General features: G+C 41.3%; 3 protein-coding genes and 2 pseudogenes across 3 annotated transcripts in view; 4 read left to right on the top strand and 1 right to left on the bottom strand.

The window, feature by feature from the left end:
• Positions 1–26429, top strand: part of LOC122543046 (uncharacterized) — a 158129-nt gene extending 131700 nt beyond the window's left edge. Inside the window, exons 24-26 of the mRNA XM_087975917.1 lie at positions 4674–4764; positions 25860–25937; positions 26022–26429. Of these exons, the coding sequence (XP_087832043.1) occupies positions 4674–4764; positions 25860–25937; positions 26022–26299 (447 nt within the window). The 3' untranslated portion in view covers positions 26300–26429. The remainder of the gene's footprint in view (positions 1–4673; positions 4765–25859; positions 25938–26021) is intronic.
• A 43755-nt stretch (positions 26430–70184) lies between these two features.
• msh5 (mutS homolog 5) lies at positions 70185–72623 on the top strand. Its single transcript, XM_043687443.2, has one exon. It carries the CDS (start codon positions 70185–70187, stop codon positions 72621–72623), a length of 2439 nt encoding a protein of 812 aa, XP_043543378.2.
• A 23395-nt stretch (positions 72624–96018) lies between these two features.
• col21a1 (collagen, type XXI, alpha 1) lies at positions 96019–570443 on the top strand. Its single transcript, XM_087979161.1, has 29 exons — positions 96019–96083; positions 124498–124639; positions 128456–129016; positions 138319–138484; positions 138610–138835; positions 162498–162671; positions 163001–163078; positions 199056–199139; positions 204003–204065; positions 295430–295483; positions 295577–295630; positions 333710–333763; positions 335733–335786; positions 335895–335948; positions 336043–336096; positions 370863–370916; positions 408503–408547; positions 411338–411391; positions 428509–428562; positions 453333–453386; positions 455630–455701; positions 479398–479433; positions 521499–521543; positions 531735–531767; positions 531875–532021; positions 532106–532160; positions 534010–534219; positions 546030–546107; positions 568700–570443. Exons 2-29 carry the CDS (start codon positions 124540–124542, stop codon positions 568885–568887), a joined length of 2901 nt encoding a protein of 966 aa, XP_087835287.1. The 5' UTR covers positions 96019–96083; positions 124498–124539; the 3' UTR covers positions 568888–570443.
• Positions 234658–237053, top strand: LOC148150578 (putative CENPB DNA-binding domain-containing protein 1; annotated as a pseudogene).
• On the bottom strand, positions 375869–376254 carry LOC148150577 (small ribosomal subunit protein eS21-like; annotated as a pseudogene).
• Positions 570444–576716: the final 6273 nt, after the last annotated feature.

Raw genomic sequence — 576716 nt, 5'->3', positions numbered from 1 at the left:
TACCATGAATGTCAAACATTATTTGACAGAGCATTTAAAATAACTCCTACTAACTCAGAATAAAGGACATGAGGTGTAAACCACTATCAGATACTGTGCTAACATACCTACTGAAGATTAAACCTGTAACATTAGGACTGTAAGCACCAATGAAGGATGTACATTTGATTGAAACTTTTAACCTTACTATGTAAACCCATGATCATCTTCATCAGATTGTACTAATGTTTCTGTCATGCCTGCAAAGGCAGGAATCTCAGACCCTTGCAGTGAAGTATCATTATTTATATAAAAACATTGGAACAGTAGAGGCTACTCAGTCCTTCGAGCCTGTTTCACTATCACAGATCGTCTACCTTAAAGCTATATTGCTACTTTATTGTTGCATCCCTTGATGTCATTAGTAACTAGAAATCTATCCATCTGTCTTGAAATTACTTAATGACTGAACTTTCACAGCCTTTTTGGGTAGAGAATTCCAAAGATTTACAACCCTCTAAGTGAAAAAATTTCTTCTCATCTCAGTCTTAAATGTCTTGCCTTTTATTCCGAGACTCTGTCCATTGGCTCAAGAAATTGCAGCCAGGGAAAATATACTTTCTACATCAACTATGTTGAAATCACACCTCAGGTACAGGAAAAAGGTAGATGGGTTACAATCAGGGGACAGAAAGGGAACAGGCAGACAGTGCAGGGATCCCATGTGGCCGTTCTCTTCAATAACAAGTATACCATTTTCGATACTGTTAGGGTGGACGCTTTACCAGGGTAATCCAAGGGGTATAGGTCTCTGGCACAGAGTCTGTCCTGTTGATCAGAAGGGAAGTGTGGGAGAGAAGTAGAGCATTAGTCACTGGGGACTCCCTAGTTATGTGGACAGATGTGAGATTCTGTGGGAATGAGAGAGAGAGAGACTGGTGGTTGATGTGTTGCCTCCCAGGTGCCAGGGTCCGTAATGTCTCGGATTGTGTTTTCGGGATAATTAAGGGGGAGGGGAGCAGCCCCAAGTTGTGGTCCACATAGACACCAATGACATAGGTAGGAAAAGAGATGGGGATGTAAGGCAGAAATTCAAGGAGCTAGGATGGAAGCTTAGAGCTAGAACAATCAGAGTTGTTTTCTCTGGTTTGTTACCCGTGCCACATGCTAGCGAGGTGAGGAATAGGGAAAGAGAGGAGTTGAACACGTGGCAACAGTGTAGGAGGGAGGGATTCAGGTACCTGGATGATAGGGACTCATTCTGGTATAGGTGGGACCTCTACAAATGGTATGATCTACACTTGAACCAGAGGGGTACCAAAATCCGGGGTGGGGCGGGGGTGAGAATTTGCTAATGCTCTTTGGGAGGGTTTAAACTAATTCAGCAGGGGGGATTGTAACCTGAATGGCAGCTCCAGTGTACAGGAAGCTGAAGTTGAGAGGTCTGAAATAAGATTTCAAGGTTGCAAAAGTGCACTGGCAAGCAGGAAGGTGGTTTGTAGTGCGTCAACTTCAATGCCAGGAGCATCTGGAATAAGGTGGGTGAACTTGCAGCATGGGTGGTACCTAGGATTTCGATGTTGTGGCCATTTCGGAGACATGGATAAAACAGGGATGGGAATATTTGTTGCAGGTTCTGGGGTTTAGATGTTTCAGTAGGAACAGGGAAGGTGGTAAAAGAGGGGAAGATGTGGTATTGTTAGTCAAGGACAATTTTATGGTGGCAGAAGGGACATTTGATGAGGACTCATCTACTGAGCTAGTATGGGCTGAGGTTAGAAACAGGAAAGGAGTGGTTGGGAGTTTTCTATAGGTCTCCGAAAAGTTCCAGAGATGTAGAAGAAAGGATTGCAAAAATGATTCTGGATAGGAGTGAAAGCAACAGGGTAGTTGTTTTGGGGTCTTTAACTTTCCAAATATTGACTGGAAATGTTATAGTTCCAGAACTTTAGATGGGTCAGTTTTTGTCTAATGTGTACAGGAGGGTTTCCTGACACAGTATGTAGATAGGCCAACAAGAGCCGAGAACACAGTGGATTTGGTACTGGATAATGAAATAGGCCAAGTGTTAGATTTGGAGGTAGGTGAGCACTTTGATGATAGTGACCACAATTTAGTTATGTTTACTTTAGCGCAAGGAATAGGTACATGCAGCAAGGCAAGAGTTATAGCTGGGGGAAAGGCAAGATATAAGATGTATAGGATGGGGAAGGAAACTGCAGGGGATCGGCACAATTGAAATGTGGAGCTTATTCAAAGAACAGCTACTGCATGCCCTTGATACATATGTACCTGTCAGGCAGGAAGGAAGTGGTTTACTAAAGAAATTGAAGCTCCTGACAAGAGGAAACAGAAGGCTTATGTTAGGATGAGACATGAAGGCTCAGTTAATGTGCTTGAGAGTTACAGGCTATAGAGAGAGCTAAGAAGAGCCAGGAGTGAACATGAGAAGTCTTTGGCAGGTAGAATCAAGGAAACCCCTAAAGCTTTCTGTAAGTATATCAGGAATAAAAGAATGACAAGAGTAAGATTAGGGCCAGTCAGTGGGAAGTTGTGCATGGAGTCCAAGGAGATAGGAGAGGTGGTAAGTGAATATTTTTCAACAGTATTCACACAGGACAAGGACAATGTTGTTGAGGAGAATACTGAGATACAGGCTACTAGATTGGATTGGATTGAGGTTCACAAGGAGGAGGAATTAGCATTTCTAGAAAGTGTGAAAATCGATAAGTCCCCTGGGTTTGATAGGATTTATCCTAGGATTCTTTGGGAAGCTAGGGAGGAGATTGCAAAGTCTTTGGCTTTGATCTTTATATCATCATTGTCTACAGGAATAGTGCTGGAACATTGAAGGACAGTAAATCTTGTTCCCTTGATCAAGAAAGGGAGTAGAGGAAACCTTGGCAATTATAGATCAGTGAGCCTTACGTTGGTTGTGGGTAAAGTGTTGAAAAGGACTATAATCATCTAGAAAGGAATAATTTGATTAGGGCTAGACAGCACAGTTTTGTGAAGGGTAATTTGTGCCTCACAAACCTTATTTTGTTCTTTGAGGTAGTGACCAAACTGGTGGATGAGGGTAAAGCAGTTGATGTGGTGGATATGGATTGTAGTGAAGTGTTTGATAAGGTTTCCCATTGTGGGCTAACGCAGAAAATACGCAGGCATGGGTTTGAGGGTGATTTAGCCATTTGAAGGACTATGCAGATTACAGGGAAACATAGATAAGCTGCAGAGCTGGGCTGAGAGGTGGCAAATGGAGTTTAATGCAGAAAAGTGTGAGGTGATTCACTTTGGAAGGAGTAACAGGAATAGAGTATTGGGCTAAGGGTAAGATTCTTGGTAGTGTGAATGAGCAGAGAGATCTCAGTATCCATGTGAATAGATCTCAAAAAAGTTACCATCCAGGTTGATTTGGTTGTTAAGGCGGCATACGGTGTGTTAGCTTTTATTGGTAGGGGGATTAGGTTTCGGATTCATGAGGTCATGTTGCAGCTGTACAAAACTCTGGTGCGGCCGCACTTGGAGTATTGTGTACAGTTCTGGTCGCCACAATACAGGAAGGACGTGGAAGCATTGGAAAGGGTTCAGAGGAGATTTGCCAGGATCTTGCCTGGTATGGAGGGAAGGTCTTATGAGGAAAGGCAGAGAGACTTGAGGCTGATTTCGTTAGAGAGAAGAAGATTATGAGGTGACTTAATAGTGACATACAAGATGATCAGAGGATTAGATAGTGTGGACAGTGAGAGCCTTTTTCCTCGGCCTGTGATGGCTAGCACGAGGGGACATAGCTTTAAATTCAGAGGTGATAGATATAGGACAGATGTCAGAGGTAGTTTCTTTACTCAGACTAGTAAGGGTGTGGAAAGCCTTGCCTGCAACAGTAGTAGAGTTGCCAACTTTAAGGGCATTTAAATCATCATTGGATAAACAAATGGATGAAAATGGAATAGTGTAGGTTAGATGGGCTTCAGATTGGTTTCACAGGTTGGCACAACATTGAGGGCCAAAGAGCCTGTACTGTGCTGTAATGTTCTATGTCGAGAGTGTGGTGCTGGAAAAGCACAGCAGGTCAGGCTATTCCATGTTCTGTTTCTGCTGCAGACAGTGGAAAATTAATCTATTCTCAGGCTTTTATGTTGCAATTGAACCAGCCGCCTGGTTATGATGTAGAGCAATACAAACTGTCGCAACCTGAAATTGAGCTCTATACTAGCCTTGAAATGTAATTATATCCAGAATCAGGCATGATCCCAGTACAGACCACTGTACACAGGTCTAATGAAAGATGAGGAGGAATTTCTTCTCTCAGGAGGAAATGAATCTGTGGAAGTCTTTACTGTAGAGGGCTGTAGAGTTTGGTCCTTAGATATATTCAAGGTTGAGATGGAAAGAATTTTAATCAGTAAAGGAATCCAGGGTTATGGTTTTACATGGTAAAGGTCACAAGTTTGGAGGGTGCTGTTGAGGGAGCCTTTGTGAATTCCTGCAATGCATTCTGTAGATAGTATACACTGTTGCTCTTGTGTCAGTGGTGAATTTAGTAAACATTTTTGGAAAATATTTGGCCATTTGGTTATTCTCTGCATAAACCAGGCATAACATCTTAACTAATTTTTGTTGTTTGTCATTTTTTACTAAATTTAATCTGGTAAGAGACTTTTAACTGATTGAATTCTTAATCTGTTTTTAAGGGCAAACCAGGAATTAATGGACAGGATGGACAGCAAGGCCTTGAAGGGTACTATGGAGAACCGGGTGATCCAGGATTGCAAGGACAGAAAGGTCTGCTTAATGAATATGATTTTAACGCTTGCATTTTTATCTGTGCTTAATGTCATAAAATAGGATTGACAGTCGAGCCTATGAGTCAATTTTCTTCTTTTTCATTAATTGATCTTTTTACTTCCATTTTTTGTCATTGACTTTTGTACTTTTTATTCACCAGTCATATTGTGCAAACCTTTTTCAATCACCTTGCAGTTTTTTTCTCTAGTCATGTTGACTGCTGATAGCCACAGCTCCAATGGTTTTAATGTGAAGTTAGGTGGAGCAGTCCTGTTCCTCTCAAATCCACATTCAGATAAGCCTTTTAGGCAACATATAAACCTAGTTTTTTAAATACACTGGCTGACCCAGGACCCTGGCATATTGCGGAAGGAGCTGCAATTAGATGATAAACCCTAAATTTGCTTATGCAAAGGCTTTTATCGGCTTAAATTGCACTGATTCCTATTAATTGATCTGATCTGCCATGTTTCTGCCTGCCATGTTGAAGGCTAAAGGACCTGTTTAATGTTCAGAAATGGATACTGAGCCATCACATGTTGAAACCATTGTGCAATCTCATACACTCACTAAACAAACTCCGTGCAGCAAGAAGTTTGGGAATTCTAATGCCGGAAATCATATCCATAAATTTAGAAATATTCAGTGGGTCTGGCAGTGTCTATGGAGAAAGAAACGGAGTCAATATTTCAAATCATGATGAAAGTTCATGGACTTGAAATGTTCTGTTTATCTCTTGATAATGCAAACCTGCTGACTATTTTCAGAACTTACTGTTGCTTTTTAGGTCTTCAATGCAGGGGAGAAGAATTCACGTTTTTGGATCATTGGAATCTTTTCTGTGGTAGAAGGGACCTGGAAAAGAAGGACAGATTGCATTTGAATTGGGAGGGGACTAATATACTGGCAGTGAGATTTGCTAGGACTGCTCAGGTGGATTTATATTAGTGCTGTTGGGAAAAGGAGCAAGTCAAATAGTCAGGGCAAGCAGGAACAAAGCAGAGAATGAAGTAGGACTGATAAATGCATTTATTTCAATGCAAGATGAACTCAGGGCGTGGTTGGGAACGTGGAACTGGGATATCATAGCAATTATAGAAACATGGCTCAGGGATGGGCAGGACTGGCAGCTTAATATTCCAGGGTATAGATGCTATAGGAAGGATAGAAAGGGGGCAAGAGAGGAGAGGAGTGGCATTTTTGATTAGGGATAACATTACAGCTTACTTAGGATATTCCTGGGAATATGTCCAAGGAAGTTATTTGGGTGGAACTGAGAAATATGAAAGGGATGATCATCTTGTTAGGTTTGTTCTATAGACCTCCCAGTAGTCAGCAGAAAATTGAAAAACAAATTTGTAAAGAGATCTCCGTTATCTCTAAGAATAATAGTAGAGGACTCTAACTTTCCAAACATAAACTGGGACTGCATTGTATTAAGGCTTGGATGGAGAGGAATTTGTTATGTGTGAACAGGAAAATTTTCTAATTCAGTATGTGGATGTACCTACTAGAAAAGGTGACATCCTCTTGGGAAATAAGGCAGGGCAGGTGACTGAGGTGTCAGTGGGGGAGCACTTTGGGGTCAATGACCATAATTCTATTAGATTTAAAATAGTGAGGGTAAAGGATACACCGGATCTAAAAATTAAAGTTCTAAATTGGAGGAAGACCAATTTTGATAGTATTAGGCAAGAACTTTCAAAGGTTGGTTGAGGGCAGATGTTTGCAGGTAAAAGGACGGCTGGAACATGAGAAGCCTTAAAAAATTAGATAATGAGAGTCCAGAAACAGTATGTTCCTGTTAGGATGAAGGGCAAGGCTGGTTGGTGTAGGAAATGCTGGATGACTAGAGAAATTGAGGTTTTGGTCAAGAAAAAGAAGGAAGAATGTGAGAGATATGGATAGCAGAGATTGAGTGAATCCCTAGAAGAGTATAAAGGCAGTTGGGGTATAGTTAAGAGAGAATTCAGGAGGTCAAAAAGGCACATGAGATAGCTTTGGCAAATAGGTTTAAGGAGAATCCAAAGGAATTCTACAAATATATTAAGGATAAAAGGGTACCTAAAGAGACAATAGGGCCCCTTAAAAATCATGTGGAACCACAGGAGATGGGAGGAGATACTTAAATGAATATTTTGCATCAGTGTTTATTGTGGAGAAGAATATGGAAGATATAGAACCTGCGGAAATAGATGGTGACATCTTGGAAAATGTCCATGTCACACAGGAGGAAGTGTTGGACAGCTTAAAACACATAAAGGTGGATAAAACCCCTGGACCTAATCACGTGTATCGTAAATTGTGTGGGAAGCTCGGGAAATTATTGCTGGACCCCTTGCTGAGATGTTTGTATTATCGATAGCCACAGGTGAGGTGTCAGAAGACTGGAGGTTGCTTAACATAAGAACATAAGAACTAGGAGCAGGAGTAGGCCTTTCGAGCCTGCTCTGCCATTCAATAAGATCATGGCTGATCTTTTTGTGGGCTCAGCTATACTTACCTGCCCTCTCAGCATAACCCTTAATTCCTTTACTGTTCAAAACATTATCAACTACTTCATTGGGCAGGGAATTCCATAGATTCACAATACTCTGGGTGAAGAATTTCCTTCTCAATTCAGTCCTAAATCTGCTCCTCTAATTTTGAGGCTGTGCCCTCTTGTCCTAGTTTCACCTGCTAGTGGAAAAATTCTCTATACTTCTATCTTATTCTATCCCTTCATAATTTTATGTTTCCATAAGATCCCCATCACTCTTCTAAATTCCAATGAATATAATCCCAGTCTACTCAGTCTCTCCTCATAAACCATCCCCTTCCACTCTGGATACAACCTAGGGAATCTCCTCTGCATCTGTTCTAGTGGCAGTATTTTTTTCTGAAGTAAGGAGACCAAAATTGCACACAGTACTCCAGGCATGGCCTCACCAACACCCTATACAGCTGCAATATAACCTCTCTTCTTTTAAGCTCAATCCCTTTAGCAATGAAGGACAAAATTCCATTTGCCGCCTTAATTACTTGTTGCACTTGCAGACCAACCTTCTGTGATTCATGCATAAGGACCCTCAGGTCCCTCTGCACACCAAGTGATAATCCTTTTTACTGTTATTCCTACCAAAATGGATGATTTCACATTAATTAACATTGTACTCCATCTGCCAGACTTTTGCCCGCTCACTTAAACTATCTATGTCCCTTTGCAAAGTTTAACAGTCCTCCACACACTTGGCTCTCCCACCCATCTTAGTGTCATCTGCAAACCTTGACACACTACATGTGGTTCCCAGCTCCAAATCGTTGATATAAATTGTGAATAAATGCAATATCAACACAGATCCCTGAGGCACATGACTAATCACTGATTGCCAATGAGAATAGCACTCATTTACCCCTATTCTTTGTTTCCTGTTGGATAACCAATCATCTATCCATGCTAATACATTGTCTGTAATGCCTTGCATTGTTATCTTATGCAGCAGCCTTTTGTGCGACACTTTGTCGAATGCCTTATGGAAATCCAGATACACCACATCTACTGGGTCCCCGTTGTCCATCGTGTTCATAATGTCTTCATAAAATTTCAAAAGATTAGTTAAGCATAACTGGCCCTTCATGAGTCCGTGCTGCATCTGCCCAATGGGACAATTTCAATCAAGATGCCTTGCTATTTCTTCTTTGATAATAGATGCAAGCATTTTCCCACTACAGAAGTTAATTCCCCATCTTTTGTCTACCTTCCTTTTTAAACAGTGGCGTCACATTTGCTGTTTTCCAATCTGCTGGAACTGCTCCAGAGTCCAGTGAATTTTGGAAAATTACCACAAGTGTATTTGCTCTTTATCCTGCCAACTCTTGTAGCACCCTAGATGTATTCCATGAAGACCAGGAGACTTGTCTCCCCTTAGCTCCATTAGCTTGCCCAACACTACCTCTTTTGTGATAATGATTGTTTCCAGGTCCTCACCTACCTTCGTCTCTTTGTCAATTACTGGCAAGTTATTAGTGTGGTCCACTGTGAAGACCGACACTAAATACCTATTCAATGCTTTGGCCATTTCCTCATATCCTATTACTAAATCCCCCTTCTCATCCTGTAAAGGACCAATGTTTAGTATAGCCACTCTTTTTATTTGTTTTATATATTTACAGAAACTTTTGCTGTCTTTATATTCTGAGTTAGTTTTTTTTCTTATAATCTACCTTACTTTTCTTTATAGCTCTTTTTTGTGGCTTTCTGTTGACCTTTAAGGCTTTCGCAATTTTCCAGTTTCCCACTGTTTTTGGCCACTTTTTATTCCTTCTCTTTCAATTTGATAGTCTTCCTTATTTCCTTAGACACCCATGGCAGATCACCCCTTTTCTGACAGCCTTTCCAACATGGTGCCACTATTTAGGAAAGGTGGTAAGGAAAAGCCAGGGAACTATAGACAATAGGTGAGCCTGACATTGGTGGTAGGTGAGTTGTGGAGAGAATCTGGAGGGACAGGATTTACATGTATTTGGAAAGGCAAGGACTGTTAAGGATAGTCAGCATGGCTTTGTGCATTGGAAATCATGTCTCGTGAACTTGATTTGAGTTTTTTTGAAGAAGGAACAAAGAGGATTGATGAGGGCAGAGCAGTAGACATGATCTGTATGGACTTGAGTAAGGTGTTCAACAAGGTTCCTCATGGGAGACTGGTTAACAAGGTTAGATCGTGTGGAATACAGGGAGAACTAGCCATTTGGATACAGAACTGGCTCGAAGGTAGAAGACAGAGGGTGGTGATGAAGGGTTGCCTTTCAGACTGGAGGCCTGTGACCAGTGGTGTGCCATAAGGACCAGTGCTGGGTCCACTGCCTTTTGACATTTATATAAATGATTTGGATGTGAACATAGGAGGTATAGTTAGTAAGTTTGCAGATGGCACCAAAATTGGAGGTGTAGTGGAGAGCGAAGGAGGTAACGGGATCTTGATCAGATAGACTAAAGGTAAGGACTGATTAGGGATAGTGAACATGGTTTTGTGCATGGGGAATTGTGTCTCACTAATTTGATTGATTTTTTTTGAAGATGCAAGAAAGAGGATTAATGAGGACAGAGCAGTGGACATAATCTGTACAAATTTCAATAAGGTATTCAACAAGGTTCCTCATGGTAGACTGGCTCGCAAGGTTAGGTCGCATGGAATACAGGGAGAACTAGCCACCTGGATGCAGAATTGGCTGGAAGGTTGAAGACAGAGGGTGTTGGTGGAGGGTTGCCTTTTAGACTGAAGGCCTGTGACCAGCAGTGTGCCACAAGGATTGGTGCTGAATCCACTGATTTTTGTCATTTATATAAATGATTTTGATGTGCACATTAGAGATACAGTTAGTAATTTTGCAGATCACACCAAAATTGGCGGTGTGGTGGAGTGAAGAAGGTTACCACAGATTACAACACAATCTTGATCAGTTGGGCCAATTGGCTGAGGCGTGGCAGATAGTGTTTAATTTAGGTAAATGTGAGGTACTGCATTATGGAAAGGCAAATCAGGGCAGGAATTATACACTTAATGGTAAGGTGCTGGGGAGTGTTGCTGAACAAAGAGATCTCAGAATGTGGTTTCATATTTCCTTGAAAGTGGAGTCCCAGGTAGATATGATAGCAAAGAAGGTGTTTGGTCTGCTTTCCCTTATTGGTCACTGCATTGAGTTGAGAGGTCACGTTGTGGCTGTACAGGACATTGGTTAGGCCATTGTTGGAATGTTGAATACAATTCTGGTCTCCCTGCTATAGGAAGGATGTTGTGAAACTTGAATGAGTTCAGAAAAGATTTACAAGGATGTTGTCAGGATTGGAGGGTTTGGGAGTTATAGGGAGAGGCTGAATGTGCTGGGGCTATTTATCTTGGAGCTTCAGAGAAGTAACCTTTATACAGATTTATAAAATCATGAGGGCCGTGGATAGGGTGAATAGAATATGCAGTTTTCCGAGGTGGGGGAGTCCAAAACTTGAGGTGGAAATGTGTTGCTGGAAAAGCGCAGCAGGTCAGGCAGCATCTAGGGAACAGGAGAATCGACATTTCGGGCATTAGCCCTTCTTCAGGGCCTAGTTTTAAGGTGAGAGTGGAAAGATTTAAAAAGGACCTAAGGGGGTCCGTGTATGGAATGAGCTGTCAAAGGAAAAGGTGGAAGCTGGTACAAATACAACATTTAAAAGGCTTCTGGATGGGTATATGAATAAGAAGGACTTAGGTATGAGCCAAATGCTGGCAAATGGGACTAGATTTATTTAGGATATCTGGTTGGCATGGATGAGTTTGAACGAAGGGTCTATTTCAGTGCTGTACATCTCTATGACTCAATAAACCTAGCCGAGCCAGCTTTGCAACACCACTGTTAGGTAAGGAGCTGAAGAAAGAATTGGTGCATATATTTTGAGAATGTTATGAACCTATCCCACACTACTGCCAGAATTATCTCAGTGTTTCCACTAATCTATAGGAGAGTGTTCATGTATTGTGAGCCTCAGTAATTAAATATTTTCAACCTTAATAAGCTCTAAAAAATAGTAGAACCTAGCCTGCAAAGCTTCTGTCTTTGTATTTCTGAGAGCTGCTACCGTAACTATTAAAACTCCTGGTTTTAGATCTAATGCAGTCTGTATAATAGACTGCAGGAACATAAGTGCTACAAACATAAGTGCTACAAACACAGCGGTCCCTGATATATGAACATCTGACTTGCAACTGCTTTTACTTATGAACACAATCCCCTGCTGGAGTGTATTAGTATTAATTTTAAAGATTGACTTATGACCATTTCCTCATATTTACAAATGGCTATTTTATATTGTTTTGCACGATATTCTGACTTACATACAAATTGACATGTGAATGGACTTAAGAACAGAACCCATTCACAACCCAGAGATTTCTGTAACTAGTAACTAGACTTTGTCCTGCTTCTTAATAGGTTGCACAGCCCATCTGATCAGGATGCCAACAGCATTTAACTATTTCTATAATGTACTATTTCTGATCAGCTTGTCAATTGAAAGCTGATCAGAAGTCTAGGATGTGAGTGTTTTGAGGTGTCCTCTCCTCCAGCCTTGCTTTTCCACACTCATACAGTATGTCACTACTTGTAAGTTATAAAATACAGGTGCTTGCAAGCATTAGAGTGAAGAACAATATCTCTTCAGGTCAAGCAGTATCTGAGGAGAATTGATGTTTCGGGCATAAGCCCTTCATCAGGAATGAGGCTTGTGGACCAAGGGAGCAGAGAGATAACGGGGGGAAGGCTGCCTGATTGAAGATGCAACAGTTTGAGATGAAAGTGCCTATGGTGCATCCTGTGAGTATGCACACAGCAGACAAATATAAAACTTAGCATTTTATCCAGAGTCCTGAAAACTGCATATTTGCTTCCAAGTTCTATGAATATGAGGGACTGAACTCATTCATTCACCTATCTTTACTCAGGCATTACAAGTTCTGTCAAGACTGTTGCTTTTAGATTTAAAAGGTCAAAGCTCCATCTCATGGGAATACACTTTAAAGGCTTCTGTCACTTCAGTGCTTTATTTTAGATCTTCAGCAAAGTTCCCTTTAAATGAAAGTAGCAGACTTCAAGAGTAGTATGCTTTTTAAACCTAAAATGTGCACAGAAAATAACTTAATTGATACCTAGCTTAAGGTATTTGTAATATGATGAGAAACTGCAGAGCCTAGGGTGAATTATTGTGGAGAAGAATTAAGAGTAGGGAAGATAGTATCCAAGAAATACAGATCCTCAAGGTCTAATTCATGGTAACATTATTGTATTAAAGTATAGAAACAAGTAACAGCTGGAATATAACTACTTTATATGAAAAGAATGATGAAGGGTATAAATGGGTTGACAAGGGAGATAGATAGAAAATTATTAATTCTGTAATTTTTGAGAGTAACCATATAGACTACAATTTTTGCTAACTCTGTGGCTTACCTGCATTCCTATAATGATATTCCAGACTGATCCCAGGTTACAAATGAGTTCCGTTCCTGAGTATGTTTGTAAGTCGATTTGTACACAAGTCAGAACACAAGACATTAAAGTATAAAATATTCATTTGTAGGTATGAGTGAATGTTCGTATGTTGGATCCTAAAAATTAATAGTAATGAGTTTCTTTTGTAAGTACAAGTGTTCACAAGTCCACCATTCATACGTAGGTAACCCCTTGTACTTTGTTGATTGTTAGAAGTATGATATTGGAGAACATGTTGTTACATCTGCCGTGGGTTGATAGATTTTGTCTTTGAATCCACTGGGAGATATCAAAAGTTGGATAAAATTTTAGATGTGTTCATTCCACTGATTTTGTAACATGAGGTGATGTTGTATCTGTACTGTTGGAAACCAAGTGATAAGATATAAAATGGCTCTGACCAACTCATTTACATGATTGTGGCATTTCAAAGTATGGCCCTTCTACAGCTCCAATATCCATATCAGTGCAAATGTCTTCTGTAAACACTAGAAGATTGTGTGTCATCCATGGGAAAACATTTGTTTCTCGTACAGTCCTTATAATAAAAGTAGCTTCAGCAATGCACTTCAGATTCCTGCATATTTGGTTTTAGATTTTCAAAGAGAAACTATATTGCTGTAAAAAAAATTAGTGACGTCTTAGATTTACTGATGCTGCACCATTTGCAATCTGCCTAGAAATTGAAGGCAGCAAGAAGGCCTTGTTTATGGCCAGAGCAAAAAACTTTCCAGACTGACCCTGCGAAGGTTGCAGATTCTAGTAGATTGTAGCATCAGAAATACTACCAAAGGTTTTTAATAACTTCACATTGATGGTGAAGATGAATCAGCGCATTGGACCTTATACCCATCAGAATTTCCATTGCTCACAATATACTTACTAAACCCCTATTATTAAACCACTGCTGATACCCTGATACTAAGGACTGTCTATTGTTATGACACTACACTTTATCAATGTTTTAAACATAACAGTCAGGTAAATACCTCTTACTGTCTCCATGTACATCCAGATATTCAGCTATGACTAGCATCATCCAAAACACACTGGTTCAGTCAATAGCATTCTGTCTTCTTACAGAGGAGCTTACACAAAATTAGAGATAAAACCACAGAAGCAGAAGCAACTAGGTGTATACACCCCTTAGTGCCTAGGAAGGAATTAATCCTGAGCATAATTAGCAGCAATGCCAATGGTATCCAGTGGGAGCCATCATGGATGGCTTTATTCACCTTCTTCATTCATTCCGCACCTTCATTCCAAAAGCTATGATAAAACAGGAATTGCTGATTTGACATACTCTTCACCTCCCCTGTATCTTTAATTATTTGGTGTTTTGAGTTATCTAGAAATTCTGGCCGCTTGTTGCCTCCAGAAGGAACCAAGTCAAGGGGCAAAAGGAGGAAGATAACCAGGAAGAGAAAGCACAATTTATCAGCCTAACACTTAAGGCACAAACTTACTTTCTGGCATAGTATGTATATTAGCAGCTAATGTAAAGTTGGTATTGTCACACAGACAGCAGTGGGCTGCCTTCCCGAAGGGATGATGTTACACATAGAGTCATAGAGCTGTACAGTATAGAAAAAGACCCTTTGGTCCAACTCATCCATGCTGATCAGATATCCTAAATTAATCTAGTCCCATTTGCCAGCACTTAGCCAATATCTTTCTAAACCCTTCCTCTTCATATGCCCATTGGGATACCTTTTAAATGTTGTAATCGTCCCAGCCTCCACCATTTCCTCTGGCAGCTCATTCCATACACATACCAATCTTTGCATGAAAAAGTTGCCCCTTAGGTCTCTTTTAAATTTTTGCCCCCTCACCCTAAATCTATGCCCACTAGTTCTGGACTCACCCACCCCAGGGAAAAGACCTTATCTTTTTACCCTGTCCATGCCCTTCGTGATTTTATAAACCTCTATAAGGTCACCCCTCATCCTCCGAATGTCCAGGCAAAATAGCCACATGTCTATTCAGCCTCTCCCTATAGCTCAAACACTCCAACCCTGGCAATATGCTTGTAAATCTTTTCTGAACTTTTCAAGTTTCACAACATCCATCTATAGCAGGGAGGCCAGAATTGAACTCAGTATTCCAATAGTAGCCTAATCAATATTCTGTACAGCTGCAACATGACTATGCGCTGGTTATGCACCAATCAATAAAGGCAAGCATACTTTACTATCCTGCCTACCAGGGACTTCACTTTCAAGGAACTATGAACCTGCACTCCAAGGTCTCTTTGTTCAGCACCCCAGGACCTTATCAATAAATGTCTAAATCCTGCCCTGATTTGCCTTTCCCAAAATGCAGCACCTCATATTTGTCTAAATTAAACTCCATCTGCCACTGTGCTTATGTGCAGTTCTGGAATCCATATTATAGGAGGAATGTGATTGCACTGGAGAGGATGCAGAGGAGATATACCAGGATGTAGCCTGGGCTGGAAATTTCTGACTGCTGGTGTGCGGAATCAAGCTACTGCCATCTGGTCTCATTCTGTTCCTGTTTAAGCACAGGTAGCTGCCATCAGGATTGCCAATCTCGATGCTTGATGGGGCCTGCAGGTTATGACACTTGTCCAGCAACCTAGTGTTAAGATTCCACCCTATGGGACTGGTAGCAGCACTGGCTTCATGGCGTACTTGTCCTCTCTCAAAATTACAATTTTTTGCTCCCATCTCTGGCTCTTCAGCAGTGCGGTTGCTATTCCCTGTCAGCCAGTCAGTCCAGAGTGGTGTAACCCTTGTCAGTTGATATAATTCAAATCCATTTTGCCAGGACTGGAGCTATTTCAAGATATTCTCCATCAGAAAACAGTCAACAGTCTTCCTAGCCATCACGCACCCACAGGGAGCTCCAGGCCAGATAAGACTACTCACAAAGGTGATACTGCTAGACTAATCAGATGCTGGAGATTAGAGTCAAGATTAGAGTAGTGCTCAAAAAGCACAGCAGGTCAGGCAGCATCCAAGCAGCAGGAAAATCAATGTTTCGGGCCAAAGCCCTTCATCCGGAATGAGGCAGGGAGCCTTGGGGGTGGACAGATAAATGGGAGGGGAGTAGAACTGGGGACAAGGTAGCTGAGAGTGCAATAGGTAGATGGAGGTGGGGGTAAAGGTGATAGGTTGAAGAGGAGGGTGGAGTGAATAGGTGGGAAGGAAGATTGACTGGTGGGACAGGTCATGAGGATGGTGCTCAGCTGGAAGGTTGGAACTGGGGTAAGGTGGGGGGGAGGGGAAATGAGGAAACTGGTGAAGTCCACATTGATGCCATGGGGTTGAAGGGTTTTGAGGTGGAAGATGAATCATTCTTCCTCCAGGCGTCGGGTGGTAAGGGACTGGCGATTGAGGAGCCTCAGGACTTGCGTGTCCTCGGCAGTGTGGGAGGGACAGTTGAAATGTTCAGCCACGGGGCGGTGGGGTTGATTGTTGCAGGTGTCCTGGAGATGTTGTCTGAAGCACTCTGCGAGTAAGCGTCCAGCCTCCCCAATGTAGAGGAGACCACATCGGGAGCAACAGATACAGTAAATGATGTGTGAAAGTGCAGGTGAAGCTTTGATGGATGTGGAAGGCTACTTTGGGGCCTTGGACAGTGGTGAGGTGGGAGGTGTGGGCGCAGGTTTTGCAATTCCTGCGGTGGCAGTGGAAGGTGCCAGGAGGGGAGGGTGGGTTGTTAGGGGGCGTGGACTTGACCAGGTAGTCACAAAGGGAACAGTCTTTACGGAAAGCAGATAAGGGTGGGGAGGGAAATATATCTCTGGTGGTGGGGTCCTCATCTAGAGGAAATGGGAGGATTGGAAGGAGAAATTGTTGAGTGTGAGGACCAGTTCAGCCAAAAGAATAAAGTGTCAGTGGAAGGGTACTGGTGGGGACGTCGGGAGAGGAAGAAGCGGAGGGCTTGGAGGCCCTGGTCATGGCGGATGGTGGTGTAGAGGGCCTAAAAGTCCATGGTGAAGATTAGGCAATGGGGGCCAGGGAAATGGAAGTCTTGGAGGAAGTGGAGGGCATAGGTCAGTGCCCTGAATGTATGTTGGGAGTTCCTGGACCAGGCGACAGAACAGTATTGAAGTAGGTGGAGATGAATTCGGTGGAGCAGGAGCAGGCTGAGACAATGGGTCAGCTGGGGTAGTCAGACTTGTGGAAGTTGAGTAGGATCTTGGGTAGAATCTTCCTTCCCATCTATCCGCTCCACCCTCCTCTCCAACCTATCACCTTTACCGCACCACCCCATCCACCTCTTGCACTCTCCGCTACTTTCTCCACAGCCCCACCCACCATCCATTTATCTGTCCACCCCTGAGGCTCCCAGACTCATTCCTGCTGAAGAGCTTTGGCTCGAAACATCGATTTTCCTGCTCCTCGGATGCTGCCTGACCCGTTATGTTTTTCCAGCACTATTCTGATAATATTTTTTGTTTAGTTAACATGTTGGTTAACCACTGACACATATTCACATGAGACTGCAGATTTTCTTTAAAAACAGAACATTTATGTTGTGAAAGAAATAACAAAGACCAAACCAAGCTACTGAAATATATACAACAGTTAGAATTTTTACAATTTTTCAGCCTGTTTCCCAACACTATCCATTGTTGAGACTCAAGTTCAGAGAAATTGCACTCCTCCATATCTAAACTGCTTAGGGTTCTACTTTTCCTGACAATTTCTTGGCTCTGAATTGTGCATATAATTCAATGAATCTTTTTCCAATCTGCCAACATGAATTTTTACACATTTGTTTGAGAACATAAACTTTCTCACTTCAAATAATATTCAGATTTCTAAACAGATGGACCTGTATGGAAATTACACAAACACAGCCCTTCTGCTGAGGTAACTTATTTCCGGAAACAAATACAAAAATTGCTGGAAACATTTAGCCAATTTGGTAGCATTTAAGGAGAGAAAGCAGAGTTAATGTTACATGTCCAGTCACCCTTCTTCAGAACACGTTGTAGCTAGGAAAAGGTTGATATATATATCGAAGATGGGATAGGGGAATGAGTAATCAATAGGTGGAGATGGAGTCAGGAGAGAGAGGGTCCTGAAGAAGGGTTACGCCCAAAACATTAACCTGTCAACCACCTAATGCTGTATGGCTTGCTGTGTTCTTCCAGCCTAATACTGGTCTACCTAGGAAAGGGAAAACAGCAGTTAGGCAGACAAAAGAATGGGTAATGCTTAGCCTGGGAGAATCAATAACTGCTAATGAGGACCATTAGTGATTGACAATGGGTTGGTTGGGGTAGAAGCTCACATGATGATAAGGTCTTTGGATTAGAGTGGTGCTGGAAAAGCACAGAAGGTCAGTCAGCATCCGAGGGGCAGGAAAATCGATGTTTTGGGCAAAAGCCCTTCATCAGGAATGGAGGCAGGGAGCCTCCAGGGTGGAGAGATAAGGTCTGGTGTGTGTGGGTTGGGAAGGACATGGGAGAAGGTGCCCACACCTAAAATTATTAAATTCTACATTCTGAGAAGCTGCAGAGTCCCAGGTGGAAAATGAGATCTCCCCCATCCCATCTTCAACATATGTACTAATCTTTTCCTAGTTCCATCTGCCTCCTCTTCACCATGGATGTGCAATTTCTTTATATCCCCCATCTCTGCTTCTTCATGGAAAAAAGCCTTGAACCGCCTTCAACCAACACCATCCTTCTCTTCCTGGCTGAGCTCATCCACACTCTGAATAACTTCTCTTTTAACTTCTCTCACTCTCTTCAGGTCAAAGGGGTGTCAAGGGTATCCATATGGACACCAGTTATGCCTGCCTCTTGTGGGGTACATGGCACATTCCTTGTTCCAGTCCTATTCCAGCCCCCAACCACAACTCTTTCTCTAATATATCGATTATATCATAGATGCTGCTTCTCCCTCTCGTCCAGAGTTTCGCTTCCAATTTTCACTTCCCTCTTACCTTCACCTGGTCCAACTCTGATTCCTCCCTTCAGTTCCATGATATCTCTGTTTCCATTTCTGGGGATAGCCCTGACCATCAATACCCACTGTCCACCAACTGACTCCCACAGTTACCTTGATTGTACCTCACACCCTACCTCCTGTAAAGACTCTATGCCATTCTCCTAGTTCCAATGGCTATATCGCATCTGTTCTGATGATGTCAACTTCAGCAAGGGGGCCTGTGAAATGTTCACTTTCTTCCTCAACTGAGGATTCCCCAGCACCACAGTTGAAAGACTCTCAGCCAGGTCTGACACATTTCTCGCACTTCTGCCCCCATCCCCTCTCTTCCCGCCCATAATAATGAAAGGGTCGTCCTTGTCATCACCTACCTTCCCACCAGCATCCACATCCAGAGGATCATTAGCTGCCATTTCCGCCACCTCCAGCAGGATGCTACCACTAGATAAATGTTCCTCTCTCCTCCCTTGTCAGCCTTCAGCAAGGACCATTTCTCTGGGACATCCTGGTCCACTCCTCCTTCACTGCCAACAGCCCCATGGCACCTCCTTCACTGCCAACAGCCCCATGCAATCACAGGTGTAATACCTGTCTATTTAATTGCTCTCTCCTCAGTATCCAAGGACCCAAACAGGCATTCTTAATGAAGCATAGAGTGGGGTACTGCTTTGCAGAATACCTACATTCTGTCCACATAAAAACCCCTGAGCTTCCAGTTGTCTGCCATTCCATCACACCACCACGTTCCCTGGTCTTAGGCTTGCTACAGTGTTCCAGCGAAGTTCAGTGCAAGTTGGAAGAACAGAACTTCATTTTCCACTTAGGAACTCTATAGCCTTCTGGACTCAATATCTAGTTTAACAATTTTAGGGCTGAAGTATCTTCTCCCATGTCCTTACCCCAACCCCTACACACCAGACCTTGTTATCACATGGTCTGCAAATACACACTACCCATTGTTGGCCACTAATAGTCCCCATTCGCAACTATTCATTTTTATCAGCTGACCATTATCCACTCCTTTTTCTGTCCAACTGTTCTCTCTCTTTGGGCTCTAACTACACCTATAGTTTAATCCTAGTCCCTTGTACCCCCTATCTTCTGCATAAAAACCAACCTCTTCCAAGGTTCTGAAGAAGTGTCAATGGATCCTAAACTTTAACTCAGATTTCTGTCCATAAATGCTGCCAGACCTGCTAAGATTTTTTAGCAATTGCCGTTATTGTTTTTGATTTACAGCATCCATAGATTTTTTATTTTTAACCTTAATATTATTATACTTTCCCAAATACTGCTTTTCAAAAGAAATGAAATTGGCTTCTAAAATCATCAATCGCTAATGGCTTTATTTTTGTGATAGGTCTACCTGTTATAAAATTAACAGTAGGTCACCTGCTCTCTGACAAATACTGGATTAGTTCATATTTCAGAAGGACTGTCTGATTTTGTCTTTTTCAAAGAAAACACTTCACAAAAGTAAACAATACCCATTTGTCACTATTTTAAAATACAAAAATGATATTAATACATCAAAATTATATACTATCGTTCACAAAGGGAAAACTCAATAGTGATTAATTCTACCTTTTATTTGTGTTATCAATATGTTACTGGATAACGTATTGTGAAGGTTGTTGCTATTAGCTAATATTGAATGATGTAAGCTAAGGAGATATTGCCATGGAAGTTAATGCATTGTAAAGGGACGGTGGGCACTGTCATGGAGGAATGGTCCATTATGCAGTACTTCCCGCTGCCTCTAATTTTTTTTGATACATGTGTCTCTTTCCTCCTCGTGAAATGACTGAGAGATCTCAGGAGGTGGTGGCTGAACCTTCATTGAAGAAGTAGCAACTACCACAAACATAGAGGGCTGAATTTTAGCACAAACATTAGGTGAAAGTCCATTTTGGCAAGTTTCATGGAAAGTTTCTCTCTGTGGGCCCTCGGCAAATTTCTCAAGTTATTCTCCGAAACTCACTTCCAGTCATGCACCAGGTCGTTGCTGTCAGTCAGGACTTGCCCTTCACAGTGCACATTATAGGAGTGGAACAAAATGCAAACATTTCTCACCACATATACAGGTTGTTCTGCTATAATGCGCATTTTATTAACACAAATTCGCTACAACACAATTGACGAACTGGGGACACTGTTTCTAAAATGTAAACTTTTAAAGCGTGTATTGGTTATAATGCAATTCTGGCCCCATTAGTTTAAATCGTGTTCCCATTATGCATTTTTCTTATAACGGGATTGCACGAGAACGGAACTACTGTGTTACAGCAGAACTGACTGTACTTGACACTTCATTACAAATACAAGTGCACATTCATAAATCTATTGCTACTTAAGAAGGAAGCTACACACCTTACCTATCCTTAGTGTCATCAATCTTAGACCCCTGTCTAAGGGAGTGCTACTCTTTCCCAATGCCAAGTTAACCTAACATCTTCTCATTGTTCAATGGGACCATCACATACTGGAAAGCCTTCAGATGATTGAAAGCCTTCACTTTCTTTTAGCAATAACCAAAGTGAAGAATAAATAAACTAACAGAGGCTGAGGCTTTGTCGGTCTCTGGGAACAGATACAGAATGCTCGTCTTTCGATCAACAAGAAGTTTAAAGTCAATGAGTGATCATTGCACCCAGCTTTCACCTATTGGAACTGGATGTCAATTATGTCCTGTCTGGCCTATTGTGTTTGACACTGCAGTGCTCTTTAATGCAGGAGATGAGGTTCCTCCTACTTAATGTCCTCATCTTTCTCCTTTGAAGACTGCTGCTGCTCTCCCAGGTTTTCAAAATCCATTACATTCTCTCATTGTCTGCATTAGTTGTGCAGAACATGGCAGGCTAGGATTATGTGGCATACTCTTTCTGGAGGGTAGTACAAAGTCCAGCAGACCCATCCAAGCATTGGATCAGCTCTTCTTCAGCTGAACTGTCATCTGCTCCACAAAGGAAGAGTAAGCAGCATTGTATCTTCTTCCACCTCAGTCAAGTGGTTGTGTATTGGAGTCATCAGCCATGATTGCAGTGGTAGCCCTTGTCTTCCAGTAACTATCTACATAAGGCCCTTGAAATGAACCAGGAATTTGAGAGTTCTCAAGAAAATATACATCATGGTGTTCTTGGGGTACCTGGCAGAGACTTCTAAGAGGTGGTACCAAGGATCACAGATGACCCAAACATTGATGAAATGTGCAATATGGTGTTCTCAATGTGTCAATAGCACCTTGCACCTGGATTGATTAATTGATTTGATTTATTATCATGTGTACCTAAATACAGTAAAAGGCTTTGTTTGCAAGTAATACAGGCAGATCACAGTAAGCAAGGACATACAGATCATAGGGTGACAAAAATACTTGGACAGAGTAAGGCACAATGCAGGATGTGTGCCAGATAAGGTTAACATTAACAAGATCAGCATTGTTTGAAGTTAGAGAGTCCATTCATCAATCTAATAACAGCAGGGAAGAAGCTGTTCATGAACATGCTGGTGTGAGTGTGCAAGCTTCTGTATCTTCTAACTGATGGAAGAGGTTGATAGGAGAGCATTACAGGGTGGGATAGGTTTTTGATGATGTTGGCAGCCTCTCCACAGCAACTAGACGTGTAAATGGAGTCCATGGATGGGAGGTTGGCTTTCATGATGGTCTGGGCTATGCACACAACCTTCTGTAGTTTCTTACTGTCCTGGGCAGAGCAGTTGTCATTATGCAGCTGGACAGTATGCTTTCAAAGGTGCATCTATAGAAGTTGATGAGTATCTTATGGACATGCCAAATTTCCTGAGCCGCCTGAGGAAGAGGAAGTGTTGTGCTTTCTTGACTGTCGCATCTACATGGAAAGTTCAAGACAGGTTGTCAGTTGTTATCTCTCTTAGGAACTTGACAATCTCCACCCTCTCAACCTCTACTGCATTGATATAGGTAATGGCTTGTTCTCCTACTTTCCTTCTGAAATCAATGATCAGTCCTTTAGTTTTGCTGACATTGAGAGAGAGATTGTTATTGTTGCATAATGTCACCAAGCCCTCTATCTCGTTTCTGTATTCTGACTCATTGTTGTTTGATATCTGTCCTACCACGGTGGTATCATCTGCAAACTTGTAGATGGTGTTCATTTGGAATTTGGCAATGCAGTCGTGGGTGTACATGGAGTACAGTAGGGGGCTGAGAATGCATCTTTGTCGGGTTCCATTATTGTCTGTTATTGTGGTGGAGGTGCAGTTACCTATCTTCATTGATGGCAGTCTATGGGTGAGGACCCATATGCAGAGTGCAAAACCAAGGTCTCAGAGTTTTGAGATCAGTCTGCAGGGGATAATGGTATTGAAGTTCGAGCTGTAGTCAATGAGAAGGAATCTGATGTATGTGTCCTTGTTGTCCAGATATTCCAGGGATGAGTGTAGGGCTAGGGAAATGGCATCTGCTGTGGACCTGTTATGTTAATAGACAAATTGCAGGGGATCAAGGTTGGGAGATTAGAGTTGACGTGGGCCATGACCAGCTTCTTGAAGCTCTTCTTGGTTATTGAGGTCAGAGCCACTGCTGGTAGTAATTAGGGCTCATTCATGTACTTTCTTAGGTACTGGGATAATGATGGTTTTCTTGAAGCAGGTGGGGACTTCGGCTTGTAGGAGGGAGAGGGTGAAGATGTCAGTGAATACCTCCGCCAGCTGGTCCACACAGGATCTAAGTGCACGGCCATGCCCATCGCTTCCTGGGTGACTCCCAAAAAAGACCGATCTGATATCTGTAGCAGTGACGGAGGGAACGGATGCATCTATGATTATTGGGATAGGTGATACCTTGCTGCTGGCATTCTGCTTGAACCGAGCATAGAAAGCACTCAGTGCATCAGGGAGGGATGTATCTTTGTCTGCTAACCAGTTCTGTTTCATTTTGTATATATGTTGTTTAGGCCTTGCCACAGGTGGTGAGAGTTTGTATGGTTGGTTTGAGCCTCTGAGTTTGTACTGCCTCTTGGCATCTCTAATGGCTTTGCAGAGGTGTTATCTGGAATTTCTGCATAGGTCTGCATCATCTGACCTGAATGCAGCACGCCTGGTCTTCAGTAGGGAGTGGATTTCCTGATTCATCCAAGGTTTCTGGTTGGGGAACACTCAGAAGTGTGGACTGGGAATAGACTGGTAGGTGTCTTTGGTTGTGTAGCAGTCAGCCTTTTAGAGGAGCAGGAGATGTGTTGGTTGTATTTTGGCAGCACCTCTTGAGGTTGGCTTGGTTGAAGTTGCTGGCCACAGTGAATAAGGCCTTGGGAAATTTCATCTCTGGCAGTGTTAATTTCATCGAGGTATTCTTCACATCCGCATTAGTTGGTATGTAGGCTGCTGTCAGGATGGCGGAGGAGAACCTGCGCAGCAGATAATAGGGATTATATTTTGCTATAAGGTATTCTAGGTCCAGGGAGCAATGGCTTACCATGAATGCCACATCTGAGCACCAGTAGTTGTTGATCAGGAAGCATACCCCACTGACCTTTGCCTTAAGCAAGGATACCATGCAGAGAAACAACTATGTTGGTTCCAAACGGACATATGACATAGGGACCTACATAGGAGACCGCAAGAGCTGTATCATTACTGTATGAGCATACATAGGAGACTCTTTTGTATTCAGTACTTTAGTTGCCTAATACCATTTGACTCAAGTAGGAACAAACCAGTAGGCAAAGCCTACACATAGACTGCAACTTATTTATACTTCACTCTTAAACTGCTGCAGTCTATGTCCTGTAGTGTGACCGATAAAACCATTAGGAAGGGAATTCCAGAATTTTGACCTGAAGGAATAACAATATATTTCAAAGTCATGATGGAGTGGGGCTTGATGGTTTTCCATGTCTCTGCTGTCCTTCCTTTTCTAGATGTAAGTCATCCTGGGTTTGGAAGGTGCTAAGGAGCAATGCTGAATTTCTTTGGTGCATCTTGGAGATACTGAGCAATGGTGGTGGAGGGAGTGGATGTTTATGAATGTCGTGTTAATCAAGCAGGTTGCTATGTTCTGGAAGGTTCCTGATGAAGGGCTTTTGCCCGAAACATCGATTTTCCTGCTCCTCGGATGCTGCCTGACCTGCTGTGCTTTTCCAGCACCACCCTGATCTAAACTTTGGTTTGAAGCATCTGCAGTCCTCACTTTTGCCTATGTTCTGGAAGTGTCAAGCTAGTTGAGTGTTATACTGATCTTATCATGGGGAAAAGAGATGAAACAGCATAATCTGTAACAAATTGCAACGTTATCTTAATACATTTGTGGGTTGAGGGTTTTGACAACAGTTCCTTGAAAGCTGCCAGTTGCATAAGTGGTTGGTGCAAAAAAATAAGGCCAGCTACTCCTTCATATCATAGGTCTCCTCCAACAGTTGGCATAGTTCTATACAGTGTTTCAGGACATCCTCAGTCTGCTGTTGGCACTGGGCCTTGCTCATCTCACGGAAATAATCACATTGAATATGATAGATTCTGGTCTTCTGCTACCTCCTGTACATCCTGAGGGAACCTTCAGTTGAGACCTGTTTATAAGAAGGGGGGGTTGGCATTGGATTTTGTTGCTGGTATTGTGCTTGCTAGTACATCTGTTAGATACCCAGTTTCTCTGCACATTTGTTCCACTGCAAAAACAGATGATAATCCCTGCTGTGGGTAGATCCATTGGTCACACTTATGATGAACCTGTGGGGAGAAAATAAGAAACAGAACAAGTCCTATGAACAGTTGTCAATTACATCACTCGCAAATGTTGTTTTAGCACAATCCTCTGTACAACAGGATATGGAGGACATAGACAAGGAGGGCCATGGCATGCTTCTGCATGAACATTTGACATAAGGACCTACAAAGCCAATTGTAAGTGCTGTATGATTATTGTATGAGCACACATAGGAGATACTTTTGTATTCAGTATTTTAGTTGCCTAATACCATTTGACTCAAGTGGGAACAGACCATTATCACCCCAATGCAGGTGATTCGCTTTCATATTCATGTTGTCTATACAATCTTTTGGTTAACATAGAATTTTAAATATTATTAGAATAGGGAAGATGTCTACTGTTTATTAACCAAATTAACTAATGTCTGCACCAAAATAATACCTGCAAAGCATTTCACTAACTTGCTGCATTTCTTATCTCAGGCAATCATGGAGACAAAGGTGATCAAGGTTCTCAAGGTGTTGGCCTCCCTGGATTTATAGGAGCACAAGGCTCAAGAGGTATGGTATATTGTAGGTTAGTTCATATACATTTTACTAATGGTTGTATGTTTCCTAAATTTGTTATTGTTGTTCTCCATGTAGGTGAGCATGGAAAGTCTGGATTAGGCATACCTGGACAACCAGGGCAACAAGGTCCACGAGGTCATAGAGGGCAACGAGGCTTAAGAGGACATCAGGGATATAGGGGACCTCCAGGTGTGTGTATCACAACAGGATGCGAGTGGAATAGGATTTCCAGTGCCCCAGTTCCTAACACTGAAAATCAACATCCTCAGCCACAACGCATTCAACTTCCACAGAATTTCATTGATCAGGAAGAGTATGTACAGATTACAAAAACAAAATTTAGAAGCAATTAAACAAATACATTTATTGAAATATTTTAGTCTCAATCCTATTTTCAAATACATGTTAAAATGTAGATTTTAAGCCTAAATGATAGGAATTCTTGTAATACAACAGTAAATTTGATATTGTAATCAGCCTGAAATAAATTTTTAACAACTATTCCTATACTAGTACTTTTTAATTCTTTTGGTGTTTCTTTGTGCTGGACAGAGGTTTCTATTTTTAAAAAAGCACACTGCACATGACTTCCAAAGATTTTGTGATCTTATAGCTTAATGTAAAGCCAATGGCAAAAAAGAGTATATCAAAACTCTCAAATTTTAACAGTCAGCTTTGCAATTGACAGAATCAGTCCTTAGTACTGCTGTCAGCAAAAAAGAAAAAAGAAATCACGAATATCTTAACTTCAGTGTGCAAGTTGAAAAAATAATACAGGAGAAGAGATCCAAACTAACTTGAAAGTCGTACTGTATTCGCAGGAGCTAAGTTTAATATAAATTTAATTTGTAAGTAAGAGGCTATTGGTGTTACTTTGAATAGTCCCATCTTTGGCCAGGAGTATTCTTCCAGTTCAGAATCAGCATTCAAAGAGATTTAAACAACAGAGGACCTGCAAAATTTGGATATTATCGTCTATTTCTTTCAGCACCATACATGCTATTTCACCTCCAAAATGGTGTTTTTGTGTGCATGCATACTTTGGGTGCTGTCACGTTAGCAACAGTTAACATCCCCTCCCCACAGCATGCCAGCTGCTGGTGTTATTTTAAAGGGATCATCAACTACCCCCAGATGATATAAAAATGTGGAAATTAGGAGCAGGACTGGGCCATTAATCCCATCAGATCTCATTCACTATTTAATAAGGTTAGAAGTCATACAACGCCTGGTTATAGTTCAATGGGTTTATTTGAAGTGACAAGCTTTCATAGCACTCACCTGATTAAAGAGAAGTGCTCTGAAAGCTTCTGATTTCAAATAAACCCGTTGGACGATAACTTGGTCACTTCTGACCTTGTCCATCCCAGTCCAACAGTATCACCTCCACATCATGGCTGCTTGATCTGATTGTGGACTCATCCCTGCCTGCACTACTTTCTGGGAAGAGAAAGCTGCAAACTAATGACACTCTGTTTTTCCCATTGCAGTCCTCTAGTTACTCCCCATGAGGGTAAACATAATAGGAAGATCCATCCTGACATGTTGGTGAGGCCTCTTCTGGAGTACTATGTCTAGTTCTGGTTGCTCTGTTATAGGTTGGATATTAATAAGCTAGAGAGGGTTCAGAAGAGATTCACCAGGATGTTGTTGGGTATGGAAGGTTTGAGTTTTAAAGAAAGGCTGGAGTACTGGGACTTTTTTAATTGGAGCATAGGAGGTTAAAAGTTGACCATATAGAGGTTTATAAAATCAGGAAGGGTACAGATAGGATTAATAGAAAGTGTCTTTTCCCTAGGATGGGGGATTTCAAGACTAGGAGACATACTTTTAAGGTGAGAGGAGAGAGATTTAAAAAAGGCATGAAGGGCAAATGCTTTACACAGGGTGGTTTGTGTGCGGAATGAATTTCCTGAGAAAGTGGTAGATGTGGGCACAGTTACAACATTTACAAGTTAGATAAGTACATGAATTGGAAAGTTTGGGTGGATATGACCAGGAGTAGGCAGGTGGGGCTAGTTTAGTTTGAGATTATGTTTAGCATGGACTAGTTGGACCGAAGGGTCTGTTTTCATGCATCCTTGGGATGTTATATATTTAAATAATGTTGAGTCTAATTTGTCTAAACTCCAACAGGTCTGTCCTACTCAATCATTTTCTAAAAGATCCAGGAGTGTGTTAAATGAACATTTTCTTAACCACTTCTAATGCGATCATTTCCTTTCATAAGCAGGGACAACAAATTGTACACAATAATCCAGACGTGCTCTTGTACATTGTAGTAAAACTTTTATATTCCAGTCTGATTGCAATAAGCAACAATATTCCATTTTTTTCATACAAACTTGCTGTATCTCCATATCATTCAGGTACCAAGGCACCCAGATCCCTCTGTACAACAATGATTCTCCATTTACATGATACTTTTTTATTCTTCCTGCCAAAGTTGACAACTTCCTATTTTCCTGCATTATACTCTCCACAGGAACCACCACTCTGACCAGTGCTCAGAATGAAATACTAATAAATAATAACAAATAATGAGAATAGGGTGCACTCCAAGGATTCCTGAACGATCTGCCATTTCTAATTAACCATCTGTTCACTGATTTCCTTTCTCCTTTCAAACTCTTAAGCTGTGTCGTGACGACATCTATCCATCTCTGCCTTTCTAGAGGTGAGTAAAGGCTCAGAGACTGGCTATTTACCTCGTCTCTAGATACTCCTGTGCAGATTTGATAGCTGTCTACTTCCTGAAGTATTTCACAATTTCACACTAGCCTGGTTATAGTTCAATGGATTTGTTCGAAATCACAAGCTTTCAGACAAGCAGGAGGCTGGAAGAACACAGCAAGCCAGGCAACATGAGGAGATGGAGAAGTCCTGAAGAAGGGCTCTACCCGCAACATTGGTTTCTACTTTGTCTACTTTGGATTCCAGCAACTGCAATTTTTTTGTCCCTAATGAAGCTGCATGAAGCCACAATGGTCTTTTAGAAGTCACCCTTACCTCTATGCCACTGGATGCTTTCTATATGGCACAGGCAATGTCAGGAATGTATATCAGTTTGATATGCATAGATGCATCAGATACTGTGAGGGAGTAAAGATTCCTTCCCCTTCTCCCTGAATAGGGATGATTAGGATGGAAGGCCACTTAGAATTCACTATGATAACAGGATTCCCAATCTTGTAGGCTACATAGATAGCTCTACAGGCCATTCTTGTCAATAAGGAGCCATAACGCAAGGGGTGAAACTCTTTCAATATGCAAATTGATATACGAAAGCACCAGGAAATAATCTCAGTGGATGCCTACTGTTCTGACAGCAACCATATGCCATTTAATTTCACTCTCAAAAGGTCCATTGTATGGTGTGTCAATCTGCAATGTGAACTGTGTTTGAGCTTCCACAGTACTACACAGATTGTTTCTCCATGATTAGGACTATTCCCTCCATATATGATTCATGATCCCCTTCATCTACCCAGCCATGTGACGTCAAGCCCTTCAGTGAAAACCATGGAGATACACGTAACACTGTGAAGCAAGTCAAAAACAGATTCTACATCAGTTTAGTTGTTTACAGTGTCTGGGTGAAATCTGCAGTGCATGCCCAAGAAGGTGTAGATGAATGTGATTGTGTTGCATCTTCCACAAAAAGCATTTCTGATGACTCAGCCACTACCTCCGAGCATCTGAAAGCTACCTTAGGTAAAGGAGGAGGAGATCACACCCACAGCATACAATTGTACAGATTGAGAGAGACGCATAGTGATACTTCAATTTAATGTGATTTCAGAGTGAGAGACTATATGGATTTGCTGAGATCAATTTTGCTCAGATCAACAAAGGAGCTATTTAAGGCCATGTTAAATCCTGAACATTTTGTCAGTGCGCAAGTGTTATGAGTTAAGCACATTATTTCAAACTGGCAAATGCAGATTGTCAAAAAGTGAACAGCCCAATATCTGACCCTGATGATGCCTGAATAAATTCACCAAACACTATGTCCCACTTTAATATACATTCTTCTGAATTCAGTTGTAAGTAGTTTCTGTTCTACCATTATTGTTTCTAGCTGAATGTGGCATTATGACACCACTTGTGTTTAGACATATAAACAACTGTAAGGGGAGTTAATAGGCGGTTTTGTGGTTGAAAACGAGACTCCTGAATGGTATGTTGCCTCCCTGGTGCACAAGTCAGAGATGTCTCGGATGAGCTGCAGGGCAGTCTGAAGGGTGAGGGTGAACTGCCAGCTGTCGTGGTGCATATGGTAGAGGTAATAAAGGGGATGCGGTCCTACAAGCAGAATTTAGGGAGTGAGGAGCAAGTTATAAAGTAGGACTTCAGAGGTAATCATCTCAGAATTGCTACCAGTGCCACGTGCTGGTCAGAGTAGAAATGAAATGATAGGCAGGATGAATGAATGGCTTGGGAGATGGTGCAGGAGTAAGGGGTTCAGATTTTTGGGACTAGTTTTGGGAGAGACGGGACTAATACAAATCGGACAGTTTACACCTGTGCAGGACTGGAACCAATGTCCTGGGGTAATTTTGTTAATGCTGTTGGAGTGGCAGGGGGAATGGGAACCAAACGAGGTTAGTGGACAGTAAAGAGGTAGTAACTAAAACCTGTAAGGAATTAGATAATGAAGGGGAAGATTTGGAAGGGAGCAGATGATGAATGCAAAGGGATAGATGGTCTGAGGTGCATTTGTTTTAATGTGAGAAGTGTAGTAGTTAAGGCAGATGAACTTAGGGCTTGGATTAGTACCTGGGAGTATGATGTTATTGCTACTACTGATACTTGGTTGAGGGAAGGGCAAGATCGGCAATTAAATATCCCAGGAGATGGATGGATGCTTCAGTCGGGATAGAGAGGGAAGTAAAAGGGGTAGAGGAGTTACATTACTGGTCAGAGAGGATATCACAGCTGTGCTGAAGGAGGGCACTATGGAGGAATCAAGTAGTGAAGCAATATTGACAGAGCTCAGCAATAGTAACAGTATTGGGGCTGTACTACAGGCCTCCCAACAGTGAACGCGTACCTAGATTTCCAAAAGGTCTTGTACAATATGTAGCCAGATTATGGAAAGATGTAGGAGCAAAAGGGTGGTGATGATGGGAGATTTTAATTTTCCCAACATTGACTGGGATTCACTTAGTGTTAGAGTTTTTGGTGGAGCAGAATTTGTACGGAGCGTCCAGGAGGGTTTTATATGGCAGTATGTAAATAGTCCAACTCGGGAAGGGGCCATACTGAACCTGGTGTTGGGGAATGAGTCCTGCCAGGTAGTTGAAGTTTCAGTAGGGGACAACTTTGAAAATAAAGTGATCACAATTCTGTAAGTTTTAGAATACCTAGAACATAAGAACTAGGAGCAGGAGAAGGCCATCTGGCCCATCAAGCCTGCTCCACCATTCAATAGGATCATGGCTGATCTTTTCATGTACTCAGCTCCACTTACCTGCCCTCTCACCATATCCCTTAATTCCTTTATTGTTAAAAAAAACTATCTTAGCCTTAAGAATGTTTAATGAAGTAGCATCAACTACTTCACTGGGCAGGGAATTCCATAGACTTACAAACTTCTGGGTGAAGAAGTTCCTTCTCAATTCAGTTCTAAATCTGCTCCCTCTAATTTTGAGGCTGTGCCCTCTTGTCCCAGTTTCACCTTCCAGTGGAAATATCCTCTCTACTTCTATCTTATCTATTCCCTTCATAATTTTATATGTTTCGAAAAGATCCTCACTCATTCTTCTAAATTCCAATGAATATAATCGCAGTTTACTCAGTCTTTCCTCATAAGCTAACTCCCTCAACTCTGGAACCAATTTAGTGATCCTCCTCTGCCAGTGCCAGTACATCCTTTCTGAAGTATGGAGACTAAAACTACACCAAGCTTAGGTGTGGCCTCACCAGCACCTTGTATTGCTGCAACATTGCCTCCCTGCTTTTAAACTCAATCCCTTTAGCAATGAAGGACAAAATTCCATTTGCCTTCCTAATTACTTGTATCTGCAGACCAACCCTTTGTGATTCATGCACAAGGACACCAGGTCCCTCTGCATAGCACCATGCTGCAACTTTTTATCATTCAAATAATAATCCTTTTTACTGTTACTCCTACCAAAATGGATAACTTCACATTTATTAACATTATTCCATCTGCCAGACCTTTGCACACTCACTTAAAAGTATTGATGTTCCCCTGCAAAGTTACACAGCCCTCTGCATACTTTGCTCTGCCACTCATCTTAGTGTCATCTGCAAACTTTGACACACTACATGTGGTCCCCAGCTCCAAATCATCCACATAAATTGTGATTAATTGTGGTCCCAACATTGATCCTGAGGCCCACCACTAGTCACTGATTGCCAACCAGAATAGCACTCATTTATCCCCACTCTTTGCTTCCTGTTGGTTAACCAATCATCTATCCATGCTAAAACTTTATCCGTAACGTCATGCATCTTTATCTTATGTAGCAGCTTCTTGTGTGGCACATTGTCGAAGACCTTTTGGAAATCTAGGTACTCCACATCTCCTGTTGTCCATTGTGCATGTAATGTCTTCATAGAATTTCAAAAGATTAGTTAAGCATGACCTGTCCTTCATGAACCCATGCTGCGTCTGCCCTAAGGGACAATTTCAATCTAGATGTCTTGCTATTTCTTCCTTGAAAATAGACTCAAGCATCTTCCCCACTACAGAAGTTAAGCCAACTGGTCCATAATTCCCCATCTTTTGTCTATCTCACTTTTTAAACAGTAGTGTCACATTTATTGTTTTGCAATCGCCTGGAACTGCTCCAGAGTTCAGCAAATTTTAGAAAATTACTACAAGTGAACTTGTTATTCTTCCACTATCTCTTTTAGTACCTTGAGATGCATTCCATCAGGGACAGGAGACTTGTCTATCCTTAGCTCCATTAGTTTGTCCAACACTACCTCTTCCGTAGTAATGATTGTTTCCAGGTCCTCGCCTTGTCAATCACTGGCATGTTATTAATGTCCTCCACTGTGAAGACCAACGCTAAATACCTATTCAATGCCTCAGATAATTCATCATATCCCATAATGAAATGCCTCTTCATATCCTCTAAAGGACCAACATTTACTTTAACCACTCTTTTTCATTTTATATATTTATAGAAACTTTTGTTATCTGTCTTTATGTTTACTAGTTTTTTCTCATGTTCTTACTTTTCTTTACAGCTGTTTTCGTGGCTTTCTGTTGACCTTTAAAGTTTTCCCAATCTTCTAGTTTCCCGCTGATCTTGGCCACTTTTTATGCCTTCCTTATTTCCTTAGACACCCATGGTAGATTACCCCTTTTCTTGTGGTCCTTCCTTTTCATTGAAATATACCTTTGCTGAGCATTTTTTAAAAATTGCTTTGAAAGTCATCCACTGCTTGCCAACTGTACCACCATAAAATCTTTGTTTCCAGTCTACTTTAGCCAAATCCTCCCTTGTTTAAGCACAGGAGCATTGTGTTGGATTTTATCTTCACACTCTCCACCTGTATTCTAAATTCAACCATATTGTGATCATTCCTTCCAAGAGGATCCTTAACTATGAGGTAATTAATTATTCCTGTCTCATTACACAGGACCAGATCTAGGATAGCCTGCTCCTTCGTAGATTCCACTATATACTGTTAAAGAAAACTATCGCGGATACACTCAACAAACTCCTCCTCGAAGCTACCCTGACCGAGCTGGTTTGACCAATCGATATGTAGATTAAAATCCCCCGTGATAATTGCCATATATTTTTACAGGCATTAGTTATTTCTTTGTTTATTGCCCGTTCCAATGTGATGTTATTATAGACTAGACCTGTCAGTGACTTTTTCTTCTTAGAATTTCTAATTTCCACCCAAATGGATTCAACTTTATTCTCCATAGAATTTACATAATCTCTCAGCACCACCTTGATGTCGTCCTTGAATTTCAGAGCTACACTACCTCCCTTACCTTCCTGTCTGTCTTTCTGAATAATTTGATACCCCTCGATATTTAATCCCTAGTTCTGACCATCCTATAACCATGTATCCAGAATGGCTACTAAATCATATTCATTCGCATTGGTTTGTGCTGTTAACCCATCAACCTTGTTAGGAATGCTATGAGCATTCAGGTAAAGTGTCCTTATGCTAGTTGTCATACCTTCATGATTTCCAACGTCTCTAATAATATCTCATGAGTTATCCTTCCTTTTTACTTCTTTCATAGTCTGCCTTGTACTTATATCCTCCTCCACACATGCTAATCTGCTGCTCACTTTTTTATTTACCATCATACTTCTTATCATTTTCTCTTTCCCTTACCCCCGACTCACTAGTTTAAAGTCCTAGTGACCACCCTATTAACCCTTCCACTTGAATACTGGTTTCAGATCGGTTCAGGTGGAGACCATCCCAACAGCAGATCCCTCCTGTTCCAAAACTGATATCAATTCCCCATGAAATGGAACCCCTCTTTCCCACAGCACTCCCTTAGCCATGTGTTCATTTTACTAATTTCTTATCCCTAAGACAATTTGCATGTGGCTCAGACAGTAATCCAGAGATTACAACCCTTGTGGATCCATTCCTTAATTTCATTCCCAGTGCTTGATAATCCCCAAACAGGTCCCCCTTCCTAGCCTTGCCTATGTTGTTTGTCCCAATGCAGACCACAACAACTAGATCCACACCCTCCCACTCCAAGCCAGTCAAAGATGTCCTGCACACTGGCACCGGGCGGGCAACACATCATGTGGGACTCCTGATCCAGCTTGCAAAGGATACTATCTATCCTTTTCATTATACTCATGGACAAAGACGAGAGTGGTCCAAAAGGAAGAGTGCTAAATTGGGGGAATGCCAACTATAGCAAAATTCGGCAGGAGCTGGGGTATGTGGATTGGGAGCAGCTGTTTGAGGGCAAGTTCACATTTGATATGTGGGAGGCTTTTAAAGAGAGGTTGACTAGAGTGCAAGACAGACATGTCCCCGTGAAAATGAGAGATAGAAATGGCAAGATTAGGGAACAATAGATGACAAGTGAAATTGTGAGACTAACTAAGAGGAAAAAGGAAGCATACATAAGGTCTAGATGACTGAAAACAGCTGAAGTTTTGAAAGAATATTGGTAAAGTAGGACCAATCTGAAATGAGTAATTAAGAGGGCTAAAAGGGGTCATGAATTATTTTTAGCAAACAGGGTTAAGTAAAATCCCAAAGCCTTTTATTCGTATATAAGGAGCAAGAGGATAACTAGAGAAGGGGTTGGCCCACTCAAGGACAAAGCAGGAAAATTATGTGTGGAGTCAGAGAAAATGAATGAGATTCTTAATGAGTACTTTACGTCGGTATTCACAGAGGAGAGGAACAGGATGGATGTTGAGGTTAAGGATAGATGTTTGATTACTCAAGGTCAAGTCGGTATAAGGAGGACGTCTTGGGTATTCTAAAAGGCATTCAGGTGGACAAGTCCCCAGTTGCAGATTGGGTACTGAGGGAAGTGAGAGGAAATAGCTGGGGCCTTAACAGATATCTGCTGCATCCTTGAACATGGGTGAGGCCCTGGAGAACTGTAGGATTGATAATTTGCCCCCTTGTTTAAGAAAGGTATTAAGGATAATCCAGGTAATTATAGACCGGTGAGCCTGATGTCAGTGGGAGGGAAGCTGCTGGAGAGGATACTAAGGGATAGGATCTATTTACATTTGGAAGAAAATGGGCTTGTCAGTGATAGGCAGCATGGTTTTGTGCAGGGAATGTCATGTCTTACCAACTTAATAGTATTCTTTGAGGAAGCGACAAAGTTGATTAATGAGGGATGGGCTGTAGATGTCATATACATGAACTCCAGTAAGGCATTTGATAAAGTTCCCCATGGTAGGCTGATGGAGGAAATGAAGTCGCGTGGAGTCCAGGGTGTACTAGCTTGATGGATAGAGAACTGGCTGGGCAACAAGAGACAGAGAGTCGTAGTGGAAGGGAGTTTCTCAAAATGGAGAGCTGTGACTAGTGGTTTGTGATATACATAAATGATCTGAAGGAAGGTATAGCTGGTTTGATTAGCAAGTTTGCAGATGACACTAAGATTGATGGAGTAGCAGATAGTGAAGGGGACTGTCAGAGAATGCAGCAGAATATAGATAGATTAGAGAGTTGGGCGAAGCAATAGAGGGTTCAGTCTGGGCAAATGCGAAGTGATGCATTTTGGAAGATCCAATTCAAGAGCGAACTGTATGGTAAATAGAAAAGCCCTGGGGAGAATTGGTGCACAGATAGATCTGGGTGTCCATTGTACTCTGAAAGTGGCAATGCAGGTTGATAGAATGGCCAAAAAGGCATACGGCATGCTGTATTTCATCAGATGGGGTATTGAGTATAAGAATTGGCAGATGATGTTACAATTGTATAGGACTTTGGTTCGACCACATTTGGAATACTGCGTATAGTTCTGGTCAACACATTATCAGAACAATGTGGATGTTTTGGAGAGGAGGTTCACCAGGATGATATGGAAGGTGCTAGCTATGAAGAGATGTTGAGTAGATTAGGATTATTTTAATGAGAAAGTTGGAGGTTGAGGGGGGGCCTGATTGAGGTCTACAAAATCATGAGAAGTATACACAGGGTGGATAGCAAGAAGCTTTATCCCAGAGTGGGGGACTCAATTACTAGGGGTCACGAGTTCAATGTGAGAGGGGAAAAATTTAAGGGAAATATATGTGGAAAGTTCTTTATGCAGAGGGTGGTGGGAATGTGTTGCCAGTGGAGGTGGTAGAAGTAGGCACAATAGCATCATTTGAGATGTATCTAGATAGATACATGAATGCATCTAGACAGATATATGAGCAGAGCAATACATATCCTTGAAAAATAGGCAACAGGTTTAGGTAGAGGTTCTGGATGAATACAAGTATGGAGGGCCAAAGGGCCTATTCCTTTACTGTAATTTTTTGTGTTCATTGTAAACATAAATAGAAGTGTGCAGATTTGGGATTCTAGTTTCTTCCGCCAATTTGGGCTTTTTCCATTCTCTCATCAAATAAAATTCATAATTTACAAATGCTATTTAGGTGAAAACACAGCAAATTTAATTCTGTGTGGTGTCTATGTCGTATATTTTGTAGCACTTGTCAATATGTCTTTGATGTCAGTTCTAGGCTATTTTTCCAGTAAAACATACTTTTTCATATCAATCAACCAAGACATTTTGCAAGTTTTGTAAGTAGTACATAGTTCAAGATGCTTTGAACATATTCTCAAAAAGTTAATAATTTCATTGCTAATATTGCATTCACTTCCACTAGACACATGAGAACTTAAATAAGTTATAAACGTAAGTTCGTAAATATGGACTGTCAAACCTCATGGAAGTAATCTTCAATTGCAGATCACACCATGTGGCTTTTAACCACCCTCAATCTGATTGAAAGGTCATTGAATGAATTAATGCATTGGTCTAGATCTTCCAGTTTCCAAATTGTCAGAGATTGGGCAAGTTCCAATGTGCTGATTTTGTCGGGATGGTACAGGAAGTGTAAAATTCTGATGGACAATTCCCCTGCTCCCCAGGCCCAAAAGTGTTCAATCTGATGTCTCAAACTCTAGTTCAGACAATTCTGCTGTTTTTACCTGGATGCTTACTCATAAAATATTAGTAAAGTCCTGCTTTAACTCCTGGGTAACTATAAAACTGAAGCCCTCAATCCTCACATTGACATTTCTTAATCCTTGATCCATCAAGCATGTCCCTTGATCCACACCTTACCCAAGATTATCCTCAACCCAACCAGATTACCAAACAATCTGATCTGACTACTCTCAATATCTGTCTTTTCTTACCTGACTCTTGTCCCACATCAAACCTAATTACTCTGCACCACACAGCTACCCTGCCCAACCTACCACTTCCAATCTGATCCAACTACCCCTGAAAAAACTTTACGAACCTCATCACTTGAGTACCCCTGCCAACTCAACCTAACCACCCGTCATCCCAACTAACCACCTTACTCATCTATCACCCTCTCCACTTAGTCACATACCTCATCTCCCACCCACTCTCAGCCATTTACTCATGCATCCACTCATCTATTCACTGATTTATTAACATTCACACTAAACATTTAAATAAACCATGTGACAGCTGGTATGTAAAAAGGGGACCGAATTTCTTTGCTGCTGTCTGTGTGAATTCAGCACTGACTGAATTCTTCTGCAGCTGCATTAGAAGTTGAACACTTTTAATTGTATTCGGGTTAAGTGTGCAGTTTTCAGATTGATCAGCATCAGGCGCAACAGTTCCAATGCTGATTGGAGGATTTGGGCAAATAAAACTTCAAGTCTATAAGGAATCGCTCTTGGAATATAATTGTTGCTGCTAAATGCTGCTAAACATACTGTGTTCAAGCGGTTATGCAGGTCCATAGAAATCAAGATGAAACATGAACATCGTTGTCTTTCTTTTGGCCTTTGTTTGTGGCTTCCTTATTAGTGTTTGGAGTTCTGAATTTCCAACAGAGATTTCAGTTTAGCTAACTCATCAAATAGTGCTGGCACAATGGACTGACATAAAATGAAAACATTATGGCTATAACCTGGATATGGCATATTGACCAGTATTGTTCTATTTGGAGGCCTCAGACTAAGGTCACTGATAAAGAGAGTATGGAATCAGAATCCAAAGCAAAAGCTGTGATCCAGTCAGAATATGCACAGTTGGGTCAAATGACATGTGTGTATACTGGAGTGATTGTGCTTCAGCATTATCTGCAATTCTGTGTGTTGATAAAAAAATTAAAGTCAGCTCATGAGTGTTTAATTTGGCTGCCCCTTTTTAGGTCTGGAACTGTGTAGACATTTTCTAATCAGAGATGTTCAGAGATGCCATCACATACCTCTGGACAAGGTTGGCATTGAACTTAAACCTTCTGGCTCAGAGGTAGGGACACTATCACAGCACTAAAATAATCTTTCATCAATCAATTGGCACATCTTAAGGTTGACATTGTAATTTGGGACTTATTCAATATATTTTAAGCCACAATTTCCAAAAAAAAGAGAAAAATATCACACGTTCATTCCATACTTCTCATGACTACCGAATATTCTAAATCTGCTATTAGTCAGCTACATAAAATGTGTACGGTGAGGCAATGGTTTAGTGGTATTATCGCTGGACTGTTAATCCAGAGACCCAAATAATGTTCTGGGGACCAGGTTTGAATCCTGCAATGGCAGGTGGTAGTCCAGACTGTGAGCTAAGAGGCTGTCCCTGTGTGCAGTATCATGCGGCAGTCTTTCAATGCTAGTTGCTCGTGTGCCCTGTGATGCACGTCTATGCTTCCAGAGTACACAACCAACACATTGTACAAGTGCCAGGATGATTGTGATAGGTTGGCTGATTTCAAATGCCAAGTCAGATCCCAGAACAAGATATAAGTGACCAATAAGACTGTACAACACCCCACTGGGAGCAGTAATGGATACCAGAGGAAAGAAGATAATTTGGACAAATAATGGATAAAATCAAAGGGTTAAAGGTAGTCATAGTTGAGTTAAACAATTACAACAATAAGGAGTGCCACCAACCTAGAGTGAGATTGATCAGTTGGCGAAAAGTTTGGGTCCATCTATCATTCAACTGAGAAAGTATGGGCTAGAGATAAGTAGGACTGTAGGCAGATAAGAAAACATACCCATCAGTATTATGCTCCATACCACAGGCCAAACAGACAGTATCCTCTGAAACATGAAGTCAAAGCAGCATTCAGAGAAATTATAGAGGCGCTCATGCCAGGATAAGTGCAATTACTGAAGAAAAAACAATATACATGGCTGAGATTGCCCCAAGTTTTCCATAACAGCCCATAGAGTAATGAATGAGACATTAAAATTGTGCGACATAACCCCATGCAACAGCATTATTCTCCAATGTGTGGTTATTTTAATAGCATATGAATCAGAGAGAGTACACATACATCTTATGGACTTTGGAAAGGGCAAGTTTTATAATGAACTCCATAAAGGTACAAATAGGGCAAGGTATGGTCCAATATTTAGGACACGGTATTAGTCTAAGTAGTAAAACCCCCCTGAGGACAGGAAAATAACCATAGTCAACATGCCCCACCTGATCATCATGCAAAGAATTAGGAAGATGATATAGGGATGGTTTGGTGATCCAGATAACAAATCCAGAAACAGGCTCCTACCCCACTATCAGATGAAAGTTTTAGTGTTATGAGAGAAAAAAACCCTCTTTTTGACACTAACTTAGAGCCACAAGTGTAATATGTAAGAAAAAAATGCCTTTCTCCCTTGCGAAATGGAGCATCACCGTGATGCCTGCGCCCAGTGATGCATCCTAGAAATCATCCATATCTCCCAACACTTCACTCAAGTAGGATATGGGGGGAAGGGACAGTAGTGTGCATCAATCACTACTGAGCAAGGAGCAAGGCAAAGAATACTGAGTGAAATAAATTAAGCAGTGGGTTCAGTTAAAGGACCTTATCCAGCTGGCCATTTACTGAAAAGGGGGGTGGGGGGAATTGTTAGGGATGCATATAGCTGATGCAGTGTAAAATGGCAGAATGCAGTTCTCAATTGACATAAAATGGCTGTGGAAGATTTTTAGCTGAAACGAATATTTCAAATGTTTCTGGATTTCCTATAGGGATCACCAAGTCATCCCTATATCACCTTCCTAATTCCAACTATGTTTTCACTGCCTTCATTGAAGAGGTTTACCGAAGATAACTGGATTAAGATAACACACAATATGCCCCATGGAACAAAAGCAGGTGTAGCTGCTTGAAATAGATAGGTGCAGCCCTGAGGAATATTGATATATGCCTTGATACTAGTCTGGTCCAAAGTCTGGTGTTCATCATGGGATAAAAGGGTAGGGTTTGACCATGCACTGATCATGGGCTAACATGATGTTAAGACCTCCATGTAATTGGATGAGTAGTTAGATGTCAGTCAACCAAAATGGACTGCTTAACTATATTTAAACTTTGTTCGGTGAAGAAGTCCCTGAAGTCTCAGCATTCCTGAAGCACTATGTCAGTCTGAATAATGTCAGTCTTCTCCTGTGAGGGCTAAGATTCTCTTGGAAATGAATGAGTTGGATGACAGTGGGTGTCATGGCTGTTATTTCTGACTTTTATGATGGAAAGATCTTCTGAAAGACTCAGGATGCAATGCCAAGCTCATGCAGGGTCAGTGGTGTGTGAGGCTGAGGGGAAAGAGCAGGCAAGAAATGTATTGCAGGTAACAGTGAGGCATGAACTTACATGGGAAGTGTATCCTGTACCAGACACAGAGAAATTCATCAAATTTCTTTCTGCATGGTTGGCAGCTGACCCAGAGAACTCAGAGAAACATGCAGGGTCTAGTTGTACAGCCTCCTCTACCAGTCCTCCAGAAGATTCATCCTCTTTGTACCACCCAGTCTGCTAGCACCTCCGAATCCCTGTGGTGCTATGTTGCCCTTCTTTGATATATTCAAATTCCGTTCATTAACAAGCAGGACAACTTTGGAATTCCAGTGCTCATCCAGGTGCACAGTGGCATTTTAAATATGGTGCACAAGGTATGCCAATCTTTTGGTATACATCAGCTGAAGGGTGGGTTGTTCCAGGAATGGTATGTGATAAGGTGGTATGGAAATCTGATGTGAGAGAAACCATTGAGGAATGATAATGAGGTGAATTTGGTAAGATAGGGAAAGAAAACTTGCGTGTGAAAAACCCTCCAAAACAACTTGACGCAACTCAGATTTATCCAAAATACAGAAGATTCAGCCCATAGGAACTAGACTTATGAAATGTACATTGAAAGATTCAACAGACATTTATTATAGCTCCTGCTATCTATATATATTAAAATCACAGGAGTTGCTGTGTATTAGTTTGTATTGAATAATTCAGTGATAAATTGTAGTGTGCTTCCTCCAGTGTGTCATGCTGCAAGTGGCTCTAGTAAAATGGAGGCTAAGACCTTCACATTACCAGGTTACATGCCATGGTCATGATATCATAATCATATCTATTAAAGATGTATTGCACACTAACAGAGACATAAAATAGGAGGAAAGTTCGTACCTGGAGAATGAATCATCTTCACACCAGGTTCATTGACCACATTTACAGTAAAAATCTCTTTATTCCCTCTCAGTAATGTATGTTAATTCCAATCTCACATAATCTCATTTTACATTTGTTTGACATTATATGATCTGCAAAAATAGCAATTTGTCACAAATCGTACATAGAATTACATGTAAAAATATAAAACAGAAACAGTCTATTTGCCCAACTAATCTATGCTTGGTTTTTACCTAAGTCTTTTTCCATTCTATCTGCCTTATCTCAGCATATCTTTCTATTCTCTTTACTATAGTGCACTTGCCTAATTTCTTTGTGAATCATTTAAGGCTTAACAACATTTGGTGGGACTGAATTTCACGTTCTAAACACCTCTGAGCAAAACAAAGATGTTATTTCCCTACTGGATTTATTGGTAAGTATCTTACTATAACCATTAATTTTGAGTGCTCTCACAAGTGGTAGCATTCCCTTTACATTTATCTTACCAATCCATTCATAATTTTAAAGATCTCTGTTAACTTTCCTCTCTGTCTTTTAAAAAAAAGATGCAGTTTGTTCAATCTTTCCTAATAAGTGTAATCCCTGAATTCTGGCATCAACTTTATGAATTTGTTTTACATCTACAAAAATTATGATTAACTCCCTGCATAACAATTTCACTTGCAGAAAAGGAATAATTATTTTTGTTTGTCTTCAGCTTACTCTAACCCATATTTCTTTTATTATTTGATATGATATGGCAATGCCAACACTTTATTGCCCATTCTTAATTTTCCTTGAGTGACTTACGAAGCAATTTACAAAGCAGTCCAAGAGTAAACTACATTGTTGTGGAGATGGAATCACATGTAATCCACTCCAAGTCAGGTCGACAGAATTTCTTCTGTAAAATACATGAGCATACTAGACGGGTTTATGTAATTGGTAATTTCATGACTAATTTTCAGTTTCAGACTTTTTAAAACTGAGGTTAAATTCCACCAGCTACTATGATGGGATTTGAACCCACATTCCCAAAGCCTTGGTCTCTATCTGCTAAAATACAAAACCAGTAATAGTTAATATCAGGTAAAGATAGTTTTTCCTCATTTCAGTATTGGTACAGAATGGGACACCAAGGTTAAAACTAACTGAAAAATTCATTACCCAAACAGACAACCTATAACTAATACAACTGGAATCTCCAAATCATATAACTAATAGTTAACGGATTGGTAAAATGAAGCAATTGAGAAACCAGAGTTGGTGATAGACGCTAGAACTTGAATGATGAGAAATTGAGTCACCTTGTTGATAGCTATTAAAACATGAAATATAAAATTGGTTAGTGTCTGCCTGAATAAGCAACTTGTTAATAACGTGTTAAAAATCTATATGAAAGCTTTTCATTTTTTTAATTGTGTATTTACTGTGAAATGCATATGACAAAATCAAAATCAAATCTATGTTGCAATGGAATTGTGTTGTTAATGCTGTGCAATGGATCTTTTTAGAAAATTGGGATGCTACTGTGCAATTAGACATCAATGCAGTATTAACAAATATTATAAGTCTTTCTATCACTATCTGTATATAAAATCCAAAAACAGGTTCCAGAGTCACAAAATTTAAAGGCATCATCATTTTTTAGTCATGAACCATTGGCATTGTGTGCTAGTGAGTGTGTGTGTATTATACTAAGCTGACACTTCTCATATTGCATATTTTTGTTTCTTATTCTTGTTTCCATACCTTCAATAAATAGTTACAACATATAGGTAGTACACTTACTTGCTTCAGAATCTATTACACAAATATTAGCATATATAGGCTAAGGGTTATGTTTTCAGATATCTGATGAGTTGTGCATGAGGAGGTTCTGAGCCGGAAATGTGTTGCTGGAAAAGCGCAGCAGGTCAGGCAGCATCCAGGGAACAGGAGAATCGACGTTTCGGGCATAAGCCCTTCCGAAACGTCGATTCTCCTGTTCCCTGGATGCTGCCTGATCTGCTGTGCTTTTCCAGCAACACATTTCCGGCTCTGATCTCCAGCATCTGCAGACCTCACTTTCTTCCCATGAGGAGGTTCTCTTTATCGAAGGCTATTGAAGAACTTTGCCTGGAAGAAGACTGCAATCTGTTCGGCCAAGGGCCATGTCATATCAGTGGCTGCAAAGGTGCTAATTTATTTGCCTCAGAATCATTTTGAGATACTAATACATCTTGTCATTGTGGTGTCCGTCAGGTGACATGTATATGACTTTAAGCTTTGGTTTTAGAGTGTTTCGAACAGAACAGAAAGGAATAATGCCTCTTTTTCTGCCTCAAGCACTGTAAGACGAGAGAAACCATAAGCTCTTCTAAAGAACAAAGAACATTACAGAACAGGAACAGGCCTTTTGGCCCTCCAATTCTACAGTGCTCCAGAACCTCTATCTAAACCTGCCACCTATTTTCAAATGATCTGTATCCCTTTGCTCCCTGCCCATTCATGTATCTGTTTAGATACATCTTAAATGATACTAGCATTCTCAACCCTACCACCCCTGCTGGCAATGTATTCCAGGCACGCACCACCCTCTATGTGAAGAACTTTCCATGTATATCTCCCCTAAACTTTTCCCCTTTCACTTTGAACTTATGACCCCTAGTAATTGAGTCCTTCACTCTGGGAAAAAGCTTCTTAGTATCTACCCTGTTTATACTTCTCATGATTTTGTCAGCCTCAATCAGGTCCCCCTCTCCAACCTCCTTCTTTCCAAAGAAAATAATGCTTATCTACTTAACCTTTCACTCATAGCTATGATTTGGAGGTGCCAGTGTTAGACTGGGATGTACAAAGTTAAAAATCACACAACACCTCCAAGATGGAGGATGGGAAAAGTTTCTGACTATAACAGTTGCTCCTTTTTTTGAGGTATTTTAGATGTTGGAGGTGATTTCCTCGAATTCCAGGAGCAGCAATTACTGTTTTATATGCTGTTGCATTGTTTTGGAACTTTGGAAAAAAAAGTCAAAACAACAGCAGTTTTAAAAGGGAGAAGAACAGACAAAGGAAGCACATGGTGAGGACAGTGCAGGAGAGAGAACCTGCACAATTACTGCATTTGCTGTTTTGAATTCATGTATCGTTGGACATTGGAGTGCGTCTGGGAAAATTAACAAACAGTGAATTTCACAATTAATCTTGGAGGAACCTGTTTGAGCAAAGTTCACAACACAGAATCAGATAAGTTAATTGTTGTTTTAAGTGTGTCCAATAGAAAGGCTGCAGTAGTGTGTAGAGTGGGTTCTTTCTTGATAGTATGTTTTTGGAGATATGTCTCTTGATTAAACTTAAAATATAAGCCATAACTATTAATTTAACTTGGGGCAGTGTTTTGTAGAGGAATAAGACGGTGTTATTTTATGGGTCTTGTGAAGATGGTAGATTTTATGGTAGATTGTGAAAGAGCAAAAATGGCCTTTAGTACAGTGATATGTACTTCTTGTCAGATGTGGGAGTTTAAAGAGAGTTTAAGGGTTACTGCAGATTATATCTGCCACAAATGCTGTTGGATGCAAATCTTATAAGATCGAATGGATTGATTGGCAAGACAGTTAGAAGCGATGAGGAATTTGCAACAGTAACAGTTTGTGATGGATGGCAGTTATAGGAAGGGGGGAAAGTCTCAGATACAGTAAGATAGATGGGTTAACTCCAGGAAAGGTAAGAGAGGTAGGCACTTAGGGCAGGAGTCTTTTGTGGATATACCCATTTCAAACAGGTATGCTATTTTGAAAAAATGTCATGGATTCTCAGAGGAACGTAGCACGAACAGCCAAGTTTCTGCTACTGAGACTGGCTCAAATGCAACGAGGGGTACGTCGGCTTCCAAGAGATCAATTGTGTTAGGGGATTCTGTAGTCCGAGGTACAGACAGACGTTTCTGTGGCCAGCAGCAAAAAAGCAGAATGGTGTGTTGCTTCCCTGGTGCCAGGATCAAGGATGTCTCAGAGAGGGTGCAGAATGTTCTCAAGGGGGAGAGGGGCCAGCAAGGGGACCAGGCTAGTCATATCACAGCTTTGGATGCTCGTGCATGTTTCGTGAGCAACTCTTCTCTCTGACATTCATGACTATTCCTCACTATTCCTGAGTGTGGGCCTGGAAGGTTTTCTCCACAGCCTTTGATTTCAGCCATTCCACCGTAGCTTCTGGTACGTTATCTGAAAGCTTTGCTGCATGCTCTCTCTGCATGTTCAGGTATTGCTGAAAACATTACAAAATTAATTCAGTTTTGAAAGAATTCCCACCACTTTTTATCTCTGTAATGACTTCATCAAATGAATACATTCCACAGGCTGCAAATGTGGAATATTTAAAAGAGCAGGCAGCAAGACATTAACACTCCTCCTGCAACAACAGGAGTATGCACACGTTAACTGCATACTTTGACTGCCCTTCTTATTTTCAGGTCTTCTTCGAATTCTGTCCAATTAGGTTGGAAAACACAAATCTCTCCTCTGTTCAGTCTTGCATCAAAACTCTGCAACTGCGGGAAAATGCCAAGCTGACAGTCAAATCAAGGGAAAATCTGAATATAGTAATTTCCAGGCTGCACTTACGCACATCCTCAAGGGCATTTTAGAATAGTATGGGTTTCCTTTCAAGAACCCAGGTTACATCTGAGTGCCAATACAAAGACAGGGAAGGGAAAAAATGATCAGAAACAAACTCAGTTTAGTGTTTTTTTTCCTAAATGTCATTTGTTGCCAGCACAACAGAAAAGACAGAGATGTTACTGAAGCAAGGCAGCCAATCTCTAAAAATAACTTGAGCTATTTTAATGGTAATAATGTAAACTTGTCGGCAATTCCAAACTGCTTTGAGAAATTGCTGTTTCTTTAACTTTTGCAAATGCATTTTCTTGCGAATAGTTAACAATAGAAAATTGGATATGATATATGTAATGAAGTTTACAAACATGCACTATGAGAAATTAAACACAGCAATAACATCTGAAACTTCGTTCGAACATGCACATACAATAAAAATCATAGTATTGACCTTGCATTCTCTAGTCCTGGAGAATAATGGAAACAGATGCAAAACTATTCTGCAACAAGGATTTTTTGAAGCTAATTGACCATAAAATTAAGTGAAATGTAAAACATGTCTACCTTAAACCTATTTTGTTCCCACTGAGAATGTAATGTCAATTTAAGGTTCATGATTCTATCACAATTATTCCTGATAGCATATTATGGAGTCAGATCACACTTGCAATGTAGTGTATTGTTTAATCATGTACATTAAGTGCAAAGATACTCTTAGTTTTCAAAACTACTGAAGTTAAATGGATGTTAATTTTTTTTATTAAAGCCTGTACTGTTGTATTTTTTCAAGAAAGAAGCCTGTTTACTATTATTAATGATCAAAGACTGTGTGGTTAAAAAAACAGATAGTTTCAGCCCTTGTCACAAACTGGGAATAAACCATTCTTGCACCAGAACAAGTCGGACCCACACCTAATTAAAACTGAACCTTGGATCTTAGTTAAATTATATTGCTGTACCCCCTCAGGCAGTTTGCCTGCAAAACGGCTGCAATTTCCAATTTCATTTCTGGTGACACTAACAGGAACCTTTGGGTAGATTAGGGGCAAAGTAAGAAAGGAGGTTTTTGATAGTTTTGGTTTGCTGTGGGGTAACCTTGCTATTCTTTGCTCGACATTGATGGCTAGAATTTTTAAAAGAAAATTTAGATGGGGTCTCTAGAAATGACTTTAATGATGTTACAAGTAATGTGGACATTCAGAGATGAATATGAGTCTTTAGACTGAACTACATTCCATGTCTTCAGTAGGTAGATTTTGCCACTCAAGGATTACCTTGTACAGGTCTATGTTAAACTTCCTCAATAGTTTTGTGATCCCTTTGGTGATTTTCACTGCCACCTCAGCTTTTCTAGTTGGACTTGAGATAGCGTGGACATGACAGCTGGTATTGATTTTTTCCAATCCCTTATAAGGCAACTGAATTCTTCACTTGCAGATTTAGAGCTATTGTCACTCATCACAACGTCTGCAATGCCACACTCACTGAAGTATGCTTTCAGGCATTCTACAATTTCATTGATATCAGTTGGTCTAACTCCTAGTATTCAAAATTGTTGTTGACAGTGACAAGGTGATAAATTTCTGCAAGCATCATCCATGCTCTGACATGTCATGGCTCTTAGCTCGCTTGGCTTGGCTTTTCTTACAAGCATAGTAATGGCTGACATGGTCCTTAATCTCATTGGTCTTGATTGCCCAGCGCAATACTTCTCTTATTTCCCTCAGACTCGTCTTAGTTCCCTGACAGTTTGCATGGTGGTACTTCAGCATATCTTTTCTCATCTCCTTAGGAAGAATGACTCTATTTCCTTTCACAAGAAGCCATATTAGGGTATCACTTTATTTCTAAATGCCCAATATTCTCTTATTGCAACAGGTGTGTCCTTGATGCTTGTAGGCCATCTATCATCATTATGTCCTGCACCATATGAAATGTAGCATGTGAAAGATGTGCAGGTTAGGTAAAATGGCTATGATAAATTACCCTTAGTATTCAGAGATGGCTAGGTGCATTAGTCGGGGGTAAATATGGGGTAGGAGAATAGGTCTAGGTGGCTCTTCTTCAGAGGCTCGGTGTGAACTTGTTGGGCCAAGGGTGTTGTTTCCACACAAAAAAAATCCTGAATCTCTGCATTATCAATGACCTTGCACAGAGATTCACACTCTGTGGAACTCATGACACTGCACAAAAATCAGTGTCCATCTATCTATATATGGTTACTGTGTGCTCTCCTTCTGCAGTCATCATTTTAAGTGACAAACCACTTGTCAACTTTAGACCTGATGATATCCTAACCTGTTATATGCTGCAGAGTGATTAATCAGAATCATGGGCTGATAGCTTTTACCATCAGCCATCTATATCAGCTTATTTTGCTTCTTTCTGGATAAACACTTGTATGTAAGGTGATTCAACTTTTTTGCGTTTAGACCACTATTCTCCCCACAGTGCATTTGCTTCCTTTTCTTTTTATGTGGCATCTTCTGCAATATTTTCATCCTTCCCACTAGCCTTGATCTTTTTGCTGGGTCTTTTGCAAGTGTATTTTCCTTTCTCCTAATTTGTTGTTTTCATTCAGTGTCAAATGTCTCTCAGCACAATTCATAAATTTATCTGATCCTGGGTAATATTCTCCAGCGAGACAACCTCAAAACTTCTACAGATGACAATAACTTACTTGAGAGTATGTTTCTCCACTCTCAGCAGATGTGCTCTCACAGCAAAATCTCTCATGCCAAGAGATCATCTTTCTGTTGTCAAAGCTCACATGACTTAAATGAATCTATCAATGCAGTCACATACTCATCAAAGTCTTGCTCTCCCTTTCAGCTCTGATGTTGAATAAACACCATTCTCGGTTAACATTAACATAGGGTACAAACCGTGTCTTCAAAGTCTGCAAAACGTCTCTTCACCAACCTTTGACTGACTGTAATGTGATAGAATTCTTTATTAAAATGGAAAGTGATGCAGCTAATTCTAACGTTAGGGTTATGAATCTAAATAAAGGAAACCACAAGGGCATGAGGTTTGAGTTAGTTATGATAAATTGTAAAACATTATTTTAGGATATTATAATGGATAAACCGTGGTAACATTTAGAGTTTATGGAGGAACTGCAACAAATCTTCATTCCTGTCTGGAACAAAAGTAAAATGGGAAAGATGGCCCATGCATGGATAACAATGGAAATTAGGATAGTATAAGCTCCAGGGGAGGGATATACAAATTGGCCAAAAAAAAATCAGCAGACCTGAGGATTGGGAGCAGCTCAGGTTTCAGGAAAGGAGAATGAAGGGACTGCTTAAGAGCGGGAAAATAGAGTATGAAAGTAAGCTTGCAAGGAACATGCTAACTGATTGTGAAACGTTCCATTGGTATGTGAACACAAAAAGATTAGTGAAGACAAATGTAGGTCCCTTACAATCAGAAACAGGGAAAGTTATAATGGGGAACAAAGAAATGGCAGACCAATTAAATACATATTTTGTTTCTGTCTTCACAAAGCAGAATACAAATAATGTCCCAAAAATGCTGGGGAACACAGAGTTTAGTCAGAGGGAGGACTGAAGGAAATCATTAGACAGGAAATTGCATGGGGAATTTGATGAAATTAAAGGCCGAAGAATCCCAGGGCCCATTGGCTTTTGCAGTAGTCTGACATTTCTTGTGGCAGCTTCAGTGTTGGATTTTCTCAACCTCAGGAACAGTGGACTCATGAACTGAACCAGGATGGACTTTGTATTTTATTCTTTTTTTAAGTATGTGTTCAATTTCTGTTCTTAAAGTGGTACTGGAGAATGGCGAATTAAGCACTTTTCACTGTATTTGTTTTTGTAAAAATACAAGTGGCAATAAATTACCATTCTATTCTATTTTATTCTATTAATCTAAATCCCAGAGCACTTCTGGAGGTTGTCCTAGAAACAGTGGATGCATTGTTGGTCATCTTTCATGATTCGATAGATTCTGGAGTACCTCTATGGATTGAAGGGTAGCTAATGTAAACCAACATTTAAAAAAGGAGGTAGAGAGAAAACAGGAAATTATAGACCTATTGGCCTGACATCAATAGTAAGGAAAATGCTGAAGTCTATTATACAAGTTTAATAGCAGAGCACTGGGAAACAGTAACAGGTTTGAACTGAGTCAACGGGGAATTACAAAAATGAAATCATACTTGTCAAATCTACTAGAATTTTTCAAGGATATAATTAGTAGAGTAGATAAGTGGGAGCCAATGGATATATTTTGCTTGGATTTTTAGAAGGCTTTTGATAAGGTCACACATAAGAGACTAGCATGTAAAATTAAAACACAAGGGATTGGGGGGTAGCGTACTGACATGGGTAGAGAAATTAATTCGCAGACAGGAAACAAAGAGTACAATTAAATTGGTAACTTTCCCAGTGGCAGTCAGCAACCAACAACTCAATGCTTGGACTCCAGCTATTCACCGTATATATTAATGATTCAGATGAAGGAACCAAATGTAATGTCTCCAAGTTTGCAGACGGCACAAATTTGGATAAGAAGGTGAACTGTGAAAAGGATGCAGAGATGTTTCAATTTAATTTGGATAAGACTGATTGGGCAAATGCATCAAATGCTGCAATTAAGTATAATGTCAATAAATATGAGTTATTCTCTTTGGCAGCACAAGCAAGAACACATTATTATCTGAATGGTGTTAGATTGGGAAAAGGGAGGGTGCAACAAGACCAGAGTGTCTTTGTCCAATTGTTGAAAGTAAGCATGCAGGTGCAGCAGGCAATAAAGAAGGAAAAATGGTATGTTAGTTTAATAGTCAGCAAATTCAAATACTGGAGCAGGAATGTCTTGCTGCAATTGTAAAGGTTCATGGTGAAACCAAACCTAGAATATTGTGGGCAATTTTGGTCTCTTTATCTGAGGAAAGATGTTCTGGCTACTGAAAGAGTGCAACAATGGTTTACCAGACTGATTCCTGGGATGGCAGGAGTGATGTATCAAGAGAAACTGGCTTGGTTAGGACTTTATTCACTGGAGTTTAGAAGAATGAGGAGGCATCTCTTAGAAACTTATAAAATTCTAACAGGACAAGACATAGTAAACCCAGAAAGCATGTTTCTGTTGACTGGGAAGTCCAGAACCAGGATTTAGAGTCTAAAGAAAGGGCTAGTCCATTTATAACTGAGATGAGGAGACATTTCTTTAAGAGAATAGTAATCTTGTGGAATTGTCTTCCACAGAAAGCAGTTGAAGTAATTTATTTTTTCAAAAATAGATAGATATAGTTGTTTTGGCTAAAGGGTATGAAGAGAAAGTGGAAACAGGATACTGAGTTGAATGATAAGCCATGATCATATTGAAAGTAGTAGAGGCTCGAAGGGCTGAATAGCCTATTCCGACTCCCATTTTCTATATTTCTATTTTTTTCCCACTCCTCAGTGAGATCTTGGCTCCAATACAGTTTGCCAATAAATTTCTCCAGTACTGAAAGCAAGGCTGCAACTCCTATTAAATTGATTCTATTACTATTTCATAGTTTTTCCACAGAGTGGACAAAAAATCAGTTTTGTCTCATTATCGCTCTTCAGTTCAACAGTAGCAGGGAGAGGATAAATATGCAGCCTTTTGACGCACCTAGCACTTCAAAGTTGCAGACTGTTGATTTCTTTTTACTTTTTTTTCACTAGCTGAACCTTTTTATAGCTCTGAAAATAAGCAGATTTTCAACTAGACATTCTTTACTTTTTTTTAAAACAGTATTTGGCTGGCTGTAGATTCACTAAATTTCAACTGCACCATTCCTACCACCACATTATAAGTTATGTGTATTTAAAGGCTGTCACAGACCACATACAAATGCCCTTACAGCAAAGGAAGAGGTCACATGACTACGAGTAGGTTAAGTACAATTATATTTCTCCAAACAATGACCTTTGGTTAGATGCCATATAAAGTGGTTCTCCTAAAAGCAGCAGGCCCATCTGTGCAGCAAAATATCAGGGAGGGGTCCAAAAACAGTTGTTGGGTCCATTACTGGCAAATACAAGGAGCTATATGCCTATTTTAAATGTCAATCTGAAATACCTTTATGAATATGGTGATTGAAGTGTTGCTTATTCAGATTGGAGTTGTGCCACTTCTAAACTGACATGCTTTCATCCACTTAGTGCCATAAAAGAGCCAGTTCCGAATTACAAAGAAAACCAATTAAATCACACTACTTCAATTCAATAAACCAGTGACATTGCAGAGAAAAAGTTTTGCAGTTAAGTTTTCCCTAAAATGTTTACAACTCTATTGTTGTGAAAGTGGGCAACAAGACAATTGGTGCATCTCCTTCATTTAAATTGAACAATATAAGCCAGATATTCAGTAGATGAAACCAAAGATGGCAATAGATGCACCACAAATGGACTCAACAACTACAAAGGACCAGTTCCAAAAACGCACAACCCAGATGGCCTCCTTCTTCAAGGACCGCAATTTCCCCCCCGACATGGTCGACGATGCCCTCCACCGTATCTCTTCCACTTCCCACTCCTCTGTCCTTGAGCCCCGCCCCTCCAACCGCCACCAGGACAGAACCCCACTGGTCCTCACCTACCACCCCACCAATCTCCATGTACAGCGCATCATTCGCCGTCATTTCCGCTACCTCCAAACGGACCCCACCACCAAGGATATATTTCCCTCCCCTCCCCTATCAGCATTCCGTAAAGACCACTCCCTCCGTGACTCCCTCGTCAGATCCACACCCCCCACCAACCCAACCTCCACTCCCGGCACCTTCCCCTGCAACCGCAGGAGGTGCAAGACTTGCGCCCACACCTCCCCCCTCACCTCCCTCCAAGGCCCCAAAGGAAACTTCCATATCCGCCACAGATTCACCTGCACCTCCACACACATCATCTATTGCATCCTCTGCACCCGATGTGGCCTCCTCTATATTGGGGAGACAGGCCGGCTACTTGCGGAGCGTTTCAGAGAACACCTCTGGGACACCCGGACCAACCAACCCAACCACCCTGTGGCTCAACATTTCAATTCCCCCTCCCACTCCACCAAGGATATGCAGGTCTTTGGACTCCTCCATCGTCAGACCACAACAAAACAACGGTTGGAGGAAGAACGCCTCATCTTCCGCCTAGGAACCCTCCAACCACAAGGGATGAACTCGGATTTCACCAGTTTCCTCATTTCCCCTCCCCCCACCCTGTCTCAGTCAAATCCATTGAATTCAGCACCGCCTTCCTAACCTGCAATCTTCTTCCCGACCTCTCCGCCCCCACCCCAGTCTGACCTATCACCTTCACCTTGACCTCTTTCCACCTATCACATTTCCGACGCCCCTCCCCCAAGTCCCTCCTCCGCACCTTTTATCTTAGCCTGCTGGACAAACTTTCCTCATTCCTGAAGAAGGGCTTATGCCCGAAATGTCGATTCTCCTGTTCCCTGGATGCTGCCTGACCTGCTGCGCTTTTCCAGCAACACATTTCCAGCTCAACAACTACAAAGCATGGGGGAAAATAAATTATCTGAAATTTTCATTGTTAATTTTTACATTGTGACCTTTGCTGCAAAGTATGTCAACTTTCTATACTTCTTTTACACTTACAACTGTGTGGCCAAATTCTGCTCTAACTCCATTTACAAATTTGCTGATGATATTACCATAATGGATTGGATCTAAAACAACGAGACAGAGTATGGGAAAGAGATCAAGAACTTAGAGGCTTGGTATAAAGACAGTAACTTCTACATTGATGTCAGCAAAATGAAGGAGCCAGTCATCAACTTCAGGAAGCGGAGTGGAGGACGTGCCCGATGTATAAATGGTGCTGAGAAGGAGGTGGTTGAGTGCTTCAAGTTCCAAGGAGTAAATATCACTGAAAACATGTTGATGTTACAGTCAAGAAAGCACACTAATGCCTCTACTTCCTTAGAAGGCTAAGGAAATTCAGCATGTCCAGAATGACTTTTAGCAATTTTTATAGGTACACCACAGAAAGCATCCTATCCAAAAGCATCACAGCTTAGTACACCAGCTACTCTGCCCAAGACCGTAAGAAATTACAGAGTTGTTAACACAACCCAGTCCATCACAAAAACCAGCCTTCCTTCTGTTGACACCATCTACACTTCCTGCTGCCTCAGGAAAGCAGCCAACATAATCAAAGACTCCTCCTATTACAGTTATACTCTCTTCCATCCTCTTCCATTGGACAGCCAACACAAAAGTTTGAAAAAACGTTCCAACAGATTCAAGAACAGTTTCTTCACTGCTATTATCAGACAGACAAATGGACTTCTCATATATTAGAGTTGACCTTTCTCTGCAGCTTTAGCACTACATTCTGCATTCTGTTCTCTTACCCTGATGTACTTACTTATGGTATGCTTTGTTTGGATAGCATATGAAACAATACTTTCCACTGTATCTTGGTACATGTGACAATAATAAATAAAATCAAAAAATCAAGACATTATTTTGGTTGTAACTGGAGTATTGTGTCCAGCTCTGGGTATCATATTTTAAGAAAAAATTTGAAGGCATTAGAGAAACCACAGAAAAGACTTACAAGAAGGGTCTGAGAGATGAGGACCTTCAGTTGTGAACACATATTGGAGAAGATATTTTTCTTGGAGAAGGTTTAGAGGAAATTTGCAAGAGATTTCAAATTTGTTAACCATCTAGTTAAAAAAAAGGGAAGAATTGTTCCTGCTTGTGGATGAATCGAAACCGAGAGGGAACAGTTTTAAGGTAATTGGTAAAAGAAATAATGGAGACATAAGAATTTTTTCACACAGTGAATGGCTAAGATCTGAAATGCATTGCCTGAGAAACTGGTGGAGGCAAGTTCAATCGAGGCATTGAAAAGGGAATCAGATACTTAGCTGAAGAGGAAAATATGCATGGTTGCAGGGAAAATTTGGAGGAAAGAATTAAGTACACCGGTCATTTGGAGAACTGGCACAGGCATGACAAGCTGAATTATCTCTATCTGTGCTGTCATTATTTTGAGATTCTGTGACTTGTCAATGTTGGATGGAGAAATGGTTAGAATATGAGTTGTGGTGAATAGTTGTGACTTTTGAACAGTTTGCCAGAAACTACTGGGTAGACTCATGCAAGAAAAATGACAAACTGGCTGAAAAATTGAAAAACAGGCAATGTCTGTAGAGTTGTAACCCCAGCAAGATATCAACATATTCAAAAACAGAAAGGAGGAACTTGAACAGAAAAAAGAATACTGTTAAGTATTCATTTTCTGTGTGTAAATGAATGGTAGCTTTCAGGTATTAAAAACTGAAAATTGGGAATTGTAGAAAAGAATATAAATTTCCTCGCCATCATGCAGAAACAATATTAACAACTTTTCTAGCATGGTAGTTAGGGTACAATCCATTTGGATTCGAATCCACCTTCAAATGGCCTATGTCTCGTTCCTTGGTGCTTTATCACTATCTTTGCTATATGTCCACTGACCTGCCACTGACTTCATTTGAATGCGTCAAATGAAAAAACAGTGACAAAGCACCTCTGTGTTTCCTCCATTTCAACCATTACAGTACTTGTAAAACACATATAGTTCAGGATCAGGTATTCAAAGTGGAAGTGAGGAGCCCCTTAAACATGAGGTTGGAGATCACTGAATTCAGATTTTTGCTGCTGAGCAATTAGAGTTGGTGTCTTCTCCCCTTCTGCCTACAGAAATCTGTGCTTCGCTTTCTAAGTGCAACTCTTAGTGTCAGAATACTGAAAGAATTTTAGAGTACTGAGGCACAGTCTGATTATGTCAGGTGCATTCTTCATGGCATTTGTTTACATGCTTCTTGTAGGATCTACCTGAGAATTAGGGTCCAGGAGTGAAACCATGCGTACTGTGTGATTCTAATTTCTGAGCTCCTTTTATCATCATTGCCCAACATCGTCACCTCACCCACCTTCAATATCGCCCCTCTCTAGCCCTTTAATCCTCTTCTTCAATCACATTTTTTTGACTTTAATTTACCTTAATCTTAAGTGAATATATCTGAAAAGTAATTGCTTTTATGTTAAACCAATTTTGACAAGCTCAAGAGATATGCTTTTTTAAGGCTGTTTATAGTAGTCTGGTGTAGCATATGTTGTCTATATTTCCTTACATAACTTTATATAAGGTGAGACATATTGACACTTCTATCTTAACACCCTATCCCTGCAGACTGAATTCCAATATCTAAGCTTATCTTGCAGGTTCTTAACTGTACTTTTTGCTTGCTGTGTGAACTTTGTAGTGACTGGAACAAGGTCAGTCAAGGGAACCTAATTTTCCTGATTAAGGTTGTTAACCTGGTCCAGTCAGGGAGCCCTTGCTGACAGATGTAAACAGGAATGTGCACCTACACACACACACACCATGGGTACAGGGGAAAAAATAAGCACTACCGCAGTTAAAGGAAAGAAAAAAAAATAAAAAAATAAACAAGGTCTCGCACCTGCGCAAAAGAAAAACAGGAATGTGCACTGCTTGTCACTGGCCACTCAGATATTTCTTTGCTTCTTTGGAAACTGAATAAAGATTCGTGCACCTTGTGTCATTCAGTGTCTCAAACTTGCACACACACATGGGTGCTGGGGAAAAAATAAGCACTACTGCAGTTAGGCGGTAGTGCGAGGGTAAATTAAAAAAAAGAGAAAAAAAACTAATGCAAAGCGAATAGCAATGAAAAAAAACCAGTAATGTCAAGGGTTCTGCTCACTCTAGGAGCTGGCTCTGAGCTAGTTGGGTCAGTGTCATGTACTATGCATGTACAAGTAAAGGGTGACTTGGTGAGGGGATACCGGCCTTCTTGGAGTTATTTAAAATTCCACCGAAGTCTCTATTGTCAACAGATTGTAATACAGATATGTTGTTTAATTTATAAACATTTAAAATAGTTTGCAGAATTCTGCAACAGCTCTTCATTACAATTTATGTTAATTTTGATATAATAGATTAGACTCATTACTTTGGTAACAAAAATAAATAATTTTTTTCACAAAAGTGCAATGGGAATCATCACTAAAGCCATCATTAAGTACATCCTTACAATGTCTTTTTTATAAATTATATGTCTAAATTGTTAATGCTATTACATATGTATGTGTGAAAATGATTATTAAATCTTACAACAAACCAGCATGTAAAGGTTACAATAATCCTACAATCTATATTAAGATCGTGTTAAGCTTCTTGATAGAAGGTAGTCCACATAGATGTTGGGGAATATTCAAAACTTTATTATACATAACTATATATAAAACATGCTTGGGAAGAATATTTCTGGGAATCTACAGACTCAAGTTCCAGTTCCATATGATCTGATGCCATCATGATACTGCTCCTTACATACAGGATACTCAGAGTAAAGGTATAGTTAACCCTTTACTGTACTACATGTATATTTAAATACTTTACTATCATAACAGAGCTTTTAATGTAAATGCTAATTTAATTAATGTTGTGATCAGACAGTCAACTGTTATAGTTGAGAGTGAGGTGCTGGAAAAGCACAGCAGGTTAGGCAGCATCTGAGGAGCAGGAGAATTGACGTTTCAGGCATAAGCCCTTCATAACAGTCAACTGTTATATTAAAGTCATGCACCTCATTGTTGTCAACAAGAAGCCAAATTTGTTTACTTCAATCGAAAATTTATTTTGGACATATCTGTTTGCATAACCTTTCAAATCAATACGCTCACATCAAGGGAGAAACTGTACTCAGTTTAAAAGCCTCTCTATTCCTCTCCCAGGTACTGCCCAACAGTTAGTTATAGAGTCACAGAGTCCCACAGCACAGCCCTTTGGCCCAAACTAGTCCATGCCGACCAAAATGTCTGTCCACGCTAACCCCATTTCCCTGCACTTGGCCCATATTCTTTTAATCTTTTCCTTTCCATGTATTTATCCAAATGGCCTTTAAATGTTGTTAACATACCTGCCTCAGCCACTTCCGCTGACCGCTCATCTCATATGCGTACCACCCTCTGTGTAAAAAAGTTGTCCCTCAGGTTTTCTTTTATTCTTTCCCCTATAATCTTAAACTGAGGCTCTTTAGTTCTTGATTCCCCAACCCTGGGAAAAAGACTGAGTACATTCACCTTATCCATGCTGCTCGTGATCGTATACACCTCTATAAGGTATCCCTTCAGTCTCCTACACTCTAAAGAAAAAGGTCCTAGCTTGTCCAACCTGTCCCTGTAACTCAGACCATTGAGTCCAGGCAACAGCCTTGTAAATTTCCTCTGCACTCTTTCCAGTTTAATAACATCCTTCCTTTAACAAGTTGATCAAAACTTAACACAATACGCCAAGTGCAGCCTCACCAACATCCTGTACAACTGCAACATAACTTCCCAAGTTCTATTCCCAATACCCCGACTCATTAAGGCCATTGCGCCAAAAGCCTTCTTCACTGTCCTGTCTACCTGTGAGTCCACTTTCAGAGAACTGTGAACCTGAACTCCTAGATCCCTCTGTTCCACTACACTCCTTAAGGCCATACCATTCAACATGAAGCTCCTACCTTGATTTGACTTTTCAAAATGCAAGACCTCACACTTATCTATATTAAATTCCTTTTGACATTTCTTGACCCACTTCCCCAGCTGATCAAGGTCCTGCTGCAATTTCTGATAACCTTCCTGACTGTCCACGATACTGTCATTTTAGTATCATCTGCGAACTTACTAATCATTCAAATCATTGATGTAGAAAACAAACAGCAATGGGCCTAGCACTGACCCAAGAGGCACTCCACTAGTCACAGGCCTCCAGTGCAACAAGCATCCTTCCACTATTACTCTCTGCTTCCTACCATCAAGCAAATTTTGTATCCAATTTGCCAGTTCACCCTGTATTCCATGCGATCTAACTTTCCAGAGCAGCCTACCATGTGGAATCTTACCAAAGGCCTTACTGAAATCCATACAGACTACCACCCTTGCCTCATCAACCTTCCTGGTCACTTCATCAAAGAACTCTAACAAATTTGTGAGGTATGATCTCCCATTCACAAAGCATAATACTGTCACCAGATAGGATAATAGCACATGCCAGACCTCCAGACATCCCTCCATTAGCACTCTCTATTCAATTCACAGAAGTGTGAAGTGATGACCATCTCAAACAAAACAAAATCTCATCATATCCTCTTGATATTCAATGGCATTACCTTCGCTGGATTATAGAATTAAAGGGATTAAGTTAGTTAAGGGTTAAAGCTTGAGTAATATTGTCATTAATAAGCGAGCAAGCAAAATATGTGAGAACTAGGAAACAAGGCACAGACTCCAACTGTCAAGGTTAATATCTAGAAGCCATTCTATCACATCCAAGGCCTATAAAGACTGTGGGAAACAAAGATTGTATGCGTCACATGAACATAAAAATTTGGGAACTGTAATTGTAATATGCATTCTATAATCTGTACAAAGATGAATTGTGTTCTGTAATTTAGAAGACTGAATTTTGACCTGTGATAAAGCTTCCCAACATATCAGCACATGAAAGAAATGATCGTTATCTGTTCTCCTGGAGTGCTCTATCAATTTATCAAATTGACCCCAGAATGGAATCATAATCACAGAATTGTTACAGCCCAGAAGGAGGCCATTTGCCCCATTGCACCTAAACTATTAGCTTCTTGGAGTTACTATTTACCAGAAACTGAATTGGATCAGATATATAATTATTGTGGCTGTACGATCAGGGTAGGACTGAAAATTCTTTAGCATGGAATTCATCCTTTGGTTTCCCAAAGCCTAACCAACATCTACAAGGTGAAAATTTGATGAAATGCTCTCCACTTGTTTAAATGAGCACATCATAATAATAACTCAAGGAACTCCATGGACACTGTTTGGGAAAAAATATCATGCATGTTTGGGATTGCACTAAATAATCACTCTCTACATTATACCAGACACATTGCAGATCCTTCCACAGAACCTTTAAAACCTGGGACTTCTACCATCTATAAGAAAAAGGACAGCAATGCATGGGAACCAACTGAAAGTTTCCCTCTAAGTCAAATACCATTCTAACTTGCAACTATACTACTGTTTCTTCACTGGCTAAAATTTTTGAACCTCCTTTGTAACAGCACTGTGGGATTATGTTATGGACTGTAGTAGTTTAAAAGAGCAGCTCATCACCATTTTTCAAGGGCAACTGGAGATAGGCAACAAGTGTTGAAATCCCAAAAGCTAACAAACAAAAAAGAGGTATGACTAAATTGATGGTAGATTTGCTCAACCAATTCTTTTGAATTTGTCTTCACAGAAGGTATATGGGAAAGTATCACCAATACATGGAATCCAAAATAATAAATCAACACAAGAAGTGGACTTAAATAAGTAAAAAAGAAAACAATGATACTTAGGACCTTGATCAGATGGGCTGATGGAACAAGGAGGGGCAGATGGAGTTTAATTTTGACAAATGTGCCCTGATTTACCTTACCTGCACTTTGGTAAGGTAAATCAGGGCAGGACTTATACACTTAATGGTAAGGTTCTGGGGAGAGTTGCTGAACAAAGAGAGCTTGGAATGCAGGTTCATAGGTCCTTGAAAGTGGAGTTGTTGGTAGACAATATAGAGATGAAGGTGTTTTGTACCTTTCTCTTTATTGGTCAGTGCATTGAGTATAAGGGTTGGGAGGTCATGTTGTGGCTGTACAGGACATTAGTTAGATCACTTTTGGAATACTGCGTTCAATTCTGGTCTCTGCAATATGAAAGATGTTGTTAAACTTGAAAGGTTCAGAAAAGATTTACAAGGATGTTTCCGGGCTTGGAGTGTTTGAGCTATAGAGAGAGGCTGAATAGACTGGGGCTATCTTCTCTGGAGCATCGGAGGCTGAGGGGTGACCTTATAGAAGTTTATAAAATCACGAAGGCATGGATATGGTGAACAGCCAAGATCTTTTCCCTAGGGAAACTAGAGGGTATAGGTTTACGGTGAGAAGGGCAAGATTTAAAAGGGACCTAAGGGGCAGTTTTTTTCTCGAGGAGGGTGCTGCATGTATGGAATGAGCTGCCAGAGGAAGTTGTGGAGCCTGGTACAATTATAACATTTAAAAGGCATCTGGATGGGTGTACGAATACAAAGGGTTTAGAGGGATATAGGCCAAATGATGGCAAATGGAACCAGATTAATTTTGGATACCTGGTTGGCAAGTATGAGTTGGACCAAAGAGTCTAATCCATGCTGTTCATCTTTATGACCCCAAGGTAGATAAACCTCCAGGATCTAATGATTTCTACTGCAAGTGTTTAAAATGAATAGTTAAGGAAATTGTAAATGTGTTAATCTGAATTTTTAAAATTTATCTAATTTTGGGAATTGTGTCTCTGCGCTGAACAAATTTAAATTCTAATATTTGAGAAGGAAAGTGAAAGAAATGAGAAAATGACAGATTTATTGTCAGTTATTGCAAAATGATTGTAATCTATCATCAGAGACAAAATGGCTTAGCACCTGCATAAGGATAAATTGATAAAGGAAAAGCAGCTTAAATTCTGAATAATAGGTCATGTCTAGTGAATCTAGGTGTTTTTTTTTGAGGACTTGACTAACATGGTGGATAAAGGAGGAGTTATGGATGTTGTTCACAAGGCCATCAATAAGGAATCTGACATGGTTCCATGTAAATAATCAATACAAAAATAAGACTGCATGGATGATTTGCAAGTGTTTTTGTGACATGAATTACTAATTGCTTGGGAAGAGATGTCAGAGTGCAGGGTTAAAATAACATACTCTTACTAATGCTGTGTGACAAATTATGTTCCCTTAATTGGAGCTTCAACTTTGTGCCATGCATACAATCATACCAAGCTATTTTGTGAGTTTTGCATAGCCAAGTCAGATGCCACAAAGCACCAGTCACAGAAAATGTAGCAGATGGAGTTCATTTTGGGAAGTTATGATTTGGAGGTGCCAGTGTTGGACTGGGATGTACCAAGTTAACAATCACACAACACCTGGCTATACTCCATAACCACCTAATGAAGGAGTAGCACTCTGAAAGCTAGTTCTTCCAAATAAACCTGTTGGATTATAACCAGGTGTTGTGTGATTTTTAACATTGTGGGAAGTGTGACCGTTATCCATTTTGGATTTCAAATTATGAAAGTGGAACATCTTTAAATTGTGAGAGACCAAGAACTGTGAAGGAGCAAAGAACTTGGATGTCCTTGTTTGCAAATCACTAAAAAGTATTGCTTAAAGAGAATTTAAGAAGTTAAGTGGAACACATGCCGTTATCATAAGGAACGGGGATGTGCAGAAAAAAGGGGTGGAAATAATGCTTCAAATACACAGGGTTCTAACTGGAACCCATTTAAAGTACTGCATTCAATTCTAGGAATCACATGAAGAACATACTACCCTTGGCCACATTGTGGGGATGAAACTCAGCAAGAAGTGCTAAGAGGACTCAGCAGACATCTTGGTAATCAGTAAAAGCAGTCATATTTTGGAGCTAAGGCTCTGGAAAACTCTTGTGAGTGTGCAAGACTCAGAACAAGCCTTTAAGCCATTAATAGATTAATACAGCACGAGCGGGGCGAAAGAGTCCCACATATAGTATTTGCTTAGTGCAATTGAGCAAGATTAGAACTCAGAAGAAAGAAAGAAAGAGTTGGATTGAGCTCTTAAGGATAGTGGAATCAAGGGTTATGGGGATAAGGCAGGAACAGGATACTGATTGAGGATGATCAGCCATGACCATAATGAATGGTGGTGCTGGCTCGAAGGGCAGAATGGTCTACTCCTGCACCTATTGTCTATAAATGCAGAGGCAATACCAGGTGGCGCAACTGCCTGTCTGCAGACAAGCTGAAATTCTGCCCATGAGTAGGTCCTGAAGTGCAGTTCCAAAAGCCAAAGATGTGCAGTGCCATTGGGATAGAGAACTACTGTACTAGGACACTAGTGCTCATTAAGGTAGTCTGTGACAGTGCTGCTTTTAAGAGAATTCTGAAGCTAGAATGGAATTTTCCCAATCTTTAAGTGATATGGGTAATGTGAGAAATGTGAAAAAATAAACTGAGACTGATTGGTTCTCAGCTTCAAAAAAAGTGCCCAATTTTCCCCTCAAGATTTAAATACTAATTTAGAACCTCGGTAGTTAGTCATAGAGATGTACTGCATGGAAACAAATCCTTCGGTTCAACCGTCCAAGCCAGATATCCCAACCCAATCTTAGGCCCACCTGCCAGCACCTGGCCCATATCCCTCCAAACCCTTCCTATTTATATACCCATCCAAATGCCTTTTAAATGTTGCAATTGTCCCAGCCTCCACCACTTCCTCTGGCAGCTCATTCCATACACGTACCACCCTCTTATGTGAAAAAGTTGCCCCTTAGGTCTCTTTTATATCTTTCCCCTCTCACCCTAAATCTATGGCCTCTAGTTCTGGACTCCCCCACTTCAGAGAAAAGACTTTGTCTCTTTATCCGATCCATGTCCCTCATAATGTTGTAAACCTCTATAAGGTCTCCTTAGTCTCCGATTCTACAGGGAAAACAGTCCCAGCCTGTTCAGCCTCTCCCTATAACTCAAACCCTCCAACCCTGGTAACATTTTGTAAATTTTTTCTGAACCCTTTCAAGTTTCACAACATCTTTCCGATAGGAAGGAGACCAGAATTGCATGCAATATTCCAACAGTGGCCTAACCAATATCCTGTACAGCCGCAACATGACCTCTCAACTCCTGTACTTAAGACTCTAACCAACAAAAGAAAGCATACCAAACGCCTTCTTCACTATCCTATCTACCTGCAATTCCACTTTCAAGGAGCTATGAAGCTGCAGTCCAAGGTCTCTTTGTTCAGCAACACTCCCTAAGACCTTACCATTAAGTGTATAAGTTCTGCTAAGATTTGCTTTCCCAAAGTGCAGCACCTCACATTTATCTGAATTAAACTCCATCTGCCACATCTCAGCCCATTGGCCCATCTGCTCAAGATTCTGTTGTATTCTGAATTAACCTTCTTCGCTGTCCACTACACCTCCAATTTTGGTGTCATCTGCAAACATACCTTTTATGCTCGCATCCAATCATTTATGTAAATGACAAAATGTAGAGGACCCAGCACTGATTCTTGTGGCACTCCACTGGTCACAGGCTTCCAGTCTGAAAAGCAACCCTCCACCACCATTCTCTGTCTTCCACCTTTGAGCCAGTTCTGTATACAAATGGCTAGTTCTCCCTTTATTCCATGAGATCTAACCTTGCTAACCAGTCTCCCATGGGGAACCTTGTCGAACGCCTTACTGAAGTCCATTTAGATCATATCTATTGCTCTGTCCTCATCAAACCTCTTTGTTACTTCTTCAAAAAACTCAATCAAGTTTGTGAGACATGATTTCCCATGCACAAAGCCATGTTGACTATCTCTAATCAGTCCTTTCCAAATACATGTACATCCTGTCCTTCAGAATTCCCTCCAACGACTTGCCCACCACCGAGGTCAGGCTCACTGGTCTGTAGTTCCCTGGCTTGTCCATACTACCCTTCTTAAACAGTGGCACCACGTTAGCCAACCTCCAGTCTTCTGGCACCTCACCTGTGACTATCGATGATACAAATATCTCAGTAAGAGGCCCAGCAATCACTTCTCGAGCTTCCCACAGAGTTCTAGAGTACATCTGATCAGGTCCTGGGGATTTATCCATCTTTAACATTCAGCACTTCCTCCTCTGTAGTATGGACATTTTGCAAGGTATCACCATCTATTTCCCTACATTCTATATCTTCCATACCTTTTCCGAGTAAATACAGATGCAAAACACTCGGTTAATATCTCCCCCGTTTTCTGCGGCTCCACACAAAGGCTGCCTTGCTGACCTTTGAGGGGCCCTATTCTCTCCCCAGCTACTTTTTTGTCCTTAATGTATTTGTAAAAACCCTTTGGATTCTCATAAATTCTATTTGTCAAAGCTATCTCATGTCCCCTTTTTGCCCTCCTGATTTCACTCTTAAGTAGACTCCTACTGTGTTTATACTCTTCTAAGGATTCCCTCGATTGATCCTGTCTGTACCTGACATATGCTTCCTTCTCTTTCTTAACCAAACCCTCAATTTCTTTAGTCATCCAGCATTCCCTACACCTACCAGCCTTTCCTTTCATCCTAACTGGAATATACTTTCTCTAGATTCTCGTTTTTTCATTTCTGAAGGCTTTCCATTTTTATCTTTACCTACAAACATCTGCCCCAGTCAGCTTTTGAAAGTTCTTGCCTAATACCATCAAAATTGGCCTTCTCCAATTTAGAACTTCAACTTTTAGATCTGGTCTATCCTTTTCCATCATTAGTTTAAATCTAATAGAATTATGGTCGCTGGCCCCAAAGTGCTCCCCCACTGACACCTCAGTCGCCTGCCCTGCCTTATTTCCCAAGAGTAGGTCAAGTTTTGCACCTTCTCTAGTAGGTACATCCACAAACTGAATCAGAAAATTTCCTTGTACACATTTAACAAATTCCTCTCCATCTAAACACTTAGCACTATGGCAGTCCCAATCGATGTTTGGAAAGTTGAAGTCCTCTACCATAACCACCCTATTATTCTTACAGATAGCTGAGATCTCCTTACAAACTTGTTTCTCAATTTCCCTCTGAATATTAGGGGGTCTATAATACAATCCCAATAAGGTGATCATCCCTTTCGTATTTCTCAGTTCCACCCAAATAACTTCCCTGGATGTATTTCCAGGAATATCTTCCCTCAGCACAGCTGTAATACTATCCCTTATCAAAAACGCCACTCCCCCCTCTCTCTTGCCTCCCTTTCTATCCTTCCTGTAGCATTTGTATCCTGGAACATTAAGCTGCCAGTCCTGCCCATCCCTGAGCCATGTTTCTGTAATTGCTATGATATTCCAGTCCCATGTTCCTAACCATGCCCTGAGTTCATCTGCCTTCCCCATTAGGCCCTTGCATTGAAATAAATACAGTTTAATTTATTAGTCCTATCTTGTCCCTGCCTGCCCTGACTGTTTGACTCGCTTCTGTTCTCAACTGTGCCACTCTCAGATTGATCTCTTTCCTCACTATCTCCCTGGGTCCCACCCTCCCACTTTACTAATTTAAATCCTCCCGAGCAGTTCTAACAAATCTCCCTGCCAGTATATTAGTCCCCTTCCAATTTAGGTGCAAACCGTCCTTCTTGTACAGGTCACCTCTACCCCAGAAGAGATTCCAAATGATCCAAAAATGTGAATCCTTCTCCCATACACCAGCTCCTCAGCCATGCATTCATCTGCTCTATCCTCCTATTCCGGCCCTCACTAGCTCGTAATCCAGATATTACTACTCTCGAGGACCTCCTTTTTAAATTTCTGCCTAACTCTCTGTAATCTCCCTTCAGAATCTCAACCTTTTCCCTTCCTATGTCTTTGGTTCCAATGTGGACAATCACCTCTTGCTGGCCCCTTTTCCTCTTGAGAACATTCTGCACCCTCTCTGAGACATCCTTGATCCTGGCACCAGGGAAGCAACACACCATTCCGATTTTTCGCTGCTGGCCACAGAAACGCCTGTCTGTACCTCGGACTAGAGAATCCCCTAACACAATTGATCTCTTGGAACCAGACGTACCCCTCGTTGCATTTGAGCCAGTCTCAATACCAGAAACTTGGCTGTTCGTGCTATGTTCCCCTGAGAATCCATTACCCCCTACATTTTCCAAAACAGCATACTTGTTTGAAATGGGTATATACCACAGAAGACTCCTGCACTAGCTGCCTACCTCTTTTACCTTTCCTGGAGTTGGCCCATCTATGTAACTATATCTGAGACTTTCTCCCCTTTCTATAACTGCCATTCATCACATACTGTTGCAAAGTCCTCATTGCTTTTAACTGTCTCTCCAACCGATCCATTTATAGAGTCATAGAGATGTACATCATGGAAAGAGGTCCTTTGGTCCAACTTGCCCACGCCGACCCGATATCCCAACCCAATCTAGTCCCACCTGCCAGCACCTGGCCTATATCCCTCCAAACCCTTCCTATTCATATATCCATCCAAATACGTCGCAAGCAACAGCATTTATTGTAGATATAATCTGCAGTAACTCTAAACTCTCTTTAAACTCCCAATCTGACAAGAAGCATTTATCACTCTACTAAAGTCCATTTTTGCTCCTTCACAATCTACAGTCGCAGAAAATAACACCATCTTATTCCTCTCCAAAACACTGCCCCAGGTAAAATTAATATTTAAGTTTAATCAAGAGACATATCTCAAAAAACATATAATCAAGAAAGAACACATTCTACTCACTACTGCAGACTTTCTGTAGGCCACATTTAAAACAATTCACTTATTTGATTCTGTGTTGTGAACTTCGCCCAAACAATTCCTCCAAGATCAGTTGTGAATTTCACTGTTTGTTAATTTTCCCAGACACACGCCGATGTCCAGCGATATATGAATTCAAACAGTAAAGGCAGTAACTGTGCAGGTACACTGTGGTGTCAGTTTCTTTCTCTCTCGCCCTCGCCTTCACTGACCTCACCATGTGCTTCCTTTGTCTGTTCTTCTCCCTTTTAAAACTGTTGTTAAGCGAGGATCAGTTTATTTCTCTACATTTGCATGTCATTAATAGCTAATCTTGCCTTACTTATATGTTGTTTGCAATTCTCCCATGCTGTTGAGAAACTACATGGATTCAATTCTTTTAAAATCCAAGGCTGGAAAGTCAAGAGTGGTTACCTGGCAATGCAGATTGTCAGTTTCTTTCAAAGGTCTACATTTTAACATCCATTCACCAGCATTTCATTGCACACTCCATTGATTGTCTCCACAGAAGTCGGCATTGGGAAAACACCAACTTCACCACATTATCGTGGCTGGTATTAGACTAACTAATTTAGCATTCAACACTGCACTTTGGAGCTTACAGACACCATTCCTCCAATTCTTCTGCTAGTTGCTCAGTGAGCAGGGACACTCAACAATCTTATATCTGCAAAGGATGCATATAATGGCTCTTCACTTGCTCAGCAGTCATGCACTTGGCCTCTTATTTGGTCCCATACAACATATGTAGTTTGTCTTGTCTTTTAGCATATTACAGTGTTATATCCAGCAGATATTATGACTGGACAGTTAAGATCCCAGTTGAGTGTGTGTGTGCTTTTCCAGCAAGCAGGTCAGACAGCATCCGAGAAGCAGGAAAATCGGCGTTTCGGGCCAGAGCCCTTCATCTGGAATTCAGGCATCTGATTTGATAGATCATACTTCTATTTGTTTTTGTTTTAATCATGTTATCTCTCACTGAAACGTAAAGCAGCTTTAAAGTTTGCTTTAACAGCAAAATTGAAGATTATGAAAGAAATGTAAATAAAATAGAATAATCCAAATCATCTAATTATAATATAAATTCAAAGACTTTAAAACACACAGTCAAAGAATGAACCCATTTATTCTAAAACACTCCTTTATAAATAGCAAAGAAACAACAGCATTTGTATAGTATCCAAAATACTATTTTTATATTACTCACACCAGAGTCTCTGTACCTAAGTCACTTATGACTTTAACTGGAACTGCATATAACTTCTTCCTTAAGGTGTCATATGCTTGAATGTCAATGTACTCAACTGGTGAGGCCTCTTCTGGAGTATTATGTACAGTTCTGACACCCTGCTATCGGAAGGATATTATAAAATTGGCCAGGGGTCAGAAAACCTTTACCAGGATGTCACTAGGATTGGGAGATTTGAGTTATAATGATAGGCTGGAACTTTTCGCACTGGGCATAGGAGGTAGAAGTTTATAAAATCAGGAGGGGTGTATAAGATGAATTGCAAAGGTTCTTTCCTAGGTGTTCAAAACTGGGGGGCATGTTTTTAAGATGAGAGGAGAAAGATTTTAAAAAGTCATGAGGGCCAATATCTTTGTAGAGTGTGTTTGGTGTGTGGAATGAAGTGCCGAAGCAAGTGTTAGATGCAGATACAGTTAGAACATTTAAAAGACATTTGGATAAGTGCATGAATAGGTGATGTTTGGAGGAACATGGATCAAAAGCTGGCAGTTGGGGGACTAGTTTAGTTTGGGAATATGGTAGGTGTGGACTAGTACCAAAGGGTCTGTTTCCATGTTGTATGACTCTATGGCATATTATCATCAAATTGAAGTTTATATGTGTGTATATTCTAATATTTAAAAAAGTCTTTACCTTGCAAACTCTTATGACTGGGAGTCTTCAATCCCGGAAGGGTTTAATGTGTTTTGAACTGATGTACCAATTAACAATTCTTTTATCAGTTTCACACTTGTTTCACGCCTGAAGTTTGCCTTTCTAAGGTTTTCCTCTCGAGCGGCTGCAAACTGCCACTTCCGCACGAGGCAGCTGCAAACCGCCCTCTCGCGGGGCGAGTCGGCGTGAAGCTAAAATGGCGCGATTGACAAAAAAAAAAGTCGAGGGACAAATGAATGTGTAAAACGCCCTTTATTGGAGTTATGATCATACCATTGAGGGGAGTTCACTGCGCCTAATGAGTAACCTTGGTACACCGGCTCAGCAGTCGGCTGCCGTAAGGTGGCCAGTAGATGATATCGATGTTTCCTCTCAGCTCGAGGTGTACATGAGCGTTTTGTGGTATGGCGGGCAACTGGGGCTTGCTTACTATAACGCCAGTGACTGCATCATTTACTTCATGCCGGATGCTCCAGATGCAGATGATCTCCGGTTGCTGAGGAAAGTTATCGAAGAGCTGCAGCCTCGATGCATCTTAACGAGCGCAAAGCAAGACCGTAGCATGGCAGATTTCCTCCAGGCGGCGGGAACCACCAACAACGGAAAGGATGGGAAGCCAGAAATAGCAATCTTCCCTAATGTGGATTTCGGGCTGAATATCAGCAAACAGCGTGTGCTATCGGTGAACTTGCCCTTCATCCCCAAGCACCTGACTGAAGCAGAAAGAATTGTATATCTGGCATCAATTATACCATTTGAGTGCGCTACCATGTTGCGCGCACTTGGAGGGCTATTGAAGTTTCTGGAAAGGAGGAGGATTGGAGTGGAATTGGAAGACCCAAATGTGAGCGTTCCCATCCTGGCTCTGAGGAAGTTTGCGCTGAATGACACAGTGCACATTGACCAGGATGCTTACTGTGTGTTGCAGATTTTCAAGTCAGAAGTGCATCCATCCGTGTACAAATTGGCATCAGGACTGAAAGAGGGACTCAGCTTGTTCGGAGTTATGAATCGCTGCAGATCTCAGTGGGGGACAAAGCTGATGAGACTGTGGTTTATGCGCCCAACGAAGAACCTGGACGAGTTGAACAAACGTCTGGATGTCATCCAGTTTTTCATGCTGGCCAGAAACACAGAGATGGTGCACACATTACAAGATTGCTTAAAGCACATCAAAAATATTCCACTAATTTTGAAGAGAATGACATTATCCTATACCAAAGTGAATGACTGGCAGGGCCTTTACAAAACAGTGTACAATGCTATATGCATTGGTGATACTTGCAGGTCCCTCCCCATGTCTGTGGAACTATTTTCAAAGATTTCCCAAACTTTCACAGATGATCTTCATTATATAGCCAGTCTTATTAATAAAGTTGTTGATTTTGAAGGTAGTAGTACAGAGAACAGATTCACTGTTAAGCCAACTGTGGACCCAGCCATAGATGAAAAAAAGAGTAAACTGATGGGTCTGTCAGATTTTTTAACTGAAGTAGCAAGAAATGAACTAACACTATTGGACAACAGAATTCCTTCATGCTGTGTTATCTACATCCCACTGATAGGATTTCTTCTAACTATTCCACGTCTTCCAGGCATGGTAGATAAGAACGATTTTGAGATAGAAGGACTGGATTTCATGTTCCTTTCTGAAGACAGACTTCATTATAGAAGTGCTCGGACAAAGGAACTTGATACAATGTTAGGAGACTTGCACTGTGAAATCAGGGACCTTGAAACAGCTGTTATGTATCAGTTGCAGACAAAGATTTTAGATAAGTCTGCAGTTCTTTATGATGTGATGGAGTATGCAGCCCAGTTGGACTGCTTAATTGCCATGGCTGTTATAGCTAGAGAGAACACCTACACAAGACCTAAATTAACCAGCAGGAATATAGTCAGTATCAAAGATGGAAGACATCCTCTAATGGAACTGTGTACAAGAACATTTGTTTCAAATCCCATCAGTAGTGGTGAAGAACATGGTAAAATTCATATTCTCACTGGTCCAAATTCCAGTGGCAAAAGTGTATATCTCAAGGAAGTTGGGCTAATAGTATTCATGGCACTGATAGGTAGTTATGTCCCTGCCACAGAGGCAAATATTGGTCTAATAGATGGAATTTACACAAGGATCCAAAGCCGTGAATCTGTGTCTGTGGGACTCTCAACCTTCATCATAGACTTAAACCAAGTGGCAGCTGCAGTTAACAATGCTGCAGAGAGATCTCTGGTGCTAATCGATGAATTTGGGAAAGGAACCAATAGTGTAGATGGCTTATCTCTTCTTGCAGCTGTTTTGAGACACTGGGTGAAGCAGGATGTGAAATGTCCCCACATCTTTTTATCTACCAACTTTCATAGTTTGGTCCAGCTTAATCTTCTTCCTTCTAGTCCTCTGATACGGTACCTAACACTGGAGACCATTCAGGATGGAGAGGATCTGGTATTTTTCTATCAGCTGAAAGAGGGTGTGTCCACAAAAAGCCATACTGCCAATATAGCTATACTGGCTGGGATGCCCCCGCAGGTTGTGCAACGTGGGATACAGGTTTCTGAGCTATATCGCAAAGGGGAACCTATTCGTCGTGTTGATTGTCCTTCAAAAGCAAACCAGCTTGCGTGGTATAAGGCATTGGTGGATAAGTTTCTTCAAATTGACCTCAGTGATCTCACTGTGGATTTGCAGGAATTTTTGAGCAAGGAGGTGCTGTCATTTGCAACACCTGAGCTTTAATATGACTTTTCATGAACTACATTTCTCAGGTTAAAACCTCAAGTAAAAAAGTGAATTGGACATTTTACTGATGACTCCATGAATTTTATCCTTTTTCGTAAACGTTTGCAATGTGTAAATGATAGCCTTTTGATGAATTGGTAGTTGCCCAAGGTTTGAGGTAAGCCTTTCAAAAATGCCCTGATAATATGGGTAAATCTTTATTGCTGCAATCTGTTGGTTAGTTGATCTCAGCATTGTGATTGTAGTGATATTATAGCTGTCGTCAGCATTCCTGGGTAGGGAATTGGAAATTCAGATCAATTTCATTTAAAAATGATAGATCTGTCTTAATTATTGTTTTGGTTCGTTTTTAAGTTATAAGTTCAGGATTATGTTTGTTCAGTCCACTGTAGAATCAGAAATGTGGCTGTAAGTGGATCAGAGCTGGGAACTAAATATCCAATGATACGTGTCCGATCGATAGGATGGGCAGAGGGGCTGGGGTTGCCTTGTTAATAAGAAATGAAATTAAATCAGTAGTCAGAAGTGCTTTAGAGGCAGAAGGTGAAGAATCTATGTGAGTAGAGATGAGGAACTACAAAGGGACAAAGAACCCTGTTGGGAGTTTGTACAGCCCTCCGAGCAGTAGTCAGGATGTGGGGCAGAAAAAGTCAGGAGATAGAAAAGGATTAGGTGATGTGTAATGATAAGGGAGTTTAAGGTGAAGTAATCCCATGGGGACAGTGAACATAACATAAGTAAAATTCACCCTCTAGTTTGAGAGGGAGCAGCTGGAATCTGACGTAATGTTATGTAATGTGCAGTTGAATTTCATGTCTTTAATACCGAATCTAATGCTTTTGTAAGCCAACTGGAAAGGTAAACATAGAAACTCATAAATTGCTTTATTTTTATTGATAGTAAATAACCCAATGAAAATGACTTTAAAAACACACTTGAATTGGAAGAATGGCAAATGTACTGTCCTGCATTAGTGAACGTTCCTATTCTGTACACTTCAGCTTTTGAAGATTTTTACTCCTTTACGACACTGCGCTCCCATTCAAAATCAAACTGGACCGTCAAGTTTTACTTTTCCCTTTACCTTTATTTTTCTTTTTGTTCCCAGGAAATGGGAACGCTGACCCTGACTTCTTTCCTGCTCAGGAATTTGCCAATGTGTCTGCTACCTGAACTTACCATCTCCTCCCCAAGAGCATGCCCTCAGCAGATAAACTCCTAGTTAGGTAACCAACATTAGATAGTACCTTGAACATATGGTATATTTTAGTTTCAATGTAAATAATTAATTATTTAATGTTCCTGGACACTGAAATATATTAAGGAAGCTATTTATTCATTTGCACATAAATTCTGCTTTGTTGTAGGTACTGCAAGTGTATTTTTAAATTGATTAAAATTGATAGTTATGATGCTGTGGATATCTCAGAGATGTGTCTGCAAGGGGATCAGAGCTGGGAACTACATATTTGTTAGCGCGATATCAGTCCGAGCCCAGAGTGCGGTTCAACAATCGGTAACGTTTATTACTGCAGTAACGCCGGCGGAGATCAGCCGAGGTCCGAATCTCGGCTGCTCTGCTGTTCCCGTGCGCAGCTTCATATTATATACTTTTAGTTGTCAGGATGTGTGGGATTTGAGGATGAATGGGATGATAGTTCCCCATCATCACTGGAGTAGGTGCGAATAGTCTGTTTCCTGCCGTCCCAGGAGAGTTGCGGGGCACGCACAATAGGGTGCTAATTGGTTTATGTAAAACGGGTCCGGGTATTATCTGCTTGTCTCTCTCTCTGTGAGGGCAGGGGCTAGCACCCCACTTTGTTCCCTTGGGGTGTGTATTGGTCTGTCCGTACCTGTCTGGTGGATGCCTGTCCTTTGTGTCAGAATGGCTCCGTATCGATGGGTATGTGTGTGTTTCAGGCAGTCTCTTGATGTGATTAGGAGATGGGTTTCCATATTTAATTAATCCCGGAGTTTTGGCCCATGAGTCATGGGTAATGTTGGTATAGTGTGGATTCTATCTGTCCTCTGTCTCCTATCTCCCAGTCACGTGGGCAGACCGGCAGCTGCTGAGTTTTTGTGGGTTTAAAGCTGCGACTGCTGTTTAAAACACAAAAATGAATTCTTATCGTTTCCTGATGTAGGCATAGTCCCGTGGCAAATGCGGGGCGGCTCTGATGCCCGCTTGCATATTCAATGATACGTGTCCTATCAAAAGGATGGTCAGAGGGGATGGGATTGCCTTGTTAGTAAGAAATGAAATTAAATCAATAGTAAGAAGTGATTTAGATGTAGAAGGTGTAGAATCTATGTGGGTAGAGTTGAGATGCTGCAAAGGAACAAATGACCCTGTTGAGGGTTATGTACAGCCCTACTAGCAGTGGTCAGGATATGGGGCAGAAAATAAATCAGGAGATAGAAAAGGTATGTAAGAAAGGCACTATTGCAATAATCATGGGGGACTTTAATATGCAGGTTGACTGGGAAAATCAGGTTGGTAGTGAATCCTAAGAAAAGGAATTCGTGGTATGTCTACGAGATAGCTTTTCAGAGCAGTTTGTGGTAGATCCCATTAGGAACAGGCAATTTTGGATTAGATGATGTGTAATGATTAGGGAGTTTAAGGTAAAGTAACCCCTAGGTGGCAGTGAACATAATATATATAAAATTCATCCTCTAGTTTGAGAGGGAGCTATTGGAATCCGATGTAATGGTATTATAAATGAGTAAAGATTAAAGACTTGAAGGAGGGGTGGGCCAGAGTTAATTAGAAGGGGAGTCTAGCAGGGAAGACATTGGAGCAATAATGACAGGAGTTTCTAGGGTAATTTGGGAGTCACAGCAGAACTTCATCCCAAGGAAGAAAAACAAGCAGGGGGAAGAATAGGCAACCATGGCTGAGAAGGTCAGTCAGAGAAAGCATAAAAGCGTACAATGTGATGAAGATTAGTGGAAGCCACAGGATTGGCAAGCCTTTAAAAACAGCCGAAGTCAATTAAAAAAACAATTGGGGAGGAAAAGATGAGAGTAGGGCTAGCTAGTAATATAAAAGAAGATTGCAAGAGGTTTTTTTTGGTGTATAAAAGATAAGAGGGGTGCAAGAATGGATATTGGACAGCTGGAAAATGAGACTGGAGAAGTAGTAATGGAGAACAAAGAAATGGCAGAGGAACTGAATAGGTATTTGCAACATACTTCCTGGTACAAGAACTTCTAGAGTGACGAGGCAGAGCTAACTATAGTAGCCATCACTAAGGAGAAGTTGGGGAAGTTGAAAAGTCTGAAGCTGGATACATCACCCAGACTGCATGGACTGCACCCCAGGGTTCTGAAGGAGGTAACTGCAGACATTGTGGAGGCATTCATGGTCAAGGATCAAATAAATGGAGTCATGGACGATCCCAGACATGAAAAAGGCTAATGTAACACCCCTGTTTAAGAGGTGAGGGAGCCAGAAGACAGGAAGTTGTAGGTCATTTAGCCTGACCTCAGTCATTGGTAAGATTTTAGAGTCCATTAGTAAGGATGAGATTGCTGAGTACTTAGAAATATAAAGTAAAATACAGCTGAGTTAGCACAGCTTTGTCAAGGGGAAGTCGTGCCTGAAAAATCTGTTTAGTATCTTTGAGGAGGTAACAAGCAAATTAAACAAAGGCGAGCCGTAGACATTGAGTTATAGAGATGTACAGCACGGAAACAGACCATTTGGTCCAACTCATCCATGCCAACCAGATATCCTAACCTAATCTAGTCCTATTTGCCCATACTTGGCCCATATTCCTCTAAAGCCTTCCTATTCATATACCCATCCAGATGCTTTTAAATGCTGTAATTGTACAAGCCTTCACCACTTCCAGCTCATTCCATACACGCACCATGCTCTGTGAGAAAGAGTTGCCCCTTAGGTCCCTTTTATACCTTTCCACTTTCACCCTCTAGTTCTGGACTCCCACACCCCAGGGAAAAGACTTTGTCTATTTATCCTATCCATGCCCCTCATGATTTTATAAACCTCTGTAAGGTCACCCCTCAGCCTCCGATGCTTCAGAGAAAACAGCCTCATCCCACTCAGTCTTTCCCTATAGCTCAGATCCTCCAACTCTGGCAACATCCTTGTAAACCTTTTTGAACCCTTTTAAATTTTGCAACATCCTTCCGATAAGTGGGAGACCAGAATTGCATGCAATATTCCAAAAGTGGCTCAACCAATGTCCTGTACAACCACTACATGACCTCCCAACTCGTATACTCAATGCTCTGACCAATAAAGGAAACCATACCAAATGCCTATCCTATCTACCTGTGACTCTACTTTCAAGGAGCTATGAACCTGCACTCAAAGGTCTCTTTATTCAGCAACACTCCCTAGGAACTTACTATTAAGTGCAGAGGTCCTGCTCTGATTTGCTTTTCCAAAATGCAGCACAGCGCATTTGTCTAAGTTAAACTTCATCTACCATTCATCAGCCCATTGGCCAATCTGATCAAGATCCCATTGTACTCTAGGGTAACCTTCGCTGACTACTACACCTCCAATTTTGTTGTCATCTGCAAACTTAGTAACTATACCTCTTATGTTCACATTCACATTAGTTATATAAATGATAAAAAGTCGTGGATCCAGCACCGACCCTTGTGGCACTCCACTGGTCACAGGCCTCCAATCTGAAAAGCAACCCTCCAGTACCACCCGCTGTCCTCTATCTTCAAGCCAATTCTGTATCCAAATGGCTGGTTTTGTCTGTATCCCATGAGATCTGTTTAGATTTGCAGAAGGCCTTTGACAAGGTGCAGCACTGGAGGCTGCTAATTAAGATAAGATCCTAATTGTTAGGAGCAAATTGTGGCATAGATAGTGAATGGCAGAAAGCAGAGAGTGGTGATACAGGGGCCTTTTTTCAGGATTGCAACTGATGACTACTGAGGTTCTGCAGGTATCACTGTTGGGACCACAACTGTTCACATATAAATAAAGTCAGATAAGTGAATTAAACTTACTAGTGAGTTTTCATAGTCAGTTTATATTTATTCTAAGGGTAACAAATAGTTTACAGAGTTACAGGTCAGCAGGGATAAACGGAGCGGATAACATGAAAGAGAAACATGGTCTTGTACATGGGAAATCACGTCTTACAAACTTGATTGAGTTTTTTGAAGAAGTAACAGAGGATTGATAAGGGCAGAGCGGCAGGTATGATCTATATGGACTTCAGTAAGGCCTTCGACAAGGTTCCCCATGGGAGACTGGATAGCAAGGTTAGATCTCACGGAATAAAGGGAGAACTAGCCATTTGGATACAGAATTGACTCAAAGGTAGAAGACAGAGGGTGGTGGTGGAGGGTTGCTTTTCAGACTGGAAGCCTGTGACCAGTGGAGTGCCACAAGGCTGGGTCCTCTACTTTTTGTCATTTATATAAATGATTTGGATGCGAGCATAAGAGGTACAGTTTGTAAGTTTGCACATGACACCAAATTGGAGGTGTAGTGAAGAAGGTTACCTCAGATTACAACGGGATCTTGATCAAATGGGCCAATGGGCTGAGAAGTGGCAGATGGAGTTTAATTCAGATAAATGTGAGGTGCTGCATTTTGGGAGAGCAAATCTTAGCAGAACTTATACCCTTAATGGTAAGGTCCTAGGGAGTGTTGCTGAACAAAGAGACCTTGGAGTGCAGGTTCATAGCTCCTTGAAAGTGGAGTCGCAGATAGATAGGATAGTGAAGAAGGCGTTTGGTATGCTTTCTTTTATTGGTCAGAGTATTGAGTACAGGAGTTGGGATGTCATGTTGCGGCTATACAGGACATTGGTTAGGCCACTGTTGGAATATTGCGTGCAATTCTGGTCTCCTTCCTATTGGAAAGATGTTGTGAAACTTGAAAGAGTTAAGAAAAGATTTACAAGGATGTTGCCAAGGTTGGAGGATATGGGGAGAAGCTGAACAAGCTGGGGCTGTTTTCCCGGTAGCATAGAAGGCTGAGGGGTGACCTTATAGAGGTTTACAACATTATGAGGGGCATGGATAGGATAAATAGACAAAGTCTTTTCCCTGGAGTTGGGGTGTCCAGAACTAGAGGGCATAGGTTTAGGTTGAGAGGGAAAGATATAAAAGAGACCTAAGGGGCAGCTTTTTCACGCAGAGGGTGGTACGTGTATGGAATGAGCTGCCAGAGGAAGTGGTGGAGGCTGGTACAATTGCAACATTTAAAAGGCACTTTGATGGGTATATGAATAGGAAGGGTTTGGAGGGATATGGGCCAGAGGCTGGCAGGTGGGACTAGGTTGGGTTGGGATATCTAGTCGGCATAGACGGGTTGGACCGAAGGATCTGTTTCCATGCAGTACATCTCTATGATTCTAATGACCGAGGTTCTGAATTAGTATTTAAATCTTAAGGGGAAAATTGGACACTGTTTTTGATGCTGAGAACCAATCAGTCTCTCTCTATGACTCTATGTGTCCCAAAAAACATAAGCTCTATAAGTTTGAGCTCTGGGATTTGCAACCTAAGCAGCACTGGAGTCACTGTGATTGTGAGGCAGAGGACCATGTGGATAGTATGTATAGGGAGGTGATCACAGTGCAGATTAGAAGTACATAGGCAGAGAACAAATGGATGACTGCCAAGCCACCTCTAATAAAACCAGGCTGCTAGTGCAGGAGTCCTCTGAGTCTATAATGCTTGCCAATTGATACACTACTTTGGAAACTAGTGAATGCGCCGTTCCTCGGGGAATACAGCCAGAGTAAAGTCAATTGCATCAAAATTGTTTCAGCTGTGCAGTGTGGAGAGAAAGAAGAATAGAAGTATAAAGTAGTAATAGGGTACTCCATAGATGGGGGATCAGATAGATGTTTTTGTGGCATGAGATGTGTTTTCAGGATGGTGTATTGCCTTGATGGTGCCACATTCAAAGATTTCATGGAATGCCTGTAGGATATTCTTCTAGGGGATGGTGTAACAGCTAGAAGTTGTGGTCTACATTAACACCAGTGACATATGTAAGAAGAGAAATGGGGTCCTGAAAGTAGAATTAAGGTAATTAGGAAATAGATGAAAAAGCAGGACCTCAAGATCAGTATTAAAAAGACTGGAACTGATGTATAAATGCTGTTGGTATTAGTTTAAATTAGGTGCGAGGGAGACTAGATGATAGGAGAAACAAAGCTGCATATGCCTTGAGTACAGGATGATACAGGTTACTCAACCTTAATCCAGACAGCATTTTGCAAAATGGTAGGTAATCTAAAGTCACAAAGAGAGGTAAATGGTTATTATATAATTACCATTACAGAAATGTGGCTGTATGGTGACCAGGATTTTGAACTGTAAATGCAAGGATATTCAATGTTTAGGAAGAACAGGCAAAAAAGTTAAGGAGGTGCAGTTACACTGATAATATGGGATGGGATCATTACAATGTTAAGGAATTTTCTCAAATAAGAGGAAGGATGTTTTTGTTTGAATGGAACTAACAAATAATAATGGACAGCAAAATTGTTTGAAGTTATTCATAGGCCACCAGATAATACAAGTATTGTGGAGCTTAGTATAAATCAGGAGATGAGAGAAGCTTGTAACATGTGGAACATTATAACCATGATTGACTTCAATCTGCATATAGACTCAAAGAGTCATAGAGATGTACAGCACAGAAATAGACACTTCAGTCGAATTCATCCAGGCCGACCAGATATCCTAACCTAATCTAGTCCATTTGCCAGCACTTGGCCCATATTCCTTTAAACCCTTCCTATTCATATACCCAACCAGATGCCTTTTAAATGCTGTAATTTTATCAGCCTCCACCACTTCCTGTGGCAGTTCATTCCATACACGCACCACCCTCTGAGTGAAAACGTTACCCCTTAGCTCCCTTTTTTATCTTTCTCCTCTCACCCTAAACCTATGCCCTTTCGATCTGGATTCTCCCAACTCAGGGAAAAGACCTTGTCTATTTCTCCTATCCATACCCCTCATGATTTTGTAAATCTCCATAAGGTCACCCCTCAGCCTCCAATGCTCCAGGCTAAACAGCCCCAGCCTATTCAGCCTCAGCCTTTAGTTCAAACCCTCCAACCCTGGCAACATCCTTGTAAATCCTTACTGAACCTTTTCATGTTTCACAACATCCTTCTGATAGGAAGGAGACCAGAACTGCACACAATATTCCAAAAATGGCCCAACCAATGTCCTGTACAGCCGCAACATGACCACCCAACTCTTATATTCAATGCTCTGACCAATAAAGGAAAGCATACTAAATGTCTTCTTCACTAGCCTATCTACCCGCGACTTCACTTTCAAGGAACTCTGAACCTGCACTCTAAGGTCTCTTTGTTCAGCAAAGCTCCCCAGGACTTTACCATTAAGTGTATAAGTTCTACTCTGATTTGCTTTTCCAAAATGCAGCACCTCGCATTTATCTAAATTAAACTCCATCTGCAACTTCTTCAATCCTCAGCCCATTAGTCTATCTGATCAAGATCCTGTTATCTTCTTTGCTGTCCACTACAATTTTGGTGTCATCTGCAAACTTACTAGCTATACCTCCTATCTTCATATCTAAATCATTTATACAAATGACAAAAAGCAGTGGATCCAGCACCAATCCTTGTGGCACACCACTGGTCACAGGCCTCCATTCTGAAAAGCAACCCTCCACCACCACCCTCTATCTTCTACCTTCGAGCCAGTTTTGTACCCAAATGGCTAGTTCTCCCTGTATTCCACATGATGTAACATTGCTAACCAATCTTTCCTGAGAAACCTTGTCGAACGCCTTACTGAAGTCCATATAGATTACATCTACTGCTCTGCCCTCATAAATCCTCTTTGTTCCTTCTTCCAAAAACTCAAATCAAGTTCATGTGACATGATTTCCCAGCACAGAGCCATGCTGACTATCCCTAATCAGTCCTTTCCTTTCCAAATACATGTCAATCCTGTTCCTCAGGATTCCCTCCAACAACTTGTCCACCACCGATGTCAGACTCACTGGTCTGTAGTTCCCTGGCTTTTCCTTCCCACCTTTCTTAAATAGTGGCACCACATTAGCCAACTTCCAGGTCTTCTGGCACTTCACCTGTGACTATCAATGATACAAATATTTCAGCAAGGAGCTGAGCACTCACTTCTCTAGCTTCCCACTGCATTCTCGGGTACACCTGATTAGGTCCTGGGGACCTTTTATGCGTTTCAAGACACCAGCACCTCCTTCGCTGTAATATGGACATTTTTCAAGATGTCACCATCTATTTCCGCACATCATATATCTTTCATGTCCTTCGCCACAGTAAACATTGATGCAAAATACTCATTCAGTATCTCCTTCACCTCCATCAGCTCCACACAACAGCTGCCGTGCTGATCTTTGAGGGGCCCTATTCTCTCCCTAGTTACCCTTTTGTCCTTAATGCATTTATAAAATGCCTTTGGATTCTCCTTAACCCTATTTGCCAAAGCTATCTCATGTCCCCTCCTGATTTCCCTCTTAAGTATATTCCTACTGCCTTTATATTCTAAGGATTCATTCAATCTCTTCTGTCCATACCTGACATATGCTTCCTTCTTGAGAAACATTGTCGAACGCCTTACTGAAGTCCATATAGATTATGTCTACTGCTCTGCCCTCATCAATCCTCTTTGTTCCTTCCTCAAAAAACTCAAATCAAGTTCATAAGACATGATTTCCCATGCACAGAGCCATGCTGACTATCCCTAATCAGTCCTTTATTTTTAGGATGTAGGTTTGCTCGCTGAACTGTAGGTTTGATACCCAGACGTTTCATTACCTGGCTAGGTAACATCATCAGTGGCGAACTCCAAGTGAAGCGAAGCTGTTGTCTCCTGCTTTCTATTTATATGTTTGTCCTGGATGGGGTTCCTGGGGTTTGTGGTGATAGCATTTCCTGTTCGTTTTCTGAGGGGTTGACAGATGGTATCTAGATCTATGTGTTTGTTTATGGCGTTGTGGTTGGAGTGCCCGGCCTCTAGGAATTCTCTGGCATGTCTTTGCTTAGCCTGTCCCAGGATAGATGTGTTGTCCCAGTCGAATTGGTGGTTTTTTTCATCTGTGTATAGGGCTACGAGGGAGAGAGAGTCGTGTCTTTTTGTGGCTAGCTGGTGTTCGTATATCCTGGTGGCTAACTTTCTTCCTGTTTGTCTCACGTAGTGTTTGTGGCAGTCCTTGCATGGAATTTTGTAGATGACGTTGGTTTTGTCCATGGGTTGTACTGGGTCTTTTAAGTTTGTTAGTTTTTGTTTGAGAGTGTTGGTGGGTTTGTGTGCTACTAGGATTCCGAGGGGTCTTAGTAGTCTGGCTGTCATTTCTGAAACTTCTTTGATGTATGGTAAGGTGGTTAGGGTTTCTGGCTGTGTTTGGTCTGCTTGTCATGGTTTGTTCTTGAGGAATCTGCGGACTGTATTTTTTGAGTATCCATTTTTCTCGAATACGTCGTATAGGTGGTTCTCCTCTGTTTTCCGAAGTTCGTAAGTGCTGCAGTGTGTGGTGGCTCGTTGGAATAGTGTTCTGACACAGCTTCGTTTGTGTGTGTTGGGATGGTTGCTGGTGTAGTTAAGTATTTGGTCAGTGTTTGTCGGTTTTCTGTATACGCAGGTTTGTAGTTCTCCGTTGTCCTTTCTTTCGACTGTGATGTCCAGGGATGCGAGTACGCCTGCGTATGCAGAATCTTACTTTGAAAGATCTGAGGTACATACTCTCAAACATTTCAAGTGACAGTGCAAATTGTTAAGGTCGCTAAGAAAACACATGGGATGTTTTATTTCATTGGATACAACATGGACACTATATGAATCAAGCAAGGAAATCATGATAAATCTTTACAAATCGATTAGGTATCAGTTGTATAATTATGTACAGTTCTAGACACTACACTTTTAGAAGCATATAAAAGCTTCAGAACATACAGGAACAATTACCATTTCACAAATTTTGTTCGAGTCACATTTTTAAATTCATTTCTCTTGTTGCAATGACTGAAAAAGCACAGTAACTATTTATAATATATATATAATATTACATATATGAGAATAAATATATGTATATATATTCTTTTCCTTTTACATTTCATCTCCTTACATCTCTTTCTCATCAATCATATTAAAACTTTGGATCTAAAGTCCTAATCCAATCTGAAATCAAGAGGATTAATTCTCACCAACTGCTGGGACACTGATAGAATGCTAATGTTATCTGGCTTTCAAAAAATGTGATTCACAGAAGACAACAAATACAACTGCCTGACGGAGGTGTTCTAACAAGTTGTGAGCATCTTATGAGGCAAATTATTGACAGCACGGATGCAAACTTACAACAGAACCTCAGTGTATAGCCATCACCTGCACTTGCAGTTAAATTGAAAGAAAACAGCTTGAAGTAAACCTAGCACAGTAGGTAAAGTATCTTTGTTTTGGATAAAGTGCAATTCCCTATTATATTTTTGCTCTTCAGCCTTAAAGCATATGTCAGATTATTAGAAATATTAAGGATTAGCCCAGTTACAGGCTATGAAAAGTTTAATGGTCTTAGGATATTCAGGTGGATGGAAGGTAAAATGCTGTATAAAATGCATTACACCCAGCCCTCTCCCTGCACGTCAAAATACCCCCTATAGGGATCAAGTACATACCCTGAGGGTGAAGTCGACAGTGCCGGGAGAGACTGGTGGCAGGCTGGAGCTCTGTTGTAGAGTCTCCCTCCTGTGGATGGGAAAAGTGTGGGGCAGGGGCACCTGAAATGCAGGTAACATGCATCGCACTCTCACTAGAACTACAAAAACTACAATATCCAAAAATGTTCAGAAAAATCCCAACTAATAATTACACTTAATATAATACAAGTATTATCCTTTTTCTCGTTTGCACAGGAGGATTGTGATGGTACAGAGCAATGTAGGTTTCCGATTAATTTTTTATGACTCAAATTTTGGCCAATTTTATTTATAGCAAGTTTCAAAATGTGCTTAGGGAGCAGGAAGATTTAAACTGCACTTAGGCTGTGTTTATTCAAAGAAACACAAAGTTAAAATAAGTCAGTATTCCTAAAGTAAAATACAAGTAATTGCTACGAATGTGAATAAACATTTGTGTCATTTCGATTTAAATTTTATACACAGCCATCATATACTTAACCTGGTAAAGAGATTACTCAAACGACAGGTGCAGGTCTCAGCGTAAATCCATTGCTCAGCTAACGCACCTCAGATAATAAACATTGGAGAAGTGGAACTGCAATTCAAGATGCACAAGAAAATAAAAATGTCTTCTGTATTGGCTCACTTACATTGCTGACCAGTGAATCCTCTATTTTGCCACTGTCAGTTGATGCAGAATCTGACAGTAAGGAAGAATGTGCTGTGTAATCAGTCACGGATTCCTTTGAATTTTCTTCTAGACTGGGTAAACCAACTTGAGTGTTCAAGCAGTGGATGACACGTTTTTGGAGTATCTTAAGAATAGTTTTCTAGAACATCATGTTGAAGGGTTGACTAGAGGACAGGCAATTTTGGACCTAGTATTATGTAATGAACATGGGTTAATAATGCTGTAAAAGAATCCTTAGGAATGAATTGCCACAATATTATTGCATTTTACATTACGCTTGAAAGTGAGGTAGTTCTGTCTGAAGCAGGGATGTTCAATTAGCGTGAGGAAAATTATGAAACATGAGGCACACGTTTGCTAAGCTGGATTGGGAAAATACATTAAAAGGCATGATTTTACATAAGCAATGAACTGTCTTTAAAGAACTTTAAAGAACCATTGCATAGTTTACAGCAAGTACAGTCAGTTCTTCAAGAACATGATGGCTGCATTCTTGTGCAACCCTGCGTTATAGAAAAATCGCTCTTTAGAAATAGCTTAAAGTGTTAGCGATGTAATTGCGTTACAGCCAAAACACATTTTGAAGGTTTGTGCTTTAGAAACAGCGTCCCCAATTTGTCAATCATGGGACAGTGAATCTGCATTGACGAAATGTGCATTAAAGCAGAATTACCTGTATACGTTCCTTTAAGATGCAATAATGCAAAAAGCAGGTAAGTTGGGGGATCCAAAATGACGGCAATCTAGAAAGATCGCCTTGCAGAGCTCCGGACTACATCGCAAGCAGGATGAAGTTCTAACCCGCCCCCACCCAGACCACTGCGACATCCTGGGACTCTGGAAAGGTCATGGAGTCCCAGGAAACTGTAAGAGAACAACGTGCATCGGCTTTCACTGTCCACGGATGCCGAAAAACGGAGCAGGTACGTCTGAGGCCGAGCCTGCGGCCTAGCTTGCAGGAGCCTCGGACTCGATTTCTACCAGGTCCTGGTAAAGGAGCTCGCAAAACCTTGGGAGATGTTGGGTCAGCAGTTAGAGGAGAAGCTGACCCTGATGTCGATCATGCTGCAGATGCATCAACAGCAGCTGGGAGACCTTGAGAGAAGGACGGATGAGGTAGAATGCAGAGTCACGTTGGTGGAAGCTGATACTGATTCCTCCAAGGATAAGGTCCAGCCCCTGGAGACACAGTTCTGTAATTTGCTTGACCACGTTGATGACCTTGACCTTGAGAACAGGGACAGGAGAAAAAATATTCAGATCGTCGGTCTGCTAGACGTTAAGGAAGTTGAGCAACCAGTAGAATTTGTTGAGGACTGGTTGCCAAAATTCCTTAATTTGGAGACTGGAATGGAAAGCTTGAAGATTGAAAGGGCTCACCGGGTCACGGCGTGGAGGTCAGGTCTGGACCAACGTTCCCATCCTATTTTGGTGCAGTTTCATCACTGTAGAGAATCGTGGAAGCTTCCAGAATCCATGGGAAGGATCCAAAGGCCCGAGATTACGAGGGCTGTAAGATCATGTTCTTTCAGGACTTCTCAGAGGCACTGATCCGGAAAAGAAAATCCTATGATGGCATCAAGAAAAGACTGAGGGAGCTCGGGATCCAGTACTCTGAGGTATCTGACGGTACTTCGGATCACCTTAGATGGATCTATACATCTCTTTGACATGTCGGAGAAGGCAAGAGATTTTGTGACAAATTAACTTAATCAGAACAATTTTGTATGTACAAATAATAGTGTTGTTCGTGTATGTCTCTACTTTTCTTTAAAAAGAGAAAGTCCGGTCAGGGTTTTCTTTTCCTATTTTTTGTTGTAATAATCTGGTCTTAACTATGCTCGGGGCGACTAGGATGTTTACTTTCAGTTTCCAAGTTAAGTTATACGAAAGGATCGGTGGGGTACTTTTTATTTCAAAATTTCTTTGTTCACATTGTTATTCCATGCTGAATTTTCTTTCCTGCTTGTGTTCGTGGTGCGGCTCGAGCTAGGAGAAGAGAAAATGGTTGGGATGGCTAGATGTCTATTTATGGGCAGTTTATGCCTGGTTCAGGTATTTAAAGGCCCTGGCTGCAGTATTGGCAGTGGGATGAGAAGCTGGGTTTTGGGATGTGTAGATGCCCCCTTTGGACAGGGGATGAGTTCCCCTATTCAGCGCCAATGGCACTTTATATGTTGGTTTGTTTTTTGGTCTTTGTTGTATATAGTCTTTAATAGCTTTGTAGGTTTGTTAAATATAGTGGCTTCAGTTATGTAATTTTTATGTTCTATGGATCTTGCAACACTAAGGCTCAGCGATTTGTAATTTGAGTTCCTCCTGTCTGGAATCTAAATGTTACTGCAGAAGGTTATGCCTAATGACTTGATTAAATGGTGTATCTGGAACATCAAAGGGAGTCACTCACCAATTAAGTGGAAGAAGGTCTTAGAAAGGAAAAGGTAGATATTGCTTTATTAGAGGAGACACATTTGGATGATAGGGAGCATTTGAAATTACAGCAGGATGGCTTTGATTGGGTTTACTTTCATCTCTTAATACCAGAAGGACGGGTGTGGCTATATTGGTTAGGAGGAATCTCCCATTTGAGTTAATAGAGTGTGTTAAAGACACATGCAGGAGGTTTGTAATCCTCAAACCCCTGATAAAAGGGGAAGAATTTGGTGTTTTAAATGTTTACTGCCCTCCGATTCATCCCTCAAATTTCTGATAGATGCATTCTCTAAATTGATCAGCCTCGAGTCTTGGCATATCATTATAGGGGTGGATTTTAATTGTCTTCTGGATCCCATGGTAGACAGGTTGCCCAAAGGCGCCCCAATATCCTCTTTACAAACTAAAATTTAGTGGGTCTGTGTGTGGAGTTAGGGTTGGTGGACGTCTGAAGGCTTCTCCACCCTACAGGCAGGGATTTTTATATTTTTCTTCCAATTTATGCAGATGTCACACCAAGACTGATTTTTTCTGACCCCTGTGGCAACCCTGGACTTGGTGGCATCTTGTAAGATTGGTAATATTACCACCTCCGATCACGCTCCACTGTACCTGTTGGTTAAGATTAAGGACGCTATAGTGGGCCCGAGGCACTGGCAAATGGATCGCTTTATCCTTAAGGAGAGCAAGATTGTGGAGTACTTCTCTATGGAATTTAGGGCATTCCTAGATATTAATTCAGGCTTAGTTAGTAGCCCGTCCATCCTTTAGAAAACTGCCAAAGCCTATGCCGGAGGTTAGTCATCTCCTACTCTGCCAGTGCAAAGCGGCAGAAGGGCGAACAACAATATCTCCTTGAAATATGGTTGAAGGCAGCCGAGAAGGCTTACTTTGACAGCCCTCGTTGGCCAAGCTACAGAGGATTAGGGCACTGCAGTCTGCATCAATTCCGTGCTCACGCAGACAGCAAAGAAAGAGCTTACCGTCACAGAACAGAAGTTATATGAGCATAGTGACAAATCGGGCAAATACCTAGAGTATCTCGCCAGGAAAAAGAGTGCCCCTCAAGCCATTACATGTTGATTAGGGAAGGGCATGGGAACCTAACATGTGATTCCAAAAAGACTAATGCGGCATTTCAAAGATTTTGCTCTGAATTATACCAATCTGAGGGTTGTGAGGAGAGGCGGGCCAAAATGGAGCCCTTTTTCAAGGATCTGGAACTTCCGGGTGTGACCCTGAAAAAGGGGCTTTTCCCATGCCCCCTTATCAGAGCAAGAGGTGCAGGAGGCTGTGAAGCAGCTTCAGAATGGAAAGGCACCCTGTCCTGATGGACTTCCCAGTGAATTTTATAAGGAATTTATAAGCATATTGTCAGGCCTGATGCTCAACGTGTTCATTGACTCGTACAGCCATGATCGTCTCCCACCATCTCTAAGAGAGGCCAATATTTCGCTTATTCTTAAAAAAGGGAAGGTCCCAGAGTACTGTGCTTCTTACAGGCCCATTTTACTCTTAAATTTTGATTTAAAGTCCTCTCGAAAACTTTTGTGTTAAGGCTGGAAACTGTATTAGCTTCTATTGTTAAAGAGGTTCAGACGGGTTACATAAAGGGCTGCAAATCCTCCAATAATGTTAGGAGGCTGCTTAATGTAGTTCAAGCATGTCAACAACAGTCAATACAGGGATTGGTGATTTCTCTGGATGCAGCAAAGGCATTTGACCGAGTTGAGTGGCCATACAATTTTTTTTTACTCTAGAGTGGTTTGGCTTGGGTGAAGCACGGGGCAGCATGGTGGCACAGTGGTTAGCACTGCTGCCTCACAGTGCCAGAGACCAGGGTTCAATTCCCGACTCAGGCGACTGACTGTGTGGAGTTTGCACATTCTCCCCGTGTCTGCGTGGGTTTCCTCCGGGAGCTCTGGTTTCCTCCCACAGTCCAAAGATGTGCAGGTTAGGTGAATTGGTCATGCTAAATTGCCCGTAGTGTTAGGTAAAGGGGTAAATGTAGGGGAATGGGTGGGTTGCGCTTCGGCGGGTCAGTGTGGACTTGTTGGGCTGAAGGGCCTGTTTCCACACTGTAAGTAACCTAATCTAATCTAAAGCCTTTATAAGATGGGAAAAAGTTCATCACACCAGTTCTTGATCAGTTGTTTAAAGGTAACTTTGTTCAATTATTTGACAAAATCAAACAAGACTTTCAAAGATGGGTGGCACTTCTGGTCTCATGGTTAGGTCGGATAGCTCTAAAAAGGATTAATGTTCTTCCCGTTTGTTGTACCGTTTATGGATGCTCCCTCTGATTTTTGATAAGCAAACTCAGGAGACTGAACGGCTGGTTCAGCTCTTTTATTTGGCATCGTAAGCAGCCCCTTATTAAATTAGCTAAACTGCGAAAGCCTCACAGACAGCTGGTTGGGGTGGGGGGGGAGGAGTGGTGGGTCGTGGGGAATGGATCTCCCAGACATTAAAAACCATCAACTATTCTTGCTTTTACCTTATGTGAGTGATTGGGCTTGTGGGGACCATCTTTCAATATGTTTAGATATCAAAACCTCTCAGGCAAAGTGCCCCTTTACTAGCTTGTTGTTTTTGGACAAAATGAGGACAGTTAAGGAATAATGCCAGAACCCAATAGTTATCGATACTGTTAAAGCATGGAGGGCAACTTGACAGAGGGAAGGCAATATTGGCAAAACATCTTTTTTTACACCTATAGTGGGTATGCCAGGTTTTCAGCCGGGTATTCAGGATTCAAACATTGAGCAGCAGGATGTGTCTTGCATGGGTGATTAATTTGAGGGAGACACAATAATGTCTTTTGATCAGTTAGCACAGAAATACAAGCTATCTAGCAGGGAGCTCTTTCGTTTTTTTTCAAGTTAGGGATTTTATTCAAAAAAAGACTACACTTTTGACTGATCCCTATAAATCCGACAAAGAGAGGAGGGTGCTCAGTGCTAAGAGTACACTTTCTGTCAACACTTTATATCATTATCTGGGGGGGGGGCGTTTGATTAGCTTTGCAGGGCGTGGGAGAGAGAGCTAGGCATTGAGGTCTCCTCAGAGGCATGGAAACAAATTTGGGAAAACACAGAAAAGTATCAATTTGTAATAGGACCAATGTTTTACAGTTGAAGATTCTCCACATGGTCCACTTGGCTCTAGATCGTTTGAGAGAAAGTGAGGGCTGCAGATGCTGGAGGTCAGAGCTGAAAATGTGTTGCTGGAAAAGCAGGTCAGGCAGCATCCAAGGAACAGGAGAATCGACGTTTCGGGCATAAGCCCTTCTTCAGGAATGAGGAAAGTGTGTCCAGCAGGCTAAGATAAAAGGTAGGGAGGAGGGACTTGGGGGAGGGGCTTTGGAAATGCGATAGGTGGAGGGAGGTCAAGGTGAGGGTGATAGGCCGGAGTGGGGTGGGGGCGGAGAGGTCAGGAAGATGATTGCAGGTTAGGAAGGTGGTGCTGAGTTCGAGGGATTTGACTGAGACAAGGTGGGGAGAGGGGAAATGAGGAAACTGGAGAAGTCTGAGTTCATCCCTTGTGGTTGGAGGGTTCCCAGGCAGAAGATGAGGCGCTCTTCCTCCAACCGTCGTGTTGCCATGGTCTGGCGATGGAGGAGTCCAAGGACCTGCATGTCCTTGGTGGAGTGGGAGGGGGAGTTAAAGTGTTGGGCTACGGGGTGGTTGGGTTGGTTGGTCCGGGTGTCCCAGAGATGTTCTCTGAAACGTTCCGCAAGTAGGCGGCCTGTCTCCCCAATATAGAGGAGGCCACATCGGATGCAGCGGATGCAATAGATGATGTGTGTGGAGGTGCAGGCGAATTTGTGGCAGATATGGAAGTGTCCGCCACTTTAACTCCCCCTCCCACTCCACCAAGGACATGCAGGTGCTTGGACTCCTCCATCGCCAGACCATGGCAACACGACGGTTGGAGGTAGAGCGCCTCATCTTCTGCCTGGGAACCCTCCAACCACAAGGGATGAACTCAGACTTCTCCAGTTTCCTCATTTCCCCTCCCCCCCACCTTGTCTCAGTCAAATCCCTCGAACTCAGCACCGCCTTCCTAACCTGCAATTATTTTCCTGACCTCTCCGCCCCCACCCCACTCCAGCCTATCACCCTCACCTTGACCTCCCTCCACCTATCGCATTTCCAAAGCCCCTTCCTCAAGTCCCTCCTCCCTACCTTTTATCTTAGCCTGCTGGACACACTTTCCTCATTCCTGAAGAAGGGCTTATTCCCGAAACGTCGATTCTCCTGTTCCTTGGATGCTGCCTGACCTGCTGCGCTTTTCCAGCAACACATTTTCAGTTCTAGATCGTTTGGCAAAATTTAAGTTTACCATGGCTGACAAAGAAAGCTAAAGATCTGATAGTCTGCATCCCAGAGTTTGAAAAAAAAGTACCTCTCGATAGTTGATGGATTGATAATCATCTTTCAAAAATTCAAAGATTTTGTAATGCTTCCTGCAGATTAGAAGATTACAAAATCACCTAATTATTTTAGAAAGGAGCAAGTTACAAAACAGATTTTAAAAAAGGGTCTATAAAATAATCAGAAATAATAATACATCTGAGGATTAGGAAGTTTTTAAAATATTGCAAAGGAGGACCAAGAAACTGATCAGGAAAGGAAGACTACAATGTCAATGAAATCGAGGAAAATATATAAAAATGACTGTCAAAGCTTGTACAGGTGCATAAGAAGAAACATCTCGTTAAGACAAATGTGGTTCCATTTAAAGCAGAGTGAGGATAATTTATAATGGGGAAATAGGGAAGTTAAATGATTATTTTGAGTCTGTTTTCATTGAAGAAGATTCAAGAAACCTTCCATGAGAAGAGATCCAAGTGACTCGGGAGAGTAAATAGTTGAAGGAAATTGGGATTAGTAATAAGGTTGTAATGAAGACATTATGGGCTGCAAAGTTGATAAGTCACTGGGATCTGATAATTTATGTTCTGGAGTTTTAAAAAAGGTGCGTATTGGGATGGTCAGTGCATTGGTAGTCATCTCCAAAGTTTCATAGCGTTTGTAATGATTTCTGCAGATTGGAAACTTGCAAAGTCACCCCACTATTTTAGAAAGGAAAAGAGAAAAAAAAAACTACAGACTCATGAGCCTTATGGGCATTTGGATAATAATGATCAAATTGGGCATAGTCAGCATGGATTTGTGAAAGGAAAATCATGTTTGACAAACTTGTTGGAGTTCTGTGAGAATGTTTCTAACAAAATTGATAAAGGGGAGTTGATGGATGGAGTAAATTTAAGATTGCCTACAGGAGATTGGTTCGCAAAATTAAAGCACACGTGTAAGAGGTAATGTATTGGCATGGATAAAGGATTGGTTAACAGACAGAAAATGGAGAGTAGGAATAAATTGTCATTTTCACATTGGCAAATTGACTATTGAGGTACAACAAAAATTGCTGTTCACAATTTATGTCAATAATTTGAATGTGGCAACCAAATATAATATTTCCAAATTTATACATGATACAATGCTAAGCAGGAATAAGTGTTTTAAAGAAGATGTAAACTCTTTTTTGCAAAATTTAGACAGACTTAGTGAGTAGGCAAGAGCATGGTATGTGGAATGTAATGTGCAAAATTGTGAAGTTATTCCATTTCTGTAGAAAGAACAAATATGCAGAGTATTTCTTAAATGTGAGAGATTGTAAAATGTAGGTGCCCTAAGGGGACTTGCTATCCTTGCAATGGGCAGCATGGTGGCACAGTGGTTAGCACTGCTGCCTCACAGCGCCAGAGACCTGGGTTCAATTCCTGCCTCAGGCAACTGCTGTGCGGAGTTTGCACATTCTCCCCGTGTCTGTGTGGGTTTCCGTTGGGTGCTCCGCTTTCCTCCCACAGTCCAAAAATGTGCAGGTTAGGTGAATTGGCCATGCTAAATTGCCTGTAGTGTTAGGTGAAGGGGTAAATGTAGGGGAATGTGTCTGGGTGGGGCGGTGTGGACGTGTTGGGCCGAAGAGCCTGTTTCTACACTGTAAGTAATCTAATCTAAAAAAAAATCACTGAAAACTAATAAAGGTGTAGCAAACTATTAGGAAGGCTAGTGGAATGATAACCTTTACTGCAAGAGGATTTGAGTAGAGGAGTTGTGAAATCTTGCTTCAATTGTATATGAGCTTAGTTAGTGTGGTTTTTTTAGTCTCTTTATCTCAGGAAAGATATTTTGCTATTGAGGAAGTGCATGATGGAGAGGTTGGTTCATAATGTCTTGTGTCAAGTTTTTGCACAACTTTGCCTGTACTGTATTACTTTGTAGTGTCAGCCCATCGGCTGCAATATGGCTGGTTGAAGGCTGCTGACTATCAGTGAAATTATATTGCCTTAGAGGATGACCTTGAGTACCTCTGGCTTTAGAAGGCCTGTCTGTGATTCTACCATCTTGATTGAAAGTGGTCTTTGACTGGCTGTTTGACAGACAATAGCAAGGACTTTGTCAAAGTGGCATAGATGGGAAGGTAAATGCTGTTTATCCTGAGAGAGGACATCAGATGTATTGCTCCATTCTGTCACTGCAGTTCCCATAGTATGAAATCATAGCAATCCTGGAAGTCTATAGGGGATAGATTGCTATGATGCTGTAACAATTGGCTGTGACATACTCATTACTAAATGTAATCCATTGTCATCATATTAGCAGATTGAGCTTGCATGATAGCAAGCTAACTGTACACAAGTGGTCTAAGCTTTAGTTACAGCTGTCAAGTGAATATTGTTTGTGCTGCAATGAAATCATGACTTGATCATTAGATGTTGAATGGTGTTTGGGTCTGCAAATCTGCAAATGGATCTGGCCACCACTTTCAAATTGGAAAGTTTGGGTGCTAAGTTGGGGTTGGGCTCCTCCATGTTCTGACATTGGCTGCAGAGTTTTTGACAGGTTTCACAAAGCACTGTGCACTTCATTGTTCATAAATAGTATTCTGCAGGTTAACCCATGGAAGTACTCAGTTGAGTTGTTGGCAGCTCAGCTCATAGAAAAGTGGCGTAATCGAATGACCATCTGGCCCATTATGTGTGTGCAAGCTCTGTGAAAGAGCAACTGACCCAGTCCCACTGCCTGGACATATTGATTCTACTGTGCAAATGTATTTTTGTTCGTATAATTATCCAATTATTTTCAAAAGCATTGATTGAATCTGCCTCTACCACATTTTCAGGCAGTGCATTCCATATCTTAATCACTGTCATAGATTTTTCCTCAAGTACCTTCTTTTGTTAGTCATCTTCAATTGGTGACTTCTTGTTCTTGATCCTTCCTCCAATGAAAATAGTGTTTCCTATATATATTCTGTCCAGACCCCTCATGCTTTTGAAAACCTCTATTAAATCTTTTAATCTTCTCCAAGAAGAATCGCGCTGGCTTTTCCATAATATTTATGGAACTGATGTTCCTTATCCCTGGAATCGTTCTCATGAATCTTGCCTAAATCATTTTTAATTCCTTTGCATTCTTGCAACAATATTTTGCCTAAAACAAGAGACAATATCTAGTTGAGATTAGAACAATGTTTAGTAAAGATTTGTCATTTTCATTCTTGATACCCTTATTGTAAAACCCCCTCTTATGTCTTATTAGCTACTTTCTCAACCTGCTTTGACATTTTGAAATGAATCATGAAATATGCTGTACCTGAGAATTTAAATTGATGTTGTGAAGGATGATGCCTCAATAATGATCCAATCCTTCATTGTTACAACAGTGAGTGCATGTACACCTTTGTTTAAAGTAACACAATGACTAGAACAAGAAAACTGTCCACTACTAGCTACTGGCACTATTGACCCTTAACTTATGCATCCAACTAACCAGCAACGCAGTGGGTGCTGAAATCATTGAAATGAGTAGGTAGCACAAGGTTAACTTGTTGCTGTTAATAGATTTTAGTTAATGGCACATCATGATCCCTACATTAGTTTTCAGAAGTGATCAAATTTTACCTGTTCATGTTTTATGTGATATTTTACAAACCTACAGTCTAGTTCCTCTAGAGGTCACTGTTACATTATAGGCTGAGAAAGAAATAAAACAAACAGTTAAACTACTTTTCTTTGAAAATTACTCAACAGATTCATTGTTTGCACATTTTAATTTTGCATTAACTTTTCTAAAGCTGCTTTGGTAAGTAGCAGGTATTACTGTTAATGATCTTATGGCAGAGTTGTTATAACGGGAGAGGTTTTGTTTGGATGTCTAATACAGTAACATATCAACATGTTATTTTTTACAATTATTTAAGTAACATAAGAACATAGAGGGTAGGGAACAATGAAAGTTAATTCCAAAATTATCTTGGAAAAAACAGCATAACTTTTGAAATGTTTAGTTTTTACCTTTTTAGCTGTTGTTACCATATGGATTGTCAACCTGATATTCTGAAAAGTAATCAGCTTGTTGGATTCACAGAAGTCATGGATAAGCTTTTAAATAAAACAAATTTAGGGTCTTTCTCATTGAGACACGCCTCCCTTATGGCTGTATGCAATTCTGCTGGTACATGGCAATTGGCCAGTTCAAAAGAAATGTTGTGAAAGTGAATCGAACTTTTTTGCAGTTCAGGGGACAGAAAAGCTCAGGCAACATCTCACCACACCCCCAGCTTAGAGGTTGCAGCTGGTACAAAAGCTCCTGTCAGCCCCTTCAGATGGTAAGCTATTGACATCAAGGAGTGCATGAAATTCTGAGCAATTTTTTTTATTAACTGTTATGTAAGTAGTTTTGAATAACTACAAAAAATTATGAAGTTATAAAAAATAGAGAAAAATGGCAAAGCATGTTCCTGGACTTGAGTATTTAGCAATGGATTGACATGGCTTCCAATTAGTTTATTTGTACAAAATTAAGGGAGACAAAATACACACACAAAAGTCTACCTAATATCGTTGTAAAAACAATTCGATGGAATTACTAATACTTTCTCGATAGCTGAGATTAGAATATTGTTTAGTTTTGCAGTACATGTAAACTGTGCCTTGTTCTCAACAATGCTGAAGTTAATACAGATTATTTATAATGGTAGTAATGATTAAGCAACAAATGTTATAAATTATGGTTGGGATTCTTCTTCCAAATAAACTCTTAACGTCTGTGAAAATTTTGTTTTGTGGTCATACTGCAATCTGTAGATGAGGTTGATCCTCCCTGAAACATTGCGGTGCATGTTAGTCAAGCAGTTTCTCATAACTGTTTTAAAAATCGCACATCATTAATGGACAACCTTATTATGTACAAGGCAGCTACTTTAAGGTTAACATTCATTACATGATTCTGTAATATCTTAAAATTAGCTTCTTGATGTGAATTTCTAGATACTGTAAATGATTGGCAGCATTTGGGAGTTTCGAACAATCATAAGTAATTCTTTGTTGCATCAATAATATTTGCATTCTGAATAAATATTTAATTACTAACTAACTAGACAGAGATCACTATGCCCTGTTGATCTTTAAAGGACTTGTTACATATGCTATTGTCAAATTTAGTTCTTTCTTACTAGCCAAGATCGAAATTAACATTTTCTCAATCTGAAATTCATATCAAGGCACAGATCCCAAAAGAACACAATGTTTATATATAGAGATACAGCTGAATGCTTGAATACAGCTAATATTTGCTGTAGTAGATTTCTAATGCAATGAATATTTCTCACAAATTCAATGATTTTTTACTTTGAAACCTGTTTTTGTCTGGTTGGATTTACACACAGCTGTTTTCTGTTCATATGACTGTAAACTGACCCTGTGCAGTTGCGGGTGCTACTGCATAATAAATTAACTCTGTACATAATAACTCATTCTCAATGAGATCTGCAATTCTTGCTTGACTTTCTGACATCTATAGCTAATCCCCAATGGGGGCATATTATTGGCATGGCAATGAATATCTGTCAGTCTAAGGGGAAGAGAGAAGAATGGTGTTCAGAGGAGTGGTGTTGTCAGAAATGTTTAACCATATTTTCCTGTTATTATAGATATCTTGGGAGTGATTTTTTTTCCTGTAACTGGTATAAGTCATTCCTAAAAGAGAAAGCACTTTTACATATCAAAATGATAATGGACTAAGAATCCTCAAATTTCTGGGGTTACTATATTCCATATTTTTTTCAGATCTTGGTTACCTATGCAGGCACAGATGTGCAGATGCTGGCATTTCTCATTCACTTTGATCTCCCCGATGTTTAGTGGCCCTCCACCTTTCTTCCCAACACTTCAAATAAGGGATTTTCATTGGATATCACTGTCATGTTTCTAGATTTATTACAGTTTTCCTATAAAATATTTTTTTAAAAGTTACAATTACATGTTGTCTCTATAAAAGAAAATATATTTATGTAAATTTAAAAACAACAAAACCTTGTTGACACAAAATGTAGTTAAACTAATGGCCTATTAGGCATTCAAGTTGTTTCCTCAAAGGCAAAAAGCGAAAAATATTTGATAGACATTACAGACACTGACAAAATTTAGTAGAGACTGCTGGACCAAAGAATGAGCCAGGAAGGTGGGATTCCATAGAATTGCACAGGAGGTGCTGTGTCGGAGGAAGCCCATGATGGAAACTCTGCTGCATTATTCCAGTAGTGAGGAGGCAGCAATGTGACAATGCTGATAGAAGTGGCAGGAAGACAATTGAGTTTATTAAAAAAGCGCTTATTTGTATCTCATTTATTGCAACTGAATGGATTTTAGTGCAAATAAAATGTGTAATATATGGGGATCATGGGCCATCAGATCCTGAACATTCAAAAAGTTTGTGACTCCCCCTAGTGATTGGGGTAAGGGCAAATCTCCTTTCAATCTGAGGTGGTGGCAAATTGCCTCCTGTTGATTTGAGGTGGTAGCAGCAGCAGTAGCAAGAAAGTGGCTTGTCTTGGTGATTGATTTGAGACTTTAAGGTTCTCCAAGACTCTAGAACTAGGACTTCAAGATTTAGACATTTTTCTTTCTTTAAAATCTGGACAATTTTCCTCCCTTTTGGCTCTTTTTCTCTTATTTCTGTTTTTATAAAAATTATAGGTTTTTAAAAGTTATGGTTTAATAATCAACATGGTGCCAGTGAATGGCAAATTTGTACACTTTTCACAGTACTCATGTATTCCTATATTTGAGTACATGTGGCAATAAAATCTAAATCTAAATTCTAATTCTAAACTTGTGCAATCTATGTCGGGTCTTAGACTCTGAGACAAAGTCCACTCATTATGGAGCTGCTTTCCATTGGAACAGAAACTGCTGTGTAAAGGGATGAGGAGATCATCACAAGTACCAAGTTGAGGGGTAGCTCAGAGGAGATGAAAGACAGTTTCTGAAGCACTGAGGGGAAGCCAATAGGGCTTGCAGCCTCTTTAAATAAGGCAAGCAGAGGCATAGTGCCTGAGGCAGCAAGTGTACTGGTGAGGTTTGGGATCCACTCAAAGACATTCTGTAGAAGTGCATAAACAGATATGGTTCTGAACCTTTCTGGGCCCTGAGTGATAGCTAAGTGTAAATACAAAAGCAGTGTAAACAGTGTCATGGACCAGGCCAGTAGTATGGGAGAACTGCTCGAGAGGATTTAAACTGGAGGGAGGGTGGGAGGGAGGTGGGAACCCAGGGAGATAGTGAAGAAAGAGATCAATCTGACACGGGTACAGTTGAAAAAAGTGAGTCAAACACTCAGGACAGGCAGAGACAAAACAGCAAACAAGTTAGGACTGATAAATTAAACTGCACTTATTTCAATGCAAGAAGCCTAACAGAGAAGGCAGATGAATTTAGGGCATGAATAGGAACATGGGACTGGGATATCATAGCAATTACAGAAACATGGCTCAGGGATGGACAGGACTGGCAGCTTAATATTCCAGGATACAAATACTACAGGAAGGATAGAAAGGGAGGCAAGAGAGGAGGGGGAATGCATTTTTGATAAAGGATAGCGTTACAGCTGTACTAAGGGAGGATGTTCCCGGAAATACATCCAGGGATGTTATTTGGGTGGAACTGAGAAATAAGAAAGGGATGATAACCTTATTGGGATTGTATTATAGACCCCCTAATAGTCAGCTGGAAATTAAGAAACAAATTTGTAAAGAGATTTCAATTATCTGGAAGAATGCTATAGTGTTAAGGTTTTAAATGAAGAGGAATTTGTTAAGTGTGTACAAGAAAATTTCATGATTCAGTATGTGGATGTACCTATGAGAGAGGAAAAACTTGACTTACTTTTGGGAAATAAGGTAGGGATGGTGACTGAGGTGTCAGTGGGGGAGCACTTTGGGGCCAGCAACCATCATTTTATTAGTTTTAAAATAGTGATGGAAAAGGATACATCTGACCTAAAAGTTGAAGTTCTAAATTGGAGGAAGGCTACTTTTGACGGTATTAGGCAAGAACTTTCAAAAGCTGATTGGGGACAGATGTACACAGATAAAGGGATAGCTGGAAAATGGGAAACGTTCAGAAATGAGACAGTATATTCTTGTTAGGGTCAAAGAAAAGGCTGGTAGATGTAGGGAGTACTGGATGACTAGAGAAATTGAGGGTTTAGTTAAGAAAAAGAGGAAGCATATGTCAGGTAGAGACAGGATAGATCGGATGAACCCTTAGAAGAGTATAAAGCCAGTAGGAGTATACGAAAGAAGGAAATCCGGAGGGCAAAAAGGGTACATGAGATAGCTTTGGTAAATAGAGTTAAGGAAAATCCAAAGGCTTTTTACAAATATATTAAGGACAAAAGGATAACTAGGGAGGGACAAGGGCCCCTCAAAGATCAGCAAGGTGGCCTTTGTTTGGAGCCACAGGAGATGGGGGAGATACTAAATGAGTGTTTTGCATCATTGTTTACTGTGGAGAAGGACATGGAAGATATACAATGTAGGGAATTAAATAGTGACAGCTTGAAAAATGTCCACATTACAGAGGAGTAAGTGCTTGATGTCTTGAAATGCATAAAGGTGGATAAATCCCCAGGACCTGATCAGATGTACCCCAGAACTCTGTGGGAAGCTAGGGAAGTGGTTACTGTGCTCCTTGCTGAGATATTTGTATTGATTGTCACAGGGGAGGTGCTGGAAGACTGGAGGTTGGCTAACGTGGTGCCACTATTTAAGAAAAGTGGTAAGGATAGCGAGAGAACTAGAGACCGGTGACGTTGACGTCGATGGTGGGCAAGTTGTCGGAAGGAATCCTGAGGGACAGAATGTACATGTATTTGGAAAGGCAAGGACTGATTAGGGATAGTCAACATGGCTCTGTGCATGGGAAATCATGTCTCACGAACTTGACTGAGTTTGTTGAAGAAGTAACAAAAGAGGATTGATGAGTGCAGAGCAGTGGACGTGATCTATACGGGCTTCAGTAAGGTGTTTGACAAGGTTCCCCATAGGAGATTGATTAGCAAGGTTAGATCTAACTGAATACAGGGCGAACTAGCCATTTGGATACAGAACTGGCTTGAAGGTAGAAGACAGACAGTGATGGTTGTTTCTCAGACTGGAGGCCTATGATCAATGGAGTGCCACAAGGATCGGTGCTGGGTCCACTACGTTTTGTTATTTATATACATGATTTGGATGTGAACGTAGAAGCTATAGTTAGTAAGTTTGCAGTTGACACCAAAATTGGAGGTGTAGTGGACAGCGAAGAAGGTTACCTCAGTTTATAACGGAATCTTGATCAGATCGGCCAGTGGGCTGAGCTGTGGCAGATGGAGTTTAATTTACATACATAGGAGGTGTTGCATTTTGGGAAAGCAAGTCTTAGCAGGACATATACACTTATTGATAAGGTCCTCAAGGGTGTGTTGCTGAACAAAGAGACTTTGGAGTGCAGATTCATAGTTCCTTGAAAGTAGAGTCGCAGGTAGATAGGATAGTGAAGAAGGTATTTGGTATGCTTTCCTTTATTGGTCAGAGTATTGAGTGTAGGAGTTGAGAGGTCATGATGTGGCTGTACAGGACGTTCGTTTGGTCACTGTTGGAATATTACATGCAATTCTGGTCTTCCTATCAGAAGGATGTTGTGAAACTTGAAAGAGTTCAGAAAAGATTTACAAGGATGTTGCCAGAGTTGGAGGATTTGAGCTGTAGAGGTTGAATAGGATAGAGCTGTTTTCCCTGGAGTGTCGCAGGCTGAGGGGTGACCTTATAGAGGTTTATAAAATCATGAGGGTCATGGATAGCATAAATAGCCAAGGTAAATTCCCTGGGGTGGGGTAGTCCAGAACTAGAGGGCATAGGTTTAGGGTAAGAGGGGAAAGATATAAAAGAGACCTAGGGGGCAACTTTTTCACACAGAGGGTGGTTCTTGTATGGAATGAGCTGCCAGAGGAAGTCATGGAGGCTGGTACAATTGCAACATTTAAAAGGCATCTGGATGGGTATATGAATAGGAAGGGGCTGGAGGGATATGGGCTGGGTGCTGGCAAGTGGGACTAGATTAGGTAGGGATATCTGGTCAGCACGGATGAGTTGGACCAAAGGGTCTGTTTCCGTGCTGTACATCTCTATGACTCTATAACTGGCCACTCCCATTACATTGTACAAGTGTTTTTGTTTAAACTTTGAAAGTCGTTTGCCTGAGGCAGTATTTGTTAACTGTTATCAACTTGGCCCTAAAACCCATCCAAGCCAGACCGTTTGGCAACTCTGCGTTTACAATCCTTCTGGGAAAAAAACCCAAGGACAACATAACCTTCTTAAAGCAATAGCATCGTCACAACTGATTTCATGAGGTACCAGTGTTAGTTCAGCAGTGTCAACATGTTAAACCTGTTACTGAAAGGTCATAAAAGGATTAAAAGTGAAATGCAGCAGGAGCAAAACTGAAAACAGAACATGCCCATACCCCAGGGTTTTTTGGAATCTTAAATTACTTCCATATATTACACTCATGAACAATATTTAATAGAGACTGTTTGAACAGAGAGTGTACCAGGAGAATGGGGTTCCATAGAATTGCACAGGAAGCTGTCAAGACAGGCCATCATCAATCTCTGGGTAATACTACAGGGCTATGTGCAAACCATAGGATAGGGTGGGTACCCAAAATCAGTGGGGTGAAAATGATTATTGCATTGAACTTCTACATTTTCGGAAATCTTCTAGGGATCCACTGGGGAATGAGCGTGATATCCCAAGAAACCATTCAGCTTCAGCCATTTATAAAGTCACCAATACCTGTTTGATAGGACAGACTAATGGGACTAAAGATAGATAAGTTGCCAGGCACTGATGGCTTGAATTCAAGTATTTTAAAGAAAGTGACAGAGATAATGGAGGCATTGTTGAAATATCCCTGAATTCACTTGATTTTGGGACAGTTATGATAGCTTGAAAACCTCTAATGTGACTTCCTCCATTTCCCCCCAATCATTACAGACCTCACATATGCTGTTTAGAAAATGCTAGAATATATTATTAAAGAAGAAAAATTACAGGGCAGTTAGAAAAGTATAATGCAATCAAGCCAAACTAACATAGAGTCATAGAGATGTACAGCATGGAAATAGACCCTTCAGTCCAACCTGTCCATGCCGACCAGATATCCCAACCCAATCTAGTCGCACCTGCCAGCACCCGGCCCATATCCCTCCAAGCCCTTCCTATTCATAGACCCATCCAAATGCCTCTTAAATGTTGCAATTGTACCAGCCTCCACCACATGCTCTGGCAGCTCATTCCATACACGTACCACCCTCTGCATGAAAAAGTTGCCCCTTAGGTCTCTTTTATATCTTTCCACTCTCTCCCTAAAGCTATGCTCTCTAGTTCTGGACTCCCCGACCCCAGGGAAAAGACTTTGTCTATTTATCCTATCCATGCCCCTCATAATTTTGTAAACCTCTATAAGGTCACCCTTCAGCCTCTGACGCTACAGGGAAAACAGCCCCAGCCTGCTCAGCCTCTCCCTATAGCTCAAATCCTCCAACCCTGGCAACATCCTTGTAAATCTTTTCTGAACTCTTTCAAGTTTCACAACATCTTTCTGATAGGAAGGAGACCAGAATTGCAGTTTTGTGAAAGGGAAATCATGTTTGACAGATTTGCTATAGTTCTTTGAGGATATAGCAAGCAGAATTGAGAAAGGAGAACAATGTGTACTTTTATTTGCAGAAGATATTCGAATTTTGACCCAAAGTCACTGAAGGAACACCAAAACATTTCCAAGTTAGGATGGTGAGTGACTTGGAGGGAAACTTGCAAGTGGTATTGTTCCCATATAACTGCTGCCTTTGACCTATATTGTGGTTGTGGGTTTGGAAGGTACTATCAAAACATCTTTACTGAATTTCTGTATTGCATTCTGTGCAGTGACTAAACGTTTGTGTTTTGGTTAACACCAGAAGATATAAGATCAGGATTAATAGGTCTTTATTTGGCTGAAAAGATGTAACTAAAGGAGTGCTATAAAGATCATTCCTGGGGTCTCAATTATTTATTATTGACATTCATGACTTGGAGGTGTGGGCAGAGTGTAATGCATCCAGATTTGCTGGCAATTAAAAAAAACAATTAACAACAGAAAACATACACACAGATTAAAAGTTAGGCAAGAAAGATAAATATTGAAAAATACATATACAGATCAGTGTTTCAATCATTCACAAGTTGCAGATAGTTGAATGTTATGACTTTTACAATGGAGGTAACTAGTAGGTTACCAGAGTTGACATTACCTGTTAAACTGACAATTTTTGCAATAGTTGATTTTATACACGCACTGGAGTTCCCTTGTCCTTCTTTTAGCTGGTTTGCAGCACTTGGAGTGAGGAAGAGTTCTCCTTTATCTGCAGCATAGGGATATTTGGGGATAGTTTTTCGACAGTGACGATCCTATGTGAGTACAAACTTCCTTGTTAACATTCCTGAAGAAGGGCTTATGCCCGAAACGTCGATTCTCCTGTTCCTTGGATGCTGCCTGACCTGCTGCGCTTTTCCAGCAACACATTTTCAGCTCTGATCTCCAGCATCTGCAGACCTCACTTTCTCCTCCCTTGTTAACAGTCAATCAAATTCTAATCAAGATGCCAAAAACATGAAATGAAACCAGAATATCAAGTGTTCACAATGTCTCAATTTAAAATAGAATCTAAGTAACCTCAGTATTTATATTGCAAGTCCAGTTCAGTTTCAGTAGTAACTCCCAAGCTGTTGACGATGGTCGATTTTGAAATAATAATGCTATTGAATATCCTGGGGAAATGGTTAAATATTCTCATGTTGGAGATGATAATTTCATGACAGTTACTTGGCATTTGTCAGTCAAGCTTAGATGTTGTCCATGTCTTGTTGTATTTGAACTTGGATTGCTACAGGATGAGGTGTCCTGAATGGTGCTGAAAATTGTACAGCATCAACAGATATCTCCAGTTCTACTCTTATGATGGAAGGAAAGTCATTGATGAAGCAGTTGAAGGTGGCTGGGCCGCAACACTACCCTGAGAAACTCTTGCAAAGATATCCTGGTGCTGACTTGACTGAACAACTAGAACTAATCTCCTTTGTGCTTGGCATGATTCCAACTAGTAGAGAGTTAACGCTTGATTCCCATTGACTTTGATTTTACTTGGACTCTTTGATGCCACATTTGGTCAAATGTGGTTTTGAGGTCTAGAGCAGATACTCTCACCTCACCACTGGAATTCAGCTCTTTTGTCTGTGTTTCAACCAAGGCTGTAGTGACTTCATGACCTTGATGGGACCCAGACAGAACAATAATGAGTTTGTTATCGCTAAACAAATGATCCCTGATAGTGCTGTTGACGATGACCACTTCATCATTTTACTCTTGATGCAGTTAGACTGATTGAGTGGTAGTTGGCTGGGTTGGTACTTTGGGCACAAGACATATCTGGGTAGTTTTCTGGCTAGGTGCCAGTGTTAAAGCTGTACTAGAACAGCTTGGCTCGGAGCACTGTCAAGGCTCATAGCCTTTCTTCTGTCCAGTGCCTTCACCTATCGCTTGATATCATGTGGAGTGAACCAAATTGGTGGAAGACTAGCATTGGTGATGTTTGGATCCTCTAGAAGAGGCCAAGATGGATCATCCACTTGGCAATTATGGCTATAGATTATTGCAAATTCTTTAGCACCGTGATATGCACTGGTGTACTGAGCTCCCCTCTAATTGAAGAGGGTATATTTAGGACGCTTCCTTCTCTGTTAAGTTGTTTAATTGTCGAGGATCATTCCTCGAGATGTGGCAGGATTGCATAGCTTAGATCTGCCAAGGATCACTGGATTTAAAATACTAACACTTTTTTTCCCCATAGAGATGCTGCCTGACCTGCTCAGTTTCTCAAGCACTTTCAATTTTTGTTTCGAAGTTCCAATATCCAAATTCTTTATGTTTGTTTCAGATTTGAATTGTTCGTGTGAAATCACTTAGCTCTGTCTATCACTTGCTACTTATGCTGTTTAATTTGCAAGCAGACCTATGTTGTAGCTTCACCAGATTGAAACCTCATTTTTGAAGTGTGCCTGTTGCTTTTTCTGGCATTCCCTCCTTTACTCTTCATTGAACAAAGCTGACAGCCTAGCCATTTGGTAATGGTAGAATAGGGTTATGACAGGCTCTGGGGTTTGCAGATTTTGCTGGAGTATAGTTGTGCTGTTATTTAATAACTGCAGCATCTCAGATATGCTCAATCTTGAGATGCCAGCTCCATTCAAAAATTATTCCATTTAGCATAGAGGATATTACCAATGTGAACAGGACTTTGTCTCCACAGGACTGTGTGATTGTCACTCATGGCAATACTGTAATGGACAGATGCATCAGTAACAGATAAATTGTTTTACCCTCTTGTTGGTTTCTTTACCATCTGCCACCAACCTATTCTAGCAGCTATGTCCTTTAGTACTGGCCTGCTCGGTTGGATGGACATTGAAGATCCCTATCCAGAGTACATTCTGTTCCCTTGTATGCCTAAGTGCTTCCTCTAGGTGGTGTTAAACATGGAGGAGTAGTGATTGATCAGCTGGGCTATGGTTGAGATGTGGGTTTGTGGTTTATTAGTATGTGGTAATCAGATAAATATTTCCTTGCCCAATTTTGACCTGACATCACACAACTTCATTAAGTCCAGAGTTAATATTTTGACTGTTTTTGACATGACTATTGTTGGATTCTCTTGTCTACTGGTATTCATATGATAAGGATTTTTGAATTCCATTTCTAATCAGTTGTATATTTCAGTTCTTCTGGTTCCAGCATCTCTCCTGTAGTTAACTTCTTACTTTCATGCCTAGGTATAATGTTGTCATGTCTCGACTTAGTTTATTCCTAAAGATAAAGGCCTATCAGTTGTAACATTCTTATTTCATGTATGCTGAGTGCAGGAGGTCCTCAATTTATGAATGCCTGACTTACAAATGCTTGTACTTATGAATGCAATCCCATGCAGGGGTGTACTTTTAAAGACCCAATATGTGAATGTTTCCTGAACTTACAATGGGCTGCTTTACATTGTCCTGCATTGTGTTCTGACTTGCGAATGGAGGCTCCAGAATGGAACCCATTTGCAACCCAAGGACTCCCTGTAGTAGTCTATTCACATAATTAATAGCATATGCGTACCCTGTCTAGTTAATTATACTTATTTCTCAGTCAAACTTATAACCAGATATCGCTACATCTCTGGCTGATGGTTCATGACGAGCTTTGCAAACTAACAGTCTTGGACAGACTCATTCCCAATCCACCCCTCAACCTCCCAGTGCAGTGTAGCATGGCTTGACTGCTATGATGGCTCTTGCAAGGGGGACTGATAGTTCTCCTCCGAGGACTAATGGCTCTTGTTGGATTTATGGAAAGAAAATAGTGTTTAACAGACCTAATTAAGTTGTTTGAGGACATAACTGGTAGAATTGATGAGGAAGAACCTGTAGATGTGGTATATTAGAATTTTCAGACTTTTTTGATGAAATCCCATGAGAGGTTATTGTGCAAAATCAAAACATAAAGGATTGAGGTTAATATCCAGCCTGAATTGAAAATTGGTTAAGCAGACAGAAAACACAATAGATAAGAATAAACAGGATTTTTCCAGTGTGGAAAGCAGTGACTAGTGGGGTATTGCGAGCATCAAAGCTTGGGTCCCAGCTATTCACAGTATGTCTCAACAATTTGGATAAGGGAATCATATTTTCAAGTTTGCTGAAGACATAAAATGGGGGGGGGTACTGTAAGTATTGAGGATGATGTAAAGAATCTTCAAGATGATTTAGACAGGTTGTTTGCTGGGCAAGCCATTTTGGAGTAGAATTAAGAGAAATGTCTTCACTCAGAGGATGGTGATCCTGTGGAATTCTCTACTGCCAAGTAGAGGTCAAGTCATTGAATTTGTTTGGGAAAAAAATAGATTTGTAGAGATTAAAGATATCTATGGGAGTGAGCAAGGATATGAGGTTGAGGTAGAGGATTAGCCATGATCATGTTAAATGGTGGAACGAGCTCAATGGTCCAAATGGGATACTCCTGTTCCTATTTTCTACATTTGTGTTCCAGGGATTCAAGCTGTTGCTCTGAGAATTGTTGGTTCTTGCTGAGATATTGATGACTCCAACACTGAATATCAATGCCATTTGCTTTGGGAGTTGACAGCCTTGCTTTGGGAAATGATGTATCTTGGTGTGGGGGTTGATGGTTCTTGCTCTGGGGGCAGGTGGTTCTTGCTCAAGGAGTTTTGCTGTTTGGTCTGACTGCAGTTTAAAATGGAAGCAGTATCTGTACTGCTATCAACTGATGCTGACATTCATGCCTTGCTGTATGTTCCTGTCATGTGATTCACTGTCCCCCCCCAACTTACATCTTGTTAATTGGCTGGCAGCCCCATAGTTTTGGCCAGCTGCTTCCTCTCCAAATAGCAATACTGTCCATTTCCAGGTCCACTACAGCGATCTGCAGCACTGATATTAAAAATTGCCCATTCTCCCTGCGCTGGCAGAGGTTTGGCCTCGGCTGTTCCTCTGGATGTAAATAGAATGATATAAATAGAAACAAAAATACTGAGCTTTTGAAGCAGAAAGCTGTTTGAGTTGACAAGTTAGGATGGGCGAGAATTATTTTGTTTAAACAAGATAACCTGTTGATGCATGGAATTGTGGCATCTTCATTATTATGTAACAAAATTGCAGCAATTTAATTGTTGTGATAACTTGTCCTCTGTTCACCTTTTATCTTGAAAGTCAAGCAATTTAATAATTTATATCTAGCCTGACAACCCAAGTGATCTTGATCTTTGAGTGGCACACGTGGGAACACTGTTGCTACACTCCTGAGATAGATTATTATATGGTTTGAATTGACAGACATGTCCATTAAATATAAGATACTCAACCCTTGTCATGCCCAACACCACTATACCTGAGTGAATATCTAAAGCAGGACCTGAATTTCTTGTAGTTACTGATGCTAGAAATAGTGCTGTGCATGAAAAAATGACCCACAACTTAAATAGGAAAACAAAAATAGCAAAATGAACCAAAAGTGATTTTAAAATCTTACAACTTCCTCTTTCTTCTTGTTTTTTGTGCATACCTTCTATATGCTCTGTGGTTAGCAACTCAGGACTATTTGTTATGGAGTGATTTTGCAGAAATACCATAGTGCATAAGTTGCAAAAACATCTGAGAAATATCATAACAGAATATCTGCAGAATATTTTAATGATGCTTCTTTCTTTCAGGACAAAAGAGAAAAGACAGTAAGTAGTTTTCCATTCCTATATTTGTCAGCAGTCCCTGCAGTGGATGCCCTTTGCACATTGGTATCACTAGAGGATTCACTTGAGTTTGTAGAACAATGATCGTGATGTTATTTGTATGTTTATTTATCTGAGTCACGCACTTCATTTGAGCTGAAAGAAAAACAAAGTACAGCAAATGTTGGAAACTTGAATTAAAAGCAGAATGTGCTGGAGAGACTCATTAGGTCTGGCAGCATTTCTGGAGAGATAAATAGAGTTAATATTTTGTGTTCAAAAGGGACAGTACCACTGATAAACTAGAAATGATTATAGATCAACATAGGAGTTAAAGTGGTGTGAACAATAGATTATTTGTCAGTTTTTCTGAGAGTAACCAATGCAAACAAGAAAAGAAAGGTATGTAATAAAAATGGAGGATTGTATTAATGTTCTGTAACCTAAGTCTTGTTACAACTTTATAGAATATTAGTGAAGCAACAGATGGAATACTGAGTGTAGTTCTGGTCACCATATTATCAGAAGGACGTGATTGCACTGTAGAGAGTATAGAGGAGATTCATCAGAATATTGCTTAGGATCTCTGTTATGAGGAGAGACTGGATAGACTGGGTTTGTTTTCCTTGGAGTAGAGGTGGGTAGAGGGTTGGGGGAGGGAAGTGGGGGGAGTGGGATCTAATTGATGTATATAAAATTATGAGAGGCATAGACAGGGTGGCTTGTGAGAATCTTTTCTCCATGCAGATCAGAGGACATAAGGTTATGGGGAGGAGTAAGTGCTTTAGAGAACATCTGAGGAAATTAATTTTCACCCAGAGATAATGGAAATATGGAGCATGTTGCCCGGGAAGGTGATGGAGCCAGGTACTCTTACAATATTAAAGAAATGTCTGGTTAAGGACTTAAAATTCCAGACTATAGTAGGCTATGGACCAAATGTAGGTAAATGGGATTAGTGTAGATTGGTGTTTGTTGGTTACAATAGACATGATGGACCAAATGGCCTGTTTCTGTGCCGTATGACTATGACTAATCCTTAAGTTCTGGAAAAGTCCCAATTAGAAAATGCCCATGAAACACCTTTGTTTAAGATGAGGAGACGAAAAAAAGGTAACTATTGGCCTTACAGGTTAACTTAATAGCTGTTATTGACAAAATATTTAAGTATTATAAGTAATAGCAGAACATTTAGAAATATATAATATGGTCAAACAGAGACAGCTTGGATTCATGGCGGTAAGGTCATGCCTGACAAACTTACTAGGATTCTTTGAAGAGGTAACAAGTAGGATTAATAAAGGGGAAGCAATATATTTGAATTTTCAGAACGTGTTTGTTAAGATACCACACATTAGACTACTTAATAGGATAAGAGCCTATAGTGTTGGAGGTCTTGTATTAGCATGGATAGACGATTGGTTATGTAATAATAATAGAAGACAGAGATTTGGTATAAGCAGAGCTTATTCGGATGACAACCTGTAATTACTTGGGTGCCACAGGTTTCAGTGCTGCAGTCACAATTATTTACACTATATTATTAATAAAGTGGATGAGCAAAGGTAATGTACTGTAGCCAAGTTTGCACAAAAGTAGGTGAGAAGACAAGTAGTGAGATGACTTAGAATCTGCAGAGGGATATCAACAGGTTAAGTGACTGGACAAAACTTGGTGTATGGTAAATAATGTGGGAAAATATAAATTTGTGTACTTTGGCAGGAAGAATAGAGAAACTAGATATTATTTAAATGGAGAAAGACTGCTGAAATCTATAGAAAAGAAGAATTAGGGAATTCTTCTTCATGAATCACAAAAAAGCTAGCAACTAAGTTCAACAGGTAATATGGAAGGCAAAAGGAATGTTGGCCTTTGTTTCAAAAGAAATGGTGTCTGAAAATATGGTAAAACCACACAAGACACTAGTCAGACCACAGCTGGAATATTGTAATCAGTTTTAGGAACCTTATCGAAGGAAAGATATACTGGAACTGGAGGCGGTCTAGAGAAGGTTCACTAGGCCAATACCATATATGAAGGCATTGTCTCATGATGATAGGTTGAGCAGAGTGTGCCTGTACTTATTGGAATTTAGAAGAATGAGGTAATCATGGTGAAACATTCAGCATTATTATGAGACTGACAGATGCAGAAAGATTGTTTACCCTTGTGAGTGAGCAAAGGAGTATCTGAGAATAACCTCAGAATAAGGGTTGCACATTTATGACAGACATGAGAAGGAATTTCCTCTCTCAGAGGTGGCGATTTTTTGGAAATCTTTACTATAGATGGGTGTCGGTGTTGGGTTCTTAATCAATTTCAAGGCTAAAATAGATTTTAAATCAATAAGGGAAATAAGGGTTCTGAGGAAAACGCAGGAAATCAGCAATGATTTCATCGAAGGGTAAAGCTGACTTGATGGGCTGAATGTCTTACTTCTGCTCCCACATCTTATGGTTTTAATTTTTTTTTAAAATAATAAAAATGCATCATAAGTTGTAAGACAGACATTACAGCAGAGCAAGTCATTTCAGTATGTCATGCTTGCACATTCCAGCTACACTGACTGGTATACGGAATTGCAGCCTTCTATATACACAACACTTAGAGTTCTTAATTGTGAAATTCCCTTATGGTAAAAGTACTCATACAATAGGTTCGTGAGCTTTTGCAGGTAATTATGAGGGTTGGCACAGGTTTATGAGGAACATGGGTGTGTACAGGTGTGTAGCATGGCATGGAACTTAAAGGATATGGGGAATTTGGAAGGGTATACAGGGGCATAGAATGACATACTGGGTATGAGGTGGCATGGATTAGGATGGATGAGGTATGGGGGTGTCTGTGAGTTCGATGGAGGGAGAGGATGTGAGGGGTAAGGACAGAAGGACTGTTATTGTCTTTTTAATTCTGCATTAAATTTTCACAAGATATTAGTACATGGAAACAATAATTCTGCCCAGTCTTCATTTACAGCTGGCAACCCTCAAGCTTGTTCCAGCACTTCCCAGTCCACTTCCCACAGAACCCCATCAGCTCGCAACAAAATCCAGTGTCTCAGGCCAGATTCACCCAGTTCAGATTTGCAGAGCTACGAAACTTCCCATATTTCTGCTCCTGAGCCGGGAGTGAAACCCAGGATCAATCTTTTGTTTCTTAAAACAGTCAGCAGAATGCCACTTAACCTTTACTCTTCCCCTGATTTTGTGCAAGTGTTACTTCAAAGCTGTAGTCTTATAGGCATTTTCCAAACTTCTGTAAATGTACTAAACATGAATTCATTTATTCGTGCATTTATTAAATTCAAAATGTACACTGTTTTAAATTTAATGAATGCATGAATAAATGAATTCATGTTTAGTGATGAAAGTGATGAAGAAGCAGCACTTCGAAAGCTAGTGCTTCCAAATAAACCTGTTGGACTACAATCTGATGTTGTCTGATTTTTAACTTTGTCAACGCAGTCCAACACTGGCACCTTCAAATTGAGAAAATGATGAAAATTTCAGAAGTTATGTCTAGTAGTCTGAAGTCACTAAAAATGAAATAAGTTGTTGATTTGCTCATTAAGCTGGTAAGTGTCTTTGCAGATCTTTTGTCACCATACTAAATAACATCATCAGTGTCCCTCCGGTAAAGCGTTAGTGTTCTGACACACTTGCTGTGTCACTATGTGTCCCAATTTGCTGAGGTGGGTGGTATGACTTCTGTTTTGTTTCTTAGTGGTTAGTATATAGGGTCTAACTCTACATGTTTGTTAATGGAATTGCAGGTTGAGTGCCAGGCCTCCAAGAATTCCCGTGCATGTCTTTATTTGGCTTGCCCTCAGATGAATAAGTTGTCCTAGTCAAATTAGTGTCCTTCTTTGTCTGTGTAAATAGACACAAGTGATAGTTGGTCATATCTCTTGATGGTTAGTTGGTGCCTGTGTACCCTGATGGCTAGTTTTCTTCTGGTTTGCCCTATGTAATGTTTGTGGCAGTCTTTATATAGTATTTTGTACATAATGTGGGTTTTGTTAGCTTTGGATATGGGATCATTTATACTCGTCAGGAGCTTTTGTAGTGTGATTGTTGGTTTGTGGGCTACCATTGTACCAGAGGTCGGAAGAGTCTGGTGGTCATTCTCGCTATGTCCTTGATGTATGGCAGGACGACCAGTGTATCCAGACATGTTGTGTCTTCCCATTGTGGTCTGTTATGTGCAGACTAGATTGTTTGGGTAGCTGTTGTTTTGAAGATGCCGTATTCATGTTCTTCTTCGGCTTTGCACAGCTGTGGGGTGCTGCGCTATGTTATGGCTCGCTTGAACACTGTTCTGATGCAGCTCCGTTTGTGGTGTTGGGATGGTCATTGTTGTAGTTGAGTTCTTAATCTGTATGGGTGACCTTCCTGTATACACTGGTCTGGAGCTCACCATTGGCCTTGAGTTCAACTATTATGTCCAGGAAGGGAAGTCGGTTGTTGTTCTCTACATCCTTGGTGAAGTTTATGTCGGTGTGGATGTTGTTTATGAGTTGATGGGTTTCTTCCAGTTGAGCGCGTTTGGTAATAACGAAGATGTCATCCATATAGCGGATCCAGAGTTTAGGCTGGATAGTGGGCAGGGCTGTCTGTTCTAATCTTTGCATTTCCACTATTAATCCTGATATTGGTGATCCCATGGATGTTCTGTTGATTTGTCTATATACCTGGGTGTTGAAGGTGAAGTGGGTTATGAGGGTAGGACCAGTAGTTTGAGGGTGATGTCTTTGCTGATGGTGTTGGTGTTGTGTGTCTGCATCACTGGTCCATCTAGTAACAAGGCGAGTGTTTCCTTGACTAGGGAAATGTCTGTGGATGTAAATAGTGTAGTCACGTCAACGAAGATAATCATCTTGTTCTTTTTTTTTGGTGTCCTGGATGATGTTGAGGAATTCTTGGGTGGAGTGGATGGAGTGGGTTAAGCTGTTTACCAGGTGTTTCAGTCTCCATTGTAGTTATAGAGTCATAAAGATGTACAGCACGGAAACAGACCCTTCGATCCAACTTTTCCATGCCGACAAGATATTCTAAATTAATCTAGTCCCCTTGCCAGCACTTGGTCTATTGTGCTCTAAATCCTTCCTATTCATATACCCATCCAGATGCCTTTTAAATACTGTAATTGTACCAGCCTTCACCATTTCTTCTGGCAGTTCATTCCCTACATGAACCACCCTTTGCATGAAAAAGTTGCCCCGAAGGTCACTTTTAAATCTTTCTCTTCTCATCCTAAACCTATGTCCTCTAGTTCTGGACTCCCCTAACCAGGGAAAAGACCTTGTCTATTTATGTTATCCATGCTCCTCATGATTTTATGAACCTCCATGAGGTCACCCCTCAGCCTCCAATGCTCCGGGAAAAATAGCCCCTGTCTAGTCAGCCTGTCTCTACAGCTCAAACTCTGCAACTCTGGCAACATCCTTGTAAATCTTTTCTGAACCCTTTCAAGTTTCACAACATCCTTCTTATAGGAGGGAGACCAGAATTGCAAACAATACCATGTGGTCTCTGCCTTTGACTCTGTTCCTCATTTTTAAAGTGCTGTTGTTTTGGGCTTTTTCCACCAAAGTTCCAAAACAATGCAACAGTTTATTACTGCGCCTAGAATTTGAGGAAATCTGCTCCAATATCTAAAATACCTCAAAAAAGGAGCAGCTCTTACAGCCATAATTTTTCCCCACCTGGATTACCCAGTTCCTTTGCTGTTCTGTATGTCGGTGTACTCAGAAGTGAAACTATGGGTCTGAAGGGGATTTTTGTGTATCTTTGGTAGTCCATGGAAGCAGGGTGTGTATTTGGATCCCCCGGTTTCATTTCTTGGTAATCATTCTTTTTAATTTCACCCGTCTTGTGTAAACTTTTCAGGGTAGCTATAATGCAGTTTTCCAGTTGGGCCTGTCTCCATCTGTTAGTAAGTATCAGTATCTACTTGTAGTGAGTTTGCTTTTTTTTAGATTAGATTAGATTACTTACAGTGTGGAAACAGGCTCTTCGGCGCAACAAGTCCACACCGACCCACAACCCACCCAGACCCCTTCATCTAACACTACGGGCAATTTAGCCTGGCCAATTTACCTAACCTGCACATTTTTGGATTGTGGGAGGAAACCGTAGCACCCAGCGGAAACCCACGCAGATACGGGGAGAATGTGCAAACTCCACACAGAGTCACCTGAGGCGGGAATTGAACCCGGGTCTCTGGCGTTGTGAGGCAGCAGTGCTAACCACTGTGCCACCGTGCCACCCACACTTTCTCTGCCCTGTTCAGTATGATAGTCATGTGCCTTATGTTCACCAGTAGGATTACAATGTTCTTGTCTTTCCTGAGTTCTAGGGCTTTCCTCTTTCATGTGTTGAAGATGTTCCATTCACTCTTTCTGTTTAGTGTTGGGGCTACTGTTTGCCTGATGGTCTGTTGGGTTTCTTCCATGAGTCCATTATTTTTTAGAATGCTGCCAGGAAGTCAATTTTGTTGGCATCTCTGTGGTTATAGTTCAGTCCATGTACCAGGATGGCTTTTTCAGTGTCTGTGAGTGGTTGGTCTGACAGGTTCCTTATCTAAGTGCCTGATTTGTCTGTGTTGTTGCTGTGGGTGGGTATAATTAGTTTCTCCTGTAGGACCAGTCTTTCCTTGTCTTGCTCTTTTTTTGTTTCATGGTGATGGTTCATTCTGGAGTAGTGATCCATGTCCATGCACGGTCAGTCGTGTTTGAGTTTAGAGTTTTTGGTTAATTGTAAAATGAATGAATTTAGTTGTGACTTGCCAACACAGTCGATACAACACTACTGAACTGGTTTTAAATTTAGATTTTGAGAATAAAAACCAGCATCTAGAACCAATTTGCTTACTTTTCCCTTTCTGAGATAGTAGGGAATATTGCTCAAAGACATCCTACAAACTGTAACTAGGATGTTATATGCTCATAGAGTCTTGTTGGAGTTATTATCTAGTTACAGAATTTCCTTGAAGTTGTTCTCCAAAAGGATTTCTGGATTTAATAATCTCACTTGCAAGTTCCACATTCAAACCTTAGCCAGTAAACATAGATTTGCAGAAGTGCAGTTGCTGACTTGCTGTGCATTCCTTTGTCACAGATCACTATAATTTCAGTATGTTTGTTGGAACAAATTCTAGGTGGCCCCTGGAGTAATATTTGTTATTTTTAATTTCTGGATCCAATCATAAAATTTCGTAGTATGCTGATTAATTCCATGATAAGAGATTAATAAAAACAAACAATAAATACTAATAATAACAAAAAATATAACTGAGACTGGAGTAAATATGGAGCATCTCATTTTCTTCTTGGGGCCCTGCTGCCTCTGGGATTCAACACTGAGTTCAATAATTTTACAACCTAATTCCATCCTTCTGTTTGTTTTGCCACCGCAGTCCTGTTATGACATGGGTTGTTTTTAGCACAGTTAACCCATTTTCATCCACTCTCAAGTCTGCTATCACATTAAATGGTTTCCTTTTAGTACAGACTACCCATTCTCTGCTACTTGCAGCTCTCATCATCACTTACTTATCCTCTTTTCTGTCCTGGCCTGCCATCCTTAATGTCCTTGTTTACCTACTCCTTACATATCTTTCTCTCTGGGCTCCAGATTCACGACTCTGCTCACCTCTCCTTTATTCCACAGCCCACCACTGCCACCATCACTAACCTTGTCTTCAGCACAAGCACCAGTATTTCCTAGCTGCTGTCAGTTCTGAAAAAGAGTCACTGGACCCAAAAGAACAAAGAACAGTACTGAGCAGGAACAGGCTCTTTGGCTCACCAAGACAATGGCAACACTTGATGCCTTTCTAAATTGAAAACCTTTTGCCTGTATCTGGATCGTACCTTTCTGTTCCTAGCCAATTCATATATCCGTGAATATATCAAACAGACATTTGTTTGAAGTTGCATCTTGGACCACCTCATCTAACAGGACATTCTAGACAATATGGGCAAAGTTCAGAAATAGGAAGGGTGCGGTAACAATGTTGGGCTGTACTACAGGCCTCCCAACATCAAGTGTGTGATAAAGGTACAAATATATAAACAGATAATGGAAAGATGTAGGAGCAACAGGGTGGTGGTGATGGGAGATTTTAATTTTCCCAAAATTGACTGGGATTCACTTAGTGTTAGAGGTCTAGATGGAGCAGAATTTGTAAGGAGGACCCAGGATAGTTTTATAGAGCAGTATGTAAATAGTTCAACTCGGGAAAGGGCCATTCTGGAACTGGTGTTGGGGAATGAGCCTGGTACAGGTAGTTGAAGTTTCAGTAGGGGGATTACTTTGGGAATACTGATCACGATTCCCTAACTTTTAAAATACTCATAGACAAAGACATAGAGAGTGATCCTAAAGGAAGAGTGCTAAATTGGGAGAAGGCCAACTATAGCAAAATTCGGCAGGAGAATGTGGATTGGGAGTAGCTGTTTGAAGGTAAATCTATGTGGGAGGCTTTTAAAGAGAGGTTGATTAGAGTGCAGGACAGACATGTCTCTATGAAAATGAGGGATCAAAATGGCAAGATTAGGGAACCATGGATGATAGCTGAAATTGTGAAAAAAGCTAAGAGGATAAAGGAAGCATACATAAGGTCCAGGGGATTGAAAACAGACAAAGCTTTGGAAGAATATCGGGAAAGTAGGACCAATCTTAAACAAGGAATTTAGAGGGCTAAAAGGGGTCATGAAATGTCTTTAGCAAACAGGGTTAAGGAAAATCCCAAAGCCTTTTATTCGTATATAAGGAGCAAGAGCATAACTAGGGAAAGGTCCCTCAAGGACAAAGGAGGAAAGTTATGTGTGGAGTCTGAGAAAATGGGTGAGATTCTGAATTAATACTTTGTATTGGTATTCACCGAGAAGAGGGACATGACGGATGTTGCGGTTAAGGATAGATGTTTGATTACTCGAAGTCAAGTGTTGGGTATTCTAAAAGGCATTAAGGTGGGCAATTCTCCAGGTCCGGTTGGGATCTATCCCAGGTTGTAAGGGAAGTGAGAGAGGAAATAACTGGGCCCTTAACAGATATCTTTGCAGCATCCTTGAACACGGGTGAGGTTTTAGATTAGATTTCCTACAGTGTGGAAACAGGCCCTTTGGCCCAACAAGACTACCCAGACCCATTTCCCTACATTTACCCCTCAGTAATGCACCTAACACTATGAGCAATTAACCTACGTGCACACCTTTTGGAATGTGGGAGGAAACCCCCGTAGACACAGGGATAATGTGCAAACTCCACACAATTGCCCGAGGCCTGAATCAAATCCGGGTCCCTGGTGCTGTGAGGCAGCAGTGCTATCCACTGAGCCACCATGCTGCTCTCGGAGGACTGGAGAATTGCTAATGTTGTCCCCTTGTTTAAGAAGGGTAGCAGGGATAATCCAGGTAATCCAGGGAAGGAAGGTGCTGGAGAAGTTGCTGAGGGATAGGATCAATTTATATTTGGAAGAAAATGAGCTTATCAGTGATAGGCAATATGGTTTTGTGCAGGGAAGATCATCTAGGAGAAAGTGAGTACTGCAGATGCTGGAGATCAGAGCTGAAAAATGTGTTGCTGGAAAAGCGCAGCAGGTCAGGCAGCATCCAAGGAGCAGGAGAATCGATGTTTCGGGCATAAGCCCTGAAGAAGGGCATATGCCCGAAACGTCGATTCTCCTGCTATTCCTGAAGAAGGGCTTATGCCCAAAACATCGATTCTCCTGCTGCTTGGATGCTGCCTGACGTGCTACGCTTTTCCAGCAACACATTTTTCAGCAGGGAAGATCATGTCTTACCAACTTCATAGAATTCTTTGAGGGAATGACAAAGTTGATTAGTAGGGAAGGACTGTAGATGTCATATACATGGACTTCAGTAAGGTATTTGATAAGGTTCCCCATGGTAGGCTGATGGAGAAAGTGAAGTTGCATGGGGTTCAGGGTGTACTAGCTAGACGGATAGAGAACTGGCTGGGGCAGCAGGAGACCGAGAGTAGTAGTAGAAGTGAGTTTCTCAAAATTGAGAACTGTGACCAGTGGTGTTCCACAGGGATTAGTGTTGGGACCATTGTTGTTTGTGATATACATAAATGATCTGGAGGAAGGTATAGGTGGCCTGATTAGCAAGTTTGCAGATGACACTAAGATTGGTGGAGTAGCAGACAGTGAAGGGGACTGTCAGAGAATGCAGCAGAAAACAGATAGATTGGAGAGTTGGGCAGAGAAATGGCAGATGGAGTTCAACCAGACAAATTGTAAATCTTTGGAATTTTCAACCTCAGAAAGTTGTAGAAGATCAGTCTTTATTATATTTAAGGTAAAAACTGATAGATTTTGGATTGCCAGTGATGTAAATGCATATGGAGTAGTATAGATAAAAGTATTGAAGTGTTTGATCATCCAAGATCATATTAAATAGCAGAACAAGCTGGAAAGGCCGAATGGCCTACTCTTGTTTCAATATTCTGTGGAATTTCCCAAAATTGACCCTTAGCGAATTTTTGGTAAAATTTAGCCACTAATTTTTCTATTTCCATATTTTCCCAATAGTCCTGCCATTGCCCACATCATTCAGGGGCTCGAAACATTCTGGCCCTTCTCTTAAAAAGAGGCCCACAATTTGACAATTATGACTGAGTGATTGATAAGATGGCCATTATTTAGAATTTTTCTCCATCAACAAGGCATTTTTTTCTAGCAGAAATAATACAGCCTACAAGTTCTTGAATCAGGGTTTTTTTTTTGTATTTTGAATTATTTTCAGTTTCGCTAGTCTTATTCAAAGCCCAGAAGAATTTAAAGGTTGTGAAAAGTGTTTTGGATGAATGAGACCAGTTTTGTGCTACGTTTTAATAATATCACGACCATCTATGAAGTGTTTCCTCAAAATGGGAAGTGGATGCACTAGCAAACTTAAAGTGATCTGGAGGCAGCAGAAAGAAGATGGTGGCACTTACCATCAAGGAAAACAAATGGTCATCAACTGAGTCCCACTGCTGAGTATTTCTCCATACCCATAGATAATGCATTGACCTGGGTGGCAAGCTGGCAGAGTCTGTTGCTGTCGTGTTCTCTGGTAGGAAAGTGGATGGCTATCCTTTGAACCAACCTGTCTACGAGGACATTCAGGTCCTAGGTGGCAAATGGATAGTAAATTTCCCTTTTTTAGCCATCTTTGGGGTAATTCTTCATACACAGGAACCCTGAAGGGCACCTTCTGACTCAAATTTGACCTGGTGCACAACTTTTAAAAATATTGCTATTTTTAAATAGCAGTGGTGAGTGCTTCCACTGCTGACCAAAGGAAAATAGCATGTGTGGGTTGTCATAGAGGAGTGGTGCTAATGAGGAGAGCTATGGAGAATAGCATGAGATAACTACTTGGAGCTTTCACAGAGAAGCTATTTATGAAACTCCCAAAATTGATCCTTAGTGGATGTTTACTATAAGTTACTGGTAATAATAATGACTAGATGCATGCAACGATGAAATGCAGATAAGGATTAAAGATATTTATAAAGATGAAATCCTGTTAGCATATTGTTACAGGCTTGCGGTTTGTAGTTAAAATTTTGGTTGCTTGCAGTGAAGGCTTGAACCTAAACTGTGTTCAGCAGTGATGGTATCTTAGCCAAGTCATCAGCATTTGTCTTTGGAGAGAGAATCAGACTCACACTAAATGGCTTGAGCAGCAAGTGAAAGTCCCTTTTCCCTTTTGATTCTGCTGGTTGATAACTCCCGGATTCCTTTAACTTTTGTTGTTTGGCTTTTTAAGTCGTACCTGAAAGTTTTAGTTCAAGAAAGACTGGACAAGAGATGGCAAAGGCAACTCTGTCTCCCAACTTAGGCTTCTGTAAAACTCTATTGCATGTTTAATTTAAATACAACTCTTCATGGTCATCTGAGAGGTACCAGGTTTGGCCCTTACTGGTACGTCAAGGGTTTATTATCTACATTTAGTGATCTTTTACCTTTGGTCTATCTCCTTTCTATCTGAATAGCTATGTCTATACTGTGCAATTAATACATTGTGGGAAACAGTTCTGTGATATCATCATAAGGTTGTTCTACGGTCCTTGCACAACACCTTTCCTCAGAGCAACTTCATTGTAACTCATGGTTATAGAGGAAACCTGACTCTAACATGCATTATCACCTGAGAGTGGCAGGTGGAGCTGTCTTCCTTAACTCTAAACCTATCCTGAGTTCTCCATTAATTGAGAAGGTTTATGCCATATTGGCCTTTATTGCAAGAGGATATGAATTCTGAAGTAGGGATGTCTCACTGCAGTTATACAGGCCTTTGTTGAGAATACGTCTGGATTATTGCATGCATTTTTGGTCTCCCTACCTAAGAAAGGAAATACTTGACATAGTGAGAGTGCAGCAAAGGTTCACTCGGCTGTTAATAGCGATGGCAGGACTGACAGACGGGAAGAGATTAGCTCGACTGGGCCTACATTCACTAGAGTTTAAAAGGATGAGAGGGGATATGATTGAATCGTATACAATTCTAACATGGTTAAATAGACTAGATGCAGGGATCTAGGATTAGTGGTGCTGGAAGAGCACAGCAGTTCAGGCAGCATCCAAGGAGCTTCGAAATCGACGTTTCGGGCAAAAGCCCTTCATCAGGAATCTAGTCTAGTTTTCCCTGCAAGTATAGAACCCGGGGATCCTGTTTCAAGATAGGAGAGAAAACTATTTAGGACTGCGATGTGGAAATGTTTCTTCATGCAAAGGGTCGTGAACCTGTGGAATTCCATACCACAGAAGCCTGAAAACTAAGTCACTGAATGTATTCAAGAATTTTAAACTTAAAGTTTTTTTTAGAGTTTAAAAGTGCCACGGGTTATGGGTAGAAAGCAAAACATGGCATTAAGATTGAGAATCAGCCAGATCATATTGAATAGGGATATGATGTCATGTGATATAGTTGAGAGAGGGACAGGATTGACAGCTCAATATTTTTGGATATAGGTTTGTCAGGGAAGGAGGTAAAAGATGAGGGGAAATTGCAGCATTGATCATGAAATCAATTATAAGAAGTAAGGACGGATGGCATCTTAGAAGGCTCCTCAAATTAAGCCATTTGGGTAGAACTTAAAAAAGAGTTATGTGAAAGCATCCAATAGAGAGAGTACGGGACCAACATGTTCCAATAAATGGTGGGACCTACAAACACAGCAAACTTTGGATATTGAGGGGTATCTAGGTTTGGATATAGTAAAAAATGGAAGGCTGATGACAGATACCGAGGGCTCAAAAGAGCAGAAGCCCTAGAGTAGTACAGAATGTGAAACAAGGAAATTAGAAGAGGATGATGACAGGTAAAATAGAGAAAAATTGTAAGTTAATTCACAAAATAGATAACTAGGGAAAGAGTGGGGCCTACTTAGGACCACAGTGGTAATTTGTGCATAGATCTAATGGGCGGCACGGTGGCTCAGTGGTTAGCACTGCTGCCTCACAGCGCCAGGGACCCTGGGTTGATCCCTACCTTAGGTGACTGTCTGTATGGATTTTGCATGTTCTCCCTGTGTCAGTGTGGGTTTCATCTGAGTGCTCTGGTTTTCTCAGGGTGCAGGCCAGTTGAATTGGCCATGCTAAATTGCCCAAAGTGTTAGGTGCATTAGTCAGGGGTAAGTGTAGGGCAGGGGAATGGGTCTGGGTGGGTTACTCTTTGGAGAGTCATTGTGGACTTGTTGGGCCAAATGGCCTGTTTCCATACTGTCGGGGATCTAATCTAAAACTAGAGAATATAGGTAGATTCTAAATAATTAATTAAGTGAGAGGGATAATGTGTTTATAGAAATCAGGGAGAGGAATTGTATTAAAGAAATTAGAGTAGGTAGGAGGTTTTGAGTGGTCTGGCAAGCTTAAAAGTACTTTCAGCGTTCAATAAAATGCATCTGAGGCAGTTGAATGAGGCAAGAGAGGCTATAATTGGAGCACTGGCAATAATATTCAACTCTTCTCTGGCCGCAGGAAAGATGCCAGAGGATGACAGCACAGTCAATGTGGTGCCGTTATTCAACAAGGTAGACAGGAATCAACCCAGGAAAGTGCAGGCCAATCAGTCTAATCTCAATGGTGGGGAAACTATTGTAAACAATTTTAAGGAACAAAATTAATCTGCTCTTGTAACGTCTCCAATGGTGAACGTAAAAGAACAAGAAATTTGGTTAATTTAATCAAAAATTGGCTGAGCGGCAGGAAGCAGAGCTTATTGGTGAGGGATATTTTTTGATTGGAAATCTGTGTCCAGTGAGGTTCTGCAGGGATCAGTGGTCAGACCATTCCTGTTTGTGGTGTATATAAATGATTTAAGACTTAAATGTAGGAAGGTTGAACAGTGAGTTCATGGATGATATGAAAATTGGTAGGGTGCTAAAGAGGGAGGAGAATAGCCTTAGATTATAGGAGTATATATATATCTGGTTATATGCATTGAGATTGGATACACTGGGGTTGTTTTCCTTGGAGCAGTGGAGACTGAGGAATGATGTGATGGAGACATATAAATTCATGAAGGTCATTGGTAGGGTAGACAGGAAAGGATCTTTCCCTTTGGTGGACAAATCAGTGACCAGGTGGCATAGATTTACAGTAAGGAACAGGAGGTTTAGAGGGGATATGAGGATTCTTTTTCACTCAGTGGGTGTTGGGTATCTGGAACTCACTGTTGGCATGCGTGGTAGAGACAGACACCCTCAGCATATTTAAGAAATATTTAAGTGTGCACTAACGATGTCAAGGCATACATGGCTCTGGGCCTAGTGCTGGAAAATGGGATTAGAATAGTTTCACCTTCCTTCCACCTATCGCATTTCCAACACCCCTTCCCCAAGTCCCTCCTCCCTACCTTTTATCTTAGCCCGCTGGACACACTTTCCTCATTCCTGAACTTCCTGCCTCCCCTTAGAATAGTTTTTGACTGGTGTAGACTCAATGGGCCAAAAGACCTTTTTCTGTGCTGTAGACTTCTCTGACTCTATGGATGGTGAACAGACTCAAAGGCTTCAGTTCATCCAGATGTGGTGAGATAGTAAAGAACTATTCACATTTCCAAGGAAGCCATTGTCATGACCTTCTGCTTTTGCTTGTGGAAATGTTTGTTTAATTTCAGATATCTTTACATGTGTGAGCATACCTTTTTGTAATCCTTCTTGAGCCAAGTACAGTCTTGATTTTTTCAGTTGGCTAATTACAATTATATCCATAAGAGAAGTTGAGTGACTTTTGAAGAAACATGTTTAAAGCGTCTTTGTATCCAATTTTTAAAAAGGTTAGTTTGTTGCAAAATTAATATTATTACACTTTGTAACAGTAAAATGATCAGTACTTGACATTGTTCTTCTTTTCAGTTTTTGATCTGACTTAGGCCAAAGCTTCCAAAAGCTTATGAAATGGGACTGAATGTAAAAGCCATGAAACTTGTCCTGAACAGTTTTTTGTTGCTGCTGCTCCAAGAATTCAGTACAGCTGTGAAGGATGATGTAAGATCTAGTAAGGAACTAAGACTTTCTTTTAATTTTTATTTGTGTGCGGTATTTAGCTTGTCAGTGTGATGAATGGCATTGTTAGGCAGTGGAACATTTTTCTACTTTGTGCCCAGATAAAATGTGTAATATTATTTGGTTATTGAAAGTCTCGAGGAGATTTAGTGTAGACCTCACTCTACAGAGCATGGTACTTGAAAAAAGGGATGGAATAATTTTGTTCATGACTAATTTATGTGACCATTATCCTTTCTGTTAGCTTTGTAGATTCTTCTGGATTAACAAGTTACCTGAAATGTGCATGTTTGGATAGATATTTAATAATAAACTGAACACATTATTTAGAAGAAAGTTGAATTATCATTTCAGATCTAACCATATATAGAGTCAATTAGCATGGAAACAGACCATTTGGTCCAACTAGTCCATGCCTATCATGTTCCCAAACTAAACTAGTCCTGCCTGTGTTTTGTCCCTATCCATCCAAACCTTTCCTATTCATGTACTTACCTAAATATCTTTTAAATGTTGTAATTATACTTACATCCACCACTTTCTCTGGAAGTTAATTCCACATACTAACAACTGTCTGTGTAAAAAAAATGTTGCCCCTCATTTCCTTTTTAAACCTTTCTTCTCTCAGCTTAAAAATATGCCCTCCAATTTTGAACTCCCCCACCTTAGGGAAAAGACCTTTGATATTCTAATCAGTGCCTCTTATGATTATATAAACTTCTGTAAAAATCTCCCCTCAACCTCCTACACTTCAGTGAAAAAAGTCCCAGCCTATCCAGCCTATCAAACCCTCCATTCCCAGCAACATCCTGATTAATCTATTTTGAACCCTCTCTAGCTTAATAGTATCCTACCTCTAACAAAGAAACCAGAACTGGACAAAGTACTTCATAAGAGGACTCACCTCTGTCCTGTACATCCTCAACATGACATTCCAACTCCTGTACTCAAAAGTCTGAGCAATGGAGACAAGTTTGTTAAATACCTTCTTAGCCAACCCTGTCTATCTGTGACACAAATTTCATAGAATTATGTACCTACACATTGGTCTTTCTGTTCAACAACACTACCTAGAGCCCTACAATTAATTCTATAAGTCTGCCCTTGTTTATTTTACCAAAATGCAATACCTAGCATTTATCCAAATTAAACTCGATCTGTCACTCCTCAGCCCATTGACCCAATTGATCAAGATCTCTTTGTAATCTTAGATAACCTTCTTCACAGTCACAATATCACCAATGTTTGTGAGATCCGCAAACTTACTAGCCATGCTTCTTATATTCTCATCCAAGTCATTTATATAGCTTGGATCCAGTATCGATCCCTGTGGAATACAACTGGTCACAGGCCTCCACTCCAAAAGACAACCCTCATCTGCCACCCACTGTCTCCTACTATACAGCCAATTTTCTAGCCAATTAGCAAGCGCACCCTCAATCCCATGTGATTTAACTTTACTAATTAGTCTACCATACGGAACCTTATCAAAGACTTTTTATTAAAGTCCAAGTGAACAACATCTACCAATCTGCACTCACCAATCTTTTTTGTTATTCATCAAAAAAAAATTAAACTTGTGAGACATGGTTTCCCTTGCACAAAATCATGCTGACTACCTCAAATCATCCCTTGCCTCACCAAATGTATGTAACTCCTATCTTTCAGAGTCATCTTCAACAACTTAGGCACCATTCATGTCAGACTCACAGGTCTATAGTTCCCAGGCTTCTCACAATCACAACAAAAAAATAAAACTTTTAGAAGTAGTCTGTCCTTCTCTTTTTCCAAATGGTGATGGACCTGCTGCTCATTTCCAGCAGTTGTTTTCTAATGTTTGCACATTGCGCCCATTATAGATAGTTATTGCTCATTAGGTACAATGATCACCTTTGTGATCAAGTTCATCTTCAGATAGATTAAATGCATCAGAGTATTTGCTCTGATTTTTTTTATTATCAAAAAAACAGAAGAGTCTGAGATGGGAACACACAATTTTGCAACATGGGCTTGCAGTTCATACCAAGGAACAGCAGATTTGATTTATTTTTGTTGGTTAAATCAGTCAAATTCTCAATAGTCAAAGCTTCACAGGAAAAGATTAGAATTTGGTGTATGCATTATTGATTCAACATCTCATTCAATGAATCTGATAAACGGTGACAAAATTAACCTTACTCTAATCGGACTCACAAGCCCTCTTTCAGTTGGAGCATCAATTTATATGGTTCATGTTATGTTATATTTGTAGGAATACATGAAGCAGATTTTCCTGTTCCTGCGCTTTAGGGTTTTATATTGCCTAGGTACAGTCAATAAAGGAAAATTGGTTGGATAGGAACATATACCTATAGTGGAGCCCACCTGACTTTTCACTTGGTCACATAAATGGAAGGAAAACATGCAGGCTATTATACTTATGGTTTCTCCTATCTTCTTGGGTTTTTCCTCGTGATACAATACCACCAGGTGAACAATTCTATACAATTCTATTTTCTAGTAGAAATATTCATCATACTAATAAACACTAATGCACTAAATATGCAAAGCAAAACAAATATAATGTTCCTGCATTTCCACAGCCTTTTTTTTGCCACTGTATCAATGTAACTTTATGAGAGGTGAGGCAAAAACCGTGTTTCAGCGTGATGCAGCAGTAAAAGATCTTATGGTTTAATGTATTTTTACAAATATGTAGTCTGCATTATATCGAATTTATGACATGGAAACAAACCATTAAACCCAATTACTTTATGCTTCCTACACTATACACTTCTATTCTACTTTATTTGCATTTCTTCGCATATCCTTTTATTCCTATGCCTCTCATGTATTAACTACCTTTTTCTGCTAAAGGCATCAAACTATTTGCTTCAGTGACTTAATGTAGTAGCAAGACTTAAATTTTCACCACTGTCTTTGAATAAATAAGTTTCTCCTTAATTCCCTATTAGACTTACCTGTGACCTTCTTGCCTTTATGGTCCCTCGTTTTGGACTTCCCATAAATGGAAACAGTCTTGCTGTCTGCATTATCAGATCACTTCCTGATTTTGAATATATAAAGTCACATTTTCTCAGAAATAGTGTTATGAAAACCTTTATAGCATTAAATGAAAGATATTTAGAATAATTAATTTGAAGGCATGCCAGGCACTACAATTGTTGCTGTTATTTGGAAGAAAGCTTCAAGTGTAAACCAACTGTAAACAGTCCATGCTAAAATGATTGATGTCAAAGCTATGCAATAAATCATGCTCATATGTGTAACTGTGTTCAAAAACAATGGTGACAAATTTTTAAAAATGTTGTTTCTGTCCTGAGTGGTCTTACTAGTCTTCTCCAGTGGATTTTGTGAAAACTTTATTTGGTCATATTATGCATAGGTTTCTCATAAGATGGAATTTGGAGTCTGTGTGAAGAACTTCACAAAAGTCCATTATCATAAGGAAAACCAAACCGACTGGTCCTTGCATCAAACACAGTTTAATAATTTCAAAATTGTTTTGTATGCAATCTAGATTTATATCAGCGGACCTCAAAATTTAGTTTTACTAAAATCGTGGTCCCTTTGTGAGATGCACAGCAAGGGATTTTCTTCAGAAGAAACAAGGAATTTGTGGCCCACAGATCAAATATTATGAACATGACTTACAGGAGGAAGTGGAGGCACCAGTTGAGTTAAAAGTAGACCTGCGTAACATTCAGATTCTTTAAAATTTCCGTAAAATAATATTGTTAATGATATTGTGTATAAAATGTACATTTTCCTTTCATAGTAATACCATGTTTTTTTTCATTTCTTTTAGGCTGCAGAACTGCTCCAAATGACTTGGTTTTTATTTTGGATGGCTCATTTAGTGTAGGGCCAGAAAATTTTGAAATTGTCAAAAACTGGATTGTCAATATATCCAGCAGTTTTGAAATTGGGACTACATTTACACAAGTGGGTGTCATACAATATAGCGATGATCCATTGCTAGAAATACCATTGGACAAATATAGGTCAAATGAAGACTTGATGAAAGCAATGGAAGCCATATTGTACCGGGGTGGAAACACAAGAACAGGAAAAGCTATAACATTTGGAGTTAACTACGTGTTTGCTACCTCAACCAGGGCTGCTAATGCTGTGACAAAGGTAGCAGTTGTACTTACAGATGGAAAATCCCAAGATGATGTGAAGGACTCAGCAGAGGAAGCAAGGAAAAAGAAAATTATCCTGTTTGCAATTGGAGTTGGTCAAGAAATAGAAGATGCAGAACTTCAAGCAATTGCAAATAAACCTTCATCCACATATGTGTTTCATGTTGAAGACTACAGCGGTATAACCAAAATTAGAGAAACAATCAAACAAAAGCTTTGTGAAGGTAAATAGTTTCTTCTTCATGTATGTCAGAAAAACATTTTTGTGTCAGGTTGAAGATGGCACCCAAAAAGAAATTCATCTTAGAATAACAGCCACAATTCTTTTAACAAAGCATTTTTTTGATTAAAAAGATGCTCAAATTAGTGTAATAATTCCCTGGATAAAATGGTATAAGATTATAATTCGTACAGATTATAATTTAGTATCTTTTACATGCAAAATGCATTATCTTTTCTTAAAATAGTCTAATTATTTTTATAATTATGTGTTCATTTTTGTGTAGGAAGCATTGGGAAGCTAAACCATTGTATTTATGTAGCTCAATACTACATGACTTGAGAATGACTATAGAGTTGCTACCATTCTCATGGAACTCCTGGTCAGTTGGCACAGTGAAAATAGGTCCTGCTATGTAGTAAACTTCTATATGTGTTCAAGATTCCAGCTTCTGGTTAATCCAAAGCAGAAGAGAAGCAGGTTTTAGATGGGCGTGGCAATCTTTATCACTAGTTCTGCTTTTTGGTGATAAACATAAGTAAGTGAAAGCTTCAAAACAGTGATATTGATTTTTGATCTTAAGAAATGAATAACTGGTGTTATTTTACATGTTAGGGTTTATTAGATAAGTTTAAAATTGTGTCAAACTTATATGTAATTTTTGTTTTGCAAACATTCCTCAAAGTATTTAATCTTGAGAGAGAGGGAAGGATCAAATGCATTTTTCAAAGAACATAATAATCTGTGTTTTTTTTGTAATTTTGGTTCCATATTGTGAATGAGATAAAAATTTCAAATCTTACTTTTAGTGGATTAGTTAACATACTTATGCCAAATCCATTTAAAATATACTGGTTAACAACTTAATATAGTGCACACAAGAATTTGATGCAGAAATGTTGAACAGTGTACTAAATAGAATGTAGAGAGGAATTCTAACCTTCAAGAATTTATGCTACTGTATTCACTTTTTAATAGTTTCGTTCTGGAAATGGACATTTTTAGATTTCATTAATGTGTACAGATCTTTCAAATTCATGCAAGATCTAAATATCTGATTCCATCTGATTTCTCCTAATCAACATCTGTTGCTTGTTGCCATTGACAATCAGTCATTAATGAGCATGATTGTCTATCTTGGAAATTCAGTGTCACTGGGTTCTGTGGGTCCTTGCATGGTAGATGAGTCAAATTTGAGAGCCTCATCTCTGACCACCCGTTTGGTAAATGTTTCCTGGAGGTGGAATTGATCGTTAGCCTCGAGATCATTGGCATTCCTTTCTCCGGTTCCTTTTCCATACTTCCTCTTCTGCTGAGTGTTGTCAGAATTGTATCCATTCGTACAGGGGTTTCCTCAAACATATGGCTGGGTGTTCTCAGAATAGTCTCCCTTCACACAGGAGTTTCCTCAAAGTCATTTCAGGTTTCTTCTCAATGAAGGTTTCCCATTTGTTGACGTTAATGTTGCATTTCTAGAGGGATGGCTTCAGGGAGCTTTTAAAAGACTTTTTTTTGTCCTCCCCTCATTCAAGTACCTTCCTTGAGCTGGGCAAGGAAGACTTAGTAGTCAAAACTCAGATATCCTAAACAAGTGGCCGGCTCACTGGCATTGGTTTTATCTGATTGTGGCCTCTATGCTGATGCTGTTAGCTGCTTCAAGGATGCTGATTTTACTGTGCTTGTCCTTCCAGCTGATGAGGAGAATCCATATGTTGATGGTATTTCTCAGGGATTCTCATGTGATGTCTATATTTGGTCCAAGTTATGGAGCCAGATAGAAGAATTGGAAGGATGACTGCCTTATACATAAGGATCTTGATATCAGCACGGATGTCACAGTTGTTGAAATTCCTCATCCTGAGGAGACTGGTGGTGGCCCTTTCAGATTTGATGCGATATTGAATCTCTGCATCGATATCCACTTTAGATAAAAGGTAGAGGAAATGTTCCACATTTCGGAGGATTTCTCCATTGGTCTTAATGAAGGAATGGACCAGAACTTGTCTTGGGAGAGGTTGTAAAAGATTTGTCTTCTTGAGGTTGAGCCTGAGACCAATTCTTTGCTGTGTTTTCATAAAGGTATTAAGCAAAGCTTGACGATGCTCTTTCAAGAGATCAGAAGTGACATTGTCACCTGCGTACTGAAGTTCCACAAATGGTTTCCATCTTGGATTTCATCTAGTTGAGATTGAGAAACTTTCTGTCCATCCCATAGACAATGTCCACACTATTGAGAAGCTCGTTCTTGACAAGTTGAAGAGTGATAGAGAAAAGGGTGGGGACAATGATACATTCATGCTTGATCCCTTTCTTGACTTCTGTCATATTACCATTGGTGAGGGCATTGATGAATTTCATGGGACAGCCAGCCTGTGAGAGGGTCTTCCATAGCACTGCCTGATTGACTAGTCAAAAGCCTTGGTCAGATCGATGAAGGCCATGTAGAGCGATTGGTGTTGCTCCTAGTGTTTCTCTTGTAGTTGACGAGCAGTGAAAAATCATATCCATAGTTCCATGGTTAAACACCCTTTAATGGTGTTGTGAAAATACAACATTCATCATCCAAACCATCAACTGACAATATGTCTTGAAATGTGCTAAATGAGAAACTCAAACTTGAGACCTTCACCATTCAAGTTCGCTTGAATAATGACTACTGACCAATACAGCAAGCTTTTTGGTTTGTATCCCTGCTAAGAGGCAAGGCTATTCAGTAGTTCTGTGGGTCTTCAAACTCTGCCTGAAGAGGGGCAAACGTCTAAAAGACAAGGCATGGCAGGGATTTTGTGAGCATCCAGATAGGTGCAAAGTGAGTGAGCACTAAAAAAGCCAGCAGCCCTGAGATGCAGCCTGACCAAATCCATCAGTTGGATATAAATCCCAGCATGTCCTTGGAGCAATGTTGCTGGTGCACCCTAAAATGTTGCATTACAGAACAAAGTCTTCTTTAAGTGGATTGAAGATGTGCCATGACGGTGAGGAAAGGCTGGCATGTGTCTGATGCCAGCATCCATGAACATGGGTGCATACAACAAATGTTGGTGCCTAGATGGTGGTCTAGAAGAACAAGTATCATGCTAGACCTCCAAGTACCCATTCTGACTTTCATTTCAGGAGTTGTTGGGGATTCTGCAGCCTTTGGGATTCAATATTGAGTTCAATAATTCAACATGTATACTAAACTTTTTCTAGCTACGATCAGTTCTGAAGAAATGTCACTGCACCTGAAACATTAACTGTGCTTTCTGTCCACAGGTGCAGTCAGTTGTGCTGAATTTTCCTAGCAATTTCTGATTTTTGCTTCTAAAAAGCAATCAATGTGAATACAGACCGAGGACATTCTATTGTGACTGCTGAGTAGGAGCTAGGGTGTGAGCTTAGAGCTAGAACAAACAGAATTGTTATCTCTGGTTTGTTAGCTGTGCCATGTGCTAGTGAGGTAAGGAATAGGGAGAGAGAGCAGTTGAACATGTTGCTACAGGAATGGTGCAGGAGGGAGGGATTTAGATACCTGGACAATTGGGGCTTATTCTGGGGTAGGTGGGACCTCTACAAACATGAATCAGATGGGGACCAATACCCTGTGGGGGAAATTTGCTAATGCTCTTCAGGAAGATTTAAATTAATTCAGCAGGGAGGTGGGAAGCTGAATTGAGCTCCAGTGTACAGGAGATGGTTTGAAGTGTGTCTACTTTAACACCAGGAGCATCGGGAATAAAGTAGATGAACTTGCAGCATGGGTTGGCACCTGGGACTTTGATGCTGTGGCCATTTTGAAGACTTGGATAGAGCAGGGACAGGAATGGTTGTTGCAGGTTCTGGGGTTTAGATGTTTCAGTAAGAACTGGGAAGGTGGCAAAAGAGGGAGAGGTGTGGCATTATTAGTCACGGACAGTATTATGGTGGCAGAAAGGACGTTTGATGAGGACTCATCTAATGAGGTGTTACGGGCTGAGGTTAGAAACAGGAAAGGAGAGGTCACTCTGTTGGGAGTTTTCTATACGCTGACGAAAAGTTCAAGAGATGAAGAGGACAGGAATGCAAAGATGATTCTGGCTAGGAGCAAAAGTAATAGAGTAGTTGTTGTGGGGGCTTTAACTTTCTAAATATTGACTGGAAACGTTTTATTTCGAGTATTTAGATGAGTCAGTTATTGTCCAATGTGTGCAGGACGGTTTCCTGACAGAGTATATAGATAGGAGAAAGTGAGGACTGCAGATGCTGGAGATCAGAGCTTAAAAATGTGTTGCTGGAAAAGCGCAGCAGGTCAGGCAGCATCAAAGGAGAAGGAGAATCAACGTTTCGGCATAAGCCCTTCTTCAGGATTATTCTTCTCCTTTGATGCTGCATGATCTGCTGTGCTTTTCCAACAACACATTTTTAAGCATAGTATATAGATAGGTCAACAAGAGGTGAGGCCACATTGAATTTGGTACTGGGTAATGAACCAGGCCAAGCGTTAGATTTGGAGGTAGGTGAGCACTTTGGTGATCATGACCACAATTCAATGACATTTACTTTAGTGTTGGAAAGGAGAGGTGTATACTGCAGGGCTAGAGTTACAGCTGAGGGAAAGGCAATTATGACGCGATTAGGCACGATTTAGGATGCATAGGATAGGACAGGAAACTGCAGGGGTTGGCCACAATTGAAATGTGGAGCTTGTTCAAGGAATAGTTCCTATGTGTCCTTAATAAGTATGTACCTGTCAGGCAGGGAGGAAGTGGTCAAGTGAGGGAACTGTGATTTACTAAAGAAATTGAATGTCTTATCAAGAGGAAGAAGGAGGCTTATGTAAAGATGAGACATGAAAGTTCAGTTAGGGTGCTTGAGTGTTACAAGTTAACCAGGTAGAATCTAAAGAGAGAGCTAAGAAGAGCCAAGAGGGGACATGAGAAATCTTTGGCAGGTCGGATCAAGGAAAATCCTAAAGCATGGGATTGAGGGTGATTTAGTGGTTTGGATCAGAAATTGGCAAGCGGGAAGAAGATAAAAGATGGTGGTTGATGGGAAAGTTCTTCCTGGAGTTTTGGGGCCATTGCTGTTTGTCATTTTTATAATGGACCTGGAAAAGGCCATAGAAGAATGGGTTAGTAAATTTGCGGATGACACTAAAGTTGGTGGAGTTGTGGACAGTGCTGAAGGATGTTGCAGGTTACAGAGAGACATAGATAAGTTGCAGAACTGGGCTGAGAGGTGGCAAATGGAGTTTCATTGCGGAAAAGTGTGAGGTGATTCACTTTGGAAGGAGTAACAGGAATACAGAGTACTGGTCTAATGGTAAGATTCTTGGTAATATGGATGAGCAGAGAGAACTCTGTGTCCATGTGCATAGATCGCTGAAAATTGCCGCCCAGGTTAATATGAATGTTAAGTAGGCGTACGGTGTGTTAGCTTTTATTGGTAGAGGGACTGAGTTTCGGAGCCATGAGGTCGTGATGCAGCTGTACAAAACTCTGGTGCATCTGTACTTGGAGTTTTGCATACAGTTCTGGTCACTACATTATAGGAAGAACATGGAAGCATTGGAAAGAGTGCAGAGGAGATTTACTAGGATGTTGCCTGGTATGGAGGGAAGGTCTTATGAGGAAAGATTGAGGGTCTTGAGGTCGGTAGTTCATAAGGTCTATTTGGTTACATGCGGTGTGAAATTTTGCTGGGCTCATGGCCAGATTCTATCCAACAAACTCACACTTAGACAAAAATACATTAAGTTTCAACCTGTAGTTGCAGAAAAGTACTTGAAAATAAATTACTGCATTGGGTGAATTTGCATGGATTAAAAGTAGATAGATGCAAATTCAGAACTATTGTCAAGAACTTAGTTAAGAAACAGTTGGGAGATTCTGTGATCTAGCATGATGGGAGATTCTGTGATCCAGCAGGAAGTGAAACTACTGAATTATATTCTCATCGATTACCTTATATGTAACTACTAAGGAATCTTGATTATCCGAATGAGATGGGTGGGCAGTATTTTGTTCGGATAATGATGATTTGGAAAACTGATTCAAAACCTCTTTTCTGGGAGTTGGATTTTTCCTAAGTTTCTTTTTTCTTCGCTCTGCTTGCCTTGCTCCCTCTCTCTGTCTCAGGGTTTGTTTCTGAGCAGACACACAATGTGTAAGGGACCTGCAGCATTGCTTTTGCCTCTCCCTGTCACTGCTTCACTTCAATGGGATTGACAGAGTGAGCACTTGCCATGTCTGCTCCCTGTTCAGGAGACTAGGCAGCAGCACACCACACAAACCCCCCCCCCCCGCCGCCCTGTGCTCCTGCACCTCCCACAGCACATGCCCCTGCCCATCTGGGGAAGAGGGGGGAGCGTGGTTAGGGTATACCCCTGTGTAGAGCTAGGGGAGGCACGGTGGCTCAGTAGTTAGCACTGCTGTCTCACAGCACCAACGACCCCAGTTCGATTGCCACCTTGGGTAACTGTCTGTGTGGAGTTTGCACATTCTCCCCATGTCTGTATGGGTTTCCTCCAGATGCTCCGGTTTCCTCCCACAGTCCAAAGATGTGCAGGTTAGGTGAATTGTCCATGCTAAATTGCCCATAGTGTTAGGTGCATTAGTCAGGGGTAAATATAGGGGAATGGGTCTGAGTGGGTTACTCTTTGGAGGGTCGGTGTTGACTTGTTGGGCCGAAGGGCCTGTTTCCACATTGTAGGAAATCTAATCTAAACCACAGGGAAAGTGTGGGGAGAGAGAGAGGGAGGGAGGTCAGTCATTTTAAGGCAGTGCCTGGGCTCCCATCAATCTCCAGGACTGTACTCGGCAGCATTTCAGTAAGCCGAGTTCATTTTTAATCATTGTAAACAAAAGATACAATCAATGTTGTTAACACCTCTTTGATGTGATGTTTCTATAGGGACCTTGAGATCCTCTTCGGACAATCCAAAATTTGTATAATTGATATTTGGATAATCGGGGTTCCTCTATAATTGATTGCAGTCTATAAAAGTAAAAATGTGGAAAGAATGGCTTGTGAAAAGAATAGGATTGATAGCAGGATAGAATTATGTTGTGCTACGTTTTCATGTATTGCCTGCTATAGAAATGTGTATTATTTTGATACTTGACAACCCTTGAAATTTTGCATAGTTTTCATTTACCTTGTGAGAAGACAGAATTGCAGAATTTTGCAGTGTAGGAGGCAATTGGCCCATTATGCATACACAAGTCCTGTTATATAGTGTGGCTTCTCAGCCTTTTCCCCATATTCCTGCACACCATTTCTCTTAATCTTCAATGTCCTGTTGAATGTCTTAACTGAACCTGCGTCTACCACATTTCAAACCCTAACTACTTACTGTATGAACATTTTTTCTCACATCATCTTTGCTTCACAGAAGAATCCCTACAATGTGAAAACAGGCCATTCAGCCTAACAGGCCCATACTGACCCTCTGGAGAGTAACTCACCCAGACACATTCCCCTTCATTTACCCCTGACTAATGCATCTAACTTATATATCCCTGAACACTATAGGCAATTTGGCACAGCCAATTCACCTAACCTGCACATCTTTGGATTGTGGGAGGAAACCAGAGGACTTGGAGGAAACCCATGCAGACATGGGGAGGATGTGTAAACTCCACACAGACAGTCACCTGAGGCTGGAATTGAACATGAGTGCTTGGTGCTGTGAGGCAGCGGTGCTAGCCACTGAACCATTGTGCCACCCCAAATTGTGCATCACTAGGAACTCCACTTCCTCCAGCCTGAAAAATATCCATTGACCATTACTCTCTGTTTCCTATCACTCAACTAATTTTGTATCCAAGTAGCTACTGTGACCTTTAACTTGCCTCATTAGTCTGTTGTGTGTCACTGTATCAAACATCTTCTGGAAATTCATGTATACCATGTCAAAAGCATTTCTTTCCTTGACCCTTTTTATCACGATTTGGAGATGCTGGTGTTGGACTGGGGTGTACAAAGTTAAAAATCACACAACACCAGGTTATAGTCCAATTTATTTGGAAGCACTAGCTTTCGGAGCGCTGCTCCTTCATCGGACAACCACTTGATGAAGGAGCAGTGCTCTGAAAGCTACTGCTTCCAAATAAACCTGTTGGACTATAACCTGGTGTTGTGTAATTTTTAACCTTTTTAATCACCTCTTCACAAAAACTCCAAGTTAGTTGAACATTATTTCCTCTTTCAAAATCAGTGCTAAGCTTAATGTGAAAACACTAATGTCAAACGTTCAGCCTTACCTGATTAATGCGTTTCATCTAACATTGTATTAAACTGTATTAAAATCTGTATTTTAATGAATAATTGATCTGTCAAATCTTGCAGAGATTTTCACATGGGGTGAATTTTACAGACCCCAAATGCCAGCATGTTTCAAAATGGATTAGTTGATAAAATGAGTGACTTACTTGCTGCCTCATGGCTCACCCATAACTATTCTATCACATTACCGTTGGTGGGCAAGGCACAGTTGCCCTGTTGGAACATGTAAGTGGCCAATGAATGACCACTTAAGTTCCCCCATTTCAAATATGTCAGTATAGTACGTGTGGCAGGGGAAGGTGGAACCAGGCAGTCAACCAAGCTGCTTTCACTGTGCGGGGTACTGTGAGGTAGGAAGTGAGCCTTCCTCCTATGTGGTTCATCTCTGTCCATTGAAGGTACCCCTGTGTCTACCCAAGCTCATAGCAAACCTTAGGTCTCTATCCAGCCTCCCATTTCACTGGTGTCTGTCGAGCAAAATCCATGGACTCATTTGAAATCCAGGGTCTATCAACCTTCTTTCTAATTCCCGATTAGATTCCTTACAGTGTGGAAACAGGCCCTTCGGCCCAACAAGTCCACACCAACCCGCTGAAGCGCAATCCACCCAGACCCATTCAACTACATTTACCTCTTCACCTAACACTACGGGCAATTTAGCCTGGCCAATTCACCTAACCTGCACATTTTTGGATTGTGGGAGGAAACTGGAGCACCCAGAGGAAATCCACACAGACACGGGGAGAATGTTCAAACTCCACACAGAGAGTCACCTGAGGCAGGAATTGAACCTGGGTCTCTGGCGCTGTGAGACAGCAGTACTAACCAATGTGCCACTGTGCCGCCCATAAATGTGCGAGAACTACAGATTGCTAACTAATCTGATTGGGTGGCAGCTGCTTAGGATAGGGCATCCTTATAGATGGAGGTAAACGTTATGCTCTAACTGCATTAGCACTGTCTCAAGTGGAATATCACTGCAGGGCAAGTGGGTTCCAGATGTCATGCACCTCACAGATTGTGTAAATTTTAATGTTAAAACATTTCTTTTTGTTTTTTCAGAGACTGTCTGCCCTACAAGAATACCTGTGGCAGCTCGAGATGAAAAAGGCTTTGATATCCTTGTTGGATTAGATATTAGAAAAAAAGCCAGTAAAATTGAAGGGTCTTACCATGGCAAAAAAGCTTATAGAGTTGCATCACAGAGTGATTTAACGGAAAAAACAAGGTATTTATTTTCAGTATCTGTTTATTCATAAAATCAGTTCATTTCATTTTTGCAGAAGTACATTTCTCTGATTCTAGAGTTTGTGCAGAACATTGTAATTCATAAACCAAATATTTTGATTTCAGTGACATTTTTCCTGATGGCCTTCCTCCCTCCTATGTCTTTGTGTCCACATTACGATTCAAGAGACCAGTAACTAAGGAAAAGTGGGACTTGTGGAGAATTCTTGCTCTAGATGGCACAATTCAAACAGCAGTTACATTGAATGGAGAAGACAATACAGTAATCTTCCATACAACACACAAGACAAATGATACACAGTCTGTGACGTTCATGTCTCCTCTTATAAAGGTAGGAAACATAAGAGATATTTTTTATCTTCCAGCATCTTTGGTAGAGACGTACTTAAGCAGTATTTCCTGTGGATATATAGAACTGTAATTTATTTTCATTAGAAATTTTATAAGTAGACTTTTTGAAAAAATGTTGTAATTGCCTTACAGGTGAGGAGTTTGGAAACAAGTATAAACTATCTTGTTTGTGGATTTCCATTTTGAAATTACAAATTTCCGATAGTAAAATTAACTTAACATCACATCATGACTAAATTTCTACCTTGCTCTTGTTTTTAATGTTTGCTTTATTCTTGTATAGTTTCTACATCCTCAAGTCTTCATTTGTTTTTAACTTCTAGCAATGAACTATTGACACTTATAGCACAAAAGGACAGCATTTAACATATTTTGTGTTGGTGTTTCAGTGGTTGGAATTTTGCCAGTTATTTGTAAGAGGCTGGGAAGTGGAAAGGCTGGCAAAATTGTGTGGGAGAAGATTGCCCGAAGTCATTGTCATTGCCCGAAATCATTGTCATTGCCATTTTGCCAGTCATAGCACACATGAGGAAAGTGATAGCTCTGGTGAAATACAAAAAAAAAGTAAAGGTGTATTGTGTTTTACTTCATGTATATAAAATATAGGTTTTCATGCAAACATTAGAAGTTATAATGTTCAATTCATAGCTATGACCATATGTTCACCCGCCAGTAGTCCTGAAATTAAGGCTGACATTAATGTACCCAATTCCTGACTGTTTGAAATCATTAGAATGAAAATAGGAGGAGATGTTTGATGCTGATTGTAAGCTTCATCAAAAGGCAAAAGCTTCATTAAGGAAGGAGGTGCTTCACACGCCACGGTGTCAGAGGAAGAGACCGAGTCACAAGAAGGATTGAAAGTTGATTGATAAGAATGAGGTATTGGATAGGCTCTAGGTACTTCAAGTTGGTAGGTATTGGGACAGGATGAGATGAATTCAAGGATATTGAAGGAAGTTAATTGAAATTTCAGAGGCACTGACAATAATCTTTCAATCTTGCCCAGAGGCAGTGTGCAACAAGACTGTAAATTTGCAAATATAGATCATTTTTCAGAAAAGGTTGTAAGCGTAAGGTAATCATACAGACTAGTTTGTTTAACATCAGTAGTGGAGAAATATCTTGAAACAATTATTCATGATGGAATTAATAGACAAACGTAGGTTAATTACAAAACTCAACACAAATTTGTTGGAAAATTGTGTTTAATTTACCAGTATTTTTGTCGAGATACCAGTAACAGAAAAAGTTCATGAAGTTAATGCTGTTAATGTTATGTACATGGATTCTCAAAAGATATTTGATACAGTGCCACACAGAGACTAGTGAGCAAAGTTATTGGTCATGGAATAAATGGGTCAAGCATTGTGAATCCGGTTGGCTGAGGGATAGTGAATAGAGAATAATGGTTAATGAACATTTTTTGATCTGGAAAAAGGTTTATAGAGGGATCACTTTTGGATCTTTGCTTTCTAGATGTGTATTGTAATCGAGATTTTGGTGGTAAGGGGGCAGTTTCCAAATTTGTGAATGATTCAAACCTTAGAAGCATTATAAATTGTGAGGAGGATAGTTTAAAATGACAAATGAATATTGATAAATTGGTGCAGTGGGCAAATGCGTTTAATGCACAAGAGTGAGGTGCTACATTTTGGTAGAAAGAACATGGGGATGCAGCATAAAATAAAAGGTGCCACAGTAAAGGATATGCAGGAGTGTAGACTCCTGTATATGTGGCATAAGTTACTTAAGTGGGAGGACAGGTAGAATAAGCATACAATATCCTTGGCTTTATTAATGGGGGCATAGAATATAGGAGCAAGGAGGTTGTGCTGAACTCATATAAGATACCAGTTAGACCTCACCCAGAGTATTGAGTACAATTCTGGGCACCACACTATAGGAAAAATGTGAATATATTTGAGAGAGTGCATAAGAGGTTTACAAGATTTGTTCCAGGGATAAGAAACTTCAGTGATGAAGGTAAATTGGAGACGTTCAGAGTATTTCCTTTGGAGAGAACACACTAACAGGAAATTTGATAGAAGTTCTCAAAATCTTGAGATGACTGCATAGAATAGATAGAGAAGATCTATTCCCTCTCATAAAAGGATTGAGAATAAGAGAGCATAGATACAAGGTAATTCACAAAAGAAGCAAATGTGATGACAGAAAAATCTTTTCCACACAGCAAGTAGTTTGGAATGCACTGCTGGGAAGTGCAGTGGAGCTGTTAGAGGAAGTAGTGGAGGCTGGTACAATTGCAACATTTAAGAGGCATTTGGATGGGTATATGAATAGGAAGGGTTTGGAGGGATATGGGCCGGGTGCTGGCAGGTGGGACGAGATTGGGTTGGGATATCTGATCGGCATGGACAGGTTGGACCAAAAGGTCTGTTTTCATGCTGTACATCTGTATGTCTCTAGAATTATCCCTTCACTGAGTTATATCAAAGAAGAAGGAATTTAATTCTGCTGCTGGATTTTGTGAAGTCAGTGTTGCATACACTTCAGAGATTTACTGTCATCAAAAGGCTTTAATTTTCTTAGTGCTTTTCACAATTCAACATCTTAATTTTACAGTCAATTACGTAGTTTCCTGTTTTTGTTGAAAATAGATATATTCTACTGTGTCGGAGTGATTTTACAGGTGAATGGTTTCAATGAATAGGGTGCCCATGGTACTTTGGTTCTTTGCTGGAAATGTGTTGCTGGAAAAGCGCAGCAGGTCAGGCAGCATCCAGGGAACATGAGAATCGACGTTTCGGGCATAAGCCCTTCTTCAGGAATGAGGAAAGTTTGTCCAGCAGGCTAAGATAAAAGGTAGGGAGGAGGGACTTGGGGGAGGGGCGTCGGAAATGTGATAGGTGGAAAGAGGTCAAGGTGAGGGTGAAAGGTCAGACTGGGGTGGGGGCGGAGAGGTCGGGAAGAAGATTGCAGGTTAGGAAGGCGGTGCTGAATTCGATGGATTTGACTGAGACAGGATGGGGGGAGGGGAAATGAGGAAACTGGTGAAATCCGAGTTCATCCCTTGTGGTTGGAGGGTTCCTAGGCGGAAGATGAGGCGTTCTTCCTCAAAACGACGGTTGGAGGAAGAACGCCTCATCTTCCGCCTAGGAACCCTCCAACCACAAGGGATGAACTCGGATTTCACCAGTTTCCTCATTTCCCCTCCCCCCATCCTGTCTCAGTCAAATCCATCGAATTCAGCACCGCCTTCCTAACCTGCAATCTTCTTCCCGACCTCTCCGCCCCCACCCCAGTCTGACCTTTCACCCTCACCTTGACCTCTTTCCACCTATCACATTTCCGACGCCCCTCCCCCAAGTCCCTCCTCCCTACCTTTTATCTTAGCCTGCTGGACAAACGTTCCTCATTCCTGAAGAAGGGCTTATGCCCGAAACGTCGATTCTCATGTTCCCTGGATGCTGCCTGACCTGCTGCGCTTTTCCAGCAACACATTTCCAGCTCTGATCTCCAGCATCTGCAGACCTCACTTTCTCCTACTTTGGTTCTTTGTCAGGACTGGAAAGGCTTTATCTCATCAGACTCTGAAAATTAAACTAAGCTACTACTCTCAAAATGTGGCATTGTACAGCTTTTATTAAGGCATTACAGGACAGAAGGAAGCTCTTAACAGCAGTGCAGTCAGTCACATTCATATGCTCGATCCATATGGCGTTGCAAGTTAATTTTTCTCAAGTGCCCATTCTTCTTTTTAACATCATTGATCATTTCTGCTTCCAACATCCTCATGGCCAGCAAGTTCTATGTCATTGCCACCTCTGCACAGAAAAATGTTTCCTCACATACTGTTGTAATTCTTGCCCGAAATCTTAAATATTTCACTCTTAGTTGTAGTGCCATATGATAATAGTGTTATGGACCAGGCCAGATGCCCTCAAAACATTTCAGGGAAGTGGCCCGGACCCAAAATTTGCTAGTTGTTTTTGTTTGTAAATATTTTTATTGAGAAAAAGATTTTGAATTTTTAGGAAATATAAAATTACTACAAAATTGTATAACATTCTTGTATTATAACAATAACAGTAAACAAACTGCTACTCTACTCCACAAACAATTTGAAAAGAAAAAGGAAAACCCTACGCAAACTACAATTCAATAAATAAATTAAACAAAGAAAACTAAATTAAATTGAATTGAAGTAAGGCAAATGAAATTAAATGAAGTTACAACACTCAGCACAACCCCACCAAAGCTCCCCATCACCGGGAGCATCAGTTGGGCATACCTGTATTTATTAGTAATTCCTCCTCCCAGGGCCTCCGGCTCGCCAGACACACTCCTCATGGCTACACAAAGGCCCTGACCAATATAGCCGACAAGTCTACTTCTACATAGTTCAAAAAGGGCCACCAAACCCTATAAAAGAGTTCCGTTTTCTGGTCCACCATACCGGTAAGAAAGTCCAGGGGATGTGCTCCATAACTAACCTACACCACACTGAGAGTCCTGGAGGATTCTCCGACACCCAGCTCATTAGAATGCTCTTTCTTGCGCACTATGAAACAATATTAAACAGTTTATTCCCGTGCGTGTCCAAAGAGGGGAGATTTGGCAAACCCAAGAGAAGGGACACCGATCTTTGCTAGTTGTTTTAAGCAGGTGTAAAGCCAACCTACTTAGCTTTTAACAAAACAGAACTTATTTGCAATATTTCCGAATGAAACACAAACAGAAGAAAACAGAATAGTGAATAACTTAACCTATCCGGAAACCCAACAGATCATCCAAATACTTGCAACAATCCCCATAAATACACCTCGGCATAAACGTTAAATCAAACACAGGGTCCGACAGGAGAGAAGTCAGAGAGGGCTCAGCATGCTTCTTTGGGTCCAGCAGCCTTTTTCAACACTACTATGCTAAAGCCAAAACAAACTAGGGAAAAGCTGTGCTGGGAGAACTGGCCACTCCCCTTTCACTGTACAAGTGTTTTTTGTAAAACTTAAAAGCCTTTTGCCTGAGGCAGTATCTGTCAGCTACAATCAATCTGGCCCTAAAACCCTTCAACATAGACTTTTTGGAGTCTATGTATTTTATGACCTCTCTGAAAAAAAAGATCAAGGACAACTTAACCTTGTTAAAGGGACAGCATCATCACATGGGAACCATGTTTCTGTGTCGTCCTTTCCTAAATCTGTCATAATCTTGTACAAATTTATTACATCTCCCCATAAACTCATTTTTTCAAGGAAAACAATCCCAAGTTCTGCAACTTAACCTTGGAGCTAACATTCTAGTAAATATCTTCTGCATATACCCAAGGTCCCTCACAAACCTAATGTGGTGATCACGAAATGGATTACTGTTGTGGCCGAAATATAAATATGAGTATTCAGCAATGTTTCTGCTTTTGTACACCATACCTCTGCTTTGGAAATCCAAGATCCCATATGCTTTGGTAACTGCTTTCTCAGTAGGTCCTGCTATCTTCAAAGCTCCATGCACATGAACCCTCAGAGTCCTATGTCTCTCCCCATACTTTAGAAACGTGCCTTTGAATCTAAATGGTTTCTCCATACATTCTGCCAGCCTATTTGTATCCTGTTAAGATTGTTGGTGACTTCCTGACTGTTTATCACACATCCAAAAATCTATGTTGATTATGTATTTTTTTAATATATTCATTTTGTGGGATGTGAGCATTATTGGCTGGCCAGCATTTATTGCCTGTATCCATTTGCCCTTGAGAAAATGGTGGTGAACTGCCTTCTTGAATAGCTGCAGTCTACCTGCTGTGGATAGGCCTACAATGCCATTAGGGAGGGAATTCCAGGATTTTGACCTGACAACAATGAAGGAAGGCAATATATTTCCGAGTCAGGATGATGAGCGGCCTGGAGGGGAACTTGAAGTTGGTGGTGTTCCTGTATATCTGCTGACCTTGTCCTTATAGTTGGAAGTGGTCTTGGTTTTGAAAGGTGTCGTCTGAGGCTCTTTGGTGCATTCCATCAGTAAAGTGATGAAAGGTGTATCAACAGGGCTATAAAGCAGGAGTTGCTCAGCACTACCCTGCTCAGTGATGCCCAGTTTGGGTTCCACCAGGGCCTTTCAGGTGCAGACCCTTAGTTACACCCTTAGTCCAAATATGGGCAAAACAGCTGAATTCTAGAGGTGAGGTGAGAATGATAGCCCTTGACATCAAGGCTGCATTTGATTAAGTGTGGCATCAAGGAGCCCCAGCAAAACCAGAATCAATGGGTATCAGGGGGCATACACTCAGGTGGTTGGAATCATACCTGACAAATAGGAAGACGGTTGTGGTTGTTAGAGGTCAGTCATCTCAGCTCCAGGACAGCTCTGCAGGAGTTTCTCAAGGTAGTGCCTTTGGCCCAGCCATCTTCAGTTGCTTCATCAATGACCTTCCCTCCATCATAAGGTCAGAAGTGGAGATGTTTGCTTATGACTGCACAGTGTTCAGCATCATTCATGACTCCTCAGACAGTGAAGCAGTCCATGTTCAACAAGATCAGAACAATATCCAGGCAGGAGCTGACAAACGGCAAGTAACATTCATGTCACACAAATGCTAGGCTATGACCATCACCAAAGTGAGAAACTTCAAGACTAGGAACATATTTTTAAGGTGAGAGGAGAAAGATTTAGAATTGCAGATATATAGCACAGAAACTGAGCCTTCAGTCCAACTTGTCCATGCTGAGCAGATATCCTACAAAAATCTAGATCCATGTGCCAGCATTTGGCTCATGTCCCTCTAAACCCTTCCTATTCATATACCCATCCTGTTGCCTTTTAAATGTTGTACTATCCTCCACCACTTCCTCCAACAGCTCATTCCATACATGCACAACCCTCTAAGTGGCAAAAGTTGCCCTTTCGGTCCCTTTTAAGTCTTTCCAGTGTCACCTCAAACCTATGCCCTGTAGTTTTGGACTCACCCATCCCAGGGAAAAGACCTTGGATAGTTACCCTATCCATGACCCTCATGATTTTATAAACCTCTATAAGGTCACCTGTCAACCTCTGACACTCCAGGGAAAATAGTCCCAGCCTATTCAGCCTCTCCCGATTGCTCAAACCCTTCAGACCTGGCAACATTCTTGTAAATCTTTTCTGAGTCCTTTCAAGTTACACAACATCATTCCTACAGCAGGGAGACCAGAATTGAAAGTAATATTCCAAAAGCGGCCTAACCAATGTCTTGATTCCTTTTCAACCAGACAATAACAGTTGGAAAACATCAGCTCGTTAGTATCTCCAAGCTACTCTCTCAATTTTCTAGATTCTAGATCTTTTTCTAGATTCCAGAGGGGTGGCACGGTGGCTTAGTGGTTAGCACTGCTACCTCTTAGCGCCAGGGACCCGAGTTTGATTCCTGCCTCAGGCAACCATCTGTATGGAGTTTGCACATTCTCCCCGTGTCTGCGTGCATTTCCTCTGGGTGCTCTGGTTTCCTCCAACAATCCAAAGATATGCAGGTCAGGTGAATTGGCCATGCTAAATTGCCCATAGTGTTAGATGCATTAGTCAGGGGTAAATATGGGGTAAGGGACTGGGTCTGGGTAGGTTACTCTTCGGATGGTCGGTGTGGACTTGCTGGGTCAAACGACCTGTTTCCATACTGTAGGGATTCTAATCTTATTACCCAACTCCTATGGTACTTCCAAGAGTCTGTTTTTCTAGGACTGATGTGGGGGGTGCCGGTGTTGGACTGGAGTGGACAACATCAGAAGTCACACTATGCTAGGTTATAGTCCAATAGATTCATTTGAAATCACACAAGCTTTTAGAGTGCAGCCCCTTCATCAGGTGCAGTGATCGAGCAGGGCACACATACAGAGTTTATAGGCAGAGAAACAAAGGGCAGATTCCAGATTAAAACTCAGACAATTCACTGTCAGACCTGAGATATCACCTTTTGTATATTCTTATCACTCTGCCTGATTGTCATGACAGCATAGCACTGACACCACCATCTAGCACTTTTGGTCACCTGCAGACATGTGACACTCCATTCATATCAGTTGTATGATCTTTTAATCTTATCCGATCCATGCCCCTCATGATTTTACAAAACTCTGTAAGGTCACCTCACCATTTCCAATGCTCCAGGGCAAAAAATACCCAGCTCATTCAGCCTCTCTCAATAGCTCAAACCCTCCAATCCTGGCATCATCCTTGTAAATCTTTTCTGAATCCTTTCAAATTTCACAACATCTTTCCTACAACAGGGAGGCCAGAATTGAGCACAGTATTCCCAAAGTAGCCTAACCAATGTCCTCTACAGTTGTAACATGACATCCTACCTCCTATGCTTAGTGCACTGTCCAATGACGGCAAGCGTGCCAAATGCCTTCACCACCTTGTCTACCTGTGGCTCCACTTTCAAGGAACCATACACTTGAACTCTTGGGTCTCTTTATTCAGCAACACTCCCTTGGGGCCCTACCATTAACTGTATAAATCCTACCCTCATTTGCTCTACCAAAATGCAACACTTCACATCTATCTAGATTAAACCCTACCTGCCACTCCTTAGTCCATTGGCAATCTGTACTCTGCGATAACCTTCACTGTCCACTACATCACTAAATCTTGGTGTCACCTGCAAATTTACCAACCATATCATCTAGATGAATGATGATAAGCAGTTGACCCAGCACTGATTCTTGTGGCACACCACTGGTCTCTTGCCTCAGTTTGTATCCAATTGGCTAGCTTCCCTAAATTCCATGTGAGCTAGTGTTGCTAACCAGTCTATCGTGTGAAACCTTGTTGAACACCTTGCTGAAATCTTTTTAGATAATATCCACTGCTCTACCTTCATCAATCTTCTTTGTCACTTCAAAAAATTCAATCAAATTAGCAAGACACGATTTCCCACGCACAAAGCCATGTTAACTATCCCTTATCAGTCCTTGCCTTTCCAAACAGAACTGGACATTGAATGAATGACTGGCAGCTCTTGTGCTGTGCCAACTTAATAAACGACACTGTGCACCTAGACAACCACTAGCTTTCTGATGGGTCATCAGGTGCCATTTTCGTCATCTCCAGACACATCTTTCCCTCCCCTCCTTGTTGCTATTCTGCAGGGACCATTCTCTCTGGGATATCCTGGTCCACTCCTCTTCTACTCCCAACACTTCTCCACATTTCCATAGCCCCTTGCCATGCAATTGCAGAAGGTGCAATACTAGTCCATTTACGTCCTCCCTCCTTATGCTCCAAGGCCCCAGGCACACTTTCCAGGTGAAGCAGCTATTCCACTTCACTCACTTCACTCAATCTAGCTGACTTATTTGCTGCTCACAAGATGATCTCCTCTACACTGGGGAGACAAAATGCAGATTGGGTGACGGCTTTGTGAACACCAACTTTCCGTCTGTAAAAATGACTCCAACCTTCCAGCGACCTGCCAGTTGGACAATCCACCATGTCCCCACTGCCAACATTTCTGTCTCAGGTCAATGCAAGCTAGAGGAACAACACTTCATTCTCCACTTGGAAACCTTAAGTCTTCAAGACTCAACATTGAGTTTAACAGTTTTCATACATGAACACCTCCTTCCATGTCTATTTACCTGCACCCCACACTCCAGGACCTGTCATGAAATGGATTGCTTTCAGCACAACCAATCCATTTTCAACTAGTCAAAGCTCCCATTGTGACCTATCTCGCTTCTCTTCTTTCCTGGCTTACTATCAACAATTGCTTTTTCTGCATACCTTTTTTTTCTCTCCCTCTCACCGGACTCCATCTCCACCTATCTGGTCACTCCTAACCCCTGTTAACAGCCTAAATGCCACCTTTTCCTAACTGCTATCAGTTCTGAAGCAGGATCACTGGACTCAAAAGGTTAACTCTGGTTTAACTCCACATATGTTTTCAGACTTGCTGAGTTCCGCCAGCAATTTCTGTTTTTGTTTTTTTCAAATCTCCAACATCCGCAATCTTTGTGTTTTTTAAAATTTGTTTGTAACATGTGGGTGTAACAAAGCCTGCATTTGTTGCCCATTCCTAATTGCCCTTTAGAAGTGGTGACGAGTTGATAAAAGTTTAATTTTAAACACTTTCTTGAAAAACACAAGAAAACTAAAACCTTTTATGGAAGTGAAATGAAGTTGGGCAAATATATATTTAACCAGTAAAAAGTGGAAAATGAATGAAATGAAGAACAGGAATGAATTGTGTATTCATTTTTGGAATTTGGAACTGATCGTGGGAAACTAATCAGAAAATTGGGAAAGGGCAACAGATGGCAAGAATTAAATTAGGGTTATGATGTCGAAGTTGTAACAGGAAGATACTTATTTAAATATTCATTAGTTACAGCACTTTTAAAAAAAACACAGCACTACAGGGATAGGGATATGTTGCCAGTGAAATATTTGATACAGACACTTTGGCCAGGTTATTAACATGTTTATCCAGGTGCTCTTACTGAATGAGACAAACAAAAGGCTGCAGTTTAACTTTAGTTTTATTAAAACACACACAAGTTAAAGAACCAACGCTAACACAACAATTTAAGTTAACTTCCCCCAAACTGGCTGACTGCCTAGAAAAAGATATACTACCAACTGTGGTGAACTTGATTGGGCTGCTGAATTCACTTTGCTGCAAGTGAATCTTGGAAGAACACAGCAAGCCAGGCAGTTGGAAGAACACAGCAAGCCAGGCAGCAACAGGTCAACGTTTTGGGTCTAATCCTTCTTCAGGACTGGGATGGGTTTAAGGGGAGCTGCAGATAAAGGGAGTGGGAGTGGGGGTAGAGGTTTGGGTGGGGAGGGGAGGAGGGGTGGTGAGGTAGTGATAGGTAAACATGGGTAAGGTTACGACCTGGTTGGTCAATGGGTGGAAAGAATCCAATTGGTAGCTAGATGGAAGGGTTGATCTGAGGGATGGAAGGGTGGGGGAGGGATGGAAAGGGAGGTTATTTGAAATTGGAGAACTCAATGTTGATTCCTCCGGGCTGTAGGCTGCCCAGACAGAAGATGAGGTGTGTTCCTCCAATTTGTGGTCTGATTCACTGTAGCAATCGAGGAGGCCAATGATGGTCATGTCGGAAAGGGAGTGAGAAGGGGAATTAAAATGGATGGTGACTGGGAGATCAGGTCGGCTCATGTGGTCCCGGCTGATTTGCTTGGTGAAATGTGCCCTGAGTTTACGTTTGTTCTCACCTATGTAGAAAAAACGACATCAGGAGCACCAAATTCAGTATACAAGGTTGGAGGACTGACAGGTGAACCTTTGTCGCACCTGGAAGGACTGTTTAGGGCCTAGGTGGAGATGAGGTGGGATGGTGTGCTGGCAGGTTTTGCATCTTATACGGATACAGGGGAAGGTACCTGGGAGTTGGGTGGGGGGGGAGGTTGTTGGGTGGGGAGAGAGGCCCGAGCCAAGGATTGGCGAAGGGAACGGTCTTTGCAGAAGGCAGAGAGGGATGGGGGAGGGGAAGATGTTCTTGATGGTGGGGTTTAATTGGAGTTGGGGGAAGTGTTTAAAGATGATACGTTGGATGTAGAGACTGCTGGGGTGGTAGGTGAGGACAAAAGCTAACCCCAGGCTTTATTATGTTTAGAGAAGAGTGGGTTTAGAGCAGTGGAGTGGGGAATGGAGGAGGTGCTGACTAACAAGAAGCAGAGAATAAGCATTAATTAGTTTTAGTGGAAAGAAATCAGAGTTAACGTTTTGGGTCCAGTGACTCTTCTTCAGAACTGCTGAAGAAAAGTCACTCTAAAACATTAACTCTGATTTCTCTCCACAGATGCTGCCAGACCTGAGTTTTTCCAGCAATCTCTGATTTGTTTCTGATTTCTTGCATCAGCAGTTCTTTTGTTTTTTCATAAATGGGTCTTTTTCAGGTTGTCCAAATGTAATAAGTCGTGTGCCATATGGATAGGTGTTGAGACCTCAACTATTTAAGTTCATATAAATGTTAAGAGTCCCGACTTGAAACATCGCTTCTCCTGCTCCTCTGATGCTGCTTGGCCTGCTGTGATTTTTCCAGCTCCATACTTTATTGACTGTGACTTTCCAGCATCTGCAGTCCTCACTATCTCCACAGTTCATATAAGTGCATTGGATGTAGGGACAGAAGGCATAGATGCCAAATTTGCTGACCACACACAAAAAAGATAGGAAAATAAATTGTGAAGAGGACAAAGGAGGTTACAAAAAGATATAAATATTTTAAATGAGTGAGCAAAAACATGGTGAATGGATTACTATATAAGGTGAGAAAATGTGCAAATGTCCATTTGGCAGGAAGAATCAACAAAAAACATAGTATCTAAATCATGAGAGATTGCAGAGCTCTGAGATGCAGAGATATCTGAGTGGCCCAGAGTATAAATTCCTCTTAACTACAGCACATGTTAAAATAACTCCAATAGAGCATCTTCAAAGAACTCCAATAGATTGGTTAAACATCCTTTCACAAAACCACACTGATTACCTCAAACCTATTTAAGTGCCCTTTAGATAAAGAGTAATTAAGAAAAGCTAGTGGAATATCATTGTTTATTGCCAGAAGAATTAAATAAAAAATAAGAAAGTAATGCTTCAGTTGTCTTGTGAGGATAGATAGGACAAGCTAGGCTTGAATCTGATGGAGTTGAGAAGAGTAAGAGGCAACTTGATTGAAACTGATAAGATCCTGAAGGGCCTTGATAGGGTAGATGTGTTGAGGATGTTTCCTCTTATGAGAGCAGCTAGAACAAGGCATCACTCCTTAACATTAAGGGGTTGCCGTTTTCAACAGAGATGAGGCACATTTTTTTTCTCAGAATTTTGAATCTTTGGAACTTCCTTTTTAAGACATGAATAAATAGATTCTCGGTAAACAATGAAGTGAAAATTAACAGAGGTTGGTGGAAGTCTTTACAATCAGGCCAATTATGATCCTATTAAATGGCACAGCAAACCAGTAATTTGGTTGATATAAGTCTATTTCCTACCATTTTGTTCCAGCAGCTTCTTAATGAATTCTTTTTAATTAACTTTTTATGGCTTATCTTTAGGGTGGGTGGGATTGACACCCAGAACCTATAGCCAGTGGTAAAAACACTACCACTGTGCCAAAAGACCAAAATAGTCTCTCTACTTAATTAAATAGTAAAAGCATTTATAAAATATTTAGGCCTGTAATAATGGTTACATTTCCATAGATGAGCCTACATTAATGACATAGCTGGAAATGTGTTGCTGGAAAAGCGCAGCAGGTCAGGCAGCATCCAGGGAACAGGAGAATCGACGTTTCGGGCATAAGCCCTTCTTCAGGAATGAGGAAAGTTTGTCCAGCAGGCTAAGATAAAAGGTAGGGAGGAGGGACTTGGGGGAGGGGCATCGGAAATGTGATAAGTGGAAAGAGGTCAAGGTGAGGGTGAAAGGTCAGACTGGGGTGGGGGTGGAGAGGTCGGGAAGAAGATTGCAGGTTAGGAAGGTGGTGCTGAATTCGATGGATTTGACTGAGACAGGGTGGGGGGAGGGGAAATGAGGAAACTGGTGAAATCCGAGTTCATCCCTTGTGGTTGGAGGGTTCCTAGGCGAAAGATGAGGCGTTCTTCCTCCAACCGTCGTTTTGTTGTGGTCTGACGATGGAGGAGTCCATAAACCTACAAATTTAAATGAATCCTGATCAGCTGAAGAGAAAGAACAAAAATCAGTCCCAAGGTATTGAGCATTTACAGCATTTTACGGGGGACAAATTAAACTCTCAGTCATGTTGACCTAGTTCTACTCATAATCCCTAATGAGACCTTTAAGGTCACTCAAAACACACCCAAACAACACTAAGGTTTCTTTTGGAAACAGCAAATGATTTTGGGCTCATTGGCAATCTGTTTAGGATGAACCTGAGACCACCTTCCTTCCTAACCACCCAGCAGCTCATTACCTTTTGCAGTCTCCAACTGGTGAACTACACTTCACATCAAATGTTAGTGGCAGAATCTAAATGAAACCCATAATCAAATTTGGCCAGACCACATAACACGTGGATCAGTTCACAGAACTGTCACATGTCAGCTTAGCAAAGTGTCTCAGCCTAGATTTCTAAGATGAAAGTAGCTCAATATTTGCAACTCCCAGCCTGACCCAAATTGTCTTATTTTTGGGTTTTTCTAGATTATAAGATTGTAAGTAATAGGTACAGGAGTAGACCATTTGGTCCCTTGAACCTACTCCAACATTCAATGACTGATCCGACAATATTCATGTCCACTTGCCTGCATTTTCCTCGTTACTCTTGATTCACCTACTAATCTATCTACCTTAAACTTAAATATACTCAAGGAGTCTGTCCCCACAGCTCTCCATCGCATGAAATACCAAAGACTCTGAACCCTCTAAGAGAAGAAATTCCTCCTCATTTCAGTCTTAAATTGCTGCCTTTACTCTGAAACTGTGTCCTCTGGACCTAGACTCTTCCATGAGGGGAAACGTATTTTCATCATTTACCCAGTCAAACCTGTATTTTTCAATGCAGTCATCTCTCGATTTTCTAAACTCCAATGAGTCGAGTCCAAACTGTTTAACCTTTGCTCATCAATCCCTCCAAACCAGGGATCATCCTAGTAACAAAAACAGAAATTGCTGGAAAAGCTCAGCAGTCTGACAGCATCTTTGGATAGAAATCAGAGTTGATGTTTTCGGGTCCAGTGACCCTTCCTCAGAATGGTTCTTCCTCAAAAAAATCAGACATGATTTCCCTTTCATGAAACTTAAGCTGTCTCAACTTGATTAGTTTATGATTTTTCAAATGTACAGTTATTATTTCCTTAATAATTGGCTCCAACATTTTCTAAAAGTAGATGTTAAACTAAACAGCCTATAGCTATCCGCTTTAAGCCTCACCTTTTTTGAATATGAATGTCAAATTGGCATTTTTCTAATTCTCTAGTATTTCTCCAGAAACCTTTGGAAAATTACAACCAATGCATTCACAATCTTTGTAGTTACTTATTTTTAAATCCTGAGATGCCCTATTAATTTGTGTATTACTACTTTCTAGTAATGATAATGGTAATTAATTTCTCCCCAGCACTCTATGGTATTAGTGGAATGTTCAAGTATCTTCCATCACAAAGGCTGATGTAAAATATTTGTTCAACTCCTCTGCTAATTCCTTTTTCTCCATAACTATCTCTCCAGATTCATTTGTGGCATATGTTCACTTTGGTCGCTGTCTTTCTTGTAAATATGTCAAGAAGCTCTTCTTGTCAGTTTTTATATTTCTCACTCATTTGCCCTCATAGTTAGTCTTCTCTCTATTTGTTATCTTTATAGTTATCTTTTGCTGAATTCAGAATTAATCTCAGTCTTCTGACTTTTGCGTCCTTACATGTATTTTCTTTCAACTTAACATCTGCTTGATTTGGAGATGTCAGTGTTGGACTGGGGTGTACGAAGTTAAAAATTACACAATACTAGGTGCAGAGGCTGATAGACAATTTAGGTACCCATGAGGATGGCTTCAACCGGGACCTTGGGTTCATGTGACCCCATTGCACTATACACACTCACAGACACACACAGAGACACACACACACATACTCATACACACACGCACGCACGCACACACACAGACACAGTCCTACAGACACAGACACTCATGCAGACCCTCTATCATACGCTCACACAAACACTCCCACACACATCCTCTCACAGACTTATACTTCTTTACATTCACATACACACACTCTCTCACAGACACTCATAACTGTGTACCTCCCCCCCCTAAACAAACACATGCGTGCACACACACACCCCTACATGCACATATACACATTTAAGTTTGTGGGTGAATTTGTAGTTGCAGAATTACATCTTACTTTGCTCAAAAACTGCATGAATCCATGTAAGATTCTGTAAATCTCTTCTTTGAATGAGCGTCAGTCTGACCATTGTGGCGCAGACAGTCTCACAGGGAAGCTTACACCTTCAATACATTATCTGGGCCAACATGATACCAAGTATTAAAGTTCACTTGAGAATGTAACTTTTAAAAAAAAAGTTTTGTGATTTACATATGAAAGAACTGAAACCAACATGGTCATTCTAAAAGATGAGAGACTTAACAAACAATCTAGATCTTTTTCATTATATAATTTCAGTTACATCACACTGTAAACTTTTGCTATAAATTCTGTGTCTTACAATCTTATTCTCAACAACCACCTGATGAAGGAGCAGTTCTCTGAAAGCTAGTGCTTCTAAATAAACCTGTTGGACTATAACCTGGTGTTGTGTGATTTTTAACTTAATATCTGCTTAACCATGGTTAGCCATGGTTTGTTTATTTCACTCTTAGAATCTTTCTTCATTACTGGGATATATTTTTACCTCGTTAAAAGTATATCAGTGCATGTTTACTGCCTTTTCTGCTAATCTATCTGCCCAGTTCACTTTAGCTAACTGACAAAAACATAAATTGCTGGAAATACTCAGCAGCTCTAGCCGTATCTATGGAGAGAAAACAGAGTTAATGTTTTGGATCCAGTGACCCTTCTTCAAAATTGCCATAGATCATAAAATTTCAGAATGGTTAACGTACAGAAAGGGCCCGTGTGGCATAATGATTCCATGCTAGCTGTCAGTAAGAGTAACTCAGCTCGTCCCAAGCCCCTGACTTTTCCCCAAAGCACTGCAAATTATTTCCCTTCAGAGAATTATCCAATTCTATATTGAAAACCAGGTTAAATTTGCATCCATCTTTTGTCAGGAAGTGCATTCTAAATTCGAATCACTTGCTCTGCTCATCATGGCATATCATGGGGACAGTCCATATCACAGCAGACGAGGTGTCAGACATGTTCAAATGTATGAAGGTGGATAAATCTCCTAGTTCTGACCAGATATATCCAAGAACATTGCAAGAGGCTAGAAAAGAAATTGTAAGCTGATAGTTTTGCATCATCGTTAGCTATGGGTGAGGTCTTGGAAGACTGGAGGGTAACGAATGTTCTGCCCTTATTCAAGAAGAGTCATAGAGTCATAGAGATGTGCAGCATGGAAACAGACCCTTTGATCCAACCTATCCATGCCGACCAGATATCCCAACCCAATCTAGTCGCATCTGCCAGTACCCGGCCCATATCCCTCCAAACCCTTCCTATTCATATACCTATCCAAATGCCTTTTAAATGTTGCAATTGTACCAGCCTCCACCACATTCTCTGGCAGCTCATTCCATACACGTACCACCCTCTGCGTGAAAAAATTGCGCCTTAGGTCTCTTTTATATATTTCACCTCTCACCCTAAACCTATGTCTTCTAGTTCTGGACTCCCCGACCCCAGGGAAAAGACTTTGTCTATTTACCCTATCCATGCCCCTCATAATTTTGTAAACCTCTATAAGGTCACCCCTCAGCCTCCGACACTCCAGGGAAAACAGCCCCAGCCTGTTCAGCCTCTTCCTGTAGCTCAAATCCTCCAACACTGGCAACATCGTTGTAAATCTTTTCTCAACCCTTTCAAGTTTCACAACATCTTTCCCATAGAATGGAGACCAGAATTGCCCGCAATATTCCAACAATGGCCTAACCAATGTCCTGTACAGCCGCAACATGACCTCCCAACTCCTATACTCAATACTCTGACCAATAAAGGAAAGCATACCAAACGCTTCTTAACTATACTATCTACCTGAGACTCCACTTTCAAGGAGCTATGAACCTGCACTCCAAGGTCTCTTTGTTCAGAAACACTCCCTAGGACCTTACCATTAAGTGTAAAAGTCCTGCTAAGATTTGCTTTCCCAAAATGCAGCACCTCGCATTTATCTGAATTAAACTCCATCTGCCACTTCTCAGCCCATTGGCCCATCTGGTCCAGATCTTGTTGCAATCTGAGGTATTCCTCTTCGCTGTCCACTACACTTCCAATTTTGATGTCAGCTGCAAACTTACTAACTGTTCCTCTTATGCTCGCATGCAAATCATTTATGTAAATGACAAAAAGTAGAGGGCCCAGCACCAATTCTTGTGGCATTCTACTGGTCACAGGCCTCCAGTCTGAAAAACAACCCTCCACCACCACGCTCTGTCTTCTACCTTGGAGCCAGTTCTGTATCCAAATGGCTAGTTCTCCCTGTATTTCGTGAGATCTAACCTTGCTAATCAGTCTCTCATGGGGAACCTTGTCGAACGCCTTACTGAAGTCCATATACTTCGCATCTACTGCTCTACCCTCATCAAACTTCTTTGTTACTTCTTCAAAAAACTCAATCAAGTTTGTGGGACATGATTTCCCATGCACAAAGCCATGTTGACTGTCCCGAATCAGTCCTTGCCTTTCCAATTACATGTATATCCTGTCCCTCAGGATTCCCTCCAACAACTTGCCCACCACCGAGGTCAGGCTCACTGGTCTGTAGTTCCCTGGCTTGTCTTTACCGCCCTTCTTAAACAGTGGCACCACGTTTGCCAACCTCCAGTCTTCCGGCACCTCACCTGTGACTATTGATGCTACAAATATCTCAGCAAGAGGCCCAGCAATCACTTCTCTAGCTTCCCACAGAATTCTCCGGTAAATCTGATCAGGTCCTGGGGATTTATCCACCCTTAGCCTTTTCAAGACATCCAGCACTTCCTCCTCTGTAATCTGGACATTTTATAAGATGTCACCATCTATTTTCCTACAGTCTATATCTTCCATATCCTTTTCCACAGTAAATACTAATGTAAAATATTCATTTAGTATCTCCCCCATTTTCTGTGGCTTCACACAAAGGCTGCCTTGCCTGTCTTTGAGGGGCTCTATTCTCTCCCTAGTTACCCTTTTGTCCTTAATATATTTGTAAAAACCCTTTGGATTCTCCTTAATTCTATTTGCCAAAGCTATCTCATGTCCCCATTTTGCCCTCCTGATTTCCCTCTTAAGTATACTCCTACTTTCTTTATACTCTCCTAAGGATTCACTCAATCTATCCTGTCTATACCTGACATATGCTTCCTTCTTTTTCGTAACCAAACCCTCAATTTCTTTAGTCATCCAGCATTCCCTATACCTACCAGCCTTCCTTTTCACCCTGACAGGAATATACTTTCTCTGGATTCTTGTTATCTCATTTCTGAAGGCTTCCCATTTTCCAGCCGTCCCTTTACCTGCGAACATCTGCCTCCAATCAGCTTTCGAAAGTTCTTGCCTAATATCATCAAAATTGGCCTTTCTCCAATTTAGAACTTCAACTTTTAGATCTGGTCTTTCCTTTTCCCTCACTATTTTAAGAGCTACAAAGAAAAACCTGGGAGCTATAGACCAGTAAGCCTAACATCCGTGGTGGGTAAGTTACTGGAGAAGACTCTGAGAGATAAGATATAGATGTATTTGGAAAGACAAGGTTTGATTAGCAGCAGTCAGCACAGCTTTGTGCATGAGAGATCATGTCCAACAAATTCGTTAGAGTTCTTTGATTGAAGTAACCAGGAAGTTTGACAAGGGTAGTGTGGTTGGTGGAAAACTTGTGGATTTCAGTAAGGCATTTATTAAGGTTCAACATGGAAGGCTGCTCTGGAAGGTTAGATTGCATGGAATCCAGGAGGGGCTAGCAATTTGGATACACAATTGGCTTAATGGTAGGAAGCAGAGGGTAACAAAGGAAGTGCCTCAGGGTCAGTGCTGGGCCCATTGCTGTTTGTAATCTTTATTAATGGTTTGGATGAGAACGTACAAGGCATGATTAGTAAGTTTGGAGATGACACTGAAATAGGTGGTATTGTGGACAGTGAGGAAGGTTACCAGGAATTGCGGCAGGACCTGGATCAGCTGAGGAAGTGGGCCGAGAAATGGCAAATGGAGTTTAGTATAGAACAGTATGAGGTGTTGCATTTTGGAAAGTCAAATCGAGGTAGGAGTTGCATGGTGAATGGTAAGGCCTTAAGGAGTGTAGTGGAACAGGGGGACCTTGGAATTCAAGTGCATGGTTCTCTGAAAGTGAAGTCACAGGTCGACAGGGCAGTGAAGAAGGCTTTTGGCACACTGGCCTTCAAGATTAGATTAGATTAGATTACTTTACAGTGTGGAAACAGGCCCTTTGGCCCAACAAGTCCACACCGACCCGCCGAAGCGCAAACCACCCATACCCCTACATTTACCCCTTACCTAACACTACGGACAATTCAGCATGGCCAATTCACCAGATCTGCACATCTTTGGACTGTGGGAGGAAACCGGAGCACCCGGAGGAAACCCACGCAGACATGGGGAGAATGTGCAAACTCCACACAGTCAGTCGCCTGAGGTGGGAATTGAATCCGGATCTCTGGCGCTGTGAGGCAGCAGTGCTAACTACTGTGCCACTGTGCCGCCCACACCACTGTGCCACTGTGCCGCCCACCTACAGTCAGAGCATTGAGTATAGAAGTTGGGAAGTTATGTTGCAGTTGTATAGAACGTTGGTGAGGACGCACTTGGAGCATTGTGTTCAGTTTTGATCACCTTGGTATAGGAAGGATGTTATTAAACTGGAAAGAGTGCAGAAGAAATTTACAAGGATGTTGCCTGGACTCAATGGTCAGAGTTATAGGGAGAGCTTGTACAAGATAGACTTTTTTATTTAAAGTGTAGGAGACTGAGGGGGGGGGAATCTTATAGAAATTTATAAGATCGTGAGAAGCATGAATAGGGTGAATCGTCCTGGGTTGGGGAATTGAGGACTAGAGGACATCAGTTTAAGGTTAAGGGAAAAGAATAAGGGGGAACCCGAGGGACAACCTTTTTATACAGAGGGTGGTAAGCATATGGATTGAGCTGCCAATGAAAGTAGTTGAGGTGGGTGTACAAACAATATTTAAAAGGTATTTGGATAAATACATGGATAGGAAAGGTTTAGGAGGATATGGACCAAGTGCAGGGAAATGCGGTTAATGTAGGTGGAAATTTTGATCGGCATGGAGCGGTTTGGGCCAAAGCACCTGTCTCCGTGCTGTAGGTCTCTATGATTCCATGTCACTTCTGGTTCTTGCCTCCCACTCAAAATTTATGACCTCTAGTTTTCAACCCTACTGCCAAGATGGCCTTGAAAATTAATTTAACATTCAGTGCCACCCAGGCAAGGATTTCATACAGGAATATAAGATCTTTCAAATTCGAAGATTGTTTAGGTTATGGTGCTACAGTGTTGATCACAGCATTATATTAGATACTGGAGCTTTGTCACCAAACTCAGTAGTAACTGCTATAACTATTATAACTGATGAAGGAGCGGCACTCCAAAAGCTAGTGTGCTTCCAATTAAACCTGTTGGACTATAACCTGGTGTTGTGTGATTTTTAACTTTGTACATCCCAGTCCAATACCGGCATCTCCAAATCATATTATATGGAAGTGCACATATCCCTCTAGGACCTCTTGAGGGGTATGTGGACTTCCATGTAACAGCCTGCCTTGCCCAGTTATGATGCTTCAGCAACATCTTTGAAGTGCTTTGAATGCAAATACTCCTGTCTCTCTTATACCCAATAAGAGTGAGTGAGACTGGAATCCGTTGCAGTGCATGGATGTGGGACCAGATGTGCCTACTATCATTCCACAAAATGATCAACACAGAAACAATAATTTACATGAAAATTCAATAGAGGATGTGCAAAGTGCACCACATTTATTTCAATAATAATGTTTTTGTCCTTATCGCCTTTCTAGCCATCACATTTGTGAGAACCATTTGAGAAGGACCATCACTGTTAGAGCAGATACTATAACATGCCCTATAAATCTCAATAATTCAGGAGCAACTATAGCAAACTGTTAAAATTGTATACATTTTTTAAGAATGGAAACACATGAAAATACACGCCTCATTAATGCTCAAACTATTTACAATTTTTTTTTGTTCCTACTATGTCTGGTTCTGCCCTGACATTATAATTTTGAAATTGAGGCAGTTTGTTCATTGTGACCCCCCTATTGCTTTGATGGCTGTAACAAATGTCATATTCAGTTATAGGGCTTTGAGGACTGTTATGTACTGGGGTTCTTATGCATTGTTGAAGGGCCATTCCCTTTGCTCTTGCTTGAAGAAGCTGTTGGGGTCTTTGGTGGAGAAGTCATAAGAGTGTCTTGAGATGAGGACCTTTGGGCAGCTGGCATATGCTGCTCCACCATCTGTGTGTGCAAATGCACTATCCTCTCTCCCTAAGGGAAAGGGACTCTCAGAAGGAGGCCCATATGTCTTGTACCCCTCTTGCCAATCCACTGTTGCATTGAACCCATGGCTAGAGCCATTGTATGCAGATCAGAGTGCATATGAATTGAATCCTTGACCTTGCTCACCATGGTTGTGATGTTCCTCCTCTTGGATGAATTCATATCGCCAAATGTTTGAACAATTCCATATCCCACCTAAAGTTATGCACGGTGGCTCAGTGGTTAGCACTGCTGCCTCACAGCACCAGGGTCCCAGGTTTAAATCCAGCTGTGGGCAACGGTCTGTGTGGAGTTTGCACATTCTCCCTGTGTCTGCGTGGGTTTCCTCTGAGTGCTCCGGTTTCCTCCCACAGTCCAAAGATGTGCAGGTCAGGTGAATTGGCCATGGTAAATTGCCCGTAGTGTTAGGTGCATTAGTCAGGAGGAATGGCTCTGGGTGGTTCCTCTTTGGAGGGTCAGTGTGGACTGGTTGGGCTGGAGGGCCTGTTTCTACACTGTAGGGAATCTAATAATAAAAAAAATCATAATCCGCGCCATCTCTACCATATTGTACCTCTGCTGCATGTCCAGCAGGTTCTTGTGGTCATGTCCAGAGGCTTGTCATCAACATGGGCTGATCAGGGTGTCTGATATTCAGCTGTCCTGTGATCATCTGATTATCCAAATGTCACATCCAGCTTCAGTTTCTGGGACATGTCTCTGGTTTGGTTTTCAGTTTGTTTTCCTCAATCTATATAAGCCCCACAGACTGTGTAGATGTAACTGTGCTGACACTGGCTGATAATGAGGCAGATGACAATGCATCCTTTGGGGTCCTGACTTTTTTTCATTCCTGGAGGGCTCTTTCCACAGTATGGCTATGGCCTGAAGCATATACAGCCTTTATGGAGAACAAACAAAAATGCCATACAGTGTAGTGTTATGTCATTAAAACCACTTTTATATGTGCACCTCCATTGCACGTACAGCATGTCATTCACCTGTTGCTTCCGAGACACACAAATGCAAGTCTCCACAGTGCTTTGGACTCAACTGCCATCACTCTTCTGGCATGGCTGCCCATTTGCCTTGGTAAATTGTTGATGACCATACCAGAGACATCAGTTAAGATGCAACATTGGCATTTAACCTGATGGATTGGAGCAAGTGGTAGACCCATTTCCTGCACGGGAGCCAGGTGAAACCTTTTGATTGCTCTCCTCCTTTTCCACCTTCATCTAGCCCATTGTATTGTACAAAAAAGGATTCTGTCCTAACATGTATCTTAATAATAAGTTTAAATGTTTAAAACCATCTCCAAGTTCTCTACAAATTTGACTGACTGGTATTACATTAACAGTTATTACAACAATAGCAGTAAGGTTTTCTTTGTAGTCAGAGAACTTCTTTATTTCTTTCCTAATTTCAAGGAATCAGCTCTTATTGCCAAGTTTGTCAGGATTTAACAGATTAACTCATCTTAAAATAAAATCTTATTTTATCTCATTTCATTCTGGTTCAAGGCATTGTTTGATGAAAACTGGCACTTATTGCGAGTCCTCGTAACAGAGAGGGATGCCACGTTATACCTAGATGATAAATTGATTGAGACAAGGCAACTAGAACCGGTTCTTGGTATCTTCATCAGTGGAAGAACACAAATAGGGAAGTACTTTGGGAAAGAAGCAACTGTACCAGTAAGTTTGACTTCTCAAAAATTCCATTCATGCAGTAATGACTTCCTGCAAACACTAAAGGCTGAGAGAGGGGATCTGTCTTTACTATTTATCTCTTGATGTTTTGCTGGTTTCAAGTTGGTGTAATAAAAATGAATGGAAATGCTCTCATTGAGTAGCAATTCCTGAGCAAACTAATGAGAGGCTAAGATTTATAAGTTATAAAAATCAAAACACTTCCATCATATTTCCAAAATTTAATATTATGAAGTGTTGGATATAGAACAATATATACCATTGTTTTAAAAAGGCAAAATACAAATACTTCTATCATTATATTTTGTTTACAGTTTGAAGTTCAAAAGTTAAGGATTTACTGTGACCCAGAACAAAATCAACGAGAAACTGCCTGTGAAATTCCAGCTGTTGTAAGTACCACTCTGCACAGAAGCTTCGTTGTAACCTTATTTCTTGTAAGCATAACCCATACTTATTATGTTACTTTCCAATCAAAGTACATTGATGACATCCCTATGTCATTAAAAGTAAATCCTTAGACACACCTTAAGAAATTCCACAAGACAGCTGATATTAAATATATTCATTTTGATAAATGTGTAATATTGAAATAAATATAGTTGGAAAAAAATCAATAAAATTTCTCTTTAGATGAAAAATGGAATGAAATGCATTACCTGGTCTACCCCCAAGTTTGGTTCTGCAGTAACATCTGCATTCATCTATAGCCTAAAGTTCTTTTCAACTATTTATATATCTGCTGTATACTATAATATGGCAGAAACTCTTGAACAGACAAATTAGGATTATCTTGTCTCTATATCTTGTTGCCATAAAGGTGTGCTCAAACCTTTTACTCAGGCGTTCTTCCCTTGTGTGTCAGAAAAATTAAGGGAACTGACTCAGACTTTAATTTTAAAAAGACCTTCTTTGTTTAGCCCTTTAAGTACCAATGCTCGGTATAATACATACATTTGTTGCAACTTTTACTTCTTACTTCGTCTACCTTCAACTTTAACTCACTTCATTTAACTTCACTCTCGTTTACTTTACTTAATTTGCATGTAATTCTAACTCTAACTTTAACTCTGTAAGATTAGCTTAAAACAAATACTACCCCGATTTGAGTGAAGTGGTCAACATTTGCTCTCAGCGTAGATCTTGCCTTAGGGTCCTTTGTCTTCATTGAAGATAACTTCAGGGCACATATTTCTCAAGTGCTGGTCTCGAAGGCTTCTCCTGCAAAATTCTTTGTTCTGCGAACTTTGAGCACAAAATGTCCTTGTTTCCAGAATCTTCTCTGGCACTCAGTCAATGAATTGATCAAACTTGATCACAATGTTTGATCCCAGCTAATGGAATTTACTGGTAAAAAACAACCCTCAAGTGTTTACACCAAGTCACAAACAGCTAGATACCATGCTCCATATAAGGTAATAGTGGTGCCAACCTATCTAGCAGATCATCATGACCACCTTATTTGGTCAACACAGGAAACTGCAGGTCACAGCTTACAGGACAGGTCACAACATGTCCTGGCTACAGCTTTAACCGATGCCAGAGTTAAATTAGCTTGACTGTAGCTCTAAACCAGTCTTGTGGCCATTTCTGCTGCTGGCCACTTGACCATACTCTGTGTCACATATGGTTTAACAGATATCACTCATGAGTTTTCTGTGTTTTGGCACTTCATCATTTGGCTGTGAGCACTTTACTTACCTCCATATTTATAATGCCATTCACTGGATTGCACCAGGTGGTTTATTTATCCAGATGGTTATTGCATAGGTTGAAATATGTAAAGTCAACCAATATATTTATTTTCAAATATGCCTGCTATTCCCTTCAAGTTTCTACATCTCTTTAAGTTCACTTCAAATCCTTGTACTTTGAATGTTAACTTGCTCTTCATTTCTCTTGCTCCACTCCCAAAAATCTACGAATGCAAGGGTCAAAATATCCTTGAAACATACACAAATTGCACAAATGAATTACATCTTGTAAAATCAGGTGTTACTGATTTGGGTTTCTTAAACTGTTTGGCTATAAAGTGCCTTCACTTGCCACACACAGAAGCACACAAGTATGATCATACAAAACGATATAAAAGTGCCGTGCATTTAAATAAATCGCTTGTACTCCAAAAAAAGTTACAGGGTGCTTTGCTCACACCAGCACACTAACAGACAAGATGCTAACGCCACACCATCCAACTATCATTCAATAGGATAGAAGAAATAAGAACAGGAGTAGGTCTTTTTTCCATTTTAATAACATTCTTCCAAAAGCAGGGCAACAGGAACTGTGCAAGATACTCGAAAAGTGGCCTCACCAACATCCTGCACAGCCTCAGTATAACAACTCGTATATCCAATGGTCTTAGCAATGAACGCAAGCATGCTAAACACCTTCTTAACCACTCTGTCTACCCGTGATGCCACTTTCAAAGAACTATGTACAGGTCTGAGGATTTATCTTTATGGTACTCCACAAGTTACATCTTTGCAATCTGGAAGAGGACCACCAATCTCAACTATCTGTCTTCTGTTGTTAATCAATCCCCAATCTCTGCAAATACATTACCTCAATTGCTCTTATTTTGAGCAATATCCTTTCCTGTGGTACCTTATCAAATGCTTTCTGGAAATCCAAATACGTTAGATCTGCTGGTTTCCCCCTAGAGTTGATTAGCTTTGTGTTATATCCTTAAAGCACTCTAGCAAATTAGTCAAACGTATCCCTATCACAAAATCATGTTACTTGCTTGATTGTGTGAAGGTTTTGTAAATGTCCTACTATTTCATCACTCTAGCATTTTCCCAATGACAGATGTCAAACTAATTGGCTTATATTTTCCTCCTTTCTGTCTCCCTCCCTTCTTGAAGAGAAGTGTCACATTAGCTGGAACCCTCTTAGAATCCAGTGAGTTATGGAATATTTTGACCAATGCCTTCACTATCTCTACAGCCACTTCCTTTAAATTCTTGGAAGCAGACCCTTATGTCCTGGAGACTTGTTTGCCTTTTGTCCCATTATGCTGTCAAAGTTTTGTCCCTGGTGATAGATATTAGCACCTTGTTTACCTATTTGTTTGGGATGTTTATAGTGAAGACAGATGCAAAATATTGGTTTAAATTATCTACATTTGTTAACCACATATGATTCATCCTTCTTATCAGGATCTTCTTTCTGACCAGAATAAATCTTTGCTGAGCATTATGAAATATTTACTTGAATTTCTGCTACTGTTCGTCCACCAACTTTCACTTTGCCTATTTTCCTAGCTCCCTTTATATTGTTCTTTCTTCATACATCTGTTATTGCTCTTATTAAAGTTTGAGATACTGGTTTGTAATCTGAATTGCTCTCCCTCAAACTGAATTTGAAATTCTATAATTATAATATGGTCTCGGTAGTAATCCAGAGATCCTGAACTACAAAATCAGAAATTGCTGGAAAAACTCAGCAGGTCTGGAGATAAAGCAGAGTTAATGTTTCAGATCCAATGACCCTTCCTCAGAACTTGTTCTTTTGGTAATCAGCAGAATATAGGTAGACTGGAGAGTTTGGCAGAGAAATGGCAGAGAGTTCAGTCTGAGCAAATGCGAGGTGATGCATTTCCGAAGATCCAATTCAAGAGCAAACTATACAGTAAATGCAAAAGTACTGGGGAAAATTGACGTACAGAGAGATCTGGGTGTTCAGGTCCATACAGCATGCTTTCTTCATCGGATGGGGTATTGAGTACAAGAGTTGGCAGGTCACGTTACAGTTGTATAAGACCTTGGTTCGGCCACATTTGGAATACCGTGTACAGTTCTAGTCGCCACATTACCAAAAGGATGTGGATGCTTTGGAGAGGATGCAGAGGAGGTTCACCAGGATGTTGCCTGGTCTGGAGGGGGCTAGCTGTGAAGAGAGGTTGAGTAGATTAGTATTATTTTCATTGGAAAGAAGGAGGTTGGGGTGGGGGGTACTTGATTGAGGCCTACAAAATCATGAAAGGTGTAGATAGAGTGGATAGCAAGAAGCTTTTTCCCAGAGCGGGGAACTCAATTACTAGGAATCACAAGTTCAAAGTAAGGGGGAAAAGTTTAAGGGAGATATGTGTGGAAAGGTCTTTGCGCAGAGGATGGTGGGTGCTTGGAACACATTGCCAGCAGAGGTGGTAGAGGTGGGTATGATACTGTTATTTAAGATGTATCTAGACAAATACATGAATGGGCAGGGAGCAGAGGGATTACAGACCCTTAAAAATAGGCGATAGGTTTAGATAGAGGCTCTGGATCAGTACAGGTTTGGAGGACAGAAGAGCCGGTTCAGAGCTGTAATTTTCTTTGTTTTTTGTTCTTAATCCATAACTATATACCTCTTATTAGGTATACCTCATTCAATATTATTGGATCTAAAATAGCCTGTTCTGGCGCAGAGTTTTGCAACGTACTGCGTAAGAAAAATTTCCTGATGCATACTACAAATGTCTTCCAATTTTACCCTTGCCCATTTGATTTGTCCAGTAAATATTCAAATTAATTTATATTATCATGCCCTTCTAAAATGTCTTTGCTATTTCTTGTTTTATTCTTTACCCTACAGTGAGGCAACTCTTTGTAGGGTAAAGAGCTATAAATTAGCTCCATCCATGACTTCTTTCTCTTTATGTCCCTTACTTCCACCCAAACTGATTTTGCAACATGATATATTACACTTGTATCATGACTCACTGTGCAACTAATAACAAAGCTACCCCACCTCTTTTCCTTTTAGTCTACTTTTAAAGTTTTTCAAATACCTTTGAATATTGAGTTCGCAGTCATGACCGCCCTTCAATCAAGTCTCGACATTGTTTCAAGTCATTTTAATTTAATTCTATGAAACTGCGATTGCTGGAAATCTAAAATATAAAATGAAAATCCTGCAGATATGATCGTACTTGTGGATAGAAGAACAGAATCATAATCCATTCAAATTAACATAGTTGAACTGTCTGCATATGCTGCTATACCTGATGTGTTTCTCCAGTACTTTCTGTTTTTATTTAGTTTATCCCTATTTATGGCTTCAAATTATCTAGCTTGGTAAAACTGCTATATCGGTTCAGATAAAGACCTTAAGATTTTGTTTTATGGACCAGGGCAGACCCCATCAAAACATTTCAGAAAAATAGTCGGACCCTAATTTTTCTAGTTGTTTTAAGCAAGTGTAACATGGATATTCCAGGAGTTATGCAGCTGTTCAAAACCCTTCGGTTTTAAACAAAACAATTTATTTACAGAGTAATGCATGAAACACAAACAAAAGAGAACAGAATAACTTAATGTATCTAAAAACCCAACAGGTTATCCCAATTTAATGATGCTGTTCCAAATATCTGCAACAATCCCCATAATCATCCCTTGGCAAAAAAAGTAAAATCAAACACAGGATCTTACAGGAGAGAGAGAGATGGCAGAGAGTCGGCATGGAACACCTTCTTCCATGTAGCTATTTCTTTGACTAGCAGCCTCAAACCAACTGACTAGCAGTTCTGAACAGCTAGACTACTAAAAACTAAACCAAACCAAACCAAACTGGAAAAAAACTGAGCTGAGAGAACTGGCCACTCCCCTTTCATTGTACAATTGTTTGTTTAAAAGCTTAAAAGCTTCTTTAAGTAAATAAACCCAGACATTTCAGAATCTATGTGTTTACAATCCCTCTGGGGAAAAAAAAAACCATGGATAACCTAACCTTGTTAATGAAATAGCATCGTCACACCTCCCCTCTTAAAAAAATGAACCATCAATATCCAAAGATGACTTGATTTTAAAACCCCCTAATGTTAACTTGTTACTACACCCACACACATTACATTGACTATAAACATGCAAAAATGCACTATTACATTCCGTTTCAGTCCATTTACTCCTGCCACCAAGCGCTTCTGTTTCTCATCGAAGTCTCGACAGTGCATCGGCAACCACGTTTCTTGTCCTGCCACATGCACAATTTTCAAATTGAATGGCTGTAACAAGAAACTCCACCAAAACAGTCTGGAATTTTTGTCCTTAAATTTCTTCACAAACTTCAATGGGTTATGATCAGTGTGTATGATTGTCTCAGATACATTACTGGTAACATAAACATTGAAATATTGTAACGCCAACACAAAGCTCAAAGCCTCCTTCTCAACTGTAGAATATTTCTGCTGATGAATTCTCAGTTTCTTGGAGAAATACCCGATAAGTTTTTCTATCTTCTTGTCGTCTTCTTGTAAGAGCACAACATCAACACCCACATCGCTAGCTTCGATAGCCACCTTGAATGGCTTTGCATTATTAGGTGTGGCTAAGGCCACATCTTAGCTAGGGCAATAGTTTATACTAGGGCAATGGTTAACACAGCTTTCAGGCTGTCAAATGCCTTCTGACAGTTCACTAGTCACTAATTCAGTGAGTGAAGCAGACAGAATGCTAAAATTTGGCACAAATTTTCGATAAAATGCACTCAATCCCGGGAATCATCGAACTGCTCTTTTTGTCGATGGTAAGGGAAACTCCCCAATTACCTTTGTGTTTGTATTCCTTGGTGCCATTTGTCCATGTCCAATAACATGGCGCAGGAAGGTGACTTGGACTTTGGCAAATTCACTTTTAGCCAGATTTATCACCAAGCCTGTCTCCTGAAGTTGATCAAACAATTCTGATAAATATTGCAAATATTCATTCCATGTGAGATTAAAAATCACAATGTCATCTATATATATGACACAATTGGGTAATCCAGAGATGACCTCATTGGTTAGTCTTTGAAATGTGGCTGGCACATTTTTTATACCAAATAGCATGACTTTAAATTGATATAGTCCATTTGGTGTTGTGAAAGCCGAAATTGTCTTTGCTCTTTCAGACAAAGGTACTTGCGGTATACTTTGAGCAAGTCCAACTTAGAAATATATGTTGGTTGTTCCACCTTTTCAATACAGTCTTCCAAATGCAGAATCGGATATGCAGCACTCTTTGTAACTGCATTGACTGTGCGATAGTCCACACATAACTGTTGGGTGCCATCTGGTTTTGGCACTGTTAATATGGGTGAGCTCCAATCATTGTAACTCACTTCGATTATGTTATCTCTGAGCATGTGTACAATCTGCTTTTGAACCTGTGCCAACATTAGAGGGTTATGCCTACAAGGATGTTGCTTAATCGGAACAGCACCTCCTATATCTACATCATGCATAATCGGAACAGCACCTCCTATATCTACATCATGCATAATCAGGTTAGTACTTTCCACCTTATTTCCACATACCTCCCCCATGTGATAGTAATAACTCTTCCAGTCATTTTGATTTTCCTCTGGAAGTTAACTTAATAATTTATCCCGATTTTTGATAATTTCCTTATTGTCCAATTTAATTTGAGAAATGTCCAATTCAGAATTGTCTGAACCTAGTTGTAACCAATAAACGCATTCTCCTTTTGCTTTCCTTCCCTATCAAAATATCTTTTGAGCATATTCACATGACACACTCTGTGAGATTTCTTTTTGTCTGGAGTTCTTATCAAATAGTTCACCTCACTCAATCTTCTTTCAACTTGATAAGGTCCACTTAGCCTTAAAGGTTCACGTATCCTTGAAAGTAATACTAACACCTTATCTCTGAGAGCAAAATTGCTAGTTTTTGATTTCTCGTCTGCTTCCCGTTTCAGTATATGCTGTGATACTTGTAAATCCTCTCTAGACAACTCTCCTGCTCTGTTAAAGCATTTGCTAAAATCTGACACATAGTCCACATATGTGGTCTCTGAATTCTGACTTACTAATTTCTCCTTAATCAATTTTAGTGGTCCTCTTACTTCATGCTCAAAAACAAATTCAAATGGACTGAATTTGGTTGATTCATTTGGTAAATCACTGATGACAGAAAGTATAAATGGAATTCCCTAATCCCAATCATCTGGAAAATCTTGACTATAAGCCATCAACAAGATCTTAATGTCTGGTACCACCTTTCTAGCTCTCTCTGCAATTCTGAATGGTAGATTTGAATTGTTTTATTTCTAAGCTGTCCATAACTTCCTAGAATAATTGTGACGTGAAGCTTGATGCTTGATCTGATTGTATCTCTGTGGGTAGTCTGTATCTAATGAAAAATTTGAGTAACTTCTCTACAATCCTTTTTGCTGTGAAATTGCACAGCAAAATGGCCTCTGGATACATCTATTATTGTTAACAAATACTGATTTTCACTTTTTGATTTAGGTAGAGGTCCTAGACAATCAATTAAGACTCTTGTAAAAAGTTTCCCAAATGCAAGAATTGGTACTAAAGGTGCGGGTTTTATTACTGCCTGTGGTTTTCCAATTACCTGATATGTATGACATTTGGCAAAATTCAACTGCATTCGTGTGCAGTCTAGACCATTAAAAAATGTTCTTGTATTTTAGCGTGAGTCTTTCTCAACCCTAAATGACTTCCTACTGGTGGTTCATGCACCACCCACAACACCTCAAGATAGGAGTTTCCAGGTGAGTGGTAAGGCTTTGAGGAGTGTAGTGGAATAAAGGGATCTTGGAGTTCACAGTTTCCTGAACGTGGAGTCACAGTAGACAGAGCAGTGAAAAATGCTTTTGGCACACTGATATTCATCAGTCAGGGCATTGAGTCCAGAAGTTGGGAAGTTAAATTGCAGTTATACAGGATGTTGGTGAGGCAGCACTTTGAGCATTGTCTTCTGTTTTGGTCACCTCATTGTAGGAAGGATGTTATTAACTGGAAAGAGTGCAGAAAAAATTTACAAGGATGTTGCCTGTTAGAGGGAAAGGTTGGACAAGCTAGGACATTTTTCTTCAGAGCATAGGAGACTGAAAGGGGACATTATAGAGGTGTATAAGAACATGAGAGGCATGAATAGCATGAACACCCTCAGTCTTTTTCCCAGGGTTGGGGAATCGAGGACTAGAGGGCCTCAGTTTAAGGTTATAGGGGAAAGAATAAAAGGAAACCTGAGGGACAACTTTTGTACAGAGGGTGGTATGCACATGGAATGAGCTGCCAGTGGAAGTGGTTGAGGCAGGTACATTAAAATATTTAAAAGGCATTTTGACAAATACATGGATAGGAAAGGATTAGAAGAATATGGGCCAAATGCAGGGAAATTAGGTTAGCGTGGACCAGCATTTTGGTCAGCATGGACCAGTTTGGGCCAAGTGGCCTGTCTCCATGCTGTAGGACTCCATGACCTCCTTTCTATAACTCACTGGCAACACAACTGGACCTTCTGCTCATTTCCCATCCGCCTGAATATGTCCATTTCCTCATTAAGACATCATTTTTAAGATTGTAGCACACGGGGAATCTTCTTCCATTTATGCTTTTCAATATAGTTGGTTTAGCTTCTCATCTTTCTGCTGTAATTCATCTAATTTCTCTGAACTAAAGACATTTGGTTTGTCTTCTATCTAGTCCTGTTTTATGTCAACCATTTGATCAATCAGGGTCTCTGCTAATTCCACTTCAACCTTCTTATCTATACTCTATAATCTACATATCATTCTAACAAATGAGAGACTTAACAAACAATCAAGGTATTTTTCAATGTATAATTTCCGTTACATCACATTGTAAACTTTTGCTATAAATTCTGTGTCTTACAGTTGTGCACTCCACAACCACCTGATGAAGGAACGGCACTCCGAAAGGTGGTGCTTCCAATTAAACCTGTTGGACTATAACCTGGTGTTGTGTGATTTGTTACTCTGTACACCCCAGTCCAACGCTGGCATCTCCAAATCATGACTATATAATCGAGCATTTGTCTCACAGTGAATTCCCCTTACTAGTACCTTTTCTGGCAATACTCCTTCAGCAGTACATATTCTTCATCTTTCAGTATCAAAGAGGATCCCGTATATCTTAATATTGTAGCCTCTTTACCTGCTGCTGAAAATGTGTTGCTGGAAAAGCGCAGCAGGTCAGGCAGCATCCAGGGAACAGGAGAATCGACGTTTCGGGCATAAGCCCTTCTTCAGGAATGAGGAATTTCTCCTTAACTGACCTCCAACCAGCTTGTACATTCTGGTATTGCTTTCTAGCTTCCACTGCGCTTCCCATTACCATTCCAACAAAATTCGCTGGCTTATCCTGTTTTTCTACATCCGGCTTCCTAGTGCTTTTCCTAACCCACCAACACTGTGATTTCATGTGGCCTGCTTTTTTGCAGTTAAAACACTGGAGTTTTTTAACTTCTGTTTCCCCTTCAAGGGTTTCCATTTTACCCTGTCGTAAGCTATCCTTATGATCTCACTGTGACCTACTTTTTTTTACCATGTGAGAATTTCTCTTTTCCCCAATTTGTAACCCTTACAGATTGAAACTGATGTTAGAACCCAAAGTTTGATTTATGAACTAACTCATAATCATCAGTCATTTCAGCTGCTAATCTTACCGTTTTAACGTTCTGCTCTGCCACATGAGTTCTCACTATCTCAGGAAGTGAATTTTTGAACTCCTCTCTGAGTCACAACTTCTTAAGTTGAAATTCTCTCTCTTTCTTCCTTTCCTCTCTCTCACTCTCTCTTTTTTCTTTTATTCTGCTCAAGCGATTTGTTCTTTTTCTCTTTCCTCTGGTTTTAATTGTAATTCAGATTCATTTCTCTTGCCCTTTCCTTATCTTTTGCCTCCAACTCAAGATACTTCATTTCTAATTGAATTTTAGCCATCTCCAAAGATTCTGATGATGTTTCCAGCAAATTTAAATGCTGAGGGCTATTGCTGTAATTGTATCTCCTTTCCACACGGAAGGAGGTAGCTCCAATTCCAGCTTGACTGCCAATTCCAGCAACCTTTCCTTGTTCACGTTTTGTAAAACCCCCAAAGTTACTTCTTCCACCTCTAGAAAACTCTTAGTGACTGAAAGAGCCATTGCTATCCCAAGCACTGTTTAAACCACCGATTTCAACAGCCAGAACAAAAGGCACTACACCTAACACTCGCTGCCTTCGAGTCCAGCAGCTCTAATCCCAAATTGGAGCTACAGAACAAATCCTGCAAAGAGACCCCAGTCTGTCATGGACCAGACCTGACCCCTTCAAAACATTTCAAGAAAATAGCCCAGTCTGTAACTTTGCTAGTTTTTTAAGCAGTTATAACATAGATATTCCAGGAATGATGCAGCTGGTCAAAACCCCTCAGTTTTAAACAAGACAGAATTTATCAGGTCCACGCCCCAGAACAACCCACCCTCCCCTCCTGGTACTTTTCCCTGCCACCGTAAGAATTGCAAAACCTGTGCCCACACCTCCCCTCACTTCCATCCAAGGCCCCAAAGGAGCCTTCCATGTCCATCAAAGTTTCATCTGCAAATCCACCAATGTCACTTATTGTATCCGTTGCTCCCGATGCGATCTCCTCTACATTGGGGAGACTGGACGTCTTCTCGCTTTAGGGAACATCTCCAGGACACCAATCAACCTCACCGCCCCGTGGCCCATCATTTCAACTCCCCCTTCTACTCTGCCGAGGTCATGCAGGTCCTGGGCCTCCTCCACCGCCACTCCCTCACCACCCGACGCCTGGAGGAAGAACGCCTTATCTTCCGCCTCAGAACACTTCAACCCCAGGACATCAATGTGGACTTCACCAGTTTCCTCATTTTCCCTCCCCCCATCTTACCCCAGTTCCAACCTTCCAGCTCAGCACCATCCTCATGACCTATCCTACCTGCCAATCTTTCTTCCCACCTATCCACTCCACCCTCCTCTCTGACCTATCACCTTCATCCCCACTCCCATCCACCCATTGTACTCTTTGCTACCTTCTCCCACCCTCCTCTCTGACCTATCACCTTCATCCTCATCCCCATCCACTTTATGTACTCTTTGCTATCTTCTCCCCTGCCCCACCCCTCTCCCATTTATCTCTCCACCCTGGAGGCTCCCTGTCTTCATTCCTGATGAAGGGCTTTTGCCCGAAACGTTGATTTTCCTGCTCCTCGGATGCTGCCTGACCTGCTGTGCTTTTCCAGCAACACTCTAATGTAGACTCTGATTTCCAGCATCTGCAGTCCTAAGTTCTGCCTAGAATTTATTTATAGAGTATTGAATGGTGAACAAACAAAAGAGAACAGAATACAGAATAACTTAATCTGTCCAAAAACCCAACAGACTATCCCAACTTAATGATGCTGTTCCAAATCCCTGCCACAATCCCCATAAACACATCATGGCAAAAAAGATGAAATCAAACACAAGGTCTTACAGAAGAGAGAGATGTCAGTGCGATTCAGTATGGAACACCTTCTTTCATGTAACTATTTTTTTGACCAGCAGCCTCAAAAAAAAACTGACTAGCCGCTCTCAACAGCCAACTGCAAAAACCCAAACCAAACCAGAAAAAACTGAGCTGAGAGAACTGGCCACTCTCCTTTCATTGTGTTTGTTTAAAAACTTAAAGGCTTCTTCAAAAAGATAAGCCCAGACGTTTTAGACTCTGTTTACAACCCCACTGAAAAGGAAAACAAGGACAACCTAACCTTATTAAACGAGCAGCATCGTCTTGTTTGCTTTTCACTATTATTACTTATTCTGGTTTGAACTTTTACTGTACTCTTCTGATTTATATTTTCCACCCCTTCCTGTCACACTTTGATTATTATTTACCTCTTCACTCCTCTGGTCCGATGCTTATTCATTTCTTTTTAAAATTTTTTAAACTATGCTTCAATTGAAACCTCCCTCCGGGCCTCCAAATTATTTTAAAGCCCTCTCTACAACACTTGTTATATGATTTGCCAGGAGACTGATGCCAGCAAGGTCCAAATGAAACCTGTCCCAATGGAACAGCCATCTATTTCTCCAATACTAAGGCCAGTGCCCCATGCATCGGAACCTATTTTTCCCACATTGATCTTCGAGCTTTGCATTTGTCTGTCTAATGTTATTTACTCTACATTAATCTGGATTTACTTCGAGTAGTACTCTGGAGACTATTACGCTTGGTGCTGTTTCTGTTTTTAATTTATCCCCAAACTGCTTACAATCCCACAACAGAACCTCTTTCCTACTCCTACCTAAGTCATTGTTACCTATGTTGGCCACAACAACCAGATGCTTCCCTGCCCATTCCACGTTTCTCACCTGCCTTGAAGAGATCATAGAATGTCTACAGTATGGAAGCAGGCCATTTTGCTTATCAGGTCCACACCAACCTACCGAAGAGCAACCCACCAAGACCCACCCCTTCCCCTGTCCCTGTAACCCTGCATTTCCCATGGCTAATTCACCTAGCCTGCACATGTCTGGACAATGTGGGCAGATGTCCTGAACTTTAACACCAGATAGGCAACTTAGTCTTTGGGACTTTCTATCTTTGCTGCAGAGAACAGTTTTTATTTCACTTAGCTAAGCTATCCCCATTACTACTAAGATTCTCTTTCCCCCCAACTTTGTTGGCACTCTGGACCATCAGTCTGCTCACCCTACCTGCAATCTGTGCCACATCCACACTGGGAGCAAGAATCTTCTATCTATTAGAGTCATAGAGATGTACAGCACAGAAACAGACCTTTCGGTCCAACTCATCCACTCTGACCAGACGTCCTAACCGAATCTAGTGCCATTTGCCAGCACTTGGCCCATATCCTTCTAACCCTTTTTATTCATGTACCCATCCAGATATTTTTTAAATGCTGCAATGTACCGGCCTCCACCACTTCCTCTGGCAGCTTACTCCATACACGGACCACGCTCTGTGTGAAATAGTTGCCCCTTAGGTCCCTTTTATATCTTTGCCCTCTCACTCTAAATCTATGTCCTCTAGTTCTGGACTCCCCCACTGCAGGGATTTTCTATTTATCCTATCCATGTCCCTCATGATTTTATAAACTGCTATAAGGTCACCCCTCAGCCTCTAGCACTCCAGGGAAAACAGCCCCACCCTGGCAACATCCTTGTAAATCTTTTCTGAATCCTTTCAAGTTTTACAGCATCCTTCCGATAGGAAGGAGGCCAGAATTGCACGTAAAACTATTGGACAAGGGCACTGACTTTGTCCAAAATTCTGGATCTCCATACTTGCTTCACTCTTGAAGTCATACATTCCTGTCCCTGACCACACATAAAATTTGATATAATTAATCTAAGGGCTGTGTCTGCCTCCTGAAACAGTGTTGAGGTTTTACTTCCTCTCCCTGATGCGTCGCAATATCTTCATGTCAGACTTCAGCTCATTAGTTCTGAGTTACAGTTCCTCAAGCAGTACATCTGGTCACTGTAGATCAATCACACCAGTGTCTGCCAGCTCCCACATACCACAGCTGCAAAACATTGCCTGGCCACCCATCTCTGTTCAATTCAGTTATTTATTGATTTACATTTAAATTTTTTAAAAGTGAATTTCTTAACTCTGATCTTCAGCTGATTTAAACCATTTGGCTAATCATTGAGGTGTTTATACGGATAAAGTCGCAATAGTCTTGTCAGGCTAGAAGGCAGGAATTGAACTAATGCTGTTGGCATCACTCTGTATCACAAAGCAACTATCCAGCCAACTAAGCCCCAACAAGGGAATCTACACTTCCACAAATCTTAGACTTCTCCATATAGCATTAATCTTATCTTTCTATGCTGCTGAAATAGAGATCCCCATAAATTTGAACTTTTCCTTATTTTTCATCCGTCTAATCACATTTACATGCCTTATCTTGCTAAGCCTGTACTGACTATCATGTAGTAATAATACTGAAGGCTAGGTCTTTAACTGTCTTTTAATTCTTGAAGCTCCCTTTATTTAATAAATGCAGATAATCTAGACTAATGTTTGACTCTAACCGTGAAATTGTTTCTATTCTATTTGATCAACACATATGCTGCTGCTTTTTCTGAATGAATGCGGCATATTCTTTAATTCATCTACTTCTGGAACTGTTACATTGATTTAGTTTTTGGGGTTATTATCAAGTCATTATTTTCATTAATTTGTACTGCGATGGGAAAAGGTAGACAGTGCCATATTTTGTGTTGCTCGGATAACCAATACTTTATATTCATAATTAAACTGAGCATGAATATCTTTCAGATATCAATCTAATTACAATTTTTGATTTTTTATTCCAGAATATACTGGTATGTATAGACTGTCTCATTTTGGAAATAATCAAGTAGGTGGCATTTATATATTTATGCTGTCTTTTTAAGTATATTTACATGACCAGTAAAGAAGTAAAATTAAAATCTGGAAAAGAAAAGACGTAATATTACAGAAAATATGTACATCATTGATGATAATATCATTGAGGAGGTTTGCTTGGCAACTAAATTCTAATTTTAAATGTGGGCACACTAAATGTTTGTTTATCTACATGGTTTATGTTTTTCCAAGTTTGCAATATTGTGGATTATGAAGCAAAGTTAATTCACAATGTTTTCAACAACAATGTCATGGCCAGTACCTATCATTCATACCCTTAGATCTGAGTCTTTATAAAATATGATCTATTGCTTGTACAAAGAACAGAACAGACATTTAAAGTTATTTTATTAATTCCCCTATGTGTACAAATTGGCACACTGAATTTTCCTTTGATTTGTTTTCTATTAGTTTCAAGAATGAAAATATATCTTGATCATAATGCCACGAAGTGATGTGCATTAGCTGCATTTTTTTTTAAAAATCAACATTAACTTTGAACACTGTAGAATTTTAATGAGATTTGAATCTGATATATATAAATTCTAGAGTGCTGGCTCCGTACCAAATATTTTTGCATAATTTTCTTTAAAGGGTTGAATTTCCTTGCTCTGAACAGTTTGGGTAATGGTGAGATTAGAAAAATGAGAATCTCAATGTTGAGAAAAATATCCAGTCTTGCACCCAAGATTTTAGCGGCAAGATAAGAATCTCAGTAATTCAGTGGCAAGATGCCTACTTGCCTAATTAAGTGGAAAGATGCTTACTTGCATGTAATGTTAATTAATGTCTATTCTCATCTAATTTATTGGCAATTTGGCAAATGCCCACATGCCTAGAGAAACTAGACAATTTCATTCCTGATGAAGGGCTTTTGCTCGAATCATCGACTTTCCTGCTCCTCGAATGCTGTCTAGCCTGCTGTGATTTTCTAGCACCACTCAAATCTGTTTCAAACCATGAAAGTCTAAGCAGTTACCTGTCAGCTTCAGCTTAAGCCTCCATCTTGGAATACAACTTCCAACACCTCAGCACAACTTCAGGCATAATGACCAACTGCATCTTTATACATGAAGGTTTGCATCGGACTTGCAGTAATCTCATCATATCTTTGTGGCGCATCTCTAATTCTCTTAGAATACAGTTCTGCAGTTCAGTATCACACATTGGACTGCATTGACACCTTGCATTGTAATGTGCTGTTGTGGGCTGCTGTGTGTGCAGGCACAGGTGCACGTCTGATGTATTGGAGCAGTGTGCATTTCAGGACTCTTAGCTTGCTGTCTTAGCATTCATTCACTTTGCCATACTTAGGTGTTTACAGCATCTCTACCTTGCTGTGCCTTACCTTTTTATACCTTTCTGCCTTGTTCAGATCTTACAGTCTCATTGTATGTGTAAATTGACTTGCCTTTTAATGCAGACAGAAATTCAGGCAGTCTGTCATGTTTGCCAACAATGATCAGTTAAGGAGGAACATGTTGCTGTATAGCACTATCAATGTCACACTGCTTCACCCAAATGGCCACATCTCAATGTGTAGTTAGGAGTAGTGATCAGTCACGACAAGTTTGACTGTCATCAGTCTGGTACAATGAGTTAAGGGAATTATCCAATATCAGTCCAGAAGCTTAGACATGGTCACTTGGACTGATCAGAGTGAATGAATCCGTATCACTACAGTCAGTGGAGTGGACCACAGACAATCCTGCTGGCCCAGTGTAATCAGGCCAGGGATTAGCAGGAAGTCAGTCTGTCAGCTACAGATAGAAATCTGTTTAGGGTCCTGCCACTCATCATTCAGGGCAGTCCTTACAACTCTGTAAGGCAGTTGGGCCACAGACAATCTAGGGTGTCTGTTCATAGGACATCAAGATTAGTTATTGGGAACAGAGCTGTAATCAGGATGATGGGATATCAATTGCTCACTTTTTACTTTAGACTTAAAAACATCTTTACAATTACCCTGTATGCAAAGCTGCCTTTCTTGCATACTATGGGAGTTGGAGGTAGGAAGAAAAGTTCTTAATATTGCTACCACTTGTACACTCTCCTATTATATGTGTTCCAAATGGTTTGAGCAACATTATATCCAACATTTAAGTTAGAGTCTATTGTAAAGCATGTAATAGTAGTCATGATTTGGAGGTGCCAGTGGACTGGGGTTGGACTGGGATTGAGAAAATAAAAATCACACAACACCACGTTATAGTCCAACAGGTTTATGTGGAAGTACTAGTTTTCGAAGCACTGATCCTTCATCAGGTGGTTATGGAGTATAAGATCGTAAGACACAGAATTTATAGCAAAAGTTTACGGTGTGATGCAGTGGGATGATATGTTGAAAAAGATCTGGATTGTTTGTTTCAGTTTCTCATCTTTTAGAATGGGCATGTTGGTTTTGGTTCTTTAATATATAAATCCCAGAACTTGTTTAAAGTTACATTCTCAAGTGAACTTGAACAATTTAGATTGATAAATTCTTGATGTCACAAGGAATTAAGGGCTACGGGGAGAATGCGGGTAAGTGGAGTTGAAATGCCCATCAGCCGTGATTGAATGACGGAGTGGACTCAATGGGCCGAATGGCCTTACTTCCGCTCCTATGTCTCACGGGTCTTAATAGGTGCCACGTTTTTGGCCCAGATAATGCACTAAAGGTGTAAAGTTAAAGTCTATCTGTGTCCTAATGTTCAGACTGATTCTATTTCTAAAAAAGAGATTTACAGAATCTTACATGGATTCATGCAGTTTTCGAGCAAAATAAAATGTGGTTCTGCAAGTACAAAGTCACTCCACAACCTTAGATATATATATATATATATGTGTGTGTGTGTGTATGTGGGTGGGGGGAAGTGTGAGTTTCTTTGAGAGAGTGTGTGTATGTGTGTGAGTGTAAAGGGGTATAAGTCTGTGAGAGGGTACGTGTGTGGGTATGAGTGTGGAGGGTGTGTATGTGTGAGTGTAAGAGAGAGAGCTTGTGTGTGAGGGAGGGTTTGCGTGAGTGTATGGGTCTGTAGGAGTGTGTATGTGTGTATGTGCTCGTGCTTGAGTGTGTAGTGCAGTGAGGTCACCTGTAGTGTGACACGAACACAAAGTCCCAAATGAGGCCATCCCCATGGGTACCGAACTTGGCTATCAGCCTCATACACACACATAAAAGTTTTGTGGGGTGAACTTGTACTTGCAGAATTACATTTTATTTTGCTCAAAAACTGCATGAATCCATGTAAGACTCTGTGAATCCCTTTTTTAGAAATAGAATCAGTCTGAACATCAGGACACAGGCAGACTTTAACCGTACACATTATCTGAGCTGACATGGCACCTCTTGTTAAAGTTCGCTTGAGAATGTAACTTTAAAAAAGCTCTGGGTTTTACATATGAAAGAACTGAAACCTACATGGTTAAAAATCACACAACACCAGGTTATAGTCCAACAGGTTTAATTGGAAGCACACTAGCTTTCGGAGCGTCGCTCCTTCATCAGGTGGTAGTGGAGGGCTCAATCCTAATACACAGAATTTATAGCAAAAATTTACAATGTGATGTAATTGAAATTATACATTGAAAAAATGATTGTCTGTTAAGCCTTTCATCTGTTAGAGCAACCACCTGATAAAGGAGCAATGCTCCGAAAACAAGTGCTTCCAAGTAAACCTGTTGGACTATAACCTGCTGTTGTGTGATTTTTAACTATGTAATAGTAGAGCATTTAGAAATTTCACTATCATGGTATTCTAACAGATGAAAGGCTTAACAGACAATCAACTTTTCAATGTATAATTTCAGTTACATCATCTAACAGATGAAAGGCTTAACAGACAATCAATTTTTCAATGTATAATTTCAGTTACATCACATTGTAAATTTTTGCTATAAATTCTGTGTGTTAGGATTGAGCCCTCCACTACCACCTGATGAAGGAGCAACGCTCTGAAAGCTAGTGTACTTCCAATTAAACCTGTTGGACTATAACCTGGTGTTGTGTGATTTTTAACTTTGTACACCCCAGTCCAAAACCGGCATTTCCAAATCATGAAACCTCCATGGTCATTCTAAAAGAAGAGAGACTTAACAAACAATCTAGGTCTTTTTCAATATATCATCTCAGTTGCATCACACTGTAAACCTTTGCTATAAATTCTGTGTCTTACAATCTTATACTCCACAACCACCTGATAAAGGAGCAATGCTCCGAAAACAAGTGCTTCCAAGTAAACCTGTTGGACTATAACCTGCTGTTGTGTGATTTTTAACTATGTAATAGTAGAGCATTTAGAAATTAATAATACAGTTCAGCTGGATCGATCAGCATGGTTTCACAGGAACAAAATCATGTCCGACAAGTTTATTAGAATTGTATACATAAATGACTCAGACTTTAATGTAGCAGAGTTGATAAGTATGTTTGTGGATGACACAAAACTGTGGCATGATAAATAGTGAGGAGGATAGCCTTCCAGCACAACAGGGATCACTGCTGGGCCCACAATTATTAATGACTTGGATGAGGAAAGTGAATGTACTATAACTAGGTTTGCAGCTGACACAAAAGTACTTGGGAAAGTAAGTAGTGAAGATGACACTAGGTGTTTGCAGAGTAAAATAACATGTTAAGTGAGTGGCAAAATCTTGGCAGATGAAATATGATGTGGATTATGTGAAATTGTGCACTTTAGCAGGAATAATAGCGGACCTGAATACTATTTAAATAGAGAAAGAGTGCAGAAGGCTACAGAACAGTAGGATATGTAAATGCGTGTCTGTTAATCACTAAAAGCTAGCATCTAACTTCAGGTAATAGGGCAGGCGAATGGAATGGTGGCCTTTCTTTCAAAGGGAATGATTTATCAAAATAGGAAGGTTTTGCTAAAACTGTACAAGGCACCAGTTAGATCACAGTTGGTACAATATAAACAATTTTAGACCTTTTATCTAAGGAAAGACATGTTGGCATTGGAGAAAGTGAGGACTGCAGATGCTGCAGATCAGAGTCGAAGAGTGGGGCGCTGGAATAGCACAGCCAGTCAGGCAGCATCCAAGAAGCAGGATGTTTCAAACATAAACTCTTCATCAGGAAGATAAAGATTCATAGAGATACATAGCGCGGAAACAACTTTGGACCAACTTGTCCATGCCGACCAGATATCCCAACCCAATCTAGTTCAAACTGCCAGCACCCGGCCCATAGCCCTCCAAATCCTTCCTATTCATATACCCATCCAGATGTTTTTTAAATGTTACAATTGTACCAGCCTCCACCATTTCCTCTAGCAGCTCATTCCATTCACAAACCACCCACTATGTGAAAACGTTGGCCCTTAAGTCTCTTTTATATCTTTCCCCTCTCACCCTAAACCTATGCCCTCTAATTATGGACTCCCCCACTACAGGGAAGAGACTTTGTCTATTTATCCTATCCATGCCCTTCATGATTTTATAAACCTCTATAAGGTCACCCCTCAGCCTCTAACGCTCCTGGGAAAACAGCCCCAGCCTATTCAACCTCTTCCTATCACTCAAATCCTCCAACCCTGGCAACATCCTTGTAAATCTTTTCTGAACACTTACAAGATTCACAACATCTTTCCGACAAGGAGACCAGAATTGCTCGCAATATTCCAAAAGTGGCCTACTCAATGTCCTGTACAGCCACAACATGACCTCCCAACTCCTGTACTCAATAAACGTCGATTCTCCTGCTCCTCAGATGCTGCCTAACCGGCTGTGCTTTTCCAGCGCTACATTCTTTGATACTGGCATTGGAGACAATCCAGAGAAAGTTAACAGTATGGAGGATGTTTCCTACGAGGAGAGGTTGAGTCAATTGGGCTGTACTCTTTTGAATGTAGAAGCATTGTGAATGTATGTGCATCAAATGGATTGCAACTGTTCAAGGAAGTAAGCTCATCACTACTTTCTCAAGGACATCTCAGGATGGGAAGCAAATACTGACCAAGCCAATGATACCGACATCACAACAAAGAAAAACAAACTTCACGAATTATTCAAGGACCATCAGGTAACTGGCACACTTGTATCTTCTAATTGTGAAAATATAAACCTTTTCACTTTGGAGAAGAACAGAAATGCAGTATATTCTTTAAATAGAGACAGATTTCTGAACTGCATGCTACAAAGAGATCTAGTATCCTAATGCATGATTAGCAAAATATTAGCATGCAAGTTCAGCAAATGACTATAGAGACAATAGAACGTTGGCATTTATTGCAAAGGGAATAGAATATAAAAATAGAGAAATGTTACCACAGCATCACCAAGCCTTGGTGAGACCACATCTGGAGAACTGTATACAGTTAAGACACCTTTCTTTCAGGAAAGAATACAATTATATTTGAAGAAATTCAGAAAATATTTACTGGATGCATTCCATGGTGTGTAGGGCTTGTCTTATTAAGAAAGGTTGAACAGGTTACCTAGTGAAATTTGGAAGAATGAGAAGGGACTTATTGAAACATATGAGAGATTTGATATCATGGAAACTGGGAGGATGATCCCTCTTCTGGAGGAGTCTGGAATTAGTATGAGTTTAAAAGTCTGGAATTAGTTTAAGTTTAAAAGGTATTCCTTCTGAGACAGAGATTATAATTTTTTTTTCGCTCATAGAGTTGTTAGTTCTTGAAATTCACCTTTCTAAAAAGCAGTGAAAGCTATGCCATTGAATTTATTCCAAGGTTGAGTTGAATAGATTTTAATGGAGTTTATTTTGCATTTATTTAGCAATGTAAAGAAATAATTTGATGCAGCTGCAGAATCAAAAACAGCTTAATAAACCCTAACCTGTGCTCAAAATTACTATTGAAATAGAGGATTTAATTGAGTTTCGTTCTGTCAAAGTCTTAGTTGAAAAATCTGTCAATTAATTCTTTATTGCTATCTACTGAAAGCTGACATGCACTAGTTAACATACATGTGGGATTCCTAAGTTCCACATGCTAAAAGGTCAATTTTATTGTCAGTGTCAAGATTAGGACCAGCACCCTGTTAAGTACTGTACCTTCTATTTTGTATTGCTCTTCTTAACACAATGCATCACCTAACATCACGCCATATAGAATGTTATCTGCTATCTATCTGCCCACTCCACCGATTTGTCTATGTCCTTTTAGAGCTCTAACTGTCCTCCTCACAGTTCACAATGCTTCCAAGTTTCACATCATGTACAAAGTTTTAAATTGTCCCTGGAACCAAGATCTAGATCATTAGTACTATACTTCTGTAATTCAATCAGCTCTGCAGCAGTAAACGAAATCCAAAAGCACCTTACCTGAGAACATATAAGACCTGCATGATGCAAAACAGCAGATCGTGTACCAAATCAGCATTAGAAACTTTTCACATCTTCCCATTCTGCATGCTTTGATAGTTACATAGCATGCTCACTATTGGGCCCTTACAACAAAAGTGATCAGAAATATTCCAACCCATAATTTGTCAGTGTTGGGTTTCAGCACTGACGTGGAACCAAATTTCATAGTCTGCAGATTTAAATATTTGTGACTAGACCAATTACATCCTAAATCGCAACAATAGCAACAAAAATGTGCATTTGCTTAACACTTTTAACATTGAAACATATCTCATACATGTCACGGAAGTATGGAAAATATAGAGCAATGCAAAGACGGAGAGAAATGTACTAAAACATGTTCACATGGATGGTTTAAATTAGGATTTTAAAGTTAGAGAGGAAGGTGAAGAGCAGAGAAGTTTAGGAAGGCAATTCCAGTAACAGTTGAAAATGCAGGTATCAATGCTTGGATGTATAAGAGGACTGAAGCAATGCGGCTGAGACTTTAGAGTGGTGGGGTGACTGATAGATTGAAAGACCTGCTGAGACAGTCATAGGGAGACACAAGGTCATGGAAAGGCTTAAATACAAGGATGTCAATTTTAAACTTGGAATGTTTTTGATTCAAAAGGCAATATAGAAAGCAGAGGCAACTAGCAGGTGTAAGGGACAAACTTAAATTTATGGAGGACAGAATACAACTTGCGATACCTTTGATCAATTACACATCAGTTATCCTGTCATAATAAAACCAAGAGTATCAGATTCTTGAGAGGTTCGACAAGGGTAAATGCTGATAGGATGTTTCCCCTCAAGGGAGAGTCTCGGACCAGAGGGCATTGTCTCAGAATAGAGGGGCACCAATTTAAGACAGAAAAAGAGGAATAGGGCATATTCAGGATCGAAACCTTTAACTATTAGAATTCTGCAAGGATCAGTTCTACCAAATCTATTTCCATCTCTGCCCTATCAAATTGCTAGGAATCATGTATGTTCTAATAATGTCCCATCTCATTCTTCTAAATTCCAATGAGTTCAAGCCCAACCTATCCGATCTCACCTCAGACAGCCATTGAGTTGTGCAGCACGGTCCAATTCATCCAGGCTAACCAGATATCCTACATTAATCTAGTCTCATTTGCCAGCATTTGGCTCAAAAATGTCTTTTAAATGTCGTCAATGTACCAATCTCCACCACTTCCTCTGGCAGCTCATTCTGTACATACACCACCCTTTGCATCAAAAAGTTGCCCCTTAGGTCCCTTTTAAATCATTCCCCTCTCACTTTAAACCTGTACTCTCTAGTTTTAGACTTCCCTATCCTTGGAAAAAGACCTTGGCTATTTCACCCTGTCCATGCTCCTCATGATTTTGTAAACCTCTATAAGATCATCCTCAGCTCCAACATTCCAGGGAAAGTAGCCTCTCACTATAGCTCAAATCCTCCAGTCTCAGCAATATCCTTGTAAATCCTTCTGCACTATTTCACATTTAACAACATATTTCCTATAGCAGGAAGACAAGAATTGAATGCAGTATTCCAAATCCTGTATAGCCACAACATGACCTCCCAATTCCTATACTTAATGCACTGACCAGTAACTGTAATCAGCCTTCTGAACCTTCTCTTGACTGCTTCCATTGCAGATATATTACTCCTTAAATTAGGGGCCCAGAACGGTTTACTATTTTCAAGGTGAAGGATTCTGGGTAATCCAAGATAGAGAATGGGAAAAAATTGTGGTTGTAAGGGTTACTCCTTTTTTTGAGGTATCTTCAGTGTTGGAACTGATTTCCTTGAAATTTTGGGGCAGTAATTACTGTTTTGTAAGCTTTTGCACTGTTTTAGAACTTCGGGAAAAAAGAGATCAAAACAACAGCACTTTAAAAAAAGGAGGAAATGAGAGAGTAGAGACCACATGGGAGGTAAAACAAATGGAGCAGTTAACCTGCTTAACTATCAGAACCAGTGGTGAACCAGCACAGCTGACTGCCTCTGGATATCGAGTTCTTCTAAGAAAAATAAACAGTGAAATTCACAGCTGATCTTGGAGAAACCTGTGTGGGGAATTCACATCAGGAGAGCAGCTGACTGGCTTATTTTTTGAAGTGTAGCCTTACTGGTTTTCTTGTTTGATTTACAATTGTGAATAGAGTGGTTTTTCTTTGTTTATAAGTTTTATTGAGATCTGTCTCTTGACTAAACTTTAAAAATATAAAACATAGATACTAAGTTATCCTGGAGCAGTGTTTTTAGAGTAGTAAGACTGTGCTATTTTTTGGATCTGTAGTTTGTTAAGGTGCAAGGATGGCATTTAGTAGAAAAATTGCGCTATTCTAGTCGGATGTTGGAGATTAGGGAGAACTTCAATGTTAGTGATGATTATGTCTGCAGGAAGTGTCTTTGGTTGAAAATTCTAGCATATTGCATGGATCGGTTGGAGTGGCCGTTAGAGGCAATGAGGAATTTACAGGAGCCAGGAGTATAATTGATGGCAATTTCAGGATGGGAGAAAAAACGCAGATACAGTCAGGTAGATGAGTTACCGCCAGGAAAGGTAGGAGGAGTAGGCAGGCTCATGTGGCTATCCCCATTTCAAACAAGTTTGCTATTTTGGAAAACATAGGGAGGGGGTGATGGATTCTTGGAATATAGGAGAAAGTGAGGACTACAGATGCTGGAAAGTCAGAGTCGAAAATGTGGTGCTGGGAAAAGCACAGCAAGTCAAGTTGTATCAGAGGAGCAGGAGAGTCGAAGCTTCATCAGGAATGTGGAGGGGGAAGAGGGTTGAGAGATAAATGGGGGGTTGGGGTGGGGCTGAGGGGAAGGTAGGTGGGATGGTGATACGTGGATGCAGGTCAGAGGTGATTATGATAGGTCAGTGGGGAGGGTGGAGCCGATACATGGGAAGGAAGATGGGCAGGTAGGACAGTTCAAGAGGGTGGTGCCATGTTGGAGTGTTGGATCTGTGATGAGGTGAGGGGTGGGGAGATTTGGAAACTGATGAAGTCAATGTTGATGCCATGTGGTAGTATAGTCCCAAGGTTGAGGATGAGGTGTTCTTCCTCTAGTTGGCGGGTGGCTTTGATTTGGTGGTGGAGGAGGCCCAGGATTTGCATGTCCTTGGGGGAGAGGGATGGGTGTTGAAGTGGTTAGCCATAGAATGGTGGGGTTATTTGGTGCATGCGGACCAAAGGTGTTCCCTGAATACCTCTAAGCGTTGGCACTCGGACTCCCTAATGTAGAGGAGACCACACCAAGAGCAATGGTTGCAGTAAATCTAATCTAAAAATGAGTTGGGAGAATGTGCAAGAAATTCTCTTCCAAATTCGAAATGATTTTTCAGGGCCTTGAGGTGAGGGGGGAAATGAGGGGGACGCTGTTGAGCCTTACATCAGTGGTGGGCACATTGTTGAAGGGGATCCATCACAAATAAGAGAAAATCTAACTACTGTCCCATGAATGTCAGTGGTGCTACCTGAATCCTATGGGATACCATTGATCAGAAACTGAACTGGACTAGCCAAAAGGCTTTGTGGCTTTTTAACTTTTGTGGCTACAAGCAGGTCAGAACCTGGAAATACTGCAACGAATATCTCACCTTCTGGTTCTCATAGCCTGTCCACCATCTACAAGGTACAAATCAGGAATGTGATAGAATACTCCCCACTTGCCCAGATAGGTACAACTCCAAAGTACTCAAGAAACTTGACACCATCCAGGACAAAGGAGCTTGCTTGACTTTGCTTTGTTCTTTCATGTGATAAAAGCATCACAGGCTAGGCCAGCATTTATTGCCCATTCTTAATTGCCCAGAAGGCAGTCAAGAGTCAACCACATTGCACAATCAACTCCCTCAAACACTGTTGCTGAGTAGCAGCAGTCTGTTTCATCTACAAGATACACTGTAAAATTCACCAAAGATCCTTAGAACTCTCCAAACCCACAGCCACATTTATCTGAGGCAAGGGCAGCAGATACATGGGAACACCACCATCTACAAGATCTCTTCCAAGCCACACACCGTCCGAACTTGGAATATCATTGTTCCTTCTGTATTGTTAGACAAAATCCTGGAATTCCAAGCCTAATGACATTGTGGATCTGCCTATTCCAGACGGACTGCTGCAGTTCAAGAAAACAACTCAAACCACCTTCTCAAGGGCAACTAGGGTTGGGCAATAAAAATTGGCCCAGCCAGTGACTCCCACAACCCACTAGTAAAGAAAAAAAAGATCCATTTAGATGTATTCCATTTTCTCCAGTGTTCCCCAGTGTTTTGAGGACGGTATTCAAATGTAATTTGTTTGTACTATGCTGAATAATCACATTTCTGAGGAGCTGTCTCGATTCTGAAATTGTTCACATAGGCTCATTGGAATAGTAACCAATGGATCCAGGCACAGAAGCTGTAGTTAACGTTGTGGTAACTGCACTGAGAGCATCCACATGAGTGTATAAAAAAACACATACTTCTGGAAACCCACATCCACCATCAACCTCCAGCAGAAGTGGAGCACCCTCCTCATGCAGAGCTGCCAGCCATAAGTGCCCTCATGATTCAGTGAAGGTTTAGGAGAGCCAAGTTGCTTATTTTCAATGCAATTCTATGCAAATGCAAGAGGGTGCTATATTCTTAAAGGTCATTGAGGAGAAAGTGAGGTCTGCAGATGCTGGAGATCAGAGCTGAAAATGTGTTGCTGGAAAAGCGCCGCAGGTCAGGCAGCATCCAGGGAACAGGAGAATCGACGTTTCGGGCATAAGCCCTTCTTCAGGAAGAAGGGCTTATGCCCGAAACGTCGATTCTCCTGTTCCCTGGATGCTGCCTGACCTGCTGCGCTTTTCCAGCAACACATTTTCAGCTCTTAAAGGTCATTGTCAGATAGGAATATCATGATGTCCAGCATATCTGCGATGTAGCACCTTCTTCCACTGAAGCTAATAAGGATCATAAGATGTCTCCTCCATATCAAGTTCCCATGCAGGTCATGTCCAGGGTTTGATGTAGTACAGTGCAGATAGAGGATGACACTTAATCCTTGGATTCTTTGCTTCAAACAAGTCGAGCTCACAACAAGACTGTGTGATGGGTGATGAGGATATGTGACATCGGAAAATGAGTAGGAAAATGAAGAGGTTCTTCTGAAGGCACAGTATGTTCAACATCCTATCTTGCAGCAATGTCTGCCAAAGCAATGCAATTAGGCCTCCTTAGTGAACCTTGTTCAATGAATAAAATTGTATGAAATAATCCTTCACTGATTGTTAATGTTTTGATATTGCAGAGGCCAGTATCCCTTTGTGTATGTGGTCTCATCTGCAAATGCACTTTACTGATTTAATTTTTTTTAATGCTTTTGCTGTTGGTTAATAATGTGTTAGGCAGGTCTGTTCTTTACATAAAAATATTTCAGAATAGCATTTGTAAAAACAAACACTCATTTTCTCATCTAGTCTTAAGAATTATGAAGTGGATTTTTTGAATCCTTCTCGGGGACTTCAATCTGGTAATTTTTGTGTGACCTACTTCTGCCCCAAGTGAAAGAGGATGCAGCAGCTGAGAATATTTTCAAGGTGGGAATGTCCTTTTTTTTTATCTGCACCTGCTTTGGTATCAAAGAGCACTTTCAAAGTGGAAGGAAGCTTCCTAGGCCCCAAATTGGTAGCCTCTGATGGTCTGGATGGAGGCTTTAAATTTCCTAAACTTTCACTGTGCTTAATTTCTAATGGTAGCCTTCTTGTCAGCAAGTTTCCAAAAGTTCCATAGAGTCCTGAGTGTGTTGTTGTTTATTTTGGATACATCTATTATACCCTTGATTTGGAGGAATAATATTGAAACTTGTGGATGATACAAAATTAGGCGTATAATAAATTATGACAATCAATTAGTTTGAAGGATGAACAAGAAGATGGGAGATGGGGTTCGATATTAAGAATTGGGAAATATTACATTTTGGAAGTAAAACAAGTAATGGAAGGTCACCTTGAATATGATTTCTCTTGGAGTCATAAAGTGAAGGATTGTATTCTGAAGAGTATAGCACAATTAAATAATTCCACAATAAAAAGCCTACAATACAAAAGAGGTTGTGTTGAATTTGATTCAGTGTATAATCAGGCTGGAGTTGGAATATTAGGCGAAAGCTTGTCTGAATGTCAATTCCAAGATATTTCATGAGAGTTTTTCTTTGTGAGCTCTAATGAGTATTGTCACACAATTTTATGGTGCCCACCTCATTAAATATGCACAGTGCTTCTGGTGCCAGTTTCATGCGAAGTAGTAATGCTTGGGGTGAACACACTCTTAACATGCCCATGCTTCTCCTCCTGTTGTGCAACTTGTTCCCTTTTGCCTTATGCAGGCAATGGCAGTACCCACACAGCACTGTCCTAGAGAGACCAACCCCTCCAGCTAAGACTACCTCCTCCATCTCTGAGGAAGAAGGCACAGAACCCTCTGAGGAAGCACTGGCAAGGCAGTCTCCTGCACGCTTCATCAGCTCAGATATTAACACCTTGTGAGCACGATTAAAGTTGGGATAAGATTCTGCTGAACACATCTCTAAAATGTCTTTTTAGCTGGTTGAGGGAAAAGAAAAATTACCAGCTGGTACTCAGGAGACTGCCAGTTCTATTGTTTTGGCCAGTACTAATTTCGTAAAAATATACAAACAGACAAGGAAGAAGCAGGCGGGTTTGTTGGAGACACTTGAGAAACTGGATTGAAGGTTGGAAAAGTCTCCAAGCGTCATCCACATTATGCTGGCTCCAGTGAGTGTGCAGCTGGTTGTCTTTGTGGGCATGTTGACAGCTACTATGGAGAATCAGGTTCAGGAGAATGTTCGTAGGCTGCCAGAGATGTATGCAGACCTATGTTTCATTATTTTAGCCATTTGTGGACAGCACCAGTGGCAAAGTGACAGAGTCAAGGGACCTTAGCGTCACTCCAGGGGTTTTTCCTCACTAAGAAACAGGGCAGTGCCAGCAAGTACACAGCCAGAGAACCAAATGCAGGGCCCAGGGCCAATCCACCCAAAAGTCCAAGGTCAACCAGCTCCACTAGAGGGCAGGCTTCATCTATCCAGCTACAGACCCCAAGCCTGCACCTAGACATAGCAGGAAAGCAAGTAAAATTAAAATCTTTTGTTAATGTATGTTCACTTTACATCATCACCTATCTTTCATTTTAGCTGCAGATACAAGAATAAAGTTGGAGAAGCTATCATTCCTAATTGCCACAATGTTAGAATCCTTCGTAAGGGATTACTATGCTTTCCCTGGAGGCCATAGTAATATCCAATGTTGCCATGTTTGAATGTGGGAACATCATATGTTGTGAAGCCTTCCAACAGTTTGTAATATTAACTTTTATTACAAAACTGGAAAAGTGATGAAAGAACAAACTAAGAAGCTGTAAACATTTGTAAATAATCAAGGGATGTTTGCTTTATTATCATGAACACATTTTCAGTCAGTGAATAAAGACTTCACTCAACTCCGTTCCATTGGAAGTGTGTGTCAAATAAGTTCTGTTCAGCTTGTTGGAACCAGCACTTTAATACTCTACCACAATGAAGGCGATGTTCCTCCTGATCAATTTCCTCATCTTAGGATAATGCTCTCATATTTACATCATCTCTGTCCATCAGATCTCCTGTTTGCCTGCTCCAGTTGTCCAGAGCATTGTATCAAAGGACTATGCAGCACACGATGTCTGTGGAATACTGCATAGAAACGCCCAGACCTTTACATGGGAATCTCATCTTGAGGAGATTTATCATATGGTCCTTGATGGTCCCAGTGGAAGAATGTGTTGCCTTGTATGTACATTCTGCCTATGTCAGGGCATTGTGTAAAGAAGGCATCAGTTGTGATTGTAGAAATAGCACTTGTTTCCAGAAGCCATCCATGTAAGGGATATGGCTATGGGGAACAATTGAGAGCAGACTGGAATGCTTCAACAAAAGATCCAGCTCTGTCACAATGTGCTAGGGCATCTTCATTTGACACTTCCTGTTCACCCCATCAGATCTGAATCTCCCTAATTTCCCATTGAGCTCTTTTATTTAACTTTCATTGCCCCACTTTTCCCCCTGAGTCTGCGGTGTACAGCTTAGCTACTGAGATCCAGTCTCTGCCTTTGACTGACTGTGGTGGCATCTAAGAGGGTAGGCACTAAGAGAACAAGCTAAGAACCCTGTGCTGCAAACTGCTTTTATGCATGAGACCAGTGTCTATCCCTGAGGAACTCCTGCAAAAAGGTCCTGAACCTGAGATAATTGACCTTCAACAACCAGAACCATTTTCCTTTATGCAAGGTTTGACTCCAACCAGTGGAATGTTTTCCGTCTGATGCCCATTGACTCCGGTTTTGCACGAGCTCTCCAACGTAACACTTGGTCAAAAGTGCCCTTGATGTCAAGAGTGATCACTCTCACCTCATCTGCCCTGACAGAACCCAAACTGTGAGTTAGTGAGCAGATTATTGTTTAGTGATGACACTTCCATCACTGGAAGATGGACAGGTAGGACAGTTCAAGAGGGTGGTGCTGAGTTGGAAGGTTGGATCTGGGATAAGGTGGGGGCAAGGGAAATGAGGTTACTGGTGAAATTGACATTGATACTGTATTGTTGGAGGGTCCCAAGGCAGAAGAGGAGGCGTTCCCCACCCTACGCCTTGAGGAAAACTCTAACCACCTGACACCTGGAGGAAGAATGCCTCTTCTTCCGTCTTGGGACCCTCCAACCACACGGGATCAATGTGGATTTCACCAGTTTCCTTATTTCCCCTCCCCCCACCTACTCTCAGATCCAACCTCCTAACTCGGCACCACCCTCTTGAACTGTCCTACCTATCCATCTTCCTTCCCACCTATCCGCTCCACCCTCTTCTCCAACCTATCACCTTCACCCCCATCATCATCTGCATATCGCATTCCCAGCTACCTTTCCCCCAGCCCCATCCCCCCTCCTTTTTATCTCTGAGTCCCCTTGGGCCACAAACCTCATTACTGATGAAGGGCTTATGCTCGAAACATGGATTCTCCTGCCCTTGGGATGCTGCCTGACTGGCTATGCTTTTCCAGCACCACACTCTTTGACTCTGATCTCCAGCATCTCCACCTGGATTTTGTGGTTGTAATAATTATAAAATTGCTGAAAATGTGTTGCTGGAAAAGCGCAGCAAGTCAGGCAGCATCCAAGGAACAGGAGAATCGACGTTTCGGGCATAAAGAAGGGCTTATGCCCGAAACGTCGATCCTCCTGTTCCTTGAATGCTGCCTGACCTGCTGCGCTTTTCCAGCAACACATTTTCAGCTCTGATCTCCAGCATCTGCAGTCCTCACTTTCTCCTCGATAATTATAAAATTGTCAACATTTATTACCATTTCTCTATTGATACCAATATTCGCACATGCACAAGATTACAGACATCTGGAAATTGCTTTCAGCGATTTTACACTTTTCCAGAGGATGTCCTGTCAAGTCCCTCCCAAAATTGGCCTCATCAGTTTACAATCTATGAACCGACAAGAACCTCCACTCTTTATGCTGTTCGCCCTTTATGATAACTCTTGGAAAAGCTATGCCTTTTGAATGAGGTTTAACTGGGTTTTTAAATAGCATACTAAGTTCAAAATTGGAATATTGGAGAAAATACAGACATGTTGCCAAAGCTTTGCATCTACTCTTCAGGGCAATCACTACAATGCCAAATTTCAAACAGTGATATAAATTGCTGTACTACTAAATTTCATAATTCCAGCTAAACACTGTCATTGCCCTAAAAAATTAATTTTATGTTTCCAACGTTAAATTTCTCCCCTTATTATTTCTCTCTTAAAGACACTCAATGACTTGGCCCCCACAGCCTTTCTCCATGTAGAAAATAGTCTGTGCCTCTATTCTTACTACCAAAGTGCCATATTCCATCTGCCACTTCTTTGCTCATTCTCCTCACCTTTGCAAGTCCTTCTGCAGCCTCCCCAGCTCCTCAACACTACCTGTCCCTCCACAGCCTTCTGTGGCAATGACTTCCATTGATTCACCATCCTCTCAATAAAGAAATTTCTCCTCGTCTCAATTTTGAAGTGTTGTCTCTTCATCCTGAAGCTGTGCCTTTGGGTCTTAGTCTCTCCTACTGTTTTTAAGCACACAGGTCCTTTTGTGCTGAGTTAAGCTGTCAACCTCTGCAGTTTGCATTCCTTGTCAATGCAGGGGGAGAGCTGGAAATGTGTTGCTGGAAAAGCGCAGCAGGTCAGGCAGCATCCAGGGAACAGGAGAATCGACGTTTCGGGCATAAGCCCTTCTTCAGGAATTCCTGAAGAAGGGCTTATGCCCGAAACGTCGATTCTCCTGTTCCCTGGATGCTGCCTGACCTGCTGCGCTTTTCCAGCAACACATTTCCAGCTCTGATCTCCAGCATCTGCAGACCTCACTTTCTCCCCAATGCAGGGGGAGAGCCAAGTTGAAAACACTAGACAGTCAAGAGGATGGATGTGTCACTGTATGCAACTGTGCTATGTCAATGTTGTACCCATGGCACATACCAGAAGCTTACATGGCAATTACATTCCATGTGCTTCAATAAAACTGCAAGATCTGAATATTAAAGAGACCAGACCTGAATGGGGTCAAGAGAGTCAGGCAGAACCACCACATTCAGTCATGGATCTCAACCAATTCCTGTCCAGGGAATTGATCACAGTCGTTCTGTTGCTGTCAGTTGGAAGTTCCAGTTTGGATATGGGGTTCATTGGACTGGATTATTGTATGAATGATTATGATGAAAGAAGATAATTCAATATGAAAAAGATTTGGCAACTTATACAACATAGAAGGGGATGAGGAGCTGTGAGAAAGAGTTTTTCCCAAATCACAATCATTCTAGCCTGTACATGAAGTGACTGCATGGCCAACTGGGCTATGGTAATATGTAAGGTATGGGCTCGGGAGTAAATTGGGGTCATTAACAGTTTATAAAGGGGTTGAACAGAAACAAGTAGATTGCATGGTCATCAGAATACAAGAACAGCAACACAGAAGGGTTCATAAATGATAGGAGGATCATGCTGCATCTCGGGGAGCCTGCAATGCACTCATGAGGACAAGATGTTGAAATCTTGTCATTTATGTTCCAAACTGTGCAAAAATGATCAATATGGCTCTCACTATGTGCAGAATGGACGGCACGGTGGCACAGTGGTTAGCACTGCTGCCTCACAGCGCCAGAGACCCGGGTTCAATTCCCACTTCAGGCGACTCTCTGTGTGGAGTTTGCACATTCTCCCCGTGTCTGCGTGGGTTTCCTCCCACAGTCCAAAGATGTGCAGGTCAGGTGAATTGGCCATGCTAAATTGCCTGTAGTGTTAGATGAAGGGGTAAATGTAGGGGAATGGTTCTGGGTGGGTTACGCTTCGGCGGGTCGGTGTGAACTTGTTGGGCCGAAGGGCCTGTTTCCACACTGTAAGTAATCTAATCTAAAAAAAAGTAAGTTACAGCTTTTCTCCTTGGGGTAGAGTATAATTATTTGAAACTGAGGTCTTGCTAGGGGCAATTGCATTGATCATGCATCCACTGATTCAGGAATGTGACCATCTGGCATCAAAATTGCAATTCATTGGCAGGTCATTCTTTTCCAAGAATAAACATTAAAAATTATGGTCTCAAGGAACCATGACTATTACCTTGTTTGCACTAATTGCCTCCTTGTTAGGTCAGATCAACAAATCACATCAAGCACTAGTTTGGAATTCTCACCTGTGTTCGCCATTTTTGAATCACATTTCATTCTTGACAGTGGAAGGCAATGTTTTGGAGCTGCCACATTCACCACTGCACTGTTGGTATATCAGGACATGGTCAGTGACATTCAGGTTTTTTTGGAGGAGGGCTAGCATAGTGGGTTAATGGCAGGATTTCACTCCGCCAATGAAACATTAATACTTTAGTTCTGAAATATGCATCTGGATAAGGTTTCATGCTTCAAACCTTGTTAAGGCATGACATTGGCTTCTTTACAAAGTATTCATGGCAGTGTGTTAGGGCATAATGTGCTACTTCATTGCGTTTGATGTGAGGACTCAGGGATACTGTTACTGAAATGCTGTTCTGTTTCCAATATCTGCCACAGGTTGTGGGCTCAAATATTTGAAATGGGCATGACAGCCATTGGGTTCCTTGTGGCTTTGCTTGTCATGCAAAGACAGCATTGAAGGAGAGAGTAGTTAGATGTTGTCAGCAAGTGCAGCATGAACAACAACCTCCAGTGATTGCTTTCCAGCCTTCAGAGGGAGAAGCAGCAGTTGAAGTTACCTCAGGAAGGCAAAGGAAACTGACCAGACCCTATATCCACTGACCTCACCATTATTATCCACAACTCTCAGAGTGAATGTAAGCACAGATGAAGGATGTCCTGGGCTATGGTAACTGAACTAAATAACCCACTGGAATAGGACTGGTGCTTGGAAGGAACAGATGGCAATCCGACCCTGCTGACAGTTACAGTTGCTGTGAATTTTTAAGACAGTGGCTGATTCAACGAGCCACTAGAAATCTGTGTGGCATAGGAAGTAAGAAGAATTATAAAAGCATATCTGCTTACGGCCAGAAGAAGAGAAAGGTGAAAGAATTTAATCACCTTTCCCCTCTGTCTATAACAGAGATGTAAGATCCAGGCTGTAGTTGGCAGAACGTAGACAGACCAGGACTTACTGGAACAATGCAAAGGGGGTGGTGATTTCCAAACCTGGTTCCTACCATTTGTGGTATCCCAAAATAAGAATTTCCACAGGACTTGGAAGGGAGGAGAAATCAATTTATTCCAGTATGGATCAATGGAAAAAAAGTGTTAGGAACAGTGTAAAACAGACTGCCCACTGGCTAGAATCCCATTCTGCATTAGTTGTATGGACTAATTGTACCACTGAAGTTCATAAAAATTGTGTCATAGCCTTGTAATCATTAACTGAAGATTTTGAACCAACAGTTGTGAGGAATTAACTAAAATTTAAGAAGTCAGAAGTCACACGACACAAGATTAAAGTCCAACAGGTTTATTTGAAATCACATGCTTTCAGAGCGCTACCCCTTTGTCAGGTGAAGGAGCAGACGATGGAGCAGCACTCTGAAACCTTGTGGTTTCAAATAAAACTGTTGGACTATAAACTTGTATCATGTGACTTCTGACTTTGTTCACTCCTGTCCAGCACTGGCATCTCCACATCTTAATTATGACCACCACTAAAAATACACCTGCTTCTCAGCAAATGTTTCATGGTTCAGAGAAATTGCATCCATTATTTGCATAGAGATATTTACAGTCATTTCCACTTCTCTGTGTAATTGGGCAGAAACTCTTTTGTAATATTAGATTGATACCTCTATTGTTTATATTGTAACTTGGCACTTAACCTTTAGTTTTGCATGTTGAATATGTCATATCTATTTAATAGTGCAGTAGATGTGATTTCAGTGACTTTTATTTTGATACAAAATGCAGTTTAATATATCACAATTCTGAAATTGATGCCTCTTTAATATTGATAAAGTTTATAATACAAAATTAGTTTAATATTGGAAAATGTTACCAAGATATCAAAATTTTTAGGAACGTTATTTACATGTGCCATTTCCAATTATTATAACACTCAATGGCTAAAATCCAGACATAAGTATACAATGAAAGTGGCCTGACTAATGTTGTTTAAGACTTTGTGCTCATACCATCTTTTCTTTTTGGCATTATGTAAGTTTCATTTTTGAAATATCAAATATTAGAGATTGAGGGAGAAAACAATCACTTGATGGATCAGCCAAATATTGTCCAATTACCCTTACCTTACATCATCCAAGCATAGGAATATGGTCCTTATTTGAACTGTTTGTTTTCTCCATTTAGTGTGACCGTAGTCTTGATGACGTTATGTCCACACCACCCCCTTGTACATGTGCTCCAGGACCAGCTGGCCCTCGAGGTCTAAAGGTATGATTTTATTTCTAAGAGGCTGTAGTATAAAAGAGTTTATCAGAAAAGGTACTTATGACTTGATTAAGTGAACTTAAGTTAATTGACAGTTATTTGGCAAATGCAGTGATTAATGGACTCTTGGACTACAGAAAACAGAAATTAATTGCCTTTTTAAAAACAAGGTCAATCTTGAATAGTTGATCAATATTAATCGTGAAGGACAAACCTAATTTATTATTTTCCTATCTAAAACTGTCAGCCAGTAAGAGTTTATTAATTAGTAAAAATTAATGTTACATTGAACATCCTGCATTTTAATTTATCTCCCAACTTCCTATATACAGCATTCAGGTTCTCAGTGCTTTGTTTATCTATGTAATTTGTACCTATGTGTACCATGACAACTGGTTATCCACCCTCCCGTTCCAGAATGTCCTGTAGCCACTCCATAATATCCCTAACCCTGTCATCAGGAGGCAACATACCATCCTGGTTTCGAGCCTGCAGCCATAGGAGCACCTACCAGTACCCTTTACTATTGAATCCCCTACTATTATAGGCTTATCACTTGCTTTCCTCACCTCTGTGCAGCACATCCACTCATGCTGCCATGAACTTGGCTAATGCTGTTTTCCCCTGAGAGATCATCTCCCCTAACAGTATCTAAAGTGGTAAATCTGTTTGAGAGGGGAATGACCACAGGGAACTCCTGCACTTCCTTTCTGGAGTCTTTTACTTGTCTGATGGTTACGCATTCCCTTTCTGCCTGTGTAACCTCACCTGTGGTGTGACCACTTCACTAAACATGCTATCCATGACATTGAGACTCCCAGGACAACTCATTTGCAATTTACCACCTCTTGTTGGGTCTGTCCTGCCAATGGGATGTCCATTGGTAATAGGCTAGTGGTAATATTGCTGGACTATTAATCCAGAGACCCAGGTGATGTCCTGGGGACCTGGGTTCGAATCCTGCCACAGCAGATGGTAAAATTGGAAAATCAATAAAAATCTGGAATTAAGAGTCTGATGATGACCATGAATGGATTGTCAGAAAAAAGAGAAAACCCATCTGGTTCACTAATGTCCTTTAGGAAAGGAAGCTGCCATCCTTACCTGGTCTGGACTACATGTGACTTCAGATCCACAACTATGTGGTTGACTCTAAACTGTCCTCTGGGCAATTAAAATGGGCCATGAGTGCTGGTCTAGCCAATGATGTTTTCATCCCATGAATGAGTAAGAAAAACTACACATATGATGTCAAAAACAAACATGGGCCTCAACTTTAACCAAATCTCCTACCACTGAACAGCAAGATTGGGGTGAAGCAAAACTAAATATACTCCCCATCAACTCATTCTACTGCCAATTATGTAGGTGGCTATTAAAGAGGTTCATATGAAGTAGCTTAAAAATGTGTTGCTGGAAAAGTGCAGCAGGTCAGGCAGCATCAAAGGAGCAGGAGAATCGATGTTTCGGGCATAAGCCTGAAGAAGGGCTTATGCCCGAAACATCGATTCTCCTGCTCCTTTGATGCTGCCTGACCTGCTGCACTTTTCCAGCAACACATTTTTAAGCTCTGATCTCCAGCATCTGCAGTCCTCACTTTCTCCTAGTTCATATGAAGTAGCCTACTCAAAATGCAAATGTCATGCCCAGAGGACAGTTAAGAGTCAACCTCATTGTTGTAGATCTGGGGTCACATGTAGGCTAGACCAGATAAGGATGGCAGTTTTCTTTCCTAAAGGACACAAGTGAACACTGTCATCCCAGTACCTAAGAAAGCACAAGCAATGGGCCTGAATGACTACAGCTCAGTGGCTCTGACCTCTATAGTCATGAAGTGCTGTGAGAGGTTGGTCATAGCCCACATCAACTCCAGTCTCCCAGCTTGCCTCAATCCCCTGCAATTTGCCTACCAATGTGGTCCACAGCAGATGCCATTTCCCAAGCCCTGTACTCATCCCAAGAATATCTGGACAACAAGGACACCTACATCAGACTCCTTCTCGTTGACTAAAACTCCACTTTCAACAGCATTATTCCCTCAAGACTGATCTCAAACCTCGAAGACCTAGGTCTTGGCTCTGCCCTCCAAAACTGGATCCTCAGCTTCCTGATCCACAGACTGCAATCAGTGAAGATAGGCAACTGCACCTCCTCCATGAAAACACTCAACACTGGAGCAACCCCCCCTCCCCCCCCCCACCCCACGATGTGTTCTCAGCCCCCTACTGTACTCCCTGTTTACCCACAACTGTGTAGCCAAATTCTAAATGAACGCCATCTACAGGTTTGCTGACACCTCCACTATGGTAGGACAGACATCAAACGATGATGAATCAGCATACAGAAAGGAGATGGAGGGCTTAGTGACATGGTGCAATGAGAACAACCTCTCAATGTCGGCAAAACTAAAGAACTCATCATTGACTTCAGACAGAAAGGAAGAGAACATACGCCCACTTACATTAACGGAAAGGAGATTGAGACAGTTGAGAGTGTCAAGTTGCTAGCAGTGCTGATAACCAAAAAGCTGTCCTGGACTTCCCACATAGATGCGATGGTCAAGAAGGCACAACAATGCCTCTTCTTCCTCAGGTGGCTCAGGAAATTTGGCATGTCCGTAAGGACCCTCACCAACTTTTCCAGATGCACTACTGAAAACATACTGTCCGGCTGCATAATGGCCTAGTATGGCAACTGCTCTGCCCAGGACGGTAAGAAACTACAGAAGGTTGTGTGCACAGCCCAGACCATCAAGGAAGCCAACCTCCCATCCATGGACTCCATTTACATGTCTCGTTGCCATGGAAGGGCCGCCAACATCATCAAAAACCCATTCCTCCCCATAATGCTCTCCTACAATCTCTTCCGTTGGGCAGAAGATACAGAAGCTTGAACACATGCACCCAGCATGTTCAAGAACAGCTTCTTTCCTGCTGTTATTAGACTGATGAATAGACTCTCTAACTTAAGATATTGCTGATCTTGAAATGTTGATCTTGCCCAGCGCACGTCCTGTGCGGTATAACCTGTATGCCTTACTGTGTCCAAGTTTTGTTTTCACCCTTTGGTCTGCCTGTCCTTGCTTACTATGATCTGTCTATAGTGCTTTCAAACAAAGCCTTACAATAGGCACTCGTGACAATAAATCAAATCAAATGATGGTAACATGTTGCAATATTAACAATATGCCAAGGGAAGTCTTACATTGAATGCGACAGGGTGCGAAGTGGTTAGGGTAGACAGTTCACTTCTGTTCCCCAGGAATATCAGCCTATAACGAGATCTATACATGTATTGGATTCTCAAATCATCACTCCATTCCACCCCTTGCTCTCTGCATGCCCTTATATTCTCTTATGACTCAAAATAACCCATATGAGTGACTTGGGTGGTGCTATTGTCACTAAACTAGTAATGCAGAGGCCCCGGCAAATGTTCATGGGACTTGACTTGAATCCAGTACTTCCCCTGTTACAGATTAGTCAAGCAATAAACTGACAATGTCACATTCCTAGGAACGTATCTTGTATACAATGATCTAGACCTCACCATCATTATCCCTGGATGTGTCTTATCCCATTGGCATGACATACCCTACAGAGGTGGCAGATACATATTTGACACCCTACTTCCTGGCATGCTACTCACTTGGCACCAAAAATACCTATCACTCATTGCCTGACACTTCAACCCTCTAACCACTTGGCACATAAAAAGGAGTGAAGTTACAAGCTGCATAAGATTGCAACTCTTTGGAAAATTCAGGCCCATGATTTCAACAAACAGTAGTAAAAAGCTGAATCTCACTCAAAACTAAGACCAATGATTTGGGTTGGGGTATCCAGTGAGATAGATTAAAGATGGGGAAATAAATCAATCACAATGCAGTTAATGGTAGAATCCAGCAGAGTGGTTGAATTGCTCGTTCCTGTTCCTATTTTAAAATTCCTGGATCGTTGGAAAATCCATTCAGAAAGAAACAGGGAGATAACCAGTTCAAGGCATAATTAAAACTATACTCTCAACTTATGGCAGCTGCTTTCCTTGGAGCGCTACTCATCCATTTCTATAACTCTGCTGGGGAAGCGCTATAGAAATTCTTAATGTTTAGGTTTTTTTTCCAAATAATATTACATACCAATAAATTTTGATTGCGATTGTTGTTACAGGTTATTGTGAATGTTAGAAAATATTCATTATTTTTAATTCAGTTTCTTGAATGCAATGCTCATAACAGTCAGGCTGACCGTAAAAATAAAGTTGGCACATTTTTACATTTGTGCACATACATCAAGCCATAAGGCAGATCCCTTAGACTCATATGAATCTAGGTTGTCAGGATAACATTGCTGTAAAAACAAATTCCAGATCCTGAAAGGATTAAACGTTAAATGTTTGGTAACGTTTCAGATGTGGTATTCTGTCCTTAGTTTGCTGAGTATTCTGTTTTAATGTATTATTTGTGTAAAGTGAAAAAAGCAGTTACATTTTTTGACAAAGATTTTACTAAAAGAAACTGATGCAATAATTGTGCTTATGGGCACAGTTGACTTCAAACTTTTTTTTTCTATTTGTGTGATGTTCTGGTTTGTGAGATTAGTTCTGTGTGACCTATATATTTAATTACAGCATGCAAATGATTAAAGTGCATTTAAAAAAATTGTTTTGTATCCTATATGTTAAGTTGCATTTTACTTTTCAATCGTCACTGTACTTAAACATCAAATAGCATTTATTTCTCAGCTCACAACAGCTGAATTTGCAGCAGCATTATATGAAACAATACAACTGAGAGGAGTCAGTTTGAGGGGATTAGAAACCGGCTTAGACAATGCTCACTTTAATTTTTAATTTTGTTTTCCAAAGGGAGAACGTGGAGTATCTGGGGAACAAGGCGATGCCGGAAGACCTGGTGCAGATGGTAAGCCTGTGAGTACTAAATGGTTTACTCATTTGAAGAAAATTGTTGTGGTTTTTTATGAAACATAATTCTTCTGAGATTGATGTTTTAATTGGATCAGAAAATCCCAGCCCTCCCCCTATTATTTTTGTTTCCAATCATATTCCATAAGATTACTCATGTCATACTTAACTGTATTTTAACCACTTTACATAGTTTATTTTTAATTACTTTTGAGTAAAGATATTCTTAAAAAATCAAGTGGTGGAAAATTGAATAACACTAATCACAATTAACCTGCTCCCATTCAAAATAATGCAGCCAGCTTGGAAACTTATGCTGCCTGTTAAGTTAAATGTCAGTGCCATGCAACCCAGGACTGAACATATGTTTGAGTAGCTGTGGACCTCAGCAAGGGTTCTAGGTTTGTACAAGCTGACCATAAATGACTTGATATATTTAATTAGCTGTGATATAATGCAACGTACTGTTTTATATATGGCCTTATTTCACGAAGTATTTATTTGATTTCCACAAGAGAGATTGATATGGTTCAGGTGACAAGGGATACAGAATCGCAGACTTCTTACATTTCAGAAGGAAGCTGATCAGCCCATAGTGTCTGTTCTAGCTTTTTGAGTAATTTTAATGTCATGCTAATCTATGACTTTTCGTGTAACTCTACATACTGTTGCCTTCTAAATAATCATCTAATACCCTCTTGAATACCTCAGTTGAATATGCCTCCAGGCAATACTTCCCATATCCTAATTACACTGTGTGAAAAGGTTGATTCTCACGTTGCATTCGATTCTTTTGCAAAACATTTTTAAATTGTGCCCTCTAGCTCTTGGTCGGTTTGCAGGTAAAAACAGATTCTCCCTATCTACGCTGATCAGATCTCTCTTAACGCACCTGTAAACGTTTTGTCTAACATGCAAACAATCGTTTATTGTATGTTACAGCGCTGGGTTGGCAGACTCTGATTTGCTCAGAAGTAGGAAAACTTTTTGGCAATCAAAAGAATTCAACAACCTTACAGAGTTTGTGTAAGGTTTATATACATTAATCATCCTCAAACATGGAGCATGATCGCATGGTTACAACAAATCAGTAATTATAATCACTTCATGGGTAGTAGCTTGAACCAATGATATTGATTAAGTTGTAATGGCTTATGTCACCTTTTCACAACTTGCAAAATGTGGTTTAGTATTTCCTCTACGAGGACTTGCAGCTTGCAAATGTGGTTAGTATTTCCTCATCTTATCCATCTACTTCTTAAAAGCTTTAACTATAGATAGTCACGTACGCATGGGGAAACATCATTCTGCGGTTTCTTGTTTTTGCCTGGTTCAGAGAAATCTAATTTAACAATGCTTTTGTGCACTTTGCAGAAGCCATTTTATGCAGCTCCTTTATCCATTTTGTCCTACCTCCTAGAGGCCCATATTCTCACGAAGTTTGCAATTTTCAAATCCTCTGCCACCATCCAGGGAAGATTGATTGCCAGAGTCTTTGTAATTTCCAGTCTCACTTCCTTCAGTATCCTTGGATGCAAATCATCAGATTGTTGTGCTTTAACAACTTTAAGTGATGCCAGCTTATCAAATATCAATTTTGGTCCTCCTAATGACTGGGTTTCCTCTTCAGTCACTGTGTCCTGGTAGGGTTTGTCTTATAGGTAAATACAGATATAAGTATTCATTTAACACTTCTACAGTGTTGCTTGCCTCTAATGTAGACAATGCAGAAATCCCCTGTGGCCATTACTCTCGAAAACGAATATACCGTTTTGGATACTGTTGGGTGGGGTGGCTGACTGTTTAGGGGAAAGCAGCAGTAGCCATGTTGGTGGAGCTATGACTGGCTTTGGGACACAGCGGGAAAGGTAAAGTTAAACAAGAATTTAGTGATAGAAAACTCGATAGTTAGGGGGACAGAGAGGAGATTCTGTGGCCGAAAATGGGAATCCAGGATGGTGTGATGCCTCCAAGGTACCAGGATCCAGGATATCTGGGAGTGGTTGCTGAATATTCTCAAGGGAGAGGGTGAGCAACCAGAAGTCATTGTGCACATTGGCACAAATGACATAGGTAGAAATAGAGGTGAGGTCCTGCAGAATGGTTGTAGAGAGATAGGAAAAATGTTAAAAACCAGGACCTCATTGGTGACAATCTTCGGATTACTTCCAGTGCCATGTGTTAGTGAGGGTAAGAATAGGAGGTTATGGCAGATGAATACATGGCTAAAGAATTGATACACCGTCAGGAATTCAGATTTTTAGATCATTGGGATCTTTTCTGGTACAGATGTGACCAGTTCAAGAGGGACAGTTTGCACTTGAACTGGAGGGGGATCGATATGTTGGCGGCAAGGTTTGCTAGTGCTATAAGGGAAGGTTTAAACTAGATTGGCAGCGGGGTGGAATCCTCAACAGCAGGGAGGCAAGTGCGAGGCTGGAAGGAGATACAGTAATTAGAAATATTAAAGTGAAGAGACAGGTGAGGCTGCAACACAACAGGGAGCAAGGAATTCCTGTTGGATAAAATTGCGTCTATTTCAATGCAAGAAGGCTGACAGGCAAGGCTGATGAACTCAGGGCATGGAAAGGTGCATGGGATTGGGATATTATAGACACAAAAGAAACATGGCTAAGGGAGGGACAGGACTAGCTGCTTAATGTGCCAGGGTACAGGTGCTTTAGACAGGACAGAGGTGGTAGAAAAAGGGGGAGTTGCACTTTTGATTAAGGCAACTATCACAGCAGTAATCAGAGATGAAATAACTGAAGAGTCATCTGGTGAGGCTTTGCAGGTGGAGCCAAGAAATAAGAAGGAGGTGGTGATGTTACTGGAGTTGCACTATAGGCCCCCAAATAGTCAACAGGAATTAGAAGAACAAATGTGCAGGAAGACTGGGGAGACTTGCAGGAGCAATAGGGTTATTATAGTAGGGGATTTTAATATTCCTAACATAAACAGGGACTGCTGTAGCATTAAGGGCTTGGATGGGGTGGAATTTGTTAATTGCATTCAGGAAAGTTTCCTCAAACAGTATACAGAGGATCCTACTTGGGATGGGGCAAAACTCAACCTACTCTTGGGAAATAGGGCAGAACAGTTGACTGAGGTGACATGGAGGAGCAATTTGGGACCAGTGACCATAGTTCTATTAATTTTTAAATAGTTATGGAGAGGAACAAAACTGGTCCACAGGTTCAAGTTCTAAATTGGAGCAAGGTGAATTTTGATGGAATTAGACAGGAGCTTGCAGGAATTGATTGGAGTAGTTTGTATGCAGGGAGTCCAAAACTAGAGTGCTTAGATTTAAGGTGAGAGGGGAAAGATTTAAAAAGGACCTGAGGAGTAACTTTTTCATCCAGAGGTGGTTTGTGTATGGAATAAACTGCCAGAGGAAGTGGTGGAGGTGGGTACAATGACAACATTAAAATGAATCTGGATGAGTATATGAATAGGAAGGGAATAGATGATATGGGCCCAGTGCTGGCAAATGGGGCTAATTCAGATTGGGATGTCTGGTCTGCGTGGATGAGTTGGACTGAAGAGTCTGTTTCCATTCTGTATGACTCTTATAATATGTTTCCTTCTGAAACTGTTAAAAATTCAACTTATACATGTACATGCTTTCCTAGAATACAATGAGTGCAATCCATGAATTACATGGATTATGGTGAGAAATTTGGGAGAATTGTGTGGAAAGATAAGCAAAGCCTTTCTCAATGTTGGAAGCAACAAGTTGCATTTTCCAACATAGTTCTGAATGTTGAGATGAGATTCTTCCTAAGGAGTGGCAAGATGATAATTAACAGGGATTATTGTTTGTTACCACATTCATTAACATGAACCTTGCCTCATTAACATGCAGCTTTCCATCATACTGCCTGCCAAGTGGAAACTAGACTGAGAATTCTGAACATGAAAGTGTGAACTGGTACCTGGTAACTTTAGCTCAACGCTTGCTCCCCAGACGTCCAGATCTCAAAGCACAGTCCATTGGTAGCAAACACAAGCACTCTGCATTCCTCAAACGCTCCTACCACGTCATAGCACATGTCTGGTCCTTTTAAAATACACATTACTGCTTTAATATTGTACCTTGAGGTGCAAGAATAGTTTGCATGCAGGGACAGGCATCTAGTTTACAGACTGGTCTAGTTTGCATCTCATGGCTGCTTGTACAGGTCCCACTGCCCAAAAACATTCCAAATATTCCAGAAATCTAAAACCCTCCCTCCTGCAACATCTCTGCAGCCACGCATTCACCTGGACTAACCTATTTCTGTACTCAGTGGCATGTGGAACCAGAAATAATCCAAAGATTGCTACCTTTTCAGTCCCAGTTTTGCTCAACTTTCTAGCTGCCTAAATTGTGTTTCAGGACCTCAACCCTTTTTCTACCTACTTCATTGGTACAAGTATGCCTATTTGCCGTCCTCTTTCAGAATTCCTTGCAGCTGTTCAGTGACATCCTGAGTCTGGCACCGGGGAAGCAACTTACCATCCTGTAGTCTCTTTTGCAGTTGCAGAAACACCTGTCTGTTCCCTTTACAGTTGAGTACCTTACCACTACAACACTACCATTCTTCTTTCTCCCCTCCGGTGCAGCAAACCCACCCATGAATTTGGCTTCCACTGCTTTCCACTGCACAGTCATTTCTCCTAACAGCATCCAAAGCAGTATATCTGCGAGAAAGAGAAAATGGCAAAAAGGGGTTCCTGCACTACCTGCCTTTCTCTACTGTCTGGACGCCACCTATGCCCTTTTCCCCTGTTCAGTCTTCACTTCATTGTGACCACCTTACTGAATGTGCTGTCCACACATATTCAATATCATTGATGCTTCACAGTGAATTCACCTGCAGCTCCAGCTCTGAAATGCGGGTAGCCAGTAGTTGCAAATAGAAGTACTCCTGCACATGTGGCCACTTGGGACATGTGAATCTTCCATGATTTGCCACATAGTACATAATGTTGCTAGGTTCATGCCATATCTATAGTGATGAGGGAGTGTCTTTAATTTGAGGCTGGTAACGGCTTCCTTTCACAAATGCGCTCTCAATGCATTGTCATTTTTAATTGTGCTATAGTAGAAGTTCAAAATTTCATTACTTTCAGCTTATCTCATCCCCTGGGATCTTCTGCCAACATTTTTAAAAGCTATATCAGAAGTGTTGCGATTAGTCCATGGACAAGGATTCCAATTTATGATTCTAGACAGAACACCTCTCTCCCCCCCCCCCACCCTCATCCTAGAATCATTATACTCTTGGATAAGCAGGGAGGAATTGGCTTCTCTTTTTTCAACCTCTCTTTGCCTCAGTTGATCTCAAAATGTTAACTATCCCTTCTGGATACATTCCCAGTTCCAATATATGATTGAAAAGGAGCCAATTTAAACAGGTTTCCTTGGATTAAGGAAAGGGTGAGTTTATGAGTTACTAAATTGCGAACAAAATTAATAGAATGCAAGAAACATACAAACTGATTAGAAATGAGGAATCACAATAGTTATAAAAAGATTTGTTTGTGAGGACTTGATGATTGCAGCTGTTAAGTTTAGTGGTTCTAGTTGTGTCAAAAAGTGTGGAGCTGGAAAATCACAACAGGTCAGCAGCATTCAAGGAGCAGGAAAGTCGACATTTCGGGCATAAGCCCTTCATCAGGAATGTGGAAGTGGAAGGGGGTTGTGCGATAAATCCCGAAACGTTGACTCTCCTCCTTGGGTGCTGCCTGACTTGCTGTGCTTTTCCAGGGTCACACTTTTCGACTCCAGCACCTGTAGTCCTCACTTTCACCTGGTTCTAATAGTGCTTAATTTGTCAGCTGAATTGTTGGTCTGGTTCTGCAAGTTAGCTGAAGGAGTTGTCCTGTTTTCTTTTTGTCAGTGACTTTGCTGACTTGTAGTTTGCTTCCAGCAATCAGCAATAAAGTTTTTCTTTGTTTAACTTGCAGGAGTATGTTGTGAATATTCTTAAGCTATGACCTTAACAGCCCTGTACTGCTAGAACAGCAGTTTAATCGACCAAGACCCAAATGGCAGTCAGGTTTTCAATTACCTCACTTGTGTGTTCCTGGTAGTAAAAAACACAAAATTGCTTTTCATCCAGAACTGCTTTCTTTTATCTCACATCAGGTCGATAGTCTGGTCTATAGATCACAGGAGAGTTTCTGCTGATGTGGAAAATCAGCCTCATTTGCTCTGCAACCACAGGAAATTGTAATTCCATTTTAACATTGCATCTCTTCCTTTGAAGTGTCTCTGCTTGAAGTTCCCTGATATCCTCAGATGCAACATTGCTGTGGGCTAAATTTTCCCAGCTCCCGAATGATGTGAACATTGACAAGAAAGTTTGGAAAATCATGTGAAATTGGTATAGGGAGATTCCTAATTTTGATAGCAAACAATTTCGATTTTCACTCAAGTGTTGAACAGCAAGATAAGCTTCTTGTTAGTGAGTGGTAAGACTGTGATTTACATGCATTAGCATGTAGTAACCTTTCATTATTAGCTAATTTCCCCTCGCCGATATGCAGTTTCTCACTCTCTCATCCGCTGGAAAGAAACTACATGGTGACAATTCCCTACATGAAAACCAGAGGACAACCTGATGAATTTAGCTCACCACTTGCTCCTCCAGCCCTCCATCTTGGACACCAGTCACCAACATTTCAGAGCATGCTCCATGGATAGCTAACCCACACAGTCCTCATCCACCAGGACCTCCAGGTTTATTCAGGAAAGTGGGCTTTCAATGTTCCTCTGACTGACAAAAGATCAGCAAGGCAGGAGCCGCAGGAGATGGGGGAGATACTGAACAAGTATTCTGCATCAGTGTTCACTGTGGGAAAGGACATGGAAGATATTGAATGTAGGGAAATAGATGTGACATCTTGAAAAATGTACATATTTCAGAGGAGGAAGTGCTGGATGTCTTGAAACACATAAAAGTGGATAAATCCCCAGGACCTGATCAGGTGTACCCTAGAACTGTGTGGGAATCTAGGGAAGTGATTGCTGGGCCCCTTGCTGAGATATTTGTATTATCAATAGTCACAGGTGAGGTGCCGGAAGACCGGAGGTTGGCTAATGTGGTGCCACTAAATAAGAAAGGTGGTAAGGACAAGCCAGGGAACAATAGACCAGTGAGCCTGACGTCAGTGGTGGGCAGATTGTTGGAGGGAATCCTGAGGTACAGGATGCACCTGTATTTGGAAAGGTAAGGACTGATTAGGGATAAGCGCTGAAAATGTGTTGCTGGAAAAGCGCAGCAGGTCAGGCAGCATCCAAGGAGCAGGAGAATCGACGTTTCAGGCATGAGCCCTTCTTCAAACCAACATGGCTTTGTGCATGGGAAATCATGTCTCACAAACTTGATTGAGTTTTTTCAAGAAGTAACAAAGAGGATTGATGAGGGCAGAGTGGTGGACGTGATATATATGGACTTCAGTAAGGCTTTTGACAAGATTCCCCATGGGAGACTGGTTGGCAAGGCAGGGAGAACTAGCCATTTGAGTACAGAACTGACTCAAAGATAGAAGACAGAGATTGGTGGTGGAGGGTTGTTTTTCAGATTGGAGGCCTGTGACAAGTGGAGTGCCACAATATCGGTGCTGAGTCCACTGCTTTTTGTCATTTGTATAAATGATTCGGATGTGAGCTTAACAGGTATAATTAGTAAGTTTGTAGATGACACCAAAATTGGAGATGTAGTGGACAGCGAAGAAGGTTACCTCAGATTACATTGGGATCTTCATCAGATGAACCAATGGGCTGAGGAGTGGCTGATGGAATTTAATTTAGATAAATGCGGGGTGCTGCATTTTGGAAAAGCAAATCTTAGCAGGACTTATAGACTTAATGGTAATGTCCTAGTGAGTGTTTCTGAACAAAGAGACCTTGGAGTGCAGGTTCATAGCTGCTTGAAAGTAGAGTCGCAGTTAGATAGTATAGTAAAGAAGGCGTTTGGTATGCTTTCCTTTGTTGGTCAGAGTATTGAGTACACGAGTTGGGAGGTCATGTTGCAGCTGCACAGGACATTGGTTAGGCCACTTTTGGACTATTGCATACAATTCTGCTCTTCCTATTGGAAGGATGTTGCGAAACCTGAAAGGGTTCAGAAAAGGTTTACAAGGATTAGACTGGATTAGATGACCTACAGTGTGGAAACATGCCCTTCTGCCCTACAAGTCCACACCGACCCTCCAAAGACTAACCCACCCAGACCCATTTTCCCTCTGACTAATACACCTAACAACTATGGACAATTTCACATGGCCAATTCGCCTGCCCTGCACATCTTTGGAATGTGGGAGGAAACCCACGCAGATACGGAGAGAATGTGCAAACTCCACACAGACAATCGCTCACGGCTGGAATCCAACCTGGGACCCTGGCGCTGTGAGGCAGCAATGCTAACCACTGAGCTACCGTGTTGCCCCTTGTTGCAAGGGTTGGAGGATTTGAGTTATGGGGAGAAGTTGAATAAGTTAGGGCTGTTTTCCCTGGAGCATCAAAGGCTGAGGGGTGACCTTATTGAGGTTTATAAAATCATGAGGGGCATGGAAAGGATAAATAGACAAGGTCTTTTCTCTGTGGTGGGGGAGTCTAGAACACAAGGGCATAGGTTTAGGGTGAGAGGGGAAAGATATAAAAGAGACCTAAGGGGCAACTGTTTCACACAGAGGGTAGTGCATTTGTTGGATGAGCTGCCAGCAGAAGTGGTGGAGGCTGGTTCAATTGCAACATTTAAGATGGGTATGTGAATAGGAAGGGTTTGGAGGGATATGGTCCAGGTGCTGACCGGTGGGACTGGATTGGGTTGGGACATCTGGTCAGCATGGACAAGTTGGACCGAAGGGGCTGTTTCCATGCTGTACATCTCTATGACTCTATGACATCTCTGGAGCAAATGACAGGAATTATGCAAGCAGCTCTGGACTGCCAACACTTAACTAGATGGAGAGTTAAGCTTTAAAGTCGCACCAGACCAGGAATCTCAGGTGGTCACGGTTGTGCTGAATACTACCACCTGCAGCAAGTGTAATAATGAGTAGGATACTGTAGGAGCATAGTGCACAGGTAATGAGTCACCTTTGGAAAGATCACATGCAGAATCTCATTAGGGCTCACTGAAAGAAACTATTTATGTAACTTGTGAAAATTGAAACTTGTCCGATTTCTGCTAAAATTCAGCCCGTGATCTCTCTCAGGACTGAGTATAATCCACAAAGTAATTTTCAGACATTCACTGAGTAACATTGTCAAAATTTGCATTCCCAGCCATTTTTAGCTTATACATCCTTTTCAAAAAGACTTATCTTATTTTGAGGATCAATATGTCCATAAGTAATTTGTGGCAATGACCCATTGTTGTAACAATAGCATCTGGCCTGATCTTGGTGATAAAAATATTTGCCTTATCCTGATGTTCCATTTTATTCACTGTCGACCAAATATACAACCTGTATTTATAACTGTGTTAGTCTTCTCAATTAGGTTTAAAGTCACCCTACTGTTCCAAAACATGTCATGACCAGGGGACTGCAGCATCAGAGACTGAGGGGTGACCTTATAGAAGTTGATAAAATCATGAGGTACAGGGATAGGGTGAATAGCCAAGGTCTTTTCTCCAGGGAAGGGGAGTCCAAAACTAGAGGGCATGGTTTTAAGATGAGAGGAGAAAAGTTTAAAAGGGATCCGGGGGCAACTTTTTCACGCAGAGAGTGGTGCATATGTGAAGCAAATTGCCAGAGGAGGTTGTCAAGGCTGATACAATTGCAACATTTAAAAGACACCTTCCTATATGAACAGGAAAGGTTTAGAGGGAAATGAACCAAATGCTGGCAAATGAGAGTAGATTAATTTCGGATACCTGGTGGGCATGGCTGAGTTGAACCGAAGGTCTGTTTCTGTTTTGTAATCTCTATGACTATATGAAGATAAGTTCCAAAGAAAACTGCTTTCTCTTCTATTATTTTGTGTTTGAATTTTGTTTTCTTTTAAAAATAGACAAATGTACTGGACTCATAAAATGACTGAGGCTGACTGAAGCTTCAGAACTCCCAACATTGTTTAAACATTTCAGCTAAATTGACAAAAAGGGCTTGGTGACAAGCCATCTGTTTCCATCCAGTTCTGGACAAAGGACAGCATGAAAACCCATTATGTCAGCAACAAAAAAATCTAGTGGGTTCAGTTCATGAAGGAAACTGTTATGGGACATTGACCTCCAGAAGGTGGTAACTCACATGAACTTTGGATCTGGTTTACATTTATAACCTATCTTCTCTCCTGTCCTGTTTTTCTGACTTTCAAGAGTGCTTGAGTGTGGGGATGGAGTATTAAAGCAATTCTCCACAATTTGAATGTTTTGTTAATAAACTTTGTCTTTGCTTTGCAATGGGTTTATTTCAAAAATTGAAATCTGAAAACCAGAGTTTGGGGAACACTCTATGGCGTACTTCAGTAACAGATGAGTTATAAAAAAGGAATGATGTGGAGGTGCCGTGTTGGACTGGGATGAACAAAGTTAAAAATCACACATAGTCCAACAGGTTTATTTGGACGTACAAGCTTTCGGAGCACTGCTCCTTCATCAGGTAAATAGGAGGGCAGGATGATAGGGCACAACATTTATAGTAAAAGATCAAAGTGTCACACAACTGATGCAATGTGTTGAACAAATCTAGATTGCTGTTAAGTCTTTAATCACTTTCTGGGTTGCAGATTTCGATTCATTTTTATATAAATCCCAGAACTTCTCTCAAGTCACATTCCTGAGATAACTTAAGGTTTTGTGAATAAAAGGGTGACATCTCAGCCCAGACAATGCATTAAAGATGTGAGGTGTTAAAGTCTGTCTGTATTCTAACCTTGAGTCAGACTGGTTCTATTTCCAAACTGGGAATTTAGAAAATGTCACATGGACTGACTGATTTCAGATTATGTACTTTTGAACAAAAGAGGATATATCTACAAATACAAATCTGCAAATGCAAATTCACCGATATGTGTGTGTGCGCGCGTTGTGCTTGGTTGATAGAATGAGTGTTGAAAATGTGTTGCTGGAAAAGCGCAGCGCAGGGTTCCTAGGCAGAAGATGAGGCGCTCTTCCTCTGCCTACTTGTGGAAAGTTTCAGAGAACACCTCTGGGACACCCAGACTAAACAACCCAACCACCCCGTGGCTCAACACTTCAACTCCCCCTCCCACTCCACCAAGGACATGCAGGTCCTTGGACTCCTCCATCGCCAGACCATAGCAACACGATGGCTGGAGGAAGAGCGCCTCATCTTCCATCTAGGAACCCTCCAACCACAAGGGGTGAACTCAGATTTCTCCAGTTTCCTCATTTCCCCTCCCCCCACCTTGTCTCAGTTCCAACCCTCGAACTCAGCACCACCTTCCTAACCTGCAATCTTCTTCCTGACCTCTCCGCCCCCACCCCCACTCCGGCCTATCACCCTCACCTTAACCTCCTTCCACCTATCGCATTTCCAACGCCCCTCCCCCAAGTCCTTCCTCCCTACCTTTTATCTTAGCCTACTTGGCACACTTTCCTCATTCCTGAAGAAGGGCTCATGCCCGAAACGTCGATTCTCCTGCTCCTTGGATGCTACCTGACCTGCTGCGCTTTTCCAGCAACACATTTTCAGCTCTGATCTCCAGCATCTGCAGTCCTCACTTTCTCCTGATAGAATGAGTGTGCCAATGTAGCGAAGTATGTGCCTGTGAAAGGGTGTGCCTGTGAGTGTGGGTGTGTGTCTGAGAGAGAGGGTCTGCGTGAATGTGAAGAGTGTGTATGTATCTGTACTTGTGTGTGAGTGTCTATGTGAGAATGTATAGTGTTGTGGGGTCACCTGTAGTGTGACATGAACCCAAGATCCTGGTTGAGGCAATCCTCATGAGTACCAGACTTGACTATCAGCCTCTGCTTGGTGACTCTGCATTGTTGTATATCCTGAAGCTCGTCTTAGAGGACGGTCACGTGAATATCTGAGGCTGAATGTCCTGGACCGCTGAAGTGTTCGCCAACTGGGATGGAACATTCCTGTCTAACAATTGTTGTGCGGTGTCCATTCATCCGTTGTTGTAGTGTCTGCTTGGTCTCACCAATGTACCATGTCTTGCGGCATCCTTACCTGCAGCATATGAGATAGGTAATGTTGGCCGAGTCAAATGAGTACCTACCATGCATGTAGTGGCTGGTGTCCCCACGTGTAATAGCGGCATCTGAGTCGACACTCTGACACACCTTGCAGTCGTTACCAAGATGAGGTTGTACAGTGTTGTGGTCGCTGTTGTCCTGAGGGCTGGGCAGTTTGCTGTGAGCAATGGGCTGTTTAAGGTTTGCCAGTTGTTTAAGGGCGAGAAGTGGAGGCATCAGAAAGATCTTGGCGAGGTGCGTGTCCTCATCAGTAACGTGTTGCAGGCTGCAAAGAACATGGCATAGTTTCTCAGCTGCGGAGAAGTGTTGGACAATGAAGAGTACCCTATCAGTCACGTCCCATGATTGCCTCCTGAGAAAGTCATTACAGTTTCTCGCTGAGGCACATTAGAACCGGCGATTGATGAGTTGAGCAGCATATCCTGTCCTTCAGCACTTTCAGGTGTCCGTTGCATTCCTCCTCATTTGAACAGATCCTGTGCATGCATAGGACTTGTCCGGAGGGGATGGCTTTTTTAATATGTTTACAGTGGAAGCTAGAGACGTGCAGCCTCGTGAGGTTATCTGTGGATTTGCGTTGAGTGAAGTACTGAGGTACCCATCCTTAATAGAAATGTGTCCAAGAATGAGACTGATTCTAAACGTAGTCCATGGTAAGTCTGATGATGGGATGAAACTTGTTGATTTCACTGTGTAGTTTTTCAGTGACTCCTCGTCATGCGTCCAGAGGACTCTGGCATATAGTATTGGGTGGATGTCTTGTGCAGCAAAGACACCTTGTTCAAACTTGTGCATGAAAATGTTGGCATATTGGAATGCAAACCTGGTCCCCATGGCTGTTCCATGTGTCTGAATGAAGAACTGGTTGTCAAAGTTGAAGACGTTGTGGTCAAGGATGAAACAGATGGTGCCTGGAGATTGGCAGTTGTTGGTATTGAATGCTGAGGCTGTTGCAGCAATGTTGTCGCGAGGGGGATGCTGGTGTAGAGTGCCCAAACATCCATTGTGACAAGGAACGTTCCTGCTTTGACTGGTCAATGGGTGCTGAGTTTCTGTAAGAAATCAATTGTATCGCGGTAGAAGCTGGGGGTCACCTGTACAATGGGTTTCAAAATGCCCTTGACATAGCCAGAGAGTTTCTCACACAGCGCCCCATTGCCCGATACAATGGAACGTTCAGGTGTGTTGGCTTTGTGTATCTTCGAAGGCAGTAGAAGTCCCCTAAGCGAGAAGTACATGGGATGAGAGTGCCCAGGATATTCTGGAGGACTGGGTCAAAATCTTGATCAATCTGTTAGTTCACAGGTGATCTTTTACAATAAGTTCTTCATCCATGCACATGGAACAGCCATGGGGACCAAGTTCTAAAGATTCACAGCCCTTTGAGTGAAAACATTTCACCTGATCTCTGTTTTAAATGGATAAATGCTCATTTTGAAATAGTATCCCTTTCTTCTAGATTCTTCCATAACCCAAAACATGTCTCCACTTTTTTTTACTCACTTGCGGGATGTGGATATTGCTGGCTATCCAGCATTTTATTGCCCATTCCTGGGTGCACTTGAGAAGGTGGATGTAAGTTGCCTTCTTCAACCACTGCAGTCAACATGTTATAGGTTGACCAACAATGCCCTTAGAGAGGGAATTCAAGGATTTTGATCCAGCGACAGAGAAGGAACAGTGATATATTCCAAAGTCAACACCTACTATGTCAAGATCCCCTCATGTTTCAATCAAGTCATCACTTACTCTTTTAAACTCCAATAGATCCAAGCTGAGCCCAATGTTTCATCATAAGACAACCCACCCATTCCAGTTATTAGTCCAGTAAACCTTCTCTCAGCTTCCCCCAATACATTTACATTCTTCCTTAAATAAAGTGATCAAATCTGTCCTATGATTACAGTCTTGCCAGTCTCCTGTTTAACTGAAGCATACTCTCCTCACCTCTGTATTTTGTGCCCCTGAAGATAAGTGATAATTTTATAAACTTGCCTAATTAATTGCTGTAACATATTATGTTTTTTGTAATTCATGTAGAAAGATGCCCATTGCTAATCTCTCACCATTTAGATAACATGCATTTTTTTATTCTTCCTATCCAAAATCAACAATTTCTTATACTAATTTCTTATATTCCTACATTGTAAGTGCATCTGAAAAAGGTACTTCAAGATGAAGACAATATAACCTGATCTTATCAGCAATTTAAAACAATCAGATTTTTATTCAGAATTGATATCTGCAATATTGTGATAAGTGATCTAATATTTGGAATTTTGTATTTAATTACTTAAAGTAAAAAAAGCTTCAAATTTGCCAACATGAGTCATTTTGTTATATGCATGCTGAATACAAAAGCCTTGTTAAGGTGGGTCCTTTTAAAACAAAGTAATTTGGTCTTCAAAAAAGGTATCCAAAGGGAAGGGATCCTTTTTAAAATTAATTTTATTGCAAACAACTGAAGGGTTGAATGAATAAAGGAAGCCACTTCGACACTCTTCACGAACTTAGCAATTTGGTGTTAGCTCCCTGTGTGAGAATCCGTAAGATTCTGTAAATCCATTTTTTAGATTAGAATCAGTCTGACCATTGTGGCACAGACAGCCTCACACAGGGAGCTAACATCTTCAATACACTATCTGGTCCGACATGACACCAATTGTTAAAGTTCACTCGAGAACGTAACTTTTAAAAAAAGTTTTGCGATTTATATATGAAAGAACTGAAACTAATATGGTCATTCTAAAAGATGAGATACTTAACAAATAATCCAGTTCTTTTTCAATATATAATTTCAGTTACATCACACTGTAAACTTCTGTTATAAATTCTGTGTCTTACAGTCTTATTCTCCACAACTATCTGATGAAGGGGCAGCACTCAAAAAGCTAGTGCTTCCAAATAAACCTGTTGGACTATAACCTGATGTTGTGTGATTTTTAACTTAAAAAAGTCTTTCTTGAGTCATTGATGAACAGTCAGTTTCAAAATCTGGCTTATTTTGGAGTTGACTGAAATTCTTTTGTCCTCTTTCCTTTCAAAGATTGCTGAGTGGCAGCACTCAAGAATGCGAGAGTGTATTTTGATTTTATTTACAGGGGTGTTTATTAGCAGGAAGCTAATGTACACAAACCAGGGTTGCAATAGTTTTTTGTAATGCTGATTTTTGTATATCTCTGCAATGGTAAAACATAAATATGTCCTCAAGAGACGGTTTCCTGCTGAGAGTGGGAGTGGGTAATCAGCCTCTTGTTATCTCTTCCTTGTTAGTCTTTCTCTTTATTATTTCTTTAGTTCTGTATAGTTGTGATGTCTCACAGGTTCTCACAGGTTCGTACCTGACAGGTACTGAATTTACATCCATATTCATCTTTTTTAACTGTAGCAATCGTCTTTTAAAAAAACGTTGGAATTAAAAGTTTGAAATGTCCATAAGTACTTTACGATTCTAATCCATTGTAATAATAGTTAATTCTTGAACAAGTTATAACATTGTTACAGCTGCATGGACAGGTGACTGAAGGTGACTGAATGCTGCTGAATTTAAAAGCTGAAGTTTTAAGTATTAATTTATCATGCCATGCATTTTTTTTAAATGTGGAAATGCAGCTTTTCGAATTTTAAATGATACTGGTGAGGAAATTCTTTGGAATGGCTCCTTCTGTAGCGACGTTACACTGCCAGAAGTGGACAGAAACTCCATTTGCCCATTGAAGTCTGATTTCAAGACATTGTTAAGAAGATAAGCTATTGTTATTTTATACCATTACTTTATATTATTTTGTATATTATTCAAATACTTGATAAGCAAGCTTTGAGGCAAGAAAATGGCCTTGCCATATTCTATTTAGACTCTATAAGTTTTAACGTATTGTTTTCCATGGAGATTTCACAGTATTTGTGTCTTCTAAAAGGAGACTTTTTTGTGTTCCACTGGAACTGACACATGTTCAAAGCCATATTCATGTTTGAAAGTCTCCAGTTCAACTTACTAAGAAATCTTCCCCTAATTTCAGGACTTGTTTACATTCATATAGAGTGTATGCACATTCTCAGATTTAAACCTGAAACAATTTGCACTAGTTCTGTGGTTCAGGAAAGAAATTTAAGTCTTGGAGCCAACATTCCTGCTTATCTCAATGTTGAAGTAATGAAGAAGCTGTCTTGCCAACATATGGCACCAAACTAATAATGAATTGATTTAACTTTTCAGTCTTGAGATCCCTGGGGCCCTCATTGTTTCACAGGCTTTGGCCAGAGTCATCTTGTTTTCAGTGTGCAATTTGCTCTATAACATTTCCTCACTACATTTTTCTGGCATATTGTTAAAACAACAGCAAAGATGATTCATTCAGACAAGATGGAGACTGAAATTGAAACTTTCACTGATCAACTATGAGTGATTTGTACTAATCTCCTTCTTGGAAAGAATAGAAATGGTATCTGACAGCATCTTTAGGTTTGGCAAGTCAGTTACACTCTCGCATCTCAGCAGCTTGTGGTACAGGACTGCTCTTGGCTGTGAATTATTAGCAAGTTTTCAAATTATCTTAGAATCTAGACAGAGTAGATGCAATTTACAACAAAAAAATCGTTACCAGATTTTTCTGTAAACGGTATATATTTTAGCTTGTTTGTTTATGGGAGTACAATTAATTCAGACTTATGACTTAGAACTGGTACTGAAGATTGGACAATAAATATTACAAACAATATACAATATTTTCTTTATTGTTTAAATATTATTATTTTACATTCGATTTTTACTTTTCTTTGCAAAGTATGGAGGGATTATTGCACTATGACTGCTCAGTCACATAATCAATTGTATTATTCAATTCAATCAGAATTAAGATGTTTTCCATGATGCAGTGGGGAAAAGGGTAGATTTTCTAAATCCTCCGACATTTTGAGGTACCTTGTATGCTGCAAGTAGGTGAAGGCTTATCACTCATGATTGTCGAATGTGTATACGTGGAATACCCTGTTAGTTACAAGAAGCTGCAAATTTAGAACCAAGTATTTAGGGTGGATATTTGTTCAGGTTTGGCAGTGCATGGTCCACATGAACACACTTGTATTTCTAGGTTCATATCATGCCATGTCTGAGATAGCCATTTTCTGCAATAACAACCCATGTGTATAAAACCAGAAAATAAATCTAACAATCTCCAGCAGCCTAGCTAGATAGACTCAAGCTGCTCTGATTCGTGGAAAGATGTTTGCTGGCAGCACATTTTTGGATATTTCTATTAGATCTGAGGCCTACTTTCAGCAAGCTTTTGTCCCATTTGTATTTTCAACGTACAGCAATATGGATGAAAGATTTGACAGCCATTGTGACATCACTCCTGCACTTTTAATGTTTAATTTAAATACTTCTGCATATTTAGGTGAGAGTTTTGTGCTGTCAAAGATGTACATTAGGGTTAATGAAATTTTGTTACGGATCTTCATGCTTATTTCCTTTGCGTTGCGTTAGAGAAAATAGGTATCTAGAAACAGAAGTGTAAAGTGGCCATTATACATTTGCTGAGTGTTACACTAGTCAATTTCTGTAAACAATGAGGCAAATAAGAAAATAGAAACAGAAGAAGAACATTCAGCGTGTTCAGCCTGTTCCACAATTCCATTTGACCATGGTCGATCATCTACCTCAGTGCCACTTGTCAGATTTTCTCCATATCCATTAATTTCATCAATGTCCGGAAATCTATTGATTTCTGACTTGAAAATGCAAAATGAATGAGCTTCCACAGTTCTCTGGGTAGAAAATTCTAAAGCCATTTGAATCAGTATGGTGTTCACAGTCTGGAGGAACGTGCAGCAATGCTGTAGGAAAGTTAACAACTTTATGTTCCTCAAGGGTGAGTGCAACATAAATTAGTTTTATTGTCACATACTCAAATGAGTATGTTGAAAAGTTTGCAAGTCATCAATTATGGTACAAGGTACAGATGCTTCAGTATGAGTTCTTAGGAAAGAAACTAGAAAGATAAAAGTTAAAAAGTCCGGCATTACAGGTTGTACAAATAAGTTAGAAAATAGAAAAATTCAGAATGACAGTCCTTCCAACCCAGTCCACATTGGCACCTAGCCTCCAGTCCGCACCAGGTCTTGACTTCAGATTGCTGAGCTTTGGAGACCACTCTGAAGTCATGTTGGAAGTCCATGCTGAGGCCATGGCAGGCCAAAAGATTGCCAAAGTTCACCAAAAAACTACCATGCTGGGCCGATATACTCCTGGGCCGATATATTGCTTGGCCAGGAGACCACCATGTCAGGCCAGGAGACCACTACACGCCAAGGCTGGGAGTTCAGAATGTCACCAAGAAGAAAGAAGGACACAAAAAAAACACAGAAGAGAAAAAAGAAAAAGAAACAGATGGAGTATATGAGCTACAGCTGAAGAGTCATACTCAGCCGCCATCTTGGAGAAGAAAAAAATCTTCTTTCTGCTACCTTAGACTCATTCTAACTCCAGTTCTGCCACCTACCTCCCATTAAAACTAATGGTCTCCCATTTTCACTATTGCATTACATGAGCTTCCTTCAATGGCTGTCACCCACACCTCCCCGCAGCAGTTCTGGCACATTTCCATGGCTATCTGAGGTAAAACACCCTAGGTTTTCAGAACTCAGAACTACTGGCTACTGTGTACTTATTAAGCCTCAGGTAGAAGATGACTCAGTGGTGTCAGTCATTAATAACTTGGTGAAAATACATAAACAGATACGGGAACATTAAACAGGATTGAAGGTAGGAGGAGCCCGCCCATATTACCAGAGTCACACTGACTCCGGTATGTGTATGTGGATGTCACAATGGACAGGTTGGTGACTGCATTGGAAAACCATTACCAGACCATATACTGAGTGGCTGATGCGGATGCACACAGACCTACACTCTATTGATGCTCATCATTGACAGCAAGGTGACAGGGTTACCAGGGACCTTGACTTCACTCCAGATGCTTCCTTTCTCTCAAAGAGACAGAGTGGTCCCAGCAGGCATTGATACAGAGAAAAAATTATGCATTGGCCTTCAGAGTATTGTCACAGGACATCCCGGGTATTTAATTAGCACTTCAGTTAGGCAGTTATTTTCTAATTAAAAAATGTTGAACCAATTAAGTTGAGTCTTTCTTAACTAATTTCATCCCATCAAGCTTGAGCCTAAGCCTTGTTCTGTAATCAGTGGTAACTGAACCAGTTGCATCTCATAAGACACTGGAACCAAAGTTGTACCCTTAATTTGTAAAGGCTCCCCGATAAATGTTTTCAGCCTTGCCATAATCTTACACAAACTTAAGGGTTAGAGTCCAAAGCAAATTTTGGTAAAGACTGGTTCCATAATCACTGATACAGCCACACCTGTATCGACCTCTAATAGAACTTGGTGACCATTTAACCACTTATTTTGATTGGTTCTGACTTGAACGTTGCTAAGCAATTTAACTGTTCCAAACCTGCTGTAGGTGGACTTTCTAGTGTGTGCACTCTCTGGATATCGGCCTATGAGTTCTTTTACTCAATTCAGACCAAGTGGGACTGTTTTGCTGTCTCGAGTCTACATATTGACAGCAGCTGCAGTGACTTCCTGGGCTGGATCCTTGACAAAATGTCAACTGTTTGGCCAAGGCTTGGCTTTGTTTTCGAGTTTTGCCGTGGGTTGATCTAGGGTCACCCTGTTCAGGATATGTCTGGAGTGAGGCTATGCAATTGCCTTCACTCAAGTAATGTTCCCCAAGCTCAGTCGGTCTGCGAGAGTGTTCACTTCCATTGGCATATCCTGTAACTCATAAGCTGCACTTGCCACATTTTCTAATGATAAAGTCAGTTGTTGTGCCTGTTTGAAGTTGAGTTAGGCTTCAGGTAGTAGGCGCTTTTCCACGGTCACGTCATTAATCCTATGGTCTCTCAGCATCTCACTTAGGGTTAAACCAAAATCACATGCCTCTGCTGGTCGTCTTAACCTCATCAAAAACCCCGACACAAGTGCTTCTGGTTCTCGAACTGTTGAGTAAAGCCGATAGCATTTCAGAATTAGAGGAGGCCTGGGGTCCTAATATTCCTTAGCTAAATCCATCTACTCTTGAAAGGTTTTAGTATCTGGTGCTTCTGGGAAAGTTGGGCTCCTAATAAGCAAACAAAGAAATCTTCAGGTCCACACACTGTCCGTAGAATTACTTGTTGCTATTCAACTGCTCCAGTGTCATTTGCCTAGAAAAGAATATGCATTATTTCCACATACTGGGCCCAGCCTTCCATGGCAGGATTGAACAAATTAAGCTTCCCTATTAGTGCCATAACGCTAGAAATGCTTATTCCAATTCAAAGACGACTGTTGTGATCAAATCTCTTCAGGGGCTTTTTTATCTCTTGTCGCCACTGAAATAACTCCATGAAGGCAGGTATCCTGTCACCAAGTCACCCTTTATTTACACTGACCCAGCTATCACCGAGCCTGGTCTTAGAGTGAGCAGAACCCCTGATATTCCTGTTTATATCTGTTAGGCAGGGCTCCCTGATTGAACCAGGTTAACATGCCCAATCGGGGAGCTCATATTTTATGAAATCCACCTGGCTTACATTGTTCCAATCATTAGAGAGGGTGTAGGTCATCATTATCTATGGAGCATGGCCTGAGATGTTGGGGAATGTTGGCCAAGATGGAGACCAGAGCCACCAGGTAACAGGTTTGACTTTCAAGTAGGGGATTTCACACCGGTACTGGACAATTCAGACCTGGATATAAATGAGGCAAAATTGGCTAACAATAAGATGTTACTGCATGCAAATTAGGTCTTTGCCACTTACTAGCAGTATTCTCATCTAGCCATTGAAGCTTCAAGGGCAATATCAGTAGAGATACAAGTTTTGAAGGTGCTGTTGAAGGAGCCTCGGTGAATTATTACAGTACATTCTGTAGATTGTACACATTGCTGACACTGTGTATTGTTGGTGAACAGAAGGCTTATTGAAGGTGGTGGGATACAATGCCAGTCAACCAGTCAGCTTTATCCTGGATGGTGTCAAGTTTCTTGAATATTTTTGGTATTGTACTCACACAAGCAAAAAGTAAGTATTTCATCACAAATTTGGCTTGTGCCTTATGGGGTGGACAGGTACTGGGAAGACAAGAGCTGAATTTCTAGCCACAGGATTCCTACTCTTTGCCCATATCTGGCAGCCATTGTATTTATATGGCTGGACCAGTTCCGTTTCTATCAGTGTTAACCCTCAGGATGTTGATAGTGGGAAGTAAGCAATGGTAATGCTAATGAAACATTAAGGTGAAATAGTTAGACCCTTTTTGGAAATGATCATTGTTTGAGACTTGTATAGTGGGCATATTACTTGTCACTTGACAGACCAAGCCTGAATGTTGCACATGCACGTAGACTTCTAGGTCTCTGAAGAGCTGCAAATGGTGCTGAACATCTTGCAATCATCAGCATACATTCCCACTTCTGGCCTTATAATGGACTAACAACCACAGCCATCTTCCAATGTGTTATGTATAACTCCAGCAGCAGAATGTTTTTCTCTGGTTCCTATTGGCACCAGTTTTGCTTGGGCTCCTTGACGCCATACTCAAGTCAAAGGCTCCCTTAATGTCAAGCACAGTCAATCTTAGCTTGCCTCTGAAGTTCAGCTCGTTATTTAATATTTGGAATAAGGCAGTAATGAGGTTAAGGATTGAGTTGTCCTGACAAAATCCAAATTGAACATCAGTAAACAGATCATTGCTTTGCATGTACCACTAGTATTGTTGACCACCCTTTCCATCAATTTGCTGATGACCGAGTATAATCTGATAGGGCAGTAATTGCCATGTTGGATTTGTGTTGCTTTTTGCACACACAACATACCTGGGCTGTTTTTCATATTGTTAGGTAGATGTTGTAGTTGAAAAGTGTGGCACTAGAAAAGCATAGAAGGTCAGGCAGCATCCAAGAAGCAGGCGTGTCGATGTTTTGGGCATAAGCCCTTCATCAGGAATATGGAGGGGGAAGGGTTGAGAGATAAATCCCAAAACATCAACTCTCCTGGTCCTTGGATACTGCCTGATCTGCTGTGCTTTTCCAGCGCCACACGTTTTGACTCTAACTCTCCAGCATCTGCAGTCCACACTTTCTCCTAGATGTTGTAGTTGTACTCCAACATCTTGGTTAGCATCAAAGCTAGATCTGGAATGTAAGTTTCCAGAATGTTGTTATGATCCACAGTCTTTACAGTATCTGGTTTCTTCAACTGTTTCTTAATACCAAATGAAGTGAATTGAATCGGATGAAGACTGACATGTGTGATACTGTGACCTCACAAGGAGGCTGAGATGGATCATCAACTCAGTACTTCTGGCTGAAGGTAGATCTGAAGATAGATGCAAATATATCTGCCTTGTCTTTTACACTGATGCGCTGATCTCCCCCAGCATTGAGGACTGGGACATTTGTGAAGTTTCCACTTCCTGTTAGTTGTTTAATTGCCCACCACTGTTTCTGACTGGATGTGATAGGATTGCAGAGCTGATTGTTGCTTGTGGAATTACCTACCAAAGTCTTCCACAATAAGTGCAACTGCTGCTGATTTGCATACAAGTAGTCTGTTTTGTATCTTCACAAGTTCGACATGTCATTTTTAGATGTGACAGATGCTGCACCTGGTACATCCTCTTGCGCTCTTCATTCAAGCAGGATTGATTTCTGACTCAAATTCTACTCCATTTATCAGATTGTCATGTCACCCAACATGATGGAGGGTTAGCGATTTTTGAGAAGGTTTGTAGCTCAAGTTGATGATAAGTATGTAAGTTAGCTCACTGAGCTTGAAGGTTTGTTTTCAGATGTTTCGTCACCATACTAATAACATCATCAGTGAGAGTGTCTTGTGAAGCGCTGGTGGCATGCCCACCTCTCTATTTATAGGTCTTGGTTTCTTAAGGTGAGTGATGTCATTTCCAGTTCTTTTTTTCAAGGGAAGTAGATAGGGTCTAAATCGATGTGTTTATTGATGGAGTTCTGGTCAGAATGCAATGCCTCTACGAATTCTCATGTGTGTCTTTGTTTTGTCTGTCCTAGGGTGTGTGTGTTTTCCCTGTCAAAGTGATGGAGGGTATTTACAGTGTGACGTTGGAATTTGGTCTCCACAAGGACTGTGCAGTTTATATTCCTGTTGATATTATTATGGACAAACAGGTAGATGCAGCTAGATTGGTGAGGATGAGATCAAGCAGATTGTTCCCTTTGTTGGTTCTTTCACCACCTGCCACTGATGCAGTTGAAGACTGTGTCATTTCAGACTTAGTAGTGGTCTAATGTTGCTACAGAGTGAGTCTTGATGATAAAGATTAATGTCCCCCACTAACTGATGTTCAAAATGGAGGAGCTAAAGCTGTGTGATTAGTGGAAAAGGTTCCCTTGCACATGATTGGACTAATGCCTCGAAACTTCATGGAGTCCTAAGTCAATGTTGAGGATTCTTGGGGGCATATACTTCATGTTTGTATCCTTCTGTGTTGTCCTATCTTATGGGTCTGTCCAGTGTGTGAGACAGGATATACATGGATACCTGAAGATATCTGGGACTGTCTGTAAGGTTGATTCCTTAAGTCAGACAGTCATGTGACTTGTCTGTTGGACAGCGCTTCCAATTTTGGCACAAGTCTCCAGATGTTGGTAAGGAGGATTTCAAGGGTTGACAAAGCATATGGGTAGGTGTTGGGAGGTCTGACCAGTTTCATTCCTTTCTTTAGACTTTGTACCAGTTTGAAACAATTAACTGATTAAACTGTTTCAGAGGGCAGTTGAGAGTTATTGGTATTTCTGTGGGTCTAAAGAAATACATTGGACAGACCCAGGAAAAGATGGCAAATTTCCTTCCCTAAGGAACATTAATGATCCAGATGGGTGCTGTGGTTCTGTTCGCCGAGCTGGAAGTTTTTGTTGCAAACGTTTCGTCCCCTGTCTAGGTGACATCCTCAGTGCTTGGGAGCCTCCTGTGAAGCGCTTCTGTGGTGTTTCCTCCGGCATTTATAGTGGCCTGTCCCTGCCGCTTCCGGTTGTCAGTTTCAGCTGTCCGCTGTAGTGGCCGGTATATTGGGTCCAGGTCAATGTGTTTGTGGATGAGTGCCATGCTTCTAGGAATTCCCTGGCTGTTCTTTGTTTCGCTTGCCTATAATGGTAGTGTTGTCCCAGTCAAATTCATGTTGCTTGTCGTCTACGTGTGTGGCTACTAGAGATAGCTGGTCGTGTCGTTTCGTGGCTAGTTGATGTTCGTGGATACGGATTGTTAGCTGTCTTCCTGTTTGTCCTATATCGTGTTTTGTGCAGTCCTTGCATGGGATCTTGTACACTACATTAGTTTTGCTCATGCTGGGTATCGAGTCCTTCGTTCTGGTGAGTTGTTGTCTGAGTGTGGCTGTTGGTTTGTGTGCTGTTATAAGTCCTGGTGGTCGCAGTAGTCTGGCTGTCATTTCAGAGATGTTCTTGATATATGGTAGTGTGGCTAGTCCTTTGGGTTGCGGCATGTCCTCGTTCCGTTGTCTTTCCCCTAGGCATCTGTTGATGAAATTGCGAGGATATCCGTTTTTGGCGAATACCTTGTATAGGTGTTCCTCTTCCTCTTTTTGCAGTTCTGGTGTGCTGCAGTGTGTTGTGGCCCTTTTGAATAGTGTCTTGATGCAACTTCGTTTGTGTGTATTGGGGTGGTTGCTTTCATAGTTCAGGACTTGGTCTGTGTGTGTGGCTTTCCTGTGTACCTTGGTGGTGAATTCTCCGTTTGGTGTTCTCTGTACCCTCATGTCTAGGAATGGGAGTTGGTTGTTCTTTTCTTCCTCTCTCATGCACAAACCAGACATCCCACTCAGACCCATAGTATCACTACCAGGGACACCATCACACAAACTGGCTAAAGAACTACAGCAGAAACTGAAACACCTGATCAGCGGATCCAGACACTCTATACAATCAACACAGGAATTCTTGGACATCATCAGAAATATACACATAGACAAGGAAGAAACCATGGTCTCATTCGACGTAACGGCGCTGTTCACCTCTATTGACAAAGCCTTAGCCAGAGAAACAATAGCCAACCTGCTGAACAGACATAACAGACTACAGGACGTTGAACCCATCAACAAAGACGGCATACTTAAACTACTGGACTTGTGCCTCACAACACACTTCACATTCAACAACCAGATATACGAACAAATCAACGGAACACCCATGGGCTCACCGATCTCGGGACTCATAGCAGAAGCAGTAATGCAAAGGTTAGAACAAACAGTCTTACCACAAATTCAACCCAAACTCTGGGTCAGATACGTTGATGACACCTTTGTAATAATTAAAAACACGGAAATAGAGAAAACACACCGTCTCATCAACTCCACACTCACAGGAATCCGATTCACGAAAGAGGAAGAAAAGGACAACCAACTCCCATTCCTAGACGTGAGGGTACAGAGAACACCAAATGGAGAATTCACCACCAAGGTACACAGGAAAGCCACACACATAGACCAAGTTCTGAACTATGAAAGCAACCACCCCAATACACACAAACGAAGTTGCATCAAGACACTATTCAAAAGGGCCACAACACACTGCAGCACACCAGAACTGCAAAAAGAGGAAGAGGAACACCTATACAAGGTATTCGCCAAAAACGGATATCCTCGCAATTTCATCAACAGATGCCTAAGGGAAAGACAACGGAACGAGGACATGCCGCAACCCAAAGGACTAGCCACACTACCATACATCAAGAACATCTCTGAAATAACAGCCAGACTACTGCGACCACTAGGACTTATAACAGCACACAAACCAACAGCCAGACTCGGACAACAACTCACCAGAACGAAGGACCCGATATCCAGCATGAGCAAAACTAATGTAGTGTACAAAATCCCATGCAAGGACTGCACAAAACACGATATAGGACAAACAGGAAGACAGCTAACGATCCGCATCCATGAACATCAACTAGCCACGAAACGACACGACCAGCTATCCCTAGTAGCCACACACGTAGACGACAAGCAACATGAATTTGACTGGGACAACACTACCATTATAGGCAAGCGAAACAAAGAACAGCCAGGGAATTCCTAGAAGCATGGCACTCATCCACAAACTCCATCAACAAACACATTGACCTGGACCCAATATACCGGCCACTACAGCAGACAGCTGAAACTGACAACCGGAAGCGGCAGGGATAGGCCACTATAAATGCCGGAGGAAACACCACAGAAGCGCTTCACAGGAGGCTCCCAAGCACTGAGGATGTCACCTAGACAGGGGACGAAACGTTTGCAACAAAAACTTCCAGCTCGGCGAACAGAACCACAGCAACGAGCACCCGAGCTACAAATCTTCTCACAAACTTTGAAGATCTAGATGGGTGTTTATGACTGTGGTTACATTGTTCTAACTTAGTAATTTTTAATTCCAGTTTTGTTTTTAATTCAAATTTGACCATCTGCCATGTATCCAGAACATTAGTCTGCATTCTTGATTATTAGTTCAGCCATGTTATCATTCCACTGCCCATTTCCCCTTCAGTGAGTGAGCTACATGAAACTTCAGATACTTCTAGTAACAGATGTAGCGGATGATATTTTATCTAAATTGTACTGGTTTTCCTGTGTAACTTAGACAGGTAACATTTTCTCTTTGTTAAGCTGCATGGTGTAAAGTTGACAGGTTTTACGATGTGCTGCAGATGACACATGCTTTTCTGATGGAGTGTTATTTGTGAAGCTGCTTAGAACAATAGAAATGTAACAAAGTTGTTCCAGAGGAGGAAGCTCAGCTCAGAATTCTATGAACTGAAGTTACTGGATGATTGATGGAGCTGAAGCCGAAGAAAATGAAATTGATAAGAGGCCTACTGCATGGAGGGAATTTTATTCTGATTTAAAAATTGGGTTTAATTCGGGAGCAGTGTAAAAGTCTTTAAGGAAAAGAATGATTCAGCATAGAAGGCTTATTGTGTCTTAACCAGCTATGTACAAGAGCAATTTTGCTTAGCTGACTCAACCAACTTATCCCACTAGCACTGCAAATGTTGTCTTTCGAGGTGCTTATCCAACTCCCGTTCAAAAGCCATAATTATATCTGCACCACCACAGCTTTGGGTGGTGTATTTCAGATCTTAATCACTTACTGCCTGACTGATTTTCCTTCATTTCACTTTTTGGTTCTTTCGCTGATTAACTAAAATCTGCTTTTCCTGTCCTGACAATTCTGTTATTGCGTGATTTTTTTTTCTTTATCTACGTTGTCCAAGCCCCTCTTGAATTTGAACACGTCTATCAAATCTCCTCTCAACTTTCTCTGAGGAGCACAACCTCAGCGTCTCCTGTATATCCATGTAACTGAAGTCCCTCATACCTGAAGCCATTCTCACTAATACTTTCTACAAACTTTCCAAATCTTTCACATCCTTCTTAAAATTGATTCTCTGAACTGAACACAGTGCTCTACTTCAGGTCAACAACTATATCAATGTTCATCATAACTTCCTTTCATTCATACTTCAGGAAACCCTGTCTTTATTTACAAGCCTCCCTTCATTGGAATATGCCTCCACTTTACTTGACCCAGCTTTTCTTCTAAGACAGCATTTCTTCATTACAAGTTTGCCTGTCAAATCTTTCATTCCAATTTATTTGAGAGTTCATTCTTAACCTATTTACAATTAAGTATATTTAGATTTAATTAGATTAGATTAGATTCCCTACAGTGTGGAAACAGGCCCTTCAACCCAACCAGTCCACACCGACCCTCTGAAGAGTAACCCATCCAGACCCATTTCTCTTTGACCAATGTACCTAACACTATGGGCAATTTAGCATGGCCAATTCACCTGACCTGCACATCTTTGGACTGTGGGAGGAAACCGGAGCACCCGGAGGAAACCCACGCAGACACAGGGAGAATGTCCAAACTCCACACATACAGTCACCCGAGGCTGGAATTGAACCTGGGACCCTGGTGCTGTGAGGCAGCAGTGCTAACCACTGAGCTACTCTGCTGCCTTTATTTATTATATTTAGTATATTTATTTATTATATTATTTAGTATATTTATTATATACTACCTGTTTTCTTTTCCAGAGCTTATGATACTATGGTCACTGTTCGCTAAATATTTCCCTACTGACATTCAACCTACTTGACCTGCTTTCTACAGAAACAGAAAGCAAGGCTTCAATCCTAATTGGCCCAGAATCTTTACTGTTTTTTTGTCTAACTCTATTTTTTTCCCTCAATTTTTATTTCTTCTTTCTAATGCTACATCCTGGTTCCCAATCCTCTGGCAAATTAGTTTGAACCTTCTCCCACGGCATGGGCAAACCACTCCACAAGGATACTGGTCCAGTGTGTTGTGTTAGGGCTGGTCCAGCCTGTAAAATAGAGTTGGCTGCTATTTTTAAATAAAATTAATCCTTTAAGACATGTCTTAGTCCTAACAGATTTTTGAGTTCCAACCTGAGTATTCCAGAAATAATCAAAACATACTCAAAAGCATCAATTAATTGTTAAAGATCATTACCACGTTTTTACAATGCAATACATTAATTATGATGGAAACAACAGAAAGATGGAGTTACAAGAAACGTGTACCTGCAAGTCACCCATGTATGATTAGGTTTGCATTGATTGCAGTCTTCAGTTTTTGACCAGATTACTACTATTTCTTTTAACTGCAGTACTGAAGTTCAAAAATTGCTATGTTTCACAGTTAAAATTCCAACAGCATATACTATGTTGGGGATGGATCCTCACTTTCTGATATACTTTGGCTGAACTCTGTTTAGGTTGACTAATTGGGCAATTTTCCAGACCTGAAGACTAAGCTATTTGTTTATTGTCTCAGTTTTGCTTATCAAACCTCAGGGACACTGACTAACACAGATCTGTTTTTTTGGACTTTCGCGGTCTGTTTTTATTTATCCTTTGCAGATAACATTTATTTATCCGTTCTTGATAAGGCCATCTAGCTTTATCATGAGAAAAAAATACTTCACAAGATGTTCCACGTTCTAACAACATTGAGCAAAACATAACATCAACCCTGCTCTCGGTGTCTCAAAGTACAGGGAATTTTTTTTGGCAAGCTTAAGCACTGCATATATGTCATCATGATTGGATAGCTTTGTGTAAATTTCACCCATGAGCAACGGTTCTTCTTTTTACAGATTCCATAGGCTACAATTCTGACTCCAAGAAACACAGTAGCTAGAGGGAAGTGACGACTGCTGGATTCAGGAGGTAAGAATCTTCCCACTTACCTGCTGGATCCAGTTTATCTGCTTCACCCAGTCCCTCTGATCAGACATTCAATCTCCCCTGAAGTTTCAAACTCCACCACTTCACCCCCTCCCATCTTTGTCCCATAAACTAATCCAAATTCACCCTCTATTTCCATAAAATTTCCTGATTTACTAGCACTCAAAGACACCAATCCCTTCATGACCAAGTCTACAATCTAACCTTCCACCAGCAACCTTGCCCAGCTTCTCTTTCCAATGTTACTAACTTCCCACCCCCACAAACCTTTCGGTGTAATCCATCATATCATTTTGATCTCATCCATCCCAAACCCAGAATCAACTCATCTCCCTGTGGTTTTCAATCCTTCCCTTCCTACAATAATCTCCCTCATTGTGACCTGATGTCAAGATCTAGCTTCCCAACAGCCAGATAGCATAGTTTCCTCCTGGCTGCACAACCACACAAATGACCAAAGTTCCCATATAGATAGCAAGTTGGCCCCTTTAAGCTTTAATGTTGCTCCTTAAAAATCTTAGGCTAATGAGTAGGCTGTGTGCAACAAAAGAGTATATTAGATGGAGTATTGCCGCCCAGTTTTCAGTCTGGTTGGCTGTAGTCAAGAGACAAAGACAAAATATATTAATCACTTCTTCCATTTAAATAGAAGGAAAACCATTTTAATTGGATCAAATCAAAAGGGCACCTCCCACTGTCTCTCTAGCCAATATCCAGCTACATGTTTCTGAATGGCTTCACTGGAAAAGAGGGAGAATAGTATACGAATTATGAATAATTGGGGCTGATTGAGGACCTCCATGGCACATTTTATATGAATGTGCAGGCAGGGGAGAATATATTTTTGGAGGTGGTATAAGGCCTTGAATTTACCTCCTGTGCTAGGTCAGTTCTGCAGTTTTTGAAAATTGGGATAAAGCACACTTCTGAATCAGTCTCTGGAAATAGTATTGGTATCAAAAGATTGAGTTGGATAGCAAAGATCTTGGACAGAAGTGTATTGAGAGAACAAATAAATGATGGACTTCATCATTGGCATGGTATATTACAGCAAAAGCAAAATACTGCAGATGCTGGAGCTCTGAACTAAAAGCAAGGTGCAGGTTGTTCTCCTATAATGCGTGTTTCATCAGCACAATTTGGCTCTAACACAATTGGTGAACTGGGGAATGATAGTTTTAAAATGCGAAGTACCGTTGGCTATTATGCAATTACATCTCCAGCACTAGAGGTCGCAGTGCATGGAGGACTGGATTCAGCATCAACATCACATGGTCAGTTGGCAGTTGTGCTTTATGGTGAAGTGCTTTGTGAAAGGTACAGTACTGTACTCAGTAATTTTCAGTCCTTTTTTTGCAAATCTCACCATGTATTCCATGAATATGGAACATTGCAACGTTGCAAGAATGTCGACAGGAAGCATCCAGGTGAAAAAATTGCAGATATTGACTGTAAAAGAAAGGCTATAACACTTGAACAGAAGCTAGATGTATTAAAGCGTCCTTAGCATAATGAAAGAGCGTGTGATTTTTTTGTGCAACAGGAATAAAGGAGTCTTCTTCGCTACACACCATTAGAGACAATGCAGAAAGAATTAAAGCAAGCTGCATTGCTGGAACAAATCTGAGTGCAAGCAAATCTGAGAGATCACAAACAAAGGAACTTGAGGAGATGGAGCGGCTTCTAAGTGTGTGGATAGAAGATCAATCGCAAAAGCAATCTGGGACCACCTTTTTCACCGTAAACACAAAGCCTTATCAATTTATGAGTACTGAAGGAAAAAATATGAAAATCCTGCAGATGTGCCTGCCTTCAGTGCTAGCAGCGGCTGGTTTGTTGGATTTAAGAACTGCTATGCTTTTCATAACGTACGTTATGTGGTAAAGCTGCCAGTGCAGCCGAGGAACTTGCGGTGTCATTTCCTGCCCGGTGAATAAATCGATTGAGGAAGAAGGCTATACCTTAGATCAAATCTTCAATTTGGACGAGAAAGGTTTATACTGGAAGCGACCACCATCCAGAACCTACATTTCTAAGAATGAAGGATACGATCCAGGTTTTGAGGTCACAAAGGATCGTATTACTGTATTGTTGAGTGCCAAAGGCAGTGGAGACTTAAAGCTTAAGCCTGTGTTGGTGTACCACTCAGCCAACCAGCGAACAACCAGTTACCTTAAGTCCACTCTAGGTATTTACTTCACATCAAGAAAAAGAGATTGGATGACGGGGCAAGTTTTTTCTGATGTTATTGTTGATGTTTTCAAGAATGATTTTAGAAATTATTGCAGGAGAAAAAACTTGGATTTCAAGATTCTTCTTGTTCTGGACAATGCACCAAGCCCTCCTCCCACATTGGTGAGTTTTCTGAAGATATCAAAGTGCTATTTCTATCTCCGAACACAACCCATGGACCAGGGTGTAATAGCAGTTTTTAAAACTTATTTTTTAAAGTGCTGATTGCAGCTACTGAGGGGATACTGGGGACAGTATTCTTCAATTTTGGAAGAGCTTTAACATTAAGAATGGTCTTGACATCAGGTGATGTCAGTAAGGACTGCTTGCATGCAGTTTGGCAGAAGCCTCTACCAGATTTTCTTAATGATTTTAAAGACGTTGAACCATCAGAGTGGCTTCCAGCAATCAAAGAACATTGTGTCGCAAAGCAAGTTGGATTTGTAGAAGTGAAGACTGAGGATGTCGAGAAGCTGCTTGAGTCCCATTGTGGAGGACTCCCCATAACTGATCCACAACAGTTTGCTGCTGGAGGGGAAATTGAAGCTTGAGATGAAGACAATGAAGTCCAAGGTACAGTACCACAAGAATTTTCCACTTCTCTTTTATCTTCCATCCTGAGGGATGTTGAGAAGCAGTTGCAGCTCTTAGAAGACAATTACTAAATTGCAGAATGCAGCAGGATAACATTCATGGCATAAAGCCTTATCTGGCACTCTGTGAACAGCTTCTTCATGAAAGAAGAAAGATGGCAAAGCAGCAAAAACTGGATGCCTTTTTTAAAACAACCCCCGAGAAACAGTTGAGTACAATGAACCACAGCCATCCACTTCTGGACTAAATATTTTCTTTTATCGTAACCCTGTACCCAGAACTGCACCCGAAAGTAATGATGATGCTGATAAAGACCTTTAGTCTTTGTCTTTATACAGTACTGTAGCTCAGCGAACTCAGAAACCCCTTAAAGTGTTACATTTAATGTATGATTTCATTAAAATATGTAATTTTAACATTTACTTAGATTGTACTATTGTTTGTGTTAGGCTAACTATTATTCTTGTTTTGATTTTTACTGATATTTTTGGTGGTTCACCCTAACCCTGTTTTTCCCGTAAGTCTCGTTATTTCTATTGTGTGATTTTCTGTAACTTGAGATGGCACAAGAACACCACTACCGTATTATAGCAGACCAGACTGTACTGGAGAAATTACTCTTGTTAATAATATTGATCTAATAATTAATTACTTATCAGAGATTGGATTAGTTTATTAAAAACTGTTTCTAAACATAGTCTAATTTATGAAATGGATATTACAGCAAACCAACTGGTTTCTGTGCCAGCAGTTTGCAAACACAAAGTCACAATATTATACACATACCATACATGGAACCCTTAAAAGTGAATTTTCTTAAAGGCAAGATACATACCTAACATCACCCTTCTTTCCAAATGAAAGTTTAATCAGTTACAAGAACAAATTAGCATATGAGTTTCTCTCACATATAGATAATTTGCTAACATGTCCAGATCTGATAATGACGACTTTAGTCTGGAGGTGCCAATGATTTCCAGTCATTGGTGATGTTATTTGTGTTTCCTGTTTGTTTTGTCAAGTTTTTCTTTCCTACTGTGAAATTGCTCTCTCAGAATTTGCTTCCCCAGATGCACTACAAACAAGTTTTATACTTCAAGTACATCCAACTCATTTTGAAGCTTCTGGTTTTTCTCCCTGGATTCATGTATTGCTATCTGTAATAACTCTATAGACGCCAGTAACCTGTCGCTTAGTCTCCTTTTATTTACACATGAACAGTCTTTGATTTTAGTACTGCCTCTTCAGAATCATCTATCAGTGTGTCAGGACGTCTGACACTCCTCTTTCTATCTGTCAGCCAGACTCCATGATTGGACCAGGTTAACAGTACCAGTCAGGGAACTCATATTCTATGAGGTCCAGCTGGCTGACCAAATCACAATCACTACATCCCGCACCCCCCACCCCCCCCGCCTCCGATTCCAGGGACATAGGTCGATCCTTTGTCTTGGAGACATTCTGGGGCACTAGGTCAGATTCTTCCAACTTGTTGTCCAATATGGACAACATGTAATGCACTTGTCTCTTATGCCAGGAACCCCTCGATTGAATTTCACTCTCTTCACCTAGTGGCAAATTATTCAAGACAGCTACATCAATGATGTCCAGAATGATTGATGGAGAGGGTGAACCCATGGGTTCTGGTAGCCTTTCCACGTGTTCCAAGAGACAGGGCACATTTTGCTCCTGCACCATTTGCCCATTCACAACTTACATATGGGCCACATGCTTGTTCAGGACCGTTACATCTTTCCAAATTTTATACGTCACTCGTCCTGATCCTGCATTGACCATGCCTCTTGCCCATGCGGGGCCATTTCTGTGATTGTTAGACCAGACTTTGTCCCCTGAAACAAACTGCCTTTCTTGCGTGGTGGAATCTTATGTCTGGCATTGGGATTCCTGATGCCTTTTCATCCTTCACTCCCCTAAAGTCCAGGAAGATTAGACTTAACTGGTGCGGAGTCTTTACCCATTAGCAACTCTGCCAGTGCTATCTGTAGTTGCAAGTGGGATGGTCCTATAATTAAACAAGAACAGTAACAACTTGGTATCTAGTGAAACTGTTTCACTACAAACATTGAGCCCATGAAAGCGCTTGCATAGTCAACATGCAACTGAGTCCCAGGTTTACCAGCCATTCCCACAGATGCTAGGGGAGCTACTAACAAACTAATTTTTGTTGGAGGTCAGCCAGTATTTCATGACGACCTTTGCTTAAAGCAATCAGTCTTGCTCCCCATAACAGTATACTGTCCTCTACTGCGAGCTGGTCTGTCTGGATCCAAAAAGGTTTAAATTCTAGTTGTTATGGCCCTTTGCTTTACCCCCAACACTACCAGTTCCGAATTTGAAAGGATTGGATCTTTCTGCATCCAAAGTCTGATTTTGTGAGCTGTGATTCGGAATGTGTCCAGAACATTTACTGTTATTACAGACTTTTCCACTGGGGTTACCAGTGGTCGTGTATCTGTTATTGGGAGGCAGCTCTATGCATCCACAATCGCTACATGGCCTCCCAGACAGTGTTCTGACTTGTAATTATAAGCACTAAGTATTAGACCCCACTGCTGAATCCAGCCCGAAGCTATGGGTGACATTGCCTTACCATCTTTAAGCAGATCAAGTGGTCCGTGAAGATATAGTGGAACTTCCTTTTGACCATGAAGATATAGTGGAACTTCCTGACTTCAAATATGATCACTAGTCCTTCTTTCTCTATCTAGGCATATTTACGCTTTGCATTAGCCAAAGTCCTCGATGCATATATCCTCTCCATTAGGCTTCCTATGAGCTAATACCACCCTGATGCTAAGATTTTACTTCTACTAATTCAGAAGAAAGTGAAGTATTTTATTTGTCTTTCATAGTCAGTTCTGTAGTAATTTTTGAATAGTCTGCTGCAATTTGTGTGATGTCTCTGAAATCTGTTCCATGACAAATGCAAACTAGTATGGTTGTATTTGCTGGTCAAGCAGTGTCCATGATGTAGAGAGATTATATTTGTATGGGAAAACATCATATGTCAGATCTTCCTTGGAATCATAGTGTGCTAACAGCTCAGAGGATGATAGCTATTTCTTTAATTCACTGAAAGCTAGGGCTTATCTATGTATCCGTTTCCAAAGCTGACTGAATTTTAGGAGTTGTGTGTTATGTATAAAGTCATATTCTCTGAGGACTAGCTGCTGACCTCATTACAATCACTATCCTATCAAGGTCTGGCTTGCTGTTAGTCAATACATTTTTGCCTTTGTAACCTCTTCTAATAACTGTCCAGCCTCTTCAGCTTTCTTTTTTCTCTTTTTTTTGAAGCCTGGACCTCTTCCACTTGCTGGTATTGTAATTGTTTGCTTTCGTCTATGTTTTGCTTGAGCTTTTTTTCACTAGAGCATTGTTGCTAAAAGCACTATTTCATGTGTAATTTGCAGTCCTTTTTGTGTATTTTATGCATCTCCACTTCTTTTTGCTGGTCTTTCATTTTCTCCAGTGTTGCTTTGAACTCAAACTGATATTTCTGTAACTGCTCCTGCTGTGCCTGATCTAATTAATGTGCATGTTACTCCAGATCTTCCTATAAAACAAATATCTTTTCATTGGATTGATGTTACAGAGCTGTAATTCGTCCTGCTTTCGTTCCTTCTCTTTCAATTCTTCATTTATCTTTGTGAGATGAGTAGAGGTATCACGAAAAGGTTCTTCATTGAAGAGATAGAATTCTTAAGTTATGATTTATCCTGAACTATGTTCTCTTCTGTACTTTCTGTTGTCTCTGAATTCTGATTCCATGACAAATACAAAGGTCATGGCATAGTTTTATTTGCTGGTCCCGCAGTGTCCATGATGTAGAACATTTGTGACCTCCAGCTAGAAAGATTATATTTGCACTTCGGTATGTTATCCTGTACATGGAATTGTTGAACCATTGTATACTGAAAGTTTGACATTCATTGCTTCCATTTTTGTGGGTATTTTCTTTTTAGAATTTGCAGGCGTAGTATTTTGGCACTCATCCCTGTGTCAGTGGTGGTAAATAACAAGTAGTCACCACTTTTCTGAGAACAGATTATTTGAATTTTTGCAAACACTTCAGACAATGTGATGACATTGATGTTTTCCACAAGATTGACAGTATGATTCTCCACTTTTTGCCCATTGTATGCATTAACAGTTTCTGGTTTGTTGATCACTCTAAGACTACCAGATTGATTTTATTGTAACTGGAAAACGCTCCTTGGACACAGTCTGTTTGGGCTGATACTCAGCTCTTAGTAGCTGCATCAGCCTTAGTGCTAATTAATGGTCTCTGCCACTGTCCTCTCCTACCACCTGTCTTGCAAAGTTGAACGAAATCTAAGCATTTCCCTGATGAATTTAGAAGGCAACACCTTCCACACATTGTGCTATGTTTGGGTGTTCTAGTAATTGTGTCAGCTGTCAAGTTTGTCTATAAGACCCATACGTTTTGTCCAGTATGGGAATCACTTCATACTTGTGTTCATCTTTCAGTAGCTCTTAATGCTGTAGGTGTTCAGTTTGTCCAGCACATATTTCTGGATTGTTTATAGGAGTGGATGTGATCATTAACTCAACAATTCTGTTAGCTACCTCCCATTGGAAAATTCCATTTTCAAACCTTTTCTCTGTAACTGCTGTTGACATGGTCAATGGATTTGTAGGCTTCTGTCAAAATGGCATTATTTACACTTGTTGAATACAGAAATTTGATCTGACGCTGAATTGTCTTCTAATATGGTTCATATTTTTAAGGGATCTTTTGGCTCTTTGTCTATTAATCCTGAAATGTTAAATCTATTAATTTTTGTTCCTAATTGCAAAACAAATCTTAATGGGTTTTTTTTTCTGCATTGATGCTCCCAAATCTAGAAAACATAGTTTTGGATATCCTTGAAATATTTTGAGTTCTGTTATAATGTCTGCTGAGTCCCATTAGAAACTAGGCAATTATGTGAACATTTTGACCACATGCCTTTGACTTTCCATGACTTGCTATCGATCTGGCATAGACCCTGATCGGTTAACTTGCTCAAGTGAGCTAAAGTGGCCACTTGATACAAATTTTGACCAACAAGCTATGTTTTTAACACTATCTAATTCTGTGATGAATAAAGACATTGAGGTTGTCTCATGTACTTGAAAACAATTGAAGACTGTTGACCATATGTTTCATTTGTAGATTAATTTGCTGTTGGTCAAAGTAAACCTCATGAGCATGATGTTATCCTTTGTTTTTTGTCATATTGTGTTCATAATGATTTAATAATCATTGTCAGCAGTTTATTATCTCCAGGGGTTAATTTATTTAAAGCAGTAAGACATATTACAAGCTAGAAAGCAAACATTACAGCAAACCAACTGGTTTTGATATGAGAAGTGTGAAAACCCAAATTAGACCAACCGACAAGAAGCTATGCGACAATAAGATATATGAACAGAATTAGGCCTTTCGACCCTTCAAGTCTGTTCCACCATATGATCATGGCTGATATGTTTCTCAAACCATTCCCCTGCCTTCACCCCGTAACTCTTGATCCCCTTACTAATCAAAAACATAGCTATCTCTGTCTCAAAGACACTGAATAACTTGGCTTCTATAGCCTTCTCTGGCAATGAGTTTCACAGATTCACTGCACTCTGGCTGGAGAAATTCCTCCTCATCTAAGTTCTAAAGGATTGTCTGTTCACTCTGAGGTTATGCCCTCAGGTCCTAGTCTCTCCCAATATCTTCTCCATGTCCACTCTACCCAGGCCTCTCAGTAATCTGTAAATTTAAAATACACCATCCCCCATCCTTCTAGACTCTGAGTACACACCCAGAGCAAATGTGGTCTGACCAGAGCCTTATACAGCCTCAGCAATACATCCGTCCTATAGTATTCTAGCCTTCTGGAAATGAATGTTGATACTGCATTTGCCAACTGAACCTCCATGTTAACCTTAACGGAATCCTGAACCAGGACTCCAGTCCCTTTGTGCTTCCGATTTCCAAAGCCTTCCCCATTTAGAAAATAGTTTACACCTCTATTATCCACCTTCAGATCCTTTGGCTTTTCCAGCACCTTCTTCTTAGTGATGGCCACTACACTCACCTCTGCCCCTTCAGTGCTACTTCGTCTTCCATCATAAAATTAATGCACAGCACTGATTCAATTCCTCTGCTGCTTCTTTGTTCATATTACTACTTCTCCAGTCTCATTTTCTAGCAGTCCAATGTTCACTCTTGCCTCTCTCTTACCTTTTCTATATCCAGAAAAACTCTTGCAACATTCTTTTTATTACAAACTAGCTCACCCTCATTTCATGTTCTCTTGCTTATTGCTTTATTAGTTATCATCTGTTTTTTAAAGACTTCCCAATCCTCTGGCTTCCCACTAATCTTTCAACACATTGAATGTTTTTTATTTTGCTTTTATGCTGTCCCTGACTTTCCTTGTCAGCCATGGTTGCCTTATCGTCTCCTTAGTGTTACAACACGGGGCAAACCCTTCTGCTAATTTAAACCAGACACACCTCGCAACATAATCTGTGAAATTTTGAGTGGTAATGAACTATCCCAAATATCACTACTTAAAGGAAAAGTTAACAATTTTATTCTTTAAGTCCAAAAGACAACAACTATTTACAATTCCTTTCGCTTAAACCATCTTTTACCTTCCATTCTACAATACTGGTCTGATAAAAACCCTGATTAAGATTTACAAAGAAAATCATGTTTCGAAACCAGCCAGTTGCATCAATTCTCCTCTGTAGATTTTCCTGGGTCATTTTTTCTTTGGTCTTCAGCTGCACAAATTTCTTATGGACAGGTACCTTTCAGAGAGCTATTCTGCTAGCAGTTGGTTGGTGCTTGATTGCTCTTTGCCATTCTCTCCAACTGTTCAAAATACCCAATTTTATATATCCCAAACCAGACCGTCTCATTGGTTTGATTTCATCAAAACATTAAAATTCAAATTCAATCAGATTTTGGTATCTTGGGGCATAATTTTAACTAATTGGTCGAATTCACATTTGTTGTGTACCATGGCAACACAGCTCCATCTATTTGTTTCATAACCAAATTTTACATTTTTAAATTGTTCAGCACACTCTGTGCTTTCAGTTAGTCCTTGCCAGCTTTCACTCTCTCTTAAAGGTACAGTACATACCTACATCTTCATAACATTAGTATATTTCTTCTTCTTTTGGATGAATTTTTGCTGTACCTTATGAATTACGCCCAGAAAGTTCTGCTATTGGTATGCCACCATCTTCCCTGCTAGATTCTCCTTCCAATCAACTCTGGCCAGCACCTCGCTCATGTCTTTGTAGGTTTGCGGTGAAATTGATAGTTTAATTAAACAGAGCGCTATCGTGGAAGAGAAATTGACCTGTCTGACACAGAACTGATTCTCTGCACAGATGGCCAGAATGCTCTTCCCAGAGCAGAAGGTGCAGGCATGCTTTATAGGGGTACAACACAATGGTAATAATTGTAAAGCTGTTATAGTACAATGGAGAAAATTGGAAAGCGATTAAAACAAGAATAAACTGAATGGAAGGTAATCATGCGTCTGGCGGTAGCAATTCATTTGTAATTGACACAGGAGATTTCAGCCATCTCTATGAGTGGGTGAGAATGTCTTCTAGAGGATTCTTCATTGTATATCCCATCCATGCGAATATGTGTAAATGTCCTTTCTTCTGGCATTCAGGTGTGTTCATTGTGTTCCTCCTACGAGCGAAGTCTTCCGGGGTCTCTCGGTCTGCCTCTTTGTGTATGAGGCATTGGTTTCAATGACAAAGGAGCCTGGCCTTAGGGTATTGGGACTGCAGTGCTAATCTGGACTGGGAACTGATTGTGAAAGTTGTTTTAGAAAGTCTGTTCTCTGGTCTGGGGGTAGCTTGGCCATGTCTGATTTTTATGTTAGCCTGTTTGGCCAAGACTGGGGCACTCTGGGTAGTTTCTGTATGTGCTGGCAAGCTTGATTTCTGTGTTTTGCAGGCCGGCTTCTGTGTTTTTTATGTGATTATGCTGTGAATGAGAGGGTGTCAGAACCTTTTCCCACAGACAGTATGTTGGGAAATCTGGACTCGAGGCTGTAAATGGCAGAGGTAGACCATGGGGTTGCAGTTGTTGGAAGCAACTAAAGCTATGTTAACAGCTTCAGTGTTGAATGCATAAAATTCCAAAATATCATTTATAATAAGGGTATTTCGTGGTGAACAGCAAGACATCCATTCAACTAAACAATAAGGGTAGAATCACTGAATGGTTACAGCACAAAAGGAGACCATTTGACTTGCTATTCGGCAAAATGTCACAACAGTAACATTCCTCATTCCACACCCTGTCATTTCACACTAGCCCAGAAAATTTTAGTTTTTCAGTTAATTATCTAATTATCTTTTGAAAGCTCTGATTAGATCTCCCTTCACCACATTCTCAACCAGTACATTTCAGATCCTAACCACTTGCTGTGTAAAATATTCCTCTCACCATCATTGTTTCTTTTGTTAATTATCTCAAACTGCTGTCTTTTGGTTCTTGCATATTCTCCCAGTGTCTATGTGGATTTCCTCTGGGTATTCTGGTTCCCTCCAAACATTTACACGTTTAGTAGATTGGCCATGCTAAATTGCCCATAGTGTTCAGGAACGTGTAGGTCAGCTGGGTTAGCCTGGGAAATGTGGGGTTAAAGGGTTGGAATGAGAAGGGGAGGTCTGGGTGGGATGCTGTTCGGAGGGCCAGTGTAGACTGAATGGCCTGCTTCGATGTTGTAGGGACTCTGTGATTCTATGATGTGTAGAGGGTGTGGGTACATGACATCAAGAGGTGATAAACCATTATGTTAAATGACAAGGCAGTCTTGATGGATTGAATGGTCTACGCCTGTTCCTCTGTTCCTACCTGAGAGAACAAGGTGGGGAAGAACTATCTGTAATATAAGGACATTGAAGATGTATGCCAGATCATTGTGGAAACAATAAGCAAATAAGCTTTGAATATTGTTATTTGAGTCTTATATAAACCTGCAAAAATTATTGTGAGTGATCAAAAGGAAGTGTTTTATGTAGTAGTAAATTTAGGACTATTTGATGTAATTGTCCATGTCACAGATTATTGAAAGCAAATCTCAGATTTTAGATCATCAGCAGGAGCTTTAAATCAATTAGTTTCTTATTTTTTGGGCATATGCAAAGGATGATAAATGCGTGTAGTCAGAAAAATTACTCCCGCTGGAACTTCTCGGAATTAAGCCAATAATTCCACATCTTGTTAAATGCCAGATCATTATATTGACACAGCCAAAATAATCAAACTCCTTGGGGGCAATTTTTCCTTTCTTAAGAAGTGTGTGGGCGAGTGTAACCACTAACACACCAATTCCCACCATGTTGCATGCTGTCAAGCAAACGTGGATGATTTTCTAGGCCAATTGCAGACATTGATGTTAGCATCCCAGATCCCAAAAACTGCCAGGCAATCAGAGACCAATATGTTATAAAGATTAAATGCCAGTCAAGGCTACTACTTGAGAGATCTAATAGTGAGAAATTAAATGTCACAGAGTGGGGCCATTGGAAGGGGTGGGGTCAGAAAAAAAAATCATCTTTTGCTCCCCCAGTGGCTCCTGAGAAGGTAGTGGTGACCCATCTTTGAATTACTGCAGATCATGTTGTGTAGGCATAGCCACATTAGGAAGGTGCAGGTCTTTGAGTCAGCAACAGTGAAAGAACAGCGATATAGATCCAACTACATCGAGCAGTATTGCCTCCAAGAGATTAGACAATGGTGTACGTTCCCCAACAGTTTAGTGTTCCTGCCCCCATTACGGGCCAGCTTGTCCTGAAAGTGTATCAGTAAAGCATGTGGTACAATGAGTTTCAATAATGTGCCTGTCATTGTTGCCACTGTGAAATTTGCATGTGAGCTCTGCAGCGGAATTAAGTATGGGAGGGTGAGTTGGAACATGTAAATACTAGGCATGCATCTTGATTAGTAGAGATTGTTAATGAGTGTGATGACAGCATGATGAGTTCAATGGTATCTGAGGTAAGTACTGAAGTTACTGGATTAAAACATTTAAAAATACATCTACTGACCTTGACCACTGATGAAAAGAAAGTGAACTTCTTCTAGCATTGTATCCAGGTTTTTGAGGCCAAACTTGTGCCATTGGCCTCTGCAGCTGTTCCTATTGCCTTCAGCCCAAGGGCTTCCTGGCCTCTGCAGAAAGATCATCTGTCAACTCTTTTCAGTCCTTTGCATAAAGACCCCCAGATCTGGACCAGAGAACCCAGTAGCCCTCTCACTGTCCTGCTGTGCATGGAGAGTTTGACAGACTTTTCAAGGGGTGGAATTCTATAGATGCAGGGTTATTTTGAATTCGTGGAGAACTCTAGTTAGCCCCAGGTTATTAAAATACAAGAACTGAGGGACTGCAACTATAGGGAAAAATTGAACAGGTTGGAGTACTTTAACAATGAGAAAACCTAGAAGAGACTCTTATAGTTCTTTAAAGTTACGAATAGATTGGGCAGGGTAAATGTTGAGAGAATGGTCATACTTATGGTTTGAATCTAAAACTAGGGGCCATTTTTAAGTAAATAATGAATCCAAGAGGGAAATAAGGAAATGTTGATTTTACTCAATAGATAGAATGTGGAAATTGCTACCACAGGAAGTGGTTGAGACAAAATTCATTCATGCTTTCACTCTCCATATCCATCCATGCCAACCTTATACCCATCCCCTTGGCCCCTCATGCCACCTGTGCCTAACTGTTACGTAAGAGAAATGTGAAGGGTACTGAAATGCTAAGATAAGACAGATACCAATGGAGGAGACAGGTATGGAGTATTAAACGCACATACTGCAAATGCTGAAAATCTGAAACAAACACAGAGAATGCTGGAGAAACTCAGCAGGTCTGACAGCATCTGAGAGAAACAGAGTTAATGTTTCAAGTCCAGTGTGACTCGCTTTGCGAACTGAAATGTGTTGAAAAACAGCTTTCTTTATACTTTTGATAGAGGTAGCTGCTCCACACAAAAGACACGTGAGTTGTTAATAGTAGAGAGAAAAAAGGGATGCAAATTCGATGTAAATTAGGGTGTTGATCCTCAATACTAAGAGCAAAGGAAACAAGATACAATCTAAGGACTGGGCAAGAGAATTCTGTGCTATATTGTATTGAGTTAGACTAATACATGCTCAGTTGCATGCAGTCATTATAGATTTGTCTTTATTTACATTGCCTCAACAGAATAAGCATCAGAGGGGAAAAGATAGCAAAATATTCAGCTCTTACATGCAGAAAAGATTTACAAGGCTATTGCTGGGATTGGAGAGTTTGAGTTTCAGGGAGAGGCTGAATAGGTTGGTGCTTTTGTCCCCTGGAGCCGTCGAGGCTGAGGAGTGACCTTATAGATGTTAATAAAATCATGAGGGGCAGAGATAGGGTGAATAGCCAAGGTCTTTTTCCTAGGATGGGGGAGTCAAAAACTAGATGGCATAGATTTATGATGAGAGGGGAAAAGTTTAAAAAGGACCTGAGGGGTAACATTTTTCAGCAGAGGGTGGTGTGTGTACGGAACAAGTTGCCAAAGGAATTGGTGGGGGCAGGTACAGTTACAACATTTAGAAGGCATCTTGATGAGTGTATGAACAGGGAAGGTGTAGAGAGATGTGGGCCAAATGGGATTAGGTCAGATTGTGATGTCTGGTTGGCACAGAGGAACTGGACTGAAGGGTCTGCTTGTGTGCTCTATGACCATTCAGGACTGAAATAAGGAGAAATTTCAAAATTTAGACAATGGTAAGCCTGTGGAATTTACTACTGCAGAAAATAGTTGAAGCCGAAACATTGTCTGATTTCAAGAAGTTGGATATAGCACTTGAGGCTAAGGGAATCAAAGGAAAAGTGGGAACAGGCTATTGAGTTGGATGATCAGCCATGATTGCAATGAACGAAGGAGCAGACATGAAGGGCTGAAAGGCCTACTGCTGCTATTTTCTATATTTTGTCAAGCTCCTTTGATTGTTCCTTTTGACAGGCTGTCTTCTTTTGACAAGTCCTGTGGAGAAGTCCCTTTGACAGGTGCTTATGACAGTATTGACCTTCTATTTTAACAGATCTGTTGACACTTCCAGTTAGCTTGACAGTAATAAGTTTATGCAAATCTTACAATAGTCATGCCTACTTTTAACAATCTAAAAGGCATCTGACCTACCCCAAAAGGTACCTACCTCCACCAATCAGTACTTTACCTCCAATAAAGGGCACCTTACCTCTTCCAATTATGTCTCAGAATTAGAATCAAAGGGTTACTTTATCTCTCCAAAGTGGTACCATGGCTATCATAAAAATGCATAGAGTGCAGTCATGCTCTGACCTCATATAATGCATTCATCAGTTTCATGTACTAAGGCTGTCCAAATCTCACTTCAATGGAGGTAGCCGATGACTACTCATCTGCTTTTGTGAACTGAGCATAAGCAAATCCCAATTCTGCCACATTACTGCCAGTGCCAAAATGAGAAGTGCTGTGGGTATGATTTGTAATGACATTCCTGCCACTACAGAGTTCCTCCTCATCATGGTTAAATCTCAGGCCTCAATTATTTTCTAAAAGAATGAAGCCACAAGATTCCACAGATTTTAACAGAAGAATGTTCGTTATGCAATAATCAAACAAATCAAGCAATCAGTATTATCTTAGACAACGACCCATACTCTAAAATGTAAAATTGATATAAGTTAAACATGATTTCACAGAAAATTGCAGTTGATTATAAACTATAAATTACACATTAAATAGTGGATATAACTAAGACAAATTGGCTGAGCAGTCCACTCAGCATTTTATCATCAATTTTAGCCAAAAAGCCCTTCAAACTCTGTTTTTTCTCACAAAGAACATCACCTCTTGTCCCTGTTATACTGTTGAGTTTCTCCAGCAATCGATGTTTTTATTTCTGGATTACACTTGCCCTGTCTTCACTAAAAATGCTCAATTTTTGGATCAGCCTCTATCCTTTTCAGGTTGCTCTGTACATACTTGTTGAATGTATCAACTCCGACTGAGTTTGGATTAATCTATGGATTGGTGAGTTTCTTATTTTCTTCTTGGAGACCCATAGCCTCAAGGACTCAACATCAAATTCAATAAATTTAGAGCCTGATTCTGATCTTACACATTTTTTACCCATCCCCATACTCTGGTCCTATCATGACATAGGTTTCTTTCAGCACTGCCAACCTATTCTCACCCACTCTCAGCTCTCATTATTATTTATTCAGCTTCTCCTCTGTCCTGGGCTGCTATCAATAATCCTTTCATTTGCCTTTCATATCTCTCCCTGACTGGACTCTGTCTCCAGCTATCTCTCTCTCTCTCTCCCTCTCTCTCTATCTCCCTCTGTCTCTTGAAGGACATGTGGTAAATAAACTGAGGCCGCAACGCCTAACCAGTGGAATGTGATGGGGTGCACAATTGTGAAGGTGATGAGGAACAGATCATTCACAGCCACCATTGCACAGACTATAGTAATGCAGACATGGAAATGTGGCTGATTCATCACTCAGTTTGTATATTGATGTTAAGAATAGTACCACTCCCCAGACTGTACAGTTGCAAACGGGTTCTGTTGCAGAGGACTCGTACAAACATAGACTCCTGATGACGGGCTTTTGCCCGAAATGTCGATTTTCCTGCCCCTCAGGTGCTGCCTGACCTGCTGTGTTTTTCCAGCACCACTCTAATCTAGACTCTGATTTCTAACATCTGCAGTCCTCTCTTTTGCCAAACATAGACCCTGTACATATATATGAATGAAGAGAAGGAGTAGGCCATTCTGTCTCTTGAGCCTGCTCTGTCATCAAATAAAATCATAACTGCTCTGATTATTTCAAATTCCTGCCTACCCGTGATAAACTTTCACCCCTTGCTTAATAAAACCTATCTACCTCTACCTTAAAAATATCCAAGGACTTTTGCTTACATTACCATTTCAAAGAGAATTCAAAAGACTGCTGATCCTCTGAGAGGAAAAAAAACCTATTCTCTTTTTAAAAAATGGAGACCATTAATTTTTAAACAGTGATCTGTAGTTCTAGATTCTCCCATAAAAGGAAACATGTTCTCAACCAGAACAAGGGTCATAAGAATAATCTCAAAAGCACATGTTACCAGGAGCTACCGAACAGCCCTTCCCTTTGTCCATGGCACTCACTTTGTGCGTGTAGAAGGGGGAGTTTATAAGGGGATTAGAGTTTTAATTACTAGAGTTTTTATGCCAATAGTTCATAATTATTTACCTGTGGATTGAATCTAATTATTTATAATAAATAGTAATTTCAGTTACTATTAACTAAAAGAAACTTAATCTGTGCACTCTGTCAGCCCAGATTAAAGACAGATAAACTGGGGAGTTCTGTGTACTTATTAAAATCTTTAACTTTTGTGACAACAATGGGAATAGCAAGGCTTGATTTTCAGTGCAGTACTGCAGTGAGGTGTGACAGTGTTTATCTCCATCCTTACATAAGGTTATCAGTGACGCTCTGGGCATAGGGATAGTGTTGGTTGGGGGGTGGGGGTCATTCAGTTCAGTTGGCTGAATGGCTGGTTTGCTGTGCAGAATGATGTCATCAGTGTTTATTCAATTCCTGCGTTGTGAAGGAATGTTATTTTTATCCTCCATTGTGAAGATTAATGGAAAATACTTGCCCCATTCATCTGCCATTTCCTAATTTTCAATTATAAATTTTTTAGTCTGACTTTCTATTGAACCAATGGTCACTTTATTAACTCCTTTCTTCTGTAAACATTTATAGAAACTCCCTATCTGTTTTTACATTTCTTAGCTTTCTCTAAGGAAGTAGAGAAAGACATCAAATTTGGGAAGATGTGCTAACTCGGAGTAGAGTGAAGTGTAAAAAGAAATGTATTAGTACGGGAAATGATAAACAATACAGGCTTAAGTTGTTACTGTCATAGTTACAGATATCAATGAGCAAAGGATTTGCAAGGTAACACAAAGTACAGCAAATTGGTTGACCAACAGATTACTAGTATTGCTGAAGAGCCTCCCTCGGTGACTGTTAGTGACTCCATGGAACAGAAGCCAATTGCTCTCGTTTTGATAGGATATCTGTTGGTGCCAGCACTATTATATTATAATATAATATAATAATAATATTGTTAGACCACTATTGCCAATGCCCTTGTGATGCAGTAAAAAGATAGACCTTTAAGGGCCAGAACTGCTCAATCTGTAATCTCCACCCCCTACCTCCCAGCTGTCCAATGAACATCAGCATCCTTCCATCAGCCATGTTATAGTTACTGGCATTATGCTGCAATGGAGAATTAGATCAGACAAAACTCTATTGAGGCAGACATTTTGAGACTGCACAAGGGAAGTTGATTGGGAATTGTTGATTTATGACGGTCTTTATTTCAGCTTTGTAGCTAAGAGAAAGTGTTGATTAGAGAAAATAGGGAAGGAAAGGGAAGTGGAGGGAAGGCGTATGAACTGTAGAATAATCTTGGATTGTCTTCAATGGACCTGCTGTTAGATGTGGTTATCATAGACAGTCTAGCTACTGTGGAGATGCACTGGTTGTTTCCTTTGTCCCTCTTGCTCCACCTACTCTTCAACATCCTCTTCCTGTTACTGAGCTGCCTCTGCACTCCTGGCAGTAAGCGCTGTATCCAGGATGCAGCAGACCTTAACGAATCAGGGCAATGATCCATCAGTGCTGCAAAGATCCTCCAAACGAATTCAAGCAGCAAAATTGCTATTTGAGCTATCTGTTGATTAGCTCCATGCTTCACCTGGGAAATGTAGCATTTTATGCAGGTTGGCCATATGTGGTTGGGTTGTGCACCGAAGTCCTGAGCCAGGTGTTCAGCAGTGTGTCCATGCCTCCCAGCCGACATATTATGCCTTGAGGTGGTGGTTTAAAGCAACAGAAACATGGAGACTAGTGCGTTACAAATGCATCAAAACTGCCGCCAGCATGACAGACATTCAACTTCCATGCCAATTGTACATGCGATGTATCAAATTCGTTACAAATGCAATACATCTCTAGATTTAGATAATTTTCTCACAAAGCCAGGTTTTAGCACCCTGCAACATGCAAAGCCCAATATTCTGGCAAAGCACACCACCTGTGTATTTTCTGGCTTTCCCAATGTACACAGTGCTGGGAATGTGCTATTTTGATTGTAAAACATATGTCGAATTTTACAAAAGTAATGTTGCATAATATCAGCTTTGTATGAATTGGACGTTTAACCTTTGTTTGAGAGAGAAATATTTAATTATAGATTAGGAAGAAAATAAATGACTTCAGAAAGATTTTCACGCTGAATTACACATCAGAATGTAAATTCAGCATGACATCATGGTTTAGAACAACCCAGTAATCAATGTACTCCCTCTCCTAGTCGGTCACCATTCTGATGTTGCAGTGCAGTCCTTACCAGGACTTTATCACAGTTCGAAATTGACATTCAGACATGTTATCTGGCCCAGAGATCCTGACATCAATTCCTTGCACTGATTCTTTCTTGAAATCAGATTTTTTTTAAAGTTTTTTTTGTGTGTAGGAGAGATCATTATCTAAATAATTACCTGTGATAATTCTAATGACTTTGACATTCTTTAGAAATTAATGATTATTGTTCATTATTTTTGACTAAATGCTGTTCAAAATATGTACCAAGTTTCTATATTACAAAGTTTGACTGACTGATTTTTGACTGATGAGTTATAAGGCAAAAAAAAACAAATAGAACCTTGATTACCAAGGGAATGAAAGATCATTGGGCTGAATGCCGTATTATGGAGCTGAGGTTAAAATCAGATCAGCCGTGATTTTATTGAATGACAGAGCAGTCTTGATGGGCTTGAGGGACTTTTGTTCCTTGTTAGAATATTTATAAATATGCTGGAACAATGATATTTTATTTGTGGACTGTATGTGGAATCTTCCAAAGAATAATGTTGCATAACATATAGTAAGTACGAATTAGATTTTGAACTTTTGTTTGAGAGAGAAGTAGGCAATTATAGATAAACAAGAAAATGGATCACTGTGCAGAAAGAAATAAACCTTCATATGTTTGAATTTTCATGTGAATAACACAATTGTGGTGTAAACTCAGCATTTTTAAAAATTCATTTGTGGGATGTGAGTGGGGCTGGCTGGCCAGCATTTTATTGCCTGTCCCTGGTTGCCTTCGAGAAGGTGATGGTGAGGTGCTTTTTTGAACCTCTGCAGTTCACTTGCTGTGGGTGACCCACAACACCATTAGGGAAGGAATTCCAGAACTTTGACCCAGCGATAGTGAAGGAACGGGCATATATAAAAGCACCGTTGTGCTACTGAGACTTTATAAAGCTCTGGTTAGGCTCCATTTGAAGTAATGTGTCCAGTTTTGGTCCCCACACCTCAGGAAGGACATACTGGCACTGGAGCGTGTCCAGCAGAGATTCACACGGATGATCCCTGGAATGGTAGGTCTAACATACGAGGAACGGCTGAGGATCCTGGGATTGTATTCATTGGAGTTTTGAAGACTAAGGGGAGATCTAATAGAAACTTACAAGATAATACATGGCTTGGAAAAGGTGGACGCTAGGAAATTGTTTCCATTAGGCGAGAAGACTAGGACCCGTGGACACAGCCTTAGAATTAGAGGGGGTAAATTCAGAACAGAAATGCGGAGACATTTCTTCAGGCAGAGAGTGGTGGGCCTGTGGAATTCATTGCCGCAGAATGCAGTGGAGGCCGGGACGCTAAATGTCTTCAAGGCAGAGATTGATAAATTCTTGATGTCGCAAGGAATTAAGGGCTATGGGGAGAATGCGGGTAAGTGGAGTTGAAATGCCTATCAGCCATGATTGAGTGGCGGAGTGGACTCGATGGGCCAAATGGCCTTATTTCCATTCCTATGTCTTATGGTCTTATATTTCCATGTCAGGATGGTGAGTGGCATAGAGGGAAACTTGAAGGTGGTGGTGTTTCCATATATCTGCTGTCCTTGTCTTTTTAAATGGAAGTGATCGTAGGTTTGGAAGGTCCTGTCTGAGGATCTTTGGTGAATTTCTGCAGAGCATCTTGTAAGTTGTACTGAGCATCAGTGGTAGAGAGAATGTATGATTGTGGATGTTGTGTCAATCAAGTGGGCCGCTTTGTCCTGGATAGTGTCAAGCTTCTTGAGTGTTGATGGGGCTGCACTCATCCAGACAAGTGGGGAGTATTCCATCACCTTCCTGACTTGTGCCTTGTAAATGGTGGACAGGCTTTGAGGAGTGAGGAGGTTAGTTACCTGCTGTAGTAGTGTTAGCTTCTGACCTGCTCTTGAAGCCACTGTGTTTATGTGGTGAGTCCAGCTGAGTTTCTGGTCAACAATAACCCCCAGGACCTTGATAGCAGGTGATTCAGTGATTGTAACACTGTTGAATGCCAAGGGTTGATGGTTAGATTGTCTGTTATTGGTAATGGTCATAGCCTGGCATTTGTGTGGTGCAAATGTTGCCACTTGTCATGCCAAGCCTGGATATTGTCCAGATCTTGTTGCACTTGAACAAGGACTGCTTCAGCATCTGAGGAATCACAAGTGGCGTCGAACATCATGCAATAATTGGCAAACATCCTCGCATCTGACGCTATGATGGAAGGAATGTCTCTGATGAAGTAGCTAAAGATGGTTGGGCCGAGGACACTACCCTGAGGAATAGCTGTAGAGATGTCCTGGAGCTGAGATGACTGACCTCTAACAACCACGACCATCTTCCTATGTGTCAAGTATGACTTCAACCACTGAGAGTTTGCCCCCACTACCCATTGATTTCAGTTTTGCTAGGGCTCCTTGATGCCATATTCGGTGGAATGCAGCCTCGATGTCAAGGGCTGTCACTCTCACCTCACCTCTGGAATTCAGCTGTTTTATCTGTGTTTGGACCAAGGCTGTAATGAAGTCCAGAGCTGAGTGGCCCTGGTGGAACTTAAACAAAGTATCACTGAGCAGGTTATTGCTGAGCAGGTGCTGCTTGATAGCGCTGTTAATGACATCTTCCATCATTTTATTGATGATTGAGAATAGAATGATGGGGCAGTAACTGGCCAGGTTGGATTTATCCTGCGTTTTATATATAGGACATACTTGGGCAATTTTCCACATTGTCAGGTAGATGTCAGTGCTGTAACTGTACTGGAACAGCTTGGCTAGGAGAGCAGCAAGTTCTGGAGCACAAGTCTTCAGTACTATTGCCAGAATGCTGTCTGGGGCCATATACTTTGCAGTGTTGAGTATTTCCAATGGTTTTTGATATCACGTAGAGTAAATCAAGTTGGCTGAAGACTGGTATCGGTAATGCTGGGGACCACTAGAGGAGGCTGAGATGAATCATCCACTCAGTACTTCTGGCTGAAGATTGCTGCCAAAGCTTCAGCCTTATTTTTTGCATTGATGTGATGGGCTCTTCCATCATTGAGTATGGGGATATTTGCAAAGCCTCCTTATCCAGTGAGTTTTTTAAATTGTCCACCACCTTTCATGACTAAATGGGGCACGAATGCAGAGTTGAGATATGGTCCATTGGTTGTGGGATTGCTTAGCTCTGTTTATCACTTGCTGTTATGCTGTTTGGCAGGCAACTAGACCTGTTTGGTGGCTTCACTAGGTTGACACCTCATCTTCAGGTATGCCTGGTCCTGCTCCTGGCATGCCCTTCTGCACTCTCCATTGAACCAGGTTGATCTCTTGGCTTGATGGTAGTGGGTGCGTGGGGGATATGCTAGGCCATGAGGTTACAGATTGTGCTGGAATACAATCTGCTGCTGTTGATAGCCACAGCCCCCAATGGATGCTCAGTTTTGAGTTGCTAGATCTGTTTGAAGTCTGTCCCATTTAACATGGTGATAGTGACACACAACATGACATAGGTATTGAAAGTATGGTGCTGGAAAAGCACAGCAGGTCAGGCAGCATCGGAAGAATAGGAGATTCGACATTTCGGGCATAAGCTCTTTATCAGGAATTCTTCCACAATGGAGGTAATGTGAATATGACAGTGGACTGCATCTCCACAAGGGCTATGCAGTCGTCACTCTTACCAATACTAAGAGAAAATGAGGACTGTAGAGATCAGAATTGAGAGTGTAGTTCCAGAAAAGCATAGTAGGAAAGGCAGCATCCGAGGAGCAGGAGCATCAACTTTTTGGGCATTAGTCCTTCATCAGGATGGGTTGATTCTTCTGCTCCTCAGATGCTGCCTGACCTGCTGTGCTTTCCCAGCACCATGCTCTCAACTCTTAGCAATACTATCATGGACAGATGCATCTGCAGCTGGCAGATTGATAAGGATGAGATTGAGTATGTTTTTCCCTCTTATTGGTTCCCTCACCACATGCTGCAGACCCAGTCCAGCAACTATGTCCTTTGGGACTTGACCCGCTCCATCAGTAGTACTGTTGTTGAGCTATGTTTGATGGTGGACATTGAAATCCCCCACCCAGAGTATATTGTGCCTTTGCCACCCTCAGTGCTTCTAAGTTGTGGTCAACGCAGAGAAGCACTGATTCATCAGCTGAGGGAGGATGGTATGTGGTAATGAGCAGTCGGTTTCCTTGCCCATGTTTAAACTGAAACTATGAGACTTCATGGGGTCCGGAGTCAATGCTGAGGACTCCCAGAACAACTCCCTCCCAACTGTATACCACTGTGCCACCACCTGTCTCCGGTGAGACAGGACATATCCAGGGATGTTATGGTGATGTCCGGGACATTGACTGTAGGTATGATTCTGTGTGTATGACTATGTTAACCTGTTGCTTGGCTAGTCTGTGAGACGGCTCTCCCAATTTTGGCACTCCCTCCCAGATGTTAGTGAGGAGGACTTTACAGCGTCGACAGGGCTATTTCTGCCGTTGGATTTTCTGGTGCATAGGTCATGCCTGCTGATCTGTCTGGTTTCATTGCTTTGGAACTGTGTAACGATTGATACAACTGAGTGCCTTGCCAGGCCAATTCAGAGGGCAATTGAAAATCAACCACATTGCTCTTGGTCTGGAGTCACATGTAGACCAGTCTAGGTGAGGATGGCAGATTTTCTTTCCTGAAGAATATTAGTGAACCACATGGGTTTTTCCGACAATCAGTAGATTCTTATTTCCAGTTTTTTAAAAATTGAATTCATCTGACTTGGAGGGATTCAAACCTGGGTCCCCAGACCATTAATCTATGTTTCTGGATTAACAGTCCAGCGATACTGTCCAGTGGTGAGGCCACACTTGGAGTATTGTGTTCAGTTTTGGTCACCTTGCTATAGGAAGGATGTTATTAAACTGGAAAGAGTGCACAAGAAATTTACAAGGATGTTGTCAGGACTTACTGGTCTGACTTATAGAGAGAGGTTGAACAAACTAGGACTTTTTTCTTTAGAGGGGAATCGTGTAAAATGTATAAGATCATGAGAGGCATGGATAGGGTGAATGCATGCAGTCTTTTTCCTAGAGTTGGGGAATTGAGGACTAGAGGGCATCAGTTCAAGGTTAGAGGGTAAAGAATAAACGGGAACCTGAGGGGGAACTTCTTTACACAGAGGGTAGTACACATATGGAATGAGCTGTTAGCAGACGTTGTTGAGGTGGGTACATTAACAACATTTAAATAGCATTTGGACAAATACATGGATAGGAAAGATTTAGAAGGATATGGGCAAAGGGAAATGGGGTTAGCATTATTGACATTTTGATTGGCATAGACCAGTTTGGAAAAGCGCAGCAGGTCAGGCAGCATCCAAGGAACAGGAGAATCAACGTTTCGGGCATAAGCCCTTCTTCAGGACTTATGCCCGAAACGTCAATTCTCCTGTTCCTTGGATGCTGCCTGACCTGCTGTGCTTTTCCAGCAACACATTTTCAGCTCTGATCTCCAGCATCTGCAGTCCTCACTTTCTCCTCATAGACCAGTTTGGGCCAAAGGGTTGTAGGACTCTATGACTCTCTATGACTCCATGATAATACCATCACCTATCCTTCTCATCATGAATGAGAACAGTCTAGTTAAGTTGCCAAACATTTAATAAGACCCACCAAGTCGATGGTTTGAAGTTACGATCCTGATGTGTAGATGACACAGTGTGCCAATGATTGATTTTGTCTTTTGAGATTACAAGTTGTTAAATACAACTAGTTTAACATAACAAGAAGTTAAATATTGACAGTACTTCTGTCTTGCTTTGATATTTAGAATGGACACAAAGCTAGGCGAATTGTCATAGTTGTCTGTAGTCATCCATCAAGATATATGGCACCATGTTACATCAATCTCACACCTGCACCATTTTCTACTCACATATGCGTTAAACACATTGCTTGTGCTTTGAGCAAACAACCATGTCTTAAAGTCTAAAGAGGGTAATCATCAAACAAATCAATGAAGACGCCTTTCAGGCAATGGGTGTGCCACATTTAGTCAAGGACAGCCTCAGACTTTAGTCCGGAGCTGGGCATGGTCAGTTTACTGCTCAGGGTGGTCACATTAAGGGGCTCCGTATCTTCACAGTCCAGACAGTGGGCCACAGTCATCCTTATATTTGCATTGAAACAAGTTGTGGGACGACAGTTGGAAGCTGACAAATATCAGTCAGGAGTCTGATTAGTTATCGTTTAGGGCTGGGAGGAAGTGAGGACTACAGATGCTGGAGATCAGAGTTGAAAAGTGTGGTGCTGGAAAAGCACAGCAGGTCAGGCAGCATCTGAGGAGGAGGAGAGTTGACGTTTCAGGCATAAGCCCTTCATCGGGAATGTGGAGGGGGGAAGGGGCCTGAGAGATAAATGGGAGGGCGGAGGTTGGGTGGGGAAGGTAGCTGGGAAGACGATCGATGGATGCAGGTGGGGGGTGATTATGACAGGTCTGTGGGGAGGATGGAGTGAGTAGGTGGGAAGGAAGATGGACAGGTAGGACAGGTCAAGAATGCAGTGCTGAGTTGGAGGGTTGGATCTGGGAACTAATGAAGTCGACGTTGATGCCGTGTGGTTGAAGGGTCCCAAGACAGAAGATGAGGCATTCTACCTGTAGTTGTCGAGTGGCTTGAATTTGGCGGTGGAGGAGGCCCAGGACTTACATGTCCTTGGTCGGCTGGGAGGGGGAATTGTAGTGGTCGGCCAAAGAGCGGTGAAGTTGTTTGGTGTTTATGTCCCAGAAATGTTCCATGAAACGTTCCACGAGTTGGCATCCTGTCTCCCTGATGTAAAGGAGACCACATCGAGAGTGACAGACACAGTAGATGAGGTATTTGCATATGCATGAAAATGTCTACCGGATGTGAAAAGATCCTTTGGGGCTGTCCATCTAAGGGAGGGTTATTTTGAGGGACCTCTGCTATGGCAGCAAAGCTGAGTAATGTCATTATGGGGATTAGAGTCAGCATGTTAAGATACGGCAAGGAATACAGTTGAGAAGGGAGCAACACAATTTGTAAGGAGGGGGAGATGAAATGCATTAGATTAGATTAGAAACAGGCCCTTCAGCCCAACAAGTCTACACCGACCCGCCAAAGCGCAACCCACCCCCCTACATTTACCCCATCACTTAACACTACGGGCAATTTAGCATGGCCAATTCACCTAACCTGCGCATTTTTGGATTGTGAGAGGAAACCATGCTACCATGCCACCCACACTGAAGGGCAAGGATAATGTGGGAGGGGGTGAATCACGGACAGTCTGCACCAACATGGCCTCTAAGGTGGGGATGATGTAAAAGAAAAATCTGAAGTTGAAAGCTAGTCTCAATAATAGTGATCATTAAACTATAATTGATTGTTTTTAAAAATCCATTTGGTTCACTAATGTCCTTGTGAGCAGGAAATCGGCCAAATTTATTTGGTATAGACTATATGTATTGCCAAATCTACTGTAATGTGGTTGACTTTTAATTGCCCTCTGAAAAGGCCTAGTAAACCATTCAGTTCAAAAGCATCCAATGCTACCATGCTAGTGATGCCACGAAAGAATAAAAAAGAACTGGATCTCCAAATGAAGACTGATAATGAAAGACTAACTCTCTAGACCTTCCCTGATTGTTCAGTCTGTTAAGAGAGTAAGTACCAAATTAAATAGAGCAAGATATTATCATGATTAAATCCAAACTATGTTAGCTGATGTGAATTGAAATGGTAGAGTTACAAAATGTCCTACTATCATGTATTGGGAAAATAAGTCCCTTCTTCTAATCAGCATTTAGTGATTCCTGATGAAAATTGCTTTGGGTGAAGATGATATTGTCATTGGCCTTAAGTTCCCCTGCCGTAAACTAAGCATTTTTGTGAATAATATGCTGTTCTGTACTCTGTTTATCCAAGTGTATACCAAAGGATTGTCAATTTAAAGATGGGAAATAGAGAGAGAGAGAAGCAAAAATAGACAATTGGGCATTTTATGGAGACATACAATCACATCTCTTCTTTTTATTTCTGCAAATTCCTCTTACTACAATGTTGCGACTGCCTATAAAGCAACATGAAATATTTTCTTTTTCTGAATCTGGGCCTCCAAAGTTTTGGGATTTGTAATTTTGATATACACAGTAAAGGCTTGCCTACTTGGAACTGCGGACATTATATAACCATTGGCTTTCGAGTTTTCTAGCTACAATCTCCTATCCATTTAATAGAGTACAAACAAGCACGTTAGAGAGGAAATTTTTACCTTTAAATGTTCAGAGAAACACTTGAAGTCAAAGTATATGCACTCTACTGACTAAATGTTAAGATTAAAAGTTTAACCTAAATTGCTGTCCCCTCTGGGGGAATGGAGTTGGTGCATTCTAATTTTGATGTGCGCTAACTTATTTAAGAAAAACAAATATTTAGCCTTTTCTTCGTAATTTCAATAGATTTTTGTTTATTGAATTGACTCGTAACTAGTCGCACCAATTTATGAATACCTGCTAAAGCTGAGTGGGCCAAGTTCACCTTACTGAAAACAGAGCTTCATCCTCTGGCTGCCCATACAGGGAAATCCATTTGGATGGAAAATTGAGAGCAATACAACTGTAATTTCCAGTTATGCATGACCAACAGCTAAATTCCACACAAGCAACTCTCAGAACATTAGTCCTAACGTCTTAATCCAAAATATATTCCGTTGTGTTCTTAATATGATACAATGTGGAAGAAAATGTACAGTCTTAGCTTTGTATTATTTCTGGATGTGGTGCAAAAATGTTGCTGCCATTCCCAAAAGATTATGATTGTCGACAATACTATTAGAATGTTGAGGGAAGAAAAAGGGAAACAGAAAAATGTTTTGCACCATCACAATTCTCCACAATGTAGTCCATTTGTTAAGACATTATAAAATGGAGAACGATATTAAATATACTACTTATAGGGAAATAAATGTTTGAAATTTACATACCAAATTGAAAATAAAAATTACAACAGAACTGACATGGGAAGGCACCTTAATGACCTTGGTGCAAAAGAAAAATATTTTCCTCTCCAGCAGTCACATTTCTCACTTCGCAAAGTGCAGAAATTCAACATATTACAAAACCACAACAAAGAATAATATTTAAGGTTAAAACAAAAGCAAATTATTTTCATAAACCTCTGTACTTCATACTGACACTAATTATGAATCATCATTCTGAGGTGTTCCTTCCTGGATTCCCATAAGACGTCACAGTTTAATTATTGTTGGTAGCTAGTCCTACCTGTTGCAGGGGAAGAAGTACCCGGAGCAGAACACCACCATGCCGATGACTGTAAGGACTCCTCACAAAAGCTGCAAGAAGCATCTAAGCTAGTGCAAGGATCATGGATGGCTTGCCTTTCAGATTCTCATCCATGTTCTGCATTGTTATTGCCTATAAGAACAAATTTTCCTCTTCCCTACTCTTTTACTTCCTTCTTCCCATGATTATCATCTCCCTTTCTTCCAATTCCATTGCTCTAATGCTTCTATAGAAAAGGAGAATACAAGCCAAGGATGGGTGAGCATAACATGGAACCAAGGTGACCAAGATCCATGTGGTCATTTATGGCCATGTACAGTTTTAATAGAAGCACAGCAGCTATATTCATTAACCAGGTGAAAAGACTTCTCTTCCAAATTTGCCATTTAAAAAAAATTTATAAGGTTGGACTGACCAGGCCAATGTTTGTTGCTCATTCCTCATTGTCTTTGAGATTTTAATGGATGCTTTTTGGATTGCTGTAGTTCATCTGATGTAGGCATACCTGTGTGTTGTTGAGAAGGGATCCAAAAAGAGCAAATGATGGTGTATTGCTTGGAAGATAACTTGCAGATGGTAGTGTTCACAGGCAACTTCCCATGTCATGGAGTCATAGCGTCCTACAGCACTAAGGTAGGCCCTTTAGCCTAAACTGCTCCACGTCCATCAATGCTTACACCATTTCCCTGCACTTGGCCCATAGCCTTTCCTATCCGGGTATTTGTCCAAATGCCTTTTAAATGTTGTTAATGTACCCGCCTCAGCCACTTCCACTGGCAGCTCATTCCATATGTGTACCATCCTCTGTGTAAAAAAGTTGCCCCTCAGGTTCCCTTTTATTCTTTCCTCTCGAACCTTAAACTGATACCTTGATTCCCCAACCCTAGGAAAAAGACTGAGTGCAATCACGCTATCCATGTCTCTTGTGATCTTATACACTTCTACAAGATCCGCTCTCTGTCTCGTACAGTCTAAAGAAAAAGTCCTTGCTTGTCTAACCTCTCCCTATAACTCAGACAGTTGAGTCCTGGCAACATTCTTGTAAATTTCTTCTGTACTTTTTCCAGTTTAATAACATCCTTCCTATATCAAGAAGACCAAAACTGAACACAATACTCCAACTGCAGCCTCACCAATGTCCTATACAACTGCAACATAATTTCTCAACTTCTATACTCATTGCCCTGACTGATGAAGGCCAGTGTGCCAAAAACCTTCTTCACTGTCCTGTCTGCCTGTGATTCCACTTTCAGAGAACCATGCACTTGAACTCCAAGATCCATCTGTTCCACTACACTCCTTAAGGCCCTACCATTCACCATGAAACTCCTACCTTGATTTGACTTGCCAAAATGCAACACCTTACACTTATAGATAATAAATTCCATTTGCCAATTCTCAGCCCAGTTCCCCAGCTGATCAAGGTCTTGCTGCAATTTCTGATGACCTTCCTCACTGTCCACAATACCACCTTATTTTAGTGAGATCTGCAAACTTATTAATCATGCCTTGTACATTCTCATCCAAATCATTGATATAGATAGCAAACAGCACTGGCCCCAGCACCAATCCCTGAGGCACTGCACTACTCACAGGCCTCCAGTCCGACAAGCATCCTTTCACTATTACCCTCTGCTTCTTACCATCAAGCCCTTCCTGATGAAGGGCTTTTGCCTGAAACATTGATTTTCCTGCTCCTCAGATGCTGCCTGACCTGCTGTGCTTTTCCAGCACTACTCTGATCTTGACATCCTACCATCAAGCCAATTGTGTAACCAATTTGCCAGCTCCTCCCGGTTTCCATGTGATCTAACCTTCCAGAGCAGCCTACCATGTAGGACCTTATCAAAGGCCTTACTGAAATCCATATAGACCAAGTCTACCGCCCTGTCCTCGTCAACCTTCCTGGTCATTTCATCAAAGAACTCTAACAAATTTGTGAGGCATGATCTCCCAAGCACAAAGCCATGCTGACTATTCCTAATCAAATCCTGTCTTTCCAAATGCATGTATATCTTGTCTCTCAGAATCTTCTCAAGTAACTTACCACCACAGATGTTAGGCTTACTGGTCTATAGATCCCAGGTTTTTCTTTGCAGCACTTCTTGAATAAGGGCACATTCACTACCCTCCAGGCTTCCAGAACCTCACCTATGGCTAACAGTGATGCAACATTATCAGCCAGGGCCCCCACAATTTCTTCTCTAGTCTCTTTCAGTGTTCTTGGATATATCTGGTTTATTCACCTTCATACATTCCAATGCATCCAACACCTACTCTACTGTGATATGGACTGATCTTCTAATTTGCACTTTAGAAGGTGCTGTCAAATGAGCACTGGTCACTGCTGCTGTTCATTTTGCATATACTTTACACTGTGGTAATGGTGTGATGGTGGTGGAGGGTGTGACTGTTTGATTTGGTGGAAGGGGTGCCAATTAAATGCATTGCTCTGTCTGAGATGGTGTCAGTTTTTTTGCATGGTGATGGAGCCACTCTCAGCCAGGCAAGTGCAAGTATTCCATCAGACTCATGACTTGGGCCTTGTAGATAGCAAATGGTGAATTTGGAAATCAAGAAGTCAGTTACTTTTTACAGAGTTCGCAGTCTCTGATCTTCTCATGTTACTGCAGTATTTGTATGTCTAATCTGGTTCAGTGTTTTGTCAATTATAATCCTCAGGATTTTGATAATAGAGGATAGATACAGTGATGGTAATGCCATTGAATATAAATGGAAAAGGATTAGATTCTCTCTTCGAGATAACCATTGCTGAGCATCTTTGTGGCACTAATGCTATTTCCCACTTATCAGCCCAAGCCTGAATGCTGTCTAAGTCTTGCTGCATAAAGACATGGATTTGATTTAGTATCTGAATGGTTGTAAATTTACTGAACATGGTGTAATCAACAATGAACACCCTCAGTTCAGACGTAATGCTAGAGAGAAGATCATTGATGAAGCAAATGAAAATAGTTATACCCATGACACTGAAGAATTCCTGCAGCAATATCTTGGGACCACAATTATTGGCCTCCTACAACTATAACCATCATACTTTGTTCTCGGTGCTATAATCCCCACAGAGACCATTCACCTTTGAAAGAAAGGCAGCTCCTCGAAACCAATGGAAAGCAACCTATACATAATATTTCATTTCACTTTTCAAGCTTTTACTGTAACAAATCAACTAAAGTTAAGATAATTCAAATAGATGGCAAGTATTTCAAATAAAAAGATAAATTTAACTTTAAGGGAGCCTATGATAGTGCAGTGGTGGTGTTCTTACTTCTGGACCAAGGGTCTCAGGTTCAAGACCTACCTATCCAGAGATGTGTAATAATAGCTCTGAACAGATTTGATTAAAAAATATCCAAATTTAATTTTAACAGCTGGTAAAACAAGGCTGCATATCATACTTACATGCAATCTCGTTACTTCCCACATAAATGTGGGACCATGTACAATCTCACAGTCCTTCTAAGTTTGAGTGAAGTGAGAAACTTAGGCTAATTTTTGGCCAATGGATCACATTCACCAGTCCTTATTTCAGCTGTATTCCATCTGATATCCTGAGACATGGTGAGCACAAACATCATGCACATCCTCAGGTTCTCTCTCTTTTGGATTATTACAGTCCTGGTGGCGCAGAAACCCCAACAACCTTCTCTGATCTCTTTAAATAATCTATGGTCTTTTGTAACATAGAAACAATGGGTCTTGGCCAATCTACAATTCCATGTCAGTCTTGGTCTACAGCTCACTGCATTTTCAGCTGGATAACTCAAACAGTAACATAGCCAGTTCTTCATACTTAGAGAAGTGTTTTAATACCAGGATTTGTTCAAAGATTATAGAATATTATTTGATTCACAGAGACTGTTTACTTCCTCACTATGCAAATTCTCAGTTTGCTCTGAACTACCAAACGGACAACACAAGCTGATCCAACCCTACTTACAATTATTTTATCATCATCATTTCAAAGTACCTCTGCTTCTTAGCAGTTTACCACCATGGTTACTTTGATTACATGGACATGTTTTTGAAACTTAACGATGCCATAATCAGGAAACCAATGATCCACTTTTCAGAATAGTGCACAGCCTGCTTTGGTATTAAAGGCCTATTGCTCAAAGCAAAATACAGGCTTTTCCAGAACAAGGTCATTGCACTGAGCTATTATTTCCTAATTCCCATTGCCTTCAGTTTTGCCACTGGAGCCTTGATGCCAGATTTGTTCAGCTGCTATCTTAATGTCAAGGCCAATCATGGTCACCTGAGTGAATTCAACTCTTTTATCCATGTTTGGATCAAAACTATAATGAAATTAGGAGCTGTGTGATAGTGGTGGAATTTAAACTGACTATCAGTGAACAGACGATTACTGTGTAAATTCTACTTGACGGTACCGTTGGTAACATCTTCAGTCACTTTGTTGATGATCTAAAGGAGGCTGATGGGGTTGCAATAAGTATGATTGGATTTGTTCTGCTTTTTGTGCACTCGTCATATTTCACAATTTTTCATATTATTGAGTGCATTCCAGGATACAGAAACAGTTTTCCTAGGAGAGTAATTAGTTCTCGATGCTGCCATGATTTTATTGTTATGAGTCTAGCGGGACAGTGTTCTGGAAATCAAGGCCCACTACTTCATGAGCATACTACAAGTATAAGCATCGTTTTCATTTACCAAAAATAGTCTATTTGCTTCTCTTCATTACTGTTTACTAGAGCAAAAGAGGCTTTGACCAGGCTTTTCAATAAACTCAAGACTAACATGTTTATTCCAGGCAAATATATTCTTCAAACAGGTGGTAAACTGGTTATCAACTAAACTGCCGTGTGAATTAAACTTTTTCCCCTTGTTTCCAAACACACAGACAACGCAAAAACATGTATAACTCTGCAGAGCTATTATCAATGGTGGTGGTTGGAGTGGGGGAGTGGGGGGGTTGTAGAGAAAACAGGCAAGAAGGAAAAACACAGTGCCCCTGTAGGTCAAAGGGAAAATTCAAACAACAAAAACTGCATGCCTTCTCTTTTGAATTCCTATTGATGAGATCTAACCGTTAACTGTTGCAAATAATGCAACAATCTCCAGACCAGATTTCACATTCAGCTAAGGAACAGTTAGGAGTCCTGATGTTTAAAATTTAATTGGATTTTTTTTCAAGTTACTTCACTGAGACAGATACAAATAGTGCAGCTTCCAGTTCCAAGCTCTTTTCCTGAGAAAGAGACAATATTACGTGTCCTTGCAAATTTCTCGAACAAATGCCTCTAGCTTCTAGATGTACAATGAGAAAACATCCATTAACTCAATCCAGAAACTGTCGCTAGTAAATGGCAGCAAATATCTAGGGCTGTTTGATTAGATTAGATTACATTACAGTGTGGAAACAGGCCCTTCGGCCCAACAAGTCCACACCGACCCGCCGAAGCGTAACCCACCCATACCCCTACATTTACCCCTTACCTAACACTTCGGGCAATTTAGCATGGCCAATTCAGCTGACCTGCACACCTTTGGACTGTGGGAGGAAACCGGGGCACCTGGAGGAAAACCATGCAGACACGGGGAGAACGTGCAAACTCCACACAGTCAGTCGCCTGAGGCGGGAATTGAACCCGGGTCTCTGGCGCTGTGAGGCAGCAGTGCTAACCACTGTGCCACCGTGCCGCCCACAGCTACAGCAATAAAACTTCATCTTTAGGTCTCTCTAAAAGTTCATTGAATTCTGCTTTCCACACTTTTGTAAACAGCAAATAGATTATCATCTCCATTAACATACTTGCTTTCCACTTCAAACCAATCACAATGATAAACCCTTTGTATCATTCACTGAATCATGGTTGATGTTTTGGCTTGCCACTGGAGTAGAAAGCTTACCCAACAGATTCTTGCTTGTTCTTTGACAAAGGCAATTTTTTAAAATGTAGTGGTTGTCCCTTCCAATAACCAGAAGGTTCAGAGGGCGATGAAAAAACAAAGAAGAATTTTGAAAAGAGATTGGCATCTCTTTTCAACATAAAAGTAAGTTTCAAAGTTTTCCATAGGTGTAAATGGCAAAAGGGGCGAAAAAAAAAGAGAAGCAGTTCTATTTAGGGACCAAAAGGAGATTTACACTTGGAAGAAGAGGGCATGACTGATGTATTAAACAAAGACTTTACATCTTTCTTTACCAAGGAAGAAGATGGGGCAGCACGGTGGTTCAGTAGTTCGCACTGTTGCCTCACAGCGTCAGGGTCCCAGGTTTGATTCCAGCCTCAGGCAACTGTGTGGAGTTTGCACATTCTCCCTGTGTCCATGTGGGTTTCCTCTGGGTGCTCTGGTTTCTTCCCACAGTCCAAAGATGTGCAGGTCAGGTGAATTGCCCATTGTGTTAGGTGCATTAGTCAGAGGGAAATGGGTCTGGTGGGTTACTCTTTGGAGGGTCAGGTTGGGCTGAAGGGCCTGTTTCCATACTGTAGGGAATCTAATCTATTGCTACCCAGACCATGGGGAGAAAGGACAAAATTCATTTACTAGTAAAGGTTAAAATTGATAAGAAAGAAGAATTTGATAGACTGTCTGTAATTAAAATTGGCTAGGCATTGGGACCAAGTGAGATGCATGAAACATTAATGAGGGAAATGAGAGTAGAAACTTCTGAGGCACCAGCAATAATTTTTTAGTCTTCCATAGAATCGGGAGTGGACCAAAGACTGGAGAATTGCACATGTTACGTCCTAGTTCTAAAAAGGGTTTAAAGTTAATCCAAATGACTGTACAGCAAGCAGTTTAGCTTTGGTGGTAAGGAAACCTCTGGAAAAATCATTTGGAAGAAAATTAGTACTCACATAGGCAAATATGGGTCAATTAAGGAAAACCAGAATGGATTTATTTGGGAAAGACCATGTTTAATGAACTTGCTAGAGTCTTTTGAAGAAGTAACAGCAAGAGTTGATGAGGACAGTGCTGTTTATGTTGTTATGACCTACATTAGAGGAGTGCACTGTCTCTTTCAAGGTCCACCACTCCACTGGTCATGACATGAACTGAAAAATTTTACTCAGTTACTAATATGGCAAATTATATACTTTATCTAATTTAGGTTCAGAATAAAAAGATTAATCAACCAGGTTTTCTTAAAATTAACAACAAATCTATTAATATACAGTATTAGAAAAAGCATAACTTTTTTGGCAGAGATGTAAAATTCCATCACCACGGTTTTAAAAAGGAAGTATAAACATTTATCATTCTAAATAACTCCAATACAGATGCACACACAGACACAGGTTAAATAAATAGGAAGAACAGAAGATGTGGACCAGCAGTCAGCTAATTGGCCCAGAGAGTCTGCTTCATCATGCAGTGAGATTATGGCTGCTCTTATAATCAACTCCACGTTCCTGCCTTAGCTCCATAACTCTTGATTTCCTTACTGATTAAGTATCCATTTCCCTCAGCCGTAACTATATGCAACAACCCACCCTCAATAGCCATCTGCAGTAAAGAATTCCACAAGTTCATTAACAAGGCAAATATACTGTTGGCTTTTACTTCAAAGGAAATGGAGTGTAGTCTTTCTAAAACTACACCAGGCATTAGTCAGACTACACCTACTTACTGTGAACAGTTTTAACCCCTTTATCTAAGGACAAATAGACTTACATTGGAGTTAATCCAGAGAAGGTTCACTCGACTGATTCCTTGAATAGAGGGATTTTCTTATGAGGAGGGGTTATATAGGGGGATAATGGGAAAGTCTAGAACCAAAGGGCATATTTTCAGGGTAAGGAAATGAGAGTAGAAACTGCTGAGACGCCAGCGTTAATTTTTTAGTCTTCCATAAAATCTGCCCATTTAAGACAGAGATGAGGAAAAACAGGCAATCCTTTACTCTGAGATCATGCCTTGCCCTTTGGTCCAACACGCTCCCAAAAGGAGGAACAACTTGTCCACATCTAACTTGTCAAGTCTCCTAAAAATCTAATATGGTTTAATAAAGTATCTTATTCATCTAAACTCCAATAAGTATAAACCCAATCTACTTTCCCCTGCATCATAAGATGTGGCTTTGGTGGTAGGGAAATCTTTGGAAAAATAATTTACAAGAAAATTAGTACTCACATAGGCAAATATGGGTCAATTATGGAAACCCAGAATGGACTAGTCTTCTCTGGATTGCCTCCAATGTCAGTATATCTTGTACTAGATGAGGGGACCAAAACTGTTCACAGTATCACAGTGTGGTCTGACTAGTGCCAGATATAGTTTTAGCAAGACCTCCATATTTGTAAACTCCATTCCCTGTGAAATAAATGCCAACAGTCCATTTGCCTTTCCTACTATCCACTGAACTTGGATGTGGTTCATGCACAAACAATGCCCAGATCTTAGCAAGTTTTGAGAAGATTTGTAGCTCAGGTTGAGGTTCTGGATATAGGTTTGCTCGCTGAGCTGGAAGGTTCATTTCCAGATGTTTCATCACCCTACTAGATAACATCTTCAGTGGGCCTCCAGATGAAGCACTGCTGATAATTCCTGCTTTCTATTTATATGTTTGGGTTTCTTTGGGTTGGTGATGTCATTTCCTGTGGTGATGTCATTTTCTGTTCTTTTTCTCAGGGCATGGTAGGTGGGGTCTAACTCAATGTGTTTATTGATAGAGTTCCAGTTGGATTGCCATGCTTCAAGGAATTCTTGTGCGTGTTTTTGTTTGACTTGTCCTAGGATAGATGTGTTGTCCCCATCGAAGTGGTGTCCTTCCTTATCTGGATGTAAGGATACTAGTGAGAGAGGGTCATGGCGTTTTATGGCTAGTTGATGTTCATGTATCCTGGTGGCTAGTTTTCTGCCTGTTTGTCCAATGTAGTGTTTGTTACAGTTCTTGCATGGTATTTTTTAAATGACATTAGTTTTGCTTGTTGTCTGAATAGGGTCTTTCCCCTATGATCTCTCTGTGATGCAACTTTCTGCAGTCTTTCCCCATTTAAATAATGTTCAGCTCCTCTATTCTTCCTGCCAGAGTGCTTAACCTTTTACATTATATTCCATCATCCTGGTTTTTCCCCCACACATTTACCCTGCCCATATCCTTTTGTAGACACTTTGTGTTATCCTCACTATTTGCCTTTCCCCCTATTTTTTGTCATCCCCAAATATGGCAATAGTACATTCACATCTGTCATCCAAGCCATTAATATGTATTGTAAATAATTGCGGCACCAGCACTGTTGTCTATGGCATTCCACTAGTTACAGTGTGACATGCTGAAAGTACCCTCTTTATCCCAACTATCTGACTTATAGTAGTTAACCAATTCTTTAGTCATACTAATATACAATCCCTAACACTATGAGCTCTTATTTTAGTATGTAGCCTTATGTGCACTACCATATCAAATGTCTTTTGCAAATCTAAATTTATTTCACCCGCTGCTTTCCCTTTATCTATTCTGGTCATTACCTCTTTAAGTAACTGCTGACTGTGGTCGATTTTATGATGTAAATCTAAACACGTAGCTGTTATGTTTTTCCAGTACAGATTTAAGCTAGCTGGCCTATAGTTACCTGTGTTTTGTCTCTTTCCTGGTTTGAGTAAGAGTTTTACTTTGACAATTTCCCTGTTCACCTGTTTCTTTCCTGAATCTAAGGATTCTTGGAAGACAACTAATAATGGATTCACTGTCTCGAGCCATTTCCTTTAAAATCTGAGGATTGGATTCGCAAGTAGGCAAGGTATTGAACAGGTCATTTTATTGATCAGTCTGTTGAGTAAAAGAGTTGGGAGGTCATGTTGCAGTTTTACAGGTCATTTGGTTAGGCCATTTTTAAAAATATTATGCTCAATTCTGGTTTCACTGCTATAGGAAAGATTTTGTGAAACTTGAAAGGGTTGAGAAAAGATTTACAAGGATGTTGCCAGGGTTAGAGAGTTTGAGCTTTGAGAGAGGTTGAATAGTGTGAGGCTATTTTCCCTGGAACATTGGAGGCTGAGGGGTGACCTTATAGGAGTTTATAAAATCATGAGGAGCACAAATTTGGTGAATATTCAAGGTCTTTTCCCCAGAGTAGGGGAGTTCAAAACTAGAGGGCATAGGCTTAAGATGAGAGGGGAAAGATTTAAAAGGGACATAAAGGTCAACTTTTTCATCAGAGGGTGTTGCATGTATGATGGAATGAGCTGCCAGGGGAAATGGTGGAAGCTAGTACAATTACAACATTGAAAAGGCATATGGATGTGTATATGAAGAGGAAGGAGTTAGAGGGATATGGACTAAATGCTGGCAAATGAGACTAGATTAATTTAGGATATCTGGTCGGCATGGACATGTTGGACCAAAGGATCTGTTTCCATGCTGTTCATCTCTATGATTCTATGCTACTCATCAGGTCCACGTGACATATTGACTTCTAGCCCTATTAGTTTCCCTAGTACTTTCTATTTGGTGATAGCTTTCATGTTTATTTCTAATTGCTTGGGTCCCTTTATGATTTAGTATTCTTGGACTGATATGAATAGCCTCTACCATGAAAGCTAATGCAAAGTACTTATTCAACTCCTCTCCAATTCCTGTTCTCAATTATTATTAAGGGGCCTCTGTTCACTTTGGCGTCTCTTTGCATTTTTATCTATTTAAAGAAGCTCTAACTTTTTTCTATGTTACTTGCTACTTTGCTCTCTCGGTCTGTTTTCTCCTTCTTAATATGTTTTACCATTAATCTTTGTTTTATTGTATAATGTTTCTCTCAATTTAAAACTATTCTTAACTTCCTTAGTTAACAAGGATCAGTTTATCCCTTCATAGAATTCTTCTTTCTCACTGAGATATATCTTTGCTGTGAGTCATTAACTATTTTTTAAAACATCTACCGTTTATTTTCAACTATCTTCTCTGTTACACTCTTTTCCTAGTCCACTCCAGCCAACTCAGCAGTCATCCCTATGTGATCATCCTTATTTAAAATTAGCCCAGTTGTTTCTGATACAATTTCCTCACTCTCAAATGGAACGTTAAACTCTACCAGTCTATGCTTACTGTTCCATTGGGAATCTGGTACTTTTAGGTCATTTATTAACTCTAGAGAAACTTAGTAGGTCTGGCACCATCTGTAGAGAGAAAGCAGATTTTTCAAGTTCAGTCATACTGGTCGACTGCTGAGTTTGTCCAGCAATTTGTTGTTTCAGTTTTCCAGCATCCGGAGTTCTTTGTGCTTTATTAAATCTGTCTCATTATGCATTATCAAACCAAAATAACCTAATTGTCGAATCCACAACATATTGTTAAAGGGAATACACTAAATTCTTTCTCATAGGTACCTTTTCTATATTGATCTTCGCAATCTACATGAAGATTAAAGTCACCTATGGTTAGTGTATTGCATTGTTTTATGTGACCATATTATTCCATATTTCATTTTCTGTCATACAAAGTAGCTACTGTTAGACTATAGACTACTTCTGCCAGTGGCTTCTTCCCCTTGTTATTTCTTACCTGTATCTATATTGATTCTACATAATCTATCCTACATCGTTAAATGCAGTCATGCTAACAACCATATCGCACCACCCCTCCCTTCCTTCCTGCCTGTCCTTTCAATTAGTAAAATACCCCTGAATATTTTCTACCTAAATTTGATCTCCTTATAAACATCTCTTCAATAGTGATAAGATAATACCCGTTAACTTCAGTGCTGTTAATTCATTTATTTTATTTGAATACTATGCACATTTAAGTAAATAGCCATCAATTTTGTCTTTTGACCATTTTTCCCCTTTTTACTCTTACTGTTTTTTTATGCTTGTAAACTCTCCTTCTTGTCCCACTCTGGCTGTTATTAACAAAATAGTTGCCCAAGAGTGCTACTATTTCCTTTTGCTTTGTAAGCCTACATATAGCCCTTCCCAAGCTCCCCCCCTCCCCAATTAGTTTACAACTCTCTTTGTAGCCCTAGTTATTCAATTTGCCAGGTCACTGGTCTCAGCACTAATCAAGTGAGACCCGTCCAATCAGCAACAGTTTCCTCTAACTATGCACTGGTACCAGTGCCCCATGAGCCAAAATCCATTCCACACTAATCTTTAAGCCACACATTTAACTCCTTGGCTTTATTTGTCCTGAGCAAGTTTATTCTTGGCTCACTTAGTAAACCTGAGTTTATTACCTTTAAGGTTCTGCTTTTTACTTCAGCTCCTAAGTGTTCAAAATCATTCAGTGGAACTTTCTTCACAGACATGTCACTGCTGTTCATATCAACATATATGATAACAATTGGATCCCTCCCCACCCAATCCAAGTTCCTCTCTGGTTCTGAGGAGATGACTTTAACACTGGAACTAGGCAGGCAAATTAGCTTATGGAACTCATACTGCTGTGAAGAACGGTACCTTCCATGACCTTTAAGAAAAAAACTGGTCCAGATTATCTCTTCAGCACTTGAAATAAGCTAATTTTCGTAAAGCTTCAGCCACGAGTCCTCAGAAATGCTCAGAATAAAAGCACCTTTATAACAGTGTGGTGGACGTGGACTTATAGAAGGCATTTGATACAGTACCGCACAACAGACTTGTGAGCAAAGTTTCAGTTTATAGAAATAAAAGGTAGAGTAGCAACAATGGTGTAAAACTGATTGAATGACAAGAAACACACACAGTAATAAGTAATAATTGTCATTAAGGCTATGGGAAGGTTTGTAGTGAACTTCTCCAGAGATTATTGTTGGGACCATTCTTGATATATTATTGATCTAGAACGTATTGTGCAGGGCATAATTTCAACATTTACAGATTAAATGAAACTTGGAAGCATTATAAACTGTGAGGAGGATAGTGTAGAGTATCAAAAGGACATAGACAAGTTGGTGGAGTGTGAGATTAGGTGATAGATAAAGTTCAATGTGGAAAGGTGTGAGGTTTGTATGGCCCAAAGTGGCGATGCCAGTAGCCCGAAGCAGCAATGTCAGTGGCCCAAAGTGGCGGTGCCAGTTACCCGAAGCAGCAATGTCAGTGGCCCAAAGCAACGATGCCAGTTACCCAAAGCGGTAACGCCAGTGCCCCGAAGCTGAAATGCCAGTGACCTGAAGTGGCGACACCAGTGGTCTTAAGTGGCAATACCAGGGCCCAAAGCAGGGATTCCAGCAGCCCAAAACGGAGGTTGCAGCAGCCCAAAGTGGGTACACCAATGGCTCAAAGTGGGGGGACAAGCAGCCCAAAGTGGGAATGCCAGCAACTAGTAGTATGGTGTGAAGCAGGGCAGTGGCTCGGTATGAAGCGGGGCAGTAGCCCAATGCGGAGTGTGGCAGCAGCCAATGGTCAGACCATGTGGAGGCCCCCTGCGCTGGTCTGTACTGGAGAGTCTTTGGAAACAAACTGTGATGTTTGTCTTTTTAACTTCTTGTTTTTCTAATCTATGGTTTTACTGTGTATAGTTGTAATGTAACTTTTTTTCTTCATTTCTTTATTCTGTAACTAAGGATTTTACCTAGGTACCCTGTATTTAAGTGGTGCTATGTGTTGGTGACATTGATATACTGTAACTAATCTTATAACTGAAGAAGTTGTACCAAGGTACCTTTGTACCTAAGACTTATAAACTTTTAACTCTACTCATTTGAGTACATGTGACGATTCATGAAGACATTTTAATCGGAAGAACTTAGAATGGCAATATAAAATAAAGGATACACCTCTAAAGGGGCTGCAGGTGTAGATGTATCTTTCGAGTATGTGTATAAATCATTTAAGTAGGCAGGACAGATTGAGCAGTTTATAAGGCATTTGGTATCTTAGATTTTATTAATGGGGCATGGAGTAGAAGGACAAGGAAGTTCGGCTTATATAAGATACTAATTTGGCTTCAGCTGCAGAATTACTACACTTTAGGAAAGAACTCTGAACGTATTAGAGGGAGTGCACAAGAAGCTAATGAGTGGTTCCAGGGATGAGAAATTTCAATTCTGATGATAGATTGAAGAAACTGGGACTGTTTTCCTTGGAGAAGGCTTAGAGAAGATCTAATAGAAGTATTCAAAATCGTAAGAGGTCTGGACAGAATAGATAAGAAGAAAATGTTCCTACTCATGAAAAGATAAGAACAAGCAGGCACAGGTTTAAAGTAACTCCCAAAAGAAGCAAAAATGATATGAGGAAGAGCTTTTTTCACACAATGAGTTGTTAGATCTGGAATGTATTGCCAGTGAATGGTTGGAGGCAAGTTCAATCTAGTTGATGAACAGGAAGTTATATTTATTTGAAAAGGAACAACATGCAGGATGGGGAGAAAGACAGTGGCCCTCAATGAGTTACTAATTTGAATCGCCAACACAGACACAATAAGCCAAGTGGCTTTGTGACATGATTCCTGATGAAGGGCTTTTGCCCAAAACGTTGATTTTCCTGCTCCTCGGATGCTGCCTGACCTGCTGTGCTTTTCCAGCACCACTCTAATCAAGACTCTGGTTTCCAGCATCTGCAGTCCTCACTTTTGCCTTTGTGATAATTCTGTCATTCTGGGTTCTGCACATAAGCTAATTTTCAAATTGGGTCTTGGATGCAATGGTGTCAAAGAAAGGGCTAGTGAGAAGCCAGAATTGGTATAAGGGAAGCTAAAGGAGCAAGATAAATCTCTGTTATAAAAGACATTTAACCTCTGAAGCTGGCAGGTCCTCCCTCTACTTTGTCCCCATATTTTCTACCAGTAACTTTAAATTTAAATTTGCTAATGCTCTTTAGCGGTCCTTCAAATACCCATTGCCAACAGTTTAATATGATCCTTATTTAAAGTAGAAGAACTGCACTAGAGGTGCCAATTGCTTTGTGTGTGTGTGTGTATCTTATTTAAACATGCTGATGAAGTGCTGTTCCAAAGTAGACATTTACAGAGCATGCTTCTTGTCCCTATAAACATAATGGATTGATTTTGTGTTAATAAGCTATCAAAGAACAAGTACCTTTCCATTTCATTCAGAGATATTTATTTTTCACCATAGATTCTGTAATTCTTAATGTTCTTGAGTTTTCACAGATCATTATCTGCAAATGATGGAAAGGTGAATTGAAGGCTGGTGGGAAAATTCTCAAAAACAATCTTAATCTGCTTACTTCTGGTTATACTGGAGCTAGATCAGTGAGTTGGAGGGAAAGGCAAAGTGACCACTGGGCAGTGGGTAGTCTGACACTGGTGACCAAACCCATTCTTAGGAGCCAATAGGAAACCTCTAGAAACAAAAGAAAGTCCTCTGGGCAATGTCTGCAGTATATGCTAAACCTGAGATTTATGAATTCAAACCCACCCTCCCCCAAACCAAACTTCCAAGTTGATCTCTTCTGAGCCCTGAATAACTACTGGGATCTTGTTCCTTTGAAACCGAAATTATTTTGAAGCATTGTAATTATACAGTTGAAGGCTCATTTAGATGGTGCAATGATTGTGTCCATACATCTGAACTAGGAGGCCCAAGTTCAAATCCCACCTGCTCTAAAGCTATGTCATGTCATGTCTGAACAAGTTCATTACAAGCTATCTATACTTAAGGTTGAGAGGGCAACATAACAGCAAAGAACCATCATGTTTGTAGGGAAGACATTAAAAGTATAATTTTACTTTTTGTTGTATAAACCCAGAAAAAACTTCGAAAGAAACTACTAACAGACTGTCTTTTTTAGACAGCAGAGTAATTCAACTTAACATAATGTCAAGAAATCAGTCATTTTCCATCTAGCACACACAACTGTGTTCATAATGACAAGACAGATGTTGCAATATATGCTTGCAACTATGGAAGAAAGAAAAATACAGAACAGTACACATAAAAATGCAGAGTAAGGGATTTTGATTCCAGTGCACATCACTGCTTTCTTTATGCATACTTCTAAAGTTTTGTAATATTTTCACAATGCTTGAGGAAGTGGTTCTTATTATATCTTTTTATGTACTGGTTCCATCTGGGCTGTGATATGCTGCTCATTTTTTTCTTGTTCTTGCATGTGCTTTTGGTTTTTCTGTCTTTGTTAGTTATTTTTCCTGTTCCAACTCTTCTGTTATTTTATCCCTGGCTGTGTTGGCTTGTGATTTTCTCCATTCCACTAATTTTATAGCTGCCACCAGTTCTACATATTAGCATTGAGTTGGAAACCAACACAGTTGCTTGTTAGAATCAAAAACAGAAATTGCTTGCAAAATTCAGCAGGTCTAGGGCAGAGTTAACATTTTGGGTCCCGTAACCCTTCTTCAGAAGTGAAGAAGGTTCTGAAGAAGGTTAACTGGACACCAACGATTAACTCTGCTTTCTATCCACAGATCATGCCAGACCTGCTGAATTTGTCAAGTAATTTCTGTTTTTGTTTCAGATTTCCAGCATTCACAGTCCTTTGTTTCATTTTAGTTGCTTGTTAGTGTCAGGATGAGCATTTTGGAGTGTTTGCCTATAGACATAGACATTATTACCTGTGTATTTTTAATATTGAATTTTTGCAGAGAAAGTTAATTGAATCAGATAGCATAAAAGGAAGCCAGTCAACCTGTGGTATCTATATAGGTACTTTGAATTAATTAGCCAATCCCTCCCTGGTGTAAGTCTTGAAAGAGTTAATGGTGAGGAATGGTTAATGCAATGGTTAATGATCTGCGTGGGTTTCCTCCGGATGCTCCGGTTTCCTCCCACAGTCCAAAGATGTGCAGGTTAGGTGAATTGGCCATGCTAAATTGCCCATAGTGTTAGGTAAGGGGTAAATGTACGGGTATGGGTGGGTTACGCTTCAACGAGTCGGTGTGGACTTGTTGGGCCAAAGGGCCTGTTTCCACACTCTAATCTAATCTAATCTAATCTAATCTAATGAATGTCATTAGCACCATTCATTATAATGATGCCATATTGACCTGCGGGTAGAACAGGTCAAAATCTTGCAAAACAAGACCTGACATCTGATCCTCTTTAATGTCTCTGTTGTCTATTGTATCAATGAATCTCCAATTGTTTCAAAATGCAATATATTTGTTAATTAGAAGAGAGTTTTTTCTAGTTAGACCAGGAAGAGGCTTTCCTGAACCAGTCTAAACAAAGAAGACCCTATTATTTCCAACACCTGAAGAGAATTATGGTAGCACCTTCACTGTGAGAAATAGCTGTCCTATTGAAGTATTTTCACATGTTTAGTGGCTGAAATGGTGGGTTGATATTCTTATGCAGATTCACTGTATGAATCACATTATTCACAACTTCAGTAAGCAGTTCCTAATTTAATCATGGTTTTACTGAATGATTCTCACTCCTCATGCTTTAACTAAATGATTCCTGCTTTTATTCCAGCTCTTATGAAGGATGTTGTGCCTTTAATCAAAAGTCACCCAAACTTTCAGTCCCTGTCAGAATGGTCTACTTAAGCATTTAATATGACCACTACCATCTCTTTAATTATTGTTTTCACAATCCTCCCAGTTCTGCAACTTCAGATTAATATTTAATAAAGTACTGTTTTTCCAAGATGGTGGCGGTGGGGTCGGCAGCGTTTGGCTCGGTTATTCATGCGGCGGGTTCTGCTGCATCCATACAAGCTACGTTGTTGTCTTTCCAGCTCAGCAAACCTTTTTTAGTTTTGGTTGCCCTGGGGTGTCCTCCTGTAGGAGGCTGGGGGGCCTCATGTATTTTGGTTGCTGCTACATCTCAGGTGATGGCATCGGAAGACGAGCTAGGACCGTGTCAGTTGATGCCCAGGGTCAGAGGAGGTGCAGGACCCAGGCAGCATGATCTTCGCCAGTTTGGAAGTGGCAGACGCAGAAGCGACAGTGCAAATGACAGCAGAAAAGGACCACGTTACCAGGATCCGGAGGTGATTTAGGTGGCAGTGACTGGAGGAACAGAGAGATGCAGTCCAAGGAGAGGGAAAGATGAACTTTTGAAGCTGTTTCAGTTTTAGTAATATCAATTTATTCAGTAATACATTCTGTAATCCAGGATGGCGCTGAAACATGGCTGCATTATCTACTTTTCACTGTACCCAGTTACAAGTGACAATATATTTAATAAAATAAATCAATATTTGTTTTATAGCTGTACTTTGTGGTACCTACACACTATGGTGCAGACACTCGATCTGATCTTTTTAAAATTCTTGCTTTTGCACACTAGATTACTGTGTTTTTTAAACAAAAAATTCTCCTGGTCCACCAGCAATGTTAAACTTTACCCACCGAACCTATGATTTGTATTCACTCACTGCTGAAGTCTCGTCCTGCTCTCACAGACGATTGCCTCACAATGCACCCTATCTGCTTTAGCGTTACTAATTTTCCTTCTACAAGGAGTTGCTAATTCTTCTGCAGAGCACATCTCTTAGTAGATCTGAAATCCCACCATCATTGGTACATTCCATCACGTTGATAGCAAACTGTAGTACTTGGCTAGTTTGATTTGTCCTGACAATTTTGGAGAGGAAATTTTCCAAATCATTGAGTATATGCAACGCTGAAGTTTATTGGAGCACTATGACTAGAGGCATAGTGGTTCTGGAGAAAAAGTCTTTAGCACTAAAACCAAAATGTTTATTGGGCTGATAACCTTTGCTGTATCTGCTACTGTCTGGTTTTTGGTATCTTATGGATTAAACTAAACTGACTGAGTGAAGATTGACATTTATGATGTTGGTGTCCCTTGCTAAGAGCCGACATGGATCATCTATTCAGCAATTCCAGCTGGAGTTGGTTACAAAAGCCTCAACTTTCTCATTTGCACTGACATACTGGGCTCAAAATTGAGGACTGAATGTTCACAGCATGTCCTCCAATTTATTGTTTTATTTTCCACCACCATTTATGACTAAATGTGACAGCAGCATAGATCTGACTTTCTAAATTTATTTGTGAGGTATGGGTGTCACTGGTTGGCCAAGCATTTATGGCCTGTTCTGAGTCATTCTTGAGAAGTTGGTGGTGAGCTGCCTTCTGGAATCATTGCAGTCCACCTGCTGTGAGTTGGCCCACAATTCCATTAGGAAGTAAATTCCAGGATTTTGACCCAGTGACAGTGAAGTAACTGATACTTTTCTAAGTCAGGATGGTGAGTGACTGGGAGGGGAACTTGAAAGTGTTCCCATATATCTGCTGCTTTTGTCCTTCTAGATGGAAGTGGTCATGGTTTAGAAGATGCTGTCTGGCCAACTTGGGTGAATTTCTTCAGTATTTCTTGTAGATAGTAGGAGTGTGTTGGTGGAGGGAGTGGATGCTTGTGGATATAGTGCCAATCAAGTGGGCTGCATTGTCCTGAATGGTGTTCAGCTTCTTGAATGTTGTTGGAGCTGCACACATCCAGGCAAGTGGGGAGTATTCCATCACACTCCTGACACATGCATTGTAGATGGTAGACAGGCTGTGAGGAGTCAGGAGGTGAGTTACTCACCGCAGTATTCCTAGCCTCTGACCACCTCTTGTAGCCATTGTGTGACCAGTTAAGTTTCTGGTCAATGGTAACCCTGAGGATGTTGATAATGGGGGATTCAGTGACATTAACACAATTGAATGTCAAGGGGTGGGATGGTTAGGTTGTCTCTTACTGGTGATGGTCATAGCCTGGCATTTGTGTGATGCAAATGTTACTTGCCACTTGTCAGTCCAAGACTGAATATTGTCCAGGTTTTGTTGCATTTGAACATGGGCTGCTTCAGTATCTGAGGAGTTGCAAATAGTGTTGATCATTGTGCAATCATCGGTGAACATCCCCACTTCTGGCCTTATGGGTATATGTGTGTGTGTGTATATATGTGCATCAGTCCTGCTCCTGGCATACTGTTCTACACTGTATTGATCACTGAATAAGTATTGTTCTCAGCAAACTATCTGGGTAATTTATTGCTGTTCTACTGAACGTTTTGCAGATTTTTCCAGTGCACTGGTGCTTAGAAGAACTAAGAGTACTTTAAGTAGCAAATTGCTGAAAAGCCCTGTTCATTTTTTTTGTTTAATTTGTCTCATGGTAATGGCAAATCTCCAATTCTGACTTGATATTAATCAATATAAGTATAAAGAAAGTTAAAACAAATCTATAACATAATCTACAAAAATAATTGATACATTTCTTGCATATCCTATGCAGTTCCAGTATACTTTAACCTCATATTGTGGTGCTTCAGTAATCTTTTATTTCCATCTATCAATCCCAATATCTGGGGCATCTGAGCTACACTGTCTACAATGCAAAAATTAAGTAGTAATGTGGATTTACTAATAGCCCTTCTTGTATGGCTCATCTGCTCTATTTTTCAGCATCATCAGGGTGTTAGTTAACTGAAAGCAGAAATAAAGCATTGATTTACTGTATCAGACCTACATCTTGTGATTAACAAACAGGCCCAAATTCAGTTCTAAACATGCATCCATTTCAGTTGAGGCCACATACAGCACTAGACTCTGCTGCCAGAATGGATTGAGTTACCATTGCTGTTCCCAACTATTTACAGAGCTGTGACACCATTGCAGAGTGATTCACCACCTTCCTATTCATAGGACTGTGTTACCATTGTTTAATGAATTACCACTGCCAATGTCAGCTAGTCATAGGTTCTATAAGGTGGAATATGATCAGTTGGAACACTAATTAAAGGGACACATGTTATCATTTACATCATTAGAATGATTTGGTTAGTAGCTAATTCTACCCGTTTTGGCTGTTTTTATTGAAGTTGCAGCACACATTTCAGAAAGGTGAAAATTATGTTGCTTTAATTACTTATTTGTTGTCCTATCTTTACATCGACAACAGCAACTAAGGCAGAGGAGGTAGATGATCATCCTGATGTTTGATTTATGATCTCATCGTTTCAGGTCATTATGGCAGCAATGGGTTGGCCTCGTCACTGTTGTTCATATATTTTCTTTGTCCTTTGTACCTGCCCCAATATGCCTCTTCTGAAAACGAAAAGTGCTGGACATCACAGCAGGTCAGGAAGCATCCATGAAGAGAACGCAAGCTAATGTTTCGAGTCTAGCTGACTCTTTTTCAGAGCTGAAGTGAAATGCGGAGGGGACAGTATTTATGCTTTGGGATAGGGGAGGCATTGATGAAAGGATGTTGATCGTTCAGATTAAGTGATTGGCTGTTCGCTTTGCTTATGTTTGGCTCTTCATCTAATGAAATTATAATTTTCACTATAAGCAAAAAAATTGGAGATGCTGGAAATATAAATGAGATGTCTGTAAAAAGTCAATATCTGCTAACGTGATAGTCAATCTCTCTGCCCAGCCAATAGCTATCACCAGAACTGGAATCTGCTCCAAGCATCTTTGTTCCACCAGTGCTTCTGACCTGTTCAGATTACACAGTATGGCATGCACTGCTACATATTGTTGTTCAGGTGGTTGACCACTTTCTGAAATAAACAAGTTTATGAATTCAAAACATTTTTGATTTATGTTTGTGTACATAAGCTTGATAGACTCCTCCATTTTCAACCCATGACCCTGCAGTGACTCAGGAAACTCTGACTTCTCGGAATACACCTGCTGCTGCTAGTCTTGGAAATGCTTCTTTTCCCATCACACTTAAGACTCTGCTACTGTGCCCAATTGGTGAAGACTGCATCTGTTCTCCTTCCTTTGAAGGAACTGTTCACATCTTCTGCCTCTGGCATCTCCAAATGTGCGCTACTGTCATAATGTTCATCTTGTGTCACCCTGTCTAAACATCCGTAAGAATCCACTGAAGTGAGTGTATGCCTGCTGATAGACAGTGTATATGTATAGTGTGACAGAGTTTCTTCCAAGTTGGTCATCTTAGTCTGGTAATGGAGACAAAGAGGTCTCCTTGAGTAAATGCTACATCTGTAGGAAATATAAAGAAGAGAGTAGAGTGCTGCAGTGCTGAGGCTTCTGAAATAAATTGTATGCTGTTGAACGTAATGAAAGAAATTGTCGACAGTGCTACCAAGCAGCACTTGCAGGTTATTCCTTTGCTCATTGGAGCTCAGTTTGGGTTCCACCAGGGCCATTCAGCTCCTACCAGCCTTGGTCCAAACATGGACAAAAGAACTGAACTTGAGATGGGGCATGAGTAATTGCCCTTCACATCTAGGTAGCATTAAACTGAGTATGATACAAAGGATATTTGGAGTCAAATGCAAACTTGGGGTCAATGGGAATTAGGGAAAAGCCCGTGTGGCTGTTGAATGTCACTTACGTCAATCTTAGAACATCACTTCAGTAGTTCTAGATTTTTTCTTATGGCTTCATTGATGATCTTTCCTCCATCATAAGATGAAATGAAATATTAACATGATCACCAAAGTCACAGTGATATCGCTGATTACCGAGATGTCCTATCTGCTTAGTTATGAAACTCTTTCACCATTACTTCATGCTTTGTGGTTTTGCTGATGTGAAGGTAAGGTAATCGTCCACCTTTTTGGGCCTTCTGTCAGGCATAGTACACAGAACAATACAGTGCAGAACAGGCCCTTCGGCCCTCGATGTTGTGCAACCTGTGAACTATTCTCAGCTCGTCCCCCTACACTATCCCAAAATCATCCATGTGCTTATCTAAGGATTGTTTAAATCTCCCTAATTTGGCTGAGTTGACTACATTAGCAGGCAGGGCATTCCACGCCCTTACCACTCTCTGCGTAAAGAACCTGCCTCTGACATCTGTCTTAAACCTATCACCCCTCAATTTGTAGTTATGCCCCCTCATACAAGCTGACATCATCATCCTAGGAAAAATACTTTCACTGTCTACCCTATCTAATCCTCTAATCATCTTGTATGTCTCTATCAAATCCCCTCTTAGCCTTCTTGTTTCCAATGAGAACAGATCCAAGTCTCTCAGCCTTTCCTCGTAAGACCTTCCCTCCAGACCCTAACATCCTGGTAAATCTCCTCTACACCTTTTCCAATGCTTCCACATCCTTCCCGAAATATGGGGACCAGAACTGTGCACAATATTCCAAGTGTGGCCGCACCAGCGTTTTGTGTCGTTGCAGCATGATATTGCGGCTCCAGAACTCAATCCCTCTACCAATGAAACCTAACACACCATATGCCTTAACAGCACTATCAACCTGGGTGGCAGCTTTCAGGGATCTATGTACATGGACTCCAAGATCCCTCTGCACATCCACACTACCAAGAATCTTTCCATTGACCCAGTACTCTGCCTTCCTGTTATTCTTCCCAAAGTGCATCACCTCACATTTAACTGCATTGAACTCCATTTGTCACCTCTCAGCCCAATTCTGCAGTTTATCTAAGTCCCCCTGCAACCTGTAACATTCTTCCAAACCGTCCACTACTCCACTGACTTTAGTGTCATCTGCAAATTTACTAATCCATCCACCTATACCTGCGTCTAAGTCATTTATAAAAATGACAAACAGCAGTGGTCCCAAAACAGATCCTTGTGACACACCACGAGTAACTGGACTCCAGGCTGAATATTTTCCATCAACCACCACTCGCTGTCTTCTCTCAGAAAGCTAGCTTCCGTAATTATACCGGCACCACTCCCCACCTCTTCCTCCGCTACATTGATGACTGCATTGGTGCTACCTCATGCTCCCGCAAGGAGGTTGAGCAATTCATCAACTTCACCAACACATTCCACCCTGACCTTAAATTTACCTGGACCATCTCTGACACCTCCCTCCCCTTCCTGGACCTCTCCATCTCCATTAATGACGACTGACTTGACACCGACATTTTTTACAAACCCACCGACTCCCACAGCTACCTGGATTACACCTCTTCCCACCCTACCTCCTGCAAAAATGCCATCCCGTATTCCCAGTTCCTCCGCCTCTGCCGTATCTGCTCCCAGGAGGACCAGTTCCACCACAGAACACACCAGATGGTCTCCTTCTTTAGAGACCGCAATTTCCCTTCCCACGTGGTTAAAGATGCCCTCCAACACATATCGTCCACATCCTGCACCTCCGTCCTCAGACCCCACCCCTCCAACAGTAACAAGGACAGAATGCCCCTGGTGCTCACCTTCCACCCTACCTATTTTCGCATAAACCAAATCATCCGCCGACATTTCTCCCACCTCCAAACGGACCCCACCACCAGGGATATATTTCCCTCCTCACCCCTTTCCACCTTCCACAAAGACCGTTCCCTCCGTGACCACCTGGTCAGGTCCACGCCCTCCTACATCCCACCCTCCCGACCTGGCACCTTCTCCTGCCACTGCAGGAATTGCAAAACCTGCACCCACACCTCCCTCACCTCTATCCAAGGCCCTAAAGGAGCCTTCCACATCCATCAAAGTTTTACCTGCACATCCACCAATATCAATTATTGTATCCCTTGCTCCCGATGCGGTCTCCTCTACATTGGGGAGACTGGACGCCTCCTAGCAGAGCGCTTTAGGGAACATCTCTGGGACACCCGCACCAATCAACCACACCACCCTGTGGCCCAACATTTCAACTCCCCCTCCCACTCTGCCGAGGACATGGAAGTCCTGGGCCTCCTTCACCACCGCTCCCTCACCACCTGACACCTGGAGGAAAAACACCTCATCTTCCGCTTCGGAACACTTCAACCCCAGGGCATCGATGTGGACTTCAACATTCCTCATTTCCCCTTCCTCCACCTCACCCCAGTTCCAAACTTCCAGCTCAGCACTGTCCCCATGACTTGTCCTACCTGCCTATCTTCTTTTCCACCTATCCACTCCACCCTCCTCCCTGACCTATCACCTTCATCCCCTCCCCCACTCACCTATTGTACTCTATACTACTTTCTCCCCCCCCCACTCTCCTCTCATTTATCTCTCCACCCTTCAGGCTCTCTGCCTGTATTCCTGATGAAGGGCTTTTGCCCGAAACGTCAATTTTACTGCTCCTCGGATGCTGCCTGAACTGCTGTGCTTTTCCAGCACCACTAATCCAGAATCTGGTTTCCAACATCTGCAGTCATTGTTTTTATCTAATCCAAACTGCTAAATCCCCCTCAATTCCATGCCTCTGCATTTTCTCTTACAGCCTACCACATGGAACCTTATCAGAGGCTTTAATGAAGTCCATGTATACCATGTCAACTGCCCTACCCTCATCTACATGCTTGGTCACCTTCTCAAAAAACTCAATGAGGTTTGTGAGACACGACCTGCCCTTGACGAAACCATATTGACTATCTGAAATCAAATTGTTGCTTGCTAGATGATTATAACTCTTAACTCTCATAATCCTTTCCAAAACCTTTCCTCCAACAGAAGTAAGGCTTACCGGTCTATAATTACCTGGGTCATCTCTACTGCCCTTCTTGAACTGCAATCCTCCAGTCCTCTGGTACTAAACCTGTAGGCATGACAACTCAAATATCAAAGCCAAAGACTCTGCTATCTCCTCCCTAGCTTCCCAGAGAATCCTCGGATAAATCCCACCGGCCTAGGGGACTTGTCTATTTTCACTCTTTCTAGAATTGAGAACACCTGTTCGTAACTAACCCTATCCTTTCTAGTCTAATATCTCATACGTCATTCTTCTTCACAATATTCTCCTTTTCCTGAGTGAAAACCGATGAGAAATGTTCGTTTAGCACCTCTCCGATCTCCACAGGTTCCACACTCAACTTCCCACTTCCGTCTTTGACTGGCCCTATTCCTACCCTAATCATCCTTTTATTCCTCACATACCTATAGAAAGTTTTAGGGTTCTCCTTCATTCCATTTGCTAAAGATTGCTTGTGTCCTCTCTTTGTTCTTTTTTACTCTCTCTTTAAATCCTTCCTCGCTGATCTGTAACTCTCCATCGCCTCATTTGAACCATCTTGCCTGATCAGCACATAAGCCTCCTTCTTCTTCTTAACAAGAGATGCAATTTCTGTAGTAAACCACGGTTCCCTTACCTTATCACTTCCTCCCTGCCTGACAGGGACATACCTATCAAGGACACACAATATCTGTTCCTTAAACCAGCTCCATATTTCCATTGTCTGCATCCCTTGCATTTTGCTACCCCATTCTATGCCTTGTAATTCTTGCCTCATAGCATTATAATTGCCCTTGCCCATCGATAACTCTTGACCTGTGACATGTACCTATCCCTTTCCATCGCTAAACTAAACATGACTGAATTATGGTCACTCTCTCCAAAGTGCTCACCTACAACTAAATCAAACACCTGGCCTGGTTCATTACCAAGCACCAGATCCAGTGTGGCCTCCCCTCTTGTTGGCCCTTCGACATACTGTATCAGGAAACCCTCTTGTACACATTGGACAAAAACTGATCCATCCGAAGTACTAGCTTTATAGCATTTCCAGTCGATGTTGGGGAAGTTAAACCCCCATAATGACCACCCTGTTCCTGTCACTCCTACCCAGAATAATTTTGCTAATCCTCTCTTCCATCTCCCTGGAACTCTGCAGAGGCCTATAAAAACCTCCAAGCAATGTGACCTCTCCTCTCCTGTTTCTAACCTCAGCCCACACTACCTCAGTAGATGAGTCCTCATCAAAAGTTCTCTCAGCTTTTGTTATACTATTCTTGAGTAACAAGGCCACACCTCCCCCTCTTTTACCACCTTGCCTGTTCTTAATGAAAGATCTAAACCCTGGAACCTGCAACATCCATTCCTCACCCTGCTCTAACCATGTCTCCGAAATGGCCACAACATCGAAGTCCCAAGTACCTATACATGCTGCAGGCTCGCCTACCTTATTTCGGATACTTCTGGTGTTGAAGTAAACACACTTCAAACCAGTTTGTTGTCTGCCAGCACATCACTGTGACCCTGAACTCCTGTCCCTGTCCTTCCTACTCTCATCCTCCTGTGCACTGCAACTACACCTCCGGTTCCCATCCCTCCGCTGAGCTAGTTTAAACCCACCCAAATAGCACCATCAAATTTCCCACCCAGGATATTAGTACCCCTCTGGTTCAAGTGAAGACCTTTCTGTTTGTACAAGTCCCACCTTCCCTAGAAAGAGCCCCAATTATCCAAGAACCTGAAACCCTCCCTCCTGCACCATCCTTGCGGCCACGTGTTCAGCTGATATCTCTCCCTATTCCTTGCCTCGCTATCACGTGGCACAGGTAACAAACCAGAGATAACAACTCTGTTTGTACTAGCTCTCAGCTTCAACCCTAGCTCCCTGAAATCCTGCCTTACATCCCTACCCTGCTTTCGACCTATGTCATTGCTACCTACGTGGACAACGACTTGAGGCTGGTCACCCTCTCCCTTCAGGATCCCAAAGATACGATCCGAGACATCACGAACCCTGGCACCTCGGAGGCAACACACCAACCATGAGTCTCGTTCGTTCCCAACAAACCTTCTTTCTGAGCCTCTAACTATTGAGTGTCCAATGCCTAACACTCTCTTCCTTTCCCTCCTTCCCTTCTGTGCAACAGGGACAGACTCTGTGCCAGAGACCTGGACCCCACTGCATATCCCCTCAACAGTATCCAAAACGGCATACATGTTTTTCAAGGGAACGACCACTAAGACTAGTAACTGCTAATGGCCAAAGCTGCTTCAATTTCTTGGAAGGTGTGTTTCAGTGATATATGTCCTTAGGAGCACTGTGGCACAAGACATACTGATGAGTCAGTAAGTGGCCAGAACAAACATTCGTCTCATGTTCAGGAGAAGCATATGCCCTCAGGCTTCTCAGCTCGTGCATCTTCTGGAGGATGAATATTCTGACAGCTGGCCTGAAGGTCAGAGGTAGCATTTGCTTTGCTGAAAATGGTATCAAGTCATTGAACATCTTACAACATTAGTTTTAGGTTTATCATGCTTCTGCCACTTCCATTCATACCTGTTTGAACTTCTACTTTGCTTCCTACTGGTGTTGTAAAACCTCTTCAGTTTTTTTCAGCATTTCCTGTTCTCATTTCAGGATCACTGCAGCTCACTCCTTTGTATTAAACATAGAATTTAGAGGGTTAAAAGTAGAACTTTTCCCCTCCCTGCTGTGGTATGAGAGTGACGAGAAAGGTGGCAAAATATAGAGAAAATGAGAATTTATGTTGTAAACTTGATCCAATAGTCCCCTCAAGTCTTAACTGACAATGCCTGAATCTTGCCATTGAGCGATGATGACCTTATTTCCATGTATTTGCATCTCATTAATACCCCGATACATCTTATTTATAAACCATATCTGATTCACTTCATTCTTCCTGAGAAGCATGATAGTGCAAATGCCTGACATGTAAATCAGAATGAATTCCTAGAATCTCTACAGTGCAGAAAGAGGCCTTTTGGCCCATAGAGTCTGCATCAATCCTCCGAAGAGCAACCCATCCCCCCTACCCTAACCCTGAATTTACCATGGCTAATCCCCCAGCCTGCATATTCCTTGACACTAGGACAATTTAGTATGGCTATTTTGCCCAACTTCCACATCTTTGAACTAATGGGAGGAAGCATAGCATCTGACAGAAACCCACACAAATATGGCCAGAATGTGCAAACTCCACACAGTTGCCCAAAGCTAGAAGTGAGCCATGTCTGCTCTTAGACAAACTCAGACACTCAGCCTTTCAACAATTTACTTTGAATCTCAAGGACGTCTGTGATTTGCATGCTTCTGCCAGATTGCTTTGGATGCATGTACATACATGCATTTCCTTCATCTGCACAAGATTCAACATATGGCTTTTAGCCTGTTTTTTTTTATCATGAACTCACTTTGCATTTACTTGGAGACTGCCAACCTGTGTCTGCTTCACATTGCTTTCTCAGATCACACTGAGGTAGCAGAAAGTTGATGACAGCATTCATTCTGATGGAGTGCAGAAAATCATTGCTGGATATCGCACTCCACCAGTACACATCACTGGCCTAGGTTGCAATTTGGGTCCAGACTGGTTTAGCCTGGTGACATGATCTGTGTAGCAGTCTGCAGCAAAAAAAGGCAATCCTCATCACGAATACATTTTCCATCAAGATCTCCAGGTCCCTATCTGTGAATTGTAAAGTGAGCTTTCTGCTGTGCCATGTCCTCAGTGATAATGGACTGTGAGTACCACAGTGAAACAAACAATTCCTGGCTTGCAACATTTGAAATGGTGTGTGTCTGGGCTTTGACTAGGGCATCAGCATGAGTGCCAGAAGGTGTGGGCAGTGGCAAGCATTTCTACATCTCTGGTCACCTAATCTCTGGAATTTCAGACCTGTGAGAAATGCACCTAACAGCTCAGTTATATTGTTAATGAAATGAAGAGTGGAACATTGCCTGAGAAAGGTCACTTTGAGCCATGACTCAGTTTGCTGTGAATCTCACTCAACAAAACACTAACTGAAAATGGGAAAATTTTTCCTTAAGAGTTACTTGATTGAATAATTCAAAACATCAAGAGCAGTAGCGTCATAGAGATGTACAGCATGGAAACAGACCCTTCGGTCCGACCCATCCATGCTGATCAGACATCCTAACCTAACCTAGGCCCATTTGCCAGCACCTGGCCCATATCCCTGTAAACTCTTCATATTCATGTACCCATTCAAATGCCTTTTAAATGTTGTAATTGTACCAGCCTCCACCACATCCTCTGGCAGCACATTCCATTCACGGACTGCCCTGTGTGTGAAAATAGCTGAAGTAGATAGAATATGATTGGATTTTTGAAGAGCTGAATATAGTGTTCAGGGGATATCTTTGGATATTGTTTATCTGAACATACCATACAGAAGGCATTTATTAAAATATTTCACAACAGACTGTTAGCTAAAGTGAACCCGTGGAAACAGAAGCATGATAATACTTAGGTATTCTAATTAGCTGGTTGCCCCAAGTTGTGCCATCATGATTCTATGTTGGGGCTTCAATTAGATGTTACATTTACTGATGCTGACACAAAGATAGGCAGAAGTGTAAGTAGTGTATCTAGTAGTGTAACATAAAGAGAGAACAATAGTTTAACTAAACGGACGAACTATGTCAAGTGGAATTTTTGTCAGTGAATGTGAGGCCATCCGTTGGATGAATAAAGAACAGGGTATGTTTTAAATGCTAATAAGCTAGAAGCAGTGCAGGTCTAAAGAAAGTTGGGGTACAGGTGCACAGGTCAATAAAATATCATGAACAAATACAGAAAATGATCAAAAATGCTGAGGCTTGCTGGTCTTTATATCTAAAAGATTATAGGGGATTGGCAGCCATATTGCAACTGTACAAAGCCTTAGTTAAAATTGAATAGTTCTGGAAAGTATGTCATGACCTTTGAGGGACAGTCCATGCGGTACTGGCCTCCTAGCTTCAGTGAGAAATTGAGCTAACTAGGATTAGAATGTAGAGGGTTAGTGAGTAATTTGGTCGTGTATTCAAGATATTGGGTAGATTGGGGTAAACTATTTCTGCAAGTTAGGAACTCCAGTACTAGAGGACAGCATCTAAAATGTAGAGCCATTTTTCTCAGGAATAACAAAGAGGATTGATGAGGGCAGAACGATGGACGTGTTCTATATGGACTTCAGTAAGGCATTCGACAAGGTTCCCCATGGGAGGCTGGTTAGCAAGGTTCGATCTCATGGAATAAAGGGAGAACTAGCCATTTGGATACAGAACTGGCTCAAAAGTAGAAGACAGAGAGTGGCGGTGGAGGGTTGTTTTTCAGACTGAAGGCCTGTGACCAGTGGAGTATCACAAGGATCGGTGCTGGGTCCACTACTTTGCATCGTTTACATAAATGATTTGGATGTGAGCATAAGAGGTATAGTTAGTAAGTTTGCGGATGACACCAAAATTGGAGGTGTATTGGCAGCAAAGAAGGTTAATCAGATTGGCCAATGGGCTGAGAAGTGACAGATGGAGTTTAATTCAGATAAATGCAAGATGCTGCATTTTGGGAAAGCAAATCTTAGCAGGACTTATACACTTAATGGTAATGTCCTAGGGAGTGTTGCTGAACTAAGAGACCTTGGAGTGCAGGTTCAAAACTCCTTGAAAGTGGAGTCACAGGTAGATAGGATAGTGAAGAAGGCGTTTGGTATGCTTTCTTTTATTGGTCAGAGTATTGAGTACAGGAGTTGGGAGATCATGTTGCGCCTGGACAGGACATTGGTTAGGCCACCGTTGTTGAAACTTTATTGCTGGAACAGCACAGCAGGTCAGGCAGCATCCAGGGAACAGGAGATTCGACGTTTCGGGCACAGGCCCTTCCTCAGGGCCACCGTTGGAATATTGCGTGCAATTCTGGTCTCCTTCCTATGGGAAAGATGTTGTGAAACTTGAAAGGGTTCAGAAAAGATTTACAAGGATGTTGCCAGGGTTGGAGGATTTGAGCGATAGGGAGAGGCTGAACTGGTTGGAGCTTTTTCCCCTGGTGCGCCGGAGGCTGAGGGGTGATCTTATAGAGGTTTACAAAATTATGAGGGGCATGGATCGGATAAATAGACAAAGTCTTTTCCCTGGGGTTGGGGAGTCCAGAACTAGAGGGCATAGGTTTAGGGTGAGAGGGGAAAGTTATAAAAAAGACATAAGGGGCAACGTTTTCACACAGAGGGTGGGACATGTGTGGAATGAGCTGCCAGAGTAAGTGGTGGAGGCTAGTACAATTGCAACATTTAAAAAGCATGTGGATGTATATATGAATAGGAAGGGTTTGGAGGGATATGGGCGGGGTGTTGGCAGGTGGGACTTGATTGGGTTGGGACATCTGGTCGGCATGGACGAGTTGAACCGAAGGGTCTGTTTCCGTGCTGTACATCTCTATGACTCTAATAAAATTAGGAAATATTTCTTCGTGCAAAAGCTGGAAGCAGTTCAGAACTTCATTGCTAGATGTGTTATTAACTCTAACACTGAGATTGATGGATCATTGCTACTTAAAGCTATTAAGGTCTTTGGGGCACAGCGAGTATGAAGAATTAGTTCACAGATTAGCCAGCATCTCATTGCATTGCATGACAGGCTTGAAACCCCATTTAGTTTAGTCCTGTTCCCATGTTTCTAGCCATTTACTGTCAGATGTAACTGGTCCATGAAAAACATTATTGGATTCTGTTCAGGCCTGCCAAAACACCACACCATACCAGGGTCATCCTGGAGTGCAAAAACAACCTTTACTTTCTTTTCAATACAAGAGAAACTCTTCTTAAACCCTTCTCTTCTGCATCTTCCATTTCCACCTACAGTAATTAATTTGAGAAGCATATGAACTTCTTTGTCACTAAGTTAGAGACTTTCCAATCAGTTGTCTTTTCCGCATCCCTTTTTTCTACTCATCTACAAAGTCAAACGTCCTCGAAAACTCCCCTATGCCCTCATGCTGAAAACACATCTTTCCCGACTCCAAGTTTATCATATCCATTAGACCATCCCCTGTTCTCTCAACTCTATTCCTAAATATAACTCCCAAAGAACTTTCTTTGCTGGTCCCTATATTGACTAATTGTGACTGTTCCTTTTTTCAAGTATTATTCCTTTCTCCCTTTAATCTCCATGAAAAAAGCATTCCTTGACCCACACCATCCTCACAAACTATTTGTTCATCTATAATTTTCCTTTAATCTCCAAAGTACCTGAACTTGTCACCTCCCAAATTCATGCTCATCTTTTCTGGAACTTCACTTTATAATCTCTTTAGTCAGATTTCTGTCTTTGCTACAATGTGAAAATAGCATCTAACTGCACTTAACTTGCTGGACCCCATATTGAATAATTGTGAATGTTTCTTTTTCAAGTACTATTCCTCTGACAGTAGATCACAAATCTTTTACTCCACTGAATACTTGGGCAGGACAAAATCCCCAAGGACTTTTTACAGTTCTACTCCACATACTTTCACTTGTCACCACAGATGAACTAATCAAAATTAATGGGAACTCATGGAATATAAATGTTCATAAGCTTATAAATATTTTGCTGTATTTTTACTCTCAAATATAATAAACTCATAGTGCATTAAATGTGTTATTAAGTGGAGGTAAATTATCATTTAATTCCAGAAACAAAAGTCCGGGTATTTAAATTTTACAGCTATTAATTCTACAGGACTACACATTTATTTGAAACATCCTAATGTCTGATAAAATTATCAGAATTATCTTCTCTGAAAACTAATACCAAACAAAATTATTTGCAAAGCATGCACCCTGCCACTTGCATTATCAATTTTGTGTACAATCAAGTTTCTGAACTTATAAATCAGAAGCAACCGTGATACTCACTGAGCCAAGCTCACACGCAAGGTTTTAGTCTCACCAATGTGTAAAGCATTAGTATCTTCCCTCATTTTGTACATTGAATCTGTCACCTCTAAAATACATTATGTGTTATTGTATTTGAATGAAATATCAGTTCATAGATTTTGCTGAATTTTGCTTTCTAAATTAAAAGTATTAATATTATTTCACAGGGAATTCCAGGATTGCCTGGAAGCCCAGGCATACTAGGACCTCAAGGTATCCAGGTAATAATTATCCTTTAGTAAATCATGTAGCATAGTTGATGTTAACTTTGCAACTTAGTTTTCTTCACTAATTTTAATAATTACCTTTGGTAGGGATTGCGTGGGCTTCATGGATACAAGGGCGAGCAAGGGATCCCTGGTGTTCCGGTAGGAACTAGTTTAATGAAAAGGAACTTACTTTCTTTTAAGCAACAAGACAAATCTATAAAATCATGCTCGCATCCAGATAATCCTTGACTTTATGTGATGACGGCAGTTCCATTTCTGATCATGAAATTCAGGAAAGATGTAAAATGAGCTATCAATACATTATCCCCTATTTTATTTTATTGCACGAAGTCAGGATTTACCTAATCCTGTTGTCTCATTATTTCTGAAAAGTTAACATTGGATTTCAGTTCTAAGCATAGAACATAGAATTTAGAACATTACATTGCAGTACAGGCCCTTGATGTTGCGCCAACCTGTGAAAATAACTGATGCCCATCTAACCTACACCATTCCATTATTATCCATATTATGTTCAATGCCAATTTAAATGCCCTTAACGTCGGCAAGTCTACTATTGTTGCAGGCAGGCCATTCCATGCCCCTACTATTCTCCGGGTGAAAAAACTACCCCTAATATCTGTCCTAAATCTATCACCCCTCAATTTAAAGCTATGTCCCCTTGTGTTAGCTTTCACCATCTGAGGAAAAAGGCTCTCACTGTCCACCCTATCTAACCGTCTGATTATCTTACACGTCTCGATTAAGTCACTTCTCAATCTTCTTCTTTCCAATGAAAACATCCTCAGTTCCCTTAGCCTTTCCTCGTAAGACCTTCCTTCCATCCTAGTAAATCTCCACTGAATTCTGGATCAATGGTGCTGGAAGAGCACAGCAGTACAGGCAGCATCCGAGGTGCTGGTTTCCAGCATCTGCAGTCATTGCTTTTACCTTGTTGATTTTAAATCTCCACTGAACCCTTTCCAAAGCTTCCACATCCTTCCTATGATGCAGTTGCCGGAATTGCATGCAATACTCCAGGTGTGGCCTTATCAGTGTCTGGTACAGCTAAAGCAAGACCTCTTGGCTCCGAAACTCAATCCCCCTACCACTAAATGCCAACAGACCTATGCCTTCTTAACCCTATCAACCCGGGTGGCAACTTTCAGGGATTTATGCACCAGGACGCCGAGATCTCTGTTCATCTACACTGCCAAGAATTTTACCATTAGCACAGTACTTTGCATTCCTGTTACTTCTTCTGAAGTGAACTACCTCACACTTTTCCACATTAAACTGCATTTGCGACTTCTCAGCCCAGCTCTGAATCTTATTTATGTCCCTCTGTAACCTACAACATAGAGTCATAGAGATATACATCATGGAAACAGACCCTTCAGTCCAACCCGTCCATGCCGACCAGATATCCCAACCCAATCGAGTCCCACCTGCCAGCACCCGGCCCATATCCCTCCAAACCCTTCCTGTTCATATACCCATCCAAATGCCTCTTAAATGTTACAATTGTACCAGCCTCCACCACCTCCTCTAGCAGCTCATTACATACACGTACCACCCTCTGCGTAAAAACGTTGCCCCTTAGGTCTCTTTTATATCTTTCCCCTCTCACTCTAAATCTATGCCCTCTAGTTCTGGACTCCCCCACCCCAGGGAAAAGACTTTGTCTATTTATCCGATCGATGCCCCTCATAATTTTGTAAACCTCGAAAAGGTCACCCCTCAGCCTCCAACACTCCAGGGAAAACAGCCCCAGCCTGTTCAGCCTCTCCCTATTGCTCAAATCCTCCAACTCTGGCAACATCCTTGTAAATCTTTTCTGAACCCTTTCAAGTTTCACAACATCTTTCCCATAGGAAGGAGACCAGAATTGCACGCAATATTCCAACAGTAGCCTAACCAATGTCCTGTACAGTCGCAACATGACCTCCCAACTCCTGTACTCAATACTCTGACCAATAAAGGAAAGCATACCAAACGCCTTCTTCACTATCCTATCTACCTGCGACTCCAATTTCAAGGAACTATGAACCTGCACTCCAAGGTCTCTTTTGTTCAGCAACACTTCCTAGGGCCTTACCATTAAGTATATGAGTCCTGCTAAGATTTGCTTTCCCAAAATGCAGCACCTCGCATTTATCTGAATAAAACTCCATCTGTCTCTTCTCAGCCCATTGGCCCATCTGGTCCAGATCCTGTTGTAATCTGAGGTAACCCTCTTTGCTGTCCACTACACCTCCAATTTTGGTGTCATCTGCAAACTTACTAACTGTACCTCTTATGCTCGCATTCAAATATTCATGTAAATGACAAAAAGTAGAGGATCCAGCACCGATTCTTGTGGCACTCCACTGTTCACAGGCCTCCAGTCTGAAAAACAACCCTCCACCACCACCCTCTGTCTTCTACCTTTGAGTAGAAGGTTCCGTATCCAAATGGCTAGTTCTCCCTGTATTCTTGGAGATCTAACCTTGCTAACCAGTCTCCCATGGGGAACCTTGTCGAATGCCTTAGTGAAGTCCATATAGATCACATCTAGTGCTCTGCCCTCATCAATCCTCTATGTTACATCTTCAAAAAACTCAATCAAGTTTGTGAGACATGATTTCCCACGCACAAAGCCATGTTGACTGTCCCTAATCAGTCCTTGCCTTTTCAAAATACATGTAAACCCTGTTCCTCAGGATTCCCTCCAACAACTTGCCCACCACCGAGGTCAGGCTCACTGGTCTCTCGTTCCCTGGCTTGTCTTTACCACCTTTCTTAAACAGTGGCACCACATTTGCCAACCTCCAGTCTTCCGGCACCTCACCTGTGACTATTGAGATACAAATATCTCAGCAAGAGGCCCAGCAATCACTTCCCTTGCTTCCCACAGAGTTCTCCGGTACACCTGATCAGGTCCTGGGGATTTATCCACCTTTATGCGTTTCAAGACATCCAGCACTTCCTCCTCTGTAATTTGGACATTTTCAAGATGTCACCATCAATTTCCCTACAGTCTATATCTTCCATATCCTTTTCCACAGTAAATACTGATGCAAAATATTCATTTAGTATCTCCCCCATTTTCTGTGGCTCCACACAAAGGCCGCCTTGCTGATTTTTAAGGGGCCCTATTCTCTCCCTAATTACCATTTTGTCCTTAATATATTTGTTAAAAACCCTTTGGATTCTCCTTAATTCTGTTTGCCAAAGCTATCTCATGCCCCATTTTTGACCTCCTGATTTCCCTCTTAAGTATACTCCTACTTCCTTTATACTCTTCTAAGGATTCATTCGATCTATTCTGTCTATACCTGACATAGTTGAAACTTTATTGCTGGAACAGCACAGCAGGTCAGGCAGCATCCAGGGAACAGGAGATTCGACGTTTCGGGCACAGGCCCTTCTTCAGGAATCCTGAAGAAGGGCCTGTGCCCGAAACATCGAATCTCCTGTTCCCTGGATGCTGCCTGACCTGCTGTGCTGTTCCAGCAATAAAGTTTCAACTTTGAACTCCAGCATCTGCAGACCTCACTTTCTCCTATACCTGACATATGCTTCCTTCTTCTTCTTAACCAAATCCTCAATTTCTTTAGTCATCTAGCATTCCCTATACCTAACAGCCTTCCCTTTTACCTTGACAGGAATATACTTTCTCTGGATTCTTGTTATCTCATTTCTGAAGGCTTCCCATTTTCCACCCGTCCCTTTATCTGCGAACATCTGCCTCCAATCAACTTTCGAAAGTTCAGTAATGATTAGATTACTTACAGTGTGGAAACAAGTCCAAACCGACCCGCCGAAGCACAACCCACCCAGACCCATTCCCCTACATTTACCCATTCACCTAACACTACGGGCAATTTAGCATAACCATTTCACCTAACCTGCACATTTTTGGACTGTGGGAGGAAACCGGAGCACCCGGAGGAAACCCACGCAGACATGGGAAGAATGTGCAAACTCCACACAGTCAGTCGCCTGAGGCAGGAATTGAACCCGGGTCTCTGGCGCTGTGAGGCAGCAGTGCTAACCACTGTGCCACCGTGCCGCCCATCAAGTCCTTGCCTAATACTGTCAAAATTGGCCTTTCTCCAATTTAGAACAAGTTTTAGATCTGGTCTATCCTTTTCCATCACGATTTTAAAATGAATAGAATTATGGTCGCTGGCCCCAAAGAGCTCTCCCACTGACACCTCAGTCACCTGCCCTGCCTTACTTCCCAAGAGTAGGTCAAGTTTTGCACTTCTCTGTAGGTACATCCACATACTGAATCAGAAAATTGTCTTGTACAAACTTAACAAATTCCTCTCCATCTAAACCTTTAACACTATGGCAGTCCCAGTCTATGTTTGGAAAGTTAAAATCCCCTACCATAACTACCCAATTGTTCTTACAGATAGCTGAGATCTCCTTACAAGTTTATTTCTCAATTTCCCTCTGACTATTAGGGGGGTCTATGATACAATCCCAATAAGGTTATCATCCCATTCCTATTTCTCAGTTCCACCTAAATAACTTCCCTGGATGTATTTCCTGGAATATCCTCCCTCAGCACAGCTATAATGCTATCGCTTATCAAAAATGTCACACTCCCTCCTCTCTTGCCTCCCTTTCTATCCTTCCTGTAGCATTTGTATCCTGGAACATTAAGCTGCCAGTCCTGCCCATCCCTGAGCCATTTTTCTGTAATTGCTATGAGATCTCAGTCCCATGTTCCTAACCATGCCCTGAGTTCATCTGCCTTCCCTGTGAGGCACCTTGCATTGAAATAAATGCAGTTTAATTTATTAGTCCTACCGTGTCCCTGCTTGACCTGACTGTTTGACTCATTTCTGTTCTCAACTGTACACGCCTCAGATTGATCTCTTTCCTCACTATCTCCCTGGGTCCCACCCCCCCCCACCTTACTAGTTCAAATCCTCCCACGCAGTTCGAGCAAATTTCCCTGCCAGTATATTAGTCCCCTTCCAATTTAGGTGCAATCCGTCCTTCTTGTACAGGTCACTTCTACACCAAAAGCGACTCCAATGATCCAAAAATGTGAATCCTTCTCCCATACACCAGCTCCTCAGCCATGCATTCATCTGCTCTATCCTCCTATTCCCGCCCTCACTAGCTCTTAGCACTGGGAGTAATCCAGGTATTACTACCCTTGAGGACCTCCTTTTAAAATTTCTACCTAACTCTCTGTAATCTCCCTTCAGTGTCTCAACCTTTTCCCTTCCTATATCGTTGGCTCCAATGTGGACAATGACCTCTTGCTGGCCCCTCTCCCCCATGAGAACATTCTGCACCCTCTCTGAGACATCCTTGATCCTGGCACCAGGGAAACAACACACCATTCTGCTTTTTCTGTGCTGGCCACAGAAACGTCTGTCAGTACCTCGGACTACAGAATCCCCTAACACAATTGATCTCTTGGAAGCGGACGTCCACCTCGTTGCATTAGAGCCAGTCTCAATACCAGAAACTTGGCTGTTCATGCTACGTTCCCCTGAGAATCCATCACCCCCTACATTTTCCAAAACAGCATACCTGTTTGAAATGGGTATATCCACAAAAAACTCCTGCCCTAGGTGTCTACCTCTCTTACCCTTCCTGGAGTTAACCCATCTATGTGACTGTATCTGAGACTTTCCCCCCTTCCTATACCTGCTATCCATCACATACTGTTGCTGTTGCAAATTCTTCATCGCTTCTAACCGTCTGTCTACCCGATCCATTCGATCTGATAAGATTCGCATCCAACAGAATTTATGGCAGATATAATCCGCACTAACCCTTAAACTCGCATTAAACTCCCACATCTGATAAGAAGTACATCTCACTGCAAAGGCCATTTTTGCTCCTTGATAATCTACCGACCCAGAAAGTAACACCGTATTATTCCTCTACAAAACACTGCATCAGGTTAAATTAATAGTTATGTCTTATATTTTAAGTTTAATCAAGAGACTTATCTCCAAAAAACATATAGTCAAGAAATAACCCACTGTTCTCACTACAGTAGCCTTACTATTGGACAGATTTAAAACAACGATTAACTTATCTGATTCTGTGTTGTGAACTTCGCCAAACAGGTTCCTCCAAGATTAGTTGTGAAATTCACTGTTTGTTAATTTTCCCAGATGCACTCTGATGTCCAGCGATACATGAATTCAAAAACAGCAAAGTCCTTCGGCACTATCCACAACTCTGCCTATCTTAGTGTCATTCACAAATTTACTAAATCATCCTTCTACTCCCACATCCAGATTATTTGTAAAGATGACAAACAGAGATGACCCTAAAACAGATCCTTGAGGCACACCTTAGTAATTAAGCTCCAGGATGAACATTTCCCATCAACCACCACACTCTGTCTTCTTTTGGCTAGCTAATTTCTGATCCAAACCGCTAAATCATCTTCAATCCTGAAACTCCGTATTTTGCACAACAGCCTACCGTTGGTGCGCCTTACTGAAGTCCATATGTGCCACATCAACCGCTTTATCTTCATCCACCTGTTTTGTGACCTTCTTGAAGAATTCAATCAGGTTACTGAGGCATGACCTACCCTTCTCAAAACTGTGTTGATTATCCCTAATCAAATTATTCCTTTCCAGATGATTATAAATCCTATCGTTATGATCTTTTCCAACACCCTACCCACAACTGAAGTAAGGCTGACTGGCCTATAATTACCAGGGTTGTCCCAATTCCCCTTCTTAAACAAGGGAACAACATTTGCTATTCTCCAGTCTTCTGGCATTACTCCTATCAACAATGATGGCATAAAGATCAAAGCCAAAGGCTCTACAATCTTCTCCCTGGCTTCCCAGAGAATCCGAGAATAAATCTCATCTGGCCCAGGGGTCTTATCTATTTTCAGATCTTCCAAAATTGCTAAAACCTCCTCTTTGTCAACCTCAATCCCATCTAATCTTGTAACCTGTATCTCCGTATTCTCACTAACATTGCCCTTTTCCAATGTGAATACTGACGTAAAGGATTCATTCAATGCTTCCCCTATGTCCTAGATTCCACAGACAATTTTCCACTACTATCTTTGATTGGCCTTTATTTTACTCTTATTCCCAATTCCTCCGCCTCCGCTGCATCTGCTCCCAGGAGAACCAGTTCCACCACAGAAATCCACCCTGACCTTAAATTCACCTGGACTATCTCTGACATCTCCCTCCCCTTCCTAGACCTCTCCATCTCCATCAATGGTGACCGACTCAACACTGGCATTTTCTACAAACCCACCGACTCCCACAGCTACCTGGATTACACCTCCATTTTTTGCCTCCTGCCAAAAAGCTATCCCTTGTTCCCAATTCTTCTGTCTCCACCTCAGCTGCTCCCAGGAGAACCAGTTCCACCACAACACACCAGACGGCCTCCTTCTTTAAAAACTACAATTCCACCTCCCATGTGGTTGATTATGCCCTCTAACGCATCTCATCCACTCCCCGCACCTCTGCCCTTGAACCCCACCCCTCCAACTGCAACAAGTACAGAGCCCCCTGGTCATTACCTTCATCCCATCAACCTCTGTATACATCGTAGATTCCTTCACTATTTCTGCCACCTACAAATGGATGCCACCACTAGAGATATATTTCCCTCCCCACCCCATCCACTTTCCGTAAAGACCGTTCCCTCCGTGACTACCTCGTCAGGACATGCCCCCCCCCCCCCCCCCCCCATCAACTTCGTTTGCCACCGCAGGAATTGCAAAACCTTTGTCTACACCTCCTGCCTCACCTCCGTCCCAGGCCCTAAATTTACTGTATCCGTTGCTCCCGATGCAGTCTCCTCTACACTGGGGAGATAGGACACCTACTCGCAGAGCGCTTCAAAGAACATCTCTGGGACACCTGCACCCACCAACCCCACTGCCCTATGGCCGAAAACTTCAACTTCCCATCACACTCCGCCTAGGAGACCTGGGCCTCCTCCATCACCACTCCCTTACCACACGACGCCTGGAGGAAGAATGCCTCATCTTCCGCCTCGGGACCCTCCAACCCCATGGCACCAATGTTTATTTCAGCAGTTTCCTCATTTCCCCACATCCCACCTTATCCCAGTTCCAACCTTCCAGCTCAGCGCCACCCTCATGACCTGTCCCATCTGTCCATCTTCCTTCCCACCTATCCACTCCCACCCTCCCATCCGACCTATCACCTTTACCCCCACCTTCATCCACCTATTGCACTCTCAGCCACCTTCCCCCCTAGCATCACCCCCCTCCCATTTATCTCTCCACCCCTGAGGCTCCCAGCCTCATTCTTCATGAAAGGCTTTTGCCCGAAACGTTGATTCTTCCTGCTCCTCAGGTGCTGCCTGACCTGCTGTACTTTTCCAGCACCACACTCTTGACTTTAATCTCCAGCATCTGCAGTCCTCACTTTCACCTAATCTTACTCTAGTCATTCTTTTATTCCTGATATACCTATAGGAGGCCTTAGGGTTTTCCTTGATCCTATCTGCCAATAACTGCTCATGTCCTCTCCTGGCTCTTCTTAGCCCTCTGTTTAGATCTTTTCCGGCCAACTTATAAGTCTCAAGCCCCCTAACTGAACCTTCATGCCTTATCCTCGCATAAGCCTTCTTCTTCCTCTTGACAAGAGCTTCAACTTCTTTAATAAAACATGTCTCCCTCTCTTGACAATTACCTCTCACCCTGATAAGTATATACTTATCAAGGACCTGCAGTAGCTATCCCTTGAATAAGCTCCACATTTCAAATCTGTCCATGCTCTGCAGTTTCCTTCTCCATCCTATGCATCCTAAATCTTGCCTAATCGCATCATAATTGACTTTCACTCAGTTATACCTCTTTCCCTGCAGTTTATACCTATCCCTGTCCATTTCAATTGTAAACATAACTGAATTATGGTCACTGTCGCCAAAGTGCTCATCCACCTCCAAATCTATCACCTGGCCGGGCTCATTCCCCAGTACCAAATCCAATATGGCATCTCCCCTTGTTGGCCTGTCTATATTCTGTCTCAGAAAACCCTCCTGCACGCATTGAACAAAAACTGACCCATCTAAACTACTTGAACTATAGTATTCCCAGTCAATATTGGGGAAGTTAAAGTCCCACATAATAACTACCCTGTTACTCTCGCTCCTATCGAGAATCATCTTTGCTATCCTTACCTGTATATCACAATTCGAAGGCCTGTAGAAAACACCCAACAGGGTGACCTCTTCTTTCCTGTTTCTAACCTCAGCCCCAACTATCTCTGTGGATGAGTCCTCAAACGTTGCCTCAGTTGTTGTAATACTATCCTTGATTAACAATGCCACATCCCCTCCTCTTTTACCATCATCTCTGTTCTTGCCGAAACATCTAAATCCCGGAATCTGCAACAACCGTTCCTGTCCTTCCTCTAGCCATGTCTCTGAAATGGCCACAATATCGAGATCCAAGGTACCAACCCATCATGCTGCAAGTTCACCCACCTTATTCCGGATGCTCTTGGCATTGATGTACACACATTTCAACTCAACATCCTGATTGCCGGTGCCCTCTCGCGACCTTGTTAACCTATCCCTGACCTCACTACCCTCAACGTCCTGTACACTGGGAATATAAAATCAAAGTGTCTTCTCACTTTGCTATTCACATAAAATACAATGGAATAGATGACTAATCGATTCTCTTCAAATATCTTCATTTGCAAAAGTTATTGATTTTTGACAACAGTAGTAAACATCTAACATGTATTTGATTGATAAGATGACATGAGATAGATTCACTAATCAAGGAATAGCATTCATAGGAAACAAAAGTCACCAACAAGGTAACAATGATGTTATTCTGAACAAACACACCTGATCCTCATTCTGAGGTGCTTATCAATAGCATTACCTCTTCCATAAAATTGTGGGTTTTGACGTTTCTTTGTTATATTTTACATTTTTGGGAAACACCTTACAGCACACTTGAAATAAGAAAACAGTATTTTTGGAGGGAAACTATCTTTTATACACAACCATCTAATTGGAAATTATGTTTTGCACAGAAAGGCATTTGCTAATTGTGAGAAAAAATGCAATATGTTCTCTTGAATTTTCTCAATTTAGCAAAAATATGATAATATACGTTTTTTAATAAGTCATCTTATGCTTTGACTCAGATGGGGCTGAATTAAATAATTGCTGAATTTGGGCATGTGAGATTATCCTAACAGATCCAGTCAAAGTGATAAAGATAGCAAGCAAACCTCATACTGCCTGCTTATTCCATGATAATGTCTTGTAATCCCATAGCTGCACAACTAGACAAGAGGCTCAGGTTCGTGTAAGTTTAGCAACATTGAAAGTTAGCTTATATTTAAAGCCCAACTTTTACCTCTTAAAAGAAAGGTGCATTCTGGCTTCAGCAGGCACTGAAACTGCTTGGAATTTTATCTTTTTCATTCATGGGACATCGATGTCACTATTTTCATGGCTCAGGTTCGTGTAAGTTTAGCAACATTGAAAGTTAGCCTATATTTAAAGCCAACTTTTACCTCTTAAAAGAAAGGTGCATTCTGGCTTCAGCAGGCACTGAAACTGCTTGGAATTTTATCTTTTTCATTCATGGGACATCGATGTCATAAATGCCAGTATTTATCATCCATTCCTAATTGCCCAGAGGGCAATTGAGAGTCAACAATTGAGATCTGGAGTCTCATCTAGGCCAGACCAGGTAAAGGTGGCAAATTTCCTTCCCTAAAATGCATTAGTGAACCAGATAGGTTTTTCCTAATAATCAGCAATGGTTTCATGATCATCCTTAGACTCTTAGTCCCAGATTCTTATATTATTGAGTTCAAATTTCACCATATATATGGTGGACATTTGAATCTGGGTTCCCCAGAACATTAACTGGTCTCTGGATTAATAACCCTGTGATAATACCACTAGGCCACCACCTCTCAATTCTTGAAGACTTTCATGAAGCTTTAAAACACATAAAGGTGGATAAATCCCCAGGGCCTGGTCAGATGTGCCCTAGAACTCTGTGGGAAGCTAGCAGAGTGATTGCTGGGCTCCTTGCTTAGATATTTATATCATCAACAGCCATAGGTGAAGTGCCAGAAGACTGAACGTTGGCGAACATGGTGCCACTATTTAAGAATGGTGATAAGGAAAAACCAGAGAACTATAGACTGGTGAGCCTGTCATCAGTGGTGGGAACGTTGTTGGAGGGGATCCTGAGGAACAGGAATTACATGTTTTGGAAAGGCAAGGATTTATTAGGAATAGCTTTGTGCACAGGGAATCATGTCTCACTGACTTGATTGAGCTGTTTGAAGAAGTAACAAAGAGGATTGATGAGAGCAGAGCAGTGTGCGTGATCTATATGGACTTCAGTAAGGCTTTCGACAAGGTTCATATGGTACACTTGTTGGCAAGGTTAGATCACATGAAATACAGGAAGAACTGGCCATTTGGATACAGAAGTGGCTGGAGGGTAGAAGACAGAGGTTGGTGGTGGAGGGTTGCTTTTCAGACTGGAGGCCTGTAACTAATGATGTGGAACAATGATTGGTGCTGAGTCCACTGATTTTCATCATTTGTATAAATGATTTGGATGCGAACATAAGGTGGTATTGTTAGTAACTTTGCAGATGACACCGAAATTGGAGGTGTAGTGAACAGCGAAGAACAATTACCTCAGAGTACAACAGGACTTTGATCAGATGCACCAATAGCCCAAAGAGTGGCAGATGGAGTTTAATTTAAATAAATGTGAGATGCTACATTTTGGAAGGGCAAATCAGGGCAGGACTTGTACTGTTAATGGAGAGGTTCTGGGGAGTGTTGCTGAATAAAGAGACCTTGGAATGCAGGTTCATAGTTCTTTGAAAGTAGAGTCGCATTTAGATAGGGTAGTGAAGAAGGCATCTGGAATGCTTGCCTTCATTGGTCAAATCATTTTGTATAGGAGTTGGGAGGTCATGTTGCAACTCATGTATAGGACATTGGTTAGGTCACTTTTGGAATACTACATGCAATTTTCGTCTCCCTGCTTGAGGAGAGATGTGAAATTTGAAAGGGTCCAGAAAAAATTTAGAAGGATGTTGTCAGGGTTGGAGGATTTGGGCTATATCGAGAGACCGAATAGATTGGGGCTATTTTCTTTGGTGCGATGGAGGATGAGGGGGTGACCTTATAGGCATTTATAAAATCATGAGGCGCATGGATAGGGGAAATAGGCAAAGTCTTTTTCCCCGGGATGAGGATGTCCAAAACTAGAACACATAGGTTTATGGTGAGAGGGGAAAGATTTAAAAGGGAGCTAAGGGGCAACATTTTCACAGAGGGAGGTGCGTGGAATAAGCTGCTAGAGGAAGTAGTGGAGGCTGGTACAATTGCAATGTTTAAAAGGCATTTGGATGGATATATGAATAAGAAGGGTTTAGAGGGATTTGGGCCAGATGCTGGCAATAGAATTAGATTAATTTAGGATATCTGGTCGGCAAGAACTTGTTGGACCAAAGAGTCTGTTTCCATGCTGTGCAGTTCTATGACTCTATGACACTATGACCTAAAGTAGCACTGCAATAATGAGAGAACTCCCTCGGGTTTTCAAATGCTGTGTTAGATCCAATGCTGCAGGAGATTCTCTTCTTTCAGAGATCAGGAAGCCTTCCAGACAATTGTTGAGTTGACAGTGGATGCATGTGGTTACGACTGCCTAGATGAAGTGGCGCATGAATTTAATGACCTAACCTTAGTGTTAAGGCATCTCCTAATTACCAAATCTCACCAATTACACCACTGGCCACTCAAGCTGTTCCATTCAGCACACCTCTTTCGCTCAACTATTAATTGCAAACACAACTTAAACCTCATATCCATGTACTTCTGAAACCCTCATGCACTCAGCATTGCTGCAAGCCAGCTGGCTAGTTATTCACCCCTGGCAGACACATCATCAAAACACAATGCATCACAATCACTGACACAGTGGCTACTCCTTTTCCAGGAAAATGTTGCTTGAAATTTGCTGCAGCAGCAAAACAGCAGGGGACAGGTATTCCTGCAAGTTCTGGAGGACTCTGTGCCAGAAATAATTGTAACTGCCATCGGTAAGGCTATGACCAACGTCATTGTTGAAGCCATCAATGATGACAGTGTGGTCCCTCATCATGCGTCTACTTAAATCCCATCCTGTTCTCACCTTATCAATAGCAACTTGCATTTAACGTAATTAAACATACGAAGGTACTTCACAGACAAGTTACAAATGATATGTAACCCTGAGTCATAACAGGAGATATTAGGGCAGATGACCATAAACTTGGTCAAAGATGTAGGTTTTAAGGACTGGCTTAGAGAATGAAAGCAAAGTGGAGATGCTTAGGCAGAAATGCTTTGGGAGAGAATTTGAGAGTTAAGATTGAGGCAGGTGAAGGTCACCAATGATGAACTAATTAAAATCTTGGATGCTCGAGAGGCTGGGAATAAAAGAGGAAAAGTATTTCAAAGGGATATGGGGCTTGAGATTGCATTGAAGCCATGAATAGATTTGAAAACAAGGATAAAAGATTTTATATCAAGAAATTGCTTAACTACATTGCTTAACTGAGAGCCACTGCAGGTCAGTGAACACAGGATGATAGGTAAATGGTAATTCATGCAAGTTATGACATGAGCACTCGAGTTTTGAATGACTTGAACTTAACAGAGCATAGGATTTGGAGGGTTCAGCCAGCAATGTGTTAGCAGAGCCACACATGGAGGCACCAAAAGTATAGTTGAAGGTTTCAGAGGTAGGAAAGATGAGGCAAGGACACAGATGGATACTGCTGTGGAGGTGATATGAGGTAATCCTAGTGTGGCACATATTTCTAAAAAAAGATGACCTCAAGGTCAGACATGACACCTAGGTGGGAAACAAAACAATCTGTGGGAAGGGAATGGGGTTTGTGCTGGAGTCTGAAGGCAAAGCCTCAGTCTTCCCAATATTGAATAAAATTCTTATTCATCCAATACTATGTATTGAACAGGCAGTCTGACATGCTAGGGGAAAGGTTAACACACGTGCCCTGGAAAGCGCAATTCAAAACACAAGATCTGTGGCAGAGGAGTCAGATGGAAATTTTGATGCAGGGCCTGACAGAGAAAGTTTGATGGGCCTGCATATCTAATGTTTGGTACATTGCCAAACCTAACAGAAAGCCTATTGTCACTGTCATAAATTTGCTCCGCCATTCGATTGTGGCTGATATGCTCCTCACTCCCATTTTCCTGCCTTCTCCTTATAACCCGTCAACGCATTACCAGTTAAATATCTGTCTAACTCCTCCTTAAATTTACTGACTGGCCCAGCGTCCACAGCACTTTGGCATTCACAACCCTTTCAGCGAAGCAGTTTCTCCTCAACTCTGTTTTAAATTTACTACCCCTTATCCTAAGACTAAGACCTCTCATCCTAGATTGCCCCATGAGAGTAACCATTTGTTCCACATCAATTTTATCCACACCTTTTATCATCTTGAATACCTCAATTTGATCTCCCCTCATTCTTTCAAATTCCATAGAGCACAGGCCTAAACTGTTCAATCTCTCTTCATATGATAAACCCCTCATCAATCTAGTGAACCTCCTCTGAACTGCTTTCAATGCCAGTCCATCTTCCTTCAAATAAGAGAACCAACACTGTGCACAATATTCCAGGTGCGGTCTCACCAATACCTTGTATAGCTGCAACAATACTTCCTTTCCTTAATTTCTATTCATTTAGCTATAAAAGCCAAAATGCCATTTGTTTGCTTTTTTTATCTGCTGTACCTGCATGCTAGTTTTCTGTGACACATGAATGAGGACACGGTGGGCGGCACGGTGGCACAGTGGTTAGCACTGCTACCTCACAGCGCCAGAGACCTGGGTTCAATTCCTGCCTCAGGCAACTGACTGTGTGGAGTTTGTACGTTCTCCCCGTGTCTGCATGGGTTTCCTCCGGGTGCTCCGGTTTCCTCCCACAGTCCAAAGATGTGCAGGCCAGGTGAATTGGCCATGCTAAATTGTCCGTAGTGTTAGGTAAGGGGTAAATGTAGGGGTATGGGTGGGTTGCGCTGCGGCGGGTCGGTGTGGACTTGTTGGGCCGAAGGGCCTGTTTCCACACTGTAATGTAATCTAATCTAATTGACACCCAGATCCCGCTGCACCAGAGCACCCTGAAGTCTTTCCCCACTGAGGTAATAGGTCGCCTTCCCATTTTTTCGACCAAAATGCATGACCTCACACTTATCCATGTTAAACTCCATCTGCCACATTTTGGTCTGCTCTCCTAACCTATTTGTATCCATTTTTAAAATTCTTATTTCCTCATTGCAATTTACCGGCCCACCTATATTTTATATTGACCGCAAACTTGGCTAAAGAGACAAGGACAACTTGGCTATAGAGCCTTTTATCCCTGTATCCAAGTTGCTAATGTAGATTATAAATATCTAGGTTCCAAACCCCTCTAGGTATATCTTGCCATCCAGAAAAAAATCCTATTTATCCCAACTTTCTGACTTCTTTATCTTGCCATCCAGAAAAAAATCCTATTTATCCCAACTTTCTGACTTCTTTCCATCAGTTAGTCATCTATCCAAACTAATAAATTACCCCAATCCCATATGATCAAACCTTGTGAATTAGCCTTTTGTGCAGCACTTATCAAATGCCTTCCAGAAGTCCAGATATCCCCAATATCCACTTTGCTTGTTACATCTTCAAAGAACTCTAGCACATTAGCCAAAGAGATGTACAACATGGAAACAGACCCTTCGGTCCAACTCGTCCATGCTGACCAGACATTCTAAATTAATCTAGTCCCATTTGCCAGCCCATTGGCCCACATCTCTCTAAACCCTTCCTATTCATATACCCATCCAGATGCTTTTTAAATGTTGAAATTTACCAGCTTCCACAACTTCCTCTGGCAGCTTATTCCATACACGTATCGACCTCTGCGTGAAAAGGTTGTCCCTTAGGTCCCTTTTAAATCTTTCCCATCTCACCCTATGCCCTCTAGTTCTGGACTCCCCCAACCCAGGGAAAAGACCTTGTCTATTTACCCTATCCATGCCCCTCATGAATCAAACATGATTTGCCCTACATAAAACCATGCTGACTCTGATGGATAGCATTTTGACTTTCCAAATGTCTTGATATTGCTTCCTTGATAATTGATTTAACACTTTCCAACAACAGATGTTAAACTAACTGGTCTGTAATTTCTCACATTTTGCCTCCCTCCCTTTTTGAATAAGTGCATTACATTAGCATTTTTCCAATCCACTTTTCCGTATCCAGGGAATTTTGGAATATTGTAACCAATGGATCCACTATCTCCATGAAGCATGAAGGAATCCAATTTGACATGGTGTTTCAAGTAGAGTTTGGTAGCCATCTTTTCAGCATAAAACCAGTGGCCAATTCAGTGAGAAAACAGATCCAACAATTATGTAGCATCTGTTGGCCAATGTCTCTGCTTCCATAACAGCAGAAACAGAAATTAAGGACGTAATATTGAAGAATGTTGTGTTTGGCATGATTTGTAGTAGAGTAACATGAGAATTCAATGAGGTCTCTCTCATTGAGAGCAACTCACAGCATCTTTTCTACATCTGACGAGATTGAAGTGAGTTGCCAGTTCAGTGAGATTATAGTTTGGTAAACACCTTATGAGTGAGTGACATAGTTCACCTCATAATTTTCAGTCAAATATCAGATGGGACTCTTTCAGATCAATTGTGTGCAGCTTTCCCCCTATAATGAGAGTGAAGCAGGATTTGAAGGAGATGAAAGTGGGTGGCACAGGTGTTATTTTTGGTGCAGGTGAGAAGGTGTCCTGAGTGAATAAGTAGGCAGTGCAGAAGGCATGCAGAGTTATTCCAGTTGAGTGTTAGGGTGCATGAGAAGATGTTACAGATGTGAGAATGATAGGCATAGGCCTTTTTAGGAGATGAGTACAGTAGCAGAGATGAACTGAGTGGGAAGAACTGGAGAGAGTATGGTGGCATTTATGGTGGTGGAGTAGAGTAAATCATTGATCTTCAAGTCAGGATTCACTGGAATAGCGTGCTCAAAATTAAGCGCCAATATTCCAAATTCCTCATAAAAGTTAAAATTTTAAAATATGTACATTATTCACCAATCAAAACAGATTTTCAGACCCAGGTTGATAGAAAGCATGGATCAGTGAACAAAAGTGACTATTTATTACCAACAATTAGACTCTAGCTACAGTTAAATGTTAATAAACTGTTGGTGTAGACCACAATTAATTAAAACTCTAATCCCGTCATAAACTCTTCCTAATACACATAGACACATACACACATGCGCGGACACACATGCGCACACAAAGATATACAGACAGGGAAAATACATGGATAGAGAGGAAAAGCTGAAAAAACAGTTCAGTGGTATTTGTCCACAAATTCTATTGAGTTGGTTCTTGCTGATCAAAGTTTCTTCCTTGCTTGCCTTTCCAAATGCTTTCATTGGTTTGCAAGTTTCTAAAATACATCTGATTTGTCAAATAAAACTCATAGCTTACAGCAACTGCTGAAGGAAAGATTAACTTGTTTTCTCATGTTTAAAGTAAGTTTTGACTGCAGTGAACAGATTAAATCTTTCATTTGAATCCCGTTCCCAGCTCCAAATTGTGCAGTGACCTGTCAACCAAGCACAGTTTTTCCCAAGCTAAAGGACTTTGTCATCAGTAACTGATCACTAGTCCATAGACCAATCAACTTTTTGTGGCCAACCAAAGTTTCATCTGAATACAGAACTGTTTATCTGAAAGCAGTTCAATTACTGCTTGTTCAATAGTTGTTTACGATGCTGACCATGGGAGTCAGGTAGCTTGCTTTTCCAAACATGCAGTCATATTTCAAAATACTGGTTTTAAAACAGCTCTTTCTCATTTCAATCCACAGTTCTAAAAGACACACAAATAAAAAGACATGACCCATACATGCTTCCTAAATTGAATTCCTCTAAATGGCAGAGACTGCACTGACTCAGGGCGAGTAACCTTCAGACCAAGCTCACATGGACTGGTATCAAGGTCTTGTCTCCTGGTTCTGGGTGTGCCTTTACATTCCATTGAGCTGGTCCTCCAATTCAATGCCTAGAAAGCCAGGCACCAACATCCCTTATCTGCCAAATCCAGTGCAATTGTCAGGGACTATGTAGGGCAGGTGCAGACTGATGATGATTGTCCAGGTGCACAACGCTTTTTAAAGATGACATTGGCCTCAGGGATGTCAGTCAATTCTGGTATATCTGGCAGTGACAAATTGGTCCAGAATCATTGTGTGGTAAGTTGGGGATAGAATCAGATAAGAAGGTCACCTGGGCAGGGTAGGTAGTTGATGAAGTGAATCTGGCAAGACTTGGTAAGAAAACCTGTAGGCCTCATAGCCAAAAGCTATTCCAATAAAACTGGACGTTACTGGCACTTTAGCTAAGAAAGCATAAGATTCAGATTGACAAGGCTGAATGTTTTTTTTATAGATATTTTTATTAGAGATTTAACATTTTTACAAGTTTACAAAAATAAACAAAACTCTCAAATACAAACATTGATATACAACTAAATCAAATATATAATAGCCAAAATTTAACAAAAGAAAAAATACCAAAAAAGGAAAAGAAAACAAAACTCAACTATCTACTAATCTAACCTACAACTAACCAGAGTGTATATTTAAGTCTCTTACATGCTCGGAATGTGTTAACATCAAATGTAATAAAACCCGTATCTGTGCGGGATTCCTCTCCTAAGGGGCCCGGACCAGCCAGGTTTGTAATCTTAATAAATTAAAAGCCCTTGTTAGGATATCCGAAATATCTGTATTTATGTAATTCAAGAAGGGCTGCCATATTTTATAAAATAATTCGGTCTTTCGGTGCACCATATTTGTAAGGAAGTCAAGGGGAATACATTCCATAATTAATCTGTGCCAATTTGAAAGTCCAGGGGGGCCCTCAGCCACCCAGTTCACCAAAATATTTTTCCTTGCACAGAAAGAGAGAATAGAAAATAGTCTCTTCCCGTACATGTCCAGGGAGGGAAAGTTCGAAAGGCCCAAAAGGAGAGATACAGGGTCCACTTTAATTTCCGTTCCTAAAATTTCTGTCAGGGTACTTGCTACTTTATTCCAATATCTACGGATCTTATGACAGGTCCATAGGCAATGTACAAGAATGCCCACCTCTATTTTACATTTGGGACATGTTGGAGATGCTCCTGCCATAAATTTTGCCAATCGAACCGGTGCTATATGGGCCCTATGAAGTATCTTCAGCTGGATAGCCTGGGTTCTGTTACAGATAGTAATTCTTCTAGTGTTTTCCCAAATATCATTCCATGTTTCTATAGAGATTTCTAGTCCCAAATCCTGATCCCATGTTTTAAGCAGATTATCCATATCTCCCGATACTTCATCATGTAGTAAATGATAAGTAGTACTGACGGAAGATACCCCCACTGGTCATAGGACACTACATTCTCTCTCTGATTTATAAAGACTATCTAATAACGTAGTCTTCTTCTGTATATAGTCTCGAATTTGGAAGTATCGAAAGAGGTCTCCATTAGGTAATCCGAATTTCTGACGCAGCTGTTCAAAAGACATCAGGACCCCACCTTTAAATAGGTCCCCTAGACATGAGATACCCCTGGATCTCCAGAGTTTAAAAGTGTCATCTGTAAACCACGGTTGGAATCCCCATGCTCCCACTATCGGCGCATAGGGGGATGTTTTATGTGAATTACCCTCATTTTGCCGCATTATATTCCAAGCCTTAATTGTGTTTAGTATTATAGGGTTTTTACAGTGATCTGTAATGATTTACCTCTTGTCTGAAAATAAAAGGTTAATAAGTGGGTATTTTACTTGAGAGGCCTTGATGTCTAACCAGATTGATTGTGGATCAGACAAGACCCAATCGGCTATGTAACTTAATAGGGAACTTAACTGATATTTCCTAAAATCTGGGAAGTCCAATCCTCCCCTTGCCTGTGGAAGCTGTAGCTTCTTCAGCTTAATGAGGGGCCGCCTATGATTCCAGATAAAGGAACCCAGCCAGCCATATAATTTACGTAGAGCCAGCCTCGGCAACATCACCGGAAGCATTCTCATAGGATATAGGAGACGGGGCAGGACATTCATTTTAATTAGTGCTATTCTACCCAACCAGGAAATTGGAAGGTCTCCCCATCGCTGGAGGTCCTGCCTTATCCTTTCCAGTAAATGCACAAAATTAGCCTTATACATCTGACCAAATACTGGAGTAATAAAAATGCCTAAATATAAGAAGCCCTCCAGGGACCAACGAAAGGGAAAAAGGGATCCGTCCATTAAGTGGGGTATCATAGCAAGGCCACTCATTGGCATAGCCTCCGATTTTGAAAAATTAATTTTATTGCCTGAGAATGCGCTAAATGTATTAATAACTTGGATTCGGCGAGGTACAGACATCAGAGGATTACTGAGGAATAGAAGAACATCATCTGCATAAAGGGTAATTTTATGTTTACCTGTACCAATCCTCGGGGCCGTTATATTAGGGTCAGCTCGTATAGCTTCTGCTAGTGGTTCAATTATTAGCGTAAATAACAATGGCGTGAGAGGACATCCCTGACAGCAGCCCCTACCAACATTGAAGCTATCCGAACCTAATCCATTGGTAACCACAACTGCTTTGGGTTCACTATACAATGTTGAGACCCATTTGGTAAACACCTGTCCAACGCCAAACCTTTCCAATGTGTAAAACAAATATGACCATTCAACCCTATCAAATGCCTTCCCGCATCTAATGAAACTACTACTCCTGGTATCTTTCCCTGATGACAGGCTTGAATCATATTCAAAACCCTTCTAATATTATTGGATGATCCACGGCCCTTAATAAACCCCGTCTGATCCTCCTTTATAATATGTGGCAGTACCCTTTCTAGTCTCAATGCTAACGTTTTAGAAAGGATTTAAAAATCTACATTTAGCAAGGATATTGGTCTATATGACGTACAATCTTCTGGATCCTTTCCTTTTTTAAGGATAAGAGAAGATATTTGCCTCTTTCAGCAAAGGCGGGAGACAGCCCTGACTATATGCATAGTTATACATGTCCACAAGTGGACCAGCCAATATTTCTGTGAATTCTTTATAGAATTCAGCTTGAAAACCATCTGGGCCCGGTTCCTTACCGCTCTGAAGTTGCCTAATTGCATCAAGTATTTCTTGGACTGTTAGAGGAGCATTTAGGACCGATACCTGTTCCGGAGTTAGGCCTGGAAAGGTCAGGGTTTTAAAAAATGACTGCATCCTCCTAGTCCTGTCTTCACAATCCTGCGAATTATATAACTCAGAATAAAATTCTCTAAAGATCGCATTAATCTTTTTATGATCATGAGTCAAAATGCCCGTACTTTCCTAGATAGACATAATAGTCTGAGGGGCCTTTTTTTTCTTTGCAAGAAATGCTAAGTATCTACCCGGTTTGTCGCCATATTCATATAACCTTTGTTTTGCAAATAATATTTCCCTCTTAGCCGTTTGAGTAAGCGTAGTGTTTAGAGCTGTCCTAAGAGCCGTAATCCTTTGCAATTTAATAATAGAAGGTCTATCAGTGTATGCTGTTTCAGCTGCTTTTAAGTGAGCTTCAAGCAGACGCTGTTGTTCTCCCTTCAATTTTTTTCTGGCTCACTGAGTAGGAGATGATCAAACCTCGCATGTAAGCTTTGATGGTCTCCCACATCATTGATGGGTTGCTAGCCGTACCTGAATTAATTTCTAAAAAAGTTTTAAATTCTTGAGAGAAGTACTTTACAAATTTACTATCTTTCATTAGGAAGGGGTCCATACGCCAATGCCGAGGGGATGTCCCATTGTTCCTCGCCTTAGTTTCCATATGTACAGCAGAGTGGTCGGAAATTGCTATATTACCTATTTTACAGGATAATACGGAATTTAAAAAAATCGAGGGGGCAAAAAACATATCAATTCTGGTATGACATTTATGTGGATTGGAGTAGAAAGAAAAATCTCTGCCCTGTGGATGAAGACATCTCCATACATCTACTAATCCTAATTCTTTGTTCAGATCCACCAATTGTCTAGATCTGGGAGATACTCCTGCAGTACTCTTGGGAATCCTATCTATTTCCGGATCCATAATACAATTAAAGTCTCCCCCTATAATTGCATAACAGGCACCAAAAGCCATCAATTTTGAAAAGGCTTCCATTATAAATTTAAAGGGGTGTGCCGGGGGGCAGTACAAATTTAAAATCCCATATTCCTCTCCATTTATAAGGGCTTTAATCAAAATATATCATCCAGATTCATCTTTTATCTGATTTAGGATTTTGAAAGGGAAATTCTTCCGAACAAGAATAACAACTCCCCTGCTTTTTGAACTAAAAGAAGAAAAAAAGGCCTGATCAAATCCACCCTGTCGTAATTTCAAGTGTTCTTTATCTGACAGGTGTGTCTCGTAGGAGAGCTATATCAACTCTTTCCTTCTTAAGATTTGATAATATTTTCTTCCTTTTGACTGGCGAATTACTCCCCTTAACATTCCAGGTGCACCACTTAACCGACTGATCAACCATAATCATCCAGGCAAATCCGAGACCCCTCGGGATGGGAAACCCTATCCAGAACATCCCGAGCATAGAGCATATAAAATTTACAAAAATAAAGGCTCTCTAATACACTCACAACAGTATAATAAAAAACTATTTCTAAATAATAAAATAAAAACATATTTAAGTGGAGATTTTCCCCCTTGTTCCCAGGGGGTGTCACTTCCTTTCCAAAAGTCCATCATATCCTCTCCCAACCAATGCCCCACCCTTGACCCCGGCGCTCCTCAATAAAATGAGGAGAATTCAGATATAATACAAAGCTGGAGTTAACAGTGAGCACCCTACCCCCACCCATACCAACACCTGGATATATTTGGTAATGTTAATACCATATATAAACATATAACCATAAAATTACAACCTCAACAAATAATAATTAAGTATAATAATACAAAATAACAAGGGAAAAACAATCCCGCTCCTAAAGACAGAGGTAAAATAGAATAAGGTAACCACCTCCCCCCACCAATACTAACCAAACCCCCCGGCTTTTTATATATATATATATATATATATATATATATATGACACATACATACATACATATATATATATATATATATATATACATACACACATATACATACATACTCACATATATACATAAAATAATAAAAAAAAAACAACCCCAAGGGGGGGGAAGAAAATCAAATCCCTCTCCCCACCCCCCATGATAGTATTAAACAGTAAGGTAAGAAAAAAGAAAAAAAGGGGGAGACATAAACCAAAGCGGGGGGAAAGGCAAACCAACATCCATTATCTCTTACAATTTATCTAAGAGAGTCCAAGAATTCCTTAGCCTTTTCTGGCGATCCGAAGTTATACACGGATCCTTCATGGTTAAAGTGTAGCGTCGCTGGGTAGCGTAAGGAGTATTGAATATTTAAGTCCCTTAAACGCTTCTTCGCCTCGTCGAATGCCTTCCTCCTTCGGACCAGAGCTGGGGAAAAGTCCTGAAATAACATGATCTTGGATCCTTTATAGATCATAGCTTGGGGGTCTTTTCCAAGATTTCTAGAAGCTTCTATGAGTATCTGCCTCTCCCTATAGCTCTGCAGCCGGAACAGGACTGGGCGTGGGCGCTGGTTCAAGCCGGGCCCGCGTATTGCGACCCGGTAGGCCCATTCTACCCTTACCTGGCCTGATCCAGCTTCCAGATTTAAAAGCTGTGGCAGCCACTGCTCGAGGAATGCTGTAAGCTGGCCTTCCTCTTCCCGTTCGGGAAGGCCCAGCAAACGAATGTTTTTTCGACAACCTTGATTATCGAGGACCTGATCCACGGTCGATTGCGCTGTGGTTTCGGAAGTCGCGGCCTTTAGCTCCGCCCCTCCAACTTGGCGCTTGATCTCCTTAATGTCTCGGTCGTGCTTCTGCAGCGCGGCCAAGAGTGAGTCCCATCGACTTCGGGATTCCTCGATAAAAGCGTCAATCTTCGCATCCAGCTTGGAGATCATCTCCACAAGGCTTGTCACTGTCGGTAAGTCCCTCGGGGCGGCTGTGGACGCCTCAGCTGCAGCTGGAGAGGGTGGGGGAGGGGTTCCTGCTTGCTGAGAGCTGCGAGGTCCCTTCCCTTTGGTCATTTTTACTAAATATTAGACTGTTTAAATGTAATACTAAGCAACTAATTAAATTAAACAGCTATTATGAATGATTTGGTGAGTGTGGTGGGAGTGGGTGACCCACTTTACCCAAGTCTTGGGAAGAGCACTATAGACTCAGACTTGCTGGGTCGGCGGCGATCCCCCCTGAATGTTTTTAAAACATATCGATTTGTGGGATATGGGCATTGTCACAAGCCCAGCATATGTTGTCCATCCCTAATTGACCTTGAACTGAATGGCTTTCAAGGATATTTCAAAGGGCAGTTAAGAGTTAATTACATTTGCAATGAATCTCAATTCATCCATAGGCAAAACCTACTAAGGATGGAAGATTTCTTTCTCTAAAGGGCATTAATAAACCAGATGGGTTTTTATGGCAATTGATGACTAGCTTACAATTCCAGAATTTTTAATTGAATTGAAATTCTACCAGCTGTATTATCCATACCATGGAACATTATCCTCAGTTTCTGGATTGCTAGTCAGGTGACGGTTGTTCCAATTGTTTCCACCAGCACTACTATTACACCAGCACACTATTTGTGGGCGGCACGGTGGCACAGTGGTTAGCACTGTTGCCTCACAGCGCCAGAGACCCGGGTTCAATTCCCGACTCAGGCGACTGACTGTGTGGAGTTTGTATGTTCTCCCCGTGTCTGCGTGGGTTTTCTCCGGGTGCTCCGGTTTCCTCCCACGGTCCAAAGATGTGCAGGTCAGGTGAATTGGCCATGCTAAATTGTCCGTAGTGTTCGGTAAGCGGTAAATGTAGGGGTATGGGTGGGTTGCGCTTCGGCGGGGCGGTGTGGACTTGTTGGGCCGAAGGGCCTGTTTCCACACTGTAAGTAATCTAATCTAAAAAAGAACCACCATGCTACAGTGCAAATTTAGATGGAGTCAATAATCTCAACTTATTGTGACTCAAACCCAATAATATCCATGCAGGTTCAAATGTATGCTAGCATAGCTGCAGGTGACAGTGTGCAAAATCATGCAGGATCTCACTGTAATCTAGCAATCTGATCTTGGGGAGTGCCAGTAGCTTCATGGAACTTGAACATGCAACTTTCTCAAAATGACAACATTCATGCTTCTACGACTCTCAATTCACTAGCTCTTTTGCTATTTCCTGTCATACAGCCCAGATTGTTGCTGTCCCTATCAAAGTGCTGCAGTCTGCGGTCATACTCTGGAGGCTCAGGAATGCACAAAGTCATCCTGCAAGGCCATTGGCATTCTCAGCCTTTAAGCAGCCTTGCACGAGCTAACACACCCCCCTCAGGTAACTCTGCATCAGAGTACTAGGCAAAGCAAGATCACCTCCAAGACAGACAACAAGGGTTTGAACAGTAGTGATTACTGAAGTATCATTTGGGATTTTGGACATCTTTTGGATAACAGTGGTCTAAAATAGCTATTCTGTGATGCTGTATTTTTCAGGATTATGGTCAAAAGAATATTGTGAGGCTCTGTCACAAAAAAAAAGGTAATATGAGGAAATGCTGAATGTCAGGGATCTGTGGTTTCATTATGTGAAATGGAATCTGATCAAGGACTCATTTCAGCCGGCCTAGAGTGTAAATATTCTGAATGTTTCTTCCCTTCATCCTCCTTTTCTTCTTCTGGAGTAGTCAGCAAACTTCTAATATTGAAGGAGTGTTTCCTACCTTGTCCTCTTTGACTTCATTTTTAAAAGGTTATTTTATTGTTCATTATTATTTGTGGTTGGATGTGGCAAAACTGTATAGGAATGGTTTGATTTATTTTTGCAGGATCACTTCTCTCTCCCTATAGAATACTGCTTCTCCTGTGTAATGGTTGGATTGATAACCAAAAGGTTCATGATCCAAGCCAACCCATAAATAAAGGCTTTATTATTTTGTAATGTGATCTATGACTCCATTGATAGCATTCATCACTGATTGTAGCTCCAGGATTTAAGCACACTTAATATTCAAGTGAAATATCGCAACTCTCCTAATTATTTTCAAATCAAATGTGGACATAAAAGATCCCATAATTTTAATTTAAAGAAGAGTAAGAGAAATATTTACTCCTAGTGTCTTCTTCAATATTCATCCATCAATAAACATCACAAAAGTAACGGCCTTCTTTGCTTGTGAGGCAGGAACATTCCCTGTGGGAAGCAGCCTAAGATGGTGGTGGAGTAGGATGCTGCAGGCACCTGCTGCTCTTCCCATTTTTATTCTTCTTTTCTTCTCCTTTTTTTCTTCTTAGTGTTTTTTTTTCTGTTTCTGTCTTGTCCTCTGATGATTCCTGGCCTCCAACAATGTTTCCCAGCCTCTGGCGACTCCCAGTCTCTGATGATTTGTGGCCTGGCGCAACGACCACCTGTAGCAGCCTCCCAGCATAGCATGGCGACCTCCTGGCCCGGCGCAGCATCCTCTTGGTGTGGTGTTATGTGATGTGGCGACCTACTGGCCTGGTGTAGTGGACTCCTGGCATGGCATCCTCTCAGACCAGAGTGGCAGTCTGATGCTATCTGCAGGCCTCATGATCCTCAAGGTGAAGCCCGGCATGGTCTGGAGCCAGGGCCTGGCATGGACAGGAAGCTAGGTACCAGTGTGGTCTGTTGTTCTGAACTTTTATTTCTGCAACACTGGGCAATTTAATTCTGTGTTGTCTAAGACCTTGTAACTGAAGAGCTGTATCTAGGTACTTTTAAACCTAAGGTGACGCTGTAGTGGCGACGTATAAACTTTTCACAGTACTCATTGAGTGCATGTGACAATAAAGGCCAATTCTAAATCTGCAACAATGGATACTCTTCAAAAGTACTTGATTGACTCTAAGGCATTGTAAACTGTCTTCTGTTCATTAAATGGAACAAAAAAGTGCATGTGACATTGCTTCACCAGATCGTTACAGGTCATTCTGCTATAACACATGTTTCGTTAACGCAATTGATGAATTGGGGATGCTGTTTCTAACATGTGAACTTTTAAAATGTTTGTTGGTTACAATGCAATTTCATTGCCAACACTTTAAGCGCTGTTTCTAAAGCGTGATTTTTCTATAATGTTGGGTTGCACAAGAATGCAACTATTGCGTTATAGAAGACCTACCTGTCCCTTATTTTCCAGTACTTCTGGTGTTATTCCAACCATGTCCTCCTTCAAGCCTCATTGAAAAGGAATTGATAGCTTGGATCATTAGAGGGGTAATGTGTATGCAGGTCATGAAGTTATGGCTTGAAATTTAAAACAATTTGATGCTACTGACGGCACATAACATTTCATAGATGCATAGATATCCAGTTACTTCCACCCTTAATCTATTGATACTTGGAAATGGAAATAGACAAGTAAATTGGGGGAAGTTACAGATCAACTGTGATATAGCTGTGTAACAGAATGGGCTCAAGGGGCTGAATGGCACGATATTGGGAAGACAGGACTTAGTCTCAACCTTGACTATACCATTTGTGTTTACATCAGTGACAGGTAGATTAATGAGAACAAAATCAATGCACTTGTTCACTCATTTCAAGACTCACCACTTATTTAAATTTGGTGAGGTATGTATGTTCTTAGAGGCCTTGCTAGCTCAGTAAGGGGTGGTATCACAATGAACATTGAAATCTTGAAACCAGAATACATTCTGTGTATTTGCAATCAACAGTTCCTCCTCCAAATAGTGTTCAGCAAAGAATCCTCATCGATAAGTGGAAGAAAGGCAATAATTAGTCATCAAGAGGAGATTTCCTTGCTTTACTAGATCTGGAATCAATGTTGAGGCAAGGCATCAAGTATTTGCAGTTCACCAATAATGTTGCAAAGAGACCAGAGGCCCAATTTTAGTCAAGTCTTGAGTTTCTTGGCTTGGATTCTTGCTGGAAGCATGCCATTATTTAAAACAGTCCAGATGAATCTGTAAGCTCATGAACAAGGTTGCAGATTTGCTCATGTTTTAAATGTTTCCGTTTGATAGTTAAATAATGTTGCATTTGAAGCTCTTTTTCAAATTGGTTGTATTTTCCAAGTCTTTTCCCAAGTTTAATCTCTTTATTGTTCTGTATTCAATATTTGGATTACAGTTTAGCCAAACAGGTGTTGGCTTTAATGTTCCAGGAATGATTGATGTGGAACTGGAGAACTTGAAATATAAAAAAGAAATATACATCATTTAACGACAAAATCGTTGTGCAGAAGTTGTTGAAAAATGCAAGCAATTGCTAATAGTACAGCAAATGTTTCACATTTTATAGTGATAAATGTGATACATAATTGAATTTTATCCATTCTAATTAAATTGATGACTTTTCAATGTACCTTTTATAGAATCCCTACAGTGTGGAAACAAGCCATTTGGCTCAACAAGTCCACACCAACCCTCTGAAGAGTAACCACCCAGACTCATTCCCCTACCCTATTAGTCTACATTTCTCCTGACTAATGCACCTAACTTACACATCCCTGAACACTATGGGCAATTTAACGTGGCCAATTCACCTAATCGACACATCTTGGGGACTGTGGGAGAAAACCGGAGCACCTGGAAGAAACCCACACAGACACACGGAGAATGTGCAAGCTCCACAAAGACAATTGCCCAAGGTGGAATCAAACCCTGGGACTGTGAGGCAGCAGTGCTAACCACTGAGCCACCATGTCACCCAGTCATTCCACAAGGCAAAATGCTAGCAGTTATATTATCAGCTGATCAAACTCATTGAAATACTATCAGATCTATATGATAGAAGCAACTTCCTTATCTGATTTTTTTCTAATCAACCCCTTCTTTTGCTTACTACCACCAACTCCTTAAATTCTAGCAGGTGCTGAGATTAACAAAACAGAAAATGTAACATGAAGTAGGACAGGAGTAGCCATTGAGTCTGCTCTGTCATTCCAATGGTGAAAATGAGGACTGCAGGTACTGGAGATCAGAGTCAAGATTAGAGTCGTGTTGAAAAAGCAGAGCAGGTCAGGCAGCATCCAATGAACAGGAAAATAGACATTTCGGGCAAAAGCACTTCATCAGGAATGAGGCAGGGAGCCTCTGGGGTGGAGAGATAAATGGGAGGGGGGTTGGGGCTGGGGAGAAGGTAGCTAAGAGTGGAATAGGTAGATGGAGGTGGGGATGAAGGTGATAGGTCGGAGAGGAGGGTGGAGCGGATAGGTGGGAAGGAAGAGTGGCAGGTAGGACAGGTCATGAGCATGGTGCTGAGCTGGCAGGTTGGAACTGGGGTAAGGTGGGGGGAGGGGAAATGAGGAAACTGGTGAAGTCCTCATTGATGCCCTGGGGTTGAAGAGTTCCGAGATGGAAAATGAAGTGTTCTTCCTCCAGGCGTCAGGTGGTGAGGGAATGGCGATGAAGGAGGCCCAGGACTTGCATGTCCTTGGCAGAGTGGGAGGGAGAGTTGAAATGTTCGACCATGGGGCGGTGGGGTTGATTGGTGCGGGTGTCCTGGAAATGTTCCCTAAAGCACTCTGCGAGAAGGCGTCAGTCTCCCCAATGTAAAGAAGACCGCATCGGAAGCAACGGATACAATAAATGACATTTGTGGATGCAGGTGAAATTCAATGGATGTGGAAGGTTCCTTTGGGGCCTTGGATGGAGGTGAGGGGGGAGATATGGGCGCAGTTTTTCCAAATCCTGCGGTAACGGGGAAGGTGCCAGGAGGGGAGGGTGGCTTGTTGGGGTGGGGGGTGGGGGGGGTTGGGCGGCATGGACCTGACCAGGTAGTCACAGAGGGAACGGTCTTTGTGGAAAACAGATAGGGCTGGGGAGGGAAGTACATCCGTGGTGGTGGGGTCCATTTGTAGGTGGCGGAAATGTCAGTGGATGATGCGGTTTATGCGGAGGTTGGTGGGGTGGAAGGTGAGGACCAGGGGGGTTCTGTCCTTGTAGCAGTTGGAGGAGTGGGGTTCGAGGGTGGAGGTGCGGGACTTAGCTGAGATGTGTTGGAGGGCATCTTCAACCACGTGGGAAGGGAAATTACAGTCTTTAAAGAAGGAGACCATCTGGTGTGTTCTGTGGTGGAACTGGTCCTCCTGGAGCAGATACGGCGGAGGCGGAGGAATTGGGAATATGGGATAGCATTTTTGTAAGAGGTAGGTTGGGAAGAGGTGTAATCCAGGTAGCTGTGGGAATCGATGGGTTTGTAAAAAAATGTCAGTGCTGAGTTGGTCATCATTGATGGAGATGGAGAGGTCCAGGAAGGGGAGGGAGGTGTCAGAGATGGTCCAGGTGAATTTAAGATCGGGATGGAATGTGTTGGCGAAGTTGATGAACTGCTAATCCTCCTTGTGGGAGTATGAGGTGGCGCCGATGCAGTCATCAATGTAGCGGAGGAAGAGGTGGGGAGTGGTGCCAGTGCAACTATGGAAGGTGGACTGTTCTACGTAGCCGACAAAGCGACAGGCATAGCTGGGGCCCATACGGGTGCCCATGGCTACTTCTTTCGTCTGGAGGAAGTGGGAGGATTTGAAGGAGAAATTGTTAAGGGTGAGGACCAGTTCAGCCAAATTAATGCGAGTGTCAGTGGAAGGATACTGGTGGGGACACCGGGAGAGGAAGAAATGGAGGGCTTGGTGACCCTGGTCATGGCGGATGGAGGTGCAGCACCACTCTAATCTTGACTCTGTCATTCCAACGTCTGATCTGCTAGTGGCTTCATAACTTTTAACTCCCTTTTTGATGAAAGATTTAATTCATTCTTGAATACATTCAATGACCCAGCATACACCAATCTCTATGAAACAGAATTCTGAACACTAACATCTATTTGAGAGGACAAATTCCTCCTCATCTCCAGCTTAAATGGCAGACCCTTATTTTTAAGCCATGCCACTTGTTTTAGATTTCCTCATAAAAGGAAACATCTCTCCAGCATCTAACATGTCAAACATCTCAAAAATCTTATCAGTTTCAATAAGATTACCTCTGTCTTCTGAACTCCCACTATTAATTCCCCAGTCTCATCAGGTGAAAGAGCTTAGTGAAAGTAATGTTTACTTTAGCCATACTCTTCCTTTGAATATACCTGTAGAAATTTTTATTTTGCATTTGCACATGCTTTTCATAACTTCAAGGCAAGATGAAGTTTTTTTTAAATGATGCATTCGTCATTGTAAAGTAGAAAAGGTGACTGTTATATTCTTGTGACTTAACTCTATCTTTAGATGACCACTGTTGGTGCCATCCGTTAATATTTTTGATTAATTTGTGGGATGTTTGCATAACTGGCTCAGCCAGCATTTACTGCCCATTCCATGTTTCCCATGAAAATGTGGTGGTAAGCTGCCTTCTTGAAGTCCATGTCATATTGATTTACCCATGGTGTTGTTAACAAGGGAGTTCCAGGATTTCTACTTAGTGACTGCGAAGAAATGGTGATATACTTCCGAGTCAAGATGATATGTGGCTTGGAGGGGAACTTGCAAGTGGTTGTTAAGTTAGGTTAAATCTCATGGGATCCAGGGAGAGCTAGGAGAAAGAGAATACTGCCGATGCTGGAGATCAGAGTCAAAAAGTGTGGTGCTAGAAAAGCGCAGCTGCACAGGCAGCACCTGAGAAGCAGGAGCGTCAACGTTTCGAGCATAAGCTCTTCATCAGGAATTAAGAGCGCCACACCAGGGAGAGCTAGCCAAATACATACAAAATTGGTTTGAAGGTAGAAGACAGAGACTGGTGGTAAAGGGTTGTTTTTCAAACTGGAGGCCTGTGACCAGCATTGTGCCACAGGGATCAGATGGCACACTGCTGGGTCTACTGTCATTTGCTATTTATATAAATGATTTGGATGAGAATTTAGGAGGTATGGTTAGTAAGTTTCCAGATGACACCAAGATTGTTGATATAGTGGACAGTGAAGAAGGTTATCTGGGTATACAGTGAGACCTTGGTCCACTGGGCCAGTGGGTTGAGGAATGGCAGATGGAGTTTAATTTAGATAAATGTGAGGAGTTGCATTTTGATAGCTCAAACCAGGGCAGGACTCACACAGTCAGTGGTAGGCCCTGAAGAGTGTTATAGAACAAAGAGATCTAGGGTTACGGGTATATAGCTTCTTTAAAGTGGAGTCACAGGTAGATAGGGTGGTGGAGAACACTTTCAGCATGCTTGGTTTCATTAGTCAGAGCATTGAATACAGGAGTTATGATGTCTTGTTGTAGTTGTACAAGACATTGGTAAGGCCACATTTGGAGTACTCATCCAGTTCTGGACGCCCTACTATATAATGGATATTATTAAACTGGAAAGAGTGCAGAAATGGTTCACTAGGATGCTACCTGGACTGGACAGTTTGAATTATAAGGAGAGGATGGATAGGCTGGGACTTTTCCCATGGAGCATAAAAGACTGATGGGTGACCTTATAAAGTTTCATAAAATCATAAGAGGCATAGATAAAGTAATTAGCTTACAGCTTTTCCACATGGTAGGGAAGTCTAAAGCTAGAGGGAAAAAGGTTTAATGTGAGAAGGGGGATACAAAAGGGTCCAGATGGGCATTTTTTTTCACGCAGAGGTTGGTGAGTGTCTGGAACGGGCTGCCAAAGTTAGTTCTGGAGGTAAATACAGATCTGTCATTTAAGAAACATTTGGACAGGTATATGGGTGTGCTAGGTATGGAGGAATATGGACCAAATGCAGGCAAATAGGACTAGTTTAGTTGTGAAAATGAGGCAGCATGGACAAGTTGAGCTGAAGAGCCTGCTTATTTGCTGTAAACCTCTATGACTCTATGACTCAGTGGTATACAATTATATCTGCTGCCTTGGTCCTTCTAGGTGATAGAGAACATGGACTTGGAAGGTGCTATCTAAGAAGCCTCAGGGAGTTATTGCAATGCATCTTGTAAGCAGTACACACTGTTGCCACTATGCATCAGTGGTAGAGAAAGTTAAAGTTCATTGTGCTGGATGAGTTACCATCAAGTGAGCTGTTTTTTTCTGGATGATATTGAGCTCCCTGAGTGTCATTGAAGCTTGCATTAGTTTGTGCAATTGTGATGTATTCCATCACTTGATATTTACATTTTGGATTGTAGACATCGTTGGGGAGTCAAGTGGTAGTTACTTACCATGACTGAGCCAGTCTTGATGGTGGACATTGAAGTCCCCAACCAATAGTAATTTTGTACGCTTGCCACCTCAGTGCTTCCTTCCATTGGGATTCAACATGGTAAAATACTAATTCATCAACCAAGGGAATGTTTGTGTGGGGGGGAGACAGTAGCTGGTAATCAGCAGAAGATTTCTTTACCCACTAAAATAAGACAAAGAACAATGGATGCTGAAGATCTGAAACACAAACAGAAATTGCTGGAAGAACTCAGCAGGTCTGGCAACACCTCTGCAAAAAAAGCAGAGTTAACATTTCAAGTCTAGTGACACTACTTCAGAAACTCCTGAATTTTAGTTTCATGGTTAGCATTACGACCGTTTTTAATTCCAGGTGGATTGAATGAATTAAAATTTCACCATCTGCCATAGTGAGATTAAAACCTATGTCCCCAAATATTAGCATGGATCTACCACTAGGCCATCACTTTCCCTGTTGCTCACCTGAACTATCTGCGGTTTCTTGGATAGATAGTTCTTCCTGCTGGTATTAGTCTAAGCTATCGATACCATGTGGGGAAAGATGCTCACACACCACCTTATGCAGGAGATAGGCTCAATCTTGATGAACAGTAAATAGGTTCATTACATATTATTTAATAGCTAATTCCATTACATCTGAGATAAATGATATTCTCTTGTGAGACATTAGGCTCAACCTAAGAGTATATTCACATTTCTACTAGTACTATATTTTCACACAAAATTGAGAAACACAGAATTCTAACAACACTGGTTAACTCCTCCCAGAAATAGTACTTCAAATCCTGATCAATAGAACCTATCACACGATATCAGTTAACCCTTTCAGGTCCTAACTATCTATGTAGCACGGTAACTATTTTTTGCTTAGCAATGAGACAGTAGTTCAAATAATCAGTTATTGTAATGTTCATTAAGAGATAATATGGGCTGGGACACAGGAAAGAACTCAACTTATTTCCTTCAAAGTAGTGTTGTGAGATATTTTGCATCAATATGCTATAACAGAACTATCAATTTAATAAAGGCAAATCACTGCCTATGTTAAAAATCTGAAACAAACACAAAGAATGCTGAAGAATTTCAGCAGATTGGCAGCATTTGTGGAGAGAGACATTTCAAGTCCAGTAGTTTTTAAGATCTTCAGTTTAATATCTCATCTACCCTTTGTTGTGTTATCATAGATTATATGCTTAAACACTAGAATAGGATTTGAACACACTCTTTAGATTCAAAGGCAACAATGTTATCCACTAAGACAAAGAATAGAGAATAAGGCTATTTTCTAAATGGAGAAAAGCTTTGAAAATCTGAAGCACATAGGGACTTGGGAGTGCTGGTTCAGGATTTTCTTAAAGTTAACATGTAGGTTCATTTGGCAGTTAAGAAAGCAAATGCTAAATTAGCGTTCATTTTAAGAAGACTAGAATGCAAGAGCAGAAATGTACTGCTGAGGCTGTCTAAGGCTTTGGTCAGAAAATATTTGGAATATTGTGATCAGTTTCGGGCTTTATATGTAAGGAAGGATGTACTAGCATTGGAAGGGGTCCAGAGGAGGTTTACAAGAATGATCCTAGGGATGAAGAGCTTGTCATACAAGGAGCAGTTAAGGACTCTGGGTCTGTACTCGACAGAGTTTGAAACGATGAGGGGGTATCTGATTGAAACTTATATAATATTGAGAAGCCTGAATGGAGTGGACATGGAGAAGCTGTTTCCACTAGCAGGAGAGACTAGGACCCAAGGGCACACTCTCAGAGTGAAGGGATGGCCCTTTAGAACTGAAATGATGAATTTCTTCAGCCAGAGGGTGGTTAATCTGTGGAACTCATTGCTGCTGCAGGCTTTGGCATCCAAATTATTGAGTGCATTTAAAACATAGATGGGTTCTTGATTGATTAGGTGATCAATGGTTCTGGGAAGAAGGCAAGAGAAGGAATTGAAAAATATATCAGTCATGATCAAATGGCAGAGTAGACTTAGTTGACTGAATGGCCTAATTCTATTCCTATGTCTTATGGATTTATACCAAGCCTCCAAATTGCAAGATGCTGAGAACTTCTATGCTTTGCTGTCATCATATTCCTACATCATTAGCTCTGGTGTGCCCCATTTCCCCTCCCCCTGTTTCATCATGATGATTCTCATCTAAAAACACATTCAATTGCATATATATTGTTTCACAACATGCACCTCAATCTCAGCATCACCTCTTTCAACTCCGTCATTTTTTGCCAAATTATCAAGCTGCTTATCTAAAATCCATGTGTGTCTTCTTCCAATTTAATAATGGGATGAGGAAGGCAATTCTCTTCAGTCCTGGCTAAAACTCTCTTGTTCACCTACCAAATCATCTCTCTCTCTGGCAGCCATCTGAGTTTGAATAAGGCTATTTATAATCTTTGTATCATATTTGATCCCAAGATCAACTTCCGAACATATGTTCACACCATCATTAAAACCACCAATTTTTTTAAAAATTCCTTACAGTGTGGAAACAGGTCCTTCGGCCCAGCAAGTCCACACCGACCCTCCAAAGAGTAACCCGCCCAGTCCCATTTCCCTCTGACTAGTGCACCTAACATTATGGGCAATTTAGCATGGCTAATTTACCTAACCTGCACATCTTTGAACTATGGGAGGAAACCGGAACACCCAGAGGAAACCCACACAGACACGGGAGAATGTGCAAACTCCACACAGTCACCCAAGGCTGGAATCAAACCTGGGACCCTGGTGCTGTGAGGCAGCAGTGCTAACCACTGAACCACTAACCATGCAGAGGGTGGCACGGTGGCTCAGTGGTTAGCACTGCTGCCTCACAGCGCCAGGGACCCGGTTTCAATTCCCACCTCGGGCAGTGTCTGTGTGGAGTTTGCACATTCTCCCTGTGGATTAGTCAGGGTTAAATGTAGGAGAATGGGTCTGAGTGGGTTGCTCTTCGGAGGGTTGGTGTGGACTTGTTGGGCTGAAGGGCCTGTTTTCACACTGTAGGTAATCTAATCTATTTCTTTCTCCATAACATCACTTGACTCCCCTCATCCATGTCTTTGTTACCATTCACCTAAATTGATCCATTGTATTCCTAGACTGACAGCCTCCAAAATATGCTGCCATATCCTTCTCATACTAGTTATAATATTGCAGGTAGCTATGGCCAGGCAAACATGTAACTTTTGAGAGCTAGGTGATGCTATCCCTGTGACATCATGCCAAGTAATATTCTTGTTCTAGCCCTAGTATGAATGACAGTAATTGTACTTTTTGACATGGCTAACTAGGAAGAGTGCGCCAATAATTGTGCCTCACTGTTCCACAAGCCGCCCAAAATCTGCAAATATATACAATCCCAATGAGGCCACAAAATGACCCATTTGTCTGACTGCTGTTCAGGACAAAAGCAATTCTCATCAGGTTTTGTCAGCAAAAAAAAATCTTTATTTTTATAACACACTTTTAAAAAATGGAGAAACGAATTGGTTTCTAATTTACTACCGTGCAACTTAAAGTATACCCTTTCAAAACCCTTAACTACATATATATTCAGTCACCGTGAAGACAAAAAAAGGCAAGCTGTTTAACATATGTACTTCAAATGGAAAAAGAATCTAGACAGGATAAACAAAATACTGAAGATCAAAAGTCTAGGCAACAGGATGGAAAGCTATATTTCACGCAATCCTTTTTATTTTAACAAATATAATATACTGATATTTGTAACATGACAGTTGTTCTTTGATTAAATAATTGATCAAGTGGAGTTGGGTCTTGTTTCAGAATTTAAAAAAAAATTTAAGCTTTCTTGGTTAATCTATCCTTTTTCTGTACAGAATGAGTAAGAAAAGAGGAGAGGTAGATACTTTCTGTTTGCAGGTTCTGGCTGTTTCTTTTTTTGCTGCCCTGCTACATAAAGCTTTTAATAATCTGCAGCTCAACCAATCAGACGAACCAGGAATGAAGAGCTTATCATGTGAGAGCAGTTGAGTTGAGAAGGATGAGGGGGGAGTCTGATTGAAACTTACATGAAACTGAGAGGCCTGGATAGAATGGTCTGGAAGAAGTTGTTTCTACTAGTCGAAGAGAGTAAGCCCCAAGGGCACATCCACAGAGTGAAGGAACAGCAATTTAGAATTGAGATGAGAAGGAATATTTTCAGACAGGGTGGCTAATAAAGAATTTAATTAAAAGATCCTCTGTGCTAATGAGTATCAAATTCTCTCTCCCATGGGTAATAACTTCTACACTAATCAAAATACTGATAAATATTCAGATAAAACTAAAGAACATACCATTGATGCGCTATCAGGTAATGGGCAAGTGTTCAAAGTCATTGTTGCAGGACAGCAACACCTTCAAACTTTTGACTCCACAACAGCAATAACAATAGTTAAACAAAAACAATGGGACAGCTAAGTCATGGGGTGCAGTGTATGATCATTTACAGAAGCAGTCACCAACATTCCATAACAAAATCAATCTAAAGGCAAAATTGACACCAGTGTGATTACAAACATTATCCTACCACACATATTAGATGCTGGCAAATGGCACAATGTGAGAAGCCCACACGTGGCAAGCTCACTGTCTACAGTGGATTTGTTTATAAAACAAGAAGTTATCAACAACTTTTAAACATAGCTGTCAAAAGATTCCCAACTCCAGAATAGACACTCCCCTTGGCTTACAAGCCCTCTACCCTCATGTGTTTCAAAAACTTGTCTAATTCACTATTAGGATGTAACTGCATTAGGATGTCAAAATTTGGCCTCTGGTGTAAATCCTTTCTATCATATGGATTATGGTGTGTGAAATGTACTAAAATCCAAATTAAGAGATATTTTAGTTTGCTTGAGTGATTTAATTAAAAAGCATAATTTAAATTGTAAAATCATCTTTTAATTGTGCCAGGGCGAACAAGGTCTTCCAGGGTTTCAAGGACCACCTGGACCACCAGGACCTGTGGTAAGTAATGGGGCCACAACTGTTCATGTTATGCATTAATGATTTGGATGAAGGAACTGAGGGCATTGTTGCTAACTTTCCAGATGACACAAAGATAGGTGGAGGGGCAGGTAATATTGAGGAAGTGGGGACACTGTATAAGGACTTGGCAGGTAAGGACAGTGGACAAAGAAGTGGCAGAATACAATGGGGAAAGTGTGAAGTTGTGCACTTTGGTAGGAAGAATACTTTCTAAATGGAGAAAGACTTCTGAAATCTGAAGGACAAAAGGACTTGAGAGTCCTAGTTCAGGATTCTCTTAAAGTTGGCATGCAGGTTCAGTTGGCATTTAGGAAGGCAAATGCAACATTAGCATTCACTTCAAGAGAGCTAGAATACAAGAGCAAAGATGTACTGCTGAGGCTTTATAAGGCTCTGGTCAGACCTTATTTGGAATATTGTGAGCAGTCTGTGGGCCCATATTGAAGGAAGGATGTGCTGGCATTGGTAGGGATCCAAAGGAGGTTTGCAAGTATGATGCTGAAAATGTGTTGCTGGAAAAGTGCAGCAGGTCAGGCAGCATCCAAGGAACAGGAGAATCGACGTTTCTGGCATAAGCCCTTCTTCAGGAATGAGGAAAGTGTGTCCAGCAGGTTAAGATAAAAGGTAGGGAGGAGGGTCTTGGGGGAGGGGCTTTGGAAATGCGATAGGTGGAGGGAGGTCAAGGTGAGGGTGATAGGCCGGAGTGGGGTGGGGGCGGAAAGGTCAGGAAGATGATTGCAGGTTAGGAAGGCGGTGCTGAGTTCGAGGGATTTGACTGAGACAAGGCAAAATGAGGAAACTGGAGAAATCTGAGTTCATCCCTTGTGGTTGGAGGGTTCCCAGGCAGAAGATGAGACGCTCTTCCTCCAACCGTCGTGTTGCCATGGTCTGGCGATGGAGGAGTCCAAGGACCTGCATGTCCTTGGTGGAGTGGGAGGGGGAGTTAAATTGTTGGGCTATGGGGTGGTTGGGTTGGTTGGTCCGGGTGTCCCAGAGGTGTTCTCTGAAACGTTCCGCAAGTAGGCGGCCTGTCTCCCCAATATAGAGGAGGCCACGGATGCAATAGATGATGTGTGTGGAGGTGCAGGTGAATTTGTGGCGGATATGGAAGTGTCCCTTGGGGCCTTAGAGGGAAGTAAGGGGGGAGGTGTGGGCGCAAGTTTTGCATTTCTTGCGGTTGCAGGGGAAGGTGCCGGGAGTGGAGGTTGGGTTGGTGGGGGGTGTGGACTTGACAAGGGAGTCACGGAGCGAGTGGTCTTTTCGGAACACTGATAGGGGATGAAGAGCTCATCATGTGGGAGGATGAGGGGGGAGTCTGATTGAAACTTACAGGATACCGAGAGGCCTGGTTAGAATGGTCAGGAAGAAGTTGTTTCTACTAATAGAAGAGACTGGGTCCCAAGGGTACATCTACAGAGTGAAGGAACAGCAATTTAGAACTGAGATGAAAAGGAATATCTTCAGACAGAGTGGCTAATCTGTGGAATTCATTGCCATAGCAAGCTGTGGAGACCAATTCATTGAGTGTATTTCAAACAGAGATAAGGGGATCAAGCACTGTGGGAGAATGCAGGAAAATGGGACTGAGAAACAGACTTGATTGAATACCAGAGCAGACTTGATGGGCTGAATGGCCTATTTCTGCTCCTGTATCTTTAAGTCTTATGGTCTTTTGAGAATTATGTTCTGTTTATTAATGACGGCCAACTGTTATAGTTAAAAACATTTAAGTCTTTGGAATTCTACATGGAAGTACATGGTTAACCAGAGTGAAATAGAAGCTTTCCTTTCAAACCAAAAATACACTGCAAACCCTAAGAAACATATTTAATTATGTTCATTAAAGGAACTCATCTTGTTGAGTGACATTATAATCTTCCTGTCAAGAACTGTTATTTCATTATGAATTTTTTTTGTTTGAATACCACATATGTTATTTGCATTTCAGGGTTCTAAAGGTTTAAAAGGGGAACCAGGCCTACATGGTTTTAAGGGTGAAAAGGTACATGTGAAATCATTCAAAACTTTGTAAATAAAAATTCGATGTATTGCTTTAAAAATGTAAAATTAAATATTTAAAATCTAATTTTTATACCACTTTTTGTGCAAGGGTTCAAAAGGTGACAAAGGTTCTCATGGTTTTCCTGGAATACGTGGATTTCCTGTAAGTTTAACTTACTTTATACTTGATATTAAAACGTAAAGTGTGTAAAATGTTCACAATAAAACAATTGCAGTAACATCTGTTTACATTATAGGGGCATCAAGGTGCAAGTGGGAACAATGGCTTACCTGGAATTCCTGGCACAAAGGTTTGTGAATTTTAAAATTTGTTTCTATCCTGATACTGTAATTGCTGAAATGAAAACATATTGCCAGAGATTTTCATCTTACAATAATCAGGATAAATGCAAGAATGCCAAATATCAAACAGTTTCAATGCAGTACAATCAAAACTGTATTTCTACAATATTGTAGAAACACTGTAGGAGGAAAAGGATGCTAATGTTTTTGGCAAATCAACTCTGATTAGTTGCCATGGAGAATTATTACCCATTCTTCTGGGTAACTTAGAAAAGGCACAAGACATTAAAAAATATTTTTGCAGAGAATGGGTCCCTGCGAACGTCAATTTTAGCAAGTGGAAATCAGCCATCCTATAAGCTCCATTAGTTATGTTAAATTGGTTGTAAGTGTGGCTGTTAGAATATTCAGGATTGTTCAGAATGTGCTTCTTATCTGCTGAACCACATCCAGAAGTAACCATATTCTTTTGGCTTTTGCAAACATGGGCTATTTGAGTATGATCTGTACTCTACCTGTTACAAACAGTTGGAGAAGCAAGCTACACAAACAGCATTAAAATATATCTTTTATTAACCAATCATCATGATAAAAGTTTTATTATATCTGATAAACTTGGGGTTACAATTGTAACAGTGAACTTGTCATTACAATCTGAAACTGACGTTTCAGAAATTGCACAGTTAAATGAAATGGAAATCAAGAAATTGTTGCCAGTGATTCCTTGCTCCTCCATTGAATGTGCTATTGAAGTTTGTGCAGATGGAATCCTTTTGAAATATCATATATTAGTATGAATTTCCACTTTTATTCTATAGATTTATTAGTTATACCCTGTTGAAAGAAGTATAATGGGTTTTTAATGACATACAGAGATCAAAATTATTAATAAACAACCTCTCTGGCCCTGAAAAACATTCTTATATCGTGAAATGATAATTTATTCACAACTTTTTCAAATGTTATGTTATTTTTTAAATCATATCATATTTCAGGTTCTGCATAATCCCATGTATATGTCATTGTCTTTATTTTGCAAACTGTAAAGTGATTGCAAGTGTAGATTATCTATAGTTTTATTTCCCTATTTGCTATCTGTGCAAATTTTAAAACTGTTTAAAACTGTTGCTTAGCCTGCTTGATAACATTATTGTTGTTTGAAATGCCGTTGAACTGACACCAGAATTCAACTATGTTAGAAAGATGAAATCCAAGCCACAGGTTTCCCCTGACATTTATTGGCACCTTTCTCTGACACTGTTGCTTCAGGGTACATCACAAAATCGAGGACATCTTCTATTAGCAGGTCTCTGATTTCATTATATGGTTCACAGATGGAATATTTTCCCTAAATTGGTTAATTCCTTCTTAAGTGGACCCTTCAAGCCAGTGAGAACTTGGGAGGAGAAGTCCCTTGAAGGTGGAGTCAGAGGTATTGAGGGTAATGAAGAAGGCGTTTGGTACACTTGCCTTTATTGGTCAGTGCATTGAGTATAGGAGTTGGGAGGTCATGTTGCTGGGACTGTATAGGATATTGGTTAAGCCAGTTTTGGAATACTGAATTGAATTCTGGTCTCCTTGTTTTGGGAAAGACATTGTTAAACTTGAAAGGGTGCAGAAAAGATTTACAAGCATATTGCTGGGGTTAGAGGTCTTGAGCTATAGTGAGAGGCTGAATAGGCTAGGGCTATTTTCCCTGGAGTGTCAGGAGGTTGAAGTGTGACCTTGTTGAAATTTATAAAATCATGAGGGGCATGGATAGGATGAATAGCCAAGGTCTTTTTCTCAGGGTGGGGGAGTCCAAAAATAGGTGGCATAGATTTAAGGTGAGAGGGGAAAGATATAAAAGGGATCTAACGGGCAACGTTTTCATGCAGAGGGTGATGTGTGTATGGAATGAGCTGCTGGAGGAGGTGTTGGAGGCTGATACAATTACAACATTTAAAAGGCATTTGGATGGATATATGAATTGGAAGAGTTTAGAGGGATATGCACCAAATGCTGGAAAATGGGATTGGATTAATGTCGGATATCTGGTTGGCATAAATGAATTGGACTGAAGGGTCTCTTTCTGTGCTGTCCAACATCTTGACCCTCTGACTGTCCCCTCAACTGATATGTGGTGATTCTCATGTTAAACCATCACCCGTTTTCTCTCTCCCTCGCTCTCTCTCTCTATCTCTATGTTCTGGGTAAGACAATGATAATTTTACCTTTTTTATTTGCATCCAATGCGATGTCACGTCTAGTAGTGAGTTATGAGCTAGCCAGTACTTGGAAAAGGAGACCATGATATATAAACAGCCAGAATATCATCCGTAAAAATAGGAACAGATGTACACCATTTGACCTTTCAAGTCAGCTTTATCATTCGGTAACATCATGGCTGTAATGCAGTGTAAGAAATCGAATGTTTTTATACTGTTTGGCTCAGACAAGAAATAAAAAACAACAATTACTAATTAATTGATAAATATTGAGTAAAGTCTTGCTCTCACCTCTGGTTGGGGGTAGTTTTAACTTGATGTGTCTGAAGTAGGTGGTTGTGGATTGGCAGCCTGTTTCCTATCTTTCCGTATTTTGATCTGTGATGACTTCAAATTCAATATGACTGCAGTAAATAAAGCATAAGCTGCAACACTAAAAGGACATCAGATTTTTTATTGAAAAGGGCTAAATAGTGTGCAGTAGGTAAAAGAGACTGAATCTATTCACTAGGAATTATTCACTGGAATTTAGAATAATGAGGATGAAGTCTCAAAGAACCCTATAAAATCCAACAGGACGAGATAGGGTAAATGCAGGAAGAACGTTTCCGATGTTTGGGGAGTTTCGAACCATGGGTCAAGAGTTAAAGGCTAAGGCTGTTTAGGACTAATACGTAGAGAAACTTCTTTCCGCAGATCGTAGTAACCCTGTGGAATTTTCTTCCACAGAAAAACATTGTTTTTTTTTCAAGAGAGAGTTAGTGTAGTTTTTAGAGTTAAAGGAATCAAAGAGTACATGGAGCAAGGTCCTGAGTTAGATGATTAGCCATGAATATATGGAATGATGGGGCAAGCAAGATTGAAAGGCTGAATGGCCTACTCCTGCACCTATTTTCTATGTTTTTATTATCATAAGTGAGTTGAACATTGATTAGGAAGCCTTTCCTGCTAATAAATTCATTTGTGGTATAATATGGCACTGATGATGGTACATTGTCGAGTTTACTGTGCCCTGCATCTGAGTGTAGCCATCTTTATTGGACAGTCCCACAGCCTGGGCTTGTAGCACTGACCTAATCTCGGAAAAATGATGAAGCGGTAGAATCTTATACATATTTTGTTTTTAATATCCTGAATACTTTTGTTTACATTTGAGAGATTCTACACTGGTGTCTGGTGAATCTTTGGAATGAGCAGTCACCAGGGTGAAATGTCCATCCACATCTCTGAGCTCACATCCTGTTGGTTCAATTATGCTTTCCTAGGACATCCTGAGTCTGTACCTGTACAATTCTTGGTCATCTGGAGCATGACAGTGAGGACAACAGATTCTGGCTCTCCTGACCCTCCTCCACCTCCTGAAAGGAGCTTCTACTGTAGCTTCTCCTCATGAAAGCTGTGTGGCAGCTCCTGGAGCAGACTGTTGTTCTTCAGCTTACTAATGTATTTCTAACTCCTGCCTTCTTCTGCATTGATTGTGTAGGACCACAGTAGCAATGATAATACCTGCCATTGCTGGATCCATTGGAGAAGTGTGTGTTGATCATTTGTGGAGAAACAGAACAGTTCCTCAGTGATATGAATTAGGCTTTATCATAGGCCATGAAACACTATGGCATTGAGGCCTTTGAGAAAAACGGCAGTGACCACTACCTTATTTCACCCTATACAGGTTATGCAGCACAAGCCATGTAGGCAAACAGTATTGGGATATTATTAATTGCGGCAGGACTACTACCTCATTGCTAGGAGAAAATGAGGACTGCAGATGCTGGAGATCAGAGTTGAGAGTGTGGTGCTCGAAAAGCACAGTCGGTCAGGCAGCATCCAAGGAGCAGGAGGAGGAGAATCGGCATTTCAGTCATGAGCGTGATTCCTGATGAAGGGCTTATGTCCGAAACGTCGATTCTCCTGCTCTTCGGATGCTGTCTGACCGACTGTGCTTTTCCAGCACCACACTCTTGACTACTACCTCATTGCTCTCCATCCCCAATGTGCCCAAGGTATGCAGCATTGAGTATAAAAGTGCCCCATGTTCTCACATACTTGCAGAGCAGTGGGAGAAGATAGCAGTTGTGAAGGATTCTGTAGCAATAAGAACTTTGGAATATGTTTGAGAACTGAAAGCCACAGATGAGACTTTTAAGTTTGTTTCTGATCCATTCTGCTTATCATGGATTATACGAATTAAATTGTCATGAACAATGAAATGGTCATGATTGATTATGGCCAAGATTAATAAAATTCATTGTTGGGCAATGAATGACCTGCACATGAAGAATAATTTAATGGCAGATGTGTGTCCTCATTGAATCAATTGACGACTGATTAACACAGTTACCATTCAAAGCTTTCACAATGCATACATGCCTGCCCCCACAAACAAAACACAACAAACCCAAGCCACTAATAGTGTGCTGGCAGATATTTTTTATCCTTACTGTGCAATTGATATTTGATTGAAAATGACACATTGTCTAGTTGACACTCCTGTGAGTGAGATACTAGTTCCACCTATTAGTCAAAATTCCTACCCCTCACTGACCATTCATGTTTCTTTTTCTGTTGCTGTCCATGTCAACCCCATCATTTTGCTCCCCATGTCCCCATCCAGTCCTTTTATTTGATATTTATTATCCCATATATTCTCCCTCAGGATTTGGTCTACTGCATTCTTATGCTTGCTATTGCAATCCATTGTCCCACTATTTAAAGCTAGGTTGAAGAATCTGTGGATAAAGAAACTGTTAATATTTCCAATCCAATATATGTCTTCTTCAGAAATGAAGTAAGTGTAGTGGTGATATGCAAAAACTCCTCCTCCCACATACCTTGTGCCCTCCTATTCTATATCAGACCCAGTGCTTACATTTGAGTTGTTCCCACTTCAATATCATTATCCCATCAGTGTCAAAGGGTAATTCAACCACTCACCACACCTGAATTCCCTACTTTCTCCAACACAGCATGAACTGCCCTTGATACTTACTGCCTAAAACCCCAGGATTGATGTGGCTCCCACTCGCTCAGACTGACTTGTGAGGAGAGCTGCGACTGAACCAAGCTCATTGACACATGTCTGTACAGCTCGCTGACTAACTTACTGGTAATCCTTGGGATAGTTGGAGTTGACCTGCCGGACTAATTGTGGTGTAATCCAGGACCCAGTTCCCTGGATCCTGATCACACAAGCACCAACTGACCATTGCCAATCCCTGGAATAAGTTGGATGATGCCCTTTACTAAATGTGGCAGTATCCCTGACTCCACTCCACTGAGGACTACTACCCTTAGACTTTCAGGACAGCCATCTTGTTGAAGCACATTCAATGTGCCTCATAAGCTGCTGGCACATGCTGTAAGTGTGACACTGAGATGATGTGATGCCATACAACAACATATTCATCCACTTGAAAGTTCAGTACTGGCCACAATGATAAGTCACCTGGCTTTCTGTCTATACTAGCAAGCAAATCAGGCCAGATTTCCTATGACTCTGTAAGTTCCCTTTAAAGTAGCAATGCACTAAAATGGAAGGCAATATAAGATAGAGGTGCTATGGGTGTCCAAGTAAGCATGGATTGAGTGAGTATTAGGCAAACAAGTTAACAGCCACAAATGCACCTTTTGTGGATGCATTAAATGAGTGTGTCTCTCCATGTACAGAGCAACCTGGCAAGAGAATTGTAATGTGGGGTGTTGATGAGTTCCAAAGTATAGTAATTAAGTCGCAAAAAGCATTAGAAGTCAGTCTGAGAGCAGTCATGATGATGATGTGATGAAGCTGGTATTTTCTCACTGGCGACATATGTGAACAGAGTGGAACAGTTGCTGCCCATGGAGTATGCAATGAGATGTTGCTGAATGGACCTTAAGTAACTGTTTTGACTTTAAAGTTGGAAATTGGCAACTTCTAGTTTCTCATCAGTGCATGGAAAATTGTAAATTGCATACAAATGAAAAACGATTAATTAGCTATCGATGAGTTGCAAATACATGGAAATAATGTGACCACCCATTATAGGCAAGATTCTCATCTAGCTTTTGACACTCTGAGGGAAAATTCAGACTAATTTTCTCAATGTTGATAATCAGATATTTTTATTCTTGCCATATTTTCTCAAATTCATTGCCTTTGCCCATGCTGTTCAAATCCTGGGAATGTTCTACCCATGGGTTAGTAGTACTTACTTTGTTTAATTCTTGTGTAGTGCAAATTTTGTTCAAACATGCAGCCCTGCAGCATAATGCTTCCAACCAATAACTGGGATTTAGAATTCCTTCCCATTTAAAACTGAGATGGGCACATTCTTCACACAGAAATGAATCCTTGAAATTCCCTGTCCCTCTGGAGGCTCAGATATTGAGTATATTCAAGTCAATGATTGATAGATTTCTAGATATTAAAAATATCAAAAGAAAGATATTGCAGGAAAATGGCAATGAGATAGAAGATCAGCAATGATCTAACTATTTGGTGATTTCGGCTCAGAGGGCTGAATGGCCTACTCCTGCTCCTATTTCTGTGCACCGTCAAGATCATAATATTCTACTTACACCAAATGGACTGCAGCAGTTCAAGGAGGCAGCTCACCACCAGCTTCTCAGGTACACAGAGGTGGGCAACAATTCAGGCCTTGCCGGCAATGCCTACATCATGAAGCATTTAATAAGAAGCCTCTAGTCAGGTTAAGTTAAGTGCCTCTTATGTCAAATTATCAAAGACTGATTGGAAAATTCTATTTGATCTTCAGACCTTTGTGCCATTAAGAGCAGTGCAGCTGCCTGGATATGACTTGCTGGTGGCAGACAAGGGGCTAGTGCTTCAGACGATTTCTAAACACACTCCTACTCCATCTACCTGAGCACTGGCTGGCCTGAGAAATGATCTGTATTCCAAAATAGTGGCCTGGTTAGTTAGTTTGCAGTGCCTGAGAGTTTGATTGGCAGTCTGTTATGACCAGGTGAGTAAGGATGAATCAGCTCCTCTTGTTTTATTCCCTTAAGTTATCATGGCCATTTGCCGGTTGTCAGATAGAGGAGGGTGTAACCATGACTGAGGAAAATAAAATGATCCAGTGGGCAACAGCACAGGAGCCTCACCTTTTGCAATTGTCTGACAGATTCAAGGTTTATTTAGCTTATTTAGATGACAGCAAGAGCTGCAAACGGATGAGCTAACTGACAATGGCACATTGATACAGGAAGCCATTCAATTGGAGGTTGAGCATGAAGAAATATAATTGTTGTAGGGAGCAGTATACTGAAGAGTATATACACTGTTCTCTGCAGTAAATAGAGAAGAGAAGAATTAGCTTCATTGTCACATGTACTCTCATGAGTACAGTGAAAAGTTTACAATTCGCTACTTACAAGGTAAGGGCTTATGCCCGAAACGTCGATTCTCCTGTTCCCTGGATGCTGCCTGACCTGCTGCGCTTTTCCAGCAACACATTTCCAGCTACTTACAAGGTGCCAACTTAGGTACCTAAGTACAGATTCTTGAGGACAAATTCTGAGGGGAAAAAATTAGAAAAGTAAAGAAATAAAAATTCCAGCAATAAATTAGAAAAATAGAAAAATAACGGGTTGAAATAATAGTTCTTCCAAACTAGACCACACCAGGGCTGGGTTTCATGCCAAGGTGAGGAGTCAAGTCCAAGCTCAGGCCAGGAGTTTGACACCATGCTGAGGCTGGGAGTCGAATCCATGCTGAGGTTGGGGATTTGAGTCCATGCTGGGGTTGGGAGTTCAAGTCCATTCTGAGGCTGAGAATTCAAGTCCACACTGAGGTTGGGAGTCCGCACTGGCTTTCACCCTGGACATCATCAGTGTCACCTGGGGACAGGAAGTGAAAAGAAAAAAGAAAAAAAAAGTGGAAAGAGAGAGGAAGAAAGGAAAGAAACAAACAGAGTGGACGTGCTACTCCGGAGTCCTACACCACCACCATCTTGGAGATTTTCTTTTCCCCTACAGCTTGCATCCAGTTAGTTATGTCATCTATCTGGTGCCAGGGCTGCGATATCTGCTGTAATCTGGAGAACTTGCAATGGGAAAGGGAGAATTCAGTGGTCAACATCGGTATCAACAAGACAGGTAGAACAAGAAAAGAAGTTCTGCTGTGAGAAATGAGAAACTAGGTGCTAAACTAGAAAGCAGAACCTCAAAGGTAATTATCCCTGCATTTTTACCTGTGCCACTTCAAAATTGATAGGGCAAATAAAATTAGAGAATGGCAATGTGAGGTGTGTGGATCAAAGACTGGTGTGAGAGAGATGTGTGCAGGAACTAAGGTAAGGAAAAATGCAGTCTGTAGCATTAGAATGTTCTGCACCTGAACTATGCGGAGACTGGTGTTTTAGCTAGCTGCATAGCTAGGGAACTAGTAAGGCCTTTGACAGTGTATGAGAGATCCATCTCGGTTAGATGTAGAAAATCAAGAGCAGACTCAAGACAGGAGAGCAAAATAGGAATATGACAAATACCAGTGATCACAATCACTCATTAATGAGTATGATTGTCTACCTAGAAAAGTCTTTGTCACTAGTCATGGGTTCTGTGGGTCCTTGTGTGGCTGATTTCTTGAGGGAAGCCTTCAGTGAGTCTTTGAAATGCTTCTTTTGTCCTCCTCATATTTGCCATCCTTAAACTGGGCAAGGAAAATTTGCTTTGGTAGTCAGAGCCTAGACATCCTAAACACATGGCCAACCCAGTGGAGTTGATTTCAATCATGGTCTTGATGTTAGTGTTATTCATAGTTTTACGGATGTTGATGTTAGTATGTTTGTTCTCCAGTTAATGTGGAGAATCCATCTCAAAGGGCATTGATGATACTTCTTTTAGGTGGCTCTATATATAGTTCATCTGTCAGTGCGATATACAAGAGTTAGAAGGATGACTGGCTTATACTCAAGGATCTTGGTATCTGCCCGGGTTGTTGTGGTCATTGAAGACTCTCATCCTTAAGCATCTGAAAGTATGTTCACAGATGGGCTGACATGTAGAATCTCCACATCAATATCAGCCTTAGCTGAGAGGTGGGTTCCTAGGTGAAGGAAATGTTCCACTTTTGGGAGGATTTCTCCACTGATCTTAATGGCAAGATGGACCAGGTTGGTAAACGATTTGAGCTGGGACAGGTTGGTAAATGATTTGAGACTTCTTGGGGTTGAGGCTGAGACCAATTCTTCAGTACACTTCTGCAAAGGCATTAAGCGAGGTTTGAAGATTCTCTTCGGAGAGAGCAGAGATGGCATTGTCATCTGCATTCTGAAATTTCACAAGCAAAGTCAGTGCCATCTTCTTCTTGGATTGAAAAGTTAAGTTTGAAAAGTTTTCTTTCCATCCAATAGATAATGTCCACACCACTGGGAAGCTTGTTCTAGACAAATTGAAGAATGGAAGAAATGTTGGGGGCGATGACACATACTGTTCAGCCCTCGTTTTATCTCAAGGATTCTGTCATTTTACCATCAGTGAAGACCATTGCTAACATCTTGTTGTGGAGGAGACAGAGGATCTTGATAACTTTCACTGGACAGTTGGCCTTTTATAGGGTCTTCACTATCACTTCTCAATTGATGGAATCAAAAGTCTTGCTCAGATCGATGAAAGTCATGTGGAGTGTTTCGTTTGTACATGGTGTTTTTCTTGGAGTTGCTGAGCAGTGAAAATCACATACGTAATTGCATTGTTTGAGCGGAAGTTACATTGGCTTTCAGGACGGGTTTCCTCAGAGACTGGGTGAAGATACCTAACAAGGATTCAGGCCATGCTGTTTCTGTCAATCAAGAATAGAATACGTTGGTAGTTCCATTAGCGAACTTTGTCTCCTTTCTTGAAGACAGTGGAGATGGCAGCATCCCTGAGATCGGCAGGGATTTTCTCTTCATCCCAGATTTTCAGGAACAGTTGATGGAGATGATGGGTAAGCTCTGCCTCTCCGGTTTGAAAATCTGCACTGGGGAATCCCACCTACTTCTGCAGCTTTACCATTCTTCATGTGTCTAATCGCAGTTTCAAATTCTGTGATACACAGTGGGAGATCATCTTTGGGGAGTTGAGGGTTTCCTGAATCATGTCCTCATTGTTGATTGTATCACAGTTTAGTAGTTCATTGAAGTGTTATCTCCATCGAAGGCTGATGTTTCCTCTATCTGTTAAAAGGATTCCATTCTTCATTCATATCGATTTGAGGCCAAAGGATATCGGGTCTCTATCTTGTCTTGGTGGCACTGAAGAAAGCCTGGTGTCATGCTTGTCAGCAAGGAATTGCAACTCCTTAGTTTTCTCAGGCCACCATTAGTTCTCGATTTTCCTTTTCTTCTTTGTAACTCCACTTTAGCTGTTTGAGGAGTTCTCCTCTTTGCTTTATTAATGTTGTTTTGCCTGGCATGGAGAGGTGTTGTCGATGAGGTGTTGGATGATGTGGTCATCCTCGACGAACCAGTCTTGGTGTTTCCTGCTCTTGTAGTATGAGATGATGGTTGTCTTCATCTGTTTCCAGACTGCATCCACTCTGTTAAAATTAACTCTTTGGAGATTTTAGTGAAGAAATTGTTTGAAGTGTACTAGTCTGCTTGTCTCTTGTAGCTGTTTAACTTTTGAGCTTCTTTTTTCTAAAATGTTTCTTCATTTTCAGCTGCTTTTAGTGACATTTGTTGGTCATTGAGGAGTGAATGAGCTGGTGATCCGTCCAGCAGTTGTCTGCACTGCTCATTGCTATGGCAATGAGGGCATCCTTTCGGTGTTAGGATTGAACAATGACGCAATCAATCATTTGCTAGTACATTGGTAATGACTGTCTCTATGAAGCCTTGAACTTGTCTTTTTAGTGGAGCAGTGTGTTGGTGACCAACTAGTATTTCACACATTTGGTGAGCAGGAGTATCCAATCAATTGCAATTCCCAAATCCTTTCTTTTTTTTCAGTACATTGAGGACTGCTTTGGTGCCGCTTCATGCTCCTGCCAGGACCTTGAAAACTTCATTCACTTTGCTTCCAATTTCCACCCTTCCATAACTTTCACATCGTTCATTTCCAACACTTCCCTTTCTTTCCTTGACCTCTCTATCTCTATTTCAGGGAATAAACTGTCCATTGCTATCCACTACAAAGTCACAGACTCCCATAGCTACCTTCACTACAGCTCATCACACCCTACATCCTGCAAGGACACCATCCCATTCTTCCAGTTCCTTTGCCTACATTGATCTCTTCAGATGGTGCCACCTTCCAAAATGGCACTGCTGATATGGCTTGCCTCTTCCATGACTGTGGTTGATAGGACCCTCAATTGAATCTGACCTATCATCTGTGCTTGCACCCTTGCCCCTTTCCATCACTCACAACAGTATGATCAGGTTCCCCTTGTCTTCACTTTCCATCCCACCAGCCTCCCATTCAAAGGATCATTTTCCAGCAATTCAGACAGCTCCAGCAGAACACCATTACCAAACACATATTCCCCTCACTCCCCTGTCTGCATTTCACAGGGATAATTTCCTCTGAGACACCCTAGTCCAATCCACAACCACCAACACCAATCCCCCCTTTCCATGACTCCTTCCCATGTAACCGCAGAAGGTGCAACACCTGCCCCTTCATCTCCTCCCTGCTCACCATCCAATGGCCTAAACAGTCTTTCCAGGTGAAGCAACATTTCACCTGCACCTCCTCCATTCTTATGTATTGTATTCACTGCACTCAATTTTGTCTACTCTACATTGGAGAAACCAAACACAGACTGAGTGACCGCTTTGTGGAACGCTTCCAGTCTATGCACCTTCCTATAGCTGGTCATTTTAATACAGTGTCCTGCTCACGTACTCACATGTCTACCTTTGGCATGCTGCATGTTTCAGTGAATCACAGCGCAAACTGGAGAAAAACATTTCATCTTCAGACTAGGCACTTTAGAGCTTTCTGGACTTAATATTGAGTTCAACACCTTCAAATAGTGAACCATTTCTTTCCTTCCTCTTAGCTTGTTGGCATGTCCTCTCCTCCCCTGTATTTTCAAATCTGGCAGGTGATACACCATTGTTCTGCCATTTTCACATCCGATCACTTAATGTAAACTACTAAGATCTTTTCTCCACCAGTATCCTACACGACTACCATTCTGAACTATAGTACTTCACTTCAGCTCTGATGAAGAATCACTTAGACTCGAAACATTACCTTGCTCTGTCTCCAGTAAAGGTTCCAGCATCTGCAGTAATTTATTCCTACCTTTTTTTGACCATTTCCAGATTTGGGCATTGTTTCCAATGCTGGTGTTTAACCCATTCCCCTCCCCTATTATCCTACCCTCTATCCTCCCCTATTACCCCTGACTAATACACTTAACCTACACATCCCTGAACACTATGGGCAATTTAGCAGAGCCAGCTCACCTAACCTGTACATCTTCAGATTGTGGGAAGAAACCGGAGCACCCGGAGAAAACCAACGCAGACACAGGGAGAATGTGCAAACTCCACACAGACAGGTGCCCCAGGCTGGAATTGAATCTGGGGCTCTATTGATGTGAGGCAGCAGTGCTAACCACTGAGCCACCATGTTGCCCCATACTGTTCTCAATTGTGAATCCAACTTCATTTGTCATTGGTTGATTCTTGGGTTTTCCTCTCCATAGAAAGGTGTGACCACATCCTTCTTCCCTCGTCTGTCCTTGGGCCTTAAAAGAAGTGACTAATAAAGTTGTAGCTGCATTGGTGTTAATTTTCAAAAATTCATGATATTCTGGAGGTTTCATCATACTGGAACATAGCAAATTTAACCCTTGTATTCAAGAAGGGAGGGAGGCAAGAATGAATAAGTCAGTTAACTTGATACCTGTCATGAGGAAGATGTTAAAATCAGTTATGAGGAGGTTATGGCTGGGCACTCAGAAATATTTATATTAATCTGGTAGGGTCATCGTAATTTTCTGAAAGAGAAATTATGTTTAACCAAATTATTTAAGTTTTTTGAAGAAGGAAAATGTGCAATAGATAAACAGGAGCCCATTGATTGATTGTATTTGGATTTCCATAAAACATTTGACAAGATGCCACTTTAAACATAGAACATAGAACAATACAGCACAGAACGGCCCTTCGGCCCTTGATGTTGTGCCGACCTGTGAACTAATCTAAGTCTGTCCTCCTACACTATCCCATCATCATCCATGTGCTTATCCAAGGTCTGTTTAAATCTCCCTAATGTGGCAGAGTTAGCTACATTGGCAAGCAGGGTATTCCATGCCCTTAACACTCTCTGAGCAAAGAACCTGCCTCATATCTGTCGTAAATCTATCACCCCTCAATCTGCAACATTCTTCCACACTATCCACTACTCCACCAACTTTACTGTCATCTGCAAACTTACTAACCCATCCATCTGTGCCTGCATTTAAGTCATTTATAAAATGACAAACAGCGGTGGTCCCAAAACAGATCCATGTGGCACACCATTAGTAATCAGACTCCAGGCTGAATATTTTCTCTCAACCACCACTCGCTGCCTTCTTATTAATCCAAGCTGCAAAATCACCCTCAATCCCATGCCACTGCATTTTCTCCAACAGTCTACCATGTGGAACCTTATGAAAGGCCTTACTGAAATCCATGTACACCATGTCAACTGCCTTACGTTTATCCATATGCTTGATCACCTTTTCAATAAACCCAATGAAGTTTTTGAGACATGACCTGCCCTTGACAAAACCATGTTGAATATCTGTAATCAAATTGTTGCTTGCTAGATGATTATAAATCCTATCTCTCATAATCCGTTCCAAAACTTTTTCTACAACAGACGTAAGGCTTACTGGTCTATAGTTACCTGGGTCACCTCTACTGCCCTTCTTGAACAAGGGCACAACATTTGCAATCCTCCAGTCCTCTGGTGCTAAACCTGTAGACAATGACAACGCAAAGGTCAGAGCCAAAGGCTCCAATACCTCCTCCTAGCTTCCCAGAGAATCCTCAGATAAATCTCATTTGGCCCAGGGGGACTTGTCTATTTTCACTCCTTCTAGAATTAATAACATCTCTTCCTTACTAACTTTGATCCTTTCTAGTCTAATATCTCATGTCTCATTCTTCACCTCTACAATATTCTCCTTTTCCTGAGTGGAAACTGATGAGAAATATTCATTTAGCACCTCTCCGATATCCCCAGCATCCACAAACAACTTCCCACTTCTGTCTTTGACTGGCCCTATTCCTACCCGAGTACTCCTTTTATACCTCATGTACCTATTGGAAGCTTTAGTGTTCTTCTTTATTCTACCTGCTAAAGACTGCTCATGTCCTCTCTTGCTAGTCTTAACTCTCTCTTTAAATCCTTCCTAGCTAATCTATAACTCTCCATCGCCTCATCTGAACCATCTTATCTCATTGTCACATAAGCCTCCTTCCGCTTAGCAAGAGATGCAATTTCTGTAGTAAACCACAGTTCCCTTACCTCATCACTTCCTCCCTGCCTGACAGGGACATACCAGGGACATGCGATATCTGTTCCTTAAACGAGCTCCACATTTCGATTGTCCCCATCCACTGCATTCTATGCATCCTAAGTCTTGCCTAATCACATTGTAATGACCCTTCCCCCATCGATAACTCTTGACTGTGGCATGTACCTATCCCTTTCCATCGCTAAACTAAACATAACCAAATTATGGTCACTTTTCCACTTTATTCCACTTTAAAGTGAAGCACATAATTTGAGGGTTTCCAAACTAGCACAGATAGAAGATTGCTTGGCAGGCACAAACCAGAGATTATACAAAAGTGTACAAAGTTAAAAATCACACACCACCTAGTTATAGTCCAATAGGTTTAATTGGAAGCACTACCAGATGAAGGAGCAGCACTCCAAAAGCTAGTGCTTCCAATTAAACCTGTTGGACTATAACTAGGAATTGTGTGATTTTCAACTTTGTACACCCCAGTCCAACACCGGCAGCTCCCAATTATGCAAACGTGAGAATGTGTTGAGTAGAGTCCCACTGGTGTCTGCACTGGTGTCTCAACATTTTACAATTTATGTCAATGACTTAGATGAGGGTAGCAAGGACACAACAGTGAAGTCTGCAGAAATAGGAAAGCTTGTTGTGAAGAGGAGATAAGGATGTTGCAGAACAATATGCATAGGTTGAATGAGTGGGCGGAAATCTGGAAAATGGAATATTAATCTGCAAAAATGTGAAATTGTTCATTTCGGCAAAAAAAAATAAAAAGAGCAGTGTATTATTTAAACAGAGAATGATGGCAGAATTCTGAAGTACAGAGGATCCTATATGCTCTGGTCCACGTGTCACAAAATGTTACCAGGTACAGCACATAGTTAGGAAAACAGATACAACACTATCCTTTAGTTTGCATGGAACTTGTAAAGACCATGTCATTTTAGTTTGTGTTTTTAAAGACTATGAATTGAAATGAGAAAGCGCTGTTTTAAAGCCAGTGTTTGAACAGGTGCAGTATGTTTTGAAGGCAACATAACCTTACATTCATGCTAGATAGCATATAAACAACTAAACAATTATTCATTGAAATTGAATTGTAGACTATTTGGACCTGTGTGAGTATACAGATGTTGGTTTTGCTGGCAATGAGAAGTTGATTGGTTATCGGACTTATGACCAGTTACCAATGTGAGAGATCTTTTTGCCTGTGATTGGTTTTCAGATAACTGAACAGCTTGCAGCTGGGAACAAGTTATAAAGAAAGAGAAGCGTTCAGTTTTTCCCCAATTGGGAATGGTCTTTCTGATCACTGCAGTCAAAATTCACTGTAATCCTCAAAGAAAAAGTTTATCTTTCCTGCAACTGTTATTGTAAGCTGTGACTTCTAACTGATAAGTCAGAGAGTGTTTATGAGTGAAGCAGCCACCATGTGTCTCTTACCAATTAATGAAAAAATCCTGAGAAATACAACTGAAGTCATGTGCTGGCTTGCAGAAGAGTCATAAGGATCAGCTCAACAACAGAACCTGGGAACAATAACTATTGGCCTGTCTTTCCATTTTTTTGCCATTCATCTGTAGTGATTATAATGAGGTCAACCAGATGAACTTCATAGAATATGAGTTCCCTGCTTGGGGCTATAAATCTGATCCAGTCAGAGAGCCCAGGCTGACAGATGTAAACTGAAGTATCAGAGGCTCTGCTCACTCTAAGAGTTGGCTCTGAGGAAGCTGGATCAGTGCCAAAGACTCTCTAGATATAAAGAAATGGTAGTTTGGTGACAGGATACCTTTGTAGAGTTATTTCAGTGGTGACGAGAGAAAAGCGCTCTCCTGAAGAAATTCACTTACAACAATCGTCTTTGAGTTGGAGTAGGCATTTCTGGCATCACGCCGTTATTTGGGAAGCTTGACTGTTTCAATTCTGCTGATGACGACTGGGTCCAATATGTTATGTTTTCCAGGGAAATGACACTGGGAAGATGAAAAGCAATGGACTATTATGCTCACAGCTTGCTGACACACAGCATTTTTCATTATCAAGAACCTAACTTTCCAAGGAAACAGATTCTAAAACCTTTCAAGAATTGACAGATTTAGTTTAGGAATATTACAACCCCAAACCTCCTCTAATTCTGAGATGTTATCGATTTTACTGGCAATTCAAGAACCAGGGGAATCCATATTAGGATTTTTGACGAGGTTAAGATGTCTGGCAGAGGTATGTGACTTCAGGTTAACCCTTGATGAGGTGCTGGAAGACTGTTTGGAATGTGGGGTAAATGATGTAACATGCAAAAGCGTCTACTAGCTAAAGCTCAACTCGATTTCAAACAGGCACTACAGCTAGCTTTATCATTGGAAAATATGACAAGTGAGCAGGGACTCTAGGTCAGCCCACAGCAAAACCCCAAAGCAAATCCAAGCCTCAGCGATATAGTTAACCTTCTGTTCAAGGTCCGGGCCAGCAAGCCATTGCTACCAGTATGCGGACTCGAGACAGCTAAATGGTCCCACTAGACCTACATGGAGTAAGAAAACACATAGGCCATAGGTGCACACCCTGGAAAGTTCACCCAGACCTGGCTTGGAACAGTTAAATTGCTCAGCAACATTCAAATCATAACCAGTCAAAATAAATGCCTGATTAAATGGTCACCCGATTCTAATGGAGATTGATACCAACTCAGCTATTTCAATGATCGCAGAACCAGTCTTTAATAAAATTCACTCTGGACTCCCTTAAATTTGCGCAAGTCCTCGGCTAAACTGAGAAGCTATACGAGGCACCCTTTACAGATTAAGGACCTAACTTTGGTTCCTGTATCTTTTGAGAAGCAGCCGGTTCAATTGTCACCGATTGTAGTAAAAGGCTCGTGCTCAAGCTTGAAGGAGTGAAATTGGTTGAGAAAAGTTCACCTGGTTTGCCTCAACATTTTTTGATTAGAAACTGGCTGCTTGCGTGAAAACCTAATTAAATGCCTGGAGGTTTTTCAGGAAGGTCTGGAGAGTATCAAAGGAGCCATGGTCAATTGCATGTTGACCAGGAAGCAATTCCATGATTCTGCAAGGCCTGCCTAGTGTCATTTGCCTTATGGGCAAAAATAGAGACAGAAATCAGAAGGCTAGAAAGTGAAGAAATCATCTAACCAGCCCAGTTTGTAGAATAGACAGCACTAGTCAAACCAGTTGTGAAGCCCTACAGGTCAGTTTGTCTTTGTAGGGATTTTAAACAAACAGTAAAACACTCTTCACAACTGGATAAGTACTCAATCCCTCACATAGATGATTTGCATGCAAAGCTGGCAGGGGACTGTCCTTCACAAAGCTGAACTTGAGCTGTGCATACTTGTAGTTGCAGTTGGATGAGGATTTCCAGACATATGCTACAAGAAATACCCTTAAGTGTTTGTATCGATATGTGAGACTGCCATTTGGGATATCGTCAACTTGTGCAATTTTTCAGAGCACATTGCACAAGGTCTACCCAGGTCGCCATTTATTGAGATGACATGCAAATAACAGAAAAAACCAATAAGGAGCACTTAGAGAACTTGGACACAGTCCTTAGATGTTCTTCCAGGCGGATGTATGCCCTAACAGGGAAATATGTGTATTCCAGCCACCCCAAGTGACCTCCTGTCATTACAGAGTTGACAAGACCAGGTTACACCTGTTGTAAGATAAAGTGAGGTCAATCAAAGGTGCCCTTGCTCTCACATCTGTACCAGAGCTAAGGTCTTCCTTGAACTGGTGAATTACAGGTACACAATCCTTTATCTGAAATCCGAAAAGCTGTGAAATCCAAAATGTTTCCATGGAATGTGGAGTGTCATTTTGGTGTGCAAATAGGTGACCCGACTCCACACCCATTCAAACCATGTCATTCAGATGTGGCATGGCAGCATGGCCCAGCACTGGCAAGTGTCAATTGTGTCTCAGCGCTTGCACTATTCACAGCGACTGCTGTTAGGTCATTTCTTTTATTTCACTGTGAAAATGTCATTTATTCTGAAAGCTGAAAAATTCTAAATTCTGAAAAACAACTGGCCCCAAGTATTTCGGATAAAGGATTGTTTGTGTACCTGTATTACGTTGCCTCCATCCTGGCTCTTTTGCATCAACACTTAAAAAAGTATCAGTCTTGTAAATGGTCATGTAGCCATGGGGTAGCTTTCGTGGAAGTGAAATGTTGGTTCACAATGATCCCAAGCAAATTTTGGAATTGACATGTGATGCCTCCCTGTACAGCATTGGGATAGTATTGGCTCATAGGTGAGCCAATGGACAGGAACACCCAATAGCATATGCATTCAGGACTTTGGCTCATGCAGAGCTTTTTTCCATGCAGATGTATTTGGAGTTAGGATGTTCCACTTTTAAGGATGTACATTTGTAATAATGGACCACAAAACCATGTTAAGTTTACTTGAGGAGGACACCACAGTGCCTCCCATAGGTTCATACTGAATTCAGCAGTAGGCTTTAATATTAATTATACTATGTTTAATTACAAGTTGGAATGCTGTCTGGGAGGCCAAGTAGCAAATGCACATGTGTTGAGCTACCTCTCACTGGCAGATACACCATTGGTGTAACCACCACTGGAAGTGCCTGCAATGGTTTTAAGTTTTCTGGACACATTTCCAGTCACAGCTGACAATACCAGACTTTGGGCACAAGCAGATCTGGTCTTGGCAAAACTGAAACAGCTGGTGGCAATGTGTGAAGCCAAAGAGCCATCACAATCAGAAATAACACCTTTTGAACCCGGAGAGACAGTGAGTCCAGGATGGCATACTATTATGGGGAGAAAGATGATTGTCCTGAGCAAAGGCCACTGCCTGATACTGGTTGAACTCTGTCAGGATCATCCAGGAGATTCCAAAGTGAAGGTGTTTGGTGTCCAAGATTCAATGCAGACATACGTGCATTGATGGAGCAGTGACCAGAGTGCCAACACAGACTAAAATTGCTGTGAACAGCTCCCCCACATTCATAGGAATGGCTGGGTGACCCTGTGCATTGGATATGCAGGTCCTTTCATGGGCTCAATCTTCATTGTCACTGTACACACCCACTCAGTAGTTGAATTAATAGAATTCATTAATCAAATACAGAGACGACGATAGAAAGTCTGCATGCATCTTTTGCAATATACAGATTCCCAGAAGTATTGGTCACAGGTAATGGGTCATTGTCTGCCAGCAGGGAATTTGAGAATTTTCTGTAATTAAATGGTATTGGTGTCACAAAGCTAGTCCTTTTTTTCCTAAAAGCTGTTCCTTGGCTCCAAGATACACTGTCCTTAATTTTTTTTTTCAGAGGGGTAATAAACCAGGCCGCGTTCCGATCAGACTGGTTTAGCACAGAGATGAAAAGGATTTTGAGAGGATTTTGTTTATATGTAAACAGATGAACCTTCAGGGCAAAGTGGTCATGTTTTAGAAGTGACCTGTGGAATGAAAGGGAAGTGGTCAGCTCTCTATCTAAGCAGTTTAGTTCAGTCAAGAACTGGTTGGGAATTCAACAGTGAGCTGTGTGGAAACTCTCTCTTCTCTCTCTTCTAACTTCAACCTGTAAGCATCTGACCCTTTTTTGTACTGTGTTTGAAAGGGAGTTTGCTTGTTGGGAGTGTTGTGTGTATATTCGGAACAGCATACTTCAGTCTAGTTTGAATCTACTAAGTTCTGTAGGGGTTCTTTATTCTGTTCTTCATGTTTCATTGTGTAATTTTGTGAATACATTTTTTGTCTGTTTTAAACCCGGTAGTCAACCTTGCTAACTTACTCCAGATAATTTTCATTGTACACTTACTGAAACAAATTGCAAAGTTACTGTCTGGGCTGCTTACTTAAAAATGATTTGAGTGGTCTGGCCTAGTCCATAACAGATTGGGGTCTCTTTGCGGGATTTTAAGCAGCGGTTGGTAGGTGCTAGTGTCTTTATTTCGGGTGTTTGTTTGGTTGAATAGACAAGGCTTGGGATATTAATAGCTCTTTCAGTTGCCAAAAGTTTTCAGGATGTGGATGCAATGACTTTGGAAGTTTTGCAAGAAGTGAATAAGATCAAGCTGCAGGAATTAACAGAGAAGCTGGAATTGGAACTGCCTGCTTCTGTGAGGAAAGGAGAGAGATAATTACAGCAGTAGCTCAACATTTAAACTGGCTGGAGAAACCATCAGAATCTATTGAGAGGCAAGAATTCAATTGCAAATGAAGCAGCTCGAGTTAGAGGCGAGAGATAAGGAAAGGGCAGCAGAAATGAATCAGTTTGAGTTACGATTAAAAGCAGAAGAGAGGGAAAAAGAGAGAGCAGCAGAAGGGAGGAAAGAAGAGAGAGCAGCAGAAGAGAGGAAAGAAGAGAGAGCAGTAGAAGAGGAGGGAAAAACAGAGAGCAGAGAAAGAAAAAGAGAGAGCTGTTGAACTTCAAAACCTGACACTTAAAAAGGAAAGTCAGCTTAAAAAGCTGGAGATAAAGGCTGAGGGTAGAGTCATAGAAATGTACAGCACGCAAACAGACGCTGAGGTCCAACTTGTCCATGCCGACCTGATATCCCAACCCAATCTTGTCCACCTGCCAGTACCTGGCCCATATCCCTCCAAACCCTTCCTATTCATATACCCATCCAAATGTCTTTGAAATGTTGCAATTGGAATAGTCTCCATTGCTTCCTCTTACAGCTCATTCCATGCACCCCGTACCACCCTCTGTGAAAATGCTGCCCCTTATGTCTCTTTTATATCTTTCCCCTCTCACCCTAAACCTATGCCCTCTAGTTCTGGACTCCCCCACCCCAGGGAAAAGACGTTGTCTATTTATCCTATCCATGCTCCTCATGATTTTGTAAACCTCAATATGGTCACCCCTCAGCCTCCGACAAAATAGGAAAAACAGCCCTAGCCTATTCAACCTCTCCTTATCGCTCAAATCCTCCAACCCTGGCAACATCCTTGTAAATCTTTTCTGAACCCATTCAAGTTTCACAACATCTTTCCGACAAGGAGACCAGAAATGCACACAACATTCCAACAGTGGCCTAACCAATGTCCTGTACAGCCGCAGCATGACCTCCCAAGTCCTGCACTCAATACTCTCTCACCAATAAAGAAAGCATACCAAACGCCTTCTTCACTATCCTATCTACCTGTGACACCACTTCCAAGGCGCTATGAACCTGCACTCCAAGGTCTCTTTGTTCAACAACATTCCCCAGGACCTTACCATTAAGTGTATAACTCCTGCTAAGATTTACTTTCCCAAAATGCAGCACCTTACGTTTATCTAAATTAAATTCCATCTACCGCTTCTCAGCCCATTTGTCCATCTGATCAAGATCCCGTTGTAATCTAAGATAACCTTTTTCGCTGTCCACTACACTGCCAATTTTGATGTAATCTGCAAACTTACTAACTGTACCTCTTATGCTCACATCCACATCATTTATATAAATGATGAAAAGTAGTGGACCCAGCACCGATCCTTGTGGCACTCCACTGGTCACAGGCCTCCAGTCTAAAAAACAACCCTCCACCACCACTCTTCGTCGTCTACCTTTGAGCCAGTTCTGTATCCAAATGGCTAGTTCTCCCTGTATTCCATGAGATCTAACCTTCCTAGCCAGTCTCACAGGGGGAACCTTGTCGAATGCTTTACTAAAGTCCATATAGGTCATGTCCACCACTCTGCCCTCATCAATCCTCTTTGTTACTTCTTCAAAAAACTCAAATTCGTGAGACATAATTTCCCACCCATAAAGCTATGTTAGCTATCCCTGATCAGTCCTTGCCTTTCCAAATGCATGTACATCCTGTCTCTCAGGATTCCCTCCAACAACTTGCCCACCACTGAGGTCAGGCTCACTGGTCTATAGTTCCCTGGCTTGTCCTTACCACCTTTCTTAAACAGTGGCACCATATTAGCCAATCTTCAGTCTTCCAGCACCTCACCTGTGACTATCAATGAGACAAATATCTCAGTAAGAGGTCCAGCAATCACTTCTCTAGCTTCCCACAGAGTTCTAGGGTATACCTGATCAGGTCCTGGGGATTTATCCATTTTTATGCATTTCAAGACATCCAGCACTTCATCCTCTGTAATATGGACATTTTTCAAGATGTCACCATCTATTTCCCTACATTCTATATCTTCCATGTCCTTTTCCACAATAAATACTGATGCAAAATACTCATATAGTATCTCCCCCATCTCACAAAGGCCACCTTGCTGATCTTTGAGGGGCCCTATTCTCTCCCTAGTTACCCTTTTGTCCTTAATTTATTTGTAAAAAGCCTTTGGAATCTCCTTAACTCTATTTGCCAAAGCTATTTCATGTCCCTTTTTGCTCTCCTGATTTCCATCTTAAGTATACCCCTACTGCCTTTATACTGTTGTAAGGATTCTCTCAATCTATCCTGTCTATACCTGACATATGCTTCCTTCTTTTTCTTAACCAAAACCTCAATTTCTTTCGTCATCCAGCATTCCCTACACCTGCCACCTTTCACCCTAACATGAATATATTCTCGTTATTTCATTTCTGAAGGCTTCCCATTTTCCAGGCTTCCCTTTACCTGCGAACATCTGCGCCCAATCAGCTTTTGAAAGTTCTTGCCTAATGTTGAGCCTGGTTAAGTTTCTGGTGAATGGTAACCCCCCAGAATGTTGACCATGGGGATTCAGTGATGTAACACCATAGAATGTCAAGTGGCAGTATTTGATAGTTTCTTATTGTTAAATGGCCATAGGCTGGTGTTTGTTGGTACAAATGTTACTTTCCATTGTCAGCCAAACCTGATGCCATGAGACCTCATGGCGTTACAGTCCATGTTGGGGAATCCCTCTCAACTGTATATCACAGTGGCATAATCTCTGCTGGGTCTGTCCTGTCAGAGAGCCAGGATGTGTCTAGGGATAGTGATGATGGGGTCTGTGAGGTATGATTCCATAAGAATTCCATAAGTCAGGCTGTTGTTTGATTAGTCTATGAGACAACTCTTCCAAGTTTGGCACTAGCCTCCTCTTGTTAGCGAGCAGGATTGACAGGGCTGTTTCTGTTGCTATCATTTCCAGCGCGTCGGTCAATTCCAGGTGATCTGTCTGGTTTCACTTCTTTGTTGAGACTTTGCAGAGATTGATACAACTCAGTGCTAGGCCATTTCAGAGCGCAGTTGAGAGCCAACCACAACGCTGTGAGTTTGGAGTCACATGCAGCCACACCAGGTGAGGATGGAAGACACCAGTGAGCCAGATGAGTTTCTACAATAGTTTCATTCGTCATCAGTAGATTCTCAATTTTCTTTATTGGAATCAAATTCTACAATCTGCCATGGTGTGATGTGGACCTGGGTCCCAGAAAATTAGCTGACTTTCTCGACTAACATTTGTGCAATAATAGTACTACACCATAGTCTCTGCCAAATCATATCTTCAGTATTCTCTGTGTTTGATTCAGATGTTCAGCATCCACACAATTTTACTTTTATAACAACTCCTAAAGGTTGGGTTAGCCAACCAAATGCTCTCAGACTTAGTGAGGAAGAGAGTGAGGATGAACAAGCCCCTGGTTGTCAAAATCCTAGTGAGAAACTGTTTAAGTATGTTCAAGCCTAAATTTGCCTAATTTGATGAGAAGGATGTGGAAGCCTTTTTCTTCTCATTTGGGTAAACAAATGCAGTGGCCAGTGGCAGTGTGGGTTTTGTTGATCCAAAGGAAACTTGTAGGTAAGGCTAGTGAGGTATTCACATCACTATCAGAGGAGGTGTCTGGGGAGCATAAGGAGGTGAGAAAAGCCATTTTAAGTGCATATGAGCTTGTACCAGAAGCCTATAGAAAACATTTCAGGAATCTAAGGAGGGACCCTGGTCAACCCTATATTGAGTTTGAAAGGATCAAACAGAGTAATTTTGATAGATGGATAAGAGCTTTAAAAAATTGAGCAAACCTTAGAGAGGTAATTATTTTGGAGGAATTCAAAACTTCATTGCCTGAAGTCGTGTAAACTCATGGAGAAGAGCAGATCATTAAAATTGCAAGGTTAGCAGCTGAAGTGACTGATGATTATGAGCTTGTCCATAAAACCGGTTTGGCTTCCAGAATCAATTTCATTCCATGAGGGATAGAAATTGCGGCAAAGAGAAATCCTCACGTGGAAAGGGAAAGGTAGATCTCAGTGAGGATCATAAGGATAACTTACCACAGGGTTAAAAAAAAACCCTTGAGGGGGACAAAGAAGTTAAAAAGCTCCAGTGTTTTCATTGTAATAAAGTGGGGCACACAAAATCACAGTGTTGGCGGGCTAGGAGAAAGCCAGATGTAGGAAAACCAGACAAGCTTGGAGGTTTTGTTGGACTAGTAACAAAAAGCGCAAGTGAAGTTAGACAACTGCCTCAGAATGTACAAGATTATCAGAGGTTGATTAAGGAGGAAGTGCCAGATCTGCTTAAAAAATATACATGCAAGGGTAACGTTTACTCACATAGGCCAGGAGCAGTCGGTAAGGAGATTACAATATTAAGGGACACAGGATCCTCTCAGTCTGTAATGCTGAAAGATGAGCAGATATGCTCCTGAGGGACATTGCCAAAAAAGGTACTGGTAACAGGAATTCATGGTGAGATAAGAAGTGCTCGATTATGTAAAGTGAGGCTAAAGAATCCACAGAAGAGTGGAGAATTGTGGTAGGGGTACTGGACAAATTCTCAGCTCCAGGAATACAGTTTGTCCTTGCAAATGATATAGCTGATTCACTGGTAGGCGTGCTGCCTACTCTAGTTGAAAAGCCAGCGGAGACGCAGGCAACTGAAGACATGAAGGATGTTTATCCAGGCAGTTTCCCTGATTGTGTGATCACAAGATCACAGAGGCACAAGTTGAAGCAGGAGAGTTCAAAAGGCACAGAAAAGGAAGCTAACATAGCTTTATCAGAAACCTTCTGTATAGAAAGGAGGTGCTGCAAGTGGCGCATGAGCTACCACTTGGAGATCATTTTGGGGTGAGGAAAACACAGGCTAAAATACAAAGACATTTTTACTAGCCTGCACTACACAAGAATATAGTTGAATTTTGCCAGACGTGTCATACATGTCAGCTAATCCAAAACCACAGGCAGTAATAAAACCTGCACCTTTAATACCTATTCCAGCATTTGACGAACCTTTCACAAGAGTCTTGATTGATTGCGTAGGTCCCCAATCTCAAACAGAAAGTGGGAATACATACTTATTAGCAATAACGGATATGTCGACGAAATTTCCAGAGGCAATGCCATTATGCAACATCACAGCAAAAAGGGTTGTAGAAAAATTACTTACTTTTTTACTAGATAGGGACTGCCAATAGAGATCCAGTCAGATAAAGGATAAAACTTCACATCCAAACTATTTAAGGAGGTTATAGATAACTTGGGAATAAAGCAATTCAAACATACTGTGTACCACAGTGGGCGGCACAGTGGTTAGCACTGCTGCCTCACCGCGCCAGAGACCCGGGTTCAATTCCCGCCTCAGGCGACTGTCTGTGTGGAGTTTGCACGTTCTCCCCGTGTCTGCGTGGGTTTCCTCCGGGTGCTCCGGTTTCCTCCCACAGTCCAAAGATGTGCAGGTCAGGTGAATTGGCCATGCTAAATTGCCCGTAGTGTTAGGCAAGGGGTAAATGTAGGGGTATGGGTGGGTTGTGCTTCGGTGGGGTGGTGTGGACTTGTTGGGCCGAAGGGCTTGTTTCCACACTGTAAGTAACCTAATCTAAACCACCGAAATTGCAGGGAGCACAAGAGACATGGCATCAAACACTGAAGTCCATGTTGCGGGCTTACGGTCAGGATTATCCAGATGATTGGGATTAGGGAATTCTGTTTGTACTTTTTGCGATCAGAGATGCACCGAATGAATTGGCCAAATTCAGTCCTTTCGAATTAATTTTTGGCCATGAAGTTAGAGGACTGTTAAAATTGATTAAGGAGAAATTAATGTTAGAATTCAGAGACCACCCATTTGGACTATGTGTCAAATTTTAGAGAATGATAAAATAGAGTTGGAGAGTTGGCTAGATAGAATTTAAATGTATCACAGCATACAATGAAACAGAAAGCGGATAAGAAATCATAAATTCGCAATTGGGGATAAATTATTGAGTTACCTTCCACAAGAAAATCGAAATGACTTGAAAGAGTTATTACTATCAGATGGGGAGATTTTTTTTTAACTTAGATTCCCTACAGTGTGTAAACAGGCCTTTCGGCCCAACAAGTCCACACCAAACATCCGAAGAGTAACCCACCCAGACCCATTTCCTTCTCACTAACGCACCTAACCAATGGGCAATTTAGAATGGCCAATTCACTTAACCTGCACACCTTTGGACTGTGGGAGGAAACCGGAGCAAACCCACGCAGACATGGGGAGAATGTGCAAACTCCACACAGACAGTTGCCCAAGGCTGGAATCGAACCTGGGATCCTGGTGCTGTGAGGCAACAATGCTAACCACTGAGCCACCGTGCCACCCTGCACAAATAACCTGGAAAGGGACTTCAGTAAGGTGTTCGATAAGGTACTCCATGGGAGACTGATTAGCAAGGTTAGATCTCATGGAATACAGGGAGAACTAGCCATTTGGATACAGAACTGGCTCAAAGGTAGAAGACAGAGGGTGGTGATGGAGGGTTGTTTTTCACTGTGACCAGTGGAGTGCCACAAGGATCGGTGCTGGGTCCTCTACTTTTTGTCATTTACATAAATGATTTGGATGCGAGCATAAGAGGCACAGTTAGTAAGTTTGCGGATGACAACAAAATTGGAGGTGTAGTGGACAGCGAAGAAGGTTACCTCAGATTACAACAGGATCTTAACCAGATGAGCCAATGGGCTGAGAAGTGGCAGATAGAGTTAATTCAGATAAATGCGAGGTGCTGCATTTTGGGAAAGCAAATCTTAGCAGGACTTATATATTTAATAATAAGGTGCTGAACCTTGGGATGCAGTTTCATAACTCCTTGAAAGTGGAGTCGCAGGTAGATAGGATAGTGAAGAAGGCATTTGGTATGCTTTCTTTTATTGGTCAGAGTATTGAGTACAGGAGTTGGGAGATCATGTTGCGCCTGGACAGGACATTGGTTCGGCCACTGTTGGAATATTGCGTGCAGTTCTGGCCTCCTTCCTATGGGAAAGATGTTGTGAAACCTGAAAGGGTTCAGAAAAGATTTACAAGGATGTTGCCAGGGTTGGAGGATTTGAGCGATAGGGAGAAGCTGAACAGGTTGGGGCTTTTTCCCCGGTGCGTCGGAGGCTGAGGGGTGACCTTATTGAGGTTTACAAAATTATGAGGTGCCTGGATAGGATAAATAGACAATGTCTTTTCCCTGGGGTGGGGGAGTCCAGAACTAGAGGGCATAGGTTTAGGGTGAGAGGGGGAAAATATAAAAGAGACATAAGGGGCAACTTTTTCACACAAAGGGTGGTACATGTATGGAATGAGCTGCCAGAGTAAGTGGTGGAGGCTGGTACAATTGCAACATTTAAAAGGCATTTGGATTGGTATATGAATAGGAAGGAGAAAGTGAGGATTGCAGATGCTGGAGATCAGAGCTGAAAATGTGTTGCTGGAAAAGCGCAGCAGGTCAGGCAGTATACAGGGAACAGGAGAATCGACGTTTCGGGCATAAGCCCTGAAGAAGGGCTTATGCCCGAAATGTCGATTCTCCTGTTCCCTAGATGCTGCCTGACCTGCTGCGCTTTTCCAGCAACACATTTTCAGATATGAATAGGAAGGGTTTGGAGGGATATTGTCGGGGTGCTGGCAGATGGGACTAGATTGGGTTGGGATATCTGGTCGGCATGGACAGGTTGGACCGAAGGGTCTGTTTCCATGCTGTGCATCTCTATGACTATGACTCTAATTGTGCATGATGTAGAAAGAGGGGATGCAGTTCTGATTAAGCAATGTACTTAGAGGCATAACCCTCCAAAGATGGCACAGGTTCAGAAGGAGATAGAGCACATGTTCCAAGATGGCATAATCAAAGTAAGTTACAGTGATTGGAGCTCACCCATAGTCATGGTGCCAAAGCCAGATGGTACCCAGTTGTGTGTGGACTATTGGAAAGTCAAAGCCGTTACAAAGACTGATGCATGTCCGATTCCTTGGTTGGAGGACTGTGTCGAAAAAGTGGGACAAGCAACTTACATTTCTAAGTTGGATTTGCTCAGAGGCTACTGGCAATACCTCTGTCAGGGAGATCAAAGGCGATTTCAGCTTTTGTAATGCCACATGGACTATATCAGTTCAAAGTCATGCCATTTGGTATTAAAAAACACTCCAGCCACATTTCATAGATTGACTAATAAGGTCATTGCTGAATTACCCAACTGTGTGTTGTTTATTGATGACCTGGTGATTTTTAGTCACTCACGGAAGGAACATTTACAGCATTTATCGGACTTGTTTGATCAACTTCAGAAGGCAGGCTAAAAGTGAATTTGCCAAAGCCCAAGTCACCTTCCTGAGCCATATTATTGGACATGGACAAATGGCCCCATGAGATGCAAAAACGAAAGTAATTGGGGAATTTCCCACACTGTCAACAAAAAAAGCAGTAGTACAGTTGAGTGGATTTTACCAAAAGTTTATGCCGAACTTTAGCAGTGTGGCTGCTCCACTGACTGAATTGTTAAAAAAGGGCAAAAAGTATCAGTGGACAGCAGACTATCAAAAGGCATTTCTAGATTAGAGTGGTGCTGGAAAAGCACATCAGGTCAGGCAGCATCCAAGGAACAGGAAAGTTGACGTTTTGGGCAAAAACACTTCATCAGGGCAAAAGCAATTCCTGATGAAGGGCTTTTGCCCGAAACGTCGATTTTCCTGCTCCTCTGATGCTCCTGACCTGCTGTGCTTTTCCAGCACCACTCTAATCTAGACTCGGATCTACAGTCCTCACTTGTGCCCTGTCAAAAGGCACTTGACAGCCTAAACACTGTGTTGACCACTGCCCCAGTATTAGCCACACCGGATTACACAAAGTTTTTCAAGGTGGCTATTTATGCCAATAATGTGGATGCCGGTGTGGTGCTCCTGCAGGAGGATGACGAAAGAATAGAAAGACCCATCGGGTATTTTTCCAGGAAGTTGAATGTTCGTTAACAGAAATATTCAACAGTGGAGAATGTGACTTTAGGCTTGGTATTGGCATTACACCATTTCAGTGTTTATATTACCAGCAATGCATCGGAGACAATCATATGCACTGATCTTAACCCATTGACATTTGTGGAAAAATTTAAGGACAAAAATGGCAGATTAGTTAGATAGAGCTTGTGTTACAGCCATTCCATTTCACAGTTGTGCATGTGGCAGGTCGCAAAAATGTGATTGCCAATGCATTATCGAAACTCGAATGAGAAACAGAGGCATTCGGTGGTGTGTGTTCCGCAACCTGAATTTGCATGTGGTTGTGCATGTTTTCATCTTAATAGTTAGTATTGTGTATATGTGTGTTTAGACTACTAACTTGGTTTTTGAAGGGTTAAAAGTGAAGCCATCTTTTGGTATTGATAGTTCATTGTTTTTTAAGGGGGAAGGTGTCACAAAGCTAGTTTGTTTTTTTCTAAAAGCTGTTCCTTAGCTCAAAGATACTCTATCCTTGTTTTTTTTTCAGAGGGGTAATAAACAGATGAGATTTAGGACAAAGTGGTCATGTTTTAGAAGTGACCTGTAGATTAGGAGTTCAACAGTGAGATGTGTGGAAACTCTCTTCTCTCCCTTCTAACTTCCTGTAAATATCTGACCCATTTTTGTACTGTGTCTGAAAGGGGGTTTGCTTATTGGGACTGTTGTGTATATTCAGAACAGCATACATCAGTCTAGTTTGAATCAACTGAGTTCTGTAGAGGTTCTTTATTCTGTTCTTCGTGTTTCATTGTGTAATTTTGTGAATAATTTTTTTGTCTGTTTTAAACCTGGTAGTCAACCTCGCTAACTTAATCTGGGTAATTTTCACTGTACACTTACCAAAACAAATTACAAAGTTATGGTCTGGGCTGCCTGCTTAAGAATGTTTTGAGTGGTCTGGCCTAGTCCATAACATTGGTCATATAAGAACAACTCCAAACTATCCATTATCCACTGGTCTGGCAGAAACAGCAGTCCAAACTTTGAAGGCAGCTTTAAAAAAACAGCTTCACTGGATACCATACTTTCCCGGTTCCTATTTGATTGTAGAACCACCCCTCATGCAACTACAGGGATAGCTCTAGTAAAGTTGCTAATGGGGAGAAGATTCTGTACCAGGTTAAATCTGATCTTCCCAGACCTGACAGAGAGAGGATGAAATGGGATCAGGAAAGCTAATGTTGGACATAAGATTCCAATAAGTGAGTGAGACAGTTTACTTCAGGGGTCAAAGTTTGGTGTAGGAGCCACGGAAATGGCCTGGCATGGGTAAGAGATACAGTCATCATGAGGACAGGGTCAGTGATGTCTAAAGTTCGGGTAGGTGTGACAATCCTGAATGTGCATGTGGACCGCATCAAAACTGCAAATTCACAAATAATGTAGTAGCAAACATGCCCGGCTCCTCAACTGCCTTTCCAGCTTTTCCAGAACCCATGGGTTTTCCCTCACCATCAAGCATAGACGATACCTTGGAATCTGAGATGGACATGGTGAATGCTGTTACCTCGACACCTGTTCCACCTGAAGAGGAGAATGAATTTCTTCGGAGGCGAGCTACTGTGTGTTACATACTACCTGCATCAGATGCAGAGTTAGAGGAACATGACCCTGTGTTAAAACACCCTTAGAGGAGCTACCAAAAAAAGGATCTACATCCTCAGACTTAGAGCAGTAGGGATGTAGTAATTGTACCAAGGTCAGCCAGGTGAACATCATAGAATATGAGTTCCCTGATTGAGGCTTGGTAATCTGGTCCAATCATGGAACTCTGGCTGACAGGTATAAACACGATTGTGTCACTGGCCACCTGGTTGTTTTCCTGTCTTCCTGGTGGTGGAAATTGAATAAAGATTCGTGCACTTTGTGTCTTTCACTGTGTCTCACACTTACACACACGCACCATGGGTGCTGGGGAAAAAAATAAGCACTACCGCACTTAGGTGGTAGTGTGGGGGTTAATTTAAAAAAGAAAAAAATAAAAATAAACACGATTGTGTCACTGGCCACCCGGGTATTTTCCTGTCTTCCTGGTGGTGGAATTTGAATAAAGATTCGTGCACTTTGTGTCTTTCACTGTGTCTCACACCTGCACACACACACCATAAGGAAAAAAAGGAAAAAAAATAAACACGATTGTTACGGAGGAAGGAGGGCAGGTCTGAAGACCTCCTCGTGGGTCTGCTCCCGGGCCTGGCCAAACTGGCCATAAACAGGTCCAGGCAGCGGGCCGTGGAGGGGGTTGTTAGGGCTGACTGCCTGCCCCTCTTCCGCAATTACGTTAGAACCCGGGTGTCCTTGGAGAAGGAGCATGCGGTCTCCACCAACACCCTGGAGTTGTTCAGGGAGAGGTGGGCGCCGCAGGGAGTGGAGTGCATTACTTCCCCCTCCAACTCTATTTTGATTTAACCCCTGCCCTCCCCTTCACTGTTTGATCACTGAGCATTGCCCTTTGATGTGAAGGGCACTGCTTGTCACTGGCCACTCGGGTGTTTCCTTTCTTCCTGGTGGTGGAAATTGAATAAAGATTCATGCACCTTGTGTCTCTCACAGTGTCTCACACCTGCATACACACAACATGGGTGCTGGGGAAAGAATAAGCACTACGGCACTTAGGCGGTAGTGTTGAGGTTAAATAAAAAAGAGGAAAATAAGAAAAAAAAAAGGGTGTCAAACATCCTGTTCACTCTGAGAGCTGGCTCTGCGGAAGCTGGATCAGTGTCAAGGACTCTCCATGTGTAAATAAAAGGCAACTTAGTGACTGGATGCCAGCTTCTGTGGGGTTATTTAATCTACCACACTTCCAGGCAATCCGTTCCAAACTAGAAACTCTTGCACCATAAAAATGTTTTTTTATGTGTCATATTTACTTATTGTGTAAATCAGTTTCAAGCTTGTCCCAGTTCTTTGTTTGAGTCAGAGCTAGTTCCCCCTGACTACCCTGTCCAGACCTCTCAAAGAAAAAGAAAGAAACAAGATTGTTAAGGTGGGCACCGTAGGGAGTGGAGTGTATTATTTCCCCCTCAAACTCTATTTTGATTCAATCCCTGCCCTCCCCTTCACTGTTTGATCTTGCAGCATTGCCCTTTGAGAAGGGCACTGATAGTCACTGGCCACTCGGTTGTTTCCTTTCTTCCTGGTGGTAGAATATAAATAAAGATCTACACACTTACTGTTTTTCACCGTGTCCGACACCTGCACACACACAACATGGGTGCTGGGGAAAAATAAGCACTACCGCTGTCAAACAAAAACAAGACTGTCAGAGGTTCTGCTCACTCTGAGAGCTGGCACTGAGGAAGCTGGATTAGTGTCAAGGACTCTCCATGTGTACGTAAAGGGTGACTTAGTGACAGAATAAAGACCTCCCTGGAGTTATTTCACAGTCCATATCCTATTTTATTCTATATGTTTGTCTGAGTGTAAGGGTACATTTAAAAGTGGATCAGAGCTTTAATTAGTATTGTATGTCAGTAGTTTATAATTGTTTAGCTGTAGTTAGAGCCTATTTACTTGTAATAAATAGTAATTATTGATAAGTACAGAAACCTGGTCCATAGCTTTCTTTCAATTTGCTTCTGAAGGTCAGGTAAATTGAGGAACTTTACATACTTTATAAAATCTTTAATTTTTTTATTACAACTCTGAAAATAGCAGGGCTTGATTTCTAGTGTGATACCCCAGGAAGTCATAACAAATTGAACACACTTTCTCTGTCCATTTGGCCAGATCTGCTAGCTTGGCATCCTTTGCCAGTTAGGTAAAAACAATGACTGCAGATGCTGGAAACCAGATTCTGGATCAGTGGTGCTGGAAGCACAGCACGCTTCAGGCTCTCTGCCTTTATTCCTGATGAAGGGCTTTTACCCGAAACGTCGATTTTGCCTGTCCTCGGATGCTGCCTGAATTGCTGTGCTCTTCCAGCACCACTGATCCAGAATCTGGTTTCCAGCATCTGCAGTCATTGTTTTTACCTCGTTGATTTTAACCCTACTGCGAATCCTCTTGCAAGGATGCCTGCCTTGAAGAAGTTTTCCTCCTCTCTCTACAAGAATCTCAGGGAATCTCTCTCCCACTGCAACTCCCAGGTCATTTCCTCAGCCCTGAAGCTCTTCAACCATGTCCTGAAACAAACTCGATTTCAACAGTTTCCTCATTTTCCCTTCCCCCACCTCATCCTAGTTTCTAACCTCCAGCAACACGATCCCCTGACTTGTCCGGACTTGTCTGACCTGCCCAGCTCCTTTTCCACCTATCCACTCCACCCTCTCCTCCCTGACCTATCACCTTCATCTCCTTCCCCACTGACCTATTGTACTCTATGCTACTCTATCCCCACCCCCACCCTCCTCTAGCTTATCTCTCCACGCTTCAGGCTCTCTGCCTTTATTCCTGATGAAGGGCTTTTGCCCGAAACGTCGATTTTGCCTGTCCTCGGATGCTGCCTGAATTGCTGTGCTCTTCCAGCACCACTGATCCAGAATCCTTTGCCAGTTAACAGGATATAATACTGTCCTTCTCTCCACCATCCAATCCATCAGTACTTCAGGTCACATAAAGTGAACTGAGGCACTAACTTGCCTTTCTGAACCAAGTGTTCCAAAATTATGATGGAGCCATGCAAAGTGAGGGCCATTTCCTGGCTTGCAGTGTTTGAAGTGATATCTAACTGGGCTTTAAATATTGCACTCGCTGCGTGAATGCAGAATTTCTCAGCAGTGGAAGGCCTTTCTGATTCTCCTGCTGTGTAATTCCACAAGATGGGTGGAGTGGTAAGAGTGGTTGTTTGTATCAGAAAGGTCACCATGAACCACGGTAGACCAGATGTCATGAATCTGACTCAAGAAAAGTTTTTCATAAAAATGGGAAATTCATCCCAGTGTGGCAAATTATATCGGTAGGAGTCCAGTAATTTCTTTTCGAAAAACACCTGTTTCTTACTTTTTTAGGGAGAACCTGGAGAGGTCGGTCACCCAGGATTAGATGGAATAGCAGGAATGCCTGTAAGTATCTTTAGAACATACAGATTAAAAATTCAAATCATAAGTAGAATATACTGCTTCTTTCCTCAGATACCATCAGCATGAAATTGACCTCCAATCATAGCACAAGTTGAACAGTGCTAAGTCATCAATCTATTTTATATAACATATAATTTTCATGCTGATTTTAGAATGAGCTGCCAGTTCATTATTGTCCATTTTGATATGGCCACCAAAAAACAATTCTAAACTTCACCTCTACCCAGCCATATAAACCTCCATTACAAAGAATTGTAATTCACAAAGAAATGCATTGACTTTTGCTATGAGGGTCAGTGAGTCAGCTATTTTGAACTCACAAAAATGGATAGTAATTTAATCTACTTTCTGGAGGTACTGGCTGAAGAAAGGTATTGGCCAGAATATTCAGTGATCAATCAATTTTTCTTCCAAATATAGCTAAAGGATTTTAGTGCCAACTGTAGAATTTTAGATCAGGCAGATTGCATTAATCAGTACCTAAAAAGTAAGATACTGTGAGATTTGAACTTCCGTGTTTGGTTTCATGACTTAAAATAACCAAAGACTGTAAGAAGAAAATGGTGTCAATTGAAAACTTCAATCCACAAAATGTTGGTTAAAAACTTGGATAACAGTAGAATCTCATAATAGAAATGGAATCTGATTTTTCATTAATAAGAAAACAGTGACTTTCTTCTGACATTTACAGGAAAAATGTGCTGTCAATCAAAGCCTATTATGACAGAATGGAAGAACATACGAGTAAAAAATAGGAATAGGCTATTTTGCTTTCCGTGCCTTCACTGTGACTTAATAAAATCATGGCTCAGCTGATTGTGGCCTTGACTCCGCTTTTCTGTTTTTCCGCCATAACCACTGACACCCTTGTCACTAAATAGTTTATATGCAGTGACCTACCCTCCATTGTTCTTTGGGGAAAATTGAGCCTCTGAGAAAGAAAATAAAATCAATTTTAAATGGAAGACCTCAAACTTTTAACCTGTACTCACTAATTCTTTACTCCCTCACAAGGGAAACCTTCCTTGCAGCATTCATCCTATTCAGAATCTTATATATTTCAATAAGATCACCTCTCATTCTTCTGTATTCCGATGGCTGTCAGCCTAATCTGGTCAACATTCCTCATAACAGCTTCATCGTAGCCAACAGTTGTACATTCCATATGCCACTCATAATGCAACTATTTGTTTTGAAAAAAATGGAGACAAAAGCTCTGTATGGTATTCCACATAAAATCTCACTAAAACTGTAGCAACACTTACCTGCTCCATTTGTTTCCCTGTGCTGTAGATACCAGCATTCTAATTGCCTTAAAAGTCACCTGATGTACCAACCTACATAGTGACCTTTTGTGTTTCATGTACTAGGATATCTAGACCCCTCTGTATAAAAGAAATCTATTGTCTGTCTCCATTCAAATAACATATTAATTCTACTCTTCCCACCAAGCTCACGTTATCCCACCTTATTTCCCAACTGCCAATTTTTTCTCAGTTATAAATGCATTATATCAACATGTCAACTTACTGTCCTACCTATCATCAGCCAGTTTAACCCTTGTACATTAGGACTCTTAAGTCATTGACAAAGATAGTAAAAGGTAATGGTACTAAATCCTGTGGCATTCCACCAACTCAGATTGCCAACCTGAGAATAACTCATTTATCCCAAATCTGTTTCCTGTTAACTGAATTCTTATTTTGTGCAGTAACCTTTGTTTTGGACCTGGTCAGACCCCCTCAAAATATTTTAAGAAGGTAGTCCAGATCCTAACATTTCCAGTTGTTTTTGGCAGATGTGACGTGGATGTTCTAGAAGTAATGCAGCTGGCCAAACCACTCAGCTTGTAGCAAAACAGAATTTACTGTACACATGAGCAAAAGAAAACAGAATTTAGAGTAACAACTATTTGAAAACCCAACCAACACAAAAACGCAACTTAACGAAGAATGTTTGTCATTTCCTACAACATCCCCATAAACACACCCCTTGGCAAAAAAAATCCAAACATGAGTTCTTATAGGAGTGATGTCAGAGAGAGAGAGAACACCTCTGTTGAATCAGGGAAGCTTTTTTCCCCCAGGAGCTTTCTTTGACCAACAGCTTCAAACTAAACCAAAGTAGAAAAATCCCTGAACTGGGAGCACTGGCCACTCCCCTTTCATTGTACAAGTGTTTTTAAAAATATCAAACTTAAAAGCCCTTTTCCCTGATTGTTGCCTTAGGCAGTATCTGTCAACCATTATTAAACTAGCCAGTTCAGACATATCAGCACCTCTGCTTTATGACCCCTCTCAAAAAATAACAAGGGCAATATAACCTTGTTAAAGGAGCAGCATTATCACACCTTTTATGTAAAACTTAATTGATTACATTTTGACAATCCAAGGCGATTGCACCTACAGATTCTCCTTTATCTACATAGGTTGTTACTTTCCAAAAGACTCGAATGAACTGATGAAACATAATCAACCAATCAATGAAAAATTCATCAATCAAGTAAACTAGGGACTTGAGCTAGTTTGATTAAATTTGTCACATTTGTGACGACTCTGGGAATAGTAGGACTGGATTTCCAGTGCATTACCACAGTGAGTAATGGCATGGGGAATAAGTTATCAAAAATAAGGAAACAAGCATGTAGGCCAATTAAAAGATACTTTGCATCTGTGTGCACTGTGGAGGATGCAAGGAACATCCCAAAATTTGTTGTAAATCAGGATATGGAATGGAGGTAGGAACTCTTGCAAACTACTCTCACCAGTGATCTATACTCAGCAAATTGTTGAAACTGAGACTGACAGCTTCATGGGTCCTGATGATCTTCACCCTAGAGTCTTAAAATAGATAGTTAGTGAGATATTTGTTGCACCAGTTTAATTTACCAAAATTCTGTAGATTTTGTGAACATTCTATGAGAATGGAAAATAGTGAATGTAATTTCTTTATTCAAAAAGGAAAGGAGAGACAAACTACAGGCTAGTTAGCTTAACAGCTGTCATAGGGAAGAATTTAGAATTCATTATTAAAGATGCTATTGGTAAGACCATTAATAAACTTCAAAATAATCAGGTAAAGCTCACATAATTTTGTGACACACAAACCATGTTTCATAAATTAATTTGATTTCTTTGAGGAAGCAATGTGATTTTTTTGTGCAAGGGAATTCATGTCTCACAAACCTGATTAAGTCTTTTGAGAAAGTGATGAAGAAGATTGATGAGGGCAGAGCAGTAGACCGGTTTCCTCCCACCATCCAAAGATGTGCAGGGTCAGGTGAATTGGCCATACTAAATTGCCCGTAGTGTTAGGTAAGGGGTAAATGTAGGGGTATGGGTGGGTTTCGCTTTGGCGGGTCGGTGTGGACTTGTTGGGCCGAAGGGCCTGTTTTCACACTGTAATCTAATCTAATCTAATCTAATCTAGACATTGTTTACTTGGACTTTAGTAAAGCTTTTGACAATGTTTCACATCTTGACTAATTAGTAAAGATCGAACACATGGGATTCAAGGTGGGCTTGCCAATTGTATACAAAATTAGCTTAATGGTAGGAGACAGAGAATGGTAGTGGATGGTTGTATTTCAGACTGGAGGCCTGTTACCAGCAGTGTTCCACAGGGATCTGTGCTGGCTCCACTTTTGTTTGTCATTTCTATAAATGATTTAGATGATAATATAGAAGGCATGGTTTGTAAGCTTGCAGATGACACCAAAATTGGTGGCATAGTGGACAGTGAAGAAGGTTACCTAAGATTACAAAAAGATCTTGATCAATTGAGTCAATGGGCTGTGGAGTGGCAGGTGGTGTTTAATTTGGATAAATGCGAAATGTTGAATTTTGGTGAAACAAACAAGGGCAGGATTTAGACAATAAAAGTAGGGTCTTGGATAGTGTAGAACAGATAGACCTAGGGGTGCAGGTACATAATTCTTTGAAGTCTGCATCACATGCAAACAGAGTGGTTAAAGGCACACTTGCCTGCATTGCTCAGAACTTTGAGTAGAGGAGTTGGGATGTCATATTGAGTTTATGCAGGACGTTGGTGTTCCTTCTTCTGGGATACTGTGTGCAGTTCCATTCGCCCTCTTCTGGAAGGACTTTATTAAGCTGGAGAGGATTCAGAAAAGATTTACCAAGATGTTGCCTGGAGTGAAGGGTTTGAGTTATAGGGAGAGGCTGGGTCTTTCTTCACTTGAGGATAGGAGGTTGAGGGATGACCTAATGGAGGTTTATAAAATCATAAGAGGTATAGATAAGATGAATGGCAGGTGTCTTTCCCTAAGATAGGGGATTTCAAGACTAGGGGGCATATTTTTAAGGTAAGAGGGAAAAGCAACCAATATATTGAAAGACCCCTCCCACCAGTTATATTCAGGCAGAAGATACAAATGTTTGAATATACATACCACCTATCATTACTGTTAACAATTTCATCCACAGTTGTCCAAAAGTTCATACCGAACATGTACAGGGTTGTATAATAATCTTCGCAATTTTATATCATCGAATCTTATAAATGATATATTGAATTGGGTAATAAATCAGCAATACATTTCCATAGGGGAACTATGGAACTGGTGTGGACTGGTTGGGCTGAAGGACCTGTTTCCACACTGCGGGGGATCTAATCTATTTACTTTTCTTGGTGACAATTGTGATGGGGCTGACATTTCTCACAAAGCTGAAGAATAAACGGAACACTCCAACTCAGCAACTTCTATATTACTAAAAATGTTTTATGAAATATATTTTAAGAAATTTAGCACTCTGAAAGTAGTCTCTGGGTCATTGAGTATCTCCATATATTATTTCATCTTCATTGAAATTTTAATTTTAAGAATGCTTAATTGAACACCTCTGAAATAACTATTTTGCTCAGTTTTTTACTTATATGCAAGCAGAAACTTTCCGTACTTAGTCTTCAGAATTTTAGACAACTTTCGCTGCAGTGGCATAATTCTTAGCCAGTCGTAGGGTACAATCATCTGGTAGACCCATTCTACAGGTAGCTCCACAGATAACAACATAGGTTTCATGCTGACCTGTTACTTTTAGTAGTGTCCTCCTGTGGAACAGTGGTAGTGTCCTTACCCCTGGACCATGAGGCCCAAGTTCAAGTCCCATCCACTCCAGAGGTGTGTAGTAACATCTCTCAACAGATTGATTAGAAAAATGTTTAAATAAAACCCACTTTGTCAACCTCAGCAATGCTGATTTTGAATGGAAACATGGTCCTTTGCAGCATTAATTCTGTTCCTTCTGCAGCATTTACATGGAACATAATGATCAGTGAATTCACCAAAATCATTCTGCATGATTTTTATTAATTTGTGATTTTCTTCTGAGGCTGTGTTTTATTTTAGCTGTTACACAGATCTTGTGCTTGACATGGTGGCCAATAAGAGTATTTTATGGGGAAATTATATAACTACGTCAAACACATTTATTAGTAAAGCTTTCTTTATGGTAGTTTTTTTTCAGCATAATTTGTAACCTTTGCAAGATACAAGATGCTGTTGATAATGCTCCTTTAGTAATTGAATGTAGCAAATGTTTGCAAAATTCATTATTATTTTTGTAGTATATGTGGAGGAAAATAAAGGCCATTGGGTATGGATTCTCAACTTCAGGATTTGGGTGATATTTTGATGACTCTGAACACCCTGCATGTGGTTTTTAATCCATTCAAATTAAATGACAATCAAATGAAGGGACTTCCCTGATCGTGGGAAGTCTGTTATTTGGTGGATTCAGAATCATTTTCTGTGATGAAGGATGAAGAACTTTACAAAGGGATAACTTTGCATTTGTATCCAAAAGTCAGTGTGCACACTAATGTAGTCTTAAATACAACTGGTAAATCAACATAGATAAATGTGTATTTTGGTATGAAAAATGAAGAGATAATTTATTAATTAGAAAATAATCTAAATGCAGTAGTGTAGCAACAGCATCTGTGCACAAATACAATATCACGAAGGCCATAAGCAAACCAAGCATTAAAATGGATTTAAAGAAGGTTAAAATTGAAAAGCAGTGAAGTCATGCTAAACTTGTATCAAACTTTTTGTCAGACTGCTCAGCATACTCTGTTCATCCTAGCTGCCATATTATGAAAGAAAATACATACAGACAGACTTTATAAGGATGACAATAGAATGTTGAGATTGTGTTTCTCTATAAACAGTGAACAACCTGGATCTCTTTCTTTAAAAGAGTTGAAAGTAGCCCAACACAGGTCGTTAAAATGATGAGACAGTTACACAGAGAGCGAGCTTTCACTTGTAGAGAACAGATAGTAGAGATCATCAAAGAAGAACAAAGAAAATTCCAGCACAGGAACAGACACTTCGGCTCTCCAGGCCTGTGCCAATCCAGACCCTATGTCTAAACCTGTCGCCTATTTTCCAAGGATCTGTATCCCTCTTCGCCTTGCCCAGTCATGTATCTGTCTAGACACAGTTATCGTGATGTTATTGTGCCCACCTCTACCACCTCCACTGTCCACGTATTTTCATAACACTCACTACCCTCTGCGTAAATAACTTGCCACACATATCTCCCTTAAACCTTTCCCCTCTCACCTTGAACTCAAGACCCCTAGTATTTGAGACCCCACTCTGGGAAAAAACTTCTTGCTATCCACCCTATCTCTACATTTCATGATTTTGTGGACTTCAAACCATGTTCCCCCTCAATCTCTGTCTTTCTAATGAAAGTAATTCTTATCTAATCAAAGTCTCTTCATAACGAGCCCTTCATACCAGGCAACATCCTGGTGAACCTCTTCTGCACCTTCTCCAAAGCATCCACATCCTTTTGGTAAGATGGTGACCAGAACAATATGCAGTATTCCAAATGTGACCGAACCAAAGTCCTATACAACTGTAACATGACCTGTCAACTCTTGTACTCAGTACCCTATCTGATGAAGGAAAGCACGCCATATGCCTTCTTGACCACTCTATCGACCTTCAGGGTGCAATGGACCTGAACATCCAGATCTCTTTGTACATCAATTGTCCCCAGAGGGCTTTTCCATTTACCGTATTGTTCACTCTTGAATTGGATCTTCCAAATGCACTACCTCACATTTGCCCGGATTTCAGCTGCCAGCAGCAGGAAGAGCAGGAGTTTGGACCAGGGGCCTGTAGGGAAAGGTGAATCACTGATTTAAAACTTTAAAAGCTTACCTCAAGCATCAGCAGCAGCAGAATCTGAGAGAGCAGAGGTTTCTGGGAATGGAGGGACTTTTTTATTCCCCCTCAGCTATATAAGTCAGTGTTTTCTAAAGCCAAGACCCTACTCTTGTAAGGCCTCCCACCCACCACCTCCTCGAACTTTACACACTAGGGACACATCAGGTAAGCTACTTTTCTTCTTTTTAACCTTCTGGTAAGGGGACTAGCAGGGATGGCAGTGCAGGGAGAGGAATGTTCCTCCTGCAGGATGTTTGAGGTGAGGGACGCCATTAGTGTCCCATCCAAGTATATCTGCAAGAAGTGCACTCAATTCTTGCTCCTCCAAGGCTGCGTTAGGGAACTGGAGCGGGAGCTGGATGAACTTTGGATAATTCGAGAGGCAGAGTCTGTGATAGATAAGAGTTACAGGAAAGTAGTTACTCCTAGGCATGAAAAATGCTGGGTAACTGTTAGAAAGGGGGAAAAAAACAGTCAGTGTCGGGATCTCCTGTGGTCGTTTCCCTGAAAAACAAGTATACCATTTTGGATACTGTTCGGGGTCAACTCACTAGGAACATGCACTAGGGTGAAGGTCTCTGGCACGGAGTTTGTGCCTGTTGCACAGAAACGAAGAGGGTAAAGGAGGAGAGTATTAGTCATTGGGGACTCAATAGTGAGAGGATCAGATGGAAGGTTTGTTCGGAACAAAAGAGACTCACCGGATTGGTGTGTTGCCTCCCAGGTGCCAGAATCCGTGATGTCTCGGGTCGTGTCTTTGGGGTCCTGAACGGAGAGGGTGACCAGCCCCAAGTCGTGGTCCACATGGGTACCAATGACAGATAGAAAGAGGGATAGGGATGTAAGGCAGGATTTCAGGGAGCTAGGGTGAAAGCTGAGACCGAGAACAAACAGAGTTGTTATCTCTGGATTGTTACCCATGCCACATGATAGTAAGGCGAAGGACAGGGAGAGGTATCAGCTGAACACATGGCTGCAGGAATGATGCAGGAGGGAGGGTTTCAGGCTAATGGATAATTAGGGCTCATTTTGGGGAAGGTGGGACCTCTACAAACAGGACGATCATCACTTGAACCAAAGGGGTAGTAATATCCTGGGCAGGAAATTTGCTAGTGCTATTCAGGTGGGTTTAAACTAGCTCAGAAGTGGGGTGGGAACCTGTGTTGTAGTTCCAGTGGTAAAAACAATGACAGCAGATGCTGGAAACCAGATTCTGGATCAGTGGTGCTGGAAGAGCACAGCAATTCAGGCAGCATCCGACGAGCAGCTAAATCGACGTTTCGGGCAAAAGCCCTTCATCAGGAATAAAGGCAGAGAGCCTGAAGCGTGGAGAGATAAGCTAGAGGGGGGTGGGGGTGGGGAGAAAGTAGCATAGAGTACAATAGGTGAGTGGGGTAGGAGATGAAGGTGATAGGTCAGGGGGGAGAGGGTGGAGTGGATAGGTGGAAAAGGAGCTAGGCAGGTCAGACAAGTCCGGACAGGTCAAGGGGACAGTGCGGGCTGGAAATTTGAAACTAGGATGAGGTGGGGGAAGGGGAAATGAGGAAGCTGTTGAAGTCCACATTGATGCCCTGGGGTTGAAGTGTTCCGAGGCGGAAGATGAGGCGTTCTTCCTCCAGGCGTCTGGTGGTGAGGGAGCGGCGGTGAAGGAGGCCCAGGACCTCCATGTCCTCGGCAGAGTGGGAGGGGGAGTTGAAATGTTGGGCCACGGGGCGGTTTGGTTGATTGGTGCGGGTGTCTCGGAGATGTTCCCTAAAGCGCTCTGCTATGAGGCGCCCAGTCTCCCCAATGTAGAGGAGACCGCATCGGGAGCAACGGATACAATAAATGATATTAGTGGATGTGCAGGTAAAACTTTGATGGATAGAACATAGAACATAGAAGAATACAGCGCAGTACAGGCCCTTTGGCCCTCGATGTTGCGCCGATCCAAGCCCACCTAACCTATACTAACCCACTATCCTCCATATACCTATCCAATGCCCGCTTAAATGCCCATAAAGAGGGAGAGTCCACCACTGCTACTGGCAGGGCATTCCATGAACTTATGACTCGCTGAGTGAAGAACCTACCCCTAACTTCAGTCCTATATCTACCCCCCCTTAATTTAAAGCTATGCCCCCTTGTAATACCCGACTCCATACACGGGAAAAGGTTCACACTGTCAACCCTATCTAACCCCCTAATCATCTTGTACACCTCAATCAAGTCACCCCTAAACCTTCTTTTCTCTAATGAAAACAGCCCCAAGTGTCTCAGTCTTTCCTCATACGATCTTCCTTCCATACCAGGCAACATCCTGGTAAACCTCCTCTGCACCCGTTCCAGTGCCTCCACATCCTTCCTATAGTATGGCGACCAAAACTGCACACAATATTCCAGATGCGGCCGCACCAGAGTCTTATACAACTGCATCATGACCTCAGGACTCCGGAACTCAATTCCTCTACCAATAAAAGCCAGTACGCCATATGCCTTCCTCACTGCACTATTTACCTGGGTGGCAACTTTCAGAAATCTGTGTACATGGACACCAAGATCCCTCTGCTCATCCACACTACCGAGTATCCGACCATTAGCCCAGTACCCCATCTTTTTGTTATTCTTCCCAAAGTGAATCACCTCACACTTAGCTACATTGAATTCCATTTGCCACCTTTCTGCCCAGCTCTGCAGCTTCTCTATATCCTGCTGTAACCTGCCACATCCTTCCTCACTGTCAACAACTCCACCGACTTTCGTATCATCCGCAAACTTGCTCACCCAACCTTCTAACCCCTTTTCCAGGTCATTTATAAAAATGACAAACAGCAATGGTCCCAAAACAGATCCTTGCGGAACACCGCTAGTGACGGCACTCCATGAAGAAACTTTGCCATCAACTACTACCCTCTGTCTTCTTCCATCCAGCCAATTCCTAATCCAAACCTCCAACTCACCCTCAATGCCATATCTCCGTATTTTTTGCAGTAGCCTACCATGGGGAACCTTATCAAACGCCTTACTAAAATCCATATATACCACATCTACCGCTTTCCCCTCATCAACCTCCTTCGTCACCTTTTCAAAGAATTCAATAAGGTTTGTGAGGCACGACCTGCCCTTCACAAAACCATGCTGACTATCCTTGATCACATTATTCCTATCCAGATGTGCATAAATCCTATCCCTTACAATTCTCTCTAAGACTTTGCTCACAACAGAAGTGAGACTCACCGGCCTATAGTTACTAGGGTTATCCCTACTCCCCTTTTTGAACAAGGGAACCACATTTGCTATCCTCCAGTCTTCTGGCACTACTCCAGTAGACAACGAGGACATAAAAATCAAGGCCAATGGCTCTGCAATCTCCTCCCTTGCTTCCCAGAGAATCCTAGGATAAATGCCATCAGGCCCAGGGGACTTATCTATTTTCACCTTTTCCAGGATTTCTAACACCTCTTCTCTACATACCTCAAAGCCATCCATTCTACTTATTTGTGACTCAGTATTCACATCGACGACAATGCCCTGTTCCTGAGTAAATACTGAAGAAAAGTATTCATTCAGTGTCTCCCCAATCTCTTCCGCCTCCACACGCAACTTCCCACTACTATCCTTGACTGGACCTATTCCTACCCTAGTCATTCTTTTATTCCTAACATACCTATAGAAAGCCTTAGGGTTTTCCCTAATCCTACCGACTAAGGACCTTTCATGTCCCCTCCTTGCTGCTCTTAGCCCTCTCTTCAGGTCCTTCCTGGCTACCCTATAACTCTCAATCGCCCCAATTGAACCTTCACGTCTCATCTTGAGATAGGCCGCCCTCTTCCATTTAACAAGGGATTCCAATTCCTTATTAAACCACGGCTCCCTCGCACGACCCTTTCCTCCCTGCCTGACAGGTACATAATTATCAAGGACACTCAATAGTTGCTCCTTGAACAAGCTCCACATATCATTTACACTCTTGCCTTGGAGTCTACTTTTCCAAGCCACACATCCTAAGTCATGCCTCACCGCATCATAATTTCCCTGACCCCAGCTATAACTCTTGCCCTGTAGTACACACTTATCCCTCTCCATCACGAGAGTAAAAATCACTGAATTATGGTCACTATCCCCAAAGTGCTCACCTACCTCTAATTCTAACACCTGGCCTGGTTCGTTACCCAGAACCAAATCCAGTATGGCCTCACCTCTTGTTGGCCTGTCTACATATTGTGTCAGGAAACTCTCCTGCACACATTGAACAAACACTGACCCATCTAACGAACTTGAGCTATAGCTTTCCCAATCAATATCAGGAAAGTTAAAGTCCCCCATAACAACCACCCTATTACTGTCACTCATCTCCTGAATCACCTTCCCTATCCTTTCTTCAATGATTCTAGGACTATTAGGAGGCCTGTAAAAGACTCCTAACAGGGTGACCTCACCTTTCCTATTCCTAACCTCAGCCCAAACTACCTCAGATGGCAAGTCCTCATCCATCGTCCTTTCCACCACTGTAATACTATCTTTGACAAGCAATGCCACACCTCCCCCTCTTTTACCCCCACCTCTGACCCTACTAAAACATTTAAATCCTGGAACCTGCAACAGCCAATCCTGTCCCTGTTCTAGCCATGTCTTCGTAATAGCCACAACATCGAAGTCCCAGGTACCAACCCACGCTGCAAGTTCACCTACCTTATTTCGTATACTTCTTGCATTGAAGTATACACACTTCAAGCCACTTTCCTGTTTACAGACACCCTCCTTGGAAATTGATGCCATGTTCCTAACCTCCCTACACTCCAGGCCCTGCACCCTGAAGCTACAATCTGGGTTCCCATGCCCCTGCAGAGTTAGTTTAAACCCCCCTCAAGAGCACTAGCAAACCTCCCCCCAAGGATACTGGTGCCCCTCAGGTTCAGGTGTAGACCATCCTGTTTATAGAGGTCCCACCGTCCCCAGAAAGAACCCCAGTTATCCAAAAACCGGAATCCCTCCCTCCTGCACCATCCCTGTAGCCACGCATTTAAGTGTTCTCTTTCCCTATTCCTCGAATCTCTATCACGTGGCACGGGTAACAAACCAGAGACAACAACTCTGTTTGTTCTAACTCTGAGCTTCCAACCTAGCTCCCTGAAAGCCTGTCTAACATCCTCGGCACTCCTCCTACCTATGTTGTTGGTGCCAATATGGACCACGACTTCGGGCTGCTCCCCCTCCCCCTCCAGGACCCGGAAAACACGATCAGAGACATCACGTACCCTTGCACCTGGGAGGCAACATACCAAACGTGAGTCTCTCTCGTTCCCACAAAACCGCCTATCTGTGCCCCTAACTATCGAGTCCCCAATTACTACTGCTCTGCTCTTCTTCACCCTTCCCTTCTGAGTAACGGGGACAGGCTCCGTGCCAGACACCTGAGCCCCGTTACTTACCCCTGGTAAGTCATCCCCCCCACAAGTATCCAAAACGGTATACTTGTTCTTGAGGGGAACGGCCGCAGGGGGTCCCTGCACTGGCTGCTTCCTCCCAGTCCCCCTCACTGTCACCCATCTATCTGCCATCTTTGGAGTTACTACCTCCCTATAACTCTGATCTATGACCCCCTCTGCCTCCCGAATGATCCGAAGTTCATCCAACTCCAGCTCCAGTTCCCTAACACGGTCTTGGAGGAGCTGGAGATGGGTGCACTTCCTGCAAGTGTAATCGGCAGGGACGTCGATGGCATCCCTCACCTCATACATGTTGCAGGAGGAACATTGCACTGCCTTCACTGCCATCCCTCTAAAGCTAACTTTTATTTTAAAAAAAAACTGGGTCTAAAGAATACAACAAGCAAAATTCAGCACTTACCTACTTACCAAAACAGGTGTTATTATTAGGTTAGAGGAGGAGGGCGGGTGGGAGGCACTACCCGTGTAGTGCCTCGGGTTCCTCTCCTTCGCGCTTTTAAAGGGGGAAAAAACCTACCCAGGTAAGCTTACACTAACTGCTTCCGGGTCTCGGCTGCCCCTCTGGTCGTCGTCACTTCCCCCTGGTGCTCCCGCTCTTTCTGTGAAGAGAGAGTGAAAGAGAAAAAAAAACACCGCTGCCCGCTACCGGTAAGCACTTTTAAAACCAAACGGTCTTACCTTCGCTGCTGCTCGCACTGGAAATGACCGACCGCCTCGAAGGGTGAGTATAAATACTCACCGCTTTCCTTCCCGGCTGCCCCTCTGGTCGTCGTCACTTCCCCCTGGTGCTCCCACTCTTTCTGTGAAGAGAGAGTGAAAGAGAAAAAAAAACACCGCTGCCCGCTACCGGTAAGCACTTTTAAAACCAAACGGTCTTACCTTCGCTGCTGCTCGCACTGGAAAATGATGTGGAAGGCTCCTTTAGGGCCTTGGATAGAGGTGAGGGAGGAGGTGTGGGCACAGGTTTTACAGTTCCTGCGGTGGCAGGGGAAAGTGCCAGGATGGGAGGGTGGGTCGTAGGGGGCGTGGACCTGACCAGGTAGTCACGGAGGGAACAGTCTTTGCGGAAGGCGGAAAGAGGTGGGGAGGGAAATATATCCCTGGTGGTGGGGTCTTTTTGGAGGTGGCGGAAATGTCGGCGGATGATTTGGTTTATGCGAAGGTTGGTAGGGTGGAAGGTGAGCACCGGGGCGTTCTGTCCTTGTTACGGTTGGAGGGGTGGGGTCTGAGGGCGGAGGTGCGGGATGTGGACGAGATGCGTTGGAGGGCATCTTTAACCACATGGGAAGGGAAATTGCGGTCTTTAAAGAAGGAGGCCATCTGGTGTGTTCTGTGGTGGAACGGGTCCTCCTGGGAGCAAATACAGCGGAGGCGGAGGAATTGGGAATACGGGATGGCATTTTTGCAAGAGATAGGGTGGGAAGAGGTGTAATCCAGGTAGCTGTGGGAGTCGGTGGGTTTGTAAAAAATGTCAGTGTCAAGTCGGTCGTCACTAATGGAGATGGAGAGGTCCAGGAAGGGGAGGGAGGTGTCAGAGATGGTCCAGGTAAATTTAAGGTCAGAGTGGAATGTGTTGGTGAAGTTGATGAATTGCTCAACCTCCTCGCGGGAGCACGAGGTGGCGCAATGCAGTCATCAATGTAGCGGAGGAAGAGGTGGGAGTGGTGCCGGTGTAATTACGGAAGATCAACTGTTCTACGTAGCCAACAAAGAGACAGGCATAGCTGGGGCCCATACGTGTGCCCATGGCTACCCCTTTGGTCTGGAGGAAGTGGGAGGATTCAAAGGAGAAATTGTTAAGGGTGAGGACCAGTTTGGCCAAATGAATGAAGTGTCGGTGGAAGGGTACTGTTGGGGACGTCTGGAGAGGAAAGAATGGAGGGCTTGGAGGCCCTGGTCATGGCGGATGGAGGTGTAGAGGGATTGGATATCCATGGTGAAGATGAGGCGTTGAGGACCGGGGAAACGGAAGTCTTGGAGGAGGTGGAGGGCGTGGGTGGTGTCTCGAACATATGTGGGGAGTTCCTGGACTAGGGGGGATAGGACAGTGTTGAGGTAGGTAGAGATGAGTTCAGTGGGGCAGGAGCATGCTGAGACAATGGGTCGGCCAGGGTGGTCAGGCTTGTGGATCTTGGGAAGGAGGTAGAACCAGGCAGTGCGGGGTTCCGGACTATGAGGTTGGAAGCTGTGGGTGGGAGCTGTCCTGAGGTGATGAGGTTCTGTATGGTCTGGGAGATGATGGTTTGGTGATGGGGGGTGGAGTCATGGTCGAGGGGGCAGTAGGAATAGGTAATTACACCAGCACCACTCCCGATGGCCTCCTTCTTTAGAGACCGCAGTTTCCCTTCCCATGTGGTTAAAGATGCCCTCCAACGCATCTCGTCCACATCCCGCACCTCCGCCCTCAGACCCCACCCCTCCAACCGTAACAAGGACAGAACGCCCCTGGTGCTCACCTTCCACCCTACCAACCTTCGCATAAACCAAATCATCCGCCGACATTTCCGCCACCTCCAAAAAGACCCCACCACCAGGGATATATTTCCCTCCCCACCTCTTTCCGCCTTCCGCAAAGACTGTTCCCTCCTTGACTACCTGGTCAGGTCCACGCCCCCCCTACGAACCACCCTCCCATCCTGGCACTTTCCCCTGCCACCGCAGGAACTGTAAAACCTGTGCCCACACCTCCTCCCTCACCTCTATCCAAGGCCCTAAAGGAGCCTTCCACATCCATCAAAGTTTTACCTGCACATCCACTAATATCATTTATTGTTTCCGTTGCTCCCAATGCGGTCTCCTCTACATTGGGGAGACTGGGCGCCTCCTAGCAGAGCGCTTTAGGGAACATCTCCGAGACACCCGCACCAATCAACCAAACCGCCCCGTGGCCCAACATTTCAACTCCCCCTCCCACTCTGCCGAGGACATGGAGGTCCTGGGCCTCCTTCACCGCCGCTCCCTCACCACCAGACGCCTGGAGGAAGAACGCCTCATCTTCCGCCTCGGAACACTTCAACCCCAGGGCATCAATGTGGACTTCAACAGCTTCCTCATTTCCCCTTCCCCCACCTCATCCTAGTTTCAAATTTCCAGCCCGCACTGTCCCCTTGACCTGTCCGGACTTGTCCGACCTGCCTAGCTCCTTTTCCACCTATCCACTCCACCCTCTCCCCCCTGACCTATCACCTTCATCTCCTCCCCCACTCACCTATTGTACTCTATGCTACTTTCTCCCCACCCCCACCCCCCTCTAGCTTATCTCTCCACGCTTCAGGCTCTCTGCCTTTATTCCTGATGAAGGGCTTTTGCCCGAAACGTCGATTTAGCTGCTCGTCGGATGCTGCCTGAATTGCTGTGCTCTTCCAGCACCACTGTTCCAGAAAATTGTAGTTCCAGTGCACAGGTGGATGAAAGTAGGGAGGACACGGACACGATTTCACGGTCATAGGAGTGTGCTGGCAGACAGCAAGCTGGTTTGAAATGTGTCTACTTCAATGCCAGGAATATTCGGAATAAGGTAGGTGAGCTTGCAGCATGAATAGATACCTGGGACTTCGATGTTGTGGCCATTTCTTTGACATGGATAACGCAGGGTCAGGAGTGGATGTTATAGGTTCCAGGGTTTAGATCTTCCATTAAGATCAGGGAAGGTGGTAAAAGAGGGGGAGGTGTGGCTTTGTTAGTCAAGGACAGTATAACGGTGGCTGAAAGAACATTTGACAGGACTCGTCTACTGAGGGGGTATGAGCCAAGGTTAGAAACAGGAGAGGAGTTTTTTATAGTTCTCTGCAAAGTTCCAGGGATGTAGAGGAGAGGATTGGCAAATCGATTCTGAGCAGGAATGAACGGAACAGGTGGACTTTAACAGGTAGAATAAAGGAGAACCCTAAAGCTTTCTATAGATATGTAAGAATAAAAGGATGATGAGGGTAGGAAGAGGGCCAAAGACAGAAGTACGAAGTTGTGTGTGGACACTGGGGAGATCAGGGAAATGCTAAACAAATATTTCTCATCTGTTTTCTCTTAGGAAAAGGAGAATATTGTAGAGAAAAGGACTGAGATACAGGTTATTAGACTTGAAAGGATTGAGGTTAGTAAAGAGGAGGTGTTATTAATTCTAGAAAGTGTGAAAGTCGATAGGTCCCCTGGACCCCGGATAGGATTCTTGGTAATATGGATGTGCAGACGGATCTTGGTGTGCATGTACATAGATCCCTGAAAGTTACCACCCAGGTTGATAGTGCTGTTAAGAAGGCATAGAGTGTGTTAGGTTTTATTGGTAGAGGGATTGAGTTCCGGAGCCGTGATGTCATGCTGCAACTGTACAGAACGCTGGTGCAGCCTCACTTGGAGAATTGTGTGCAGTTCTGGTCACCCCAATACAGGAAGGATGTGGAAGCATTGGAAAAGATGCAGAGGAAATTTACCAGGATGTTGCCTAGTCTGAAGTGAAGGTCTTATGAGGAAAGGCTGAAGAACTTGGGTCTGTTCTCATTGGAGAGAAGAAGGCTAAGAGGTGATTTAATAGAGACATACAAGATGATCAGAGGATTAGATAGAGTGGACAGTGAGAGTCTTTTTCCTAGGATGATGACCTGCTTATATGAGAGAGCATAGCTGCAAATTGAGGGGTGATAGATTTAAGACAGATGTTAGAGGTAGGTTCTTCACTCAGAGAGTGGTAAGGGTGTGGAATGCCCTACCTGCCAATGTAGTTAACTCAGCCACATTAGGGACATTTATACAGTCCTTGAATAAGCATATGGATGATGATGGAATAATGTAGGGTGTTGGGCTTAGATTAGTTCACAGGTCGGCGCATCATCGAGGGCCTGTTCAGCATTGTGTTGTTCTATGTTCTGTGAACTCCATCTGCCATTTCTCTGCCCAATTCTCCAATCTACCTATATTCTGCTGCATCCTCTGACAGTCCACTTCACTATCTGCTACTCCACCAATCTTAGTGTCATCTGCAAACTTGCTCATCAGACCACCTATACATTCCTCCAGATCATTTATGTGTGTGACAAAGAACAGTAGTCCCAACACGGATCCCTGTGGAACACCACTGGTCACAGTTGTGCTTTGTGAGAAATTCCTTTCCACTTCTATTCTCTGTCTCCTGCTGCCAAGCCAATTCTCTATCCATCTAGCTAGTACACCCTAGACCCCATGTGACTTCACTTTCTCCTTCAGCCTACCATGGGGAACCTGATCAATACTAGATAGTCACAAAGAAATCCAACAGAGAATTTAAAAGGAACTTCTTTACACAGAGAGTGGTGAGAATGTGGAACTCACTATCATAGGTTGTCATTGAGGGAAATAGAGTTGATGCATTTGCAGCAAAGTATATCATAACAACAATAACATAAGATGTGTTTATGACAGAAGAGAATAGATATTTCTGTTGATAGAATTGATTGGGAAAGGATGAAAGCGTGAAACATAAGTGGAGTGATTGCATTGAATGATTTGTTAATGTTCTGTATATTTTATGTAATTCTACATAACTACAAGCTTTTTTGTAGTAGTACACTAATTTGAATAGAGTGTTTGAGCTATAATTCAGATTTGAATCAATTAATCTTCTGCCAGTGGCTACATTATATTAGATTAGATTACTTACAGTGTGGAAACTGTAAGAAAGGAGAGAATGTGACCTTGAAGGAGAAATGTGAAAAATATAAACTTGAACTCCAGAGAGAGAGGCAATGGAAGAAAGAGATTACAAAAGAGAGAAAGAACTTTAAAAAGAAAAGTCAGAGAACATGAAGTGGCTAAAGGAAAGCTTAAGTTATTTATTTCAACACAAGATAATCCATACAAATGATTGTATGGAGAAAATAAAATGATGTTAGAAAACTACATGTTTTCATGAGTGTCAGAGAGGCATGTGAAAGCAAATTGTTGGAATTGGAATGGTAAACCAGTGGGAATGACAGGAACACTAAAGGAATCTTCAGAAAAGGTATTAGCATGAGGGAAATGGGTGTCAAAACAGTGACAATGGTGCAAATGAATTGCACTTTGGTACAACCCAAAGGGGTAGGGCTTATACAATTAATGGTAGGGCCTTGCGTACTGTTGGAGAACAGAGGGGCCTAGGGGTTCAGGTGCGTAATACCTTGACGTTTGCATCACATATAGACACAGTGGTCAAAAAGGCTTGCCTTCATCGCTTAGTCCTTTGAGTACAGGAGTTGGGAAGTCATGTTGAGGTTGTACAGGACGTTGGTGAGGCCTCTTCTGGAATATTGTGTCCAGTTCTGGTTGGAGAAAGTGAGGATTGCAGATGCTGGGGATCAGAGCTTAAAAATGTGTTGCTGGAAAAGCGCAGCAGATCAGGCAGCATCCAGTTCTGGTTGCCCAGTTACAGGAAGAATATCATCAAGCTGGAGAGAGTTCAGAAGAGATTTACCAGGATGTTGCGGGGTGTGGAAAGTTTGAGTAATAAGGAGCTTAGGAAGTTGAGAGGTGACCCTATAGGAGTTCATAAAACCATGAAAAGGAGAGATAGCTTTAATAACAGATGCCTTTTCACTAGGATTTCATAACTACAAGCTTTTGTGTAGTAATACACTAATTTGAAGTGTTTGAGCTATAATTCGGATTTGTATCAATTAATCTTCTGCCAGTGGCTACATTATATTAGATTAGATTACTTACATTGTGGAAACAGGCCCTTCAGCCCAACAAGTCCACACCAAACTGCCACCCACCCAGACTCATTCCCCTACATTTACCCCTTCACCTAACACTAAGGGCAATTTAGCATAGCCGATTCACCTAACCTACACATTTTTGGATTGTGGGACGAAACCGGAGGAAACCCACACAGACACGGGGAGAATGTGCAAACTCCGCACAGAGAGTCGCCTGAGGCAGGAATTGAACGCAGGTCTCTGGCACTGTGAGGCAGCAGTGCTAACCACTGTGCTACTGTGCCACCCACGTTTATATGTTTCACATTAAATCCTCAGATGATGAGTGGTGAGAATCAAATTATAAAACATTTCTAATTTTTCTCATCTAGAAATATTTCATGTTCTCTTGTGTCAATATTACTGCCAAGTTAACTTACCCTTTTTCAAAGGCCAAGATAATCATACTCCTTAGTTCCAGCATGTCAGAATTATACTGTATTTAAAGTATCAGACTTAAAAGTCAGTAATGCAACCATGCTGAATTTTCCCAGCCCCTAAATGATTTTGGAAATGCCTAGATGGTTGAGATAAAATGGTGAAAATGGAGAAATGGGGGACTTGACATAGAGATAAAGAAGTCTGATTTTCCATCTATGGTTTGAATGCCAAAGTGAAAATCTTCCTAGTGCACAGTGCAAGGCATATTTGCATGCCTTTATGTCTCATTTGTACCTCATCTCACCTTATGCATATAGTTGCCTATTCTCCCATATGGCAGAATGACACTAGATGGTAACAATTTCTGACATGGACACCTGAGCAAGTGTCTAGTGGCTCCAGCTTTACATTTCCTCCTTCAGGCCTTCATCTGGCCAACAGCCCCTAACATCTTAGAGTATGCTCAATGGACAGCAAACGCCTGCACCCACCTGTCCACAGAGGTCTGCATCAGATACGCACCAGTCTCACCACATCACCATAGCATATTTTGCACTAATTTGGAATAGAGAAGATCACTTCAACACTGCACTTTTGAGTGTATCAGCATCTTATAATGCTGCTGCCAGGCCACCTTGAACACAGGAAAAAGCATCCATCTCATACATCAGATCAGGGTGTATCTTAAGTCGCTTGCTCTCTTCATGCTCCCCCACTCCATGCCTACTTGGATGCTCAAAGTATCTCTGTCTTGGCTTGTGTTGCCTTTTTGCACATTACTGCATCATTCAGAATTTACAAGCTCACTATACTTTTGTCTTGCCTTACCTCTTAGCATAGACACAAAATGAGGACCTTGTCATGTTTGCCAAAAGTGAGGTCTGAGGCCACCATGAAGGTCCCGTCATCTCGACCTCACCCCTTGCCTGAGCTTTGGTAACCCTCAGATTAAAATCACCAGCAGTCATCTCCCTGTAATAAGGGAGCAGGCCCATATCTTTCTGGGACTATGTGAATCTACCAGTCTTAAATGGAGAGGAATTAACCATTAATAAGACTTTAGCAGAAGTGGAATGTACTTGAGTAACATTATTATATAATGGTTAGACAACTGGGTTACATTAGCTTAAGACTGGTTAACTGCACTAACACTAGGCAAGACATTGTTCGAGTTTGTTGTTGGAATAATTGCTAGGTCAATGCAACATGAATGTAGACCATACAACTGACTAACAGCTATCAACATACTAAGAATGACAAGTTTCTCCCAGAGAAATATCTGAGTGGGCAGAACTATTCCAAAGCTTTCAAGTTAACATTTCAGGCCAACTTCTTAATACAACAGCTTCCATAATCTCTGCTTAATAAGGTTCTTAATATGCCTAATTTCCCATTCTCCTCATGAGAAATGGCATCTTCCCAGTTGGCCTGTGCTGGAAATGGTAAGAATGGAACCAACTGAATGTAGTCCCCTTTGATCTTTATGTCGTCATTGTCTACAGGAATAGTGCCAGAAGACTGGAGGATAGCAAATGTTGTTCAAGAAGGGGAGTAGAGACAACCCTGGTAAGTGAGCCTTACTTCAGTTGTATGTAAAGCGTTGGAAAAGGTCATAAGAGATAGGATTTATAATCATCTAGAGAGGAATAAGTTGATTAGGGATAGTCAACACGGTTTGGTGAAGGGTAGGTCATGCCTCACAAATCTTATTCAGATCTTTGAGTTTGTGATCAAACAGGTGGATGAGGGTAAAGCGGTTGATGTGGTGTATATGGATTTCAGTAAGGCATTTTATAAGGATCCCCACAGGAGGCTGTGGCACGAAATAGGCATGGGATTGAGGATGATTGAGCAGCTTGGATCTGAAGTTGGCTAGCTGAAAGGAGACAGAGAGCGATGGTTGATGGGAAATGTTCATCCTGGAATTCATTTACTAGTGATGTACCATTACGATCTGTTTTGGGGCCACTGCTGTTTGTCATTTTTATAATTGACCGAGATGAGCGCATAGAAGAATGGGTTAGTAAATTTGCGTATTGCAGTAAGGCTGATGGAGTTGTGGATAGTGCTGAAGAATATTGCAGGTTACAGAGAGACATAGATAAGCTGCAGAGCTGTGCTGAGAGGTGGCAAATGGAGTTTAATGTGGAAGAGTGTGAAGTGATTCACTTTAGAAGGAGCAGTACAAATACAGAGTAGTTGGCGAATGGTAGTGTAGATGAACAGGGAGATCTCGGTGTCCATATACATAGATCCCTGAAAGTTGCCACCCAGGTTGACAGGATTGTTAAGTACGCATACGGTGTGGTAGAGCTGAAAATGTGTTGCTGGAAAAGCGCAGCAGGTCAGGCAGCATCCAAGGAACAGGAGAATCGACGTTTCGGGCATAAGCCCTTCTTCAGAATGAGGAAAGTGTGTCCAGCAGGCTAAGATAAAAGGTAGGGAGGAGGGACTTGGGAGAGGGGCGTTTGAATTGCATAGGTGGAGGGAGGTCAAGGTGAGGGTGATAGGCCGGAGTGGGGTGGGGGAGGAGAGGTCAGGAAGAAGATTGCAGGTTAGGAAGGCGGTGCTGAGTTCGAGGGATTTGACTGAGACAAGTTGGGGGGAGGGGAAATGAGGAAACTGGAGAAATCTGAGTTCATCCCTTGTGGTTGGAGGATTCCCAGGCAGTAGATGAGGCGCTCTTCTTCCAACCGTCGTGTTGGAGGAACCATGGTCTGGCGATGGAGGAGTCCAAGGACCTGCATGTCCTTGGTGGAGTGGGAGGGGGAGTTAAAGTGTTGGGCTACGTGGTGGTTGGGTTGGTTGGTCCGGGTGTCCCAGAGGTGTTCTCTGAAACGTTCCGCAAGTAGGCGCCTACTTGCAGAACGTTTCAGAGAACACCTCTGGGACACTCGGATGGCAGCTCTCTGAAAAGTCTGCTGAGTTGGGCTCTGTGCCATACTCAGGCAAGGTGCACTTCTACCTCCCCACCTCGTTAGCTACCCCTAAGAAAGGTTGTTAGCACAAAGCAGACAAAATATCTAGAACCTTTTAAATTTGGATCTGGAAGCTCTGGAGTTGATATGAAGACGGATCAGGGAAAAGGAGCTTAAGGATCACAGCAGGCAAGGCATTCCCCACTGTGTCGGGCACACCCGCAGCTGCTGCTTTGACTCCCGTAGTGGCGCCTTTGAGCCTGGTGGAGCAGTCGCATCTACTCTCGGAGTTTGCAAAACTCCAAGAAAAAAATTGAAACAGTGTTGGAGCCGATCTCTGCCATGCTGAAAAAGCATGAGCAGGAGATTCACACATTGGATTGACACGTGGAAGCAGTCGAGAAAAGGACTGCGGTGTCGGAGACCGTGACGGAGAACTCGGACAGGCGGATCCAAGCACTGGAAGGCCAGGTTCAGGCCCTGGTGGACCACTTTGACGATCTCAAGAATTGAGGTCGGATGAGAAACATGCGGGTCGTAGGTCTCCTGGAGCGTGAGGAGGGTAAGAGTCTGGTCGAGTTTCTGGAGAAGTGGCTCCCGAAGTTGCTGGGGCTGGAGATTGAGTCGGGCCGGGTGAGTGTGAAGCAGGTGCACCGGATCACGACACGCAGTTCCAGGTCAGGTTAGCGCCCCCGCCCAGTCCAAATGCAACTCCAGCACTATAAAGAGAAGCAGTTAATAATAGAAACATCCAGAAGACTGGGAAGAGATCTACAGGCTCTGCTGTATAAAGGTTCAAGAACAATGTTTTTGCAAAGTTTTTCTGGGGCCATAATTAAGAAGAGGAAATTTTTTGATGATGTTAAGAAAAAAATTAAGAGACTTGAATAATCAATATTCTCTGAGGCACCCGGCAGTACTGCATTTTAGTCATGGGAGATCTATTTATAATTTCGACTCAGAGGAAAAAGCAAAAGGATTTGTGAACTCTCTGAAATAATTGACTTGGGCTGAGGTGGGAAGAGAAAAAGATGTTTGCAAACAATATTATAATTTTTTTTCTCTCTTTGTTCTTTTCCCTTTCGTGGGTTTTGGTCCTTTAGGCTTGGCATTGCTTTGGTGTAAACTTTGGATTGTTTAATGCTACATCCATTTGGTAATTATCTGTTATTTCACTGTTCTTTTTTTTTGAGTGAGGGGTGGTTACTTCTTCTGTGTAAAAATTTATAGAGTTGAGGTATGGAGGGGGAGGATGTCCATTGTTAATTTCCATGAGTGTAAATAACATGTGTTTTTTTGTCTGTGTATTGCCTGGGCTTGGGCCGTAGCCTTAACTGGAAGGAACCAAGATGGCTGTAAGATTTGGAGTGAATGCCCCCAATGGGCAAGGGGGGAGATCTCTAGTGATTTGTGGTTTATATGTTTATACGTTCAAGTTGAGAGTAATGGTTAGTTTTCTAGTTTTAGTAATGTGTGTAGGGATACTTTTTAGATTTTATAAATGTCTTTTCCACTCGCTGCACATTGAATGGGTTTCTTCCTCTCGGGGGGCCACAGGCTGTGCTGGGCGGTCATGGCTAATGATTTGTTCAGATGGTGTACCTGCAATATAAAGAGGAGCCATTCCCCCATTAAAAGAAAAAAAGGTGCTCTCAAACTTTAAGAAAGAAAGTTAAAAATCACACACAACACCAGGTTATAGTCCAACAGGTTTATTTGGAAGCACTAACTTTTGGAGCGCTACTCCATCAGGTGGTTGTGGAGTATACGATCGTAGGACACAGAATTTACAGCAAAAGTTTACAGTGTCATGTAACTGAAATTATATATTGAAACAGACTGGATTGTTTGTTAAGTCTCTCATCTTTTAGAATGGGCATGTTGGTTTCAGTTCTTTCATATGTAAATCCCAGAACTTTCTTTAATTACATTCTCAAGTGAACTTTAACAATAGGTGCCATGTTGGCCTAGATAATGCATTGAAGGTGTGAGGTGCCCTGTGTGAGGCTGTCTGTGCCCCAATGTTGAGACTGACTCTAATGGATAAAAGGGATTTACAGAATCTAACGTAAATACAAGGAGTTTATGCACATGTTGGGTGAGCCATTTCTGGGGATGTACAGTCACTCATATAGCCAGGACTGTCTTGCACCTTCCCATAGGGAGGCCAATATCTCCCTCATTTTAAGAAAGAGAATCACTCTGAGGATTGCACCTCATACAGACCTATCTCATTGTTGAGTGTAGACTTCAAGATTTTATCAAAGGTGCTGGCCCTGAGGTTGGAAAAGGTACTGCCTGTTATTATAAAAGAAGACCAGACGGGTTTTATTAATGGCTGTAGCTCTTCCAATAATATCAAGAGGGTACTGAATATAGTTCATCAGCAGAGATTGATTCTGGGCTTGGTTGTCTCCCTGGATGCAGAAAATGCGTTTGGTCAGGTGGAGTGGCTATATCTCTTTGGTGTTCTAGAGCGTTTTGGTCTTGGGGCGGCCTTCGCTAGGTGGGTGACAGTGCTATATAGTGACCCAAGGCGGTGGTTATCACGAACGGTGTTAAATTGGGTAATTTTAGTATTGGGAGATGCAGCCGACAGGGGTGTCCTCACTTGCCACTGCTATTTACATTGGTAATTGGGCTGGTGGCGGAGGCCATGGAAGTAGCGGCACAAAGGTAGGAATTGAGGAGCACAAAATTACTCTTTATGTGAATGATGTCCTTCTGTTTCTGGCTTACCCGGAAATGTCCATACCCCGCTAACACATAAAATTAAATTATTCAGCAGTTTTTCGGGATGCAGGATAAATTTTACAAAGTCGGAAGTCGTGCACGTGGGAGGATTGGTGAAGTACCTGAACTGAAGAATGGAATGCAGTTTCCTCTTCGGTGGTCACAAAAAGGTTTTCTCTGCCTGGGAATTTTTATTACCCTTGTCTTACGTCAGCTGCACAGAGCTAACTTTGCGTAATTGTTTGATAGGATAAAGCAGGAATTGCAGCGGTAGGAGGGGCTACCAATAATGTAGCTAGGCCACATAGCTCTGATTAAAATGCATATTCTTTCTCGGCTATTATACCCTATGAGGATACTCACGTTGCTGTTACCCAGACGGGTGCTGCGGAGGTTTACTGGCTTGCTTTTTCCTTTATCTGGTGCCATAGGTGCCCCATAATTAAATTAACTAAACTGCAACTCCCGCAGGGTATGGAGGGTGGGGTGGATTTCCCAGATCTGAAGAGATACCAGATAGGTGTCCTGTTGTCATATGTGGGAGACTGGGCGTGTAAGGACTCGAGGTCGATATAGCTTGATGTTGAGGTCTCGTAGACAAGGTGTCCCCTCATTAATTTACTGTTTATGGACAAGATGAGATCCATGGCTGAGCATTGTGAGAGCCCAATTATCTTAAATACAATTAAAGCATGGGGAATAATACAGCAGGGTGAGGGCAATTTGCTTATGACCTCGCCATTCACCCCATTAATGGGAGGGTAAAAGAATCTCCTGTTTGTGAGACTTATTTGAGAGAGAAGTCTTGATGTCTTTTAACCAATTAAGTCAGAAATACGGGATACTTACTAGGGACCTCTTCTGATACTTCCAGGTTAGGGATTATATACAGAAGAAGACCACGCTACAAGTCAGACATGAAGAGAAGAGTACTCCAATGTGTGTGTGGGGGGGAGGGGGGGGCTCTCTCAGTCAGTGCCATATATTTCTTACAGCAAGGGAGCGCCTTGGGAGATATGGAGAGACTCCATGGGATCTGGAATCAAGAACTAGGGGAAGAAATTTCATCGGTAACATGGGAGGATATATGGGAGAATCTGAAGAAAATTTCAGTATGCAATAAAGCGCAAGCTATGCAAACTCCTTCACAGGGCCCATATGGCACCAGAGAGGTTAGCAAAGTTTAAGAGAGGATCTTCTCCAGGATGTCCCAAATGTAAAATAAACACAGACACCCTTACACATTGCTTTTGGTCCAACTACAAGGTTTGTGGATACTGGAGTGCCATAGTGAATGAGCTGGAGAAGATCCTGGGAATTGAAATTAAGGCGGACCCAGTATCCCTTCTTTTGGGACTGCCGAATCTCCCTCTCTGGGTGAACATGGGAAGAAGTTGTTTAACATTCTTGCACACTGGATATATGGTTAGTAACTTTGCAGATGACACCAACATTAGTTGTGTAGTGGACAGTGAAAAAGGTTACCTCAGAGTACAACGGTACCTTGATCAGATGAGCTGATGGACCGAGGAGTGGCAGATGCAGTTTAATTTAGATAAATGTGAGGAGTTGCATTTTGCAGTGGCAAATCAGGGCAGGATTTGTACACTTAATGGTAAGGATCTGGGGAGCATTGTTGAACTAAGACACCTTGGGTGCAGGTTCATATTTCCTCAAATGTGGAGTAGCATTTAGATAGGGTTGTGAAGAATGCGTTAGGGAGAGGCTGAATAGGCTGGAGCTATTTTCCCTGGTGCGTCGGAGGATGAGGGACGACTTAGAGGTTTATAAAATCATAAGGGACATGGATAGGATAAATGCTCAAGGCCTTTTCCCCAGATAGGAAAGTCCAAAACTAAGGGCATAGGTTTAAGGCAAGGGGAAAAAAATTAAAGGGACCTAAGGGGCAACTTTCTCATGGAGAGGGTGCTGTGTGTATGGAATGAGCTCCCAGAGGAAGTGGTGGAGGATACTACAATAACAACATTTGAAAGACATCTGTGTGGGTACATGAATAGGAAGAGTTTAGAGAGATATGGTCCAAATATTGGCAAATGGGACTAGATTAATTTAGGATATCTCTGTTGGCATGGATGACTTGGATGGAAGAGTCTGTTTCTATGGGCAAGAAGGGGCCATATTAAGAGTTATTACAGGAACTAAAAACTCCCAGCTAGGGTGTAGGACATTGGCGTGATAGAAGATTCGTTAGCTAACCGGAAGCAGAGTAGGTATAAATAGGTCTTTTTCAGATTGACAAGACATAGCAAGTGACTTACTACAGGGATTATTGATACAGAATAAGTAATAAGATATTTTTTTTTTCTTTATTTATTCAGGGATGGTTGCTTGGAACTCAACACTTTACAATTTATATAAATGACTTAGATGAAGGGACAGAAGTTACATTTACCAAATTTGTTGTCAAAACAAAGATAGGTAGGAAAGTAAGTTGTGAAGAGTACATAAGAAGGCTATAGAAAAGATATAGATTGGTTAGAATAGGCAAAGGTGTGACAAATAGAGTATCATGATGGAAAGATGAAGTTGCCCAGGGTGAATTAAAAAAAAGCCTATAATCTAAATGGTAAGAGGTTGCAGAGCTCTGAGATGTTAAGAGAACTAGTTGTCCTTGTGTGTGAATTGTAAAAGCTTAATATGTAGGTGTAGCATGTAATTAGAAAAGCAACGCAATGTTATCATTTATTATGAGTGGAATCAAATACAAAAATAGGAATATGCTTCAAGTATACAAGGCATTGGTGTGGCCACATCTGGCATACTGTACACAGAATTGGTCACCTTACTTACATGAATTGGAGGCATTTCAGTGAAGATTTACTAAATCAGCACTTGGAATGAGGTTTGTATCTGATAAAAGGTTGGACAGACTGAGCTTGCATCTACTGGATTTTAGAAGAGTGAAAACGATTTTATTGAAAGGTATAAAATCCTGAGAGGCCTTGACAGGGTACATTTTGGAAAGTTGGAGTTCTTTTTATGGGGAGATGTAGAACTAGGGGTCACCCATTTAAGGCATCTGAAGCAATTATTTCTCTCAAAGAATGATGAGTCTTAGGAACTCTTGTAGATTCTTGTTAAGCAAGGAAGTGGAAGTTTAGTGGGGTAAGTAGAATGTGGATTTGAAGTTATATTCAGATTAACATAGTTTTGTATTGAGTGGTAGAGCAGGCTTAAAGGGCTGAAGGCTTATTCTTATGCCTAAATCATAGGTATTTTCATATATTTGCACGAGTCAAATTCAGAAGTTGACCTCACATTTTCACCCGGTGATCTTAAGGATTAAAAATTGCTGTGCCAAGAAATTTGCTCCGTCATACCATCTGCTTCGAGAGGTGTTGCACTTCATTTTGTGAATATGTGCATTCGACATGCTGTATCATGGCAAAGAAACCTCTTTCAAGAAGTGTCTTCTCTTTTTGGTGCCATTGATAAGGATGAATTCATCTTCCTTGGTGGGGATTTTAATTGCATCCCTGAAGCAAGAGACCATGGCAGTACCTAGCTCCGTACAGCATTGATGTGGATGTTGAAATGATTAAATCCCTTGACTTGATGAGCTGCTGGTGAAATCTCCATCTTGATGTCATTATCTTTGTTGTCATGTTTCCTGTGTTTGGTGCTTTTTGCAACACATACATAGGAGCTGTCTGCACTGATTCTGTTTAACTTGTTCATTTTAAAATAATAGAAAGGAGGATTAGTGGCAACACTATACCCAGCCACAAGCCCCCAGTTGTTTGTTCACATGCTTGACTATGAATAGCTAATGGCAGCCACCACATTATCATGAACCTATGGGCGGAAGTGTGGTGCATTTCAAGTCAGAATATTCCACCCAATGTTTCAATTCCACCCAAGACAATGTGCAAGTTCTTTCTCTTCTTTCATGTCCCATTGGAGCAGTTATATCCATCTGAACCAGTGGAAAGAGCAAACTAAGACTAAACTTAAAATATGCAGCTGGATGTAGTGGATCCAAGTGGTATGTCCACCCCCTACCCAATGGCATTGTGGGCCTACCAACACTAAATAGAGGTTCAATAAGGCAGCTCACCACTATCTTCTAAAGGGAAGCAAGGGTTGGACAATAAATGCTGGCCTAGCTAATGATGCCTCCATCCCATGAATAAAAAAAGTTGTGTTCTGCTGCAAGTAACAATGATTCCACTTTGAACTCTCATTGCACTGCCACCACAGCAACTTGTTTTATATAATAAATTCAAATTTGACATCAAATCGTATAAAACATGTAACATTTGTCAAAGTGGTTGTTTTTCAGGAGCACCTTTAATGAGGTGAGAGAGAAAAACTATGATGCTTAAAGGAAGGAACTCCAGAGGTTGGGGCAATGATTTCCGAAGGCACATTAGCAATGATGGATTGATTAAAATCAGGGATATCAAAAAGGCCAGAATTAAAGGAGTCCAAACATTTCTAAATATGTATGGCTGGAATAGGTTGCAGACATAGGAAAGGTAAAGACCATAAATAAATTTGAAAACAATGAAACTTTTAAAATCAGAATATTTCCAGACTAAAAGCTAAAGAGTTTAATAGGTATTTAGAACTTCGTGCGAATTAAGATACAATTGTTGCACCTTGCTGAAAAACAAGCCCTGCTATTCCTGGAGTCATCGTAAAAGTTAAAGATTTTATAGAAGTATGCAAGATTCCCTAATTTGCCTTCATGTTGGACCCAATTTGACAGAAAGCACAGACCAGATTTCTGTACTTAACCTGAATTATTATTCACTACAAATAAATACTCTAGTTCCAGATAAACAATTATGAATCACTAGCACTAGTTAAACACTAATTCCCTTATGAAACATTCCCCATCCGCTGATACAGACAGAAAAAAGAAGAGTCATGCATGGGGGAAAGACTGAGAAGGCAATTAAATAGTCCCTGTCCAGAGGGTTCACTGAGATGATTCTTTTGACATGTCAGGTCCTGCTGCTGTTTGATCTTCCTTCTCCAGGTCCTTCCATTTTCTTACATGAAACACAGGGCAACTGGTTCACACTTTTAAAATCTCTGATTTTATAGTTAAAAGTCACAGCTTTTTATAAATTGGCTTTCATGTTTGAGATTTATTTTTTAATGCAAGAGAAAGGCCTCTTCTTCCTTTTCAGAAGTGTCATGGTTTCTGCCCAAACATTCACACTTGCAAACTGTTCAGCTACCTGGAAGCCAATTGCATGGTTCTGAAGAAGGGTTATGCTGCCTGGCATGCCATGTTCCTCCAGCCTCCTGCATGTCTAGTTGCATAGTTCTTGGCAGGTAGAAGGTCTTTGTCATCCACAAGTGATCACTATTCCATGGATTAATCAGCTACTTTTTTATTATCCCTTCAAACACACAACACCACCCCACCCTCAGCATCTGCTTATCGTAGTAACCTCTCCCATTGCTTGAGCAAGCAGCAGTGTAAACAGCACTCACAAGTGTCGGATAACTTGCATTAAAAAGTGCAGCAATCCTTTCCACAATTCCTAGTTTCTAAAACAGCCCTTTTGCCATTTCAATCCACAGTCAAAAATATGGAAAAGTAAAATAATACAAACTTAAAATAAAAAGGTACAGTGAGCAAAGATTTGGATAAGTTTATGTTTAGTGTTAGTTGGGGATCAGCTGAAAGATCAAAGGAATAATACAAGTCATGGATGAGTGTTTCAAGGGAAGGGGAGCTGAGACATGGTACAAACAGTCAATGTAGTCAGTGTCAGTGTGAAAGCAGATAGTCTTGGTGATGCTTTTAACTTATCTCAGTGTTAAATGGACAGCCTAATTGCAAACAGTTCAGTTCCACCTCAAGATGGTGACCAGGCAAATGTATGGAGTTGATGGAAATGGAGTAGAATATATGATGGGGGTTAAAGACAATTGCTTCCCAATTTTTAGTTGAAGGTCATTTCTGTTGAACAATAAATGTGACAAATTGAAGACAGTGGAGAGGATGAAAGACATGATGGCATGGTGAAGCTGGCTTTGATATGCACGTGAGAATGAAATGCGAATGATGAAAATGGTATTTCATGCAATTTTAACATCATTGTTTGTAAAGTAAACTTGTTGCATCTGTCTTAATAAATTTTGCACAACTAGTCCATGAAAAGCAATATCAAAAAATGAACAGCAAAATGGATTTAATACAACATTTAACAGATAATAGTGCTTCTTAGTGTCAGAACAGATATTGTGCATTGGTGCGGCACAGATATTCATAGAGATTCACATTTTCCTTTCAGACTCTTGAGATGAACTTTCAAACCTGAAAGTCTTATGATGTTACCTTCACTCTTGTCTTCCATCTGTCATCTTAGGATGCTGTAAATACACTGCAGCTGCTCTGAGCATTTTTCCAATAATTTTAAGAAATATTGTTCCATTCTGTGTGCCAATGTTTTTGTGTTCTGTTAACACATGTTTTCATGATTTTGCAAATAAATTGCACTGTTTTTCATAGCTTTTATTTCATTAACTTTTACCTGTTTGGAATTATAGAAACCAAGTACCTTTTTGCTAATTATTCTATTTTTTCACTAAACAAAGTAATGTTCTAACTAATGCAATGGAGACTGAACAGGGATTTGGGAAGAAGTTAGAGGAAGCATCACAAAATGAATGGGACATCTCAGCAGCAGAGCTTCAGGAAACTATTCATTCTAGACAACCGCTTATGCAGGTAGTGGGATAGACTGAATGAGTTTCAACCCCAGAATTCAGATCTTGAATAGCATATGGCATGATGGCAATGCACCTCTGAGGCTGAGAACTCTGAGCCTAGCACATTTCTGGAGTTGATCACCCCACCTTAGGAGTGTGAAGGCAAAAGGAAATGGCTACAGGCAAATATGAGGATAAGATTAGTAGCATAAGAGTCCTCTGTGTGCAGCTTGCTGTTTTGGTATCATTAGCTGTCCCTCGATTTGCAGATGTTGTCCACTCGGCTGTCTGTCATGGATCTTTGTGTGATGAAATAGGCTAGTTCTCAACTAACATATCTTTGGCCACATGGCTTGAGATGCCCCAGAAGATGGAGGATCCAGAGTGTAGAATTTGTATCCTTTACTTCTCTTTTGTTATCAAAGAATCACAGAAGTGTTACAGCGCAGAATGAAGCAATTTGACTCATCATGTTTGCACCGCTTATGAAATGAACATTATCTAGTGCCAACCTACTGCTTTGACCCTGTAAGCATGCACATTATTTTTATCCAAATAATCATTCAATGCCCTCTTAAATGCCTCATTGAACCTACCTCCATCACATTTCCAGGCAGCGTATTTCATATTCTTAACGATTTGCTGAGTGGAAAAGTCTCATGTCACCCTCACTTCTTTTGCAGATTATATTAAATCTGTGTCCTCTACTTCTTGTTTTTTTTTCCAAGCATGAACACTTTCTCCCTATCTATTCTATCCAGTACACTTATGATATCAGATCTCGTCTGAGCCTTCTTCTCTTCAAGGAGAAATCCCAACTTCTTCAATCTGAGCTCATAATTGACATTGCTCATCCCTATAACCATTCTTGTAAGCCACTTCTGCACTCTCTCCAATGTGGTGCCTAGAACTGTGCACAATACTCCAGCTGAGATCTAACAAGTGTCTTATACTGTTATTCCATCTGCCTCATTATTAATGTGGTTGCACTCACAGCCTGATGGGCAGCTTGCTGTCTAACTAATATTCAGTTTTGAAGGCTGATGAGTGAGGTAGTGCTTATGGATATTTATGGCCTTAATAAAATCCATAGCATTATAAATGATTCAGCTGTACAGACAGAGAGGGGAAAGGATAGAATGGTTGCAGTGATAAGTGATTCAATAGTCAAAGGAACTGACAGGCATTTCTGTAGCTCCAAGCAAGAATCTAGGATGGAGTGTTGTCACCCTGGCTTCAAGGTTACTAATGTCACTGTTCAGCCACAGAGCATTCTAAGATGGAAACTGAACAGTGAGAGGGGCTTATGATACATACCTAGGGATTAATACCCACAGAAATTCAGCAGGAGTATAAAATGTGCAGGGGTGACATCAAAATGGAGATTAGAAAAGAGCCAAGAGGGCATGAAAGTATATTAGCAAGTAAAATCAGAGAAAACTCAAGAATGTCTGAAAAATACATAAAGCAAAGGGATAACAAAAGAATAAGACAGAAAAGAGACAAAAATGGTAATGGTGTTTTGAAACTGAAGATTTGATTCTTAATGAATGTTTTGCATTTGCTATTATAAAAGATGGAACGATACAAAAATTATGGTTAAGGAGGAAGACTGTGAAATATCAACTGGTACAGAGAACAAATGTTAAGAAATTTCCTAATCTGTGAATGAGACCCAGACCCTCCTTCTTAACTGGAAGCAGAGAAGTAACTTCTCAAAGGAAACTAGGAATAGGCTATAGACGTGGGTGTAGAGCAGTGGGGCGGTGATGGAATATTATAGCTAGATTATTAATCCAGAGACACAGCTAATGTTCAGGGGATCTGGGTTTGAATCTCTGCCATGGCAGATGGTGGAATTTTTATTCAATAATTAAAAAGAAATCTTGAATTAAAAGTCTGATGATCATCATCAAACTGTTGTGGATTGTCAGGAGAAACCCATCTGGTTTACTCATGTACTTTTGGCACCAGAAATCTGTTGTCCTTACCTGGTGTGGCTTGCATGTGACTCCAAACCCACAGCGAGATGGTTTACTCTTAACTATCCTCTGGGCAGTTACAAATGGGCTGCAAACACTGGCTTTGCCTGTGATGATGTGGAGGAGCCAGTGTTGGACTGGGGTGGACAAAGTTAAAAACCATACAACACCAGGTTATAGTCCAACTGGTTTATTTGGAAGCACATTAGCTTTCAATGTCTGGCTCCTCCATCAAGTGGATGTGGAGCAGGACCATAAGATACAGAATTTATAGCAAAAGATTACAGTATCATGCAACTGAAATAATATGTTGAACAAACCTGATTGTCGCAGAACAATCACCAGACAGGGGTGTTCCCTCCCAGTCAGGGAACACTTCAGCGGTCAGGGATATTCGGCCTTGGATCTTCGGGTGCCTGTCCTCCAAGGCGGGTTTCGAGATCCACAACAAAGCGGAGTGTCCAAGCAGAGGCTGATAGCCAAGTTTGGAACCCCTGAGGATAGCCTCAACCGGGACCTGACGTTCATGTCACATTACAGGTAACCCCACCATACTATACACTCTTTCATACACACACACATACACCCCCCCACACTCACAATCAAGCACACTATGTCATGTACACTCACGCTCACGCACAAAATCACATGCACACACACACACACACACACACACACACTCTCTCTCTCAAACATGGGCACACACATATAAGTCTTTGGGGTGAATTTGCATTTGCAGAATTATATTTGCAGACACATTCTGTTTTGCTCAAAAAGCGCACAACCTGCAGGCAGTCAATCCATGTAATATTTTATAAATTCCTACTTTGGAAATAGAACCAGTCTGACTCAAGATTGGGATACAGACAGACTCTAACCACACACCTTTAATGCATTGTCTGAGCTGACCTGTCACTTTTTAAATAAAACTTTGTTATCTCGAGAATGTGACTTAAAAGAAGTTCTGGGATTTACATATTAATGAATCGAAACCTGCACCCATTCTAAAAGATGAAAGACTTAACAGCAATCTAGGTTTGTTCAATATATCGTTTCAGTTGCATGACACTGTATTCTTTTGCTATAAATTCTGTGTCTTATGATCCTGTCCCACAGTTACCTAATGAAGGAGCAGTGCTCTGAAAGCTAGTACTTCCAAATAAACCTATAACCTGGTGTTGTGTGATTTTTAACTTTGCCTGTGATGTCCACATCCTGTGAATGAATTTAAATAAAAGTTTCCAGCCAGATGCTGCTTCAAATTAAAATTCATCTGAAAGAATAGGCAGTACGTTTTGCTGCTTGGAATACTTGTCTTTTGCTCATTTTATGTAATATTGATTTTGTAATGTATTTTTATATCTTTTTTGAAACTGTAATAGACCCTCCTTGAGCAGGTGGCAATGGTAAAAGTGGGTACTGAGCCAAGGAGCTCGAGCAATCAATAAATTCTGTCAGTGGGAAAGAGTGTTTATGTAAGACAGAGTCCTCTCAGAAAGAGGAAGAGACAATCAAAGGAATTCCTCAACCAGATGTGAACTAACATCTTAACTTCCAAGTAAATACCCTGTTTCCCATGTTTATTTTTAGTTCCTCTTCAAGCCCTTAAAGACCTGATGCCGGTAGATTAAAAAATGCTGTCTCGTCACCTTCAGAACGGCCATGTGCTTAAACATCCAGTTACAATATCATCAGATTTTGTTCTGCACTGTAGTGAGTGTAGACTTTCCAAGAATTGAAAAGATTTTTGCTCTTCATTTACTCAACAATGACTGGCACAGACCTTATATGTAGTGCAACCTTTCGCGTGGTAGCACAGACACCAACCAAAAACTCATTTTAATATCATGGGAAATTCCTTTATAGGGTTCAAACATTGCAACACTGATCCTCCCTGTGGAATTCTTGGGATGTGAGCATTGGTAGCAAGGTCAGCATTTATTGCCCATCCCTATTTGAGAAGATCTTGTTGAGTTGTCTTCTAGAACCATTGCTGTCCATGTGGAATAGGCACACTGTTAAGCTATGATTTTCAGGATTGTAGACAACTGGCAGTGAACAAGCAATGTAGTCCCAAATCAGGCTAGTGACTGACTTGAAGAGGAGTTTGCAAATGGTGGTCTTCCCATGATGTTCTGTTCTTGTCCTTCCAGGAAGTGGTCGCTACAGATTTTGAAGGTACTTCTGAAGAAGTGGTACAGTTCACCTTGTAAATTGTAAATGTTATATTACTGTGTTGGTGGAAGGATTGAAAGTTAAAGGTGTCTGATCAGGTACTAATCAATGAGCCTGCTTTGTCTTGAATTTAATTAATTGAGCTTGTTTAGTGTTGTTAGAGCTATATTATTTTATGCCCTCATGGAAGGTGGGTGTCACTATCTAGGCCAACATTTATTGTCTGTTCCTAATTACCCTGGAGAAGATTGTGTTAAGCTGCCTTCTTGAATCCCTGAAGTCCTTGCAGACATGCAACAAACCCACTGGCTACTTTTGCTGATGGCTGAAGAGGAGAAAGTGAGGACTGCAGAAGCTGGAGATCAGAGCTGAAAATGTGTTGCTGGAAAAGCGCAGCAGGTCAGGCAGCATCCAAGGAACAGGAGAATCGACGTTTCGGGCATAAGCCCTTCTTCAGGCTTCTGCCCAAAACGTCGATTCTCCTGTTCCTTGGATGCTGCCTGACCTGCTGCGCTTTTCCAGCAACACATTTTCAGCTCTGATGGCTGAAGAGACCATCCATCAGGAGAAGGTTTGCCAGTAGGATTAATGGCCACGGCTGAGACTACAAGCAGAGCCCAGAGTTAGGTCTCAGAGATCAGAAGAGCAGAGTGGTGTTAATGGAGAGTACAGAGATGGAAGGGCCAAGAAGGAACATGGGGAGCAGACCTTGTGGGAAGGGGTCCTCTGGAATTGCCACTTGCCTCCTAATCCATCTCCTGTCCAAAACCTGAGCAGAGTGATTTTCCAGGTATTTTCTCCAGCTTCTGAACTCCTCTTGGGACTAGATTGTGTTGGGATATCTGGTCGGCATGGACGGGTTGAACCAAAGGGTCTGTTTCCATGCTGTACATCTCTATGACTCTATGCTATTGTGATCATTAAAACTAAGGCCTCAGTTGGGTCTAGGGTATGTGGGCAGTTAGCCTAAGCCTTATACATCCCATTGTAAAAATTTAGACAGGTCAGGGCACGCAATAGGGTGGTGTGAAGGCCACCTGAGGAATTCATAGTCCTCCACCAACCCTGTGGAAAAGTCCTAGCAAGGGACTGTAGGATTTTGGTTCATATGTCTTCCTTCATGTAAGAGTGGATTACAGTGGTTCAAGAAGATGGCTCATTAGCACCTTCTTAATTCTTTTGAGTAGCAAATGCTTGCCTTACCAACAACACAGAATTTATATGAAAAAATTACTTTCTTTTATTTCAAAGAACAATTCATTATTACTTTTGTTGAAGGTCTTTATTGAATTTGATTTAACTCAATGCTCAATCAATGTAGAATAATCTTGTTATATTTTTCATTATAGGGAATTCCTGGGATGCCAGGATATATTGGACCAATGGGACCCAAGGTTTGTAAATAATTTAAAATCTCAAGCATTCTTCTTACTTGAAATTAATATGACTGATTTTATTATGATTAATATTCTAACATTAGCAATCTTCATATTAAGTCACTCTATGTTAATATTTTAGAAAAATAATACAATTATCTAAAAAATGCTCTAAACATAACAATAAATGGCAAAAGAGAAAGGCTGAATACAAGGGAAGATAAGGGCCTTGTGGTGTTATTGTTGGGCTCTTCATCCAGAGACCTAATATCCTCTGAGGATCTGAGTTTGAATCTGCCATGGTAGGTGGTGGAATTTAAATTCAATGAAAAACTGGAATTAAGATTTAATGCGGACTGTGAAATCAATATTGAAGGTTGGAGAAAAACCCATTTAGTTGACTAATGTGCTTTAGAGAAGGAAATTTTCTGGCCTACATGTGACTTGGGACCTACAGTAATGTGGTTGACTCTTAACTGCCCTCTGGGCAATAAATGCTGGTTGAGCCATCAACACCCACATCCCATGATTTTTTTTTTAAAAAGACACATTGAATGAGCTGCAGAGGAAGTGGTGGAGGCTGGTACAATTACAACATTTAAAGGGCATTGGATGAGTATATGAATAGGACCGGTTTAGAGGGATATGGGAGAAGTGCTGGCAAATGGGACTAGATTAGGTTAGGATATCTGGTCAGCATGGATGAGTTGGACCAAAGGGTCTGTTTCCGTGCTGTGCACCTCTATGACTCTAATCAAAGTCTTCTAAATCACGTTTGCATTGTTTAAAGATGTAACATGTTACCCAAAATATCTTTGTTGTATTGTATTACAACTATATATCCCTGTATTATTGTAAGTAAAATATTCAGTACCTATAGTGACTTGTATTTCTGGACTAGTGAAGCAAAAATGCACTGTTAGATGATTGTACACTAATTGTGATTATTAGTTATTTTTATGACTTGTGCTCATTGTACACAATCTTGCTTTTTAAACATTATTTTCTGTATGGAGGATTTCCTGCAAATATTTGACCAGTACATTATCTGAAAGGTAATTAATTAACTTTCAAAAGTTACATGGAGTTTTCATTGCAGAAAATATGTTTTATTAATATGTACCGATAACAACAGAAGTATTCAGTCTATAAGTCAACAGATACAGAAAATTCACAGTTCTGAGGACAGAAATCTATAAGTATTTTGGACCCTTTGCATACTGCTTAGTGTCCAAGGTACTTTTTAGTTTGAAACCTTCAAAAAATGGTTTTGCTCCCCTTCTGCATCATATTTTGTGTTTTACAGATAGATGTAGGAAGCTAAAAGTGTGCTATATTGAACCATGTCTGGATTTAGTATGTCGCATCATTTACATGGGCAATCATAGCTCTGGAATGGAACAAACCCTTTGAAGAGTCTGCTCATTATCTTCAGGGAAAACTGCGGTCAGCATACTTCAGATCTGAAGAGTCATGTGACTCATGGAAGGGAAAGATACTTTCTCAGGTCTCCTTTAATTTACTAATTGTCATGCTCAGACCCTTCAATGTGGGAGGGTTCCAGTGATAGTTGCCAGCCCTCTCGATTGCAGAGGAGTCTCCAAAAGTTAAGGACTAATCTTTAGGGAACCTCACCAATAACCAAGGAGAAAATAAGTTATTATTTTTAAATTTAAATTTAATTAGGCACCTTTATTTACTTATTATAAAATATTGGCTGTTGTAAGTAAGACTGACTGATGGTAAGTAATTATCCAAATGATTAATCAAGAGTCTGTTGGCAATCCTATTCCAAGTGCAAGGCCCAATGGTATCTTTTCCTGCCATTCCTCAATGTGGGTGCCATTGTCACTATTTAATAGAAAGGTTAGCATGAACACTGTAAGGTAAGATTCTCACCGATGGCCTCTTTTTATTCCAGTACTTTACTGGCAAGGTCAGATGTGCAGCCCCAAGACAGACTGAGGCCATTGGTGAGAACCTTTCCTTACAGTAATATTTTCAGGAGATCATTTGGGCTGAAAGAAATCTGTCTATTGTTAAGACTATTCACAAGCAGAGCTGTAGATCTTATAGAACTCTACTTTTGCTGTAATCTTCTTTTCCTTTTATGAGCATAAGGTTCTTAAGAAAGTGGAATCTCTGCCTGGTATACAAATTAATGATACATTGCAGAAATCATAGACACTTTTAGTGGCTGGTCATGTCCAGATTACTTGGTTCCGCAGTTTTCCAGGTATCTCCCTTTTAAACTGCATCTTTTTTTTGTACCTTTTTGGAGAACACTGCTCCACAATGCCTTCTGAAGTGTAAAAATGTAGTGTATGCATAGCAATGCCCCACAATAAGTAATGTCCTAAAAGTCAATATGTTTTCGGTGGTGTGGATTTAAGGTTGAATGGTGGACAGGACAACAAGAAAACACACCGGTTCTTCTTTGAATAGTACAATGGACTTTTACAGCCATCTGAGCAGGCAGATTTGTTCCAAAGACTGCACATCTGACAATGCATTACTTCTTTAAGACTACACTCTTTGAATACTTTGTGGAGAAATAGTTTTAGCAGTGGGCCACCTGCTATTAAATCCTTTAGAGGGAGTGAGCGGCAATTTACCAAAGTATTCAAGTATGAAATATTAGTGCTCAGGATGTTATAAGGAATTCTGGCTCTGGGGGATGTTGAAATTACATGGGAGATGAACAAGCACAGTTCAATTGTAGTTGCTTTCTGTTTTAGCAGAACATAGTTATAATAATAGAAATAACATTTACCATGTAAATTAATTTCTTTGCATGATTTATTACAGGGGAGCGATGGAATTCCTGGGGAGAAAGGAGATCGGGGCCCTCCTGGCAAAGCAGTAAGTTGCTTTATAATAAATAAGTACAATGTGGATTTTAATTACATAAATGTCAGAAAGATAAAATACTTGTATCAACTAGTAGCCATTTGAAAGAAATTAATAATTTTGTTTATGTATCTTACTATACACAATTTCATTTTATTCATACTACACTTTGACAAGATATTATAAAATCTTTCCATACCAAAAATGGTACACTACAAAAGAATTATGAAGGAAAGTCCAGACCTGCTGCATAAGCATATTTTGGAAGTACAGGTCATTCTGTTATAACGAGCGTTTCATCAACACAAATTCACTGTAACATGACTGATGAATTGGGGATGTTTTTTCTACAACACCAACTTTTAAAATGTGTGTTGGCTGTAATGCAATTACAGCAGCAACACTTTAAGCACTGTTTCTAAAGCATGATTTTTCTATAACACGGGGTTCACAAGGACACAATCATCGCATTATAGAAGAACTGACTGTACACCAAAGATCCAGCCACAGGTAATTTAGTGTTGCAAAAGCAAGTACATCAAAATACAGTATACTGAATTGGCTTCACATAAATGGATTATTAGATTGAATTAACTTAGTGCACTTAATTGGCACCATCCAGATTCAGAATTGCTGCCACTCCATTACAACTATGATGAAATCATGGATACAAATCTATGCTTCATAGAACCACAGAACTAAAAGGTCGTGAATAGAGATCGAGTAGGGGGAGCTGAGGCCACAAAAAGATCAGCCATGATCTTATTGAATGGTGGAATAGGCTCAAAGGGCCAAATAGCCTACCCCTGCTCCTAGTTCTTATTTCTTATGTAGAGTTGCACTGCAAGATACCACAATGCTGGCCCATGCTGTTCAAGCACTAGTTGGCCATGTCAGAGTGCAAGATTGTTCAAATTGGTGTTTTCAACCAGTCATTCCAGCTGACTTGACACACTGTTGAAACTTGGTCTGCACAAATCCACTGAACTTCTGCGTTCATCATCTCGGCTAAGGAAGCATCTAACTGCAGAAGAAACCTTCCAGTAGTTCTGTTGAAAGGGACAGGCATCCCAACTTGCAGTGAGATTCCTTTGATTAATTTATGTGTTTGTGGAAATGCTGTGATTTGTTATTGGAGAATTGTTAGAAAGTTTATCCAAAAATTATGCAGGCCAGGGAATTTTGTTGTCTGTGGTAATTTGCAAGCAGTATAAGATTCTTCTGGCTCTACATCATAGCCAACAAGTGGATCAGAAGCTGCACAGAAGGGAAGATTTGCTGTGAGGTGGGAGAAGAAGTTCCATATTGCCAGTGTTTCCTGATAGCATGTTCCATAGCCCTTTCTCAGCTAGAGGTAATGCCTGAGGTGACTTGGGCTCACTAGAAATGGTGCCAAAGAACTGTGCCACCTCTTTCAACATGATCTGGAGCTTTACACCAGAAAATCTAGGAACCCTCCAACCAGAAGGGATGAATGCAGATTTCTCCAGCTTTCTCATTTCCCCTCCCCCCACCTTGTCTCAGTCCCAACCCTCAGACTTAGCACTGCCTTCTTGACCTGCAATCTTCCTCCCGACCTCTCCGCCCCCACCCCCTCTCCGGCCTATCACCCTCACCTTAACCTCCTTCCACCTATGTATTCCCAACGCCCCTCCCCCAAGTCCCTCCTCCCTACCTTTTATCTTAGCCTGCTTGGCACACCCTCCTCATTCCTGAAGAAGGGCTTATGCCCGAAACATCGATTCTCCTGCTCCTTTGATGCTGCCTGACCTGCTGCGCTTTTCCAGCACCACATTTTTAAGCTTTACACCAGACCATAGATGATAGTACTAATGGTCATAAAAGTTGCTGTGGTGTTGAGCTGAATTGTACTTTCCAGGCACAGGCAGGTGGAGTATCCAACATCCCCTAATTTTCCTTCCAGTGACACATTTGGGATGTAATTAGAGGCTTCATTATGCCAACAGAAGTGACCACATTGTGTTTTCTCCAACAAAAGTGGGATGAGTTGGCATGTCTTTTTGTCAGAATTGCTGAATTTCCAGGTGGGTGTGACCCTGACACATTTGACAAGTATCTGAAGGTGAGGTAAAATATCTGAATTTTAGCCATGCATCTTGATTGCTAGAAACTGCTGACAGATGAGTAATGGAAGTGTGTTGAGTAGCATGAGAGGTGGTATGGTTAGTTTGAGATATCCTTCAAACATGTTTAACTAACTTTTACCATTGATATGAGGTTATTAAATTCCCTGGCTACCTAACCCATTTCTTTCAGGGGGCGTTGTGAGGGATGTGGAAACATGCCTCTCTTCACCTTCATGACTAAGATCTACAGCAATACATCTGCAACTGTATTTACCTTCTCTCCAGTTGAAGCGCAACTGCAGGCTCCTTTTGTTCAGAATAGATGCTCTTAAAATAAACACTATATGTTAGACTTTCATGTTGTTAGACAGCTGGTGAACTGACAACCATTCAGTAACCTGGGTTGTACATGACTACACATAAGGAGATAGCACTAGGTTTACTTGCTTCTTGCCTCAACAAACATTCAGACATCACAGACAGATCATGACCTGTGTGCTCAAAAATGGATGCATGCAATATCTTAGCCCCCAACATCAACACCATGTGACTCACTTAAGCAAAAGTAATTAGTGAATCATCCAGGTTTTCAATGAGCAACTCAATGAGTACTATTGAGAATAAATATCTGGGAGAGAATGGGAAGAAGAGAACTGAATGCCCTCAGAAAAGGAATCAAAGGATCCAGGTCTCAGGGATCCAATCTTCAAAACAACTATAATATGGAACAAGAAACCAAAGAACTGTGGGTGTTGGAAATCAGAGTCAAAAACAGAAACTGCCGGAAAGAATCAGCAAGTCTGACAGCATCTGTCGAGAGAAAGCGAAATTAACGCTTGGGTCCAATGACCAAAGTAATTCCCTTTTCTCTCCACAGATGCTGCCAGACCTGCTGAGTTTTTCCAGCAATTTCAATTTTTGTTTATAATTATGGAACACTGATCTTATATGGTTACACTGAATGTGATTTATAGGCATGTGATGACTATGTTTTACACAAGTGAAACAAATCTACTGCCTGCATCCACCACATAATTCAAGATTGCAGAACAGTTTTGAAAATCTGTAAGATTTCTGCTGCATTAAGATGCCAGCTATAGCAAATATCACATTGGCAATTGCTGGGCACAATTTTTTAAATCTTCTTTGGAACGGATAGGTTATACTTCTCAGCACGTGCAAAAAGCAGTGGACTGCAAGAGGTGGGTGCACTTATCAGTAGCTGGATCCTGCTTCATTCATATTTCATCCAATATCTGCATGTGAAATAACATCCTATACCACTGCAGCTGGTTACCTAAAGATGATCTCTTCCAGACAGCAACATGCCTTGTAGTACAAGAGTCGATTCAACCTTCTTTGCCTCTGCTGGTTACCTATACTCAATCCCAACTAACTTTGGGAGCAACTAGAAGATTGAAGTAATTTAAACCAAAAATTGGGCAGCAATTTTTAGATTAGATTCCCTACACTATGGAAACAGGCCCTTCGGCCCAACAAGTCCATACCCCGACCCACCGAAGAGTAACCGACCCAGAGCCATTCCCCATATTCACCCCTGACTATAGGCAATTTAGCACGACCAATTCACCTAACCTGCACATCTTTGGATTATGGGAGGAAACCGGAGCACCCAGAGGAAACCCACGCAGACACGTTGGACTGAAGGGTCTGTTTCCATGCTGTACATCTCTATGACTCTATGACTTTCTAAAACTGTACAAAGTACTAATCACAGCATACCTGGAATACTGTGAACTATTTTAGTGCCCTTATCTGGGTCCTAGGGAGTGTTGCTGAACAAAGAGACCTTGGAGTGCAGGTTCATAGCTCCTTGAAAGTGGAGTCGTAGATGGATAGGATAGTGAAAAAGACGTTTGATATGCTTTCCTTTATTGGTCAGAGTATTGAGTACAGGAGTTGGGAGGTCATGTTGTGGCTGTACAGGACATTGGTTCGGCCACTGTTGGAATATTGCGTGCAATTTTGGTCTCCTTCCTTTCGGAAAGATGTTGTGAAACTTGAGAGGGTTCAGAAAAGATTTACAAGGATGTTGCCAGGGTTGGAGGATTTGAGCTATAAGGAGAGGTTGAATAGGCTAAGGCTGTTTTCCCTAGAGCGTCGGAGACTGAGGGGTAACCTTATAGAAGTTTATAAAATCATGAGGGGCATGGATAGGATAAATGGACAAAGTCTTTTCCCTGGGGTCGGGAAGTCCAGAACTAGACGGCAGAGGTTTGGGGTGAGAGGGGAAAGATATAAAAGAGACCTAAGAGACAACGTTTTCACTCAGAGGGTGTTACGTGTATGGAATGAGCTGCCAGAGGAAGTGGTGAGGCTAGTACAATTGCAACACTTAAGAGGCATCTGGATGGGTATATGAATAGGAAGGGTTTAGAGGGATATGGGCCAGGTGCTGGCAGGTGAGACTAGATTGGGTTGGGATATCTGGTCGGCATGGACAAGTTGGACCGAAGGGTCTGTTTCCATGCTGTACATTTCTATGACTTGATGACTATCTAAGGAAACATATAGAAGCATAGAGTGATGCATCTTAGAAATGGGTCCTTTGGCCCACCATGCTGACCAACAAACATCAAATTGCTTTAATCCCATTTACTTACACTTGTTCCATAGTCTATAATGTACTGGCATTTTAAGTACTCATCCACATGCTTCTTAAAATTTGCTAGAGTGCTTACCTTCAACACCCTATCATGCAGTGCATTCCATATTTCAACCATCTCCTGGGTGAATATGTATCTCCTCACATACACTCTAAACCACTTACTCCTCACCATGAATGTATGCCCTCTGGTCTTAGACAGATCTGCCATGGGGAAGAGGTTCTCACAATCTACCTGTGCTTCTCATAATTTTGGATACCTCAGTCAGATCCCTCCCTCAGCCTCCTCTTCTCCAGGGAAAATAAAACAGCCTATCCAGTCTGCTCTCATAACTGAGAGTTTCTATTCCAGTCCACAGCTGAAAATGTGTTGCTGGAAAAGCGCAGCAGGTCAGGCAGCATCCAAGGAACAGGAGAATCGACGTTTCGGGCATAAGCCCTTCTTCAGGAATTCCAGTCCACATTCTGGTGAAGCTCCTCTGCACCAGTGTAATCACATCCTTCTGCTGGCGTGGCAACCAGAACTGCACACACAGTATTCCATTTGTGGCCTAACCAATGCTCTATAAGGTTGCAAAGAAACTTCCCGCCACCCATATTCTATATCTTGGCTAATGAAGGCAAACATTCCATATGCCTTCTTCACCAACCTGTCTGCTTGTGCTGACATCTTCACGGATCAATGGACTTGCACACCAATGTCCCTTTGTTCCGCAGTATTCCCTGGGGACCTATCATTCATTGTGTGAATTCTTATTATACATCCCAAAAGCATTACCTCACAATTATGGGGATTAAATTCCATCTGCCATTGCACTGCCCAGTTGACCAGCTAAGTGATATCAGACTGTAACAAAAACAGAAATTGCTGGAAAAGTTCAGCAGGTTTGGCAACATCTATGGAAAAGAGTCAGAGTTTAATGTTTTGGGTCCAGTGAACCTTCCTCAGAACTTCAAACTTCTTGCCAGCGCAGAGTACACAGAAATCTTCAGTGGTCTTTGGAACCACACCAACAAAGAGTTGCATTGTGATCTGATCCAAGGGTCTGCCATCTGTAGAAATGAGTATATAAACTCATGGCTTCTTCCAACCTTGGAGATGCACTGTCACAACTGTGAGAAAGTTGTGAGCCACAGCATGCTGAGGCCACCAGTGACTTTGCACCAATGCAGCAAATAACAGGCAAAACCAAGAAGCCAGCATTTTTTTTCCAACCACAAGATCATCCCAGGTACTTTTCACTTGTTATCCAACAACGCTAAAGCACCTGTATTTGCACTTCCAGTTCACATGCAGAACCCATTAAGGGCAGTGCAATGACACCAAATAAGAAGCCAGCTGTTTTTTAACTACATTTTTATTAGCAATTAATTACAATGACACATACAAAAAGTATTCACAAATGACAATCTGTGTAAACTCTCTTTCTGCGAGTACATTCTGATGGAATGGGTGTAACATTCACGATCTGGCCAGTTTTTATTCCAAATCAAATCAGGGCTCTTAAAGCTGACTGAGCACCAAGTCTTGTTCCTGTTACCTCCAATGTTGTGTAGCTTGATGTGTAGGGTAGTGATGCTCAGCTCCTTGCATCTCTGGGACACATCTTGAGGAACCAGCCTTGCAGATTACGGCAAGGACCCTCTCTTAACCACCTGTGGTCTCAGGCTAATCAGGAGGCTGCTCCTCCTTCTTTTCCTTACACTTACAATAGAATGGTTTTCTCAAAACCACAAAACCAGCATGTAACCTTTCACCTGTTAACCACCACCACTAAAACACTTGTGTGTTTTTAACTAACCTATCTTTCTAATCAATATGTTCTGAGATGTTATTACACACCTTTGGAGCAAGTGGGATTTAGACCTGGGTCTCCCAATCCCGGATTAGGGCACTACAACTGTGCCACAAGGGAGCCCTATCACCCCCTTTTCTTAAATTAACCTATTTTCTAATCACATTGTTCAGAGATGTTATTATAATCCTCTTGAGCAGGTAGGACTTGAACCCTGGGCCTAGAAGACAAATTGTCCTCCACACCAGGGAATTGAACCTCAGTTTCTTGCATGTAGAAGCCAACTCTTTTTATTCTATAGAGTTCCACATGACAGAATTGTTTTCCTAACACCCAATATTTTTCTCCTTTCATCCACCACCACTAAATTACTTGTGTTTTCAATTAATCAATGTATATGCACAGCCTGATAAAAACAATGAAGTACCACCAAAGGTGAAGGGAATAGTAGGTAGAGAATTAAAGTAAAGTTGGAAAGAAGTCAACTCTTTTTTTCTTTTTTTGCCTTTTCGTATTTTTTGATTTTTCTCTTCTTTTTTTTACACCCAGAAGTGCTCTCACACAAAACTGAATGGCTTTTCTCCCCACAACTAAAACATCTGTGGTACTTATTATCTATTATTCACCACCGCTAAAACACTTGTGTTTCCAGTTCATAACCAGTTTATATGCAAACCTTGACAAGAGCAGGTGAGAGGAAAGGTAGGGAGAGAGGGAAGGGATCAAATCAAAATGGAATTGGATGTAGCCAGCTCTATTTTTAACACTTGACAGCATTTTATTTACTTAGACCACCATCGGCAGCATACAGTTCCACGGGAGGTGGACGGCAGGTTTCACAGCAGGTTCTGCACCCCCCCATCTCTATCTCTCTTTCTTTCTCTCTGTCTCTCCCACCCCCACCACACACCCACACCCTCCCGAAAATTTATCTTAAATTTTTCATTTATAAACTGAATTCACAAATGAAGCTAACATGCATGTAAAGATATAAAGAGTACCAAAAAACCTGACTCAGTTCAGAATGGGTGGACAAACATTGCCAAAAAGTGAAAACATCAATAGTGTAGTAGGGGTTGGTAGAAGCAATTAAACACTGATTTCCAATAGTGGAGCTTTTAGCTGCTTTCCCCCAGATTATGCTTATCAAATAGATACTTTGCTGTGTCAATCTAAGGGGTCTCCCTTAGAGTCTATGTTGGTGATGAAATCTCCAAGCTTCTGGACTTGGAGACTGGACTTTCTCATCTGAGAAATCTGTCTATACTCATTTATTGAACAAATTATTTATTAATTTACACACGGTAAAGTCGCCATAGTCCCAAGGGAGCATAGGGCTGCTGTTATTAAAGAAAGATGACGAGTGGTGGTTTAACCTGAGGGTCATCATGCTTTAAGTAATTGGAGAGATTGAGAAGTAGAGTCCTTCATGAGAACCTCAGCTAGTGGGGAATTGAACTCACAATGTTCGCATCAAGCTGCATCATAAACCAGCCAGCCAATTCAGTTAACTATCCCTCAGAGAATGACACGAATAGCACTGCTTCAGTTGCTGCATTGGCTGATGTTACCACAAAGGTTCATCCTTTTCAACCTCTCCCCTCATCTGAGGTGTGGTGACCACTAGTCATTTCTCTGTGATGAGACAGTAATCCTATGGTCCTCTGGAACAATGATGACTTTAATTTACACAGTTAAAAATCACACAACACCAGTTTGTAGTCCAACAGGTTTATTTGGACAGCAGACAGAAGTGCTGCTCCTTCATCAGATAGCTGTGGAGCAGGATCATACGACACAGAATTTATAGCAAAAGATCACAGTGTCATGCAACTGAAACAAAACATTGAACAAACCTAGATTGTTCAATATATTGTTTCAATTGTATGAGACTGCAACCTTTTGCTATAAATTCTGTGTCTTATGATCCTGCTCCACAGCTATCTGATGAAGGAGCAGCGCTCTGAAAGCTAGTACTTGCAAATAAACCTGTTGGACTATAACCTGGTGTTTTGTGATTTTTAACTTTAGGCACCCCAGTCCAACACTGATACCTGCACATCATTGGCTACTATTTAATTTACACAACCAAGTTACACACTTCTGGCATGGAAGTAAAGGAAGCCAAATTCTTAAAATGCCTTCAGGATAAACTTTTAAGCCGTAATGTAGATGGCTGCACAAGAGACAGGGTAGTCCTAGACTTAATTTTATTTATCAAAGTCAGGAATGTGGTTGAAGTATCAATGGGGAACATTTTGCAAACAGCATGCTTAACTCCATTAGTTTCAAGATTGTATGGAAAAGGGCAAGATGGACTTGTAATCCAAGTTCTCAACCAGGAGAAGGCTGATTTTAATAAGATCAAATATGATTTGACCATTACTTCCAGGTAAATCTGTCTCAGGTAGAGGGGTGGTTAAGAAGACATTTAGCACACTTGCCTTCATTGCTCAGACCTTTGAGCATAGGAGTTGGGACGTTATAATGAGGTTATACAGGATATTGGTGAGGCCTTTTCTTGAGTACTAAGTGCAGTTCTGTTCACCTTGCTATAGGAAGGATATTATTAAACTGGAGAGGGTTCAGAAAAGATGTACCAGAATGTTGCCAGAAATTGAGGGTTGAGTTTTAAGGAGAGGCTGGATAGGCTGGGACTTCTTTCACTGGAGCATAGGAAGTTGAGCGGTGACCTTTATTAAGGTTTATAAAATCATGAATGGCGCACATAACGTGAATAACAATTTTTTTTTCCCTAGGATGGGGTTTTCAAAACTAGGGAGCATATTTTTAAGACGGATGGAAATTGTTTTAAAAAAGACATGGGCGCAACTTTTCTTACACAGAGTGGTTCATGTGTGGAATGAACTGCTAGAGGAAGTGATGGATGCAGTTACAGTTATGACATTTAACAGACATTTGGATAAGTACATGTATAGAAAATGTTTGGAGAGCTATAGGCCAAATGCAGGCAAGTGGGACTTGTTTAGTTTGGGAACATGTCGGTGTGGACTAGTTGGACCAAAGGGTGTGTTTCTAAATTGTATAACTCTATGAGAACCAGAATATTTGTTTACTCAGCACACTCCTTGTCCCATAGTTGCTGGCTGTTAAAAGGTGTGCTGTACTTGCACTGGAGGCATTGATTAACTAGGTTGGTTGCTAAGATAAGAAGATTAACTCATGATGAGAGGCTCAGTAAATTTGACTGTTATTTCTGGAGTTTGCAAGAAAGTGATGTGGTCTCATTGAAACATACAAGATTCTAAAGAGACTTATACACTGAGAGGTTATTCTTGCTGTTAAATCTATGCTGCTTGTTCTTTTAGATGACAGCTACATTGAAAATAGTGTTTCTCACACCGTTTATTAGCAAGCTGAATTGGCAGAGGACCTAATGTTGCCAGTGATGGGAACCACTCAAAGGCAGCCTGCACCTCTTGAAGGTGAGGTGTATTTGGGTTGAAAAGCACAAAAGGGAGTCCTTTGGAAAGTGAGTTTAGGTTTTGGAAAATTGAAAAATGGTTTTGCATGTGAGAGAGCATATACTAAGATGTTCTGACACCAAATTTGGTGCATAGCCTAAATATACAGACATCCTGTGTCTGCAAGGTTGGAGATGCAGGAATACTTTCAGGAGTCAATGGGAAGAAATAACATTGAAACTGAATGCCAGGTCTGTGGTTGCAAGGTCATGGAAACAGTGCAGAAAGAAGTTTAGCAATCTTAAACAAATTATTGAGGTAAAGAATTACAATCTGCCAACTGCTGTGTATGCCTCACTCAATTCTCATTTAATTATAACTCTAACCCTGTCATGTACCTGCAGACAGTCCCTGCATATCAGTATTCAACCCTTCATATATTTTATATACACTTAACATTGAAGCTTTGCATCAATAGCTCACAACTTATGCACATTGGCAGCAGTTCCACGTCACAGCAACAGCAGACAATCACATTTCAGGACAATATTTGAAACTTTTCATTCCCTCATATGGCAATAACAGAAGACAGCAGGAGTACAACAGGAGTTTGTATGTATTTTAACCACTGTGGAAAGGATTGTTGACCATCATGAGAAGGGGCACTGCATGAGACTATGGCCATTAGTGTGACTGGAGGAATCGATAATACAGATTATTATTTTCCTTCTTTCTTCCCATTTCTGCCTCTTCCCAATTGTTTGATTTATAGGTTGCAGATTTTTAATGCAAACACTTTTACCCTCTCAATTGTCGCTCCCCTCATTCAGAGAATTGAGAAAGAAAACAGAGCTGATGACTAAATGCCATCACTCAATTTTTCAATGATAGCCGTCAGCTCAGATATTGACACTGAATGTACTTTTAAAAACAAGATTGGTAGTGGAACTCACATATGGTGAGACTCTGGGTGCAGATCCACAAAAGTTCAGATGAGGATAAAGGATACTGCTTGGTGCCCACTCATCAGAGAATGAGGTCAAACATTAGTTTTGCTGCAGAGGAGTCAGATGGGATTGCAAAGGACCAGGCTACAGAAGAATATTGATGGGTGTACACAACAGTATGTTTGGTGTATTTGAAATGTTGGTAGAAAGCTTGCATATAATGTGAGGAACATTGAGAGTCTCAGGACCACATGGTACAGGGCTTTGCACTGAGCTTGGGGCCCATTCTTCCCATCATGGAGTGGGTGGGCACCTGCACCAACATATCAATGAAACCCGCCTTGATAAAGTATCTGATGCCTACTGCCGCAGCTTTTATTTTCGGATTCCATCAAAGATCAGAGGTTGTAGTGAAAGTTCAGAATGCTGTCGTGCAAACTCAGACTGCTACCGTCAATGCCTTGGATGCCACTGATCAAAGTAATTTCTGCAGGGTAGTTGGGAGATGCCAATTGGGAGAATGTGAGGACTGCAGATGCTGGAGAGTCAGAGTTGAAAAGTGTGGCGCTGGAAAAGCACAGCAGATCAGCCATCATACAAGGAGCAGGCGAGTCGACGTTTTGGGATATGCCTTTCATCAGGAATATGGAGGGGGAAGGGGGCTGAGAGATAAATATGCAGGTGGGATGTTGGGGGGGAGGTAGGTGGGAAGGCAATAGATGGATGCAGGTGGGAGGTAATTGTGATAGGTCGGTAGGGAGGGTGGAGTGGATAGGTGAGACGAAGATGGACATGTAGGACAGTTCAAGAGGGTGGAGTCGAGTTGGAGAATTAGATCTGAAATGAGATGGGAAAACTGGTGAAGTCGAAGTCGATGCCATGTGGTTCTCGAGTCCCAAGGCAGAAGATAGAGTCATAGAGATGTCCAACCTGTCCACGCCGACCAGATATCCCAACCCAATCTAGTCCCACCTGCTAGCACCCGGCCCATATCCCTCCAAACCCTTCCTATTCATATACCCATCCAAATGCCTCTTAAATGTTGCAATTGTACCAGCCTCCACCACATCCTCTGGCAGCTCATTCCATACATGTACCATCCTCTACGTGAAAACGTTGCCCCTTAGGTCTCTTTTATATCTTTCCCCTCTCACCCTAAACTTATGCCCTCTAGTTCTGGACTCCCCAATCCCATGGAAAAGTTTTTGTCTATTTATCCTATGCATGCCCCTCATAATTTTGTAAACCTCTATAAGGTCACCCCTCAGCCTCCAACGCTCCAGGGAAAACAGCCCCAGCCTGTTCAGCCTCTCCCTATAGCTCAAATCCTCCAACCCTGGCAACATCCTTGTAAATCTTTTCTGAACCTTTTCAAGTTTCACAACATCTTTCCGATAGGAAGGAGACCAGAATTGCATGCAATATTCCAACAGTGGCCTAACCAATGTCCTGTACAGCTGCAACATGACCTCCCAACTCCTGTACTCAATACACTGACCAATAAAGGAAAGCATACCAAACACTGCCTTCACTATCCTATCTATCTGCGACTCCACTTTCAAGGGGCTATGGAGCTTCACTCCAAGGTCTCTTTGTTCAGCAACACTCCCTAGGACCTTACCATTAAGTGTATAACTCGTGCTAAGATTTGCTTTCCCAAAATGCAGCACCCCGCATTTATCTGAATTAAATTCCATCTGCCACTTCTCAGCCCATTGGCCCATCTGGTCCAGATCCTGCGGTAATCTGCGGTAACCCTCTTCGCTGTCCACTACACCTCCAATTTTGGTGTCATCTGCAAACTTACTAACTGTACCTCTTATGCTCACATCCAAATCATTTATGTAAATGACAAAAAGTAGAGGACCCAGCACCGATCCTTGTGGCACTCCACTGGTCACAGGCTTCCAGTCTGAAAAACAACCCTCCACCACCACCCTCTGTCTTCTACCTTTGAGCCAGTTCTGTATCCAAATGGCTAGTTCTCCCTTTATTCCATGAGATCTAATCTTGCTAATCAGTCTCCCATGGGGAACCTTGTTGAATGCCTTACTGAAGTCCATATAGATCACATCTAGTGCTCTGCCCTCATCAATCCTCTTTGTTTCTTCTTAAAAAAACTCAATCAAGTTTGTGAGACATGATTTCCCATTCACAAAGCCATGTTGACTATCCCGAATCAGTCCTTGCCTTTCCAAATACATGTACATCCTGTCCCTCAGGATTTCCTCCAACAACTTACCCGCCACTGAGGTCAGGCTCACCGGTCTATAGTTCCCTGGCTTGTCTTTACCGCCCTTCTTAAACAGTGGCACCACATTTGCCAACCTCCAGTCTTCCGGCACCTCACCTGTGACTATCGATGCTACAAATATCTCAGCAAGAGGCCCAGCAATCACTTCTCTAGCTTCCCACAGAGTTCTCGGGTACACCTGATCAGGTCCTGGGGATTTATCCACCTTTAACCGTTTCAAGACATCCAGCACTTCCTCCTCCATAATCTGGACATTTTGCAAGATGTCACCATCGATTTCCCTACAGTCTATATCTTCCATATCCTTTTCCACAGTAAATACTGATGCAAAATATTCATTTAGTATCTCCCCCATTTTCTGTGGCTCCACACAAAGGCCGCTTTGCTGATCTTTGAGAGGCCCTACTCTCTCCCTCGTTACCCTTTTGTCCTTAATATATTTGTAAAAATCCTTTGGATTCTCCTTAATTCTGTTTGCCAACGCTATCTCATGTCCCCTTTTTGCCCTCCTGATGTCTCTCTTAAGTATACTCCTACTGCCTTTATACTCTTCTAAGGATTCACTCGATCTATCCTGTCTATACCTGACATAATTTGGAGATGCCGGTGTTGGACTGGGGTGTACAAAATTAAAAATCACACAACACCAGATTATAGTCCAACAGGTTTAATTGGAAGCACACTAGCTTTCGGAGCATCGCTCCTTCATCAGGTGGTAGTGGAGGGCTCAATCCTAACACACAGAATTTATAGCAAAAATTTACAGTGTGATGTAACTGAAATTATACATTGAAAAATTGATTGTCTGTTAAGCCTTTCATCTGTTAGAATACCGTGATAGTTTCACTTCTTTCATCACAAAACCTTTTTTTAAAAAGTTGCATTCTCGGGTTAGCTGTTAACAATGGTGATAGCTAGACAATATGTTGAAGGTGTTGGCCCCCTGTGTTCTCTGTCTGTGCCATGATGTTTAGATTGATTCTAATCTAAAAAGTGAGATAATGGAGTTTTATATGAATTCAGCAGTTTTTGAGCTCAGAGTTCTACAAGAATGCATGCAGTTTTTGAACAAATTACAATGTAACCCTGAAAGTACAAATTCACCCCACAAAATATATCTGTGCATGTGGGTCTTTGTCTGTCTATATGTATCTGTCTGTCTGGGTTGGGGGTTATGAGTGTGAGAATGTGTGTGTGTGTAGTGAGTGCAGAGTGTCTTACGTCTGTGAGGGGGTACATGTGTGAGTGTGGGAGTGTGTGTGTCTGTAAGGGTGTGTGTGGGTGTCTGTGTGCATGTGTGTCTGTGTGTATGTGTGTATAGGAGTACCCGTGTGTGTGTGTGTGAGAGAGTGTGTGTGTGTAGGAGTATCTGTGTGTGTGTATAGTGCAATGGTGGTCACCTGTAATGTGACATGAACCCAAGGTCCCGGTTGAGGCCCTCCCTATGGGTACCGAACTTAGCTATCAGCTTCTGCTCGGCTACCTTTCTCTGCTGCCTATCCCGAAGTCCACCTTGGAGGATGGTCACCCGAGGTCCGAGGCTGAATGTCCTGGATCGCTGAAGTGTTCCCCAACTGGGAGGGAACACTCCTGTCTGTTGATTGTTGTGCAGTGCCCATTCATCAGTTGTCATAGCCTTTGAACAAGATAAGAGAGAAACGTTCAGATCTCCACCAACTCTGTTCTCTGCAGGCTATATCCACTTGAAATCTGAAACAAACCAGTTAATTTTTACTTTAGCAGGAAGGAAATGCTGTGCCTTTTAAATGATGAGTCAGTTGTTTTTCATAGGTGAACCAGCCAACCTGTGCCTCTTGCAAACCAGTGAAAGTATTCAGAAGGAGAAAACCAAGAATAAATCTTCAGATCAGCAAATATGAGCTCAACAAATCTTGTGAAAAGATTATTAAACTGCTTTTGTAGTTTTCTCTCTATCCATGTATGTTTTCGCCATCTCATGTCTGTCTGTCTCCATGTATGTAAGGGAGAGTTTATAAGGGGGTTAGAATTTTAATTTTCAGTACTATATGTCGACAGTTTGTAGCTGTTTACCTGTAACTGGATTCTAATTACTTGTATAGTAATTATTGTTTCGTATAGAAATGTGGTCTTTGCTTTCTATCAACCTGACTCTGAAATTCAGATAAATTGTGCAAGCTTTGCCATACTTATTTAAAAATCTTTAATCTTAATGATGACTCAAGGAAAAGGAGGGCTTGATTTCCAGTGAACCACCCTAAAAACTTGTGACAAAGTGTATAAAAAGGAAAAAAGGTCGCAGGGGAGGATAAGTCTATGAAATTTATAACAGGAAACAAGTAAATTGCAGAGACCTTGAACAAGGATTTTGAATGTGTTTTCAAAGTAGAAGGGAGAAATTTAAAACAATGGTAGTCACAAGAGATATGTCCTGGGAAAACTGATGGGACTAAAAGATAACAAGTTCCTTCTGCCTGACTGCCTGATTTCTAGTTTTTAAGAGAAGTTGGAAAAGTTCCAACAGATTAGAGCCACACATGTAACACCTCTGTTCAAGAAAGGGGAGAGATGAAAGGAGAAAAATAAAGGCCAACCAGGCAGGTATTTGTCAGAGGGAAATTGTTAGAATCTATTATGGAGGTTGAAATAGGACATTTAACATATACTTAGGCAGAGACAACATAAATTTGTGAAAGGGAAATAATGTTCAACAAATGTATTAGAGTGTTTTTGAAGAACAACAGGATGGATAAAAGGGAACCAGTTAGTGTATTTGAATCTTCAATAGACATTCAGTCAGTTTCTAGAAAGAAGTTAAAACATAAGACTCGATCTCACAAAATTGTGAATGATGTATGAACATACTATGTAACAGGAAAATGTAGAATTACAGGGATCAGTTCTGGGCCTCAACTATTGATGAGTGCATAGTGATAATGTCAGAGGTCCAGGCTAATACTTTGGGGACACTGGTTCATTCTCCACCATGGTGGGTGATGGTATTTAAACTCAATTAATAAATCTGAAATAAATGCTAGACTCTGTGATAGTAACCCTGAAACTATTCATTGGAGTTTAGAAAATTGAGAAGTGAGCGTATTGAAATGAATTGGATTTCTAAAGGAGGCTTGATGGAGAATGTGTTGAAGGCTGTTTTCCCTTGTGCCTGAATCTAGACCTAGGGGCTACACTTTAAAAATAAGGAATGAAAACAGAAAGTTCTGGGCAAACTTTTCATTCTGACAAAGAGTCTCTGGACCTCAAACATTATCCCTTTTTCACTCTCCACAAATACTGCCAGACCTGGCACTTCCTGTTTTAATTCTGATCGCCAGCATCCACAACATTTTGCTTTCATTAAAAATGAGACAACTCCCAGATGTGAGGAGAAATTTGTTCTCTCAGAGGCTAGTTTTTGAAATTCTTTCCTCAGTGGAGTCTGGGTCAGTGATTATATTCAGGGCTGAGATACAAGGAAGTCAGGAGTTCCAGGGGCAAATAGTAAAATGGAATGAAGGCCACAATCCGATCAACCATCACTCTGTTGTATGGTGGAGTAGGCTCAATGGACAAGATGGTCTGTTTCTCCTGTTTCTTATGATGTTATTATATGCAAAATAGGAAATGTTTTAATACCAGTAGCAGGACAAAGTAATTACAACTTGATAAGCTTACATTGTAGATTCAATTATAAATGTGAGCCTCGGACTTTATTATTGGAATATGTTGGTACAAAAGTGCAAGGGAACATATCTAAAGGAAATAAGATATTGAAGGCAGAAAATGCACACAGATATGGTAATATTTAATATATTTTAAGCACGGTTCAAATTATGTTAAGATTTGGAACACATCCTTGATTAAAATAAATGTATCATTGCCACCACTAAAATGGTGATCTGATAAATTTAATATAAATATAATAATCCATTTCACACCAATTGTTGCAAAGTATAACTGCAGGCCACAAATTGAACATTTTCTTATTTCAATAATAGGCTTTTTTTTTCATTAGGGTGAAATGGGACTGTCAGGTTTACCTGGATCAAGAGGACTACCTGGGCCTAAGGTATTGTACATAAAGATACTGTCAATACAACATACCAACTACTTACATGTTGATCAATGAGAAATTGTATATGAAATTGTAAATGTATATGAAACACTTTTCACTATTATACTGCATTTATTTTCAAATTGCCTTTTATTTCCATTTGTATTCTAACTTCATCTCAGAACTAATGATGAACAAATATACCTCAGCAAAGCTACACCTAAAAGGAGCTAGCAATGAATAAGAATCCTTTTGAAGGATTTTTATCAATAAAATTCAAACTTGCAACTGTTAAGCTATTTCGTATTAAAAGAATAAAAATCTTTTATCGTATGGTTTGATGCCACAGTATGAATTTGAGTTCAAAATAGACTGGTAAAGAAGAAGTCAAAGTCAGAACTGTCTGCAGGCTTAGACCTTCCAAGTAGTATTATTTGTTATAAACCAATATAAAATTCTTCTATAAGTGGTAATCATAGATATACCAGGCTCAGATCTCTTAATTACATTAGGTAAGGACTAACCTATCCCTTTGCGTGATCATGTCAATGTGTTCTCATGACTCTCAATTTCTGGGGTGGCATGGTGGCTCAATGGTTAGCACTATTGCCTCACAGCACTAGGGACCCCGGTTTGATTCTAGCCTTGGGTGACTGTATGTGGTGTTTGTCTGTTCTTCCTGTGTCTGTATGGATTTCCACAAGGTGCTCCACTTTTCTCCCACAGTCCAAAGATGTGCACATTAGGTGGATTGGCCATGCTAAATTCCCCCACTGTGTGCAGGCCACGTAGGTTAGCCATGGTAAATCTGGGTTGAAAAGTGTGGTGCTGGAAAAGCGCAGCAGGCCAGGCAGCATCCGAGGAGCAGGAGAATCAACGTTTCAGGCATAAGCCCTTCTTCAGGAATGAGGCTGGTGTGCCAAGCGGGCTGAGATAAAAGGTGAGGGGGGGGAATTTGGGGGAGGGGCGCTGGGAATACGATAGGTGGAAGGAAGTGAGGGTGAGGGTGATAGGCCGGAGAGGGGGTGAGGGTGGAGAGGTCGGGAAGAAGATTGCAGGTCAAGAGGGCGGTGCTGAATCCGGGGGTTGGGACTGAGATAAGGTGGGGGGAGGGGAAATGAGGAAGCTGGAGAAATCTACATTCATCCCGTGTGGTTGGAGGGTTCCTAGGTGGAAGATGAGGCGCTCTTCCTCCAGGTGTCATGTGGCCAGGGTCTGGCGATGGAGGAGGCCAAGGACCTGCATGTCCTTGGCGGAGTGGGAGGGGGAGTTAAAGTGTTCAGCCACGGGGCGGTTGGGTTGGTTGGTGCGGGTGTTCCAGAGGTGTTCCCTGAAACGTTCAGCAAGTAGGCGGCTTGTCTCCCTAATGTAGAGGAGACCACATCGGGTGCAGCGGATACAGTAAATCATGTGTGTGGAGATGTAGGTGAATTTGCAACGGATATGGAAGGATCCATTGGGGCCTTGGAGGGAGGTGAGGGGGGAGGTGTGGGTGCAAGTTTTGTGGTAAATGTGGGATTACATGGGATGCTCTTCGTAGGATCAGTGCAGTCTCAATGGACCAATTGGCCTTTTTCTGTAGGAATTCTACAATTCTAGCACAGCTTAATAGTTTTTTAACTCAGCCCATACTGTGATATTTATGCTTAATGATATCTAGCTCCATGACATCACTGTAAGGTTGTTCAAGGCTTCTGAAATCCTTACACAACAGAAATTTTAGATTAGAACTGTGGTTCATCCATGGTTAGCAACCGAAAACACTAATCTCCATATTTCCAACTTGATTTGTTGCCTATGCACATTTACACATCAGTAATCACATTTAGTCCGCATATTGACAATAGACAATAGGTACAGGAGTAGGCCATTCTGCCCTTCGAGCCTGCACCACCATTCATTATGATCATGGCTGATCATCCTCAATCAGTATCCTGTTCCTGCCTTATTTCCATAACCCTTGATTCCACTGTCCTTGAGAGCTCTATCCAACTCTTTCTTAAACGAATCCAGACACTGGGCCTCCACTGCTTTCTGGGGCAGAGCATTCCACACACCCACCACTCTCTGGGTGAAGAAATTTCTCCTCATCTCTGTCCTAAATGGCCTACCCCTTATTTTTAAGCTGTGTCCTCTGGTTCGGGACTCACCCATCAGCAGAAACATGTTTCCTGCCTCCAGAGTGTCCAATCCTTCAATAAGGATCTGATCTTTATACATGTGAAATCATTGAAGGCAAAGTGAAATAAATCCACAGAGGCCTGTGTTCTGTCACTTGGTCACACTTCATTTCCAAATGAAGAGTCCTTGACACTGATCCAGCTTCCTCTGTGCCAGTCCCCAATTTTTATCCTTTAGCCAGGACTCCATGATTAGACCAGATTAACAGGCACAATCAAGGAACTCATATTCTATGAGGTCTAACTGGCTGACATTGTTACAATCACTACACTAATGTGTATATTTAGTAAGCTGCTAGGAAGGCTAATGGAATGTTAGTATTTATTGCAAGAGGATTTGTGTACAGGAATAAAGAGTGCAACAAAGATTTATTAAACTTATTTTCAGGATGGCAGGACTGTCCAATGAAAAAAGATTGGATAATCTCGATGAATATTCTCAAAGAATAAAAAGTGATCTCATTGAAACCTGCCAAATACTTACAGGGATAGACAGGATAGGGGCAGGTAAAATTTTTCCCTGGTTGGTCTGATTGGAATCAAAGGGCACAATTCAAAAATTGAAAAGTTGCCATTTGATTTGAGATTACTTTTGTTTTACTCAGAAGGTTGTGAACCTTTGGACTTTTCTACTACATAGTGCTGTGAAAGATCAGTCTTTGAGTATGTTTAGGATAAAGAATAATAGTTTTCTAATTACCAATGACATACAGAGTTGTGGAGATGAGTTGGTTCAAATGCATTGAATTGTTTGATCATGGAATGAATGGTGAAGCACTCTTAACAAGCTGAATAACCTACTCCTGTTCCTATGTTCCTGTTCCATTTAAGGAGATTGAGATTGGCTGAGGACATGCAGATTTTACCAAATTTAATTCAGGATCTGTTTACAGTTTTTTCAGCCTTTACATAAATTATAGCCAACTAATTTGACAGGTTGGATGGCAGTCAGCATGAAAATCAGCAGCAAAAGTTTCAGCTGATGTAACATTGAGATGGTTTCCTGCACTTGAGGGAGGCTAAATCTGGAATTTGGGGCTTTAGGGGGAGGTGGTAGAGTCCATCAGTTTGATGGGGTCAGCAGAAGATTGGAAGACTGGGCTTCATGTTGTGAGCTTGAGGGTAACCGTGGTCACAGCAGAAGGAGAAAAAGCCTGCAATCGACAAAAGAATGTTCCTTCTTGGCCACAAGGGCAAAGCAATTCCATAACCAATGAATCAGATCAGGACCACAGTCTTGCCACATCCAGACATTAATGGTGGTGGACAGTTAAACAGCCACTGGCGAAGGCGACAAAAATATTCCCATCCTCAAAATGGGGGGAGCCCAGCACATCAGTGCAAAACACAAAATTGAAACAGAATTGAATTTCTACTAAGATGTTCTGAGTGGATACATCTCAGTGTCATCCTAAGGCCCCCATCATCACTGATGCCAGTCTTCAGCCAACTCGATTCAGTTCGACATGGGATATTCTCAATGTGAACATGGAATTTTACATCAGCAATGACTGTGTCATGGTCACTAATCCTATACCCAATGCAATGGCTGCTTACTTTCTCAGCACACCCCACCTCCCCCAAAAGTAACAGCTGTGGTATCCAATTTAATTGCCCAAAATAGTTGTTTATCTTTCATTCCTGGAGGGAAACAGCTCTCAATATGACAAAAGGAGTCAAGATGTGTGTGTGTGTGTGGAAAATCAGGCCAGGACTTATACACTTAATGGTAAGGTCCTGGAGAGCGTTGCTGAACAAAGAGACCTTGGGGTACAGGTTCATAGTTCCTTGAAAGTGGAGTTGCAGGTAGACAGGGTAATGAAAAATTAGTTCTTATGCTTGCCTTCATTGGTCACTGCACTGAGATAGGAGTTGAGAGTTCATGTTAGAACTGTACAGGACGTTGGTTAGGCCACTTTTTGAATACTACATTCAATTCTGGTCTCTTTGCTATAGGAAGGATATTGTGAAACTTGAAAGGGTTCAGAAAAGATTTACACAGATATTGCCAGGGTTACAGGGTTTGAACTAAATGGAGAGGCTGAAAAGGCGGGGTTATTTTCCCTGAAGCGATGGAGGCTAACGGGTGACCTTATAGCGGTTTATAAATTCATGAGGGGTGTGGATAGGGTGAATAGCCAAGGTCTTTTCCCTGGAGTGTGGGAGTCCAGGGCGTAGGTTTAAGGTGAAAGGGTAAGTATTTAAAAGGGACCTAAGCGGCAACTTTTTCACACAGAGGGTGCTGCGTGTATAAAATGAGCTTGTAGAGGAAATGGTGGAGGCTGATACAATTACAACAATTACAAGTGTCTGGATGGGTATATGAATAGGAAGGGTTTAGAGGGATATGGGCCAATTGCTGGCAAATGGGACTAGATTAGTTTAGGATATCTGGTTGGCATGGACGTGTTGGACCGAAACGTCTGTTTCCATGCTGCACAGATCTATGACTTTATGTCTCTATGAGTGATGGAAATGGAATTATAGGAAATGGTCGTTGACTGTGATTTGTGTGGTACAAATGCTACTTTGACACTTGTCAACCTGGATGTTGTCCAGGTGTTGGTGCATTTGAACACAGAATGCTTCAACATGGTGCTGAACATTGTGCAAGAATCAGTGAACATCTCCATTTCTGACCTCATGATGATGGAAGACTGTTTATGAAACAGCTGAAGATGTTGGGCTGAGAATACTAACTTGACAAACCCCTGAAGGGATGAGGTGACTGATCTCCAACAATTATAGTCATCTTCCCTTGTGCTAGGTGTGACTGCAACCAATGAAAAGTTATCCCCCGATTCCCATTAATGCTAATTTTGCTAGAGATCGTTAATGTCATGCCCATTCAAATGCTGCCTTGATGTTACTCTCATCTCCCTCTCGTGTTCAGCTCTTCTGTTCATGTTTAGACTAAGACTGCAAGGTGGTCAAGAGTAGACCAACCCTAATGGAAGTCAAACAATAAGAAGATTATTGCTAAGGAAGTGCTGCTTGGTACAACTGTTGTTGGCCACTTTCATCACTTTTCAGATGATTGACAGTAGACCGATAGGTCTAAAGTTGGCTGGGATAGATTTCTCCTGCTTTTTGGGACAAGGTATACCTAGGCAATTTTCTGCATTGTCAGATGGATGCCAGTGCTGTGACTGTACCACAACAGCTTGGTTGGGCAAGTCTGAGAATGTAAGATGATGAGAAATATGAGCAATGCTAGGCCATTCAGTCCCTCAATTACACACTGCCATTCAATAAAAGCATGCCGCATCTGTCCTAGGGCTCAACTTCTCTTTTATGCCAACTCAGCATGGCCATCAATTCCCTGATATTTCGAAAATCCATCTACCTCCTCTTTAAACACTTTCAGTGATCCAGTTTCTAGAACTCTCTGAAGTAGAGTATTCCAGGCTTTCACTACCCTCTGGGAGTAGAAATTCCTTTGCATCTTAGTTTTAAATGAGTATCCCTTATTTTGTATGTCCACTAGTTTGAGATTCTCCCAACTGGTGTATTGTTCTCTTTCTGTCATGCCCCCTCAGAATCTTGCATGTTTCTATAAGATCACCCTTCAGTTTTCTAAACTTTGATGAACAAAGGCCCAACTTGATTAGTTGTTCTTGAGAATCCATTCATCCCAGGAATCCACCAAGTGAATATCTTTTGAACAGCCTCCATTGCCAGTCTATCCTTTTTTCAATACAGGAATCAAAACAATACTCCAGGTGCAAAAACAAACAAACAGAGAAATTTCTGGAAAACTTCAGCAGGTCTGGCAGCATCTGTGAAGAGAAGACAATGTTAACGTTAACACAGTTTTCTCTTCACAGATTCGGCCAGCTATTTTTCCAGCTATTTCTGTTTTTGATTGTTTCTGAACTCCAGCATCTGCAGTTCTTTGTTTTACTCCAGTGTAGCCTCACTAAAACCCTGTTTAGGGTTGTAAGAAGACTTCCTTGCTTTTAAACTTTGAATCTCTACTAATAAGGTGAAAAATTCCATTTGTCTTCTTAATGTTAGTACCTGCATGCTAACATTTTGTGTTTCGTGCACAAGAACACACCGATCCCTTTGCACTACATTCTTTAGAGTTTATCTTCATTTAAGTAATAGTGTGCCTTTGATACATCCTACCAAAGTGCATGACCCTATATTTGCCTGCATTAAAATCTGTCTGCCAAGATTTTGCCCACTCATTCAACCTAGCTATATCACTTTGCAGATTCCTTATGACTTCATCACAACTTATCCTCACACCTGTTTTTGTATCATCAGCAATTTTGGATGCTTTACACTATGCCCCTATTCTAAGTCACTAATATAGATAATAACTATAACTGAAACCCCTGGACTGATCTTTCTGCACTCCCTAATTATATCCATTCAATCTAAAAAAGATCCATTATTCCTGACTCTGTTTTCTTTGTGTTAACCAAAACTCATTCCATGTTACTACATTACCCCAATATTATGAACTCCTATCTTGTGCCTTTTGTGCGGCACCTTATCAAATGGCTCATGATGATTCAATTACTTTACATCTACCTTTACTCACTCTGCTTGTGATAGCCTCAAAACATTCTGGCAAAATTGTCCCTTTCCCTTTCACAAAACCATGTTGACTATGTTTGACTGTGTTGAAAATCGCACATCAGCTTATAGTCCAACAGGTTTATTTGAAAGCATTAGCTTTTGGAGCCCTGCTCCTTCTTCAGGTGGTTGTGAAGCAAGACCATAAGACACAGAATTTGTAGCAAACAATTACAGTGTCATGCAAGTAAAATGATATATGTTACAGACCCAGATTGTTGTTAAGTCTTTCATCTTTTATGGGATACAGGTTTTGGTCCACTAATATGTAAATCCCAGAACTTCTTTTAAGTCCCATTCTCAAGATAACTTAAGATTTTATTAAAAAAAGTGACATCTTAGCTCAGACAATGCATCAAAGTTGTGATGTTAGAGTCTGTCTGTATTCCAATCTTGAGTCAGACTGGTTCTATTTACAAAGTGGAATTTACAAAATATTATGTGGATTGACTGTCTGCATTGACTGCCTGCAGATTGTGTATTTTTTGAGCAGAACAGAATCTATCTGCAAATATAATTCTGTAAATACAAGTTCACACTATAGACTTGCATGTGTGTGCGCATGCAGGAGAGACAGAGAGTGAGTGTGTGCATATGAGTGTATGCGCGTGAGTGCACATGAGAGAGTGTGTGTTTGCATGTGTGCAAGCTTGGTAAAGTGTGAGTGTGATGGGGTATAAGTCTGTGAGAGGGTGTTTGCGTGGGTGTGAGTGTGGGGGTGTGTGTGTTTGTGAAAAAGAGAGAGCATCTGTTTGAGAGAGGGTCTGTATGAGTATGGAAGAGTGTGAGTGTGTGTGTATATATACATATATATATAGAGAGAGAGAGAGAGTATAGTGTTGTGGGGTCACCTGTACTGTCACATGAATCCAAGGTCCCGTTTGAGGCCATCCTCATGGATACCGAACTTGACTATCAACCTCTGCTCGGTCACTTTGCATTGTCACCTGTCCTGAAGTCTGCCTTGGAGGGTGGTCACCCGAAGATCCGAGGCTGGATGTCCATGACCACTGAAGTGTTCCCCAACTGGGAGGGAACACCCCTGTCTGGTGATTGTTGTGCGGTGTCCATTCATCCATTATTGTAGCATCTGCTTGGTCTAGCCAATATACCATTACCTTGGGGCAACCTTGCCTGCAATGTACGAGATAGACAGCTTTGGCCGAGTCACATGAGTACCTGCCGCCTATATGGTGTGTGGTGTTCACACGTGTAATGGTGCTTTCTGTATCAACACTCTGACACGAGTTGCAGTGGTTGCCTTGAAAAGGTGTTGTGGTCAATGTTATCCTGAAATCTTAAACAGTGATCTGTTTAAGATTTGGCAGTCGTTTAAAGGCGAGAAGTGGAGGCATAGGGATGGTCTTGGCGAGGTGCTTATCCTCTTCAATAATGTGTTGCAGGCTGCGAAGGACATGGTGTAGTTTTTTGGCTCTTGGGAAGTACTCAACAATGAAGGGTACCCAATCGCTCGCAACCCATGTCTGTCTCCTGAGAAGAACATTACAGTTTCTCGCTGTGGCACATCAGAACTAACGATCAATGAGTTGAACATCATAGCCTGTTCTTATGAGGGCATCCTTGAGCACCTTCAGGTGTCCATCACGTTCCTCTTCATCTGAACAGATCCTGTGTATGTATAGGACTTGTCTGTAGGGGATGGCTGTTTTAATACATTTAGTGTGAAAGCTAGAGAAGTGTATCCTCGTGAGGTTATCCGTGGGTTTGTGATAGAGTGCGGTGCTGAAGTGCCCATCCTTGATGGAGATGCATGTGTCCAAGAATGAGAGATACTAAAAAGTAGTCCATGGTAAGTCTGATGGTGGGATGAAAATCGTTGATATCACTGTGTAGTTGTTTCGGTGTCACCTCACCGTGCATCCAGAGTAGTATCCAATCAGCTGGAACCTCCCAGTGAGTTCTAGAATGTTTCAGCCAATGCCTGCATTTTCTCTGCAGCCCTTTCCTTTAAAGCTCTTAGATACAAACTAATGAGTACTGGTTACATCTTCCTTTAGTCCAATTGATTTGTCAAATACCTTGCCCCTCATGAAACTGTTACAAGATATTTACTCCTATTAACATCATCCTGGGTTATCTTTAGGATGTTCACAATGTCCTCTACCATGAAGATTAAAGCAAAATATTTATTAAATTAGCTCCCATTTCTCTGTTGCCCATTATCAGTTTCCCGGCTGCATCGTCCAAGAGTCCCATATTTATTTTAACTCCTTGCTTTCATTTACCGTAGAAACTCTTACTATTTGTTTTTCAAATTTCTTGAAGTTTAATTTGGATAAATATGAGGTTATTCACTTTGGTAACAATAAAGGAAAGCAGGTTATTATCTGAATGGTTATAGATTAGAATGGAGGAAGTGCAATGAGATCTGGGTGTCTGTATTCTAATCACTAATTGTAAACATGCAAGTATGGAGAAGGCAAATGATATGTTATTCCTCATAGCAAGAGGATTCAAGTACAGGAGCAGAGATTGTACAGGGCCTTGGTGAGACCACATCTAGAATATTGTGTGCAGATTTGGTCTTCTTATCTGAGGAAGGATGTCCTGGCTGTTAAGTGAATATGATGAAGATTTTCCAGACTGATTTCAGGGATGGCAGGACTGGCATATAAAGAGAGGCTATGTCAGCTCGGACTGTATTCACTGGAATTTAGAAGAATGTGGGGGATTTCATAGAAACCTACAAAATTCCCATAGAATTAGGTAGGGTAAACACAGGAAGGATGACTGCAGAGTTCAGAACCAGGGGTCACAGTTTAATGATTCTCTGATAGGTAGGCCTTTAGTACTGAGATGAGGAGAAATTTCTTCACCCAGAAACTGGTAAGCCTGTGGAGTTCTCTGCCACAGCAAGCAGTTAAAACCAAAACATTGAACATTTTGAAGAAAGAGTTTTGAGTATCATTCTTAGAACTAAAATGATTAAAGAGGAGGAAGAAAGTGGGAATGGGGTGCTGAGTTGAATGATCATATTGAATGACAGAGCAGGCTCAAAGGGACAAGTGGCCTGCTGCTGCTCCTGTTTTCTATGCCTTCACATTACTGGATCGGTTAGGGAACCATGTAGAAATAATTCCTGACGCAGTTTAGAGACTCGTCTTCCAAATCATCCTTGCCCATCTGATTTGACCAGTCAATATGCGGGTTAAAATCACCCATGATAATTTCGCACCCTTCTTTTATACCTCCATTATTTGTCAAATTATACTTTGCATTATGGATAAATTACCACAAGTTACACCTCACAGACAATCAAGTACTGAAACAATGATTTAAACTTTATTGCGTGTAGAACCAAAATAAGACCCCTCAAGTAAACCAGTTAAGCCTCACAAATCAAGTTGGCTATCATCCAATTAATAGTGAAATTTAGTTAAGATTTCACCAACAGTGTCCATCTGTGGAAGTGTCCAGGGTTTGATCCTTATGAAGTGTTGTTTTTCTCTCTTTCAAGTTTGCGATGTGACATTATTGATGAATTAATAGATGCTTTCATTCCCAATATTGATTACATTCTTGAGACCTCAAATCTATACCTTGCCTTCTTATCAGAAGTAGCTCCCCTGTTCTTTGTTATATTCAGTGTTAGCTCTCTCTTTAAAAACACCACTTTTCCTGCATTTAACTCCTTTATGTCAATACATTTCATCTGCAGTCAGCCTTAATTGCCCATTTGTCTTGAGGCAGCTAATTATCAAGCAGTGTTATCTCCTTTCTCCCAGGAAACAGATTGTTTACATTGCTTCTTCCCAGGGATGGTTAATTCACATATTACTTTTGATTCCTTTATAACAGTTTCTCTTTGCCCTTTTCATCTTAAGAAACAGTTTATTCCAGATAGAGTTATTGCTGCTTTTTTGCATGTGTACCAGATTTTCATTGTTGATCCTTTCAATCCATGAACAGTTATTGAAGTTCTGAATTTTACATTGTCACATTTGTCTTACAATGAGGCAACTCTTCAGGGGCCTTTAGATGACTCCCACCTGTGATTTCTATCCCTTGCTTTTTCTTATTTCCACCCAAACTGATTCCACATCATGATCTATTGTACCTATGTCACTGCTCACCATCACACTGATACCTCCTTTCCATTTTTGCCTATCCTTTTGGAACATTGAATAACTTTGAATATTGAGTTCGCAGTCTTGGTCACCATGTAACCACATCTCCATTATAGTTATGAAGTCATATTCATTTAGTGCCCTTAAGTCTTAATCCATTTCTCCCACACCAATCTTTGAGCTAGGCATTTATCTCTCAAGTCTTATTTAACCTACACAAATTGCACATCACACAAGCAGTCACCTGTCGATTATTACCTTTGTGGTTCCACTTGTTAATTTAACCCTGAGCTGCTTGTAATCCTTCAGCAGAATCTCTTTCCTAGTCCCACTTATGTCATTGGTACCTACATGGACCCCAACAACTGGGTCCTTACCCTCCCACTTCAAATTTAAATCCAGCCCAAAACAGATGTCCTGAACATTGGCAACAGGTCGACAAAATAGCTCTCAGGACTGTCTTTGCTGCAGAAGTCACTAGCTATCCCCAAATTATAATTACTGTTCTTCTTTTTCCTCTTCCTACTTGAATTGTTTTCTGGATTATGGTGCAGAGATGCTTTGTACATCCTCCCTGCAACCAATGTTCTTGTACCTGTTAGATAACGGCATTGGTTGAGGCCCCTCCAAACTAAATTCTGGATTCCTATACCTGCTTCACTCACTATCTCACTCACCAGTACCTGACCTGACCACTGACCAAATTTGATGCACTTAGTCTCAGGGATGTAATGCCTTCTGAAACACAGAGTCCAACTACCTTTCCTCCTCCCGGCCAGTGTCTTCAACTCAGGTTCCAGCCCATCAGCTCTGAGTCAAAGTTCCTCAAGCAAATATGGATCGCACTGGCATCCACCAGATCCAACATGCTACAGCTGCAGCATCTTGACTGTTTCTGTGTTATTTAATTAATTAATTTGGATGCTAAATATTTTAAATGTGATTCTGTTCGCCGAGCTGGAAGTTTTTGTTGCAAACATTTCGTCCCCTGTCTAGGTGACATCCTGAGGATGTCACCTAGACAGGAGACGAAACGTTTGCAACAAAAACTTCCAGCTTGGCGAACAGAACCACAGCAACGAGCACCCGAGCTACAAATCTTCTCACAAACTTTGAATTTTAAATGTGAATTTCTTAATGGTATTCTTCAGCTGTATTAAGATCTCTTTATTTAAACCCATTGGCCAATCATAAAACTCAGAAAAAATACCAAGTAATTACCTACCTGTTTTCCTGTGATGTCACACATCTGCTCTAGGAAAACCAAGTTAAAGGGGCTTTCTGCCACAGGGTTTTATTTCTTTCAGTTGCTGCCCTTCTCACACAAGTTCATTCTTGTCTTTATGAATTTGCTAATGCACTCGTTCACATTGTTTGAAAAGCTACTGACTCTGCTGTCTCCTACTATTTCTAAGCTGCTGTTCCCATGCTCTCATTGTGTTTCAGAAGCACAGGCTCCTCCTATCTCTTGCTCAGTCTACTTCACATCTGTGCGACTCACTGCACACTCCAGCTCTGCTCCACAGCAATCCAGTCAAAAACTCCTCTTAATCCACTTCAGTGAAGCTGAGTAGCTGCACCCCCCTCACCGCTTCACCGCAATGCTGAGTAACACATTCCTCGCACTCCTGGAGCATGAGTCTTCAGTACTGTTGCTGGAATTTTTCAGGGCCCATAGCCTTTGATTACATTAGATTACTTAGAGTGTGGAAACAGGCCCTTCGGCCTAACAAGTCCACACCGACCCTCCAAAGAGCAACCCACCCAGACCCATTCCCCTACATTTACCCCTTCACCTAACACTACAGGCAATTTAGCATGGCCAATTCACCTGCACATTTTTGGAATGTGGGAGGAAACCGGAGCACCCTGAGGAAACCCACACAGACACGGGGAGAATGTGCAAACTCCACACAGACAGCTGTCTGAGGTGGGAATTGAACCTGGGTCTCTGGCGCTGTGAGGCAGCAGTGCTATCCGCCGTGCCGCCCCGTAGGCAATGTCTTCAGCTGTTTATTGATGTCATGAATAGTAAATTGCCTTAGCTATAGATGCCAGAGACCTCTAAATGAGGCTGAGATGGATCATCCATTTGATCCTTGAGATTGAAAATTATTGCAAATGCTTCTACTTTATCTTTTACACTGATGTGCTCCCCATCATTGAGAATGGAGGTATTTGTGGACCTGCTCTTCCCTGTGAATTGTTTAATTGTCCAGTGACAACCATGGCCAGATTTGACAGAACTGCAGAGCTGAGATCTGATACACTGGGTGTGGAATTGCTTTGCTCTGTCTTTCAATTTCTTCTCTTGCTGTTTGATGTGTATGTAATGCTGCATAATAGCTTCACAAGTGACGTCTAGTTTTTAGGTGCACCTAGTGCTATTCCTGGCATTATTTTCTGCACTCTTCAATGAACCAGAGCTGATCCCTCACTTGATGATAATAGAGTGGGGGACTATATCAAACCATGATACTGCAAATTGTGTTTGCATATAGTTCTGCTGCTGCTGATGGTCCACAGAGCCTCATGGATGCCTAGTCTTGAATTGCAAGATCAGTTCAAAATGTATCCCTCTTAGCACAATGATGGTGCCACACACACAATGGAATGTAAGCTCTGTGTGAATATGAGACTTCTCTACAAGGGGTATGCAGTAGACATCCTTAATAATACTGTCATGGACAGATGCATCTGTAGTGGGGTCAAATATGCTTTTTCCTCTTATCGATCCCTTCACCACCTTCGCCATAGATCCAGTGTAGCAGCTATGGTTTTTTTAGGACTCAACCAACTCAGACATTGGGGTGCCCTTGGTACTGGACATTGACGTCCCCAACACAGGACTTTTTCTGTGTTCTTGCCACCCTCAGTGCTTCCTCCAAGTGATGTTCAACATAGCTGATTAGCAGCCGAGAAGGGATAATATAAGGTAATCTGTGGGAGGTTTCCTTGCCTATATTTGACCTGATGTTATAAGAACTCATGGGGTCCAGCGTTCATGCTGAGGACTCTTAGGAAAACTCTGACCTGACTATATCTTTACTGGGTGTGTGGTCCACTTGGGCAGAACATACCCGGGGTGATGCTGATATTGTCTTGAAAGTTGTCTGTAACATATGATTCCTTGAGTATAACACATCAGGCTGGTCTGTGAGACAGCTGTCCCAGTTTTGACACTGTCTAGCTCCTTGAGAATATTGTAAGTTCCAATGAGATAATCTCTCATTCTTCAAAATACTGGAGAATACAGGCCACATGTCCATAATCTTTCTTCATAGGACACTCCACCATCCCAGGAATTGAAAAATTCTGCACTAAATCTTTTGGTTAGGAACGTTTACACAGCATCTCAGATGCAATTTCACAAAAGCTCTGTACAATTGAAACAAGCCATCTTACTCCTGTACTTGAATCCTCTTGCAATAAAAGGCAGCTTTCTATTTGTCTCCCTAATTACTTGCTGCACTTGATGTTAGCTTTCAGTGAATTATGAACAAGAATACCCAGGTTTTTTCAAACACCAATACTTTTCAATCTTTTACCATTTAAGAAATACTTTGAACCTTTGTTCATCCAACCAAAGTGTATAACCTCACATTCATCCACATTATGCACTGTCTACCATGTTCTTCCCCTGAACTCTCATACCAGTTATAGCGTCATAGAGTTCTACAGCACAGAAGCAAACCATTTAGTCCAACTTGTCCATGCTGTCCAGATATCCTAAATTAATCCCATTTGCCAGCATTTGACCCATATCCCTCTAAACCCTTATATATGTACCCATCCAGATGCTTTTTAAATGTTTCATTGTACCAGCCTCCACCACTTCCTTTGGCAGCTCCATACATGCACCACTCTCTGCATGAAAAAGTTGACCCTAGGTCCCTTTTATATCTTTCTCTTCTCACCTTAATTCCTGTTGTTTTTAGTTAATTACAAGGTTAATAATAGCTGGTCCCCAGCTCCAAATTAGAAGCACAGAAATTAGGAGCATGAGTAGATCATTCAACTCTTCGAGTCTGCTCCACCATTCAATATGATCATTGCTGATCTGCACCTCAACACCATACTTTTATATTCGAAGCATATGTCTTGATGCTTTTAACACCTAAAACTGTATCAATCTCTTTTTTGAATATATTTATTGATCTGGCTTCCACAGTCATAGTAAATTCCATAGGTTGACCCTCTGAGTGAAAAAATTGTAAACACTGTGTCTTTTCATTTTCTTAAGTAGTGGATTGAAAATGAGAAAGAAATTTTTGAAAAAACAGTGTTTTACAAGGATTGCCACATGCTTTGAAAAGCGAGTAACCTGACACTGTTGGCAGGTATTGTTTAAACAGCTGCTTGAACAACCAGTTATTGAAGTTTGGGTTACAGAGAAACTGGTGCCAAGAGATTCTGTATTATGTTTGAACTCTGGTTGGCAACAAGACTTAGAATGGCCTATAGACTAGTGATTAATTATAAATGACAAAGCCTTATGCCTGCCAACAAACATGTGATTGGTTCTCGGGTAACTGAAAAGCTTGAGGTCAGGAACAAGACAGAGAACGAAGTGATCAGATCTCCACCTGTCTTGGAGCCTTCTCTTTGTTTTCAACAGTCAAAACCAATTTGCACAATCCGTTCTGAAGAAGGGTCTATGGACTCAAAGCATTAGCTTTTCTTTCTCTCCACAAATATTGCCAGATATGCTGCATTTTTCTCCAGCAATTTATGTTTTCTGTTTCAGATTTCTAGCGTCTGCAGTTCTTTGTGTTATATTGGTATTGTCTTTGCAAGGTGAACCTCTGAAAATGAAATTCAGTAATTCATATTGTAATGATGCTGTTCCTTTAACAAGGTTAGGTTCTCCTTGAGTTTTTATTTCAGAGGGGTCATAAAGACAGTGGCTCCATTTTATCTGCTTTTATCTACTTGAAGAAGCTTTCAAGTTTTTTTTTAAAAGCACTTGTACAATGAAAGGAGAGTAGCCAGTTCTCCCAGGTCAGCTTTCCTCTGGTTTGTTTTGAGTTTTAGCAGGCTAGCTGTTCAGACCTAGTCAGTTTTTGAGGCAACATCCGAGGAGCAGATGCTGCCTGACCTGCTGTGCTTTCCCAGCACCACTCTAATCTTGACTCCGATCTCCAGAATCTGCAGTCCTCACCTTCGCCTAGTGTTTTGAGGCTGCTGGTCAAAGAACCAGCTACATGGAAGAAGGTGTTCCATGCTGAATTGCTCTGCCATCTCTCTCTCCTGTAAAACTCTGTGTTTGATTTTACCTTTCTTGCCATGATGTTTTTTGGGGATTGTTGCAGTAATTTGGAATAAAATCATTAAATTGGGATTACCTGTTGGGTTTTCAGATAGGTTACGTTATTCTATATTCTTGTCCCTTTGTTTGTGCTTCATTTGGTAATCCTGCAAATAAATTTTGTTCTGTTTAAAACTAAGTGGTTGGGACAGCTGCATCATTCCTGGAATTTTCACTCTACACCTGCTTAAAATAACTAGCCAAGTTAGGGTCTGGGCTCCTTTCTTGAAATATTTTGAAGGAGTCTGACCTGGTCCATACAGATTAGGGGCTCTTTGCGGGATTTGTTCGATCATTCCGATTTGGGATTAGGGTTGCTGGACTTGAAGTCAGCAAGTGGAAGGTATTTGTGTCTTTTATTTCACATGTTCAATTCAGTTAGTTTAAACAGTGCTTGGGGTAGCAATGGCTCTTTCAAGGTAGCACGGTGGCTCAGTGGTTAGCACTGCTACCTCACAGCTCCAGAGACCCGGGTTTGATTCCAGCCTTGGGTCACAGTCTGTGTGGAGTTTGCACATTTTCCCTATGTCCTTGTGGGTTTCCACTGGGTGCTCCAGTTTCCTCCCACAGTCCAAAGATGTACAAGTTAGGTCAGTTGATCATGCTAAATTGCCCATAGTATACAGACTAGGTGGGGTTAGCCATGGGGAACACAGGAGGAGTGGGATGCTCTTTGAAGGATCAGTGAGGACTCAATGGGCCGATTAGCCTGCTTCCACAGCTAGGAGATTCTATGAAAGAGTTTTCTGGAGATGGAAGCAGTGACTCTGGGGGCTTTACAAAAGGTGAACAGGGAAATACTGCTGGAATTGTCAGTCAAACTGGAGTTGGAGCTGCCTCCTTCCGTGAAGAAAACAGAGTTAATTACTGCAAAAGCTCAGCATTTACATTTGCTGGAAATGCCATCAGAATCTTTAGAGATGGCTACAATTCAATTGAAAAAGAACCAGCTTGAGTTAGAAATTAGATTCCCTACAGTGTGGAAACAGACCCTTCAGCCCAACCAGTCCACACCAACCCTCTGAAGAGCAACCCACCCAGACCCATTTCCCTCTGACTAATGCACCTAACACTATGGGCAGTTTAGCATGGCCAATTCACCTTACCTGCACATCCTTGGATTGTGGGAGGAAACCGGAGCACCCGGAGGAAACCCACACAGACATGGAGAGAATGTGCAAACTCCACACAGACAATCACCCAAGGCTGGAATCAAACCTGGGACCCTGGTGCTGTGAGGCAGCAGTGCTAACCACTGAGCCACCGTGCCGCCCAATAGAGGCAAAAAACAAAGAAAGGGCAAAAGAAATGAAACTGTTTGAATTACAGTTAAAAGCAGGGGAAATAGAAAAAGAACAAATCATTTTAGCAGAGCAAAGTGAAAATGAGAGAGAAAGAAGAGAGAGAAGGAGAAAGGAAGAAAGAGAGAAAGTTTGAACTTCAGAATTAGGCACTTAGTCAGGAAAGTCAGCTTAAAAGGATGGAGATGAAGGCTGAAGCTAAGTTTAGTGAGGAGGAGAATGAGAATGAGCAAACCCATGGTAGCCAAAGGCTAGTCAGAATCTGTTTAAATATATTCAAACACTGCCAAAATTTGATGAGAAGGATGTAGAAGTTTTTTTTCATCTCATATAAGAAGGTGGCTAAACAAATGAAGTGGCCAGTGACCATGTGGGTTTTGTTGATCGAAACAAAACTTGTAGGATGAGAGCTAGTGAGGTATTTGCATCGCTGTCAGAGGAGGGATCTGGGGCATATGAGGAGGTGAAAAATACCACCTTAAATGGACGTGAGCTTGTACCAGAAGCCTACAGACATTTCAGAAATCAAAGGAGGGACTCTGGTCAGACCTACACTGAATTTGAAAGAATCAAACAAAGTAATCTTGATAGATGGATAAGGATATTAGAAGTAGAGCAAACCTATGACACTCTTGGAAAGCCGTTTATTTTGGAGGAGTTCAAAAATTCATTTCCTGAAGTAGTAAGAACTCGTGGAAGAGCAGGAAATTAAAATTGCAAGATGAGCAGCTGAAATTGCTGAGGATTATGAGTTGGTTCATAAGTCAAAGGTTGGCTTCCAACATCAGTTTCAATCCATGAGGCATAGAAATTGGGGAAAAGAGAAATCCTCATGTGGAAAATGAAAGATAGATCTAGGTGAAGGATAACTTAGCACAGGGTAAAAAGGAAACCCTTGAAGAGGAAAGAAAAGTTAATAAGCTCCGGTGTTTTCATTGCAATAAAGTAGGTAATGTGAAAAGCACTGGGAAGCCAGATGTAGGAAAACAAGATAAGCCAGTGAGTTTTGTTGGAGTGGTAACAGAATGCACAGTGGAGGCTGAAAAGCTGAACCAGAATGTACAACCAGGTCGGAGGTTGGTTAAGGAGGAAGTGCCAGATCTTCTTAAACCTGCAAAGATATTCACATAGGCCAGGAGCAACAAGCAAAGAGATTACCATATTAAAAGATATAGGATCCTTTCAATCTTTGATGTTGTAGGATGAGGAGATATGTACATCTGACGGATTATTGCCAGAAAAAGTGCTAGTAATGCGAATTCATAGTGAGATAAGAACTGCTCAATTATTTGAAGAGTGGAGAAGTCATGGTAGAAGTAGTAGACACTAGACACTGTAAGCTCCAGAAATACAATTTGTCCTTGTTAACGATATAGCTGATTCACAGGCAGGAGTGATGCCTACTGTGGTTGAAGAGCCAGTGGAAATTCAGGCAACTTAACTATTGCAGGACACATATCCTGGAATTTCCCCGACTGTGTAGTAACGAGGTCACAAAGTTGCCAGTTGAAACAGGAGAGGTCAAAGAGTACACAGATAAGAAAGCTGAAGTGGAATTAGCAGAGACCATGTTTAATCAAATGGTTGAGACAACGAGGAGCAGATAGATGTCAAAGCAGACATCTTCATTTCAGAGAAATTAACTGAATAACAGCAGAAAGATGAGAAACCAAACCAATTGTATCAAAAAGCAGACAGAGAAGAAGATCCTCGATGCATCCCGGTGTACTACTATCTCAAAAATGATGTCTTAATGAGGAAATGGAGACCGTCACACATTCAGGCAGATGAGAAATGGGAAGAAGTTCATCAAGTCATATTGCTAGTGAGTTATAGAAGAGATGTTACAAGTGGCACGTGGACTACCAGTTAGGGGGTCATTTAGGGATGGGAAAATCTCAAGCTAAAATAAAATAATATTTTTACTAATAGATGTAGTTGAATTTTGCCAGACATCTCATACATGTCAGGTAATTGGAAAACCACAGGCAGTAATAAAACCTGCACTTCTAATACCTATTCCTCCATTTGATGAACCTTTTACAGGATTATTAATTGAATGTGTAGGACCCCCTACCTAAACAACATGTGGGAATCAGTACTTGTTAACAATAATGGATGTGTCCACTAGATTTCCAGAGGCCATTCTATTACGCAATATCACAGCTAAAAGGATTGCAGCGGAGTTACTCAACTTTTTCACCAGATACGGACTCCCCAGAAATACGATCACATCAATGGTCAAACTTCACATCAAAATTATTCAAGGAATTTATGGACAGCTTAGGAATAAAACAATTCAAATCTACTGCATAACATCCTGAATCGCAGGGAGCGCTAGAAAGGTGGCATCAGACATTAAAGACCATGTTGAGGGCTTATAGTCAAGATTATCCGGATGAGTGTGATAAGGGAATTCCGTTAGGACTTTTTGCGATTGGCGATTCAGTAAATGAATCAAGCAGATTCAGTCCATTTGAATTAATTTTTCAGCATGAAGTGAGAGGACCACTAAAATTGATTAAGGAGAAATTGGCAAGTCATAATTCAGAGACCACGTATTTGGTTACGCATTCTGTGTTACGATCGAGCCCTCCACAATCACCTGATGAAGGAGCGTCGCTCCGAAAGCTAGTGTGCTTCCAATTAACCCTGTTGGACTATAACCTGGTGTTGTGTGATTTTTAACCACGTATTTGGAGTATGTGTCAGATTTTAGGGAATAATTAAATAGAACGGGGTTGTTGGTTAGACAGCATTTAAAAGTCTCACTGCCTGCAATGAAACTGGAAGCAGACAAGAAATCAAAAACTCACAATTTTGCTGTCGGAGACAAAGTTACTTCCAGTGATAGGTGAACCTTTAAAAGCAAGGTTCAGTGGACCATATCAGGTCGAAAGGGGATTGAGTGAGGTAAACTATTTGATGAGGACTCCAGACTGAAAGAAATCTTAGAGTGTGTCATGCGAATATGCTCAAAAGGTATTTTGACAAGGAAGGAAAGCCAAAGAAGACTGTGCCAAAACCAGTTGGTACCCAATAGTTACGTGTGGACTATTGCAAAGTCAATGCAGTCACAAAGACATATTCGATTCAACATTTGGAAGACTGTTTTGAAAATGTGGAACAAGCTACTTGTATTTCTGAGTTGGAGTTACTCGAAGGATACTGGCAGGTACCTTTGTCAGAAAGAGTGAAGACAATTTTGGCTTTTGCAACACAGAATGGACTGTATCAATTTAAAGTTATGCCATTTGGTATGAAAAATGCGCCAGCCACATTTCAGGATTACCCAGTTGTGTTGTATATGTAGATGACCAGATGATTTTTAGTCACACATGGAAGGAACATTTGCAACATATATCAGAATGGTTCAATCGACTTTCGAAGGCAGGCTTGGTAATAAATCTGGCTAAAAGTGAATTTGCCAAAACCCAAGTCACCTTCTTGGGCCATGTTATTGGACATGGACAAACGGCCCCAAGGAATGCAAAAGCAAAGGTAATTGGGGAGTTTCCCATACCATCGACAAAAAGAGCAGTACTACAATTCCTGGGATTCAGTGGATTTTATCAGAAATTCGTACCAAATTTTAGCAGTGTGACTGCTCCACTCCCTGAATTGCTAAAGAAAGGCAAGAAGTTTCAGTGGACAGTGGACTGTCAGAAGGCATTTGACAGCCTGAAAGCTGTGTTAATCACTGCCGCAGTATTAACCACACCTAATTACACAAAGCCATTCAAAGTGGCTCTTGGTGCATCTGATGTGGGTGTCAGTGCTGTGTTCTTACAGAAAGACAACAAGAAGATAGAAAGACCTATCGGGTATTTCTCCAGGAAATTGAACTTTAATCAACAGAAATCTTCGATAGTTGAGAAGGACACTTTGTGCTAGGTGTTGACCTTACAACATTTCAATGTTTATGTTATCAGTAATGTATCTAAGACAATCATATACACTGATCATAACTCATTGAAGTTTATAGAGAAATTTAAGGACAAAAATTGCAGATTATTTAGATACAGTGTGTTGTTACAGCCATTCAATTTAAAAATTGTGCATGTGGCAGGATGAGAAAACATGATTGCTGATGCATTGTTGAGACTTGAATGAAAAACTGAGATGTTCGATGGCAGGAGTAAAGCAGACTGTAATAGAATTTAGAGTGCATGTTTGCATGGATATATGCTAACAGTGTAAAATTAAGGAGTTTTAAAATGAAGCCACCTTTAAATATTGATTTTTTTTAAGGAAGGAGGTGTGACGATGCTGCTCCTTTAACAAGGTTAGGTTGTCTTTGAGTTTTTTTCAAAGTGGTCAAAAAGACGGAGGTTCCATTTGTCTGCATTTAGCTACTTGAAGAAGTTTTCAAGTTATTTTTTTAAAACCACTTGAATAATGAAAGGGGAGTGGTCAGTTCTACCTGCTCAGCTTTCCTCTGGTTTGTTTTGGTTTTTAGAGTCTGACTGTTCAGACCTAGTCAGTTTTTTGAGGCTGCTGGTCAAAGCAACAGCTACATGGAAGAAGGTGTTCGATGTTGAATCTCTCTGCCATCGCTCCCTCCTGTAAGACCCTGTGTTTGATTTTACCATTTTTTGCCAAGGGATGTTTATGGGAATTGTTGCAGGAATTTGAAACAACACTATTAAGTTGGGATAATCTGTTGAGTTTTTGGATAAGTAAAGTTATTCTACATTCTCTTTTATTTGTGTTCATTTGGTAACCTTGCAAATAAATTATGTTTTTTTTAAACTAAGTGGTTGGACCAGCTGCATTACTCCTGAAATAGTCACTTTTCACCTGCTGAAAACAACTAGCAAAGTTAGGGTCCAGGCTACTTTTTTGAAATGCTTTGAGGAATCCATATCAACATAAAGTAGTGAGAAGGATTAGTAAATTAATTTACTTAATAAATACTCCTGATTGTAGGAAGCAGAATCAGTTATGTCACATAAACAAACTGAAAGGGTATCATCGTAGGGAAGAGAATAAGGAGAAACAAGTGTGGTAAGAGAAGTGGCAGCTGACAGAGATAACAAGCATAAGGTAGCCAGAGTTGTCAATAACCCTCCAAGTAAATTTAACCAGCTAACCCAGAATTATTGAGACAGCTAAACACTGCACTCTCATACTTGGAGAAAAGACAATGGTAGGATCTTGCAAGAGGAAGTATGAGGTAATCTATAGAGATATACCTGGATATACTTCATTAGCTAGACATGATGTGGACAGAGGAAAGTTAGGACCAAGAAAACAACATCCTTATCAGTTAAGCCCAGTGGACAGAATTCAACACATCCTGAAAAACCATTTGATTGAACCTAGTCAAAGCAGCTCGAGTTCACAGTAGAGTGGTTCCTAAACTGGAAGGATGAAGTAGACTTTGCATAGATTACAGATTACAACAATTCTAGAGTTGTAAGGTAACATTTATAAGGTTGGCATGTGTCTTTCCTTTCTAAGATTGATCTGTTGAAGAGGTACTGGCAAGCGCCATTAACTTCAAGAGGTAAAGCAATATCTACTTTTTTTACACTAAATACATTATACCAATGCTGAGTCATGCCATTTGGAATAAAGAACAGCCTTGCTAAACTCCAGAAGCTTATGAATTAATCATAGCTGGCATTTGTAAGTTTAGTGTATTTAGATGATGTTGTAGTATATAGTAACACTTGGGAAGAGTGGAAGACCTATTTAATTACAGTTGGCTCGTGTTAAATTTAGCTACGAGTGAATTCACCAATAGGAATTCCATATCCCTAAAACCTGAAATTGTGACTTTTTATTCGTCAACCAGGGGCCCTTGATTCCCCATCCTCCATGCATCAGTCAAGCTCTGTTAGAATTTTATGTGTTTCAATCAGATCTTCTCATTTTTCCAAAATCTAGTCAGTACAGGCATAACTAACTAACTCTCCTCTAAAACTAATGCTACCACTCCTGATATCAGTCCATTCAGCCTTTGCTGTGCTCTCTCGGGCACATATATCCACTCTCGTGTATTGTTTCCAGGTATGGGGGTCAAAACTGCACATAATATTCCAGGTACAGTCTCACCAAGACCCTGCATAACTGCAGTAAAACGTCCTTAATTCTGAATTCAAACCTCCTTGCAATAAAGGTAAACAGACCATTTGCCGCCTTAATTGTATGCTGCATCTGCCTGTCTATTTCTATTGACTGGTGTTTAAGGGCGGCAGATATATTTACTTTGCCCAATGTGTTAAATTTTAGCAGAATGTATTTTCCTAACATAAAATACTAGGAAGTATTTAAATGTTTCCCATTGCTATTCTACATTACTACTTATTAATTTTATCCTTTTTTTTCTCCCTTCAGTCTATTTCCAGGCCCTCACCATAGTTTTATCTCCAATATGTTCATCTAGTCTTTGTCAAGCTTATACTCTTCTCAGTTATTATTATAAAGCACATTAATTTATGATCACTATTGCTGAGACATTATTCCAGTTTTACTTCTCTTGTCTGCTCTGAATCATTTATCATTTTGAGATCCAATAGAATGTCCTTCCATTTGAATGTCTTAAATATCAGAATAGAAAGGAGTCCTCTCGATAGTGAAGGAAGCCCAGGTCCATATGACTGAACTTACCTTTGCGATATGGATGAGCACAACATACAAAAGCAACAGCGAAAGAAACCCTTGAAATATCGATTATCAATGAAATGCGGGAAGAGCTACACAGCAGCTCAATCAATTGTTGTAACATGGGAACTATTCAAAATGAATTTGATGCTTTGCAGTTTATTCTCATGGTCATTATGTCTAATTTATATTGATGTAACAGACACATGTTTCTTATACTTTGCTGATTAGAAACATGATTAACAAAATTAGGTTGCCGAGACAATACATACGAGTTCCATTATAAGCTGATTGAAGTATTCAAGATCTGTAGCCAGCATGTTTTGATTGAAAGATAGTCTACAGTTACAGGAGAAACACCCATTAATTCCCAAGGATAAGCATTGGAAATCAGATGGTTACAAAAAATGCACAGCAATAGGCCTGAAACCTACTTGATTGACTCATCTTTGCTCTCAGTTGCTAAATGTCAGTTAGCACAAGGGGAGCTAGGTAAATCAAAGTAATGTAGAATAAATAAAAGATGTGCCATAACCTGGTCCTCCTACTAAAATTAAGGCAAATCCAGTTTGCCCATTTGAACCAGTGGATTGTGGAAATTCTCCCAACCACCAACACTTCACCCCAATTCCCATATGTGTTAATGCAGCAACAGTTTGAACAGACATATAAAATTACAATATTTAGTGGTTCAATTTGCTTCATTCTGCAGGGTTACAAGGGTGAACAAGGAATTCAAGGCATTCAAGGGCAAAATGGCAATAAGGTATTGAAACAAAATTCTACAATCAATTATAATTAAAAAATTGTAATGCATTTTCATTCTGTCCAAACATAAATCTGATTAACCTTTTTGAGGACCAAATAGTATTTCTGTAGGTTAAATCAGCAAGATTGAATATGCTGAATTTCTGCATTTAATTGTGAATGAAAAAGTGTTCTGTGGCTCCACTTCCATTTTCCATTGTAACTGCCACACATCAGTTTTGCTACTGGCAGCTGTTCAATCTGTAATACAAAGTAATTCCTGTGTCCAAGTAAGTATTGTTATTCCCAAATTTCTCTAAATTCAACTATTTGATTACTAATGAGAATATATAATCAATGATGCCTGAAACTGAAGGCAATATCAGTTTAAATCAAGTTTGAATTATTTCTTTTTACATGTCAAATTGTAACCAGATCTCTGTCCCTTCTTCACCTGAAGACTTTATTCGTTCCTGTGCAATGCTATGGAAGGGTTGAGCTAGCACTTTGCTGAAATTAATCCTTGTATGTAAGATGTCAGAATTAGCTCATTCATTAACTATTTCTTTAATTAATTTTGATGGGTATCGCCTAATCCTTTCAATGTTTTTGCTTAGATAAGCAATCACAATCATACTATACTAGTAAAGGAATGTTTATTCATCTAATTCTACTTGATTTAACTGAATGCTTAAAATGCAATATTAGAGTATACAACATCCAAAAAAGGAACAGAAGTAAAACATGCAGTCCCTCAAGCCTGCTCTACCAATCAATAACATCACGACTGATCTGTTTGTATTTAAAATTTCAGCTTCCCATCTGACCTCTAATAACATTCGATTCTTTTGTCTAACAAGAATCTATCCACATCTGCCTTAAAAGTATTTAATGATCCCACTTCCAGTGCCTATTGAGGCAGAGAACTCCAAAGTGTCATAACCTCCTGAGACAGAAAGTCAATTCACCCACCTCTATACTTAATTTTAAAACAATGCCCCCTATTTCTGGACTAACCACGAGAGGAAATATTCTTTCCACATACAATTTGTCAAGACTATTCAGGACCTTACACACTTCAACCAAGTCACCTCTCACTCTTCCAAACTCCAGTGGAAAAAAACCCAGTCTGTCCAACCTATGCGAATATGACAATTCATTCATTCCAGGTATCAATCTAGTAAAGCTCCTCCAAACTGCCTCCAAAACATTTATATTCTCCCTTAAATGCCACTGTCTCTTAAAGGATCCTCTATTGATACTTGATCCACTTTGCTAACCTCATTTCCAAGAAACAGGTCCAACAGTACAGTCTATCTGTTGAACTGAAGGCATCCTGCTGTGGGAAACTCTCCTTGTCTTTGCTGCCCCTTACAGTATCAGTATTCCAGTCCAGATTTGGATAATTGAAGCTGCTCATTATAATTGCTGTCTAATGTTGGCATTTCTCTGTAATTTTCCTGCAATTTGTTCTTCTACAGACTTTCAATTAGTTGGCCTATGGTCTAGACTTAAGAACTGTTCCATTTTTTGTTCCTTACGTCTAGCCAAATCAATTCTGCCACTGAACCCTCCAGAACAACTGCTTAGTGGCTTAGTAGTTAGCACTGCTGCCTCACAGCATCAGGGACCCAGATTCAATTCCATCCTCAGGTGACTGCCTGTGTGGAGTTTGCACCTTTTCCCTGTGTCTGTGTGGGTTTCCTCCGGATGCTCCGGTTTCCTCCTGCAGTCCAAAGATGTGCAGGTTAGGTGGATTGGCCATGCTAAATTGTTCATAGTGTCCAAGGGTGTGCAGGCTAAGTGGGTAACCCGTGGGAAATGCAGAGTTTCAGGGGTGGGGTAGATCTGAGTGAGATGCTTTTCAGAGGATCGGTATGGACTTGATGAGCTGAATGGCCTGCTACCACACTGTCAGGATTCTACTATTGAGACTGTTTCCATTTTGATGAAACCATACTGACTCTTCATGATTACCTTGAGTATGTGCATAGCTATGATTTACTAATGACCAATTCTGAAACCTTCTCCAAGACAGATGTCAAACTGGTCTGCAGTCTCCTGTTTTTTGCTTCTCTCCCTTCTTGAGTGGAGGAATTATCTTTGCTACTTTCCAGACTAATAGAACCATTCCTGATGGATGGGGAAATTAATTCCAATGTGTGTATGAGCTTCAAAAGGACAAGAAAGAATACAAAATTGTGTTTGATCATTGCAACATTTTAAGAAGAAAAATAATGGTTTTTGATCTGTATTAAACAGGGGCAGAAAGGAGAACCAGGTTTACCAGGTCAGCCAGGACAATCTGGAATGCCAGGAATGAAAGGAATAAAGGTATAATGTTTCCATTCACATTTTGCGCCCTGTCATTATCTACACAAGTAGCTCCCTGGCTCAGCAGATCTATCTAGCAAGTCCAACCATACAAACTGAAAAGGCTTGGGTTCATCCCTGGTTTGTACCAAATCTCACACAAAGCAGCGACCACCTTCCTGAATTGGGAAGAAATCAATCTGTGCTTTTATTATCACTATCCTTCTGTTAAAAGCCTTCATGTGTAGACTGGCACACATAATAATTAATGACAATTTGAACCAGTTTTCCTAAATATTGATACTCCAGTAATTAATATCACCTTTAGGAATGAAGGATAGCGGAAATTAGTCAAAAATCTGTACAAGGTATTTGATCTCCAGTATGATATATCACTTTCAGTAAATTATAGAATTCATCAAATAAGAGCACTGTATAAGTTTATTTTCTCATTTGGGCACTGACTCATCCTGACTCACTTTCCATGGCTGGTAGCTCTTCTCCAGCTGTCCATCGAGCATCACAATAAAGCCTAGTCGCCCACATTGTAAGACAACATATGTATGAACTTTCCAGTAGTTAATCACTCAATGGTAATCAAGAGTGCAAATCCTGAAAAATTTGTTTCCATACTCAACCTTTAGCTGAATGCTGTCTCCCTCGCTGAGCAAACTCAAGAACGTTTAAACTAAGCTTGAGATCTTCTTGATTATAACTTCAGTATCCCACTGGATAGTATGCTTACCGTACAAATTATCTGAGGAAATCATTCAGTATCTAAATTATTTCTGTATTTTCATTAATATTTAAAAGTTCACAAGTAGGACTTGTTTGGGACTAATTTAATAGTATCAGCTTGATTAATTCAGCTAAGTTTTAAAGCAATTTATATATGTTATTTGGATGTGATTACTGCGTTGTGAGCATTGCTATCTAATTATAATGACGAATGAGTGCTCTCTCGGGCATCTTCAGTGATGACTAAACCCAAGCTCCACCAGTGAGAAACCTCTGCCTGATGAAAATCAGTCAGGCATTTAAATATTTACTGACTTCTTGGCCTATCACAGTCCTCGCCACTGAAATCCAGCCTTGCCAGAAGCTGCCAGACAATCAGATGACAGCAGCCACTGGCAACTGGTGTTGCTGGAGGCCAAGACATGGCACTAGTGAGAAGGTTTCTTTTGTTGCTATTGCAGGATGAGGGTTGCAGGGAGAGAGGCATCAGGGAGTTCAAAAACAAGGGCAGGGGAACAGCTTCCAGGTACACAACCCTGCTCCCCCTTCAAACCCCAGTTACCCACAGATTGGGGCAAATGGAGGTCATCTCCCAAACTCAGTAGGTAGGCTGCGCTGGTTTCTGTGTCGGGAAAGCAACCGCTTATCTCACCTGTCAGACAGGTGAGTAATAAGGCCGATGCCATGGTGAGGCCCTTAAGCAGCCATTAATTGACCATTTGAGGGCCTTAATTGATGATGGTCCACCTGAAATTTGAAGTGGCAGGAAGAGAGCAAGTATCTCATCGGTGCAAATCAGCTTGATTATTTGCCCTTCCCACCCATCCTCCCCATCACTTCTAGGAGGATAAAATCTCATCCTATATTTTATTATAGCTTTATAACAGTAACAATTTTATTTTGTGTTTTGTTGCTAACAAGCATAACTGAATGGTAGCATGTACTTCAACAATAGTGTAATAGTAAGAGCACTGGCAAGACCGAGGCTAGAAACTCTTGTGGACATTAACTGTTTTTCTAATTCCCTAAAGCCTGGATGTGACTACTGGGGAGAGAGTGGTACATTGTGGTAAGTCAGAAGCCAGGCTAATGTGCTGGAGCGTGAGTTTGAATCACTCATGGCTAGCAAACTTTGGATCCAATTAATAAAATCTGAAAGTAAAAACGCATCACAGTAGTCATTATAAAAGCCTTTCTGGTTCACTTGCCCTTTTAAGGAGCGTAAATCTGTCATCCTTGCCTGATTTGGCCTAAATGCAACTACTGACTGACAACAACGTTGTGACTCTGAACTGGCCTCTGCAATGATCTATCAAATCATTCAGTTAATGTGATGATGGCCTCACTTGCAACATCCACATCCCATAAAAGGAAAAGAACATTATACAAATCTGGAGTGTTATGGAATATTGTCTACTGATCTTGATGATTTTTTTAAAAATGTAGCATTGGATTTAGGCATAGCTGAGTAGATCAGCATTTATTGCCAACCTCTGAATGCCCTGAAGAAGATGTTAGTGAGCTGCCTTCTTGAACCATTATACTTCTCATAGTGTAGGGACATGGACAGTGCTAATAAGGGAATTCAAGGTTTGGAAGGTGCTGTTGAGGGATCGTTGGTTATTATTGCAATGCATATTGTTGATAGTAGCAGCTGCTGCACAATGTGAAGGGTATCAATATTGAAGGTGGTTAGTGAGGCTAGTTAAGCAAACTGCGGCCTTTGGGCGAGTGGAGAGAATTGCATCACACTCCTGACTTGCGCCTTGAAGATAATGGACAGGCATTGGGGATATAAGAGGTGGATTACTTGCGGTATTACTAGCCTCTGCCCTTGTAACCAAATTATTTGTATGGCTGGTCCAGTAAAGTTTCTGGTAAATGGTAACCTCTAGAATTTTGATCACGGGGGGATACTTTGCTCAGTGACATTGCAGTACCTCACTAATTTTCTTAGATAGCACCTTTTAAACTTGTGATCTCTACCAATAATGACAAGATGTGGAGATGCCAGAGTTGGACAGGGGTGGACAGAGTCAAAAATCAAATGATACTAGGTTATACTCCAACAGGTTTATTTGAAATTGCAAGCTTTCAGAGCTCTGCTTTTTCCTCAGGCATGGTAAGATAGGGAGGTACAAAATACAGTATTTATAAACAAGAAGTTAACAACTTCAAAACTAGCTGCCCTTGCTGAATCCTTTAATCAGTGAAGATGTAGACTGCTGATTAAAATGCAAAATGTAGATTCCTTTCAAGTCTTTGTCCCTATATAATTAAAGGTTTTATCAATGTACAAGAGGTAATATCTCAGGTTACACTGTGCACTTGAGGTGTGAGGTCCCACTTCAAATCTATGTTTTAAGCTGTCATCCAGTTTTCTTTTGACAAAAAAAGAACTTGAATGAAGTAATTCCCACCTCTGTGTGTGTGTGTGTGTGTGTGCGCGCGCGCGCGCGTGCATGTTACATTTTTGACGGAAAAGAATCTTGAATGAAATAAATCCCTCCCAGCACATATGTGTCTTAAACCTCCCTATCATACCATGTCCAAGGAAGGAGCAGAACTCTAAAAGCTTATAATTTCAAATAAATCTGTTGGACTATAACCTGGTGTCATTTAAATAATGACAAGAGAAGCAGATGGATGGAAACACTGCCACTGACATGTTGCCCTTAAAGTCACACACCTTTATGAATTGTAATTATATCAATGTTCCTTCATTATCATTGGGTAGAAATCTTGAAACCGCCATCCGGACAGTGTTATCGTGTTCCTACACCCCAAGGACTACAGCAGTTCGAGAAGGCTAGTGAGTGACACCAACATCCTGTAATGAATAAAAAGAACTATGGAAGACACTGATTACTATCTCAATAATAGCAAGTATGGCAGAGGTTATAGGAAAGGGGAAACTTGAAATAACACATCTAGTGTCTTTCTGCCAGTCACAATCCAGAATTATATATTTTCTTTCGAGAGATGAAATTATTTCAAGTTGTCATCACAAGAGAAAAATTACTGGAGCAAATTCTTGGGATTAAAGACAGGTGAGTGCCTGATGGCCTACATCCTAGAGGTTTAAAGGAAGTGGCAGCAGAAATAGTGGATCCACAGGTTATAATGGATGCTGAATGGTTCCAGTGAATTGGAAAAATACTAATATAATGTCTTATTCAAAAATGGAGGGAGGCAGAAAACTAGGAAACTATGGTCCAGCTAGTTTAACATGTGTCATTGGGAAATTATTAGAATCCATTAATAAGAAAGTAATATCAGGACATACAAGTCAAGAGGCAATCCATCAGAGTCAGCATGGTTTAGTGGAGGCTAAATTGTGTTTGACTAATGTCACAGAGTTCTTTGAAGATGTAACTAGCAAAGTAGATAATAGGGATCCTGTGCATTGGTATATCTGGACTTGCAGAAGACATTTGATAAGTTGCCACACAAAAGATCAATATACAAAGTAATAACACATGTTCAGAGTAATATATTAATTTAGATACGGGATTGGCTAACTAACAGAAAGTAGAGAATACGAACAAATGGTTGTCAAGATGGAACTAGTGGTGTGCCTTAGGGTTTGATTCTCCAGCCCCAACAATTTACAATTTATATTAATTACTTGGATATAAAGATAGAACGTACTCTTGTCAAATTTGTGTTGGGAAATGTAGGATCGAGTCATCATGGTCCATATAGGTAGAACGAGGAAAGAATTTGGCGTAGTCAGTGTGATACATGTATTATACGCAGCAAATTAAGAAACAGATACTTTAAGTTAATAATCTCTGGGCAGCACTGTGGTACAGTCGTTAGCACTGCTCCCTCACAGCGCCAGGGACTCAGGTTCAATTCCAGCCTCAAACGATTGCTTGTGTGGAGTTTGCACATTCTCCCCATGTCTGCATGAGTTTCCTCCAGCTGCTCTGGTTTCCTCCCACAGTCCAAAATGTGATGGATGGGCCGTACTGAATTGTCCACAGTGTGCTAAGGGGTGTGCAGGCTAGATGGATTAGCCATGGGAAATGCAGGGTTACACAGATAGAGTAAGGGGATGGGTCTGGGTGGGTTGGTGTTCGGCGCATCAGTGTGGATTCAATGGGCCAAATGACTTGCTTCCAAACTATAGGGATTCTATGATTATCTGAGCCACATGCAAATTGGCAACAAACAAATAAAATTTGAGAAACATATGTTGGGACTCAAGGTAGAAATGTACTCTGTTCCATGGGACACTGACACTAGCACTTGGGAAAGTGGGACTGTACCACTGGAATGGTCTAAACCTGAACTTTGCTGGAACTACCGTCCTAGAGAACCATGTAACTAAGGAAGTAGAGATGATTTTAAACTAAATAGTGGAGTCAAGGGAGTAACTCAAGAAAGTTACAATGCTCACTAAGCAATTATTGGAACTGCCAAATCCACATGTCCTGATGGATTTAATCCTAGGATCTTAGAAGAAGTACTAGTGAGATAGTGATGCATTGGTTTGATTTTTCCAAAATTTCCTGGATTCAGGGAAAGCTCCATTAGATTGAAAAGTAGCAATATATAACTCCCTTATTCAAATATGAGGGAGACAGCAAGTTGGAAACTACAAACTTCTTTGCTTAACACTTGTCATGTGGAGGATGTTAGAAGTTGTTTTTAAAGATAACATAGTAGGACCCTTCATTCAAACTCGAATTTAAGATAATCAAGCAGTCAACATGGATTTATGAAAAGGAAAGCATTTTAAACAAATAAGAAGTTAAATGTGCTGTTGATAAAGAAGAACTGATGGTAATATTGGCATTAGGTTTACAGAAGCCATTTGATAAGGTGCCACATTGAAGATTAACACAGAGAATGAAAGTTATTAGTGTAGGGGTTAATATGTTAGTAGGGATGAAAGATTGGCTAGCTCACAGAAAACAGAGTAGGCATAAATTGCTTATTATCTGGCAAGATTTAATGATGCTGTGCACAGGGGTCAGTGCCTAGTGCTCAACTTTCTACATTCTATGTCAATGACTGAAATGATGTCACTGAAGCTGTGGTACAAATTTGCTGATGACACAAAGGAAATCTGTGAGGAGGACACAAGAAGGTTACTAAAGGAAATGGATAGGGTAAGTAGTGTCTAACATTACTCAATGTAGGAACATATGTAATTGTCCATTTTGGTTAGACAAATACAAAAGGAGCATATAATTTAAATGGTGAGGGGTGGCAGAGCTCTGAGATTCAGAGAGATCTAGGTGTCCTTGTGCATGAATCACAAAAGGTTAGTGTGAAAGTATGGCCAGTAATTTGGAAAGCTAATAGAATGTCATTGTTTCTTGTGAAGGAACCAAATACAAATGGTTATGGTATGGTTACACAGGGCATTGGTGAGACCACATCTAGGGGACTGTGCACAGCATCAGTTTCCTTAAATATAGAAGGATGTAAATGCATTGGAAGGTGATTAGCGAAGGTTTATTGGACTAATACCTGGAATAGGCAGGTTGTTTGATTAGTCAGGCTAGACTTATTTTTGCTGGAGTTTAGATAAATAAAAGGCAAATTAATTGTAACCTATAAACACCTGTGGGATCTTGACAGGGTGGATATGGGGATCGAGAGTGTGGTGCTGGAAAAGCACAGCAGGTCAGGCAGCATCCGAGGAGCAGGAGAATCAACCTTTTGGGCACAAGCCCTTCTGGGCAAACACATTTTGTAGGACATTCTAAAACCAGGAATCACTGTTTAAAAGTAAAGGAGTCATCTATTCAAAATACTGATGGGGAGAATTTTTGTCACAGAAGGTGGAGAGTTTTTGAACTCTCATCAGCTCATCATCACCTGTCTCATCTTCACCACTGTTCCTAAATTTTCACACTGCTTACTTAACATAAGCACTGGGTAACGTAAGTTTAGTTCTGCAGGTAAATGTTTGGAAGACTTAAAATGATGTCTTCAGTCACCCCTACAATCTCTGTTCCCAAGCCACCAATTCCACCTGTTGACAAGCAACTGCCTAAAACTAAACTAAACTGTTCACAACTCTGGGGGAAGATTTTCAAGAAGATTGCAGATGAGCCAAGTAATCAGGTGAGTTAGCATTGGGAAGTGACCTGTTCCCTTCTCTCCACTTCAGAAAGTAAGTTCTGGATGAGGAAGGTCCATGATCAGTTTTGCTGCCCTTTACACCAATTAAAGCCTTTAAATGGTCATTTAACTAAAGGTCTTATCTTACCTGGGCTGCAATTGCTTCATCTGTATGCAGGGTGAGAAAGAGTAAGCCAACCCAACTGATAGACCAGCACAAGCCAGCTGACTGTTTAGGATCAGATGGGGAGATGATGCCTCCATCTGCATTAATTTGTGTAAGATTGAGGAACTTAACCTAAGACAGAGAGGTTGCTGCTGAGAACCACTTCCTCTATCCCACTCGCACAGCGTGACTCCCAAACCCAGAAACCACCTCACCCCTTAAAAAAATATCTATCTATCCTGTTGTTGAATCACCATTTAGGGATCTGGCAATGAGGGGGGTGTGTCGTTTTTTTAGCAGAAGCGTTGGTCGGCCATCATGATGCTGCCAAGTTCTGGAAATGCCAGCCCTTGTTTGGCCAACAATTCCAGGAGGGCAGGATCTCCTGCTGTGGGTTCAGAATTCCTCTAGAAAGCCCAGCAGCCGACAGATACCTGAATGGCATAGGAGTAGTTGGATTTTCTAATGAAAGTAGGCTCTCTAGGATACTCAACAGGAAAATTCAATCCATTATCTCATATTATAACTGGAGATAAGCTTCCTACCATATATCTGTGCCAATAAAAGTCTGCCTATTTTTACCTCCATCAATTTGACTTTGCCCCTATCTCAGTTCGTGTGCTATTGAAACCCTAATTTATGTATTTGTTACCTCCCATCTTGACAATTTCAACACGTTCCTGACCAGCCTATTACATTACACCTCCTATAAACTTGAGCCCAAGACTCTGCTGTTTGTATACATAGATTAGATTACTTACAGTGTGGAAACAGGCCCTTTGGCCCAACAAGTCCACACCAATCCTCTGAAGAGCAACCCACCCAGACCCATTCCCCTACACCTAACACTACAGGCAATTTACCATGGCCAATTCAACTAACGTGCACATCTTTAGACTGTGGGGGGAAACTGGAACACCTGGATGAAACCCACGCAGACACGGGGAGAATGTGCAAACTCCACACAGACAGTTGCCCGAGGCGGGATTGAACCCGGGTCTCTGGCACTGTGAGGCAGCAGTGCATAAATGCTACAGTCTACATAGAGGTAGTGTCCAGCACCTTTGCAATGCAACATCTTTTTCCACTAGAATCATCAACAATACAATGAGGTTCAACGTGAAGTTCCCACAATTTCCCAGGTTTGGGCGTTCATTGCAGTACAGTTAAAAAAAAGGACAAAGTTTTCATAAGCAATTCTCTTAGGTGAGAGAGAGAGAGAGACACACACACACGTAACCTGAGGGTCACCATGCCTCAGGTGAGGATATAATTCGAGAAGGAGAATCCTACAAGGTAACCTTAGCCAATGCTGGCGTTAAACTTGTGCAGATGGCATCACTCTCCATTGCAATCTAGCCAGCTACTCTAAAATGACCTCTTGCAACAAGGGGATACTGAGGATCTGAGAGCCACAGAACTGTCCCAAGTAGGAAAATGATGACATTCATCAGAAGGAACATTAACTTCACCATCCTACAGCACAGTATCATCAACCATTGGGCTATTAAGCCCCAAGCAGCTAAGTTACTGTTTCCAAGCCATTAGATTGCGAAACAGATAACATGCTTTGACTTACTGTGCCATTAATTCTGGTCTCCTTCCTATGGGAAGAATGTTGTGAAACTTGAAAGGGTTCAGAAAAGATTTACAAGGATGTTGCCAGGGTTGGAGGATTTGAGCTATAGGGAGAGGTTGAATAGGCTGGGGCTGTTTTCCCTGGAGCATCTGAGGCTGAGGGGTGGCCTTTTGAGGTTTATAAAATCATGAGGGGCATGAATAGGATAAATAGACAAAGTCTTCTCCCTGAGGTGGGGGAGTCCAGAGCTCAAAGACATAGATTTAGGGTGACACGGGAAAGATATAAAAGAGATCTAAGGAGCAAAGTTTTCATGCAGAGGGTGGTACGTGTATGGAATGAGCTACTAGAGGAAGTGGTGGAAGCTAGTACAATTGCAACATGTAAAAGGCATCTGGATGGGTATATGAATAGGAAAGATTTAGAGGGATATGGGACAAGTGCTGGTAAATGGGACTAGATTGAGTTGGGATATCTGGTCGGCATGGTCGAGTTGGATTGAAGGGTCTGTTTCCATGCTGTATATCTCTATGACTCTATGATGACAATTCTCCTGGACTTACTGAGTAATACTCCCCTTAGACTTTGAGACATACCATTTCATTAAAGCATATTCAGTGTTTTCCATGTAAGTTGCCGACACATGCTACAGGAATAATATTGATGCAGCACAGTACCGTAATGCAATATGTAAACCCTCTCAATTGATCAGAGCTGACAAATGTGACTTGTTGCCTGGCTTTATGTTTGCACTGAAAGGCAAGGAAAGATTGAAGTACTGAGAGTCTTTAAGTTCTGAGTGAGGCATCAATGTACAGAAAGGCAAGACAGAAATGTTGTGACCATCCAATTAGGTGTAAAATGAATAAGCACTAATAGTATAACGAAGAGCCTAAAGATGCACCCTATTCCAATGCATGAGGTGGGTGACTGTCCCTGCTCACAAAGCAGCCTGGCTGCAGCATTGCAATGAAAGGTATTGGTGAAAACCAAAGTGCAGTACTGAAGTGTTGAATTGTATGATATGTAAGTGAAAACTATGCCATGATGATGTGAGGCCTGATGTGTGGTGGAATCCTGACCAAGATGGAGACTCAGACAAGATGCCAAAAAGTTGCAGCTACTAGATACCCACATTGACTTTCATGAGGGAATTGGTGCTATCTAGTTTCTGTCCACTGCCTAGGAATATTAACCTGCATATTACAAATGTGAGATTAGATAGTACTGAAATATAAATGCATGCAATAGGGTCCTTGCCACTAACTAACAAAATTCTTATCTAGCCATTGAAACCTTGTGAACAAAATTAAATGTTTTTTTTTCTCATTTTTCCATTCTCACTGTATTTTCCCAACTGTCTTGCTGTTGTCCACATCATTTAGATTTTATTGTCACGTGTACTTGAGTACAGTGAAAAGTATACAAAATCACCATTCTCCGGCACCATCTTATACAAAAGACAAGATTAAAAACAGGAGTAGTAATAAAAGCAATAACCAAAAGAAAAGGAAATGTCTAGGTCGCTCCCTTATCTCGTCCATGGGTCCTCACTGCCAAAAAAATGAAGCCACAAAGTCTACCCCTCAGTCTGCCCTGATGCCACCACAGTCAGAATGCCAGAGCCTCCACCATCAGGTACCCGGGTCCAGATAGGTCCTCTCAAACGGTGTGGGAGCAAAATACACCCAGTTCCTCAACAGTCTTTCTGGCTGTTCTGGAACTTGTGGCTCTTCCTCTCCATCGTGTGTTGAAGAGACCTCGGAATATAAGGTGCACATGGCAGATGTCACCACCCTGATGCCTTTGCCGCCAGAAGAAGAAAATTAATTTCTTCGAAGACACTCCAGTGAGCTGTGATGCGGAAGAAACTGAGAGTTGGAGGAACTTGACCTAATGCTTAGACACCCCAAGTTTAGCTATAAATAAAACCGTCCTGTGTCCTCAGACTCAGAGGGGGAGGGATGTTGTAATTGTAACAAGGTCAGCCAGGTGGACTTCATAGCATACAGGTTTCCTGACTGGGGCTGTTAATCATGTCCAATCAGGCTGACAATAAGAACAGGAATGTCAGACATCCTGTTCACCTAAGAACTAGTTCTGCGGGAACTGAATCACTGTCAAGGATTCTCCATGTGTAAATAGTGGGTGACTTGGTGAATGGATACTAGGCTCTTTGGAATTATTTTAATTGCTTGTCCAACTTTTCAGTCCTTGACACTTCCAAAACATGCAGGTTCCTACAAGCTAAAGTTAAGTCCAGTCCATCTGAGCTCATAAAAGTCCATGTAGGGAAATCTAAGTTTTCTTATTTTCAGTTCAATCTGTAACTAATGCATCCAAAATTAAATCAACGCCTTTCAATATTTAAAGTGAGAAATGACTCATACAGTTTAAGAGATTATTATTGCAAATGACACGATAGATTTGTTTTGTGCTAACACATCCTAATCTCTATAAATATGTGTTTCAAAATAATGTGCTCTTGCTGCTTCATTGCTGCTTCATAAATTATAATGAATTATTTTTGTTGAATGGAAGTATGTATTTTGAAATTTGAACCAGCTCAGTGATAACAGTGACTAAAACGTCTAAAAGAAAAGTAATACCAACAAGTAGAACTGATGGAATACTTGCAAATGCATAAAATATTGGCACAACTCATTATGGGATATGGAAAATATTAGCATATGTTATCATGGAATATGGAGAATATTAGTGCAAGTTCTTGGCAAAACAGGGATATACATATTTGAAACCATTTACTTTCCTGTCAAGTTTTATAAAAGTAAGAATGGAAGTTTCCAAATGTAATGATGAAGGACAGCAATCCAAAGATTATTTTATATATTTTACCTACTTAGTTACAGTAACACATTGTAATATGGATGTGATGGAGGAGTTGAACCTCATCATTTCTTTCATTATATTATTCAATTCTGCACCTGAAAGCAAGTCCTTGGTGATTATTTGCTGAACCGCAGGAGGTATTGAGATTTTTTTTAAATGAACAGGATATGCCTTGAAATTACCTCAGCTGGAATAGTGATTCAACCCATGTTGTTGCTGTTAACCTGTTCAACCCAGTCACAATCTGGTCAACTGAGTTAGCCAAAGTGGACTAGTACATTCCCCATTATTTAAAAAATCTATTTTTGATGCAACTTAATCCTATTCATCTAGTTAGAGCATGCAGCAGTCATTTATTTAATTGCCTGGTAAAGTCTATGTCCTAAGTATGGTCAATAAGAAATATTAGAATGTTTAATATTGACAGCTCCAATCAAAACACCTACTTATGAAGCGAAAGTGTGAATTGAATCCAACCAGAAATCAGCTAAGTGTATTTTTTGTGAGTTTCATTGAAAGTTTCTCTCCATGAAGCCAAGTGGGATTTTTTTTATATCATCCTAAACTCGCTTCACTAATTAGATACCACACCCCTACTCATGGGATACTGTCCGCATTTGCTCACTTGCTGTAAGTGGAGATACTCACCACTGCTGGGATTTCCTGAGATCCTTGAAACTGGCACTATATTTAAAAGGCTGTTGTGCACCTAGTCAAACGGTGGCAGTCTGGAGTTACGTTGAACAGTTTCACTCATTTTCCCAGACATAGCAGACAACAGGAAACTGGAGCCATGCTTCGCAGAAAGGACATTGAAGTTCCTGATGGACAGGATGGTATAGGCAAGGACTGTCCTCTTCATGCAGCACTGGCAGAGGAGATCATGACACCAGACTCTGACACCTGGTCCAAAGTAACCATTCTGGTCAGTATGGTCTCCGTGGTCCAGAGAAATGCACAACAACGCCACGAGAAATCAATAAGCTTTTCCACTTCATTGGAATAAATGCCATTTTTTTCTTTGTTACCTCACAGTCATTCTAACTCTGTAACTACATCCACCTCCCTCCAAACGTCTTGCTGTACTCCTCTCATTATTGCTTGCAAAATCTTCACTCACTCACTTTCTCCACCCCAATCCTCCAGCCTATTAGCCCTCTGTGCCTACTCACACCCCATTGGGAAACCTCACCTGCACACACACTAATTACACAGCCATCTACGTTCATCTTTCTCCAGGAGAAGATAGAATAAACACCCCCCCGCCCCCAAATCTGGGTATGATGGCAGCCACTTTCATCTCCAACACGCACTTCTTAGTTACAACACGATGGAAAGAATCAACAGTAACTCCTCAATTACTGAGTCTCAGACTCAGCCTCTGACTATCGCTGAACTTCCAAATGTGTGCATTCCGTTTTGATGCTCTCCCTGTCAATCCCATTAGCTTTGAGCTTCCACAAGTCCCTACCCAATCCATTTACTTAATTGTGACAAATGCACAAAATCATTTTATATTTGTTAAAGGATAGAAGTTAATCCAGGTGAACACTGCCAGTGTTAAAGTGTTCAATGTGTTTTGTATTTTGGAACAATCTTTTAGAAATGTTTCTCTTGCTGTCCATTCTTTGATTTAGAATCAACTTTCCTTATTACCCCTGCTTATACTTGGCCTTAGCAGTAAATCCCAAAAAGGTGACTTTACAAAAAAGTGCACTTCCAAGTTAGCCAGCAGCTCTTCACTACTGCTGGCTTTACAGCCATAACCCTCATAGATGGTTGTAAAAATAAATACGTGAACAAGCTAACCTTGCATTTTTATTGTGCTCACAGCTCTTGAGGATGGAATGGGCTGCAGTGTTAATGAGCTAATTGAGAATGAGTGCAGTAAAAACCAAGCTTCGTCCTGTCCATTGTGACATCTAGAGGCATTTTTATTTTTAACAGTGAACAGTGGTTTCTATTTTCAATTTTTTTTATCTCTGGCTAATTTAAATATTCTTAACAATTCTGCTTAACTTGGCATAGGCAGTGGGTAAGACTCTTTATAAATTAATATCACATCAGATATTATGTTTGATTTCAACCTAACAAGCCTGGCAAAAGTGGAAAAAGGTAATAAAACTGACTAGGTGAATCCAAAAGATTATTTATTTAAATCTGCACTTCAGAGTATGTCTCCATCTTGGCATTTGTATGTGGCACACTGCAGGCTCTCCTCCTCTTTATACTGCATTCTCTGAACAAGGGATTCTCTGCTTCCTCCTGGGAGCCAATGAACAATCTTGTAAGGAATTACTTGTCATACTCTCGACATCGCAAGTTCCCCACTCATTGCTGGGTTAATAGCAGTGCCAACAAAATGACGCCCTTAAGTGGGGATTAATTGTAGAATTTCATGTAGATTGCAACATGTGAGCAAAGAATTAGCATCCAATCTTGCATGCATTTGCATTGGTATTTGAGAGTAGGAAAGAGGTAAACTGGAAAGCTGGTGATTGTTTGTTCAACCTTACATCGCTTGCACTGTTACCCAATAAGCTATCTTTTCTGGCTTTAGGCAATGCTCACCTTAGACGTAAAAATTCCAATATGTTTCCATAAAACTTTAAATATTTTATATTTACTAAATATTTATGTTTACTTAAAAATAACAGTGGGCCACGAAGGCTGTTCCCATACTTTCCCAGTGTGGACATAATTAGGATGGAGGCAAGAAGACAACAGGATGCACAAATGCTGCCTTCCCACCTAACTAAATGCCCCTAACACCAAACCTGTTAAGGGGAGAATATTAAATTACGCCAAATGATTTTTTTGACATTGGGAACTGGTTTGTGCTTGATGAGATATATTTTAACTAATTCACAAATAGATAGCTGAAAGACAAGACTTGAAAAGATATCCCTGTGATGTGTCATGACTCACTGGGATAGTCTGCTGGAAATCAAGCTTCTCTATTTCCAAAGTTCATAAGACATAGGAGCAGAAATTAGGCAATTCAGCCCATCAAGTCTGCTCTGCCGTTCAATCATGGCTGATACGTTTCTCAACCCCATTCTCCCACTTTCCCCCCCATAACCTTTGAACCTCTTGACAATCAAGAACCTATCCATCTCTGTTTTAAATGTACTCAATGACCTGGACTTCACAGCCTTCTGTGGCAATGAATTCCATAGATTCACCACTCTCTGACTGAAGAAGTTTCTCCTCTGTTCTAAAGGGTTTTCCCTTTACTCTAAGGCCAAGCCCTCGAGTCCTAGTCTCTCCTACTCATGGAAACATTTTCCAGTCTGTCCAGGCCTTTCAGTATTCTTTAACTTTCAATTAGACTCCCCCTTATCCTTCTAAACACCATTAAGTACAGACCCAAACTTCTCAAGCATTCTTCATATGTTAAGCCTTTCATTCCAGGGAACTTTCTTATAAATCTCCTCTGGACCCATTCAATGGGCCAGTCTATCCTTCCTGAGATATAGGGCCCAAAATTGCTCACAGTATTCTAAATGTGGTCTGACCACAGCTTTATAAAGCCTGTGAAGTACATCCTGCTTTTACATTCTCGTCCTCTCAGAATAAGTGCCAACATTGTATTTGCCTTCCTAACTACCAACTCAACCTCCAAGTTTACCTCAAGAGAATCCTGGATTAGGGCTCCCAAGTCCCTTTGCACTTTAGATTTCTGAATTTTCTCCCCATTTAGAAAATAGTCTATGCTTCTATTCTTCCTCCCCAAGTGTATGACCTCACATTTTCCCACATTGTATTCCATCTACGACTTATTTGTCCACTGTCGTAACCTGTCCAAATCCTTCTGCATCCTCCCCACCTCCTCAATACTACCTGTCCCCCCACCAAACTTTGTATCATCTGCAAACTTAGCCAGAATTTCCGTCTCTCTCTTTAGGGTCTACCCCCACCCATCACCCACTCCCCACCTCCTCCCCTCATCCCACCCTCCACACCAAAAACCAACACCCTAGCCATCAGCAGCCTTAAGAAATGCCAACACTGACCACTCCTCATAGGTGCCGCCAGACCCGCTGAACTCTCCAGCAATGTCTGCCCTTGTTTCTGATTTACAGCATCCGCAATTCTTTTGGTTTTAATTTGATGAGTTCAGTGCATTCCTGAGACCAGGCTTCTGTCTGACGTGGGGCAGGGGAAAGTGCAGCAGAAAGCACCATCAGTCACAAGGTTGGCAGCAACAGAACCAGTCACGCCCATTACCAAGTAGGGAAAGGCTGCTCCTCAGGCCTTCAACCTCTTCCCTCCCCAAACTCAGGGCTTGCTGTCAAAATGGAGGCTGATACTCCACAGTTTCCGAATCCGATCTCAGACCCCGTGATCTGAGCAGTGGCAGCCGGAGGCATCCCAAGGGATAGGAGCAGTTGGATGCCTATATGACGTGACCCCTACCCATACCCCCAAAGCTCCCCTTGGCCCTCTACCTCTGCAATTGCAGCAAATGTGTTATGTAACCTTTGCTGAGGAACTGGTATTGTCCTGACCAACACAAAAGATTTCAAAATCATCAACTCCAGTCTCCCAGCCGTCTTAGATCCCCTAATGTGTCCACTGGTGTAACAGATCCACAGCAGGTGACATATCCCTAGCCCTGCATTCATCCATGGAGCATCTGGACAACAAGGATATCTACGTCAGACTCCAGCTTATTGACTACAGCTCCGCCTTCAACACCATTCTCCCAACCAGACTGATCTCAAAACTTGGTGACCTTGGTCTCAGCTTCACCCTCTGCAACTAGATCCTCAGCTTTCTGACCCACAGACCTCAATCAGTAAAGGTAGGTAACTGAACCTCCTCCACAATAACACTCAACACTGGAGCCCCCCGAGAATGTGTCCTCAGTCCCCTACTGTACTCTCTGTACAGCTACAACTGGGATGCCAAATTCTGAATGAACGCCATCTATAAGTTGCTGATGACGCCACCATAGTAGGATGGATATCTAACAATGACAAGTCAAAATACAGAAGGGAGACAAAGGGTTAGGCGACATGGTGCAATGAGAACAATTTCTCAATGTTGGCAAAACTAAAGAACTGAACATTGATTTTAATAAGAAAGGTGGAGAACACATCAACGGAGCTGAGGTCAAAATAGTGGAGAGTATCAAGTTCCTCGGAGTGTCAGTAACCGACAACCTGTCTTGGTCTTCCCTTCTAGTTGCACAACAACACCTCTTCTTCCTCAGGCGGCTTAGGAAATTTGGCATGCATGTAAGGACCCACATCAACTTTTACAGATGCACTGTTTAAAGCAAACTGTCCAGCTGCATAATGGCCTGGTGTGGCAACTGCTCTGCCCAGGATCATAGGAAACTATAGATGATGGTGTGCAGAGCCCACGCCATCACAGGAGCCAACCTTCCATCCATGGACTATATTTACACAGCTCGCTGCCACAGAAAGGCTGCCAACATCATCAAAGACCCTTCACACCCTGGTAATGATCTCCTACAATCTCTTCTATCAGGCAGAAGTCTGAACACACGCACCAGTAGGTTCAGGAACAGTTTCTTCCTGGCCATTAGTAGACTACTGAATGAACTCCTTAGCCTCAAATAATGCTGATCTTGCTAACGTTGATCTCTTTGGTACGCCCTGTGTAATGTTACCTGTATGCCTCTGTCTACATCTTTTGTTCTGTAAATCCTTGGTTACTATGATCTGCCTGCACTGTTTGTAAACAAAATTTTTCACTTTGATACAAGTTACAATTAATAAATCAGTCAATTAAAAGCAATACACAAAACAATACAAAAATTGCTTGATTTTCAGATCCAGACTGATTGAAAGTATGTGCCAGGTTCTGTTACTTAACAAGAAAGCACTGTTTCTTATAAGTCATTAGGTTCTAGCTACAGGTAGGAGAAAGTGAGGTCTGCAGATGCTGGAGATCAGAGCTGAAAATGTGTTGCTGGAAAAGCGCAGCAGGTCAGGCAGCATCCAGGGAACAGGAGAATCGACGTTTCGGGCATAAGCCCTTCTTCAGGAAGAAGGGCTTATGCCCGAAACGTCGATTCTCCTGTTCCCTGGATGCTGCCTGACCTGCTGCGCTTTTCCAGCAACACATTTTCAGCTCTAGCTACAGGTAAACAATTAAGCTAAATTAAGTAAAGTCTACAAAGTAAAACTCTAAACCCCTTATAAACTCCCCTTCTACAAACACTGACAGACAAAAATAAGCATGATAAGAAGCACATAGGTGGTTGAAAAACTGAGAAAACAGTACCGTCATCTTTGTTCACAAGGTCTGTTGGATTGGTTCTTGCAGATCCAAAGGTTTATCTTCTGAAACAAGGGAGCTAAATTTAAAAGCTCAAAGGCAATGATCAAGGGCAGCGGGCCTATTAGATCATCTCCATCTACAAGCACCCCTTCAAATTGTTCATCATTCTGACTTAGAAATAACTTTTAATAAAACGCATTTCCCAATAGCAATTACAGACTGTTCCTTAAGATTGATAGCAGCTCTACAATCAGTAGTGCAAACTTTTTTTCTGGCAGCCGTTTGTATTGAATGTATCCAGTGTTTTTTGGGGAAGTTTGAGTAAGGACCCCTCTTGTGAAATGCAAAAAATATATATTGCTGCAAAATCTTCATGAGCAGACAACAGGCAAGTCACAGCAGAAGTAATTTAGCAACACTAGTGGAAAAAGACCATGAAATTCTACAATCGAGAGAGAAACATTGCTGGCTGCGGGCACTCAATCACTCAAGCTCATAAAATATGCTGGCGTTGCACCACAAACCTTTTGGCAAGTTAAACAGGAAAATCAAAGGGATGTTATAAGAATATTGCCAAATGCAGAAACAATATTGAAAGCTCTGGGCATACTTGAGCTTGAGAGACTTATATATTGTTCAGGGTAAAATAAGTTTGCCATGCAAGAAAAATACAATAGTACATCTTCAGTACATTTTAGTAAAAAGATGTTGACCTCAGCATCTTGAGGACTCATAAGATCACAAAACCAGGTACAGTAATGCCTGAAAACCAACCAAACAGGAAGATTTTTTAATGTGTTATTTCTAGCAAATTATGAACGCATTTGTAAAGCATGTATTTACCATGGACACACATTGGATTTTTTTTATCTCTAAGATAAGAGATGCCAAAAGCCAGAAAATATAGCTTATTGGTTGAAAGAGCAAAAGATGTAAGGTTAAACAAATCAATCCCCAGCATCCCAGTTTTCCTCTTCCCTACTTTCAAACACCAATGGAAATGCATGCAAGAATGGATGCTAATCCTTTGCTCACACGTTGCAAACTGCATGAAATTCTGTGACTTTCCTGGTGTTTCTTCCTGAAGAGTATGGAGCAATGTAAATGACATGTACATGAGTAATATTTATTCTACAGTTGCCATGTATCTTAAGAAAGATGTTACTAACAACAATCTTTGATTTTGATTTTTTGAATTTGCTTCTGTTCCCATTTCAGAATTCTGTTGCACCTTTACATTTAGCAGGAAGTCATCTTCAGTTATGTGTAGATTCACATTTTGCAATTTGGCCTAATTGGAAGTAGGTGAAGTCAGAAGTCACAAGACACCAGGTTGTAGTCCAACAGATTTAGTTGAAATCACAAACTTACAGAATACTGTTCCTTTGAGCACTTCACCTGATAACTATAACTTGGTGTTGTGTGATTTCTACCTTTGTCCATCCCAGTCCAACAATGGCACCTCCACATCATGAAAATAGATGAGGGCACGTCCACTTAACAGCTGCTCAAGTCATTTACCCAGCAATCTAGTGATTACAAAATACATGTTTCAGTACCATAGTGTAAGACTGAACGGGGTGTAGTCGAGAGTGGGGTTGGCTGGAGGAGGGGGGTGAAGTGGGGGTAGGTGGTGTTGGGGGTTGGGTTGCAGAGAAATGATGGATTTAAAGAGACCTGAAGAGAATGCCTGATGCAGAGGTAGGATGGAAGGAGAATCTGCCTCAGGGCTCTGGCACTGAGTCTAAGGTTTAAAACTGATGATTAGCACATAAAATATTCTTACCCTTCGCCTCTCCTCATCTCCCAACACTCATCCTGTCCTTACTTACCAGCCCATGTCACCTAATGCCCTGCATCCACTCATATGATCCCTATGCATCTCATGTCAACACATTCTCCTGTACTCACCCGATTTGGTTCCTTACACCCTCCATTGCGACTTGTGCCCTGTACCAACTCTCCTTCGCCCCAATGTGCTCCATTCCAACCCCTTCCACTGTGCGCAACCCTTAGGCCTTTATAGTTCCTATAACAACTTTGTATCAACTCCAGCTAACTCACTTTGCACAATCTATCATTTTTTTCCCTTTTCACCAATGATTCGAAATTACTTAGGATGCACCCTGTGCAGCCCTCAAAACCCATGCACAGATAATAAAAAATAAATTTCTGTTAAAAAAATGTAACTATTTTGCAACTTACACTCTATGGAAAAAAGTACTACCATTCATAAAAATGATTAAAATAATTGATCGCTTTAAATAACAAAATCTATTTTTTAATCAAACTGAACATCAGGTGGCAATGCTGTCAAGTTCGGCAAATGTTACTTGATAGTACTGCAATGTTGACAAATCCTTCCATCATTCTGCACATAGAGTCATAGAGATGTACAGCATAGAAACAGACCCTTCGGTCCAACTCATCCATGCCAACCAGATATCCCAACTCTAACCTAGTCCCGTTTGCCAGCACTTGGGCTCATATCCCTCCAAACCCTTCCTATTTATGTACCCATCCAGATGTCTTTTAACTGTTGTAATTGTACCAGCCTCCACCACTTCCTCTGGCAGCTCATTCCATACTCGCACCACCCTCTGCATGAAAAAGTTGCCCCTTAAGTCACTTTTATATCTTTCCCCGCTCACCCTAACTTTATGCCCTCTAGTTCTGGACTCCCACACCCCAGGGAAAAGACTTTGTCTATTTATCCTATCCATGCCTCTCATGATTTTATAAATCTCCATGAGCTCACCTCTTAGTCCAGAGAAAACAGGCTCAGCCTATTCAACCTTTCCCTATAACTCAAACCCTCCAACCCTGGCAACGTCCTTGTAAATCTTTTCTAAACCCTTTTAAATTTCACAATATCCTTCCAATAAGAAGGAGACCAGAATTGCACGCAATATTCTAAAAGTTGCCTAACCAACATCCTGTACAGCCACAACATGACCTCCCAACTCCTATACTCAATGCTCTGACCAATAAAGGAAAGCATACTAAACACCTTCTTCACTATCCTGTTTACCTGCGATTCTACTTTCAAGGAGGTACGAACCTGCACTCCGAAGTCTTTTCGTTCAGCAACATTCCCCAGGACCTTACTATTAAGTGTATAAGCCCTGCTCTGATATGCTTTCCGAAGTGTAGCACCTTACATTTATCTAAATTAAACTCCAACGGCCACTCCTTAGCCCATTGGCTCATCTGATCAAGATCCCATTGTAATCTGAGGTAAGCATCTTCGCTGTCCACTACACTTCCAAAGGGTATGTTGGCTGGCTTGGATTTGGCCTGTTATTGTGAAAAGGACATATTCAACAATTGCAGATATAGGATTATATTTATGTTGCGTCAGCTTGACTAGGAACTAAGCTAATTCTGGCATTCAAGTCTTCAATATTGCTATAATGTTAATAAAGCATGTAGACTTTGCAGGATATAGTGCCTTCAACTGTTTTTCATCCAGTCTCTAGAATGTTCCTCTTGATGGCGTTTATAAATGTGTTGAAACCTGCCTTTAGCATCCATTCGGTGTGAACACAATCCCTCAGCATAATCAGAATCAGCATCCAGGAGAAGGTTGAACTCAGAAGCAGACTGCAGCCTGAGGCTTCCTTTGCATAAAGTACTGCTGGCCAAGCATCCTCTAACCTATGCATTGTAGGTTGAATCCTCACCACAGTTCATCATTGTGTCAGATTAATCTGGTAGATTTGGTGTAATCACCCTCTGTCCTAACAGGGATCTACAGGGACCTGGTGTGGTGCAGTAGACTAACAAGAGGAGGCTCATGCCCTAAACAAGACAAAGTTTATGAATGGTAGCAACAAATTACATCTGTATGATGTAAATTATTGCTGAGGAAATGAGGGAGACCTCAATGTTAGACTTTACTCCTTTGAAATCTACAGCTGTTCTCCTACCTGGGTATATGTGAAATTATCATATTGGATATGTAGCTGAAGAAATAGTGGAGGCTTTAGTAGTGATCTTGCAAGTATCACTGGAGTCAGGGAGGGTCCCGGGGGATTGGAAAATCAGCAATGTAACCCCATGTTTAGAAAGGAGTGAGGCAAAAGATAGGAAATTATAAGCCAATTAGCCTGACCTCAGTCATTGGTAAGATTTTTGGAGCTGAAAATGTGTTGCGGGAAAGGGCAGCAGGTCAGGCAGCATCCAGGGAACAGGAGAATCGACGTTTCGGGCATAAGCCCTTCTTCAGGAATCCTGAAGAAGGGCTTATGCCCGAAACGTCGATTCTCTTGTTCCCTGGATGCTGCCTGACCTGCTGCGCTTTTCCAGCAACACATTTTCAGCTCTGATCTCCAGCATCTGCAGACCTCACTTTCTCCTCTAAGATTTTTGGCGTCCATTGTGTAGGATGAGATTTTTGAATACTTAGAAATGCATAGTAAAATAGATCAAAGTCAGCATGGTTCCATCAAAGGGAGGTCATGCCTGACAGATCTGTTAGAATTCTTTGAGGAGATGATGAACACAGTAGACAAAGGAGAGCCAATGGCTGTTATCTATTTGGACTTCCAGAAGGCCTTTGATAAAGTATCATACAAAAGGCTACTTGAGTAAGGTAAGGGCCCATGGTATTAGTGGCAAGGTACTAGCATGGTGGGAATAAAAGGATCCTTCTCAGGATGGAAACTGATGACTACAGGTGTTTAGGTGTTTCACAAGGGTTAGTGTTGCAACCACAACTTTTCACTTTATACGTTAATGATCTAGATGAAGGAACTGAGGGCATTGTGGCTAAGTTTGCAGATGATACAAAGATAGGAGGATTGGTGTGGACTTGATGGGCCGAATGGCCCACTTCCACACTGTAGGCTTTCTATGATTCACCTAACTGAAAGATAAATACTAAAAGGTGTGAAAAAAGTGATAACAGCCCTAACTTGGACATTGTTCAGTCTTGCTGCATTAAGATGGACTACTTCACTATCTGAGAAGTCATTAATGATCCTGATCATTCTGCAGTCATTGGCGAATATCACTACTTCTTGTCTTATGACAGAGGGAACGTCATTGATAAAGCAGCTGAACTCACTATTTCATACCAATTAGATTACATAAAGGAGAGTTCTCATAGCAGTGCCCAGTGTCAAATTTTTCAGAGTTTTGTGCATCTGCCTAAACTTTTATAGTAATCACATGAGAATTTCAATTATTACAAAAGTTGCATCACTCCTAAATTCAAAATATTTATGTGATATTTATTATTGCTAATCCATTCTTTGGATATTTACTTTTATCTTGGTTTTGTATTCATTTAGATTTATTTATAAATACAACAATTGCAACTTTCACAGAGAATCAACTTCAGTGTGACATGGTGTTTCTGTCTACAATATACTTTATAAAGCTGTTGGATTTCTCTTCCCACCAGATTGAGAATAATCAATAGACAATTTCAAAACTGAAATTTATTCACTTTTCTTAAGCAAAGATATCAAAGGTTCCTGAACCAAGGAGTCAATGTACATATCAGCAATAACCTACATGAACAGCAGAACAGGCTTAGATGGCTGGATAGCTGATTTCTATTCCTTTGTTCTTCCCCGGGTCACCATCTGTATTCCCATTCCCCATATGCTAATGTTCATCTGTAGGTATTTTTCAGGAATTATGAAAGTAATTAAAACATTTTTGTAATAAAAAGGTCATGAACATAGGAAAATGGATACTATTAAATAAAATAATCTAATCTGAATTAATATTTAAATGTGGGCTTCATTAGTACTGTCTGGCAGTAGCAGAACTTACTTTAAAACAAACTTGTTAAAGGAATATTTAGAACTATTTTCAAAAATTTCAGATCAAAAATATTGAAGGTTCAACAATGGTTGGCAGAGATGTTTTCCCAAGATATTCTTTCAATCAATACTTCTTTTTGATTCTGATAAACTGTCATTAAATTCTATATGAAATAGTTGAAAGTGAATGCTGAAATGGTTCAAAAGCTTCGGTTGATGTATATCTCTTGAAAAGTATTAAGTTTTCACAAAAGTTCAAATTATTTTCTTTCAGGGTGACAAAGGAAATGCAGGTGTCAAGGGAAACCAGGTAAATCACACTATTCTTATAATTACACATCAATTAATTGTTACTATATTACAATTAATAAATAAAAGTAAAATTATAGAACACATTCTGTCACTCCAGTGAATAAAAGAATCAAGGTACAAAGTAAACTCAGAATTTCATTTGAGTTTTATTGTAATGCAATTATTATCATTGTCACAACTTTAATCGTATATATTTTAAAAACAGGTAAAATGTTAAATTGCTAATAATAGTCAAGGATGCTGCCAATTGCTCTATGTCTCTGAATAAAGTATTAGTTTAAAATTAAAAGTGCCACACATGTACAGTATTTGCAGAACGGTGAGACAATAAGTACAAGTTAAATTGAAATCTCAATTTAAAAATAACATATTGCACATATATACTTTATCCTTAAATCCATTTAAATGGAAAGCATTAAACTAGACACTTATCACGGCGACAAAAAGCCAAGGGGGTGAGTGGGAGCTTGGGGTGGGAAGAGGGATATAGTTGGCATGAAGGATATAAGTCGCCATGGAGTGGATAAGAGAGAATAGGTTAATGTGTAGAGTGTGAGGGCCCATATGTAGCAAACATTCAGTGGCTCCTGAGCTAGGAGCCAGGAAAAGTCACTGGTTCAAGAGCCACTCCACAGAACTGAGCACATAATCTATGTTAAATAGCCACACAATATGTGGTTGATCTTTTGAATAACAACACTTAAAAGTCAAGAACACATTTGACATGATATTGGAATTCCAGTGCAGATCAGGTTAATGTGTCTGGAGTAAGCTGTATGCAGAAAGGCATAGTGAGCCAGCACTGAATAATGGGTCTTGGACATGTTCAGCTACAAGAAGCAAGTAGCTGGGCAAAAGGCTAGTTGTGGATATGAAGTAGCATGGATGGAGCCTGAGTAGTGTGTGAGGAGTGAGGCTGTTTTTGTTTTTTTATATTGCTGCAACAAAGTGCTTGGGCACTAAGGCCAGCTTGAACAGGAACTAAGGAAAAGTGAGTATTTGAAATAGATGAGGGGTATGTTTAGAAGTGGGTAGATAAGATGGTTCTGTGCAAGGGAGTAGTGTGCTAGATGAACCAGAGGAGTCCAAGTACCCATTTGTTAGGGTGCAAGGTGTGTAGATGAGTGCTTTGGATAAATCAGGTCAAGCTAGGACAGTGGGTTTCAGCAGGTTCAAGTTGAGTTGGGCCTAGCCAGAGAAGGGGGGTGTGTCAGCTCCAGCCGGTTTGGATTAGGCCAGGCCAAGTCAACAGTTGGTGGTGTAAATTCCAACAGGATCAGCTCATGGGTGATGTTGGCTCTAACAGGGATGGTGCCAGCTCCAGTATCAGGTTGGCTAGGCAGAGGGTTTCAGGTCCGGCAGGAGTTGAGGTGTGTCAAACGTCAGAAGAAGGTGAAGTGAATCATTTTAAAGTCAGGGGATCCGTTTCATAGTTGCTCAGCAGTTAGAATAGGTTTTTAATCCTCTAGCTCTGCTTAAATAAGCCAGAATCTTCCAAATGCTTCAAATGTAATGGACTTCTTTCAAAGAGTTCCGGATAGAGGGTAAGTGACCTGGACTCAATCTCTTTTCATGCGGGGAGTTCCACACAAGCCTAAGGCACAACCTCAATCTGTGTAGCTGCAATAACTTTCTGGGCACCGCAATATCTTGGTCATTGCAATTTTACCACATGAAGTTTGAAAAATTGGTGTGGCAATGAGTATAGGCTTAATAATGTAACTACCCAAATTAAACTTCAGGTTACATTTGGTTGGACAAGTTTGATTTCAGTCAGAAGTTTCATGTGCTGCAGCTATAACAGATCTGGGATATTGTAGCTCCCATGCTGAATTATTATCTCACTGATGGGTTTTCAATACACTTGTCCAGCCTGATTAGAAATCCATCCACTTCCAGGTAAGTGCTACACATTACTTATTCCTCTCACTAGAATCCCACAGAAACAGTCTTTCATGCTCCTCATTCCCCAACAATCCAGAGCAATAAACAACCCTCTCCCCGATATCACCATTCAGCACATAGGCACATTCTATCTCTTCCCATTCTCATTAAAAACATACACAGCTACCCAAGATTAATTTACTTCCTGTTTCCTAAACTCTCCTTTGTCATTTCAACATTGTTTTGCACATTGTAATTCAAACATTTGAAGAACACATATATAATCATTGCATAATTATGCATAATCATTAACTAATTTGGGCTTGTTATTTCCAGAAAATGGAGCTAATTAACTGTTCTGGTGAAGGAAAAAACAGCAAATCCTTAATTTACCTGAATCTGACATTTGAAATCATTTTTCAAGAACTTCCAGTTTGAGAATCAGAGTTAACATAATTAATCACAGCAGTACATTCTCAAAATACCATGGTATTGTAGGAATAGATATTTTAAGATTTTATTTCCAGACAGAACACACTGTTGATGCTTGGAGGGGATCCAGATACAGCTTGTAATTGCAGCTGTCTAAACTCAGACTATGTTAGAATCACATTTGAAAGTAAGTATTCAAAGGGACATATAAATGACCAGATTCATCCTTCGGTGTTGGAACAGAACTAATATGTTTCAGACTAAATAATAAGTGGACCTGTATTTTCTGTTTCTCCTGTGGACTGATTTCACTTTTGTAGCATTCCCATTTTTAGTAAGGTTGTAACTTGCTTTCCATGACAGCTTTACTTAGTAAACCTTTAGCTTTCCAAAGAAAGCATAGCAATTACTATCATACATAGTATTACACTCTTGACCTAAATAATGCTGTAAATTTTTATTTCTATTAGAAATTTTGAACTTATTTTACAGTGTAAAAAGATTAAATAGCCAAAAGATCATAAAGGCCCATATCTTAAAAAGATCTTAGTGACGTGATCCATGGCAAGATTTTAGTAGAATTGGACAAGGTTCCCCATGGGAGATTGGTTAACACGGTTAGATCTCATGGAATACAGGGAGAACTAGCCATTTGAATACAGAAATGGCTCAAAGGTAGAAGACAGAAGATGGTGATGGAGGGTTGTTTTCAGACTGGAGGCCTGTGACCAGTGGAGTGCCACAAGGATTGGTGCTGGGTCCGCTACTTTTCGTCATTTATATAAATGATTTGGATGTGAGCATAGGAGGTAAGTTAGTAAGTTTGCAGATGACACCAAAATTGGAGGTGTAGTGGATGGTGAAGAAGGTTACCTCAGAGAACAACAGGATCTTGATCAGATGAACCAATGGGCTGAGGAGTGGCAGATGGAATTTAATTTGATAAATGTGAGATGCTGCATTTTGGAAAGGCAAATCAGAGCAGGACCAATATACTTAATGGTAAGGTCCTAGGGAGTATTGTGATCAAAGAGACCTTGGAGTGCAAGTTCATAGCTCCTTGAAAGTAGAGTTGCAGGTAGACAGTGAAGAAGGTGGTTGGTATGTTTTCCTTTATTGGTTAGAGCACTGAGTGTAGGAGTTGGGAGGTCATGTTGCAGCTGTACAGGACATTGATTAGACCACTTTTGTAATATTGCATGTAATTCTTGTGAAACTTGAAAGGGTTTAGAAAAGATTTTCAAGGATGTTACCAGATTTGAACAATAAGGAGAGGCTGAATAGACTGGAGCTGTTTTCCCTGGAGCATCAGAGGCTGAGGGATGACCTTATGGAGGTTTATAAAATCATGAGGGGCATGGATAGGGTAAATAGACAAGGTCTTTTCTCTGGGGTGGGGGAGTTCAGAACTAGAGGGCATAGGTTTAAGGTGAGAGGGGAAAGATATAAAAGAGACCTAAGGGGCAACTTCTTCACACAGAGGGTGGTGCATGTATGGAATGAGCTGCCAGAGGAAGTGGTGGAGGCTAGTACAATTGCAGAATTTAAAAGGGATCTGGATGGGTATATGAATAGGAAGTATTTAGAGGGATATAAGCCAAGTGCTGGCAAATGGGACTAGATTAGGTTAAGATATCTGGTCAGTATGGACAAATTGGACTGGAGGTGTGTTTCTGTGCTGTATATCTCTATGATTCTATAACCAGTTCAGTGAGGTCTATCTTGATGCCAGGGCATCTTGCACCATCTTTTTTGCTTTTGCCAAGCAACATGACATGTTTCCCACTACACAGTGGTAAGTTGGCAATTAAGGTGTATTTTTGCTTCTTAAACACTTTATTAATGGCTCAACACACCTCATTAATATTTAGTTTTCTATATTACAAAATGTGCTGAACAAGCATGATGTTGAGAAGTTTCAAAATGAAAATCGGAGCTAGTGCCTGGCAACATCAGCTCACCACTGGCTGTGAAAAGCCCTCATGTTGCCTAGGACCAACTAGTATCTCGGGACATGATCTAAGGGCACGGTTCACATATATTCTTCATTCCTGGGCATCCTAAATTTGCTAAACTCTCACCACCACTATGGGTTCTCCAGTCCACTTGCAGACCACGTAGGAAGTGCAGACTTGCATTGCAGGCTATCTTAGCAACTAGCCTTGAAAGGCTGATGCAAGCACACTTTGTCTGAACAGGCAAGCATGAAGATCACCAACTGAACCAGCTTGTACTTCAGGATTGCTCTCTTAGCAATCACTCACTAAATGCCTACCTACATGCTCAAAGTGTCCATGCTTTGTTGTGCCAATCAACAAAGTCACACAATCAGGTAGCTTGCCTTGCTGGCCAACAGTCCTCAGTCAATGGGAAGTACATCTTGCTATATTGCACCATGCTACTTAAATCTCACACCTGTATCATATGTGCCAGCAGCTTATCCAGGAGACATATTGTATGTGCATTTGCAGCCATGTCTCAAATATTAGATAGTCCTCAATGAATTCCATGGAAGCACATGTCAGTCAGATTTTCCCAGTACAGTAAGTCAAGGGCAACCTCACATAACTTTCCAAGAGATTAACCGTGGACAGGCTCCTGATTGGGCTGTTCTTGTTCAGGGAGTCTGTGCCTCTGCAGTCTAGGAGGTGGGTCACAGTTAGTCTTGTAATTCTACAACAGCCGCTCCAGAATGGGAGAGAGGGGAGTGTTATTGGGTAAGATTTGCATGGTCACCAGAGATGGACAGTCAGGGCTCTGGGCACTTCTTATCCATGGCTATCCAGTCAGATTACTCAAGGGAGTGGAACATGGTCAGGTCTGTTTACAGAAGCAAAGGGGATGAAAGGGTGCACAATGGGTTGGAGGGTTGAGGTGATTCTCTTCATGGGAGAAACTCTTGCCAAACTATTCTTGGGATAGGGGCCTGCAGATTGGGACAAAGGTATGATGACAGTTGTGAAGAGAGTCAACAGTACATGCAAGGGAGGTGTATAGTAACATATGGATGGGAAGAGGATCATGCTGGAATAGGGTTGGTCCATGGAAGACCCTGACTTCAAGGGAAGAGCACTGTATGACTATACCTAGCATAGTCACCCTGTATGGCAAGGGCTGGGGAGAAAGGTGAGCGGATGAAGTTTTATGAAGGTGGGTTGAGTGGGAACCTGAGGAGGCACAAAACTAATAAAGCTCATGGAATGGGTACCAGGAAGGGTATCCAACATGCAAAGGCAGAGGCTCCCCTTTAACCTCAGCCTGTAGCCCCTAATCCTGAATAATAGTTTGCCAAATGTTTCTCCCATGACAGAGGACATCTGACCATGGCCCACTCCCTTGAGCAATCTGACTTGACAGCCCTAAATAAATTCCTGTAAGATTCCCACGGGAGTAGGACACTCCAGTCAGAGCTCGTCCACTCTGCCTGTTCTCTTTTTCTTCTCTTCTTCTCCCACTTTCCCCACTTCTCTCCCTTCTCTCAGCCTAAGACACCTGGCCTGTGTCTCTAACTCCCGAACACCAAGGCGGGGTCAGTAGCCCGAAGCGAGATGCCAGTGGCCCGGTGCGAAGTGGGGCAGTGGCCTAGTGGAGAGCAGGACAGCAGCCAGCAGTCAGACCAAGTGTAGGTCCCATGCACTGGTCTGCTGTGGAGAGCCCTTGGAGAGAGACTGTGATGTTTGTCCTTTTAACTTTGCTTCCTCTTTTTCTGAATTATGGTTATACTGTGTGTAGCTGTAATGTAACTTTTCTTCATTTCTCTATTCTGTAACTAAGGATTGTACCTCGATACTCCGACGCTATGTGTTGGTGATAATGTTACACTCTACCTAATCTGTAACTGAAGAAGCTGTACCTAGGTGCCTTTGAACCTAAGATGTCGCTGTAAGTGGCAACTTATAAATTTATCCCTGTAATTATTTGAATACATGTGACAATAAAGCTAATTCAATTCAATTCAACAAACAACTGGCTAAAAGATGGTCACAGTCACCTTCTTTTGAGCTGGAAATTGAAAGAAGCACAATGGGAAAGAAAATGATTGAGACCACACTTGGAATGAGCAGGGTAAGTGACTGTGTAACAGGGGATGCAAGTCCCCTTGTTTCATCCATTAAAAGGAAACAATGTTACTCGCAGACCCATGCACTGCACATGATCTGAAGGTATCTAAACCCTGACCATTTTAATGCTTTGGCTTCCTGTTTTCTGTGCATTTCCCCACTGCAGACATGGCTGCTCAACTCATTCACACATTTTAGAAACAGAAGCTAGGGAGGTTATAGGTCAACGGGCCATAGTATCAGCAATGGTGTTCATCAGAGTCAAGAGTGTAGTGCTGGAAAAGCACAACAGGTCAGGCATCCGAGGAGCGGGAACATCGCGTTTCAGGCAAAAACCCTTCATCAGGAATGAGGTCAGGAGCCTCGGAGATGGAGAGATAAATGGGAGGGGGTGGGGCTGGGATGATGGTAGCTGAGAGTGTATTAATTGGATGGAGGTGGGAGTAAAGGTGATAGGTCGGAAGGGAGGGTGGAGCGGACAGGTGGGAAGGAAAATGGATAGATGGGACAGGTTATGAGGACGGTGCTGAGCTGGAAGGTTGGAACTGGGGTAAGGTGGGGGAGGGGAAATGAGGAAACTGGTGAAATCTACATTGATGACATGGCTTTAGAGGGTCCCAAGAGGTGTTCTTCCTCCAGGTGTCGGGTGGTGAGGGAGTGGCTATGGAGGAGGCCCAGGACCTACATGTCCTCGGCAGAGTGCAAGGGGGAGTTGAAATGTTCAGCCACGGGGTGTTGAGATTGGTTGATTGGTTGATGCGTGTGTCCCAAAAATGCACGCTGAAACACTCTACGAGTAGGCGTCCTGTCTCCCCAGTGTAGAGGAGACCGCTTTAGGAGCAACAGATACAGTAAATGACATGTGTGGAAGTGCAGGTGAAACTTTGATGGATATGGAAGGCTCCTTTGGGGCCTTGGACTGAGGTGAAGGGAGGGGAGGGTGGGTTGTTGGGGGGGCATGGACCTGATGAGGTAGTCGTGGAAGAAACAGTCCTTACGGAAAGCGGATAGGGGTGGAGAGGTAAATATATCTTTGGCGGTGGAGTTCGTTTGTAGTTGACAGAAATGGCAGAGGATGATGCGATGTATACAGAGGTTAGTGGGGTGCGGGGGGGGGTTCTGTCCTTGTTGCAGTTGGAGGGGTGGGGTTTGACGGTGGAGGTGCAGGACGTGGATGAGATGCATTGGAGGGCATCATCAACCACATTGTCCTCTTTAAAGAAGGAGGCCATCTGGTGAGTTCTGTGGTGGAACTGCTCCTCCTGGGAGTAGATGCGGCAGAGGCGGAGGAATTGGGAATAAGGGATAGCATTTTTGCAGGAGGCAGGGTGGGAGGAGGTGTAATCTAGGTAGTTGTGTGAGTCAGTGGGTTTGTAGAAAATGTCAGTGTTGAGTCGGTCACCGTTGATGGAGATAGAGAGGTCAAGGAAGGGGAGAGAGGTGTCAGAGCTGATCCAGGTGAATTTAAGGTCGGGGTGGAATGTGTTAGTGAAGTTGATGAACTGTTAAACCTCCTCGTGGGAGCACAAGGTGGCGCCAATGTAGCGGAGGAAAAGGTGGGGAATGGTGCCGGTGTAACTGCAGAAGATAGATTGTTCCACATAGCTGACAATGAGACAGGCATAGCTAGGGCCCATGCAGGTGCCCATGGCTACCCCTTTCATCTGGAGGAAGTGGAAGGATTTGAAGGAGACATTGTTGAGGGTGAGGACCAGTTCAGTCAAACGAATAAGAGTGTCAATGGAAGGGTACTGGTGGGGACGTTGGGAGAGGAAGAAAGCGAGGGCAGATGGAGGTGTATAGGGACTGGATGTCCATGGTGAAGATGAGGCATTGGGGGCCTGGGAAACGAAAGTCTTGGAAGAGGTGGAGGGAGTGGGTGGTGTCCTGAACATATGTGGGGAGTTCCTGGACCGGAGGGATAGGACAGTATCAAGGTATGTGGAGTTATGCACAGCCCTCCACTCCCTTTGCTCCAACCCCAACCTCACCAACAAACCAGCGGACAAGGGGTGGGGGGGTGGTCAGGAGCAGGCTGAGATGATAGGTCGACTGGGGTAGTCAGGCTTGTGGATCTTGGGTAGGAGGTAAAACCGGGTGGTGCGGGGTTCCCAAACAATGAGGTTGGAAGCTGTAGGTGGGAGATCCCCTGAGGTGATGAGGTTGTGTACGGTCTGGGAGATGATGGTTTGGTGATGGGAGGTGAAGTCGTGGTTGAGGGGTGGTAGGAGGTGTCTTCAAGTTGGTGCCTGCCTACAGCAGTGTAGAGGTCAGTGTGCCAAACTATCGCTGCACCCCCCCACCCCTTGTCCGCTGGTTTGTTGGTGAGGTTGGGGTTGGAGCAAAGGGAGTGGAGGGCTGTGCATTGTGAGGGTGAGAAGTTGGAGTGGGTGAGGGAGTGGACAGATTGAGGTGGTCAGTGTCTCTGCGCCAGTTGGAAATAAAGAGGTTGAGGGCGGGTAATAGACTAGCATGGGGTGTCCAGGTGGTTGGGGTGTGTTGGAGGCAGGCGAAGGGGTCCTCAGAAGGTGGGTGGGAGTCTTGATTGAAAAAGTAAGCTCGGAGGCGGCGGAGAAGTGTCTCAGCACCGTCCTCATGACCTATCCCATCTGTCCATCTTCCTTCCCACCTATCCGCTCCACCCTCCCCTCTGACCTATCACCTTTACCCCCACCTATTCCTCTCACAGCTATCTTCATCCCCAGCTCCATTCTCCTCCCATTTATCTCTCCACCCCTGAGGCTCCCAGCTTCATTCCTCATGAAGGGCTCTTGCTCGAAACTTCAATTTTCCTGTTCCTCGGATGCTGCCTGACCTGTACTTTTCCAGTACCACGCTGTTGACTCTTAATATCCAGTATCTGCAGTCCTCACTTTCACCTAATGGTGTTCATCATGCTTCCACATTCTGCAGCAGGCTTTCAGTGTAGATGGTGATCCATGATGCACCCTATATTGCCATAAAGTTATGCATCTTGCTAGCACAGGTACATTCAGGCCCGACAGAGAGAGAAACAACTAGATGCAAAGTTAAAATAGTGCAGTTTGCCAGAGAAGAGGCATTCCATTCCATCATTCCAAAGACGAATGACTGGGGCAATAGAGTGCATGTGACTACACCTCTCCAGAGATCTTGAGGGTGTTGGTCTTGACTCCCTATGGTAGCTGCACACCTGTCGAGGATACATGACTTGCTCCATTGCTGTAGTTTCTGGGTAATCAGAGTCAATGTGTTCCACATATCTGTCTGCTGTGCATGTTTCTCACTGTGCATTTGGCTGACAATCCCTGATTGCCAACACTACAAGATCTTCTCCTAGGGCTGAGCTAGTGGATGGTTCCAGACAGTCCTCCAAGTGCCAGACACTTTTTTCTCGGTCGGGTGCAGAGCTATTGCAGTAAGGTATTTAACAACTTGTGCTCCCACACTTCCAAAGGTTAACATTCCTGCTAAGGTGTGAGTATCTGAGCTGGTAAAGTTGTAGATGGCACCTTTGCCAGTGCATCCTCTGAGACCTTGGTAGTCTTGACCTAAGAATTTAAAGAGGTGGTTCTGGGAGAGTCAACTGTTTCAGCACAATGGCGGTGACATTCCAGAGGTACCTGCAAGATAAATAAGAGAGGAGGCATTGTGGCCAGTGGTTAGAAGGAGTTGCAATGAATAAGATTGATTTGGTTATCATGGTTATTGTGAGAATTGCAGTAGAATGAAGAATGGTGCTTAGTTGGTTGTCAGGACATGAATGATCCAGCATCATTACAGGAATGGTCCTGGTCTTCTCCTGCGAAGACCAGGATTCTTTTCTCATAGGCGTGAGGAATCTACATCTTGGCACCTCTCCATCTTTCCAGATCCTTTCAGCCCTATTGCAGGTTATCTTCCTGGAATGAAAGAAACGGGTGAGGTAAAAATGGGTAACACCGCTGTTAGTACAGGTGGAGCTGCAAATGCAGATGCAGGTTGTTGAAAGATGTTAAAGTGTGAGGAGGCACCACAAGGCCCATGCAGGGTTAGTGGTGTGGAAGGTTATGGGGAGTGGAATGTAAGTAAGTAAAGGACAATGTTGCAGGCAATAATTAGAGTGATAGAGCATAAATTTGGTGAAATAGATGCAGTAGCTGAGATAGAGTGACTGTGAAGTAGCAGAAATAAGGGTGTAGTACTTATCCTGGCAAATGAAGAAGGTCATTGACTGCTGCCCCTTCCTCTGGACCATGAAACCAGCACTGACCTGGTGGCGCCTCTGACAAGGCTGCGGAGTCTTTCTTCACAGCCTCCTCTGCCAGTCCTCTGGGAAGAAGTGCCCCTCTATTAGATTAGGCCCTCAGGACCTCCAGGTTTCAATTTGAGAATCATGGTACCATCTTCCCTTTCAGAAAACATCCTTAATTGAGCAGGGCATCTTTGGGCACACAAAGACCATTTAAATTAGATACATGCCAAGGATGCTGGTCTTTAGCAAATATCCAGTGAGTGGTGAAGTCTTCCAGGTACAACATGTGGTAAGATTGGGAAGAAGTAGACATGAGAGATACCATGTGGCTGGGTAAGTAGTTAATGAGGCATGTCTGGTGAGATGTAGCTAGAAATCTCACTGGCCCTCATGCTGAAAGTCTCAGCACAATTCACATTTAGCCAAAGAATGTAAGATTGAGACCATAGTTTATGAATTGCTGATTCGTATTCTCATCACAACACTACACGCCACTAAACAGTAACATTTGTCCAAATGTTTATAATCTGTCATAAGTGCACATTTATGTATTTATGTTTGTCAAAATTTTAGAGATATGGAACCACACAAGCTAAGAATAATAGTCATCCATAGAGAATATCACATTTTTATTTAATGAGTGTATCTCCTATTGGTTGACACAAAACAACATTGAGTAAACGAATACTCCCTTCTTTAATGACACATGAGAAAACATTGTGTCCAGGTTGTTTGTATAATAATGACATTTTACATATAGACAGTTTGTTACCTTACTCAAAGTCCCCTTCAAGTAATTTTGACAAGATACAAGGATAACAAGGATACAAGATACAAGGGGATATCCTGACATGGAAACATAGAAAATAAGAGCAGAAGTAGGCAATTTGGCCATTTTAGTATGTTCCACCATTCAGTAACCCGAGAGAGGTTTTTTCAGCATGCACACGGAACGCAGAAGATTTTCAACTTGTTTGTAGAGGGTTTGTCATTAGCGGTTGAAATAACGATGGGGAGTAGGTTCCTGGATCTGTTATTTTTGCAAGGCTGACTCTAGGAGTTGAAAGGATCAACATACCTTTACTCAGAGCCAGAAGCTGATAGAAGATTTGAGGAGGAGGCTGTTTTCGGTGCTGGGAGGTTAAGCTAACTGCCAGATTTTAAGGATTTAAATATTAAATTTTTTGTTCTCTTTTGTGTGCTTAAAATTAAAAACTGTGGTAAGGGATGGATATATGTTTTTCTGAAAATGTTGTATTTAGAGCTTCTTCTTTCAGACTGTATAATATAAAATAGAGGATTTAAATGTTCCCATCATAGTGTGTCAGCGGCAATCAGACTACAAACACTGGATTTGAGGAAAAGTATAGATCTTTTTAGGCAAGTGTGACCATGCTGATCCATTAACAAGGTTATGTTGTCCTTAGTTCCAAGGATGTATAGTTTTGACGGGGTTTAAGTCCTATTTAATTATAGCTAACAGGTACTGCCTCAGGCAAAAGGCTTTCAAGTTAAAAGAAAATTGTATCATGAAAGGGCAGTAGCCAGTCTCCCAGCTCAGTTTTTCTCTGGTTTGGTTTTGTTTGGGTTTTTAGCAGTCTTGCCTGGTCTATAACAGATTGAGGGCTCTTTACAGGATTTATCATATAGTTCCAATTTGGGATTAGTGTTGCTGGACTCAAAGGCAACAAGTGGTCGGTGTTAGTGTCTTTTGTTCTGGGTGTTGAATTCATTAGATTCCATTAGATTCCATTACAGTGTGGGAACAGGCCCTTCGGCCCAACAAGTCCACACCGACCCGCCGAAGCGAAACCCACACCATACCCCTACATTTACCCCTTACCTAACACTACGGGCAATTTAGCATGGCCAATTCACCTGACCCTGCACATCTTTTGGACTGTGGGAGGAAACCGGAGCACCCGGAGGAAACCCACGCAGACACGGGGAGAACGTGCAAACTCCACACAGTCAGTCGCCTGAGGCGGGAATTGAATCCGGGTCTCAGGCGCTGTGAGGCAGCAGTGCTAACCACTGTGCCAACGTGCCGCCCATTCAGTTGGTTTAAACTGTGCTTGGTGTAGTAATGGCTTTCAGTCACCAAGAATTTTCTGGGGGTAAAAGAAGTGACTTTTGGGGGCCTTGGAAAAGGTGAATAAGGTTGGAATTAGTAGACAATCTGGAGTTGGAGCTGCCTCCTTCCATGAGACAAGGAGAGATAATTACAGCAATAGCTCAGCACTTAAATTTGCTGGAAACACCATGAGGATCTTTAGAGATAGCTAAAATTCAATTCAGTTTGAATTATAATTAAGAGCAGAAGAAAGAGAAGAACAATTGCTTGAGCAGAACAAAAAGAAAAAGAGAGTTTGAACTTCAGAAATTGACACTTCGACAGGAAAGTCAACTTAAAAGGATGGCGATGAAGTCTGAAGGTAAACTTAGTGAGGAAAAAAGTGAGGATGAGCAAACCCAAGGAAGCCAAAGGCCTGGTCAGAATCTGTTTGACTACATTCAAGCACTGCCTAAATTTGATGAGAAGGATGTAGAAGCCTTTTTTCATCTCTTTTGAAAAAGTAGCTAAACAAATGCAGTGGCCAGTGACCATGTGGATTTTGTTAATTCAAACAAAACTTGCAGGTAGAGCAAGTGAGGTATTTGCATCACTTTCAGAGGAGGGATCGGGGCATTTGAGGAGGTGGAGAAAGCCATCTTAAGTGCATATGGGCTTGTGCCAGAAGCCTGCAGACAATGTTTTGGGAATCTAAGGAGACCCTAGTCAAACCTACATTGAGTTTGAAAGGATCAATTTGATAGGCGAATAAGGGCATTAAAAATAGAGCAGACCTATGACCCTCTTCGAGAGACAATTATTTTGGAGGAGTTCAAAACTTCATTTCCTGAAGTAGTGAGAACTCATGTGGAAGAGCAGAGAGTTAAAACGGCAAGATGAGCTGCTGAAATGGCTGATGATTATGGATTAATTCATAAATCAAAGTTTAGCTTCCAAAATCAATTTCAATCCATGAGGAATAGAAAATGGGGAAAAGAGAAATCCTCACGTGGAAAGGGAAAGGTAGATCTCAGTATAGAACATAAGGATAACTTACCATAGGGTAAAAATGGAAGGAAAAAGTGAAGTTAAAAAGCTCCAGTAGGCTACCTGAAATCAGTGTTGGTAGGTTAAGAAAAGCACTGGGAAGCCAGATGTAGGAAAAAAAGGATAAGCCAGGGTAGAGTGGTAATGGAAAGCACAGTGAAGGCTAAAAATGTATACCAGAATGTACAACCTGGTCAAAGGTTGGTTAAGGAGGAAGTGCCAGATTTTCTTAAACAATATATATTTGAAGGTAGAGTTTATTCATATAGGCCAGGAGCAGCAGGTAAAGAGGTTACAATGTTAAGAAGTGCAGGATCATTCCAATCTTTGATATTGAAGGATGAGGAGATAATTACCTCGGAAGGACTATTGCCACAAAAGATATTAGTAACAGGAATTCACGATGAGACAAGAAGTGCACTATTATATAGAGTGTGGTTAGAGTGTCCAGTGAATAATTGAGAAGTCGTGATAGGAATACTGGAAAAATTCTCAGCTCTAGGACTACAATTTGTCCTTGCTAACGATAAAGCTGGTTCACAGGTGGGAGTGCTGCCTACTATGTTTGAAAAGCTAGTGGAAACTCAGGCACCTGAACTATTGCAGGACACATATCCTGGGATATTTCCTGACTGTGTGGTAACAAGGTCACAAAGTCACCAGTTGAAACAGGAGAGATCAAAAAGTATAGATATTTTAGCAGAGACTCTGTTGATCAAATTGTCGAGACAAACCAGGAGCAGATAGATGCCAAAGCAGACAGCTTTAGTTCAGAGAAATTAACTGAATTACACCAGAAAGATGAAGATTTAAAGCAATTGTATCAAAAGGCATACATGGAAAAATATTCTGAAGGTATCCCTGAATGTTACTATCTTAAAAATTATGTCTTAATGAGGAAATGGAAATAGTCACATATTCAGACAGATGCAAAATGGGCAGAAGTTCATCAAGTCATATTGCCAGTGGGCTTTGGAGGGGGTATTGCAAGTGGCACATGAACTACCAGTTGGGGGTCATTTAGGGATGAGAAAACCTCAAGCTAAAATAAAATAATATTTTTACTAGCAGATTTAGTTGAATTTTGCCAGACATGTCATACATGTCAGGTAATTGGAAAACCACAGGCAGTAATAAAACCTGCATCTTTAATTCCTATTCCTGCACTTCAGGAACCTTTTACTAGAATCTTAATTGTTTGCATAGGAACCTGTCTAAAGCAAAAATCACTATTTGTTAACAATAATGGATGTGCCCACTAGATTTCCAGAGGCCGTTCCATTTCACAATCTCATAGCTAAAAGGATTGTAGAGGAGTTTTTCAAATTTTTCACTGAACTCAGACTACCCAGAAAAATACAATCAGATCAAGGGTCAAACATCATGTCAAAATTATTCAAGTAAGTTATGGACAGTTTAGGAATAAAACAATTCAAATCTATTGCATACCATCCAGAATCGCAGGGAGTGCGAGAAAGGTGTCATCAGATATTAAAGACCATGTTGAGGGCCTATAGTCAAAACTATCCAGATGATTGGGATAAGGGAATTCCATTTGTACTTCTTGCAGTCAGAGATGCACCAAATGAATCGACCAAATTCAGTCCATTTGAATTAGTTTTCGGGCATGAAGTGAGGTGACCACTAAAATTGATTAAGGAGAAATTGGTAAGTCAGAATTCAGAGACCACATATTTGGAGTATGTGTCAGATTTTAGGGAATGATTAAATAGAGTGGGGGAATTGGCTAGACAGCATTTAGAAATATCACAGCATACAATGAAACAGGAAGCAGACAAGAAATCAAAAACTCGCAATTTTGCTATCAGAGATAAGGTGTTAGTGTTACTTCCAGTGATAGATGAACCTTTAAAAGCAAGATTTAGTGGACCTTATCAGATCGAAAGGAAATTGAGTGAGGTGAACTATTTGATAAGGCCTCCAGACAGAAAGAAATCTCACAGAGTGTGTCATGTGAATATGTTCAAAAGGTATTTTGACAGGGAAGAAAAGCCAAAGGAGACTGTGTTATTGGTTACAACACAGAGGGAAGAACCAAGTTCAGAGGATTCTGAATTGGACATTCATCAAATTAAATTGCACAATGAGAAAGTTGTCAAAAATTGGGATAAATTATTGAGTTACCTTCCAGAGGAAAATCGAAATAACCAGCAGAGTTATTACTATCACATGGGGAGATATGTGGAAATAAACTGGGAAGTACTAATCTAATTATGCATCATGTAGATATAGAAAATGCTGTTTCGATTAAGTAACATCCTTATAGATATAACCTCTAAAGTTGGCACAGGTTCAAAAGGAGATTGAACATAAGCAATGAAGTGATGTTTTGCACCAAGACAGCATAATCAAAGTGAGTTACGGTGACTAGAGCTCATCTACAGTAATGGTGCCAAAATGAGATTGTATCCAATGATAATCTGTGGACTATCGCAAAGTCAATGCAATCACAAAGACTGATACAAATCCAATTCCACGTTTGGAAGACTATGTTTATAAGATGCAACAAGCAACTTATATTCCTAAATTGGACTTGCTCAGAGGATAGTGGCAGGTACCTTTGTCCGAAAGAGCAAAGACAATTTCGGCTTTCGTAAAGCTGAATGGACTGTATCAATTTAAAACTATGCCATTTGGTATGAATACTGTGCCAGCCACATTTCAGAGACTAACCAATAAGGTCATTCCAGGATTACCCAATTGTTTCGTATATATAGATGACTTGATTTTTAGTAACACATGGAAGGAACATTTGCAACATATATCAGAATTGTTGGATCGACTTCAGGAGGCAGGCTTACCGTTAAACCTGGCTAAAAGTGAATTTGCCAAAGCTCAAGTCCCCTTCCTGGACCATGTCATTCCAAGCACAAATGGCCCCATGGAATGCAAAAACAAAGGTAATTGGGGAGTTTCCCATACCATCGGCAAAAAGAGCAGTACTACGATTCCTGGGATTGAGTGGATTTTATCGGAAATTCTTACCAAATGTTAGAAGTGTGGCTGCTCCACTTACTGAATTGCTAAAGAAAGGCAATAAATTTCAGTGGACAGCGGGCTGTCAGAAGGCATTTGACAGTCTGAAAGCTGTGTTAACCACTGCCCTAGTATTAGCCACGCCTAATTACACAATGCCATTCAAGGTGGCTATCGATGCAAGTAATGTGGGTGTCGGTGCTGTGCTCTTACAAGAAGACAACGAGAAGATAAAAAGACCTATTGGGTATTTCTCCATGAAATTGAACATTCATCAGTAGAAATAGTCGACAGTTGTGAACCAGACTTTGAGCTTGGTGTTGGTGTTAACAACATTTCAATGTTTTTGTTACCAGTAATGTATCTGAGACAATCATATACACTGATCATAATCGATTGAAGTTTGTGGAGAAATTTAAGGACAAAAATCACAGCTCATTTAGATGGAGCTTGTTGTTGTAGGCATGTGGCAGGACAAGAAAACGTGATTGATGACTCATTGTCAAGACTTGAATGAGAAACAGAGGCTTTCGATGGCAGAAATAAAACAGACTGAAATAGAATGTAAAAGAGCATGTTTGCATATTTATAGTCTGTAATGTGTATTGGTATTGTAGTGTTCTAATAGTGTAAGGTTAGGGGATTTTAAAATGAAGCCATCTTTGGATATCAATGGTTCGATTTTTTAAGGAGGGAGGTGTGACGATGCTGCTCCTTTAACAAGATTATGTTGTCCTTGGTGTTTTTTTCAGAGGGGTAAGAAGGACACAGGTTCAAAGGTGTCTAGTTTTGATCGGTTTTGTGGCCAGTTTGATGATAGCTAACTGCTACTGCCTCAGTAAAAAGAGCTTTCAAGTTTAAAAAAAACACTTGTACAATGAATAGAGAGTGGCTAGTTCTCCCAGCTCAGTTTTTCTCTGATTTGGTTTGGTTTGGGTGTTTAGCAGTCTGGCCTCGTCCATAACACAAGTCAATGCTCGCAAACTTTTAAGGGGATAATTATAGGAGTGAATGGGGTGGTATGTTCCTCCTGTCATATGTGGGAGATTAGCGATCAGTTGACTGTCACTGGATATTATGTCTGCAGGAAATGTGTTTGGATCGATAACATATCAGACCATTTAGATCGGCAGGAAAGGCAGTTGGAGTCACTGAGGAGCATACAAGAGGTACAGAGTGAGATGGTTAATAGATTCAGAGAGAGATGATCACTCTGAAGGTTTAGTCAGGTAGATAAATGACTGTCAGGAGAGGTTGGAAATAGTTCAGGATTCTCTATTCCCCTCTTAATCAGACATTCCATTTTGGGGATTGTTGGGGGGAATAGTCTCTCAGAGGAAAATAACAGTATCAGATCTTGGGCATCAAAAACGTATATCTCTTAACCAGGCTTTGTTACGGTTCAAAAGAATAATTGTACTGTAGACTGTGTTGTCAGGGGTACAGACAGGAGATTCTGTGGCTTTGAGTAAGAATTCGGGATGGTATGTTCCCTCCCTGATGCCATAGTCAAGGGCATCTCAAAGAGGTTGCTGCATATAGAGTCATAGAGATGTACAGCATGGAAACAGACTCTTCGATCCAACTTGTCCATGCCGACCAGATATCCTAACCTAATCTGGTCCCATTTGCCTGCACTTAACCCATATCCCTCTAAACCCTTCCTATTCATATACCCATCCAGATATCTTTTAAATGTTGCAATTGTACCAGCCTCCACCACTTCCTCTGGCAACTCAGTCCAAACACACACTGCTCTCTGCTTGAAAAAGTTGCCCCTTAGATCTCTTTTCAATTTTTCCACACTCTCCCTAAACCTGTGCCCTCTAGTTCTGGATTCCCCCACCCCAGGGAAAATTTATTTACCCTATCCATGCCACTCATGATTTTATAAACCTCTATAAAGCCACCCCTCAGCTTCCAATGCTCCAGGGGAAAAAAGCCCCAGCCTATTCAGCCTCTCCCAATAGCTCAAACCCTCTGTTGCCAGAGGAAGTGGTGGAGGCTGGTACAATTGCAACATTTAAAAGACATCTGGATGGGTATATGAATAGGAAGGGTTTAGAGGGATATGGGTTATGTGTATCCAAATGGCTAGTTCTCACTGTATTCCATGATATCTAACCTTGCTAACCAGTCTACCATGACGAACCTTGTCAAAGGCCTTAGTGAAGTCCATATAGAGCTTCGCTCTGCCCTCATCAATCCTCTTTGTTACTTCTTCAAAAATCTCAATTAAGTTCGTGAGACATGATTTCCCATGCGCAAAGCCATGTTGACTATCCCTAATCAGTTCTTGCCTTTCCAAATACGTGTAAATCCTGTCCCTCAGGATTCCCTCCATCAACTTGCCCACCACCGATGGGCTCAATGGTCTATAATTCCCTGGCTTTTCCTTACCGCCTTTCTTAAATAGTGGCACTACATTCGCCAACCTCCAATCTTCTGGCACTTCTTGACTATTGATGATTCAAATATCTCAGCAAAAGGCCCAGCAATCACTTCCCTAGCTTCCCACACGGTTCTAGGGTACACCTAAACAGATCCTGGGGATATATCCACTTTTTTCCAATGCCACCTCCTCTGTAATGTGGACATTTTTCAAGATGTCACCATCTATTTCCCGTATCCAAAATCTTCCATGGCTTTCTCCACAATAAACACTGATGCAAAATAGTCAAGTAGTATCTCCCATCTCCTGCGGTGCTACACATAAGCTTTGAGAGTCCCTATTCTTTCCCTAGTTACCCTTTGGTCCTTAATGTATTTATAAAGTCTCTTTGGATTTTCCTTAACCTTATTTGCCAAAGCTATCTCATGTCTACTTTTTGCCCTCCTGATGTCCCTCTTAAGTATACTCCTACTGCCTTTATACTCTTCTAAGGATTCATTCAATCTCTGCTGTCTGTACCTGACATGTGCTTCCTTCTTTTTCTTGATTAAAACCTCAATTTCTCTGATCATCCAGCATTCCCTACACCTACCAGCCTTGTCTTTCACCTAGCAGGAATATAATGGATGTGGACTTTGTTATGGTATTTTTGATGGCTTCCCATTTTCCAGTCATCCCTTTACTTGCAAACATCCACGCCTAATCAACTTTTGAAAGTTCTTGCTGAATAATGTCAAATAGGCCTTCCTCCAATTTAGAACTTTAACTTTTAGATCCTGTCTATCCTTTTCCATCACTATTTTAAAACTAATAGAGTTATGGTCACTGGCCCCAAAGTGCTCTCCCACTGACACCTCAGTCACCTGCCCTGCCTTATTTGCCAAGAATATATCAAGTTTTGCACCTTCTGTATGTGGTACATCCACAGACTGAATCAAAAGATTTTCTTATACACACTTAACAAATTCCTCTCTATCCCCTAAACCCTTCACATTATGGCAGTCCCTGTCTATCTTTGGAAAATTAAAATCCCCTACCATAACCACCCTGTTATTCTTACAGATAACTGAAATCTCCTTACAAATTTGTTTCTCAATTTCCTGCTGACTATTAGGGGGTCTATAATACAATTCCAATAAGGCGATCATCCTTTTCTTATTTCTCAGTTCCATCCAAATAACTTCCTTGGATGTATTCACAGGAATATCTACCCTAAGTACAGTAGTAATGCTGTCCCTTATCAAAAACACCACTCCCCCTCCTCTCTTGCCGCCCTTTCTATCCTTCCTATAGCATTTGTATCCTGGGACATTAAGCTGCCAGTCCTGTCCAACCCTGAGCTACGTTGCTGTAATTACTATGATATCCCAGTCCCCTGTTCCTAACCATGCCCTGAGTTCATCTGCCTTCCCTGTTAGCACTCTTTCATTGATGTAAATGCAGTTGAATTTATCAGTCCTGCTTTGTTCCTGCCTGCCCTGACTGTGTGACTCGCTCCTTTTTCCAACTGTTCCAGTCTCAGATTGATCTCTTTCCTCATTATTTCCCAGGATCCCAACCCTCCCATCTTACTAGTTTAAATCCTCCCAAGCAGCTCTAGCAAATCTCCCTGCAAGTATATTAGTCCCCTTCCAATTCAGGTGCAATCCATCCTTCTTGTACTGGTCACTTCTACCCCAGAAGAGATTCCAGTGATGCAAACATCTGAACCTATCTCCCCTGTATCAGCTCCTCAGCCATGCATTCATCTACTCTATCCTTCGATTCCTACCCTCTCTAGCTCATAGCACCGGAAGTAATCCAGATACCACTACCCTCAAGGACCTCCTTTTCTAATTCCTGCCTAACTTTCTATATTCTCCCTTCAGAATCTCATCCTTTGCCCTTCCTATGTTATTAGTTTCAATGTGTACAATGACCTCCTGCTGGTCCCACTCCCCTTTGAGAACATTCTGCACCCTCTCTGAGATATCCTTGATCCTGGCACCAGGGAGGCAAAACACCATTCTGATTTTTCACTGCTAGCCGCAGAAAAATCTGTCTGTGCCTCTGACTAGCGAGTCCCCATCACAATCAATTGTTTGGAACCCGACGTACCCCTCATTACATTAGAACTAGTCTCAATACCAGAAAATTGGCTGTTTGTGCTACATTCCCCTGGGAGTCCATCACCCCCTACATTTTCCAAAACAGCATACTTGTTTAAATAGGGATAGCCACAGAAGACTCCTGCACTACCTGCCTACCCCTCCTACCTTTCCTGGAATTATCCCATCTACCTGCCTGTATCTGCGGCTTTTCTCCCTTACTATAACTGCCATCCATCACACCCCCTAACTCCCTTTGAAAATAATCATGGAAAACTAATGGGCTTTATATAAAACTGAAAACTCTTAAAGATAAATTTTGGCCATTTGAGACAAGAATCTTCAAAATTTGATTGGCGTAGTCTGTTAGCAGGTAAACGGCTAACTGGTAGGTGGGAGGCTTTCAAAAGTGAGGTAATGAGAGTTTAGAGGCATTATGTTCCTGTTAGAGTGAAGGGTAAGGCTGGTAAGAATAGAGATCAATGGATAAATAAAGATATTGAGGCTCTGGTCAGATAAGAAGGAAGCATATATTAGGTATCGGTAACTGGGATCAAGTGAGGTGTAAGGAAATCAGGAGATAGCCTTGGCAAATAAGGTTCAAGCTAATTCAAAAAGATTCTACAAAAGCATTAAGAGCAAAAGTGCAACTAGGGAGAGAATAGAGTCTCTTAAGGATCAATGAGGCAATCATGTGTGGAACCGCAGGAGGTGGGAGAAATAAATGAATATTTTGCATCAGTTTTTATTGATGAACTCGGGAGGCTAGGGAACTCGGGTAAATAAATATAGATATCTTGAAAACAGTCTACATTGCAGAAGAGGAATTGGTAGAGGTTTTAAAAAACGTAAAGAATCATAGAATCCCTACAATGTGGAAGAAGGTGATTCAGCCCATTGAGTCCACGCCGACCCTCCAAAGAGCATCCCACCCCCCGACCCTATCTCTATAACTCTGCATTTCCCATAACTAATCCATCTGGCCTGCAATTTAGCATGGCCAATTCACATAACTTGCACATCTTCGGACTGTGGGAGAAAACTGAAGTACCCGGAGGAAACCCACCCAGACATGGGGAGAATGTGCAAACTCCACATAGACAGTAGCTCGAGGATGGAAATCAAATCCGGGTCCCTCGTGCTGTGAGGTAGCAGTGCTAATCACTGAACCACTGTGCCGTCCCTAGAAGGTGGATAAATCTCTGGGACCTAATCAAATGTATCCCAGGACATTGTGGGAAGTTAGGGAAGAAAATGTGTGGCCCCTAGCAGAGATATTTGTATCATCTATAGCTACAGGTGAGGTGGGAGGACTGGAGGGTGGCTAATGTTGTGCCTTTACTTAAGAAAAGCTGTAAGGAGAAGCCACAGAACTGACGTCAGTGGTACATAAGTTGCTAAAGGGGATTCTCAGAGATCATATTTACATGCATTTGGAGAAGCAAGGACTGATTAGGGACAGCCAGCATGGCTTTGTGCATGGGAAACCATATCTCACAAATAGATTGATGAGGGCAGAGCAATAGACATTATCTACATGGACTTTAGTAAAAGGTTCCGTATGGTAGACATGTGGGATTCACAGAGAGCTTGTCAATTGGATACAAAATTGGCTTGACAGTAGGAGACAGAGGGTGGTGTTGGAGAGTTGTTTCTCGGACTGGACACCTGTGACCAGTGATGTTCCACAGGGATCAGTGCTGGGTCCACTGTTGTTTGTCATTTATATAAACAATTTGGATGAGAATTTAGGAAGAATAGTTGATAGGTTTGCAATGACACCAAAATTGATGGTATAGTAAATAGTGAAGAAAGTTATCTAAAATTACAAAGGGATTGTGATCAATTGAGTTAACGGGCTAAGGAGTGGTAAATGGTGCTTAATTTTGATTTATGTAAGGGCAGGACTTATACAGTTAATGGTAGATCTCTAGGTAGTGTTGTTGAATAGAGAGACCTAGGGGTTCAGGTACATAGCACACTTGCCTTCCATTACTCAGACCAATGAATATAGAAGTTGATGTTCATGACTTGGAGGTGTGTACAGGACATTGGGGTGTGACCACTTTTGGCATAGTGTGTACAGTTCTGGTCACCCTGCTATAGGAAGGATATTATTAAATTGGAGAGAGTTCAGAAAAGATTTGCCAAGATGTTGCTGGGATTAAAGGATTCAAGTTATAAGGAGAGGCTGTGTGTGTTGGAGCGCAGGAGGTTGAGGGTGACCTTTTAGAAGTTTATAAAAGAATGAGAGGTATCGATAAGGTGAATAGCAAAGGTCTTTTCCCTAGGGTGGGGGTTTGAAACTCAGAGGTATATTTTTAAGGTGAGAGGAGAAAGATTTAAAAGGAACCTGAGGGGCAACTTTTTCACACAGAGGATGGTTTGTATGTGGAATAACCTTCCAGAAGAAGCAACAGATGCAGGTACAGTTACATCATTAAAAGACATTTGGACAGGTACACGAATATGAAAAATTTGGAGGGCTATGGGCCAAACACAGGCAAGTGAGACGCGTTTAGTTTGGGAAAGTCAATCAGCATGGACGAGTTGGACGGAAGAGTCTGTTTCCATGCTGTATGACTCTACAACTCTATAAGTATGTAAGTTAGCTCACTGAGGTTGAAGGTTTGTTTTCAGATGTTTCATCGCCATGAGCGTCTCCGGTGAAGCGCTAGTGGTATGTCCCACCTCTCTATTTACAGGTCTTGGTTTCTTAAGGTGGGTGATGTCATTTGCGGTTCTTTTTCTCAAAGCAAGGTAAATAGGATCTACATCGATGTGTTTATTGATGGAATTCTGGTTAGAATGCCATGCCTCTAAGAATTCTCGTGTGTGTCTTTGCTTCACCTGTCCTAGGATGTTTGTGTTGTCTCAGTCAAAGTGGTGCCCTTCTTTGTATGTATAGAAACTAGATAGCAGCCAGTTGGTGTTCAAGTATCCTGGTGGCATGTTTTCTGCTAGTTTGTGCGATGTAGTTTTTGTTTACAGTTCTTGCATTGTATCTTATAAATGATGTTAGTTTTGCTAGTAGTATCTAATGGATCCTTTAGGTTTATTAGTCATTAGTTCATTAAGTGTGTTGGTAGGTTTGTGGGCTACAATGATGCCAAGGGATCTGAGTAGTCTGGAAGTCGTTTCTGATATGTCTTTAATGTAAGGTAATGTGGCTAGTTTTTGGTTGCATTGTGTCTGCTTGTTTAGGTTTGGTTCTGAGGAATCGGTGGATTGTGTTCATTGCATTTTTCTTGAAAATATTGTATAGATATTTTTCTTCACCCACCTTAAGAAACCAAGATCTATAAATAGAGAGGTGGGACATTCCATCAGCGCTTCATCGGAGACTTTCACTGATGATGTTACCTAGTATGGGATGAAACATGTGAAAACAAACTTTCAAGCTCATCAACCTGAGTACAAAAATCTCTATAACTGTATGGCTGATCATCCGACTCAATACCCTGTTCCTGCTGACTCTCCATACACTTTGATCCCTTTAGCCCAAGAACTGAATCTAACTCTTTCTTGAAAACATTCAGTGTTAGGCCTTAACGCTTTCTGTTGCAGAGAACCCCACAGGCTCCTCAACCCCAGGGAAAAGACTTTGCCTATTTACCCTATCCATGCCCCTCATAAATTTGTAAACCTCTATAAGGTAACCCCTCAGCCTCCAATGCTGGAGGGAAAACAGCCCCAGCCTGTTCAGCCTCTCCCTATAACTCAAATCCTCCAACCCTGGCAACATCCTTGTAAATCTTTTCTGAACCCTTTCACGTTTCACAGCATCTTTCTGATAGGAAGGAGACCAGAATTGTATGCAATATTCCAATAGTGGCCTAACCAATGTCCTGTACAGCCACAACGTGGGCGGCACGGTGGCACAGTGGTTAGCACTGCTGCCTCACAGCGCCAGAGACCCGGGATCAATTTCTGCCTCAGGCGACTGACTGTGTGGAGTTTGCACGTTCTCCCCGTGTCTGCGTGGGTTTCCTCTGGGTGCTCCGGTTTCCTCCCACAGTCCAAAAGATGTGCAGGTCAGGTGAATTGGCCGTGCTAAATTGCCGGTAGTGTTAGGTAAGGGGTAAATGTAGGGGTATGGGTGGGTTACGCTTCGGCGGATCGATGTGGACTTGTTGGGCCGAAGGGCCTGTTTCCACACTGTAAGTAATCTAATCTAATCTAATCTAAAAAACATGACCTCCCAACTCCTGTACTCAATACTCTGACCAATAAAGGAAAGCATACTAATGGCACAAAGATACATAAATGACTGTACCTTGATAGTTATTATGGAGATGTGGTTATTGGGTGACTGATACTGAGAATCTAATATTCCAGACTGTTGATATGTTGGGGAAGAACAGGCAAAAAGGAAAGAGAGGTGGAGTAACTTTGTTAATAAAGGAAGGCATCACTGCAGTGGTGAATAATGATATAGTTGCAATAGATTATGATGTGAAATCCATTTGAGTAGAAATAAGGAATAGTAAAGGAAAAAAAGTCATGGATGGGGCTTGCCTATGGGCCCTCAAAGAGTTGCAACACTGTAAGGCTGAGTATAAATCCAAAAATAATGAAGGCATCTAAGAAGGAACTAATCTGCATATGTATCGGTTGTTCTGTTATCATTCACATTTCATCAGCACAAGTTCATTGCAACATGATTGACGAATTGGGGACGCTGTATCTACAACATGAACTTTTAAAACGTGTGTTGGCTGTAATGTGATTACCAGCACCAACGCTTTAAGTACTGTTTCTACAGCGCAATTCTTCGATAATGCAGGATTGCACAAGAATGCAATCATTGTGACTGTACTGGACTAAACAAAGGGACAAGGGTAACATAGAAGATGAATTTGGAGAGTGCATCAAGGATTGTTTCTTCGAGCAGTACATTGCAAAACCTATCTAGGAGCAGAATTATGCTATGAAGCTGGATTAATAAGATATCTAGTAGATAAGGATCCTGTTGGGGCTAGCTATCACTGCCAGATAAAATTTCAGATTTGAGGAGAACAATCTGGGTTTCAAGCCAGTGTCCTTAATTTAAGTAAGAGCAATTACGATGGAATGAAGAAAGTGCTGTCTGAAACTGGTTTGGAAAATAGACCAAGGGAAAAGTAAGTGGCTGAGCAATGGCAGACATTGAAGCAGATATTTTAGCATGCTCAACAAAATGTATTCCAATCAAAAAGAAGGACTTTATGAGAAGGATGAACCACTTGTGGTTAATAAAGGTGGTCAAAGAGTGTACCCAATCAAAAGCAAAGTAATACAAAGCAGCAAAAACCACTAGTAGACCAGAAAATTAAGTATTCTTTAAGAACCTACAGCAGATAAGTAAAAATGTAACAAAGAAGGAGAAAATTAATTATGAAAGTAAATTCACAAGAAATATGAAAACAAACAGCAAAACCTTCTAAGGCTCTTTAATGTGAAAGTGAGTTGAAAATGTAAGTGGAGGATGCAACAAGGGAATTCATAAAGGGGAAGAGGAGAATGACAGATAATTTAAACTAATAGTTTGCATAAATCTTCACAATGGAGGATAGTCTAAACATCCTAAGGATAACAGATATGCAAGATACTAATTGGAGGAAATATCATGGTTACAGAGTATTTGACAAATTAATAATACTTAAAGGAGACAAGTCATCAAGATCTGATAACGTGCACACAAGAGTTTTAAGCAAGTGGCCGCAGAGATATTGGAGACGTCAGATAAAATATTCCTGGTCTCACTGGATTTTGGGAGGGTTGGTGGTTTGGAAAACCACTAATACAATGCTTCTGTTCAAGAAGGAAGGGAAACAGAAAGCAGGAAAGTATAGATTCGTTAGCCTAACACCTGCCATTTGGAAAATGATACAGTCTATTATTAAGGGAGCAGGAACAGGATATTTAATGCAATCAAGCAGAATCATCAAGGTTTCAAGAAATTATGTTTAACAAATTGTTCTTTGAGGATATAACAAGCAGAGTTTTAAAATGTTGGCTAGGTCACAGCTAGAATATTGTGTGCAGTTATAGGACAGATGTGACCGCACTGGAGAGGGTGCAGAGGAGATTTATCAGGATGTTGCCTAGCTGGAGAATTTTGACAGACTGGTGTTTTCCTTAGGGCAGAGGAGTTTGAGAGGGGACATGATGAGGTGGATAAAATTATAAGGGGCATAGATAGGATAGACAGGAAGAAACCTTTGCACTTGATGGAAAAATCAATGACTGGGAGCATGCACTTAAGGTGAGGGGCAGAGGATTTAGAGGAGTTGTGAGAAAAGGTATTTTCACCCAGAGCATGGTGGGAGTCTGGAACTCACTGCCTGTAAGGGTGTTAAATGCAGAAACTCTCATAACATTTAAGAAGACATGCAATGTGATCAGCCAAGTGCTGGAAAATGGGATTACAGTGGTTCTGATCAGCGAGGATGCAGTGAGCAGAAAAGCCTTTTCTGTGCTGTAGATCTCCATGACTTTATGAGACTTGATAAAAGGAAACCATTAAATGTAGTGTATTTTAAATTCCAAAAGACATCTGATAAGTTGTGATAGAGACTCAGGATTATGGGTTTTTTTCAGTTTAGAAAGATGTAACTAGTGGGGTGCCACAAGGATCAATTCTTGGGCCTGTATTATTTACTGTATGTTAATGACTTGGAAGAGGGGGCAGTGTGTAATATGTCCAAATACAATACCAGAATAGTTGTGAGAGCATGTTGTGATGAGGATATAAGGAATCTGCAAGTGATTTAGATAGGTTGAATGAATGGGAAAAAAGTTTGGCAGCTGAAGTTTAAGTATGAAATTATGCATTTTGGTAGGAAGAATCAGAAGGCAGGCTATTATTTAAGTGGAGAGACTCCGAAAAATGTAGCGTAGCGGGTTCTGGGTAGTGTTTTGCATGGAGACACAGGAAATAATTAAACAGGCAAATGAAATTTTGATCTTTATTGATGGAAGATTGGAGTTCAAAATTAGGGTAGTCCTGTATTGGCAAGGCCACATCTAGAGTACTCTTTACAGATTTGGTCCCCATATTTAAGAAACAACATTCTAGCATTGGAGACAGTTCAAAAGAGATTCACTGAGCTGATTCCTGCAACGAAGGGATTGACTTGTCAAGAATAGCTAAATAGATTAGAGGTTAGAAGAATGAGAGGGGATCTTATTGAAATAAAGAAGAGTCTGAGGGACTTTAGATGGGTAGATGAGGTGAAGATATTTCCACTAGTGGGGGAATTTTGAACTAGAAGATAGTTACAGTATAAGGGGACTCTCATTTAAAACTGAGATTTGAAAGAATTTCTTCTCTCAGAGGGTAATGAGTGTCTAGAAGTCTATTCTATTGAGATGGATAAAATTATAAGGAGCAAAGATGGGGTTGACGGGAAGAAACTTTTCTACCTGATGGAGAAATCGGTGACCAAGGTCATGCATTTAAGATAAGGGGCAGAAGATTTAGAGGAGATGTGAGAAAAAAATGTTTTCACACAGAGGGTAGTTGGAATCTAGAACTCACTGCCTGTAAGGGTAACAGTTGCGGAAACCTTCATAACATTTAAGAAGGCATGCACTGCTATCAGTCAAGTGCTGGAAAATGAGGCTATGAGAGAGAACTGTGAAGGTTACATCACTGAAAATATTTAAAGAAGATGTAGATAAATGTTTGAAATATTGTGAGGTTGAGGAGTATGATGAGATGGCACAAAGGGGAGTTGAGGCCTTGGACAGATCAGCAATGATTGTGTAAATGACCGGGTAGGCTCAAGGGGGAGGTCTTGTTCCTACTTCTTAAGTTCTTATGCAGTGTTTTTGAATTCTGATGATCTGCTGCTGTTTCCATAACATGGTCCTCCAGACAAGTGTAGACCTTGTGCTAGTGATGTGCTAGATCAGCACAGCTCATCAAAGGAAGAGGAGGAGGAGGAGGTAGAAAAGAAATAGGCAGAGGACGATGCAGAACACAGAGGTGTACAGGAAGTTGTTCAAGCTCGATGCTAAATTCAAGGGTCTAATCAAGATGACATTAATGTCAGCAATTATCTAATACATACATTTTTCAGTACAGCCGTTCTGACAGAAGGGCAGTCTAGAACTTGCTTTTAGCAACCTGTGAGAGCAGTTCCATTGAAGATACAAACTTGAATATCTCAACTGATACCTGTAGTCGAGGTGCACAAATGTACAGAGGTTTCACTTTCCCTGCTGAAGAGCCCTTGCTGTCTTTCATTACTTTATCCCTCTTTTCTATCTCACCATTAATAAAAGGAAGTTCACATATCTGGTTTCATGTCATTATTTTATTGTTCAAAAAGAGAAACCCTGTGACCAACTTCATATTCTTTTCAGTCGTAGTGACCTCCGCTCTTTTTTAGATTACATTACAATGTGGAAACAGGTCCTTCGGCCCAACAAGTCCACACCGACCCTCCGAAGCGCAACCCACCCATACCCCTACATTTACCCCTTACCTAACACTATGGGCAATTTAGCATGGCCAATTCACCTGACCTGCACATCTTTGGACTGTGGGAGGAAACCGGAGCACCCAGAGGAAACCCACGCAGCCACGGGGAGAACGTGCAAACTCCACACAGTCAGTCACCTGAGGCGGGAACTGAATCCGGGTCACTGGCACTGTGAGGCAGGAGTGCTAACCACTGTGCCACCGTGCCGCCCTAAGTTACAGGGTTCCTCTTCTGGCCTTGGGGGATACTGCAATGCACACACTGATGGTCCTGAACATTGAGGTGCAGATTGTGGAATCTCTCGAGCTTACTGCACCTGCCTTAACGTTGGGGCAGTTTCTGACTGAGGGCACATGAGTTCAGCAGGGCCCAATGACAAGGGGCTAAGGTCACTGATGGTGACATAAAGGGTGACACTCTCATCTTTCTCTGTGACTGCTTCAATCCTTATCTCTAGATGGCTACAAGGGGATGCCAAATGAATAAACTGGCATTGTTTCCAAACATTACTGTACCATCAGCACCACTGACTGCTCAGGATTTAGCAGGTAGTCTGAAATTGTCAGTGCATGCTTCCTGCATGTATTCCAAGTGCTATTACATATGGCTGTCCATGTGGTTAGCCAATCTCTCAAAAAAAGGAGGTCATGCACTAAAATCCCATTAATGCCACTGTACTCATACCAGTGAACTCCAACATATGGAAACGCATCTGTTGCTGCTGGTTTCCTTTCTTATGACTGCTGAGGTCCTGTGTTGGTTCCCACTTGAGCTTCTTGCAAGGAGTGTCTTCTTGCAAAGAGTCTCTCCACAGCTCCATCATTACCATCTCCTCATGCACACCCGTGACATACTTATCACTTGGTGCCCAATCTATATATCTGTGAGGTTGCACCAAGGTGACTGCATCTGTACTGATGGAGGATGTATATGTAAATTATAATAATAATTACTATGAAGACTTTAGTGGCAGTTCTAGGCCCAGTGCAGAAACAGTAATCTGTTGTGCTACCTTGAATGTGTGGAAGAAACAGAAAAAGATTGTAAAAACTAGCCTTGTAGAGCAGAAGTCTCTGCAGTGCTGAGGTTTCAGCATGCTGTCAGATAGATTGGGGTGCAATAGAGACACATAATCTATGCTTTTCAGTTTCTAGTCATGATGTTCATCGAGGATGTCAATTTCACCTTCCCTGCCTTTCTTACGATCAGCTATACTGGAGATCTTTAATGTTTCCTCTTGTATGATAGTAATGATTTATAGAATAATGACTCTTCCTGTATGACTCCTTTTCTGGGCATTGTGTGCTGCTTTCTTCTTCAAGAATAAAAGAGAGAAACAGAGATAAGGCACTGCTAGTTCCATTGCCAGTATCAATGACTTGTTGAGGTAAGAAGCTGCTTGTATGGTGCTGATAGGTCCTCAAAAGAAATATAGAATTGAACCATCCCGAAGGGTAAGTAGACATCTCGGATATACATTTCTGCCACGTGCAAGAGCCACAAGTGCCTTCATCCTCCTCAGCTGGTGTGTATGTGCTTGGAGTACTTTGAGGATTATCATGAGGGTTTGGCATGGTCCACACCTTGCCAGAAAGAGAAAAGGTCATTGAACCCTTTCCGGCACTGTACTCAGTTCCTCCTGATTGCATTCTGACTGGTCACAGTATCCACCACCTTGACCAGCCCTGCTTGAAGGAAAGGCTGAACTTTTTCTGCAATTGTCTATAAATAAAATCTCCTTCTTCATCCTCACTGCCACCAAAAGTGTCACCAGATCCTCATAAACAAAGTGAGGGGAAGCTGTGTTCCAGTTCCAACCCTTTGCCTTTTCTAATCAACAAGTAGTACAGCAATTGGGTCAGTGAGACTGCAGTCACAGTAATTGCAGCAGTTGTCTATTTAAATTGGACCACACTTCTTGAGTATTATCCCCAGTCCCACCAGCACCCCCCATCCTCTTGTGGTATCGTGTCCCTACCCCTGCGCGAGGAGGCCTGGTTCGAGTCCAACGTGTTCCCAAGGTGTGTAATAACATCTCTGAATAGGTTGATTCAAAAACAAGTTACATAAAAAAATAAGAAGTGATCAGAATCGGCATGACACTGTGGCACCTTGTTCTTCCATCTAAATAAATCACTTCCCCTGCTAATTAAAAGGCTATCCCATTAAATTCAGGACGATTGACCATTTTCCCCTGGGGATGGGGACCTCACTCAGAAACATACCAACATAAATTTCTGAACTCCAGAAAGAAAATTAGAATTTCAGCCTTTGATATTCTGCTGTCTAAGGCTGTGATGGCAAGACCATTCCACTTCTATTACGTGTGACTCACCCTTCTGGATATCAACCCCGCATCATAATACAGAAACTTCAACTGTGTGGTTTAATCTGTAGCAAGACTTGACCTCAAAGATTGCTACCACTCAATCAATTTAATACTATACTTCTTGTAGAGTCATAGAATTATACGGCACGGAAACAGACCCTTCAGTCCAATCAGTCCATGCCAAAACATAATCCCAAACTAAACTAGTCCCACCTGCCTCTCCTGGTGTATGTCCCTCCAAACCTTTCCTAATCATGTACCTATCCAAATGTTTTTTAAACATTGTCATTGTACCCACATTCACCACTTCCTCAGGAAGTTCATTCCATATACAAACCACCCTTTGTGTAAAAAATCTGCCTCTCGTGTCTTTTCTATATCTCTCTCCTCTCACCTTAAAACTTGTCCTCTAGCCTTGAAATCTCCCATCCTAGGGAAAAGACAGCTACTATTAACTCTATCAATACCCCTTATTATTTTATAAACGTCTATCAGATCGCCTCTCAACTTTCTACCCTCCAGTGAAAAACGTCGCAGCCTATCCAGCCTTTCTTTATAACCCAAACCTTCCATTCCAGGCAACACCCTGGGAAATCTCTTCTGAACTCTCTCCAGCTTAATAATATCTTTGCTATAACTGGATGAACAGAACTGAACTCGGTATTCCAAAAAGAGGCCTCGCCAATGTCCTGTACAACCTCAACATGACTTCCCAACTCTCTTCACAAATCAATTCACATTTGAATTAAATGGACAGCATTTCTACCCTGATTGACCCTTGCTATGTACAATACTCAGTAAAAATGACACAATGAAAGGAAGACTTATGCATTTAAATTGTGCTTTTCACAACTTCAAGACATCCCAAAGCGTTCTATTGCCAAGTAAGTATTTTTTAATTGTAGCCACTGCTGCCAATTTGTGCACACCAGGTCCTACAAAAAGCAACTTGTCTTAAAAGTCCCCTTACAGAGTGAAAAACAGACAATAAAACATATATAAATTTGCCCTTCCTCGATGAACATCATATACACATAGCTGTAATGTAGAATTTTCTTACAGAGAATGCCGAGCAACCTAAGAGAACATTAAGCTCAACAAATCTAAACTAATACATGAGTTTTGTGCAAGCCTTCTTATCCCACTTCATCTCACCTTTTCATCATAACTTCCTGTTCATTTTTCCTACCTGTGTTTACTTAACTTTCAATAAAATCATCTGATCCACTTGACTGATCAACTACTTGTCATTGGTTCCATATTCTTACCATTCTGAAGTAAGAATTTTTTCTACAGGTGTGTTTGCTTTTAATTGGATGTGAGCATCACTGGCTCGGTCCTTGAGAACGTGGTGGTGACCCACCTTCTTAATTTGAGGCAGTCTGTTTTACGTAGATAAAGTCACAATATTGGCAGGGAGAGAGTTCCAAGATTTTGACCAAGTGACGATCGACAAGCAGCAGTGAAGTTCCAAATAAGGATGGTGTGAGATTTGAAAGGAAACTCAAAGGTGGTAAGACTCTATGACACTATGGTAGTGTTACCAGCAATCTGCTGTCCTTGTCTTTTAGTTGATAGAGGTATGGGGACTTGGAAGGAGTTTTGATGATTTGCTGCAGTGCATCTTGTCGACATTATGCACTGCTGCCTCTGTGCATTGGTGGCAGAAGGAATGAATGTTTAGACTGGTGGATGAGGTGTCAGTCAAGCAGGTTAATTTGTCCTAGATGTTGTTGAGCTTCTTGAATATTGTTAGAGCTGCATCTGTCCAAGATGAGTGAAATTATTCCATTACACCCATGATCCCTGCCTTGTAGATGATGGGCAGACATTGGGAAGCAAGGAGGTCAGTTATTCATAGCAGAATTCCCAGGCTCTGACCTACTCTTGCAGTCACAGCACTTATATGATTGGTCCATTTCAACTTCTGGTCAGTGGCAACCCCAGGAGGTTGATAATGCCCAGTGACAGCACTGTGTACCATCTACAAAATGCACTGTGGTATCTCACTAAAGATTTTCAGACAGCAACTTCCAAACCTATTTTCTCTAGCATTTAGAAAGTCAAGGGTGTAAAATGCAAGGAAACACCACCAGCTGCAATACCCACTCCAAATCACACATCATCCTGATTTGGAACTATATCACTGTTCCTTCACTCTTTTAAATATCTGGAACTTCCTTCCTAACAGAGCTGTGAATGTCCATATACCCCAAGGACTACAGCAGTTCAAGAACACAGCTTATCACCACATTTTATACACAATTAGTGGGCAATCTTTATTTATTTGTGTATTAGTCCTCTTCAATTCATTTTCTCATTTTATTTTCCAAGAATAGAGTGGCCTCCTTATTCAGCTACCAATTCCACAACCTCTCATTTATCCTTATTGAAATTTATTTGCTAGCTACACATTAATTCACAATTTTAATAATATCTTCACATATTATGTTATGGTTCTTAACATTAACTATACATCAGAATTTGGAATCATCATGAAATTTTGCAATTGTATTCCGATTACAAAAGGCAATGGCCAGATGGAATATTTCTGGATTGTTAATCTAGATGCCTAGGTAATGTTCCGAAGACTTGAGTTTGAATCCCACACCGGGCAGATGGTGGAATTTGAATTCAATAAAAATCTGGAATTAAGAGTCTAATGATGATTGTTGTTGGGAAAAAATACCCATCTGGCTCATTAATGTTCTTTAGTGAAGGAAATTGCCATTCTTACCTATTCTGACCTACATGTGACTCCAGACCATATATTGTGATTGACTTTTAAATGCCCTCTAGGCAATAAATGCTGTCCCAGCCAGTGATGCCCTCACCTCATTAATGATTTTTTTAAAAATTCCTGAGTCCAAGTCTTTATGTAAATTCTGAACAGTTGTGATCTCAGCAGCAATCTGTCAAACACCAATTCCCAGCCTGTTCTACAACCTGAATCTATTTTTGCTTTTATAGCAAATCATTATTTATTCTGCTACTTGTTCCATGAATACACATGGTCTTATCTCAGTAATCAGATCAGGAGGCTAATACCTGGCAGCTTCTTTTAAGGAAAAATGGACAAGCTAGGCTTGTATTCACTGGAGTTTGAAAAAGTATTCGGTGACTTGATTGAAAGGTATAAGAATACAAGGTAAGCTGATTGAAAGATATAAAACTGTGAGAAGTCTTCAGAGGGTGCACATGGAAGGGATGTTCCTCTTATGGACTCATATAGAAACGAAACATCACTGTTTAAAAATAAGTCACAGAGGAAGATTTTTTTCTCGCAGAGAGTCACAAGCCTTTGGAATTTTATTCCTCCAAAAGTAATGGAAGCACAGTCTTTAATATTTTTAATATGGAGGTAGCTGGATTCTTGATAATACCGGGGTTGGTAAGTTATTACTGATAGAACATAGAATATTACAGCACAGTACAGGCCCTTCAGCCCTCGATACTATGCCAACCTATGAAACCAGTCTGAAGCCCATCTAACCTACACTATTCCATTTTCCTCCAAATGTCTATCCAATGACCACTTAAATGCCCTTAAAGTTGGCAAGTCTACAACTGTTACAGGCAATGCGTTCCACGCCCATACTACTCTCTAAGTAAAGGAATTATCTCTGATATCTGTCCTATATCTATCACCCATCAATTTAAAGGTATGCCCCTCGTGCTAGCCATCACTATCCGAGGAAAAAGGCTCTCACTGTCCATCCTATCTAACCCTCTGTTTATCTTATATGTCTCAATTAAGTCACCTCTCAACCTTCTTCTCTCTAACGAAAATAGCCTCCAGTCCCTCAATCTTTTCGCGTAAGACCTTCCATCCATACCTGACAACAATCTGGTAAATCTCCTCGGAACCCTCTCCAAAGCTTCTACATCCTTCCTATAATGCGGTGACCAGAATTGTACACAATGCACCCAAGTGCGGCCGCACCAGAGTTTTGTACAGGTGCAGCATGATGTCATGGTTCCAAACCTCAATCGCTCTACTAATACAATTTAACACACCGTATGGCTTCTTAACAACCCGATCAACCTGGGTGGCAGCTTTCAGGGATCTATGTACATGGACACCAAGATCTCTCTGCTCATCTACACTACCAAGAATCTTACCATGAGCCCAGTACTCTGCATTACTGTTACTCCTTCCAAAGTGAATCACCTTACATTTTTCCATATTAAGTTCCATTTGCCACCTCTCAGCCCAGTTCTGCAGCTTATCTATGTCTCTCTGTAACTTACAACATCATTCGGCACTATCTACAACCCTACCAACCTTAGTGTCATCTGCAAATTTACTAACCCATCCTTCTATACCCTCATCCAGGTCATTTATAAAACTGACAAACAGCAGTGGCTCCCAAACAGATCCTGCAGTACACCACTCATAACTCAACTCCAGGATGAATATTTCTCATCAACCACCAACCTCTGTCTTCTTTCAGCTAGCCAATTTCTGATCCAAACTGCTAAATCACCCTCAATCCCATGCCTCTGTATTTTGTGCAATAGCTACCATGGGGAACCTTATCCAATGCCTTACTAAAATCCATATGCACCACATCAGCCACTTTACCCTCATCCACCTATTCGGTCACCATCTCAAAGAACACAATAAGGTTTGTGAGGCACGACCTTCACAAAATTGTGTTGACTATCACTAATCAACTTATTCCTTTCTAGATGACTATAAATCATCTCTCTAATAACTGTTTCCACAACTGAAGTAAGGCTCACTGGTCTATAATTACCAGGATTGTCTCTGCTCCCCTTCTTTAACAGGGGAACAACATGTGCTATCCTCCAGTCTTCTGGCACTATTCCTGGAGACAATGATGACATAAAGATCAAAGCCAAAGGCTCAGCAATCTCCTCCTTGGCTTCTCAGAGAATCCTAGGAAAATCCCATCTGGCCCAGGGAATTTATCTATTTTCACACTTTCCAGAATTGCTAATGACTCCTCCTTGTGAACCTCAATCCCATCTAGTCTAGTAGCCTGTATCTCAGTGTTCTCCTCAACAACATTGTCTTTTTCTAGTGTGAATACTGACAAAAAAATATTCATTTAGCGTTTCCTCATCTCCTCTGACTCCACGCACAACTTCCCACTACTATCTTTGATTGGCCCTAATCTTACTGTAAAAACAATGACTGCAGATGCTGGAAACCAGAGTCTAGATTAGAGTGGTGCTGGAAAAGCACAGCAGTTCAGGCAGCATCCGAGGAGCAGTAAAATCGACGTTTCGGGCAAAAGCCTTAATCTTACTGTAGTCATTCTTTTATTCCTGATATACTTATAGAAAGCCTTAGGGTTTTTCTTGATTCTATCTACCAATGACTTCTCATGTCTCCTCCTGGCTCTTCTTGGCTCTCTCTTCAGTCTTTCCTGGCTAACTTGTAACTCTCAAGTGCCCAACTGAGCCTTCACATCTCATCCTAACATAAGCCTTCTTCTTCTTCCACTTGACAACTTCCTTAGTAAACCACAGCTCTCGTGCTCGACAACTTCTTCCCTGTCTGAGAGGTACATGCTTATCACAGACCCACAGTAGCTGTTCCTTGATTAAGCCCCACATTTCAATTGTGCCCATCCCATGTAGTTTTCATCCCCATCCCATGCATCCTAAATCTTGCCTAATCACATCATAGTTGCCTTACCCCAACTATAACTCTTACCCTGCAGTGTATACCTATTTCTTTCCATTGCTAAAGTAAACATAACCGAATTGTGCTCACTATCACCAAAGTGCTCACCTACCTCCAAATTTAACACCTGGCTGGGCTCATTACTCTGTACCAAATCTAATGTGACCTCGCCCCTTGTTGGCCTGTCTACATACTGTGTCAGGAAACCCTCCTGCACACATTGGACAAAAACTGACCCATCTAAAGTACTTGATAGGTGGGAATGTGGAGTATTAAGATCAGCTGTAATCTTATTGAATGGCAGAACAGGCTCAAGGGGCTTACACCTTGTCTTAATTTGTATGTTTGTGTGAGTGTACTACGTGGTGTGTTATAGAACAGATTTGCTGTTCTACTCTATGATTTCTTCAGCATTCACTAAGATGAGTGCAACATAACTTTCCTTTTTTGTAATCTGTGCTGATTACTACTTGTTATATTTTGTTTTCTAGGCAAGCATTCAGTTAAGACAGATCAAACATGAAATTTAATCTCAATTTTTTTTAGTTTATAAATACTTTTCTGTTATATATTTGAATAAGGATACAGTTGGGTTAGATTTTGCTGTTACCAGGTAGCAACATTATTCACGGTTGACCTGAAATCAAAGTATACACATCATACCACAATCCTGGTGGCAAGAATTTCAGTTGTTGATCAGAAATCTTCTTCAGACCTGGGGATCTGATCAAGAAGCTGTAGACTCAGTTACCTCTACCTCTTCCAGAGAGTCCCGCTGAACCACACCCTAATGCGGTGGTGGTGAGGCCACTCATGGACCTTCCTTAGAACCAGGACTCTATAACTTAATGAGACCAGTCTATGGTATGAGGAAGAAGTATAGCTGCATATCCCATTCCCCTCTCAGTTGAGTACCTCAATCATGAACAAAGCTAAGTGAGCTCGGTGAGGGTGTGCTTTCTCAGGGTGAGAATCTCAGAGAGGATTGGAAACAAGGTGGTGACTCCAAGTGGCCACTCCTCTGATCAGTACTCAGTCCCTTGATCAGGTGCTCGTTTCCTCTGATCAATACATCTCGCCCCTACCCCACACAAGTTAGTGGCAGCGTAACAACTGTCTTACACATGGCATGGTGACAGCCATCATGTAGCTGGGTTAATTCTACGACATCAGGCTTAGACTCTTCAGTGATTCTTAACTAGCCACTTAAGACCAGTTTGACAATGGATCTTCCCATCCAGAATTTAATTATAGTAGAGGCTTGAAGGCAATGCAGTTTGAGTAAGCCACCAAATAGAAAGTAAGTGCCTTTTCGGCCTCCAAGTTCATCACTACCAGGGACAAGAAATTCCATGTGAAAATAGATCAGTTTTCTTCCTGCCATTGACTTCTATGGTCTAGAAACATGTGTTTTGAAAAGTCAAGTACAGGTGAAAATTTTACAGTGATTGGCAGAACTCTTCGGAGTATTGGTATGCAGAGGGATCTGGGTGTACAGATCCATAGATCACTGAAGGTGGCATTGCTGGCAGAAAAGGTAGTAAAAAAGGTTTTTGGCATGCTTGCCTTCATTGGAAGACTGCTCCTTCATCAGGTAACTAATGGGGCAGGACATAAGATACAGAATTTATAGCAAAAGATCATCATATCACGCAACTGATACCATATATTGAACATACTTAGATTGCTGTTAAGTCTTTCATCTTTTAGAATGGGTTGCAGGTATCAATTCATCTGAGGTTGGAGTCTATCTGTATTCCAATCTTGAGTCAGACTGGTTATATTTCCAAATGTGGCTATCAGCCTCTGCTCGGCCACTCTGCAAAGGCTGATAGCCAAGTTTGGTGCCCATGAGGGTGGCCTTAACCCAGGACCTTGGGTTCATCTCACACTACAGGTGACCCCACTACACTATACATTCTCACGCACACACTCCCACACAAGCACACATGCTCACACACTCACACAGACCCTCTCTCATACATACGCTGTCTCTCAGACACGCATGCACCCCACACACTCTCACCCATGTGCTCACCCTCTCACAAACTTATACTCTGTCACACTGTACCAAGCGCGCACAAGCACTCACACGCACCTGCTCACACTCTCTCCCACACATACACTCTCTCACTCTCTCCCTCACATACACGCACAAACACATATAGGACTGTAGGGTGAATTTGCATTTACAGAATTGTATATGCAGATACATTCTATTTTGTTCAAAAAGCGCACAATCTGCAGGCAGTCAATCCACGTGAAATTTTATAAATTCCTACTTTGGAAATAGAACCAATCTGACTCAAGATTGGAATACAGACAGACTGTAACCTCACACCTTTAATGTATTGTCTGAGCTAAGATGTCACTTTTGTTTATAAAACCTTATGTTATCTCAGGAATGTGACTTGAAAGGAGTTCTGGGATTTACATATTAGTGATTCAATACCTGCAACCCATTCTAAAAGATAAAAGATTTAACAGCAATCTAGGTTTGTTCAATATATTGTATCAGTTGCATAACGCTATGATCTTTTGATATAAATTGTATGTCTAATGATCCTGTCCCACTAGTTACCTGATGAAGGAGAAGCGGTCCGAAAGCTCGTACTTCGAAATAAACCTGTTGGCCTATAACTTGGTGTTTTGTGATTTTTAACTTTGTCCACCCCGTCCAACGCCAGCACCTCCACATCATGGCCCCTTTGGAAGGGGCATTGACTATAAGTATAGACAAGTGATGCTGCAGCTTTATAGAACTTCAGTGAGGCCACATGTGGAATATTAAGTACAGACTGGTCAGGACACTACCAGAAGGATGTGGACACTTTGGAGAGGGCACAGAAACGATTTACCAAGATGTTGCCTGGTATGGGGGATTTTAGCTATGAAGAAAGATTGGCTAGATTAGGTTTGATTTTACTGGAACACAAGATTTTACTGGGGCAACCTCATAGAAGTTTATAAGATTGTGAATGACATGGTTAAAGTGGAAAGTATGAGGCTTTTCCCCAGGGTTGGGGGGAGGGGGGGCAGGGGGGTCAATTACTGGAGGACACAGGTTCAGGGTGTGTGGGAAAGTTTAAAACACAGTTTGAGGCAAGTTTTTCACAGGTGGTGTGTGCCTGGAACGTATAGCCAGAGGAGATGGTGAAAGCAGACACAATAGCAGCATTCTAGAGGCACGTGGACAAATACATAGGAAGGGAAAGAGGGTAAGGATTCTGTAAGTGAAGACAGTCTTAGTATGGAAGATCAAAATGTGGCATCGCAGACTTGGATAGCCAAAGGACCTGTTCCTTTGTGTGTTGTATTGTTCTTTGTGTTCTGTGGGCAAAAATGGCAGGAAGTTTTGGGTGTTGCTTATAAGTCATTGTACCACAAATACTTTAGCTGAAACTTTATTGCTGGAACAGCACAGCAGGTCAGGCAGCATCTAGGGAACAGAAGATTCGACGTTTCGGGCACATGCCCTTCTTCCTGAAACGTCGAATCTTCTGTTCCCTAGATGCTGCCTGACCTGCTGTGCTGTTCCAGCAATAAAGTTTCAGCTTTGATCTCCAGCGTCTGCAGACCTCACTTTCTCCACAAATACTTTAGGAAAGGCTGTTTCAATAGAAACACTTTAAGTCTGATTTATTCAGTATGATTCATTTCACAGAAGGTTTAATATTTTTTACATAATTAATGGGCAGTTATCCCTAATACTGGTTCAATACTTGTGTTTTAAATTTTCAGTCCAACAGTGGAGATACGGAGTAAATTTGGAAAGCCCACCACAACGTCTGGACTTACGCGCCACAGTACAGACCAGAAATTGCTGGATAGCTATAGCATCCAATAACAGTGAATGCCAAATGCATTGCCAGTATTGGCAGACAAAATTTGGGATTTCCTATCAAATACACATCCTATGGTTCTGGTCAATAGTTTCCTGAACTACCTTTCTTTCTAAATATAAGAATTTGTTCTCCAGCTCCCTTTTGTAATGACTTGTTAACAAATTGTTATTGTTCTATAATTTAGTTAATAATGCAATCTATCCAGACTAAAGAATTTTACTCTCTCCAAAATGTGATGAGTTTATGAATTACTTCCGTTTTTCTTACAAGTCTCGTTTGTATTTCTTTTGGAAAGCACTGACAATTAAAATACTATCTTCTATCCAGTTATTCTCTTAAATATTTACTGTAGATTTGACTACAATGGAAACAACTGATTCTTAGAAGTTTTTCAAATCCCATATGAATATTTATTAGCTAGTGGGTAATGAGTAAAAATGTAACTTTGGCAGTCTTTCAATGTTCATCCCAATTAAAATTATTAGATAGTGAAGTCAGAGTTTCATATTTCTAAAATTACAATTTTTGTGTTGTATATTTACTGACATTGGAACTAAGTTCTCTTTGTAATAATGATTCTTATTTCTTTTGAAAAGGGTTACAAGGGTTTATCAGGACAGCCAGGACTTCCAGGACTACAGGTAACATCTAACTCATCTTCTTTATATTCATTTATATTCATTTGTAGGATTTGGGCATCACTGGCTGGGCCATCATGTGTTGCCTGTCCCCCTGCCCTTGAGAAAGTGATAGGAAACTGACTGCCAGAATTGCTACAGTCCATTTCGTAGGTAGACCCACAATGCCATTAAGGCAAAAGTTATAGGATTATGAAGTTGCAACACTGAACAAACAGCGATAGTATTCCAAATCAGAGTGGCAAGTGTTTTAGAGGAAACCTGGAGGTGGTGGTGTTCCCATGTATCTGTTTCAAAGACAGTCCTTCTAGATGGTAGTGACCATGGTTTGGAAGATACTGTTCAGGGAGCCTTGATGATTTTCTACACTGCATCTTGTGGATAGTGCACACTGCTGCTATTAAGCATCATTGGTGGAGCAAGTGAATGTTTGTGGATGTGGTACCATCAGGTGACTACTTTTTTAAGAGAGTGTCAAGTTTCTTGACTATCGTTGGAGCTGCACTCATCCAAGCAAGTTATGAGTATTCCATCACACTCTTGACTTGTGCCTTATAGACAGGTTTTGGGGAGTCAAGAGGTGAGTTACTCTCTACAGAATTCCTGGTGTTTGACCTGCTCTTGTAGCCATAATAATAAATGGCTGGTCCAATTCAGTGTCAGATCATTGATAACACCCGGAATATACTTAATGTGGGAGGTAGTGACAGTGCACCATTGAATTTCAAGGGGAAATAGTTATAATCTCTCATGTTGGAGATGGTCATGACCTAGCACTTGTGTGGCACAAACGTTACATGCCACTTGTCAGCCCAAGCCTGGATATTGACCAAATCTTATTACGTTTGAACATGGACTGCTTCAATATCTGAAAAGTTGTGAATGGTGCTGAACATTGTACAATCATTGATAATCATCCCAATTTATGATCTTATGATGAGGGGAAGGTCATTGATGAAGCAACTGAAGATGTTTGGACCCACAACACCATTCTGAGGATGGTGCTCTAATAAGCACAATCATCTTCCTTTATGCCACACCTGACTCTAACCAACAGAGAGTTTTCCCCGATTCCTATTGACCACAGATTTTCTAAGGGTCCTTGATTCCACAATCAGTCAAATGAAGCCTTGATGTCATTAATTACTCTCACCTTTCCTTTGATTGTATTTCCCTTGGTGTGTCTTCGTATATAATCATATAAAAATGTGGTTGATCAAGTTTTTGTTCAACATTCCTATACAAAAACAGCAATAATCTCACACTGTGATCAAGGTAATTACTGAAGTAAAATACTAGAAATTTAAAATAGCATTTTCAGGTTTTATTTTAGCTCAAGATAAGTAATTTATTAACAAAATCTTACATTTATATGCATCATTAATGGATAAAAAATCCTAAAATTTCTATGGCGTAAAGGATTTAAAAGGTTATAACTATCAAAGATACACGCTATATTAATCAAAGATGCAGACTTTAAGGTGAATGAGACAACCAGAAACCAGCTTAGTGACCGGAAATCATTCTGTGCCGAAGATCAAAACACATTCAGGCCTGGATGTTCATCATGACAGAGGGTATCTAAATGAGGCGAAAATACCAAAATAAGTTAGGAATACCCCAAGTCTTGCCACAACCTGCCATTTCTAATTTTTGTGAAAGCAGGATCAGGGCTAGTTTGTAATTCACATGTATATGCTTCCTTGAAGCAGCTGGCCCTTTAAATGACCCATTGCCTTCACTCAGAATGAGTCCTTGATATCGGAACCAGAGTGTAGAGATTAGACCAGGTAACAGCAGGTCTGCTTCCTCCATAGCGAGGATAGCCCTTGGAGAGCTGAGCTGGTCCTGCAGATATGGTCCCCAACCCCTTATAGAAAGGGGTCAGAAATTCTTTGATGATGATCAGGTTCCCTCTGGGACTATTAGCTGTGGAACAGATTGTGTGCAAAAGTTGCACAAACCCTTGGAACTGTCCAACTCATCAAGGCTTCTCAAGAACTGTCATGAAGTGTCAACAAGTGTTAACTATTAAGAACTGTCAAGGAGTATCAAAATGTGTTTTTTTTATGAATGAGTGTGCTTTTCTGTACAGTGTGCAGACTTTAATACAGAGCCTTAAGTAATAAAACAAGAATCATTATGTGTGCACGTGTGTTTGAATATATTCAATGAATTGGCAGGCAGATGAAGGGGAAAGAGTGTTTGGAGGAAGTTGGCACTTCTGACGCAGGTGTATGAATGGCCATGAGGATGGTTAGTGGGGTGTAAATGGCATGGAAAAGATGAGCTATTAGGGATGATTGAGTGTGTTAGATTGCATGGGTGGGACACAGGGAGTGTAGGAATGCAGATGTTGTAAAGTGTGAGTATTGAAGGTTTGTTTATACTTCACTTTTGGAGAGGTTTGGTATCCGTTTGGATTTGATCCAGGACACCTTTGGTGAAGGTAAGACAACTTTTGCGGTTGTGAAAAAATCTTACGTATTTAACAAGTGCATAAACTCATTGGACTCTGAGCCCTTGAGCAGCATGAGCAATGGTGAGAAATTAACAAAAATACAGTGAGAATGAAAAAATGCAATTCGCGATAGTGAGAAATGTAATTTCCATTTAAGTTTTCAATTACAAGATGAGAATCCCACTAGTAAGCAGAGAGGAATCTATTTTCATACATTTCTGTCTTATTGCTGGTTAATCTCACCTAATTTCCAAGCAGGTTGCAAATCTCCCAGGTCCGAATCAGAAACTAGATTGTTGTACTTCCCAACTTCTGAAAGTCGGAGCCAGTTAACTAGGCAGCTGCAGCTTGGCAGTGCTTCTCTGGGTCCCATGTTGGCTGTCATTCCCCAATATCCCCTCAGGGCATGAAATACTGAAATCAGCAACATCACAATACCAAAGGACATCACCATAGCATATCTTAACAACCAACTACCTTATCGTACAATTCAGCACTTCACAATCGTATTTTGGAGCTCACTGACAACTTGCATTTCAATACTTCTGTATCTTGGTGCGAAACATGGTTGACTTACAAACATTGCATGTATCAGAACATGGTACATTCTCAGGCTCTTATTTTCCTTTCTTAATACTCATTCATTTGCACTTTCTTGGAAATTCAAAGCGTCCCTTCCTTGCCTTGCCTTTTAGCCCATTACCACTTCATTCAGACTTACTGGCTCACAGTAGACTTGTCTTGCTTGTCCTTTTAGTGCAAACAGAAAGCAAGGCAGCTTGTTGTGGTTTCCAGTACTGAGCAGTGAAGAAGGTGGTCACCTTGCTATATGTTTCCATGCTACATCAATGTTACACCAACGGCATATGCCAGAAGCTGATATGGCAACCATCCTGCACATGCTTCAACTTCATTGCCAAGTCTGAAAGTCTAAAATAAGTAGTCCTTAGTTGAGTCAAGGGACTATGGCCATCAGGGGGTTGCCATGACACTCAGTAAAGGACATCATCTGATTTCCAACTCCAGATGGTTCCTGGCCAGAAACTCATTTACCTGGGCTGAAGACAAATCACGGTCACCTCTGGATTTTGTGGTGGTCTCAAACTTCACCATCATCTTTCTGAATTGCAATTGATTCTGTACATCTTCTGGATTTTCATTTCTACAGAAATAACTCCATCAGAGCGTCCACCAATACTCTACACTTTAGAACTCTGTGACTTCTTATGCAATTCCTGACACTGCACTTGACCAATTCACTGTTGCTGCATGCTCATTCCACCCTACCTACACTGAAGTTATCCTTCATAGAGCTCTAATTTTATTCATGGCCTCCCTCTATTGTCTCTTATCTCATAATTACTATCAAGGTTTTATATTCCTCAATATATAGTCTGGTAACTTGACTTTTCCCTATGTTCAATCACATGAGTATTTGGCTGCCACTCCAAAACCAAGCCTATCACTTCCATTTCCACTCTTCCCTTTCTTTTAACCTTTTGGGCTTACTATTCTGAACAACAGATCTCTAAAGCCCCACTTGAGGTCCCTTTTTTTCCTCCAGTTCCCCTCTATAATCTCTCATGCTCCCTGCAACCCAATTTTGTTCATGAGATCTATGTTCTCCATCTCTACCTCTCTATACTCTTTCAAGACTTTCTTTAAAACTTCGTATAAACATTTGGCTGTCTTCTACGTGACTTGGTATGAAATGTTAATTTAACACACTGCAATGAAGTACCCTGAAACTTTTTATTGCATTAGAATGCTATGTAATTACACGCTGTTGTGTATTCTGTTTGTGCAAATTAAAGCACTGCTGAAATCATGGTCAATGCTGGAATTCAGGTGCATTTGTCAAAGTTTCAATATGAATGACTAGAAGATTATAGCCAGCATGGATTATCAACAAGCACCATTGCCAGAACAAGAATTCACAAAATTATCACATTCCAGACAGTGACACCGAACATTATCAAATAATTGGTTACTGATAATAAAGTGACACTTCTTTCCTGCTTCTACCAAAGTTATTCCTGGAGTGTTATGAAATTATTTAAGTGTACTGACAGCACAATCTCTTAAGCTGTACTAATACACAAGAATTATTTACCCTTTGAAGTATGGATGAATGTATTATGTATGTACATTTTTATGAGATGACAGAGACAACAGGTTAGGTAGTGTTCAAGCTCGTGGCCCGCAACTCCCTTTTGGCTGACTGGCTGCATCCTTTTTTTAATTAGTTCTTAATTTACTTTTGGCTCAAATTTATCATTTTTTCTTTCTACGACTGATGTTTCAGTTGGACAGCCCCAGATCCCAAGCAGTTTTGGCAGGCCTCCATCCTCAGCAGTTTCAAAAAATTCCTGGTCCTTGGTGGTTTTGGCATGCCCCCAGTCCTTGGTTGTTTCGATAGGCTTGTGATCCTCAGAGGTTTTGATGTGCCCTGGGCCTCAGCGGTTTTGATGGGCCCAGGCCTCAGCACTTTAGATGGGCCCCAGGCCTCAGCGGTTTTGATCGACCCTGGGCCTCAGCGGTTTTGATGGCCCCCAGACCTCAGCGGTTTTAATCAGCCCCGGGCCTCAGCGGTTTTGAGAGCCCCAGGCCTCAGCGGTTTTGATCAGCCCTGGGCCTCATCAGTTTTGATGGGCCCAGGCCGCAGCGATTTTGATGGGCCCCAGACCTCAGCGGTTTTGATCAACCCCAAGCCTCAATGGTTTTGATGGGCCCAGGCCTCAGCAATTTCGATGAGCCCCAGGCCTCAACACTTGGGCCTCAGCAGTTTTGATTGGCCCCAGGCCTCAGCAGTTTTGATCAGCCCCATCCTCAGCGATTTCAACAGACTCCCTCATCTCAGCAGTTTCAATGGACCCCCAGTCCTTGGTGGTTTTGACAGCCCCCTAGTCTTTGAAAGTTTTGACAGGCTCCTGGTTCTTGGTAGCTTCAAAGAGGCCCACAGTCCTCAGCAGTTGGACAGTTCCTGGTCTTCCACAGTGGCCAATTCATGAAACAGTGAAGCTGTGGAATGAACAAAAAAGGATATTTGTCTAAACTTTGTCTCTTTTTTCATATATAATTAATGTAATTAAATAATGCTGTTTTGTGGCAACAAACACATAGAGTCATACAGAAGTATGGCCCAACCAGTCCATGTTGAACATAATTCCAACTAAACTAGTCCCACCTGCCTGCTCCTGGCCCATATCCCTCCAAACCTTACCTATTCATGTATCCATCCAAATGTCTTTTAAACATTGTAATTGTACCCACATCCACCACTTCCTCAGGAAGTTCATTCTACATGCAAACCACCCTCTGTATAAAAAAATGTGTCTCTTATGTCTTTCTTCAATCTCTTTTCTTTCACCTTAAAAATGTGCCCCGGTCTTGAAATCCCCTATCCTAGAGATAAGACAACTACCATTAACTGTATGCCATTTGCTGTGTTTTCCCAAATACAAGTATCAATAAATTTCTATCTATCTATCTATCTTTTAAGTCCCTAATTTTCATTAGGAACGTAGGTATAGGGAAAGGCCATTCAGAATTTGAGTCTGTTCTGCTAATCATTTAGCTCATTGCAGATGTGTAACTTTACTCCATTTACTCTATTTATTCCCTATCAATATTCTTATTTATCAAAAATCCAACAATTTTAGTCTCGAAACTTCAAATACCCAGAACTCCGGCGCGGAGGTGCTTCCTGGATTCACCTTTAAAAAGTACAATTAAACTTTGTTGCTCCAGATTTCCCAAACAGCCAAAATAGATTCTCTAGTTAACCTTTTCAATTCCTTTGTCATAAAAATATCTTAGTGGAATCTCCCCAACTCCTGAACAACATAGTCAATGGTGGGTCAGTTGGAAAATGTGGCAAGCATATTTACATGCCATTAATATCTAATCTTACCTCATCGATACACATTTCCTATTCTCCCACATTGGAGAGAAACTAGATGGCAACAATTTCTGACATGAAAGTTAGAGTAAGTACGTGACAGATCCAGCTCACCTTTTGCTTCTCCAGGCCTCCAACTCGAACAGCAATCCCCAACATCTCTGGTTACGCTCCATGGGTTACTGCCCGAAACCTCATCCATGGAGGTTGGCATCAGACACATATCAGCCTCACTGCATCATCATGACACATGAACGATGCATTTACAGGGCTGTTCTGCACTTCAGTACTGCACTTTAGAGTGCACCAGCACCTTTCATCTTAATGCAGCTGCCAGGTGTATATGTTCATACGGGCAAGCACCCACGTCCTGGATTGGACCAAGGTAAAGGTTTCTTGTTTGGCTTCTGAGCCATCACTCACTTTGCACCTGTATGGATGCCTATAGAATCTCTCCCTTATTTTTATATTTAACAATTTGTTGCCTCATTTAGAATTTTAAGGCTCACATTGCTTCTGTCTTGCCTTGCTATTTAGTGCAGACACAAAGCCAGGCAGCTTATAATCGTTGCCAGCAGTGATTAGTCAAGGGGTTGAACATGTTGCTGTATGTCAAATTTATACCTACTCCCCTGACTGCCAGCAGCATACAAGGCAAATACACTGAATGTGCTTCAACCAATGAGCCATGTCTCATAATCTAAAGGGACTAATCCTCAGTCAGGTGAAGGAAGACTACCTTCAACTAGAGGTTAACAACATCATATATCAAGGGTAGAACCTGATATCGGTCCAGGAGCTTAACACAGTCAGACTACAGTTTGAGGCGACCTGATTAAGCGGATTCACTCTTCCGCAGTCTAGGGAGTGGACCACTGTCAGCCCTGTAAGTTCAGCTCAATCAGCCTGGAGATCCTCAGCATGTCAGTCAGGGAGCTGCACAGATATCAGTCAAGGGGGGGTTATCTGTGGTAGGGGAAGTCAATTGTAGAGATTGGAGGCAGTATGCTGGGATGGAGAGGTGATAATAATTGTCAAGAAGGGCAGTTCAACATATAAAGATGAGAGACGATTGAACTAGGCATATTTCTGGCTTTGATTAAGAGAGTACATGACATGACTTTGAGTTCTGTACTGGTTACCTCAGGGGCATTTGGCTAAACATGTTAAGTGTGTCCTACCCAAATGCCCTTGCACCCCTACACCATAGTCTGACACATATCTAGCATTCACTGCGTGCACTGAACCTGCCAAAACCTTTCCATGGAGACAGCTACATACTCACATGTCAGAGGTAGCATGATTCAAATAGCTTCAATAGATTCCTCCAATTTTTGTGTCAATTTATCCAGTGCCTCTGACAAACTTGCCTGATGCTAGAGTGTATACCTGTGCATTTGGATGACATTATGGCCAATTCCATAGGGTTTCCTCCTGAAGGTTCCTCCAGAACTGCTCTGAGTGCTAACAATGTGGGGCATTTCTTCATCTGCTGCTTACGGAGGTATGGCACCAGTCTGTGGTCTCAACTGTAATTTGCACAATGTATCAACCAAAATATCTGTATATGAGCTAGTAGAGGTACCCGGCTATTCACCCTCTGTGAGATTTGTGGTTCTTCCCCAGAGTTGGAGGACTAATGGGACAGTAGCACAGCACTTAATAATAATTGTTACTTGGTTGATGGGATATGGAGGTCTCAACATCAACACATGGGCCAACCTCTACCCTTTCCCACTAAGGTAAGGATCTGACCTTCTAGGGGATGCTGGGTATCCTATCACCCGTCTTGGCTTTCCTCAGCCAATAGTAGATTGTTTTCTCCTGGAATGAGACAAAAGATTGAATTGGGTGAGATGCATAAGGCTGGCACAGTTGTTAATGCTGGTGCTGTTGGGGCAAGTGTGGTGAGGCATCCCAGGCGAGTGAGTAGACAACACAGAAGCCTTAGTATGAGGGGTTCAGGTGAGTGAGAGTGAGTGAGGAATGATGTTGCATGCAATAGTGACTAAGGTAGATTATGTGCCTTGATGGGAGCTGAGTGCATCAGCAAAGTTAGAGTGAATGTGAGATTACATAGAGAAAATGCTGGCATTTACCCTTGTGAAGCGCACAAAGTCATTAACTTTCTTGCAGCTGTGCTGAACACTTCTCCATAACATGGACATTGCAAAGATATTGGTAACAAATTCAGACCAGGTTGGCACAATTTGTGTTGTGGCCTCTTTTGCTGGCCCTGAGCAAAGAGGGCAGACTTCCTCCGCACCACCTCATTAATCAGGATCTCCAGTTCCATGTCAGCAAAGGAGGGAATTTCCATTTCTTTAGCACCTTTGGGGCAGTTTACACATGGGAAATGTAAAGGACAGTTCATGACTGACAGCACTTGACCTGGTGCACAACTTTGTATCAAAATTGGCTCTGGGAAACTCAGGAGGGCCTGGCAGTACAAGTGGGGAACAATAGAAATGATGTTAATTAAGCAGGCTGAGGAAAATAGCCTGAGGAAACTTGCTCAAGTTCTCAAAGAGAAATCCTCCATGCAACTCCCTGAAATTGACACTTGGCTGATTTTTGGTATAATCGATCACCTTGATTCTAAACTCAAGAGCATAGCAATCCTTTTAATTTATTTCCTTAGAAATTATAGTTCTAGTGAATGTGTGCTGTGTCTCCTTCAATTCATTTTTTCAAAACTAAATCCACTACTCCATGAAAGGTCTGACCAATGCTTTGTGTAATGAAACATCAATTTCTTATTTTTGTTTTCCAATTCTATTGAGAAAGAGGCCAATATTCTGTTATACATTTTTACTACTTCTTGTACCTACATACTAGCTTTAAATAGTTTATATTTATAGACACCCAAAATGCTTTGATCCTCCATGGCTCACAATCTTTGATCATTAAGAAAACATTCTGATTTGTCTTTCTCAAGTCCAAACTGATTGAGTTATTTTCATAATGTTGAATTCTGTCTACTATTTGATATGTGCTTATTTATTTCCAACTATCTTCAAAATATCAAAGAAAATGACTAAGTTTTGCACTTTAAAATAATTTTGGTTTTCTATCCAGCCATGAATTTGTAGTGAAGGACAGTCTGATTTAACAAGGGTATTCTCAGTTGTATCAAGCAATCACACTCACAGTTGACATAATAGTGAGGAATGAATTCTCAAAAATAATAGTTACCAAATTAAGTCAAAACATTCATAATGATGTGCTTTTTGGGAGGTCTTTCAAAGAAAATAATGCTTTCCCAGTATGTTATCAAAGTTATTGGCCTTATAGAGAAACATAAATTAATTGATAGATTAGTGCAATAAAAGGTAAAGTCTCCATAGTCCTACAAGACCATAGGGCTGCTCTCATAAGAGAGAAAAATGACTGGTGGTGGTTTAACCTGACGGTCAGCATGCCTCAAGTGAGGGGAGAGTCCTTCAGGCTAACCTCAGCTGGTGCAGAAATTGAACCCATGCTGTTCATGTTACTCTGTATCACAGACCAGTTGTTCAGCCAACTGAGCTAACCAACCCTAATTTTAGTGCAATAATAAGTAGTTGAAATTACGATTATTAACACCACACATTTCAGTTCTCATGCCATAAGGCACTTGTAACTTAAACTGACAATATTATTCCCAAGTTATAAATTAAATTTTGGGTAATACATTAGTAAGTCATTTGCATTAAATCAGTACATAAAGTGATACTGCAATATTTAAGCTTGGCCATTTGCATTTCACAGACTGGGGTCACAAATTTGATTGTTCTTTGACTTGGGTCTACTTGTTAAATTATGTACACTGATAATTTAATTATTTTCTCAGGGGACAAAAGGCTCAACAGGATCAAAAGGAGAGGTAGGCTGCCAAAAGAGGCTACCCAAAGAAATTCATAATTTTTTAAATGTTATAAATGTTAATAGATTACAATGCAATCTCTGTTATTTTTCATCATTTTCTTCTAGCCTGGAGAACCAGGAGCATCAGGCACTGCAGGCATGAAAGGTCAGAAGGGTGAACCTGGTTTACCTGGCAGAACTGGGAATTCAGGGCCTAAAGGAAAGACTGGGCTTTCAGGACCACCAGGACCACCCGGTCCAGAAGGAATTTCAGTAGGAGTACATCTGATTTTATTTTGATGTAATTCAGCGTTTAGTATGCTGTTACTCATTCCTAATTCCAAACTGTTTTAATAGGGAAAAGTCATTTCAGATGAGTACATCCGACAGGTTTGCATGGATGTGCTAAGAAGTGAGTATAAGGGTTAATTGTTCCATACTTAATATAATCTAAAGTTAATTAAAATGTTCTTAATGAAAAACAATTTATATTCATGCTATTTTTATTAAGAAAGAATTCAGTGCTAGATTTTTTGTTGAAATATATAAGGAGATATAAGTGGACGGGAATTAAGGATTTCATACTCTGTAACACATTGTGTAGGAGAATGCAAAGATAAAGAATATAATTTTCAAGAAATTTTTGGGAAAAGGAATTATGCAGAATGACATATTAGATCCTCTAAAATGTAAAGGGTTAAAAAAAAGGCTAATCTAGAAAACTGTAAGATAGTTTGATTCTATTGGTTGTGGCTGTATAATAGTTTACTTGAAATTCTGGAGGAAATAGTAGGTTATTGCTAGGCTAGTATTGAGAAGCTAAGACTAGCGCTCTGGTGACTTGGGTTTGAATTTCACCACAGTAGCTGGTAGAATTTAGTATCAGTAGTAAATGTGGAATTGAAAACTGATTGCAGATGTAACAACTAACATCAGTAGTTTTAAAAGCCATTAAGTTCATTAATGCCATTTAGAGAAGGTAATCTGCCATCCTTGTTTGCTTGGCCTATGTGTGACTCCAAATCCACAATCGTGTGGTTGACTCTCAACTGCCCTCTGAAACGATCTAACAAGCTGCTCAGTTCAAGAAAATGAGAGATGGACAAGATATGCTGGGCTTTCCTGAGATGCCCGCACTCCATGAAAGAGTTTTTTAAAATGAGCATGAACACTAGGCATGAGTTATTCAGAGTAAATCATCAGAGGTTCATAAAGGATTGATCATGCTTGACAAATGCAATTGCATTTTTGAGAAAATCACAATATATACAAGTAATTTAAATTTGATGATTTTTTTCAATATGCAAAGGCTGAGTCTTTATTTTATAGATGGAGTTACAGAAAGAAAAAGAAAAACATAAATTCATGTAAAGTCTTTCATCATCTCAGGATGTCCCAAAGCTAGTGAAGTACATCATTTTTTTTGCTGCTTACTAGTCACAGAAACCAGGCCTCTTATAGCAATCCCTTACAGCTAGATAATAATTAGCTGCAACCAATAGGCAGTTTCTGATAATGATGAATAATTTTCAGCTTCTTTACAGTTCTTAAAGCTCTAAGTTCAGAAAGTTAAATTGAAACTGAAATAACAAACTCAATTTCAGTTAGAACTACTCATCTAGTACAACATACCAGATATACCATCTTGGATCAACTTCCCAATCCTTAGATTATTTTTAACAACATTTCATTTTGACCAGTTATAAGCAAACATCAAATTAATTATGTTAACTTGTTTGTTGTTTGGTGAGGGAAGAATGTTGACCAGAACATCAAGAAAACACTATTTTTGTGAAAAATGCCAGTGGATTATTTTAAGCACAACTAAGCAAACAGAGTCTACCTTTGTCCATGCAAATCTCCTTCAGTACTGCACTAAAGAGTTGCTTTTTATTTTTGTGCTTAATTCAATACTCATGCCTAAAGTAATAGCCTTAGAGCTTAGACATGCCTGGTACTTACTAAGCCAAACTGACATTAAGAATAATTTTACTTCAGCGATGCTAAAGATGATTACACATTAACTTAGTGATTTCTTGATATCTCAAACTGAATGGTGAGCCATGTTCATACGAAGCAAGATTGGGACAAAAGGAGCCATCATTGTATGCATTTCCCAATCTGCACTCTTCAGTTCCCGGTTGGAGCACAGGATCACACAATTACTTATCTGTACTGTATAAATGTGTGTGTGTATCAATATTATTGTTTGATTTAATTCTTGATTTATCATTTTCATTCCATATTTTTAACCATATTAGCCCAGTTACCTTCAGTTTTGCGCAACGAAAGGAATGAAAATTGTTTGCACTGTCAGATACGCAAGGGTTCACCTGGACCACCAGGGCCACAAGGACCACCAGGACTTCCTGGACTTCAAGGTCCACCTGGTTTCCCAGGTTTGGATGGTGAACAAGGTCAACCAGGTCATTTAGGTTTACCTGGTCTTCCAGGCATTCAAGGACTCATGGGTGAGTTTGACAAAAATACGTTGGAATTCAATTTAAGATGCAACTCATTATTCATATACATCACTTTTATTTTTGTTAGGTCCACATTTCACAAATAAATTCTCATATTTCAATCTGTGTTTTCCTTCAAAATGAATGAAAAATGCAAACTGGACATTATTACAAAAAAACTATTGGTTATTGCCAAAAAGAACAAGATCACAAGCATAAAATAAAACAAAAAAAGTGCAGATGTTGGAAATCTGAAACAGAAGTAGTATTTCTGAAGAAACTCAGCGGGCCTGGTAGCATCTGTGGAGAGAAAAAGCAGTGAAGAGTTTGAGTCCAGTCACTCATCTTCAGACCACAAGCAAACCTTTTAAATGTTTCATCCATTTTAAAAACAGCAGAGATATTAAAGTAATCCTGTGTCTTGATGATTATAATTTACATTGCACAGAATTGTGTCTACAGCACAGAAATAACTGCTCAATGTCAGTGTTAACATCATAACTCATCTAACTCTATCAACATATTTTTCTATTTCTTCCTCTCTTGAGTCCTTATCTAGTTCGTCCTTCTCTGGCTCCTCACCTTACCCTTTGCTCATGGAGTCATTACTCTTAAGCAGCATGTCTCAATGACTACTGCCCAGTGGCCCTAACTTCGGTGCTCATGAAATGCTTTGAAAGGCTGGTCATGGCATTAATCAACTCCAGGCCTCCCCACTATTCTTGACCCACTCCAATTTGCCTGTCGGATCAACAGATCCACGTCAGATGCCATATCACTTGCCCTTCACTCCTCCTTAGAACATCTTGACACCAAGAACAGCTACATACGAATCCTACTCATTGAGTACAGTTCAGCCTTCAACCTATTATCCCCTCTAGACTGATTACTAAACTTAGTGATCTCGGACTAGGCCCCACTCTCTGCAACTGGATCCTCAGTTTCCTGACCCACAGGCCACAATCAGTGAAGATTGAGGACAATATTTCATCGTCACTAACACTCAACACTAGAGCCCCTTACTGTACTCACTGTATACCCATGACTGCGTCGCCAAATACCAAACTAATGCCATTTACAAGTTCGCTGATGAAGTCATCATAGTCGGTCGAATCTCAAATGGCGACGAAACAGACTACAGATGGGAGGTAGAAGACCTGAAAAAATGGTACACTGAGAATAACCTAGCTCTCAATGCCAGCAAAACCAAAGAACTCATTATTGAAATTAGGCGATATTGCTCACAAGACAAAGCTTTTCACTGTGCCTTGGTATATGTGACAATAAATTTGATTCAATTCAAGCTACTCACTACCACTTGTCTCTCTCCAATGGAGAGAGATGCCTGTGGTCCTTTGTGGACTATGACTCCTACCATGTCCTTATCTTTTACCGTCTTCAAAACAATACTGAACTTTACAAGAACAGTCATGTGTAAGTGTATTTGTTTTCAACTTGGATAAAAATGAAATTTGCATGTTAGTGTTACAATGCATTGTTAGCAAACCAAACCAATCAGCCAGAGAACAGTGAATTTAAAATATTCAATTCCCCTAAAAAATGCCCAATTGTTCCTGAAAGATTTTACAAACAACAGATTTTAGACATCAAGTTTATAACTTAAACAAAACTTAAAAATGTAATCTTAATAGTGTAACAATAACAGGACTGAGCAGCACCACAAGGTTTTCTGATTTATATCTATGATTTAAACCCAATCGTCTTTGATCACAATCCCCCAAAACACACCAAACTATTATTTCAAAATATTAAATGAAGCAGAAAAAATAGACATATAGTCATACCTGTGAACAATTCATTATCCAAGGATAGCATGAAGCCTTTGCACACAGACAGACAGACACAGTTAAGATCAAATTTATAACTTAATTTGCCAGTTCAGTTAAGCAGTTTCAAATGATGGGTGCCAAGAGTTCATGCTGTCCTTGTTGTTCACAGGCATGACTATATGTCTGATTTTTCTGCTTCATTTATTACTTTGGAATTGCAGTTTGGAAGTGACCTGAGTGCACACCTTTCAGTGGTAAAGTCTTCCTGTGCACAACTTGCCTGTTAACATCTGTGAGAGGAGATCTGTCTGTCCATGTGCAGAGTCTAATAGCACCATCATGTAGGAAAACACAAGGGTTCAGAAGAAAAGTCATATTGAAACGTTAACTCTGTTTGTTTCATAGAACATAGAACATAGAAGAATACAGCGCAGTACAGGCCCTTCGGCCCTCAATGTTGCGCCGATCCAAGCCCACCTAACCTACACTAGCCCACTATCCTCCATATGCCTATCCAATGCCCGCTTAAATGCCCATAATGAGGGAGAGTCCACCACTGCTACTGGCAGGGCATTCCATGAACTCACGACTCGCTGAGTAAAGAACCTACCCCTAACATCTGTCCTATACCTACCCCCCCTTAATTTAAAGCTATGCCCCCTTGTAATAGCTGACTCTATACGTGGAAAAAGATTCTCACTGTCGACCCTATCTAAACCCCTAATCATCTTGTACACCTCTATCATGTCACCCCTAAATCTTCTTTTCTCCAATGAAAACAACCCCAAGTGCCTCAGCCTTTCCTCATACGATCTTTCTACCATACCAGGCAACATCCTGGTAAACCTCCTCTGCACCCGTTCCAGTGCCTCCACATCCTTCCTATAGTATGGGGACCAAAACTGCACACAATACTCCAGATGCGACCGCACCAGAGTCTTCTACAACTGCAACATGACCTCAGTACTCCGGAACTCAATTCCTCTACCAATAAAAGCCAGTACGCCATATGCCTTCTTCACCGCACTATTTACCTGGGTGGCAACTTTCAAAGATCTGTGTACATGGACACCAAGATCCCTCTGCTCATCCACACTACCGAGTATCCGACCATTAGCCCAGTACCCCATCTTTTTGTTACTCTTACCAAAGGGAATCACCTCACACTTAGCTACATTGAACTCCATTTGCCACCTTTCTGCCCAGTTCTGCAGCTTATCTATATCCCGCTGTAACCTGCCACATCCTTCCTCACTGTCTACAACTCCTCCGACTTTCGTATCATCCGCAAACTTGCTCACCCAACCTTCTAACCCCTCCTCCAGGTCATTTATAAAAATAACAAACAGCAATGGTCCCAAAACAGATCCTTGCGGAACACCGCTAGTGACGGCACTCCAAGATGAACCTTTGCCATGAACTACTACCCTCTGTCTTCTTCCAGCCAGCCAACTCCTAATCCAAACCTCCAACTCACCCTCAATGCCATACCTCCGTATTTTTTGCAGTAGTCTACCATGGGGAACCTTATCAAACACCTTACTAAAATCCATATACACCACATCTACCACTTTCCCCTCGTCCACCTCCTTAGTCACCTTCTCAAAGAATTCAATAACGTTTGTGAGGTACGACCTGCCCTTCACAAAACCATGCTGACTATCCTTGATCACATTATTCCTATCCAGATGTTCATAAATCCTATCCCTTACAATTCTCTCTAAGATTTTGCCCACAACAGAAGTGAGACTCACCGGCCTATAGTTATTAGGGTTATCCCTACTCCCCTTCTTGAACAAGGGAACCACATTTGCTAGCCTCCAATCTTCTGTCACTACTCCTGTAGACAACGAGGACATAAAAATCAAGGCCAATGGCTCTGCAATCTCCTCCTTGCTTCCCAGAGAATCCTAGGATAAATGCCATCAGGCCCAGGGGACTTATCTATTTTCACCCTTTCCAGAATTTCCAATACCTCTTCTCTACATACCTCAAAGCCATCCATTCTACTTAATTGTGACTCAGTATTCACATTGACAACAATGTCCTGTTCCTGATTGAATACTGATGAAAAGTATTCATTCAGTGTCTCCCCAATCTCTTCAGCCTCCACACGCAACTTCCCATTACTATCCTTGACTGGACCTATTCCTACCCTAGTCATTCTTTTATTCCTGACATACCTATAGAAAGCCTTAGGGTTTTCCCTAATCCTACCAACTAAGGACCTTTCATGTCCCCTCCTTGCTGATCTTCGCTGCAGATGCTGCCAGATCTGTTGCATTTCTGTAACACTTTCTTTTTAAAAATTTCCAGCATCCACAATATTTTTCCTCTGTTGTAAGAAGCAAGACATTTGTTCTCAGGATTTCTCTAAATACTTTACTAAACCACAGAATAGAACAACAATAGGGGCTGAATTTTCTCATTCATTGGATAAATTTATTTTTGGTGAGATTCATGCAGATGATCCACCATGGCCCATGCAAACTTTTCTCATATAATTTTAATAACATTAATTATTAATTACACATCTCATGAAATCGTGTGACAGGACAGGCGGAAGTACTCACCGCTTTCCAAGGTTCATGCCACTGGCATAATATTTAAATCTCAGCTCCACAACACTTTATGTGCTACAAGCTATGAGCTTCCCTTCACCTTGTCATCTTGGACTGTTATACTGTGGATGGGGTGGTGGAAACCAGGGCCATATTTTCTCCTGCTGACCAGCAAAGGCAGCCACACCACTCAGACAGCCTGGATCAATGTAGCAGCCATGTCAATGGAATGTCCCAGATAAAACCCAATGCAGTTAAAGATCCCCTGAGCTCCAAAATGGTTTATGCTGTCTTTGTCTTCCTCTGTTACCCCATACTCAGTGGGCCACCACTCACTCCAACTCTGCGATTGCACGCATCTCATATGAAATCCCATGGATTGCAATTCACTGTACTCCATGCATATGGCCACTCAATATCACCCAACTTATCCTCACAAACTAATCACCCTTGCTGCTCTCTTCTACTCACTGAGGATACCTTATCTGCTCTCCTGCTCATGTGAGAGAAAGTAACTGGTCTTCCATCCATTTCAATCATACTAAGTTCCTGCTTTTGTCTCAATGCAGGAAAAAGTATCCCACCACCTTGACTATTCATTGGTCTAAACTATGATAGGTTGCCCGCCACTCCTCTACACAAAAAATATTTTTTTTAAAAATAGACAGCTTTCAAGTAAAGTGAGTGAGTACTGAGGAAGTAGAGAATAAATCTGCTAGCCAACATTCCCACAAAGCTGTGCACACACAGGTTCTGTGCATAGGAAGAAAGAAAATTAAAGCGAAAATTACTGACACCCTCAAAACACTCTCAGTTAACATGTGCAAAATATGCATGTGCAATACCCCTACCAGTACTGCTAGTGACATCATTCTGTTCCAATCATTCATATTTATTTTGCAGATTTGGACTCTGCTCTGTTTTTACTGGCAGAGCATTTCACAAAATGTGGATGTGCAATGTGAATCATTTGGAAATGTCAAGTGACACAGCCAAGAAAATAAGTTGAGACATAGGATGCATGCTGTGTCGACACGGGATGCATGTGTTCCTGCGGACAAAGTGATCTAGCAGAAGCATGTAGGTCGTAATTGTCCTTTGATTCCAAAGGCAGCCATGACTTTGTGGTGAGACTGATGGATTGGCAATGCCCACTTGCCTAGAGGAAGAGAACGGTGTCCGTGAGCATCCAGGGAATTGCTAATGAAGATGAAGCTTTTTGAGAATCCAAAAATGCAAGTGGTGAGCTTCTGCCACCGGATAACTACTCTGACTTTCATGTCAGGAATTGACACCCTCGGAAATTGACACCCTCTAGTTTCTTGCAAAGGAGAGGAGAGTTGGGATCTGCTAGCAATGAGGCAAAATTAGCTAACAATTAAATGTAAATAACTAGTGAAAATCAGGGTTCTTAGTTTAAACATTAAGGGGAATCTCCAAATGTTTTTTCAACAGCAAGAATCTGATTTGTCCACTTCACAGTATTTTTCCAACTTCCTTGCCATTGCCCATATGCTCAAGGGAGTTGAGAATTCCACCTGAGGTGGCTGAGATACACTGATAAGAAAGAAAGAGTTTGCATTGATATAGCACCTTGCACATCCTCAGAATGAAACTAAGTGCTTTATAGCCATTGAAGTAATAATCAAGGTATAATATAGAACTGTGTTGTTGTCTCTCATTTAATTCAAGACATAAATATTTCTAAAAATAAGTGGAAATAGTCGAATATGGAATTGTTTTATTTGGCTGCAGGTAATTATGACTGACTTTGTTTGCTCAGGTTGCACAGTTTGGAGATATTGAAAATCTGAGTAAACTTCTAATGGACTCCTGCCACATCATCTAGTTGGTTGAGGGTGGAAGTTACAAAGAAACCTAAATAAATCAGTTTCTGTCTCACAGGAGGTATTGTTAAGGTGAGGAGAGACTCACCATCCAGAAGTTTCCTCATTCCAGATCTGAGAATTCACTGGTAAAGCCATTAAATACAACATAATGGCAAAATGGCCAGCTGGTATGAAGGCTGAATTGAGGAACTAGACCCGACTCAGACCTGATTCCCTGAAATGTTTTCAATACTTGGGCCAACTTTCAACACTTTTATAAGGACTAGGGGTGTGTTGATGGAGATATATTATTACTTTAAGGATGTTTGAGGGTAGGATTCTAGCATCCACATTACCCTTGACATGGTCATCCTTTGCCAGAATTCCCAGAACAGCGAACATGCAAACTTGAACAATATAATGAGGTCACATCCCAAAGAACCTGTAACCCAAAAAATAGATAGTAGATGGAAAGAGCACAGGAGACTCAGCAATACATGGAGAGCCATGAAGTAGGATGCTTCTTTAGTGCAGGCAACACCATCTATGGTCCAAGAGTCCAGGGACCAACTCCACTGAGAACCAAAAATGGAGAATTGTTCATCAAAGACCAATAGGCAGTCAACATCCACTGGACAGAGCGTTTTGAGGATCTCCTCAACCAAGACACAGCCCTCAATGCAGGTGTTTTAAACACCATCCCGCAATATACCATCCATCACTCTATCGACACACCTCTAACTGCAGGAGATCAAGAAAGCGATCTGACAACTGAGAAACAAGGCCTCCAGCACAGCTGAAATCCTCGCTGAACTACTCATATTGCAGAAAGACACTCTTGTCACAAATCTACAACCTCATCACCCTCATCTGGAAGGAAGAGAGCTTGCTGGGACATCTCAGATGCTATAATTATGAGCATCTCCAAGAAAGGGAACAGGTCCAACTATGGAAATTACAGAGAGATTTCACTGCTGTTCACTACAGGAAAGGACATTGTGAGAATCCTCCTGTAATGCCTCCTCCCAGTGGTTGAAGAGCTCCTCCCAGAGTCTCTTTGTAGGTTCTGCCCATAATATGATTATAATGTGATAAGTTTTGAGGGGAATAATGGAGAATCGGAAGTGTCAGTATTAGATTAGATTAGATTAGATTAGATTCCCTACAGCGTGGAAACAGGCTCTTCGGCTCAACAAGTCCACACCGACCCTCCGAAGAGTAACGCACCCAGACCCATTGCCCTCTGACTAATGCAGCTAACACTATGGGCAATTTAGCATGGCCAATTCACCTAACCTGCACATCTTTGAACTGTGGGAGGAAACCGGAGCACCCGGAGGAAACCCACGCAGACATGGGGAGAATGTGCAAACTCCTCACAGCAGTTGAACAAAAGCAACTTTGGAGCTATGAGAGAGGAGCGGGCCAAAGTTCAATAGCTCAATACCCTAGCAGGGATGGCAGTGGAACAACGATGGCAGGTATTTCTGGTTATAATGCAGAAGGTGCAGGATCAGTTCATTCCAAAGAGGAAGAAAGATCATAAGGGGAGGCGGGGCTGCCGTGGCTGATGAGGGGAGTTAAGGGCTGTGTAAAGATAAAAGTGAAGTATAACATAGCAAAGATGAGCGGGAAGCCAGAGGACTGGGAAACGTTTAAAGAGCAACAGAAGATAACTAAAAAGGCAATACGCTGAGAAAAAATGAGGTACAAAGACAAACTGGCCAAAAATATAAAGGAGGATAGTGAAAGCTTTTTTTTAGGTATGTGAAAAGTAAAAAAAAAGGTTAAGACTAAAATTGTGCCCTTGAGGTCAGAAATGGGTGAATTTATTTTGGGGAACAAGGAAATGGCAGAAGAGTTAAATAGGTATTTTGGATCTGTCTTCATTGGGGAAGACAGAAGCAATCTCCCAGCTGTAATAGTGGCTGAAGGACCTAGGGTAATGGATGAACTGAAGGGAGTTTATGTTAGGCAGGAAATGGTGTTGAATAAACTGTTAAGTCTGAAGGCTGATAAGTCCCCGGGACCTGATGGTATACATCCCAGGGTACTTAAGGAGGCGGCTCTAGAAATCGTGGATGCATTGGAATAATTTTCCAATGTTTTATAGATTCAGGATCAGCTCCTACGGATTGGAGGGTGGCTAATGTTGTCCCACTTTTCAAGAAAGGAGGGAGCGAGAAAACAGGGAATTATAGACCAGTTAGTCTGACCTCAGTGGTGGGAAAGATGCTGGAGTCAATTATGAAAGACGAAATTATGAGTCATCAGGATAGGTCAGAGTCAGCGTGGATTTACAAAGGGGAAATTGTGCTTGACTAATTTTCTGGAATTTTTTGAGGATGTAACTATGAAGATGGACAGGGGAAACCCAGTGGGTGTAGTGTACCTGGACTTTCAGAAAGCCTTTGATAAAGTCCCACATAGGAGATTAGTGGTATTGGAGACAAAATGCTGACTTGGATTGAAAATTGGCTGGCTGACAGGAAGCAAAGAGTAGTGATAATTGGGTCCCTTTTGGAATGGCAGGGTACCACAACCAGTGGGGCACCACAGGGTTTTGTGCTGGGACCACAACTGTTTACGATATGCATTAATGATATAGGTGAAGGTATTAAAAGCAATATTAGCAAATTTGCTGATGACACAAAGCTGGGTGGCAGAGTGAAACCTGAGGAGGATGTTATGAGAATACAGGGTGACTTGGACAACCGAGGTGAGTGGATGGATGCATGGCAGATGCAGTTTAATGTGGTTAAATGTGTAGCTATCCACTTTGGTAGCAAGAACAGGAAGGCAGATTACTATTTAAATGGAGTCAAGTTAGGTAAAGGGAAAGTACAACAAGATCTAGGTGTTCTTGTACTTCAGTCAATGAAAGCAAGCATGTAGGTACAGCAGGCAGTGAAGAAAGCTAATGGCATGCTGGCCTTCATAACAAGAGGAATTGAGTATAGGAGCAAAGAGGTCCTTCTGCAGTTGTACAGAGGCATGGCGAGACTGCACCTACAGTATTGTGTGCAGTTTTGTTCTCCACATTTGAAGAAGAACATTCTGGCTATTGAAGGAGTGCAGCGTAGGTTCACGAGGTCAATACCCAGAATGGCGGCACTATCATATGTTGAAAGATTGGAGCGACTGGGATTTTATACACTTGAGTTTAGAAGAATGAGAGGGGATCTGATTGAGACGTATAAGATTATTAAAGGATTGAACACTCTAGAGGTAGGAAGTATATTTATGCTGATGGGTGAGTCCAGAACCAGAAAACACAGTTTAAAAATAAGGGGTAAGCCATTTAGAACAGAGTTGAGACAAACTCTGCCCCAGAAGGCAGTGGAAGCCAAGTCTCTGGATACTTTCAAGAAAGAGATGGATAGAGCTCTTAAAGATAGTGGAATCAAGGGTTATGGGGATAAGGCAGAAACAGGATACTGATTGTGGATGATCAGCCATGATCATAATGAATGGTGGTGCTAGCTCGAAGGGCCAAATGGCCTACTCCTGCACCTATTGTCTGTGATCTATCAAGAGACATGGTTTTCAGTGCATGACAAATCAAAAAAACATGCAGGGAACAGCACCAATCTCTGTGCATGGCCTTTTTCAGTCTCACAAAGACCTTCAACTTTGTCAACTGCAAGGGATTGTGGAATGTTTTCCTCAAATTTGCTTGCCAGCAGAAATTCATTGCCATTCTCTGCCTGCTTCATGATGACATACAAGTTGTGAACTTCACCAGGTGATCCCAACGACACCACCACCACAACCATCAAAATCCACACCTCAGGTGCCTCCTCTGGCTATAAGCAGATGTTGATGATGAAATGCAACATTGATTTCAAAGTGCCAGTGCAGCTTTCAGACGCTAAGAAACAGAATGTTTGAAGTCTGAGACTACAACTCAGCTACTAATCTACAGAACAGCCGTGGTCCTGCCCTCTTATATGCAAGAGACAAATGGAACATGTATAATAGACGCCTCAAATCCCTGGAGTTATCACTGGTTCTACCTTTAGAAAATCCTTCAAATCCACAGGCAGGATAGGCATACTGACGTGAGGTTGTAAGTTTGCTCGCTGAGCTGGTGGATTTGTTCTCAGATGTTTCATCATCATGCTCAGTAACATCATTAGTGAGCCTCCGGTGAAGTGCTGGTGTTCTGTCCCACTTTCTATTGATGTGTCTTGGTCTGTTACAGTGGGTGATATCATTTCTGGTTTGAATGCAGGCAATAAAGACATGCACAGGAATTCCTGTACATCTCTGGTTGCCTTTACTATTACTGACAATATGACTGCAATTTTTAAACCTTACGAAACTAAACTGATCCAATTCATTCACCAGCTTTTGAAGGTCCTTTTAACACGATCTTGATAGATTGTGCAGGACCCCTTGTTAAAATCAGATGCAAGAATGAGTATATTTTAAGAATATTAAAGTGATGCTATAATCCATGGCCAGTGTAATGTGGTGCAGTACTGAGAACATAGCCAGCAGCCACTGAGCATTCTGAGAGACCCAAGTCTCCAAGGAGGCTACCATGCTATCCATGGAGACAGTCAGGCTTGCATGGTGAAGTCACCACACTAATGAGAATATTGAAGGAGTCCTTCATCTTTCATTCTAATCTGGCCACCCATCTCAATGACCATGTAATGCACAGAGTAAATTATACATCTAGCTTGCAAAACTAATGAGCTGAGAAGAACCTGATTATGTGAGATGACTTACTCCAGATTTCACTCCATGAAACTCACTCACTGCCGCTCTAATTTCAAATGGGAAAATCCTGGCTGTGGTATTCACTCTTTTACTCTAAGTACATTGTTCATTGTTTTATTTTTAGATGTAGGCTTCATTACTTTTTTCTAAATGTTGTACTCATTGTTTTATTCCGAGCAGTTTCTATTGCTTTGATCTCTGTGTAGTTTTTGTTTTAATTCACACGTAGTTGTCACTGACAGGACCAGCATTTATTGCCCATCCTTAGTTGTCCTCGAGATGGTGGTGCTGAGCTGCCTTCTTGATCCCCACACTGCTATTAGGGAGGAAATTCTGGGATTTTAACTCAGTGATAACAAAGTGTTATATTTCCAAGTCTGGATGTTGAGTGGCTTGGAGGGGAGTTTGCAGGTGGTGGTGTTTCAATGTATCTGGTGTTATTATCCTTCTAGATGGTTATATATCGTGGGTTTGAAGGGTACTAGCTAAAGATCTTTGTTATATTTCTGCAGTACATCTCGTAGATAAACATATTGCTTCTAATGAGCAGCAGTGGTGGAGGGAGTGAATATTCGTGAGAATGATATCAATCAGGCAGGCTGCATTGTCCTCGGTGATGTTAAGCAATTTGAATGTTGTTGAAGTTGCATTCATCCAACAAAATGGGAAGCATTCCATCACTGTTTACTCCAGGAGTATTGTTCAGTGTTGTATTCCAGGTGTATCAAGGCATTGATTCATTCTAGGCACACTGACTTCATGGTTTTATTGTAGATGTAGTATTAATCATTTTTATTTTCAATGTAGCCTTTTATTATTGTATTCTGGATGTAGTAGTAGTAGATGTTACACAGAATATTTTAATCTTTTAATTCATTAGTGATATTATTATCCATGATTGTTTTACACAGGATTCCCTGGTTTGAAAGGTGAGAAAGGTGACAGAGGAGTTGGTTCCCCTGGAATGCAAGGCCTACCAGGACCACCAGGTACTGTAACATGTTGCAGTATATTTTGTTTTCATTATTAAACATTGAATACAGAGAAGGTATAACAGCATTTAAAGCATTAAGTGTCAGGTTAAATATTTCAGTAGACTTGTAAGTAGAACTCGTTTTCTTATCAACACGAGTTTTCACTGGAATTTTGAAATGACTCTGAGAGGTGGGGGGTGAATGAACAGAAAAGCTGTATGAGCTTATCACAAGTTATTCACCCTGATGTTTCTTTTAACTTGGTCTCAAAACAGCCATCCAGCCAAATGAGACAACTGACTCCAAATTTATTGTAGTTCTTACTATATATGTTAAAACAAATTTTGAAAACTTTTTTATCAATATTTGAATTTAGTAAAAATTTCATTTTAAAAATGTAATGTTTTAATTCTTTTTCCCCATTGAGAAAGATCTTACAAAACACTGAGTTTGTTGTTTTTTTCACAGATACTGCCAGACCTGCTGGGTTTCTCCAGCAATTTCAGTTTTTGTTTCACGCAAAGCCATTTCAGTTTTCAGGAACACAACTTCAACTTTGAGTGAAGACTTCCTATTATTTTTAAATGTAATAAATATCGCAAGACTATCAATGCGATTAAAATTGGGTTGAAAATGTGTTGCTGGAAAAGCGCAGCAGGTCAGGGAGCATCCAAGGAGAATCGACGTTTCGGGCATAAGCCCTTCTTCAGGAATGAGGAATGTGTGTCCAGCAGGCTAAGATAAAAGGTAGGGAGGAGGGACTTGGGGGAGAGGCTTTGGAAATGCAATAGGTGGAGGGAGGTCAAGGTGAGGGTGATAGGCCGGAGTGGGGTGTGGGCGGAGAGGTCAGGAAGATGATTGCAGGTTAGGAAGGCGGTGCTGAGTTCGAGGGATTTGACTGAGACAAGGTGGGGGGAGGGGAAATGAGGAAACTGGAGAAATCCGAGTTCATCCCTTGTGGTTGGAAGGTTCCCATGCAGAAGATGAGGCGCTCTTCCTCCAACCGTCGTGTTGCCATGGTCTGGCGATGGAGGAGTCCAAGGACCTGCATGTCCTTGGTGGAGTGGGAGGGGGAGTTAAAGTGTTGGGCTATGGGGTGGTTGGGTTGGTTGGTCCGGGTGTCCCAGAGGTGTTCTCTGAAACGTTCCGCAAGTAGGCGGCCTGTCTCCCCAATATAGAGGAGGCCACATCGGGTACAGCGGATGCAATAGATGATGTGTGTGGAAGTACAGGTGAATTTGTGGCAGATATGGAAGTGTCCCTTGGGGCCTTGGAGGGAAGTAAGGGGGGAGGTGTGGGCCAAGTTTTGCATTTCTTGCGGTTGCAGGGGAAGGTGCCGGGAGTGGAGGTTGGGTTGGTGGGGGGTGTGGACCTGACGAGGGAGTCACGGAGGGAGTGGTCTTTTCGGAACGGTGATAGGGGAGGGGAAGGAAATATATCACTGGTGGTGGGGTCCGTTTGGAGGTGGCGGAAATGGTGGCGGATGATACGTTGTACATGGAGGTTGGTGGGGTGGTAGGTGAGGACCAGTGGGGTTCTGTCCTGGTGGCAGTTGGAGGGGCGGGGCTCAAGGGCGGAGGAGCGGGAAGTGGAAGAGATGCGGTGGAGGGCATTGTCGACTACGTCTGGCGGGAAATTGCGGTCCTTGAAGAAGGAGGCCATCTGGGTTGTATGGTTTTGGAACTGGTCCTCCTGGGAGCAGATGCGGCGGAGACGAAGGAATTGGGAATATGGGATGGCGTTTTTACAGGGGGCAGGGTGAGAGGAGGTGTAGTGGGAGTAAGTCGACGATGCCCTCCACCGCATCTCTTCCACTTCCCACTCCTCCGCCCCTCCAACCGCCACCAAGACAGAACCCCACTGGTCCTCACCTACCACCCCACCAACCTCCATGTACAACGTATCATCCTCCGCCATTTCCGCCACCTCCAAACGGACCCCAGTGATATATTTCCCTCCCCTCCCCTATCAGTGTTCCGAAAAGACCACTCGCTCCGTGACTCCCTCGTCAGGTCCACACCCCCCACCAACCCAACCTCCACTCCCGGCACCTTCCCCTGCAACCGCAAGAAATGCAAAACTTGCGCCCACACCTCCCCCCTTACTTCCCTCCAAGGCCCCAAGGGACACTTCCATATCCGCCACAAATTCACCTGCACCTCCACACACATCATTTACAGCATCCACTGCACCCGATGTGGCCTCCTCTATATTGGGGAGACAGGCCGCCTACTTGCGGAACGTTTCAGAGAACACCTCTGGGACACCCGGACCAACCAACCCAACCACCCCATAGCCCAACACTTTAACTCCCCCTCCCACTCCACCAAGGACATGCAGGTCCTTGGACTCCTCCATCGCCAGACCATGGCAACACGACGGTTGGAGGAAGAGCGCCTCATCTTCTGCCTGGGAACCCTCCAACCACAAGGGATGAACTCGGATTTCTCCAGTTTCCTCATTTCCCCTCCCCCCACCTTGTCTCAGTCAAATCCCTCGAACTCAGCACCGCCTTCCTAACCTGCAATCATCTTCCTGACCTCTCCGCCCCCACCCCACTCCAGCCTATCACCCTCACCTTGACCTCCCTCCACCTATTGCATTTCCAAAGCCCCTCCCCCAAGTCCCTCCTCCCTACCTTTTATCTTGGCCTGCTGGACTCACATTCCTCATTCCTGAAGAAGGGCTTATGCCCGAAACGTCGATTCTCCTGTTCCTTGGATGCTGCCTGACCTGCTGCACTTTTCCAGCAACACATTTTCAGCTCTGATCTCCAGCATCTGCAGCCCTCACTTTCTCTCGAAGATTAAAATTGGGTGTGTGGAAGATGCCAGACCTAGAGGAGCACAGAGATTTCAGAAAATTATATGGCTGGAGAAGCATACAGAGATCAGGAAGGATGATACCTTGCAGGTATTTGAAAAAAAGACCAGGAGTTTTAAGAATAGTGACATTACTAAATCAGGATTCAATATGGCAATGAATGTTGACAAATGCAGTTTAGGTTGTGAGCTTTTGAGACAGGAAGAAGGGAATTTAATGTTGATTCCCACTTATGAGCAATCTTGCTAGAGGTAGGGACTGACCACCACTGGCTACTTTCCCAGTAGTTGTAAATAACTTTTAAGGTCAATTAAAAGTTTACTTGGGAAAAAATGGTGATGCTGCAAGTATCATTCCTTACAGGTACTGAAGCACAAGAGATGCCTATAGGCAGCCTACAAAAAGGCAAGTCAAGGGAACTAGTGAAGTTTCCTTTAAATTTTATCTTATCCTCATCACACCTCCTGAGCTACAGCTGTCAGAGATCTATATATAGTGTTATCATTCAATAGAATCTGATCCGAGTTCAAATCCAGCCAAAATATCCAATTTGGTGAGTGGTGTATTGATTGATTCATGATTTTGAGGGCCATTGTGGTGCTTATCTTGGAGTAATGTCCCTACCTTGGAGCCAGGAGACTTGGTTCTAGAAGTGTATAATAATGTCTCTGAACAGACTGATTAGAAAACATCTCCGAAAGGACCTGCCTGAGACCAAATGAATCTGGGGGACAGGTGATGGTGACATTAATTAAGAGGTAATTATGCAAGGACTTGACTGGATGTGTGTACATAAAAATAAATAATGTACAATTTATAGGAGGAACAAGTAATCAGTTTGCTTGGAGTTTGTGGACTGAGGAGTTTAAATAAAGCTCTGATCAAAAATGTGCATGACCAGATCCTGTCTAACCAGTATCTTACCTCTAGTATTTAACATATAGCTATGGCTGACATCCAATCCTGACAATAACAGCTTGGCAACAGTGTGTAACCATACTTCAACACATTTTTCAGCTCTGATCTCCAGCATCTGCAGTCCTCATTTTCTCCTTCTGTCACCTCTTCAAGCCTTGGACACCGAATTGATCCTTTTACCAGTTCAGCCTACCCAATGCTCTGAATTGGATGAGACTCCTGAAACAAATAAATAAAGTCTGTAGGCTGCCTCTGGTTTGGGTCACACAGTAGATAAGTGTCCTTCAGGGTCAGGATCCACGATTTGTTTTTAAATAGAGATTGGAACCATAACAATAATATTCCTCCCCAAATTTTGGATGCAGCTAAGTTTATGGAATGCAGAAGGTACAAGGCTATTCTGGAGTGCACTGGAATAATCTCAGCTAAGGATGCCATAGATGAGTTTTTTCCATGTAAAGTGCACATGCTGGCCTTGGGAAACATTGTATCAGTAACCTGGGAGATGCACTTATGGGAAGCAAATCAAGAAATCCTTGAGATATCACCAGATGTCTACAAGAATCCAAAGATAAAGAAGTCTTGAACTGTAGTGCTCACCTCTTCATCTTCTTATAAGGAGGATTTCTTCCAGGTGACTGCAGATGTCAGAAATGTTCTGTTGAGAAAACTTCAGTCTTCTGTGAAACTATAGAAATATCATGCTAAGGAAGCTCAGTCTCCATTTGTCAACACTGTACTAATAGACATGCTGAAATTAAAGTCATAGATCTGTAAAGCATGGAGACAGACCCTTCAGTCCAACTCGTTCATGCTGACCAGATATCCTAAAATAATCTAGTCTCATTTCCCAGTGTTTGGCCTATAACCCTCTAAACGCTTCTGTTATGGACGAGGCCAAATCCCCTCAAAACATTTCAAGAAAGTAGCCCAGACCACATATTTTCTAGTTGTTTTAAGCAGGTGTATGTGGATATTACAGGAGTGATGTGGCTGGTCAAAACTCATAGGTTTTAAACAAAACAGAATTTATTTACAGAGTACCAAATGAAACACAAACAAAAGAGACCAGAGTACAGAATAACGTAGCCCATCTGAAAACCCAATCAACACTACCACAACTTAGTAGTGCTGTTCCAAATATTTGCAACATTCCCATAAACAGCCCTTGGCAAAAAAAGGTTAAATCAAACACAGGTTGTTACAAAAGAGATGTCAAAGAGAGAGAATCAGCACAGAGCATTTTCCTGGACCAGTAGCCTCAAAAACCTGACTGGCAGCCCCAAACAAAACAGCTTGCTAAAATCAAAGTAAAACCAGAGAGAAGCTAATCTGGGAGAAGTGGCCACTCCCCTTTTATTGTACAGGTGTTTCTCAAAAACTTGAGGCAGTATCTGTTAGCTATAATCAAATTGCCCTAAAACCCATCCAAAGCAGACACATCAGAATCTCTGCATTTACGACTCCTCTGTAAAAAACAAAGGACAACCTAACCTTGTTAAAGGAGCAGCACCGTCACACTTACTATCCATGTACCCTTTTAAATGTTTTAATTGTATCTGGCAGCTCATTTCATAGATGCATGACCATCGCCATTAAAAACATTGTCCATTAGGTCCCTTTCAAATCTTTCCCGCTCACCTTAAACCTATGTCCTCTTGATTTGGACTCCCTCACCCCGGGGAAAAGACCTTGGCTATTCATGCCCCTCATAATTTTATAAACCTTATAGCCTCTGACACTGCAGGGAAAATACGCCAGCAATTTAGCCACTCCCTGTAGCTCAAACCCTCTAATCCTGGCAACATTCTTGCAAATCTTTTCTGAATCTTTTCAAGGTTCACAACATCCTCCCGATAGCAGGAGACTAGAATTGAACGCAGTATTCCAAAACCAAAGTCCTGTACAGCTGCAACATAACCTTCCAACTCCTAAACTCAATGCACTGACCAATAAAGGCAAGCATACCAAATGCCTTCTTCACTGTGCTGTCTACCTACGCCTCCACTTTCAAGGAACTGTGAACCTGCACTCCAAGGTCTCTTTGTTCAGCAACACTCCCATTAAGAGGATTGATGAGGGCAGAGTGGTGGATGTGATCTACCTTATCATTAACACCTTACCATTAAGTGTGTAAATCCTGCTCAATATGTCTTTCCAAAATACAGCACCTAACATTTATCTAAATTAAACTCCATCTGCCACTTCTTGGCTCAAGGACCCATTCAACTCTGAAGTAACCTTCGCTCTCCACTATACGACCAATTTTGGTGTCATCTACAAATTCACTAACCATACCTCCTATTTTTGCATCTTGTCATTTATTTAACTGACAAGAAACAGCAGACCTAGCACCGATCCTTGTGGCACACTGCTGCTCACAGGCCTCCAGTCTGAAAAGCAACCGTCCTACTTTGAGCCAGTTCTGTATCCAAATGGTTAGTTCTCCCTGTATTCCATGTGTTCTAACTTTGCTAAACAGTCTACCAAGTGTAACCTTGTCAAACACCTCACTCAAGTCCATATAGATCACATCGACCACTCTGCCCTCATCAATCCTCTTTGTTATTTCTTCAAAAAACTCTATCAAGTTAGTGAGACATGATTTCCCATGCACAAAAACGTGTTGACTATCCCTAATCAGCCCTGCCTTTCCAAATACATGTAAATCCTCTCCCTCAGGATCCCCTCCACATCTTGCCCATCACTGATGTCAGACTCATCAGCCTATAGTTCCCTGGCTTCTCCTTACCACCTTTCTTAAAAAGTGGCACCACATTAGCAAACTCTCAGTCTTCCGGCACCTCACCTGTGGCTATCAATGATCCAAATATCTCAGCAAGGGGCTCAGCAATCACTTACCTAGCTTCCCAAAATACCCCCATCTCCTGCAACTCCACACTTAGGCCGTCTTGCTGATCTTTAAGGGCCCCTATTCTTTCCCTGGTTACTCTTTTGATCTTAATGTAATTGTAGAATCACTTTGGATTCTCATTAAACCTATCTGCTAAAGATGTCTCATGTTCCATTTTGCCCTCCTGATTTCCCTCTTAAGTATACTTTACTGCCGTTATATTTTTCTAGGGATTCACTCAATCCCTGACATATGTTTCCTTCTTTTTTCTCAAACCTCAATTTCTCTATTTATCCAGCATTCCCTACATCTACCAGCCTTGCCCTTTACTTGCAAACGTCCGAGTCAAATCAACTTTTGTAAGTTTTTGATTAATACTGTCTAAATTGGCCTTCCTATATTTTAGAACTTTAACTTTTTCATCCAATCTATTCTTTTCCATCACTGTTTTAAAACTAATATTATTATGATCACTGGCCCCAAAGTGCTCTGCCACTAACACCTCAGTCACCTGCCCTGCCTTATTTCAAAAGAGTAAGTCAAGTTTTGCTCCTTCATCCACATACTGAATCAGTTCACAAATTCCTCTCCATCCAAGCCTTAACACTATGGCAGTTCCAGGCTATATTTGACAAGTTAAAATCCCCTAACCCTACCATGCTATTATTCTTATATATAACTGAGATCTCCTTATAAATTTGCCTTTCAATTTCCTGCTGACTATTGGGTGGTCTATAATACAATCACAATAAGTTGATCCACCCTTTCTTATTTCTCAATTCTACCCAAGCAACTTCCCTAGAAGTACTCCCAGGAATAACCTCCTGGAGTACAGCACATTATCCCTCATCAAAGATATCGCTCACCTCCTCTCTTGCCCCCCCTTCTATCCTTCCTATAGCATCCATACCCTGGCACATTGAGCTGCCAGTCCTCTCCATCCCTGAGCAATATCGCTGTAATTGCTGTGATATTCCAGTCCCATATTCCCAACAATGCTGTGAGTTCATCTGCCTTACCTGTTAGGCCTCTTGCATTGAAATAAATGCAGTTTAATTTACCAGTCATACTTCATTCACTGTTTTGTTCCTGACTGTTTGACTTGCTCCTTTTCCCAATGCACCAGTCTGAGTTTGATCACATTTCTCACTATCTCCAGCTATTTCTGTTTTGGTTTCAGATTTCTAGCATCTGCAGTTCTTTGTTTTTGTTTTGCATTATTCAGTATTCAGGTATTTGGAGCCAGCCTTCCTAAATTTCATGCACTCACCATATGAATGGATCGTGCCCTTTTCGAGTTTTATCATCGCTCGTCGAAGAAAGTATACCCCTATCTAGCTAACCACAGCCAGATGACCTTAAAAGAAATGGGATAAAATGTTGTAAACCAGAATCATCAATAAAGCGAGGAATGAGCTGGGATTTTCAACCGTTCGATTATATTACTGCTCTCATTTATTATGTGTTGCGTGCACTTTAATTATATTACACCAATATTACCCATCGCCCTTAATCAGTGACTTAAAATAATTTACTTTTATTACTAAAATATTAAAATCATAAAATATTAATTTAAAATTGATACTAGTTTAAAATTAACCTAAAACCTTATTTAAAACAATCTAAAATTAAAAGTTATTAAATTCTGTCAACTGGAAAATCCTATGGGTCCATAAAAATCCTTAAAAGCTCGAGTGTCAAAGATAACACAAGATTTGTGATGTTTTGAGCAAATTTTTAAATTTCTCGATCCCAAGGTCTTTCATTAGTTCATTGTTCTTTTCAAACCATTTTCCTCGGGATCCCATCGCAAATCCATAAAAGGATATTCTTGTTCCTTTTGTGAGGACCATTATTTCCTTTCCTAGATGTTTATATTTTACTTTCTTTTCTTCCCAAGCCTGTTCCAGTGAGTTAATTTGCATGTCCATTCTAATCGTTACATCTACCTTGATAACATGCTTTTCCTTCTTAAAAATTAAATCCGGTATCCATAATTTCTCAGTATTATCTTTTATGCGTGGTTCCACGTATGTTATCCAACCTTTTATCTTGATAAACTTTATTAATTCTTCCATTATTCTATTGTGTCTCTTAATCCTCATATTTTTTGCGTAGGGACACCATCCTGAAATATGCGCAATCGTTTCTGAGTTATCATTGCATCGCCGACAATTCTTAATGTTAAATGGCCTTCCATAAGCAAGAGACGCCCTTGTAGGATATAAGTTCGTTCGTAATAAAATTGAATTTATTACTTTGGACGTCTTCATATATTGAATTTTTGTCAACCAATTATTGGAGATATTATCATTCTTGAAATAATGGATGCCCACCCCTTGACAGGGCAAGGCCATCCATTTCTGAAGTTCTATAGACCTCCAGTTGGTATAGTTCTTATTACTAAATTTCTCTGTACCATTATTCTCCTCATCAGTGATATCCATTTCTTCCAATTGTCGATTTATATTTGGATTCCAAATCTTCTCTAAAACTTTCAATTTACTAAGTTTTTGCATTTTTGTAGCTATACTAACACCGTCGAATGAAAATGAGGCATGTAAAATTTCATCCTCGGATTTGTATAGCATTTCATATTTCCTTAGAATAGCAATTGGAATAATTGTAGATAATTTATTCAATGCAAGGCCACCAACACAGGTCTTAGTATATAAAAACCCATCTGTGATGGATTGTGGGAGATGTAATATTTCTTTTACTGCACTTTTAATTATACTATCAAGTTTATTAAGATAGTTTAATGATACTTCCGATAAAATTAAATAATAATAAAGTCTAGGGATAAAATACACTTTTAAGAGTTCCAATTTCTGTACAGGTTTTAAAAGAGATCCTTTAAGATTATCTATCCAAAAACCTAATTGGTCTTCCCACAATCTATGGATCAATTTTTGCACCTAGATATTTATCGGTGCTTCCTGGATCTATAAACTGTATATTTCCCTCATTAAATTTCCAGTTAACCCTATCATTATAAATAAAGGTTTTATTTTTATAAGCAAAGTAGAATCCTTTAGTTTTTCTTACATTAACCTCCATCCCAGTATTATTACAAAATTTTTCTATCAGTTTTAAATTGTATGCCATTCCTTCATAGGATTGGCTGACATTCGCATTTAGCCGGAGCTCCCATCATAGTTCTAGCTAAATACTGTCTTTTATTCTTATATATAACCTGTGTTTCTTTAAACTTTCCTTTTTTCCTACTATATCTTCTTTTAGCATTGTTTACCCTCGTCTTACATTCTTGTCTATTATCCTTCTGCTTAGTGATTAATCCCTTTTTATATTTCAATTTCTTTGACCTATTGCTCTCATCATTGGTCCCTAATTTACCAATTATCATATCCATAATGCTGTCATAGTCATTTATTATACGTTTGCTTTTACTTATTTTGTCCTCCATTATCTCTACTAATTCTATTAATGATCCATCTTTAGATTCTACATTCCCATTAATATTATTATTTCCTTGATGGTTATATTCATCTATTACTATCTCCTCTGTTGGAGTATCTAAATCTAGATCACTATTCTCTTCACTTCTATTATCATTAATGGGGACTACTTCCTGACTTCTACCAGCAACTTTATCGCTAATCTTATGATGTTTAACTAAAAATCTTCTTGTATCGGAAATTTGTTTTGATATCTTAGTTTTCAATTTTTCAGCGATAAGTTTATTAATATTTTTACAACCTATAAATTCCTGTTCTAATTGTTGTAATATTTTTATTTCGGAGTTAGACCATACTCCTCTTTTACGTTTCTCTACTTTTTCCAAATTACCTTTTTTCTCTTTATTTCTTTTAGTATTTCTCAAATTAAGGTGCACGTACCTCTTGTGCTGTCCTAAACCTATAGCTGTTGTAAATTTGAACGGGCAAATTTCGCATTGGAATGATTTACCTTCTTCCCTTTCTTTTATATTACTATTACATTTAGGATAGTGACACGCGACTGAGTGGTAACTACCCTCTCAGCAGCATTTACTACATTTAACTCTCACAGCTTTAATCCCTTTACATAATTTTAAATGTTTTCTAAACATTCCCGTCGTATTATAAATGCTATTACAAAATTTACATACAAAATTATCTAACGGATATTCTAATATTATTTCTATTTTATCTTTCTCATTAACAACCGGATGAATAATCCTACTCTCATTTTTCTCTTTATTGCTGTCTGGCTCTCCAATTTGACTAAAATCAAAGGGTCCTTTAAAATTCGAATTAAAAATTGTCTGGCTATTAAAAGAACAAGACTCTAGAGGGGCCTTCTCTATGAATCCTTCAATTCGAATTTGATCCTGAATCCTCTGGACTTTATTACCGGCTTCCAAGTGCCTGCCTGAGGGCAGCTGTGCCAGAGTAACTATCATGGTCTCTTCCGTTTGCGTAGAAACGGATAATCTAGTCCTTGTTTGACTAACACATTTAGCAAACGGTGTCTCCAATAACAACCGTGCAGGGCGGTTATTTTCCCGGTCTCCCACCCAACCGGAAATTTTGGAATTCGACATAATCGCTGCTGCCAAAATAGGTTTCTAACATTGACCGATAGGTCACCAGCCGTCTCGTATCTTTTCTCTGGTCGTATTAGCCGACTTGAATAGAGTAACACTCATGCAACAGAAAGAGAACGTTAAAACTGTCAGTGGCTACACAGCACTGGATAAAACCAAAGGTAAAACCAATGATAAATCTATGCCAGTATAACTTCTTAAACAAGTTAAAACCACTCCTCTGTTATTGAGCTTCCTCTCACAGGTCGTTTCCAGGGGAACCACGTGAAGCAACAACTCTCTACCACCATCACTGTCCCCTGCCATAACTTGTACTCCCTATACGCCAAACAAGCCGAACAACATTATCCCCATCCAAAAAGTAATTTTCCCCATCTACCCTCCTACTGAAGATTTTTTTTCTCTGTTTCTTTCTTTTCCTTTGTGTCATTTTTTTACTGTCCCTTTAGTGCTGTCACCTGAGACAGAACGGATTCACGGGCAAGTGGGAGGCCTTTAAAAGTGAAAAAGCTAGAGTTCAAGGTTTAAATGTTCCCATGAGGGTGAAGGGCAAGGTTGGCAGGAATAGGGAACCCTGGATGACAAGATATTGAGGCTTTGACCAGGAAAAAAGTGTGGCTCAGGCACACATAGCTGGGATCTAGGGAATCCCTGGAAGTATATAGGGAATACAGGAGTTTACTGAAGAATGAAATCAGAAGGGCAAAAAGGGGCACAAGATAGCCTTGGCTGAGGAGACTAGGTGAGTCCAACGAGGTTCTTTAAATATATTAAAGGGGAAAGAATAACTAGAAAGAAAATAAGGGCCACACAAGGACCAAAGTGGACAACTATGTGTAGAACCATGGGAGATGGACAAAGTTCTCAATGAATATTTCTCCTCTGTGTTTGCCATGGAGAAAGATATGAAATTAGTGTTAATATCTTGGAGACAGTTCATATCACAATTGAGGAGGTGTTGGATATATTAGAGCATATGAAGGTGGATAAATCTCCTAGTCCTGACCAAATATAACCAAGAACACTACGAGAGGCTAGAGAGGAAATTGCGAGGGTCTTGGCAGAAGACTGGAGAGTAGCAAATGTTGTACCATTATTCAAGAAGGGCTGCAAAGAAACGTCTGGGACCTATAGACCAGTAAGCTTAACATCTGTGGTGGGTAAGTTACTTGAGAAAATTCTGAAGATAAGATATACATGCATTTGGAAAAACAGGGTTTGATTAGGAATAGTCAGCATGGCTTTGTGCAAGGGAGATCATGCCTCACAAATTCCTTGGATTTCTTTGACCAGAAAGATTGAAGAGGGCAGGGTGGTAGACATAGTCTATATGGATTCAGTTAGTCCTTTGATAAGGTTTCACATGGTAGGCTGCTCTGGAAGGTTAGATCGCATGGAATACAGGGCAAGCTGGCAAATTGGACACAAAATTGGCATGATGGTAAGAAGCAGAAGATAATAGTGAAAGAATGCTTGTTGGACTGGAGGCCTGCGATTCATAGGATGCCTCAAAGGTTGGGGCTGAACGCACTATTGTTTGTTATTTATATCAATGATTTGGATGAGAATGTACAAGGCATGATTAGTAAGTTTGCTGATGACACTAAAATAGACGATACTGAGGAAAGTTAACAGAAATTGCAGCTGTACCTTGATCACCTGGGGAAGTGGGCTGAGAAATGACAAATGGAGTTTAATATGGACAAGTATGAGGTCTTGTGTTTTGGAAATTCAAATCAAAATAGGAGTTTAATGGTGAATGGCAGGGCCTTAAGGAGTGTAATGGAACAGAGAGATCTTGGAATTTAGATTTTTAAAAATTCATTTTTGGGACTTAAGCGTCACTGGCTAGCCAGCATTGATAGTCCATTCCTATTTGCCCTTGAGAAGGTGGTGGTGAGCTTCAGTCCATTTGCCCACAATGTCAATGGGGAGGAAATACCATGACTTTGACTCAATGACTATGAAGAAACGGCTGTATATTTCCAAGTCAGGGTGGTGAGTGATTTGGAAGGGAACTTCCAGGTGGTGGTGTTCCCAAGCCTCTGCTACCCTTGTCCTCTGAGATGAAAGTGGTCGTGGGTTTAGAAGGTGCAGGATAAGAATCTTTGGTGAATTTCTACAGTGCATCTTGTTGATAGTACACACTGCTACTACTGAGCACCGGTGGTGGAGAGACTGAATGTTTGTAGATGTGGTGCCAATCAAGCGGATTGCTTTGTCCTGAATGGTATTTGGAGTGTTTGAGTGTTGTTGGAGCTGCGCCCATCCAGGCAAGTGGGGAGTATTCCATCACACTCCTGACTTGTGCCTTGTAGATAGTAGATAGACTTTGGGGAGTCAGGAGGTGAGTTATTCGCCACAGTATCTCTACTCTCTGACCTGCTCTTGTAGGCACTGTGTTTAGTTGAGTTTTTGGTCAATGATAACTCCAAGGATGTTGACAGTGGGGGATTCAGTGATGGTAATATCATTGAATGTCAAGGGGTGGTGGTTAGAGTGTCTCTTATTGGTGATGGTCATTGTCTGGCATTTGTGTGGCACAAATGTTACTTGCCACTTATCAGCCCAAGCCTGGATATTGTCCAGGTCTTGTTGCATCTGAGCATGGACTGCTTCAGTATCTGAGGAGTCGCGGATGGTGCTGAACACTGGGCAACCATCAGCAAACATCCCCACTTCTGACTTTATGACAGAGGAAAGATCATTGATGAAACAGCTGGAGACTGTTGGGCCTAGCACACTACCCTGAGGGATTCCTGCAGAGATATCCTGGAGCTGAGATAACTGACCCTCTACAATCACAATCATCTTCCTTTATGCCAGGTATGATTCTAACCAGCGGAGTGTTTGCCCCCCAATACCCATTGATTCCAGTTTTGCCAGAGCTCCTTGATGCCATACTCCATCAAATGCGGCCTTAATGTCAAGGGCTGTCAATCTCACCTCACCTCATGAATTCAGCAATTATTCCTTGTTTGGACCAATCTAATAACTGTGGCAGGTGGTGAAGGAACCCACAAGAGGAAAAAATATACTTGACCTCATCCTTACTAATCTGCTGGCTGCAGAATCATCTGTCCTGACAGTATAGGTAAACGTGACCACTGCACGGTCTTTGTGGCGATGAAGTCCTGCCTTCACATAGAACCTCCATCGTGTTGCGTGGCAATATCACCATGGCAAATGGAACACACTTCAAAATGATCTAGCAGCTCAAGATTGGGCATCCATGAGGCACTGTGGGCCATCAACAGCGACAGGACTGTACTCCTGCACAAACTGCAACCTCATGGCCTGGCATATCCCCCACTCAACCATTACCATCAAGCCAGGGGATCAACCCTGATTCAATGGAGAGTGCAGATGGGCATGCCAGGATCAGCATCAGACATACCTAAAAATGAGGTGTCAACCTGATGAAGCTACCAAACATTCACACCACACAAATGCCAGACAATGACTATTACCAATAAGAGGCATTCTAACCACTGCCCCTTGACATTCAGCATACCAAACGGCAGAAACAGCAAGTGCTAGACAGAGCGAAGCAATCCCATAACCAATGGATCAGATCTAAGCACTGCAGTCCTTCCACATCCAGTCGTGAATGGTGGTGGACAATTAAACAACTCACTGGAGGAGGAGCCTCCACAAATATCCACATCCTCAATGACGGAGGAGCCTAGCACATCAGTGCAAAAGATATGGCTGATGCATTTGCAACAATCTTCAGTCAGAAGTGCCCAGTGGATGATCAATCTTGGGTTCCTCCAGTGGTCCCTAGCATTACAGATACTAGTCTCCAGCCAATTCAATTCATTCCACTTGCTGTCAGGAAATGGCTGGAGTACATTTTGGACCCTTGCCACCTTCAGTGCTTCCTCCAAGCGTTGTTCAACGTGGAGGAATACTGATTCATCAGTTGAAGGAAGACTTCAGTAGGTCCAGAGTCAATGTCAAGGACTTCCAAGGCAACTCACTCCTGACTGTATGCTACTGTGCTGCTGCCTCTGCTGGGTCTGGGTCTGGGTCTGAATGACTATGTCAGGCTGTTGCTTGACTAGTCTACGAGACAGCTCTCCCAATTTCAGTACTAGCCCCAAGATGTTGCTAAGGAGGATTTTGCATGGTCGACAGGGCTGATTGTGTTTTTGCCATTGTCTTTTCCAGTTCCAAAGTCGATGCCAGGTAGTCCATCTGGGTTCATTTCTTTGTGACTTTCTAGCAATTGATACAACTGAGTGGTTTGCTAGGCCATTTCAGAGGGCAGTTGAGAGTCAACCACATTGTTGTGGCTCTGGACTCACATGTAGGCCATACCTGGTAAGGATGGCAGATTTCCTTCCCTGAAAGGTATTAGTCAACTGGCTGCGTTTTTCCAACAATTGATAATAATTTCATGGTCGTCAGTCGACTCTAAATTCCAAATTTTCTTTTATTGAATTCAAATTCCACCATCTGCCGTGGTGGGATTCGAGCACAGGTCACCTGAACATTCTTCTGGGTTTCTGAATTAATTGACAAGCACTAATATCACTAGGCCACCGCCTCTCCCTTTAGATCTGTCAGGGCATTGATTATAGAAGTTGGGGAGTTATGTTGCAGTGGGAGAAGACATTGATGAGGCCACACCTGGAGTATTGGGTTCAGTTTTGATCACCTTGTTATAGGAAGGATGTTATTAATCTGGCAAGAGTGCAGAAGAAATTTACAAGGATGTTGCCTGAACTCAATAGTTTGAGTTTTAGGGAGAGGTTGGACAAGCTAGGATTTCTTTCTTTTGAGTGTAGGAGACTGAGGGTTGACCTTACAGAGGTGATAAGATCATGAGAGGCATGGATAGGGTAAATGCACTCAGTCGGGTATCAAGGACTAGAGGGCATCAGTTTAAGGTTAGAGGGGAAAGTATAAAAGGGAACCTGATGGGAAATTTTTCACACAGAGGGTGGTACGCATATGGAATGAGCTGTCAGTGGAAGTGGTTGAGGCAGGTACATTAACAACATTTAAGAGGCATTTGGACAAATGTATGGATAGAAAAGTATTAGAAGGATATAGGCCAAATACAGGGAAATGGGGTTAGCATGAACGGACATTTTGGTTGGCATGGACCAGTTGCTGTCTCCGTGCTGTGGAATTTTCTGACTCTATGACTCTATAACTCCTACTCCAGTGTACATATATGAACCTAGCTGACATTTGAATGCAGTATTGATTTTGTGTTACACCAGAGTTTCTGTTTTTTGACACTAGATACTAGTCCCTTGTCTGCCATTTTACGTGGACATAAGTTATCCCTTGGGATTATTTGAAGAATGGTAGAGGACATCGCCATGTGTCCTTACCAACATTTAACTCTCACTACACTATTGTTTTTGTATTACCAAGATGTTTGCTAATTGACTGTCATTTTTCTATTAATGATTTCACTGTCAAACAATTGAGGATGTCTTGAAGATATGAAAACCTCATTAACCTGCAAGTTTCCATTCTCTCAACTCTTTCACATTTCCTTCTCTGTCACCTCCTTACTGTCCACTAACATCTATTCATTCTCCCATGGTGATCGTTATCCAGTCCTTTGTTAGTCCAACTCTTCTTCTCTCTCTTCGGGCTCTCGCTCCACTTATCATTTACTTTTTACTCCTCTGCTCATCCTATCTTCTGCTTTAAAACCAACACCTTGCTCGCTACCATCAGTGCTGGGCAAGGGTCACTGAATCTGAAATGTTAACTCTGATTTCTGATTAACTCAGATGCTGCCAGACCTGCTGAACCTTTCCAGCAAATTTTTGTTTTCCTGATCAAAGATCCCCCTCTCTCTATTGTACTGATCCCATTCCTTATTACCACACCTCCTTTTCTTTTTTGCCTCCTCAGTGTCAATTATTCTTGAACATTCAGATCTTAACTATGGTTTCCATTGCATATGCATTGTTAGATGTTACAGCTAGAAACAAAAGTTGTGTACAATAGGGAACATTTTCACTGCTATATCTGGATATGTAAGAGAGCAGTGTTTCTTTTGTACTGGCAGCCTGTAAAATTGAACAAAATGGAGGTATCATTTCTTCAAGTTTGAAGTGTATTTATTCAAATGTCACAGGATTCATCTCAGCATATGTGATTCAGTGGTTAGCACTGCTGCCTCACAGCACCAGAGACCTGAGTTTAATTCCACCCTTTGGTGACTGTCTGTGTGGCGTTTGCACATTCTCCTTGCATCTGTATGGATTTTCTCCAGATGCTCTGATTTCCTCCCACAGTCCAAAGATGTTCAGGTTAGATGGATTGACCATGTTAAATAGCACATAATGTCTGGAAATGTGCAGGCTAGGTGGATTAGTCACGGGAAATGCATGGTTACAGAGATGCGGTGGGTCTGGGTGGGATGCTATTCGGAGGGTCACTGTGGGCTCGAAGGTAAAAACAATGGCTGCAGATGCTGGAAACCAGATTCTGGATTAGTGGTGCTGGAAGAGCTGATTGGCCTGCTTACACACAGTAGGGATTCTGTGATTTTATATCATGGTAATAGTGCATGAATAAACAAAAAGCATTTTAAATTTAACTTGAAAAACTGGCCCATGTTGGTGCCAGAAGAAACACTGATGAATCCTGCAAAAAAAAGGAGTAAGTCACATTGACATTTATGATATTAAAGCAAAAAAATGCAAGTTGACGTTACTAGTAGTTACATAAAACAACACCAGTGCTGAGCCAGCTATATGCTTCTGTGAGCAAGATATATTGGATTAAATTTATTTAGCAGTTGAGAACTAACTGAAGAGGACAGCAGAACCCAGATGTCATTTTCCACAAGCCATCTCTAGTCAAAATCAAATTACCAGATATACTGATACGAATTTCAAGACCTCAGGCAGGTTATAGGCAAAATAAAAGACAGCAACATCCTGGTAAATATCTTCTGAACCCCCTCCAGCTTCACCCAGTTATTGGAAGGATATTATTAAGTTGGAGAGGGTTCAGAAGAGATTTATCAGGATGTTGCTGGGTATGGAAGGTTTGAGTCTTAAAGAAAGGTTAGATGGGCTAGGACTTTTTTCACTGGAGCATAGGAGTTGAAAGGTGACCTTATATAAGTTTATAAAATCATGAGAGGTATAAATAGGGTTAATGGTAGGTTCTTCTCCTGAGGATGGGGGATCTTCAAGACTGGGGACACATTTTTAAGGTGAGAGGAAAGAGATTTAAAAAAGACGCGAGGGGCAATTTCTTTACACCAAGGAGATAACAAACTTGGCTATTCCACCTATACATGCCTTTCCTGATTTTATAAACCTCTATGAGATGTGACCTTATCTGGAATATGAATAGGAAGAGTTTAGAGGAATATAGGCCAAATGCTGGCAAATGGGACTAGATTAATTTAGTTGGCATGGACGAGTTGGACCGAAGAGTCTGTTTTGTGTGCACAACTCTAAGTAGCTAATTGGTTCTTGATCTAATGAGCTTTCTTGCTGGAATGGATGGAGTATTAATCGCTCCTGATGTCACCTGTCACAATATCTAGTGCTCAGTATAATCCCAGCCTATTCCTCTGTTCATTAGTTTACACTGGTATGGTTTCCAGTTCTCATCTGTCCAAAGTATCCAGAACCCATTCATGATATTTATGTAGATGTGAATAGAAAATAGATGTAATAAAACTGCTAGGAATGTGGTATATGAATGGGAATCATAATTTGAAGGAGGTAATTATTCTCTCACCAAGTTATTCTAATGGAAACAAAATTCAGATATATATACACAAGTTAGGTCAACATTCCTGTTTGGGATACAACACAGCAGCAAATGCACAAGTAGAAGTATGTTGCCCTTTGGATGGACTAGGGTAGGTGTTGGGTGTGCTATTTGCATTGATATTATGGTCTTTGCACGTAAAATGCCAATAGAGATTTAGAGAGAAGTCATTGTAAAGAAGGAGCAGTGAAAAGCAGCGACAATGCACTTACACACAAGTCATGTCAATCATCACCATGACAATATCCTCTAAAGGGCTTGGAAACAATCAGGCATGTAGAATGTAGTCTACACAAGTGTGGCTGTTTGGACAGAGCATTATGATACTGAAATCCCACAGGCATCAGTAAGGATAGATAATCTGTACTACATCATGGCTTTTCGTTAATGTGAACAACATATATTTAGGAGAGGTCTTGGCCCAGTGGTATTATCGCAAGATTCTTAATCCAGAAAACCAATTATTGTTCTTGGCACCCAAGTTTTGAATTCACAAGCCCGAGCAAAACGGGAATCAATGGGAATCAAGGACAACCTCTCCACTTGTTGGAGTCGTACCTGACACAACAGAAGATAGTTGTGGTTGTTAGAGGTCAGTCAGTCTCAACTCCAGAACGTTTGCAGGGGTTCCTCATGAAAGTGTGCTAGGTTCAACCATCTTCAGCTGGTTCATCAATGAACTTCTCTCCTTCATAAGGTTAGAAGTGGGGATGTTTGCAGATATTTGCATAATGGTCAACACCATCACAACTGCCCAGATACTGAAGCAGTCTATATTTAAATGCAACAAAATCTGGAAAACAGGATTGGACTGGCATGTATAAAGTAATATTTGGCCACACAAATGCCAGGTAATGACCACTTTCCCTAAGAGACAATCTTAGCACCACCCCTCAACATTCAGCAGTGTTATCAGCACTGAATCCTGCACTGTGAACATCCTGGAGATTACCATTGCCAGAATCTCAACTGAACGTACCACATAAACACAGTATCCACAAGAGCAGGTCAGAAACAAGGATTACTGTGGCAAGTGACTGACTTCCTGACTCCCCAAAGCCTGTTCACCATCTCTAAAGCATAAGTCAGGAGTTGTCACCCACTTGCCTGGATGGATGCAGCTCCATCTACCCCTCAAGAAACTTAATACAATCCAGGACAAACCAGAAAGCTTGATTGGCACCATATCCACAAGCATACCAGCTTTCAACTACTGATGATAAGGAACAGCAGAAATTCACCAAAACTCCTTTGACAGCACCTTCCAAACCCATGACCGCTTCCATGTAGAAGAACAAGGACATGAGAACACCACCACCTACAAAAGTTCTCCTCAACGCTACCGACCATTCTGACTTGGAAATATATTGCTACTTCCACCCGAAATTTCCTCCCGAAGGGTATCATGAGTCAACCTACACAAAGTGGGCTGCACTGGTTCAAGAAGGCGGCTCAAAACTACCTTCTCAAGGGCAACTAGTGATGAGTATTAAATACTGGTCAGCTAATGACACCCATGTCCCACAAGTGAATTAAAGAAGTTGAAAAGTTAAAGTTGATTTATACTTTGCTTCTAGTATTTTTTATTTCTGATATTTATTCAAATTTAATATGATGTATCATGAAGTATATGGTCTATGGCTATGTAGACAAGTTTCAAACATACTAAGTAGTGATCCCACATTTTATATTCTTTGCTTATTTAACTTACAGCGGAGTTGCCATTGATATAAAAATGATAAATCCACTTTTCAAAATATTTCATTATTTAGAGCCATAATTACAGTTATTTATGTAGTGTACAGATGGAATTTATCACTATAATTGCAAACCTGCCAACCTAAACTCAACTTATACAGGATTTTCCTCCTTACTGATATTTGTTGCAGTCATAGGATGAGTATCGTATTTCATTTATCCAAATACATAAAACACAATATGATTGAAGAAACTGGCTCTATCTGGTAATAATATGGATTTGTGCCTGTATGTGGCTAATAACTAATGTGGTTAACCAATCTGTGGCATTGGCTTTTCATTATGTAATTAAGTGGTAAAACTGTTCTTATACTCTCTTTGGTCTAGACATAGAGTCATGGGATTGTACAGTAAAGGAACAGGCTCTTCGGTCCAACTTGTCCTTGCAAATGAATATCCTAAGTTAATCTTGTCCCATTTTCCAACATTTGGCCCATAGATGTCTAACACTTACCTATTCGTGTACCCATCCAGTCGCCACATCCTCTGGAAACTCATTCCATACTGGCACCATCCTTTGTGTGAAAAAGCTGCCCCTTAGGTCCCTTTTAAATCTTTCCCACCTCAGCTTAAACCTATGCCCTCTAATTTTGAACTTCCCTATGCTGGGAAAAAGGCCTTAGTTATTCACCCTATCTATGCCCCTTATCATTTTATAATCCCCTCGGCTTCTGACGTTCCAGGAAAAATAGCCCCACCCTATTCAGTCTCTCCCTATAGCTCAAACCCTCCAATCCTGGCTACATTCCTGTAAACCTTTTCTGAACACTTTCAAGTTTTGCATCTTCTTTCCTATCGCAGGGGTATCAAAATTAAATGCAGTATTCCAAAAGTGCACTGACCAATAAAGGCAAGTGTACCAAAGTCTTCTTCATTACCCTGCCTACCTGCAACTCCTTTTTCGAGGAACAATCAACCTGCACCCCAAGGTCTCTTTGTCTGGCAACTCTCCTCAGCACCCTACCATTAAATGTATTAGCCCTGCTCTGATTTACCTTATCAAAATGCAACACTTCACATTTACCTAAATTATACTCCATCTGCCATTCCTCAACCCATCAGCCTATTTGTACTCTGAGACAAACTTCTTCAGTGTCCACTACACTACCAACTTTGGTGTCATCCGCAAACTTGACAATACCTCCTTCTATCACATCCAGATCATTTATATAAATGACAAAAAGCAGTGGACCCAGCATTGATCCTTGCAGCACACCACAGGTCACAGGCCTCAAGTCTAAAAACCAACCCTCCACCACTCCCCTCTATCTGCTACCTTCAAGGCAATTTTGAATCCAAAAAGCTGGCTCTCCCTGGATTTCATGTGATCTAGCCTTGCTAACTAGTCTAACATGCGGAACATTGTCAAACGCCTTGCTGAAGTCCTTTTTCTTACAACCGCTGAGACAAACAAAAAACGTATTCGAGGAGTTGTAATAAAGCAGAAATGCAAGATGATATAAAAATTATATTCAACCAATATAAAATTGTAAAATTAATTAATTAATGAATATATACATTAGTACAATTATCTCCAATTCAGAGTGCAGTAAACTGACAGAAAGTCTTTATTATTTCCATATTCGCAACTTCCACATGAGTTGCTCAAAAGCAACTTATAAATGACCTTTCAGTTTGAAAAGAAATCATGTTAACCAGTGTTATAAATGTTATAAACTTTCTAAGAAGGTTTATGCATAGGCATTTCAAGTGAAATTGTAAATAAATTAGAAAGGAATATTTTTATAACTTTGTTTGAATTAGTGTCAGGTTTAAGGTGGAACATCTGCAGTAGGCAATGTGGCAGCCAATCTAAATACATGAAAATAATTGATAATCATCAGAACATACATACTTACAACATTAAAATAGACATTTCTACCCCATGAATAATGTTGTTTGGTGGAGCAATCCTAAATTATCCTTCATTTTATTCAGGATCTATGGGCTTACCTGGAGTTAGTAAAGAAGGATACCCAGGAAAGCCTGGTGCACCTGGAAATGCTGGAAATCCTGGAAAATCAGGGAGGCCTGGGCCTCCTGGTCCACCTGGAACATGTCATCCATCTCTATGCTATGGAACAATTGGAGGAAGAGATCCCTTTAGGAAAGGACCAAACTATTGAAGCTGGATCATCAACCATATTGGATGAATGGACTTGGAGTGAGTTTATGATATTACTAAGTCTGGTGCTTATTATTTTTAAAATCCTAAAAGAAATCTCAGGATAATTTACATGAGTGTACCCATGTTCTGCTATGTCAAACAATTTTTAATTAGGCATTCTAAGACTGCTTATTAGAGGTCTTTATCTACATATACAATCCAAGCTCTTACTCTACTTTTTGTTTCATTTATATTGTTTGTATTTGTTATTTAATGCTATGCTTAAAGATGGAGAGGTCAGATATTGTAACATATATTATTGAGTTTGCTGTACAACCTTGTTTGAGACATGAGTATGTGTTGTTTTCTTTTTAATCTTGGTCACTTCTTTAGTGTGATGTACTGCACTATTTGTATATTTTTAAAAGTTGAATCCATTAACTTAATACGGCAACAGATATCAACAATTATAAAGAATGAAGTCTATAACTTCTTAACAAAGTTGTCTATGTCCTCTGTCTGAGATATTTACTAAAAACAGAAAAGATATTACATTGCCAAATTTTCACCTTGCGTTCATTGGGACAAAGGTTAAATCTGAAACAATCACAACAATTGATGCAAGAGGTGAAAAAGCTGGTGATTAGTTGGTAAGTTGATTCTATTTGGCCAAGGCATTGCCATCAAAGCCTATTTGCTAATCAATATCCTTTTTTTCCCCGTGATGTAAATTGTTGTGATCATATAAAACTTTTGACTTGATAAATGCAAGATGAAAAGCTTCAGTGACATGTCTGTCTTTTCAGCAATGTTTAGGTTCTGTATCACCAAGCGATTCTTTTAGCTTAATGCAATCACAATTTAATTATTTTCACTTGCAATTAATGCTTAAGTGGCTTCTAAAAATGTAATGTCAAATAATGCCATCTTCTGCTTTGAAAATTTCCCTCATTTGCCTTGTCTTTATTTGCTGTTTTCTGTGCTTTTGTAAGCCTTACTAAAAATTAATTTTGTAGGGTTTGAAACTAAACATCAAAATACAGTTCTACTAGGATTTAGTTTAATTCAACTGCTTTATTAATGTTTAAAATTTATTGTATTTATCGTGATTTTGTATGCTGGTACTGTTACTATGGAACTTCTGCCAAGAAACTTTCTTGGAGAGAAGTGGTTCCACCATTGCAACTGAGTTGGTGAACAATAAATATTAGTCTATGATTTGGTTAAACAAAACTACAAAAATAGTTTTTCTACCTTAACATAAGCCCATGTATCATTTGTTTCTATGGTAGTTTTCCATAGGGTACAGGATTATAATTAATGGTCCAGGCATCTCAGTTTGCAACAAATGCATCTGTAAATTTATCATTTTCACGAACAATGGGAACTAAATTCACGCTGCAATGTATTATCAATGAACATGGATGCTTGAAAATTACAATGGAAAACATTTTTGTCCTCTGCTGACCACCAGAAAGTTTTACAACAGTTTAATTAATGTTTATTGGAATACCTAGGAATAGCTGTATTCTTGCTTTTAAAAAATATGGAAATAAAAAACAAGTATCAGTAAAATTATCGTTGTATTATTTTTACTCATTCTTGAGCATCTCAATGGCTGAAGCTGCCAAATATGGCAGATTGTTTTGTTTTTTATTCAGTCACAGGTTCAGGGTGTCACTAGTTAAACCAGTATTTATTGCCCATCCCTAACTGCCCTCTGAAATGGCCTAAGAGGGCTTTTTTCCCTGGATCGCTGGAGACTGAGCACTGACCTTATAGAGGTTCATGAAATCACGAGGGGCATGAATACGGTAAATAGCCAAGGTCTTTTTCCTAGGGTGGGGGAGTCCAAAACTAGAGGACATAGGTTTAAGGTGAGAGGGGAAAGATTTAAAAAGGATCTGAAGGGTAACACCTTCACACTGAGGATGCTGCATATTTGGAACGAGCTGCCAAACGAAGTGGTGCAGGCTGGTACAATTATAACATTTAAAGGACATCTGGATGGATATATGTCTGGGAAGGGTTTAGAGGGATTCGGGTCAAATGCTGGCAAATGGGACCAGGTCAGATTGGGATGTCTGGTTGGCGTGGATGAATTGGATGAAAGGGTCTGTTTCCATGCTGTATAACTCTATGACTTTATATAAATATTGTGGCTACACCAGCAGGTCAGAGGCTAGGAAACCTGCAGAGAATAACTAAACTCCTGACTTCTCAAAGCTTGTCTGCCATCTACAAGACACGAGTCAGGAGTGTGATGGTGTACTCCCCATTTGCCTAGATGATAGCAACTCCAACAACATTCAAATAGTTTGACACCATCCAGGACAAAGTTGACTTGATTGGCATTACATCCACAAGCATTCGTACCCTCCACTACTGATGTTCTGTAACACCAATGTGTACTATTTAAAAGATGCACTCCAAGCCTCCTTCCAAACCTACAACTACTACCATCTAGAAAGAGAAAGGCAGCAGATGTATGGGAATACTACCTGCAGGTTCCCCTCCAAGAAACTCATCATTCAGATTGAGAAATCTGGTATCTTACCTTCAGTGTTGCTGGGTTAAAATTCTGGAACTCTCTCCCTAAGGGCATTTTGGGTATCCCTACACCAAATGAACTGAACAAGCAGCTCATTACCACCTTCTCAATGGCAACTAGGGGTGGGCTATAAATGCTGACCCAGCCAACAAAACCCACATATCTTGAGTGAATAAAAAATGTTCTGGTTCAGTACTGCTTTCTGTCAACCTGAGTCTGCAGATTGGGTAAATTGGAGAGCATTGGACACTTAATAAAAACATTAACTACAGTGGGAAAAGTAGGGCTTGATTTCTAGCTCATAACACATGGCTTTGCTTCAAATATAGTCTAATTCTAAAAATCTCAGTAGGTTTGGCAAAAGTGTATGGTTCTGCCATTGGTGAGCTCATGATAGCCTGAGGCGGCACCATGGAGATGTGATGCATAACTAATAAGGCAAGCAGCAAAGGCATGTGCGAGATAACGTACTAGAGCTCACAGTCAGAAAGCCTCCATGAAACTCCCTGCAATTGATAAATTCATCTTTTAGTAAAATTCAACCCTAGGTCACTATCTGGCAAATGTAGACTGGGAGCAGTTTCTTGCAAGTGAGTCTATATTTGGAAGGTGGGAATCTTATATAAGTAGTATAATGAGAACTCAGAGCCAGCATGTTCCTCTGAGGGTGAAAGGTAAGGGTAACCAGCACATTAAACACACGGAAGGCCATTCGAAAGTATAAAGAGTTTAGGAGATTGCCTAAAAAGAACATTAGAAGGGCAAAAGGAGGAGTCACAAAATACTTAGGAAAACTACAAGGCCTTTTTATAAGTACTCACAGAGGAGAATGACATTATGGACATTGATATCAGTTAGGATGATGAGATTGTAGAGCACATTAAGATTAATAAGGAGGAGGCATTAGATGTTTTAGTGGGCACAAGGATGAATAAATCCCCACGGCCTGATGAGATATATCCCCAAGCTGCTACAGGAGGCAATGAAGAAGATTGCTGGGGCCCTGGCAGATATTCTTAATACTTCGTGGGCTGTGGGCAAAGTGCCAGATGGATGGTGTTGGCTAACGGAATTCCTTTGTTCAGGAAGTGTAGCAGGGAGAGACCGGATAATTACAGACCAGTCAGTACTACGTCAGCGATCGGGAAATGTTTGAAAAAAATTGTGAACAACAAGATTAATCAATACTTGGAAAAGCAGGGATTGATCAGGGATAGTCAGTGCAAATATGTTAGAGGGAGATCCTCTAATATGGTGGCTCAATGGTTAGCATTGATGCCTCACAGTGCCGGGGCCCAGGTTTGATGCCACCTTTGTGACAGTATGTGTTGAGTTTGCAGATTCTCCTCAAGTCTCGATGGGTTTCCTATTGTGTTGCAGTTTCTTCCATAGTCCAAAGATGTGCAGGCTAGGGGGTGGATTAGCATGGGAAATCTAGGATAGGGTGGGGAGGGTGTGTGTCTGGGTGCGATGCTCTTTGGAGGATCGGTGTCAAGGGGCTTAATGGCCTGCTGCCACCCTATGGACTCTGGTTCTAATTCAATTGGGTTTATCGAAAAGCTAACTAAATGTATTGTTGAGGCTAGTGCAGTTGATCTAGTTTACATGGACTTAGTAAGCATTTGACAAAGTCCCACAATGGTGGAGGGTTGTTTTTTCAGACTGGAGGCCTGTGACCAGTGGAGTGCCACAAGGATCGGTGCTGGATCCTCTAATTTTTGTCATTTACATAAATGATTTGGATGTGAGCTTAAGAGGTATAGTTAGTAAGTTTGCAGATGACACCAAAATTGGAGATGTAGTGGTCAGCGAAGAAGGTTACCTCAGATTACAACGGGATCTTGACCAGATGGGCCAATGGGCTGAGGAGTGGCAGACGGAGTTTAATTTAAGTAAATGCAAGGTGCTGCATTTTGGAAAAGCAAATCTTAGCAGGACTTATACACTTAATGGTAAGATCCTAGGGAGTGTTGCTGAACAAAGAGACCTTGGCATGCAGGTTCATAGCTCCTCGAAAGTTGAGTCACAGGTAGATAGGATAATGAAGGTAGCATTTGATATGCTTTCCTTTATTGGTCAGAGTATTGAGTACAGGAGTTGGGAGGTCATGTTGAGGCTGTACAGGACATTGGTTAGGCCACTTTTGGCATATTGCATGCAGTTCTGTTATCCTTCCTATTGGAAGGATTTTGTGAAACTTGAAGGAAGTTGCCAGGGTTGGAGTATTTGAGCTATGGGATGAGGTTAAATAGGCTAGGGCTGTTTTCCCTGGAGCGTCGGAGGCTGAGAGGTGACCTTATAGAGGTTTATAAAATCATGGGGGGCATGGATAGGATAATTAGACAAGGTCTTTTCCCTGAGGTGGGGAGTCCAGAACTCGAGGGCATAGGTTTAGGGTGAGAGGAGAAAAATATCAAAGAGACCTAAAGGGTAACTTTTTCATGCACAGGTTGGTGCATGTGTGGAATGGGCTGCCAGAGGAAGTGGTGGAGGCCGGACAATTGCCACATTTAAAAGGCATCTGGATGGGTATATGAATAGGAAGAATTTGGAGGGATATGGGCCGGGTACTGGCAGGTGGGAATAGATTGGTTTGGGATATATGGTTGGCATGGACGAGTTGGACCGAAGGGTCTGTTTCCCTGCTTTATATCTCTTTGACTCTAATTTTGGGAGGTCTAATTAGAGACTTTAGATTAGATTAGATTACTTTACAGTGTGGAAACAGGCCCTTCGGCCCAACAAGTCCACACCGACCCGCCGAAGCGCAACCCACCCATACCCCTACATTTACCCCTTACCTAACACTACGGACAATTTAACATGGCCAATTCACCTGACCTGCACATCTTTGGACTGTGGGAGGAAACCGGAGCACCCGGAGGAAACCCACGCAGACACGGGGAGAATGTGCAAACTCCACACAGTCAGTCGCCTGAGGCGGGAATTGAACCCGGGTCTCTGGCGCTGCGAAGCAGCAGTGCTAACCACTGTGCCACCGTGCCGCCCACAGATATGCATAATGGATGGAAGGTTCCTGGGGAGTACTGAAGAACAAAATTTGTGACACAAATCCACAGATCCCTCAAGGTGTCAGCACAGGTGGACAGTTTTACTGGATGCTTGCCTTCATTAAGCAGGAAGTAGAATATAGAAGCAAAGAAGTCTTGTTAGAACTTTCTAAAGCATTGAGTAGGCCACAGATAGAATATTGTATTTAGTTCTCCTCGCCACACTATCAGAAGGATATAATTGTACTGGAGAGAGTGCAGAGGAGATCCACCAGGATGTTGCCAAGGTTGAAAAAAGCTGGGTTTGTTTTCCTTGGAACTGAGGAGGCCGCAGAGATCCCTGAGTGAGGTATACAAAATTATGAGAGGCACAGAGTTTATCATGAGAATCTCTTCCCCGTGGCAGATGTGTCTAAGACCAGAGGGCATACAGTTAAGGGGAGAAGCAAGTGGTTTAGAAATTTTTAAAAAATGCCAGAGCATGGTAGGCGATGGACCACTGGGCCTGTTTCTATACTGGATTAGTGGTGCTGGAAGAGCACAGCAGTTCAGGCAGCATCCAAGGAGCTTCGAAATCGACATTTCAGGCAAAAGCCCCTCATCAGGAATAAAGGCAGAGAGCCTGAAGCGTGGAGAGATAAGCTAGAGGAGGGTGGGGGTGGGGAGAAAGTAGCATAGAGTACAATGGGTGAGTGGGGAAGGGGATGAAGGTGATAGGTCAGGGAGGAGAGGGTGGAGTGGATAGGTGGAAAAGGAGATAGGCAGGTAGGACAAGTCCGGACAAGTCATGGGGACAGTGCTGAGCTGGAAGTTTAGAACTAGGGTGAGGTGAGGGAAGGGGAAATGAGGAAACTAACAGTTTCCTCATTTCCCCTTCCCTCACCTCACCCTAGTTCTAAACTTCCAGCTCAGCACTGTCCCCATGACTTGTCCTACCTGCCTATTTCCTTTTCCACCTATCCACTCCACCCTCTCCTCCCTGACCTATCACCTTCATCCCCTCCCCCACTCACCCATTGTACTCTATGCTACTTTCTCCCCACCCCCACCCTCCTCTAGCTTATCTCTCCACGCTTTAGGCTCACTGCCTTTATTCCTGATGAAGGGCTTTTGCCCAAAACGTCGATTTCGAAGCTCCTTGGATGCTGCCTGAATTGCTGTGCTCTTCCAGCACCACTAATCCAGAATCTGGTTTCCAGCATCTGCAGTCATTGTTTTTACCTCTGTTTCTATACTGTATAATTCAATGATTCAATGCATCAAACTACATACTTGTTCAGGGGTACTTCTGTCACCGTGATCACTGTGAATTTTACCAGTGCCTGAAAAATATGAGTAATGGCAAGACTGTAGAGAAAATGCAGTATAAATGGAAAAATTAGATTCTCGAAATCAAGAATTTTTTTTTTAGTTTGCACATAAGGTTTTAATGGTTGCATAGAAAATGAGAGTAGGAGTAGACCATTCAGCTCTCTGAGCCAACTCTGCCATTCAATATGGTCATGGCTGATCATCCAACTCAGCATCTTTTCCCCGTTTCTCCCCATATCCTTTAATCCCATGAGCCTTATGAATTAGATCTAACTCCTTCTTAAAGACTCACTATTCCCTGGTTGAAAAAATTTCTCATATCAGTTCTAAATGGCCTGCCCCGTATCCTTGGACTGAGACCCTAGTTCTGGACTTCCCAGACATCCTTCCTGTGTTTATCCTGTCTAGGCCTGTTAGAAGTTTATTGGTTTCTTTGAGACTCCCCCTCATTCTTTTGAGCTCCAGTAAATATGCACTAACTGATCCATTCTCTCTTTATATGTCAGTCTTAATATCTCAGGAATAAGTCTGGTAAACCTTTGATGCACTCCCTCCATAGACGGAATACTCTTCCTCAGGTAAGGAGACCAAAACTGCACACAGCTGTGATCTCACCAAGGCCCTGTACAATTGCAGGAAGTCATCCCCGCTCCTGTATACTAGATAGTATTCTTGCTACTGAGGGCAGCATACCATTTGCCTTCTTCATTGCCTGCTGCACCTGCATATTTACTTTCAATGACTTGTGTACAGGGATATCCAAATTCAACTTAATGTCAGTCATACTCAAGTTGATGGACTCAGTTGGCCCATTCCCCTAATAATACTTCGGTTACTACCCCTAACCAGACCTCATGTTCCCAAGCACTTTTGGGATATTCTTTGTGTCCTACTTTGGGAAGACAGAACCAGAATACTTACTCAAGTGGTCTGCCATCTCTTTAGATAAGAGTGATTTAATGAAAATCTAGTTAG

This window comes from Chiloscyllium plagiosum, unplaced genomic scaffold, assembly GCF_037043375.1.
Source record: "Chiloscyllium plagiosum isolate Xiang-an unplaced genomic scaffold, Cpla_swu_hap1 HiC_scaffold_3, whole genome shotgun sequence".
NCBI lineage: Eukaryota > Metazoa > Chordata > Chondrichthyes > Orectolobiformes > Hemiscylliidae > Chiloscyllium > Chiloscyllium plagiosum.
Note: the sequence above shows the minus strand (reverse complement) of the source record. Positions and strands in the feature narration are given on the sequence as shown.

Excerpts from the sequence above, each read along its gene's own strand:
- col21a1 (XM_087979161.1), top strand. The coding sequence starts at position 124,540 with ATGGGACTGAATGTAAAAGCCATGAAACTTGTCCTGAACAGTTTTTTG. Across the intron at positions 295,484-295,576 it reads TAGGACCTCAAGGTATCCAG|GGATTGCGTGGGCTTCATGG; the intron begins GTAATAATTATC and ends TACCTTTGGTAG. Across the intron at positions 295,631-333,709 it reads AAGGGATCCCTGGTGTTCCG|GGCGAACAAGGTCTTCCAGG; the intron begins GTAGGAACTAGT and ends TAATTGTGCCAG.
- msh5 (XM_043687443.2), top strand. The coding sequence starts at position 70,185 with ATGAGTAACCTTGGTACACCGGCTCAGCAGTCGGCTGCCGTAAGGTGG.